Source organism: Schistocerca serialis, chromosome 8, assembly GCF_023864345.2.
Source record: "Schistocerca serialis cubense isolate TAMUIC-IGC-003099 chromosome 8, iqSchSeri2.2, whole genome shotgun sequence".
NCBI classification, from domain to species: domain Eukaryota; kingdom Metazoa; phylum Arthropoda; class Insecta; order Orthoptera; family Acrididae; genus Schistocerca; species Schistocerca serialis.
Window position 1 is genome coordinate 495143586 of NC_064645.1, and position 501278 is coordinate 495644863.

The window sequence follows — 501278 nt, forward strand, 5'->3', positions numbered from 1 at the left end:
GAAGAATGTGGATCATATAATAATTATTTAATAGATCTGTTGACAGAAAGTGTTCACATTAACAAATTCATTTAAGTTTATTTTATAAAACCAATGCTGCAACACAGCTGGAAACTAGATATAAAATGAAATAAGCAACTATGAAAAGCAAAGCATAAAAATGTCATTCAATAGTCATGTGACATTTCATAAGTTAGTAGAAATTCTCTCGACTCTCGTAGAAAGACGCTTGTCATAATCAGGTGTGCAGATGTAAGTATCTTTCCAAGTAATGAGCGTGTCGTATTTGCGATGCTTTCTACAAAGGAATGTCAATAGCGAGGATAATGGCCTCCTTTTTTTCTCCACCTGTGCCTCTGAAAGGCACACACTAATGGCTTTTTCTCCAGGTGACTGGCACACCTGGGCGCCACCTGGGTCACTTAGCTTCCTTACCGAAATATTTACGACAGCAGTTTGCGCTACAGTGACAGTCTCATATAAAAAAAAATTCAGAGGTCGAGAATTTGCGTTACGAATGTGTAGAAACAAAATCCTATAAATATAACAGAGTCCAAAAACTTTTTGCCGGCATTGTGATACATTACGCATACACATACATTTCATAACTCTTAAAGTACGATTCTTGGTTTCCAAGAACCTTTTTCACAAACCAGAGTCCCTAACCACTACTCATTATTCCTTACCTCATTACACATATACATATTCGTCGACACTTCTTCAATATTTCATCATAACAATCAAATCATCAATCATCAATCATCAATCATCAATCAATCAAACATAATCAAATTCCTCATATAGCATCAGCTTATTGATCATAAACATACCTCAACAGCATAATACACATCGTCGTCGTAGAAATAACATCATAACACCTCAGTACATGTTTTCAATTTGCGTGTAGTAATGAAGAGCTTATAATCAAAATCATCATGTTGGCGAGTCGCATATCGGTCACTGTTACGTCGTTTCGGCGGTTCCATTTCAAAATTCGGTGCACCTTGCCAATTTCTTTCATAATTTCCAAAATGCGCTGTGTTATTATTTTGTGGCTGTTCCTTATTTCTATGTCCCTCTTCCCGTATTGGAGCGCGAGTTTCCTCTGAAATATGTAATTCTTGTATTACCTGTGTCAGCTGATCTTGTACTTCCCGGATTTCTCTTTGGTGTTCAGTATTAATTTGATTCTGATTTTGTTTGAATTTCCTAATTTGTTCGCACTCTTCTGTGTCATTAAAGACTACCGGTTTTGTGTCATTCAGATTATCATCTACCTTCGTAGATAAATTATTTAACTGATCCGAAAGTTCAACTACTTTCTCTGATAATGAACTAATTTCCTCCATGTGTCTTTCTGAACCAATTTTCAGAGTATCTACTGTGTCCTTTAAGTTTTCCTGAGTTTTTGCAAGTTGCGTAACCGAACCGGTAGATGCAACTGAGTCAATTTTAGCTTGCAAGGTGTCATGATTTTCATGAACAATAGTTTGCAGTTCTTTTATGGCTGCTTCATGATTCTGTAATGCATTTTCATGCCACGAAAAAATAGGTTGAAAATGCTCACGAATTTGTGTTTTTACGTCATTACAAACTTTTTGACATTTCGATTCAATGTTATGTAACTTAGTAGTTAAATCTTCACGTGTTTGTTCAAGTGTGGTGCCTAACTTCCGAAGATTTTGTTCCATTGTGTCTAACTTTTGAAGCTTTTGGTGTGTTTGTCTCTGATTTTGTTCCACTGTGTCTAACTTTTGAAGCTTTTGCTGTGTTTGTCCCATTTGTTGTATTAGTTGTAGTAACAATGCATTGGTGTCTGAAACATGTTCCTCAGTGCTTTTTGACAGTGAATTTGCACCAGCAACATTTACATTTTGACAAGCGGAAAATGTGCCTTGACTCATTTGAGAAAACGGTGAGAACCCAAAACCTGAGTCTACAGTATTTGCAATATTGTGTTCTGTCATTCCCGATTCCTGAGGCGAGCTGTTGCCGAGCGATCGATCGATAATGCTTCCCTGTTCACTACCTGTTTCACTGTCTACACCATTATTTGACGCCCGCTCCATTTCCCTATGCACAGTTACCAAATTACTACTTTGAACATTAGTAAATTCATTACTCGGCGGCGCTGATAAGCTACGCTCATTGTCACTATTATTTCTCAGTTTACTTTGGAGCCTAGAGTTACGTTTTTCACACGCCATTATTGTCACAATATTTCACACGATAACACAGAAAAGCACAATTTGAAGAGCAAAAATAAGAAAACACATTAACATAGCACTGAAAATAATATCTAGTTAATTGCAAGCGCAGCTGCGAAATACTTGGTGCAAATCTACATACATGCCACAACAACAATGAAAGACTGCAACTACAAAGGAGATTCTCTCTACAATTACGCGCTAGCAATAAACAATAGCTACACTAATTACACAAACTACAAGAAAAAAAAAATCAGAAGATTCCAGTGAGGTATCCTCGGCTGAGGGTCGACATATGAAACATAGCCTTTAAACAATTATACATGACTGTCCTTAAACTGGCCACACAATATTTTTATCGCAACGCAATCTGACTTTCAATAATCCCTACAAAAGAATGGCCATGACTAACATTAACCTATACCTTTCACAAATCACTTACCTCACAAAAATCGTCGTTACTCGAACTACTGCAACACAGCGAGCGCCACTACTGCCAGCTAAATAATAGATTGAAACTACTGAAGGTACTAACTACTGATAGGCATAGTTAGCAAATGAAAGATTTTAATAGAGAACAAACAATGTATTTACCTTAATAGTGTTGAAAAATCATTATATACATAGCAGTTCATGACATCCAGTTTTACAAATTTCAAAACTCCGCCATTTCTCTCCCCACATCCACCACTGCTGGCGGCTCACCTGCAACTGCGCAACGCTACGCGCTGTTCACATCCAGCTGCCGCTGCCCAACACTACAATGGCAGACAACAATGCAAACTAGTCACAGACTGCACACAGCACTGCCAGTGATTTTCACACAGAGCGCTACGTAACGTTGCCAATAAGAAAACATAAACAGCCTACTTACAGTCCCTTTTAAAGAGATCTTGTACTACTTGCAGCATAAAAATCCAGAAATAAAAGACAACCAGAAATCTAGATTTCGAGTTGTTTATTTATTTTTCTACAAAAAAATTTCACCAACCATAATGCAGCTACAATCTGAATGCTTTTCTGTCATGGGATGAGTCACTTACGGTCACAGAGGACACTTGAAACAGGTTTCCCCCCACCAATAGGTACTCCGTATTCCCCCCTCCCCCAACCGAAAAATCGGTGGTAACCAATAGGAGTGCACAAATGCTACATATGGGCATGTCATCGTGACGTCAGGGAGACGTAAGATGGATGCAGCCTCAGTCGCAGTCACTCAGTGGAAAAATTATGATGTCTCAACAGTAGCTGAGATCCCCATCTGCCTCCATGTCACGGAAGAAGCGTAAAACTAAGTACATGTCTTTGTTCAACTCCATATATTTGTCTGTGGGTGCTTATTGTTTCTTCTTCTTTATTCAGGGACTCTGGCATGTCCAGACCGGCAGCACTCTCCAGCATTACCTGACCTGCAGCCACCTCCAGCGTGTGTCGGCTGGCTCATCAGGACCTGCAGAGACCTCTGACCTGTCAGGCCCAGCAGTGGTAGCAGCGCTGTGGGATTCTACACTCCTGGAAATAGAAAAAAAGAACACATTGACACCGGTGTGTCAGACCCACCGTACTTGCTCCGGACACTGCGAGAGGGCTGTACAAGCAATGATCACACGCACGGCACAGCGGACACACCAGGAACCGCAGTGTTGGCCGTCGAATGGCGCTAGCTGCGCAGCATTTGTGCACCGCCGCCGTCAGTGTCAGCCAGTTTGCCGTGGCATACGGAGCTCCATCGCAGTCTTTAACACTGGTAGCATGCCGCGACAGCGTGGACGTGAACCGTATGTGCAGTTGACGGACTTTGAGCGAGGGCGTATAGTGGGCATGCGGGAGGCCGGGTGGACGTACCGCCGAATTGCTCAACACGTGGGGCGTGAGGTCTCCACAGTACATCGATGTTGTCGCCAGTGGTCGGCGGAAGGTGCACGTGCCCGTCGACCTGGGACCGGACCGCAGCGACGCACGGATGCACGCCAAGACCGTAGGATCCTACGCAGTGTCGTAAGGGACCGCACCGCCACTTCCCAGCAAATTAGGGACACTGTTGCTCCTGGGGTATCGGCGAGGACCATTCGCAACCGTCTCCATGAAGCTGGGCTACGGTCCCGCAAACCGTTAGGCCGTCTTCCGCTCACGCCCCAACATCGTGCAGCCCGCCTCCAGTGGTGTCGCGACAGGCGTGAATGGAGGGACGAATGGAGACGTGTCGTCTTCAGCGATGAGAGTCGCTTCTGCCTTGGTGCCAATGATGGTCGTATGCGTGTTTGGCGCCGTGCAGGTGAGCGCCACAATCAGGACTGCATACGACCGAGGCACACTGGGCCAACACCCGGCATCATGGTGTGGGGAGCGATCTCCTACACTGGCCGTACACCACTGGTGATCGTCGAGGGGACACTGAATAGTGCACGGTACATCCAAACCGTCATCGAACCCATCGTTCTACCATTCCTAGACCGGCAAGGGAACTTGCTGTTCCAACAGGACAATGCACGTCCGCATGTATCCCGTGCCACCCAACGTGTTCTAGAAGGTGTAAGTCAACTACCCTGGCCAGCAAGATCTCCGGATCTGTCACCCATTGAGCATGTTTGGAACTGGATGAAGCGTCGTCTCACGCGGTCTGCACGTCCAGCACGAACGCTGGTCCAACTGAGGCGCCAGGTGGAAATGGCATGGCAAGCCGTTCCACAGGACTACATCCAGCATCTCTACGATCGTCTCCATGGGAGAACAGCAGCCTGCATTGCTGCGAAAGGTGGATATACACTGTACTAGTGCCGACATTGTGCATGCTCTGTTGCCTGTGTCTATGTGCCTGTGGTTCTGTCAGTGTGATCATGTGATGTATCTGACCCCAGGAATGTGTCAATAAAGTTTCCCCTTCCTGGGACAATGAATTCACGGTGTTCTTATTTCAATTTCCAGGAGTGTATAGCGCACCTGACCAGCAAGTTGGAGCAGGACAAGGAGCTGCTATCATATACCCGACTCCTCAGTTTGTGAAAAGAAGACGCTCAGCCAGTCGGTGGCGCTCAGAAGAACTGTGCTGGGGGCCCTAAACATTAGGTGCAGGCCAGTCCTGGCCTTCAACATACGCACCATACCAGAACATTTCAATGTTACTGCAAGTGCAGAGAGTTGATGAAAAGCTGCTGATCCCTTCCAGTAGCTGGCCGCTGTGACCGGGCGGTTCTATTAGCTTCAGTCCGGAACCGCGCTGCTGCTGCTGCGGTCGCAGCCTCTACATTCTTACACTTGTCGTCTAGCCATCCCTGCGTAGCCATTTTGCACTTCCTGTCGATCTCATTTTTGAGACGTTTGTATTCCTTTTGGCCTGCTTCACTTACTGCATTTTTGTATTTTCTCCTTTCATCAATTAAATTCAGTATCTCTTCTGTTACCCAAGGATTTCTACTAGCCCTCGACTTTTTACCTACTTGATCCTCTGCTGCCTTCACTATTTCATTCCTCAAAGCTACCCATTCTTCTTCTACTGTATTTCTTTCCCCCATTCCTGTCAATTGTTCCCTTATGCTCTCCCTGAAACTCTGTACAACCTCTCATTTAGTCAGTTTATCCAGGTCCCATCCCCTTAAATTCTCACCTTTTTGCAATTTCTTCAGTTTTAATCTACAGTTCATAACCAATAGATTGTGATCAGAGTCCACATCTGCCCCTGGAAATGTCTTAAAATTTAAAACCTGGTTCGTAAATCCCTGTCTTACCATTATACAGGGTGATTCAAAAAGAATACCACAACTTTAGGAATTTAAAACTCTGCAACGACAAAAGGCAGAGCTAAGCACTATCTGTCGGCGAATTAAGGGAGCTATAATGTTTCATTTAGTTGTACATTTGTTCGCTTGAGGCGCTGTTGACTAGGCGTCAGCGTCAGTTGATGCTAAGATGGCGACCGCTCAACAGAAAGCTTTTTGTGTTATTGAGTACGACAGAAGTGAATTAACGACAGTTGTTCAGCGTGCATTTCGAACGAAGTATGGTGTTAAACCCCCTGATAGGTGGTGTATTAAACGTTGGTATAAACAGTTTACAGAGAATGGGTGTTTGTGCAAAGGGAAAAGTTCTGGACGGCCGAGAACGAGTGATGAAAATGTAGCACGCATCCAACAAGCATTTGTTCGCAGCCCAGGAAAATCGACTCGCAGAACTAGCAGAGAGCTGCAAATTCCACAATCACACAGGAGAGTCCTACGAAAAAGGTTAGTTATGAAACCGCCAGGCAGCCCGTGACAGGGCACTTCATCACTGGCCTCCAAGAAGCCCTGATCTTACCCGCTGCGATTTTTTCTTATGGGGGCATGTTAAGGATATGGTGTTTCGGCCACCTCTCCCAGCCACCATTGATGATTTGAAACGAGAAATAACAGCAGCTATCCAAACTGTTACGCCTGATATGCTACAGAGAATGTGGAACGAGTTGGAGTATCGGGTTGATATTGCTCGTGTGTCTGGAGGGGGCCATATTGAACATCTCTGAACTTGTTTTTAAGTGAAAAAAAACCTTTTTAAATACTCTTTGTAATGATGTATAACAGAAGGTTATATTATGTTTCATTCATTAAATACACATTTTTAAAGTTGTGGTATTCTTTTTGAATCACCCTGTATAATCTGTCTGATACCTTCTAGTATCTCCAGGCTTTTTCCATGTATACAACCTTCTTTCATGTTTCTTGAACCAAGCGTTAGCTATGATTAAGTTATGCTCTGTGCAAAATTCTACCAGACGGCTTTCTCTTTCATTTCTTACCCCCAATCCATATTCACCCACTATGTTTCCTTCTCTCCCTTTTCCTACTCTCGAATTCCAGTCACCCATGACTATTAAATTTTCGCCTCCTTTCACTACCTGAATAATTTCTTTTATCTCATCATACATTTGATCAATTTCTTCATCATCTGCGGAGCTAGTTGGCAGATAAACTTGTACTGTTGTAGTAGGCGTGGACTTCGCGTCTATCTTGGCCACAAAATTGCATTCACTATGCTGTGTATAGTAGCTTACCCGCACTCTTGTTTCTTATTCATTATTAAACCTACTCCTGCATTACCCCTATTTGATTTTGTATTTATAACCCTGTATTCACCTGACCAAAAGTCTTGTTCCTCCTGCCACCGAACTTCACTAATTCCCACTATATCTAACTTTAACCTATCCATTTCCCTTTTTATTTTCTAACCTACCTGCCCGATTAAGGGATCTGACATTCCACCCTCCAATCCGTAGAACGCCAGTTTACTTTCTCCTGGTAACGACGTCCTCCTGAGCAGTCCCCGCCCGGAGATCCGCATGGGGGACTATTTTACCTCCGGAATATTTTACCCAAAAGGACGCCATCATCACTTAATCATACAGTAAAGCTACATGCCCTCGGGAAAAATTACGGCTGTAGTTTCCCCTTGCTTTCAGCCGTTCGCAGTACCAGCACAGCAAGGCCGTTTTGGTTAGTGTTACAAGCCCAGGTCAATCAATCATCCAGACTGTTGCCCCTGCAACTACTGAAAAGGCTGCTGCCCCTCTTCAGGAACCACACGTTTGTCTGGCCTCTCAACAGACATCCCTCCGTTGTGGTTGCACCTACGGTACGGCTATCTGTGTCGTTGAGGCACGCAAGCCTCCCCACCAACGGCAAGGTCCATGGTTCATGGGGGGAGGTTTCTACATACTGTGTAAGGCGTATGCTTCGCCGGCGATGGGCGAAGCATGTCAGAATCTCTGACCAGAGAGTAGTTTATCGTTAGTTGTTGCTTGTCGCTAGTCTGCGCTTGTCTGCACGAGTCGACAGTAGTAGTCGAGTAGTAGTCTGGTGGAGTCGGCATGCGTCGGCTGGGTGCTCTGCTTGCGACTCTGGTCAGGATTCTGGAGGATGAGTATTGTTGTAGAAGGTAAAGAAGCAGCCTTGCGCATATTTAATAATGTATGTTAATTGTAATTTAATTTGTTCTAAAAAATGCCCCAATAATAATTTTATAATATAAAGTAACTCTTTTATAGTAAGCATTCATTTCAATTTAAAGAATTTCCAATGCGTTATCATTGCAACCAAGAATCAAAAAAAAAAATATACGCCAGCATTGCACGAAGCTGTGTCGAAAAATGACTAATTAAGAGCAGATATAATTGCAGTTTTATTGAGGTAAGAATTTTTGCTTTTGTTATTCAGAATACAGGGCCGAAGTTCAGCGCTGCTGTCCTTATAAATTCATCAGGTTACAAAACGTTTTTATTATTTTGGTGTTAAGGAATTTTTCTGTTTTGAATTTGACATTAAATGAGAATAGAATTTTTGTGGTAACATTAAATGTGAATGCATTTCTGCACACAGACTATAAATCGGAGCTAATTTTGTTCAGAGGTTACAATATTAGAGAAACTAATTTAATTATTATTATTCATTGGGAGGCTACACTTGGCATATTTATCATTAACATTTTTTGTGGGGAGGTTACATTTGGCTCCATTTCCATTTAAATATTTTTAGGTGGGGAGGTTACACTTGGCGACATCCGGCCAGGATCGTATTTCGTTGTGAATCTTCTGATAAGTAGTCATATATCTGCTCTTATTTACTTAAACGTAGTTTGCATCTGGCGCAACGCATTTACTAATTTGTCACTCTTTCTTTTACAGATCATTGGCAATTTGTTGCTCTTTGTTGTATTTGTGTTTGTTGCATTTTGCATTATCTTTGTTTCAGTAGTGAAGAATTTTTATTAGTGAAAAATGCCGCGAAAAACTGTTAACAGTACATCGCGATGTGTAATGAGTGAAATAGCCGACTCAAATAATATGACTGATAGTACTTGCGACACTCAGTGTAATGATGACAATCCTCCATTTACAGACAATCAGTGCGTACCGACCGCTAGCAATGATTTTGATCCTAATGATGAACAAATAAATTCAATTGTGTCCTCTGTTAATTTAACGACAATTGATGACGTGGCACGTTCTGTTACTATGAACGCTGCCCAGCTTGACACACACGGTTTGCAAATTTTACCTATTGAACAGACAAATTTTTCTAATGAAAATGAACAGTGTAATCAGAGTACGACAGATTTATTTAATTCCTGTGTAGTGACCAACAGTGCACATCCGATTGGTAAACCTTTTCGAGAATCACAGAATGACCAAATGGTTACACAAAACGTGACAATTGCAGATATGCCATCAAACAACACAGAGAATAGAGTAGGTAATATTGGCTTGGAACAAATTATGGCATTATTGCTACAAAATAATGAAAATTTCAAACAACTTAATGAAAGACTAGACAACAATTCCAAACAGTTGAATGAAAGTCTCAAACAGTCGAATGATAAACAAGACTACAATCACAAACAACTTAGTGAACAGAACAAACAACTTAATGAAAAACTAGATAACAATTCCAAACAGCTTAGTGAACAGATTACAGCCATTGCCGCGCAATGTCATGATACTAAAGAACAATTACGTGAGGAAATTGAGGCTGGTGCTAGGAAAAGTAGTGAAGAAATTAGATCTGTTGCTCAAGAATTAAGGGATATGCAAACAGCTGCAACAGAATCACTTAGAGACGAAATTAGTGCAGTGGGTAAACAATGCTCTGAAAAAGCAACACAGTTACGCGACGAGTTTAAATTAATGACAGCAGAACTTTCGCGCACACTGGATGCAAAAGTAGACGCGAAATTCGACCAACAGAACAGTCAAATTGACGAACGTTTTAATCATCACCTGCAAAACAGTGAAACGCGTTTCCGTAAATTTATACAGGAACAGAATAAAGTAAAGCGACAAGTCATGGAAACAATTACCGCACAGAGACAGGAAGATAAACTTAAATTGTTTACGAAAGCAAAAACATACGTAGACAACAATATTGCTACAGTATCAGACGAAATTAATACAATCAAACAGTTGAACACCGAATTGCGTGATGAAATTTCCGATCTAAAATCAAAAACAGATACACACACAGTAGACTTTCAGATAGTGACAGACAGACTCGAACAATTAGAACTAACACAGGATTCCGATGCCATCAAAGCTGACGTTAAAAAATTGAACAAAACCACACGTAAAATACAAAAACAAATTAATGCTTCTGACACTAAAAACGATGATCAGGTAAAAATACTGACTGAAAAATATGACGAATTGGCGAGTCGTATTGACGTTATTGAAAGTAATAATGATAGCAAATCAGACGATACTTCACCGATTTCGATTAACCAAACACCTGAATTCCAAAATCTACAGCAGACAAACAGTGAGATAGATTCGTCTAATAATACATTACGTAGAAAATTGTCAACTTTACAGCAAGAAGTAACAGAGATGAAAAATGTTTCAGCGTTTAACACATCACAGCAGACGCCACTTTGCGAACATTTGTCAGACTCACACAGCCAGTATAATTTAGGTAATTTACAGAGTGTACGTGACCTAGATTTCGAACAGTCACAGGCAAATAGATTCTCATACAATCGTGAACCTGTTCAGACGTACAGAGACGATAATTTTTATTACAAACATTTTGTATCAGTGAGAAAATTTAAAGTATTTAAAAATGACAGAACACAGATCCACCCCTTGGATTGGATACAACAATTTAGCTTTGCTTTTCCACCGACTTGGCCTGTAACGCACAAACTTGAATTTATTTGCAGTTTTTTGGAAGGCGAACCGGCAACTCATATGAGACCGATCGCGAGACAATGCTACTCGATAGAAGAATTTCAGAATGCCTTTCTGTCAGCGTACTGGTCGAAGACGACACAGCGCGGAATTAAGGATCAACTAATTAGTTTACCAAATTATGAGAACTCAAATTTTCCCAGTGTCACGCAATTTTTTGAGCACATGGTCCAACAAAACCAGTACTTAAGTGAACCATACAGTGAATCTGCACTTATTCAATTATGTATTTCTAAATTACCAAAATCATTAAGAGTGTCACTTTTAACGGGTCAGCAGAAAGAAAATATTTCGGCATTCAGAGATCTGTTACAGCTTTTGGAAGTGCAGCAATCGGATTATTCCTTTATAAACAAAAATTTTTCATATAATAACCAAGGTCAACAAACATATAGCAATTACGATCGTCCACGCAATTTCAATAGCAAAGCTAATAGACGCTTTAGGAACGACAACCACCAGAACTTTAATAACAGACAAAATTTTAATTATCAGTATCGTCAAAATTATTAGCAACAGGAACCACATTTTTGTAACAATAGACGTTTTTCCCAACAACAGCAACAAAACCAGCCGGTTAGCATACCTAACCAACAATGTAATGTACAAGGTCAACCATGCTTTAATGTTTCGCCGCGTACGTGTATAGCATCAGCCCCAACAAATAGTAACGCACAGCAACAAGGAAATAACTACGTACAGAAAACACACTACTTCAATTCCTATCGCAATGCGCCGTATAGAAACGACTACCATGACAGACGAAAAAATAATGAGCACAATTTTCAGCGTACATTTAATAACAGTCGATCTTATGAGCAGCAAGAAGATCAGCAACAACATATTATCATGAGTGAACCAGACAGTAGGTATCATCCAGAGCGTAATGCGTCTGGAAGAAATAACAGAACAGTTCAAATAGTCGAAATGCCACAGCATCCTCCTGAAAATAATAACACGTCAGATAGAATTTGACTAGATACAGTACAGGTTGCATTTTCCAGCAACGAAAGCAATACTTCAGATACACAGAATCTTGTTCACGAAAATGTTATTACTTTTGACGACATCCGAGACACTCTTTTGCAGGAAAGACCAGTTGTTCAAAAAACGATTTCACACCCTGTCATCGAAGTTAAAATTGGATCATCGAAATTTTCAGCAGTAATCGATTCTGGATCACCTATGTCAGTTATAAATGAAGAAACTTTCAACGAGTGTAACAAATAGAATACCTATCCTACGTTACCATTAGGCAAAACGAAAGTAAAAGGAGCAGTATCTAGTAAAGGAGTAGATGTAAAATTACAGACACATTCATCATTTTGTATTGCATTTCACTCAAATTTTTTGATTATTCCGTTATTGACGACAGACATTATTTTAGGTACGAATTTTCTGGTACAACACGATGCCATTATTGACTTTCAAAACTCCTATTTAATGTTAAAGGATGAAAATGTACAACTGGCTTTAGAATTTCAGCACTCTTTATCTTCGGAAGAACAAACAATTAATCGTACAGAGGTCATTTCCGCATCATGTAGCTTAGACTGTCATTCCACATTGTTCACAGATACGTACGTACACAACAATAATACTCCAGACGAAGCCGACTATGACGTTATACAGATGATTTCTGATAAAGTTAGACAGAGCTGTGCAAATACAGACGACGAACGCACGCAACTACACAAAATTCTTTTACAGCAAGCTCCAGTTTTTGACAACGTTCCTGGTACTATGTCCGGTTTTATGTATGAATTTCAAGTTAAACAGCACGACACATTTAAAGCCAAGCATTATCCCATTCCGTATATTCATAGAGAACAAGTTAAGAAAGAATTGCAAGCTATGCTTGACCAAGGAATTATTGAACCGGAAGTTAGTCCGTACATAAACCCGCTCCATGTTGTTAAGAAAAAGGATGGCTCACTTCGCCTCGTACTTGATTCGCGTCACATCAATGACATTATTATTAATGAAACAGATCGCCCACAGACACTAGAAGAACTTCTACAGAAATTTCATAGTCCTGCTATTTATTCCACGTTAGATTTGAAATCGGGATTTTGGCAAATTCAGCTCCATCCGAACTGCAGAAAGTACACAGCATTTCTCTGTTTTGGTGACTGTTATCAATTTTGTAAATTACCGTTCGGTTTAACTATTTCTTCAGCCTCTTTTATTCGCGGTTTGAATACAATACTTCCGACAGAACTTAAAGATAGAATCACAACGTACGTAGACGAGATTCTTATTGCAGAAGCTAACTGGCCTGAACACAATCTGATTCTTGAACGACTGTTGCAAACTTTTCGTGCACAAGGACTCACAGTTAATCTCAGTAAATCGCACTTTGGTAAAACTTCTATAAAATTTCTTGGACATGTAATTTCAGCAGAAGGCATTGCGCCTGATCCGGAAAAACTTCAAGCTTTACGTGACATTACTGTTCCTACGACGAAGAAACAACTACGAAGTTTTTTGGGTTTAATTAACTTTTGTCGTAAATTTATCCATTACTCTGTTTTAGACACCCCTAGATTATGTCAATTGACAGGTAAAAACACTATTTGGTCCTGGGATAGGCAAGCACATTCTGAATTTGTGAGCTTGAAAGAAGCCTTGTTGAATGCACCACTTTTATCGCACGCAGATCTTACCAGAAATTTTTCCATTGCCACCGACAGTTCTAACACCGCTTTAGGCGTACATATTTTTCAGAAAATTGAAGAAGATGGTTGTACAGTAATTAAAAACATCGCTTTTGCAAGTCGCATTCTATCACCTGCTGAACGAAATTATTCTGTTACAGAACTTGAAACATTATGTGTTGTATGGGCTTCTACCAGATTTAGGCATTTTCTTTATGGAAGACACACTACCGTTTAAACAGATCATAGAGCGATACAATTTTTACTTTCGGCTAAATTTACACACGACAGATTAAGTAGATGCAAACTTTATTTACAGGAATTTAATTTTACAATTGTTCACATTCCCGGCACACAAAATATTGTAGCAGACGCACTATCCCGTTCTCTTAACAACAATCAGCAAGACATCGCAACCAACTTCTGCAAAGCAAATTTCAGCGTCATGTACGTTCAACAAGTTGCACTTGAAAATTTCATTTCGTCGTCATTACAAGACATAGCACAAGAGCAGAGTAAAGACAACGTGTGGAAAGACATCAAACACCTTTGGCAAGATAGGAATAATGTTACCATTAGAAACTATTACACTGACCGCAATGACATTCTGTTTCGCCGCTCTCATCCTGACAGCAACAATTGGTTATTATGCATTCCTGACGAACTTGTTAACAAATTAATCTGGTATACTCATTTAAGTTACGCACATTACGGAGACAGAAAATGTTTTCTTATACTGAGACAGAACTGTTATTTTACCAACATGGAGAAACGTATACGACGAGTTTTAGCATCACGTATAATCTGCCAGAAAGCTAAATCAGACACGACTTCACATATTCCTCCATTGCATTCCATTGTACCTGTTAAATTGAGACATATGGCCGCTGTAGACATTTTTCGTCCGATTCCCAGAACTAATAGAGGTCGGTGTGTGGCGGAGGGCACTTTACGTGCCACTGTCACTATCTCCCTTTCCTGTTCGTGTCGCGTATGATTCGCGATAAGAACAACTGCCGGAAAGCCTCCGTGCGCGCTCGAATCTCTCTAATTTTACATTCGTGATCTCCTCGGGAGGTGCAAGTAAGGGGAATCAATATATTCGATACTTCATCCAGAAACGCATCCTCTCGAAACCTGGACAGCAACCTACACCGCGATGCAGAGCGCCTCTCTTGCAGACTCTGCCACTTGAGTTTGCTAAACATCTCCGTAACGCTATCACGCTTACCAAATAACCCTGTGACGAAACGCGCCGCTCTTCTTTGGATCTTCTCTATCTCTTCTGTCAACCCGACCTGGTACGGATCCCACACTGATGAGCAATACTCAAGTATAGGTAGAACGAGAGTTTTGTAAGCCACCTCCTTTGTTGATGGACTACATTTTCTAAGGACTCTCCCAATGAATCTCAACCTGGCACCCGCCTTACCAACAATTAATTTTATATGATCATTCCACTTCAAATCGTTCCGTACGCATACTCCCATATATTTTACAGAAGTAACTGCTACCAGCGTTTGTTCCGCTATCACATAATCATACAATAAAGGGTCCTTCTTTCTGTGTATTCGCAATACATTACATTTGTCTAACTCGCTGTTCTGTTGTGATATGTAACGCTATGGGTTGAGCATGTTGGTTCTATACGTTACACCCATTCTGTCTTCAGCGACAATATGAGAACTCTGGGAGCTGCTACGGCCCCTGACTGGTTGAAGCTCGCCGCTGCCTCTTCCAGTCCAGCAAGTTAAAAATATTTGCTTCAATAGGTCCTGGCTGGTTAAAGGTGGCCGCCATCGGTTCTGGGTCACTGCATGTTGGAGCTAACTGCTGGTTATTCTTTAGATGCAGCCCTACAATGATTTCCTCGCCACAGAAATCAATGTGTTCGTCATCCTGGTCCACAATACACAGCTCGAGATAGTCCAATGTCTGAACTGTTACTGGGAAGTAAATAGAATTGGTAGGGGTCTCAGCGTTCTTATATGCATTCCAACTGTTGGGAGGAATCCGTAAATTGTATGAATGAATCTACTGATGAGTTTGTTATAATGCTACATTCAGCATAGACTGTGCTGACAGACCTGTTTCTTTCTTGTATGGTTTCAAGTGTATTGCTTTACCGATGGCTGCTGCTTCCATCATGTAGTTATGGTTTCTTGCTTCCTCTAGCTGCTCATGTCCGTTCTTGACTGTCCTTGCAATATCAGCAGCACCACCAGCCAATGAACCCATCGCCGAGAGACCAGCAAGGGCAAGAATGGGGAAGGGGATTATTCCACCTGATGGCTTGGCTACCGGCAGAACCCGGTGTGTTTTAATCGATCCTTTATGCTTCAAGCCGCACGAGCAAAGTTTCATAGAACCGTATTTGCATCACAACTTGCAGATACTTCAAGTAATATCGTCTCTCGTGAATATGTGTCCTCTACAGGAAGTAAGGGATCTATTACACTCGTCTACCTGACTTTGAGTGACGTCTCTAGCGTTGTTCAGGAGAGGCAGGGAAAAGGCAAAACGCAGAGCAGTATTATCATCCTCCTAACCAAAAAGCCTAAGCCTCTATCTGAAACTGAAACTGAGCCGAGGAGACACACTTCACCTGTTGGCGAGTCTGCTGTACCCATATGACATGCAAAAGGGCAGGGATCTGTTAACTGCCGGCGGTTAAGATTTACGGCGGATGTCGGTACCCACTATCAGAATTATCACCTTTGCATTCTCTTGTGTATATCTGGAGCGCTCACTCAGGGTGTTGAAGAGGCTGTGCCAGCAGTCATTGGAAGAACAGGGCTCAATCAACTGCCGATCGTGGCACACGATGGAACGAACGATGTCTGACGTCTCGGCTCTAAGGTCGTGCTTTGATCGTTGCAGAACTGACGTAGAACGTTAAGAGCAGTCTTCTTCGTGAAATTTCAGCGAAACTCACAATCTGCAGCAACAATCTGCGGAACTGCTTCCAGAACTAATCGTACCCCCCCCCCCCCTCCCCCGTCCCCCCTGGTTCTCAGTCGAATGTAAAGCTTGAACCAGAGAATTCGAAGATTGTGTAACAAGCTAGGCTGCGACTGCCTAGCCTTCTGCCATAGGGTTGAGAACCTCGGAGTTCTCATAAATTAATAACTGGATCTTCCTATCAGCCACCACCTTCATCCCTAGACGAAACCGAAAACTCTATAGTAGAAATGTTCCGAATCTCACTGCTGTCATTGGAAGAAACATAAATCATTACAACGCTAGTTGTAATAACTAAATTTTTTGAAGTACTGGGATTGACAAGATCTTCTTCGAAGTAATGACAAATACACTCCAGGAAATGGAAAAAAGAACACATTGACACCGGTGTGTCAGACCCACCATACTTGCTCCGGACACTGCGAGAGGGCTGTACAAGCAATGATCACACGCACGGCACAGCGGACACACCAGGAACCGCGGTGTTGGCCGTCGAATGGCGCTAGCTGCGCAGCATTTGTGCACCGCCGCCGTCAGTGTCAGCCAGTTTGCCGTGGCATACGGAGCTCCATCGCAGTCTTTAACACTGGTAGCATGCCGCGACAGCGTGGACGTGAACCGTATGTGCAGTTGACGGACTTTGAGCGAGGGCGTATAGTGGACATGCGGGAGGCCGGGTGGACGTACCGCCGAATTGCTCAACACGTGGGGCGTGAGGTCTCCACAGTACATCGATGTTGTCGCCAGTGGTCGGCGGAAGGTGCACGTGCCCGTCGACCTGGGACCGGACCGCAGCGACGCACGGATGCACGCCAAGACCGTAGGATCCTACGCAGTGCCGTAGGGGACCGCACCGCCACTTCCCAGCAAATTAGGGACACTGTTGCTCCTGGAGTATCGGCGAGGAGCATTCGCAACCGTCTCCATGAAGCTGGGCTACGGTCCTGCACACCGTTAGGCCGTCTTCCGCTCACGCCCCAACATCGTGCAGCCCGCCTCCAGTGGTGTCGCGACAGGCGTGAATGGAGGGACAAATGGAGACGTGTCGTCTTCAGCGATGAGAGTCGCTTCTGCCTTGGTGCCAATGATGGTCGTATGCGTGTTTGGCGCCGTGCAGGTGAGCGCCACAATCAGGACTGCATACGACCGAGGCACACAGGGCCAACACCCGGCATCATGGTGTGGGGAGCGATCTCCTACACTGGCCGTACACCACTGGTGATCGTCGAGGGGACACTGAATAGTGCACGGTACATCCAAACCGTCATCGAACCCATCGTTCTACCATTCCTAGACCGGCAAGGGAACTTGCTGTTCCAACAGGACAATGCACGTCCGCATGTATCCCGTGCCACCCAACGTGCTCTAGAAGGTGTAAGTCAACTACCCTGGCCAGCAAGATCTCCGGATCTGTCCCCCATTGAGCATGTTTGGGACTGGATGAAGCGTCGTCTCACGCGGTCTGCACGTCCAGCACGAACGCTGGTCCAACTGAGGCGCCAGGTGGAAATGGCATGGCAAGCCGTTCCACAGGACTACATCCAGCATCTCTACGATCGTCTCCATGGGAGAATAGCAGCCTGCATTGCTGCGAAAGGTGGATATACACTGTACTAGTGCCGACATTGTGCATGCTCTGTTGCCTGTGTCTATGTGCCTGTGGTTCTGTCAGTGTGATCATGTGATGTATCTGACCCCAGGAATGTGTCAATAAAGTTTCCCCTTCCTGGGACAATGAAGTCACGGTGTTCTTATTTCAATTTCCAGGAGTGTAATTTCTCTCTAAATGACGTAGAATAGATATTTCTAATCCCACGGATGATGAAAACATATTAAATCTAATGGCAACAAACAGACGTACACTCCTTGACGATGTCCACGATGAAACTATTGTTAATGATTATGAGGCAGTAGTAGCAACAATGACTGCCAAAGAGGCAGCAGTGTCATATCGCAAGAGGAACTTGAAAATGTAACTGTGCACAGGAGCATATGGAAGAACTGTGGTTCAAGTTCGGAGGAACAACTGTTCAACCTCTTCACATAAATGTACTTAGCAGAACAGTTCCGTGACAGGAGGGACACTCAATGGTATACACTCTCCGCAAAGCAAGTTTTAGAGGAAGAGCGACTACCAAATAATAGGTGTGATGCTAAACATAGGATTACAGATAGAGAGATGCTAAAGGAAACAGTTTTGTGTTTCAAAAGGTGAATCGTATAGAAAGGCCTCTGATAAAACTCGTAGGAAATCTTGTCGTATGTAAATACTGTCAGTTCCACAAAACTTAGTGTCCAAATATTCATGGATGACAGGAATTGAAATTGACAGTAACAAAGCAAAAGTCAAATGGCGAACTCTGTTTTCAAATGTTCCTTTACAAAGAAAAGTCTAGGAGTACTTGCCGAGGGTAATTCACGCACCACTGTAAAGAGGAGTGATATAGACATTAGTGTCACTCGCTTTTAGGTACAGCTCAAATTGCTAAAACTGAATAAAAATTCAGATCTCACATGGATCCCTTCAGATTAAGAGTTACCCATTGCTTAATAATAATATACTATTGATCCAGCCATCGAACAAATATCTTTGCACAGTATTTCTACAAGAACGATAGCAGAACCGATCTAAAAAGGTTCAGGAAGTGTGTTTTAATGACCGGACAGGCAATCTTAGTAATAACCTCAGACTTTTAGCAAATAATTTGACCTGTAATGGAGTACTGTTTGAAAAAGTGCCTCATACATTCAGAAACATTTCAAACTAATCCATCGACTGGTATGTTCAAAAAATTGACAAATTTCCATTACAATAGCCCCAAAACCGTAGCATCTGTGACCACAGTATCAATTAGATACGATTTGAATCTTTCATGTCATAAAATTCTGAGTGTAACAATTTGCAGGGATGTGAGATGGAATCACACAGGCTCGACCGTAGGTGAAGCGGGCAGTACTGAGGAAACACAAGGAGTCTACAAAGGATATTCCTTACAAAACACTTGTGCGTGCATCCTAGAATACTATTTAAGTGTGTGGAACCAGTATCAAATAGGAATAACAGGATATACTGAGTGAACGCAAGGAAGGGCGGCCCGAATGGTCACTGGTCACTTGTTTGTTCCAGGGACAAAGTTACTGAAATACTGAAAACTTGAACTGGTACTTACAAATTTTCAAGTAACATTATTAAATGCGGACTAGTAATTACAACAGCTCACTACGTATCACTCCCGTGGCGATCGCGCAGACAAGATTAGACTACAGCATGCGCAGAATCATTCAAGCAGTCATGTTCCCGTTATCCATATACCAACAGAACGTGAAGGAAATGTAATACGTGGTACGACGGGAAGTAATTTCTGCTATAAGTCTAGAGTGGTTTACAGAGTCTAAATGTAAAACAATCTATGCCCCCCCCCCCTCCGTCAACGCTTACACGCGCCTGACATGTTGTCAGTTCTGATAGAGGAGGAGCGGTGCGTTCTTTTCTGACGTACTTCTCTGCCTCCCCACTGATGTCGTTACGCAATGTCGCCGCTACGGTCTCCCTAAAAAGCTTCCGCGTCGTCTGGGCCGCACCCTGTCTGATCAATACGCTGAGCATCAATCACCCGCAAGGACATGGCGGTGGCCGCTTTATTGCGAGCTACTCGCCACTACGTGTATCCCGCCGTAACAAGTGTATCCCGAGCCATCTGCATGGAACGTACTGACTAGCTACTGAGGCTGGGTCCCTGCTGGCATGCGCGCGGCCTAGATTCATTTCCAGGAAATTCATCCATCACGCTGGTGACAGGAGTATAATGGTTACTGCTACTTTCTTTCTTTTAACTGGGTAGTTCATTTTATGTTGCAAGGTATGGAAACTTCGCTTAAAAGGCAACGATCAAAGGCTCGAGTATGCAGAACGCAAAGGAAACCACTGCATTAAATTCACATAATGTGTATCCACAGGACACGTGGCTGTAACTGGAAAAAGTCTAATGATGGTCTCTCCATTGGCAAAAGATTCCGGTTTGGTATCCCACTCGGATCTCTGGAAGCGGACTGCCAAGGCGGAGGTGATCACGAGAAAAAGACAGAATAACCAACGAAGGGCTAACATCCTACGAGTCGCAGCATGGAATCCCAGAACTTTGAACATAGAAGCAAAGTTAGAAAATCTGAAAAGCGAAAGGCTCAATCTGCATGTAAGGAGTCCATGAAGTGAAGTGGAAAGAAGATAAGGATTTCTGGATGGACAAGTATAGGTTAATAATCAAGAGCAGCAGGAAACGATACAACGAGAGTAGGATTCGTGATAGATAGGAAATTAAGGCAGAGAGGTATTGTGAAGAGTTCAGTGATAGGGTAGTTCTCATCAGATTGTACAACAAACCAACGCTAACAACGATATTTCGGGTATACAGCCCAACATCACAAGCAGCAGATGAAGAGACAGAGACGATATACGATGATGTTACACGCGTAATTCGGTATGTAAAGGAGGATCAGAATACGGTTCTACGGGACGCAATACTGACTAGGCAATATGAATGTGAGGGGAAAGAAACTAATTGAATTATGTAATAAATTTCAGATGGTAATAGAGAATACTTTGTTCAAGAATCAAGACCCAGAGACACGGGAAGATTCCAGGTGGACCAGTGGAAGAAGCCTTCTGTCAAAGCGTAAAAAAGGCGAATATTTTCCTCTTTATAAGAGTGGGGAATCATTCGCCTCAATGCTCATACCAGCTTCTCACCAAAAATTTCAAAATGGTTCAAATGGCTCTGAGCACTATGGGACTCAACTGCTGAGGTCATTAATCCCCTAGAACTTAGAACTAGATAAACCTAACTAACCTAAGGACATCACAAACATCCATGCCCGAGGCAGGTTTCGAACCTGCGCCAAAAATTTCGGCGTGTCAACATATTGGCGCTCTTTTAACACAAATATTCTATATCACTTTACCCAGACTCTCTTTGTTGTTAGGCCTTCATACTCATCATTTCTCTCTCACTGCCACTGTCTGTATAAGTCTCTTCCCATTGTCAGCTTTTTCTCCCATTGAATTATAGTATATCCCATTACCACAGCCTCAACCATACGTCGGCAGCTCAAAAATTCAGGGAGACGGGGGTCCAACTTGTTCAGCCCTCTACACCCACATGTTTAAAATTTCGGTTCAAAATTTGGGTTTGGGAGGGGACCAGACCCACAAAACTAGCTATGGGCCCCACTAATACGTATTTTTCATTTCCACTTTCTCCTCTCATTTCTACTCCCCCTGCTTTTCTCTCCATTCTTCTTTCTCATATACTGCTACTGTCTCTCATTGACCATCAGTATCTCCTCTTTGACTCCTACTGCTACTGTCTTCAGCCAAGTCTATTTCACTTTCACTGGCACTTTTTCTTACAGGTAGTCACTGTCTTGTCTTTGTTTCTCCCCCACTGGCACGGTCTCGTCTCTGTTCCGCAGTCATTGTCTCTCTATTACTCTCCTTCGGCTCAAAAAAGGGTCGAATACGTTCGCATGCCAAAGTTTTTGGTGAAGAAGGAAGTATGAGGATTGAGGTAGCTGGTTGCCACCTTTTTACCAGAGTCTTTTAAAGAGGAACATATTCCCCTTTCCGTACTCTGACAGGAGCAGGGTGTACTTTATGTATAAAACGAATTCTATAGGTCAGTTTATTTATTTAAAGGTTTCCAGAAATTAATTTCGGAACCTTTACTAATCGTAGTCGCAGTGCTCCACATCTATAATAGATAAAGGATTATTTATAAACAGGCTCCGGCAAAAAGACGTCCGTGTTTCGAAATTTAGTTAAAAAAGCTAAGAAAGATACAAAGAAAATGCTTTGATTTGTGAGCAACAAAAACGATGCCATTTTTCATTATCTGGTTTTAAAAATTATGACCGATATACGGTGTCCTCCAATGCTGACACATTGACAAAGCCTTTCCGGAAGTTGTTTAGTTCTTCGTGCGATTTCCGGTGGAATGGCACCCACTTCTTGGGTGACTGCGTCCTTAAGTGATTGCAGGATCGTGAAGAGTTGTTTATTCCCTTGAACCTCTCAGTGTCCTAACAGAAAAAAATCAGAAGGTGATAAATCGGATGACCTTTGGTACCGGGTAAATTCTCCTGGCGAAGAAAGAAGACTTCCAGGAAACAACTCTCTCAAAATTTCACAACAAGTGTGACCTGTGGCATATTCTTGTTGGAACCAGCTTCTCCCTCTTCACGGTCCCCAACTAACTGAATTATATTAGACCCGAGGAAGGTCTCTATCATGTGACAGTAGCGATCTGATTTAACTGTTACCGTTACGCCATCTTCTTCGAAAAAATGCGGACCCCACACACCAAATTCAGCAAAAGCACACCAAACTGTCACAGATAGCTGTGAAGTAGTCGTTGGTAAAGTTATTAAGGGTTTCCTGCAAGCCAGAAGCAGAAATTTTGTTTATTTGCACTATCTGACAAGCTGTCATGGGTCTCATCAGAAGAAATAGAAACACCGCCAGGGGGAATATTCTGAAGAATTTCCTCACACAAAGCTCTGCAAGCTTATAAACCTCCCTCACTTACTTCTTGGGTAACCATCTGTAGGGAAGCAGCCTGCTCACGCCTTATAAAATTCACATCAGTCTTTCCATTGTGTGCCAGCCAGTCCGCTGTAACTAGCTCTGACGTCATAAATGTTGTACAATACTTTAAAAATCAAGTAAATAACCTGAAACGTTTCTAGCATGTCAGGAGTAATACTAAATCAATATGTGTTGAATATCCGTTCAATAACTTTAACCATTTTCGAAATTTGGACGTTTTTCTGTAAAAATCATTGGCGCAACAGAAAAGAGCTAGAAACTTAACAATTTATATTTAGATTCCTTTTGCGTAATAATTTAGTAGAAACAGTATTCTGGATCTCACAAATTAAAATTTTAGTTGAAATTCATGATTTTCTGGTTTTTATCTTAAAAATTAAGGAAACAAGATAGATTAAGTAGGCGAATAAATAAAGCTAGGATGTTTAAATTTAAGTAGAAGTCAGATCCGCTATAATCATAAAGATGTGAGAAGTTTCAACAGAATAACTATAAAACTATAGCTATAGCGTATCTCCAAAGAGCAAGTTCAGAGCTCGTCTACTGCATGTAGTGTAATTAAATTAATTCTCTCGCCCAAAATATTTGACTTAGCCACGTCAGACTTTTATTTTGATTACTTACTTGTGTGCTGATTGCACAATTAAATTGAAAGCTTCATCAGCCATCAGCAAAGGAAGCAATGATTTATTCAATAACTTAAAGTGGTGCATTACTAGCCCAGCAGCTAGTCGGGTGAGCAGATTTGATCAGGCGTTCCCTTAGCCGTCCGCACCGCGGCTTTATATGTAAGAACGCTGTGGGAGAGAGAGAAGGCCCCAGTTCTCTCCTGACGCTGATTAGCGCACCACCTGTGCCGGGAGTCGCGTCGCGTCGGTATCGTTGATGTAAACAGCCTCGGATGCAGTAACAAGTTACTCGGGATACACATAACCATGAAATCGTTTTCGAGTGAAGTGTTAATTTTGGGATGACGTTAATGATCTCTCTTTAGTTTGCGTATGTCGTATTTTCACGTGCCGCCGCAGGACAGACATTCTACCATTATTAGCGTGGCATTTGATGAACATTATCATCATATTATGGCGAGCATTCACTTAAACATTTAATTTGAACAATTATAGTTGCATCAGCGCATTAGACTCTGAACTGCTCTGGTAGCTGGATTGTGTGGATTCTTTTTGGTCTGTCACTTTCAGAATATAGTGAACATTTTAGAGAGGATGGTTTTTGGTTATGAATCCCAGACAATCTCCTAATTCCTCAGAGCTATAAGCTGTAGCTATAAATGTATTTCTCAGATGAATTGGGCACTAGGAATTCTTATTACAGGCTTCACGTTTTGCTAATCACTTTCTGGTTGCCAATATTGTAGTTAGAGAGCCAGTGTTGAGAACGGCAAACAACAGCATAAATAAAAGGAACATTTAACAATTGTTCCACCCGCCGTCCCACATATGGTGCATCGGCCGGGAAACAAACTGAGTAAAAGCGAAAGTGATTTTTAAATATTCGGATTCGAGAGTGAAATGCGACATGCAACTGAGTAATAGAACAGTGATAGTGTTACGTGTGCATGTGGATGACGCAATTGGATTAACAACGCATCTGGATTGACGGAGCTGGCACTGAGTCTAGCAGCGCTGCCGGCATCGCGAGAAGCCAGTTTCGCCTCACCGCAGTCGTCCACCGGAGCAACCGGAGCCGCGCCTGCAGTTGCGGGCCACGCAAACACACAGCAGCCGTCGAAGTGCGTCTGCAGTTCAATGCGCCGCGTCGCATCAGTAGTCCTGGTGCGCCGTGCCGGTAACGCCATATGTCATGCAGAAGAAACTAAGTTAAGTGAAAAGCTGTTAAAATTTTTACTAACTTGCACTAAAAGACTGTCGGCGATGGAACCGCTAGAAGAAACTGAGGTTAAACTTAAATAAGAACCTATGTCTGTTGACGGAACTGTAAATCCAGACAACAGTTCAAGTGTAAATATGCATGAAAGTAGTAATGTTAAAGTGAAATATGAAGTAATGTCTCCTGACAGTAGTGTGAAAAAGGGCAATGATTCAATAATAGAGACCCCTGTAGTAAAGCAGAAATCAGAAATTGTTAATTTATTGGATGATAGTTTATCTGATGAGTTAAAAACGAAACAGTCATCAGAGGTGGTAGAGTTTAAAAATGATAAGTTAGATATGACTGATCAATCAGATGTTTCATTTCGTTTTGATGATTCTGGTATTGGAGCTAGTTTTTCGTCACCTGAATGTGACAGAAAACCAGCTAGTGAGCAACCCAAAGATACTGGGGCTATTGATTTAAATGTTATATTACAAGCAATAGCTACCAGTAATTCTAAAATGACAGCTGAATTAAAGTCTGATATTGTGGCCAGCCAAACTATTTTTGATAAACGATCGGAGGTAATGAGCAATACCTTCAAGGCTGGTTGCAATAAGTTGAAAGAGAATCTGGACAGTTTGAATTATAAAATTGATTACAATCATGAGAATATTAAGAAAAAGGTTGCTCAACAATGTTCTGAAATGTATAAAACAGTAAAATCCGAAGTTGCTGAGGTTCGCAAAGACTTCCAAATGGCAGACGCGAAGCTAGAGCACAAGTTAACAGAAAAGATCGAGGCGGAGTCTGAACTGTGCTCTGATAGGTTTAAAGATGTTAATATAAAAGTAAACATATGTCAAGCAGAAGTAGATGCAATCAAAGCTGATACTACTCATATTGTGCAAAGAGTAGATAATGTTGAAATGAGAGTAGAAAATAATAATACTAACATTGCTAACATTGAGAGTAAAGTAGCTTCAGTAACTTCTGGTAATGGTAGTATACAACAAGTTGTAGCTGCAAACGCCGCATTTATCGAATGTCGGCAGTTCTTGCGGTTCAATCCAGATAAAAATATCCACCCGCTAGATTTCTGGAACGATTTTGAAGATGAGATTCCACCAACTTGGTCTGAACGAGAGAAAATCTCATTTATTAGAAGGCATTTAGCGGGTGACGCCATGCGTTGGTCAGCTGATGTTATGTTGAAGTGTAAAACAGTAGAGGAATTTAAAACAGCTTTCATTAATGAGTATTGGTCTAGCAATAAGCAAAATGAAGTGTTGAGAGAATTTTGGAGTGAAAAACGCTTCAATGCAGGCAATTAATCTATTAAAGAGTTTGCTAGGTCATGGATTTCACGTTTGTCACATTTGGCGGAAAAGCTGAAACCTAAAATGATAAGACTAGGTTTTGAAGCCAAACTGCCATGGTATTGGCAAACTAGAATTATATCTGCCCCTAGAGACAATCTGGATCGTTTCATTGAATATTTGGAACGTGTAGAGCGTGTGGCTGCCAATGAGGAGCAAACACGTAATAACAGAAATGCTAATAACACTAGTAGTAATTTTAAGAACGAACAGAATGGCAATGTAAACATCAGAACAGTAGGTGTTCGCCATCCTAAGAAAGGTAGGAATTGGAGAAATAATTACCAGAACCAACAATGGCATCCAAATGATAATAATTTTGTTCCTAACAAAAATGTGCAAGTAAACAACAATGTTGAAAGCAATGCTGTGCCAGTTAACTATAATGCAAATAAAGGTAACAGTAGTAGGCAGAGGCTGGAAAACTAGTTCCCGTCTATGAGGATACTGGCGCTCACCAGGCGGTTGCTTTTCCTAAGCCAGTAATTACAGTAATTAGTATGACAGATCAGAATACTCAAACTGAGGATTCGGATGATGGGTCGGTAGCATCCAGTGATACTGCAGAAATATTAAACTACTCACAGTATTTGATAGATACCGTGTTAGAGACCCTTTCTAAGTGGGAAGAGAAAGAGAAGGCACAGCAGTGTAACGGTAGGGAAGAGCTACAAAATACTGAATTGTCAGGTGAAGAAGCAGAAGAAATTCATGCTTATATTTACGATGAGGATGATGTGTTCTTATCTAAAGTGCCTGTGCTGGATGTTGATACTGTACTAATAGATTTAGGATAGGAGGTAAGTGAGAATGTAGAGGATAGCCTGTTGGGGGTCGATGAACCCAGTAGCTGTGACCAGTTGTCACTGGAGAAGGATCCCGACGATAATAGTGAAAGTGGTTTAGCTGTAACTAGTGTTATACCCGGTCTGGAGGCGCAGAATCGCTCAGACTACAGTAATTTGGGTCATGTTCAGCAAACTAAGTATAATGAAGTCGTGCGGTGTTTCGATTTAAAATTAATAGACCGACTGGAAAAGGCAGCTGAAAATGTAGTTCAGGAAACCCCTACACACTTTGACCTGAATGTAATGAAGACAGATGTCGATCACTTTAGTTGGAGACAAATCCAAAAGGAACTATTGGATGAGTTTGAGGAACCACCTGTACAACCTAGAATAAGCCACCCTATAATAATAGTGAATATGTTGGGTATCAATATACGTTGTCTCTTAGACAGTGGAAGCGAGGTGAGTGCGATATCTCAGTCCTTCTTTGATGCATTACCTAGTAAAGACAAGCTTACCATAATGAGGGTATCAGGACTAAGAATAATTGGTGCTACTGGCAAGGTGTCAAAAACGGTAAAACAAGAAGCTTTGCTGCCCTTTAACATTAATGGTAATTTAATTGATCATCCATGCTTAATTGTAAATAATCTCAGTGTTGAGGTTTTAATTGGCATAGATTTCTTGTCAAAATATCAGAGTGTTGTTGACTTTGAAAGAAGCCAGTTAAAAATGGTCTTGCCAATAACCGGAGTAATTACGGTACCTTTTATTGATAAGCATGTAGTAACTAATGATGAAACTTGGGAGCTGCCTATACGAGTTCTGAAAAATAGGAGATATTGGGACGAAGGTGTTAATCTTAGTAAAAGTATGCTAAACACAGGAGAAGAAGCAATTATTTTGGACAAGATAGAAGCTAAATTGCAGGAAATCGATAAAATTTCAGCAAATCAGAAGGAAGAACTGAGACAGGTTTTAAAAAGGGCAAATATAAGGAAAAGAACATTAGAAAGAAAGAAGCGTCATGACGCAAAAGCTGTACCCACCAGTTTTGAAATAGGTCAGTTAGTCCTCGTCAAATCCATGGAAAAATCAAAGAAAATAAATGCAGAAAGAAAGAAATTCATGTTCGTATACCAAGGACCTTTCAGGATCATAGAAAAACCACATGTCAATGCATATAGGCTAGAGTACCCTAAGAGTAAAAAGCTATTCAGTCTCAGGAACGTGATCGACCTAAAGAAGTTCATAGGTAGTGAATGAATTCTGTAGGGAGGAGGTTGTTCTGTAACCTCTACACAGTGTGGCAGCTGTTCAGTCCCAGCTGTGTGAGATCTTGTTTCCTTTTCAGGTCTCACTCATTCTTCATCTTTCCTATCTACCAAAGTTTCGACTCCTTCTTTGCAATACTGAAATTTTCTGTCATGGCTATCAAGCCATGAGTTCTGTAATCATTCTATCCACCGATTAGTGAAGAAAATACCTAATGTGACAAACCTAACAGTGACATAAACAATAGAGAAGTATGACGTAATTAAGATACAAATGTATTTGAGTAACAAGTATGCATAGAACCCTGGTAATATTGTAAGTACAAAGTGTTGTTTTATTGGAAATGGTCCCACAATAATATTTAAAAAAGATATACAAGTTCGTTTATAAGCAGGATCTGAAGTGGAAATGAGACCTAGTGTATGCATTAGAGCTAACTAATAAATAGTAAGAGAGAGCGCTTAGTGTTATGAAAAATAGACAGATAAGTTGTAAAGATGAACTCACCTTGTGTAGCAAGGAATGGCAGTTTAATAGAATTGAGTAGTGTTTGTGGTTGAGACGTGAAGGACACGTCCCTGAAGTATTTATAAGGTTGGCACTGGCCATTATTTTGGTGTTGGGTGTGCGGTGTCACACCTACATGTATTGAGGTTATGAGTTGGAGGCGTGAATGCGACCATAGGTATCCTTATGTTAGATGAGACAGAGCAGCTCATGGTGTCCTATAGGTTTAAGGAATTTAGCATTACGCTCATCCATAACTACTTAATGCACTTTAGTGGTAGGTCGAGAGAGACTACCTGTGGTTTCAGCGTCTGATCGACTGGAAATGGATTGCCACGTGAGCAAACTGATCAGCTGCAATACACTATAGATATGAAATAAATGTGCTGTCCTATGCTTTAAATTTTAATGGAGTGAGTATTAATTAAGTTCATACACTAGCAAAGTAATTAAGTACATAATTGCAGATGTGGAACTGACACAGCAGCAGAAGACCAATAAGTGGATTTAGTAGTCAACTAAACGTAGTGTGTTTTGAACACTCAGAACTGTACTATTACCACAAATTACTCACATGTACAAAGAAGCTGAGAAGACAACTACTAATCAAATATACTCATACTATCTCTAAGAATAAGGTAATCGAAGATGAGTCAGCTAAGTAAATAAAATACAAATGTATGAATAATGTACCGAGCATTGGTTCAGTGTTCTGGCCCAGAAATAATAAATTGAGATTAAATAGGATTTATGATTGTATGCCTTGAGCATAAATTTTTTCAAGTACGTGACTAACGGCGTTTTCAGCCATGTGTTTACCGATTTTATGACAGTTAAGTAACTGCGAGAGTAAAATTGAAAAAGTTCTGTTAACTTTGTTCCAGTAACATATTGAAAGATAAAATGTATATATCCCCATTTCATTGTGACCCACCCTGAGATATTAAGTGAACAGAGTCTGAGGCTCTCTTTTTGTTTGTTCTACAGGACAAACCAGATAATGGCAGCTTGGTAGCTGCGTGAAAGCGTGGAGTGACTTCCACACAACTCACAGTGACCCCTCCCCTTTCCCCATGTAATTTAGAGTGAACGTGGAGGACGCACACCATGCCAACTTCCCCTCCTCTACCCTTGTGAATGGAAGTGTAGAACGCCAACCAAAGTGGCTACAACCACGTGTGTAAAATTGAAATTGTGATGATTTGTGAAATTTTCTTTCAGGTTTAGAAAAGACTGCTAAGATATAATTATCTGTTTATGTATCATGAATAACTGTGTTATTTTCTTTGCATTTGTGTATGTAAAAATATTTACAGACAATTTAATGGATTTAAGATTTTCATAATTTTACATCTTTTATGTGTTTGTCTTCCTAAGGCAATATGTATGCCAAAGTGTTTCATTGATTTTGCTTAAATTTTGAGCGATGATGTTGCTTAAGAGGCAGTGAACATGCCAGCAATTTAAATAATTGAAGTAGGTAATAAGTTTTCTTTTCATATTTCTATACGTATACATTTCAATTTTAATTTGTCGTAGGGAGTTAAGCTGTACTCTTGCTTCCCTTTTTGTAATTAATTCTTTTTTCATTTACATTCAAAAAAATTAAGTAGAGGGTGACGTAGGGAAGCAGCCTACTCACGCCTTATAAAATTCACATCAGTCTTTCCATTGTGTGCCAGCCAGTCCGCTGTAACTAGCTCTGACGTCATAAATGTTGTACAATACTTTAAAAATCAAGTAGATAACCTGAAACGTTTCTAGCATGTCAGGGGTAATACTAAATCAATATGTGTTGAATATCCGTTCAATAACTTTAACCATTTTCGAAATTTGGACGTTTTTCTGTAAAAATCATTGGCGCAACAGAAAAGAGCTAGAAACTTAACAATTTATATTTAGATTCCTTTTGCATAATAATTTAGTAGAAACAGTATTCTGGATCTCACAAATTAAAATTTTAGTTGAAATTCATGATTTTCTGGTTTTTATCTTAAAAATTAAGGAAACAAGATAGATTAAGTAGGCGAATAAATAAAGCTAGGATGTTTAAATTTAAGTAGAAGTCAGATCCGCTATAATCATAAAGATGTGAGAAGTTTCAACAGAATAACTATAAAACTATAGCTATAGCGTATCTCCAAAGAGCAAGTTCAGAGCTCGTCTACTGCATGTAGTGTAATTAAATTAATTCTCTCGCCCAAAATATTTGACTTACCCACGTCAGACTTTTATTCTGATTACTTACTTGTGTGCTGATTGCACAATTAAATTGAAAGCTTCATCGGCCATCAGCAAAGGAAGCAATGATTTATTCAATAACTTAAAGTGGTGCATTACTAGCCCAGCGGCTAGTCGGGTGAGCAGATTTGATCAGGCGTTCCCTTAGCCGTGCGCACTGCGGTTTTATATGTAAGAACGCTGTGCGAGAGAGAGAAGGCCCCAGTTCTCTCCTGACGCTGATTAGCGCACCACCTGTGCCGGGAGTCGCGTCGCGTCGGTATCGTTGATGTAAACAGCCTCGGATGCAGTAACAAGTTACTCGGAATACACGTAACCATGAAATCGTTTTCGAGTGAAGTGTTAATTTTGGGATGACGTTAATGATCTCTCTTTAGTTTGCGTATGTCGTATTTTCACGTGCCGCCGCAGGACAGACATTCTACCATTATTAGCGTGGCGTTTGATGAACATTATCATCATATTATGGCGAGCATTCACTTAAACATTTAATTTGAACAATTATAGTTGCATCAGCGCATTAGGCTGCGTTCACACTGCCGGCCGAGCCGGGCCGGGCTGACGCGTACTGGCTCGGCTCGTGCCTAGCCAGCTCAGGCCGACGTGTAGGGCATTCACACTGCGCGCCGCGCCGAGCCGGGTCGGCGGAATGGGGGAAAATCCACTTCTCCGATTTTCATGTTCTAAAAATTCTTAGAGGTATATAAGACTGCGCCACATCGTTTTATGAACTCATTTTTTCCTTAAAAGCGTTACTTACGTCGTGAAAAAAGAAAAAGTCTACTTTTCGTTTCGCGTGATTTCTTAGTTTCGTAACGCTTCCCAGCCGATTTTGAAGAAATTATGCGGCTAAAAAATCTGATTTTTGTACACGTGCTAGTGTAACATCTTAACTTCGTATTGAATCATTTATCTTTTCATATTTCTTAACAGTCATTGTTAAATGATGCTATTTGTCAACGTTGTGCACTTGATTTACAAATCTTGTAGAGAAAAAGTTATGTAGCGGGTAGCTTACTGTTAGATCCGTTTTAGACCATACATTGTTGCTAATGAAATGTAGCTAAAAGTACCAAAAAGTTTTTGAAATGATAATGACACTGATATCTGTCTCTGGTCACAAGTAATGCGAGATATTCAGTGGCGTCAGTGCCGCGTCCGCAACCCACGGAGTTCGAGCGGTTACAGCTTGGTTTAATGTAGTCATATAATGCAGGACAGAAAAAAACTAATTACTAGTGATCAGTGGTGTAAAACTAATCACAAAAACAAACTGGAGATTTGTGATACGTTTACTGCAGAAACTGAAGCGCAATTCTGTAGTCTCGTTGTCTACTTTGACAGAAAAAAAAAAAAAATAATGGAGAGTTAATGAAACTACTGTAGATCGACACAGATGTGCGTTTCATTGTTCTTCATTATTTTTTTCCTTCCTTGGCGGGCTGCGCTGCACCGTCAAGGTAATCCCTACTCTTTGGCTAAATGGCTGCTAGTTGCCGAAGGCCAAATAAATAAATTAAAAAAAATCCCCACCCTTCGACAGCTGACAAGCAAGTCACTAGAAAACGCAGCTGCAGTCAACAGTTGCTCGCCTTTGGCTAGTCTGTGCTGTCGTGTAGAACAATGTCTTCACTCTTTTATTGGTATTGTTTTGACTCTGCAGTAACTCGTCGAGTTTTGAAGTACAGAAGAACTAGGAGGTTATGGATTCATCCCATAAATAGCGACAGACATTTAGGAGAGTTTTTTTCTTTACATGAAGAACTTAAAAACTATCCTGAAAAATTTTATTCATATTACAGAATGAATCATAATACATTTCAGTATGTGCTGCAGAACATTCAAGACAAAATTTCGAAACAGAACACAAATTTTCGCAGAAGTATAACAGCAGAAGAAAAATTGTGTATAACGATAAGGTAAGATTCGTTAGTACACACTTTTTGGTTTGCAGTAGAACTTTGTGCAGCATTCACTACCTCCAATTAATTGTAGTCATGCTTTTGTATTTTAAATTTCACAAACGCTTACCTCTGAGGGGAAGAGAGTTTATGGGACTCCTGAGAATCATCAGTAAGTAATTAGCTTCGTCATTTTGGGTAATGTCTTGCTGTGCCTTCAACGAAGAATCGCAGATACACTCCTTCAGAATTTTCCAACTTTTTCTTCGTTTTTCTTCATGATGCAGCGCTTGGCAGTGGTGATGGTTCATCATGTGGTGCCACTGATGACCTCACAGAATTCTTTTCATTACCTTGTAAGATAGACAGACTGATATGCCCTTTGACTCAGTGGTTCTATTTCCACTGGTAAGGAACTGTGCATAGCTCTTGGAACTTAGGAAAATCATATGACAGAACAAAGCCCGAGTGGAATTGCATTTTAATATACTATTCCCTGGATCACATGACCTTATTTTGCCAAGTTATACGAGTTATTCTCTGTAACTGTCTCTCAGGTCTTTGCATTTCGATTTCATTATTTTAATTGAAAGAATATAGAAGGATGCAAGAAAATGTCTCTTTAATTATTTATTGTTGTATAACTATGAAATGACATGGACTAAGTAAATATCTAATGTGCAAACAAAACTAAAAACTTCGCCCGACACCACACTTGAGTAATCCATTTTACGATTTTTCTTCTCAGGTATCTGTCCACTGGCATCTCCTTTCATGCACTAGCATCGTCATTCCGATTAGGAGTGTCCACCGTATCAGTGGTGGTGAAAGACGTTTGTATGGCCATATGGGAGTCACTTGCTCCCATTCATTTACCAACGCCAACTGTTTCTCGATTTAAAGAAATTGCCAGTGAAATGCATACGAGATGGGGATTTCCAAACTGTGTTGGATGTATAGACGGGAAGCACATACGTGTCCAACGTCCTAAACTTTCTGGCAGCATGTTTTACAATTACAAACAGTATTATTCGATTGTACTCCAAGCAGTTGCTGATGCAAATTACAAATTTATAGCTGTGGATGTTGGTGCCTACGGTAAACAGTCTGATGCAGGCGTGTTTAAAGAAAGTATGTTATATAAGAAACTTACAAATGGGGAGCTGTTATTACCGCCACCAACAAGACTTGAAGGAATGTGTCAGGAACTACCGTACGTCATTTTGGGAGATGAAGCTTACCCCTTATTAGAGAATTTGATGAGACCTTTTCCTCGCAGAAATTTGGACAACGAGAAGATTCTATACAATGATATGCATTCCAGAGCAAGAAAAGTTGTTGAATGTGCATTTGGTATAATGACCAATAAATGGAGACTACTGAGGAAGGAAATTGAAACATCCGTTGACGTAGCTGATCACATAGTCAAGTGCATTTGTCTACTTCATAATATTGTCATTGACAGAGAAGGATGCAATGTTGAAGCTGAAAAGTTTTGTAACAATGCTGATATGCAGACAGCTGGTGCCACATTCAACAGAAATTCCACATTACGTTCGAAAACTGTCAGGAACACTTTTGTTGAATATTTCGTTAAAAATGCAACTTAAAATAATTAAAAAACCTCTTAAATAAATTTTGGAATTGAAAGTACTTTGCTATTTACTGTATTTTTTTGTATCTCATTTCACTGTAAATAAAACAAATAAAATTATAAAGGAAAATAATTTATATTTGTGCGTACTATCTGAAACACACTCCTTGATTACTTCGTTCCATAATCTGGAAACTGCATCATTACTGTCATACTAGCCGAAATTCTGATACCAAATTGATGGACACAAGTTAATGTCATGTATATGTTATTCTGCATCCATTAAAGTAAGAACATCGCAAAAAGATGTCACAGACAACAGGTTATAGTAACGCGCCACAACATGACTTTACAATGCATTGTCATCTGGTAGGGACACATTTCCGTCCCTCAGTGACACTCATATCTGCCTCCGTTTACAAGTAAATGCGAACTATTCAGTGGCGGCAATGCCGCGAACGCTGGCAAGCTATTGTTGTAAATGCATGTAGATTAAATAAATGAAATAAAAGTAATTTCGCATGTATCATTATAATAAACGTAATTTTTCCTCACTGATTGTGAAATGTGAGGTAACATCTTAAAATAAAAGACGTGTGCAGTCACACTTGTGAAGAAAGCAGAAGGGAGACGTGTGTTGCGTGTACTGCAGAAGCTGTAGTGCTGCGCCACAGGCTCGCGCCTGCGGTCGGCTCGCGCCGACAATATTAAACACTCGGAATGTCGTCGGCTCGGCTCCGGGAGGCTCACGCCGTGTCGGCGCGGCCCGGCCGCCAGTGTGAACATCGCAATTCAAAACCATGTGTTAGATATCGAAGCGGGCGGCGGCCCGGCCAGGCTCGGCTCGGCCCGGCCGGCAGTGTGAACGCAGCCTTTAAGACTCTGAACTGCTCTGGTAGCTGGATTGTGTGGATTCTTTTTGGTCTGTCACTTTCAGAATATAGTGAACATTTTAGAGAGGATGGTTTTTGATTATGAATCCCAGACAATCTCCTAATTCCTCAGAACTATAAGCTGTAGCTATAAAGGTATTTCTCAAATGAATTGGGCACTAGGAATTCTAATTACAGGCTTCACGTTTTGCTAATCACTTTCTGGTTGCCAATATTGTAGTTAGAGAGCCAGTGATGAGAACGGCAAACAACAGCATAAATAAAAGGAACATTTAACAATTATTCCACCGTCCGCCCCACACATTGTTTGGTGTGAGTGCATGTGGAGATCTCTGTGAGGGATTCTTCTTACACTCATATCGGACAATTCCAGGACAGCTGCGCCCTTAAGTGCTGAACGCTTTCAAGATTGCTGGACGGACGCTCTCAAGAGCCACAAGCGCCATATTTTCCTGCGTTGTCGCAGTCCGAGGTCGGACAGCAGATTTTCTTTTTAGTGCCGAACGTGATGCTCTAAATTCTGATAACAAAACTTGAACAGTTTTTTTTATCAAGAACAGAATTATGTCAACCGAGTTCGAACAGATTGCGAAATACTAGCTGAGTACCACCATAATGAGTACACCCCTCCACAATAAAAGCACGGTGCCCATTTAGCCAAGCGTTGCGCCTATTGAAAATGACATGCACCCCCCTAACTATCGAATCCTCTTTCTTGTACCTCAACTCATACAGCGGCCTCTCCATAGATGGGAGGTCTTTTTACCGGACTCTGTACTTCGACACATGTATGTGCATTGAGGTACGTAGACAATAAACTTCGATCACTGTGCTGCAGGATGGGCGAGAGGAATAGTGAGGCAGAGGACAAATTCACGCCGGGGTTTGCCGTGAAACAGTGGTAGCATTGACAGATGTGTATTTAAACAGCCTTATACGGCACTCCCGCCCGCGTCAAGGCCGCACTGTGTGCTTGCAAACGGAGCCGATTGCGGAATACACTGACGTCCCGATCATGCCCGGGTCGCGGTGGCTGCCGAGGCAGCACCCGTGGCCCGCCAGTCAAGACGAGTGCGGGCTGCTCAGGCCCTTGTGGCGCTTGAGCACCCGTGAGCGTACCCGTTGTCCCCGTGTGATGCGCCTGGGTGCATTAAATGGTGTTAGATGTCCGTATGCCGAGCAGCAGTTCCCCAGACAGCTCCCCAGGGGTAGACCAGGACAATGGACGAAGACGTCTAGGTGACTAGCAGCCGTAAGGGCGCACATCTCCAGCCATATCGTCGACAGCTAGCAGTCGGTCGGCTGAAGTCGCTCAGAAAGCAGAGGGTGGCTGGACCCCAGCTCCTTGCAACGCCAAAACATCCCCAAGTCCCACAGCCGCCACGCCACAGATAAGGCGCACCTAGTGCAGGAACTCGGTGATTTAATCAGTGGCAGGTTGGCAACCAGCTCCCCTCACTAAGGGCGAGTCGCGGTTTCTTTGAGACTCAAAAGTCCTTCATTCTCTCCATTTCGAAACGGAGACGGAATGGCTTCATGACAAAATGCTTTGAGCCACTAAGCTCGATTATTTATACCCTTCTGCTTCTGAGGTAGTACTACTAGAGGCCGACGTGTAAGTTTACTTCCTGTTACCTGTCCTGTCAGCTTTTCGCAGCTCGCTCTGCCCTGCGCCCCTTCGCCTGATTAAATCTGAAACGTGTGAGTTTCTCAGTGGCACACAAATGATTGAGTTACAAAATATTACCTCTGTCTCGATCGCACTGTGTCAGCTGTTCCATGCGCTTGGCCGTTGACAGGTGCGCAAACTGTCTACTTGACGTGTTCTGTTGCAATGTCAGCAGTACCATTCTGTGGCTTACTCGATGAGCACACCGGCCGGGCTGGCCTCTACTGCTTAGCCACGCTAAGGAATGTAACTTTAAAAAAATTCACAAGTTTTGGCCTGTCTTTTTGGGGGCGCAGCACGCCTCCCCTCTTTCGAAAGACTCGTCCAGAATCTTCATAAATTGTTTAATTAAAATTACTCTTAACCAAACAAACTCCCTGCCGTGCCCAACCATGAGCTGTTCCACAAAGGTTTCTCCCTAACCTACCACTAACATGAGCTTTCTGTCAAAATGCAGTCTCCAGGATCGAATGCTTATACTAGTTAATGAGGAGGTTCTACTTCCGTCAAACGAACCTACAGCCTATGCCGGATAACCACTCGACCGGCAACTGATACGTCAGTTGATTTGTAGACTCTGCCTGTCTGCATTTACTAAAGAAATAAAATATGTAAGTACCTTGTAGAAACACGCCACAACTAATAGCTGTAATGTTTATCGACATAATCTTGTGCACTTGACTATCTTGAAAATTTTGTGCAAGTTACATATGCTACACCGAAATTTTTCCCTACTGTGATTTGATAAATCTCTCTAATGAACGCATTAGACAGAGTGGAATAAGGTAAATCAAAATCTGGATGGGTAATATCCTTTGTGACCCTTCCAGCCAGTACAACGTATTCCGTGCCAATGACATGACAATCGTATGAGTGAGTGTAGCCGGAAGGCGAAAATCCCTCCCGCCTGCCTCTTTAGCCGTACCGTGAATGAAAATGCCACTTCATTGCACATCTGTTTTTCTCAATCTCTCAGGTTTAGCCTTCTATATAACTATTTGCCAGCACAGTTTCTGATGAGAAAACCGATTACAATGTCTCCATACCTTCTGGAAGTAACACCGTGCGTGCAAGATTTCACTCTCGCAACTTTTATCATTCGTTTTCCCTAAAATTATACTCTCCCCACATATCCGCACATCACTCCATATTGGTCTGTCTGGACAGACAACAATATTCCCTTAAGTTAACTTCTCCAAATCCGCCAACGACGTCCCCATGTGAGCTTCTTTGTTACCCGAAATGAGAAAAACCTCCTGCGTCCTTATTCCTATCCATTTCCCTAAGAGCCACGAAGTCGCCATCTCGGGAAAGGAACCGCCCATCATCCCCTCCCCCATTCCGAAACGAGTAACCAACGACAAGTAGAAACAGAAACACCAGCAACAAAAACTCGACACTAACCCTACAATAAGAAAAGAAAAATACACGTAGTAATGACATGAAAACACTAAGTCTATCTGAAAGCAACACAATGCAAAACATAACATTAACACAAATATAAAGAGTAAACCTAACACGGATCTAAAAACATAAATAATTATGTCACCTCGAAGCACCTAGACGTTCCTTGCTCCTGTTTACTGCAAAATACCCTTAAATGGTTTTACCCGACTTACATGAACGGTAGACGTTTAGTAGGAAACTATACGTTTACGCTAGCTGCTGAGTTTATGTCCACAACCTGATATGATGCGTTTTATTTGGTCAGGAATTATATTTCGTCAAGTACTTCTTCGTCTTTCCATTGGTACCAACTGCCCTATACGATTATGTGGTAGTTTGCCCATGTGCCTATTCGGCTGTTCCTAGCGCTCCAGAGCATTCGTTTTCCCCATTTGTAGATTTCTCCATATTTCCCGTATTCTTCTCGCAAATTTTCTCACCGATTCACAATTTAGTTCTAATTTAGGACTTAAAACATCAAAGGAGGAGCCACCTTCGTCCCATACATTACCTCAATTGGTGACACGCCTGTTCCCCTATGAAGCTTTGAGCTGTACGCGGAAACCACATATGACAGATACACTCTCTGAACAAAAGTTTCCGAACACCCCCAAAAAACAAACGTTTTTCATATTAAGTCCATTGTGCTGGCACCTACTGCCAGGTACTCCACATCAGCGACCTCAGTAGTCATTAGAAATCGTGAGAGAGCAGAATGGGGCGCTCCGCGGAACTCGGGGCTTCTAACGTGGTCCAGGTGATGGGTGTCACTTGTGTCATACGTCTGTACGCGACATTTCCATAGTCCTAAACATCCCTAAGCCCACTGTTTCCGATGTGATAGAGAAGTGGAAACATGAAGGGATACGTACAGAACAAAAGCGTACAGGCCGACCTCGTCTGTTGACTGACACAGACCGCCGACCGTTAAGGGTCGTAAGACGTAGTAGGCAGACACCTATCCAGACCATCAAAGACCAATTGCAAACTGTATCAGGATCCACTAAAAGTACTATGACAATTAGGCCTGAGGTGACAAAACCGCCGGCCGCGGTGGTCTAGCGGTTCAGGCGCTCAGTCCGGAACCGCGGGACTGCTACGGTCGCAGGTTCGAATCCTGCCTCGGGCATGGGTGTGTGTGATGTCCTTAGGTTAGTTAGGTTTAAGTAGTTCTAAGTTCTAGGGGACTGATGACCACAGATGTTAAGTCCCATAGTGCTCAGAGCCATTTTGACAAAACTTGGATTTCATGGTCGAGAGGCTACTCAAGCCACACATCACGCCGGTAAATGCCAAACGACGCCTCGCTTGGTGTAAGGAGAGTAAACATTGGACGATTGAATAGTGGAAAAACGTTGTGTGGAGTGACGAATCACGGTACACAATGTGGCGATCCGATTGCAGGGTGTGGGTATGGCGAAGGCCCGGTGAACATCATCTGCCAGCGTGTGTAGTGCCAACAGTAAAATTCTGAGGCGGTGGTGTCATAGTCTGGTCGTGTTTTCATGGAGGGGCTTGCACCATTATGTTTTGCCTTGCACTATCACAGCACAGGCCTACATTGACGTTTTAAGTACCTTCTTGCTTCCCACTACTGAAGAGCAATTCGGGGATGGCAATTGCATCTTACAGCACGATCGAGCACCTGTTCATAATGCACGGCCTGTGGCGGAGTGGTTACACGACAATAACATCCCTGTAATTGAGTGGCCTGCACAGAGTCCTGACCCGAACCCTACAAAACACCTTTGGGATGTTTTGGAACGCCGACTTCGCGTCAGGCGTCACAGATCGACATCGAACCTCTTCTCAGTGCAGCACTCCGTGAAGAATGGGCTGCCATTCCCCAAGAAACCTTCCAGCACCTTATTGAACGTATGCCTGCGAGAGTGGAAGCTGTCATCAAGGCTAAGGGTGGGCCAACACCATACTGAATTCCAGCGTTACCGATCGACAGCGCCACCAACTTGTAAGTGCTTTTCAACCAGGTGTCCGTATATTTTAAGTTTTGAAACGAAGTTCGTACTTTGATTCGTGACTAAAGCATGAGCCACTCCAAATTTCAGCGCCTGAGCATTACCCTTTGGTCTGTAATTGCTACCATTACTAACTTCTCTCGTAAAGTCGTCGTGTCGACGGTTTGCTTATGGCTTCTATCATGACCGTTCTTTCGAAGTCTTCTTCCTCTAGTACTTGCAGAGTGGCTATTACTATAGCTTTCGACAGAGTAAGTTCACCTCTGCCAAAGTTATCTGTGCTAATTGGAACTTTATGTTCGCCGTTAACATTACTCTCGCGCGCTATGCTTCTGCGGAAAAAACGATGTGAAACATCCAACTCTTCATTACTTGAGGGTGGTCCATCCACGTACGAAGTATCACAAGGCAGATCGGTAACCCTTGAATCGCACACTACTTTTCCCGTACCTACCTGTTTTTTATCCTGCTTATTAATCGTTAACGAACTTGTCTGCAACTTATCTGGCATCACCTTAATTACAGGTGAGCCTTGCAACATGCGTTCATTTGCAACTGTATAATGTCCCCACAGAAAATACACTCTACCACGCACCAATTAATCATTTTCAATCAAACCATCCACATTCATTCACTTTGGAAAAGTTATCTGATCTGATTTTCTCGTAATGTATGCGGCGACAGCTCGTCGACGCCAAAGTATTTTCTAGTGCGTTTATTCTTTGAAATAACAGAGATGCATATATGCATTCTCCATGGTTGTTAGAGTGGTAACTAGGACAGCTTCTGGAGTATCTGTTGAGGGATTGACGTGTTTCTGAGAGATACATATTCTGCTTTTCTTCTCGCTAAAGCGAGCCAATTAACATTTGTGCCGCTAGCGGTTTGTTGGAAGAGAAAGAGACTGTAAACGGAAAATAATTAAGACGTGGAATCACCGGAGATCTGGATATGTAATGGATTTAATACACAATTTCCTCCATAAATAAGGTTTGAGACTTTTTTGTTCTGGAGTGAATGAACGAATGAGTTTTTTCTGAATCATTTGATGATCACGTTGGCACTGTAATTAGTGGGGAAGTTTCAGCTGTGTCGAAGATAGCCTGCAATCACTGAGTCTGTGTTAAATTGTCCAAAAAGGCTTCGTACACATCTGGAATTCGCAAGCTTTCGTAAAAGGAACAAATTGTCCACACGATTGATTCTCCCGACTGACTGCAGTGTTTAACAGTAATAATAAATTTAAAGATCTCTTACAGCAAGCCAGCCGCTGATTACCAAGAAGAAGGACTCTACCAAAGATTCTATTTGGCTGATTTCACGCAATGAAAAATTATATTAAAAACTGTACATAGATAAAGGAGAGAAGGAGAGAAAGCGAATGAAAATAGAAATAATACTAATAATCCTCCATTAGTCAAATTTTCCGCCTGTCTTATCACGGATCAGCCAAGAACGGGGAGGGCCTTACTTTACTGTATAGACTTATGTGTGAAGGTGAAGGGATCTTAAAGGCAACAGATACACGTCTACACAGACAAGACATTACACACAGATAGCGGCCAGCTGCATTGATCATCTATTCTTAGATAAAGAGACGGCAACTTATTATCCGAACATTTAAAAAATGTTAAAACTGTATCACCAAACTGAAACAAATTTTCACTAAATTCAGCCATGCGTTATCAAAGGTCAATCCTCGCTCGATGTTTGACGAAAAAGTCTAGTCGCTGAATATTCTTCACCTATAAATGGCAAAACATCCATACGTTCTGTAAAAATAGTTTCCGCAATGGTAAAGTCAGGTACCGTCGTACTCAAAGGCTCAACACTATCTATCGCCAACCACACGTATCTTAGATCGTGGTGGCCTCATTCGCCTCCTGCTCTCCAGGTCCAGACTAATAACGGCTTTCTGACGATCGAAGCATTCCCGTGTGACTTTAACACATTAACTCTCTGTTCTAAACACTGTTTCTGCATATGACCCTTACGAGCACACTTGTAGCAACTGACGTCTGAAGCGAATACACATTGATCTACGCGATGCTTCGTGGCAAAACCTATTTCCTCCAGCTGCGCCGCAATTCTGAGCTGCTGTCAAATCACTTTGATGCTCAAGCGATCTCTTCGTGACACTTCTCCAGGAATTTCGAGCAAGAAAACGTCTAGCGCGCTGTTTTCTGCTTCCAACAGTAACACCTTATTGGCCTCCGCATTCGGGGGCGGCACATAGGTATGAGCATTGACTTTGCGAATTCTGTATGAAAATCTTCCACTGACTCATTACGCTTCGAAGTATTGAGCCGCTCGCAAAAAAATCGTGAGCTATTTTGCTTTTGGTAACGTTGGGGTAGCCCAGCGACTAACTGCAACACGACTGAATTCTTTGAGCCCATAAGTTCGATTATTTATCCCCTTATATCTACGCTTCCGACGTAGTCCTAGTGTAGGGGTATGAGTAAGTTTGGTCCGTTGTATTTGTCGTCAGCTTTTCCTCCTTCCCTCTGCCCCGAACACGGTTTGCTAGGCCCGGTTAAATTTGCAACACATGAGTTTCTCGGTAACACGCAAGATTCCGAGCTACAAAGTATTACTTCACTCTTGATCATACTGTGTTAACTGTTTCGTGCTTTCTGCCGTTGACCGGTACTGCAAATTCCGTCTGTCCGAAGTGTTTTGTCTTAATGTCAAAAATGGCTCTGAGCACTATGGGACTTAACTTCTGAGGTCATCGGTCCCCTAGAACTTAGAACTACTTAAACCTCACTAACCTAAGGACATCACACACATCCATGCCCTAGGCAGGATTCGAACCTGCGACCGTAGCGGTCGCGCGGCTCCAGACTGTAGCGCTTAGAACCGATCGGTCACTCCGGCCGGCTCTTAACGTCAGCAATACCGTCCAGTGCTTCACTCGATAAGAACATCGACCGGGCTCGCCTCTACCATCTGGCTTCGCGTAGGAATGTAACTTTTAAAAAATTCACAATATGGGCGCCTAACTATTTTGGGTCGCAGTAAATAAAATCGGTTGCTTTATATTTTTTCTGGATTCTTTGCTCAACGATCGCAATTCATTGAAAATTCCCGGATTATGAGTATTGTCTTAAGAGAGTAAAAATGTTATTAGAAATATTTCACTGAATTTACAGTCGTTCCAATTTTACATACTTTTTGGCAGTCATTTTAAATTCTTTTCAGGCATGCAAAGACGGTATTTTGCCCACCTTTGGTCATTGCAGGACCATTTCGGAGTATTTGTACAGCCGTGAAGTGCCCATTATACAGAGACGGCACATTATAAAATTTTATTGGTGAAAATATGCCATCATCTTAAGAACATGTCACAAAAATTCCGACGATATATCATGAATTAAAATAATAGAAGTTGATACTTTTCTAACCTAAAAATTATGGTTCTTCGAGGCTTTCTCAGGAACCGCCCATGAACAAATCGTTCTTTTATCAGCCGCTTAAGATCCAACGAAGAGCACATCTAACATTGAAGAACCAACTGATTTTCTCAATTTACCTGGGCTGGTGGAAGTGCGTAATTTTTAAATTTTGACCCTATGCTGTAGGATAGCCTCAGTACGCCCACTCTGACAAGAGGGTTACAAACGGTCGCTATGCCAAGGGTTATCCAAAGCGCTTGGCCCCTTAGCTCTGTGAGCAATGAATCTCGAGATAGCCGCGTGGGATTAGCCGAGCGGTCTAGGGCGCTGCAGTCATGGACTGTGCGGCTGGTCCCAGCGGAGGTTCGAGTCCTCCCTCGGGCATATGTGTGTGTGTGTGTGTGTTTGTCCTTAGGATAATTTGGTTAAGTAGTGTGTAAGCTTAGGGACCGATGACCTTAGCAGTTAAGTCCCATGAGATTTCACACACATTTTTTTTGAAACTCGAGATATGACGTCCTGAAAAATCACATTTCCGTGCTCGGGTTTTTGGAACATATTAGTATTGTGCACTGTTAGACAGATACTCCGAAATCGGGTATTTAATTTTAAAAAGTACCCAGGAGCAGATAAAGACTCAGATATAATGTAATAATGATGAAGAGTAGACTAAAGTTTAAGAGAATCGTACAGAAGAAGGCATAGCCAAAGCGAAATGGCTACAAGAAAAATGTGAAGAAGTCGAAAACAATCGTCAGGAGAATTAACTCAGCATATAGAAAATTCAAAACAACCTTCGGTAAAATTAAAAGCAAGGGTTCGTATGCTAAACGTGCAATGGTAACTCCACTGTGGAAAGAGAACATCAAAGATAAGAACATAAGAATTGGTGATCACGAAGTAGACAGAGAAAAGGAGTTCTACTACCCTGAAACAAAATAACCCATGATGGACGAAGAAAGGAGGACATAAAAAGCAGACTGGCACAAGCAAACAGGGTATTCCAGGCCAAGAAAATTCAACTGGTATCAAACATAGACGTTAAATTGAGAAAGAAATTTCAGAGAAAGTACGTTTGAAGCACGTCGTTGTATGGTAGTAAATGATGGACAGAGAGAAAACAGAACGGAGCAGAATCGAAGCATTTGAGATGCGGGTTGCATAAGAATGTTGGATATTAGGTGGACCGATAGGATAAGGAATGAGGAGAGTCTCCGCAGGCTCCGATAACTGTTGCAACCAGATTCGTGGAAATATGAACGTGCCCTGTCTTGCAAATGAACTACTTTTTTCTGAGTGGGGTGGTTGGATGTAAAGAAATGCACTCCTTCAATAACAAATGCATGTTAGAAGAAGCAAGTAAAACATAAGTTCTGGGAGTAATACCTATATACCTTGAGAACAGCAATGTCTGGACGAGCGGGGATGACCCACAATGACACAGTCCCACGAGACTAGGGACTCGTAGGCACTGTCAAGAATAGTGGCAAATGGTGAGACTGTGGGGCGGCGGGTAGGATTAATGTCAATTTTTAGACGACACCGACTCATGAGGCCGGGAGCCTCATAGAGAGCGGACTGGTAACAACATGGTCCTACAAGGTTTGGAGATCCTTGACAGTCCACTGGTAACGACACAGTCCTACAAGGCTCAGAGCTCATAGACAGTCGAATAGTAATGACACAGTCCTACGAGAATGGGAGCTAATAGAGAGTGCACTCGTAACGACACAGTCCTACAAGGCTGGGAGCTCATACACAGTCCACTGGTAACGACACAGTACTACGAGAATGGGAGCAAATAGAGAGTCCAATGGTAACGACACAGTCCTAAAAGGCTGGATGCTCATAGGCAGACGACTGGTAACAACACAGTCCATCGAGAATGGGAGTTAATACAGAGTCCAATGGTAATTACAAAGACCTATAACGCTGGGAGCACATAGACAGTCCACTGGTAACGACACACTCTTACGAGGCTCAGAGCTCATAGACAGTCGAATGGTAATGACACAGTCCTACGACAATGGGGGCTAATAGAGAGTCCACTGTTAACAACACAGTCCTACGAGGCTCAGAGCTCATAGACAGTCGACTGGTAATGACATAGTCCTACGAGAATGGGAGTTAATAGAGAATGCACTTGTAACGACACAGTCCTACAAGGCTGACAGCTCATAGACAGTCCACTGGTAACGACACAGTCCTGCGAGGCTGGGGCTCATAGCCAGTCAACTGCTAACGACACAGTCCCACGAGAATGTGGGCTAATACAGAGTACAATGGTAATGACAAAGCCCTACAACGCTGGGAGCACATAGACAGTATACTGGTAACGACACAGTCCTACGAGGCTGGGGCTCATAGCCAGTCAACTGCTAACGACACAGTCCCACGAGAATGGGGGCTAATACAGAGTACAATGGTAATGACAAAGACCTACAACGCTGGCAGCACATAGACAGTATACTGGTAACGACACACTCCTACGAGGCTCAGAGCTCATAGACAGTCGAATGGAAATGACACAGTTCTACAAGAATGGGAGGTCGTAGACAGTCCACTGGTAACGACACACTCCTACAACGCCTCAGATCATAGCCAGTCGACTGGTAACGACACAGTCCTATGAGGCTGGCAGCTCGTAGACAGTACAATGGTAACGACACAGTCCTATGAGGCACAAAGTTCATAGACAGTCCACTGGTAACGACACAGTCCTATGAATCTCAGAGCTCATAGACAGTCTACTGGTAACAACACATAAATACGAGAATAGGCTTTAATAAAGAGACCACTGGTAACAACACAGTCCTATAAGGCTAGGAGCTAATAGACAGTCCACAGGTAACAACACAGTCCTATGACAATGGCAGCTCACAGATGGTCCGCTAATAACGACACAGTCCTAGGACGCTGACATATCAGAGACAGTCCGCTGGTAACGACATGGTCCTACAAAACTTGAAGCTCATAGGCAGTCCATTGGTCACAACATGGCCCTACAAAGATTGGATCTCGTAGACAGTCCACTGTTAATGACATGGTCATATGAGGCTGGGAGCTAGAAGTACTATGATGGTGGGAGCTCATAGGTAGATCACTGATAATGACACAATCCTACGAGGCTGGGAGCTCGTAGACTGTCCATTGGAAACGTCACAGTCCTATGAGGCAGGCTCGTAAACAGTCAACTGGTATTGAAGCAGCCTTACGAACCTGGAACTTCACAAACTGTCTACTGGTAATGACACTGTAATACGAGTCTTGGAACAAGTAAACAGTCCACTGCAAATCACACAGTCCTATGAGGCTGGGAGCACGCAGACAATTCACTAGTAACGACACAGTCATACGAGAATGGGTACAAATACAGAGTCCACTGGTAACGACAAAGTCCTACAATGCTGAGAGCTCATAGACAATCCACTGCTAACGACACACACCTACAAGGCGCAGAGCTCATAGACAGTCGTATGGTAATGACACAGGCCTATGAGAATGGGAACTAATAAGGAGACCACCTGTAACGATACTGTCCTACAAAGCTGGGAGTTCATAGACAGGCCATTGGTAATGACACAGTTCCATGAAGGTGGGAGCTTGTAGACAATCCACTGGAACCTACACTGTCCTATGATGCTGGGAGCTCATAAACAGTCCACTAGTAACGACACTTTAATACGAGGCTTGGAGCAAGTAAACAGTCCAATGGTAATGACACAGTCATACGAGGCTGGGAGCTCGTAGACCATCCACTAGTAACGACACAGTCCTACAAAGCTGGGAGCTCCTACAAATCCACTGTGGCGAAATGGTCCTATGAGGCAGGGAGCTCTTTGACAATCCAATGGTAATGACATAGTCTTATGAGGCTTGAAGCTCATTGACATTCCACTAGTAACGTCACAGTCCTACGATTCTGGCAGCTCATAGACAGACCACTGGTTACGATATGGTCCTAAAAGGCTGGGAGCACATGGGCAAGCTATTGATGACACTGTCATATGATGCTGGGGCTCTTAGACAGTCCACTGGTGACGACACGGTCCTACAAAGCTGGGAGCTATGAACGGTCCACTGGTAAGCCATAGTCCTACGAGGCTCGGACCTCATAGGCCATCCACTCCTAGCGGCACAGTCCTTACAGACTGGGAGCTGGTATGCCTTCCACTGGTAACGACACAGTCCTACGAGTCTGGGAACTCATAGACACTCCGCTGACAATGACACGGCCCTCTGAAGGTAGGAGCTCGTAGGCAGTCCACTGGTAACTACACAGTCCTACAAATCTGTGACCTTGTAGATGGCAACAACACGGTCCTACAAGGCTGGGAGCTCATAGACAATCCACTCTTAATGGCACAGTCTGTATAGGCTGGGAACTCGTAAAATGTCCACTGGCAACGACACAGTCCTGTGAGGCTGGCAGCTAGTAGCCAGTCCAATGGTAAATACATTTTCCTAAGAGGCTGGGAGCAACGGATGGTCCATTGGTAATACCCTAGTTCTATGAGGCTCGGATCTCTTAGACCGTCCACTCTTAATGTGCACAGTCCTTATAGGCTGGGAGCTCGTATACTGTCCACTGGCAACGACACAGTCCTATGAGGCTGGGAGCTCGTAAACACTCCACTGGTAATGACATGGTCCTACGAAGCCGGCAGCTTGTAGACAGTCCACTGACAATGACATGGTCCTACAAGGCTGGGAACTCGGGATAGTTCACTGATAATGATACAGTGCTACAATGTGGGGAGTTCATAGTTCACTGATATTGACATGGTCCTATGAGGTTGAGAGCTTGTAGACAGTCCATTGGTAACCACACAGTTCTACAAGCCAAGGAGTTCGTAGACAGTCCACTGCTAAGGACACGGTCCTATGAAGCTCACAGCTCATGGACTGTCCATTGGTAACAAATTACTCCTACTGGGCTTGGAACTTGTGGACAGTCCAGTGGTAACGACACAGACCTACCAGGCTGGGAGCTCGTTGACATTCCACTGGTAACATCACTGTCCTACTAGGCAGGAGGCTCGTAGACAGTCCACTGGTAACATCACAGTCCTTTGAAGCCTGGAGCTCGTAGACAGTCCGCTGGTAACAACATTGTCCTATGAGGCTGGGTGTTCGGTGACAGTACAGTTGTAATGAGACAGTCCTACAAGGCTGGGAGCTTGTAGACAGTCCACTAGAAACGACAATGTCCTATGATGCTGGGAGCTCATATACAGTCCACTGGTAGTGATACGGTCATACAAGGCTGATAGCTAATAGACAGTCCACTGGTAACGATATGTTCTTACGAAGCTGGGAGCTCGTTGACCATCCACTGGTAACTCAACTGTTGTAAGAGGCTGGGAGCTTGTAGACTGTCCATTGGTAACGTCACAGTCCTATGAGACAGTGAGGTCATAGTCAGTCCACTGGTAATGACACCTTCCTACAATGGTGGGAGCTTGTAGAAAGTCCACTGGTAACAACACGGTCCTACGATGCTGGGACATCATAGACATGCCACTGGTAACGACATAGTCCTAAGAGGCTGGAAGCTTGTAGAAAGTACACTGGCAACGACACAGTCCTATGAGGCTGGAAGCTTGTAGGCAGTCATCTGGTAATGACACAGTCCTACGAGGCTGGGAGCTCATAGTCTATCCACTGGTAACTACACTGTCTACGAGCATGTGAGCTCGTAGACAGACCATTAGTAACATCATAGTACTACAATGCTCGGAGCTCATGCACAGTCCACTGGTGAGACAGTTCAAAAAAATAATCCAGGAAGTACATGGAAGAGTCTGTTTTGAAAAACTTTAGTCAGATTAAGTTTCACGTAACAACCTCTTGTTAAATAAGTAGAGTTATTAAATCTTTTAAAAATAAATGTTCTGTTGGACTATATGACCTCTCTAATAATATATTAACACAATGTGAAGCAATTACAGCTGATGTTCTGAGTCACATATGTGATGCACCACTAACTCAAGGTGTTTTCCCAGACAGGTTAAAATATGCCATTGTCAGGCCTCTCTACAAGAAGTGGGACACCACAGTTGTCAATAATTATTGGCCAGTGTCCTTGCATACTGCATTTTCAAAAATCTTGGAGAAAGTAAGTACATCTCTACAGTAGTGGGATACTTAGTAAATCACAGTTCCGATTTCAGAAATTCTGTTCCACTGATACAGCAGTATAAAATTTCACTGTCCACATAATAGAGTCTTTAAATAGTAAAATTTTACCAATAGGAATTTCCTTGACTTGTCCAAAGCAATTGACTGTGTGAATCATGACATTATGTTACTGAAATTACAATTCTATGGTATAAGTGGAATTGCATATGAGTAGTTTAAGTCATACCTACAGAACAGGAAGCAAAACATTTCCTTATATAGGTCAAGTGATTTAAATAAGTTTGCCACTTCATCTAACTGGGGTGAAATTACATTAGGTGTTCCACAGTGATCAGTCATGTGTCCCATTCTGTTATTGATATTTGTGGACGATCTCCCTTCCTATTTGAAACAGGAAGCTGAACTGACACTGTTTGCTGATGATACAAGTATCATTATTAATCCAGAAATAGAAACTCCAATTAAAATGATACAAATAAGTCCTTTGGAAAAGTCATTAATTGGTTTTCTGCAAATGGGATTGCTCTAAACTTTGAAAAAACACAGTACATACAACTTTCTGCTGCAAAAAGTACAGTTCCTTTAATAAGTATAACACATCAACAGAAGTCAGTAGACAGGGTAGAGCATACTAAGTAGATGACAATCTTAATTGGAAAATTCATATTTTGATTTTCTAAAGCGACTAGGGTCAGCAACATTTGCAATCAGAATAATTGCCAATTCTGAGGATATAGAAATTTGTAAGCTAACATACTTTCCATACTTTCACCCTCTGATGTCATATGGAATAATATTTTGGGGTAACTCAACATTTAGACAAAAAGTATTCACTGCTCAAAAGAAAGTGGTTACAATAATGTGTGGGGTGCTTAGTCATACATCTTGTAGGCATCTTTTTAAAACATTGGGAATTCTTACAACAGCCTCACAGTACATTCACTCACTGATGAAATTTGTTCTCAACAACTAGGATCAGTTTAAAAACAACAGTGACACTCATGATTATAATACCAGAAATATGAAAGACTTACACTATCCTTTACTCAACCTATCTTTGGCACAGAAAGGAGTAAAATATGCTGCGATAAAAATTTTCGACAAATTACCAGATGAGATAAAATGTCTGACAGACAGGAGTAATAGCTTCAAAAATAAATTGAAATCATATCTCCTTGAAAACTCCTTCTATACCATAGATGAATTCTTCAATAGGAATAAATAAATCTATAAATATAGCATATGCTATTTGTGCCATTTATAGAAATGGGGTAAATAACAGAAATATTAATCTGTAACTCAGTACTGTAATACGTATGTATTAAAAAATAGTGTTTCTTATGTGCATTTCTTGTGCAATTGACACGTTCCACATCATAACAGCCACTGTACCATGTGACTGATCAATGGAACATGCAACCAACTAACTAACTAACTAACAACACAGTCCTACGAGGCTCGAAGCTTGTATACACTGTAGACACATTGGTAACGACACTGTCCTCTGAGGCTTTGAGCTCGTAGACAGTCCACTGGTAACGACACAGTCCTACGAGGCTGATAGGTCATAGACAGTCCATTGGTAACAACACTGCCCTACGATGCTGGGAGGTCATTGACAGTACAGTGGTAACGACACGGTCCTACAAGGCTGGGAGCTCGTAGACAGTCCACTGGTAACAACGCAGCCCCACGATGCTGGGAGGTCATAGACAGTTCAGTGATAACGACACGGTCCTACGAGGCTGGGAGCTCGTAGACAGTCCACTAGTAACAACACAGTCCTATGAGGCTGGGAGCTTGTAGACAGTCCATTGGTAACGACATAGTCCTATGAGGCTTGGAGCTCATAGACAGTTCACTAGTAACAACACAGTCCCACGAGGCTTGGAGTTCGTAGACAGTCCACTAGTAATGACAGACTCCTTTGGTGCTGGGAGTTCACAGACAGTCCCTGCTAACGACATGGACCTACAAGGCTGGGAGGTCACAGATAGTCCATTGTTAACAATATAATCCTACAAAGTTGGGAGCCCGTAGACAGTCCACTGGTAACGACACAGTCCTACGAGACTGGGAGCTCATAGGCAGTCCACTGGTAATGACATGGTCCTACGAGGCAGTGAGCTCGTAGATTGTCCACTGGTAACGACATAGTCCTATGAGGCTGGGAGCTCATAGACAGTCCACTGGTAATGACACAGCCCAACGAGGCTGGGAGCTCGTACACAGTCCTCTGGTAATGACACGATCGTAATTTGTTGGGAGCTAATAGACAGTCTGCACAGTCCTACGAGGTTCGGGAGTCAAAGGCAGTCAACTGGAGAGCAGTAAGTTGCTGTAACGATGCGGCTCCCTGGGGCGATGCGTTCGTTATCAGACACAACAAATACTGATAAGTTGTGACCCTCATAGCCGCTAGAGGAAGTGCAGCATCAGACTTAGTTCAGGACGAGGCCAGCACCATGTAGGGCAGTGAGAGCGGCACCAGCAGGCCTTGTCCATAGCGGACACTCGTATCGGAGACCTGAAACAGCTTTTGGTTGCTCGGAGCTCGTGGCATAACTGGCCTCCCTGGGCAGAACGCTGACTTACGGACGCGCCTGCAGAAGAATACATGTGCAGCTTCACTTGAGTACTTGAGCGCACATGTAAATTAGGGCTGCGACTGTAGCAGTTTGTGCTACGACTTCTGTGTACTGACTACGTTGCTGTCCCCGGACGCTGGCAGCCTATTTGTGCACTATGCCTTGCGTCTTTTATTTACAAACAACATCCTAGGTGAGACAGGGGCTCTTCACGGCCTGTGAATCACACGTAAGTGTGGTGGCTGAAATATGCAGTGGGTAGCACTGCATACACCAAAGTAAGAGTTGTCTCGACTGTAAACGACAGGAAATCAGATAAATCTGGGCTTCCCGTATGTTGCTGTACCGAGTTCGTGCGTTTGGGCTTTCATTACGCTGCTGTACCTAATTCGTGCAACAGGGGGACTACTAGTGGCAGGTTCGCCACCAATCGAGTGTAATCTCCAATAGGGTATAATACAGTCTCTTCCATATCGGGTGTTCTACTAAGTATCATACAGCCAATATCTTCCATTCTGATACGGAAGAATCCAGTTTCTCATAGGTGCTATGCAGAGATGCAAGAGTACTATTAGGTTTCCAACTTTTCCCTCCAGTCAACCATTTCACTCCCGGCCGATCAACGCGCCACAGAACCTCCGGCGCTTCTCAGCCCGGGGAGAGGTCATTGCCCCTTAATGCGACTAACCATATGAGCCGACATGACACAGACGCGATCCCGCAAATTGCCGCTGCGCTGTCCTTCGTGTAAGTCAGATGTACTCCAGTTTGCAAAAGACAAACCCTTACCTTGCATGAACAACTTTTCCAGTAGGAGAGACTGGGATAAAGAGATATGAATGCAGTAGTCCGCAAAAACGTAGATCATTGGTACCTTTGTTAACTATTAGCAGCCGGACGTAAACATTGTACTTCTCCAATGCTAGCTTCTCGCCACACCGTGGAGGCCAAAGGGAAGTCTACCGGCTATCGTGTCATCCTCCACCTTGAGGCGTCATGCGGATGCGTTATGGAGGGGCATGTGGTTAGCACACCGCTCCCCCGGCCGTTTCGCAGACTTTCCGGACTTGTCGCTACTACTCGGTCAGGTAGCTCCTCAGTTGGCATCACGACTCTGAGTGCACTTCGGTCCTCCAACTAAGGAAAAATCGTTGGCAATACCGGCAATCGAACCCAGATCCTCCTCAAGCCGGCCATTTACGCTGACCACTTAGCTACGTTTGCGGGCGCACGTATTCGTTGATGAGCTGAAACACCATGATCACTTCCTTAATAGCTTGTTCGTGGACCTTCGGAAAGCAATACAACAACGATTCTGGGTCACATAGATTTGACAAGTCCGTTGTAAGATAACGGAAGTATGTGCTACCAGACTTCTACGCACAGGTCACATAATTTCAGTAAATTAGGGGCCGTGTGTTTCATCACGTTAAGATAAAGGCGAATTTAGTACCAAAGACATAAACTTGACAAGTTTCGTGTGGTGGGTATTTTCGCAGCAACTGTTTATAAACTGCAGTAGTTCAAAAGAATGACGCCTTTTTTAAATAAAAGAACCTTAATGTGCAGCATGCAAAAGGCGCTTTTCTTTTGAACTACAGCAGTTGACATAAACTTGGGTTTGCTATCATGCTCCTCAAACCACTACAACACCATTCTGCTCTTGTTCACCGATAGTTATCTCTCCAGAAGATGGCATCACCGTCAGGGAAGACATGAATCACAAAGAGACGGTCCGTAATTGGCATCAGTAGCCCACCGCTGTCACAGTGCTTTCGATTATCACCGCAGGTACCATGGAAGCCACAACTAAAGCCAATATGCATGTCCCCCACAGCATAACAAGGCCCCCACCGGCCTGTGTCCGTGAGGCGGTGCTTGTTTCGAACAACCGTTCGCCTGGATGCCAACATATCAAGACATGACTATCAACTTGGTGTAACAAGAAATGTGATTCGCCCATATAAATTGTGTTCTTTCGGACATATCCAAGTAACAGTCACCACTTACACCGACGAGCCAAAGAAACTGGTACACCTGCCTAATACCGTGCAGGGCTCCCGCGAGCGCGCAGAAGTGCAGCTGGGACGTGGCATGGACTCGACTTATGTTTGAAGTACTGGCTGGAGGGAACTGACACCATGAATCCTGCAGGGCTGTCCATAAATCCGTAAGAGTACGAGGGGGTGGCGATCAATTCTGAACAGCACGTTACAAGGAATCGCAGATATGCTCAATAATGTTCATGTCTGGAGATTTTGGTGGCGAGCGGAAGCGTTCACACTCTGAAGAGTGTTCCTGGAGCCACTCTGTATCAATTCAGGGACTGTGGGGTGTCACACTGTCCTGCTGGAATTGGCCAAGTCCGTCGGAATGCACAATGGACATTAATGGATGCAAGTGATCAGACAGGATGATTACGTACGTGTCACCTGTCAAAGTTGTATCTAGAGGTATCAGGCGTCCCATATCACTCCAGCTGCACACGCCCCCACCATTACAGAGCCTCCACCAGCTTGAACAGTCCCCCGTTGACATGCAGGATCCTTGGATTCGTGAAGTTGTCCCCATACCCGTACGTGTACATCCGCTGTATACATTTTGAAACGAGACTCGTCCGATCAGTTTTCAACAGTTCAACGTCGGTGTCGGGCCTAGGCGAGGTGTAAAGCTTTGTGTTGCGCAGTCATTAAGGGTACACGAGTGGGCCTTCGGCTCCGAAAGTCCATATCGATGATGTTTTGTTGAATGGTTCGCACACTGACAATTGTTAATGGCCCAGCCCTGAAATCTGCAGCAATTTTAAAAAGGGTTACACTTCCGTTACGAACGATTCTCTTCAGTCGTCGTTGGTCCCGTTCTTGCAGGATCTTTTTCCGGCCGCAACAATGTCAGTGATTGGATGTTTTACCGGATTCGTGATATTCAGGGTCACATAGATTGCGCGGCCCCTCCAGCCGCAGGTTCGAGTCCTCCCTCGGGCACAGTTGTGTGTATGTGTGTGTTGTTCTTAGCATCAGTTAGTTTAAGTGGCGTGTTAAGTCTAGGGACCTATGACCTCAGCAGTTTGATCCCTTAGGAATGCACGCCAATTTGAAATGATCGTACGGGAAAATCCCCACTTCATTGCTACATCGAAAGATGCTGTGTCCCATCGCTCATGCGCCGACTACAACTCACTTAAATCTTGATAACCTGCCACTGTAGCAGCAGTAACCGATCTAACAACTGCGCCAGACATTTGTCTTATATAGACCTTGCCGACCGCAGCGCCATATTCTGCCTGTTTACATATCTCTGTATTTGAATACCCATGCCTATACCAGTTTCTTTGGCGCTTCAATGTATTTAATTCAGGTGAGGACGAGCAATTGATCACTTCAGTGTAGATGCACACTACGCTCGAACTCTTACTGGAATCGGCGAAGTGCTGCCAGTAATGAGGTTAATGGGCAAGGTACAGTCGGTCGGGGTGGCCGAGCGGTTCTAGGCGCTACAGTCTGGAACCGCGCGACCGCTTCGGCCGCAGGTTCGAGTCCTGCCTCAGGCATGGGTGTGTGTGATGTCCTTAGGTTAGTTAGGTTTAAGTGGTTCTAAGTTCTAGGGGACTGATGACCTCAGAAGTTGAGTCCCATAGTGCTCAGAGCTATTTGAACCATTTTTGGTAAGGTACGCTACATTTTTTTGTGGCGGCGTTCGTAGCGACAAGCAATTCGCTGTAGAAACGGCTTACGAAGTCACCGCCACACTTTTAATAGCGGGCCGACCGGTCCGCTGGAACAGTGAACAGAAATATGAAAACCCAAACACTCTGATTAAATAAAAGTCTGTACTTATCTTTATTAACGAAGATACAGAAACACAGTAGTGAACTCCGTGTCTACAGAAATCTGTCTAGTTCGAGACGGAGCGGCTAGGTCAGCGTCGGCTGACGACAAACAACAACTCTGCTGCGATGAACACACAACTGACTAGCAAGTACACAATTCGGTGGCGAGTATACAACTGAGCGGCGAATACAGAACTGTCCTAGCGCTCGCGACTCCAGCGCTTAAGAAACCAGAAGCCAGCGGTGGCGCGCGCAGACTTGCGGCGATTTCCTGTCTCGCTGGCGCTGCTTATGCGGACGGCGTCCGGACTTTGATGCTGCCAACCTTTTGGCAGCGGGCTCGGGTGGCATTACTGGCTAGGATATAACACTCCTCCCCCCCAAATCGCCGCACCGTCGTTGAATAATGACGTGGCGAGCGTCGACGGCGGGGGAGGGGTCTGGCCGCAGGCGTAGCAGAAGAGACCGGGGCGGAGACTGTTGTCGGTGGCAGTCCTCGGTCCGCTCTCCAGCATTGGCTGCGCGGGGCCTCGGGAAACACCGACTGAAAACCGAGGTCAGGGTGCACGCCTGTGACCACGGGCGCAGCTTCTGGTACTGGACGCGACGGGGCGTCGGGACCCACGAAGAGAGGCAGCGTCTCCTGACGCTGGGTCGACGGCTGCTGAGTGGGCGCCGGACAGACTCCTTGGGGGTGCCCAAGGAAAGCGGCTGCAGGACAGGCTGCACAGCCACCGCTTGGGAAGGCGGCCCGGCTGAGGGGTCGACGTCCATCAGCTCCGAAGGCGGTGGCGACTGAAGAGGGACCGCAGGCGCCGGAGCGACCACCTGGGGCGCTCCCGGATGAAGCTGCGCGGAAGGCATCAACGGGACGGGCTGTCGGCGTGGTAGCGCCGACGGCTGCTGCTGCTGCCCTGGGGGCGGCAGCGAAGTCGGAAGGCGCGGCTGGAACCCGCCGCGGACCAAATCTGTGGACAAAGAACGAGCGGCAGAATCCGGGCGGCCAGCGCGGCGCAACTGGTTCTGATGCCTCCTGTGCACCCCAGTAGCACCTTGAACAGTATAAAAACCGTGACCCTGGACACTTATCACGGTACCACGTTCCCAACGACGGCGACCGTGATAAACTCTGAAAAAAACGGCGTCGTTGCGCTGAAAACGCGTGCGATGCTCAGAAGCGGCGGGTCGATCCGGGGGGTGCATCAACCGTAGTAGGGTGCGATGACGACGGCCGTGGAGAAGCTCCGCAGGCGAAGGGCCGTCGCGTGGCGTGGTCCGGTACGACGACAGGAACGTGATGAGGGCCTGCTGACGAGAGTGCGTAGCACGAAGGCGGTCCATATGATCCTTGAATGTGCGTACAAAACGTTCCGCTGCACCATTCGATTGAGGGTGGAACGGCGGAGTAAGAACATGGCGAATGCCATTGGCAGAACAAAAACTTTCAAATTCAGCAGAGGTAAATTGTGGACCATTGTCAGACACTAAAACTTCTGGAAGACCCTCAATACAAAAAATTGAAGTCAACGCCTGTATAGTTTGTGCAGACGTTGTAGACTGCATGGGCACAACAAATGGAAAATTACTAAATGCATCTATCACGATGAGCCAACGAGAATTCCAATATGGACCAGCGAAATCAATATGTACTCGCTGCCAGGGACCGGCAGGGCGTGCCCACTCAAAACAGCGTTGAGGCGGAGCAGCTTGGTGTTCGGCACACGTCGAACAATCTGTAGACATCTGCGTAATCTGCTTATCAATGCCGATCCATGTACAATGACGGCGGGCAAGCTGCTTGGTGCGGACCACTCCCCAATGACCTTGATGCAACAAGTCGAGGACCTTGGATTGGAGCACTTGGGTACCCACTACACGAAGCTGGTCATTCTCGGTGCGTAACAGCAAAACTCCGTGCGAAACAGACAACAGATGACGTTGCGGATAATAGCGACGAACCACAGGATCCGATATGTCCTTTGCCTTGGACGGCCAACCACGTAGAACAAAACGTAATAGTAAACTCAGATGAGGATCCGTAGCTGTCTCACGTGCCACCTGACGATAATCAATCGGAAAATCCCGGAGGGATTGATGCTCATCGGCGTCAATCTGATGGCAAGAGTCGTCAGAGGAATCGAAGACATCATCCGCAGCAATCGGCAATCTAGAAAGCGCGTCAGCGTTTGCATGCTGAGCTGTAGGGCGATACAGTATCTCATACTGGTATTGTGATAACAAAAGAGCCCAACGTTGTAGTCTCTGAGCTGTCCGCTGAGGAACTGGTTTAGACGGATGAAACAGTGACGTCAGGGGCTTGTGATCTGTTACTAAATAGAATGGTCTACCATAGAGGTAGTGATGGAATTTTGTGACACCGAACACAATAGCCAACGCTTCCTTGTCCAATTGGCTATAATTACACTGAGCTTTGTTTAGCAATTTAGATGCGAACGCAATAGGACGTTCGGTGTTACCGACTCGGTGAGACAACACAGCACCGAGGCCAAAAGAAGAGGCATCACAAGCTAACACCAGAGGCTTGTTAGGGTCGTAATGGACCAGAAAACGATCATTCAATAAAGCCTCTTTAAGCTGCTGAAAGGCTGATTGGCAATCAGCTGACCACACAAACGGAACATTCTTACGGCGGAGACGATGCAACGGTGCAGCAATCTGTGATGCATTAGGTATAAACCTAATATAATATGTCAATTTGCCAAGAACTGCTTGCAATTCCTGCAGATTGCGAGGGGCGGGCAAATCACGAATAGCTGCTAAATGTGACTGGGAGGGATGAATGCCTTGAGCATTAATAACATGTCCCAGATACTCCATCTCCGTAAGGAAAAATGAACATTTATCGATGTTGCAACGTAGGCCTGCCTGAGACAACACTGTAAACAAACACTCCAAATTACGGAAATGTTCAGCAGGCTTCCGACCGGACACAACAATATCGTCTAAATAGTTGCAACACGATGGCACATTAGCCAGAAGTTGTGACAAAAAACGCTGAAAAACAGCTGGAGCTGACGCACAACCAAAAGGCAAACGCAGAAAACGGAACAACCCCAACGATGTGTTTATGACAAAATACTGTTGTGATTGTTCGTCGAGGGGCAATTGCAAATATGCTTCACGGAGATCAATTTTGGAAAAGAAACGAGCTTCCCCTAACTTATCCATCAGCTCGTCCGGTCTAGGCAAAGGAAAAGAATCAATGACAGTCTGAGGATTAACTGTCGACTTAAAATCAGCACACAAACGTAACTTGCCAGACGGTTTCTTTATAATAACTAAGGGAGAAGCCCACTGGCTCGCTGAAACGGGTTGAATAACACCGTTGTTTTGCCAACGACGAAGTTCATCTTCTACAGGTGCCCGGAGGGCGTGAGGCACTGGACGAGCACGACAAAATCGAGGCTGAGCATTATCTTTTAACGTAATATGAGCGGCAAAGTTCGCAGCACAACCTAGTTCGTCTTTAAATATGTCACTGTATCGTTTACACAAATCGGTTATGCTGTCTTGCGGAACAACAACAGAATTAATTTGCAACACATTGTCTTGGATGGACAGGCCAAACAAGTCAAAACAGTCTAATCCGAAAATGTTTACACTGTCTGTAGCGCGGAGCACTGTGAATGAAACTGTTTTTGTATTGCCACGGAATGTGGCTGGCACGCTACATACACCTAACACAGGAATTTGTTCTCCACTATAAGTAGCCAAAGAATGTTTTGCCGCTGAAAGTTTAGGGCGGCCGATAGCCGCATACGTAGCACTATTTATGAGAGTCACAGACGCACCAGTGTCTAATTGAAAATTGAAGGTCTTATCCTGGATGCGTAGCTTCACAAATAGTTTATTACACTGTCTCTGGATCGGTGCAGTGGAGGCGGAAGACACAAAATCAGCGCGTTTAGCGCGTGTTCGCTGCTTACGACAACTCGTGGGTTGGGCGGGTGGAACAACAACTCCCGCTTCACTTGCAGTCTGTACATTACTTTTTACAGCGTTTGAATTACGCTTGGGTCGCATAGCAGAGGGCTGGGTGAGTGGCTTATTGCGAACAAGTTTATTACCCACACGAACCGTGGAAGAGTCTTTAAACGCGACCTTCTGGGCGGGCTGGCTTTGAAGAACATGAATATCCATGGGCTGGGCAGCACTAGAATTGTTCTTGCGTTTACGCAAACAAACAGTCTGGATGTGTCCTTTCCTTTGACAAAAGTGACAAACCGCGTTTCTTAACGGGCAACGTTCACGAGGATGAGCAAGAACACACTTAGGGCAAGACTTAACTCTATCATTTTGCACACGCGGCTGAGGAATGTGTTTAACATGACGCGGCCGGCTAGTGTTTACAGTCTGACTCTGCCGGTGGGGCCGCGGGCGTGACATAACTTGCTTAGCACAGGCAATTTGAGAAATACATGGCTGATCTAACTCACACTCAGCATAGTCAAAAGTATCTTCGGCTTCAATGATGTTCATCACAGTCTCTAATGACGGGTCAGGCAACTTTAAGATAGCAGCACGAATACGAGAATCTGCAATGTTTTGAGTAATAGCGTCTCGTAACATGACATCACTGTAGGAAGCTCCACACACACAATTAAATCGGCACTGACGGGTGAGGCCCCGTAAATCTGTTAACCACTGTTTATTAGATTGATGTGGCAGTTTCTTTAATCTGAAGAACTTGAATCTGGCTGCTGCCACATGAACTCGCGACTCGAAATACTCAGCAAGCTTGTTAACAACAATGTCATAGTCTAAAGCTTCTGGCTGGGATTCCGGGAACAACTTACAAAGTAGTCGATAGACTTCCACGCCTGCAGTGGAAATTAAATAAAGCTGCCGCTCAGTACCTGTGATTTTGTAGACTGTCATGTGCGCCTGCAACTGCGCGAAATATTCTCGCCATTCTTCTCTTGATGCATCAAAAGCACGGAAAGGTGGTGCTGCCTGTGCTTGTTCCTTTTGTGTTGGAGGATTAGCCGCTTGTTTGGCGATTGCTTCCACCAGACTTTGTATTTGCTGACTCTGTAACAAGATCAACTGTTGTAATTCGGCAGACATAGTGAACACAAATTAAACCAGCCCCCAAAATTTTATCGCTATAATTAGTATAACCAGAAACAAGTTGAACCAGCCCTGCACACGAGTTCGGAAGCCCTCGTCGCCAGTTTTGTGGCGGCGTTCGTAGCGACAAGCAATTCGCTGTAGAAACGGCTTACGAAGTCACCGCCACACTTTTAATAGCGGGCCGACCGGTCCGCTGGAACAGTGAACAGAAAGATGAAAACCCAAACACTCTGATTAAATAAAAGTCGGTACTTATCTTTATTAACGAAGATACAGAAACACAGTAGTGAACTCCGTGTCTACAGAAATCTGTCTAGTTCGAGTCGGAGCGGCTATGTCAGCGTCGGCTGACGACAAACAACAACTCTGCTGCGATGAACACACAACTGACTAGCAAGTACACAATTCGGTGGCGAGTATACAACTGAGCGGCGAATACAGAACTGTCCTAGCGCTCGCGACTCCAGCGCTTAAGAAACCAGAAGCCAGCGGTGGCGCGCGCAGACTTGCGGCGATTTCCTGTCTCGCTGGCGCTGCTTATGCGGACGGCGTCCGGACTTTGATGCTGCCAACCTTTTGGCAGCGGGCTCGGGTGGCATTACTGGCTAGGATATAACACATTTGTTGCGTTTGGATAAGTTGAGAATTTGGGTCTGACAGGAGGTATGGTGCGGTGGTATGTGCATTTGCGATGACCACGCTCTCCGGACGGTACAGTGATCAGCATGTCTGCCTAGTATGCAGGAGATGCGAGTCCGAAACCCGGTCCAGCACAAATTCTCAGCTTTCCACATTGATTAAAAATCAGTGTCCAATTCCTTTATGTCTTGATTCATCCAACCAACCAAAACATTTCCATTGATCCAAAGGTAGTCTCCATAATCCTCTGCCCACTGCCATCGTAACTTACGATTTCGTCGAGTCAACTTGGATACACTTTGAAGGCGTCTGCTGCGGAGCTCTATGTTCTAGCCGGCCGCTGTCGTCGAGCGGTTCTAGGCGCTTCAGTCCGGAACCAAGCGGCTGCTACGGTCGCAGGTTTGAGTCCTGCCTCGGACATGGATGTGTGTGAGGTCCTTAGGTTAGTTATGTTTAAGTAGTTCTAAGTCTGGGAGACTGATGACCTCAGATGTTAAGTCCCATAGTTCTCAGAGCCACTTCCATCTATGTTCTACAACGTGGGCTGAGCCGTGTCCTCCGAAACACTTGTTCCCGTACCAATATTCTACTCTGTCTTCAGACCGGCCACAGATCGCCGCTTATCCCCTATCATCGACGGACAAATCCATTTTCAATCCTGGCCGCTATAGAATCGTTGTTATTAACAAGACGATCAGCTGATTACGGCTGTTAGCCATTTTCAAGTGCATACTCCTACATTCTTAAAAACATGGGCAAGACCAAGAATATAAGAGTATGGACCTAAAAAGGCGGGAGTCGAAATCGTGGAGTAAACAACAGTGATTCTACAACACCCAAGGTGGAAAATCGAATTGTCCTTCAATAAATTTGCGGATCTGTCAGCCGAAATGAAAAAAAAAATCACACTGTTTTGCAGAACGGGCAAGTTTCCGATCTCCACGTTCTATGATAAGGCGTGGACATCCAACACCTTGTCGTCTACTCGTGGTTTCAATGTCCTTCAATCATTTTCCTCAGTAACACAGTCGTGCAGTTCCGCCGTTTCTCGAGATGCTTGTTCCCCGTCGTCGGGCCATAACAATCTGTGAAAATCGCTTATGTCATTCAACTGTCCCGCTTGCTGCCTGTATCATGGCTAGAACGATTTTCTCATTCGTCTCTTCTTCCTCACGGAGTCAGATCCCTGCAACCTCATCAGGTGGCATTCAGTGTTGTGATGGTTATTATGCTTTGAAGAAAGAAAGGAAGGAGTTAACGATCCGCCGACATTGAGGTCGTTAGAGACAGAGCACAAGTTCGGACAGTTTCGAGGATGGGGAAGCAAATCAGCGGTGCCCTTTCAAAGGAACCACCTCAGCATTTGCCAAGAGTGATTCCGGGAAATCAGGGAAAAACTTTAATACTGATGGCTACACGCGGATCTGAACCATCATCCTCTGCACCATCTCACTCGGTCGTGTTTTGAGTCATCACTGAAGGTTAAAATGTCATCTTTCATAAATACATGCAGAGAAGATGCTACTGAAGCTCTCCGTGGAAATATACACAGTAGCATGTGCAGATTACAATCTTTTAAAAGTTTATTCTAATTGTGCTAGCTGTTATATAGTATGCATCTTTGCTGCCTGTATACGTGATTTTTCTGTTTTTGTTCCAGTCCATGATTCGGAACCATATATAAGAGTTGGTATAGCTATAACTTTACAGAATTTAACTTGTGTTTCGTTTCATTTTTTTTTCTTCCCAAATTTCTTCCAACTGTTCTGCAGATAGCTTGATATTTACTAACCTTTTCCTCAATGTCTTTGTAGTAATATCTCGTCCTAGATAAGTGAAGTGCGATACTTGTCCTAAAATTTTCCCATTTATTATTATTTTCGATCTGATTGGATTCTTTCCTTTAAAAGCCATTGCGTTATTTGCAGATACAGTTATGTCGTAATATGTCGCGCTTTGGCTCAATCTCTATACTGCTCTTTGTAAATACCTTCTGCTTCCTGCGTAATTATCTGGTCATTGGCATATAAAAGCGTATTTAATGATACTCTAGATCCTGTTTTAATTTATTAATTTCTAACTGTATTTCATCTTTTCACTTCATAGATAGGTAGCAAATATAAAAATTAAATAAAGTGGGTGATAGACTGCACTCTTGTCGAACACCCTGATTTATTAAAATTTCATCAGACGTTTTCATTTCATCTTTTCACTTCATAAATAGGTAGGAAATATAAAAATTAAATAAAGTGGGTGATAGACTGCACCCTTGTCGAACACCCTGATTTATTAAAATTTCATCAGACGTTTTCATTTCATCTTTTCATTTCATAAATAGGTAGCAAATATAAAAATTAAATAAAGTGGGTGATAGACTGCACTCTTGTCGAACACTCTGATTTATTAAAATTTCATCAGACGTTTTATTTCATCTTTTCACTTCATAAATAGGTATAAAATATAAAAATTAAATAAAGTGGGTGATAGATTGCACTCTTGTCGAACACCCTGATTTATTAAAATTTCATCAGACGTTTTCGAACCTGTACTGGCAGCTATTTTTGTGTTTGCACATAGATTTTTGTGGTATTAATGAAGGAAAACCTTCATTTCCAATATTTTCAACAAAAGGAAACTTTTTACCTTATTAAAGGCTTGCTCCTACTCAATAAATACTAAATGCTTTTCTAATCCGAATTACCGATGTTTTTCAATAATATATCTTACTACAAATATATTATCATTATATCAATGACCCTTTCTGAAGCCTGATGGTTCTTTTGAGATTATGATAGTTTGTAATCTTTGATTAAGAATTTTCCCATAAATTTTATATCCTACATTTAGCAGACTTATTTCTCTGCAGTTTTCTGTGTCTTTCCTATAGCTCGTTTTAAATACAGGGCTATTACAAATGATTGAAGCGATTTCATAAATTCACTGTAGCTCCATTCATTGACATATGGTCACGACACACTAGAGATACGTAGAAAAACCCATAAAGTTTTGTTCGGCTGAAGCCGCACTTCAGGTTTCTGCCGTCAGAGCGCTCGAGAGCGCAGTGAGACAAAATGGCGACAGGAGACGAGAAAGCGTATGTCGTGCTTGAAATGCACTCACATCAGTCAGTCATAACAGTGCAACGACACTTCAGGACGAAATTCAACAAAGATCCACCAACTGCTAACTCCATTCGGCGATGGTATGCGCAGTTTAAAGCTTCTGGATGCCTCTGTAAGGGGAAATCAACAGGTCGGCCTGCAGTGAGCGAAGAAACGGTTGAACGCGTGCGGGCAAGTTTCACGCGTAGCCCGCGGAAGTCGACGAATAAAGCAAGCAGGGAGCTAAACGTACCACAGCCGACGGTTTGGAAAATTTTACGGAAAAGGCTAAAGCAGAAGCCTAACCGTTTCGAACTCATTGATGGGGACATGCTGCGCCGAGTGTGGGAGGAACTTGATTATCGGCTTGATGTCTGCCGAATCACTAAAGGGGCACACATCGAACATTTGTGAACGCCTAAAAAAACTTTTTGAGTTTTTGTATGTATGTGCAAAGCATTGTGAAAATATCTTAAATAATAATGTTATTGTAGAGCTGTGAAATCGCTTCAGTCATTTGTAATAACCCTGTACTGAAATAACTTTATCTGTGTTCCATTCTGCTGGTAAAGAACATCTGGTATCCCGTCCGACGAGATGGAAAGCCCGCCAGAACGCATGTACCTATCGACAGCTGCTATGCGGCACTCGTAATAGTTACGAGCGCTACTGTCGCCGGCACAGCCTTAACCTAAGCGCAAATTGAGAAGCGTATAGCACGCGTGACCTGTCACGACACTAAAGCCGTCGGCCCACGGACCGTGATGTCGAACGTTAACGTTGAGCGTGCCAAGTTCAACGTGCTGCTGAACGCTCAGGAACGATGCGAGTGGTATACGCGATCGCTACGCACTCCGGCGGCAGTTGAGGGATGTTTCTAGTTCGTAAATCACACTGTTTACTTAAAGGGCGCGCGTAAAATTCCCACGTTAGCTCTATTAAAACGCACATATCCTCCATCGTCCACGAAAAGGAAAGTACCATGTCCAATCAGTAAGGACACAGGCTTATACGAGTGCCACTACAAACAGTGCGGTACAAATTTTGAATTCTTCTCCGTATAAGATAAACATTATTTCATCATTCCCACATTTTAGTAAAACCCCTAGGTCAGTCTTACTTGATCACTGTTCCTACCCAGTAGCAGAATCTTTGCAACATGTGAATTACGAAGCAAAAAGAAAAACGAGCAAAGTATCTTTATCCAAGTAGCGCAAGCTGTCCTGTGGATTAAGTCAATCGAACAAAGTCACCCCTCAAAAAAGGCTGAACGTATATTTAGATAACATCAAATATTATAGTAGATACTTTTATTAAACTAATAATAAAGTATCAGAGCCCAATAAAAACGTGAATGTTAGGAAAAAAAAATTTGGAAGGGGCAAAACGCGTACTACCGCCCCAACTACCAACCTGGCAGTGGGTAGTGATGCTAGTCATCAAGCTGCACTAACAACAGATCCCGGGTGTCTAATCATAGTATCTTACCTCCTGCAGAAAACTTTAATCGTAACTATGTTACTCATTGAAATTTAATTATAACAAATTGTACCAAGAACATTGCGTTTTGGGTGGATCTTCAGTGTGTCGCCGCCTTCAAATAGCCTACTCTCATAATACGCAAGTTGAAGTTGTGGTGTCACCGCCAGACACCACACTTGCTAGGTGGTAGTTTTAAATCGGCCGCGGTCCATTAGTACATGTGGGACCCGCGTGTCGCCACTGTGTGATCGCAGACCGAGCGCCACCACAAGGCAGGTCTCGAGATACGGACTAGCACTCGCCCCAGTTGTACGGACGACGTAGCTAGCGACTACACTGACGAAGCCTGGCTCCTTTGCCGAGCAGATAGTTAGAATAGCCTTCAGCTGAGTCAATGACTACGACCTAGCAAGGCGCCATTAGTAACATTGCATGTATCTAAGGAGTCTCACTTGTATCGCCACAATCTCCAGATATACCAAAAGGATGGATTAAAGTTAAGTATTACAGAAGCTACGTACTTTTCTTTATAGCAATCATTACGTATCCTGTTTCAGACCTCACGCATCCTCTTTGGCTTAGCGCGTGCCTGTCGGCTTCCTCTCATTGTGTCTAGGCTGTCTTGCCTAGACACAACAGAAGTAATCCTTTTGCCACGAATATGATGTTTCTCATTATTTTACTGGAACGAATCACACAGTTAACAACGGGTTTTCCAGTGATTCTCAATTTGCTGGTGCTCATAAACGGCATATGTACATATAGGCTCGAGATCAATGCCAACATGGCGCCTTGCAACTCTGGACTGCAGGGAGACGGCGTGCGTGTGACGTAGGTGGCGTTGCGCCATCTCCTTGGTCAACGCCCAGAATATCTGACATGCCAGATACTGCTCTGCACGTTCGGAAAGACTCCCGAGCGTGCTATTCCACACTATGACGTCAGAAACCCGGCACGCTCAATGCTCAACGTTCGGATGCACGGTCCGTGTGACGACGGCTTAGGGCGCAGGCCACGCCCCAGCGCCAGTCTATCGTCGTCCGCAGCGCGCTATAGGGCTTTCAGCGCAGGGACTCGGACCTCAGTGGCGTTCCGACATTGCTTTCATACCTTTCCTTGAATACAGCGTTGCTTGCTTCCAGATACTGCAACGTTTAGGCTCTCGATTTGGTTTACACTCCGGACTTGTCATTGAGTCGTGCTGCCTTGTTCGTCCATAGCTATCGTTGTCATTCGTGGTTTTCGGAGTCGTCACAGAGCGGGGTGTCACTTCGTTTAGCACACTGGACTCGCATTCGGTACTACGACAGTTCAAGCCCGCGTCCTGCCATACTCAAACAGGTTTTCCATGATTCGATTAATCGCTACATGTAAATGGACTTGTAGTCCGGGTTTTTTTTATTTTTAATGGACTTGTAGTCCGGCGTTCTACGGATCGGAGCGTGGAATGTCAGATCCCTTAATCGGGCAGGTAGGTTAGAAAATTTAAAAAGGGAAATGGATAGGTTGAAGTTAGATATAGTGGGAATTAGTGAAGTTCGGTGGCAGGAGGAACAAGACTTCTGGTCAGGTGACTACAGGGTTATAAACACAAAATCAAATAGGGGTAATGCAGGAGTAGGTTTAATAATGAATAGGAAAATAGGAATGCGGGTAAGCTACTACAAACAGCATAGTGAACGCATTATTGTGGCCAAGATAGATACGAAGCCCACGCCTACTACAGTAGTACAAGTTTATATGCCAACTAGCTCTGCAGATGACGAAGAAATTGAAGAAATGTGTGATGATATAAAAGAAATTATTCAGATTGTGAAGGGAGACGAAAATTTAATAGTCATGGGTGACTGGAATTCGAGTGTAGGAAAAGGGAGAGAAGGAAACATAGTAGGTGAATATGGATTGGGGGACAGAAATGAAAGAGGAAGCCGCCTGGTCGAATTTTGCACAGAGCACAACATAATCATAACTAACACTTGGTTTAAGAATCATGAAAGAAGGTTGTATACATGGAAGAACCCTGGAGATACTAAAAGGTATCAGATAGATTATATAATGGTAAGACAGAGATTTAGGAACCATGTTTTAAATTGTAAGACATTTCCAGGGGCAGATGTGGACTCTGACCACAATCTATTGGTTATGACCTGTAGATTAAAACTGAAGAAACTGCAAAAAGGTGGGAATTTAAGGAGATGGGACCTGGATAAACTGACTAAACCATAGGTTGTACAGAGTTTCAAGGAGAGCATAAGGGAACAATTGACAGGAACGAGGATAGAAGTACAGTTGAAGAAGAATGGGTAGTTCTGAGGGATGAAGTAGTGAAGGCAGCAGAGGACCAAGTAGGTAAAAAGACGAGGGCTAGTAGAAATCCTTGGGTAACAGAAGAAATATTGAATTTAATTGATGAAAGGAGAAAATATAAAAATGCAGTAAGTGAAACAGGCAAAAAGGAATACAAACGTCTCAAAAATAAGATCGACAGGAAGTGCAAAATGGCTAAGCAGGGATAGCTAGAGGACAAATGTAAAGATGTAGAGGCCTATCTCACTAGGGGTAAGATAGATGCCGCCTACAGGAAAATTAAAGAGACCTTTGGAGATAAGAGAACGACTTGTATGAATATCAAGAGCTCAGATGGAAACCCAGTTCTAAGCAAAGAAGGGAAAGCAGAAAGGTGGAAGGAGTATATAGAGGGTCTATACAAGGGCGATGTACTTGAGGACAATATTATGGAAATGGAAGAGGATGTAGATGAAGATGAAATGGGAGATAAGATACTGCGTGAAGAGTTTGACAGAGCACTGAAAGACCTGAGTCGAAACAAGGCCCCTGGAGCAGACAATATTCCATTGGAACTACTGACGGCCGTGGGAGAGCCAGTCCTGACAAAACTCTACCATCTGGTGAGCAAGATGTATGAAACAGGCGAAATACCCTCAGACTTCAAGAAGAATATAATAATTCCAATCCCAAAGAAAGCAGGTGTTGACAGATGTGAAAATTACCGAACTATCAGCTTAATAAGTCACAGCTGCAAAATACTAACACGAATTCTTTACAGACGAATGGAAAAACTAGTAGAAGCCAACCTCGGGGAAGATCAGTTTGGATTCCGTAGAAACACTGGAACACGTGAGGCAATACTGACCTTACGACTTATCTTAGAAGAAAGATTAAGGAAAGGCAAACCTACGTTTCTAGCATTTGTAGACTTAGAGAAAGCTTTTGACAATGTTGACTGGAATGCTCTCTTTCAAATTCTAAAGATGGCAGGGGTAAAATACAGGGAGCGAAAGGCTATTTACAATTTGTACAGAAACCAGATGGCAGTTATAAGAGTCGAGGGACATGAAAGGGAAGCAGTGGTTGGGAAGGGAGTAAGACAGGGTTGTAGCCTCTCCCCGATGTTGTTCAATCTGTATATTGAGCAAGCAGTAAAGGAAACAAAAGAAAAATTCGGAGTAGGTATTAAAATTCATGGAGAAGAAATAAAAACTTTGAGGTTCGCCGATGACATTGTAATTCTGTCAGAGACAGCAAAGGACTTGGAAGAGCAGTTGAATGGAATGGACAGTGTCTTGAAAGGAGGACATAAGATGAACATCAACAAAAGCAAAACAAGGATAATGGAATGTAGTCTAATTAAGTCGGGTGATGCTGAGGGAATTAGATTAGGAAATGAGGCACTTAAAGCAGTAAAGGAGTTTTGCTATTTGGGGAGCAAAATAACTGATGATGGTCGAAGTAGAGAGGATATAAAATGTAGGCTGGCAATGGCAAGGAAAGCGTTTCTGAAGAAGAGAAATTTGTTCACATGCAGTATAGATTTAAGTGTCAGGAAGTCATTTCTGAAAGTATTCGTGTGGAGTGTAGCCATGTATGGAAGTGAAACATGGACGATAAACAGTTTGGACAAGAAGAGAATAGAAGCTTTCGAAATGTGGTGCTACAGAAGAATGCTGAAGATTAGATGGGTAGATCACATAACTAATGAGGAAGTATTGAATAGGATTGGGGAGAAGAGAAGTTTGTGGCACAACTTGACCAGAGGAAGGGATCGGTTGGTAGGACATGTTCTGAGGCATCAAGGGATCACCAATTTAGTATTGGAGGGCAGCGTGGAGGGTAAAAATCGTAGAGGGAGACCAAGAGATGAATACACTAAGCAGATTCAGAAGGATGTAGGTTGCAGTAGGTACTGGGAGATGAAAAAGCTTGCACAGGATAGAGTAGCATGGAGAGCTGCATCAAACCAGTCTCAGGACTGAAGACCACAACAGCAATAACAACAGTCCGGGGTGATTTGTTACAGTACAGCATCACCGGTGTATTCCGGTCTAGCTGTGTTGGTGGTTTATTTTGTTTTTTTACAGCGCAGCATCACCGGTCGAGTGCGGTCTAGCTGTGTTGGTGAGGCAGCGAATTTCCACAGGGCGGTGACTGCGTCACTGCAATTTACTTTGGAGGTGTGGCGGTGGGACTTCTAGTCCCGGCGAATTATTAATCCCAAGTGTAGTATAAACTGCCTGCGAGAATTGGACGTTCCATGCTACGGACGCATCTCTCTGGAATAAGTAAACAAAGATGTATATTTGAGGACTCTGTGTGAAGCGATTACACAAATCGGACGTGTTTTATGTTGGAGAGATTTTGCTATTGTTGTGCGACGCTATTAAGCTCCGTTGTGAATGTTAAGTTAGTCGATGGCACAATAAACAAATTCAAGAAAATAATACACATTCAAGGTGTGTATTTATCAATTTATAAAAGATTTGACAAACATATTCTTCAGATATCACGTGATGTAGATCGATCGGAGGTGCAGTGTGGAATGATGGTGCGAGCTTGCATCTTTTCACGGTCAATAGTCTTCGAGAGAATATCTCAGAAGCAATAAACGTTTCGTTGATAAAAAAAAGTTAGACATATCAATCCATACGCAGCCTAGTTGTGCCGATTCTCCTGCTCCAATTCTATGTGTCAGACTGGATCGAATATCGTGTTTTACGAAAAACTGCCGCTTCGCAAGAAAGGATTAGATGCCCCAGTTATGCGCTGTAGGCATCTAAGTTGATCTGGATTATAAATGAGACCATTGATCCTGACGCGGTCGAAAGCTTGCTCTATATCCAGGTTTATTGCTCGTATTGACTCTCTCTTTGTTCTGAGTAAAGTGATGTAGTCACCGATCGTAAGAATTGCTGGATTGTGGAATACTCCGTGCGGAAGCCAAATTGCTCAGGCAGCAGGAAGTTGTTGTCTTATGGGAATAGTCGGAGGCGGCATAGGAATTTGACTTTGTAAGCGTTCATGGTGGAATGACTTGTGAAACTCTTTTTCGGGCTTGCAGCTAGGTCTTCATGTCAGGTTGGCACAACAGTCCAACCGTCCACCTGGCCCTCCTCTTCATGTGCGAAGCTGCTGTTGCTAAGCCCCGTGGAACTGGTGCTACCGTGTTGCCGTCACTCCTCAATAGGCCAGCTGTGAATTCTCGGTGCACATGCCAAGTACTGTGAGTGATGCCTCCCGCTGCGAAAGGTACCAGCAGCGCCGCCGGTGTTGTTGTTGTTGTTGTTGACTTCGCTCCGAAGGCTAGTTTGCTGCAGGTCTCCACGCTAGTCTATCTTGTGCAAATATCTTCTCCGAATAACATACTTACCACGTTCAAAGCTTGGGCTACCTCTACAATTTCTACCCCTTACACTTCCTTCCATTACCTAATTGACAATATTGACAATTTACTGAGTCCTATCACCCAAACCCTTCTTTCAGTCAACCTGTGCCATACACTACTTGTTTCCTCAATTCGATTCAGTACTACCTTACTTTTTCTTCGACCTACCCATCCAATCTTCAAACCACATCTCAAAAGCTTCAACTCTTCGCATCTGAAATGCTTACTGTCCGTGTTTCACTTCCATACAAGACCACACTCCTGACAGATACCTTCAGAAAGGACTTCCTAACACTAAAATTGATGTTATAAATTGACAAATTCGACTTTTATTGCTGTTTCCAATCTGCATGTAACCTAACGACACGCTACGGTGTATTAACGAAATGTATACCTAACTTTATTTAAAGGGAAGGCCTCACTTCTGAAGAATGTTTATCAGCAGAATCCAGCTAAGTGTACTACTGAAAGTTATAATGTCAACGAACACATTTCACTAATATAAATCGAAACCAGATAAATGTGTAATTGCGTCAATTGATTTTGAGTTGTTAACGTTAGTTTTATGAATTATTAACATTGTATTTAACAAAACAGTATTTGTTTGATGAAACAACATGGTCGACAGTCCGATTAAGGACAAAAATTGTGAAATTGGCAGTGTAGAATGAAAATATGGTTTTACATTACAAATACTGAAATTTATGTAGGCGGCCAAGTGTAGCACTTTGTTGCACTATGTACTGTTTCGGACAAGACACATGTGACAGGTCGGTTAAAACAGCAAAGATGTTATAAAAGGTTCGAAAGTTAGTTATCGTGAAAGTTTTTAATAAACCAAAAGTCATCTACTAATTGAAACACATAACGCGGTAACGCAAGAGAAACGTTACTTCAGTATAATGTTGCCTGTCTTCAGGTTTTACTAATCATTTTTTTGCAATAAAAAACACATTACCGGAATCAACACTGATTATGTCACAACCAACAACAGTAGAAACAGACAATGTCGTATGTACGAAAGCCAAGAATCACACAACACATAATTAAATATGACTGTATAATGCTGTTAATTACTAATTTGAAGTTTGCCTTGCTATAAGAATATATTTTAATACTTGATGAGCGATTTCTCAGAAAGATAATGTAATCACATTAGACAATCTGAAATAGTACAATCAATTACGTTTCATAATTTGTCTTTTCACTGAAACAGCAAAATTTTATATTTATTTTCTGGCTCCTTCATGAATGTAATGTGTAGGTGTTTTTCGTTAATGCGACACTCTGTTAGAACAATTAAAGGAACAGGACCGTACTGGTGGTAGTGACGAAGTAGGGAAACGAATAACACTGAGTCAGTATTTAAGTTGACCAAAACTTTTAATGTTCAGTAAAATAGAAAATAGATAACTACAAGGGCAAGTCTTCTATAATTCTAAATTTCTGAGGTGGCACACTCTTACTTTCATGTGGAGCTGGTGTAGGCACGACATAAAGAATTGATGACCAAAATTATTAGGCTAAAGGCTCTTCTTTTTACGAACAGAATGAAATATATTTAGCCATATAATACTCTTCTTCCATTAATACTCTTGCACCTCTTCCCAAAAATTTTACTGTGCCCCATAAAATTGCTCGTTATTTATAGAATGCCTTGCCTAACATTTTATTACCACGAATTTCACACACACTGAGTTTTGGCGTGCTTTCGCACTTACCCATCTCAGACCTCACACACTGTCAACTTGAAACAACCTGTCTGAGCGCTCTCTGATACCAACGATATTAGTTCTATGTTGGAATTCTCTATTTTTTCAGATTGTTAATATACGTAGCAGAACCCTGACTTTCCCAACCAATCTATTACATTTCTTACAACATTGTTTTAAATGATTTTTGATAAGTTTGCATTACAGCATTTCAAATAATTAGTGTTGACAATAAAATGACAAAATATATGTTCATGACTTAAATTTCTATCAAAAATGTAAAAAGAAAAAAATGTGTAAATTATGAATTACTCTGACGTAGTTTTATATGCATCTTATATACACTCCACTTTGGTCATCGTCAGCTATTTTTCCACCTGAATAGCAAAACTGATTCTCTATATGTAGTGTCTCATTTCTTAATCTAATTCTCTCATCAGTGCCTGATTTAAGCCCACTACATTTCATTACTTTTGTTTTTCTTTTGTTGATGTTCGTCTTATAATCTCATTTCAAGGCACTACCCGTTCCATTCAACTGCCAAGTCTCTGATAGTCCTAACTGTCATCGGCAAACTTTAGTTTTTAGTGATTCTCCATCAACTTTACAGATTTATCCTTGATTTCTTTCACTGCTTGGCCAACGTAGAAATTAAATAACGTAGTGGATACGCTCCAACTCCGTCTACTCCCTTCTTAACCACGACTTCCCTTTCATGTCCTTCGACGCTTATAACTGCAGTCCGTTTTCTGTACAAGATGTAAATAATATTCCGCTCTCTGTATTTTGTCTCTGCTAGCTTCAAAATTTCAGAGTGTTGTCCACTCAACACTGTCAAAGCTTTCTCTAAATCTTCAAATGTTATTATCCTAGCTTTGACTTTCCTCAGGCTATCTTCTGGAGAAGTCGTGGAGTCAGTACTACCTCGCATTTCTCCGGAACTTAAACTAATCTTCCCCGTGATTGGCTTCTGTCAGTTTTTCCATTCTTTTGTAAGTAATTCGTGTTATTATTTTGGACAATGACTTATAAAACTGTGATTGCAAACAAAAACGAGGTAACTAAATGTTTAATTCTTCTGCCGAATGAGAACGTCGTGTTTCAATGCGCCTCAGGGTTCGACGACTTGCTGGGAGGATAGACCGTGTACCTATTGATAAAGTTATTAGCCAATATAATTTCAGGGGATACTTGCAGAATGCAGTCTCAGTAACAAGCAGCTGCAGCAACAATTCTGTGTTATAACATATCACTGCATGTGACTCAGATAGGCAATGTTTCGCTCCCTCGGATTTTTCAGATCGTCTTAGCCATGTGCTGCGGCGATATTCCACACGCAGATAGTTTGACCAGTGCATCTTTTACCAGTGGTACAGAAGCCAAAAGAGCATTCATCTTACATGGTGGACGAAACACAATATTAAAATTTCTTAAAATTCTCCCTAATTTAGCTGATACACTTCTTAGATTTCCTGTCATAAGAAATCGAAAAAGAAATGATTATCAGAAGTACTGCCTCAGCATACAGAACCACCAAAGCAACTGCCGGTGAAATTAAAAGCACGGATGACAAATTAAAAGTGCAATGGTAATTTCGCTGTTAAACGCAGAGGAGAGAGCAGATACACACTGAAGACCTCTATGATGTAGAAGAATTGCCTGATGACGAAACTGGAGGCGACATGGAAAAGAGAGGGGATCCAGACTTAGAGTCAGAATTTAAAAGAGCTTTGAAAGACTTGAGATCAGATAAGACAGAAGGGATAGGTAACATTTTATCGGAATTTCTTCTCTAGGTATGAGAGATACCATCAGTCTTTCGAAAAAACATCATCCTTATAGTTTCAAAGATAGCAGGAGCCTATTTAGGGTGGGAACTATCGTACAGTCACCTTAAAAGCTCATGGATCCAAGTTGCTGACAAGAATAATATACAGATGAATGGAAAATAAAATTGAGAATCTGTTAGATGGTGACCGTTTTTGCTTTAGGAAGGTAAGGGCACCAGAGAGGCAGTCCTGAGGTTTCGGCTGATAATGGAAGCAGACTGAAGAAGTATCACGACACGTCCACAGCATTTGTTGAACTAGAAAAAGCATTCGACAGTGCCAGATGGTGTAAGATATTTGAAACTCTGTAAAAATATATCGTATGTACGAGAACCAGGAGGGAACAAAAAGTGTAGAACACCAAGAGCGAAGTGCTGGGATTAAAAAGGGCGTAAGACAGGGTTGCAGTCCTTCGCCTGTACTGCTCAATCTATACTTCGAAGATGCAGTGATGGAAATAAAAGACAGGTTTAATAACGGGGTTAAAATTCGGGTTGAGACGATATCAGTGTTACCATGCGCTGACGACATTGCTGCTCATATGACAGACGAAGCAAAGAGGACATAAAAAGCAGACTAGCAGAGACTAAGAGGGCATTCATGGCCAAAAGAAGTCTACTAGTATCAATCACAGGCCTTAATTTGAGGAGGATATTTCTGCGAATGTATTATACTACATTACATTATACATTATTATAGTATGATGACTCATGGTCAGGGAAAACCGGAACAGAAGAGAATCAAAGCGTTTGAGTTATGGTTCTACATAAGAATGTTGAGAAAAGGGTGGACTGAAAAGATAATGATTGAGGAGGTTCTCTGCAGAATTTGTGAAGAAGGGAACATCTGGGAAAAAATTGACAAGAAGAAGGGACAAGATGGTAGGACGTGTGTTAAGTCACTTGGTTATGATTTCAAAAGTAGTAGAAGAAGCAATGGAAGGAAAAACCTGTAGAGAAAGACAGGGATTGGAACACATCCACCAAATAATTGATCAGCGTTCTGAGGGTGACAGCTATTTAAAAAGTGGGTCAAATGGCTCTGAGCACTTTGGGACTTAACTTCTAAGGTCACCAGTCCCCTAGAACTTAGAACTACTTAAACCTAACTAACCTAAGGACATCACACACATCCATGCCCGACGCAGGAGTCGAACCTGCGACCGTAGCGGTCGCGCGGTTCCAAACTGTAGGGCCTAGAACCGCTCGGCCACCCCGGCCGGCCGACAGCTATTTATATGGAGATACAGCCAGTATGTGTAAGTCTGCGGTACTACCGTTCCGTTTGTAGCCGACATCCATAAATGGAGCTTTCCATCAATTTCCACTGCCATTGTAAACTTGGTGCTGAGGTGTAGGGAATTAAAATGTTCCAACAAAGGGTTAAGGTCACCAAACTAAGAACACAAACATGGTTTTAAGGTTGCCGTCCACAGAGCTCTTTCCTTATAGTCCTTCGTAAGTTAGCAAGTATGATAAGACATTTCGTCAGTTTGTTTATAAAATCTGTCATCAGCCTACTTTTTATTTTTGCTGAGCACTCGCTTCTAAGCCATATAGCGGATACGGCTCCGGAACAGCATTAGATCGACAAGACTCAGCAGCAGTAGCTTCTCACGTGAAGATGATGGCCAAGTGGAGCATCGAAATATTGTAAGAAAATGAAACGCTTATGGCCGTCCTTATAATCTTATTTATTGTCTAGCTACCAGTTTCGGCACTTCAATGCGCCATCTTCAGGCCGTAGTTGATGCTGAAGAGGTTATCACGATCCATTTACCGGTTTTAATAAATTATTGTCTCTTGTTGATGTACTCACGATAGTTAGGAAGTCCTGTAGTCCGTAGCCGGCCATGAAGCGACCATACGTCGCGCATAGCGGAGTGGGGCTCGGCGCTGGATCGTAGCAACAAGCGTCAGCCTAGGAAATATACATGACGGGAAGTACCGCCATCTTGGCTCCAAAGTCACCGATTTTTTTATTTATAATTAATAATTAAAGTCATTTATGACAACATGAATACTAGGAGGAGCCTCTAGATGTTTAAAACTATTTATCATAATTTTGCCTCGTTAAAATTCACACCAGTTCATTAACAAATGCATATCTTAGTAAGTACGAACTTGATCGGAAATCGAAGGAGTGTGGCGAAACTGGTAAGAGATGCGGACTGCGCGCCAAAGTCGGCAGTCGGCGTTAAGAGCTCTTCCTGTCTTGTTCGATGGTAGTCATGCTCTCGGTTACGAGTTGTTTGTGACATGAGTGTTTCATTGTTGATCTAATAGGAATAAAAGTGATATTACGGCATTCTGAATGTTAATTTCGAGTAAATAGATACCCCAAAGTTGATCGACAGCAATTTCAGATAATTAGCTTCCACCGACAGAGACATCCTATACGCCAACGAAGAATCTGCACGGGTCGACATTTACGAGAGCTGCACCGCGCCCAGGTATGAGGAAATCCGACTACACGACCACCAAGACAGATCGAGGAAGATCCGACTTACACTCGCAAATTCCGGGTGTAAATGCTGACCAGTTATGCTGTATGCCAGGGCTTCCCAACCTTTTCAGCTGGCGGACCCCTTCTTCAGTCGAAAATTCATGGCGGACCTCTAGTCATTCAAGAGCACAGTAACTTTAAATTTCAGAGCGAAACCCATGGGAACTGCAAGCTGAAAGCTTCTTAATGCAAGTGCCATGTTCCCAATGACCCTCCCCCATCTCCCCCACCCTGCCCCCCATCTCCCCCCCTCCCCTCCTCCCCCCCGCCCCACGAAGTATCAATAGTTTTTGGTTTAGAGATGAATGAAAACAACTTGAAATTAACGATACAATTTGAATTACCACTGTATCCAGACACTTACTAGTGGATTCACTTCCTTTGTTCAACACACTATAACCTGATTAAAATTACTTTGTAATTGGCATTTCACACGATGGAGCTGCCGTCCTCCAAGAGCAATCAACATCACATCCAAACTGTTTGCTGTTGACAAACTGCCGCTTGTGGTCTGTTCACTTCCACTGGTTGGCTGCTGTTGTGTAAGGAGCATGCATATTTCGTAACAGTCGTGTGTGTGTGTGTGTGTGTGTGTGTGTGTGTGTGTGTGTGTGTGTTTGTGTCTCGGAGGACTCGAACCTCCGGCGGGAGTGGCCGCGCAATCCATGACGACATGGCGCCTTGACTGCTCGGCCATTCCGCGCGGCTGTGAAGAAAAGAGCAGATCCATGATTCGGGACACAAACACATCATGAAAGGAAAGAGGCAAAGGAATTGCCTTTAAAGGACTATTGTGACATCTGTTGTGCAATGTGTGGGAATACATTCACCCAGTTTACATGCGTTTCCAAAAGCGGATTTCGTAAGCCGATGTCCCAGTTCCGCTTTTGGTTGGTAAGGTAAACACTTCAAAATCGATTCTGGAAATCTGCTTCTATAAAGCCGTTTTCCAGTTCCACAATGTAAATAGCTCGGAAAGTCTAGTTATTTTTACGTCTTTGCGTTTCTATTGAATGGCAGCTGTCAGTCCATAGCCGGCAGCTAGCAGGTGGCGATGCAACAGTGTACTGTCAGTTGGTAGCTGGCAAGTGGCAGGTGGCGAGGCAACAGTTTAACCACGGCTGACATCTTCAACTACTGCTTGGACACTGTATCGTGGCAGTCAGCCTCGACTGTAAACAAATTAGGAAAACGGGCTCTCTTATTTCTGTATAAGAAGACAAAGCATTTCACAGAACATAAGACTTTTTTTCTCAAAGAAACAATTCTGGCAGAGGAGGTTATTTTGGCATAACAAATCCGGCTGTAGAGCTTCTTGTGATTGTTCTTCCTTTGGTCGTCCTCCCTCCTCATTCATTTCAACTGGAAACTTCCCTTGTTGTGAAGGCGATGGAGAAACTGCACCCTTCTTCAGTAATCCTGACTTGAGACACCGATCCATGTTAGAAGTAATAAACTGATCAAAAATCGACTTATGAAATAGGTATTGCACTGACAAAGCAAGTTTAACATTTAATGATGCCTGGGGCCGCATACGTGATTGGTCGACAAAGATCGTTCCGCGCATGCATAACAGGTTTAGCGCATCTAGCGCCGTGAGCCGGCGCACAAACGACCCCCGTATTGTTGCGAAACAGTCGATCAGAGAAGCCGCATTCTCCGGCACTAATCTGTGTATGCGTTCTCACCTAGGAACCGCAAAGGCTGCTTGGGAATACGACCTGAAGTAAAAGTACACATGTTTTTCACACGAAAAATAAAATATTGATGAAGTTGATTTTCACGTTTTTATTCACTAATTTTACTCATTATTTTACACGATTTGGTGAAAGGTGGCCGCGGACCCTCTAGAAAGAGCCGATGGACCCCTAAGGGGTCCGCGGACCACACGTTGGGATGCCCTGCTGTATGTCACATATACCACCCTCTACGGACTCTCGGCTAAGCTGAGTAATAACAGTATCAGTTTAGAAGCGAGGGGACCTTCCAATCAGTTGCCAATTTAATTGGATTACACAGGCTATCCGCCTGCCAGCTGAGTTGGCAGTCGATTGTTGGCGTGCTGATACAGTTACTGCGTAATCCAGTTCTGTTGGCTACTGACGCCGCTTATATTTGAATCGTGATAATCCCTTCAGTATCAACTACGGCCTGAAGATCGCGCATTGACGCGCAGAAACTAGTAGCTACACATTAAATAAGATCATAAGGGCGGCTGTAGGCGTTTCATTCCCTTACAATAGTGAACGGCAGTGGCCCTCGAGATCTCCACTCAAAAGGAGGGTTATCCAAAAAACCGAAATATTGTGTCACCTTGAAGATGCGGTATGAGAGGGGAAGATTCATTAGATGTGAGGCGTATGAGGAAGGAGATCGGGCGATAAGGCCTGCCGGAGGCCAGCCCGGTACCTCGGCACGTGGCTGGGACGGCGCGCCTGGCAGCGTTTGGCGGTGTGTCGGCAGGCGGGCGCGGCGCGGCTCGGCGGCGTGTAGTGGTGATTTTTCAGCTGCCAGGCGCAGGCAGCGCGCGGCCGCCGCCCGGGACTTCATTCATTCAGTCAGTTTCTTGCGCAGCTGCTATATCAATACATCTCCGGCAGTCAGCCGCAGGCGCGCCGCCCCCGGCAACCGGCGAGCGCGCGGCCCGGCGCAGCCCGCTGGAGGCGGCGGGCTCCACGCCATAGCCGCGGCGCCGCCAGGTGGGCAGGCAGCCGCCGGCCGAAGGCGCCGCGCACACACACCGCCTGGCCGGCCTTCGGCGGACGACGCTACTTAACGCCTGTACGGGGGCAGTTCGATAAGAAGCGTAACGCAGTTTTTTCTCAGCCAATACCGGTTGAAAAAAAGGTGGAATTTATTGTAGGACAAAGTCAAATATTTCCGCTTCAGCCCCTATTGTTTCACGAGCTTTCGACTGATGCCGGCGCTACACACTTCCTTCAAAATGACGTCTGTAACGTAGGTGCGTTCCAAGAAGAGAGCTGTGGTAGAGTTCCTCTTGACAGGGAACCAGAACACTACAAATACACATACACACTTGCAGAATGTCGATGGAGACCTGCCATAGGACAAAAAGCGCGGTGAGTCGTTGGGCGAGAGTCTGTCATCACCGCAACTAGGTCGCGCAAACATGTCTGATCTCCCTCGTAGCGGCCGGCGGCACACAGCTGTGCCTCCTGCAAAGTTGGAACGTGCGGACGCTCTCATGCGAGCTGCTCAGCGGATCACAATCAAACACGTCGCTGCACAACTGGGTGTATCTCTCGGCAGTGCTGATAAAGTCGTCCACCAGTTGGGGTACTCGAAGTGAGTGCCCGCTGGATTCCTCGTCACCAAACAGAGGACCATAAAGAACAATGAAATATCGTCTGTGCGTAATTGCACAACAGGAACAAGACTAATCGTAACAATTTTTGTCGAACTTCGTCACAGGCGATGAAACTTCGGTGCACCAATTCGAATCGGAAACTAAACAGCAGTCCATAGAGTTGCACCACGGCACCTCTCGTCCGAAGAAAAAGTTCAGAGCCTTGAAGTCATGGCGGCGATCCTCTGGGACTTTAAAGTGGTTGTTCTATTTGATATCCTCCCTCATCGCGCAACTATCAGCTCTGAAGTGTATTGTCCTACCCTCGGAAAACTGAAGGAACGTACTCGTCGCCACAAAGATCCAAAAAACTTTTCCTTCTCCATGACAACGCGCACCCGAATGGAGCTCACAAAACTTCACTGTTGTTCGTCATCCACCCTCATCCCCAGGACCTCTCACCTTCCGACTTCCATCTGTCTGGCCCAATGAAGGCTGCACGCCGCAGAAGGCAGGACGTGCGTGATTGGCAGGTTATTGATGCAGCACGACGTTGTCTGACGCAGTAGAGTGGTACCATGTGGGCATACAGGACGCAAGGCCGTAGCGTTGAATGCAGATTATGTTGAAAAATAGAGTTTTGTAGCTAAAAGAGTGGTTGTGTGGTGTACTGGAATCCTGAATAAAACCAGCCTGCCTTCAGAAAAAAGCACATTGCTCTACTTATTGAAGACCCCTCGCATATTTAGAATAGAGGGCTATTCATAAGTACCTCCGCGTTACCAGAAGACGACTGCCCGAAAACTACGAGACATACAGAAAACAGACACGTATCAGGGCATAGCCCATCTCTCTAAGCTTTTTGCTCATATTACAGGTGCTGAATGTGAGCACCGTTTGTGACATGTCGAAGGCCAGTACTTGCGTGTAAATCATTTAGGTCGCTACTGAGTTCCCGTGAAGTCGGAGCGACAACTACCTCCATTTTCAGAATCATTGGGTTGTCTATTTGTAGGATTGAAATACACTCTAAGGCTTAAAAAAAAAAAAAAAAAAGAAGACGCACTGTAACCTCCCCCTTACTAGTTGGCCTATCCTGCTGTGGATCGCCTGTATACCTAATGGATTTTTACTAATTGGATAAGGCTATCTTTGCCGAAGAAGTAATACCGATAAGTAGAAGGAAAGTGTACAACCGACCCTTCTGACGGAAAAGACTGCTAAAATTAAAAGTAATTAAACCGCACAGCGCTATAATTTGAAAAAAATGAAAGTTGCTTTGTGCATTCACTCACGAACAACACCGGACAGAAAAGAGGTACCACTGATTATGAATCCAAAAGTTAGACTAATGAACAAAGAGGAAATAATTAACTGGTCGCCAGCCGACTAGGGCAGTTTACATCCTAAATCCTGCACAAGATGATGGGAAAGAAAAACATGTATTATTAAACACTGACCTGGCAACTGAAGGTTGTCATGTATTTTTTTGACCCTAATTTTGAGTATGTAATGATAAAGAAAACTGAAAAGTCTCTCTTACGTTACGTTTGGCATTAAACTTTGAAAAAGGCAATCGAGTGATGATCTGAAAATATGTAATTAAACTATATGTTAGTATTGAACTTCGTTACGTGAACAATGACTTTCAGTGACCTCAACATAACGTCATCAAAGAAATTTAGAAAAAAAGCAAGCACTTCTTACTTTTCAGTTACTTATTTTGCAAATTGGATTTCATATTATTTTCTGAACAACTGAGCCATTTTTACTGACTTGAACAGAATTAAACACTAGAATACGTACCAAACCAAATAGCCATGTGCTCCAAGCTATGTGTAAAATAAATAAAACTTCCGCACTCTTAATTTGTGCATTTTCATTAGATCTGGATTTTTTACAGTTATAGATTCTCAAACTTGAAAAATGAAATTGCTTTACTTTAGCCATATACTGAAACCTCTGTTGAACAACAGTTAATTGAAAGTAGACTGAGGCTAAAATTCTTAAAAGTGAAATTATTCGTTAATAAACCGGCTGTAACTATTAAATTTGTTTCTTATGACACTTGGTTAGCATATAAGGGAAAAAAGGAACAAGGACCCTGCTTGGTTACAATGTCTGGGGGCACTGAGGACGCAATCCCCTGAGTTTAACTGATTATTATTTAAATAAATTATATCAAACAAATCACATTCAGTTGTGCTGCTGGGTTAGCCGTTAATACTTTCCACTAATGAACAGTCTTACTTTAGTGCTGTGCATACGACGCAACTCGGAGCCGACGAGGAAACTGTGTTGTTGGAACTGCTGCTGTTGTTGAAGAAGGTAGTATCTTTTAGAGCCACAGCTAATTACAGGAAAAGGCAATCGTAATTAATACAGCCTCTTCCGCCCGTCCACTGTCCGTGCTCCTGCTACTAGACATCTGGCCTGAGTGCGTACATGATGCCGCCGAAATGGTACTCTCTACAGTGAGAGCGTTAACACCACACTTCCGCACACTACAAGCGCTGGAACCCGTCTCTCCCTCTCTCCGCAGCGCTCTGCACAACAAATCCCTACCCAAAGATTTTACAACACACAAGCACTGCTATTATCGTTGCTAGTCGATGCAAATAACAATTCCTTTGGCTTTTTCCCAGAGCTTATGTTTCACAGTAAGACACAGATAAATACAATGAAACGTCAACAGACTTATACCTAAATTTACACATACAGTGAAGCAATATCCTTACTTATTAAAAGAAAGCATTTAAATTACAAATATTTACATACAATTCAGAAAAAAATTATATATCGGTAGCAGGTGCCATGCATCCTACACTTTCGGTGTTACAACACCACGAATTAATAATCCGAATAGGATGGAAATCGGTAGATGTGATATACATGTGCAGACAAATAAATGATTTCAGTTTCAGAAAAATTGGATGATTTGTTAAAGCGCTACACAAAGTAAGTAAGTCAGTAACACGTTGGTCAACCTCTGACCCTTACGTAAGAAGTTATTCGGCTTGGAATTGATTGACAGAACTGTTGGATGTCTCCCTGTGACGTATCGTGGCAAATTCTGCCCAACTGCGCATTACACCGTCAAAATCCCGAACTGGTTGGAGGATCCTGCCAATAATGCTCCAAATTTTCTCAGTGGGGGACAGATACGGCAACCTCGCTGGAGAAGGCACGAAAACATGCTATAGAAACTCTCCCCGTGTGTGGGCAGCCATTATCTTACTGAAATGCAAGTCTAGGATGGCTTGTCATGAAGTGTAACAAAACAGGGCCCAGAAAGAAAGTCGCCGACCTACCGTTGTGCCTCGGATGACTACCAGTGGGGCCCTGTTATGAAATGAAGTGACGCCGCAGACCACACTCCTGATTGTCGGCTCTTATGGCGGGTGACATTCAGGTTGGTATACCACCACTACCTGGGGCGTCTCCAGATACCTGTTTTCTGGTCGTCGGAGCTCAGTTCGAAGCGGCATACGTCGCTGAAGACAATTATACTTCAGTCGAAGAAATTCCAGGCAGAAGACGTGTCTGGAGAGGCCTCGGACATCGGTGGGATACAGATTGTAGCCTGCAATGCAGCTCGACAACCAGGACAGGTGGGATGGGGTGCCATTTCTTTCCATACCGGGACGCCTTCGATTGTCATCCGCGGCACCCTTGCACCACAGCATTTCAGCAAGGTAATGTCCGCTTGCACACGGCGAGATTTTCTACTGCTACCTTGTCCAATAACGTTGCCGAATCTCTCCATATCACAGAAAGTTTGGAGCGTTATGGCCAGGACCCTCTAACCAACTAGGAATTTTAACGATCTAACGCGTCAATGGGGCAGAATTTGGTACAATATCCCTCAGGAGGACATCCGAAAACTCTGTCAATGTCAAGCGAAATAGATGCTTGTATAAGGGCCAGAAGTTTTCACATATGGCGCTGCGGTCAGCACCGCCTATATAAGACAACAAGTGTCTGGCGCTGTTGTTAAATAAGTTACTGCTGCTACAATGGCGGATTATCAAGCTTTAAGTGAGTTTAAATGTGGTGTTGTAACTGGCGCGTGAGCAATGGGACACAGTATCTCCGTGGTAGCGATGAAGTGGGGATTTTCCCGTAAGACCATTTCACGAGCGTACCGTGAATATCAGGAATCCGGTAAAACATCAAATCTCCGACTTCGCTGAGGCCGGAAAAAGATCCTGGAAACACGGGACAAACGACGACTGAAGATAATCGTTCAACGTGACAGAAGTGCAACCCTTCCACAAACTACTGCTGATTTGAATGGGGGCCATCAACAAGTGAGAACCATTCAACGAAATGTCATCGATATGGGCTTTCGGAGACGATGGCCCACTCGTGTACCCTTGATGACTGCACGACACAAAACTTCACGCCTCGCCTAGCCCGTCAACACAGACACTGCACTGTTGATGATTGGAAATATGTTGCCTGGTCAGACGAGCCTTGTTTCAAATTGTGCGGAGCGGATGGACGTGTACGGGTACGGAGACAGCCTCATGAATCCAAGGACCCTGCATGTCAGCAGGGGACTGTTGAAGCTGGTGGAGGCTCTGTAATGGTGTGGGCGTGTGCAGTAGGAGTGATATGGGACCCCTGATACGTCTAGATACGACTTTGACAGGTGACACGTACGTAACCATCCTGTCTGATCACCTGGATGCATTCATATCCATTATGCATTCCGACGGATTTTGGCAATTCCAGGACGACAATGCAACATCCCACACGTCCATAATTGCTACAGAGTGGCTCCAGGAACATTCTTGTAAGTTTAAACACTTTCACTGGCCACCAAACTCCCCAAACATGAACATTATTGAGCAAATCTGGGATGTCTGTTCAGAAGAGATCTACACCCCCTCTCACTCTTCCGGATTTATGGACATCCCTGCAGGATTCGTAGTGTCAGTTCTCTCCAGCACTACTTCAGACATTAGTCGAGTCGATGCCACGTCGTGTTGCGGCACTTCTGCGTGCTCGCGGGGGTCCTACACAATATTAGGCAGGTGTACCGCTTTCTCTAGCTCTTGAGTGTAAGTACAGAATACGAACTGAGGGTACACCGAAGGAGGAGTTGCAGAAATGAGATACGCGGTTACTTAAAATCGATTTTAAGGAATTCTGCTACACTGCGAGAAAAATAACACAGGTTTTCATAAGTAAGGGAACATAAAAAAGGCGCTTAGCACAGGTAAACAGGGCATTCCTGGCAAAGAAAAGCCTGCTAGTATAAAAAATCGTCATTAGTCTGAGAAAGAATTTCCTGAGAATATACGTTTGAAGCACAGCATTGGACAGTAGTGAATGACGGATTGTAGGAAAAATGAAACAGATGTGAATCAAAGTTTTTGCGATCTGGTACTACAAAATACTGTCGAAAATTAGGTGGACTGATGAGGTAAGGAATGAGGAGGTCCTCCGCAGAATCAGCGAAGACATGAACATGTAGAGAACAGCGACAACAATAAAGGACAGAATTATAGCACATCAGGGAACAACTTCGATAGTACTGTAGGGGAAGACAGGGAGTGATATACATAAAAGAAATAGTTGGAAATGTAGGTTTCAAGTACTATTCTGAGATGAAGAGGTTGGCACAAGTGAGGAATACGTGGCGGGCCGCATCAAACATGTCAGGCGATTCATGACAAGAAGAAAAATATTACATAAAGAAGTGCAGTCACATTTCATTACTAGGTAAACCCGGTCTCCACTGACAAAATTTCGGAGGTTATTTGGGGATATTTTTCGGGGATTTTGGTGTAAGGGACCACTGGTTTACGGTGTCTCACGGTAGAGTAATAATGTAATTTACTTCGATTTGTTAATCCATTTACATTTGTTACTGAGAAAATACCTTCACAACAGTGAAAAAGTACGACACCAAGCAGACAGAGAAGTACCTCGATGTGGCGGGAATAGCTCAGCTTAGGGTCTTTGTGAAGGTCTTCTACTGAGTAAGTCGTTACCAGGAAGAGTCAATTAACTTAGTAAACCAACTTCCTGCCATCTACGAGTACACCTCGCGAATGATTCGTTGGAATTCGAGGTCACGTGGAAGCTCACCGGCATTTCTTCATTCCAGACACCATTTGCGACCGCAGCGGGAAATCAAGTATTAGAATTTCTCTCTGCCACGCACTAAAAGGTGGATTGTGTATGTAATAAATCTTACTGAGCTACTGTAGTTTAGGTACGAGAGATTTTAAGTGATGTCATAACTACACTATATTAGCACAATACGACAGATAAATTCAAACTGTTTCCTCTACCAAATGACTGTACTCCTAAAACCAAATTTTTTTCGATATATCTGACATAGAGGGTAGAAGCAGACTGCACAGCTAGACACTTGGCCTCTACTGTTAGTGCTCGCAAACTCCTTCCCGACATATGATATGGCTGTGTCTGCATGGAGTAGCGTGATGTGTATTCCTTTTAGTCAATACCTTTTTGAGCCAAAAGTTAGATTCTGTAATATGTTTTATGCTCAGATGTATTAATATAAAAATGTCACTTGTCAGACGTTTTTTGTTAATGGCTTCTTGGATTTCCTAAACCACTGTAAGACTTGAGACACGAGGAGTCGGAAGACGACAGCACGGTGAAGAGACATGAGAGCAGGCTGTTCGTCTTGGGCGGTGTGGACGCGTGACAGCTCCATTTCCAGTAATTACCGCAACGTCGCAGACAGCGCCCGTTTGTCAAGCGGCCTACCACTCTCCCGGTTGAGGAAGCCGCTGCTCGCTGGCGCCAGCACCACCAGCTCTCCAACGCCGAGGACATGTTTGGCTTGTCTCAGCAGATTGTGCCAGTTTTTGGACGCGAAATAAGTCACATACGAATCAGATACTTCTATTTTCTCAAAGCCACTCCATAACTGATATTAACTGCCCTTTATTGCAAGTATTGTCAAGATAGATACTGAGACTCTCAACTAAAAAAACGCCAAATATACTGTCACTGTTGTAGACGCTGTAGCTACGCCACTTTTTTTTTTTTTTTTACTGTTGACTGATACCAATCAAATGCTACTGCAGATTAGTTGGATTTTAGATGCAAGTTCTTGAGAGAGATTGATTACAACGACATAATTTAATACTACCGTAGTTATCTCATAACTTGTTAAAATTTAGTTGCTGGGCAGAAACCACTGATGGACACAATTCTCCGTCCTCTCCTATTGCTTTGTATGTATAAGACCATCTTTACACAAGGGAACGTGACTTGTGATCCCCCACGTTTCGCAGAACATGCATACATATAATTATTTTCAAATGCTGAACTTAGTATTTTATACTTTCTAATTATATATATATACATATATATATATATATATATATATATATATATATATATATATATATATATACCGGGTGATCAAAAAGTCAGTATAAATTTGAAAACTGAATAAACTACGGAATAATGTAGATAGAGAGGTAAAAATTGACACACATGCTTGGAATGACATGGTGTTTTATTAGAACAAAAAAAAAAACGATGTATTGCTAGACGCGTGAAAGATCTCTTGTGCGCGTCGTTTGGTGATGATCGTGTGCTCAGCCGCCACTTTCGTCATGGTTGGCCTCCCATGCCCCCAGACCCCAGTCCATGCGATTATTGGCCTTGGGGTTACCTGAAGTCGCAAGTGTACCGTGATCGACCGACATCTCTAGGGATGCTGAAAGACAACATCCGACGACGCCAATGCCTCACCATAACTCCGGACATGCTTTACAGTGCTGTTCATAACATTATTCCTCGACTACAGCTATTGTTTAGGAATGATGGCGGACATATTGAGCATTTCCTGTAAAGAACATCATCTTTGCTTTCTCTTACTTTCTTATGCTAATTATTGCTATTCTGATCGGATGAAGTGCCATCTGTCGGACATTTGAACTTTTGTATTTTTTTGGTTCTAATAAAACCCCATGTCATTCCAAGCATGTGTGTCAATTTGTACCTCTCTATCTACATTATTTCGTGATTTATTCAGTTTTCAAATTTATACTGACTTTTTGATCGTGGAAATTGTCAAAAAAAAAAGTTGCAAGTGGCCATCCATCCCCATCCAACTGGATGAGGTGGCCAATGGAATACGCGAAGAATCATCTAAATGAATACACTGCTAATGGAAATTAAGCTGAGTTGTGGGACTACCTCTTCTTTTTGATCGATTTACCCTTTCTCGGGCAAGTGCTTATGAAAAAGAGCGGTTTTCCTGATTCCAGCTCTTTAAACTATAACTTCAATCAGTCTTTCATTTTTAACTGCTCTATTTCTTCACATCCTTCGCATTCGGCCTCAGTATGATCTTCAGCTACATCACTTACTTCTTTATACTGAACAAATGTATTCTCATTCTCTACAGCTAAACTTAGTGAAGTCTATCAATTGCGTTTCTGACGTTTTTTTCTACGTACATTCTTTTCTCCTCCGCCTTATTTGGGTACTGAATTTCACGAAGGTGAGCTTCTTATCTTTTCAATTATATTTTTTTCAAACATTTTCTCCTCTGCACATTTTTATTTCCTTCCACCTTTACTTCACAACTGTCAATTGTGTTCTGGGCAGATAACAAAGCAGCCACAAATTTTGTGTTTTCCGACAGACACATTCAATGTTTCCTCAATAGACAGATCATGGTATCTTCTTCAACAGAACCTAAGCCAAAAGGCACCTGCAAGTATCTTCCCTTTATTATGTTTGTGATCGAAGTGAAGCCTTTCAGAGAAATTATAGGCATGCTTCGGAACACCTGGCACTGCCACAAGGAATTCGAATTTTTGCTTCCATTAACACACATTCAGGACCCATTCTATTTGTTGTCGAGGTGCTTTTACCTGTCGAGGTATTTTTATTCTTCCTAGGAATTCAGTAATTTTGAGAGATACTTTACAGATGAGCCACTTATGATAGCATGTATTGCACGGCTAAAATTTTTTTCGTTATAATTTCCAAGATTACTGCATTTCTTTTTATATTCTTTGAGGTCCTTTGAGTACTCAGTCCGAAGCACAGTCATAAAGTGGAACAAAATGCGTAAAAAATTGCTAGCCTGAGAGTTAGTGCCCATCTCTCCCAAATGTCTGGAACATATGTCCAGCATATGTAACAGTTACTCGACAAAGTTTCCCTAGTCATTTAGAAATTGGACCAATTCAGTTAACACTGTACTCATGTAATTCAAGGAAATTAGCAGCAGCTTCGATCTCATATATTCTTCACATTGAATTTATGTTGTTTATGAAATCTTCGGCCTGTGCCAATGGTGTAGGGATAGCGTCTTTGATTAGTAATCCAACCATCCGCAGTCCCGGGATCGAAACGCGCAGCCACTTAAATTTTGATTAATCATCATCATTGGCACCCGAAGACTTCCGGCATAAGAAGTCACCCTCATTCTGCTAACGGCCTTGTCTAAGAGGGCGGAGAAGCTGACAAAGGCTCGAGGCACTCTCTTGTCCTTGGGCTGGGGAACTGCCCCTAAAGGAGGAAGAATCAGCAGTGATCAATGGCATGAGGATGCAGAAGGCAATGGAAACCACTGCATTAAAGACACATAATGTATATCCACAGGACATGTGGCCTGCAGTTGTAAAAGTGTCATGATGATCTCTCCACAAGCAAAAAAACTCCGGAATCGTCCCCCATTCGGATCTCCGGTAGGGGACTGCCAAGGGGAAGGAGGCTGTGAGAAACGATTGAGTAACCATCGAAAGGATAACATTCTACGAGCCGGGACGTGGAATGTCAGAATTTTGAACGTGGTAGAGAATCTGGAAAGGGAAATGCAAAGGCTCAAACGAGATATAATAGGGGGCGGTGAAGTGAAATGGAAAGGAGACAAGGATTTCTGGTCAGATGTATATAAGGTAATATCAGCAACAGCAGAAAATGGTATAATGGGAGTAGAATTAGTTATGCATAGAAAGGTAGGGCAAAGAGTGTGTCACAGTGAACAGTACACTGACATGGTTATTCTTATCAGAATCGACGGCAAACCAACACTGACAATGATAGTACAGGTGTACATGCCGACGTCGCAGATGTAGAGAAAGTATACGAGAATATTGAAAGAGTAATACCGTACATAAAAGTAGATGAAAATCTAATAGTCACGGGGGACTGAAATGCAGTTGCAGGGGAAGGAGTAGAAGAAAAGGTTACAGGATATTATGGGCTTGGGACAAGGAATGAGAGAGGGGAAAGACTAACTGAGTTCTGTAATAAAGTTCAGCTAGTAATAGCGAATACTCTGTTCAAGAATCACAAGAGGAGGAGGTAAACTTGGTAAAGGCCGGAGATTTCGGGAAGATTTCAGTTACATTACGTCATGGTCAGACAGAGATACTGCATTGTAAGGCAGCAGATATAGTCTCAGATCACAATGTACAAGTGATGAAGAGCAGGCTGAAATTTAAGTGATTAGTCAGGAAGAACCATACGCAAAGCCATGGGATACGGAAGTACTATGCTATGATGAGATATGCTTGAAGTTCTCTAAGGCTATAGATACAGCAATAAGGAATAGCTCAGTAGGCAGTACAGTTTAAGAGGAATGGACCTATCTAAAAAGGGCAGTCACAGAAGTTGGAAAGAAAAACATAGATACAATTAAGGTAACAGCGAAGAAACCATGGTAACAGAAGAAATATTTCAGTTGATCGATGAAAGAAGAAAGCACATAAATATTCAGGGAATTTCAGGAATACTGAAATACAAGTCGCTGAGAAACGAAACAAATAGGAAGTGCAGGGAAGCTAAGACGAAATGGCTGCACGAAAAATGTAAGGAAATCGAAAAAGAAATTGCTGTCCTTAGGACTGACTCAGCATATGGGAAAGTCAAAATAGCCTTAGTTGCCATTAAAAGCAAAGGTGTTAGCATAAAGAGTGCAACGGCAATTCCATTGTTAAACGCAGAAGAGAGATAGAGAGAGGATAGGTGGAAAGAGTACATTGAAGGCCTGTATGAGGGGGAAGGTTTGTCTGATGTGATAGAAGAATAAACAGAAGACGATTTAGAAGTGATAGGAGATCTAGGATTATAATCAGAATTTAGAAGAGCTTTGAAGGACTTCAAATAAGGCAGAAGGGATAGGCAACATTCCATCAGAATTTCTAAAATCTTGGGGATGTGGCAACAAAACGAGTATCGACGTTGGCGTGCAGAATGTATAATTCTGGCGACATACCATCTGACTTTTGGAAAAATATTATACAAGAGCTGACAAGTGCGAGAATTATCGCACAATCAGCTTAACAGCTCATGCACCCAAGTTGCCGACAAATATAATGTACAGAAGAACGGAAAAGAAAATTGAGGATGAGCTAGACGACAATTAGTTTGACATTAAAAAAAGTAAAGGCACCCGAGACACAATTCTGACATTGCGCTTGATAATGAAAGCAAGACTAAAGAAAAATCATGACATGTTCATAAGATTTGTCGACCTGGAAAAAGCGTTCTACTGTGTAAAATTGTGCATGGTATTCGAAATTCTGAAAAAAAACAGGGGTAATCCGTAGGGAGAGACGAGTAATATACAATATGTACAAGAGCCAAGAGGGAATAATAAGAGTGGATGACCAAAACGAAGCGCTCGGATTAAAAATGGTGTAAGACAGGGATGCAATCTTTTCCCCTATTGTTCAATCTGTACATCGAAGAAAAATGATGGAAATAAAAGAAAGGTTCAGAAGTGATTAAAATTCATGGCGAAAGGATATCAATGATACGATTAGCTGATGACTTTGCTATCCCGAGTGAAAGTGAAGAACTACATGATATGCTGTATGGAATGAACTATCTAATGAGTACAGAATATGAATTGAGAGTAAATGTAAGGAAGACGAAAGTAATGAGAAGTAGCAGAAACGAGAACAGCGAGAAACTTAACATCTGGATTGATGGTCATGAAGTAGATGAAGTTAAGGATTTCTACTACCTAGACAGCAAAATAGCCAATGACGGACGGAGCAAGGAGGACATCAAAAGCAGACTAGCACTGGCAAAAGAGCGTTCCTGGCCAACAGAAGTCTACTAATATCAAACATAGGCCTCACTATGAGGAAGAAATTTCTCAGAATATCTGCCTGGAGCACAGCATAGTTTGGTAGTGAAACATGGACTGTGGGAAAACCGGATCAGAAGAGAGTCGAAGCATTTGAGAAGTGGTGCTACAGGTGAATGTTGAACGTTACGTGGACTGATAAGGTAAGGAATGAGGAGGTTACGCGCAGAATCGGAGAGGAAATAAATATGTGGAAATCACTGACAAGGAGAAGGGGCAGGATGATAGAACTTTTCAAAAAAAGGTTCAGATGTGTGTGAAATCTTATGGGACTTAACTGCTAAGGTCATCAGTCCCTAAGCTTACACACTACTTAACCTAAATTATCCTAAGGACAAACACACACACCCATCCCCAAGGGAGGACTCGAACCTCCCCCGGGACCAGCCGCACAGTCCATGACTGCAGCGCCTTAGACCGTGATAGGACTTTTGTTAAGACATCAGGGAACGACTTCCATGGTACTAGGGGGAGGTGTAGAGGGCAAAAACTGTAGAACAAGACAGAGACTGGAATACATCGAGAAAATAATTGAGGGCATAGGCTGCAAGTGCTACTCTGAGATGAAGAGGTTGGCACAGGAGAGGAATTCGTGGCGGGCCGCATCAGACCAGTCAAAAAAAAAAAAAAAAAAAAAAAAAAAAATATCCGAACGAACAGTAACGTTTCTCTTGTTTTAGTGCACAAATATCGCCTTACTGCATCACAAGAGACAATGCTTGCAGTCGTCCTACCGCGTCTGTAACTGGAAATTGGAATTTCCTATGGGACAAAACTGCTGAGGTCAGCGGTCCCTAGGCTTACACCCTACTTCATCTAAGTTAAACTAACTTACGCTAAGGACAACACACACGCCGATGCCCTTGGGAGGACTCGAACCTCTGACGGGGAGCCAGGCGAACCGTGGCAAGGGGGCCATGACAGCGTAGCTACCCGTGCGGCTCTGTGACTGGAGACGCAGTGCCATTAAGTGGTATCTTTGTGAGCATATTTCAATTGGCAGTCCTCCCACTTGGCTGTTTCAGCCCACAATACCTGATTTTAAACTTATTTGGTACATTTTGGAGATGAATGACAGGAAGAGTAGAAATTTTCAATAATGTTTTTCATAGAATTTATAATTAGTTCTCTGCAAATGGATTCTCCGTTAATAAAAGGAAGAGCATGTATTTCGTTCTGTGTAACAAACAAAATAACATCAACAATTAAAGTTGCTTTTGGGTAGGTGTTAATGAATGAGATAGAATGATCTAAACTTTCAGATGAATCTATTATTTGGAACTTGAATTCAAAGAATTTTTTTGAACGTCCGCAACAGATAAATTCAGCAACATTTGCGCTTCCCATAATTGCTAGTTTATGAAACAAACAATTCAAGAATTAATATATTTAGCGTATTTCCACTTATTAATGTCTTGCAATATCTTCTTGGGTAGAACAACACTTAATCAAAAAGAATTCATTGCTTCTAACCTGATTTATCTAAGAGCAGGGATTTTGTGGCACGCGAATATGATAGGATCCAAAATTTAAATATGTCGCGCATTTTGTTTCTCCAGAAATTGGAACCGCAAGCTCATTAACAATTCAGTCCGCACGTACTTTTTGGGAAGACTGTTCAAACAAAGAGTTGTTACCATTACCAAACTGCCAACATACTGCAAGGTTTTGAAGGAGCGCTTGGAAGAAACGAAAAAGAAACTCCTGGGTTTGCTGATAGCTAAATATGTAATGGACAGTGAGGAAGAAGATTATTTGATCCAGACTTATGCAACGCGCAGTCAGCAATACGTTTTTGAACCGAGAGACTGTGGGTGTGTTGAGCATATTGATTAACAACCACTTAATCGACGACGAGGAGAGGCTGAAAGCGCCGTTCGAATTTACTCGTCATCAGTTTGCTCGCCCATTGACGGTAATTCTCCTCTGCTCTGGAATGCGCCGTTAGCTGTTTAGCACCACTATATTTTCGCTGTTCATGCAGTAAAACTGCGGCCAGGCATGACGTTTTAATTTATTACTTCTTTACTAATAACTGTACCCGCGAAACATTTTGCTAACAGTATTCACACATTTCACCACCAAACGTACCTACGAAATTATGTCATTGTACGACATATAGTTCAGCAGATACGACGTCGTAGACAATGAGATGCGTGAAAACCTGACACATCATGCATGACGTTTAAATTTATTACTTCTTTATTACTAACACTATACGCAGAACATTATCAACATATGCCGCTGAACGTACCTACAAAATTATATCGTTGTACGACTTACAGTTCAGGAGATATGACGTCATAAACATTGAACTGCATGAAAACGAAACTGCAGGGTGAAATTCGCTGAAGGTGAACTGTGTGTTCATATATATGTGAAATATGTCACATATACGCGAGATATATGTGACATAAGCGTATGTAGGAAAATGCACTGGTAAAAATCTCCTCGTAAACCCTCTTGTTAGATTTCAACCAGAATTTGTACAAATACTATTTACTATCTGGAAAGAAATGCTGTTGGAGTAAGAATCAGAAACTCCTATTCGGGAGAGGGTGACAATGCGGAAAGTCAAGTGAGACGGAAGAGATCGACAGAGAGGGGAAGGAGGAGACGGAAACACATAGGGGGAGCAGGAGATGGACAGAGAGGGGGAGGGGATGAGGAAATGCAGAGAAAGGGAACAGGATGAGATCGATAGAGCGAGCTGGAGGAGTAAATGGACAGATAAAGGGAAGAGGTGGGGGTGGACAGAGAGATGGAAGGAGGAACTGAACTAATAGAAGACTGGAATTAATAAATACCCGGATAATGCTGTGGATTCAGCTAGTCTTTAATAAAATTCGATATAAATAATTTATTGCAATCTGAGAAGAATACTTTTGTTCGGGACTACAATACAAAACAGATCAATGTCTTTTTCATTACATATGCTATCTGTTGTCGAGAAGCGAATTCAAAATGCAGCCGTAAAAATTACTTACCTAATCATGTAAATGTTCTGACAGCTGTCAATGAAAATCTTATATCTAATCTGAAGTCGTTTTTATGGACGATTGCTTCCACCCCCATAACCCATAAGTTAATGCAATTCTAGTAATGTGTAGTTTGTAATAAAAAAATACTTTTTGTTAAATCTCTGTTTCATTTGTAACACGAATCATGGAAAGCACAAGTATGTTCATTTTTATTAACCTTAAGTTACTGTAGTGGTCAGTATTATATAGCAATATATTCTCAGACTTCAGGAAGAAAAGAATAATCCCAATTCCAAAGAAGGCAGTTGCTGACAGATGTGAATATTACCGAATCATCAGTTTAATAAGTCATGGTTGCAAAATACTAAAACGGATTATTTACTGAAGGAAAAAAATATGCCATTTCCACCTGGCGCCTCAGTTGGACCAGCGTTCGTGCTGGACGTGCAGACCGCGTGAGACGACGCTTCATCCAGTCCCAAACATGCTCAATGGGGGACAGATCCGGAGATCTTGCTGGCCAGGGTAGTTGACTTACACCTTCTAGAGCACGTTGGGTGGCACGGGATACATGCGGACGTGCATTGTCCTGTTGGAACAGCAAGTTCCCTTGCCGGTCTAGGAATGGTAGAACGATGGGTTCGATGACGGTTTGGATGTACCGTGCACTATTCAGTGTCCCCTCGACGATCACCAGTGGTGTACGGCCAGTGTAGGAGATCGCTCCCCACACCATGATGCCGGGTGTTGGCCCTGTGTGCCTCGGTCGTATACAGTCCTGATTGTGGCGCTCACCTGCACGGCGCCAAACACGCATACGACCATCATTGGCACCAAGGCAGAAGCGACTCTCATCGCTGAAGACGACACGTCTCCATTCGTCCCTCCATTCACGCCTGTCGCGACACCACTGGAGGCGGGCTGCACGATGTTGGGGCGTGAGCGGAAGACGGCCTAACGGTGTGCGGGACCGTAGCCCAGCTTCATGGAGACGGTTGCGAATGGTCCTCGCCGATACCCCAGGAGCAACAGTGTCCCTAATTTGCTGGGAAGTGGCGGTGCGGTCCCCTACGGCACTGCGTAGGATCCTACGGTCTTGGCGTGCATCCGTGCGTCGCTGCGGTCCGGTCCCAGGTCGACGGGCACGTGCACCTTCCGCCGACCACTGGCGACAACATCGATGTACTGTGGAGACCTCACGCCCCACGTGTTGAGCAATTCGGCGGTACGTCCACCCGGCCTCCCGCATGCCCACTATACGCCCTCGCTCAAAGTCCGTCAACTGCACATACGGTTCACGTCCACGCTGTCGCGGCGTGCTACCAGTGTTAAAGACTGCGATGGAGCTCCGTATGCCACGGCAAACTGGCTGACACTGATGGCGGCGGTGCACAAATGCTGCGCAGCTAGCGCCATTCGACGGCCAACACCGCGGTTCCTGGTGTGTCCGCTGTGCCGTGCGTGTGATCATTGCTTGTACAGCCCTCTCGCAGTGTCTGGAGCAAGTATGGTGGGTCTGACACACCGGTGTCAATGTGTTCTTTTTTCCATTTCCAGGAGTGTACGTATCCATGTAGCGGTTAGCAGACCACTGCCTAACTTAGCAGAGTCCCGCAGACGTTTGTTATGGATCTTTAGAATAGTTGGCGTTGTTTGCTTTATTTAATACTAACGCCCACAACTGATCTAATTTAAGCCTTTCTTCCTTACAGTTAAAATTACTTTCGTGCTCTTGAATGTCTATAACCTCTTTGTACATCCTAGCATAGTAATGATTGGATCTTGATAAAACCACAGCATCAGAGAAACTTATGATGGTACTCTCATCCCAGAGCTAATACTGGTATACTCGTATTCCCTAGACAATTGCGGTTCTGCTCCTTAAGGCGGGCGTTAATGTTTTTTTTCAGTAGTTTTCATGTACGCTTGACAGCAAGTGCAAGAGATTTTATGTACTCCACCTGCGGCAAGAGGCGGGCGTAAATCCTTCGCAACCTTTCTTATTGATATAAGTACTGTTCCCACGGGAGTGCTTCACTGATGCGATCTGTTATAGTTTTTACGAATCTACGGAAAACTTTCCCTTTAGTTGTTTCTTTTTCATTAGAAACTTCAGACCTACTAGGACCCCGTGCCTCATTTATCTCTTTGTCAGAGTAACCGTTCCTTGTGAAAGTAGTTGTTAAACGGTCGATGTCGTCCTCGAAGTTACTTGGATTCGCAGATTCTTGTACCCTGATCCACTGGCGTTTTGATCACTCCTCTTTTCTGCTTGGAATTATGATTGGAATTTATATGGAGGTATCTATCTGTATGCGTGGGTTTCCCCTAGACTTTATACCCAAAAGTTACGTCAGGATTTCTAGCATCTCTACATGCTGAAATGAAATCTGACCTTTCTCCTTTTCCATTGTGAATTAATATCATTCTGAAAATTCAGAAATTCTGAGAGTTCTTTTTCTGCGCGAGACCATATGACGAAAGTATCATCAAGTTACCGAAATCAGCATGAGGGTTTCTTCTTCGCAGCCTCCATTCTATGAGATCAGTTTCAGTTCGGAGAGATTTAGGGACCGGTACCACAATACCGACCCTACAGCTTATCTTAGAAAAACGGTTGAATACAGGCAATAAAAGTTCATAGCATTTGTAGATGTAGAGATTTCAGCATTATTGACCGGAAGATACTCATTGAGATTCTGAAGGTAGAAGCAGTAGAATACAGGGAGTGAATGGTTGTCTACAAGTTGTACAGGATCCAGACTGCAACTATAAGACTCGAAGAGCATGAAAAAAAAGGAAGTAGTTGATAAGGGAGTGACACAGGTTTGTAGCCTGCCCCGACGTTGTTCATTCTATACTCTGTGCAAGCAGTAGAGGAAACCAAAATTTGGAAAGGTTATTAAAAGTTAGGGAGAAGAAAAAACAAAAATATGAAGTTACCGATGACACAATAATTTTGTCAGTGACGGAAAAGGTCTTGAAAGATCTGTCGAACGGAACGGATACCACCTTGAAAAGAGGCTATAAAATAGCAGAAAAGTAAAACAAGAGAAGTGGAATACAGTCGAATTAAATCAATAGATGCTGAGAGAATTAGATTAGAGAATGAGACACTGAAAGTAGGTAGGCAAGTTTGCTACATGGGCAACAAAATAAGTGGCGATAGCTTAAGTAGAGAAGAAAATATGCAGACTGGCAGTAACAAGAAAATTGTTTTAGAAAAAGAGAAATTTTTCAACTTTGAATATAAATTCACGTGTTAGGAATTTTTTTCTGGAGGCATTTTCCTCCATTACAACGTTTTACGGAAGTGGAAATCGGACGATAATCGTTCAAACAATAAGAAAATAGAAAAGATTAGAAAGGTGAATTGGATAAATAACGAAGAAGTATGGAGTCGAATTATGAAGCAATTTATGGCACAACTTGCCTGTAAGAAGGGATGGACCGATAGGAGATGGTCTGGAGCGTCATGAAGTCCTCAGCCTGGAAATGGAGAGAAGTGTAAAGGATAAAAAATGTAGCAGAGGACCAAGACTAGAGTAAATAGGTTCAAGTGGCTGTGGATTTCAATGAGTGTCCAGAGATCATATTGCTTGCATGGTGGAAACTAATGTTGAGGACTGCATAAAACCAGTCTTTCAAGTCATGATCATAACAACAGGCGATCACCATTCAGGCCTACATATGAATAAATCATGTATGCGTAGTCTGTAACCTGACGTACATAGCTAGTAACTAACTAACTAAATTGTTAGTGGGCGGTCATGATGTGCAACGTTCCTGTGCGCAGGTTTGACAGCTACAGCCGGAAACCACGAACGTAGTAGTACATTATGCTATTGATGTTATTATCCTGCTTGAAGACTTCGACAGTCGGTTATCGGGGCATGACGTGGGCCTCGTCAAGATATATCATTTCAAGTACTTAGCAACGTAGGGTTTATTTCGTCGATCAAAATGCTGATTTTGCGTGTATTTGGAGACTCGAATGCTTATCTCCTGCCTCGATTCTCCCCTACCCTCATTTCCCCTCGTCCGCTCCTGGCGTCCCTCATCGGTCGATGGTGACCTCCGTGAAACACTAGCATTGTAGCCTACTCGTTCCAACATTCATCCTAACCACTCGTTGGCAACTTGACGATCAGGAGGCGTGCTGTTACGTTCTGTTCTTCCTCCGTTCCCATTCTCTGATGCCAGTCAGCCTCCTCCACGATGACAGACACTACTGGCCACTAAAATTGCTACACCACGAATATGACGTGCTACAGACGCGAAATTTAACCGACAGGAAGAAGATGCTGTGATATGCAAATAATGATCTTTTCAGAGCATTCACACAAGGTTGGCGCCGGTGGCGACACCTACAACGTGCTGACATGAGGAAAGTTTCCAACCGATTTCTCATAGACAAACAGCAGTTGACTGGCGTTGCCTGGTGAAACGTTGTTGTGATGCCTCGTGTAAGGAGGAGAAATGCGCACCATCACGATTCAGACTTTGATAAAGGTCGGATTGTAGCCTATCGAGATTGCGGTTTACCGTATCGCGACATTGCTGCTCGCGTTGGTCGAGATCCAATGACTGTTAGCAGAAGAATATGGAATCGGTGGGTTCAGGAGGGTAACACGGAACGCCGTGCTGGATCCCAACGGCCTCGTATCACTAGCAATCGAGAGTCGAGATGACAGGCATGTTATCCGCATGGCTGTAACGGATCGTGCAGCCACGTCTCGATCCCTGAGTCAACAGATGGGGACGTTTGCAAGACAACAACCATCTGCACGAAAACTTCGACGACGTTTGCAGCAGCATGGACTATCAGATCGGAGACCATGGCTGCGGTTACCCTCGGCGATGTATCACAGACAGCAGCGCCTGCGATAGTTTACTCAACAACGAACCTGGGTGCACGAATGGCAAAACATCATTTTTTCGGATGAATCCAGGTTATGTTTACAGCTTCATGATGGTCGCATCCGTGTTTGGCGACATCGCGGTGAACGCACGTTGGAAGCGTGTATTCGTCTCGCCATACTGGCGTATCACCCGGCGTCATGGTATTGGGTGCCATTGGTTACACGTCTCGGTCACTTTGAACAGTGGACGTTACATTTCAGATGTGTTACGACCCGTGGCTCTACCCTTCATTCGATCCCTGCGAAACCCTTCATTTCAGCAGGATAATGCACAAGCGCATGTTGCAGGTCCTGTACGGGCCTTTCTGGATACAGAAAATGTTCGACTGCTGCCCTGGCCAGCACATTCTCCAGATCTCTCACCAATTGAAAACATCTGGCCAATGGTGGCCGAGCAACTGGCTCGTCACAATACGCCAGTCACTACTCTTGTTGAACTGTGGTATCGTGTTGAAGCTGCATGGGCAGCTGTACCTGTACACGCCATCCAAGCTCTGTTTGATTCAATGCCCAGGCGCATCAAGGCCGTTATTACGGCCAAAGGTGGTTGTTCTGGGTACTGATTTCTCAGGACCTATGCACCTAAATTGCATGAAAATGTAATCACATGTCAGTTCTAGTATAATATGTTTGTCCAATGAATACCCGTTTATCATCTGCATTTCTTCTTGGTGTAGCAATTTTAATGGCCAGTGGTGTAGCTTTATAAACTGTATAAACTGTATGTCAACAGTATCCTTCCGTGAATAATGTTGTTACAAGTGCTCCGACTCGTATTTCAGGTTTACCATGTCATCAATCTGATACGCTTTGGCCTGTAACATGCTAAGTACAAACGTCTTCTGGGCCGGAAGGTGATGTAAATTTGAGTCATATGTAAAGTAAATGAGCGGGTGTCAACCGTCTATTCGGAGGCTCAGTTACCATACTATCATCGAAAAAGCACATAACAAAAAGATAAAGTTTAACCGTGGAAGATTGTAATACAGTTTCTCGTTCCACTCATGGTAATTTGGGTTAGTGCAAAAGTTCGCAACGTTTTTCCAGAAGTTTAACAAGCTCAACAGATACAAGTACGAAACTTTAGTCGTCAATCATATATTCTCCTTCACTATTTTTACAGCAGCCTGTCAACCCTGGTATAACCGTTTAATTTCGAGACTGTAGAAATCACGGGGTTTTAGGCAAAGAATTCGTCGAGCCATGTTCGGAACGCATTTTCATCCGGAAAGCAACTTCCTTGAAGGTTGTTAGATATAAAGCGGAAAATATGAAAATCTGAGGGCGCAAGATGAGATGAATAAGTCAATACATGTATAGTGTTATTTATCAGTCCAACAGACTGCGGGCGGGAGTTATTTTGGAGTATCATCACTTCACTCAGTATTCCTGATTGTTGTTCTTGGATCTCAGCCGTTAACATTAAATGTCAGGCGATGGTTACACCTCGGGGAAGCAATGCGTAGTACGCTACACCGTGGCTGTTCTACCAGATGCACGACATTATTTTTTGTGGATGTTCTCAGGTCTCTGTACAGGGAGCTGCTGCTATGTTTGGCTCAACCATTCCTTTCTTTTCCTTATGTTAGCATAAAGAAACCATTTCTCGTCATCAGTAACGATACAGATAGGAATGGTCGGTGTTGTTCATGAGCCAATTGATGACGAGCTAGCACATTTGGCCATCCGCTCATTTTTGTGATTTTATGGATTTGAGCATGCGGTACCCACACACTCCATTTTTGAAACTTTCACATTGCATGCAAATGTCGTTCGATGGTGAAATGATCACAGCTCATCAGGTTTGCCATTTGTGGAGTACACAGATGTGGACTATTTTGGAATAGTGCTTTCTAACGATCTTCATCAAACGCCTAAGATCTTCTTGAGAGTGGTGAGCGACTAATGTCAAAACGAGTCTGCTTAAAACGAGAAACCATTTTCTTGCTATCCTGTGTCCAAAGGCATTATCTCCATACACGGCGCAAATGTTTCTGACTGCCTTCTCGGCTGTCACCGCTCTACTGAACTCAAATAGATGTATATATCGGAAATGTTCCGATACTCCACTTAACATTGCATTTTCTAGCGTCCACAATTCCACTCACTATCTCCAAATGACGAAATGACAATATGTTGACTGAAATACCAACAGTGCACTACAAATAAAAAATGACGATCGATAAATAAACGCACAGCAACCGGAATACGAACTTTCAAAACACAAACGCTACGAACTTATGCACCAACCTAGTAAGCGTTATACCCGGCCTTACGCCGGCTGCGTCGGCGTCTAGCATTACGCCGAAAGCCTGCGGGTAGCCTGAATACGGTGTCACAGGCGCCTATCCTTCTGAAGACACTCTACACTGCAGAGCTGATAAACCATCTGTTGACCCGCTGATCGCTAGACGGTGTCACCAGGGAGGCCATCATCGCTCACTTGCAACGCGCTGATCAGCAAGGGCTGCGCTGCAGTCGAGGGGACTAGTTTACATCCTCTGGTCACGTGCTCGTCAAACGCCCACCTGATGGGTATTTAACTTTTTGAGCACCAGTGGTTTCTGCCTCAAATCAACATTTTATTAAATTCGTTTTGATGTACCAGTGCCTTTCGCACGAAATCACCGATGCTACTGCAAGTGAGAGACATCTAATGGTCCTCTGAGGTACATTCACAAATGTGGTAGACTGAGTGCATTGTAGCAGTCATTTGCAGCGTTCAGTGCAACAGTCACCCGAGATGTAAAGTTATTGCAAAGCACTTTTCAATTTGTACTACTGCTTTTAAGAGTGTTTCCCAAACGAAAGCATTGTGGCACTATGTAATTCTGATATAAATTTGTAAATTTTTGGGCCCATTTTTGGTTGTTATTTAGGACTACAATTTGTTTAGGTATTATGAGTTCATGGTAGTTCTGAGGTGTGGGATTGTGCCAATTTCTTCTTATATTCGTTGATTACTATGATGATAAAAATTAATTTCGTGAAAAATTTTGAAATTACGTTTTATTCATATTGTTGGTACTCCGAGATTAAGCCACTGCCAGACCTCCAGCAGGCAGTCAAACACTTGGCTCCGAGCTTAACATCAGCCCCTTCCAGCGGCCCACGTATCGGAGCCCAGCCCAGGGACTACATCCTCACAACACCGTGACGTCGCTCCAGTAGCCACCAGGGAGGGCTCTCCAAAGCAGCCACACCGACCCAACAGCCATCTCCCTCGGAGCCTTCGCCTCCTCCGACGTTGGCCTTCCCTGAATTCTCTGCCACTGGATTGGTAGTGTGTACTTGTGCATAGTAGCTACTGCCACGAATACATGCCGACTGACTCATGCTCATATCAGATCAGAACGATCTTTCAGTTCTTTTGTTCAGACCCTGCTGTATGTTGAACTTTGCTTTGAGTGAGTGGTACAAATAAAAATATGCTAGACTGCTACATGGGAATCATCACTCAGTCATCAGTTATTTTGTGCGCAACCTTATCACTCAGTACATACAAGTATGGATACCAAAATAGCAGCCATTGACACAAATTATCGCTGAATAGAAAATCATATAAAACCGCTTAACGGTGGAGGCGCATCTAGACCAGATCAGATACGTGTGATAATCTACAAATATCATGCAAAAGATCTTGCTCCCCTTTTGTTGTTGTTGTGATCTTCAGCCCTGAGACTGGTTTGATGCAGCTCTCCATGCTACTCTATCGTGTGCAAGCAGCTTCATCTCCCAATACGTACTGCAGCCTACATCCTTCTGAATCTGCTTAGTGTATTCATCTCTTGGTCTCCCTCTATGATTTTTACCCTCCATGCTGCCCTCCAATACTGAATTGGTGATCCCTTGATGCCTCAGAACATGTCCTACCGACCGATCCCTTCTTCTAGTCAAGTTGTGCCGCAAACTCCCCTTCTCCCCAGTTCTATTCAATACCTCCTCATTAGTTATGTGTCCGCAGCTCGTGATCGTGCGGTCGCGTTCTCGCTTCCCACGCCCGGGTTCCCGGGTTCGATTCCCGGCGGGGTCAGGGATATTCTCAGATACTGTGTGATGTCCTTAGGTTAGTTAGGTTTAAGTAGTTCTAAGTTCTAGGGGACTGATGACCATAGATGTTAAGTCCCATAGTGCTCAGAGCCATTTGAACCATTTTGAACCATTAGTTATGTGATCTACCCATCTAATCTTCAGCATTCTTCTGTAGCACAACATTTCTAAAGCTTCTATTCTCTTCTTAACCGAACTATTTATCGTCCATGTTTCACTTCCATACATGGCTACACTCCATACAAATACTCTCAGAAACGATTTCCTGACACTTAAATCTATACTCGATGTTAACAAATTTCTCTCCTTCAGAAACGCTTTCCTTGCCATTGCCAGTCTACATTTTATATCCTCTCTGCTTCGACCATCAATCGATTTAATTTGACTACATTCCATTATCCTAGTTTTGCTTTTGTTGGTGTTCATCTCGTATCCTCCTTTCAAGACACTGACCATTCGGTTCAACTGCTCTTACAAGTCCTTTCCTGTCTCTAATAGAATTACAATGTTATCGGCGAACCTCAAAGTTTTTATTTCTTCTACGTGGATTTTAATACCTACTCCGAACTTTTCTTTTGTTTCCTTTATTGCTTGCTCAATATACAGACTGAATAACATCGGGGAGAGGCTACAACCCTGTCTCACTCCCTTCCCAACCACTGTTTCCGTTTCATGTCCCTCGACTCTTATAACTGCCATCTGGTTTCTGTACAAATTGTAAATTGCCTTTCGTTCCCTGTATTTTACACCTGCCACCTTCAGAATTTGAAAGAGAGTATTCCAGTCAACATTTTCAAAAGCTTTCTCTAAGTCTACAAATCCTAGAAACGTAGGTTTGCCTTTTCTTAATCTAGTTTCTAAGATAAGTCGTAGGGTCAGTATTGGCTCACGTGTTCCAATATTTCTACGGAATCCAAACTAATCTTCCCCGAGGTCGGCTTCTACCAGTTTTTCTATTCGTCTGTGAAGAATTCACGTTAGTATTTTGCAGCCGTGACTTATTAAAATGATAGTTCGGTAATTTTCACATCTGTCAACACCTGCTTTCTTTGGGATTGGAATTATTATATTCTTCTTGACGTCTGAGGGTATTTCGCCTGTCTCATGCATTTTGCTCATCAGATGGCAGAGTTTTGTCAGTACTGGCTCTCTCAAGGCTGTCAGTAGTTCTAATGGAATGTTGTCTATGCCCGGGTCCTTATTTCGACTTAGGTCTTTCAGTGTTAGGTCAAACTCTTCACGCAGTATCATATCTCCCATTAAATCTTCATCTACATCCTTTTCCATTTCCATAATGTTGCCCTCAAGTACCTCGCCCTTGTATAGACCCTCTATATACTCCTTCCACCTTTCTGCTTTCCCTTCTTTGCTTAGCTCTGGGTTTCCATCTGAGCTCTTGATATTCATACAAGTGGTTCACTTTCCTCCAAAGGTCTCTTTATTTTTCCTGTAGGCAGTATCTATCTAACCCCTAGTGAGATAAGCCTCTACATCCTTACATTTGTCCTCTAGCCATCCCTGCTTAGCCATTTTGCACTTCCTGTCGATCTCATTTTTGAGACGTTTGTATTCCATTTTGCCTGCTTCATTTACTGCATTTTTAAATTTTCTCCTTTCATCAATTAAATTCAATATTTCTTCAGTCACCCAAGCATTACTACTAGCCCTCGTCGTTTTACCTACTTGATCCTCTGCTGCCTTCACTACTTCATCCCTCAGAGCTACCCATTCTTCTTCTATTGTATTTCTTTCCCCCATTCTTGTCAATTGTTTCCTTATGCTCTCCCTGAAACTCTGTACAACCTCTGGTTTAGTCAGTTTATCCAGGTCGCATCTCCTTAAATTCTCACCTTTTTGCTGTTTCTTCAGTTTTAATCCACAGTTCATAACCAATAGATTGCGGTCAGAGTCCACATCTGCCCCTAGAAATGTCTTACAATTTAAATCCTGGTTCCTAAATCTCTGTCCTACCATTATATAATCTATCTGAAACCTGTCAGTATATCCAGGCTTCTTCCATGTATACAACTTTCTTTTATGATTCTTGAAGCAAGTGTTAGCTATGTTTAAATTGTGCTCTGTGCAAAATTCTACCAGGCGGCTTCCTCTTTCATTCCTTAGCCCCAATCCATATTCACCTACTACGTTTCCTTCTCTTCCTTTTCCTACTATGGAATTCCAGTCGCCCATGACTATTAAATTTTCGTCTCCCTTCACTATCCGAATAATTTCTTTTATCTCATCATACATTTCTTCAATTTCTTCGTCATCTGCAGAGCTAGTTGGCATATAGACTTGTAATACTGTAGTAGGCGTGGGCTTCGTGTCTATATTGGCCACAACAATGTGTTCACGATGCTGTTTGTAGTAGCTTACCCGCACTCCCATTTTTTTATTCATTATTAAACCTACTCCTGCATTACCCGTATTTGATTTTGTGTTTATAACCCTGTATTCACCTGACCAAAAGTCTTGTTCCTCCTGCCACCGAACTTCACTAAATCCCACTATATCTGACTTTAACCTATCCATTTCCCTTTTTAAATTTTCTGACCTACCTGCCCGATTAAGGGATCTGACATTCCACACTCCGATCCCTAGAGCGCCAGTTTACTTTCTCCTGATAACGACGTCCTCTTGAGTAGTCCCCGCCCGGAGATCCGAATGGGGGACTATTTTGCCTCCGGAATATTTTACTCTAGAGGACGCCATCATCATTTAACCATATAGTAAAGCTGCATGCCCTCGGGAAATATTACGGCTGTAGTTTCCCCTTGCTTTCAGCCGTTCGCAGTACCAGGACAGCAAGGCCGTTTTGGTTAGTGTTACAAGGCCAGATCAATCATCCAGACTGTTGCCCCTGCAACTACTGAAAGGCTGCTGCCCCTCTTCAGGAACCACACGTTTGCCTGGCATCTCAACAGATACCCCTCCGTTGTGGTTGCACCTACGGTACGGCTATCTGTATCGTTGAGGCACGCAAGCCTCCCCACCAACGGCAAGGTCCATGGTTCATGGGGGGGAGGGCGGGGGATCTCTCCTTTATCAACAATTTATAGCTATGTCATTGGGCCAGGGAAGGGTCGCAAACGACTGAAAGCGGGGAAAGCTCATTCCCGTGTTCCAGGCAGGTCGTCGGACAGATGCAGATAATTACATGTGCCTAACACTGAAGTCAACGTGTTGTAGAATTATGGAACATATTATATTACGATGCTTTCTGAGCACTAAACTCTCCTCTGTAAGTATTAACATGGATTCTACACACAAATAACTTGATACAACAGAGCCTCGTCTAAAAATCTAGAGCTCGGTAAGCAAAGGCATTGCTTGGTACCGTGTTTCCTGGACCTGCCTTTCGAAAGAATCCGATTGTTCCGTAACGTAGTTTAGTAAAGAAAATACAAGATAATGACGGGAGCAACCCACGGGAGAATTATAGGACAACTGCTGTTCACAATATACAAGGGTGTCCAAAAGTTATGGATGTGCCACTGTCAAGTAACATAGCTTGATGAAACTTGGGCCTCACAAAGAAAGAAGTGGAACAGTGTAGTACAGAAAAAGACTGAAAGACACATACAATAAGACGAACAGAAATGAGGCGTTTATTAAAAGACAGTGCCATTCACGACGGTTACCTACACGTTTCAAATGGCCGGACATGACTCGTAATAGTTTTGTGATCACCAAGCATCGCAATGCGTATTCTGCGACGTCGTCCCACGCTGGATGCTGGTAAGGATTTCTCGTGCCAGGACGTCCCACCCCTTGACCAGCCCAGTTGGCAGCTGCTACATGGCCGTCGGTGCACGCGGACATACTGCAGTATGTCTCCACAATGCATCACACACGGGGTCCATAGGGTCTAAGTCGCAGAACAGGACAGGTTAGCCCACTCACCGAATACCCTCTCGTTCCAAGAGCTCCTGAACTTGCGCTGTTCCTTGTACTCCATAAAAAAGAAGTCAGCGCAGAATACACTCCTGAAAATACGCACATTTTCTTTTCTTTCAGTCATCAGTCTTAGGACTGGCCTGATGTGACCCATCACGAATCCCTCTCCTGTGCCAACGTCTTCGTCTCAGACCAGCAATTGCTACCTACGTACTCGATTATTTGCTAGACGTATTCGAAACTCTGTCTTCCTCTAGAGCTTTTAAACTCTGCAGCTCCCTGTAATACAATGGAAGTTATTCTGTGAGGTCTTAAGAGATTTCCTACCATCCTGTCCCTTCTTCTTGCCAGTGTTTTCCGTACATTCCTTTCCTCGCCGATTTTGAGGAGAAACTCTTCATTCCTTATCTTCTCAGTCCGCCTTTTTTCAACTTTCTTCTGTAGAATCACATCTCAAATGCTTCGATTTGCTTTTGTTCCTATTTTCCCAAGGCCCATGTTTCAATAGCATACAATGCTATGCTCCAAATGACCATCTCAAAAATTTCTTCCTCAAATTAAGGCTTACGTTTGGTACTAGTAGACTTCTCTTGCTCAGGAATGTTCTTTTGTCAGTGCTAGTCTGCTTTTGATGCCCTCTTTACTTCGTCCGTCATTGTTTATTTTGCTGTCTAGGTAGTGGAAATCCATAACTTCATCTGCTTCGTGACCATCAGTCCTGATGTTAAGTTTCTCACAGTTCTCATTATTGCTACTTCTCATTATTTTCGTCTTTCTTCGATTTACTCTCAGTTCATATTCTGCACACGTTAGACTGTTGATTCCATTCAGCAGATCAGGTAATTCTTCTTCACTTTCACTCACGATAAGGATGTCATCAGTTAATCGTATCATTGATTTCCTTTCATCCTGAATTTTAATTCCACTCTTGAACCTTTCTTTTATTCCGTCATTGCTTCTTCGGCATATGGATGAACAGTAGATGTGAAAGCCTACATCCCTGTCTTACACCTTTTTAATCCGAGCACTTTCTTCTTGGTCTTCCACTCCTATTATCCCCTCCTGGTTCTTATACACATTCTATATTACCCGTCTTCCTCTACAACTTACCGTTGTTTTTCTCAGAATTTCGAACATATTGCACCATCAGACACTGTCGAACGCTTTTTCCAGGTCGACAAATGCTATGAACGTGTCTTGATTTCTCTTTTATCTTGCTTCCATTATCAACCGCAAGATCAGAACTGCCTCTCTCGTGACTTTTCCTTTCCTAACGCCAAACTGATCGTCAGCTAACAGATCCTCAATTTTCCATTCTTCTGCATATTATTCTTGTCAGCAACTTGGATGCATACGCTGATAGGCTGATTCTGTGATAATTCTTTCGTCTTTTGCTGTCTTCGGAAATGCGTAGATGATGTTCTTCCAAAAGGCTGATGGTATATCGCCAGTCTCATACATGCTATACAGCAACGTGAATAATCGTTTTGTTGCCGCTTGCCCCAATGATTTTAGAAATTCTTACGCAATATTATCTATTCGTTCTGTCTTCTCTGATATGAAGTCTTCCAAAGCTCTTCTAAATTCTAATACCGGATCCCTCATCTATTCCCTACAGACGCCTGTTCCTTCTTCTGTCACGTCATCAGCTAAGTCCTCTTTCCCATCCCCCCCTCATAAAGTACCCTTTCCACCTTATTTTGTTACCACCCATGCTTTTAATTGCATTGAAGGTTGTTTTGACTTTTCTATATGCTCAATCCTTCCGACAATCATTTCTTTTTCGCCTTCTTCACATTTTTCATGCATCCATTTCGCCTTATCTTCCCCGCATATCCTATTTATTTTATTCCTAACTTACTTATATTTCTGTATTTCTAATTTCCCTAAACATTTTTTGTACTTCCTTCTTCCATCGATCAGCTGAAATAATTCTTCTATTCCTAAGTTTTTCTTCGCAATTAGCTTCTTTGAACCTACGTTTTTCTTTTCAACTTCTGTGACTGCCTTTTTAGAGATGATAATGCCTATTCATCTGAACAGCCTACTGAGCTATTCCTTATCGCAATATCTATAACCTCTGCGAACTTCAAGCGTATCCCTTCATTCCTTGAGCGTCACGTATCCCACTTCTTTGCATACTGATTCTTCCTGACCAGTCTCTTTCTCTTAAAGTACAGCCTACTCTTCATCACTACTAAACTGCTATTTGATTCAGTATCTGCTCCTGGGTACGCCTTACAATCTAGTATCTGATTTCGGAATCTCTACCTGATCATGATGGAATCTAACTGAAAGCTTCCTGCACCTGCAGGTCTTTCCCAAGTATACCTCCTCCTCTTGTGATTCCTGAACAGAGTATTTGCTATTAGTAGTTGAAATTTATTACAGAACTCAATTAGCCTATCTTCTCTTTCAGTCGTAATACGAAGCCCATATTCTCCCGCAACCCTTTCTTCTAGTCCCTCCACTACAACTGCATTCCATTGCCCCATGAATATTAGATTTTCATTTCCCTTTCCATACTGAATTACCAGTTCAGTATCCTGAAAATCATTACAGACGTGAATACCGAATTTGTGAACTCTGTCGCACCAAAATAACACAAGGGACCTTCATAAGTTGGGAATTTCAGGGCAAACTAGAAAACCACTCGTCAGTGATGCAAATGCCCCTGAAGGAGAAACGTGCTGCCTAAACCATGAAACCTGGACTAAGGAGCAATTGAAGAAAGTCGTTTGGTCGGATGAGTCTTCTTTCACACTGTTCCCAGCTTCTGACAGAGTCTACATACAAAGAGTGAAACATAGCGGGGATTCGGTAATGATTTGAGCGGTCATATCGCGGCATTCCTCGGGCCCGAAACTTACTCTGCAAGGTCGCATTAGTGACAAGGATAGTGTGACAATTTCGGCTGATCAGGTCCAACCCATGGTACAATGTCTGTTCCCTAATGGTGATGCTGTGCCCCACAGAAAGAGGGCGCCTGTTTACACTGCTCGCATCATTCATGACTGGTTTTGTGGGCAAGAGGATGAATTATTGCGTCTCACGTGGCACCACAGTCACCAGATCTTAATGTTAGTTGGTGTTTGTGGTATACTTTGGACTGAATGGTGCGTAATCGCAAACCACTTCCATCGTCGTTACCTGCACTTGCCACTATTTTGCAGGAAGAACGGTATAAGATTCCCTTGAGAACCGCAAAGGACCATAAAGTACCTGTATTTATCCATTCACACACAACTGGAAGCTATTCTGAATGCCGACGGATTTCCTACACCGTATTACGAAAGCTAGGGGGTTGTGTTTGTGGTGTTTCCTTATTTTTGTCCATCCCCTGTACAAATTGTGTGTAATTAAAGTTCACGAGTGGAGACACTTTTATTTGTATATCGTGTCGCGAGAGCAGTAACGAGTCGCGTCGTACACGGTTATGCTTAAGCTCATGAAAGTGATCCGTAGCATCGTTAGGATTAACTAATGTTAATTACAAGAAACTTTGCCAACTATCAAAGGCAGAACTCTATATCCAAACAGTGGCTTTCAAATAATCGAAGTGCTAGTAAACGAACAATGTGATAACAGCACGACTGTAGGGTGTAATTCAATGCAAATAGATCACTTTGGCTGGAGTGCTAATCACAACTTAGGGCTATTGCGTGAGTGAGTGTATGAACAGCTTCACTGGTAGAATATACGAGCATCATGGCTAGATATTTGTGGTCCTCATCAATCGCACCCTCCACAAGCCTGCATCTAATTAAATAAACAATTACAGGATTAAATTATAGTCGGTGTTTGTAGCATTGAGGGGGAGGAGAAAGAAAGAGGTACATGCGATATAGACACATGGTCATTAAATGTTCCGATCTGTATGCCTGTTTCATTAGCTGTGTCTGAGTGATTATTCATGACCAAACTGATCGAACATTACCAAACTGAAACATCGGAATTTCCATTCCTGTGAGATATTATAATCGGAATTTCATCCTTCTGTTAGGTTATATCTTCCACACAGACAACAGTAACTCCTACAGATGCATCATGATGTGAGTACATGATGAATATTGGGCACGTCTAACACTATTGGAACTTCCCATGTGGAGATCGCAACACACCACACCCAAGGATGTGGACGTGCAGCCTATCGCCAGCTTTCGGACTTTGAGAAAGGTCAAATTATTGACATGAGGAACATGGGAGCATCAATACGAAGTAAACATTCCAGAATTTGATGCAATAACAACTCCCTTCGAGTGTAACTTAGAAGAAGATATTCTCGGTGTAGCCGGCCGCGATGGCGGTGCGGTTCTAGGCGCTTCAGTCCGGAACCGCGTGACTGTCGCAGGTTCGAATCCTGCCTCGGGCATGGATGTGTGTGATGTGCTTAGGTTAGTTAGGTGTAAGTAGTTCTAAGTTATAGGGGACTGATGACCTCAGAAGTTAAGTCCCATAGTGCTCAGAGACATTTGAACCATTTTTCTCGGTGTAGTCAGGCCACTTAAATTGTGTAATAAAGGTAAGACTTCCGGTCCAGATTGTACATCAATTAGCTTCCTTTCACAGTATGTTGATACAATAGCTCCATATTTAACAACGATATGCAACCTCTCATTTGACGAAAGATCCGTACCTAAAGACTAGATAGTTGCACAGGTCACACCAATACTCAAGAAAGGGAATAGGAGTAATCATATGAATTACAGTCCATATCGATGACGTCGATTTGCAGTACAATTCCGGAACATATACTGTGTTCCAGCATATGAATCGCAGGAAACACACTATTCACACGGATTCAGAAAATATTGTTCTTGTGAAACGAAACTAGGTCTTTATTTTCACGAAGAAATGAGTGTTTTAGACATGAGATCTCAAATTAATTCCACACTTCTAGATTTCCAGAAGGCTTTTGACACCGTTCTTCACTAGAAACGTCTAATAAAATTTGGTGCCTATAGAGAATCATCTCAGTTGTGCAACTGGATTCGTAATTTCCTGTCAGAAAGGTCACAGCACATAGTAAACAACGGAAAGTCGTCGCGCAAAACGGGAGTAATATCGGGCGTTCCCCAAAGAAATTTTGTAGACTCACTGCTGTTTCTAATCTATGTAAGCGATTTAGCAAATAATTTGAGCAGCCCTCTTAGATTGTTTGTGGACGATGCTGTCATTTACTGTCCAATAAAGTCATCAGAAGATCAGAACCAATTGCAAAATGACTTAGACACGATATCTGCCTGGTGCAAAAAGTGTCAGTTGACAATAATGAAAAGTATGAAGCCAGCCACGTGAATACTAAAAGATATCCGCTAAATTTCGATTGCACGACAAATCACACAAATCTAAAGGGCTTCAATTCAACCAAATATTAAGGAATTACAATTTCTAACAATTGAAACTGGAACGATCACACAGATAGTGTTGTGGGAAGGCAAAGCAAACTCAGAGCTTCATTTCCGCAATATTTAGAAGATACAACAGGTCTACTAACGAGATTGCCGACACGACGCTTGTCCATTCTCTGTTAGAGTACTTGTGTGCTATATGGAATCCTTACCAGATGTGAATGATGGAGGGCATCGAAAAAGTCTGAAGGAGAGCAGCTCGTTTTGTACTATCGCGAAAGAGGGAAGAGAGTGTCACAGATATGACAAGCAATTTGAGGGTGGCAATCATTAAAACAAAAGATCTTTTCACGAAATTACAGTCACCTACCTTCTCCTAAGAATGTGGAGACACTTTATTGACGCTAACATGCGTAGGGAGAAATGATCGTCGTAATAAAATAAGATAAATCAGAGCTCGTAGAGAAACATTTAAGCGTTCGTTTTTACCATGCGCTGTTTCGGAGAGAAACGGTAGAGAAATGGTCTTAAGCTGAGTGTGAACTCTCTGCCAGGCACTTAAGTGAGAATTGCAGAGTATTCACGTAAATGATGTAATGTAGATGCAGGTGTAGGTAGATTTGACAAATTGCATAGGCATGGGTTGAAATGCAGTGACAGCAGAACGAATGTTCACGAGACAGATCAGGAAAACAGTGTAGCAAGAGGGGATATGCACCTGCCCTTCCAGAAGTACTCCACCACGAAAAGGTCGTAGGACTGTTCGAATTGTCCTGAGGAATAGACAGATAACAACAGTTGAGATACAGACAAAGGTTACAGGTAGTGTCATCACGAACCAGTGGGAAACAGATTACCAAAAGCTTGGTTGAGAAGTCGAGCTGCCATGAGCATTTACTGCTGACACAATATCACAGAAACAGAAACTTATATCAGCAAAACCAGAGACAACTGGGAGACTGAATGGTGTCCTGAGGCGTTCAGCGATGATTTTCGTTGCTGTCTGTAGTGTTCAGATCGCCACCAACGTGTCTGTCAGCACTCCAGCTCCCGGAATCATGGTGTGTGGAGCTACTAGATTTATCAACAGGACTTATTTGGTAACGTTGAATGTAAGGTGAATTTTCGCTTGTATATTGTCGTACAATTCATGATCAAGGTTCAAAAATGGTTCAAATGGCTCTAAGCACTATGGGACTTAACATCAGAGGTCATCAGTCCCCTAGACTTTAAACCTAACTAACCTAAGGACATCACACACATCCATGCTCGAGGCAGGATTCGAACCTGCGACCGTAGCACCCGTGTGGTTCCGGACTGAGGTGCCTAGAACGGCTCAGCCACAGTGTCCGGCCATGATCAATGTGCCAATGAAACATCCCAACAGAATAGTCCAAGACCTGTTGTATATTCCCACTGGTTCGTGATGTAACCTTTGTCTGTATCTCAACTGTTGTTATCTGTCTATTCCTCAGGACAATTCGAACAGTCCTACGACCTTTTCGTGGTGGAGTACTTCCGGAAGGGCAGGTTCAAATGGCTCTGAGCACTATGGGACTCAACTGCTGTGGTCATAAGTCCCCTAGAACTTAGAACTACTTAAACCTAACTAACCTAAGGACAGCACACAACACCCAGCCATCACGAGGCAGAGAAAATCCCTGACCCCGCCGGGAATCGAACCCGGGAACCCGGGCGTGGGAAGCGAGAACGCTACCCCACGACCACGAGATGCGGGCGGAAGGGCAGGTGCATATCCCCTTTTGCTACACTGTTTTCCTGATCTGTCTCGTGAACATTCGTTCTGCTGTCACTGCATTTCAACCCATGCCTATGCAATTTGTCAATATGCAATTTGTCAATAGTCCAAGACGACATACTGAAGGTCAGGCCACAAACACATTGAGGAATGTACAAATCCTTGAGCAGCATTCCCAGTCCCCTGAATCTTCACCCATGGAACATGCATGGGACGCGATAGGAAGACGCATATTTTCTGGCAGGGTCCAGAAGCAATCTTCATGAATTTATACAGAGACTGTTTTAAACATAGCAAAAGATTTTAAAAATAACATTCGGAGGTTGTTTGCTTTCATGCCACAATGAATACATGTGTGTGCTTACCCTTGAGGATCACATCTCATGCTGATATTGATGACAGCCATCCGTTTCGAAACGAACGTTAGGAAATTAGTATATCCGTGAAGGGGCTACGTTGAAAAATAAATAATTTGGTTTTGAAGAAAATGGCGTCGTCATTCCTCAAACGGATACTTAAATTACTTCGCAATCTGTCTGTTTCACGCTCCTACTTTTTTTTAATTATCTGCTGACTGGCTGTGCGTTTAGAGTCCACCACTATGAAACTTTTTCCCTGTTCGCTTATCATAAAGTCTTCTTGCATTGACTGATGACCTGATTTATCTCCTATTACATTAATCTCCTACATCGAGAGCTCCAATAATGGAAGCCTTCGCTGTTTCTGATAGAATGGCTTGTGGTAGTGTAGTATGTAGTCGAAATTGTCTTTCCTGCTTCTTGACATTTCTTAGATTCAATCTCCCAGCTCCTAATTGGTCAATGGCGCTGTTTAAGGCTGTAGAGGTATTTACAAAATTGTTCTGTTTTTCTTATTGATTCTGCTATAACCCCTATGTTTCTGTATAGCTCTTGGTGCTTTCTCTTCCTACAGTTGTTGCTTTCATCCTTCGCAGTCCCAGTTTTTTTTTCTATGTCTCTTGACTTCCTTGTTACGTTGGTTCTCTTGCTTGCCTGTGTCGTTCATTCTAAAATAACTAAGAGTTACAAGATTAGAGAATAGTTGCCTGGAGCGTACATAATGGTTCTTTTATATGATCTTATGCGGCAAAACACACGTCGATATCGGTCAATAAGAAAAATAGTAAAATTTGAATACTTGAACTGCGGGAAGACAACACATAACCCTCAACGCTTTGTTTCCTGGATTCAGTGGTGTTTGTTTTAATTGCCCTTAATAGCTTTTACTAGCGACCTGCTCGGGCTTAGCATGCGTAGCACTATTTACAGCGGGATGATCTTTGTAGTATAGATGTACATAAATTACATATCCACAAACCTTCCTCGTGAATTAGTCTGTCTATCAGTGTAAAACGTATCAAAATCCCTATAGAAGTTTCTGGGATCGGCCTTCATATACAGGCAGAAAAACTAGTGGACTTTAATTTACAATATGTTGTGAGTACAAAGGAAGGTGGCACCGTAAAATTGTGGAAGTTGTGCTGCTACAGGTAACTGGTCGGGCAGCTGGTCGCAGCTAGATGGCATCATGTTGTGATGTGGTAAGCACGAGTGTGCTCCCTGCCGCCGTTGGATAAGCAGCTGAGCAGCAAGTCGTATACTCCTAGCTCACTCATTTGTTACATAGTTTAATTCTTAATTTCTTTGCGTGTTTTTGGTGCTTGCATTGTTTAATTCATAAATTTCGGGCGTATTATAGTATTTGAGAGTGTAGCATCGTGTTTTAGTACCTGAATAGTGTAATTTCGCTTAGTCTCCTTCCGCCGCCGAGCAGTGTCAGCAGTGCGCAAGTAGCAGCATTACTGCATTTACTAGGCAATCTTGTATTTTAATAACCGTTTAAATTTTGTCGATTTGTTTGCGCTCTCTGTAGATTAGTTCAGACGTTCTTTGCAAAACAGTTTTTAGCATGGATAGAGACTGCAACTGCTGTGTTCGGATGCAGGCTGAGTTGGCATCCCTTCGCTCCCAGCTTCAGGCAGTGTTGGCTTCGGTCACACAGCTTGAGGCTGTTGCCAATGGGCATCACTGTGGGGGTCCGGATGGGGGTTTGTCGGGGACGGCCAGCTCGTCCCACACATCCCCTGATCGGACTACGACTGTGGTTGCCCGGGATACTGCCCGCATTGGGGCTGATCCCTCACCTGTGGTAGAGTGGGAGGTCGTTTCAAGGTGTGGCAGGGGGCGAAAGACATTCCGGAGGGCTGAACGGAAAGCCTCTCCAGTTTGTCTGACGAACCGGTTTCAGGCTCTGTCTCAGGCTGATACTGATCTTCGGCTTGACATGGCTGCTTGTCCTGTTCCAGAGGTTGCCCCTCAGTCTGCAAGATCCGGGCAGTCGCAGAGGGTGGGCTTACTGGTAGTTGGGAGCTCCAACGTCAGGCGCGTAATGGGGCCCCTTAGGGAAATGGCAGCAAAAGAGGGGAAGAAAACCAATGTGCACTCCGTGTGCATACCGGGGGGAGTCATTCCAGATGTGGAAAGGGTCCTTCCGGATGCCATGAAGGGTACAGGATGCACCCATCTGCAGGTGGTCGCTCATGTCGGCACCAATGATGTGTGTCGCTTTGGATCGGAGGAAATCCTCTCTGGCTTCCGGCGGCTATCTGATTTGGTGAAGACTGCCAGTCTCGCTAGCGGGATGAAAGCAGAGCTCACCATCTGCAGCATCGTCGACAGGACTGACTGCGGACCTTTGGTACAGAGCCGAGTGGAGGGTCTGAATCAGAGGCTGAGACGGTTCTGCGACCGTGTGGGCTGCAGATTCCTCGACTTGCGCCATAGGGTGGTGGGGTTTCGGGTTCCGCTGGATAGGTCAGGAGTCCACTACACGCAACAAGCGGCTACACGGGTAGCAGGGGTTGTGTGGCGTGGGCTGGGCGGTTTTTTAGGTTAGATGGCCTTGGGCAAGTACAGAAAGGGCAACAGCCTCAACGGGTGCGGGGCAAAGTCAGGACATGCGGGGACCAAGCAGCAATCGGTATTGTAATTGTCAACTGTCGAAGCTGCGTTGGTAAAGTACCGGAACTTCAAGCGCTGATAGAAAGCACCGAAGCTGAAATCGTTATAGGTACAGAAAGCTGGCTTAAGCCAGAGATAAATTCTGCTGAAATTTTTACAAAGGTACAGACGGTGTTTAGAAAGGATAGATTGCATGCAACCGGTGGTGGAGTGTTCATCGCTGTTAGTAGTAGTTTATCCTGTAGTGAAGTAGAAGTGGATAGTTCCTGTGAATTATTATGGGTGGAGGTTACACTCAACAACCGAACTAGGTTAATAATTGGCTCCTTTTACCGACCTCCCGACTCAGCAGCATTAGTGGCAGAACAACTGAGAGAAAATTTGGAATACATTTCACATAAATTTTCTCAGCATGTTATAGTCTTAGGTGGAGATTTCAATTTACCAGATATAGACTGGGACACTCAGATGTTTAGGACGGGTGGTAGGGACAGAGCATCGAGTGACATTATACTGAGTGCACTATCCGAAAATTACCTCGAGCAATTAAACAGAGAACCGACTCGTGGAGATAACATATTGGACCTACTGATAACAAACAGACCCGAACTTTTCGACTCTGTATGTACAGAACAGGGAATCAGTGATCATAAGGCCGTTGCAGCATCCCTGAATATGGAAGTTAATAGGAATATAAAAAAAGGGAGGAAGGTTTATCTGTTTAGCAAGAGTAATAGAAGGCAGATTTCAGACTACCTAACAGATAAAAACGAAAATTTCTGTTCCGACACTGACAATGTTGAGTGTTTATGGAAAAAGTTCAAGGCAATCGTAAAATGCGTTTTAGACAGGTACGTGCCGAGTAAAACTGTGAGGGAAGGGAAAAACCCACCGTGGTACAACAACAAAGTTAGGAAACTACTGCGAAAGCAAAGAGAGCTCCACTCCAAGTTTAAACGCAGCCAAAACCTCTCAGACAAACAGAAGCTAAACGATGTCAAAGTTAGCGTAAGGAGGGCTATGCGTGAAGCGTTCATTGAATTCGAAAGTAAAATTCTATGTACCGACTTGACAGAAAATCCTAGGAAGTTCTGGTCTTACGTTAAATCAGTAAGTGGCTCGAAACAGCATATCCAGACACTACGGGATGATGATGGCATTGAAACAGAGGATGACACGCGTAAAGCTGAAATACTAAACACCTTTTTCCAAAGCTGTTTCACAGAGGAAGACCGCACTGCAGTTCCTTCTCTAAATCCTCGCACAAACGAAAAAATGGCTGACATCGAAATAAGTGTCCAAGGAATAGAAAAGCAACTGGAATCACTCAATAGAGGAAAGTCCACTGGACCTGATGGGATACCAATTCGATTCTACACAGAGTACGCGAAAGAACTTGCCCCCCTTCTAACAGCCGTGTACCGCAAGTCTCTAGAAGAACGGAGGGTTCCAAATGATTGGAAAAGAGCACAGATAGTCCCAGTCTTCAAGAAGGGTCGTCGAGCAGATGCGCAAAACTATAGACCTATATCTCTTACGTCGATCTCTTGTAGAATTTTAGAACATGTTTCTTTGCTCGCGTATCATGTCATTTCTGGAACCCCAGAATCTACTATGTAGGAATCAACATGGATTCCGGAAACAGCGATCGTGTGAGACCCAACTTGCCTTATTTGTTCATGAGACCCAGAAAATATTAGATACAGGCTCCCAGGTAGATGCTATTTTTCTTGACTTCCGGAAGACGTTCGATACAGTTCCGCACTGTCGCCTGATAAACAAAGTAAGAGCCTACGGAATATCAGACCAGCTGTGTGGCTGGATTGAAGAGTTTTTAGCAAACAGAACACAGCATGTTGTTATCAATGGAGAGACGTCTACAGACGTTAAAGTAACCTCTGGCGTGCCACAGGGGAGTGTTATGGGACCATTGCTTTTCACAATATATATAAATGACTTAGTAGATAGTGTCGGAAGTTCCATGCGGCTTTTCGCGGATGATGCTGTAGTATACAGAGAAGTTGCTGCATTAGAAAATTGTAGCGAAATACAGGAAGATCTGCAGCGGATAGGCACTTGGTGCAGGGAGTGGCAACTGACCCTTAACATAGACAAATGTAATGTATTGCGAATACATAGAAAGAAGGATCCTTTATTGTATGATTATATGATAGCGGAACAAACACTGGTAGCAGTTACTTCTGCAAAATATCTGGGAGTATGCGTACGGAACGATTTGAAGTGGAATGATCATATAAAATTAATTGTTGGTAAGGCGGGTACCAGGTTGAGATTCATTGGGAGAGTGCTTAGAAAATGTAGTCCATCAACAAAGGAGGTGGCTTACAAAACACTCGTTCGACCTATACTTGAGTATTGCTCATCAGTGTGGGATCCGTACCAGGTCGGGTTGACGGAGGAGATAGAGAAGATCCAAAGAAGAGCGGCGCGTTTCGTCACCGGGTTATTTGGTAACCGTGATAGCGTTACGGAGATGTTTAATAAACTCAAGTGGCAGACTCTGCAAGAGAGGCGCTCTGCATCGCGGTGTAGCTTGCTCGCCAGGTTTCGAGAGGGTGCGTTTCTGGATGAAGTATCGAATATATTGCTTCCCCCTACTTATACATCCCGAGGAGATCACGAATGTAAAATTAGAGAGATTAGAGCGCGCACGGAGGCTTTCAGACAGTCGTTCTTCCCGCGAACCATACGCGACTGGAACAGGAAAGGGAGGTAATGACAGTGGCACGTAAAGTGCCCTCCGCCACACACCGTTGGGTGGCTTGCGGAGTATCAATGTAGATGTAGATGTAGATGTAGATGAACAACTGTTACCTGCGCTGTTCTGATTGCGTGTAATACCGTGAGGCAGCCCCTTTTGCTACATGCTGTACAACACTACCTTACGACACAAACCATGCCAAATCTCCCGTATCAGCGATTAAGTCCTACTACAACATCATTACAGTGGCATAAATTCTTATTCCGTAAGACCATTATTGTTCTGCTCAGTTGTACGCCAGCCTTAACGTTTCTACTACTAAGACTATCGCATAAGTTCATAAAAAGAGTTCCATGAGGCAAACTTTGGAACTGGGCTGCTGTTATTGTGCAGCCACAGCAGGATTTGTAACTCTACAGAAGCGTGCTGATAGGTGCTGCAACACTTTCCAGTTCCAAAAGGAGTGAACTCCTGGCGATGACATCGTTTCCAACTTGTTGAACCTATCCGCCAGCATGGGTTTCGCTTCTAGCACAAAAACTGGCAGCTTCTCTTAAACGGATGCATTTGAATCCATAGATGATTCATAGATAAGTCCAATATAAAACACGACACTGTTCGTCAGGTTCTACTACAGTCTTTCTGCTGTAATATACGAGGGCAGTTCAATAAGTAATGCAACACATTTTTTTCTGAAACAGGTGTTGTTTTATTCAGCGTTGAAATACACCAGGTTATTCCCCAATCTTTTAGCTACACAACACTATTTTTCAACGTAATCTCCATTCAATGCTACGGCCTTACGCCACCTTGAAATGAGGGCCTGTATGCCTGCACGGTACCATTCCACTGGTCGATGTCGGAGCCAACGTCGTACTGCATCAATAACTTCTTCATCATCCGCGTAGTGCCTCCCACGCATTGCGTCCTTCATTGGGCCAAACATATGGAAATCCGACGGTGCGAGATCGGGGCTGTAGGGTGCATGAGGAAGAACAGTCCACTGAAGTTTTGTGAGCTCCTCTCGGGTGCGAAGACTTGTGTGAGGTCTTGCGTTGTCACGAAGAAGGAGAAGTTCGTTCAGATTTTTGTGCCTACGAACACGCTGAAGTCGTTTCTTCAATTTCTGAAGAGTAGCACAATACACTTCAGAGTTGATCGTTTGACCATGGGGAAGGACATCGAACAGAATAACCCCTTCAGCGTCCCAGAAGACTGTAACCATGACTTTACCGGCTGAGGGTAGGGGAGTGGGTGTGGCGCCACTCCATTGATTGCCGTTTTGATTCAGGTTCGAAGTGATGAACCCATGTTTCATCGCCTGTAACAATCTTTGACAAAAAATTGTCACCCTCAGCCACATGACGAGCAAGCAATTCCGCACAGATGGTTCTCCTTTGCTCTTTATGGTGTTCGGTTAGACAACGAGGGACCCAGCGGGAACAAACCTTTGAATATCCCAACTGGTGAACAATTGTGACAGCACTACCAACAGAGATGTCAAGTTGAGCACTGAGTTGTTTGATGGTGATCCGTCGATCATCTCGAACAAGTGTGTTCGCACGCTCCGCCATTGCAGAAGTCACAGCTGTGCACGGCCGGCCCGCACGCGGGAGATCAGACAGTCTTGCTTGACCTTGCGGCGATGATGACACACGCTTTGCCCAACGACTCACCGTGCTTTTGTCCACTGCCAGATCACCGTAGACATTCTGCAAGCGCCTATGAATATCTGAGATGCCCTGGTTTTCCGCCAAAAGAAACTCGATCACTGCCCGTTGTTTGCAACGCACATCCGTTACAGACGCCATTTTAACAGCTTCGTACAGCGCTGCCACCTGTCGGAAGTCAATGAAACTATACGAGACGAAGCGGGAATGTTTGAAAATATTCCACAAGAAATTTCCGGTTTTTTCAACCAAAATTGGCCGAGAAAAAAAAATGTGTTGCATTACTTATTGAACTGCCCTCGTATTATCAGAGAGCAGCTACAGTGCTCGTTTGTAGGATCAAAGATTTAATAATATGGAGGGTTCAAATGCCTCTGAGTACTATGGGACTTAACCTCTAAGGTCATCAGTCCCCTAGAACTTAGAACTAGTTAAACCTAACCAACCTAAGGATATGACACACATCCATGCCTGAGGCAGGATTCGAACCTCCGACCGTAGTGGTCGCACGGTTCCATACTGTAGCGCCTAGAACCGCTCGGCCACCCCGGCCGGCAATATGGAGGGATGGGGTGTGTGAGTGATTGTCCTTTTCGTGATGTACTCCTCTCGTCGAAATGGACACTCAGTCCTTTGTTTACAGATTTGTAAGGGCATTAGAAGAATAAACTTTGAAGACTCTATTTCGAGATTGTTCCGCAATTGTTCGTATGCGCATTGAGTGACTATAGAATAGCACCAAACCAGATGTTGCGCGCACAGCTACGCAAACGGCGCGACAAGAAATGAAAGTAAGTTATGCTATAACTGCTAAAGCCGGAGCATTTTCGATTGTGTTCTGCTACGTCACAGTAGAACAGGCAAATCTTCGGTTGAGTAGTTGCCATCATTTCTCTTATGTATGAAAATTACGCAATTAATAAAACGTATGTACTCCAGAATACAAAAGAGGTTCAGGGGAGAAGAGGAGAGGACCACCAGAAGCGCTACATTTTGCTTCCTTAGAGATGCCCCGTTCAGACTGACAGTGAAGGTGCTCCGGTGTATGATTTAGTTTTACTGTTGGTCATTAAAATTGCAGCACCAAGAAGAATAACTGATAACGAAATTTTACTTATTGAGTTTATACAGTATATCAGGAAAAAACGTAATTGAATTTGTGGATGATTTGGGGATGCGCTGGATGCGAAAATGAGTACACGCAGCCGCCACCTCGTAGCAGATGCGGCTGTAACCCGGCTGGGAAACAAGAGTAAAGGAGCTTGAGTGACAGACACAGGCACATTATTCCATGCTGAATCAGATCAGTTCTAGAGGCCATAAATCGTCGTGGTTGGTGAGTGGTAACGTGCCAGTACATCAGCAGTCAATGAGCAGGCGTTTTCAGTGGAGTATGTGCTGGCAAGGGCTTCAGTTAACCCCCTTTGTCTAGGTAGATCAGCGCAGCATAGGAAACATGCGATCTTGCGTTATCTTGTTGAAAGATAATATCAAGGAAACACTGAACATATTTTACTGCCACCAGCCTTATTCAAATTATGGCTATGCGAACCAAAGGTGATCGTGTTGTGTAACCAGCGGCATCCCATATCGTCACGCCAGGTGCTGGATCAGTATGACGATTACAAAGACAAGACTTGCAGAATACGAAAGAGCGGAACTCGTATGAGAAGTCGACATGGTACCATTCTTGTGTCCAGTGTAGTCGTTGGACGCAACGCTGCTCCCTCTCTGCTCCCGCGTCAAGGAAAACCGTAACGATGGTCCATCATGAATGTTGTAGAACTCATGACTGTGTCCTCACCGAATGAAAATATAGATAAATGCGATCAGTCAGTTCTGGAATATTTATTTGCGCAAAGTAGTTTTCGAGCCTTTCTAAGCTCTTCTTCATACGGGTATGCTGAAGCTATTATTTTCATATTTCGTATTGGCTCGTGGGAGTTCTGGTGGTACTGTCTTTGATATCCGCCTGTCAGCCTATATTTTGGTTTCTTATTTGCCACAGAATACATCACTTTTCACTATAAACATTGATTTCAAACACAAATCAGCCAGAATTTAGCCTTGACGACATTCCAAGACGTGCTCAAAGACGTTTCTCCTTCTTACATGACATTTAAATGCGATTTCTGAATGAGAAAACTGCCACGTAATCTTTCCTTAAATGGAGATTGTTTACGGCGTTTGTGACGTTACCATTGCTGCGCCTCTATCGTTTGGGAAATAAATATAGTCTCTGTGCGCCTTGGAAACACGTGGTTAAACCTCTCTGGTTTGCAACAATCTGATATGTTACTTCCTGGCAGATTAAAACTGTGTACCGGACCGAGACTCGAAAACAGGTCCTTTCCCTTTCGCAGGCAAGTACTTTACTAAATCCTACCCAAGCACGACTCACGATCCGTCCTCACAGCTTTACTTTCGCCAGCATCTCACCTCCTACCTCCCAAACTTCACAGCAGTTCTCCTGCGAAACTTTCCGAACTAGCATTCAGGAAGAAAGGGTATTGTGGACACGTGGCTTAGCCACGGCCTGGAGAATATCTCCCGTATGAAATTTTCACTCTGCCGTGGAGTTCGGATAACTAAAAGTCTACGTCAGCAATACTCGCTCACTGGCCAAACATTAACTATTCTCCAATCACGTGCATCATTTATTCGCCTCCAGCAGTTCGCAAGTGAACTGTTCTTGCAACAAGACAATGCTCCGCCTGATCACTCGAGAATAATGTCGGAATCATTCGATCATTTGAGAACTGTTGCATCGATATCCTTTTTTTAAGCCTTCCCAGGTCAAGTGAGTAAAGCCTATGAAGAACCAATCGGGAAGTGACAACAGAGCCTCTTGGATGTATCAGCGCCCGTCAGTTCAGCGTCATGCGTCAACGCACCCCCTGCCCTTTCTCCCTCCCCGCTCTCCCGAAACGAACCTTTCAAAGTTTGCGGTTTGTAGTGGATGCCACGACATCAAAACGCAGTGCTACATTCAACTAGGTAGCTTTCTCAACTGCATATAATACAAAAATTCTCTGATTATTTAAGAAATGTGCTAAACTAAGTAGCTAGCCAGTATTTATGACGCGTAGTAAATACAGCTGTAGACGCGAATTTGGCTGAAAAATGAATTTCGTCCGCACGCTTACTAAACTGCTAGCGTTCGTTGTATAACTTCTACTGACACGTTTGTTTTCTAGTTTCTTTCATAAACAATGAATTTTAATTTATCTACCACGAAAATCTTAGTCATTTGTGACATTGCAGCGGTACCATTAATGCATCGCATTGCAAAGAAACAAAATCTTGGTGTGTTTTAGCTGAGTAATTTCACAGGGTCAACATTACAGCGACAGTAGAGGTCCCTTAACCGAGTACTTTGATTTGAGGAGATAAAAGTTGAAGGAATAAATTGTTCTGTGTTGACATAAACAACTGACAGCCCCAACAAATCGAATGAGAAGGAAGTAGCGGCTGAAATATTTGACCAGCCATCAAGATCTAGGTTTTTCAAGTTTTCAAAAAATCCTCTATAGTACTAGTAAAATTGGCTCTTTTGAACAGGACACTACAGACTTAATTATTAATTCGAGCTTCATCTCCATCTCTCACCTCGTCCTTGGCAAAGCGTCAAAACAAAATCTTACTTACTTTTTTTGTAATAGCAACTTAAGCTAGTAGCAGCTGTTCAAATTGACAATCGACAACTTTTCAACTATCCCTGTTGTCTATTACTGTACACTGAGACAGACACAAACCACTGCAAGAACTAAATGCTCTTTTGCTTATACTAGAATGTTATCGCCAAAGACTTCAGTAGACCCATAGGCAAAAACCCATAAAGGTGAGATCCGGTATCGTTTTATCCTGAACTTTTCCTTCCAGTTCAAGGATGAAACTGTTGCTGTGGCACTCACAGATATTAATATACAGGGTGAGTCACCTAACATTACCGCTGGATATATTTAGTAAACCACATCAAATAGTGACGAATCGATTCCACAGACCGAACGTGAGGAGAGGGGCTAGTGTAATTGGTTAATACAAACCATAAAAAAATGCACGGAAGTATGTTTTTTTACACAAACTTACGATTTTTTTAAAATGGAACCCCGTTAGTTTTGTTAGCACACCTGATCACATAAACAAATACGTAATCAGTGCCGTTTGTTGCATCGTAAAATGTTAATTACATCCGGAGATATTGTAACCTAAAGTTGACGCTTGAGTACCACTCCTCCGCTGTTCGACCGTGTGTATCGGAGAGCATCGGATTACGTAGGGATCCAAAGGGAACGGTGATGGACCTTAGGTACAGAAGAGACTGGAACAGCACATTACGTCCACATGGTAACACCTTTTTATTGGTCTTTTTCACTGACGCACATGTACATTACCATGAGGGGTGAGGTACACTTACACACGTGGTTTCCGTTTTCAATTACGGAATGGACTAGAGTGTGTCCAGACATGTCAGGCCAATAGATGTTCAATGTGATGGCCATCATTTGCTGCACACAATTGCAATATCTGGCGTAATGAATGTCGTACACGACCCAGTACATCTGGTGTAATGTCGCCGCAGGCTGCCACAATACATCGTTTCATATCCTCTGGGGTTGTAGGCACATCACGGTACACATTCTCCTTTAACGTACCCCACAGAAAGAAGTCCAGAGGTGTGAGATCAGGAGAACGGGCTGGCCAATTTATGCGTCCTCCATGTCCCATGAAACGCCCGTCGAACATCCTGTCAAGGTCAGCCTAGTGTTAATTGCGGAATGTGCAGGTGTACCATCATGCTGATACCACATACGTCGACGCGTTTCCAGTGGGACATTTTCGAGCAACGTTGGCAGATCATTCTGTAGGAACGCGATGTATGTTGCAGCTGTTTGGGCCCCTGCAATGAAGTGAGGACCAATGAGTTGGTCGCCAATGATTCCGCACCATACGTTTACAGTCCACGGTCGCTGTAACTCTACCTGTCTGAGCCAGCGAGGATTATCCACGGACCAGTAATGCATGTTCCATAGATTCACTGCCCCGTGGTTTGTGAAACCTGCTTCATCGATAAACAGGTAGAACTGCAACGCATTCTCTGTTAATGCCCATTGACAGAATTGCACTCGATGATCAAAGTCATCACCATGTAATTGCTTATGTAGCGACACGTGAAACGGGTGAAAGCGGTGACGATGCAGTATGCGCATGACACTACTTTGACTCAGTCCACCGGCTCTCGCAATGTCCCGTGTACTCATGTGTGGGTTCATGGCAACAGCAGCTAACACACCAACTGCACCCGCTTCTCCTGTGACGGGCCTGTTACGGACCCGTTTGCGTGCTACGACCATACCTGTTGCATACAGTTGGCGGTAGATGTTTTGCAATGTGCGGCACGTTGGATGCTCTCTGTCCGGGTACCGTTGTGCATACACCCTGCAGGCTTCAGCTGCATTTCGTCGACACTCGCCATAGATGAGTATCACCTCCGCCTTTTCAGAGTTCGAATACACCATGGTCACAGTTCCTACAACACTACACTATCACAGACGTCTAGTAACACGGTGTACTACAGTTGGTCTGCGGGCGGAGACGAATGCAGAATAACGATAGCAGCAAGCGCTACATGCGGACACTGCGACAACTAGACCAAACCACAACAGTGCACTACAGCCACACTCGTAAACACGGTCCTTATCGTAAACATGTCCCTGCAGATGCTGCTCGCCGACCGTGGCCCGTGTTTCTTACAACACGCAACTGAACGTCAGAGGTTTCAAGCGTCAACTTTAGGTTACAATATCTCCGGATGTAATTAACATTTTACAATGCAACAAACGGCACTGATTACGTATTTGTTTATATGTTCAGATGTGCTAACAAAACTAACGGGGTTCCATTTTAAAAAAACGTAGGTTTGTGTTAAAAAACATACTTCCGTGCATTTTTTATGGTTTGTATCAACCAATCACACTAGTCCCTCTCCTCACGTTCGGTCTGTGGAATCGGTTCGTCAGTATTTGATGTGGTTTACGAAATATATCCAGCGGTAACGTTAGGTGACTCACCCTGTATAAGTGAGATGCTGCAACATCGTCTTCAAACCACATTCTCTCAGTGACAAAAAGAGATTCAGTTTTCAACAACTCGTCCAGTACGTCTCAGATGAACATCTGGTACCTTGCTTGATTCTAACCGCATGGTGGTATATAACTTCCTCCTACTTGACATGAAATTTCGAACGACAGGTTGATAGATAATCTTTTCTGGTGTTCTTCGACGATTGGTAAGTACGTTCATCAGTCCAGATGTGGCTAATTCTGTAGTTGAAAAAACACTCAGCGTTGAAATAGGCCTCATTGGTGAGGAATACAAACTGTAGCAGTTTGACACTCTTGTAGTGCGGTAGATAATACTTTGACAAAACTGAACTCGAACTTCTACATTTACTTATTTACTCTCGAGTCAGGAACATACAAGTATACAAACTTACACTAAAATTACGAAGTGGATAACATAGAGTAGAAGAATGCAGCAGATGTGGCGAGCTTTTCCCTTCGCGTCACGTGCTTCCAGAAATACGTAACCTCCTAGCTACCTAGATTGGCACCAGTGACAACATCGTCTGCCTAAGATGTTGGCTACAGAAAGCACTGAAACATGTGGTTTTATTTTCTCTGCACTCGCAACACGTACCATAAGACTTCTAAATAATTTATCTCCAATACTTGCACACGAAACAGTCAGTTTAAATACACTTCTCTCACACGTTGCTCAGTCAATATCCGTAACCGCCTGTAACACTCGTTCCCGTCGGCGTCTTACGTCAAAAACGCAGTTTAGGACTCTGTTTGCAGCGCAGTTTTGACCACGAAGGTTTCGAAACTCTTTATGCCACATACTTTGGAATTCTACTCCGAGAGTCTCTACTCCTGCGTGGTAGACCACCCAGCGAAACATAACCACAGCACCTCACCACCCCGCAACACGCACGGCATACTTTTAAAGAACGGTCGTATAAAGCCTTTCGTGTAAGGCCTGAATCCCTTCATACGAAGCGCATTTATTTTTAAATATTTTCGTAATCTTATTTTGAGGTATACATATCTCTTTTTTTCTTTCGTTATCACCGCGTCGGGTACCCACACGGTCTGGGGCGCCTTGTCACGGTTCGCGAGGGTTCCCCGTCGAAGGTTCGAGTCCTCACTCAGGCATGGGTGCGTGTGTTGTCCTTAGCGTAAGTTAATTTAAGTTAGATTAAATAGTGTGCAAGCCTAGGGACCGATGAACTCAGCAGTTTGGTCCCATAGGAACTTACCACGAATTTCCAAATTTTCTTTCGTTATCGATAGCAGTTACTTTGTAAGGAAGCGTAGACTGGCGCACCTCTCTTAAGTAATTCAACCAGGCTAATAGTGACACACACATTTTCTATCCGTATTTTAATCAAGAAAAAAGCTGAAAAAAATCGATGCTGCTAATAGCAGCACAAGACAGAGCAAAAGGTTATGATCACTTTTATTCAACTTTTATATCGAAGAAGCAATAAAGGAAGTTTCGGAGGGGGAATAGAAGCGCATGGGGAACATATTCCAATGCAGACGTTCTCCTTCTGAAGGGAGGCAAGAAACGTTTAGAAGCCAGAGGAAGGGATTGGACAGCATAATTAGCACAAACAGTGCCCTACAAAAAAAGTCAAGCATGCAGATGGGGAGAAAGTTCATCGCTGAAAACAATAGGATGCTGTTCATCAGCAGTCCTTGCTACTCTGTCGCGGCAGCACCCCAAGCTCAGCTGCCTGAGTTGTGGTGCTAACGGCGGCCCACGGTCAGTTTCTGCATCTGCGACTAATGGTGCGGTGCGGCACGATCCAAAATGTTACAGAGTCCATTAGTTGTTCTCGGATGGCAGACGCAGCTGTGAAGGGGTTGCGGTGTACTTGGTGCACAAACGGCGGTCCTCTCTTGCAGTGGTTACACTCAGACGACTGGACCCTTGTCGATGAGTATGTCCGACCCCCGGTTTCTCATCCTGTCAAGCATTGGACAACCCTTGCATCCAAATGCCCTATATATTTTTCGATTAGACCAGCTGACGATGGAGGTCCACAGTAAGACCTCAGCTGCTGATAACAGTCTCTAACACGGGTACGTGCCATCTCCGTGTGCTTCATACTGCTCACTCAGTATCTGAGCATACTGTGACTAGTAACGACACTAGACCGAACGGCATGATGCACTCGGGTGACTCTTCCGTCACAGATAATTTTAACTAAATCATTTACACTCAAGAGCCAAAAAAATTAGTACACCTGCCTAATATCGTGTAGGACCCCCGCGAGCACGCAAAAGTGTCACAACGCGACGTTGCATGGACTCGACTTACGTCTGAAGTAGTGCTGCAGGGAATTGACACCATGAACCCTACAGGGCTGTCCACACATCCGTAAGAGTACGAGGGGGTGGAGATCTCTTCTGAACAGCACGTTGCAACGCATCCCAGATTTGCTCAATAATGTTCATGTCCGTGAAGATTGGTGGCCAGCGGAAATGTTTCAACTCAGAAAAGTGTTCCTGGAGCCACACTGTAGCAATTCTGGACGTGTGGGGTGTCGCAGTGTCCTGCTAGAATTGCCTAAGTCCGTTGGAATGCACAATTGACATGAATGGATGCAGGTGATCAGACAAGACGCTTACGTACGTCTCACCTGTCATAGTCGTATCTAGACGTATCAGGGGTCCAATATTACTCCAACTGCAAACGCCCCACACCATTATAGAGCCTCCACCAGCTTGAATAGTCCACTGCTGACATGCAGGGTCCTTGGATACAAGAGATTGTCTCCATACCCGTACACATCCATCCGCTCGATACAGTTTAAAACGAGACTCGCCCGACGAAACAATATGTTTCCAGTCATCAACAGTCAAATGTCGGTGTTCACGGGCACAGGCGAGGCGTGAAGTTTTGTGTCGTGCAGTTATCGAGGGCACATGAGGGGGTCTTCGGCTCCGAAAGCCCATATCGATGATGTTTCGTTCAATGGTTCGCACGCTGGCACTTGTTGATGGGCCAACATCGAACCCTGCAACAATTTACGGAAGGGTTGCACTTTTGTCACGAACGACTCTCTTCAGTCGTCGTGGGTTACGTTCTTGCAGGATCTTTTTCCGGCCGCAGCGATGTTGGAGATTTGATGTTTTACCGGATTCCTGATATTCACGATAGACTCGTGAAATGGTCGTACGGAAAAGTCCCCTCTTCATCCCTGCCTCGTAGATGCTGCGTCCCATCGCTCGTGCGCCGATTATAACACCAAGTTCAAAAAAATGGTTCAAATGGCTCTGAGCACTATGGGACTTAATATCTATGGTCATCAGTCCCCTAGAACTTAGAACTACTTAAACCTAACCTAAGGACATCACACAACACCCAGTCGTCACGAGGCAGAGAAAATCCCTGACCCCGTCGGGAAGCGAATCCGGGAACCCGGGCGTGGGAAGCGAGAACGCTACCGCACGACCACGAGCTGCGGACAACACCAAGTTCTAACGCACTTAAATCTTGATAACCTCCCTTGTAGCAGCAGTAACCGATCTAATAACTGCGCCTGTCGCTTGTTGTCTCATATAGGCGTTGCCGACCGCAGCGCAGTATTCTGCCTGTTTACGTATCTCTGTATTTGAATACTGATGCCTACACCAGTTTCTTTGGCGCTTCATTGTACATACCCACAAATGGTATGTGATGTTAGATCACGTCTTTGGAGTGGTTCACTTTTTTGTACCTGAAACAGTTGCGGGGACACGAAATGGTAAAACAAGACACCAAAAAACAGAGGGCAAAATGGAACTTACCGAAAGACATAACATAGACAAAGTTATGGCCAGATTTTGCCTAATACTATATGTAAGATGAAAAGTTACAGAAGAGCAGGAAGATGGATCCGAAATGGAAAATTTCTATTCTTAGTAATACCGTACATGTAGTTTTAGATTTCTGAAACACCAAGAGGCCTGATGTGCGAGTGATCGACAACACATTGACGAGACCTTCTCGTAGATTTAAATTGTCTGCAAAGTCGGAAATCGGACCTAGATCTTGCGTTGTGCAGAAAACGATCTACGTGTTGAGCCCTCCCTGTGGAAGTTACTCTCTGACTCAAAGAGTCGGAACACCACCGCCTCTCACCGCTCTGCTTGATACCTATTCTGCTGAAAGCTTTGAAATTTCGCCGCGAAGTTGGTTCGCGATCTGCCGATAGCAAGCACACATACTTCCCTTATGTGGAACGTTTATGACGTAATTTTTCCATCCTTACGTCTACCTTAATGTGTGGGAAAATTGGTACTCTGCTAGCACTACTACGATGGGATTTAAAATAGTAAGTTACACATTATTATGGCATGACAAGTACGTTTTATCGAACGCTGTATCAGAGTTCAAAGTGACACAGATACGTGACACTATTTTTTAACATACACTATGCGATCAGAGTATTCGGACACCCCCAAAAACATACGTTTTTCATAGTACGTGCATTGTGCTGCCACCTACTGCCAGGTACTCCATATCAGCGACCTCAGCAGTCAATAGACATCGTGAGAGAGCAGAACGGGGCGCTCCACGGAACTCACGGACTTCGAACCTGGTTGGGTGATCGGTGTCATACGTCTGTACGCGAGATTTTCACACTCCTAAACATACCTAAATTCACTGTTTCCGATGTGATAGTGTAGTGGAAACGTGAAGGGACACGAAGAGCACAAAAACTTTCAGCCCGACCTCATCTGTTGACTGACAGAGACCGCCGACAGTTGAAGAGGCTCGTAACGTGTAATGGGCAGACATCTAACCAGACCATCACACAGGTATTCCAAACTGCATCAGTATCCACTGCAAGTACTATGACAGTTAGGCGAGAGGTGAGAAAACTTGGATTTTATGGTTGAGCGGTTGCTCATAAGCCATACATCACGCCGGTAAATGCCAAACGACGCCTCGCTTGGTGTAAGGAACATAAACATTGGGCGATTAAATAGTGGAAAAACGTTTTGTGAAGTGATGAATCACGGAACAGAATGTGGCGATCCGATGGCAGGGTGTGGGTATGGCGAATGCCCGGTGAACGTCATCTGCCATGGTGTGTAGTGTGAACAGTAAAATTCGGAGGCGGTGGTGTTATGGTGTGGTCGCGTTTTTCATGGAGTGGACTTGCACCATTGTTGTTTTGCGTGGCACTACCACAGCACAGGCCTAGATTGATGTTTTAAGTACCTTCTTGCTTCCCACTGTTGAAGAGCAATTCGGGGATGGCGATTGCATCTTTCAACACGATCGAGCACCTGTTCATAATGCACGGCCTGTAGCGGAGTGGCTGCACGACAATAACACCCCTGTAATGAACTGTCCTACGCAGAGTCCTGACCTGAACCCTATAGAACACCTTTGGGATGTTTTACAACGGCGACTTCGTGCCTGGCATCGACCGACATCGATACCTCTCCTCAATGCAGCACTCCGTGAAGAATGGGCTGTCATTTCCCAAGAAATCTTCCTGCACCTAACTGAACATATGCCTGCGAGAGCGGAAGCTGTCATCAAGGCTATGGTTGGACCAACACCATACTGAATTCCAGCATTACCGATGAAGGGCGCCATGAACTTGTAAGTCATTTTCATCATGTTTCCGGATACTTTTGATCACATAGTGTACTCGCTAAGTGTGTGAAATAAAGACAGGAACGTTCCTCGAAGCAAGGAATCCGTTCTTGTTCTAGGAGACAGTCGAGAACCGCTTTGTGAAAGTCTTTGTTGTTGGAAAAATCTCTTTCAGCCAGATGTTCTTTCAGCTTACCGACAATGTGGACGTCCTGATCACTATATCGCCAGAATTTCCCGGTGAATCGGCGTGGATTTCAGACGTTTTGCCGACAAAGATTGTACTGTCTCGCGCGCTTCAACGCTGAAGTGCGTTTCCAGTTGCCAAGCCATTTCAAACGCGCACTGTGTTGCATCTGTTTTCCGTGCGGCAGCAGATTTAAGTCTGTATTAATCCCGGAGCATGTACTCTCTTCTGACAATTCGCCACTCTTGTTGCGTAGGCGTCTGAAACTGCGATGACTAGCGTACGTAACTCATTTTCTGAAGTCCCTAACTACTTGTCCCTCTCCCCCTGCTCCAGTCTCAAACGGTATATGGGAAGAACGACTGCCGGTAAGCTTCCGCATGAGTCCTAATTTCTGCAATTATCCCGTCGTGCTATTTTGAAGACATGTGTTTCAGAAGAACAACATGGTGTGAAGAAGCTAAGACACGGCACCACAAATATGTTCAAAACTCGTAAATATATAAAGCTGTGGTTGACGCTCAGTTACAGCGGACACTGTCATTAATTTCCAAATGGTTCAAATGGCTCTGAGCACTATGGGACTTAACATCTGAGGTCATCAGTCCCCCTAGAACTTAGAACTACTTAAACCTAACTAACCTAAGGACATCACACACATCCATGCCGGAGGCAGGATTCGAACCTGCGACCGTAGCCGTCGCGCGGTGCCTGACTGAAGCGACTAGAACCGCTCGGCCACCAAGGCCGGCTATCATTAATTTCCTGACGTACACAAGTGACTTTTAAAGTTTATAGCTGCCGAATTATAACGACTTTGTGTGTTATTTCAAATGGAATTACATACCTTTTGAGAAGCATTGGAAAGAGATTTCAAAGAGGACTTAAACGATACAAAACGCGTGTAACTCGATTATATCGTATCAAGACAACAGCGCTGCAAATCACTAGGTGTCTACAGTGTAAACAACCACTAACGTCACGGACGGTTCTTGAGTTTATCTATAAACTTGTGGCTCATCAGTCTGTTGTAGTGATCAGATAAATTTCTCGTAAAACTATTCAGACTTTCGTAAAGAATACGACAGTCTAAAAAGTGAATATGTTTTTCGTTTATGACGAATGTAGGCAGACTAATAAACCAACGATGCAATTGTATGCTGAAACGTATTGTGATAGTGCCAAGCCGTCATGATCTGTCTTGTAAACATTATAAAAAAATCAAGGAATTTTAAAGGTATAAAAGTAAAGTCATGTGGCATTGTTGGTTTTGTGACTCCGAAGAGGATTTTCAACCGCCTAATTAGAAAGGTTCTTCTGTCCTTTGCGCACAGTGGCACCTTCCTTTCAGATAGGGTGAGAGTTGTGTATTGAAGTATATTTGATAAGTGTAGGTGACTGTAATGGATATGTGTAGTGTGGTGTCACGTCTATTTTGGATGAGGATTTGAGAAGGGAATAGAACCAAGGGGACCGCTGAGCTTAACGTCCCCATCCGACGGTCGGATTACCATTAACAGTATCGCACGAGACACTGCGGAGGGGTTAGGAACTTAATCCGGGACATTGGCGCAGAGTCTGGTGATCAGGAACTTGGTGCCACCACACGTCCTCCCCTTTGCCGTAAAGCCAAAGTCAAAGCAGCCAAGAGCACGTGGCGCACCCAAGAGGTTGCCTATGTCTGGCCACGCTCAACGCTCCTTAAATTCGTTGGTGTGACGAGAACCGGTGTATTCGACAATTCAAGTCCGTTAGCTCACTTTAAAGATAAAAAAAATGTACCATGAAAAGAAAACAGCAACTAATAAGAGTAATGCAACTATTTTTGTAGGCGCAGTTACACAATCAGCGTGTCACAACCACGCAGCTTTAAGGTAGGAGTTGGACCATCCAAATAAGTGTTCAGTGAATATGACATCCCTATGTATTTCATCCTTCCCAGATTTCGCTGCATCAACAATTCGGTGCCAAATACTTTCAAAATCGCTTGCTGTTCTCGTGATGGTGATTCCGTGTTCATGTGCAAAATTTCGTTTACGAATGAAGCATCGTTTACAAACCAGGGCAAATCAGTCTTCCCAAAATGCAGTATTGGTCAATTACACGCTGGCTGAGAAAGGCGGATAAACAACGTTCGTCTGTCGAAGTGTGGTGCGGGCTTTAGAACAATGACATCATTGGTCTCTGTTTCACTGATGAGACTCTTGAACAGTTCTCAACAGATATTTTCCATCAGTGAGTGTAAGACATCCCACTGGGCACATGACAGTCCATGTGATATCAACATGACGAAGTTCCGCCCATTCCACACAGATAATTACAAGCTCTCTTAAGAGGAGTTGGAACGCCCTTTCCCTACAATGTTAAATTTAGTGACTCGGCTTCCCTGTATATCAGGAACCACTGCAGCCATTGACATCAAGCTTTTATAGGACATTAAACTGTATGTTCTGAGTCTGCTGACCTACAATAATTGCATTTTAGCCACCGCTTTCGGAAATACAATTTTTAACTACACGGTTAAAATTTTGTATAATTTTTTGTACGTTATCCTAAATAATTTTAATTATACATAACATTATGTTCTTCTTTTAGTTCAGTAGACTCAGGATATGTATGTTATTACTCCCTGAAAATTTGAATACTCTACTCGAAATGGTTTCTGAGATTTAGGTAAAAATACAACAGTAAATGTAAATTTTCAGAAATGGCTTCCAAAGTTTCAAAAGACTGTAACTCACTTAATATGTGCTTAATTTTTTTTATTTTTAGTCACTCAGAAGCACCCTGCACCATACTGTATATCATCCTCTTGATCTTTTTCCAGGTTTTTCTTCTTTTCTTCTTTCTGGACACCTTAGTGGCCAAATGTGCTGCATACTCTGCTTTATCAATGGTAACCTTATCCATACGTCCAAGTTCTCTGAAGCAGTTTGCTCCAGGATTAATTCCCATTGAAACCTTCCCGTCTCCTCTATATCTCTCTTGTTGATACGCAACCTTCCTTTTTACAATAAGCTATGAAACCTTCCCTTAGGATTTCTACCTCTTGCTTAATAATAACAAGCGAAATCTTCCCTTTGAAATTAATTCTCTTTCTCAATCTTCGCATACAAATTTAACTGCTGCTTATTAAAAGTGATTTTCTGATTATTTCGACGAAACATAGAATGTGTCGTCGTCGTGGCCCTCAGTCGTTATCTGCAATAACCCAAAACTTTTCCTTACCTTTTTTTACTGTTACTGGATCGCCATTTAAATGCTATATCGAACTGCGACATGAATATACTTACTCTGTTTTACTATACTCTATTAGCTGTTAGTGGGCTGCCATAATAAGTGACTGTATTTATTACCAAAGCTGACATTATTCTTTAATAGCAAAGCTGACGTTATTCTTTAATTAATTTGACTGAAGTTACGTATTTCATAGTTAAACTTTCTTTGACAACAATAAAATTTTGCAAAGTTTTACGTTGATGGTTTTTGGGATGGATAATAATCAGAAATGGAATATTGCTGGCAAAAATTAATTATATTCTGAATGAAATGAATTTACAAACGTTCAAATGGGACTTACTTTTTACAATAATCTTACAACTAGCATTGCGCAAATATACCTTCAGTAGTCTTGAGTTTCTCAAAAAAATAATTCAATAATATTAAATCCTCTTATGATAATAGTTAGCTGATGTCTCTGTACATACGTTTATAATCTCTTATAAATCATAGCTGTTGGCTGGCAGCACACCGCTCCTCTCAACCTTTCGCTTCAGATCTGCTACCGACTCGCTTCGCTTCTCGCATACTACTGACTTCCTACGAAGGCTAAAGTGCGGTTTCTCCTGCCAACAATGCTTTCTGGTGCAGACAACAGGAAAGGGAGGTAATGACAGTGGCACGTAAAGTGCCCTCCGCCACACACCGTTGGGTGGCTTGCGGAGTATAAATGTAGATGTAGTAGATGTAGACAATCCCTGCTACCATTACAAAATGTATCAATGCGTGGTCTGTCCCGCTCTTTCCTTAAAATGTATCCATAAGTGGTCTGTCCCGCCCTTTTTAAAATTATATCAATTTGCGGTCTCTCTTGCCAACAATACTTTGGTGCAGACATTCCCTGCTACCACAATTATTTCCAACATGACAAATATTAATTATTCCTACTTAATCCTATTAATAAAATATAAACATCTTTCATAAATTGTGGTTTGACAACAGACAATAGAAATATACACGTCTTACACCATTTACTGTGGCACTTTCACCCTACCAATGTTGCCATCATTAAAAGCAATAACAACATCACTGCCCCCCCCCCCCCCCCCACTTTAGTGTCTTCATTCCAACAAAAACCTTTTTTGGTAAGCGAGTCCATATAAGATTATTGAACGACTCATTGGGATTTTGAGTCTGACCATGCAGACACTTATTCAGTGATTCAGGATTTGTCAGATCTCTGTAAATAGATTTTATGATATCCATGACTGCTGCTGGACTGGAATGTTTATGGTCGTATGAACTTTTGAGTATTGGGCATTGCGGTAATTGCACCATGAATCAGGTCCAGGAGGGCAAAGGTGGTGTACTGGTTTTTCATCAGTTGACAGTCTGTGGAAGAAGGTAGCCCATACTGCCCTCTTCATTTTCAACAAGTCCTCAGTATTATTTCTAATGGTCATCCCATAATACTGCTGTAGTCCATCAATCATTTTGTCTGTCAGCCTATCTCTTATGGTTTTACCATCCGAATGTTCCTTGTCTCTCGAACTTTGTTTCAACTTTTTCAACCTGGTGCCCATCCTCTTCTGGACATGATCTTTATAACACAGCAATCCACAGCCTTCTATATAAAAATACCTATTTCATTAGATCTTGAAGTAATGCACGTAAAAATTTTAACTTTTTCAACTGGTGTAGGTTATATTTAAAAAATAAAGTAACATACTTCCCATGTGAGTTTATAAGTGATACATATATCATTTTATTCGGAAAATTTTAGATTTTATAATGAGGTAAAAATCCGAAAATGTGAAAAAATCCAAGGATATACATATCTCACTGCGTGGCGCTTGATTAAACTGCAAAAGTTAATTTGTTACAAGCTCCATCTCCTTCTGGGCCAACACACAAGCCTTACGCCTTTGGATAGATATTACATACCTTCTTTGGGATATCTGCCTTGTTGCATAATGTTTACATATTCCTTCCATTTCTGCTTGTATGTGTCAATCTCTGCTGTAATTTGCTGATCATTTCTAATATATTCATTTCTTAATGTATCTTCTAGTGTACATCCTACAACTCATCTGACCACCTGTGGTCACGGCGTAGTGTCTTCACTAAATATCAAAACGTCCTCGGTCCCGGTTCGAACCTAGCCCCCGTTTAAATTCTGAATGAAAAACATCAGTAAAGGCGGCCGAAGACTTCCGGCACAAAAAGTCACCTTCATTCACTCAACGGCCTTGTCAAACTGGGTGGAGGATTAGGTAGAGGTTCAGGGCACTTTCTTGCCCTTGGGTTGGGAATCTACCTCTACAGGCAGGAGAATCAGCAATGAGGATGCAGAAGGCAATGGAAACCACTGCATTAAAGACACATAACGTGTATCAACAGGACACGTGACCTATGATTGAAACAGTGTCATGCTGCCCTCTCCATTGTCAAAAGATTTCGGAACATTCCCCCATTCGGATCTCCGGTAGGGGTCTGCCCAAGGGGAAGGTGACCATGGGAAAACGATTGAATAACCGACGAATGGATAAAGTTCTACGAGTAGGTGCGTGGAATGTCAGAAGCTTGAACTTAGTAGTGAAGCTATAAAATCTGAAAAAGGAAATGCAAAGGCTCATTTTAGATATAGTGGGGGTCAGTGAAGAGAAATGGAAAGAAAAAAAGGATTCCTTGTCAGATGAGTATAGGGTAATATCAACAGCAGCAGAAAGTGGTAAAACGGGAGAAGGATTCGTTATGAATTGGAAGGTAGAGCAGACAGTGAGATACTGTGAACAATTCAGTGGTAGCGTTATTCTCGTCAGAATCGACAACAAACCAACTCTAACAACAATAGTTCAGGTATGCATGTCGACGTCACAAGCCGAAGATGAAGTGATAGAGAAGGTATAAGAGCACATTGAACATGTAATTCAGAACGTAAAGGGAGATGAAAATCTAATATTCATAGGGACTGGAATGCGGTTGTAGGCGAAGGAGTAGAAGAAAGGGTTACGGGAGAATATGGGCTTGAAACCAGGAATGAGACAGCAGAAAGACTAATTGAGTTCTGCAATTAATTTCACCTAGTAATAGCGAATACTCTGTTCAAGAATTACAATAGAAGGAGGTATACATAGAAAATGCCTGGAAATATGGGAAGATTTCAGTTAGATAACATCAACGTCAAACAGAGTTTCCGAAATCAGATACTGGATTCTAAGGCGCATCCAGAAGCAGATATACACTCAGATCACAATTTCGTAGTGGTGAAGAGTAGACTGAAGTTCAAGAGACTAGTCAGGACGAATCAATAAGTAAAGGAGTGCAATATGGAAGTACTAAGGAATGAAGAGATACACTTGAACTTCTCTTAGGCTATAGACACTGCAATAAGGTATAGTTCAGTAGAAAGTTCAGTTCATCAGGAATGGACTTCACTAAATAGAACAATCATAGAAGTTTGAAAGAAAAATATAGGTATAAAGAACGTACCCTCTAAGAAACCATGGATAACATAAGAAATACTTCAGTTGTTCGATGTTTAGGGAAATTGAAGAAATCGGAAATACAAATCACTGCGGAATGAAATAAATAATATGTACACGGAAGCTAAGACGAAATGGCTGCAGGAAAAATGTGAAGAAATCGAAAAAGAAATGATTGTTTGAAGGACTGACTCAGCATACACGAAAGTCAAAACAACTTTCGGTGAAATTAAAAGCGAGTGTGGCAACATTAAGAGTGCACTAGGAATTCCGATATTAAATGCAGAGGAGGGGGCAGATAGGTGGAAAGAGTACATTGAAGGCCTGTAAGAGGGGAAGGTTTGTCTGATGTGATAGAAGAAGAAACAGGAGTCGATTTAAAAGAAACAGGAGATTCAGTATTACAGTGAGAATTTACGAGAGCTTTGGAGGGGTTAATGTCAAATAAGGCAGAAGGGATAGGCAACATTTTATCAGAATTTCTACCATCATTGGGGAAAATGGCAACAAACCGACTATTCAAGTTGGTGTCTAGAATGTATGAGTCTGAAGACATATCATCTTTCGAAAAACTGTCATTCACACAATTTCGAAGACTGCAAGAGCTGCTAAGTGCAAGAACTATAGCACAATCAGCTTAACAGCTCATGCCTCTAAGTTTTTGACAAGAATAATACACAGAAGAATGGAAGAGAAAATTGAGGATGTGTTAGATGGCGAACAGTTTGGCTTTAGGAAAGGTAAAGGCACCAGAGAGGCAATTCTAACATTGCGGTTGGTAATGGAAGCAAGACTACGGAAAATCAAGAAATATTTATAGGATTTGTCGGTCTGAAGAGAGCACTAGATAATGTAGAATGGTGCAAGATGTTCAAAATTCTGAGAAAAATAGAAGTAAACTATAGGGAAAGGCGTGTAATATACAATATGCACAAGAGCCAAGAAGGAATAATAAGAATGGAAGACCAAGAACGAAGAGCTCTGATTAAAAAGGGCGTAAGACAGGGTTGTAATCTTTCGCTCCTATTGTCTAATCTATACATCGGAGGTGCAATGACGGAAACAGAAGAAAGGTTCAAGAGCGGGACTGAAATTCAGAGGTACGATTCGCTGATTACATTAGTACCCTCAGTGAATATGAAGAATTACATGATCTGCTGAATGGAATGAACATTCTAATGAGTACAGAATATGGAATGAGAGTAAACCGAAGAAAGACCAAAGTAATGAGAAATGGCATAAATGCGAAAAGCGAGGAACTTAACATTACAATTGGTGATAACGAAGTAGACGAAGGTAAGAAATTCTGCTAGTTAGGCAGTAAAATAACCGATGACAGACGGAGCGCGGAGGACATCATAAGGCAGACTAGCATAGGAAAAAACGGTATTCCTGGCCAAGAGAAGTCTACTAGTATGAACCATAGACCTTAATTTGAGGAAGAAATTTCTTAGAATGTACGTTTGGTGCACAGGATTACGTGTAGTGAAACATGGACTGCGGGAAAACTGGAGCATTAGAGATGCGGTTCTACAGACGAATGTTGCAAATTAGGTGAACAGTTAAAATATGGCATAAGGAGGTTCAGTGCAGAATCGGAAAGGAAAGTAATGTATGACAAACACTGACAAGAAGAAAGCACAGGATGATAGAACATCTGCTAAGACATCATGGAATAACTTCTTTCATGTATGAATATCTTCAAAGTGAATATATTACCCATTGCGTAATAATTTGTTAATACAGTGCTACAATATGAAGACTGTTGTTGTGACAACCGAGACCAGTTACACACTGAAATTATTGTGAGTTTTTCGCTTAAATAAAGATTTCTGGTAAAGAAAAATAACGGTACATTTTCCCATCGAGACACACTGACGTTCCTCACAAAGTGAACTGAATGTGTGTACAGAGTTTTGTCAAAATTAATCAGCACTCCATTTGCCTCTGACCATCTACTGACATTTTCAAAAATGTCATTAGTTTTTCTCTCAGTAACACACTTGCATCACCTTCAAAACACTAAATTTGACATTCTATGGATAACCACCATAAAGCTGCTAAAATCTTTTTTGTTTTGGAACTAGTTTCGACAATATGTCATCATCTGGAAGGTCTGGGCATAATTCCTCAAATAAGCATAGGACTGTGTGAGGGAAAAGACATATGTAATATCATAATCATGGTAATTCATTCAAAAAATGTATGCTCTTATTACACATAAGCAAGTGCAGCAATGCTTTGAAATTACTAACTATATTATATATATGAATTCAATATGCGCTCTAATCGGATCAGAGAGAAAGAGACTACTTCTGCCCCCTTCCTCAGTCCATCTCTTGCTCCTCCCCCTCTCTCCGTCCACAACCTCCGTCCCCTAGCTTTCTCGATTTCCTCCTCCCTTTCTCACTGTCGATGTACTGCTTCCCCTTTCTGTGCCTACCCTCTCTCTGACTTTAATCCTTGTTTATTGTTATTGCAAAACAAAACCTTGACTGGGAGTTGAAGTCGTCTAAAATGAATGGGAAAATTATTGTTATCATTGGTATATGCGGTATGAGAAAGAGCTCTCCAGTTGCTAGATCTGTAAGACTAGTAGCATCAATCACAGTATTTTACAGAGCTTTAAAATAGGATTTCAATATTTTGAAGGATTCAGGTTCTGTAGTAGTATTCTAATCATCATCCAATTAGCCATTTTCTGTTAAAACCAACTGTGAGGAAGAAAACAAAACAGTACATTGTTGTGTGTACAATTTTCTTTAAACTTATGTACAAAGAGGAAGAATATATAAGAGAGAAACCATTTATCTAATGATTTAAACGCTCTGATATTGTAGTTAAAACTGACTGTGAAAGTGTAACGAAACCGCAAATGTTCACACCGCATCGCAACATATTATAGCATTTACTTTCTCAAAGTCCGTTTTAACAGGAAAACCTACAAATTTATGTTTAAAAACAAATTGTCTATGTTAGTATGAACTTTTAGTAGAATATGGCGGAAAATTTTGAATTAAATTGATCAAGAACTGCTCGAGATTTTTGCTAACAATGTTTCTCCTTTATATATTACATACACATTGAAATATATGTATCCTAGTACTTTAAACATAGCTGCGCTACAGCAATGGTTCCACGTAAATCAGACTAAGAACAGCCGACCAGTTGCAAAGGATAAAGTAATCTTTACCTAGGTTTCAATAGATATAAATCTATCTTCTTCAGAAGACGGCCTGGGGACAATGAACATCGTAATATATATTAAGGTATGAAACATGAGTCAAGAATAAAGTTTAACATATATTAGGAAAATATTGTATTACAAGATGTGAGAAAGATTCTTGGTACTTACAGTATTATAACAACATGAAGTGATATGTCCTTATCGTTTAGGCAAACATCTGCATAGTTACATTAATCATATAAAATATAGCCCTGACAACAGGGTTTGTCAAACAAATAAAATAGATACATAGAAGTTGCAGAGCGCCTAAGCGACTGAGTAAAATCGGCCAGCGTAGTAGCACAGCGGCCAGGGCAGGTGGCGCTCATGTCGCGAACTATGTGCCGATAGGCGTACTGAAGTAACATTTGAAACATCAATATTAAATGCGTTCTTAAATAGAGTGATAATAAATAAATTGGCAAGCATTTAACACTCCCGTTATGACATTGTGGGAGGTATAGGAACAATAACGTAGATACATACATCAAAAAGACAGGTGGCGCTTCCGCCGTGAGTTATATGCAGTGGTCTATATAGCCAAAATATAAAGTTATATTACCATATTAGTGAAGCCCATAGAACGTATATAAGTCAAAACATCAAGAACAATCAGTAATGGCTTTTAAGAAAATTACGAGACCTGGTCTACAATCCAGTTACTACGTAATATAGAATAAGAGAAAATTACATGAGGGCCGCTGTAGTGGCAGCCATACATCGTGAAAAGAACACATTATATAAACGATAGTAAACTGGAAGATTTGAAAGTGCATTATAGCTTCCTGAGGAAATAGACTACTGAGGTTACTAGCATTAATGTTATATATTACACAGTACGGGTTTAAAGCCTTCGAAAAATTGTTTACAGGCAAGGTTCAACTGATCATTCAGAATATTGCCGTCTTTGAGCTCTAGATGTTTAAAAATAAATAGCTCTTCCCACAGATCTAGTCTCCGTCCTTTGACCTGTCTATGTAGGATAACCGTGTCTTCTAACTGTTTAGGCGTATGGCCGGTTATCAAGAGGTGTTCAGCAAAGGTAGAGTTGCGAATATTCGTTCCTTTTTTACCTAACAGATGTTCTTTATATCGTGTTTTCACAGCTCTGCCGGTTTGACCAATATAATAAGAGGGGCAGTTATTACAGGTTAGCTTGTAAATACCTGAATTAGAAAACCAATCGCTGGCAATCTCTACTGACTGTACAAGATTTCTTTTTAAACTGTTATCTGTAGAAAAGGAGACGTTACAGTTATATTTTTTATTTAGAAGACGTTTAATCCTATACGATAAGTTACAATATTTCTCAAAGTCGAACATTTTTGGGAGATTTTCTTATTGAGCAGGTAATCGATCATATTCTGGTTATACCCATTATTAACCGCAATCGCTTTGATGACATTCAATTCCTTTTTTTGATCCGCAGGTGATAAAGGAGTGGTTACCATTCGGTGAATGGCGGAATGAAAAAATGCCAATTTATGAGCTTTTGGATGGGTTGAGTCAGCAGGAATGACATTATCAGAATATGTTTCCTTGCGGAAGATATTAAAATGGAAGGAATTATCTTCTATAGAAATTGTTAAATCGAGAAAATTAAGTTCACGTTTATCATTTTGAAGTTCTTTTGTGAAGGAAATTTTTTCATGTAAACCGTTGAAAGTGTTAAAGAGATGCTCTAACTCATGATGAGTGCCATCAAAAGCAATGAGAATGTCATCAACATACCGTGCATAATAGCGGATTTTGTGGCGTAATTCTGAACTTGAATTGAAGAACGTTGTTTCCAGGGCGTTAATGAAAACCTCTGCTAGAATACCGGCGAGGGGGCTACCCATTGCTAGACCATCTGGTTGTACATACATTTTCCCGTTAAATGTGAAGTAATTGTATTTTAAAATGACCTTGAGCAAACCAATGAGTTCGGCAATCTGAGTTTCACTTAATTTTTTATGTTTAAGAAGATTCTCTTTTACAAGGTCTATGGTTTCATCAACCGGAACATTTGTGTAAAGGCTGACGATGTCAAAGGACACCAGTCTAGTGTCAGGTGTACAACTTATAGATTGAATATTGTTAATTAATTCCTTACTGTTTTTTACAGAAAAATTATTTTCAAAAGTGAAAGCATCTTTAATTTTAAAATGGAGGCGCCTAGCAAGTGTGTGATGTGGACTGCCTATACCATTCACTATAGGGCGGATCGGGTGATTTTGTTTATGCAGTTTAAACTGACTTCTGAGCACTGGTGGTTTAGGGTTCATATTTATAAGCCCTTTCTTTTGGAACTTATTGAACAAGCTGACGGAATTCGTTAAAGTACGCCGGATTTCATTTTGCAGTTCAGTAGTAGGATCTACAGTAACCTCAGTGATGTCGTTTTCCTCAAAAAACTTTACAGTCTTCTCTATATATTCATTTTTATAAGCCACGACCACGGTGTTCCCTTTGTCACTCTTAGTGATTAATGCGTCGTGCTCTCTAAGTTTATGATTAATGCTTTTTATTATACTATATTCGCCCGATTGCTTATTAGGAGATAATTTAATTTCTTTTTCTATTATGTTGTTACATTCGTAGGCACATTTGACTTGCTCCGTTTTCTCTAATTTCAGAGATTCTAAACCGATTTTTAGATCTACAATGAGATTACAAATAACTGGATATTTATCGAGTTTAGCAGGCAAGTTATATTTAAGGCCTTTACACAACAAGTCATTTTCGGCCTGCGTAAAAGAAATATTGGTTTTATTTAGTACTCTATCGTAAAATAGGTGCTTAACACTATTGTCTGCTGTATTATCACTTTTACTTGTGGTCCTATTACTAAACTTTAAAAGCTTTCTTTCATGTCTGGCCTTGATTATTTCTTTACGATTAGAGAGCCATTCATTAATACTATTCCACAGGTGGTCAATTTGAAAATTACAAATATCTTTAAAGGCTTTAGTTAAAAATAGGTGTATACAGTAGGCTTCACTATTAAGGACATCTTTTTTCTTGTAACTTTTACTGTGCTCTCGGAAATGACTAAATGCACTAGCTTCTTTTTAATAGAAGGCACCCTGTTACACTGTTTAAAATTTACGTACGCCTTCACATAATCAGGGATAATGTCTTTCTCTAGGCACTGGTGATTAAAGTCAATAGCCATACCTGCTTTCACAATTTTTAATTTGATGTCCATATACCTGGATGCAGCTTTTGATACCTCGGCAGGCAAGAATTTCAGTACTTTAAACATAGCTGCGCTACAGCAATGGTTCCACGTAAATCAGACTAAGAACAGCCGACCAATTGCAAAGGATAAAGTAATCTTACCTAGGTTTCAATAGATATAAATCTATCTTCTTCAGAAGACGGCCTGGGGACAATGAACATCGTAATATACACTCCTGGAAATGGAAAAAAGAACACATTGACACCGGTGTGTCGGACCCACCATACTTGCTCCGGACACTGCGAGAGGGCTGTACAAGCAATGATCACACGCACGGCACAGCGGACACACCAGGAACCGCGGTGTTGGCCGTCGAATGGCGCTAGCTGCGCAGCATTTGTGCACCGCCGCCGTCAGTGTCAGCCAGTTTGCCGTGGCATACGGAGCTCCATCGCAGTCTTTAACACTGGTAGCATGCCGCGACAGCGTGGACGTGAACCGTATGTGCAGTTGACGGACTTTGAGCGAGGGCGTATAGTGGGCATGCGGGAGGCCGGGTGGACGTACCGCCGAATTTCACAACACGTGGGGCGTGAGGTCTCCACAGTACATCGATGTTGTCGCCAGTGGTCGGCGGAAGGTGCACGTGCCCGTCGACCTGGGACCGGACCGCAGCGACGCACGGATGCACGCCAAGACCGTAGGATCCTACGCAGTGCCGTAGGGGACCGCACCGCCACTTCCCAGCAAATTAGGGACACTGTTGCTCCTGGGGTATCGGCGAGGACCATTCGCAACCGTCTCCATGAAGCTGGGCTACGGTCCCGCACACCGTTAGGCCGTCTTCCGCTCACGCCCCAACATCGTGCAGCCCGCCTCCAGTGGTGTCGCGACAGGCGTGAATGGAGGGACGAATGGAGACGTGTCGTCTTCAGCGATGAGAGTCGCTTCTGCCTTGGTGCCAATGATGGTCGTATGCGTGTTTGGCGCCGTGCAGGTGAGCGCCACAATCAGGACTGCTTACGACCGAGGCACACAGGGCCAACACCCGGCATCATGGTGTGGGGAGCGATCTCCTACACTGGCCGTACACCACTGGTGATCGTCGAGGGGACACTGAATAGTGCACGGTACATCCAAACCGTCATCGAACCCATCGTTCTACCATTCCTAGACCGGCAAGGGAACTTGCTGTTCCAACAGGACAATGCACGTCCGCATGTACCCCTTGCCACCCAACGTGCTCTAGAAGGTGTAAGTCAACTACCCTGGCCAGCAAGATCTCCGGATCTGTCCCCCATTGAGCATGTTTGGGACTGGATGAAGCGTCGTCTCACGCGGTTTGCACGTCCAGCACGAACGCTGGTCCAACTGAGGCGCCAGGTGGAAATGGCATGGCAAGCCGTTCCACAGGACTACATCCAGCATCTCTACGATCGTCTCCATGGGAGAATAGCAGCCTGCATTGCTGCGAAAGGCGGATATACACTGTACTAGTGCCAACATTGTGCATGCTCTGTTGCCTGCGTCTATGTGCCTGTGGTTCTGTCAGTGTGATCATGTGATGTATCTGACCCCAGGAGTGCGTCAACAAAGTTTCCCCTTCCTGGGACAATGAATTCACGGTGTTCTTATTTCAATTTCCAGGAGTGTATATTAAGGTATGAAACATGAGTCAAGAATAAAGTTTAACATATATTAGGAAAATATTGTATTACAAGATGTGAGAAAGATTCTTGGTACTTACAGTATTATAACAACATGAAGTGATATGTCCTTATCGTTTAGGCAAACATCTGCATAGTTACATTAATCATATAAAATATAGCCCTGACAACAGGGTTTGTCAAACAAATAAAATAGGTACATAGAAGTTGCAGAGCGCCTAAGCGACTGAGTAAAATCGGCCAGCGTAGTAGCACAGCGGCCAGGGCAGGTGGCGCTCATGTCGCGAACTATGTGCCGATAGGCGTACTGAAGTAACATTTGAAACATCAATATTAAATGCGTTCTTAAATAGAGTGATAATAAATAAATTGGCAAGCATTTAACACTCCCGTTATGACATTGTGGGAGGTATAGGAACAATAACGTAGATACATACATCAAAAAGACAGGTGGCGCTTCGCCGTGAGTTACATGCAGTGGTCTATATAGCCAAAATATAAAGTTATATTACCATATTAGTGAAGCCCATAGAACGTATATAAGTCAAAACATCAAGAACAATCAGTAATGGCTTTTAAGAAAATTACGAGACCTGGTCTACAATCCAGTTACTACGTAATATAGAATAAGAGAAAATTACATGAGGGCCGCTGTAGTGGCAGCCATACTACAGCGGCCCTCATGTAATTTTCTCTTATTCTATATTACGTAGTAACTGGATTGTAGACCAGGTCTCGTAATTTTCTTAAAAGCCATTACTGATTGTTCTTGATGTTTTGACTTATATACGTTCTATGGGCTTCACTAATATGGTAATATAACTTTATATTTTGGCTATATAGACCACTGCATGTAACTCACGGCGGAAGCGCCACCTGTCTTTTTGATGTATGTATCTACGTTATTGTTCCTATACCTCCCACAATGTCATAACGGGAGTGTTAAATGCTTGCCAATTTATTTATTATCACTCTATTTAAGAACGCATTTAATATTGATGTTTCAAATGTTACTTCAGTACGCCTATCGGCACATAGTTCGCGACATGAGCGCCACCTGCCCTGGCCGCTGTGCTACTACGCTGGCCGATTTTACTCAGTCGCTTAGGCGCTCTGTAACTTCTATGTACCTATTTTATTTGTTTGACAAACCCTGTTGTCAGGGCTATATTTTATATGATTAATGTAACTATGCAGATGTTTGCCTAAACGATAAGGACATATCACTTCATGTTGTTATAATACTGTAAGTACCAAGAATCTTTCTCACATCTTGTAATACAATATTTTCCTAATATATGTTAAACTTTATTCTTGACTCATGTTTCATACCTTAATATATATTACGATGTTCATTGTCCCCAGGCCGTCTTCTGAAGAAGATAGATTTATATCTATTGAAACCTAGGTAAAGATTACTTTATCCTTTGCAACTGGTCGGCTGTTCTTAGTCTGATATATGTATCCTACTTCCATCCAGACATTTTTTAGCGTATTTGAATTTGAATTAATCTTCGAGATATTTGCTAACAACATTTGCTCTTTATAAATGATATATGAATATTTATGTATTACATATATTAAAAAGTATGTCAGCTTTTTCAGTTCAAATGTTAATTACAGCGAAGTGTAAGAATTTGAAGTAAATCACTCAATAACTTTTGGAGATTTTTTAAACAACATTTCGCAGTTCTATATTTTATTATTATATTTATGTATCATAAGTAATAAAAAATATAGCCTATGTCTTTCTGAATGAATATTAGATCATTGTGTTAAAATCTGAAGTAAATTTGTTAAGCACTTTTGAATATTTTAGGTAACAACGTTAAACGATGTATTGTCTTTAAATAGTATTATAGATATATTAGATTTCTACACCATAAGTATTAGAAAATAAGTACTCTCTGTCTGTCCAATGCTTCACAGAGGAGGATGTCAAAATCTGAAGTAAATCGGTCAAGATTTTTTTTCAATTTTTGGTGACCATGGTTCTCTTTATTTATTTATTTTATGTACGTTTATATACCATATATATTAAAAACATGTACAGCTCATGTCTGACAGAATATTTATTGGAACATCGTGTTAATATTTGAAGTAAATCAGACAAGAACTTTTGCTATGTTTGTTAACAACCTTTCCTCGTTATATGACATGTATATGTTTATACATGCTATTTATTAAAAATACATTGCCTATCTGTGTTCAAATGATTACATATGTCTGTCCGAACGTTTGTTGTACTATTGTGGACAAATCTGAAATATGTTGGTCAAGAACCTTTCGAGATTTTTGGTAACGAAGTTAAATAGTGACTTGTGTTTATATAGTTATATGGAAGTATAGATATGGCTCATATCGGATCATAGTATTAGATGCATCTTTTTTGCTTGTTATTTGGCTAGTATAATGTATCACTTCCAGATATTCCAAATGATAACATACAATCTACACTGGTTGCAGAACAATAAATATTTTCGCATCTTTGAGGTGGCTGTACACAAAATGTGTTCATAATAGAAGTGGAGCACAATTTAAAAAAATAAATTTTATGGGAAAAAATGAAGTCAGCTGAAATGGAGATGTGAGATTATATCCAAGAACCCAAGACAGGACCTTGCGGTATACCAGTCGCCTCTTAAAGCATTTCCTGCTGAAATATATTGCTCTTCCCGATCGTTTGTCAAGCCGTGTAGAGGGACACCGAAGTTGGGCAGCGACTGTCAGACACTGCGTCTGCGAGCGGTCGCGGCGGGCGGCAGCGAGTATCGATTGTCGCAGGGCTTCGACTGTACCGGCGCGGCGCGGCGCCGCGTGCGCCGGAGCACAGCACGGCGCAGGAGGCACCAGATGATGCAGCCGCGCCGCCGGCAATTCGTTCTGCGGAGGGGCGCCGCGCACCTGCTGTCGCCACCTGCCACCTGCTACCTCGGCCCCAACTTCCCCAGCGCCGCAAACGACCCGCCCGCCATACTGTTTCTTCAAGTGTCCGTCGTGCGAGAAACGATTCCTTCCTCTGTGCTCGTCGCTATAGTTTTGTCGTTGTTTTCAAGGAAAATGTGCGAGTATTTCAGCATTATGTGCTAACTCGCGAACAAATTCCTCGGAACGAATAATGAGGGGCAGACGAGGAAAAGTCGTAACTATCATCCGGAAAACATGAAGTTTTCTAATTACATTGCGCAGCTATGTTAAATGAAGACTTTTTCGAAACCCTGTAATCGTAAGTTTGAACTTGTGGTTAAAAGGCATGCAACCTTCCTCTGTGATGGCGCAAAGGTGCGGCGCCCTGCAACGTTACCCTCGGCCTCAACGATGCTTCAAACAACAAAGTTTCGACGCAAGTGAAAACAGGTCACAGCTCAGAAGTTGATGTGAGCTTTAAGGTGGGTTAATGATATCTCATTGGCATCAAATTTCATCACAATTCTTCCCAATGCCACCGTGGACGTGTCACACGATGGGAAGGTCGTCTCACCTCCTCTTAACCCCATCTCACCTCTTCTGTTGCTGCTTCTGCGATGGACTTCAGAGCGGCGACACCCAGCGTTGAAATCACACGGTTTTCTGTGGGCGATTGAGGGAAACATTTCAGACACACCGCTGCTCACAATCGAGACGAAAACGGCTCAGGGTGTGGTATAAAGGGCGTCAATAAAATCACCCCTTCCCTTGGGGCTCCCTAGGCGTTTCAATCCTGCTCTGAGGACACCGTGGGGTGGCGACCCTACTGAACGCGATCTGACCCCTTTGGAGTGTAGTGCCGCCATAATTTTTGCTCTTGTATACGGTGTGGAACCACTAGGGACTATTCAAAACCATTCGAAGAATATTAAGGTGATCCAGCGCTTCTGTTTCGCGCTCTCCTTTAGAGAGATCACGGTAGGGTGGGAAGGGGAGGGGGGTGGGAGGTGCCAAATTACTATGTACATTATGTGATCAAAAATATCCGGACACCTGACTGAAAATGAATTACAAGTGCGTGGCGCACTCCATCGGTAATCCTGGAGTTAAGTATAGTGTTGGCCCACCATTGATGACAATTTCCACTCTTCAATCAAGTGCTGAAGGTTTCTTGGGGAATGGCAGCCCATTCTTCACGGAATGCTGCACTGAGGAGAGGCATTGATGTTGATCGGTGAGGCCTGCCACGAAGTCGGCGTTCTAAAACATCCCAAAGGTGTTCTATAGATTTCAGATCAGGACTCTGTGCACGCCAGTACATTACAGGGATGTTATTGTCGTGCAACCACTCCTCCACCTGCCGTGCATTATGAACAGGTGCTCGATCGTGTTGAAAGATGCAACCACCATCCCCGAATTGCTCTTCAACAGTGGGAAGCAAAAAGGTACCGAAAATATCAATGTAGGCCTGTGCTGTGATAGAGCCACGCAAAACAACAAGGGGTGCAAGCCCCCTCCATGAAAAATACGACCACATCATAACACCACCGCCTCCGAATTTTACTGTTCACACTACACACGCTGGTAAATGACGTTCACCGGGCATTCGCCGTACCCACACTCTGCTATCGGATCGCCAAATTGTGTATCGTGATCCGTCACTTCCCACAACGTTTGTCCCTTGTTCAATTGTCCAGTGTGTACGATCTTCACACCAAGCGAGGCGTCGTTTGGCATTTACCGGCGTGATGTGTGGCTTCTGAGCAGACGCTAGACCATAAAATCAAAGTTTTCTCACCTTTCGCCTAACTGTCAGAGTACTTGCAGTGGATTTTGATGCAGTTTGGAATTTCTGCGTGATGGTCTGGATAGATGTCTGCCTATTACACATTACGAGCCTCTTCAACTGTCGGCGGTCTCTGTCAGTCAACAGACGAGATCGGCCTGTACTGTTTTGTGCTGTACGTGTCCCTTCACGTTTCCACTTTACTATCACATCGTAAACAGTGGACCAAGGGATGTTTAGGAGTGTGGAAATCTCACGTACAGACATCCACTCAAAAAAATGGCTCTGAGCACTATGCGACTTAACTTCTGAGGTCATCAGTCGCCTAGAACTTAGAACTAATTAAACCTAACCAACCTAAGGACATCACACACATCCATGCCAGAGGCGAGATTCGAACCTGCGACCGTAGCGGTCGCTCGGCTCCAGGCTGTAGCGCCTAGAACCGCACGGCTACTCCGGCCGGCACATCCACTCACCCGACCACATTCGAAGTCCGTGAGTTCCGCGGAACGCCCCATTCTGCTCTCTCACGATGTCTTATGACTACTGAGGTCACTGATATGGAGTATGTGGAAGTAGGTGGCAGCACAATGCACCTAATATGAAAAACGTATGTTTTTGGGCGTGTCCGTATACTTTTGATCGCATAGTGTATGTGAATAAAACGTTTAAGTGTCCCTCTAAGCACCTGAAGGTAAGCAAACCACTCCTAATGAATGTCAAAGGGGTTGCCTAACCCTTAGGCGTTAGAGCAGTCTCTAGACTAAACTGTTGTCGAAGTTTCTGGCTGGTACACTTTCAAAGTACTCAAAAAAGGTGCGTGGGTGGAACCGATGGAGTTGCAGAGCTTGGGGTGCTAGAGAGACCCTTAGCTGTTTAATCACGCACACCCACGTTGTCAAGAACGTCCTCCTTTGGTTATGACACTGCAAACTGTCGTTTTTGACACCGAAATGTGTGGGAATCAACTCCCCAAGGTAATGAGTGATTTTAATTACTCTCTTTATGCCCTGAGGTCTTTTCGAGTCGATTCTGAGCGGCGATGTGTGAAATGTTTCTCTCGGTCACCCATAAGAAAACTGCATGATTTCAACACCGGGTGTTGCGGTTCAGATCTCCATCGCAGAGACGGCAAAAGAAGGGTTGAATTGTGGGTAATAGTAGGTGTGGCGACCTTCCCATAGTGTACACGTCCTCGATGGTGTTGGGCAGAACTCTGTTAAATCTGGTGCCAGTGTGATACCATTAACCCACTTTAAATCTCACATGAATTTCTGAACTGTGTTTTTTCTTTTTTTTTCGCATGTGTCAACATCTTGCTGAGTGAAGCATCGCGGTGTCTGAGGGTGGCGTCTCAGAGCGCCATGTTTTTGCATCATTATAGAGAAAGGTTGTACGCACCTTTGAGCCAAAATTTCAAATTTATGTGTCGGAATGTGAGGCAATTACTGGGTTTGGAAAGAGTGATCGTTTAATTTTGTTGCGAATTTTGTTTTCTTATCGGTACATGCCTGGAATCCTGGAACACATTACAATACTGTAGCGCGTCACTAGAGGAGCCCAAAGAAAATGTCGCAGTACATTATCAGTGGGCTGTGCCGTTTTGTTTTGCTTTCTCTAGCAGCGCCCAAAAAAATTAACTATGTGCGGTACATTTATTTCTTTATTCTACGTGGTAAGTAGAGGTGACTACCTCTCTTATTTACACCGAACAAAACATTAAAACATCTAGCAGACAACACGTATGACACACCCTCTAGCTTTGACAATGGCCTCAGTACGGCGTGTCTAGAACTGTCTTCAGTTATGCCATATCCAGTTGAGACCACACATTGATTAGATGATCAATAGAGCTACAAAATTTCGGGAATGTTGATCGCTAATTTTCACCAGCTGTTCTAAAAGGTACAAGACATTTCTTGTGGGATTAAGATCGAATGATTTATCAGGCTCCCTGAGCGTTCGTGAAACTAGAAACATGTGCAGCTGATATGATTTTGGGCACGTCTACTGAATACCCATCATGGATACGCAAAAGAAAAGGCAACATTTGGCCACCAAGAGTGTTGTAACAAACATCCTGGTTCATCTTCACGATAACCTAAATGAGTGGGACCAAGTCATGGCACGAAACCACTTCCGACCTGAGTACATTCTTCACATACTGCAGACCTCATTAGCTTCTCGGAGGGTGCGATGCCTTACATCACTGAAATGAAACAAAATCGTGAATTGTAGGACCGCACTACATCCCTCCATACGACTGTTGTTTGGCATGCTGAAGATGTGGTGTTTTGTGTCGCTGTGAGCAACGGCGTTTTCCGAAGTACCCGATTCCGAGATGAGAAACATAGAAATAGATATCCTCCGTGTCGGAAAGCAGCTTAAATCACTTACTAAAAGCAAAGCTTCCGGTCCAAATTGTATACCAATCAGGTTCCTCTCAGAGGATGCTGGTACAATAGCTTCATATTTAACAATTATACACAACCGCTCGCTCACAGAAAGATCTGTACCTAAAGACTGGAAAATTGTTCAAGTCACACCAATACCCAAAAAGGGAAGTAGGAGTAATCAGTTGAATTACAGGCCCATATCGCTAACGTCGATTTGCAGTAGGGTTTTGGAACATATACTGTATTCGAACATTATGAAGTACCTCGAAGAAAACCATTTATTGACACGTAGCCAGATCGGATTCAGAAAATATCGTTCTTGCGAAACACAGCTAACTCTTTTTACTCATGAAGTAACGAGTACTATCGACAGGGGATGTCAAATTGATTTCGTATTTTTAGATTTCCAGAAGGCTTTCGACACCGTTCGTCACAAGCGTCTTCTAAACAAACTGCGTGCCTATGGAATATCGCCTCAGTTGTGCGACTGGATTCGTGGTTTCCTGTCAGAGAGGACACATTTCGTAGTAATAGACGGAAAGTAATTGAGTAGAACAGAAATAACATCCGGCGTTCGCCAAGGAAGTGTTATAGGCTCTCTATTGTTCCTGATCTACACTCCTGGAAATTGAAATAAGAACACCGTGAATTCATTGTCCCAGGAAGGGGAAACTTTATTGACACATTCCTGGGGTCAGATACATCACATGATCACACTGACAGAACCACAGGCACATAGACACAGGCAACAGAGCATGCACAATGTCGGCACTAGTACAGTGTATATCCACCTTTCGCAGCAATGCAGGCTGCTATTCTCCCATGGAGACGATCGTAGAGATGCTGGATGCAGTCCTGTGGAACGGCTTGCCATGCCATTTCCACCTGGCGCCTCAGTTGGACCAGCGTTCGTGCTGGACGTGCAGACCGCGTGAGACGACGCTTCATCCAGTCCCAAACATGCTCAATGGGGGACAGATCCGGAGATCTTGCTGGCCAGGGTAGTTGACTTACACCTTCTAGAGCACGTTGGGTGGCACGGGATACATGCGGACGTGCATTGTCCTGTTGGAACAGCAAGTTCCCTTGCCGGTCTAGGAATGGTAGAACGATGGGTTCGATGACGGTTTGGATGTACCGTGCACTATTCAGTGTCCCCTCGACGATCACCAGTGGTGTACGGCCAGTGTAGGAGATCGCTCCCCACACCATGATGCCGGGTGTTGTCCCTGTGTGCCTCGGTCGTATGCAGTCCTGATTGTGGCGCTCACCTGCACGGCGCCAAACACGCATACGACCATCATTGGCACCAAGGCAGAAGCGACTCTCATCGCTGAAGACGACACGTCTCCATTCGTCTCTCCATTCACGCCTGTCGCGACACCACTGGAGGCGGGCTGCACGATGTTGGGGCGTGAGCGGAAGACGGCCTAACGGTGTGCGGGACCGTAGCCCAGACGGTTGCGAATGGTCCTCGCCGATACCCCAGGAGCAACAGTGTCCCTAATTTGCTGGGAAGTGGCGGTGCGGTCCCCTACGGCACTGCGTTGGATCCTACGGTCTTGGCGTGCATCCGTGCGTCGCTGCGGTCCGGTCCCAGGTCGACGGGCACGTGCACCTTCCGCCGACCACTGGCGACAACATCGATGTACTGTGGAGACCTCACGCCCCACGTGTTGAGCAATTCGGCGGTACGTCCACCCGGCCTCCCGCATGCCCACTATACGCCCTCGCTCAAAGTCCGTCAACTGCACATACGGTTCACGTCCACGCTGTCGCGGCATGCTACCAGTGTTAAAGACTGCGATGGAGCTCCGTATGCCACGGCAAACTGGCTGACACTGACGGCGGCGGTGCACAAATGCTGCGCAGCTAGCGCCATTCGACGGCCAACACCGCGGTTCCTGGTGTGTCCGCTGTGCCGTGCGTGTGATCATTGCTTGTACAGCCCTCTCGCAGTGTCCGGAGCAAGTATGGTGGGTCTGACACACCGGTGTCAATGTGTTCTTTTTTCCATTTCCAGGAGTGTATATTAACGACGTAGGAGACAATCTGAGTAGCCGTCTTAGATTGTTTGCACATGATGCTGTCATTTACCGCCTTGTAAAGTCATCAGACCATCAAAACGACTTGGAAAATGATTTAGATAAGATATCTGTATGGTGTGAAAAGTGGCAGTTGACCATGAATAAGGAGAAGTGTGAAGTTATTCACATGAGTACTAAAAGAAATCCGCTAAATTTCGATTACGCGATAAATCACACAAATCCGAAGACTGAAAATTCGACTAAATACTTAGGGATTACAATTACAAATAACCTAAATTGGAACGATCACATAGATAATGTTGTGGGTAGAGCCAACCAAAGACTGCGATTCATTGGTAGAACACTTAGAAGGTGCAACAGGTCTACTAAAGAGACTGCTTACACCACGCTTGTCCGCCCTACTCTGCAGTATTGCTGTGCGGTGTGGGATCCGCATCAGATGGGATTGACGGATGACATCGAAAAAGTACAAAGAAACACAGCCCGCTTGGTCGCGAAGTAGGGGAGATAGTGCCACAGACATGATACGTGAATTGGAGTGGCAATCATTAAAACAAAGGCGGTTTTCGTTGCGACGGGATCTTCTCATGAAATTTCAATCACCAGTTTTCTCCTCCGATTGCGAAAACATTCTGTTGGCTCCCACCTACATAGGAAGAAATTATCATCACGATAAAATAATAGAAATCAGGACTCACACAGAAAAATGTAAGTGCTCGTTTTTCCCGCGTGCCATTCGAAATTGGAACGGTAGAGAGACAGCTTGAAGGTGGTTCACTGAACCCTCTGCCAGGCACTTCATTGTGAATAGCAGAGTAATCACGTAGATGAAGATGTACATTGCATGCAATTTCATTCGCTATGCTCGTCTAGAAACTAACTGAAATGGACTTGAATTTACTGGCAGCAGCACCTCCTGACGCATTTAAAACCTGCTGACAGTGAGAAGGTGTGGCATTCGTCTCCGGTCCTTGTTGGTTAGGACCTTTTCGTATCCGTCGTTCCTATGCTGTGTTACATCGTTAGAAGACACGATGGACAATCCGCTCTGATATCCCAACGAATCTGGCACCTTCATTCAAGGTGTAGTAAATCATTGGTACGTCCAAAAAGACTAACTCCCTGCTGCTATTATGGCACTTCTGTTCTGCATTGACTGCATACAACCGACTGCCAAGGACACACCATTTCACTACCATGACCTACGTTAGCGCAGGAAGAGAACATGACAGCCTAGTACCAATCTGTAGAGAAGATGGGATTGTTGCTTAGAATAACTTTTATTCCTTTTATTTTGAATTTAATTCCAAACAGGTGCATTTTATGATGTTCATTTATTTCGATTGGTTCCAAAGTTCTGAGAGATTCATCACCAGGAAAATTGTCAAGGCATATGACTTATGGTGAAGCCAGCAGAACTTCGAAATCGATCATAACAAATGACATCGTCAAATACAGTTATTCGTAATTAATTTCAAAATAAACAGATATTCTATGCGGCGTAGACCAGTTCCACACTATTTCCAGCTTTCCATAACGGCCATTGTATTGTTTTAAGAGTGACTCATTATCTGATGAGCCTATACAGGTTGATCCCGTAATTATCTTACAGGCTTTCATGGATGACGGTGAAGAGTAAATGTACCAGTTTGAAACAAGGAACCCTGGTACTGAAATGATGAAGTCGAAAGTTTTAAAATCGTTCTGATACTGCTGACAGTGGAATACATGTACCGGTAGGGTTGTTGCTAGGACTGTAGGGTAGGTAACTTTCAGAGGTGGAAGTATGGACTGAAACAACAACAAAAATACCTAGTACACATAGGGATGCGTATCTTAAGAGCTATAAGCACTTGTTCATCCTCGTTACTGTGAAAAAATGGTTCAAATGGCTCTGAGCACTATGGGACTCAACTGCTGAGGTCATTAGTCCCCTAGAACTTAGAACTAGTTAAACCTAACTAACCTAAGGACATCACACACATCCATGCCCGAGGCATGATTCGAACCTGCGACTGTAGCGGTCTTGCGGTTCCAGACTGCAGCGCCTTTAACCGCACGGCCACTTCGGCCGGCGTTACTGTGAAATACATCTTTACTGAACAAGTTCCCATAGGTTTTAAGGTATTCATTTTAGAGCCATGTTTACTAGACATTTTCTTGTTGTTTTGCTCCACACCACCACTTCTGAATGTTGCTTCCCCTACAGTCTTAGCAACAACAGCACCGGTACATGTATTCCAGTGTCAGAGATATCAGAACCATTTCTGCTTATATCTTTCTGGACCAATATCCGTTAGCTTAAATTGACACATTTACCCTTCTACGTCATCCCTGAAAGTTTGTAACATCAGCTCGCTCTTTTCCTCCATGAGATCCACAGCGCAGTGGATTACGGCGCTCAGATTGATGCCGTGTTCCTTGATTTCAGTAAGGCATTTGACACCGTCCCGCATTGCCGTTTAATGAAAAAAAATAGGAGCTTACGGAGTAGCGAAGCAGACTTGCTATTGGATTCAAGATTTTCTTGCAGGCAGAACCCGACACGTCGCTCTTAACGGAACAAAATTGACAGATGTTATAGGTAATACTCGAAGTACCACGAAGAAGTGGAATAGAACCGTTGCTGTTTACAACACACATAAATGATCGAGTAGAATGTGGCGGATGCTCTTTAAGGCTATTCGCAGATGATGCAGTTGTCTATACCAAAGTAGCAGCGCCAGAAAATAGTAAGCATTTGCAGAACGAACTGCAGAGAATTGATGAATGGTGTAGGCTCTGGCAATTGACCCTGAACGTAAATAAATTTAACATATTGCCCACACATAAGAAAAGAACTCCACTGCAGTACAGCTACACTATTGATGACAAACAGCTGGAGACAGCGTGTGCCGTAAAATATCCAGGGGTAACTATCCAGAGCGACCTTAAGTGGAATGATCACATAAAACAGATAGTGGGAAAAGCAGATATCAGACTCAGATTCATCGGAAGAAGCTTAAGGAAACGTAACTCGTCCACGAAAGAAGTGGCTTATAAGGCTCTTTTTCTCCCGATTCTTGAGTATTGTTCATCTATCTGAGATCCCTATGAGGTAGGACTGACAGAGGAGACAGAGAATATCGAACGAAGAGCGGCGCGTTTCGTCAGGAGATCGTTCAGCTGGTGAGAGAGCGTTACGGAGATGCTAAACAAACTCCACTGGCACTTGTTACAAGAGAGGCGCTGTGCATTACGGAGAGATTTACTATTGAAATTTCGGGACAGTACTTTTCAGGAGGAGTCGGACAACATATTACTTCCCCCCACATAGATCTCCCGTACTGACCACGAGGAGAAAATTCGAGAAATTAGAGCCAGTACAGTGGCTTACCGACAATCATTCTTCTCACACACTATTCTCGAGTGGAACAGTGATGGGAGGATCAAATAGTGTTTCGGAAAGAACCATCCACCACACACCATTAGGTGGCTTGTTGAGCATGATGTAGATGTAGATATAGAGTTAGATTTAGATTTAAATCATCATATAATTGCCCTGTATATGCCGGGTGCCCCACCTAAGTTTGCCATCTCACGTATTTCCGAAATAAAACAAAATGTGAAAAATGCAATTTTCTAGGTATGCATCTGAGTCAGGAGCTCACACAATTGGCAGGAATGTACGATCCCCACAAGTAAATGAACATCACTTTCAACACAAACTTACGTTTTTTAAATGGCACTCGCATGTTTTTCTACGGAAATGAAAACTAGAGGTAGAATTAGTTATAACAGTATTGGTTTCACTGTTCTAAACCTTGTAACTTCCGGAATACTTCAACTTTAAATAATGGAAACGGTGCCATAGTTTCTGCTGTAATGCAGGCCGCCTGCCGTGTCCTGCAGCCTGCTGTAGGTAACCCTTGCTCTGCGCGTTACGGCAGAAACTGTGGCGCCGTTGTCATCCTTTAGAGTCTACGTATTTCAGAAGGTATAAGGTTATAACAGTGAAAACAAGTCTTCGGTCAATAATTGTATCTCTAGTTTTCATTTCCATAGAGGAAACATACATGTACCACTTAAAAAATAAGGAACTAACAAGGGGAGGCCGCCAATTGTGAAATTCAGATTCGATTCATACTGCGCATAATAAAAGCTCATGGCCAGAGGTGTAATGTGGCAAAGCACCAAGATGCACTTCTCAGCCGTTGTCGAGAAAATCGACGGTTAAAAGAAACCGTTGCGGTGAAATACTCTCTACGATTAATTATATATATATATATATATATATATATATATATATATATATATATATATATATAACTATTAATGAATTGCTTATGCATGTTGGTAAAGGCCAATCGCTTTCCAGTTGTACCGCCTCCATTTTTCCGTTTGTTTACCATGGTGTACCAAAGCTCTCACGTCCGCACTGATTTTCGACGATGTTATAAGTTGCGCTAGGGACCGCATCTACCTTCTTTCGAAGTTAGCAGGATGCGGCGACTCGTTTCGGCCCATTCAACATCTGTCCTTCAAGAGTAACGAGCGAGTAACGGAGTTTATATTTCAGACCTGCCACAGCAAATTTGTGTTCGTGGGGTTTCTATTCTAATTCGAACGTTTGACTTACGCTATACATACTCGTTTCGGAATATCGTTTCTACGTCTTCCGTTAACTATACGTGGTTAACATTATGAAGACAATTAATAACATTTGTGAAATACAACTTTGTTTGCGGAAAACATAATGATGTTCGAAGTCGTCAGTTTTTCCACGACAAACGACTTTCAACAACTTATTATATGCATAATTGTTGCAACTGATTGCCGGGAATTGTATATATATATATATATATATATATATATATATATATATATATATGTGTGTGTGTGTGTGTGTGTGTGTGTGTGTGTGTGTGTGTGTGTGTGAGTGTGTGTGTGTATACACGCATTTGAATTACAAAAAACAAATACTAAAAAAAAAAATTGCATGGGGCGAGATTCGATCAGGCGACTTTCCGATTACGAACCCGAGCGTTTACCGCTGCGCCACGACGCTGTAGATAATTATTAATCGTTGAGAGTATTTCACCGCAACGGTGTATTTTAGCTGTCGATTTTCTCGACAACGGCTGAGAAGTGCATCTTGGTGCTTTGCCACTTTACACCTCTGGCCATGAGCTTTTATTATGCGCAGTATGAATTGAATTTGAATTTCACAATTGGCAGCCTCCCCTTGTTAGTGTTGAAAGTTATGTTTTTTTACATTCATGGATTGTGCATTCCTGCCCATTTTGTGAGCCCACGACATAGGTGCATCCCTGATCAGGTGTATTTTTCACATTTTGTTTCGTTTCGGAAGTATATGAGATGGCAGAGTTAGGCGGAATACATTGCGTAATGGATATAGGTCTCTCCCTGATTTGTCCATACCTAAGATCTTCAGCTTATCGCATCCAAGTTTATGATGTTTGTTTATTAATATAGTCAGCCCACGTCCACTTTACTTATCACGGGGAATCCAACAAAGTATCTCCTTAACCCATCTCGTCTCCCCATATGGCCGGCCCATTTCCATTTCAGTTCCGCGCAGTTACTATCGAATTCTCAGCCTCCTCCCTCATCTCTTCTACATTTGTTCGTTTTTCTACCCCTTCGTGTTACGCCTTTCAGTTGTTCGTCGAGCAACCCTCAATTTTGAACTGTTTGGGTATTTAAGGTCCGTGCTCTGCTTCCACAAATTAGTACTTTCAGTATACATTGGTTGCAGACTTTTCGTTTAAAGCACAGCAAGAATTTCATTTCGAGTGCCGCATTAAGTTTCCCAAATTAAATCCAAGTCATTTTTACCCTTCTGTTTATTTGTTTGAGCTTACATACAGTTGTTGCTTCCAGTTGACCTAAGTATACAAATTCGTCAACTGTTTCTGAAATTTGGTCATTAATTTTAACTATTTTCCTATCAGCATGCTAACAAGCTGTTTGCACATTATGTTGACATTAAATTACTTAACCCTCCGGCATACTTCCATACTGAAGTTCCCTAACTCTGGAGCTACTAAAACACATAGAAGTTGGTTCAAACATGATCCGTTTTCGCGAAGTCCATCTTCATTCCAGTTTAACCACAGGAAACGGCAGGAAATATTTGAAGAAATGGTTCACCGCCAGAGCAGATGAAGTACTATGAATCAGTTAATACAACCCCTGGTCAACGTGGGCTGCTGTATCACTAAAACCCGTCTTTTTATCCGCTATTGCCAAAGCGAGTTTGTGCGGTGGCTTCCTAGTCGAAGGTGGCTAGTTCGAATTCTGGTAGTGGAAGAAATTATCACTGGCAGTATTTGTCCAGCAAGGAGACGAGAATATAATTTACTGATGATGAAGAACAGGCTGAAGTTTAAGAGACTAGTCAGGAAGAACAAATGCGCAAGGAAGTGGGATATGGAAATTGTAAGGCATGAAGAGATACTCTTGAAGTTCTCTAAGACTATAGATACTGCGTAATGAATAGCTCAGGAAGCAGTTCAGTTCAAGAGGAGTGGGTATCTCTAAAAAAGGCAATCACAGACCTTGGAAACAAAAACAGGCGTACAAGGAAGGTAACTGCGTAGAAATCATGGATAACAGACGAAATACTGCAGTTTATCGACGAAAGAACGAATTACAAAAAATGCAGGAAAATTCAGGGCTATAGACATATAAGTCACTTAGGAACGAAATAAATAGGAAGTGCGGGGAAGCAAAGTCGAAATGGCTGCACGAAAAATGTGAAGCAATCGAAAAGGAAACAGCTGTCGGAAGGACTGGCACGGCATATAGAAAAGTCAAAACAAAATTCCATGAAATTAAAAGCAAAGGCGGTAATATAATGAGTTCAATGGGGTTTCCACTGTTAAATGCAGAGGAGAGAGTAGATGGGTGGGAAGACAACACTGAAGACCTGTACGAAGGGGACGACATGTCTGACAACGTGACATACAAGATCAGGAGTCGACAGGGAAGCGATAGGAGGTCCATTATTAGAATAAGAATTTAAAAGAGCTTTGGAGGACTTAAAATCAAATAAGACAGAAGAGATGGATAACATACAAACTCATTGGGGGAAGTTTCAGCAAATTGGCTATTCATGCCGGCGTGTATGATTGGCGATATATCAACAAACTTTCAGAAAAACATCATTCACACAATTCCGAGGATAGCAACAGCCGAAAAGTGCGAGGAACATCGCTCAATCAGCTTAGCAGCTCATGCAGCTAAGTTTCTGAAAGGATTAAAATGCAGAAGAATTAAAAAGAAAATCGACGTTCTGTTAGATGACGATCAGTTTGGCTTATGAAAGGTAAAGGCACCAGAGAGGCAGTTCTGGCGTTGCGATTGATTATGGAAGCAAGACAAGAAAAATAGAGACACGTTCATAGGATCTGTAGACCTAGAGAAAGCAGTCGACAGTATAAAATGGTGCAAGATGTTCGAAATCATAAGAAAATAGGAGTAACTTATAGGGAAAGACGGGTAATACACAATATGTTCAAGAACCAAGAGGAAAGAAAGTGGGCAGAATAAAAAGGGCGTAAGAAAGGGATGTAGTCTTTCGGCCTGCTATTCAATATATTTGTCGAAGAAGCAATGATGGAAATAACTCGTGTTAGACGGAGCAAGAAAAACATAAAATGCAGACTAGCACTGGCAAAAAGTGCATTCCTGGCCAAGAGAAGTCTACTAGTACCAAACATAGGCCTTAATTTGAGGGAGAAATTTCCGATAGCGTACGATTGGATCATAGGATAGTATGGTAGGGTAACATGGACTGTGGGAAAAGCAGAACAGAAGACAATCGAAGCATTTGAGATGTGGTGCTACAGAAGAATGTTGAAAACTGGTGGACTGATAAGGTAGACAATGAGGATATTCTCCGCAGACTCGACGCGGAAAGAAACGGCAAGAGGAAGGGACAGGATGATAGGTCACCTGTTAGGACATCAGGGAACAATTTCCATAGTACTAGAGGGAGTTGTAGAGAGTAAAAACAGTAGAGGAAGACAGGGATTGGATACATCCAGCAAGTAACTGATAACGTACGATGCAAGTGCTACTCTGAGATGAAGAGGTTGGCACAGGAGAGGGATTCATGGCGGGTCCCATCAAATCAGACAGAACACTGATCACTCAAAAACATAAATAAATAAATAAAACCGCTCATTAAGACACAATTCTCCCACAGAAAGAGGAAACCCTTTCCGATTAGGTGGATGAGACTGCCTTTCGGAAGAAACAATACCGTATGAATCATTTTTTTTTTTTTTTTTTTGTGCATGAAAGACTTACCAGTAGAACGCCTACTGTATTCTGTTGTAATTGACGTACAAGACTTGTTAAATGTGACGCTACTGTAATATTTGTTTGTGTGTGTGAAAGATGTGACATGTGGGTTAGTAGCTGTAAATTTATAGACTTACATTACGAATATTTGCTCAAATATATGTATATTTATGAAGTATGAGACCCTACTGAGAGGGTAGCAGCTTATATAATAATATGTTTCACAGCCCGCAGTTACATATAACTCTATAAACAAAGGCTTGTAGCAGTGAATCAATGAAAATTGTAGTAAACATAAATCCTCACAGTTAACGTAAAAACCACTACACTGAAGGTGTAAGGTGAATAGTACTCACCTGGAAGTTAGGCAGCCCGCTTACCAGACGTGCATAGAGTGCAGAGAGACATCTTGGCGATCTTTAAACTCAGTGAGTCTGTGTATTAATTAACCAGCAATAGTCTGGTTCATATAACTGCGTAGGCTTCCGGGGTGAGAAACAGTTCACGAAAAAGTTTTCTGGGTACGGTGCGAAATCTTATTGTTAAATACTATTACTGGTGAAACCAAAGCGCTGGACACGGTCACTGTGGCCTTCTTCTGTGCCCACTGCCGGCCGAAGTGGCCGCGCGCTTCTGGCGCTGCAGTCTGGAACCGCGAGACCGCTACGGTCGCAGGTTCGAATCCTGCCTCGGGCATGGATGTGTGTGATGTCCTTAGGTTAGTTAGGTTTAACTAGTTCTAAGTTCTAGGGGACTAATGACCTCAGCAGTTGAGTCCCATAGTGCTCAGAGCCATTTGAACCATTTCTATGCCCACTGTTGTGTTTTTCCTGTCCAGGGTCGCGTTTCTTTGTCATGCCTGCTCACTGAATATGACGTTACGTCATAATTTTAAAAAGGCGTTGATATAATCGGTCATTGGTCATATGAGGTTGAAAGAGTGGCAACTTAATCGTAATGGATTATGTGATGAAGGGGGTGAGGATCTGGTGTTGTCTGTTGCTTCTTGCCTTGTGTGACATGATTGGTGGCCATCGGTGATGAAGTCTGGGCTTAACGCTCACGTTTCGTGTTGTTGGTCCGGCCTGGTGGATACTGAGCGCCGGCAGCCAGGATCGAGCAAGCCTGAGCACATCATCCTCTCTTTTCATGGTGTTTGAGTGTTTTAACATTTCAATGGCTTCTCTGATCTGGTATTTCACCATCCCCGGCTGCTTGGCAAGTGCGCAAATTACGTTAAATTGTATTTCCTTGCCACAGTCTTCCTAGTGTTCGGCCACTGTAGATTTGCTGTGTTGCCCTATACGAATGTAGCCCTTGTGTTCCCATATCGGCGCCGCTATCGGCCTGCCGGCCTCGTCGATGTACTCTTCTCCACTTTGACATTCCACCCACCTTGTGCTCGCCTGTTGTGTGTGTATCATCTATTTTGCCCTTGGTGGAGGCTGCCACATTCTGGATCTTGCAACTGCTGTAGAAGACAGGCTGGATATCGACCCGGCATAGGTGTGTACAAATCCGGTCAGTAACATTCTCCACACATGATAAGAGCGCATCTGGCTGCAATTTGTCCATTACCTTGCTTTCTCTTTTTGTTACCCTGGCTGTGTGGACCGATTCATGGCTAGATTAGTGGCCAAGGACGTTGTTCGCAGCCTTTTGAGCTCAGATGTGATGTTGTGGGCATCACTCAGGGGCTGCGCGGTCAGGCTGCTCGTAGTATTTTCCTGTCTATTTGAAGTATGGTGATGACAAACGTAACTCAATCAGATCGTGTACGTCTGGCGGGACACCCGCTTGTACGAGAGGCTTTCAACAACTAATGCAATACTTTTTTCTACCAGTTTCGGTTGAAAAAATGAGGATTTTATTGTGGGACATCGAGTAATATTCTCTCTTCAGCTCCTATAGTTTCATGAAATTCCGATAGGTGGCGACGCTATATGTAGCCTTCAAAGTGACGTCTGTAACGGAGGTGCATTCCAAGCAGAGAATTGTCACGAATTTCTTTTGGTGGAAAACCAGAGAGCCGCAGATATTGATAGACGCTTGCAGGACGTCTGCGGAGATCTGGCAGTGAACAAAAGCACAGTGAGTCGTTGGACGAGGCGTGTGTCATCATCGCAGGAAGATCGCGTAAACCTGTCCACTCCCGTGTGCTGGTCGGCTGCAGAGAGCTGTGATTCCCACAACTTGGAACGTGCGCTTACTCTCTTTCGATGTGATCGATGGATCACAACGAAACACCTCCATGCTCAATAGGACGTCTCTGTTGGTGCTGCTGACACATTCGTCCACCAGCTGGGGTACAGAAGGTGTGTGCCCACTGGGTTCATCCTCGCGCCGGCCGCGGTGGCCGAGTGGTTCTAGGCGCTTCAGTGCGGAACCGCACGACTGCTACGGTCGCAGGTTCGAATCCTGCCTCGGGTATGGATGTGTGTGATGCCTTATGTTAGTTAGATTTACGTAGTTCTAAGTTCTAGGGAACTGATGACCTCCGATGTTAAGTCCCATAGTGCTCAAAGCCATTTGAACCATTTTCATCCTCGCCTCACAGAAGACCATAAAAAGCAACGAAGAACCATCTGTGCGGACTTACTTGCACATTACGAGTCTGATCGTGACAATTTTTGTCAAACAACGTCACAGGCGATGAAATATGGGGTCGTCACTTCTAACCGGAAACAAAACAACAGTTGATGGAGTGGTGCCAAACCACCTCTCCTCCGAGGAGAAAATTTAAAGCCACACCCTAACCCGGTAAAGTCATGGCGACGGTCTACTGGGACTCTGAAGGGGTTATTCTGTACGACGTCCTCCTCCCTGATGATATAACGGTCAACTCGGAAGTGTATTATGCTATCCTCAGGAAACTGAAGAAACGACTCCAGCGTGTTCGTCGCCACAAGAATGCAAATGAGCTTCTCCTTCTTCACGACAACGCAAGGCCTCACACAAGTCTGCACATCCGAGGCGACGGTTGTTCCTCGTTCATCTGTTTTTCCCAATGAAGCATGCAGTTCGCTGGAAGCAGTACATGGATGATGGCGAGGTTATTGATTCAGCAAGACGCTGGCTCAGACATCGACCAGTACTGTGGTATCGTGCGGACACACAGTCCCTTCCAGTAATGAGGAATAAGGCCGTCGCATTGAACGGAGATTATGTTGAAATATAGAGTTTTGTAGCAAAAGATGGGGGAATAATACCGTGTACTAGAATCCTGAGTAAAACCAATCTGCTTTCAGAAAAAAATGTGGTGCATTACTTATTGAACATCAATCGTAGGATACGAACAGTTTCGTCTACTGGTACGCTAGTGAATAGTAACTTTACTTCGAAGCTCAGCATGATGGACAAGTAAAATTGTTTCTCTCTTTAGCCGTTCTGTAATGTGCGTCGAGTTCTTCTCGCAGGCTAGAAACGTTGTCAAATTGTACGTAGCCGAGTTGATCCCATTCACTATCACCCTTAAAGGCTGGAGTTCAATTCGCACCTCTGGAACCATAAATTCTAGGAGGAACTGGAGTTCTGCTATGAGTCCTTTGGCTTTATAAGCGTCAGTTCTTGAGTCCCGGATCGACATCTGGGTCTTTTGAATTATCTTGGCCATAGTTCCCACCCTTAGTTCATAGTAGATTGCACCATTCTACACTTCATACTGCACAGTGATCAAGATGGCAGTCGTATTCTCTTTATCTGCTTGTAATGTCACTATTTCACTGTTCTTCTTTAGTCGGGTGACAGCTGCTCGCTCCTCACATCTAAGGCTGTGCCTCGGTGTCTCTGCATGTAATAAAATTCCGACGGTTTTCTGCTTAATTTTCTCAGCTTCTGTTATGGCTAAGTGCTGGAGAGGTGTTTTTGTGTTCTCGATCATTTTCTCTGTACGGATCCGCTCGGATATTACAACGAAGTTTAGTCCCGTGGCCAGCGCTTCTGTGGTCCGTTTGCTGATAGAATGAAAGGAGAGGCTTATTACTGCTCGATAATCATCCATTCGGAGCTTATCGTTCCGTGTCATTTTTCTAGCTGCTCCAGTTTACTCTTATAGCGACTATCGACAGTTTCATTAGTTGTATGTAGGTGAGTGACTCTGTCGATGTTATGACAGTCGGCCAACGACAGCATAATTGATAGTAAAATGGTTCAAATGGCTCTAAACACTATGGGACTTAACATCTGAGGCCATCCGTCCCCGAGACTTAGAACTACTTAAATCTAACTAACCTATGGACATCACACGCATCCATGCCCGAGGCAGGATTCGAACCTGCGACCGTAGTAGCAGCGCGCTTCCGGACTGAAGCGCCTAGAACCGCTCGGCCACAGCGTCCGGCTAAAATTGAGAGTAGAAAATGTATTTGCAGCAGTCTTCTTTCGAGGAAATCGAGTTTTCTTCACACATGTTGAATACCCTCCATTAGAAGATATTTACTGGCTTACGTGTAGTTGCTTCTTCTTTTATGGTTGTCAACTTTCAGTGTAAACTGCAGAATACGATGTCATGATTCCAACACCTCTTCAAGTAGATTAGATCGTTGAGAAGTTTCCCTTTCTTCTTCTTCAACATTTTCAACTTGCGAATTTTACTGTTTTTAAGAAGGGTGTGAGACACGGTTATATGTGTTCACTGAGCACGCAGCAAAGAAAACCAAGCAGCAATTTGGAAAGAGATTTAAAGAACAAGGAGAAGAAATAAAGTTTTGAGGTTTTCCGATGACATCGTAATTCTGTCAGGGACGGCAAAGAATTTGGAAGAGCAGTTCTGAATGGATAGTGTTTTGAAAGAGGTTATAAGATGAACACCAAGAGAAGTAAAGCAAGGGTAACTGCATGCAGTCGAATTAAATCAGGCAGTCCTGCTACAATAAAAGCTATAGATTCACCCACGTTCGACTGACAGCTTTAATCCTATTACACTGATGAAAATTGGCTGATTGACGATAAATGAATGAATGTTTGCAAACATATGCAGCTGGCATTGAAAATGAATATTCCATTCCAAAATGTTAGGCTGTTGAGCCTTAAGAGCAAACACTTATATAAAGTACGCATCGTACCCTCCGAAAGTCCCAAAGTATATGATCGTCCCATTGTTGTAACTGCTTGTCAGCTCTGCGATTAGCCTTGCCTGCGGTAGAACATTGTTTGGTTTGGAACACAGAACGGCGGTAGGTAACGTCTGTGCTCGAATGAATGTAAATGAGTAGCTTTCAGCAACACACGACAAATAAATAGCTCGGTTCTACATCTACATTTGCATACATACTCTGCAAGCCACCGTACGGTGCGTGGCGGAGCGTGCCCTGTACCACTACTAGACATTTACTTTCCTGTTCCACTCGCAAATAGAGCGAGGGAAATATGACTGTTTATATGCTCCCGCAAAGTCCTAATTTCTTGTATCTAACCTTCACGGCCCTTACGCGAAATCTGTGTTGGCAGCAGTAGAGTCATTCTGTAGTGATCTTCAATTGCCGGTTGTCTAAATTTTCTTAGAAGTGTTCCTCGAAAAGAACGTCGCCTTGCCTCCGAGGGTTTCCTTTTCAGTTCCCAAAATATCTCCGTAATATTTGCTTAATGTTCGAAATTACTGGTAAGAAATCTAGCAGAGTGAAGATTAACCCACTAACAACAAAGGTTTGGGCTCGAAATGTGAAACTGCACGTGGTTTTAAACTTTCTGTAGTACTTCAACAAATTGTGAACATCAGTACGAGTACTCTTCCAGTAAATTTCTGGTTTGCAGCCGGATCGCATCAACATTCTGCCACGATATTTCGGACCAGAGACGTCCGGCCATCCTCAGGCGGGTAGACGAAGTACTGGCAGAATGTTGATGGAATCCGGCAGCAAATCCGAAAATTACTGGAAGAAGAAATACGCCCGGAAAATTTCAGAAGTCACAGTACGACTACTCCTGGCAAACGAGCTCCAGCAGTAACTGCTTGTGGATAAATTGTCAATGAAGACTGATGAAGCTAGATGTTTTGTCACTTGGATGTTGTTTTTAGAATCCTTTTCCTTGAAACTTGTGTTAATTTTGTCACAGTAATCCGATGCGTCGATATCTTGTTTAGTTCTTAGCATTAAAGTCTTACCCAATTCAGATACATTAGCGCTTAATGTAGAATAAAGGGAAGTTAAAATTAATGCATAAATTAACACTCAAGTCGAAAGTAATACTTACATCCATATAACAACCGCCAAGGATTGAGAGTACTTTGCCTGAGAAGAAGCCTTACTGAGGTGTTCAGCTGACCATTGACGTCATTGCAGCTCAAATCAAGGCATTAATCAGTGATGAAAGTCAAGTTACTTGTGCTTATTACTGGTACCACTGAGTTTTCGAACAGCAAGATAATAAATGCTTTGCTGTAAAACTTCACGAGAAATCTAAACGCTGCCTAAGTTACCCGTCGCATGTTGCCTGCCTTTCAGCTGATGAGTTGTTTCGTCCACAGGAGTGGTTCTTCTCCAGGAAAGCCATCCAACTGCAATCGAACAAGCCGCCTCTGGAGGAGGCGCAACCTGCTGCAGGAGCAGTGACTCGGTTTCCGTGAGCATAGATTACAAAATCACAAAATCAGTCTGTAGGCTGTAGCTAGATAACTGACAACAGTGGCGAAGACATTTGTTACATCCGCAGAAGAGTCCCACTGCTACCGCCAGCTAACTAGTTTGGTAGCATAACTGATGAGCGTAGTGCGTTAGAAGTATTTTCATAGCACAGGTGAGGAACTTTTGCTAATGCAACAACCAGCGGCAGGCTCTTTATCGTGGTGACAAAGCACGTTTGCTTTGTCTTCCTAGACGTCACCGCTTTAACTCACGAAGAACATTGTCAGTAACGCTACGAGACGCGAGCCTGATAGTGTTTCACACTTTTCACAATAGTGCTACCACTACACCAAAAAAAAAAACTGTTAACGCTCACTTTTACCACCTACTGAAATGTATTCACAGTATTTGGTACACATTCACAACAACCATTTCGCTATTTTGCCGAAGATTTCTCTATAGAGGGTAGTGATATACCCGCACGTCGACTGCAACAGCAAGTGACGAAAGAAGACCAGTTTATTCCGTAATTCCAGATAAGACACTGAAATGCCTTTGATCGAATAGTTTTCGTCCAGAATCACCGAACGAAATACGCCGTGCCGTACCCAGTAATTTCATAACCACAACATCATTCATGTTATTGCATACGTATTTGTTAAGGGTGCCTACCATTTCAATAATCTCTTGAATCTTAACGCAGCATTCTGCTAACACCTTGAATGCGTATTATTTTCTTGAATTTGTTTATCGTGCCATCGACTAAATTAACATTCACAATGGAGCTTAATAGCGTCGCACAACAATAACAAAATCTCTCCAACATAAAACACGTCCGATCTCTGTAATCGCCTCATACAGAGTCCTCAAATAGACATCTTTGGTTACTTATTCCAGAGAGATGCGTCCATAGCACGGAACATCCAGTTCTTGCAGGCAGTTTATACCACTCTCGGCATTAATAATTTGCTGAAACTGAGTCAAAGTTTTTCACCATTTACGATCCATTACAATGAACACATCCAGTATTAGTAGTAACGCATCACAAAAGTCTGCTAAGTTCTATTCACAATCAGATGTTGTGTAACAACTTTAGAAGGAAATACTAATAATAACATAAATCATAATAATTGAATGAAAAATTAAATTAACAAGCTATGTACAGTAAAATGAAAATGAAAGTCACTGCCAAAACTTAGTACAACATTTTTCAGTAAGGCACAAAAATGATCAGCTTATTATTTACGGTCAAGAAAATTTTAGCTGTGAACTTGACTATATCCCACAAAGAATGAACAGTTTCAAGCCATTTAAAATAGATGCACCATAATCATACTCATTCCTTAATAGACTATTAAGAAACTTAATTGTAGGTGCAAATGCAAATAATTTGAAGCATACAAACAAGAACAAGTAACCTTAACATATGAAAACTGGAAACTAATCATGCAGAATTTGCAAATTTTCCTAAATCCATTAAAATAATGTATCATTTGAACAATATTAACACATACGTCCTAGATTATCACCTATTGAAAGCATATATCTACATAAGAAGGGTAATGAAACACATAAAAGTAAGGGAAGCACACAAAATATTTTAGCTTTATATGGAGCATTCACTCAAAGCGCTCAGAAAACAATAATGACATTGAGCTCTGCTGTTAGCGAACCATAAATATTTTTGATGTTTTGCACTAATATGTCACACAAATATCACCAACAAACCTCATGGATCATAGAGGGCAAGAGGTTCGAAGTAACTGGACACCTGTGTTGTTCTGTGACATGCTTCCACAGCTGACATGCAGATTGGCATGGCAGCATCCTTGAATTGTACTCTGGCAAAGGTGTAACATAATGGATGTGTGCCACTTTGGGCAAGCATAAGTGCTGGTGTGCTCTTGCTGGGCAGGAGGTGGGGGTGGTCTTCTTCCATGTGACAGTGATACAACAGCCAGTGCATGTGTACTTGTGGCAGATAAGTAGGGTGAATTCAATGCGGAGGCAGTGATGCATCAACAACCACAGCAAACCAGCATATTGTCACAAATAGACAGGTTTTAAGAACATTAGATACGGTGCACGTAAACAAAACACATGCGATGCACAGGCAGAGGTCACTGTATTCACACCACAAGCGTGTCCCTCATCTTAGTATTTGCCATGTGCTACATACATTACAGCAGTCTATATGGTACAACACTTTCTATATTTAAACACACTAGAGCTACCACAACCAGTATATATATACACTCCTGGAAATTGAAATAAGAACACCATGAATTCATTGTCCCAGGAAGGGGAAACTTTATTGACACATTCCTGGGGTCAGATACATCACATGATCACACTGACAGAATCACAGGCACATAGACACAGGCAACAGAGCATGCACAATGTCGACACTAGTACAGTGTATATCCACCTTTCGCAGCAATGCAGGCTGCTATTCTCCCATGGAGACGATCGTAGAGATGCTGGATGTAGTCCTGTGGAACGGCTTGCCATGCCATTTCCACCTGGCGCCTCAGTTGGACCAGCATTCGTGCTGGACGTGCAGACCGCGTGAGACGACGCTTCATCCAGTCCCAAACATGCTCAATGGGGGACAGATCCGGAGATCTTGCTGGCCAGGGTAGTTGACTTACACCTTCTAGAGCACGTTGGGTGGCACGGGATACATGCGGACGTGCATTGTCCTGTTGGAACAGCAAGTTCCCTTGCCGGTCTAGGAATGGTAGAACGATGGGTTCGATGACGGTTTGGATGTACCGTGCACTATTCAGTGTCCCCTCGACGATCACCAGTGGTGTACGGCCAGTGTAGGAGATCGCTCCCCACACCATGATGCCGGGTGTTGGCCCTGTGTGCCTCGGTCGTATGCAGTCCTGATTGTGGCGCTCATCTGCACGGCGCCAAACACGCATACGACCATCATTGGCACCAAGGCAGAAGCGACTCTCATCGCTGAAGACGACACGTCTCCATTCGTCCCTCCATTCACGCCTGTCGCGACACCACTGGAGGCGGGCTGCACGATGTTGGGGCGTGAGCGGAAGACGGCCTAACGGTGTGCGGGACCGTAGCCCAGCTTCATGGAGACGGTTGCGAATGGTCCTCGCCGATACCCCAGGAGCAACAGTGTCCCTAATTTGTTGGGAAGTGGCGGTGCGGTCCCCTACGGCACTGCGTAGGATCCTACGGTCTTGGCGTGCATCCGTGCGTCGCTGCGGTCCGGTCCTAGGTCGACGGACACGTGCACCTTCCGCCGACCACTGGCGACAACATCGATGTACTGTGGAGACCTCACGCCCCACGTGTTGAGCAATTCGGCGGTACGTCCACCCGGCCTCCCGCATGCCCACTATACGCCCTCGCTCAAAGTCCGTCAACTGCACATACGGTTCACGTCCACGCTGTCGCGGCATGCTACCAGTGTTAAAGACTGCGATGGAGCTCCGTATGCCACGGCAAACTGGCTGACACTGACGGCGGCGGTGCACAAATGCTGCGCAGCTAGCGCCATTCGACGGCCAACACCGCGGTTCCTGGTGTGTCCGCTGTGCCGTGCGTGTGATCATTGCTTGTACAGCCCTCTCGCAGTGTCCGGAGCAAGTATGGTGGGTCTGACACACCGGTGTCAATGTGTTCTTTTTTCCATTTCCAGGAGTGTATTTCAAGATCTTCGTTAGTTGCCGCACGGCACTCGGCGGCAGCATCTTCAGCAGCTCACTGCTGATGTTGTCGCACCCTTCTGCCTTCCTTGTCTGCAGGCGAGCGAGCTGTTGCGCGACCTCATCTTCTGAATGGCAGGCTGACTGTGTCCCGTATTTATGTCTGAACGGTGTCTAGCGTTTCCTATGCCGTCCGCTCCCGCTGCGACCGTGTCGGTTGGTCACCAGGTGTCCCGTCTTCCGTCCGCGCCCGCTTCCGCTGTTTTCCCCGGTGGCGGCCGTTTCATGGCGTTCCCTACTAGGTCCGCGCCCTCCAGGCGCGTTCCTCGCTCTGTCGACAGGCTGCGTTTGCTGTTGGTGACCGTTCCGACTTTCTCCAGCGCGCCTGTCATTCTCCTGGTCTTGTGTTTTCTTCCATTGTTTTTGTAATAGGTCCAAAGCCGGGTTCCACGCTGTGCTGAGTTGGTATCCAGCTTCCCGGTTTATAAAGTTCTCTTTCATCTTGATTTCCATCGCTATCCCAAAATTTGGGGGTCTGAGATAAGATCCTGGTTTTATCATGATTCATGGTGTGCTCAAGTTCCAAGCAATGTTCTGCTATTGCCGATTTAGTGGCTTGTCGTAGCCTGGTATGCCTTTGATGCTCTTTACATCTTATGTCAATTGTCCTGGTGGTCTGGCCAATGTAAGACATACCGCATTCACATGGTATATGGTAGATACCAGGTTTTCTAGATCCCAGATCATCCTTAACCGTTCCAAGAAGCGCCCTGATCTTGTTTGGTGGGCAGAACACACTCTTTATTTTGAGCTTTTTCAGTATACTGCTGATCTTGGCATATATAGGTTCTGCATACGGTAGAAAGGCTACCCACCTAGTCTCTTCTTCTTCTTCTTCTTCCTCAGTATCAGGTCGTCTGGAGGGATGTAGCGCCTTGCGGATGTCCCTTGCTGAGTATCCGTTGTCTGCAAACACTTGCTGTAGGTGTTCTAACTCTGCTGCCAAGCTGTCTGAGTCAGACAGTGTTTTGGCTCCGTGAACAAGTGTTCTCAGCACCCAATTCTTCTGTGCTGGAAGACGGCAGCTGTCAGCCTATAGGTATAAGTTCGTGTGTGTAGGTTTTCTACACACACTATGGCTTAATGTGCTGTCTGTCTTCCATTTCACCAGGACATCCAGGAAAGGAGGTTGACCATTATTTTCTAGTTCCATTGTGAACTTAATGCTGTGGTGTTGCGTGTTCAGATGGTCAAGAAACTCGTGCAGTTTTTGCCGACCATGTGCCCAGATGACAAATGTGTCATCAACATACCTAAAGAAACAGGTCGGCTTGTAGGCAGCGATCGTGAGTGCCTCATCCTCGAATCTCTCCATAAACAGATTTGTCACTACCGGAGATAATGGGCTATCCATCGCCACTCCTTCAGTCTGTTCATAAAGTTGGCCTCCACGTAGGAAGTAGATCGATGTTAAGATATGCTTGAAAAGGTCCAACACAGCTCACCAAATTTTTCACTGATTAAATCGAGTGTGTCCTGAAGTGGTATCCTAGCGAACAGAGACACAGCATCGAAGCTGACCATGATGTCTTTGTTGGAGATTCGTAGGTTTTTGAGATGTTCTACAAAGTCTGATGAGTTGCGGATGTGGTGGACGCACTTTCCCATATACGATGCTTACATCTTCTTAAGGTGGGTGGCTGTAGAAAAGGTGGCTGCACCTATATTGCTTATGATACGACGCAACGGTATACCCTCTTTATGGACCTTGCGCAACCCATATAATCTAGGTGGTATTGGTGCATTAGCTTCCAGTTACTTGACAACCTTCTCAGGTCATCCTGTTTCCTTGAGCAGAGCTCTGGTTTTCCTGTCCATTCTATCGGTGGGATCGTCCTCTAGTGGAATGTAAGCAGGGTCCTCTAAAAGCTGACTGATCTTCTGGAGATAGTCGGTCTTCAACAGTACGACAGTAGAGTTCCCCTTGTTTTCCGGTAACACCACTACGCTTTCATCTTCCCAAAAACTCTTGAGGGCCATCCTCTCATCTCTTGAATTGCTTGGAACTTGAGCACACCATGAATTATGATAAAACCAGGATCTTATCTCAGACTCCCAAATTTTGGGATAGCGTCATCACTGAATCGATCGAAATCAAGATGACAGAGAACTTGATAAACTGGGAAGCTGGATACCAACTCAGCACGGCGTGGAACCCGACTTTGGACCTATTACAAAATCAACGGAAGAAAATACAAGACTAAGAGAATGACAGGGCGCTGGAGAAAGTCGGAATGATCACCAACAGCAAATGCAGCCTGTCTGCCTGCCGTGACTTCTGTTAGGCTTCTTGCCTAGTTGATACGTAGGTTAAGATGCCTACACTGCTGTTCCTACAGCTTCCTATGTGTTTATTTCCATCTCTTTCTTGAATTGTCGTCTTGATGTCACTAACGAGGTCTTCTTCTTCTTTTGCTGCTGGTTCGTAGTCGCTACTCGCACAGCAGGTCCGGCCAGCATGTGGTCGGTCGCCAGTGGACTTGATTCCCAAGTCCTCTGACAAATTCGTCGTCGGCTTCACTCGTTGCCGCGTAAAAACTTGCTGCTGCTTGCCGGAAGCGCTGTTTGAGCGGCGGTATTCCGGCAAGTTCGTGCAATTCCCTCGTGGGGAAATCGCTTGGCAGATACAGTGCGAACCTGAGGGCTTTGTTCTGCACAGTCTGGAGCATCTTCACTGAAGTGTTGGCCGCTTTTCCCCAGACTACGGCAGCGTACTCCAACACTGGCCTGATGAGCGTAAGACAGAGTGTTCTGCCGCAGTCTGGGGGTAGTGTCGACTCTGGGTTCAGCAGCGGGTACAGCAGGCGCATCCTGGCCAGCGCCTTTGCCCGCACCTCCCGAAAATGCGCCTTCCACGTCAGGCACCTGTCGAGGGAAACGCCGAGGTACCGACCAGTACGTGACCATGGTATGGGCCACCCGTGAACTGCACCGGCCTGACGTCCGCTGGCACCTTCTTCCGCGTGAAAATCACCGTCTGGCTCTTGCCTGCATTGAATTTGAGCCGCCATTTTGTGGCCTAAGCTCCGAGCTCGTCGCAGGCGAGCTGCAGGCGGCGACGTAGCAGTTGCGCATTCATGCTCCTCGTGAACAGAGTGACAGGTGAACCCTCGGCTTTTTCGGGACGTCTGCAGTGTAGAGGCAGTACAGAAGGGGGCGGAGGATGGACTCCCGCTCTGATGGGGCGTGCTGTAGACTTCCCATCGTCGGCTCGCACGTGGAAGGTGCGTTCTTCGAGGTATGATTGGAGTAGGCGGACGTGCGACACAGGCACCCCCTGCACAAGTAACTTGTACAGAAGGCCGTTGTGCCACACGCAGTCGAAGGCGCCAGCGACGTCCAGTAGCACCGCCCCTAGGCACTCACGACGCTCCAGGGCCCCATCGGCTGCTCCACGAGTCGCAGCAGCTGTTGTTGTGTAGTGTCCTCGGCGGAACCCGAACTGCTCGTCGAGAAGCAAGCCTTCTTTCCTGACGTGGCGGCGCAACCTTCTCGCGTACAGGCGTTCAAACACCTTTGAGCTGGAAGTCAGGAGGCTGATTGCTCTGTAGTTCTGGGCCAGCCTGTTGCCTTTCCCTGCTTTCGGAATGGCCACCACCTCAACATATATCCACGCCGATGGGTAGCTGCAGCTCTTCAAGATGGCGTTAAAAATAGCCGTCAGGACGCGGACTGCGTCAGGCCCCAATTTCTTCAGGAGCGCGTTTGTTACGTCGTCGCAACTACCCGCCTTCCTGGTTGGCAGGAGGGCGAGCTGGTGTTGCACCCCTTCTTCGGCTATTTCTCCGATGGCGTCGTCGTCCGCTCTAGCGGCCAGGTAGGCGGGCAGCCGCTCTTCCATCAGGCGGACGTGTTCCTCGTCGACGACGTCTTCCAACGGAGTGAATTTTGCCGCAAACGTGTCTGCTAATACGCTGGCTTTGGCGTCGGGTTCCGCGAAGACGCCACGCCCCACCTGTAGCGGCGGAATGCGTTGGCGACGTCGCACGAACCTCTCGGTGGTTTTCCATGCGCTGTCGTCGTCGATCCTGAGCGTTGAAATCAGGCCCGCCCAGTCTCGGTTTCGGTGGTCTGCTACTCCAGCTGCAATGTGGCGGCGGCGTCGGTTCAACTCTCGCTTTGCGGCGGGGTCTCTCGTGACCTGCCAGTCACGAAAGAGCCTATTCTTCTGCCTAATGGCGTCTATGATGTCAGGAGGCAGCTGGCGGGAATAGTCCCGTCGTTTCCTCGGGCCTTGCGGTGTGGCTGCAACTGCTGCATCCAGCGTGAGACGCGTGAATACTGCGATGGCCGCGTCTGCTCCCATGACGTCCAGGTCGGGCGTGGCGGCGACTGTCTATGCCAGCTGCACTCGGAAGTGCTCCCTGTAGTTGCTGTGCAGCGGTATGCGGCTCTCCGGTGGTGCTACCCCATCCGTGTCCGTGTCGAATATCACTGGCAAGTGATCTGACGACAGGGCACAGCAGGTAGACGCGATTGTGTTGTGGACGGCCCCCTTGATGATGGCGACGTCGAGGACGTCGGGGAGGCCGCGTCGTGGCTATATGATAGGGTCGTAAGGCCCTATCACAATCGCATCGTGGTTTCTAACCGCTCGGAGTAGCCGCCGTCCGCTGTTATTCGTTACTCGGGAGTTGCATTCCGAGTGTTTGGTGTTGAAGTCGCCGCCGATGACGAGGTTGCCGCGCGTTGCCAGCAGCGCCTCTAAGTCTGCTGATTGTAGTGTCCCTCTCGGTGGCCGGTATGCCGCGATGAACGTAATCTTCCCTGCCGACGTACTGACAGCGACGCCAGTCGCTTCCACCGTCGCCAGCTCTGGAAGTTCTACAGGGTGGTGGCGCAACGATGTTTTTACCTACACCGCCGTTCCTCCTCCCGCCATTTCTCTGTCTGTGCTGTAGCGGCGGTAATTTGCCGCCCGCACGTCGACACCCGGTTTCAGGTGAATTTCCGTGACGAGGCAAACGTCCACTGCCTCGTCGCGCAGAAACTGCCGGAACTCGCCTTCTCGGGTGCGGATGCTGTTAGCGTTCCAGACACAGGCTGTGAGTCCCAGTATTGTGTATTAGCCCTGTCTGGGCGTTGGGGTTGCTGTCGTGGTGTTGGCCTGGATTGCCGCTTGCACTGCAGCCACGATAAGCTGCGGAATCTGTATAACGAGCTGTTTGAACCCGTTTAGCATCGCCTCGAGTTCTGCTGCTTCGGTTGTTGCAGCTGGTTTCTCCTGGCGCGGTGTCGTCTGTTGGGCTCGTTCGGCTGTTTGCGGGTCGGTGGCGGCCCGTGGTGGCCATTGACCCCTGCTAGCGCGTCCCTCGCCCGTCCTGGCAGGTGTCTGCTGGTGTCGCTCCGTCTCGGGTCCGCTCCCAGTCGCGTCTGCCGCGGCAGTAGCGTGCTCCGACTGTCGTCCGCGGCCACGGCCGTCTGCGGCTGCATCTGGACGTCGTTGCGTTGGCCCGGCTGGTGTTGCTCTCGTTGCTGTGGCGTAGCTCCTGCCCTGCTGTACTGGCCTGGAAGAGGCCATCCGTCGCCTCTGGTCCTGGCAGTTGCAGCAACATGGTGGGTCGGTCTTTGGGATTGTGCAATCCCGACTGAGGTGTACTCCCGCACACTTCACGCATCGTGCGGGCACCTGGCAGAACTTCGCGATGTGGTCGAGGCCCTGGCAGTTAAAGCACTGCGCGGGCCCTCTTCTTCTGAGAAGTTTTGCAACCGTAACTCCGACACTGCCCACTCTCTCGATCTGGAAAATCTTCCTATTTTCCACATTGTCGTCGAGGATGGCCAGGAAGAGCGGTATGTGGGAGTTGTCTTTTGGCGACTTCGTTCGCGAAGTAGCGCGAATGCTGTAGCCCGTGTCCTCTAGCAGCTCTTTTGGGTATGCTGGGTCCATGTCGAAGGGGAGTTTGCGGAAGACCACCTTCAGCGTTTTCACCGGCTCCGAAGAGTAGGTGAAGCAGTGCAGGCCCTCCTTCTTCACGAAGTCCACGAGCCCTTTGTAGTCATCGGTCGTGTGTGTGACAACTTTGTACAACTCGCGTCCTGTCACGCGAGTTGTGAAGTTGCCACTCACGATCGATTTAATCTTCTCTTCGAAGGTTTTGAAGGTGCCCATGTACTGGATGACGATAGGCGGAGGTGGGGGAGTCTCCTTCTGCTTTTGATTCTCTGTAGTCGCCCCAAAATCCTCAGTGAGGTCGGAGAATCGGTTGTTGGTGCCGATGTTGTCGGCTGTTGCGAGCACCAGCGCCCTGGCGGTGTGCTTGCTTTTCGGCCTCACGAAGCCGTCTTCGTCTGGCGTTTGTGGGGCCCTGGTCCCCTTCCTGGATGCCTTCCTCTGCGTGCGGAGTGTGGGAGCGCCGCTGACGGCGCCTGTGGCAGTTCGTTTCGTGCCGGTTGTGGTCGCGTTTGCGTCAGCTGGGCGCTTTCGCGACGCTCGCTCCACTTCCATCTTCTCAGCTGCCGGTTTTGCCCCTGGTATGAGGCCCAGCAGTAGAGCAAGGCCCTCCTCTGCCTCTGGTGCGGTGTCCACGCCCGTCTTCGAAGGTGTACACCGTGATGTCGTGCTGCTCTTCGTGGCCGCGGGCCGGCAAGCAGGCGCCGTGGCGTGCTAAGTCGGAACTTGGTCCGCGTCATTGCTATTAGTCACGGTCAAGAGGTAGGGGGTCCTCCTACGTTCAGTGCACGTGCAACAGCGTTCGAGGGAAATCCCCCGTCCGCAGAGTGCGTGCGCCATCTCTACTGCGTTGTGCTCCTCTTCCTGGGTTGTAACGCCGTAGGTGGCGTGCAAAAAGCCGGACCATTCGCTTCCACAGCCGTGGCTGCGTCCGCATAACGCCGCTCTAACCCAGTAGTGGCGTTCTTCTCGTTCTCCGATTCCATGCGCCGGTCTGTCGTAGGTAGCGGGTAGGAAGACACCTCCAGCAGAGCAAGCTCTGCTGATTGCCGATCCACCGCGCTACTCGCTCCCGCGGCGAAACCGCGGCCGCATGACGACTTCTCGAACGTATTTCCGTAGCCGTCTCGGAGTCCATTGTCGTCTGCGTGGTCGTCTTTGGTAGGGGGCCGAGCTCGGCCGGACAGCGATCCGCGACACTCTTCGCTTCCTCAAGCTCAGAATGAAACGCAGCCTGTCGAAAGTGCGAGGATCGCGCCTGGCGGGCGCTGACCTGGTAGGGAACGACATGAAACGGCCGCCACCGGGGAAAACAGCGGAAGCGGGCGCGGACGGAAAACAGAACACCCGGCGACCAACCGACACGGGCGCAGTGGGAGCGGACGGAGTAGGGAATGCCAGACACCGTCCAGACGTAAATACGGGACACGGTCAGCCTGTCGTTCCACGGGAAACATGACGAGAATACCGATGACGACATACACCTTCGTAGGACGCGGTGGCAACTCACTTCCCGATCACATCCTACACAGTCCCAACCTGACAGACATCATTACCACAGCGACAGTAGGAGACCTCCCCATTCTCTTCAGCACAACTGCAATTAATCCTCCCCCTCCCCTACAAACCGCCAGAACTATACGACTATGCTCAAAAGCAGACTGGAAAAAGTACCAAGAGACGATAAACAACGACCTACATGCACCACTGACTGTTACTAACGACTTCGAGTTAGACTTAATCGACGATAGAATCGTGGACACAATAAAAACAGCCATTGAGACAGCCATCCCCACCAAGACCATTGAGCACTGGAAACCTCAGCTACCCCCTGACGAACTAATCCTCATCAGACGTAAAAGACAACTACACGCAGAAATAGTAAGGACAAACAACCCATAACTCAAACCAATATGGAACAGGTTGAACGCGAAAATAAAACGACTTGCCTCGGAACACCGACAAAACCAGTGGGACAACACGTATAAACAACTGGACTACAGACAAGGACGCAAGTTCTGGACGAAATTCAAAGCACTCACAGGACAAAACACTGACAGGAAATACAAACTGACAATCGACAATGCACCCACAACCAACGACAAGGAAATTGCAGAGGCATTCAAAGAAGTTTTGGTCAGTGCCCACAGTTTCCCCCAAGACAACCTCTTTGACGAACAATTCAGACAGACAGTCACGGATGAACTCCCCTTCCTCCTCCACATGCCAACCGTGCCCTCCGAAAACGATCACGACGTACTCAAGGACATAACGGAAAACGAAGTAGCAGACGCCATCATGTCCGGTAAGAACTCTGCCCCAGACGAAAACGACATCCAAAGAGTTCATCTCAGGAAATGCCCCTTCATGACTATAACTCCCCTGCTGACACTACTATTTAACTGCTGTATGACGCACGAAGCCACCCCCTACAGCGTGGAAAGAAACGTAAACTATAATGATACATAAACATGGAAAACCGAAAATAGACCCGAAATCCTACCGCCCCATATCCCTAATAGACGTTATCAGATGCTCCAAGTGGCCCGCCCACGACCCTTCAGGTGTGGGGAAAAAAAAGGAGGAAGCACCTGATAAAGACACCGAGGTGCGACGTCGAAATATTGTGTTAGAAAAACGCAGACCACCAGGAGTACAACCAATTCAATGAGATGTCACAAAATCGCCGGGAAAGTCTAAGAAATTACACTTAAATCTATGCTCAATGTTAACAAATTTCTCTCCTTCAGAAACGCTTTCTTTGCCATTCCTAGTCTACATTTTATATCCTCTCTACTTCAACCATCATCAGTTATTTTGCTCCCCAAATAGTAAAACTCATCTACTACTTAAAGAGTCTCATTTCCTAATCTAATTCCCTTAGCATCACTTGATTTAATTTGACTACATTCCATTATCCTCGTTTTGCTTTTGCTGATGTTCATCTTATATCCTCCTTTCCGTCCATTCCGTTCAACTGCCCTTCCAGGTCCTTTGCTGTCTCTGACAGAATTACAATTTCATCGACAAACCTCGCCGGCCGAAGTGGCCGTGCGGTTAAAGGCGCTGCAGTCTGGAACCGCAAGACCGCTACGGTCGCAGGTTCGAATCCTGCCTCGGGCATGGATGTTTGTGATGTCCTTAGGCTAGTTAGGTTTAACTAGTTCTAAGTTCTAGGGGACTAATGACCTCAGCAGTTGAGTCCCATAGTGCTCAGAGCCATTTGAACCATTTTTTCGACAAACCTCAAAGTTTTTATTTCTTCTCCATGGATTTTAATTCCTACACCAAATTTTTCTTTTGTTTCCTTTACTGCTTGCTCAACATACAGATTGAATAACATCAGGGATAGGCTACAACCCTATCTTACCCCCTTCCCAACCACTGCTTTCCTTTCATGCCCCTCGACTCTTATAACTGCCATGTGGTTTCTGTACAAATTGTACACTTTGACCCCTGCCACCTTCAGAATTTGAAAGAGGGTCTTCCAGTCAACATTTTCAAAAGCTTTCTCTAAGTCTACAAATGCTAGAAAAGTATGTTTGCCTTTCCTTAATCTATCTTCTAAGATAAGTACTGCATAATGTGTTCCAACATTTCTACAGAATCCAAACTGATCTTCACCGAGGTCGGCTTCTACCTGTTTTTCCATTCATCTGTAAAAAATTCATGTTAGTGTTCTGTAGCCACAACTTATTAAACTGATAGTTTAGTAATTTTCACATCTGTCAACACCTGCTTTCTTTGGGATTGGAAGTATTATATTCTTCTTGAAGTCAGGGCATTTTGCCTGTCTCATACATCTTGCTCACCAGATGGTAGAGTTTTGTCAGGGCTGGCTCTCCCAAGGCTGTCAGTAGTTCTAATGAAATGTTGTCTACTCCTGGAGCTTTGTTTTGACTTTGGTCTTTCAGTGCTCTGTCAAACTCTTCATGCAGCATCATATCTCCCAGCTCATCTTCATCTACATCCTCTTCCATTTCCATAATATTGTCCTCAAGTACATCGCCCTTGTATAGACCTCTATATACTCCTTCCACCTTTCTGCTTTCCCTTCTTTACTTAGAAATGGGTTTCCATCTGAGCTCTGGATATTCATACAAGTGGTTCTCTTTTATTCAAAGGTCTCTTTAATTTTCCTGTAGGCAATGTCTATCTTACCACTAGTGATATAGGTCTCTACATCCTTATGCTTGTCCTCTAGCAATCCCTGCTTAGCCGTTCTGCACTTCCTGTCGATCTCATTTCTGAGATGTTTGTATTCCTTTTTTCCTGCTTCATTTGCTGCATTTTTTATATTTTCTCCTTTCATCAATTAAATTCAATATTTCTTCTGTTACCCAAGGATTTCTACTAGCCCTCGTCTTTTTACCTACTTGATCCTCTGCTGCATTCACTATTTCATCTCTCAAAGCTACCCAGTCTTCTTCTACTGTATTTCTTTCCCACGTTCTTATCAGTCATTCTCTAATGATCTCTCTTAAACTCTCTATAACATCTGGTTCTTTTAGTTTATCCCGCCCCATCTCCTTAAATCCCCACCTTTTTGCAGTTTCTTCCATTTTAATCTTCAGTTCATAATCAGTAGATTGTGGTCAGAGCCCACATCTGCCCCTGGAAATGTCTTACAATTTAAAACCTGGTTCCAAAATCTTTGTCTTACCATTATATAATATATCTGAAACCTTCCAGTGTCTCCAGGCCTCTTCCACATATACACCCTTCTTTCATGATTCTTAAACCAAGTGTTAGCTATGATTAAGTTATGCTCTGTGCAAAATTCTACCATGTGGCTTCCTCTTTCATTCCTTACTCCCATTCCATATTCACCTACTACTTTTCCTTCTCTTCCTTTTCCTACTATTGAATTCCAGTCACCCATGACTATTAAATTTTCGTCTCCCTTCACTACCTGAATAATTTCTTTTATCTCATCACACATTTCATCAATCTCTTCATCATCTGTGGAGCTAGTTGGCATATAAATTGTACTACTGTAGTAGGCCTGGGCTTCATGTCTATCTTGGCTACAATAACGCATTCACTATGCTTACCTGCTCTTCTATTTTTTATTCGTTATTCAACCTACTCCTGCATTACCCCTATTTGATTTTGTATTTGTAACCCTGTATTCACCTGACAAAACTGCATGTGGGGGTGGACATGGTACCCAATGACACATGTGTATTTCTTTTGATGTATTGTGTCTTCCAGAATGACATGATTGCTCTGGTATCTAATAAAATTCTGACTGTTCCATTGTGCTTGGTTACAGCATGGATGGAACTGTTGTACTCAGTCCTTGATCACTCAGTGATTTCCATATCTAGTGTGTCAACATGCGGAGAGGCATGTAAGGTGGACAGATATTGGCAGGTGTGAATAACACCCTTCCATACTCTACACTACTAAGCTGAGCTGGCGACCTGTTGTCTGAATGCAAAACCATACTCCTGCACAACGGCCCATTGCAAAATTTTTACAACATTTTTCCTACTGAGATGTTCCATGAACATTTAAATGTTATTACTTTTGAAGCTGAACTTCCTCAGTTCAATAGTTTCCACAAAAACTGATGTTTTAAGCACTTTACAGCTGCTGAAATCTGAAGTTCAAGCACATGTAGTTTAATATAAAACCACTATATAGAAGTTCTTGTGGAGTAGTATTATGAATTTTGCAGATTAATGGTTTCTTGAAATATTACATCAGCTGAAATTTACAACGACAGAGTTTAAATTGTAATAGTAGATGTGTTGTAACATAAAAACAGTGGATGAAAGTTTCTAAATCATTATGTCAAATATTTTCAAAGTTATTACAATATTGTTGAGATAATTTTGTTTCCAATATGACTGACATGCTAAATATATCATTAGTAAAAAGGTTTTGGATCTGAAGCACTATCATGAGCAAATCATTGTACTTGTGCACTGCCCAATCACATTAATGTGACCACCAGCCAAAAGGCTGAATAACCACTTTTTGTAGTGCATACCACCATTAGATGTGCAGGAAGAGAGTCAATGAAGTTTTGGAAGGTACCAACAGGGGTGTGGATCTATGCCACTCCAGTACTTTGGCCAGCTGTGCTTGGTTTCTTGGTTGAGCATCCATGGCACATACCGCTCAATCGAAGTGGACACACGGGTTCTTGACTGGGTTTAATGCTGGGGAGTCTGGCAGTCTTGGGAATATGGTAAACTTATCTTGGTACTCTTCAAATCATGCACGTACACTGCAAGCTGTATGACATGTTGCATTGTCCTGCTGGTAGATGCCATCGTGTCGAGGAAATACAAACTCCATGTGGGGGTGGACATGGTCTCCCATTGCAAATGTGTACTTCTGTTGATGTATTGTGCCTTCCAGAATGATATGATTGCCCAGGGAATTCCACAAAAACATTCCCCAGACCATACCAATCTCTCCTCTGGCATAGAGCCTACTGACAATTGTTGCAGGATGTTTGCTTTCAGACATTTCACTCCATACATCCCAACGACCACTTATCCAATGAAGCTTCACCTGAAAAGGCTCTGTCACCATTCAGTGGATGTCCAGTTGGCATGTAAATTCCAGCCTTTGTCACCAATGAACAGCAGTCAGCTTGGGGGCAGCCAGCCACCTGTGTGGAGTCCCATACACAGCAATGTTCGCTGAATGGTCATTGAGGAGACACTGACTGTTAGTAACCCCCTGGTCCATCTGGGCGTTAAGTTGCACAACAGTTGCACATCTATTGCCCACATACACCTCTGCAACCATAGTTCACCCCTGTCATCTACAGCAATCAGTGCACAACTGTTGTCTTGTCGTGAGTTTTGGATAGCACCATTTTGCTACACATGCTATACTTTAATGACAGCAGCACACAAACAGTATACAAAGTGAACTGTTTCAGAAATGCTTCCACCCTTCCCCCAAATGCCAAGTATCGTGCCTTTTTGGATGTCAGATAGATAACTCCATTTCTTCATTGCGACAACGGCACTGTTTTCTGCATCTCCCCAACATGCTTTATATATATCCTCCAATGCTAGTGCTGCCACGTCCTGTGTGTGATGGTTACTGCACATTGCCATTGAACGTAGTCAGTGGTCACATTAATGTGACAGGACTATTTATAAGTTCTAATGTTACCAATCAATATTTTCAAGTAATTTGACATTTCCAAAATTTTAGCGTAAGACTTTCAGATGATTTAATTGGAATGGCAAGCCAATGAATATCATTGAGAGGCAAAACTCTCAAATATTATGTATACAGTAGTCAATTTTTAAAAAAAGTAGGGGAGAGTTGGGAAAGCAGGATACTTAACATAAAATTTCATATTTTGTTTACATTCATGTTAAATAATAGTCTATGATTTATGTACAGCTTAAATCAGGACTCAACTAAGTTCTCATCAAAAGAATCTGCAATAAGTGGTGTAACAATTAACCTAATAGTAATTTCCATTAAAGTGGTTACATGTCCCATTCTGTTAAACTACTCAGGTATAACAGGACACCCGAAAATTTTTTTGTGATTCATTTTTTGAAGTAACGTATAGCACAAAAAATAACAGAAAAGCAACTTAATATGACGTAGACATATTATGCAGTTATGATATACACTCCTGGAAATGGAAAAAAGAACACATTGACACCGGTGTGTCAGACCCACCATACTTGCTCCGGACACTGCGAGAGGGCTGTACAAGCAATGATCACACGCACGGCACAGCGGACACACCAGGAACCGCGGTGTTGGCCGTCGAATGGTGCTAGCTGCGCAGCATTTATGCACCGCCGCCGTCAGTGTCAGCCAGTTTGCCGTGGCATACGGAGCTACATCGCAGTCTTTAACACTGGTAGCATGCCGCGACAGCGTGGACGTGAACCGTATGTGCAGTTGACGGACTTTGAGCGAGGGCGTATAGTGGGCATGCGGGAGGCCGGGTGGACGTACCGCCGAATTGCTCAACACGTGGGGCGTGAGGTCTCCACAGTACGTCGATGTTGTCGCCAGTGGTCGGCGGAAGGTGCAGGTGCCCGTCGACCTGGGACCGGACCGCAGCGACGCACGGATGCACGCCAAGACCGTAGGATCCTACGCAGTGCTGTAGGGGACCGCACCACCACTTCCCAACAAATTAGGGACACTGTTGCTCCTGGGGTATCGGCGAGGACCATTCGCAACCGTCTCCATGAAGCTGGGCTACGGTCCCGCACACCGTTAGGCCGTCTTCCGCTCACGCCCCAACATCGTGCAGCCCGCCTCCAGTGGTGTCGCGACAGGCGTCAATGGAGGGACGAATGGAGACGTGTCGTCTTCAGCGATGAGAGTCGCTTCTGCCTTGGTGCCAATGATGGTCGTATGCGTGTTTGGCGCCGTGCAGGTGAGCGCCACAATCAGGACTGCATACGACCGAGGCACACAGGGCCAACACCCGGCATCATGGTGTGGGGAGCGATCTCCTACACTGGCCGTACACCACTGGTGATCGTCGAGGGGACACTGAATAGTGCACGGTACATCCAAACCGTCATCGAACCCATCGTTCTACCATTCCTAGACCGGCAAGGGAACCTGCTGTTCCAACAGGACAATGCACGTCCGCATGTATCCCGTGCCACCCAACGTGCTCTAGAAGGTGTAAGTCAACTACCCTGGCCAGCAAGATCTCCGGATCTGTCCCCCATTGAGCATGTTTGGGACTGGATGAAGCATCGTCTCACGCGGTCTGCACGTCCAGCACGAACGCTGGTTCAACTGAGGCGCCAGGTGGAAATGGCATGGCAAGCCGTTCCACAGGACTACATCCAGCATCTCTACGATCGTCTCCATGGGAGAATAGCAGCCTGCATTGCTGCGAAAGGTGGATATACACTGTACTAGTGCCGACATTGTGCATGCTCTGTTGCCTGTGTCTATGTGCCTGTGGTTCTGTCAGTGTGATCATGTGATGTATCTGACCCCAGGAATGTGTCAATAAAGTTTCCCCTTCCTGGGACAATGAATTCAAGGTGTTCTTATTTTAATTTCCAGGAGTGTATGAAACAATACACAATCCAAGACTCGGAAGTTATTTTAAAAAATACATTCACTCTCTTCTCAGTCACCTGGTTTAACACCACTGCAAGCTGCATGAGCCCAGCCTTCACACTTAGTGCACTTAATCCACCCTTCCAGAGATTTTTGTTTAGAGAACAAATCATTGCAGTAGATATTAGGTTGGTGCACAAGTTGATAGCATTTTTTCTGTAAGTTTAATAAATGCAACAGATGCACAGAACAGAGATTTTAATCATCAATAATATATTCTCCTTCACTGGCCAATGCTGGAGTAACTTTTCAATTCTGTGAGTGCAGAAATCATATGGTTCTGAGGTGAAGAACTCACCGAGCCATATTTGGAGAGTAGTTTCACTCAGAAAGGAAGTTCCTTGAAGGTTTTTTGATAGGGAGAGAAAAAGGTGAAAATCTGAGGTGGGTGCAGGTGAATAAGGTGGGTGCAGAATGACTTCCCAACCCAACTCCTGTATAGTGTGCCTTGTCAGTCTTGCAGAATGCATGCAGGTGTTATCAGGGAGTAGCATCACTTCAAACAGTCTTCCTGGTTGTTGTTCTTTGGCTGCATCTGCAAGACATCTCATTTGTCGACAGTAAATGCTGATGGGTGCATCTTGAGGAAGCAATTTGTAGTACACCATTCCAGCACTGTTCCACCAGAGGCATAACATTATCTTTTGGTTTTCATACAGAGAGTTGCTGTTTTGTTTGGGCTCATCCATTCCTTTCTTTTCCTTATGTTACCATAAAGATACCATTTCTCATCACCAATAACAATCCACAATAGGAATGGGCACTGTTGCTCGTGAGCCAATTGATGACAAGCAAGCTTAGATGCCAGGAAGTGCTTCCTCAAGCTGAAGACCCTCATGCACTTCAACAATGTGGAGAAGTACTCTTGAATTTTTGTAAACCGCTAAACTCAATCAAAGGCAGTTACTATCTGAGTACTATCAGTGCACGAGTCTTGCCTGAAATCTAAACATACATGATGAACTTGCAGGCACCTCTCTACTCAATCATACCGAACAAACCAAAATACATGGCTGACATGGACCTCATGGGACCGTTGCCATGGACGAAGTGAGGATTCTGCCACATATTTGTGTTTTTGGAACTAACATCCAAATTTGTTTCCCTAACTCCCTTGAAATGTGCAACAGCATTAACAATATCAAAAGCCTTTCAAAGGAACTTTCTGCCACAAGTAGGACATGTTGATAGAATGATATCGAACAGTAGTCCACAGTTTCACTCTAGCCTCTGGAAGGATGCATTATGAAGACACAGAGTGAAGCCTGTTTACATATCCTCCCACCATCCCACCTCAAACCTGTCGAAACGTACCATGAAAGAGCATGAAAACCTGTGTAGGTAATACTGTTCCAAACAGCACACATCCTGGGATGTCTTTCTTCCAGACTTCCAGGACATACTGAATGAGACCCCACACAGTGTAACCCGCATTGTCCCTCTTACTGTGCTCAGAAACAAACAACCCATCGAACTCATTTTAAAGTTAGTGGACTTTACCCTGAGGGATAGAGAGCAACACGACACCCTTGTTGAGTTATCACTCTAAAGAATAAAGGTAGTGGCACTCAGTAGGAAGACACACACCAATAAGAAGACACACGTTAGAGCATTTCACTTGGGTGAGAAAGTCTTACTCAAATCATAACGCCTATCCAATACTTTTCCAGCACAAATGCTACAAGTTCTCCATTTACAATGGCCCATTCTGTGTCCAGAGAGTAGCCCATGCAAACTCACTGGAATTAGAATTTATGAAGTCACACAAGTCTATTGGGTTACATCACTTAAGCTATGTGAAACACTTCTGGGAATGGACGATGTCCATTGCTAGTTCTCACAGGCAAATGATATATTGGTAGTAGCATGTTTTTCTTGTACATATGAGGCTAGCATTTTCTTCTTCTATCTGGCTCATGTTGTTGGAATGTGAATGAAGAATGGCTGTTGCTGGGCTCAGTGGTATCCCAGTATTAGGTTAGGCTTCTAGTTTTCCTTATCTAGTGACCTAATTAGACTACTATTAAGATTTTTCATTTTATATTTTTTCTCTTCCGAATTTTGTTCCAGGCGTAAATATCCAACATTAATTTGGTGTCATTCATGTTGCTCTCATCACCACATATTTGAACACAATGATTGAGCTCTTCACTTTAACTGGGAGAGTTGCCACTGACAATACTCATTAACTGAACAATAATTGCATCATTTGTAAGGTAAAATATCATCAACCACTTTTAGATCTTATAAGTAATGTTCACATGTTCAGATGGGCTTTGTAAGTGGTTCAGGCAATGGAGTGGGGACTCTGATATGAAAAATAAGCAGAAGGTTTTGAAGGAGGTAACTGCACCAAATTATACCGTTAATGGGCTATTGTGCCTTTGGTGTCCCCCTTTATGCAAGTACAGAGGGAAACTGGCAATCAAAACACACTATTTCTGGGTCATGTCAATGTGACCTTACCATTGACATAATGGTGCCAACAAAAGAAATATGCTCTAGTTGCAATATGCAACAGTTTTGACACATGAGCACATATGGACTTGCTGTTATAGGGAGAGCCATGCTCTGCCCACTTTCTCTGCTCACGTAACTCATCCACATTTTAGTTGTGTCTGGGTTGTACCATTGTCTTCAAGAGGTGTCGTACATTCATCATGTAGTGGTGACTGCGAACAATATTGGCACTGTACTATCCACCTTATACGCAAACCTTCCCCATGACATTAAGCAGAACCAAGCAAATTACTCAGTAATTGCACGTGCATAAGCACTGCAGCTTGACCAGTATAATGTGTGATATATCAACAATTTCACAGTTTCTAACACCATTTGCAGAAGTTTCAGGTACACAACTTGTATCACAAGATGAGAAGGCCTACTATGGCACTGTATTCATGCAACTTACAGAGATAGTCACCAAACACCAGAGTGGACAATGCCGCATTCAGAAAAAAATGTTACATACTTTGTACTTCCATCTTGCCTTTCTAATTTGCAGTTTTCATATATTTTATCTTGTTTAACCATGTTTTCTACATAAGTTGATGAGCAACAAATATACAGTGAAAAAAGAAAAAAGCTTATATAATAATAATTACTTTTGCACATTTCGTACTTATTAAGTGACTGCATGGCAGGATAAGTGCCTGTACACTAAATTCACAAGGTTGCATCCTCAAAGGTACTGTGGTTCCTTTACATGGTGCTAGGCACATTTCTCTTCTTTAACTTTTCCCCACACGCATTCCTTCATCACACGGAACTACATGGTACCCCAACATACTTTTTATCTTTACAATAACCACTGCTACTGCCTATTGTTTAAGATGTTATCTGTTAGTATGTAATTTGTCACCTTGTAATAAACCTAATTTCTTTGACTGTATTGGTCACATTTCATTTGGATGAAACTGTCTTGGATGAATTTCACGCCTAGCAAAATGCACACTGCCAGAGCTGTGCCCAGCAGAAATGTAGACAGAGGTGAGGGTGCACGGAACATGAAGGGGGGATCAATAGGTTTCTGCCACAAGGCAGAAGAGAGGAGGCAGGCGATGTGGCATGCAGCCCCAGACCACGACGCAAGGTGGGAAGCCTCATGAAGTAGGGCCCATAAGCTGCCTGAACAGCTGTCCCTTTCATCGGTAATGTGGCCACCATGAATGGCTAGCCCATGTTGCAGAACCACCGTACAGCTCTCCCCATCACTCGGCTTGCCCTACTGGATTACTGTGGGCCAGTGACCTACTTCCTGGCCGCACCCTGGGGAACCCCTTCCCTGTGTCGTAAGACATGACAGGCAGTCTACACTCAGGCCAAGGGTCTCCCAGACTCACTGACAGGCAGCAAGTGCCACTGTCGTAGCACTGCCTACACTGTTCATGCACCCCTTTGAAGTCGTTGACAAGGTGGACGCACTTTAGTGCGTGTGCCATGTCAGAGGGATGCCAGCAACACAAGTTGCTGCCACTCTCCAAACCACAACAATGAACCTCTAGTGTGGGCCCAAAGCCCCACATTACAATGGTGATCAATTCAGCAACAGATGTATCCATTACACATCTTCAGGCCATCCCCTCCCTTCCGCCATGCCCTGCACCCGTCCTGTGAAGAGCATGATGCACCACACACCACTTAACGTGTATGATCCTGCAAGTGAGTGTTGAGGCTTCTTGTGTGCAGCCTTTGTCTTACTTGAATTGTTAGGAAACATTCATGTCCACCACAATCCTACATCAGTGATTATGTGTAATCTGTAAGGAGGTACAACAAATGTAATATCTTTCTAAATAATCATTATCAAATTGTTATTATTATTAAATCATCAAAGCTTGACTTACATGTCAATTTTATTGCATCCATGTCTCATCTGTACAACCATATATATATAATTTAAAGATTAGACATTACTCACATTTACCTGATTGCTCATGTCTAGCTTGTCCTAATTTGTATCTATATCTGTATCATAACTTTGGGGTGTGCACCCACACTGTTCTAGCATGGTCAATTCCATTTATGGATTTTTAAAGTTTTACATATATTTTGTGTTCATTGGCATTATTTTGTGTTTGTTTCATTAACCTCAGGGTTTTTCATTTATCTCCAAAATTATTTCTTAAGGCTGCCTCGTTAAAACTACAGTCTTGGATGATGTTATACCATTGTGTGGCCACTATGTTCTTTCCAGAATTCTCTCACATAAAATACGGTATTTCACAATAAATTAATTATTATAACTTAGTTATGATTAATGTCAATATGTTTACACGTTTTTCCAGACAATGTGTCACCTTATGTTACCCTCAGTGGCAAGAGAGATGAGTCCTAGGGCTGCCCTTTATCCATATACAGATGTCATCATTGACCATTAATATGTTTACTTTAATGTAGTGCCTGTTTGTGTTTCACCTAAATTTACACATATATGCTACACTATGCAGATTGGCACCCAATCTTTTCTCTTTGATTTATGATTGACATTTGTACCAATTGTGATGTATGTAATCTACTCATACAGAATTATATTGGACCTATATCACACCTATCTTACTCTAAGCTGTTTACAAACTGAATAACTAATGAAAGGATAACAGTCTATCACTCGGGACATGTAATGTTAGAAGTTTCAACATGGCAGGGAAGCTAGAAAATATAAAAATGGAAATGTTACGGCTCAAGCTAAATATAGTGGAGGTCAGTGAAGTGAAATAGAAGGAAGACAAGGATTTCTGTTGAGTGAGTATAAGGTAATGTCAACAGCAGCAAAAAAAGGGTATAATGGGAGTAGGATTTGTTATAAATAGGAAGATAGGACAGAGAGTGAGTTACTGTGAAAAATTCAGTGGTAGGGTTGTTCTCATCAGAATCGACAGCAGACCAACACTAACAACAATAGTTCAGGTGTACATGCCAATGTCACAAGCAGAGGACAAAGAGAAAGAGAAAGTTGGTTGGTTGGTTGTTTTGGGGAAGGAGACCAGACATCGAGGTCAACGGTCTCATCGGATTAGGGAAGGACGGGGAAGGAAGGTGGCCGTTCCCTTTGAGAGGAACCATCCAAAGAGAAAGTGTACAAGGACATCGAACAGGTAATTCAGTATGTAAAGAAAAGATGAAAATCTACTAGTCATGGGAGATCGGAATATAGCTGTAGGAAAGGGAATAGAAAACAGGATTATGGGAGAGTAATGGTTTGGTAGCAAAAATGAGAAAGGAGAAAGACTATTGAGTTCTGTGATAAATATCAATCAGTAATAGAGAATACTCTGCTCAAAAATCTGAGGAGAAGATATATGGGGAAATGGATGGGAGATATGGGAAGATTTCAGTTAGATTACATCATGGTCAGGCAGAGATTCCTGGTTAGGCATACCCAGGAGCAGATATAGACTCAGATCACAATTTGGTTGGCTGGTTGATTTGGGGGGAGAGGACAGACAGCAAGGTCATCAGTTCCATAAGTTTAGGTAAAGATGGGTAAAGAAGTCAACAGTGCCCTTTGAAAGGAACCATCCCAGCACTTTCCTGAAGTGATTTAGGGAAATCACGGAAAATGTAAGTCAGGATGGCTGGGCACGGGGTTGGACCATTGTCCTCCCAAAATGCAAGTCCAGTGTGCTAACCACTGTGACACCTTGCTAGGTCACAATTGGTAATGATGAACAGTAGCCTGAAATTGAAGAGACTATTCAGGAAGAACCAGTGCACAGAGAAGCGGGATACAGAAGTGCTACAGAATTGAAGAGATATGCTTGACGTTCTCTGATGCTGTAGACACTGCGATAATGAGTAGCTCAATAGGCAGTGCAGCTAAAGAGGAATGGATATCACTAAAGAGGGCAACTACAAAAGTTGCAAAGAAAACTGTAGGTACAAGGAAGGCAGCTGTGAAGAAACCATGGACAACATATGAAATACTTCAGCTGACTGATGAAAGAAGGAAGTACAAAACTGTTCAGGGAAATTCAGGAATACGGAGATACAAGTCACTTAGGAATGAAATAAATAGGAAGTGCAAGGAAGCTAAGGCAAAATAGCTGCACAAAAAAGTGAAGGAATTGAAAAAGAAATGATTGTCAGAAGGGCTGAATCAGCATACAGAAAATCAAAACTACCTTCAATTAAATTAAAAGCAAGGATGACAACATTAAGAATTCAATGGGAATTCCACTGTTAAATGCAGAGAAGAGAGTGGATAGGTGGAAATAGTACACTGGAGGCCTCTACAAGTGGGAAGAGTCACAGGAAGAGATAGGAGGTCCAGTATTAAAATCAGAATTTAAAAGAGCTTTGGAAAATGTAAGTCCAAATAAGGCAGAAGGGACAGATAACATTCAAACAAAATTTCTAAAATAATTGGGGGAGGTGGCAACAAAATGACTATTCACATTGGTGTGTAGAATGTATGGGACTGGTGATATATCTTCAGTCTTTTGGAAAAGCATCATGCACAAAATTCCAAAGATAGCAAGAGATGAAGAGTGCAAAAATTATCGCACCATTAGTTTAACAGCTTGTACATCCAAGTTGCTGCCAAGAATAATATACAGAAGAATGGAAAACAAATTGAGGATGTTTTAAATGACTATCAGTAAGGCTTTAGGAAAGTTAAAGGCACCGAATAGGCAATTATGATGATGTGCTGGTTAACGGAAGCAAGACTAAACAAAAATCAAGACACATTAATAGGATTTGTCAACCTGGAAAAAGCATTCAATAATGTCAAATGGTGCTAGATGTTCAAAATTTTGAGGAAAATAGGGGTAAGGTATAGTTATAGGCACGTAATATACAAAATTGACAAGAGAAAATAATAAGAATGAAAGATGAAGAATGAAATGCAAGGATAAAAAGAATGTAAGAAATGGATGTACTCTTTCCCTCCTACTGTTCAATGTATACATTGAAGAAGTAATGATGGAAGTAAAGGAAAAATTCAAGAGGGATTAAAATTCAGGATGAAAGAATATCAATAATTAGATTTGCTGATGACATTACTATCCTCAGTGAAAGTGAAGAAGAATTACAGAATGTGTTGAATGGAATTAACAGTTTAATGAGTAGAGAATATGGGCTGAGAGTAAATCAACGATGGACAAAAGCTTTGAGAAGTAGCAGAAACCACAACAGTGAGAAACTTAATGTCAGGACTAATGGTCATGAAGTAGTTGGAATTAGGGTATTCTGCCACATAAGCAGCAAAATAACCCATGATGGATGGAACAAGGAGGACATCAAAAGTAGATTAGCACTGGCAAAAAGGGCATTCCTGACCAAGAGAAGTCTACCGGTATCAAACAAAGGCCTCCATTTGAGGAAGAAATTTCTGAGAATATGTGTTTGGGTCACAGAATTGTATGGTAGTAAAACATGGACTGTGGGAAAACCAGAACAGAAGAGAATAGAAGCCTTTGAGATGTGATGCTATCGAAGAATGTTAAAAATTAGGTGGGCAGATAAGGTAAGGAAGAAAGAGGTTCTCTGCAGAATCAGTGAGGAATGAAATATGGAAAACATTGACAAAAGAAGGGACAGAATGATATCTGTTAAGGCATCAGAGGGGGCTGTAGAGGGTAAAAACTGTAGAGGAAGACAGAGATTGGAATACATCCAGCAAATAATTGAGGACATAAGGTGCAATTGCTTCTCTAAGATGAAATTGTTAGCACAGGAGAGGCATTAATGGTGTGCCGCATCAAACCAGTCAGAAGACTGATGACTCAAAAACAAAAGGCACATATACTGATAACGTGAATCTCAAGTTACACAATTTAACAATCACAACCAAAAAGCTTCTTATCAGTTATATTTTTTCATCCCAAGATAAGCTTGTAACCTGTAACACAAAGGTTGGAATGGCTTTGAAGTTCTCTTTCTTGATTATCATAAACTGCAACTACTGTGATGGTACAATATCATAAGGACTTTCTAAAGAGTATTATAGAAGAGTGGTTCTGTGCGCACTGGAATGCCTGATTAGCTGACAATGGCCACAGACCGCAATGAATATAGGGCTCTGTCGGCCATCCACTGGCCAAGTGCACAATGTGAATTGTCCCTTCAGTCATCTGGTAGGCAGGACACTCAGTCCTAGGAATCATACATGGGTTAAGTAAAGCGCAGATTTTGCTGGAGAGTCAATATCAGAAACTGAAAGTAAGGGAGCCACTTGGAATACGGTAAAACTATGAAAAAGCAGATACTTTTACATTCACTACTGGGGACATAAATGTTTAGTAATACCAGATCTTAGTGAAAACATTATTTCTAAGAGTAGACTGTATCATAAAGGCTAAGTTGGGGTTTTCATTGGTTGTCTTGAGAGTTAATGTTTATTGATTCTACACACAGAGTTTCTTCAAATACTAAAATAATTATTCAGAATTTTGTGATATGCAAGGGTCATGAATTATCCTACAGAACTCATGTATCAGATGTTGCAGTAGGTGAACACTGCAGCAAAATACATGCAGTTTCTCAAAAACACCTTACTGCCATGCTGAACAGAAGACAGTCTGAATTTTGGCCATCTTCACTAAGAACTGTTCACTTTAAAACTTTTTGCTATACAAGGGGTTTTCAACAGGTTCAAGTATTATAGTTTCCTTGGATCACAAAGCTTTGAGTTATCTACAAGAGTATAAACTGCACCAAAGTACTATAACCAGGTGGGCATTATTTCTTCATTAGTTTGATTACACCATTAAATACACAAAATGGAAGGAAAATTTAATTGCTGGTGTCCTGTCAAGACTATCAGTGGGGGTGTAGGACAGCAGTGGAGAGTTTAAATTGAATTCAGAGTAATAATATACCTAATACAGATTAAGGAGGAGAAAGAAATTTAAAATATTTCTAATTATATAATGAGAAATCAGAACCATGAGCAAAAGTTTAAGTTATGGAAGTTTATGTTCTTGTCTGATTGCTTATATTAATTGCTTGTAAAAATGTTGTAAATGATTAATGGAAAATCTCATATAAGATGTGAAACAAATACTAACAAAGAGATAGAGGGGCTGGCCAGTACTTACCTCAGCTCAGTACAGCCGATAGATACACATAAAACAGAACTGAAAATTTACATTCCTAGCTTTCGGAACTTTGTTCCTTCATCAGGGAGGAGAGAGGGGAAAAAAGGGAAGAAGGGAAAGTGGATTCAGTTACTCACAACCCAGGTTATGAAGCAACAGGGAAAGGTAAACAGGGAGGGTAGCAAGGATGGAGGCATGGTTGTCAGAGGGAAGCTACTGTAAGTCTACTTGCTTCATAACCTGGGTTGTGAGTAACTGAATCCACTTTCCCTTCTTCCCTTTTTTCCCCTCTCTCCTCCATGATGAAGGAACAAAGTTCCGAAAGCTAGGAATGTAAATTTTCAGTTCTGTTTTATGTGTATCTATCGGCTGTACTGAGCTGAGGTAAGTACTGGCCAGCCCCTCTATCTCTTTGTTAGTATTTGTAAAAATGTTGTCACTGATTCCAGTTTATTAAATGTTTTATCGAATATGTAAGAACTAAAGCTGAATGTAATATAAACAACTAGCATTTACTGTTTCACGCATGATGTTTGATGACGTCTTTTGCATTAATTGTACTTACTTAATGATATAATTTAATGGAAACATTAGCAAAACTGGGCACCCAGTAATTGCACCAGTAATTAAGTAACAACATCTGAGCATTATTAAAACCATGAATATTTTGGTTTTCAAATGTAAATATCATATGTCTCGCTATTCTGAGTAATAAATTTATGTTGACAGTTCATTTTGTTCATAACATTGCAATGTAATTAATTTGAAGTTAAATTCTGTGATTGTAGCTTTTTAAATTGTACATTCAACAATATTTTTAAAAATTGAGATTGTGTTTGATTGATTTTTGGTCAGCTTCTGTATGTAGGGTACTCAAAAAATTTCTAAAATGTATTTAAAGTCAAGTCAAAATACAAACTTAACAACTGAGGTTTTTTATGTCACGGAATGTCAGACAACACCTGGCACTGTGGGAACTCAGGCTATTTATAGTTTAAGACGACATACATCTTAGCTATATTATTGCTGGAAAAAAGCTAAGTGTTGTTACTATGAACTGTATATTATTTACAGTACTGCTACGCAATCCTGTTTTCAAGTTTTCAAGTTAAATGGTTTGTTTGAATCAGTTAACTGAAAAAAATAGAGAGCTATAGTTTTCATATTGAGAACTACTAACATGATGTAACACTGGAGTATGGCGGGGGTTAGATGGGATTGTTTCTGTTTGAGACCAACATTCTAAAGAAATTTGTTTTTAAGTTTTAGCCAACTAATACACTAGCAGAAATTTTGGAAAGTAATATTTTTATGGAAATCAAAGCAACAAACCCTGAAATGGATGTTTGCATGGACCTCATTATGTGGTGTCTGACATAAAAATACAATTACTGGGGAGGACTGAAATTACAACAGTATGTAGTACAGTTTTTACTATTTTATTGTGTTTCTGTGCAGTGACTGTAGGACTTCTCACGTGAAATTATTATTATTTGTGTTTTGAATTTTAAAAACACTACCACAATGAGAAAAGTAAGGCCAATTTTATACAATGGAGTTGAGGATGATTCAGAATTCAAACAAAGTTTTGGAAGTTCTGTCTCAGAGTAAATGTAATTTTTCAACAGATTATGAAATAGTTGGCAAAATGGAAGAATTAACTTATAAAATAGACATATCAAACTTTTAACAAAATAATGAAATGAGTAATGAAAAGCAGGCCGCGGTGGCTGTGCGGTTCTAGGCGCTCCAGTCCGGAGCCGCGCTGCTGCTACGGTCACAGGTTCGAATCCTGCCTCGGGCAAGGGTGTGTGTGGTGTCCTTAGGTTAGTTAGGTTTAAGTAGTTCTAAGTTCTAGGGGACTGATGACCACAGCAGTTGAGTCCCATAGTGCTCAGAGCCATTTTGAACTTTTTTTTTTTTTTTTTTTTTTTTTTTTTTAAATGAAACTGATGTTTCAAAGCAAAAATTTAGGCATCTGCATGATTGGCATGAGTAATAAAATAGAAAACTAAAACAGTGAATTGAAACGTGAGTCAAGCAATAACACCAAAGATTAAAAAGTGAGCTATATAGTTAAATCAATTAAAACAATGTCAAAACTGACCAGAAACTTACACAAGTGGTGAGTGATTTAAAAACTGAATGAAAGGACTAACTTAATAAACTAAAATTCACTGTAGAATAGGGGCCAAAAACAGCTCAATGTTGGAACAGATGTAACTGAATCTAAAATTGAAAATGTAGAATCAGAACTTGTCAATGAAATTGTGAAAACCAAAGAGAACTTGGAAACAATACACACTGCTGTCATGAAACAGGATAACAAAATTTTGAAATCAGAAATAACTCAAACTAAATAGAATCTCAAACAAAAAATGGAAACTTTGGCATGTGAAACAAATAATCATATTTCTGTAATACCAAATTTGTAGACTTAGAGAGAGTAGTTGCTAGCAATGTAGATGTAAGCAAAACCAATGTGTCTGGACATCAGTAAGAAGCTTGTTGCATTGCAAGAAAATAATGCTCAAAAAGTTTTGTCAGTAATTGTCATGGCATGTGGCACCTCATGGAAAGGGCAACCTACATCCAATTGACTTCATACAACACTATTACAACAACCTTGATTTTAAAATAGCTAACTTATTTAAACTTAAATTTATGAAGACATTTCTGGATTGTGAAACAGTTGTGTGGGCAATCCAGTGTACTGATTTAATATATGTTATTGTGAATGGGTCAGAATCAGAACAAGCTAGAATCAAAAGCAAATTCTTAAATGGGATGGGGAAATGGGAGCACGAAAGAATTTCTTGAGAAACATGTTGGAGATCAATTCATTTAGACCATTTTGGAAATTACCAGAGAAAGTGTTGTGGTGTTTGTTTTTGGGTCAGATAAATCCATTAATTTGTAAAATATGTTGATAAGTTAGACAGAGCTTTATAGAAAAATGAGGAGGAGGGAAGAGGAAGAGATCAGTGTTTAACATCCTGTCAGTAACAAGGTCATTACAGATGGAGCACAAGCTCAGATTAGGGAAGGATGGGGAGCGAAATTAGCCATGCCCTTTTGAGGGAATCATTGCAGCATTCCCCTGAAACAATTTATGGAAATCGTGGGAGACCTAAATCTGAATATCTGGACCAAAGTCCTCCCAAATTCGAGTCCAGAGAGAGACAGAATTTCAATCAAGAAGGGTTTGGCAGTTATCAGCATGGGGAGTGGAATCAAAATTATAATGGGGAAATCATAAGAGATGAGATGGAAGGAACTACAGAAACAAATATCAGGAAGATGGGAACACAAGAGATCTTCATAGAAATGAGAGGAACAGGAATAGGAATAGAAAATTTGGAAACAGAAGTAGACCTTGGGAGCATGTTGAAGAGCTCAATTCTATGAGATGAGGACATGTGTTGGGATCAGATTGAATCTGCCTTGTGGATTAATGACAGAGGCTGGTGTGCTGGCCAGCTTGAATGTTGTTTTTAGACAGTTCTCTACACCCACATATGCAAACAATAGGCTGCGTCCCATGTCAGTTACACGATGTGTAAACACTTTGGAAAATGATGTAACATTTGACCACTGGAATGTGATGAACAGTAGATGCAGACAGAGAGGTCACCAATTTCTCCCCAACACAATTCTGACAGTAGCATTAAAATGTGTTTGTGAGTGGGGACTCCATCATAATAATAGCACATTTAAGTGTATTGTTGATTACCCATAAATACTGAAGATGTACCATACCACTCCCAAAATAGTACCGGCTGGAAGTAGAGCATCAGAAAGGGAGAAAGGAAGGTATTAGACATTTGGAGGGAAATAATACACTACAATACAATAGCACACCAGATGACAAGGAAAAGATTCAACGAAACTGATAGTCATCCCATTGGGAGTCTTTTAGTTTGGGGAAAGTAATATGAACTAAAATTGGGCTAACAATTACAGAAAGGGTTTCAGGGTAGAATAAAATCAGGATCTCATGAAACAAATAACAGCATAGCATATCAGATGAGTATATTACACTACAATAGAGAATTTTGGAAAGCAATTAATGTTAATGTGTCTTATGACAGAAAGTCAAATAATACACTTAATGAAGGGGTAGAGCTGCATGCAGAGCTACTCAAAAATGTCTATGATCAGTTAAGAAATTAAATTTAAAAATATGAAGTGTTAAATAATAATTTTGATGAATTTGGTATAAATAATTTAACATGTAAAGAGGGAGCATAAGTTATGAGTAATCTTGTTCATTCTGATGTTGAAACAGATGAGTCTGATGATTATGCACTTGAGATTGAAATTCTTCTTCTTCCGTGTCCGGATGCACCAATTATATCTTCCCTTCCCAGTAATTAGCAGCGTAGATTGCTTTGTCATTGACTTCCAAAATATCATCTTTAGTGCATGTTATAGACATATCTGGGCAGATCAGTAGGTGGTCCAAGTCCTGTATAGCTCTGCATTCACACCTATCGCTATCACTGTAACCCCGTTTAAATAGGTTTGATTTGCACGCAGTCACTCCAGTGCGCAGCCGGTTTAGTGACCTCCAAGTTGAAAAAGGTAGCTGAAATCCTGCAGATCCCTCCTCAAGTAGTTCCATTGTGGAGTGTGGCACCATTTCTTCCCAGAGAGATAGCCGCCTTGCAATGGGCTTGGTGGCGAGCTCTTCAGTAGTTTCAATGAAACTCCTGCAGGATTTCAGCCGGACACGTTGTTTTTGGTGCATATGCATTGGGTGTCGAGGATCATTCTTTTGTTTTGATCTTTCGATCTCGGCGGCTACTTGTCTGTGGATAGTGGGTGGTGCTATGCCTATGATGGGGTAAATGATGTCTGTGGGAGTTGGTTTGAGGCATCCTGTGGCAATACGTACAGTTTCGTTTACGGCGACGTCAACTTGCTTAGTGTGGACAGAGTTCCTCCAAACTGGTGCCACATATTCCGCTACTGAGATACTCAGCGCCAGACCCGTGGTGTGCAAAACATGTGGTTGAGCTCCCCACGATGAACCTGTTAGCTTCCGCAGTATGTTGTTCCTGGCACAGACCTTTTTTTTAGTGTTGTGACAGTGCTGCTTAAAAGTAAGTGCTCTGTCCAATGTTACTCCCAGGTATTTTGGGCTGTTTGTATGTTTCAGCTCTTCCCCTTGCCACATGACTCGGAGTTTCCGTTTGGCTTGTTTGTTCCTAAGATGGAAGGCGGATACTTGAGATTTACTAGGGTTTGGTTTGAGATTATTGCCGTCGTAATAGGTAGCAAGTTCTGTTAAGGCTCCTGTGATGTTCTCCTCCACTTGTTCAAAGGTTTTATCCTGTGTGGCCACTGCTGCATCATCAGCATATATGAACATTCGTGTCTGGTGGCTCATGGGAAGATCGTTGGTATAGATGTTAAATAATATTGGAGCCAAGACACTGCCCTGTGCAAGTCCATTTTTCTGCGTCCTCCATCGGCTGTTTTTAGATTGTAAGGTTACATAGTAGCGTCTGTTCTGTAGCATACATTGCACGAACATAGAAAGGGTGTAGTCCTTAGTGACATTATACACTTTCTGGGTAAGCAACTTATGGTCAACTGTGTCATATGCAGCACTGAGATCCAGGAATGCAACCCCAGTTACTTCTCCCCTCTGATAGCCGTCTTCGATGTACTGTGTGAGATTAAGGATTTGGCCACAGCATGATTTTCCTGGTCGGAATCCAGCTTGTTCGTTAATGAGGGCTTTGTCCACATAATCAGCTATGCATTTGAGGATCATTCACTCTAGCACTTTAAATAAATGACAAAGCAGTGAGACAGGCCAGAAATTTTTAGCTTCAGCTGGGTCTTTCCCTGGTTTTAGTAATGCAATAACCTGAGCTTTCCTCCACAGTTTAGGAATTTGCATTGTTGTAATACAGTTATTCATTAGCTCTAGGATCCATGCTTGTACTCCCGGTCCAAAATGTTTAATTTGCTCAGATCTCAGATCGTCGAGGCCAGCGGCCTTATTGTTTTTCAAATCTTTGATGGCATCTTGTAGCTCCTGAATGAGGAACAGGTGAGCTAGGAAGCTAATCTCCTCGTTCAATTTTCTTTTAATTTTGCCATTCCTGATCTTCCTTTTAGTTTTTCCGTTCATGAGTAGTTGGTGAGCTATCTGATCAGGTGTAACTTCACTGTAATTTGGTTGTGGTTCTCTTGGGTCATTGATGAGACTTTTGACCAGTTTCCATGCCTTCCTACTGCTGTGCTTCATGTCCGTCTCTTGTAGGAGGTTGCACCACTTTTCCTTTCTCGCTTCGGAGATACCAGACATCAGTACCTCACCTGCCTGGATCGTTTCCTCTGAGAAGGGGTCTTTATTGTACAGTTTTTCATACTTTTTCAGAGCTTCATTGCTGCTACCATTGAGTGCAGCGATATACTGGGTGCGGCACCCTCTAGGTATGTGCCGACGAGAGATTTTCTTGACAAGGTCTATAAAAGTTTCATATGATTGTATCTCTGGTTTAATTTCCAGGATCTCCTTATCAAGGTCCTCTGTGAAAAGTTCCCAATGAGATTTTTTGAAATTGAAGCATCTCTTGAAGGGCATTACATCTGATTTGATTACTGCAGTAATGCAGCAAGTTATTGCTCTGTGTTGCGATCTTGGAATTGGGTCCTCGATTTGCTTTACAGTTTGCAAGGATACCTTTTCGGAGACAAAGACGTTATCTGGATTATATCCTCGTTTCCATCTTCCGCTGTTAAATGATGCAGGCAACTTTGGGTCATGTATCAATTTCAGTTTAGTCTGGTCTGCCTAGGTCTCCAGCATTTCGCCATCGTCATTTGTCTCTTTATAACCCCATGCGAGACCGTGACAGTTAAAATCTCCTGGTACAAATGATTTTACCATATAATTGTAATGCGACTAATGATAATGTTGTTAATGAACACAGTAATGAAGATAGATGTCAGGTCAATTATGATGAAGAAAGTGATTAGATGATTTTTGCTGTTAAGTTAGAGAAGATGCAATGGAATATAGTGATTTAAATAATAGTGATTAAGATAGTTGGGAAGTCAAAATCATATTTTGCCAGTCTACATTACTAATTCGTTTATTATTAGTGAGTACTGATATAAGAAAGAGTTTGACGAGAACGTTAGATATGAAACTTTAAGGATACTTTGTAATAATTATAATGACAATAACAGTAAAGTAAGAGCTAATTTAAATGTTGTTTATCAGATGATGCATTCAAAATGGTGGGAAGAATGAAAAACTAGTTGGATTATGGGGGAGGGGGGGGGGGCTGAATTTGGAAATGACCCTGTTATTAAGAACTGTGACAGTAAGGGAGGATCTGTTATACACATGAGGGCAATTCAGGTGGCAGGGGAGACATGCACAGAAAAAGATAGGGTAGACAATATGAGTTTCAGAAAACTGAAAATGATCTCTCATATGATGAGAATAATAAAAATGATAGCAAGATCCGGGGAAGTCCTTAGATTTACATTCAAATAGCTAACTGGGATGGTAACTGTTTGGTAGATATTGTCAGTCCATTATGTGGGATTTCCAAAAAATTAAGAGAGGAAATTAAAGATAGCATAGAATTCATTGAGATGCCTGTGGTAGGGGTTAAAATAAGGGGAGCTACTGGGAGACATAAAAGTTGTGAGAGAACAGGTGCTGCTGTCATGTAAAGTTGGAAATGTAGAATCTACAATGGATGTCTCATAATGCTAGATTTGAATGAAACTATCATTTTGGGCATGGGCTGGATTTTAAAGGATAGAGAAGGACTTGACTGGTCAAATAAAAAGTAATAATCAAATGAGGGGTGTACCTTATGCAAATGGGAGGCACTATTTTGAGGATGATGAAGAATATAGTGAAGATGGTTTCATTGATGAATAATATCACAATATGGTAGAGGCAAAATTGAAGGAGGCATAAAGGTCAAATGCTGAACAGAAAGGAAAGTTAAGGAAACTGCTATAGATATAAAATTGCATTTTTGACAAAAAGCCTGGAAAAGTAAAAAATTATGAGCATAAACTGAAGTTAAAACCACACAATCTGGTTTTCATTAAGTCATGTAGTGTACAACTTTTAAAATGGGAGGATGTAGAAAAGAAATTACAGAAAATGGAAATCTGGGACATAACTAAGAGAAATTGCTGTTGTTGCTTGTTTCGAGTGCTCAACATCTTGGTCATCAGGGCCCTTACAGCGACTGAATGAGACAAATGGAGTTAAAACACATAAGATATGCTTAAAAAGAGACATAAGGTCACAATTGCTCCCTCTCAGACATTCTCGCATTAGCATGCATAGTCTCTCTGAATGGTACCTAGGAGCAACATGATTCAAGACATGTCTATTAAAAGGCCTAGTAGGTCATGAAGAGGCAAGTCTAAAAATGATGATCGTCCAATCACTAACATAATAACTGAATTAGCCAACCATACCCTGCATACACTAAAAGCTTCTACCTAAGAGCTTAGGCACAAAGGCAAACAAAGCATAAAATCATAAACACGTGTCACATTCATCTCACCATCCCCTAAAACCAAGGGAACATCTGCCAATAAACCAACTTGCATGCTCTTGTTATTGTATAAATGACAATCAGTTAAAATGTGGCAAACTGTAATCAGCACACCAAAGTGCAACACAAATGGGCTGTTCTGCATGTCTGAGAAAGAAGCCATGGGTCAGTGGGCTGTGTCCTATTCAAAGACAACACTTCTAACTGGTCAAACGGTGGTGCACCATATCTTTACAGTCCCTTTTATTGGTCTCAACTCATTATCGGTCATGTGCAGCCACTCTTCCTCTCAAAGACACATTGCAGACCTTCTCAGCAATTACAGCATGGCATGCACATGAATAGGGCAGTGGCTTACATTTAGAAGAGTATGTGCCTCCTCAGCTGTGGTATCAGCTAGCTCATTCCCATGAGTCCCTAGATGTCCTGGTAGCCCACAGAATAATACCTTCATTCCCTGTCTTTGCAACTGGAGGAGGGTGTCTTGGATGCTCTGCATGGTTCTGTCTGATGGGTACCTGTGCTGAATGGTCTGCAGGGCACTAAGTGAATCAGAGCAGATCAGGAATTTGATACCATGATCATACTTAATCTGATATACATATTTAAGAAACACATAGAATTCAGTCTCATAGATAGTAAATTCACTAGGCAGATGGAACATGCAGACACATGTGGGAGTAACATCAGTAGTGTGCTCCTGTTTGGACCCATCAGCATCATGGTGTTCAGTTAAAACCATAGTGTTCAGTTAAATTGGTAATTATTTTTTGTCGAATCCACAATCTGGGGCGAACAGTTTGATGCCCTGTCCAACGCAAAACTATTCTAGACTTCTCTAATAACCAGGGCGTTGCTTTACAGTAGCTCTGCCTCTGTATGTTTACCAGAGACTCCTAGATCTAGTAAATGCTGATTTGCCTGTGTACCAAATGGTTTCATCCTATACAGACAATTATAAAGTTGTTACAAGGTTGTTGAAATGTTAATAGTCACAGGGAAATCCAGTGACATCACTAACAACTGAAGCTTGAGTGTCTGCTTAGCCACAAGGAAATGTTGAGAAGCATAAAATGCCAATTTTAAAATTTTCCCGGCGAATTGACTGTTCAAACAAATTTCGGGCTTGCAGCCGGTCACCGCTCAATACTTCACACAATATTTCAACTGGGCACCTGCCAGTCATCTTCAGGTGAGCTGTCGCAGACTGGCGAAAACATCCTCCATTCCGCAATATATAGCGTACTGTAACTATTCTGCGCATGCATCGGAAACTTGATAGATGAACCACACTGCCCGCCGGCAGTGCCCTCACTGGTGGACTAGCAGAACTCAGTCACCCTCTGCGTTGCTGTTTGCCATGGCCATCAATGCACCCTGTCGTCTTCGATTCCTGAAGTAGGAAGTGAATAAAGAGGAGAACATGCCGGAACAATCTTTAGCTTTTTTTCCTTTCGTTGGCAACACTTCATTTAAAATAGGAAGAATCCTCCGAAAATTTCAGGTAAATGTGGTTTTCCGCCCACCATCGAAGATTGCGGACCTTGTGGGATCAGGTAAGGACAATCTGTTACTACGAAAGGCCGGAATTTACAAGATACTGTGCCAATGTGGTATGGCTTACATAGGTCAAACCACACGCTCCGTGAAAGAACGCTGCACTGAACATCAACGTCACACCCGCCTTTTGCAGCCAAGCAAGTCCGCTATTGCTGAACATTGCATTTCTACTGGACATTCAATGGAGTATGAGAAAACAATGATTTTGTCCACAGCAACATCTTTCGGGGACTCCATTATTAAAGAATCCATAGAAATACAACTGGCGGAAAATCTGTTAAACCGTGACAGCGGCTACCAGCTGGACAGTGCATGGAATCCCATCATCTGCACGGTTTGCTCAAATCGAAGATGACAGAGTGCGTCGATGGCCATGGCAAACAGCAACGCAGAGGGCGACTGAGTTCTGCTATTCCACCAGCATGGGCGCTGCCGGCGGACAGTGTGGTTCATCTATCAAGTTTTCGATGCATGTGCAGAATAGTTACAGTACGCTATATATTGCGGAACAGAGGTCGTTTTCGCCAGTCTGCGACAGCTCAGCTGAAGATGACTGGCAGGTGCCCAGTTGAAATATCATGCGAAGTATTGAACGACGACTGGCTGCAAGCCCGAAATTTGTTTGAACATAAAATGCCAGTTCACCTACAGTGACACAGTATAGGGCTTATCCTGCATGCTACTGTGGTCAATCTGATGCCCTCATGGTGTACACAGTCCAGCATCTTCAAGAAAGCAGACCTTACAACCATAATCCATAAGAGAGCACACAAAACCCTTATAACATTGCAGCAAGCAGGATTATCTATCAACACCCCTGTTTTTCCCATTCAGATGTTTCATTATGCCCAGAGAGGATTTGTAGCAAATACAACAACCCTCTTGTTGTTGTTTTAAAGAAAGATGGGGGATGCAGGGGGAAGGGGTAAAACTTTTTATTGATTCTAGGCATTTAAACAATGATTTGGAAAGGGAGACTGATCACCCTAAAAATATTGATGAATTATTAATACATTTGAACATACTAAATTCATATATAGCCAAGACCTCACTTCTGGATTCCACCATATTCTAGAAATATACTACTTTCTTGCATAGGGGTACATGTTTTCAGTATCTTACTGTAACTTTTGGATTTAACAATTCTATTGCTGTATTCATACATGCACTGGATTTTGTTTTGGGGAAATCATTACTCATCAAACTAACAATCCTTGTGATGGTATTTTAGTTGCTGAGAGACACTAGGAAGAACATTTACAATTATTAAGCAAAGTACTTGAAACATTAAGTGATTTGGGGATGGGTGTATGTCACTAATATTAGGAAAAAGTAAATATGCTGTGTGATAACTTAAATTTCTGGGGAACAGCGTCTCTGAGTATGAGATTTTGCCTGACAATCATAAACATTCTATCCAAAAGTGAAAGAAACAACTGTAATCATTTATTGAACTATGCGGTTTCTACCATAAATTGATTGGTACATGAGCATTAAATGCATCTTGTTTACTTTACCTGGGACTTGGGAAGATAGCAGGATTTTATTGAAATAAATAAACAGCTCTGTGAGGGTAAAATTTTACAGAGACCAGATTTGACTTAACCATTTTATCTAATGACAGACAGCAGAGACCCAGGGGCGAGGTCAAATCTATCACACAAAAAGATTTTCAGATGGGAAACAGAGCACACATCAATTGCCTTTGCCAGAAGCACTTTACAAAAACATAAGGAAACTTACATAGATACAGAAAAATAACATTTGGCTATCGATAGAGCTTGAAATAAATTTAAAATTTACATATTTTCACATAAAATTACTGTCTATTCTGACCACAAGGCTTTGAGCTATTTACAAGAGTAACTTGCTTGACAGCAGAATAATAAGGTGGGAAATATTTCTTCAGCAGCTCAATTATACTATTAAATACATAGCAGTGATAGAAAACTTAACTGCCAATGCTCTGTCAAAACTACCAGTTGGTGCAAGAGGCGGTGAAGATGAAATTGAAGACAACAGTGAGGTATACAGAAAAGAATTGAAGGTAATGTATCTGAAATGGATTACGAAAGAGAAGGAGATATGTAATGTAATGAGATAAGGAGAAATCAAAATTATGATCAAAATTGGAGACTTTTAAACAGTTATGTAGATAAAAAGGGGGAGTAAACAATTGAACAGTACTCTAGGGTTTACAAGGAAATACCTTTTGGAAGAAATAGTCCTGACAGTAACAGCTTGAGATTATACTCACCACAGCACTTTACTGATGCAATAATAAAATATGTACATGGAAGTTTTGGTGATTGTGGGGCTCAAAATGTATTCAGAAAATTCAGCGGAACGTATATTTCTACAATCTTAACAGGAGAGTTAAGAGCAAATAGCAAAAATTCAGGGGAACATATATTTCTACAATTTTAACAGGAGAGTTAAAAAGAAAATAGCAATGTGTCATTGATGTCAGAGAGTGGAAATCATTAACCAAAAATGTAGGGGGCTTATGCAGAAAATTACACCCAACAACAGATGGATCTTGTAGCTATAGACATTTAAGGAGCATTACCAAAAGCAAGAGTTTCAGACATATTTTTGTTATGGCTGACCTATATATATTCTAAATTCATAAAATTGTAGCCACTTAAAAAAATCAATCTTCAAAAACTTTATTTCAAAAATTATGAAGGATTATTTGCCAAATGAGAGTATTCCTAGGCAATTATTTCTGACAATGGAACTAAGCTCACTGCACTAACTTGGAAAAATTTTGTACAGAGGGAAGAAATAAATTATATATTAATTCTGACATACTACTTCTCAGGCAATCCTGTAGAAAGATATATGATAGAAATTGGAAGATTATGCATAACTTATTTCAATAAAAATCATCCACATTTGACTGAGTATGTTAACAGTTTGGGGGTTTTCTAAATAGCTTACAATGCACTTTCACTGGATTCTCATCTAACAAAACCAATAAACCTTATAACTGAGTTGATGCAAAAGTATCACTGCTCAGGAGAAATTGTTTGGAAACCTATGGAGAAACAAGAAGTAATCAGGAAGCAGATGTATGACAAGAAACTAAAAGTTGTGATGATTATTTGCTAGGACATATTGCTGATATTATTTGCTATGTCATTATGGGTCTGACTGCAGCGAATGAAATGAAATGATTGTATGACATTGTTGGCCGGGAGGCCCCATACAGTGGAGTTCAGCCGCCGTATTGCAAGTCCTTTTTAGTTGACGCCACTTCATTGACTTGCGAGTCAATGATGGTGAAATGATGATGGACACACAACATCCAGTCACCTCGAGGCAGAGAAAATCCCTGACCCCGCCGGGAATCGAACCCAGGACTCGATGTGTGGGAAACGAGAACGCTACTGCAAGACCACAAGCTGCGGACTGATTGTAGCAATGGCATATGGTAAGTACTAGTACTTGCCTAGTAATTTAAGTATAACATGAAATTGTTCTTTAAGCAATGTTCTAGTTTTGAAACTGCAAAATGTGTATATTTGTTTGTTTTTTGTTTCATGAAGTGGTGCTGCAACTAAGTAGTAGCCAAAGGTGATCTCTATCCATATAGGAGCTGCTGGCCTTACTGCACTTAGTCTTCATCTAGCCGATGGCCACAGGGAAGAAGAACATGGCAAACATCACACACTAATTTGCTATATCCATTGTTTGGAGCAGTCTAAAATAGTGATGAAAATGTTATATACAATGGTGTATTTTCAGTACTGACTGAGCTTTTTATCAATCAGTTTATGTAAGAACCACATATATGAGGCAATCAATTACAAAGTTTGTGCATGGCAAAGAATGCATAATATTCTCAGAAATAAAAGCATCTTAAAAGTTTTTAAGTGAATATGAAGGTGTTCTTGAAGAGATTTTACGACAAGTTCAGAGTGGAAGTACTTGGGGAGTCATGTGCTAAAACATTTTTTATAGTAATTAAGACAGCAAACTCAAAATAATAATTAATGGTGATGCACAAGTAAAGATGTTGCTCACAACTATCTCTGGCCATTTGCAATTATACTGTATGAAACTGATACCGAAAGTTTTGAAGCTAGAAAGGGATAGTGTCAAGAAAGTCTTTGAGAGTGGAGAGTGGCTCAAATGCATTTTCTATAAAGTTATACTGTGCACTGGACTACATCAAAAAAGTGCAGTTATTTTAATTGACTTATTCCTTTAGCACTGACTGAGCTGACTGACAAACAGCTATTAGGTATTATCTAAGGTTGTTTTACATTACAACAGACTAAGTTTACTAACTGAAAATTTGCAGTTTATGGAAGGATACGACTATACTTTGCTCATGAGCGCAAAGTGATGAGATTTAATTATTAGAACAAGCTGATGTTGAATGCAGGACTACGCACTTTGTATGTTGCGTGCTTGGTGGGCATAGTGCCTCATACTGTTGTAGCACTGTTTCTGTTTTTGTTTTATGTGGTGCAGCTTTCTTCTTCTGTCCTGTCAGACTATAAAGCTAACTCTTACTACTATTATTATCCATCTTTTATTTATTAATAGTACTGACATAATTATTTTGGTTTATGCTAAGACTTATTTTGTGTCATGAACATTGATGCTTAATGGTGCTACTAGTGATTTTTGATGCTTTCATTTCAATGATGTTTACAGCTTATTTAATGCTTTTTCTGTGCTATGCAGTAGGTTAAGAAATATAATTGGTTATGCTGCTGACTTACCATTGGGGTTGTGTAGTACTCAGTATGGTACTACAAATGAGACTGCATTACGGTGATTCATCTACATCTGCATAGATACTCCACAAGCCACTGTATGGAGTGAGGTGGAGGCTACCCTGTACCACTACTAGATGTTTCCTTTCCTGCTCCACTCACAAATAGTGCAAGGGAAAAAGACTGTCTATACACCTCCAGATGAGCTCTAATTTCTTGTATCTTATCTTCGCTGTGTATGTTGGACACAGTAGAATGATTCTGCAGTCAGCTTCAAACGGCAGTTCTCTAAATTTTCTCAATAGTGATCCTCAAAAACAATGTCATCAACCCTCCAGGGATTCCCATTTGAGTTCCCAAAGCATCTCTATTAACGCTTGCATGTTATGTGAGCCTGCCAGTAACAAATCTAGCAGCCCACCTCCGAATTGTTTTGAAGTGTTCCTTTAAATTGTCCTGGTGTGGATCCCAAACATTCAAGCAGTACTCAAAAATAGGTTGCAATCTCTTTTACCAATTGTAATGGGACACCCTCCTCTAACACTACTTTCTTTATAAAATAGTCGATACTAGGAAAATTTTCGAATACTGTGTTGTGACAGTGCCATGACATTTAACAGTGCCGCCATGACAGTACGCGCAAATGGCGATAGAGGCACTCCGCAACTTGGCTGAGCGCGGGAGCGCCACCTAGCTACGAATGGTGCCGGCCGCATGTCACGGCACGGCAGTCGAATAAGAGATACTGAGTTGTTATCATGTAACGAGCTATTGTTTCTAAGTGAGTGTGTTTGAATATCCACGCAATTATTGGTGATTACAGGTTATAACACTTTTTGGCGATGAGGTTGGATATTTTCACTGCGATGTGGATTTGTGTGTTCGTGACAGGGCAGACATGGAACAGCTTATGCAAGCGCTCATTGAACAACACACACAGCTGACGGCTGCTATTCAGGTGTTGTCGACGTCACTTACTCATCGTCTGTCTTCCTCTTCTCCGCCTCCATTCCCTCCCTACGATGAGGCCGCTGAAGACTGGGAGGATTATGAGAAGCGTTTGCGGCAACACTTCTTGGCTTTCGGCATTGTCGATGCTCCTATATGTAAGTCGTTATTTCTATCTTGGATTTCCCCACGGATCTATCAGCTGCTATCTCAGTTAGCCCCTCTGCGGGAACCTGCCTCTCTGTCCTTCCAAGAAATGTGTGACTCATTGTCTAACTATTACCAAAAAAACACCCACGTCGTTGCCGCCCACGTGGTGTTCTACTGGTGTCATAAACAGCCCCATCACTCTTAACGGGCTTGGGCGGCGGAACTACACGGTCTGAGTAGGAAATGTCAGTTTGTCACGGACACTCATCATGAGTCTTATGCTGATTCAATGGTTAGGGATGCTATTCTATGGCTTGCTCCTGATAAAGAAGTTCAGCAATGTGCCCTACAACTGCCAAACCCGTCGTTGTCGGAAGTTCTAAGCATTGCTCAATCCTTTGAAGTGTCTCACGCTGCTGGTGCGCAAATAGACGTGTGGTGTGATGTAGACGCTGTACAGTCAACTTTCGACACGGACAATTTGCCTGTTTCACAAGAGAACGAAGATGTGGCGGCGGTTCACTCGCGTAAACAATGTCGCGTTGGGCAGCAACGCTTGTAGCGAAAACAGCAACCACAGAAGCAGGTTCGTTCCGCACTTCCTTCTTGTCCACGTTGTTTCGTACAGCATGACAGGGCCACGTGTCCAAAACGTTGGGCCATGTGTAATTCCTGTAGGAAAAAACGCCACATTGCTTCTGTGTGTCAGTCCCCTAAAGTTCCTGTCGATGAGGACGAGGCATCGGACATGGATGTTAACTGTGTGCTTTCTCAAACAAATAAGTTGTTTGTTACTGTTCATGTTCTGGATAAAGACATTCACATGCAAGTGGACACTGGCTCTGCAGTAACTCTCATTAATTCTCGCACGTATTTGGAGTTGGGCTCCCCTCCCTTGTCTCCAGTTACCCGAAATCTAAGAACTTATAATAAACAGAAAATTCCTATCATTGGCCAGTTTGATGCTTCCACTGCCTACAAGTCTGTTGTTAGGCCCCTCATGTTTTATGTGGTGGATCATGCGGGCACTGAAAACCTGTTCAGTTATGATGCTTTCCAGTTGTTCGGGTTCTCCATTGATGATGATGTGCACCTCATATCGGAGGATATTCCGTATCAACAGCTGGATGGATTGTGTTCTGAATTTTCGTCCGTGTTCTCTGCTGGTCTGGGTCGTGTCAAGGATTTTGAAGCCCACATTACTCTTAAACCTACAGCTCGCCCTAAGTTTTTCCGGGTACACCCTATTCTGGTGGCGTTGCGTGCACCTGTCAAGGGTGAGATAGACAGGTTAACAGCTTCAGGGATTCTCCTTCCTGTTACCTCCAGCGAATGGGCATCGCCAATCGTGGTGGTTTCTAAACCAAACGGGAGTCTGCAATTGTGTGGTGATTTTAAAGCCACTGTCAACACTCAGAGCCTCATTGACACTTATGCTCTTCCCCGTCCTGAGGAGTTATTTATCAAGCTCGCTGGGGGCCAGTTCTTTTCCAAACTTGACTTATCGGAGGCATACCATCAGTTGCCGTTGGATGCTTCTTCAAAGGAATTTCTCGTCATCAACACTCCTTGTGGGTTGTATCAGTACCAGCGGTTACCATTTGGCGTCGCTAGCGCACCAGCCATTTTTCAGCGGATTTTGGAACAGCTCACGGCCTCCGTTCCCGGCTGCATAAACTATCTGGATGACATTGTTGTCATGGGGGCCTCCGCTGAGGAGCACTTTCGCAATATGCGTTCACTGTTTCGGGTTTTCCATTCGGCTGGGTTGAGGTGCAATCTGGACAAGTCACAGTTCTTCCAACCCTCCATTGTGTATCTTGGTTTCCACTTGTCCCGTGAGGGTATACGTCCTCTACGTCAGCACGTTGCAGCCATTAATGCTCTACCCCGGCCGTCTACGGTCAAAGAACTTCAGGCGTTTCTAGGCAAGATTGCTTATTATCACAAATTCATTCCATCCGCGGCGGCGGTAGCTCATCCTCTGCATCAGCTGTTACGCAAAAACATCCATTTCTGTTGGTCCGACGAGTGTGAGCAGGCTTTTGTCCGCCTGAAGGCTCATTTGCAGTTGGCGCCTTGTCTTGCCACATTCCGTCCGGGTCAGCACTTGGTTCTGGCGACTGACACGTCACAGTATGGCCTAGGGGCTGTTCTCACCCATCGGTATGAGGATGGGTGGGAACGACCCATCGCCTACGCTTCCAAGACCCTCAATGATGCCCAATGGCGTCACTCTCAAACGGAAAAGGAGGCGCTCGCTATCATTTATTCTCTAAAAAAGTTCAGCGTTTTTTTGTATGGTTCTAAGTTTCACCTCATCACCAACCACAAGCCGCTGGTCTCTCTGTTCAGCCCCTCGGTGTCGCTTCCGGATAAGGCAGCTCACCGCCTGCAACGTTGGGCCTTATACTTGTCTCGTTTTCACTATGAGATCCACTATCACCCCATGGCCCAGCACGCCAACGCTGACGCGTTGTCGCGTTTGCCGATGGGCCCCGACCCGGTTTTCGATCGAGATGAACTACTCTATTTCCACATTGATGAGGAAGAACGTCGTGCGGTCGAGGGTTCCCACTTACAGGTTCGCAGGTCGCGTCGGCTACTGCGCGAGACCCGGTCCTGCGTCAGGTGATCGGTTTTGTTCAACGGGGTTGGCCAGGCTTCGGATTCCCTTCGCAACTACCATGCCTTGCGCCTTCGTCTGTCTGTTCGTGAGGGTGTTGTTCTTCTGGCCGCAGCTGGCGCACCTTCACGGGTCGTGGTGCCAGCCTCTCTTCGCAAAGATGTTCTCAAACTATTGCATGAAGGCCATTGGGGGATTTCTCGGACTAAGTCCCTGGCCCGCAGGCACGTTTATTGGCCCGGTATTGATTCGGACATCGCCCACATGGTTGCTGCGTGTGGTCAGTGTGCTCAACAACTGGCTGCACCCCGTACAATGCCCTCTCCATGCAGCCGTGGGAACGGGTGCACACTGACTTTGCCGGCCCCTTCCTCGGCACTTATTGGCTACTGTTGATTGACGCCGTCTTGAAGTTTCTGTTTGTTGTTCGATGTCCGTTGCCCACCACTGCGGTGACGACACTGACTTTGTCCAAAATCTTTGCGCTAGAAGGTCTTCCATCCACGATCGTCACGGACAATGGCCCTCAGTTCTCTTCGCAGGCCTTCTGTGATTTTTGTACTGGACAAGGGATTCATCATGTTACAGCACCGCCCTTCCGTCCGCAATTGAATGGGGAGGTTGAGCGCCTTGTCCGCACTTTCAAAAGCCAGATGAAAAAATTCCTTAGTGATTTTACCACAGATGACGCTCTGCTGCAATTGCTGAGTTCTTATCGCTTCACGCCTCTGGGTGATTGCAGCCCTGCTGAACTCTTGCATGGCCGCCAACCGCGCACTCTACTGCACCTGCTTCACCCTGTCAGGCCTTGTGCTGTGTCCTGTAGTGCGGGAAAATACTCGGTGGGCGCCAACGTGTGGGCACGAGGGTATGGATCTCGCCCTAAATGGATTCCAGGGGTGGTCAATGCTCTTCGCGGCCACCGGCTTTATGAAATACGTACGGACGACGGCATGGTTGTTCGCCATTATGACCAGATGCGCCCACGAGTGGTGGTCATGCCGGTGCCACCGCCCCTTCCTTCGCCTCCACCAGCCCAAGAAGCCAGTCCTGTTGCTGCTGCCGATCTACCGTACGTGTTGATGCAGCCGACGTCGCTACCGTTTCCGAGTACGCCAGAACCGGCCCCAGTCACGACGCTGCCTTCTCTGGGGCCCATCTCGCTGGAGCACACCCCCAGGTCCACGACACCTATGGATGCTGCTCTGGAGTTTTCACCCATCATCTCGTCCAGGAGGCACGTTCCATGCATGAGTTCCGTCCTGGACATTTTCGACCATACTCTCGTGTCTCTCCGCGGGATCTTCTCGGGGCCTCACAAGAGGCCATGGATATCTCTGCGCTGTCCATGTCTCCAAGGAAGTGAGTGTTTTTTTTTTTTTCAAGGGGGGAAAAGTGTTGTGACAGTGCCACGATATTTAACAGTGCCGCCATGACAGTACGTGCAAACGGCGATAGAGGCACTCCGCAACTCACCTGAGCGCAGGAGCGCCACCTAGCTACGAACGGCGCCGGCCGCATGTCACGGCACGGCAGTTGAATAAGAGATACTGAGTTGTTATCACGTAATGAGCTATTGTTTCTAAGTGAGTGTGTTTGGATATCCACGCAATTATTGGTGATTACAGGTTATAACATACTGTATACGTTAAAATTATCTCAGCCATTTCACCAAAAGAATTTCATATGATTTGTATACAATGCATAATATTTCATGCTAAAATGTATAAAAAGAAATTAATTTGTGTACAGTTAAAATCACTCTGTTTTTAGGAATATTTGAAATTACAAAGTATTTGGCAAACTTAAAATTCCTATTATTAATTGCACAATCTCACAATATTTATTAAATTTATATTTGGACACATTTACAGAATAATGATATAACTTAGTGAAGATTCTTCTCTCCTCAAGAAAGTTTGTAAACTCTTTGGAATAATGTTAGTACCACATAATGTAGTAGTAGTGGGCATGCCTCTGATGGAATCAGACATGTTTTTATGTTTGGCAATAACACTGCAAATTTCTGTTTTATGGAAGTGAAGATTCAAAAGTCTGTGTGATATAGTAGAATGTGATATAATAAGAAAACAGGTGCAATCATAAATCATGCAACAGGATTACTTAAAATTTATGTAGTCATCTGGAACCCACCAAGTTAAAAAAAAATTTCAGCCTAAAGAATCTACCCTTAGGCGTGATGAACTGCAGCCAACAATGATAAAATGATGATAAGTAAAAAAGTTATTTGTACATCTTACTCATCTCAAAGTGTTTGAAACAAAGCAATTATTTCGAAGAGACTGAAAAACTACTGGTGATGTGTGGAAGGGTAAGATGGCAATTGTGGGCATCATCCAGGATCATTTGACTCATAACGAAGTTTTATCTGTTGCAGAAGAAGAAAGGACAGTGATTTGTGTCATTTGCAGTTTATATATAAATAAAACCCCAATCACATGAAGAAAGAAGACCCAAGGGCTGCCCAACAAAGTCATATCAACAGTGAAGAAATACTACCAACAATGAAGGACCAGATCAATTGAAAGAGGACTTTACAACGACAACGAGGGATGTCAAAAAGAAAATATAAGTACAGACTATATATTTAAAAACAAAGATGATGTGACTTACCATACGAAAGCGCTGGCAGGTCGATAGAAACACAAACAGACACATACATACACACAAAATTCAAGCTTTCGCAACAAACTGTTACCTCGTCAGGAAAGAGGGAAGGAGAGGGAAAGATGAAAGGAAGTGGGTTTTAAGGGAGAGGGTAAGGAGTCATTCCAATCCCGGGAGCAGAAAGACTTACCTTAGGGGGAAAAAAGGAAGGGTATACACTCGCACACACACACACATATCCAAAGTACAGACTATTTCAGACTATTTGCAAAATTAATTAATCTCTTTTTTTTTTTTTTTTTTTTTTTTTTTTTTTTTTTTTTTTTTTTTTTTTTTTTGCAGTCTCATGTGATTGCTAGGAAAATGAATAGAGACAAGGGTAGTAGTGATGAAGTGAAAGCTGTAGGACCCAGCCAGGACATGTTTGAACCAAGTGAAAGTGTAGTCAGCAAAGAAACAGTTAAAACTGATATTTTGGCAAAGTTAGAGCAGAGGACAAAAAGTGTGAACAAAAAATTTGATGTCTAAGAAAGTAAATTTATTGTTTTGGAAAATGAGCTAGTAGGTGAATCTGCATGACAGACGAAGAATGTTAATGACGTCAGAGCTGAACAGAAGGCCGCAGTGGAAAAAATGGTACAAAACTTTACTAGTCTAGGTCAAAAAATTTTATATGTCAAAAACAGTATGCAAACTAATCAAAATGTTTTAGGTCAAAAAATTTCAGCAGTTCAGGAAAACTGTGTTCACAAAAAACGGTATTCAAACGATGGTACTGCGTAGTCCAACATTCCTATCAAAATTTTTCCATCAGACAATTTATATCCAGGGATTTTCTACACTGCTGTAGAGATAGTTTTGTGTCAGGCATGAAATACGACCAAAAAATTAATTTTGTTAAAAGATGTCTTAAAGACGAAGCTCTGTCTTGGGTAAATCTAAGTTAAAGTCAATGGGAAATATATCAAAATTTCGAAAAAAGTTTTTTAGATAAATTTTGGTCAGTAGTTGAACAAGGGAAAATTAAAAGCAAATTTCTGAATGATCCTAATTATAGGAATAGGGACAGTACTGTAAGAATCAAGTTAAGAAATTAACACACTTTGACAATCCATTTGATGAAATGACATTGACTGATGCACTCAAAAGGAGATTACTGGAGAGATTGCAGTGGGATTTAGTACATGGACCTGACGATTGTCTTGAACAATTTTTACGATATGTTCGCAGGCTGGATAGGGCAGCAGAAAGAAGTATGTACCATAACAATCAAAATGATACAGATCACAATGGTAATAGCTACAGAAACAGAGATAATGGTAATTTCTATCAGGGCCAAAATGATAATAGAGACAGAAATTTTGAACATCACCAGGATAGGAAAAATTGGGATAACCATGGGTGATTTAATAGGAGAAACAATCATAGAAGTAACTACTCGGGCAATGGCAGTCCACCTCAATGAAGGTCCACAGTTTTATGGCAAGGAAACACAACAAGGACAGGACTCCCAATTTACACTTGCAATTAGACAAAAATAACAGTGTTAATAATGTGACACAGGTATTGTCACATGTTGAACAGAAGGAACATCCGATTTCTCATCTACGTTTTGATCAAAAGTTTTGGCATACTATGTTTAATTATACTGAATTAGATACTAATCACAAACCAGAATGTGAGAGTATTGAGAATTTTGATGTACTGTGCACTTATGATTTCTTCTCTTGGCCAGAAAACAGTGTTACTGATGTATCTAAATCAGGTTATGACTGTATTTGATCTCAACTAGGTGGTATCTCTGATGTAAATGTGAATGAGAGTTGTGAAATAACTGAAAGCTTTTTGAAGTTTGTTTGGGACCAGATTGATGATAACATAGATAAATGTGCATTCTGAAATAAGTTAGCTGTGGTTTGTCAAAATTTGTATCCAAATTGGTGGAATGAAGTGAATGAAGATCTAAGCAAGAAGTGTAATTTTGACAGTAATATATTTTGTGTTCCTTCTGTAATAAATGATGTTAGTTGTGCTATGTAATCCACTCATTCTGTTCAACCCTTACCTGACAATTTAAGTAACCAAAGTAATGCTATCATACGAGTAAAGTTGATAAAAACCCTATAAAAACAGTGTAGATGTAGCATTTGATGAAATAGAAAGTGATCTTTTACATGAAGTGTCTAATAACAGAGATAATGATTCAGATTTTGGATGTCCTTACATTAAGATTAAGATTGATCAGTGGGAAGGGAACTGTTTGATTGATACAGGTAACCCAATTTGTGATATATCTGAACAATTTAGAGACAAGGTCAAGTATAGTAAGAATTTTGTGGAAACGTCCATTGAAGTAGTAAAGAGAAGAGGAGCTACAGGTAGGCAAAGCAAATTTGTATAGAGAACAAGACATATAAACATGGATGCTTAATAATCCCAAGTCTAGAAGAAAAATGATGTCTGTAGATTTATAAGACTATGTAATTGTGTTTTGTTTGCCACGAATTTAGTTTTTAACATCATGTAATTTTTGAAGTTCTATCTTATCCATTGAGTTTAAATCTTTTGTAGATTCATATTGCTTTGTTTGTCTGGAATTTAGTACGTAAGTTGATGTAAGGTCTGTCTTATCTATTGACTGAGTTAAAATCTATGATACACTATATTTATTCTCTGTAATAGATTTGTGCTTTAGAATTTGATACATATATACCATGAGACTAAAAGAGTAGATCCTTTTACAATTTTGAAATGGGACAATATTCATAATTTGTACTGCAAAAATTAGGGATAGTATCATAGTATATTTGTATGTATCATCTTGTTAGTTCATTTTTTTTTCTCATTGCATTTAACTCTGTTTATTAATGTTTCATATGTGAACACTTTTTAATCACACCCAACTTAAATCCCATATAATTGACTTCAAAAAATGAATAGGGAGAGCATATCTTGTGTGCTGTGAAGAAGATATTGAACAGCATATTTAGTACACAAAACAATGTTTCAGGATTTGATGTGAATACTAGACAGGAAGTTATTTATACGTTGGAGCATGAGATGAGAACTCTAGGGAGGAAACTGAAAGATGAGGGCAGATTCACTCCCCACACTGCTGTATATCTGTACCCTGCTGGACCAGTCAACTCACAAGAGATCATAGGTGCTGGGTAATATACTCAAGCATCTGTCAACTACATCACTGTTGTGACTGATACTGCCAGGACCACTTAAGACTGTTATTCCACATAAACACGTGTTTTTTCAAGTAAGGGGATTGACTTCCCAATATATTATTTAACTTTATACCAGAATGTGTTTTTAGTTTTTTATCAATTATAAATGAATCTTCTAGGCTTTTATGTATGTAGCTTAGTTTGTATGGACAGTTAGCAAATAATGTGGAAGACATTTACTAGTATAGACAATATAACAAGATGTAGACATGTCTGCTTTCATACACTGATTTTGGTCCTTGAGTTACTGGATTGTATCATCATTCAAAGTTATGACTCTGTTTACCTGTATTTATCCCGAGTACTGTAATATTGTATCTGATTGGAACTTCAGCTGTGGGCAGATTCCTCCTTAACTCCGTTTTGGGTAGGTGTTGTCTGGATTCATGGGTCGCTCCTCACATCGTAAACTTAGGCTCTAATATTTTTTCATTATTTTGTCTTTTAATGAATCAACGTATCCTTAAATACTATGGTTTATATGGCTGATTGTTTCATACTCACGACTGAGTATCTTTTTCTGGTCTGTACCCAACGTTGTTGGTTTCTCGAATCTGCTCCCTTGTCGTATACTTAGGCACTGAAATTTTTCTCTTCTCTTTTGAAGATTTTGGAGGTTTGATTGCATGGATGTAAACTTACAATTTGTAATTCTAGTAATGTACCTTCTCTCTGTATTTATTTCTATAGTTTAGTGGTGTAATATTGTAGTTTTGACTTTGTATTGTTTGTCTTGTGACAGTATGTTCCACAGACCTAAAAATCTGAATACCATATCCTGATATATGTACAGATTATGTCTTGTATAATAGGTATTTTTCTTATGTTTTCTGTAATATGTCATGTATCAGATACTTCTACACATCTTTAGTCTATATTTTCGCATCATTTTGTACACTGTTTGGCAAACCTTATAGTCTGTCATAAAATACTGTAAACATGCTGTTTCCAAATTTTGTGAGGGGGATATGGTATTGGGACACCCTCCTCTAACACTACCTTTCTTTATAGAAATAGTCGATACCAGGAATATTTTCGAATCTTGTACAGGTTAAAATTATCTCAGCTGTTTCACCAAAAGAATTTCATATGATTTGTATACAATGCATTATATTTCAGGCTAAAATGTATAAAAAGAAATTAATTTGTTACAATTGATATGTACTAAATCTGTACATACAGTTAAAATCACTCTGCTTTTAGGAATATTTGAAATTACGAAATATCTGGCATACTTAAAATCCCTATTATTAATTGTACAATCTCACGATATTTATTAAATTTATTTCTGGATTCATTTACAAAATAATGATATAACTTGGTGAAGATTCTTCTTTTCTCAAGAAAGTTTGTAAACTCTTTTGTCTTGTAAACTCTTTAGAACATTGTTAGTACCACAGAGTGTATTAGTCATGGGCATGCCTCTGATGGAACTGGAAATGTTTTTTATGTTTGGCAATAACACTGTAAATTTCTGTTTTATGGAAGTGGAGATTGTGAAGTCAGTGTGATATGGAAGAATGTGACAGAATAAAAAACAGGTGCAATCAGAAATCATCAACAGGCTTCCTTAAAATTTATCTAGTCATCTGGAACCCACAAAGCTAAAAAAAATTTCTGCCTGAATAATCTACCACTAGACTTGATGAACTGCAGCCAACAATAAGAAAATGAAAATAAGTAAAAAAGTTATTTGTACATCTTACACCTCTCAATGCTTCTGAAACAAATCAATTTTTATGAAGAGACCAAAAATTTAATGGTGATGTGTGGTAGGGTAAGATTGCATGATGAACCAAACTTTCCTAAAACTCTCCCAATAAACCAAAGTCGACCATTCACACAATCCTCACAGGCTCATTACATTTCATACTGCTTTGCAACATTATGTTCAGGTATTTAAACGACATAACTGTATCAAGCAGGACACTACTAATGTTGTATCTAAATATTCTGTGTTTGTTTTTCCTACTCATCCACATTAATTAATATTTTCCTACATTTAGAGCCATATTTTATTTACAACACCAACTAGAAATTTTGTCAAAGTCATCTTCTATACTCCTACAGTCACTCAGCTTTGACAACTTACCATATACACCACAGTGTTATCAGCAAACACCCGGAGATTGCTGCCCTCCCTATCCATCAAATCATTTATGTACATAGAGACAGCAACCTTTTCACACTTCCTGGGGCACTGCTGACAATACCCTTGTATCTGATGAACACTTGCTATTGAGGACAACATACTGGGCTCTATAATTTAAGAAGTCTTTGACCCACTCACATACCTGTGAACCAATTCCATATGCTCGTACCTTCATTAATAGCCTGCAATGAGGTATTGTGTCAAATGCTTCCCAGAAATCTGGACATACGGAATCTGCCTGTTTCCCTTTATCCACCGTTTGCTGTATATCATATGAGAAGAGTATACTGAGTTTTGCATAAGCTATGTTTTCTAAAAGCACGCTAATTCATGAACATAAACTTCTCGGTCTCAAGAAAATACATTGCATTCGAACTGAGAATATGTTCAAAGATTATTGCAGCAAACTGATGTTAGGTGTATTGGTCCGTAATTTTTGCAGGTCAGTTCTTTTGCACTTCTTTTATATAGGTGTCATCTGCACTTTTTCCACTCACTTGGTAGTTTGCTTTGGGTGAGAGATTCATGATAAAGGCAGGCTACACAAGGGGCCAATGCCATAGAGTAGTCTTTGTAAAACCAAATTAGGATTCTATTCTAATTTGTTTTCAACTCTTTAAGCTGCATCAGCTCAAGAGGACCATGAAAGGTGGACAAGTGGACAGTCAACAACAAATTTTCAGTGGCAAACAGACCTTCACACCAGTGACTGGGGCAGCACTCTTCAGGAGTTCGTAACAAGTAAGGCTTTTTGTTGCAACAGCAGCAACTATGAGTATATCTGGGTTTTCTGCCCACCTGAAGATCACTTGCACTAGGGACATGTTTCTCATCACCTGATCATTCAGTGTTAAATCTGTCCTCTACTGACATCAGATTCATCTTCTGACGTGACTATTGTTGGCACCATGCTGTGCTTCACTTTCAGTCCTGAATCTGGCTCCAATCTCACCAATAAGGCAGCCTCAGAGTCAGCCCGCTACCTTGTCAGCCAATACTGCTAGCACCAGCTGCCTGATGCTCTTCGACATCAAACTGGGTCCATTCTGTTTCAGAGCACATTAGAGCTCTGTCTTCTACAGAGACCCTGGTTACAGCACAAGGCATGCTGAGCCTGGATTGTGGTCTCCAGGGTTACCGACAGCACTCACTGCTAGCAAGGCTTCTCCATGATAAGGCTTGCTGATGCAGTATACCTCAGCAAGACTGCCCTTGCTGGCTGCTGCCAGCATTGCAGATGTTGCCTTCCATCACCTCAGCAGTTCTTGGCTACAGGTACTGGCCACCTTTGCTGTATACCATGAGCTGCCAATAAAAACTGTTTATCTTCAGTGCCATGCTGGCACCCATATGTGACATTCCAATGGTCATCCTGCCATACTTGGGTGACTAGGTAGTGGTAAGCAACACAGACCATTACCATGCATGTATGTGGATATGCCATATTTTTAAATTTCAACTTGCACTAATTATTCTTAATGATATTTAGAACTATATATAGAAATTACTTGAACTTAATCTCTGACCAAACTTTATGAAATGGTGTTTACAATTGTTAGTAATGTTAACATGTGGCATATTCTACATCTACATCTACATCCATACTCCGCAAGCCACCTGACGGTGTGTGGCGGAGGGTACCTTGAGTACCTCTATCGGTTCTCGCTTCTATTCCAGTCTCGTATTGTTAGTGGAAAGAAGGATTGTCGGTATGCCTCTGTGTGGGCTCTAATCTCTCTGATTTTATCCTCATGGTCTCTTCGCGAGATTATACATAGGAGGGAGCAATATACTGCTTGACTCTTCAGTGAAGGTATGTTCTCGAAACTGCAACAAAAGCCCGTACCGAGCTACTGAGCGTCTCTCCTGCAGAGTCTTCCACTGAAGTTTATCTATCATCTCCGTAACACTTTCGCGATTACTAAATGATCCTGTAACGAAGCGTGCTGCTCTCCGTTGGATCTTCTTTATCTCTTCTATCAACCCTATCTGGTACGGATCCCACACTGCTGAGAAGTATTCAAGCAGCGGGTGAACAAGCGTACTGTAACCTACTTCCTTTGTTTTCGGATTGCATTTCCTTAGGATTCTTCCAATGAATCTCAGTCTGGCATCTGCTATACCAACGATCAACTTTATATGATAATTCCATTTTAAATCATTCCTAATGCGTACTCCCAGATAATTTATGGAATTAACTGCTTCCAGTTACTGACCTGCTATTTTCTAGCTAAATGATAAATCTTTCTATGTATTCGCAGCACATTACACTTGTCTACATTGAGATTCAATTGCCATTCCCTGCACCATGCGTCAATTCGCTGCAGATCCTCCTGCATTTCAATACAATTTTCCAGTGTTACAACCTCTCGATGTACCACAGCATCATCTGCAAAAAGCCTCAGTGAACTTCCGATGTCATCCACAATGTCATTTATGTATGTTGTGAATAGCAACGGTCCTACGACACTCCCCTGCGACACACCTGAAATCACTCTTACTTCGGAAGACTTCTCTCCATTCAGAATGACATGCTGCGTTCTGTTATCAATTGGTCTGATAATCCAAATGCTCTTACTTTGTTCATTAAACGACTATGGGGAACTGTATTGAATGCCTTGCGGAAGTCAAGAAACACGGCATCTAGCTGTGAACTCGTGTCTATGGCCCTCTGAGTCTCGTGGACGAATAGCGCGAGCTGGGTTTCACACGACCGTCTTTTTCGAAAGCCATGCTGTTTCCTACAGAGTAGACTTTTAGTCTCCAGAAAAGTCATTATACTCGAACATAATACTTGTTCCAAAATTCTACAACTGATCGACGTTAGAGATATAGGTCTATAGTTCTGCACATCTGTTCGACGTCACTTCTTGAAAATGGGGATGACCTGTGCCCTTTTCCAATCCTTTGGAACGCTATACTCTTCTAGAGACCTACGGTACACCGCTGCAAGAAGGGGGGCAAGTTCCTTCGCATATCTTCAGTACACTGAAATAAAGTAATTAATATAAAATATTATAAACTGCCACAATAATCCTCAACAGCTGGAGACAAGTGAAATTATAATTTAATTATATTTAAAATGAACATTTTGTAAAATTGATTGTTAAAAAAAAAACAGTTATGCTCCAAATTTATATTTGATGGAATGTAAATTTATTAGGGTTTAGTACTAAAATTGTAATTATGTTTTGTCATGTGCACCATTGCATATTTTAATAATTGTGTAATTACTATCAGCAACTGTGAATTGATTAAGATATTATTACCAATAATGTATGTACTGGTTTACACTGTTAAGAATACATTTATACTTCAGTGGCTGTGTCCACCAAAACAGGACATTTCTCCTGCCAAACAAGTTCTGTACAGTACAGTTCCAGTTCTATTAAGAGCCAGGTCTTCACTTCAGCACATTTTAAAATGGAAGATTGCAGCAATAAATGTGAAAGTGAAATTTAAAGTGTTGTTTGAATTTTATTTAAAGGAGACCCAATTACATAATGCAAGTTAGATGTCAACATACTTAAGACTTTTCTTTTTAGTAACAAACAGATGAGACCATCAGCACCATAACACTACTGAACATAGCTAAGTATGTTTGATCTCAATGTGTCATCTCTTATCCTAAAAAATTTAAATTTGCAAGTAAGCTTCTTTTTTATCTGAAGCAGTTGCAGTTCATTAATTTAGTGTGGTTGAATTTTGTTATGAAATTCTTATTATGACAATAGTAATTAGAGTAGGGACATTTACAATGTCCATTAAAATTGGAGCACCATGAAGAAGGTATGCAACAAACTTCAAATTTCTATGACATGTATTACATTTTCTGTGTATAAGGAAATATTATGGACACAGGTTTCTCATTCAGAAATCACTTTTGAAAGTTGTTTGTTTGTAGGAAGTTTGTGTTATGTTTCATGTAAGAAGGATGTATACTACCACATGCCAGCATTCAATATTGGCAGTATTGTGGCCTGCTGAGACAGAGTTGTATTGTACCACGATATTCTGGTCTCATCGGTAGGGACACAATGGCTGTAATGTGCTTATAGAATCAGTACATTTAAGATGGCCATACTTCATGCCATGCAGAATCTCAACAGCCCCACACCATTAGTGCCCTAGAGTACAGAAATATCATTTTCTTGGTTGTGCAGGATCATACAGCCATGTCATGTGCCTTTAATCAAGAGTGGACTCATCTGCAGCATGACAAGTATCTACACGGACAGTGCAAAGATGTCTGGAACACTGCTGACTGTCAACATGGCAACCACTGATACAGCTTTCCTTAACACAACAACAGACAGAAATTCAGTGACCCAGGAGTGGCACAATATAATCTTTTCAGCCAAGTTCCAGTTCTGCGTATAGGATCATAATGGATGTATCCACATGTGAAGGATCCAAGGAGAATGAGACTGTCACAATGTATTTGTTATCCTAAAACAGCCCCAGCACCTCACATGAAGGTACAGGGTGCCATTGGATACAGAACACAATCATCTCTGGTCCACACAGAAGTTAATCTGAACAGCAGCTGTTACATTTTTTACGTGTACCTTATCTTCAAGGTCTCCATAACAATATCTTTCAACAAGACCACAAGAGACCACAAGCTGCCCATGCTATCATGAACTACCTTGGCGCAGTAGGCATTCAACTTTTGTGCTGCCCAGAAAGTTCTCCAGATCTCTCAACCACCGAAAACATCTAGTCATACTCCTACCTGTCATCAAAGTCCAGTTCAACATGACAACCAGCTGGGTCGGGTCGGAGCTGCTGTTGCTGCCACTGATTGCACATCTCTATGAACTAAATTTTGCACCCTGTACATCCTCAAGTCACCTACACATTTCATCGCATATTTCTAGTTCTGTATGTATTAGGAACAACGTAATAGTGTCACAATACAGTGTGACAGAATAACTGCACTTCATTTTTCCTATATTTACACATTAGCAAGACACGTCTCTGTTACAAGTAAGCACAGACCATACTCTTTCCCCGCACAGTGGGTTCGAAGATTGTATGCTGTGAAGAGAAATCACTTGTAAGCAACGTTACTTTGCATGTAGTTCCCACAGAGCACCCCGATCCCCAGAGAAATCACTTGTCGGCAACATTACTTTGCACGTATTTCCAGCAGAGTACCCCTCCCCCCACTTGCACCCCACCATCAGTAGTGGCAGAACACTGGGAAGGAGGTGAAGTTCATGTTCTCAACGTACTGCACTGAGTTAAAAATCCTACAGGTAGGCATAGTGCACAGCCAAAGTGATATTGTTGCAGAGTGATCAGTGGCATGGGTGATATGTTGACGCCAGATTGTATGAATCATCCTGATTCAATGGCTTTTCTGTCATGTTGGGTAGAGCAAATTTGGGGGTGCTAATCATGAAAAAGCCATCAGAGAAGGGCTACTATATCAAAATCAGAAGGTAATATGTAAGAACAGGTGAAGCGGTGATTGACGTACCCATTCTGGAGTGAAAACTGAGATGGTTGTTTTCAACAATGAGAAGGCTATCTAATTATTTAACACTCAGGTCAATAAATTGACACAGTGCTCCCCCTGCGCAAACGTGTGTAACCTATAAAACATTGAAAATTGTTTGTGTCCATTGCGACTATGAAGTCGGCGATGGGCACAGTGTGCACAGTTGCATTGTCTGGGGAGGATCAGTGTGGGCCGATGTGTCAAGAGTGGACCGACTGGTTTCAAGCAGTTCACTGATACCAGGGCAGGATTTGTCAAAGGTGAATGTGCTGCATTTTAAGAACTGGTGCAGAGCCATGAAACGGAGCTGAACAGAAGGTCAAATTGTATTGTCATCAAGCATGATGTGGGTGCAACTGTGAGTACTTTGTGAAGAAAATTTCATCTCAGATTGAAGAGAAGTCAAAAACTAGCTGAAAACAAAAGCTTAATGAACCAAAAATGAGTGTAAAGTGATCCATGGGAGAAGCATTCAATAACTTTGAAATTAAAGTTTTCTCAACCAATCTAAGGCAAAATTCTGAGAGGTTTTGGTCTTATGTAAAATCCGTAAGTGGCTTGAAATCACCTATTCATTTACTCACAGACCATACTGGTATCAAAACTGAAGATAACAAAGAGAAGACCAAAATACTGAATTTGGTCTTCCAAAACTGTTTCATGAAGGAAGATTATAATATAGCCCATCCTTTCAATCATCATACGAATGTCAAAATGGCAGGTATTGAGATAAGTAATCACAAAACAGAAAAGCAACTAAAATTGTTTAATAGTGGAAAGGCATCAGGAACAGATGAGATGCTTGTAAGATTCCACAAATATTATGTGAAAGAACTTGCTCTCCTTCTAACAGCAATTTATTGTAAATTGGTGGAGCAATTAATGGCACCTAAAAACTGGAAAAAAGTGAAGGTCATTCATGTTTTCAAGAAGGGCTGTAGGACTGATACAGTTATAGACCTATGTTGCTGACATCTATCTGTTATAGAATTATATTGTTAACAGGAAAGTTGTGTAGTGTTTCAAAATCGTTAATGACCGTGAAAAAGGGAAAGAATGAAAGAAATGCGGATCGGACTTTGTATTACGGAAAAGCTATCGGACTTCGTTATTTGGAAAAGCTATTGTTGGGGTGGTCCTTGTGGCGTTTTTGAGCAAAAGTTAAACCAATTTTCACTACAAAAGTTATTGAAAAGAAACAGAGAATAACAGAATGTAACTGACAGGGGGAAGTGGCGTAGCTTAGAGTTCATTCTTTACCAGGTTAACATGTCTTCTTTCTGGCGGCGTCCACGTCTTCAAAAATCTCCTTCATTTCAGCGTGAAAAAATCTGCTCCGAAATCTTGTAATAGTCCAGGGATCACTAATTTATACCAATTAAAATCATCTTGATACTGTACGCAATTTAATTCACTTTGCTACTTCCATCCACCGAATTTCTTAATAACTTCCACAATGTCTACACATTACAATCAGATCAAGATTAGCCATTAAGTTTTTACGTCAGCATCCGATCACGCCTGCCTTAAGCTACCGCTATCAAGAGACAATTGAAACGGAAAAAAAAACAAAAAAGTTAACAATTTTAGTAGTTTCTCTGCCGTCGAGCGCTCATACCGCTGCGACGTGACATTTTTTATCTGAGGGAACGAGTGTAGCGCGGCGAAATTCAAAGCCCCGCTACAGTTGCCACTCACAATATAGCAGAGATGCTAAGTCAAAGATGGGCACAACAAAAAGACTGTCACAAATAAAGCTTTTGGCCAGTAAGGACACACACACACACACACACACACACACACACACACACACACACACACACACACAGGCAAGTGTAGCCACACTGAGAGCAGCAGCACCAGTGCATGATGGGAGTGCTGACTTGGTGGGGCTGAGGAGCAGGCTGGGTTGGGGAGGGTGAGATAGTAGCATAGGGATGGTGGACAGTGATGTGCTGCAGGTTAGACAGAGGGCAGGGGAGAGGTGGGGTAACAGAAAAGGAGAGAAGTAAAAAGACTAAGTTCGATAGTGGAATGTGGGCTGTGTAGTGCTGGAATGGGAACAGGGAAGGGGCTGGATGGGTGAGGACAATAACTAATGAAGGTTGAGGACAGGAGGGTTATGAGAATGTAGGATATACTGCAGGGAAAGTTCCCACCTGCACAATACAGAAAATCTGGTGTTCCATATGGCACAGGTTGTGAAGCAGTCATTGAAATGACGGGTGTCATGTTTGGCAGTGTGCTCAGCAACAGGGTGGTCCACTTGTTTCTTGGCCACAGTTTGTCAGTGGCCATTCATGCGGGAAGACAGCTTGCTGGTTGTCATGCCCACATAGAATGCCGCACAGTGGTTCCAATTTAGCTTGTAGATTGCATAACTGGTTTCACAGGTAGCTCTGCCTTTGATGGGATAGGTGATGTTTGTGACCGGACTGAAGTAGGTGGTGGTGGTGGGGGGATATATGGGACAGGTCTTACATCTAGGTCTATTACAGTGGTATAAGCCATGAGGTAAGGGGTTGGGAGTAGGGATTGTGTAAGGATGGACGACTATATTGTGTAGGTTTAGTGGATGGCAGAATACCACTGTAGGCGGGTTGGGAAGGATAGGGGGCAGGATATTTCTCATTTCAGGGCATGGCAAGAGGTAATTGAAACCCTGGTGGAAAATATAATTCGAACGCTCCAGTTCCGACTTGTCAGTCAGCATCCAGCTATGCAAGAGCGAAGTTGTGTTTACTGTGGCTGTCACACATCATCGATGGGATGGAATTTTGCCTGAAAAAGAAAAATTGAGTATTTGAAAAATTTCCTACACCAAAAACTAAAAAGTAATTGAAGTCATTCTTTAGACTCTGTGGATTCTATAGAAAATTCATTACCGCATAGGCTTAAAAGGCAGCACACTTAAATAATTTGATAGAAATACTATCTGGGTTTGGGATAATAGTTGCCAGATGGCTTTTGAGATAAATAAACAAGGTTTGCAAAGTAGACTTTTATACATACTGGATTTATCAATGCCTTTTTGTTGTGTGGCAGACAGCAGTCACAGAGGAGTGGGAGCACATTTATTTCAAAAAAAGATACTTGATGGAATGTCAAATGTAGATCCAGGGCTTCTGCCTGCAGAACTTTGCAAGGACATGAAAAAATGTACATTGTCACAGAAAAAGAACATTTAGCTATACACCAGGATTTCAACAAATTTAAGTATTATTTATCAGTCACAAAACCAGAGTTTACTCAGATTATAAAGCACTGAGTTACCTTCCAGTATCAGAGTATACTTACTGGGTGAGCATTATTCCTCCAGCAATTTGACTACATCATTATAACAACAACTTAAATTAATGGAGGGGAAAATATGTAAAATAAGGAAATGGCAGCAACTCACTCACAGCAGACTGATGTGTGGTGCACAGAAACAGGAAACAGATTTACTTCCACACATAAATTAATTACACAGAAGTATGCAGTTTGTACGATATTCAGTGTCAATGACACAAAACAAGGAATAACTATATAATCAAAAACAAAGAATAAACACAATGCAGCATGGAACTCTCATACAGGCTACACCACTGTACTGTAGAATTCCCCCCCACCTCTCACTAGCCAATTTACGATACTTCCCATTAACTTTGACATACCGTCCAGACTGTGTCGTCACGTCTTTCTTGAAAGCCAGGGGCTTCCCCTTGGGATCATTGTGTTCTAGTTGCAGGGTGGTAGTGCCTGCTGATGTTTCCTGCATGGCAGCATCCAGTGTTTGTCGAGGGTCCTCTGTAGCTTGCTGTGTGGGCAGTTCTTTACTTGCTGCCTCTCCATCCTTCATGTTTCTCAATGTCAGCTCTTTTGCTGTTGGCTGTGAATCTTGAAATGCCAGTTTGATATGGCCAAGTGCAAGGGTGGTAGGTAGGTACATCACGGATGTTGATCTTGAAATTGTTGTTGCCTCACCTAGTTGCTGTATATGGACTTTCATTCAGGGGGTTGCAGTGGCCTGTGCATCACATACTGGTACATGTAAACAAATGGCTAAATCTGCAGACACAAATGTGCTGCATCCGGTTTGTTCATGAGGCTGTACTAGATGAAACTGATGTATTGGGGATTGCAACTTGGTAGCAAAGTCTGATGTTGAGATGGTTTCATCTCCCATATCATAGATGAACTCTCCTGGCAGACACAACGATTGGCCACACACCAACTCTAACACTGTGGCTTGAAAGCTGTTCGCAATCCTGGTAAAAGAATAGGTAGAATTTCTGTCCACTTGTCTGTTGCGTAACATCAAAGGACTGATTTCAATTCTTGGTGCAGGCGTTCCACCATGCCATTCACTATGGGATGATAAGCGGTGATCCTTATTCGCTTGACATCTAACAGTGCGGTGAGAGCCTTAAAGAGATACACCACAAACTCAAGTCCTTGACCTGTCACTATTCTCAACACTACACCAAAATGCGTAACCTATCCCCTGCAAAACGTTTTTGCTAGTCTCTGCAGTGATGTGTATCATAGGTAATGCTTCTGGCCATCTCGAGTATCTGTCCATGATAGTAAGGCAGAAAATGCAGCCTCTGGACGTTGATAGTGGGCATACAGTATCCATGTAGAGATGGTCAGATCGCTGGTTAGGCAGTATAAATGTACCTAGAAGTGCCTTAACATATCCTGTGATTTTGTTCTTTTGACAAGCCATACATTGTCAGATATGGCTTTGTTGTTGATGTTCATACTGGGCCAGATGAAACATTGTTTAACCTGCTTTGTAGTTCCTTGAACTCTGGGACATGCTAGATTGTGTACTGTAGTGATTGCCTGGGTTCAAAATTGGTGACATCACAGAATAACTCTGTGCATGCCCAGTATTGTCACTCATCATAGTTGAAATTTGATTGTTGCATACAGCAGGTACATTAAATTTGCCTTGCACATTTATGATGTTGGGTATAAATTGTCCAATGTAGTCAAGTATTCCTTGCCTTGTATCCTGTATGTGGCACTAGATATCTGTCCAGAACTGTTCTCACATTTAATTGCCAGTAATCACTGAAGGGGCACCATTTGTTATTCTGCTTGGATACCACATGAAGAGGGGCTGTCCAGCTGCTACTTGAAGCGCGGCAAATACCTCGAGCTAACATGCTACAAAACTCCTGTTTCATAATTTGTAATTTATCCGGTGCCAAACATTGACGGCATGCATAAGTTGGCAGACCTGGAGTAGTGATGATATGATGGTGTTTGACAGGTGCTAATATTAGTGCTTGCACTGTGATTTCTGGGAAATTTTTTAGTAATTGTGTACATTTCGTGTCCTCAGCAATCACTTAGACTGTTGTAGTAACAGTACATTTCACTGCTTAATAGCTGACGACACAGGTCTGTACCAGACCGTAAAATGCCAGGAAGTCTGCTCCTAGTATGGGGTGTCGTATCAGGCACAGTAAACCACCACTAAAAGGTATGACAGTGTGAGGCTGAGTAGTAAAGAGACATATCCATATGTCACAGTCTTTCTATCATTTGTGGCATGCAGGCAAGCATTGCTGCGGCTGCGACTGTTAACTTGGTAGTGTGATACATTGATGTATCTGCTCCAGTGTCTATTGGGTACTGCCCTTTTGTGCTGCGGTTCACAATGAACAAACATTATGTGTTGCCGGTGGACGTGGTTGTAGCTGCTACTGTATCAGCATCACTATTCGCTTTACACGGTGGTATACACTTCCATGCATCTCCAGCAATTTTCTGTGGTATCAACATATGTCATGTGTCGCTGGTGAATGACTTTGATTCATTGTCATCCACATGTGCATTCACTTTTGTGTGCTTTTTGTAGCACAGTCACTTGTATTTTAAGCTCAGATAGTTGATACTGTAGTGACAACAAAGTTGCTAAGGTTGTGCTATTTTGTGCAATAGCCATCATTGCGATCCTTGTTGGATATATTTCCATTGTCCGCACTAATGTGTTCAGATCTCCGGGACACAACATTAAAATCTTCTGTGCATCCACCAGTAGTTGGGATGACCATATATTGTGTAATATATCATCACTGCCTTGTAAAAGTACGCAGGCAACAAAGCAGTTGTGACGGAGTTTTATCACCTAATTTCTCTGTTCATAAAATCTTCCAGACGTTCACCTTCAGTTTGGGACAATCACACAATCAGTGCATTCTTTACTCAATATAATGTTCAGTTTTCGGAGATGTAGCAAGAATGTCTTGTACTCGTGCAGCAAGATCTTCTGTTAACACATCTCTCATGTAACTATATTTCATTTCATCTGCCACATCTATACTAAGGTGAAATGGTTATGTAATTGTGTGAACCAAAGCAAGAGGTTATGTTGCCAAAAAGGCAGTGGTTTGATTGTAACCCTGCTGATAACTCCATTAATTGAGGGTGGCCCAGTAGGCATTGGAGAGAAATTCATCTTTGTGCTGAGTGAAAACTGACATGGCTGGCACATGAGTAACAGTCATAGAGTTTTGACGAGGTGCGGAAGCACTGTTATGTGTGATCACGTAGTGTGGCACCAATTATATGCGGTTAACAAATGACAAGATTTATTTCCACATATAAATTAATTACACAGAAGTACGCAAAACATTCAGTGTCAACAAGACACTGTATAATCAAAAACATAGATTGAATACAATGCAGCATGGAACCGTGGAACTCTCATACAATCTACATCAGTGCACTGTGGAATGTATATAGCAGGAGCCACTACAATCTCTGGCAGAAGTAAACATTCACACACACCACCACACTGGCATCCAAACATACATGCCTGTGGTAGCTCTGAGAGTGTGACTACTGCTGGCGTGAAAGTCTGGGTATCTATGTGTACTCTTAGGAGGAAAAGAGCAAGAGGTCAAAAGCTAGTGTTAACTGTTTGCTATTAGCATTTCTGTGCACCACATGCTAGTCCAATGCAGAAAGGTGGTTGCCTTTCTCTTAGTTTACAAACTGACTACACCATTAGATGTATAAAGGGGAAGGACATATTAATGCAGATGCTTTATCCAAATTACCAGTCTGGGGAGGAGTGAGGGGGGGGGGGGGGGGGGGGGGGGGAAGCATTAATTATAAGATACCAGTGAGGATTGTTAGAAGGAATTCAAACTTACGTACTTGGAAAGTATGACAGACGAGGAAGAAATTAGAACTATTTACAGTGATATAAGAATAAATCAAAACCATGGCCAAAACTGGAAATTATTCAGCATTTATGAGGTGTAATCAAAAAATACAATGAATTAATTTTTTTAGCAGCAACAGCTGCTGCCACAACCATTTGATGTAATTTGTCCGACAGCCAGATCTGTTGAGACAGACAGCAACAAGCTGAAACATGGCCCAACTTGTCAGTCAGCATCCAGATATGCAAGAGCGAAGTTGTGTTTACTGTGGCTGGCACACATCATTGGTTTTGAACAATGCGTGAACATTAAGTTATGTTTCAAGTTGCAAAAAAGTACCAAAAAAACTCATGAAATATTGAAACTGGTACACGACAATAATACCGTGACTCTGAAGACTGTTTACAAGAGGTATGAACAGTTTAAATGTGGAAATGAGTCAGTAGAAGATGAGCAGCACCTGGGACATCCATCAACTTCAAAAACAGAAGAAAACATACAAAATGTGGCAAAAATTGTTCATTCAAACAAGCGAGTAGCTATATGAGAGCTTACCAAAGAACTTAGAATCTCCTATGGGTCCGTTCAAAGATATTTAACTGATAGTTTGCAAGTTACATGAGTGCAAAATTTGTTCCCAGGCTTTTGAGGGATGAACAGCAGGAAAATCATTTTTCAGTTTGCATGGAGTTGAAGGATCATCTTCATTCAGACCCAGACTGCATGTCCAAATTTTTAACTGGAGATGGAACTTGGGTCTATTGGTATGACCATGGGATGAAAATTCTGATTTCTTAATAGAAAATTAGTCCATCTCATCTCCCTAAAAACACGTCAGGCAAAATTAAATATCAAAATCACGCTCATTGCTTTTCTTTCTTTCTTTTTTTTCCAATGTTGAGGGTATTGTGTGATCAGAGTTTGATCCAAGGGGAACAACTGCAATTGCCAAATTTTACATGGGGGTACTACACATTTGTAAAATGATGTATGAAGAGAGAGACCACGAAAATGGTACAAAGGCTTCCTCATTCATTATGACAACATGCCATGCTGCATCTTGCTTTTGATTCATGAGTTTTTGGGTGGAAAAAGTTTTCCTGTCTGTCCACACCTGCCTTACTCACCAGGTTAAGTACCATGTAACTTCTGGCTCTCCCCAAAAATAAAAACCATGCTTAAAGAAAAACATTTTGACACCATTCCTAACACTGATGTGGCCATGACAGAGCAGCTGAAAGCCCTTCCAAAAGAAGCCTTCCAGAAATGCTTTGAAATGGGACACCCTCCTCTAGCATTACTTTCCCTCAACAGTAGTAGGCATGGCCAGTAATATTTTTCGAATTTTGGACAGGTCAATATTATTTGAGCTGTTCTTCTGAAAAATTCAATATAATTTTATACACAATAAGTGTATAAAATTTATGCTAAAATTTATGAATAGAAATTATTATTTTGGATGTTGCAATCAATAAATACTAGCTCTGAATGTACGCTTAATTTTTTTTTTTTTTAGATACATTTGAAAGTACGAATTATTTGGCACATTTAAAATTTCTATCTAGTACTGTTTATTATGTTTGTTTCTGGATTCATTTATGAAATAATAATCAAAACTAATAGAAATTCATTTATCAAGAAAAATTGTAAGCCCTTTGGAATACTGTTATTACTGCAGAGTGAGTACTGGTAAGCATGCCTTGGATGTGATCGGATGTATTTTTGTATTTTGGCTGTATAATGTAATTTCAGCTTCGTTAATGTGGAAATTTAAAAGACTATGTGGTATACTAAAATGTGACAAAATAAATTAATGTAAAAACAAAAATTCTGCAACAATAATTTTCAAAATTATTTACATCAATGTGAGAATTTCAGCTTCAAGATTCAGACCCCTAGACAAGAAGAACTGGAGCCAACTCTACAATAAAAGATAAGTAAACTAAAAAGTTTATTGTAATCTTACTTCTATCAAATCTTCAGAAAAGACTTCACTTATTGTGGACAATAGCTGCAACTAGAAAGGACGGGGGAGATTACAGCTTCCAGTCAAGGATTCAGTGTTGAGATAAGTGCACTGCAAGCCAAGGGCAGTACTTTGAAGGAGATTAAGTCAAATTCCATGTAAGATTATTATTTTCTTTCTAATAAAATTACTCACCATATTTTTGATCACACCTCATATATCACAACCCTTTTCAGAATAACTGGCATGGAGACTGATAACTGGAAATTATGTTAGGCTGATCAGTTTATAGAAGTTTTGATTGAATATGTTTTGGTCCTCTTAAGTCTCTAAAGCATATCAAAAAAAGTGAGGAATATGTGCATTTCTATAATATTTCCAGACGAATAGAAAAGAAATTTGCAAATACTGATATGCGTCAGAGGGTTAATGTAAGAGATCAAATGTGTAGAGGATTCTTGCAAAACATAATATCAAAGAAACAAATGGATGTAGTAGAGAGGATTTTTATGATCCCTCATCAGCAACTATAGGGGATTTCTGTTACACATTTGTAATGGTAGACGTATTTTCAAAATTTGTAAACCTATAACCAATTAAGAAAGCATCTAATCAGATCATTTCAAAAATTGAGAAAGACTACTTCCCAAATACTGAAACACTTACAGCACTTTTGTCAGATAATGGAACGCAATTCACTTCTAAATCCCAGGAAACATTTATTGAAGGACAGGAAATACATCACATGCTAATTTCTGTTTACTGTCATTGAAATCATCCAACCAAGAAAGATGAGAGAGAAACTGGCAGATTATGTACAACTCATTGTGATATAAAATCACTCAAACTTTATCACATATGTTAACAACTTCAAAGATATCATAAATAGTTTACAGTTCACTCTTCCACCGTGTGTTCCTGACACGAAATTTTATTCAACAGGAAACCAGTCACCTAATATCTAAACTCATTGAGTGTCCTAAATGCCAAAGAATTACACCATACAAGAAAGAAGAAATTGTTAAAAGAAAAAAGAAAAAGGCATGGAAAGCAAGGTGATATTAGGAAACAGATACGTGATAAAAAAATTTGAACATTACTCAGTTCAAAGCAGGCTTTTTAGTTCTGGTTAAAACTTATGAGGGATCAAAATCGATTAGGGGAGAACTGAAGAAATCCTTTAATATTTATAATGAGCCTTTTGAAACACTAGAAAATCCACTCCAATTGCTTACAGATTAGTGTGTCCTAAATCTACAAAACTTTTTGGTTTAATTAAAACATAGTACTGAATTAAACCTTACAACGAGGTATCCAGTGTGTCTAATTAATTTACATATGCATGTCTTAGTGCCATAGAATCAACTATTGTTTGACCTTTCAGTTCTTTGTTACTAATCCTTAGGGGAACATACACACTTTGTATTGTTATGTGCTTTCTCAAACTATTGCAATAATATTTTTTTGTGTGTGTGGCATCTTTCATCCTGTCAATCCATCAAAGCTCTCTTACTGTCATTGCTATCTACTCCCTATTAGTTTGTATTCATGAGTAAGTTGTTCTATAGTCTGTAGAATTTCATTCAATATGACTTTACAATGGTTAAAGGATTGCTTAACATTATACTTAGCTAATGGATAATCAACCAGTAGCTTTTGGAACCAATTTCACATTTCTTCCTAATTACATTTCTAGTTACAGTGATAAATATTTTGTATTGTGATAATGTCTTATGTCGTTGGTTAACATCTTTTATTGTTTATGTGGGTTCCATTTACAAAATTATTATGCTGTTCTCATGACAGCAATTATGATAAAGTCATTTAATGTGAAGTTGAGGCCAGAGTACGTGTTTCTATAGTCATGCTATGGTTGTGGAGTCGGTGAATAATGGCCATTATTTTGCTAAAGCATATGTTTTCTCAGACATGATGGAAGTATTTATCACACAGAGCAGCTTGTTTCCAATTAGCCCACTCATACTTTTGTGTGTTTATTAATCACTGAAAGAAGACAGAAGTCTTTGTGTAAAGTAAGACCCTATTAAAGAAATGAAGAATCTTCTGATAAAGAAGTAATGTTTACTCTTGTCATGGTCAGGACAAAATAATGTTGAAGATGCTCTATTAACAATGTTAAGAATGTTTTATCTGTGGTAATGTCTTGATGAGATGAATATTGCTACACTACTTCCATGATCTTGCAGCTGCTTGAGAGGTAACTGTGAGCCTAAGTATTGCAATTGTTTATGAAGTAGTAAGGATATATTATGAGATGACATGATTCTGTGATAGGATTATTCATGGACGATGATGCTGGCAACAATCAGAGCAAAATGCCTCGGACTTTTGGAGGTGACGGAGTCCCACCTCTAGTTGACAAACCGGGGACTCCTAAGATACGACTCGGCAAACAAATGGTAATGAGATGGGGAGCTATTAATATCAATGGGGGCTACTCTGGGAAGAAGGTAGAGCTGGCAGAGGCGGCAATTTAGATGGGGTTGGACGTTTTAGCTATTAGTGACATTCGGGTAAAGGGTGAGAAAGAAGAGGAAGTGGGAGAATACAAGGTCTACCTGTCAGGAGTCAAAGCAGGAATAGCACAATGGGGTATAAGGCTTTACATCAGGAAAGAAATGGAACCCAGCGTAGTTGCAATAAGGTATGTAATCGAACGACTGATGTGGATAGATTTGACAGTGTCTAGCAAGAAAATTAGGATTGTGTCAGTATATTCACATTGTGAAGGGACAGATCAAGATAAGATGGATAGTTTTTGTAACGCACTCAGTGATGTAGTTGTTAGAGTAAAGGACGTGTTCTGCTCATGGGTGATTTTAATGCCAGGATTGGAAATCGAACAGAAGGGTATGAAAAGGTTATGGGTAAATTTGGAGAGGATATGGAGGCATACAGAAACGGGAAACAACTCTTGATTTCTGTGCCAGTATGGGCTCAGTAATCACAAACTTCTTTTTTAAACAAAAGAACATTCACCGGTATACTTGGGAAGGCAGGGGAACCAGATCTGTCATTGACTATATAATAACAGATCACGAATTCAGGACGGCTGTGAGGGACACACGTATATTCAGGGGATTCTTTGATGACATTGATCACTATTGAATCTGCAGTGAAATTGGTATTGTGAGGCCGAAAGTGCAGGAGGTCAGTTCCATATGTAGGAGGATAAGAGTGGACAAACTTCAGGATAAGGAAATCATGCACAAGTACATAACAGTGATCTCAGAAAGGTACCAGTTAGTTGAATGTAGTCAATTGCAGTCACTGGAAAAGGAATGGACAAGGTACAGGGACACAGTACTAGAAGTGGCCAAAGAATGTCTTGGAATAGTAGTGTGTAAAGGTAGGATGAAGCACACAGCTTGGTGGAATGACACAATCAAGGCAGCCTGTAAAAGGAAAAAGAAGGCATGCCAAAAATGGCTACATACTAGAACTCAGGTAGACAGAGAAAGTTATGATGAAGAAAGAAACAAAGCCAAACAGATAATTGCAGCATCCAAGAAGAAATCTTGGGAAGACTTTGGAAACAGGTTGGAGACTTTGGGTCAAGCCGCTGGAAAACCATTCTGGAGTGTAATTAGCAGTCTTCGAAAGGGAGGTAAAAAGGAAATGACAAGTATTTTGGACAGGTCAGGAAAACTGCTGGTGAATCCTCTTGATGCCTTGGGCAGATGGAGGGAATATTTTGAAGAGTTGCTCAATGTAGGTGAAAATATGATCAGTAATGTTCCAGATTTCGATGTACAATGGGATAGGAATGATGATGGAAATAGGATCACATTTGAGGAAGTGGAGAAAATGGTCAATAGATTGCAGTGCAATAAAGCGGCTGGGGTAGATCAAAATTAAGTCGGAACTCAACAAATACAGCGGAATGTCAGGTCTTAAATGGCTACACAGGATAACTGAAATGGCGTGGGATTCGGGACAGGTTCAATCAGACTGGACGAAAGCAGTAATCACACCAATCTTTAAACATGGAAACAGAAAAGATTGTAACAACTACAGAGGTATCTCTTTAATCAACGTTGTGGGTAAAATCTTCTCAGGTATTGTTGAAAGGAAAGTGCGAGTATTAGCTGGATGAAAATCAGTGTGGGTTTAGGCCTCTTAGAGGTTGTCAGGACCAGATCTTGAGCTTACGGCAAATAATGGAGAAGTGTTACGAGTGGAACAGGGAATTGTATCTATGCTTTATAGGTCTAGAAAATGCATATGACCAGGTTCCTAGGAGGAAGTTATTGTCTGTTCTATGAGATTATGGAATAGGAGGCAAACTTTTGCATAGATAGTCAGGCAGCAGTTAGAGTTGACGGTAAATTGAGTTCATGGTACAGAGTAGTTTCAGGGGTAAGACAAGGCTACAACCTGTCTCCATTGTTGTTCATATTATTTATGGATCATATGTTGAAAACAATAGACTGTCTAGGTGAGATTAAGATATGTGAACACAAAATAAGCAGTCTTGCATATGCAGATGACTTAGTTGTGAAGGCAGATTCGATTGAAAGTTTGCAAAGTAATATTTCAGAGCTAGATCAGAAATGTAAGGACTATGGTATGAAGATTGGCATCTCCAAAACGAAAGTAATGTCAGTGGGAAAGAGATATAAATGGATTGAGTGCCAAATAGGAGGAACAAATTTAGAACAGGTGGACAGTTTCAAGTTCTTAGGATGCATATTCTCACAAGATGGCAACATAGTGAAAGAACTGGAAGTGAGGTGTAGCAAAGCTACTGCAGTGAGCACTCAGCTACGAGCTACTCTCTTCTGCAAGAAGGAAGTCAGTACCAAGACTAAGATATCTGTGCACCGTTCAATCTTTCGACCAACTTTGTTGTATGGGAGCGAAAGCTGGGTGGATTCAGGTTACCTTATCAATAAGGTTGAGGTTACGGATATGAAAGTAGCTAGGATGATTGCAGGTACTAGTAGATGGGAACAATGGCAGGAAGGTGTCCACAATGAGGAAATCAAAGAAAAACTGGGAATGAACTCTATAGATGTATTTGTCAGGGCTTAGAGGGTGGGGTCATGTAACACGCATGGGAGAAGCAAGGTTACCCAAGAGACTCATGGGTTCAGCAGTAGAGGGTAGGAGTCGGGGTAGACCAAGGGGAAGGTACCTTGATTCGATTAAGAATGATTTTGAAGTAATAGGCTTAACATCAGAAGAGGCACCAATGTTAGCACTGAATAGGGGATCATGGAGGAATTTTATAAGGGGGACTATGCTCCAGACTGAACGCTGAAAGGCATAATCAGTCTTAAATGATGATGATGATGATGAAGCACCATAACCATCAAGAATATTCACTACAAAAGAATAATCTCTCCTTAGAAGTGGATATAGTACAAATAACCACTTACTAGTCATGTCCAAATTACAGAATGCTGCGATGAGTATGAATACTATTTTATTGGGGATCATGAAAATGAGATTCCTTTGGGAACAAGCCCTTTATTTAACCTATACTGAAGAATATATACAGCAGTGCTATAGCTTATATTAGACTTGAATAGCACAGTGAGAACTTTAGAATTGGAAGGTTCTCAGAGCATAAACAGGGAAAGTGAAGAGGCAACATATTTTAATGAAATACATCTGAACAATCTTCATTTTTCTGATGACATTTGTGATGCCCCTTGTCAGCAGAAACTGTAATTATTTACATTTCATGTGGATAAACTTCAACTTGGAGGCATGTAGAAAACAGGCTGGAACAACTTGCATCTGTCTAGCTGAAGACTATAATGGGTGGAATGGTCTAGAAGAGATCATTATCTAGAAGTGGATGATCATATTGTGTATCCATCCACTATGCAACATTCCATTTAAATGTTTAATGCTGAACAATTTTCTGCAATATTCTTATAGCAAAAAGAGACTGTGTATTAAAATGTGAATGCTATTCATGTCAACATTAACTGAGTAGTTGTGATGGATGTAGAATAGAACAACTCAACTGCTGTTTGACATTTACATTTGGTTCACAGCATGGTGTTAACACACAATATACTCAGCTGATCTACAGTATTATTAAATTATTTCTGGAAACAAAAGTAAACAAACTGGACTGAAAATATTTCAAGATAACTACTTATAAATATGTCCTAATACAAATTAACTCAATTCTAAATCTAATAAAATAAACTGTGTAACCGCAACATTTTCTAGCTGGGCTATCATTCTTTGCTTCAGGATACACTTCTGTTTCACTTTTGTTTCTCTCACATCCCCGCCTTACTGTCAGAACCCGACGTATTAGCCGGCTCCCAGAACCCAAGACTTCTTTTTTTTTTACCTTAATTATTTCCTATGGGATACTGCCCCTCTTTCTGAACTGATCAGCTATAACAATGCAGTTAACTCAGTAGTCCAACAAGCCCAATCATCTCTCTTTTCCTGATGCAAGGGGTTACAGCAACATAAAAACGTGAAAGGCTATTTCGAATCGAAGTCTTTCACAAAGCCACCTAACAGCTGCTTCGAAATAAGTCGGGACGACAATAAATGAACAAGGTTGCGTGCTTTCATAAAACTATATTCATTCTGCGCCCCTTTACTGATGAAATTCATACTATGTAAATTGTGATAGTTTTACAGGTCGAGTGAAAATATTCTAGTATGCACAATGTGACACGTGCACGTGTGTAATTTAAATTCTCTCAATGTCTCCACCTCTGGGTGTGAAACACTGCATATGAGTAAATAAAACACAGAATATAAATTGTTTCAATAGCATATTTTATTATTCACTTCGTACGAGAAATTTAATCACAAATCGACCGATGTGTGTATAATGTTTCTTAAGCCGTCACCGTCACTCCCACAGTATTGTTTTAGTAAGTACATCGCAAAATATTGTTTACAGATAGTACTTTTATACGTATAATGATAATTTCCTTACATAACAGGCTTGCCTTTTTTTCGTAACGCTTGACACTAAACCTGATCGCTGTAGTAATGTAACTGTATTGTTTATCATAACTCAAATGATCTATACAAGTACATTTATACTATCTATTTCACCGGCGTTTACATTACAGTATCATTAATTGATCAGTTCTGTCTACTACCGTCATCTTACGCAGCTATAGGTACAGTTAATCAACATTCTTCTTCTCTAACGCTACTACAAGCTATCTACAACTACAGCAACTGTGCTAACTCGCTGTGTATTTTGTTATCCAACAACAACACACAGACGAAACGAAGTCTTCCTCCGTATCAGAAACCAAACACGAACAACAGTTTGCAAGGCAGTGCCCGAATGTCGAAACGCGAAATTCCGACGAACAAGCCTCCAGATACAAGTAAGTAAGCAAACTTCCAGGTTTTGTTTCGATTTAGCATCTGTTAAGTACTATGTGCGTACAACTGCATGGTGGATTCAATCATACTGCTATGAACTTGGTTGAACTCAACAGGTCATGACACTCTTGAACTGAAATCAAATTACGGTTGTAACTTTAAAACACCCCATTCAAACACTGTATGGTTGTGGAAAGTACAAATAAATAAGCGACTACTGTAAAACAGCATTATTATTCCCACTATATAAAAATCAGCTGCTTGTTTCTCATGTTTCTACACAGTCAAACATCAACAGCGGACTATCTTTGGTGAAATGCTAAATGTTCAAAAGATCGATTCAATGTGTTTATGTTGTTTATCGTTAGAATTACTTTAATGTTGTTATTTGAATAACCTCAAGGAGTCACAGAACACAGCAAACATGTTTTCTTTCCAGTTCACCACGACAGGAAAACTGGCAGAATGCATTACATTACTGGGCGCGTTTGGTCATGATGACAGATCCTGTGTTGTGGCGAGGAAGCGGACTTTGCTTGCATTTGGAATAAAAATTACTAATATTTAAATATCAGAAAATTAATAGTATTTGTATGTCAGACTTCTATCCAGAAGACTAGTCTCGAAACCATATTTTTGAAAGTGCTTTACGTGTTGGAGGTTGCGCAAACAAATCTATATGCACTAAACAACGTCACTACATTAGTATGTGTAGCAGGAGCCTACCTGAAGCACTTAGCAACACATTTCTGACAACGAGAATCATGTGCAGCAGTGTTAATCATAACTCAATTTCATATAGCGGTGAGCTGTTCAGGGAACGTAATACTTTTTCCCCAGTAGCCTTGCTGGTTTAGTACAGTGGCACTAAATCAGTTTTGAGATAGAAATATTACTTATTTTCTATCGTACCATATAATTCAAGGATTTGTAACCCTCTATCCCAAATTGTCACAAACTCTTCATAGTTGCTTATACATATATGGTAACCTAAGAACTTCTGCAAAACCTATTTGGTCACAGACTACAACTTCATTTGATATCGAATTTTAAATATAGTGATATTCTGATAACTGGACTCTCCGAGAATGTCAGTGCGAAATGCTACTTATCTACAAAAATGCACATAACTCTGGTGTTTGTGCAGCACTTAATTGGAATTTTTTTCATAAGAAAAACACATACTTAACAGACAAGTAATTATGTAAGCACTAAAGTTATGAAGAAAATTTTTAAAAAATGGTAATGTATGTCAATTTTCGATTTCAGAAATATTGCAAAGATGTGGAAAAATGTGTGTATCACATTTCTCCAACCTGCTGGGAACCTGATTTGGGTCTTCACATTTCTCCAACCTGCTGGGCACCTGATGTGGGTCTTATATATTCCCCTAAATTGTAAGCTTTCTAATAACATACAAATTTTAGTAGGTCTTCTGCTAATTGACACACACTTCTGAAATCAAAATACTTTTTGCTGTGATAGAAAATGGTCTTTTTAAGTAAGTTCATCCACTCACTGTCTCAGATGCAAGGGTATCAAATTAGCTTATTTAAGTATAACTCATTCTAGGCAAGCAATTTAACTTTTAAGTGTGAACATTTATTTCCTTTCAATTGACAACTTCAGTGCTTTTGTAAATACTATAATATTTATGATTTACGTGTTCAGCCAATCGCCTTCCTTAGATAGCAGTAGCTTATATGAAACCTTAAACAATGCAACAATTGCTGAAATTCATTGTTGATAATAATGAGCATGAAACAATTAGTCTATTTTGCCTCAGTTGCTCTTTGTCTTTCTGTGGGAAAGGTCATATCTGTTTGTGGTGCGGACCTATCATACCACTTGTACAAAGCATGTTTTAAGTGAAGTAGTGCTCAGTTAATTGCAATGGAAAATGTGAATTCATGCACTTCAGGAAGATTACTAGAAACACCATGTCATTTGATAACCTACACCTTAATAAAAACTAAAAAAAAAAAAAAAAAATAGAAGAGCTGAGTGAAGACCAATGAGATTTGATATTGGCTGTGATCCAATGTAAGCTTTCTGAAAGATCAAGAAAGAGCTACTATATGTAGACATCACAGATACTATTACTTAAAAGTTTTTGAAAGTCGTCAGAGAACTTGTTGTGATCATTTCAGAAAACACAGACAGACAGTTAACAAATCTTTGAGGTCAGTTTGCTTGTCTTTGTCTAAAACATGAAGTGCTAAAAGAATCTATATAAATCCAGGCCAAAAGCTGTGCACAATATTTCTTAAGATTTGTGAACAGAACACTGACATCAGTGATAGAAATGAAAGTAATGCAGATGAGTCAGAGGTGACATTTCACAAATCAAAGTACTGAGGACGCAAATAAAACTTTACAGGATTTGGTGTGCTCTCCCTTAAAACTTCACTCCATTCCAAATCACAGCAAGGCTTCATATGCCAAAAAGAAGCTAGAAAAAGTGAAACATGTTTTGAAAAGAAAAATGTACCGCACATTAAATTGCAATATTGAAGATTCTGACCATAGAGAAGAAATCTTTGGTGATGAAGTTGTTAAGAAAGCTCAAGATTTTGATGCCATGATATTGTTAATGGAAGAAAAAGTGGCTACTGTAAGAGCGCCTGAAAAAAATCCAAATTTTAACTTCAGCTCCACCCTCTTGGTCAAAAGAAAACATAATGTCGGAATTCAATGTTAGTGAGTATGTGGTTCGACAAGCAAGGAAACTGAAAACAGAAATGGGTACTTAATTCCTAAACCAAAAAGAAGGAAAGTTATTGCTGATGACGTGGTAAAGATAGTCACTGATTCTACCAAAATGATGAATATACTCGAATGTTACCAGGAGCAAAAAGATAAAATTAGCATTCAGAAGAATGTGTATATGCAAAAAAGACTCATCATTTGCAGCTTAAGAGAACTGTACTCTTGTTTCAAATGGGAGAATCCAAACATTAACATTGGTCTTTCTAAATTTTCTTTTGTTCACTAAGACAGAAGTGGTGTATTTTAGCTGGTGCTGCTAGCACTCATTCAGAGAGAAAGAGAGAGAGAGTGTATGTATGTTATCCGCCTATATTACTCTGAAAACTGTGACTGCATGCTTAATCACTGTGACAATTGTCCCAGTAATTACAAACTGTCAGAATTATTAAAACAGGATTAACTTACAAAGATGCTGATGATGAAATTCATTTCAGCCAGTGGATAAACACAGATCATCGGGTAGAATTGGTAAAGCAGTCAGCAATTGCTGGTGAATACGTAGATTCATTGGTAACAAAATTACAGGCACTTAAACCACACACATTTATATCTAAGTGTCAGCCAAAACAACTGAAAGAAAATCGAACCCTGGAAAAAGCAATTCTGTTAATGAACTTTGTAATTCAGAACGAAATTCAGAGTGGACAAGAAGCAGCTGTACAATCCATCCCCAGTGTGTTTATGTGGTAAATGAAGAAAGTAAATTGGTAATAGTGATTCACTGCATTGTAAGTGATAATATGGAACATCAGGTTTGCCACAAGTTCTGGAAATCAAGGATTTTCAGACGTATCAGGGAAGTATCAGGGACATTTGGGGGAGGGGGCGGGGGGGGGGGGGGGGGAGGGGGTTGAAGAAAAGAAAAGAGAAAGCAAGGGAAAAAACGCTGGAAAAATTTTATTTTTGCCTCAGTAGATGAAATGGTTTGCATATTCACAGACTGGGCGCAGCTGAGCACATGCACTGCTTCCCTACTCCCTCATTCTTACCGCTTCTTCCATTCCTACCATTAAATAAATGTAAATGTCATATGACTAGGGGCTCCCGTGGGGTAGACTATTCGCCAGATGCAAATCTTTCGAATTGACGCCACTTTGACGACTTGCACATTGATTCCTACCATTGCCCTCAGGTTGCAGTTAGTGCTGCCACCATCTCTTGCCATTACCGTAGCAGCTGCCAAGGGGAGGCATGAGGAGTGGCTTGTTTGTATCTGATTCTCAGAAACTGTTGATACACTGGCTGGAGGTGGAGGTCATGTGTGCACGAGTTGTGTCTGAGTGATTATTTGGAAGTGTGTATACTGTCATTTTCTGACAAAAGCTATGGCCAAAATTTTAGTTTTGAGAGAGTGATTGTCGTTTCTACATGCCTGTCTACAGGTCAGCAACTATCTCCACAATTAGTTGTTACATATCCTCATTAGTATTGATTCTCAGAGTATTCGCGCAAGTTATCTGTTGCATGAAATGATCACCGTGGTCTCATTTCATCAACATGTTGTCCATGGCTCATGAGTAGCTGGTCACATGAGTGAATTTCCATGACGGGCCAAAACTGCAGTCTATTTTTTGCAGGTATCCTAAATGGATCAGGCCTGCTGATCTGAAGCCCATTGTTTCCCACTAATGTGCAGGCCTTGCCCGTCGGACCTAGTCTCACCAATCTGCCTGCAGGCTGAGTCTGTTTATGTGTGGCATAATGCAGAGGATTTTCATGGTTTATCCAGGACTGTGGTGCTCCTCGGTAAGCCAGAGACCGTGGTTGATGGATTTCAGGAATTGCAACTGTCTCCCCACAAGTACATTGTACAGTGCAGTGTTTTATAGACATTTTATTTATTCTAGTACATTTTGGGGCACTTTGAAAGTAGTTCATATATGAGAAAGTAGTAACAATAAGAAGAAAAAAATTGTGGCAGTCACAGGCAGTTTGTAAGCTATGTACTAGAATATTTCTCGAAAGAAAAATCTCACAATGCCTGTAAAATGAAATGATCGTGTGGCATTTATGGCCTGGAGGCCCTATCTGGGGAAGTTTGGTAACCAGGTTGCAAGTCTTTGTTCAGATGATGCCACATTGGGTGATTTGCGTGTCGGCGTGATGAAGAAAGGATGATGAAGACAACACAGCACCCGTTCCATGAGCAGAGAAAATTTCCAACCCAGCTGGGAATCAAACCTGGGCCCTCTGCATGGTAGGCAAACACATTACCACTCAGCTAAGCAGGTGGACACACAATTCCTCTAAAATAATAAAGTAACGAACATAGTAGAACCAACATTTTGTTGGCGGTGACATATAGTGTTGATTTACACAACTCTTTTCCACATTATACACTTCTTTCAAGAGGCCTACTTTTTTCTGAAGTTGTTTCTGAAATCAGTGAAGGTATTTTAAATCTGTCATGTGACTCCAAGAAATGCATATTTTTGTCACCAGATGTCTTTTGTTTTACTGAAATAAAATAAGTGGTCCCAATGAAACATGTACATCATTTGTCTTGCTTTCTCCATCTAAAAGCAGTTCATTACAAAAGATATTAATGCTAGTACTTAATATTTTTGCTCACATGTTTAGAAATACAGAAGGCCTTACATTTTATTGTCAACTTATGTCTTTATTCAACCTTGAGATCTCAAAATGTTTCAGGGGAAAATGCTAAAACTTGTCTGGAAATTTCACTTGGGGAAACTTGTGGCAACCCTGATCATGATGTAGGTTTTGTAAATGCTGTCCAGAAATAAATGGTTAAGTGGCTGGCAAAACATTACCCACAAATGAAGAAAATGCATTATTTCACTGATGGACGTGTTGCTCAATATAAGAAGCGAAAAAGCATTAAACATTTGTGTAAGCACAAAAACAATTTTTTATCACTGCTGAGCATTCCTTTTATGCTTCTAGCCATGGTAGATCTGTGTGATGGTTTGAGGGGAACTAGAAAACATACATTCAGAAGAGCTAGTCTTCAACGAATGAATGATGCACAAATAACAACTGCACCTGGTGTTCACGATTTCTACAAAGCTAATATTGACTATTTTTTTTTTTTTTTTCACTTCTTAGGGAAAGTCAGTGTAGATTTCTTACACAAGAATCTCGAGAAGAGATTTTCGACAACCCGCACAGTACCTGGTACTAGGAATTTTCTCCATTAGAAACCACTTTTTTGAGATTCCTTAGAGATCAGAGGAGTAACTTCTGAAAAGCCTGTCTTGATTTTTTTTCATTCACTGAAAATGCCCACAATGGACATGCACTCATCCTCAATAAAATTCCTGTGTAGCAGCTGTATATGACAACAGGTGGTACTCTGCCTTCATCAGAAATGACTGTGATGGAGGAGGAGACGTTGAACTACTTTTTCTCCACCCACCTGGACCAGCAGTGTCATTCTTTTGTCCTGAGAAGAAGTACTCTTGTTTTGTGCATTTGGAAAACATTTTATGTACTGTTGGTGTACCTAAATCAACATCATTAGGCAGAACGTATTACTTTAATGAAAAAGATATAAAGTTAACAGAATATAATTTGTCACAGTGGATTAAAAACAGAAATGCTCCTAAGAAGTTTCATTGATAGTTTTAGGGATCATCACTGCTGAACATGTACATTTTAAATTAACATTAGCGGCTAGAATAATTGTTATTTAAAGATGCTAATTTGCACCCTAAATAAAGTTAACTGATGCAATGAAAATGTTTCAATTAAATTTATAACTTTTTGAATCTGATTCCAACAATCTTCTGAACAATGATGTGACGTGTTAAATGAACATCCAGTTGTTGTTGTTGTTGTTGTTGTTGTGGTCTTCAGTCCTGAGACTGGTTTGATGCAGCTCTCCATGCTACTCTATCCTGTGCAAGCTTCTTCATCTCCCAGTACCTACTGCAACCTACATCCTTCTGAATCTGCTTAGTGTATTGATCTCTTGGTCTCCCTCTACAATTTTTACCCTCCACGCTGCCCTCCAATGCTAAATTTGTGATCCCTTGATGCCTCAAAATATGTCCTACCAACCGATCCCTTCTTCTAGTCAAGTTGTGCCACAAACTTCTCTTCTCCCCAATCCTATTCAATACCTCCTCATTAGTTATGTGATCTACCCACCTTATCTTCAGCATTCTTCTGTAGCACCACATTTCGAAAGCTTCTATTCTCTTCTTGTCCAAACTGGTTATCGTCCATGTTTCACTTCCATACATGGCTACACTCCATACAAATACTTTCAGAAATGACTTCCTGACACTTAAATCTATACTCGATGTTAACAAATTTCTCTTCTTCAGAAACGCTTTCCTTGCCATTGCCAGTCTACATTTTATATCCTCTCTACTTCGACCATCATCAGTTATTTTACTCCCTAAATAGCAAAACTCCTTTACTACTTTGTCTCATTTCCTAATCTAATCCCCTCAGCATCACCCGATTTAATTTGACTACATTCCATTATCCTCGTTTTGCTTTTGTTGATGTTCATCTTATATCCTCCTTTCAAGACACTGTCCATTCCGTTCAACTGCTCTTCCAAGTCCTTTGCTGTCTCTGACAGAATTACAATGTCATCGGCGAACCTCAAAGTTTTTGCTTCTTCTCCATGAATTTTAATACCTACTCCGAATTTTTCCTTTGTTTCCTTTACTGCTTGCTCAATATACAGATTGAATAACATCGGGGAGAGTCTACAACCCTGTCTCACTCCCTTCCCAACCACTGCTTCTCTTTCATGCCCCTCGACTCTTATAAGTGCCATCTGGTTTCTGCACAAATTGTAAATAGCCTTTCGCTCCCTGTATTTTACCCCTGCCACCTTCAGAATTTGAAAGAGAGTATTCCAGTTAACGTTGTCAAAAGCTTTCTCTAAGTCTACAAATGCTAGAAACGTAGGTTTGCCTTTCCTTAATCTTTCTTCTAAGATAAGTCGTAAGGTTAGTATTGCCTCACGTGTTCCAACATTTCTACGGAATCCAAACTGATCTTCCCCGAGGTCCTCTTCTACCAGTTTTTCCATTCGTCTGTAAAGAATTCGCGTTAGTATTTTGCAGCTGTGACTTATTAAACTGATAGTTCGGTAATTTTCACATCTGTCAACACCTGCTTTCTTTGGGATTGGAATTATTATATTCTTCTTGAAGTCTGTGGGTATTGCGCCTGTCTCATACATCTTGCTCACCAGATGGTAGAGTTTTGTCATGACTGGCTCTCTCAAGGCCATCAGTGGTTCTAATGGAATGTTGTCTACTTCCGGGGCCTTGTTTCGACTCAGGTCTTTCAGTGCTCTGTCAAACTCTTCAAGCAGTATCTTATCTCCCATTTCATCTTCATCTACATCCTCTTCCATTTCCATAATATTGTCCTCAAGTACATCGCCCTTGTATAAACCCTCTATATACTCCTTCCACCTTTCTGCCTTCCCTTCTTTGCTTAGAACTGGGTTGCTATCTGAGCTCTTGATATTCATACAAGTGGTTCTCTTCTCTCCAAAGGTCTCTTTAATTTTCCTGTAGGCAGTATCTATCTTACCCCTAGTGAGACAAGCCTCTACATCCTTACATTTGTCCTCTAGCCGTTCCTGCTTAGCCATTTTGCACTTCCTGTCGATCTCATTTTTGAGACGTTTGTATTCCTTTTTGCCTGCTTCATTTACTGCATTTTTATATTTTCTCCTTTCATCAATTAAATTCAATATTTCTTGTGTTACCCAAGGATTTCTATTAGCCCTCGACTTTTTACCTACTTGATCCTCTGCTGCCTTCACTACTTCATCCCTCAGAGCTACCCATTCTTCTTCTACTGTATTTCTTTCCCCCATTCCTGTCAATTGTTCCCTTATGCTCTCCCTGAAACTCTCTACAACCTCTGGTTCTTTCAGTTTATCCAGGTCCCATCTCCTTAAATTCCCGCCTTTTTTCAGTTTCTTCAGTTTCAATCTGCAGTTCATAACCAATAGATTGTGGTCAGAATCCACATCTGCCCCTGGAAATGTCTTACAATTTAAAACCTGGTTCCTAAATCTCTGTCTTACCATTATGTAATCTATCTGATACCTTTTAGTATCTCCAGGATTCTTCCAGGTATACAACCTTCTTTCACGATTCTTGAACCAAGTGTTAGCTATGATTAAGTTATGCTCTGTGCAAAATTCTACAAGGCGTCTTCCTCTTTCATTTCTTCCCCCCAATCCATATCCACCTACTATGTTTCCTTCTCTCCCTTTTCCTACTGACGAATTCCAGTCACCCATGACTATTAAATTTTCGTCTCCCTTCACTATCTGAATAATTTCTTTTTATCTCGTCATACATTTCATCAATTTCTTCATCATCTGCAGAGCTAGTTGGCATATAAACTTGTACTACTGTAGTAGGCATGGGCTTTGTGTCTATCTTGGCCACAATAATGCGTTCACTATGCTGTTTGTAGTAGCTAACCCGCACTCCTATTTTTTTATTCATTATTAAACCTACTCCTGCATTACCCCTATTTGATTTTGTATTTATAACCCTGTAATCACCTGACCAAAAGTCTTGTTCCTCCTGCCACCGAACGTCACTAATTCCCACTATATCTAACTTTAACCTATCCATTTCCCTTTTTAAATTTTCTAACCTACCTGCCCGATTAAGGGATCTGACATTCCACGCTCAGACCCGTAGAATGCCAGTTTTCTTTCTCCTGATAACGACGTCCTCTTGAGTAGTCCCCGCCCGGAGATCCGAATGGGGGACTATTTTACCTCCGGAATATTTTACCCAAGAGGACGCCATCATCATTTAATCATACAGTAAATATCATAGTTTCGATAAAAATAAATCTTGTATCAGGTGTCAGAATGTGTTTTACACATGTAAAAATCAATATTTGGACCAAAACAGCTTAAGTTGATTTTTTATATTCCCATAAAGATATATCCCTTCTGTGACATCTGGGGAAGTATGAGAGTGATGTGTTGAAAACAAGATACTTTCTGTTATTCTTACTGTTGTTATGTTTGTCTGAAGTAATGCAATCCAAATGACAAACTTCAGTTGCGGCATGTACATTTCTAAAAAAATTCCATTTTCCCTCCTCAAACTACATGAAGTATGTGGAGAAATTTTGCATTGACTGTTGCCATGCAGAAAGTAACAAGTAGAAAAAGTTCCATGAAAATCTGAAGCAGTGGGTGTCAGAAATGGATGATCTTTCTTAGAATTATTGTTGTTATTTTTTTTTTTTTTTTTTTATTACAACACAAAGTACTGTGATTTCAGATTTGTTTGTGCGTCCATTCGTAGAAACCCCATGAATAATTTTATTTTTTTTTCAATGGGTACTGTCTTGGGGTTTGTTTAAGACCAATTATAAATTACCATCAGGTTGGAGAAATGTGATATGAGCATTTTTTTTTTTATGTGTATGTACATTTTTCGAAAATTGGAAAGTGACACATCTTAAATTTTTCTGTGTTGTTCTTTGTAACTTTACTGCTTAAATAATTACATGTCTGTTAAGTATGTGCTTCTATTAACTTACGATCAAAAGCTTCATAAACATCTGAGTTATGGGCATTTATGTAGATAAGTCCCCCCCATGAACCATGGACCTTGCCGTTGGTGGGGAGGCTTGCGTGCCTCAGCGATACAGATAGCCATACCGTAGGTGCAACCACAACGGAGGGGTATCTGTTGAGAGGCCAGACAAACGTGTTGTTCCTGAAGAGGGGCAGCAGCCTTTTCAGTAGTTGCAAGGGCAACAGTCTGGATGATTGACTGATCTGGCCTTGTAACAATAACCAAAACGGCCTTGCTGTGCTGGTACTGCGAACGGCTGAAAGCAAGGGGAAACTACAGCCGTAATTTTTCCCGAGGGCATGCAGCTTTACTGTATGATTACATGATGATGGCGTCCTCTTGGGTAAAATATTCCGGAGGTAAAATAGTCCCCCATTCGGATCTCCGGGCGGGGACTACTCAAGAGAATGTCGTTATCAGGAGAAAGAAAACTGGCGTTCTACGGATCGGAGCGTGGAATGTCAGATCCCTTAATCGGGCAGGTAGGTTAGAAAATTTAAAAAGGGAAATGGATAGGTTGAAGTTAGATTTAGTGGGAATTAGTGAAGTTCGGTGGCAGGAGGAACAAGACTTCTGGTCAGGTGACTACAGGGTTATAAACACAAAATCAAATAGGGGTAATGCAGGAGTAGGTTTAATAATGAATAAGAAAATAGGAATGCGGGTAAGCTGCTACAAACAGCATAGTGAACGCATTATTGTGGCCAAGATAGATACGAAGCCCACACCTACTACAGTAGTACAAGTTTATATGCCAACTAGCTCTGCAGATGACGAAGAAATTGAAGAAATGTATGATGAAATAAAAGAAATTATTCAGATTGTGAAGGAAGACGAAAATTTAATAGTCATGGGTGACTGGAATTCGAGTGTAGGAAAAGGGAGAGAAGGAAACATAGTAGGTGAATATGGATTGGGGGACAGAAATGAAAGAGGAAGCCGCCTGGTAGAATTTTGCACAGAGCACAACATAATCATAACTAACACTTGGTTTAAGAATCATGATAGAAGGTTGTATACATGGAAGAACCCTGGAGATACTAAAAGGTATCAGATAGATTATATAATGGTAAGACAGAGATTTAGGAACCAGGTTTTAAATTGTAAGACATTTCCAGGGGCAGATGTGGACTCTGACCACAATCTATTGGTTATGACCTGTAGATTAAAACTGAAGAAACTGCAAAAAGGCGGGAATTTAAGGAGATGGGACCTGGATAAACTAAAAGAACCAGAGGTTGTACAGAGATTCAGGGAGAGCATAAGGGAGCAATTGACAGGAATGGGGGAAATAAATACAGTAGAAGAAGAATGGGTAGCTTTGAGGGATGAAGTAGTGAAGGCAGCAGAGGATCAAGTAGGTAAAAAGACGAGGGCTAGTAGAAATCCTTGGGTAACAGAAGATATATTGAATTTAATTGATGAAAGGAGAAAATATAAAAATGCAGTAAGTGAAACAGGCAAAAAGGAATACAAACGTCTCAAAAATGAGATCGACAGGAAGTGCAAAATGGCTAAGCAGGGATGGCTAGAGGACAAATGTAAGGATGTAGAGGCCTATCTCACTAGGGGTAAGATAGATACTGCCTACAGGAAAATTAAAGAGACCTTTGGAGATAAGAGAACCACTTGTATGAATATCAAGAGCTCAGATGGAAACCCAGTTCTAAGCAAAGAAGGGAAAGCAGAAAGGTGGAAGGAGTATATAGAGGGTCTATACAGGGGCGATGTACTTGAGGACAATATTATGGAAATGGAAGAGGATGTAGATGAAGATGAAATGGGAGATACGATACTGCGTGAAGAGTTTGACAGAGCACTGAAAGACCTGAGTCGAAACAAGGCCCCCGGAGTAGACAATATTCCATTGGAACTACTGACGGCCGTGGGAGAGCCAGTCCTGACGAAACTCTACCATCTGGTGAGCAAGATGTATGAAACAGGCGAAATACCCTCAGACTTCAAGAAGAATATAATAATTCCAATCCCAAAGAAAGCAGGTGTTGACAGATGTGAAAATTACCGAACTATCAGCTTAATAAGTCACAGCTGCAAAATACTAATGCGAATTCTTTACAGACGAATGGAAAAACTAGTAGACGCCAACCTCGGGGAAGGTCAGTTTGGATTCCGTAGAAACACTGGAACACGTGAGGCAATACTGACCTTACGACTTATCTTAGAAGAAAGATTAAGGAAAGGCAAACCTACGTTTCTAGCATTTGTAGACTTAGAGAAAGCTTTTGACAATGTTGACTGGAATACTCTCTTTCAAATTCTAAAGGTGGCAGGGGTAAAATATAGGGAGCGAAAGGCTATTTACAATTTGTACAGAAACCAGATGGCAGTTATAAGAGTCGAGGGACATGAAAGGGAAGCAGTGGTTGGGAAGGGAGTAAGACAGGGTTGTAGCCTGTCCCCGATGTTGTTCAATCTGTATATTGAGCAAGCAGTAAAGGAAACAAAAGAAAAATTTGGAGTAGATATTAAAATTCATGGAGAAGAAATAAAAACTTTGAGGTTCGCCGATGACATTGTAATTCTGTCAGAGACAGCAAAGGACTTGGAAGAGCAGTTGAATGGAATGGACAGTGTCTTGAAAGGAGGATATAAGATGAACATCAACAAAAGCAAAACAAGGATAATGGAATGTAGTCTAATTAAGTCGGGTGATGCTGAGGGAATTAGATTAGGAAATGAGGCACTTAAAGTAGTAAAGGAGTTTTGCTATTTGGGGAGCAAAATAACTGATGATGGTCGAAGTAGAGAGGATATAAAATGTAGGCTGGCAATGGCAAGGAAAGCGTTTCTGAAGAAGAGAAATTTGTTAACATCCAGTATTGATTTAGGTGTCAGGAAGTCATTTCTGAAAGTATTCGTATGGAGTGTTGCCATGTATGGAAGTGAAACATGGACGATAAATAGTTTGGACAAGAAGAGAATAGAAGCTTTCGAAATGTGGTGCTACAGAAGAATGCTGAAGATTAGATGGGTAGATCACATAACTAATGAGGAAGTATTGAATAGGATTGGGGAGAAGAGAAGTTTGTGGCACAACTTGACCAGAAGAAGGGATCGGTTGGTAGGACATGTTCTGAGGCATCAAGGGATCACCAATTTAGTATTGGAGGGCAGCGTGGAGGGTAAAAATCGTAGGGGGAGACCAAGAGATGAATACACTAAGCAGATTCAGAAGGATGTAGGTTGCAGTAGGTACTGGGAGATGAAAAAGCTTGCACAGGATAGAGTAGCATGGAGAGCTGCATCAAACCAGTCTCAGGACTGAAGACCACAACAACAACAACATGTAGATAAGTATCACTTTGCACTACATTCTTGCAGAGCCCAGTTATCAGAATATCACTACATTTAAAATTCGATATAAAAAAATTTAGTCTGAGAGCAAAAAGATTTTGCACATGCTCTTATGTTGTAAGCATAAGCAAATGTGCAAAGTTTCATGAAAATCTGAGGTGACACAACTTGGATGATTTGATGTGGAATGACCCACCCGTCTCATGTTACTAAGATGATATAACACTTCATACATCAGAATAATGAACAGTGATAGCCAAGGAGAACATAAATTTACCAGAACAAATTTTCATTATCAGACTGGATTTTTTCTGATTGATATAAGTTTATCATTTTGCCTTGCTTGTAAAATGTCAGCTATATTTTTACTAGTATGCAACTTCATTCACATGCAATATGGATTACGTACATATATATATGAGAGAACAAAGTTATGTCCAAATCATGTCAGAACTTTTGTAGAAAAAAAGCTTAAGTTTGTTCATCAATAAGTGTGTGAATTAAAAGAATACATTACAACATGGACTGTTTCGATTTGCTGCTATTACTGCTTCCTTTCGTCTGAGAAACTATATTTGACTTAGAACATGTTGATGATAATTTGTTAAACTATTAACTTGTGAATGGTTAGAAGACTGCAGGCTTCCATTAGCGATTGTAGCTACATATATTGTACTCATAAAAGTAACTGTGAAAGAGAAGATGTAATATTTATTAGCTTGGAATATCGTCTCCATGAATGTTTTAATAATTAATTCATTAATTCACTCTTGGTATTCTAAATAACGATGGTCATAATTTAAAATTGTGACTGTTAATGAACCAAATTCAGATTTTTGCAATTGAGCAGAAGTGCTGCCATTAAACTAGCATATTAGAATTTAGGATTATTTTTCATTTTTAAGGAACAGTCAGGTTTAAGGCCTGATGTCAGAGCCACTTGGAAGCTGCAGTATGGCTTGACTTTATTTAACTACTAGTTTTGGTAGCATGTAATACAACTATTTCTCTTTCTGCAGTGCAGTCACCTTTGTTAAGAACTTGAGTAGGTCTCCACTTTTATGCAAATACAAATGTTGTTTCACCTTTGAACATATTTATATACATGTGGTGTCATAAAAGTTAACACAATGACAATTATAATCATATAAAGTTGCGCAAATGTAATTAAGTACAATAAAATAATGCTGGATAGATATATTGCATATTTAAGTGACAAAAACAACAAAAAGTTTCCTGATGGAGCAATTACAAGATAAATGAATATATAGCTAAATAGTAGTAATAGTAGTAGTAGTAGTAGTAGTAGTAGTAGTACATAAAACTAATAAGATGGCCAGACCTACACAACTATGCTTATATAAAGTTTGTTGTTAATTTATTGCCCATTCTCATAAGAAATGTGGCTCATTTGTCACACACTCAAGGAAGTCTTGATCAGAATAAATTCCTTTACTTTTCATCCACCTCAAATACTAGCTTTAAATTTATTTACTGTCGTTGTATAGGCATTTGCAGGTAAGTAGACAAGACCAAGATGTTTGCAACTGTTATGTTTCTGTGACAGAGTAGTATATCGCACATTAATTATGTGTCCACTTCTCGTGTTGTGTTCAAATTTATTTAGATTCCCTTTAGCAAAGGCAAGGTAGTTGTAGATATGCAGGCCAGGTACTGTCATCGTGTTTAGTTGCTTAAAATAATCTTGACATGTCTCACATGGGCTAAGTCTTGCTATGCACCTTTTATTTTTCAATTTAAACACCAATTTCGAGCCAAGGAATTGCCCCATAACAGTATCCAATTACTCATGTAGTAGGAGAAGAATTCGAAATATACATATAGTAGAAGTTCTTTACAGACACTGCTCCTCGGATTGTACAGCACATAGAAGTCTTGTGCTAGTCTGCCACATAATTTCCCTGTGTGTGTTTCCCAGCTGAGCTTTCAATCTGTGTGCAATCCTAATAACCCAACTTTTGTTGTTACCACTGGGAGCATTCAGACTGAATACAACGTTTTCAGTTTTACTATCATTCTTTCACAATACATTTGCCTCAGACCAGGTAGTATATATTTATATTGTTACTGCCATGCTGTGTTGCACGTTTTCGAGGTTGGTATCACATTTAGTGAGTGTTGTTTCATTAGCTTGTAGCACTGCATCACATGGTAAAACTGTGGGTAAATAATGAAATTTCTACATCTACATTTCTACATTTATACTCCGCAAGCTACCCAACGGTGTGTGGCGGAGGGCACTTTACGTGCTACTATCATTACCTCCCTTTCCTGTTCCAGTCGCGTATGGTTCGCGGGAAGAACAACTGTCTGAAAGCCTCTGTGCGCGCTCTAATCTCTCTAATTTTACATTCGTGATCTCCTCGGGAGGTATAAGTAGGGGGAAGCAATATATTCGATACCTCATCCAGAAACGCACCCTCTCGAAACCTGGCGAGCAATCTACACTGCGATGCAGAGCGCCTCTCTTGCTGAGTCTGCCACTTGAGTTTATTAAACATCTCCGTAACGCTATCACGGTTACCAAATAACCCTGTGACGAAACGCGCCGCTCTTCTTTGGATCTTCTCTATCTCCTCCGTCAAACCGATCTGGTACGGATCCCATACTGATGAGCAATACTCAAGTATAGGTCGAACGAGTGTTTTGTAAGCCACCTCCTTTGTTGATGGACTACATTTTCTAAGCACTCTCCCAATGAATCTCAACCTCGTACCCGCCTTACCAACAATTAATTTTATATGATCATTCCACTTCAAATCATTCCGCACGCATACTCCCAGATATTTTACAGAAGTAACTGCTACCACTGTTTGTTCCGCTATCATATAATCGTACAATAAAGGATCCTTCTTTATATGTATTCGCAATACATGCCATGCTGTGTTGCACGTTTTCGAGGTTGGTATCACATTTAGTGAGTGTTGTTTTATTAGTTTGTAGCACTGCATCACATGGTAAAACTGTGGGTAAATAATGAAATTTCTACATCTACATTTCTACATTTACACTCCGCAAGCCACCCAACGGTGTGTGGCGGAGGGCACTTTACGTGCCACTGTCATTACCTCCCTTTCCTGTTCCAGTCGCGTATGGTTCGCAGGAAGAACAACTGTCTGAAAGCCTCTGTGCGCGCTCTAATCTCTCTAATTTTACATTCGTGATCTCCTCGGGAGGTATAAGTAGGGGGAAGCAATATATTCGATACCTCATCCAGAAACGCACCCTCTCGAAACCTGGCGAGCAATCTACACTGCGATGCAGAGCGCCTCTCATGCTGAGTCTGCCACTTGAGTTTATTAAACATCTCCGTAACGCTATCACGGTTACCAAATAACCCTGTGACGAAACGCGCCGCTCTTCTTTGGATCTTCTCTATCTCCTCCGTCAAACCGATCTGGTACGGATCCCATACTGATGAGCAATACTCAAGTATAGGTCGAACGAGTGTTTTGTAAGCCACCTCCTTTGTTGATGGACTACATTTTCTAAGCACTCTCCCAATGAATCTCAACCTCGTACCCGCCTTACCAACAATTAATTTTATATGATCATTCCACTTCAAATCATTCCGCACGCATACTCCCAGATATTTTACAGAAGTAACTGCTACCACTGTTTGTTCCGCTATCATATAATCATACAATAAAGGATCCTTCTTTATATGTATTCGCAATACATGCCATGCTGTGTTGCACGTTTTCGAGGTTGGTATCACATTTAGTGAGTGTTGTTTTATTAGCTTGTAGCACTGCATCACATGGTAAAACTGTGGGTAAATAATGAAATTTCTACATCTACATTTCTACATTTACACTCCACAAGCCACCCAACGGTGTGTGGCGGAGGGCACTTTACGTGCCACTGTCATTACCTCCCTTTCCTGTTCCAGTCGCGTATGGTTCGCAGGAAGAACGACTGTCTGAAAGCCTCTGTGCGCGCTCTAATCTCTCTAATTTTACATTCGTGATCCTTGAGACACACCCTTCACAAGTGGAAGACATTCTGACTTTTGATTACTTACCTTAATTAACTGTTTTCTATTGTGTGAGTTAGACTGCATTAAACACGCAGGTAGAGCATTCTCTGTCACTCCACAGTGGTAGAATTTTTTTAAAAAGAAGACCATGTCAAAAGCTTCCCTGATGTCCATAAGTGCTGCACAGATAGTGTTTTTATTTTTTTTAAATGTATGTTTTTGTTGCAATGCTTTGACTGCAGAAAAGTTGCATCAGAAATCATATTGTAAGGAGCTAAGTATTCCATTAGATTCAAAATACGTCTGTTTATGCATGAAGTGTTCTGTTATTTTTGATACAATTGGTATAAGTGTTGTATGAACATCTATAATTATCTGAAGGATCTGTGTCTCCCTTCTTATGTACTGGTTAACTTCAGATATTTTCAGACATTTCAGACAAATGCCTCCATTTAAGATTTTATTGATTTTTTAGCCAGTGACAGTACAAATGATTTCTGACGTATTTAACTACATAATTTGAGAGGCCACAATAATCCTCTGCTCTAGAATTACTGGGCTTAGCTGTTGAGTTATTGACCATCTACTCTGTTAGAGGAGTCTACTGAAAGCTGCCTGTCAGCTTGCTGTTCATTTCTGGCAGTAGGACCTCTGCTTTACTCGCATCCTCTAAGATATTATCATCAAAATGAGGATTGACAAAATGTGTATTTAGAATATTAGGTGGAACTGGTTTCTGGTGTACTTTATCATTACAGATTAATTCTGTTTCAGTATTTCCCATGCAACTCTGTATTGATTCACTGAGTTCATTTGCTTTGCTCTTTGCTGCCTTGGTTTCAGGTCCTGTAAATCTTTTTCACTTTCCCATACATTTCCTTGTCAGCATTATTATGCTTTGACCTATTGTTATAGAGCAGCATTGTGATTCTTATTCAGCTTAGATGTGGGATGTACCTATTTTTTAGATTTTGTGGTTAAGTGCAGTGACACTGCTTGGATGTTTTCTTGTAGCGCATAGGACAATATACTTCAAATTGATCAGTTAACAGTTCTACATTTTTCTGTGTTTAGCAGAAGTTTCTATTATTTTACTGTTAAGGGTTTGTTTGAGTCATTGTCCCTCATGATCGGAAATGCGTAGTGTGTCTGTGTCAAAATCTGTATGGTTTAGGTGAAAATTTTCTATAGATATGTTTCCTGCCTTGTGGGTTTTTTTATTTATTCAACAGAAGTTAAGGTATCTTAATGTATTTAGCTATGATTAATGTTTCTGTTCTTAAACCTAATGTCTATATCATTATTTAATTGTATGAATATAATAGAAGGAAACATTCCATGTGGGAAAAATATATCTAAAAAGAAAGATGATGTAACTTACCAAACGAAAGCATTGGTATGTTGATAGAGACACTAACAAACACACACACACACACACACACACACACACACACACACAAAATTCAAGCTTTCGCAACCCACGGTTGCTTCATCAGGAAAGAGGGTCTCCTGCTGATTAGGCAAATGCACTGATCACTACATCATCTGGGCACAGTGGTTGTTGCAACTGCATGGGCTACCTTAACCTGCCTCCTGTTAGACCTAGCTTCTCAACTTGTCCACATGCTACTGATAAAGTGCTCCTTGCCCATTATCGTCATTACTCACAGGGCTTCGCCAAACGTGTGATGCGCATCCACAGTGAAGTAGTCATTGGTTGTTCTTATCTTAATTATTTATGTGGTGTCTGTGCTTTCAGACATGAAATGCCATCAGTAATGAGGATAATGGGCAAGGGACGCATGAGTAGTAGACCAAGCGAGGTGGCGCAGTGGTTAGCACACTGGACTCGCATTCGGGAGAACGACGGTTCAATCCCGTCTCCGGCCATCCTGATTTGGGTTTTCCGTGATTTCCCTAAATCGTTTCAGGCAAATGCCGGGATGGTTCCTTTGAAAGGGCACGGCCGATTTCCTTCCCAATCCTTCCCTAACCTGAGCTTGCGCTCCGTCTCTAATGACCTCGTTGTCGACGGGATGTTAAACGCTAACCACCACCACGCATGAGTAGTGTGTGGACAAGTTGAGAACTTTGACAGGCGGCGTGCTAGGGTAGTCTGTGCGGTTACGATGACCACTATGTCCAGATGGCATAGTGGTCAGTACATCTGCCTAGTAAGCACGAAGCACTGTCTTCAGGCCACAAGTGGCCCATCGGGACCATTCGACTGCCGTGTCATCCTCAGCTGAGGATGCGGATAGGAGGGGCGTGTGGTCAGCACACCGCTCTCCCGGTCGTTACGATGGTTTCTTTGACCGGAGCCACTACTATTCGGTCAAGTAGCTCCTCAGTTGGCATCACAAGTCTGAGTGGATCCCGAAAAATGGCAACAGCGCATGGCAGCCTGGATGGTCACCCATCCAAGTGCCGGCCACACCCGGCAGCACTTCAGTGATCTGACGGGAACCGGTGTATCCACTGTGGCAAGACCGTTGCCCCTAGTAAGCACGAGACTCAAGTTTAAATCCCAGTCCAGCACACATTTTGAACTTGCCCCTCAATTTAAATCAATGCCCATTGGCAGCTAATGTCATTAATTCCATTCCCATCTTTGATTTGTTTGTTACTACACCTGTCTTTTTTCCTGACTTCTTCTGTATGACATCCCATACTATTTCACTTTCATTTTATACATTATATATTACTTTGTTATTTTTCTTTCTTTTCAGTCAGTAACCTGCTGTACATCTTTCAGTAGGTGTGATATTTGTATTAGTTTTGCAGAGATATTTAAGTATCTTGGAGGACTTTCTGATGCCCACAATTATTATTTATTTTCCTTAACTCCTGCTGCAGTTGCTGAAGTGCCCATTTTCAGGAATGTCTTCTCAAAAACTAGATAAAAAAATCAGTAGTTTCATATCTCAGTGAAGAACCTGAAACTTTCAGCACAGGGCAGGAGAATGTAGAGGAACTATGGCTCAAGTTTAAAAGAATAATTGCTCACGCCCTCGATAGATATGTGCCCAGTAGAACAGTTCATAATGGTATATAGTCCCTGTAAAGAAACTTCTAAAGAAGGCTTAGAGCTATAGAGAGATGCTGAATGAAATGCATTTTTGTATCAAGAGAGCAATTCATGAAGCCTTTAGTGGCTGCCATGGTAGAATATTGTCAAATGATTTTTCACTAAATCCAAAGAAATACCGGTCGTATGTAATGGCTGTTATTGGCACCAAAGCTAGTGTCCACTCCGTAGCGAATAAGACAGGAGCTTCAAATTGAGGGTAGCAAAGCAAAAGCTGAAATGCTTAACACTGTTTTTCAAATGTTCATTTACAAAGGAAAATCGAGTAGATTTTTCCCATTTTAATCCCGTACCACTGAAAAGGTTAGTGAAAACAGTATTAGTGTCATTGGTGTTAAGAAACAGCTGAAATTGTTAACATTGAACAAAGCTCCAGGCCCTGATGGAATCCCTGTCAAATTATTTACTGACTTGCGACTGAGTTAGCCCCTCTTCTACTTATAATCTATCATCAATTCCGAGAACAAAAAACCATGCACAGTTCTTGGATAAAGGCACAAGTCACATCCATCTACAAGAAAGGTAGTAGAAGTTACCCATAAAACTACCCTACAAAATTCTTGATATCAATTTGTAGTAGAATCTTAGAACATATTCTGAGCTCAAACATAATGAGGTATCTTGAACCAAATGACCTCCTCAGTGCCAACCAGGCTGAATTCCAAAAACAACAATCATGTGAAACACGACGTACCGAAAGCTTTGGATAAAGGCAGGCAGGTAGATGTAGTATTTCTTGATTTACGTAAAGCATTTGACTCCATACCACACCTACACTTATTATCATGATCATATGGGGTATCAAGTGAAATTTGTGGCTATAGTGAAGACTTTTTGGCAGGGAGGACAGAACATGTTATCTGGGTCAGATGTAGAAGTAACTTCGAGTGAGCCCTCGGAAAGTATGTTAGGACCCTTACTGTTCATCTACATCTGCATCTACATGAAAACTCTGCAATTCACATTTAAGTGCTTGGCAGAGGGTTCATCGAACCACAATCATACTATTTCCCTACCATTCCACTCCCGAAAAGCACGCGGGAAAAACGAACACCTAAACCTTTCTGTTCGAGCTCTGATTTATCTTATTTTATTTTGATGATCATTCCTACCTATGTAGGCTGGGCTCAACAAAACATTTTCGCATTCAGAAAAGAAAGTTGGTGACTGAAATTTCGTAAATAGATCTCGCTGCGACGAAAAACGTCTTTCCTTTAATGACTTCCATCCCAACTCGCGTATCATATCTGCCACACTCTCTCCCCTATTACGTGATAATACAAAGCGAGCTGCCCTTTTTTGCACCCTTCCGATGTCCTCTGTCAATCCCACCTGGTAAGGATCCCACACCACGCAGCAATATTCTAACAGAGGACGAGCGAGTGTAGTGTAAGCTGTCTCCTTAGTGGAGTTGTTGCATCTTCTAAGTGTCCCGCAAATGAAGCGCAACCTTTGGCTCGCCTTCCCCACAATATTATCTATGTGGTCTTTCCAACTGAAGTTGTTCGTAATTTTTACACCCAGGTACTTAGTTGAATTGACAGCCTTGAGAATTGTACTATTTATCGAGTAATCGAATTCCAACGGACTTCTTTTGGAACTTGTGGATCACCTCACACTTTTCGTTACTTAGCGTCAACTGCCACCTGCTTCACCATACAGCAATCTTTTCTAAATCGCTTTGCAACTGATACTGGTCTTCGAATGACCTTATTAGACGGTAAATTACAGCATCATCTGCGAACAACCTAAGAGAACTGCTCAGATTGTCACCCAGGTCATTTATATAGATCAGGAACAGCAGGGGTCCCAGGATGCTTCCCTGGGGAACACCTGATATCACTTCAGTTTTACTCGATGATTTTCCGTCTATTACTACGAACTGCAACCTTCCTGACAGGAAATCACGAATCCAGTCGCACAACTGAGACAATACCCCATAGGCCCACAGCTAGATTAGAAGTCGCTTGTGAGGAACAGTGTCAAAAGCTTTCCAGAAATCTAGAAATACGGAATCAACTTGAGATCCCCTGTCGATAGCAGCCATTACTTCGTGCAAATGAAGAGCCAGCTGCGTTGCACAAGAACGATGTTTTCTGAAACCATGCTGATTACATATCAATAGATCATTCCCTTTGAGGTGATTCATAATGTTTGAATACAGTATATGCTCCAAAACCCTACTGCAAACCGACGTCAAGGATATAGGTCTGTAGTTCGATGGATTACTCCTACTACCCTTCTTAAACACTGGTGCGACCTGCACAATTTTCCAACCTGCAGGTACAGATCTATCGGTGAGCGAGCGGTTGTATATGATTGTTAAGTAGGGAGCTATTGTATCAGCATAATCTGAAAGGAACCTAATCTGTATACAATTTGGACCTGAAGACTTGCCCGTGTCAAGCGATTTGAGTTGCTTCGCAACCCCTAAGGTATCTACTTCTAAGAAACTCATGCTAGCAGCTGTTCATGTTTCAAATTCTGGAATATTCCATTCGTCTTCCCTGGTGAAGGAATTTTGGAAAACTGCGTTCAATAACTCCACTTTAGCGGCACAGTCATCGGCAACAGTACCATCGACACTGCGCAGTAAAGGTATTGACTGCGTCTTGCCGCTTGTGTACTTTACATACGACCAGAATTTCTTCGGATTTTCTACCAAATTTTGAGACAATGTTTCGTTGTGGAACCTATTAAAGGCATCTCGCATTGAAGTCTGTGCCAAATTTCGTGCGTCTGTAAATTTTAGCCAATCTTCGGGATTTCGCGTTCTTCTGAACTTCACATGCTTTTTCCGTTGCCTCTGCAACAGCGTTCAGACCTGTTTTGTGTACCATGGGGGATCAGTTCCATCTCTTACCAATTTATAAGGTATGAATCTCTCAATTGCTGTTGCTACTATATCTTTGAATTTGAGCCACATCTCATCTACATTTGCATAGTCAGTTCGGAAGGAATGGAGAGTGTCTCTTAGGAAGGCTTCTAGTGACACTTTATATGCTTTTTTAAATAAAATTATTTTGCGTTTGTCTCTGGTGGATTTGGAAGAAACGGTATTGAGCCTAGCTACAACGACCTTGTGATCACTAATCCCTGTTATCAGTCATGATGCTCTCTATTAACTCTGGATTGTTTGTGGCTAATATTAATATCATTGCGGACAATATTGATAGCAACTTGAGACTTTTTGCAGATGATTCAATTATCATTGATGATGTACTGTCTGAAGGAAGCTGCATAAATATTCAGTCAGTTCTTGATAAGATTTCAGAGTGGTGCAAAGACTGGCAACTTACTTTACATGTTCAAAAATATACAGTTGTGCACATCTTGAAAATCATAGAACCCTGTGACTGTAATATCAATGAGCCCCTGTTGGAATCAGCCACCACATACAAATACCTGGGTGTAACACTGTGGAGATATGAAATAGAATGATCAGATAGACTCAGTTGTGGGTAAAACAGGTGGTAGACTTCAGTTTATTGGTAGAATACTGGGGAAATGCAATCAGTCTACAAAGGAGATTGCTTACAAATCACCCGTATGACCGGTCCTAGAACACTGCTCAGATAGCACCAACGAGTTGATATTGAATGCATACAGGGAAGGGCAACACGAATGGTCACAGGTTTGTTTGATACATGGGAGAGTGTCACTGAGGTACTGAAGAAACTGAACTGGCAGACTCTTGAAGACAGCCATCAACTGCCCTGAGAAAGTCTAACAAAATTTCAGGTACTGGCTTTAAATTATGACTCTAAGAATATATTACAACCCACTATGTATCACTCTCATAGGGATTGTGAGTATAAGATCAGGATAATTACAGCATGCACAGAAGCATTCATACAGCCATTCTTCCCGCACTCTATATGTGAATGAATGGAACAGGAAGAAACGCTATTAACTGATACAGTGGGACATACCCTCTGCCATGCACTACAAAGTGCTTTACAGAGAGTACATATAGATGTAGAAATAGAAAGCTTAGTTTCAACAATGCGCAGATCTTAGAGAATTGTATATATTTCATTCCAGGTTTGGTTTGGATGTGTTGAAAAGGAATGGAGTTTACATTTACAGCTGATCCTTTTGTAAGCCTGCAGGTGTTATTTTTTAATCGTCTTTTGCTGTACTATCTGGCAGTAATAATCTGAGAGGCCAAGGTCTTTTTATGCATACAGCAGTTTTCCTTACTGATATCTCTAAGTCCATGGTATAAGACAAGATGAATTTTTTTGTTGCCATTGTTCCAGTGTTTACCATTTGTGCTGTACAAAAAAATAAATGAAATGCTTAAGAAGCTTTGCCAATTTTGTCTTCCACGTTTGTTTTTATAATCACATGTTTAGACTAGATGACCAGAGGCAATTGAATGAACACTCGCCACAAAGAGGACCACATAATGCTTCCATTCAAAAGCAATCACCACATTCTTTAATACATTTATCCCACTGGGAGGTGAGACAATCACTTCCTGATTCATAGAATGCTGTCGCCAAAGATGTTAAAATCACGTGGTGAAAAATCCAGGCTGTATGGAGGATGCTGCAGTTTCCCAACCAAATTTTTGAATTTTTGCCCTGATATGATTGGCAGTGTGGGAGTAGATATTATCATGTAACAGGATAATTCCATCCAGCAGCACTCCTGGGCATTTTGGCTTTATGGCATGTCACAGCTACTGCAAAGTGTCTTCATTGTGCAGTGCATTAATTGCAGTTCCACACTCGAGGAACTCTATGAGCAGTGGCCCCCCTACAGTTGAAGAAGGTGATCATCATGACCTTACTGGAACTTCTGTGAACAGCTATTAATTTCTTTGTCGGGCGAGATGTGGAATATTTCTACTGGAAGTTTTGCCCTTTGCCCTCTGGCTCAAAATGACCTCCATCAACTGCATGGGCTCTCTACTCATCAAGTTTTATAGTCATCCAAAGAAAGTCTACAGTCAGTAGTGCAGAAATACCCAGATCATGCAATATTAATTGGAGGCAACTTTAGTTTACCAGGTATAGACTGTGGCATCTAATGGATTCATTGCAGGGGTTACTGCCAGATAGTCTTCTGAAGTGTTGTTGAACACTTTCCGAAAAATATGTTTAGCAGCTAGTTAGACTGCCCACACAAATTGGAAATATTTTAAAGATTGTAGTTACAAACAGGCCTGACCTTATCGATGGTGTTTAAATGGAGACGGGGATTAGTGACAATGATGTCATCATAGTGACTGTGGCTACTGAAGTTAATAAATCAATCAAGAAAGCCAGGTGAATATTTCTTATAGAAAGATCAGATAAGCAGTTGTTAGCATTTCACTTATACAATGAAATGATATCATTTAGTTCCATTGTGATTAATGTAGAGGAATTATGGGTAAAGTTTAAACAGATTTTTAAATCATGCTCTGGAGAAGTGTGTGCCGAGTAACTGGATTAAGGATGGAAAAGACCCACTATGGTTTAACAGTGAAATTTAGAAAATGGTGAGGAACCAAAGGCTGTTGCACATTCAGTTCAAAAGAGAATGCACAAATGATGGCAGGCTACAGAAATTCGTATGACTATAAAAAGATTGATGTGCAAAGCATACAACTACTAATGTCACACCTTAGCATGAGAAACTACCAAGAACCCGAGAAAATTCTGCTCCTGTGTAAAATTGCTGAGCAAACCTAAGGCTTCTATCCACTCACTTATTGACCAGTCTGGTGTGGCAGTAGAGGATAACAAAAGGAAAGCTGAAGTTTTAAATTTCACAGTTAAGAAATTTTTCACACAGGAGAATCATACCATGGTCCGACCATCACACAGACTCCCTAATGGAGAACACAGCAATAAGCATTCTTGATGTAGAGAAACAAGTGAAAGAGTTGAAAGCAAATACGTCACTAGGTACAGATGGAATGACAATTTGGTTTTACAAAGAGTAAACTGTGGCATTGGCCCCTTACTTACCTTGCATTTTTCATGAATCTCTCAGCCAGTGCAAAGTCCCAAGTGACTGGAAAAGTGGCACGTGACACTTGTATATAAGAAGCATAAAAGAGCAGAGATGCGAAATTGCAGACCAAATTCCTTAAATTGGTTTGTTGCAGAATTCTTGAGCATATTCTCAGTTTGAATTTAATAAATTTCCTTGATATTGAAATGCTTCTTTCCATGTATCAGCACAGTTTTAAAAAACATTGCTCATGTGAAATACAGTTTGTCCTTTCCTCACATATCCTGTGAACCACAGATGAAGGGCAGATTCTAGATTTCTGAAAAGTACGTGACACATTTCCCTATTGCAGACTGTTAGTGAAGGTATGAGCATAAGGAATAGGTTCTCAGATATGCGGATAGCCTGAAGGTCTCTTAAGTAACAGGCCACAGTATGTTGCCCTCAATGATGAGTGTTCATCAGAGACAAGGGTATTGTCTGGAGTGCCGCAGAAAAGTTCGGTAGGACTGCTGTTATTTTCTGTATACATAAATGATCTGGTGGCAACCTGTGGCTGTTTGCCAAAGATGTCGTCATAGAGTGACTTCAGGAGGACACACGATGACTTAGACAAAATTTCTAGTTTGTCTGATGAATGACAGCTAGCTCTGAATGTCAAAAAATGTATGTTGATGCAGATGAGTCAGAAAACAAACCCATAATATTTGAGATAGCATAAGCAGTGTACTGCTTGACCCAGTCACATTGATTAAATATCTATTCGTAATACTGAAAGCGATATGAAATTGAATGAACATGTAAGGCTTGTAGTAGGGAAGGTGAATGGTCAGATTAAGTTTATTGGAAGAATTTTAGGAAATTGTGGCTCATCTGTAAAGGAGAAGCACATAGGACTACATATGTGATTTGAATAAGTACACAGCTTTGATACTCTTATTTACTAGTAAGTAAGGTTTTTCCCCTCTTTATACAGGTCTTTAAACTTGCCTTGAAGTTATTATTCCACTGAATAATATTCCAAATTTTTAGACCCTTCCCCTAATTTTAACTTAAATTTACTTAGAATCATGATTTTTACTCATTGTGGCAGTTATTATGCATCTTTAAAATTAGGCTCTATCTCACATATGAGAGTCACAGTCAGAAATGCTTCTTGAATTGTGTCTGATAAACTTGTGTACACAGCTTCCACAGTGCTCATGGCTACTGTTTTCTACTTTTTACATGACTGGGGTATAAATTCTCCCATTAATCCAAAACCACATTCAATAATGGAATTGTGCTTTCGAGCTGATTTCTCTAGTCTGCATCACTACAGCGCATGAGTTATTTTCCTTTGTACAGTATCATAATTTTGTAGTCTGTAGATCCTTTTAGATATTTAGACATCCTTTTGATTGCTTTCCAGTATTTCTCCATTGGTCTTTTGCAGAATCTGCTTACATTTGTGGTAAAAGCAATATCAGGACTTGAAGTTTGTGAGAAAATGCCCTACTGCCTCCACATACGAAATGTTTTCATTGCACTATACATCTTCGACAGTGGTTGTTAACTTGGCTCCTGGTTCCATCAGTGCATAAATAGGTTTGCAGTCATTCATACTAACCTTTTTCAAAATTTTCTCTGTGTATGGCACTTAATCTATACATAACTCTTCTGTCATCTTCCTTTTTAACAATCTGCATCTTCCAGTTTGGCTTTCTCTTATCCAAGTCATCTATGTTAAATTTGGTTTAGTGTTGTCTTTTAAAATTGTTCATCTGTTCTTCATCTTCAGTTAGAATGAAGAAATCATCTGCCCCTGTAGCCACTATTGGGACCTCCTCTTTATTTGTTCTGTAGCAGGTATTGGGACCTGAGACAGAGCAGAGAGAGAGAATTTATAGGCCTATCTTAAATGCAAAAAAATTGTTCAAATTAAGATCTTTCTTGCAAAAAGGCAAGCAGTGGAAAACTACATAGAAAGGGCTCTCGATAAATGCAAGGCAGCAACAAGTTCATCAGCAAAGGACCTGATTGGAGCCTCTCTGCAAGATGACCAGGTATTTCAGCGGGGTTCTGTCACATCTGCTGATAGTATAAAAGCCGTTTCCAAATTTTCAAATTCTACGATTATGGACTGCTATTGGTTGTTGAATTACGTCATTAGAAAGACAATACACTCAGTCTCTATACCATTAGCTTTTATTTTTAATAAATGTGTAAAATTAGGAGTATTTTCAGAATCACCCAAAGTATCAAAAGTTATCCCAGTTTTTAAAAAAGGTGACAAACAACTTCCCCAAAGCTACAGAGCAGTCTTAATTGTGCCAATATTTTCAGATATTTGAGGCACTGCTACACGTCAGCTACTTTGAAAGACACAATTCCCTGTGTAACAATCAGTTTGGTTTTTTGGAAGGGGAGAAACACAACATTGGAAATTGTGAATCAGACTTTAACAGCTCTTGAAGACAAAATCACGGTAGTATCACTGCTGTTATGTGATCAAAGCCAAGCATTTGATTGTATACCTGTTGACATACTACTAAGGGAGCTGAAGCTTTATGGGGTGTGTGGATGCACATTAGCTGTGATGTGTTCTTATTTAAGCAACAGAAAACAATTTGTCTCATTCAGAAATATAAATTCCGCCTTACTGGAAACCAGTACAGATGTTCCACAAGAATCTAGTCTTGGACCCTTCTTCTTCATTACAGCGATCGGTGATTTGCCTAATAACATAGCTCACCCTGTCATATGGTATGCTGCTGATACATTGCTAGTTACCACACATCAGAGAATTGCCGATCTGAATATGATAACAAAAGAAACTCTTGATATGGCCTTGGACTGGTTCGCAGCTGAAAAACTGTGTAATCCCAATAAAACCCAACTACTTTTTATGGGCATGTTAAATGAAGTAGAAAATAAGTCAGTAAAACCTTTAGGTATTTGCATTGACTCCAAACTCCACTAGAAGAAACATATCAATCATTTATGTGAAAAAATATCTCTGTTTCGTACCAAATTTTGAAACTTATTGATTTAGTGAGCTTGGATTACCTTAAAGGGTGACATACTTTGGATTGTTCCATTCACATATATCACATGGCCTGATTGTATGGGGACACTCCCCCCTTATCAAGAATACTTTAAAAATAAAAAAAGTCCGATGCATAATGCATAAAACAGGTCGTATGGAGCACTGTCGACCTCTTTTTGTAAGCCTCAGAATACTTTCAATTATAAATTTGTATACTTATGTGTGTCTGCTCTATTTTAAAAATAATGTTTCAGAATTTGCTGCAAGGGGGAAACTAATGAACACAACACAGGAACTAAGGCTAATTTAGATATACCAAGGGACAGGTTAGCAAGAACTGGAAGTTCTCACAAATTGAACCCAGTCAAAATTTTCAACAATATATATATTTTTTAAATTAAGTGGTACAACCAGCTATCAGACTACTCATTATACCATATTAAAGAATCTTTGAGATGGCTGAGGAGGATTTTAGTTTATTGTATTAACAGTATTATTTGTTGTGTTCATGTTTTGTATAACTGTCTTTTTATATTTAGTATAATTATGTCCTGTGTGCTGTATCCAATTATTAGTACACATAGTTTGTACCATGCTATAGTATACTATAACTTATTGACACTCCTGTTTTGCATTACATTATTGCTGTGCCCATATGTATTACTACGTCCTGTATTATATTACAGGGAGGAAGCTTATTTCAGTTTAAAACGATCAGTGGTGATTAAAAACTCTTGAGTCTTGATTGTGCTATACTTGTGTTTATCAAGGTTTCATGTAGACATCTGTACATGCAATGTCTACTCTGTTTCAGTTCATAAATACTTTTCTCTGTCACGAAATCTTCCTTTTTTTTATAAGAGTTTTTCTACCTTTTCCTGTCAGGTTTGCACATGTTTCTACCTCTAACTAAGCTGTCTTCCAATCCCTTTGGTGACTTAATAAGTCTTTTAATGTCTGGGCTAAAAGGCATATAAGTGATTCATATTTTACCACAGGTGAAAATGTTTCCTTGGAGTCCATACCTTTTTTCTGTGAATACCCCTTGACTACTAGCCATATGTTCTATTTTGGTGCTGGGCTGTCAGTATTTTTCATGTTAAACACCCAACATGCCTTCAACAGTTTTTTTTTTTTTTCCTTTGTGGTATTTCAACCCATGTGAAAGTTTCATTTTGAGAAAATGGCTCCAGTTCTTTTTTTGTAGCTTCACTCTGTTGATGAGAATTTGAGCCACTCATAGTCTCATGGACTGTTGTACTTTCATCACTAAAATGTTGACCTGCATACCTTTCATAATAGGGGGTTCTTTAGGTGTAGGTACATGAGAAAAATGTTTTAAAATTTTTCCTTCCTGTTCTTCACACTCTAGAATTTCATATTCATGCAATTTATCTGTGTGTTCCTTACTGCCTGCTGCTTCCTCCCCTTCTTTTTCTGCTTCAGTTTCTGTTTCTTTTCCAGAGTTAATGTTTCTTTAACTTGGCAACATTAATAAAGTTGTTGCACTTTCTTGATGACTCTCTTTTATTTCACTTTTGTTGTTCTGAAGAAATATAACACATCTGCTGGCCAGTGTCTTCTTATTTGTTTATTTTTTTAGTCAGTTACCCTCTGAGTTTTCACATTAGCCTAAAAATATATACACTCCTGGAAATGGAAAAAAGAACACATTGACACCGGTGTGTCAGACCCACCATACTTGCTCCGGACACTGCGAGAGGGCTGTACAAGCAATGATCACACGCACGGCACAGCGGACACACCAGGAACCGCGGTGTTGGCCGTCGAATGGCGCTAGCTGTGCAGCATTTGTGCACCGCCGCCGTCAGTGTCAGCCAGTTTGCCGTGGCATACGGAGCTCCATCGCAGTCCTTAACACTGGTAGCATGCCGCGACAGCGTGGACGTGAACCGTATGTGCAGTTGACGGACTTTGAGCGAGGGCGTATAGTGGGCATGCGGGAGGCCGGGTGGACGTACCGCCGAATTGCTCAACACGTGGGGCATGAGGTCTCCACAGTACATCGATGTTGTCGCCAGTGGTCGGCGGAAGGTGCACGTGCCCGTCGACCTGGGACCGGACCGCAGCGACGCACGGATGCACGCCAAGACCGTAGGATCCTACGCAGTGCCGTAGGGGACTGCACCGCCACTTCCCAGCAAATTAGGGACACTGTTGCTTCTGGGGTATCGGCGAGGACCATTCGCAACCGTCTCCATGAAGCTGGGCTACGGTCCCGCACACCGTTAGGCCGTCTTCCGCTCACGCCCCAACATCGTGCAGCCCGCCTCCAGTGGTGTCGCGACAGGCGTGAATGGAGGGACGAATGGAGACGTGTCGTCTTCAGCGATGAGAGTTGCTTCTGCCTTGGTGCCAATGATGGTCGTATGCGTGTTTGGCGCCGTGCAGGTGAGCGCCACATTCAGGACTGCATACGACCGAGGCACACAGGGCCAACACCCGGCATCATGGTGTGGGGAGCGATCTCCTACACTGGCCGTACACCACTGGTGATCGTCGAGGGGACACTGAATAGTGCACGGTACATCCAAACCGTCATCGAACCCATCGTTCTACCATTCCTAGACCGGCAAGGGAACTTGCTGTTCCAACAGGAAAATGCACGTCCGCATGTATCCCGTGCCACCCATCATGCTCTAGAAGGTGTAAGTCAACTACCCTGGCCAGCAAGATCTCCGGATCTGTCCCCCATTGAGCATGTTTGGTAGTGGATGAAGCGTCGTCTCACGCGGTCTGCACGTCCAGCACGAACACTGGTCCAACTGAGGCGCCAGGTGGAAACGGCATGGCAAGCCGTTCCACAGGACTACATCCAGCATCTCTACGATCGTCTCCATGGGAGAATAGCAGCCTGCATTGCTGCGAAAGGTGGATATACACTGTACTAGTGCCGACATTGTGCATGCTCTGTTGCCTGTGTCTATGTGCCTGTGGTTCTGTCAGTGTGATCATGTGATGTATGTGACCCCAGGAATGTGTCAATAAAGTTTCCCCTTCCTGGGACAAAGAATTCACGGTGTTCTTATTTCAATTTCCAGGAGTGTATTTCTTAAACTTTAGGTCCCATTTCCCCATCAATTATTTCGTGATCTGCACTATTGTCTTACTTCCAAAAACTTTGAAGTTGTTTAGGTTTAGTTTGTCCACTGTCCACACTTCATAGTTGGTTGTATTTTTTATGGCTCTGATAGGTAATCGATTGATCAAATAAACAGTTGTCAAAACTGTCTTTACCCAAAAACATTTAGCTAACAGTTAGCATACTTCTTGGTTTTTTGAACGGGAGTCCTATTTGTTCTCCCTGTAACTCCACTCTGAGATGGACAGTATCTGATTGTGGTTGGTATCTGGTTCCTGTTTCCTTCAAATGTTTCCTGCATTTTTTATTTGTAGACTGTCTCGTTATCAGATCCAACAAGTTTAATCGTCTTTCCCATTTCTTTTTCTACCATATTGTCAAAAATTTCAGTTGGTTGATCTTTAGAATTTAAAAGTTGAATGTTTTCGTCTTGAATTGTTATCTATAAAGGTAAGAAAATAATGATTTCCTCCTACAGACTCTCATTCCACTGGTACACAAACATCTGTATGTATCAACTGCAAGATCTCCTTGGTTCTACTTGTACCAGGCTTAATGGATAATTTAGTCTGCTTCCCTTGTATACATATTTCACAGAGTTCCTTGCATTTACTGCAACCTTCCATTCCTGTTACCATATACTTTAACATGTCTTTTCTCCGTAGGTGTGTAAGCCTTCTACGCTGTAAGAAAGTTTTTGCAGAGAAACAAAATTATTTGCACCTTCATCTACATCTTTAGCAACATATAGCTTGAAAATTCCTCTTTTATTTGTCACTGTACCTATAATTTCTCCACAATAGGTAACTATTTTTTCTCTGTTTATATTGAAGTTTACTCTGTTTCCCTTCGTAACTATTTCATGTCCAGATAACAAGGTAGTTGCAGCATCTCTTACATGGTAAACAAGTGCTGTAATACTTTCTGTTCCTCAGGTTACTATTACATTAAGAACAGTTTTTCAAGCAAGCCGACATTGTAACTTGGAACCATCCACTATTGATATACCTTTGCATATTTTATTAGTAACATCTTAAAGAGCTGTTTTATCTCTAATAATATGCACTGATTCTCCTGAATCTAATATCCATTCTGGTTGTCTATTACCCATTTTTCTGAAAGAGTAATAAGTGGAGGGTGCCTTACATTGATTAGCAGTTCTCCTCTCATGCCTATTTGCATCATACCTTCTTTCATTTTTACTTGATGTTTTGCACCATTGGGATGCACTGTGACCCATCCTCTGACAGTTGTAGCACTTCACTAGTCTCTTCTTTTTTTTTAATGCAGAAACTGTTTCCTTCTCAGGAGTCTAGCACTCTGGCATACTTGTCATGTCCTGCATGTTCATCACTTTTTAGGCTGTCTCCCATTATCGGTATGCATGATCTTTCTAATGCCACATTCATGGGTGCATATTTTTTGGACAGTCCTGCCATCAATAATGTGCCATTCATCAGCAATCTTGTACCCAATGTTCCTTAGGTGATATGCTGTAGATAATATATTCATCCACGTTCTTGCACTTACCCAGATGAGTGGTTACAAGTTCATTGCATAATATGACTTTTCTTGTAAGACTTCCCTCTTCAGAAGCACTCTGTAACTTGTCCCAGATTTCTTTTGCCATCACAGGTTTTGCTATGTATACGTAAGTACTGGATTAGTCAATAATATCAACTTTGATCTTGCCTTCTGGTGCTTATTTGCATAATTTTGCTCTGTGGGTTTCAGTGTATCATTGACTATATCTTATAAGTTATTCAGGTGAAAGTATACTTCCACAGCAAATTTGCTTGTAGCACAGTTCTGCAACCTACAATGTGCTCTATTTGTGGTATTTGTGCCACACTCATTTTCACAGTTACCTGCAGTGGTAATTGGCGCAGTATTAAATTACGCAAATTCCTGCCCAGTGAACTTGTCCAAGTAGCTTTCACTGCACAGTTTCTTATTCAGAACTATCCCAATAATTCTTTTCTTCTGTATATCAGAATAGTTACTCTTAACACATTGACTAGTGTCTGGGCCCATAATCTGTTAGAACTAGTGCACCAAAAAAAGTTATTCTGAACACTGAATTTCAGGAAGGCAAGCTACATTTTAACATTCATGATACATAGAAAAGCATATATCAGTTAATTTTCATGGTAATGCCAACAAATTGTGTCCACAGCCCGTGTCTAGTGGCTAGCGTTGCTGCCTCTAGATCACAGGGTCCAGGATTCATTTCCCAGCCAGGTTGGGGATTTTCTCTGCCTACGACTTGGTGTTTCATCATCATCATAATCATAATCATCATCATCATTCATGAGAGTGGTTACTGTTGGAGAAGTTTGTTGTATTCTGTGCAGTGCATTTTGCTACATTTATGTACACATAAGAAATATATTGTTCATCTATCCCCAACAGTCATAATATAAAAAAAAGGGGTCATAGTCTTCCTGTCCATGACAACAGGGATTTTATCATATTCACTCCATATATTCTCACTAATTAGCTCCAACAACCTTCCCGTCAAAATCTAGTCCATGGCTAGCGAAACTCCATCTGCTGGTAGTCCCAACTGGCACCAGTGCAGTGTCTGCTCATTAGCGCAGTTTCCATCTCTGCATTAAATTACCAAAGATCACTGCTAAGAGGAAACCTGTCATCTCCAGGAACAATGTGATGAGGTGCATGATGGTGCCACCAGTTAAGAAGATGATCTGTCCATGCTGTTCCTTCTTGCCCCACCGACTATCACTGCTGCTGAACCTGCTTACTGCTCCCAAGCCTTGGTCTCCCTCCCCCCCCCTCCCCACCCCCTCTCCATACACACAACTCCTTCCATTATCAAATTGACAATTCCTTGATGCTTCTAGATATGTCCTCTCAACCAACTCTCATTTAGTCAAGTTCTGCCTTAAAGCTGTTTTGCCTCCAGCTTGATTCAGTAGCTCTTCAAAAGTTACTCAACATCCATCTTTTGACAGATCACATTTAAAAACTATTCTTCTCTTACCTGTACTCCTTACCATTCATATTTTACTTCCATATAAGGCTAAACTCCATCCAGATAGTTTCAGAAGCTAATTGCTAAACCTAATGTTAATATTATATGTAAATAAATTCCTTTTTTCCCAAACTGAATGAAGTGTCTCCTCGTTAATTATCCAATCTCCCCATCTACAGTACTTCATATCGAAAAGTTTCTGTCTTTTCTTGCTTGAAGTGATTATCATCCATACTTCACTTCTATGTCTAACTCCAGAATAATATCGAAAAAAACATCCTAACACGCAAATTTTTGTTCAATGTTAACAGATTTCCCTTTCTTAATGTTGCCAATTTGCAGTGTATATCCCCTCTACTTCTTTCATCACCAGTTATTTTTGTCCAAATAGCAAAACCCAGCCACTACTTTCAGTGTCTCATTTCCTAATCTGTTTTCCTTAGCACCACTTTATATAATCTATTACCACTTTCTTTTTTTTTTTTTTTTTTTTTTTTTTTTTTTTTTTTTACTTTTGTTGATAGTCATATTATGTCCTTTGCTCTTCTGTCTCTGACAGTATTACAGCATCACTGCAGAGCTCAAAATTCTAATTTCTTCTCCCTGAACCTTTTTTATTCCTTTTCCAAATTTCATCTTCATTTCCTTTACTGCATGCTCAGTATACAGGTTGAAGAATATCAGGAAGAGGCTACAAACATGTCTTACTCCTGTGTCAACTACTGTTTCCCTTTCATATTTTTCAACTAAAAGTCTTCTTTTTGCACATGTTGTAAATAAACTTTCTGTTTTGCAATTATAAAATTGACTCATTCCATATCATTGGGAGAAATCACATAAATGTGCAAATAAGTAACTACCCTATCTTCTCATAAAAGTATTGCCTTGCATGTTTGTACATTTCTCTGGAACCCAAACTAATCTTTCCCAAAGTTGACTTCTACAAATTTTCCCAGTTATCTTCAAATAATTTGCATCAATATTTTGCAACCGTGGCTTATTACATTGATGCTTCTCAATATCAATGCCTGTCAGTACCTGCTCTCTTCAGATGTGGAATTAGTGCTCTCTTTTTGAAGTCTTGGGGATATTGTACCTGTCTCATGTATATCGCAAACAGAGTTCATTTTCTAAATCTGCATTTTATATTTGTCACCCAGTTTCACTCCATGTGCATTTTACTGTCAGTTTATGTTTTAATGGAAGCTGTATACAAATATTTGTTCTTAAATATGTAGACTTGTAGAAACTTTGTCATTTGTTAGAATAAAGGGACTGCAACATTTAAAGCAGCAGTTCACAAACTGTCTTTCCTCAAATTCATTTCCTTTCTGCCCCCCCCCTCCCCCACCCCAAATATATATATATATATAAGGAAACATTCCACATGGGAAAAAATATATCTAAAAACAAAGATGATGTGACTTACTCGTCTTTCCCTCTCCTTCCCTCTTTCCTGACAAGGCAACCGTTGGTTGCGAAAGCTAGAATTTTGGGTGTACGTTTGTGTGCGTCTATCGACGTGCCAGCGCTTTCGTTTGGTAAGTCACATCATCTTTGTTTTTTATATATATATATATATATATATATATATATATATATATATATATATATATATATAATGCTCTTTTTCCGGGCTTTCTCTGCAGACATTTGAGTGAATTGCTAGTCTTTGCGGAAGCAAGGATACCTGTCATCCAGATTCAGCCCGGAAGACTTAACTCACCGACACTTCACAACAGGCATTTCAACATTAGTAATGTGTGTCAAATTGAGTTTCTACATTATTGGAAATACTGACCTGAATAACCTCACTGCCAACTTACTTTATTGCTGCCAGTTAATTTGCATGTGAAAATATACTGTTGACCCTATTTCTTATTTGGCTGCCATGATATAAAGGCCGCACCACCACAAATTACTGGCATCAAGTCTTCTCCACCATTGCTCAGGAATTTTCACTGCTCCCACTGGATGGCAGCTGGAACAGATTTCTTCATTCGTCTTTCAACTGTCTGCAAGTGCAGTTCTCAGTTTATTTGTTTCATCATTTAAACAGCTAGTGCTATGGCAGTGAAGTTTCATTCCTCTGTTTTACCTCTTAGTAGTATCTATGGATTTGAAATGTCTAAAAATTTTCCTGTTGTGTACATAGTTCCGCGTAGTCAGCGCATACACAACTTTCCCACTAGAGTGCGCCCCGCTAAGCAGAACAGCGCAGGCGCAGTGCTCGTCCGTCTCCGCACTACAAGATGGCGCTGCCTTAGAGACGGACCAAATTCTGCTTTAATGAGATTGCTGCTAACGTAGAACCTTTTCTCCTCACGGGTCACACTCGCGCATTGATATCTGAATGCGCGAGGTTATAACGAGTGTACAGACTTCCGATTAATCAGTCTGCACCAGTCTGCATTAGTCTGCATTAGTCTGCATTTGTCTGCACCTGTCTGTACCAGTCTGCATTAGTCTGTACCAGTCTATAGTCAAGTTTCAGTCTGCACCTAATAAGATTACCATATTCCTGTACATAGCCATGAAAATAAATGAATAGACACTTTGTCATGTATCAGAGATATGCGAGAATAAGACCAAAGGAACTTCAGATTGTCAATTGTAAATAGCATCCAGAATCAAGTCAAGTAATCTTTAAGCTTGTTATTATTTTAATAAATGTGTGTGAAAATTAATCAAGTTCTGTTTAAAGTTGGTCACAGTCAATCTGCTACTCTAAGCGTGCAAGTGGCATTTCTATCGTCTGACCTAACGGCAGAAGATAAACATGCCATGATAAGACCATGAGAGATATTGCTGACACTCGCCTACTTCGTTAGAGTGACAAGTCAGATAATCTGATGGTGTGTGTACCGAAGGTCTTACAGTACGCACATCACAGTTCCTCATAGATATATATTGTTGTTGTTGTTATTGTTGTGACCTTCAGTCCAAAGACTGGTTTTTGTGCCACTCTTCAAGCTAGACTATCCTGTGTGTCTCTTCATCTCTGAACAACTACTGCAACTTCACCCATTTGAACATGCTTACTGTATTCATTTCATGTTTATCCTCTACCATACCATTTTTACTCCCTGCACTTCCCTCCAATACTACACTGATAATTTGTTGACATGTCAGATGATGTCCTATCAAATGATCTCCTCTTTAAGTCAAGTTGTGCCACAAATTTCTTTTCTTCCCAATCCTATTTAGTACCTCCTCATTTGATATGTGATCTGCTCGTCTAACCTTCAGCATTCTTCTGTAGCACTACATTTCAAAAGCCTCTTTTCTCTTCTTGTATGAACTGTTTATTGTCCACGATTCACTCCCGTATGGCACTACACTCCAGAAAAATATCATCAGAGAAGACTTCCTAACACATAAATTTATGTTAAATCTTAAGAAATTCCTCTTTCCCAGAAATGCTTTCCTTGCAATTTTTAGTGCCTCATTTTCCAGTCTAATTCCATCAGCACCACTGATTTAATTTGATTACCTCTGTTTTGCTTCTCTTAGTGTTCATATTATATCCTCATTTTAAGACACTGTCCATTCAATTCAGTTGCACTTTTAAGACTTTTGCTATCTCCAACAAAAGTACAGTTGTTCCCTGAACTTTGATTACTACTTCAAATTTTTCTTTGGTTTCCTTTTTGCTTGTTCAATGTACATTTTGAATAATATTTGGGATAGACTACAGCCCTGTCTCAATCCTCTCTCAACTACTGCTTAACTTTCATGCCCTTTGACTCTTGTTATTATGTCTGGGTCTTGTGCCAGTTATAAATAACCATTGTGTCATATTTTATCACTGTTTCCTTCAGAAGTTAAAACTGTCAAAAGCCTTTTGTAAATCTACAATTGCTGTTAACATAGGTTTTTCTTTCTTAAATCCTTCTACTATGTTAAGTTGTAGGCTGAGAACTGCCTCACGTGTTCCTATATTTTTCCAGAAACCAAACTGATATCCCCCCCAGGTTGGCTTCTACCAATTTTTCCATTATTCTATACATAATTTGTATCAGTATTTTGTAATCATGAGTCATTAAATTTAGAGCTTGGTAATATTCAAAGTTTTCAAAATCTGCTTAATTTGGAATTGAAATTATTACTTTCTTCTTGAGGTCTGAGGAATAGTATTATTGTGGCTGGTTCTTCCAAGGATATCAGTAGCCCTGAGGGAATGTCATCAACTCCAGGGGCCTTATTTCGACTTAAGTCTTTCAGTGCTTTGTAACATTCTTCTCACAGGACCATATCTCCCATCCCATCTTTCTCTTCTCTTTTTTTTTTTTTATAATATTGCCTGCAAGTTAATTTCCTTTGTATAGAAAATCTATATATTCCTTCCTCCTTTCAACTTTCCCTTCTTTGCTTTGTGCTGGTTTGCCATCTGAGGTCTCTATACTCATATAGCTGCTTTTCTTTTCTTCAAAGGTCTCTAACTTTTGTACAGGCGATATCTATCTTTCTGATAGTTATACATGTCTTGGATTTGCTCTCTGGCTGTTGCTGTTTAAGCATTTTGCTCTTTCTGGTAATCTCCCCTTTCCTTTTAGCCTGCTTCATTTGCTGCATTTTTATATTTTCTTATTTGATCAGTTACATTAAGTATCTACTGTGATATTCAAGGATTTCTACCGGACCTTGTCTGTTTGCCTATTTGATGCCCTTCTGCCTTTACTGTTTAATCCCTGAAAGCGCCACATATTCATCTTCTGCACTCCTTCCCTCTGTTGGAGTCAATCAACGTGTAATGATCCCTTTGAAACTCTTAACAACCTCTGGTTCTTTCAAGATATCCAGGTCCCATCTCCTTAATTTCCTGTCTTTTTGCAATTTTTTCAGTTTTATTCTACTGTTCATAACCAGTAAATTATGGTCTTAGTCTACACCTGCCCCTGGAAATGTCTTAAAGTTTGAAATTTGGATCCGAAATCTCCATCTTACCATAATATAATCATGAAATGTATTCGCAGTTGCAAAGTGAACAATCATAAGCTGCAGTGTCTGTATTATTCCAAATTTTGATGCAATGTTCCCTCAGATGTGCACTGCAGTATTGTATTTATCTGCTGACACTGGGCAAGTGACTCTCATGTAAAAATGTCTTGCTGTACAGGAATGTGCATAACGGGTGTATGAGTGCAGGTTGTTGACTAATGGTTGACGACATATGGAAGTTTTGGTCTGGCCGTGAGTTGTGCTGGGATAGCCTAATGGTAAGGCCACTGCTTGCGATAAGCAGGAAACCTGGGTTTGAGTCCCATCCCAGCATAAAAGTCCCATTCCAGCACAAATTTTCGTTGTCATCATTCCATTACACCACTGATTGTTGTTCACATTTGCTTCTGTGAATGCACTTCATGTATTTTGTAATGTCTGTAGTCACTGCAGCATCTGTTATTTTGGACATGCATGCATATCTGACTGACCATTGCATCATAATTCAGAATAACACAAGCATTGCAATATCATACGTATATAACATAATCAGTCTGAAACCTTCCAGAGTCTCCAGATTTTTTCTAGATATACAGCCATATTTCATGATTCTTAAACCAGATGTTGGTGATGGTTAAATTACACCAAAATAAAATAAGATACATTCTACCTGGAGGATTCCTTTTTCATTCCTTTCCCAATCCACATTCTCCTACTGTTTTTCTTTCCCTTCCTTTTCCTACTATCAAATTCCAGTCCCCGATCACAATTACATTTTCCTTGCTGTTAACTATCCGACTAATTTATTGTATCATTCTCATACACTCTCTTCATTATCTGGGATGCTAACTAGTTGGTGTATAAAATAGTGCTGTTGTGATGAGTGTTGGCTTCATGTCTGTCTTAGGTATGATAATGTGATGACTATGCTGTTCATAGTACCCTAACTACATTCCTACTTTCTTATTCATTATTAGACCTATTTATGCATTACCCCTCGTCGATTTTGTATTTATAACCGTGTGCTCATCTGACCTTAGGTCCTGTTCTTACAAAGTTTACAAATTCTCACTATACCTGCCTTCCACCAATCCATTTCCCTTTTTCACTACTCGAATCTACATACATGACTATACATACCACTCCATTACTGTTGCACCTATAGTTCAACTATTTGTATTGTTGAGACACACAACCCACACACCTCGGTGAGATCCATGTTTTATGAAGGGGTTATGTAGATTACCTGTGCATAGTGGTAAGACAGGGATTTCAAAATCAGATTCCAAACTACATTTCTATGGGCAGATATGGACTCTGGCCATAATTTATTGCTTATGAACTGCAGGTTAAAACTGAAGAAATAGCTGAAAGGTAGGACATTAATAATATGGGATCTCAATAAGCTAAAGGAACCAGAGGTTATGGAGAGTTGGAAATGGAGTATTAGACAATAGCTGACTGAAACAGGGGAAAGGATTGCAATAAAAGATGAATGAATTGTTCTGAGAGATGAAATTGTGAAGGCAGCAAAGGATAAAATGGAGAAAAAAGACAAAGTCCAGTAGAATGTAACAATACCAGAGAATAAAAGTTGTCACTCACCATATAGCGGTAGAGAAGGAAAGTTGCCACTCACCATAGTCCAGTATAAATTGTTGGCTAACACATGATATACTGCCTTTAATTAACAAAAGGAAAAAATAAAAAAAAGGCAGCAAATTAAATAGCCCAGAGGGAACACAAGGATCCAAAAAATGATATTGACATATAATACAAAATGTCTAAGCAGGTATGGCTAGGAGACCAATACAAAGCTGTAAAGCTTGCATGCATGCATGCCATTGTGGTCTTCAGCCTGAAGAGTGATTTGATGCAGCTCTCTGCAATACCGTAGTCTATCCTGTGCAAGCCTCTTCATCATTGCATAACTGCTGTGACCGACATCCATTTAAAACTGCTTACTACATTCCCCAGTCTCTATCTAAGTAAAAAAGAAAAAAAAGGTTCATCAATTCATTAGACAGCTGTGGAGCAGCAGCACTCTCCAAGCACTGAGAAGCTAATAAATTGACAATTCCTTGATGCCTCAGGATATTTCTTATCAGCCAGTCCCTTCTTTTAGTTAAGTTATGCCATAAAGGTTTTTTTTTAGTACCACCTCAAACACAAAATTATACTCCCTGTTATTACAGCTACTAGGCAACAGAAACAGAAAACACAAAGCATCTGTTGTCATTAGTTAAGAGTCTGAAACTTATCTTGTTTTCTCAGTTGTTGTACACAATATCCGAATTTCTGCATACTCCAGTTAAAAGAAATGTGGATTTATCAAATACAAGACTGACGTTTATATGCACTAGTGCAAAATCTGTATGACTTTTCCCTTATCATAATGTACCTATTATGAACATCACTGTGTGCATATTTTTTAAGAAAATGATTCAGATGACCAACAAATAAATTACATAACATTTTGGTTACATTGTCTTACGTGAAAGTGCATTCATTTGAAATCAGAGTGGTGAGGCCTCCAATAAAAATCAAAGCAAGAAGGCATTACAAGAAATAGTTGATGCCTTGTTTGCAAATAAAATATTTCTTCTGTATATTATTAGCCAGATTTATATAATTCACATTAATTAAATATGAATGAATCACTTCTAAAGTGTCAAAAAGTACTAAAATGTATCAGTGTTGTAAATTTCAATATATCCTTCGACAATTCCTTTTTATCACTGTTTAGTACTCATTTAGTGGCAGCCTATTATTATTTTCAGTAATTCAGATTCTTCAAAAGGCCTTACGTAAACTGGCCAAGGGCCACAGTATTAAAGAACCAATTTTACTCAAATTTTGAAAGTGCTTTAATTCTGGCACATTGTTGATAACTGGATGTCGTAGTAAATTTTTCAATACAGGGGTAATGTATAATTAATTGTGCAGTAAGTGTACTTCAGCTCAGATTTTAAGTTACTCTTGACACGATTGAAATTTTTGCCGTAAACACATTGCATTAAAATCAATTTTTGTCATGGCAAATGACCCTACTTGAGTGGTAGAGCTTATAGGTATTGCTCACTGTGTAGTCTACAGATACAGAAACTCTCCAGAATACTGATCAGTAACTACCTGTTTTTGCGATTACACAAAAACTGCCACTTAACCACAGATAAATGCAGAACTGTCAGAAACATTAAAGTAAAGAATTAAAGAGGAAACACAACTCAGCTGGTCGGCCAACTAGGTCTCTTCTCTTGCTGTCCATAGCTCGTGCTTCCCAAACAGACCTCTGCAGTAGAGTGGAGCTCCCGGCATGTGTGGGAGTTAATATAATTGTACAAGTTACCAGTAGCTTCAGCTTCTCTCGTGGGGTCATTTGTAATATCGAATGTGGTGCTACTGTTGGCCATGTTAGATGGAGTCGTAGTCACAGGTGTAAGACTGACATTCTCTTGCTGTTGCATAGGCTTGCACATAGTGAGCAAGTTTACCCCACTTTCATGATACTGTCGAAGGCTGGCTGTTGTGTGCTATTTGGGCTGTATGTTCATTGCATTTTAATACTCAGAAAGGTTCTGAATATTGCAGTTGTAACAGCGTGCTGACTGTGTCTGCCTGCAACACCACATGGGAGCATGTTGCAATATCTTTGGAGTATGTCGCAATATCTTTATTTACAAACACTTCTGGAGCCCTACAATGTGGTGCTGGGGACAAACATAGCCTGGCTAGCTGGAGCTTCACCTGTTGCAGCATATATGGCGGTTCTGGTTCTACAGGTGCCAGCTGTGCTGAAAAGACTTTGACAGCAAATGCAACTTTTCCCCATAAACCATATTTTCAGTCAATGCCCCAATGTCCGACTTACGTGCTATATGATATTCTAACAAGGCTAGTGGTAGAGCAGCTGTCCAGCAACTATCATGGTATGTAAACGCAGCCTTTAGTGGCCATGCCATCGCTCTACCATTTCATTGCTGAAGGAATGGCAGCAGGTGGTATGGTGGTGCTGAAACCCACATAATTTAGATAGTTCAAGAAACAACTTTAACTTGTGTTGACACCATCGGCCTGCAGTGATGTGAATGGGACAACCAAAGTAGGAAATTGTGTATTCATGAATGCTCTTGCCATTGTCTCCACTTATATATCCCAGATAGGAGTTGCTTCTGCACAACATGTACATCTGTCCGTGGCCATAAACAAATAACAATATCCCTCCAATGGTGGGTGCAAGTTGATGAGGTGTATATGCACATGAGAGACCCAACTTGCCATCTCGGAAAAGTCTTCCACTGGTGTACTTGTCTGGCAACTTTACATCGTTGACAGGCTGAACATGCCCTCACCTACATGCTGCAATCTTCCTTCATATCAGGCCATACAAATTTCTCTGTCATCAGCTTGACAATGGTGTTTGAACTGAGATGCATGAGGTTGTGGACACTGTCAAAAACTGACCATCGCAGTGACTAAGTCACAAGCGTCCTAGGCAGTGTCTTGGATACATCACACCAAATACAGTCTTTCCTGCACAGTAACTGCACTTGCTTGAGCATAAGGGATGTTGGGTTGTTCATCTGTTGTTTGCTTTTCTCTCAATTGGTCATAATTTATTGTGGCAGAAATTGCTCCGATTCTTCAGAAAAAATCAGCTGCTATGGTCTCTGCCCCTTTAATGTGCTTTATATCAGTAGTAATGAGAAATTCCAGGTGGCAGAACTGCCAAACAGAACCTTTTTTCATTCCTTGGAAATCGAAAGTGATTGGTTTGTGTTCAATGTAGATCGTAAGGAGCAAGCTTCAAGGATGTGTCATATGGCTGCATAAATGGCCAGTAATTCCCAATCATAAGCACTCCACTTAGTCTGGGCTTCTGTTACTTTTTTAGAGAAAAACCTAAAGATTTCAGCCACCCTCCACATTTTCACGGAGTGCTGCACCAGTAACCAACTGGCTAGCATCTACAACAATAACCAATCGTGCATTATGAGCTGGGTGAGACAACAGCACCACTACTTGTAAACTACCCCTCTCCATTTTGAAGGTTTGGTGCATGGTGGGTGTCCGTGGCAGGAGCTATTTGCCTATAGTGTTGTTACCTTCTAGTGTATCTGTCAGTGCTGCCTACATCTCTGCTGGCACCAGCAGGTATTGTCTATAAAAGTTGATGATCCTGGGGAATCATTACAATTGCTGACAAATGGTCAGCCAAGGAACATTTTGTAAGGTCTGCACCTTCTATATAAGTGGACAGATACCACTTGCTGATGGCACATTAGTGAGAAACATAACTTGTTTTGGCAAAGAATACACTTTGCTTCATTTACCATGAACCCAAATTTCTTTATCCTGTCTAATACTGGTTTCAGGTGATTTTCATGTAACCCATCTGTCCATGAAAATGTTAAAATGTCATCCAGATATACAAAGTAAAAACCCAGGTCCACAAATCTCTACCAGGTCTGAGTTTCATTTTTTAATCCAAATGGCATGTGGAGCTATTCAAAGACTCCGAAAGGCATTATCAAAGCTGTCTTTGGAACATCCTCTTCAGTGACCAGAATCTTATTGTATGCCTTCTTGCAGTCCAGACATCCCCAGCGGCCTGCAGTAGGTGCAACAGGCCAGATAGCTTCACAAGAACTATGAGTATCGTAGCTCTGGCTAAAACATTTGTGAAAATCCTGCAAGTAAAGTGTGAGATAGCAATCAGGTATTGTTCATACATACAGAGCCCAATAATCCTTGCAGTGCCTCCCTGTGCCATATAATTTACTAGTGAGGTGCAGTAGTGATGCCAGTGAGATAGCCGATGATCATACAATGCCTGCTTGCGACATGTTGTCAAATTCTGCTTTTACTTCTGTGAACTGGTTGGACACTTGTCTCCTCAGTCATTGGGAGAGTGGTTGGCATGTGATACTTTTCATGTGGTGCACCATGGTATGCAATATCTTCTGTACTCTATATGGAACCTCGTACCTCATTTCAGGTTTAACTGAATCATCATGTAAAGCAACTGTGTTGCTTGCACTTCACATGTTGTTTCCATTACCATCTCTACCCTCATCCTAAATTGCTCTATGCTCAGCTTTAACACCAATCCATGGTGATCGATGAAAACTGCACATGGCATTGGCATTCCATTCTAAAACCTTGATGAAAACTATGTCCACAGTCACAACCTGTTCACCATATTATGATGGGCAAATTATTACGCAGGCTTGTTAAATCTCTGCATGGGCACAGAAGGATTCTCTCAAATAACTGGACTTACCTCAAGTGTCTTATGTGACCACCATTGCTGTCTGTGGACATAATGGTCATCCCTTCATACATACTCTAGCACTCTTGTGAAGCTGTGTGGCCTCCTGCCCCTACTGCAGGCCACTGGGGCTGTATGGGAACACTCAGGGAAATGTGCATCTAGTGACCCACACAATGAACCTTTCGTGGTACCAGCATACTCAACCATCTATTGGCCGGACAAATGCCACCTCTACTTTAACTCTCCACACATTGTCTTGTTTGTTCAGCTCCAGTGCTGACAATTGTTTTTGCATTGCATCCAAATGTAAATGTAGACTATGGAGCTGTTCACTGATAGACTTCCTTGGCTTCTGTCATATAGCCGTGGCTTCTGCTGAGCTGCAGTCATCTGTTACTTGTGTTATTGCTGAGGTACTCACCTGCCCCACTATTACGTGCACCTTGTCAGCCACTGACAGTACAGAACTTACGTTGTCCATCTGAGTAATGAGCACTACCATTTTCACTGACAGCAGCAGCCGCATGAGCCACATATGCCAAAATGTCTTATCTGATACAACTGCCACCTCAAAATACTCCAGAGCTGCCACCAGAATTCAAAAGGCATCCTGTTATCAATATGTTTGAACTGTAGGACCTGTTGCATTGTTGGTGTAAAGATTTGCCCATGCACTGGGCCACCATGTACCGCAAGTGTTGATATCACCAAATGTAATATCTGACATAGTCTCCACCACTCAAGCATACATGCTATTAACGGCCTCTTAAACTTTGTATTGTCAATGACGACATTCTTCTGTGTAAATGCTAACTCTAACATCACAAACCATAGTTCCTCCATTAGGTACTTCAGTACTTGCATTTTCATCATTGGATTGATGGCCACATTGCCTGGTGTATATACTGCTTGACGACACATCATCCCATCATTATGTAATGTGTTTAACATTTGCAGATCTATAATCTGTCTCTGTAGCTCTTCTGATGCGCAAAAGTTGTTCTTCCATCTGGTCTTGTCCAGATAGTGTTGACCTTTGAAGTTGCTGTCTCACTCTGTGGTGTGATTGAATTTGCTGTTCACTTTTGTGCTTTCGGGGCCACCATTTTATAGTTATTGCTACAGCTTCAAAAACTCCCCAGAATACTGGACAATAACAATTTATTTTCTTGATTACATGAAAATTGCCCATTAAAAATGGACAAAAAAAGAACTGTCAGAAATATTAAAGCAAAGAATAAAGGGAAAAACACAGCTCAGCGAGTCAGCCTAAACATGACTACATCTCTTTGGTTGATATCTGTAGCTGGTACTTCCCACACAGCTACATAACTCCGTAATTAGGCTTCGGTATTCGATGCTGGGTGAGGAACCCACTTTTGTTTTCAGCATTTATTTCTTCTTTGTAAATGCCTATCTTAGCCAATCTAGTCTATAAATCAGTCCTATTACCACTGTCACAAGGCTATTTGATGGCCTCCAAACTGAATATGAAGCACTCATAACTCAGTCAGATATAGATACAAAATATTAATTCCGATGTATCATGAAGAACATGTTACTGAGAAAAACTTGATCACTGTTGCACATGCAGAACAATCTGAACATATAACGAATCAAGACAGAATGGTCATTACAAAGATAGGTTGTTGTTGTTGTTGTTGTTGTGTGGTCTTCAGTCAGAGACTGGTTTGATGCAGCTCTCCATGCTACTCTATCCTGTGCAAACTGCTACATCTCCGAGTAACTATTGCAAACTACATCCTTCAGAATCTGTTTAGTGTATTCATTCCTTGGTCTCCCACTATGATTTTTACCTCCACGTTTCCCTCCAATACTAAATTGATGGTCTCTTGATGCCTCAGAACATGTCCTACCAACCGATACCGTCTTCTAGTCAAGTTGTGCCAAAAATTTCTCTTCTCACCAATTCTATTCAGTACCTCCTCATTAGTTACATGTTCTACCCATCTACATGGCTACACTCCATACAAATACTTTCAGAAGAGACTTCCTGACACTTAAATCTATACTCAATGTTAACAAATTTCTCTTCTTCAGAAACACTTTCCTTGCCATTGCCATTCTACATTTTATATCCTCTCTACTTCGACCATCATCAGTTATTTTGCTCCCCAAATAGCAAAACTCATCTACTACTTTAAGTGTCTCGTTTTCTAATTTAATTCCCTTGGCATCACCTGATTTAGTTCGACTGCATTCCATAACCCTCATTTTGCTTTTGTTGATGTTCATCTTATATCCTCCTTTCAAGACACTGTCCATTCTGTTCAACTGCTCTTCCAGGTCCTTTGCTGTCTCTGACAGAATTACAGTGTCATCAGCAAACCTCAAAGTTTTTATTTCTTCTCCCTGGATTTTAATTCCTACTCCGAATTTTTCTTTTGTTTTCTTTACTGCTTGCTCAATGTACAGATTGAATAATATCAGAGATAGGCTACAACCCTGTCTCACTCCCTTCTCAACCACTGCTTCCTTTTGTGCCTCTCGACTCTTATAACTGCCATCTGATTTCTGTACAAATTGTAAATGACCTTTCACTCCCTATATTTGATCCCTGCCACCTTCAAAATTTGAAAGAGAGTTTCCAGCCAACATTGTCAAAAGCTTTATTTTCCTGTATGCAGTATCTATCTTATCCCCTAGTGATATGTCTCTCAACATCCTTACATTTGTCCTCTAGCCATCCCTGCTTAGTCGATCTCATTTTTGAGATGTTTGCCTGCTTCATTTACTGCATTTTTATATTTTCTCCTTTCATCAGTTAAATTCTGTATCTTTTCTGTTACCCAAATTTCTACTAGCCCTCATCTTTTTACCTACTTGATCCTCTGTTGCTTTCACTATTTCATCTCTCAGAGCTACCCGTTCTTCTTCTACTGTATTTCTTTCCTGCATTCTTATCAGTCGTTCCCTAATGATCTTTCTGAAACTCTCTACAACCTCTAGTTCTTTTAGTTTATCCCAGTCCCATCTCCTTAAATTCCCACCTTTTTGCAGTTTCTTCAGTTTTAATCTACATTTAATAACCAATAGATTGTGGTCAGAGTCCACATCTGCCCCTGGAGATGCCTTTACAATTTAAAACCTGGTTCCTAAATCTCTGTCTTACTATTATATAATCTATCTGAAACCTTCTAGTGTCTCCAGGCTGCTTCCACATATACACCCTTCTTCCATGATTCTTAAACCAAGTGTTAGCCATGATTAAGTTACGCTCTGTGCAAAATTCTGCCAGGCCTATTCCTCTTTCAGTTCCTACCCCCTTCCATATTCACCTACTTTCCTTCTCTTTCTTTTCCTACTATCAAATTCCAGTCCCCCGGGACTCCTAAATTTTCCTCTCCCTTCACTAATTGAATAATTTCTTTATGTCATCATACATTACTTCAATCTCTTCATCATCTGCAGACCTAGGTGGCATATAAAGATGTACTACTGTGGTAGGCGTGGTCTTGTACTGTGGTAGGCGTGGTCTTCAAAGTCTATCTTTGCTATAATAATGCGTTCACTAATTCCCACTGTATCTAACTTTACCCTATCCAGTTTCCTTTTTAAATTTTCTAACCTACCTGCCCGATTAAGGGATCTGACATTCCATGCTCCGATCCCTGGAATGCCAGTTTTCGTTCTCCTGATAATGACATCTTCCTGAGTAGTCCCCACCCGGAGATCCGAATGGAGACCTATTTTACCTCCACAATATTTTACCCAAGAGGACGCCATCATCATTTAACCATACAGTAAAGCTCATTTCCTCAGGAAAAATTATAGCTGTAGTTTCCCCCTGCTTTCAGCTGTTCGCAGTACCAGCACAGCAAGTCCATTTTGGTTAACACATTGGAGCCGACAGACGTACTAGATACGTTCACCATGGCTTAACCATAAAATCCGACAGACGCATGTCATACGTTCTTCACTTCTGAATTATTTATTTGTGATTTAAATGCGTGTTTTACTTTGCAAGTGGTGAGACTAATTGTTTGGCTTGTCGAGTGCATTGTTGATGGGTAGCGTGCGCCAGTCTCTCGTGAATGGTACCTGTTACGTAAACTGCGTGCGCGCTCGGAATATTGTTCAAATGGCTCTGAGCACTATGGGACTTAACTACTGTGGTCATCAGTCCCCTAGAACTTAGAACTACTTAAACCTAACTAACCTAAGGACATCACACACATCCATGCCCGAGGCAGGATTCGAACCTGCAACCGTAGTGGAATATTGTTGAAGGTTGATTTGTTCCATGTCAGCTGAGAATGTTGTGCTATTGCGTGCATCCTTCCCATGTGTAAAAACCTATAAATAGTGAATATGGCTAACAGACATCGCTTGTCAAACTTAGAGATTGAAAAACTCTTGTCCAATGGCTCACGACTAGACGATCTTTCGGGCGACATCGGTGCTTTTTCAGCAGACGACGAAGACTCACATGAGCTGGAGAGCGAAACCCGTGCTGCTGATAGAAACAATGATGGTAGTTGAGTATGTAGAAGTTTCTATTAGTCAGGTTTGTCATTCAGCTCAACAGCCTGCCCTTCATAATGATTGGTGTCATTTTGATGCACTCCCTGAATTACCTCTGTTTGAAGAAATAAATGGAATTCAGGTTCCTGTTGATACATTATCAACAGCAACTAGACCATTTGTTGCTATTTTTTGATCACAGCATGTTTCTATAAGTAAAGTCAGAGACAAATATACAGGGTGGTCCATTGATAGTGACCGGGCCAAATATCTCACGAAATAAGCATCAAACGAAAAAACAACAAAGAACGAAACTCGTCTAGCTTGAAGGGAGAAACCAGATGGCGCTATGGTTGGCCTGCTAGATGGCGCTGCCATAGATCAAACGGATATCAACTGCGTTTTTTTTTTTTAATAGCAACCCCCATTTTTATTACATATTCGTGTTGTTGTTGTTGTGGTTTTCAGTCCTGAGACTGGTTTGATGCAGCTCTCTATGCTACTCTATCCTGTGCAAGCTTCTTCATCTCCCAATACGTACTGCAGCCTACATCCTTCTGAATCTGTTTAGTGTATTCATCTCTTGGTCTCCCTCTACGATTTTTACCCTCCACGCTGCCCTCCAATACTAAATTGGTGATCCCTTGATGCCTCAGAACATGTCCTACCAACCGATCCCTTCTTCTTGTCAAGTTGTGCCACAAACTCCTCTTCTCCCCAGTCCTATTCAATACTTCCTGATTAGTTACGTGATCTACCCATCTAATCTTCAGCATTCTTCTGTAGCACCACATTTCAAAGTCTTCTATTCTCTTCTTGTCCAAACTATTTATTGTCCATGTTTCACTTCCATACATGGCTACACTCCATACAAATACTTTCATAAACGACTTCCTGACATTTAAATCTATACTCGATGTTAACAAATTTCTCTTCTTCAGAAACGCTTTCCTTGCCATTGCCAGTCTACGTTTTATATCCTCTCTACTTCGACCATCATCAGTTACTTTGCTCCCCAAATAGCAAAACTCATTTACTACTTTAAGTGTCTCATTTCCTAATCTAATTTCCTCAGCATCACCCGACTTAATTTGACTACATTCCATTATTCTCGTTTTGCTTTTGTTGATGTTCATCTTATATCCTCCCTTCAAGAAATTGTCCATTCCGTTCAACTGCTCTTTCAAGTCCTTTGCTGTCTCTGACAGAATTACAATGTCATCGGCGAACCTCAAAGTTTTTATTTCTTCTCCATGGATTTCAATACCTACTCCAAACTTTTCTTTTGCTTCCTTTATTGCTTGCTCAATATACAGATTGAATAACATCGGGGATAGGCTACAACCCTGTCTCACTCCCTTCCCAACCACTGCTTCCCTTTCATGTCCCTCGACTCTTATAACTGCCATCTGGTTTCTGTACAAATTGTAAATAGCCTTTCGCTCCCTTTATTTTACCCCTGCCACCTTTAGAATTTGAAAGAGAGTATTCCAGTCAACATTGTCAAAAGCTTTCCCCAAGTCTACAAATGCTAGAAACGTAGGTTTGCCTTTTCTTAATCTAGCTTCTAAGATAAGTCGTAGGGTCTGTATTGCCTCACGTGTTCCCATATTTCTATGGAATCCAAACTGATCTTTCCCGAGGTCGGCTTCTACCAGTTTTTCCATTCGTCTGTACAGAATTCGCGTTAGTATTTTGCAGCCGTGACTTACTAAACTGACAGTTCGGTAATTTTCACATCTGTCAACGCCTGCTTTCTTTGGGATTGTAATTATTATATTCTTCTTGAAGTCTGAGGGTATTTCGCCTGTCTCATACATTTTGCTAACCAGATGGTAGAGTTTTGTCAGGACTGGCCCTCCCAAGGCTGTCAGTAGTTCTAATGGAATGTTGTCTACTCCCGGGGCCTTGTTTCGACTTAGGTCTTTCAGTGCTCTATCAAATTCTTCACACAGTATCATATCTCCCATTTCATCTTCATCTACATCCTCTTCCATTTCCATAATATTGTCCTCAAGAACATCGCCCTTGTATAGTCCCTCTATATACTCCTTCCACCTTTCTGCTTTCCCTTCTTTGCTTAGAACTGGGTTTCCATCTGAGCCCTTGATTTTCATACAAGTGGTTCTCTTTTCTCCAAAGGTCTCTTTAATTTTCCTGTAGGCAGTATCTATCTTACCCCTAGTGAGACAAGCCTCTACATCTTTACATTTGTCCTCTAGCCATGCCTGCTTAGCCATTTTGCACTTCCTGTCGATCTCATTTTTGAGACGTTTGTATTCCTTTTTGCCTGCTTCATTTACTGCATTTTTATATTTTCTCCTTTCATCAATTAAATTCAGTATTTCTTCTGTCACCCATGGATTTCTACTAGCCCTAGTCTTTTTACCTACTTGATCGTCTGCTGCCTTCACCACTTCATCCCTCAAAGCCATCCATTCTTCTTCTACTGTATTTCTTTCCCCCATTCTTGTCAGTTGTTCCTTTATGCTCTTCCTGAAACTCTCTACAACCTCTGGTTCCTTCAGTTTATCCAGGGCCCATCTCCTCAAATTCCCACTTTTTTGCAGTTTCTTCAGTTTTAATCTACAGTTCATAACCAATAGATTGTGGTCAGAGTCCACATCTGCCCCTGGAAATGTCTTACAATTTAAAACCTCTGTCTTACCATTATATAATCATATCTTCTAGTATCTCCAGGGTTCTTCCACGTATACAACCTTCTTTCATGATTCTTGAACCAAGTGTTAGCTATGATTAAGTTATGCTCTGTGCAAAATTCTACCAGGCGGCTTCCTCTTTCATTTCTTAGCCCCAATCCATACTCACCTACTAAGTTTCCTTCTCTCCCTTTTCCTACTCTCGAATTCCAATCACCCATGACTATTAAATTTTCGTCTCCCTTCACTACCTGAATAATTTCTTTTATCTCATCATACATTTCATCAATTTCTTCGTCATCTGCAGAGCTAGTTGGCATATAAACTTGTACTACTGTGGTAGGCGTGGACTTCGTGTCTATCTTGGCCACAATAATGCATTCACTATGTTGTTTGTAGTATCTTAACCGAACTCCTATTTTTTTATTAATTATTAAACCTACTCCTGGATTACCCCTCTTTGATTTTGTATTTATGATCCTGTATTCGCCTGACCAAAAATCTTGTTCCTCCTGCCACCGAACTTCACTAATTGCCACTATATCTAACTTTAACCTATCCATTTCCCTTTTTAAATTTTCTAACCTATCTGCCCGATTAAGGGATCTGACTTTTCCACGCTCCGATCCGTAGAATGCCAGTTTTCTTTCTCCTAATAACGACGTCCTCCCGAGTAGTCCCCGCCCGGAGATCTGAATGGGGGACTATTTTACCTCCGGAGTATTTTACCCAAGAGGACGCCATCATCATTTATCCATACAGTAAAGCTGGATGCCCTTGGGAAAAATTACGGCCGTAGTTTCCCCCTGCTTTCAGCCGTTCGCAGTACCAGCACAGCAAGGCCGTTTGGTTAATATTACAAGGCCAGATCAGTCAATCATCCAGACTGTTGCCCCTGCAACTACTGAAAAGGCTGTTGCCCCTCTTCAGGAACCATATGTTTGTCTGGCCTCTCAACAGATACCCCTCCGTTGTGGTTGCACCTACGGTACGGCTATCTGTGTCGCAGAGGCACGCAAGCCTCCCCACCAACGGCAAGGTCTATGGTTCATGGGGGGGGGGGGGGGGGGGACATATTCGTGTAGTACGTAAATAAATATGATGTTTTAGTTGGACCACTTTTTTCACTTTGTGGTAGATGGCGCTGTAATAGTCACAAACATATGGAAGAAATGGAGAGCAGTGAGGATAAATGAAGTATATCAATCTTTTGAAACCGTTTTGCACGTGTGTGTTGTAATGAAACCTAAACTTAGGGATTATAGGTCAGAAGATCCTGTGCTTGCTTCATCATTTGCTTCTGAGGTAAAGGTTACAAGACAGATTTTCTGCCATATTCAGAATGCTTCATGTTATAAATAATGTGCTTTGGATACTAACAAGAACCAGGCCATGACCTGCTGCATAAAATAAGACCTGTTTGGGACTTTTTTCACAGAAAGATGCAGAAAACTCTTTTATCCATCACAAAATCTGACAGTGGATGAAGCAATATGTCCTTTTCGAAGAAGAATTTGATTCTGTGTTTGTATGAAAGACAAACCAGAGAAATATGGGATAAAAGTGTATGGTGTAAGTGATGCTCAAACAGGTTACATATGCAGTGCTGAAATTTATACTAGAGGAAAAGAGATGTTGACAATTCTATCAAATCCCTACTGCTGAGGCTATGTTCCTCTTACTTGGGAAAAGGACATGTGGTATACATGGACAGATTTTGTACCAGCCCTGCACTCCTTGCCTAGATACCTAATAAATTAAAAACTAAAGAAAAAAAGGATTGACATTTTGTCGCAAAGGACACCTTTCCTGTTTGAAATGGAAAGACAAACGTGGTGTACACTAGTTGTCAACACTGCATAAGATGACTGCTTCGCATGTCAGTGTAAAACCCAGGAGTGGATATGTTGGGGTTGTAAAACCAGACGTTGTACTCGACTACAACTTTTCTAAAACAGATGTTGACAGAGGAGACCAGTTGATGAGATACTATCCATTCCAGCGAAATACTGTAAAATGGTGGAAAATGCAAACATTATTCAAAATATCAAAAAACTGTGCATTATGTAATGTAAAAATATAAAAACAGTGATGCGTAAAAAATATACAGCAGTCTGCCAATTTAATCGTATTCTTAATGACTCAATAGTAGCGGTTGAAAACACTTCTCTTAAAATGACTCACAAGGATGTTCTTAATAGCGCAATATCTTTTAAGTTGGCCCGACACAGATCAGTAATTAATAAACTAGCTAAGTTTTCAGGGTAGTTTGTAATCGTCGATAATTAATTGTCCTTTCCTTCTTCACCCAACACCACAGATATTATTCCAGGGTCGTGAGAAGTCGTGTCCTTATTGCACCAGAGAATATTTCACAAGTCTGTTCGATGTAAACTACTGCAATACATAACTTAATATCGTGGTTTCGTCTCGATTCTCGAATACAAGATAACAAGAAAAGCTGTAAGCAAAAATTGTTAAATTATTATCAGCGGCCGCCGGGCTCGTAGGATCTGCAAGAAAGTTAATTGTCCTAATCGACGCCACGTCTCGTAGATGAGCTAAAAGAAAAATGTTAAAGATTTTCTAAGATGGCGCCTAACAATGAAAATTCTTTGTTAAGGCCCATATCTACTTAGTATAATCCAGGTATCAGATTACAAATTGATTGACCGCATACACAAATTCTTTTGACAAAATAACCATTATATTTTTCTGGTTTTAAGTACAACTTACATTATTAGCTGGTACAGCAAGATGAGCTTTACACAAGAACGTCCTCTTAGGTCCGAACCCAAGCAGATAAGATAAGCGAATGACAAAGGAAAGATAGTTCATGCATAGAAGCGCAAGAGTCCATGGAATAACATGTCCATTGTAGTTCTCTCTCTTCTTCCTTAGTGTAACTTCCCGGCTCTTTATAAAATTTATCGTAATATTTAGCTTACATTTTTGTTTTTAAACCCAAGACTACCCAGGAGAAACAGTACAATTAGCAGATTTTATCTGTAAATTAGCAAAGCACCGGTTCAGAAAGGAGGAGGGGAACTAAATAAATACATATATTCAGCATCTGGAATTGCAAGTGAAAACAGACTCACAGCACGTCATTTTCCTGAGAAACTGCCACCAACAGAAAAGTAAACAAACCGAGCTAGAAGATGCAGACTGTTACCCCTGCAATGCTGAAAAGGCTGCTGCCCCTCTTCAGGAGACACACGGTTGTGTGGCCTCTCAACAGATACCCCTCCGTTGTGGTCGCACCTACGGTACGGCTATCTGTATCGCTGAGCACGCAAGCCTCCCCACCAACAGCAAGGTCCATGGTTCATGGGAGGAGGACAAAGATAGGTATATCAGCAAAACTTGATTGGTAACTAAACGAAGCTTTTGTTGGAACAGACAGACATTGTATCACACTGCAGCAAAGAGAAATTTAATCACATTGTTCCTGGTGACCAAGTCATAATTCTTTGGATAGCTTCGCCAAATAAATCAGCTGAGACTTGTCAATCAATGTCTGCTGCTGTCTGCCACTACACCAGCCTCCTCAGGAAAAGTAGAGCATCATTCACAAGTAATGCGGGGAGCGTCTCCGTGAATTGTGGTGGAAGGTGTATGCGCTGTCCAGAATGTGTTCAGTGCTCTGATTGGGCTTCCGCTTCCAGTGGAAGGCGGTGTACCTGAAGTCCAGGCTCTAGCTGGCTCATTGTGCATGCATTTGTGGCAGTTCTGACAACATGAAGGCTGGCTCGACCCTGTCAATGGAGACAATACCGGGTTTGCCATTAATTGAAATGCGATTGATTTTTACTTCTGCCAGCACTAGTTTAAGGAGGTGCCAGTGCCGATTTCACTCCATCTCTGTTTAACATCACATGTTTGCTTGACTCCCTGTAACTCACAATGGACAAAGGTTTGTGATTTTCCATCCCTCGATGATGGGTGTGGTCGGATTTGTGTCGGCCAGACGCAGATGAGAAATGCCGTCTGTTTGATTTGTGTTCTCCATCAAGACTGCGTGTGAATCAGTTAACTAGCTTGGCCAGTGAAGAGTCCAAGTTAGGTTCGCAAGTGGTTTGCAGGCCAGGCAAGACCAAGAGTAAAGCTATCGTTCAGTTTGACTCATTACACATTAGTGCAACCTTTAATGACTGATGCCAGCATTAAAGTCATTCCATTACTTGCTGGGTGACAGGTTGTTGTCTTGTGATGTATGGTACTGCAGAATTTGCTCACCTAGGCAAATAGCTGAGATTCGAATTGCTGGTCACTGTCTATTATGATGTATAGTGGACAACTGAACCAGCATATCAAGTGTGAAACAATGCAGAGACTAGCATTTCCGCTTAAGTATTCTCGACTAGTAAGGTTTCTGGCCAATGTGTAAGGCCGTTGATTGCTGTTCATAGGTATTGTTGGCCATTTGAGGGCAATAATGGTTCTACTACTTCGATATTTTTGATATGTTCATGTGCAAATCTTACAGTTCTGTCTGAGACATCTCCCACAGGTGCACATGCGTGGTAAGATATTTTGCTAATGTGGCATTAAACACTTGTAGAAGTCCAGGTTCTATAGTCTTTCTGCATACCAAGCCATATAAAATGGTTAGGTATAAAATTCAGTGTTCTCTGATGCCAGGGCGACATAAGTTTTGCAGACTCTTAAAGTGTGTCTACGGAATGAGGAATGTAAGACTGGATGTGACCTCGCATTCGAGACTTTGCAATATAGCTTAATGTTCGTGGTAGGGGCGTCAGTCTGTTTCAGCTGAAGGTTGGAGGAAGTGTCTTTCAGCCGACCTTGAAGCTTTTGGTCTGACTCTTGTGTTTTGGCAATCTGGGTAAAATTCACTGTGTCTTTACACTGTTTGCAGGGGATAGGCAGTCAGTTACTAAGTTGTCACTTCCTGGTATGTGGCAGTATGTTGGTGTGGAATTGGGCAATAAATTTCAATTGATTGGATTGCCGCAGCGAGCATTTATCATTGTTCTATCTGAAGTCGTAGACATGTGGTTTGTGGTCTGTGTAAATTGCCAACTCTCTCACCTCCAACTGTTTGCAAAAATATTTAATAGATTCATAAACTGAGTAGTTTGCTAAAGTACATGCTCCATTGTTATTGTGTCAGAGAGAGTTTGTACGAGCAAAATGCAAGTGGCTGACATGCATCTTCTGTATATTGTAAAGTTGTGCTGACCGCAGTTTGACTTGCATCGACCACAATGCAAGAGGTGCTTCTAATGCGGGATGTGCAAGGAGGGGCGTATTCACTGTACTTCGCTTGTTTCGAAAGCAGTGATAACAGCGCCCATCCACTGTACTGGCATTTTCCCTTTAACTTTAGGAATAGATAGTGCTGTGGTTAGAAGTTCAAAGTTTCTGCTGTGAGATCAGGTGGCCTAAAAAAACTGATCTCTGGTTGCCCAAAAATTCACTTGGCAGTGTTTAATTCAACCCCTTGCGGCGGCGCGTTTTCTTTTGGCCATTACCTGCACCTACCTGTAAACTCATTGCAGCTGATCGCTGGTAGCCGAGCAGAAACCTACCGTACTGCAACTCGCGCCAAGCGGCATACAACGTAACTATTCCAAGAATCGGGAAAAGGTCTTAATTTTGAAAGAAACATGGAAATACTGGCAAAACTTCGGTGTATTCTGAAACTTGATAATGTACATGTTCACTGCCAAGCCCATGCTAATCTTCACAGTATTGTACAAACCCTTTCATTCACGTTAGCAAGTTTATGGTAACGTATATCCCGAAATCTGAATAGCTACTAAGAACGGATTGTTCTTAAAAGAAAATACTCGCCATACTATTAAGTTTATAGGTGTCTAATGCACTCAAGTTTTTCGTCACCGATCTGCTCAATATGCCACGCAGGATTACTGTCTTTTCTCATACAAAAAATTACTTAAAAATCTGTACTTTTTAAAAAACACATTGGAATAAATATGCCTTCACTTTAAAACACTTTTGAAGCATGTAGCACAAATAAAACCGGCAAATTATAACTTCTTTCGGAGCTCATACTACACACGGCCGTACCATTGAAAGGCTGGGCTCTGGCTTCCCTAGACTGCTGTAATCATTCTGTATCTCCAAGAGAAAGGACGCGCGAAGAATACTCCATTCTGATTGGCCAGTTTTCTATAAGGCCAATAGAAAAACATTATTCTCCTGCGTTCCATGACTAACCAATCAACAAATAACACTCTTTCGAACTGTACTTTTTCCCGCAAAAAGTATTTAACATTTTGATATTTTCTTTATACTTTATATTATTAACTATTTTCATTTGCACTAGAATTAGCTTTCCTTTTATCACAAACTTGCTTACATATTATGATACAAAATTCCCCGTCGTCTGCATTCACACTGTCTTGAAACTTTCTCACACTAGTTCTACAGTGTTCTTCAGTAGCACAACGATCTACATATTTACTTTAGACTGCATTCACACATTATTCACACTACTAAAAACTTATACAAAACCGTACAAACATAAATAAACAAAAAACCTTCAAGAAATAAACAGAAAAAATCACAAAAACATTCTCTTGACATGTTTCTTGGATGTCTCCGACAACTGCTGTCCTCTATCAGATGAAAATTAGAATAATACACGACTGAACCAACATCGACTCAAAGGAAGGCCTCGGCGCTTGTTGGTGACGTCACGTCAGCTAGGCACGGCGAACGCCAGGTCTGTTGCAGGCAGAAACGCTTGGACGTGCTTATCACTCTGAATCTCTTATTTTTGGACAAAATGTTTGGTATTGTTTTGGATTCTGCAGTTTTATTTAGGAAAGATTTTCTTGCTATCGTAAAGCTACAAATGAAGATCATAGTTCTGTATTACTGAATCCTGTCGAAACAAACGTAGATCAATATGAGAAGATGCTTTGCCCCATTGCAAGATTCGGAAATTTTACATTCAAGTAGCTACATTTACTTACCCCAACCCCCTTACAATGAACTCGTTTCTTTTATTTATTTAATTTCGTTTGACATCGTCACTGGAAATGTGAACTAATTTACATGTGTAAATGTTGCCAGTCATTAGATTACAGTCGTTTTCAACGAAAGGAATTCTAAACAGGAAACAAAATAACTTCATACATCGAAAATAGTGCTGAGCTTAAACTTTTTTAAGCATGCACATTAGAAAAGATAAATATTCCCCTCTTGCAACTGAAAGGAGAAACTTTATAAGGTAAAAAAAAATTTATTTGATAAAACAAGTATCTCTCTTTTGCCTCTTATTCTGTCCCCCACACCCTCCCGCAACGTGTACAATCGCAAGATATTTCAGTAACATTCAGTGCTCCTCACCCCATAGTCAACCAAGATACCCAAAGAAGAGATCCAATATGTTCACAGTTTCTTGTAAAAGCAACCCAGTACAAACATAACTTCCTCAGATTTTCAAATAAGGTAAAGAAGCACGAATTCTGTTGCTGCTGGACTATGAAGTTGTTTTTGTATGTCAATCCTTAAAACAGGTGGAAATTTAAGTTCAGGAGTACACTATTTGTTAAGAAGTGTAATGAATTGCACAATTAATTGATTGCAGAAATCTCTCAGAACAATGTTTGTTGGTCAACTACCGCCAATAGTTTCACATTTTCCTGTGTCAGAGAGGGAGACACCAACATTATGAGTATGCCTGCAACAGATCTGGCGTTCGCCGTGCCTAGCTGACGTGACGTCACGAACAAGCGCCGAGGCCTTCCTTTGAGTCGGTGTTGACTGAACCCACTTCAGACCATCTGTCACTGTGCCGATACATGGGCTCTAGACAGGAGCGATATAAGGTGCCACACTTCACCCTTATTTGCGTAGGCATCTAAAGCTTTCGACTAAGTGTCTGTTAGTGTGGAAAAAAAAGAGGATGCCGTCAGGTATGCAAAACAATACAACAAGGTAACAATACAACAAACCTTGTAGCACTGTGTCTAAAAAGTTCTGTCATCCATGTGTATGGTGCATTTCATAAGCTGAACGTCATGAACTGACTCTCGGAAAGGCCAAGTTGGTCACAGGAATTTGAGTGTAGGACTCTGCACAGCCTACCACACTAAATATTATTGTACCACATAATGCGTAATTGTACTGTCTAGTAGGGGCACAGGATAGTGACTTGGTACCATTCTAGCATCAAGGGCGCAGTAATCTCCGTATAGGTGCCACACGCCACACTTTTTTGGCACCAAGTGTAGTAGCGACGACCATTTTCTCCTGGAAGAGCGTATGAGGCCTTCCTTCAACCGTCCATTGAACTCTGCTTTGACAATAGCATAACGATCTGGAGCAAGGCATCTTTGCCTACATGAAATTGGTGGACCCATGGTGATGTTAATGTATTGCACAGTGCAGTGACAACCATTTTTCGGAGCGCCTAGAGGTCGTGTGATAGCTGGGAACTGCTCAGTAGCTCGGCGTATCCACTGCTTGTTGACTATATAAATCTGGCGTCATGCACAGCTGCACTGCAACGAAGCCCAGCAGCAGACAGGCCAGTGATGCTGTTGATGAGGCGTGCCTTGGCGATGTCCTGCAGCAGACAATAATGTGCTAGAAAGTCAGCTTCGATTATGGGTTCTGTCATATCTGCTACAATTGTTCCAATTGAACGCATGGTGTAATCCCAAATACAGTTCTGTGTGTTCCGTGCCGTTAGTCGCTATGGACGAGTTATTGGGCACAGAGAGGCGGAACAGCGTGGCGTCCAATATTTAAGCAACAGGGTCCATTGAAAAACACACAAACGGAATCATATGTCCACTAGATTCAAAATGGTTCAAATGGCTCTGAGCACTATGGGACTTAACATCTATGGTCATCAGTCCCCTAGAACTTAGAACTACTTAAACCTAACTAACCTAAGGACATCACACAACACCCAGTCATCAAGAGGCAGAGAAAATCCCCGACCCCGCCGGGAATCGAACCCTGGAACCCGGGCGCGTGTCCACTAGGAACTTGTGTCCTGTCTTCCTATGAGTTATGAAAAGGCGCAGAGATGGCGACTGACAATCGGGTGCGCCCACTTCCAATTGTCATTGCCGTTTGTGAAAGTATATGGCGAAGTGCATTTCTGTGCTTAGTCTCTGGATTTCGATGATATCAGCAAATGTCAGGCTGTGTTGTGCCACCCCCCGCTGGAGAGTTCGTAGAGGGACGACTTCTGGATCTCCCACGAGACTTGAGCGAAACGTATTACTTGGGACCCTGCGAGCGTTGATACGACGGGTGCGTCTTCCATCTCGAAAAATTCTTTGCTCTTGAGACATCGGTCTTAACTCCACCACATTGCGGTTTATTCTCACTGGATGTATCACGTTGGGGTCACCACCGCCGCACTAATTAATGGCCTTCCGAATTGAATATTAAGCGTTCGTAACTCAGCCAAGTACGGACACGAAGTATTAATTCTGATGTATCATGAATAAGATTTTATTTAGAATAAACCAAGGCACTGTTGCATATGAAGAACAATCCAAACACATAAGGAAACGAGACAGAATGACTGTTACAAAGGTATAACAGCCTAGTGACGTAGTCTTGGCACTTTGCGTGTGCAAGTTTTCAGTGAAAAGCGAAGTGTCCCCGATATGACGGTAAATTTCAACATTCTCTGCTTTTCGAAGTTTTTAGTTTTTTTCTTTTTTTTAAAAAAAGCAGACTTCGGGCTCTTCACCCACTTTCTCATGTTTATTTCCAAATAATTGATAATTATAAATCTGAAATATCACTGCCTCGAGGAAACTTGTAATCGTAAACCTTAATTGCATATCGAACATTTAATGCGAGTGTGGGTAATCGATATGCAAATGAAATGTGAAATCTCACCAATTCAAAATTCTTCGCGGGGTCTTCAAATGGCACTTCACAAAATTTTAATTAATACTTTCTGCCATGCACTTCACAGTGGCTTGCAGATTATGTACGTACACGCAGAATTTTCCTTTTTTGTTTCAGATATTTTATTGGTTTATCCTGGGTTGCGTTATTCTGTTTTGCAAAAGTCGACAAATTCGTTGTCCGTTTCCTGTCCCGTATTTCGTAAGTTCACATTACGGAACACTTTTGAGAGTATTATATATGGAGCTGTTTTTGAGCTGTTATTTTGTTTTATTTGTCACTGCCCACTGCATATTCAGTAATTCTGCGCCGTGACCCAATCTGAATATGGATGAAGTTAAAGCGCTCACGACGTCATGTTATTCTAGCTATTAGTTCATCTTTAATAAAACGTTCTTTCGTGAGTTAAAAATTTCCTATCATCTTTAGTGTTATCTTGTATCATGGTAACTATCCACTAGATACTTAATATATAACCGCTGGAATCAATTGCATTGGAAAAATTATAATATCAGCGTAAAGTTTACATTATGAGTTTATTACTGTAAATAATTACAATAGGGAAATGTAATGGTAGTTTTTTTACTAGCATAAAATCAGGATTAATTGAATCTTACATCAGCGTTTGATAAAATATGATAACCTCCAAGAAAAGAATAAGGTCTGCTCTGTTTCCCCCGCAAAAAATAGTCATGTTTATGCCAAGGAAACTGGCAACAGATAAGCCTGATGACGATTTGGCTGATCCCAGAACCCTTGCCAAAATCGCGAAATCTCGTTGGCTGTCATTTATTTTTTATTTTTTTATCGATAACGTAATGCTCTGGGGAAGATCAGAAGTTGATTCGATCAATTTTAGAATTTTATGAAAAGCCTGAATAATTCAAAATTTAAGAAACCCGTCATTAATACTCAGAGACAAAAAAATTCGTAGTTAAATCAGCCCAGGAGCTTTATATATGAACTATATTTTAGTGTTGCATGTGTCCAAATCAGCAGATATTGAAGGAATCAGTTCATTGAATCACCAGCAGTGACTGGAACATGGAACAGTCCAGGGCACTGTTTGTTCATAGTTCCAGAAATATAACAAATTAAGTGTTTGAGGTACAAAATGTGTTGTAAAAACACTACAGAAACTGTCCTCTTTTGCAGAAAAGGTTGATAATATGAGTGTATTTTAGTGATGGTTGCATATTGACAACAGAAATTTCACTTGTTCTGGACACAAACTACAGCACATGATCCCTGAGAGGATAAGAAGCAAAAAAGATTATGTGGACTTATGGGTGGAAATGTGTTCCAAGGGAGGCACACCCACATCAAGGTGAAAACAAAAAGTATTTGACAGTGTAGGTTTCAGTGACTGAAATCATGCATGAGAACACATCTGGCAAATGGGAATGTTCTGTCTCTAGTGGTATGGTGGCAGTGTACCATCAGCACCAATTCATCCTCAATGTGTAGTTAGGGTATGTATTGTCAAGATGCCTCTGCACAGGAATGTAAAAGTCAGCTGGAGCACCGTCATGTAGTACTCGCATTACCCTTTGTACTACCAGTACCACATCTTCCAGCAGGGAAGGCAGGGTCACTGTTAGAAAGTGCAGATGTGTCTTATGGAAGGGTTGCAGGTCCTACGAGGTGACTGCCAATATTCCCCACCCACAAATGAAACTGAACTGGTGTTGATGGTTTGCTGCCAACTTGCCACTAAAACACCCATGCAGACAGAACATGCCCACTTGCCTGTCATGTCTGTAAGGTGTGCCTTCAATCATTGAAATCTATGCTGTCAAAAAACTTTTGCTTCCACCTTGAAATGGTTGTACCTCTCCTGGAATGCGTTTCCAGCCATTTGTTCAACTGTCCTTTTTTGCTCTTTATCCTTTCAGAAATCGATTCCTGCAGTTTGCCCCATTTATCAAATTCACTCAGTAAGCTAATGTGTGCACAAAGAATTTTTGTTACCTTTGTCACATTTCTTTATCACAATTAATACTGAACAAGCAGGTATTATATGACAAATATTTGTGATTGTGATTTTATCTATCCTGTAGATCACACAGTGTGTGCAGAGAAGCACATGATGATATAGGACAAGTCATAAATGGAGATGAGATGATACATGGTTAAAAGATTATGACAGTGACCATATAACGATGCAAGTGTTCATATAATACATATGTAATGCCGAGAAACAGAAAAGTGTATAGGTGTATATCTTGTGAAAAATTCAGAATTGCACAATTTTTCTAAGTAAATTCACATTGTTAAGGGAAAGAAACATGTAAGCAAATAACATGGAAATTCAAGAGTACCATAAACATTTAAAAACCCATTACTAAAGTAAAACAGTAAAGGTGACACAGTTCTGTAAGGTGTTTGGGTTTATATGCAAAGTGCAGAACATTCACAGAACAAATAACAAGGAAATTCAAAAGTATACATTAAAAATATGTTACAAATGGGAAAACTCACTTCTGTATTATGAGGGCTGTTTTTTTATTATTATTTTTTTTTTTAACCTCCAATCGCTTAGTATAGAAGCTACGCGAGCGGCAGAAAGTGGACATGCACTGTAGGGTACTGCGCAACCCTCGCACTACACACTCCGCCATTGCCGACCTCAAGGCATCACTCTGCATTGTACTACAGCCATCTAAACATGGCTGCCATCATTGTTGCTTCCACCAAGTGTGAATTATGAAGTGTAATTCGGTTTCTGCAAGTAGAAGGGAATAGTGCAGCAGAAATTCATTGAAGAATGAGCCGAGTGTACGGTGATAACTTCATGACTGATGGTGTTGTGTGAGAATGGTTCTGGAAGTTTAAAGATGGCTGAAATGATTTGCATGATGAAGGGGGCCAAGGACGCAGGTCTGTCATTACAGTTGACCTTGTTGAACGAGTTGACAGAATGGTTAAAGAAAATCATAGGTTCATCATAATGCTTTGTCTATGGAAATTCTGGAAGTTTCAAGATCTATCATTACTGAACATTTAGGATGCAAAAAACTTTGTGCTTGTTGGGTCCCAAAAATGTTGACGGACACCCAGAAAAGTCACCAAATGGCATCGGCTTTGAATTTCCTTGACCATTATCATGATGAAGGAGAGAACTTTTTGAAATCAATTGTTACTGGAAATGAAACTTGGATCAAATCTAACACACCAGAAACAAAGCGACAATCACAACAATGGATGCTTCCAAATTCACCAAACAAACAAAAAAAAATCAAACGAACATTCAACAACAGAAAGGTTATGGCTGACGTGTTTTGGGACCAAAAAGGTGTGTTACTTGTAGTGTTTATGCAGCCCAGAACCCTATCAATGCAGCTGATTATTGTGAAACTTTACGATGTTTGCGGAGAGCCATTTAAAAAAAATGAAGGAGAATGCTGACTTCAGGAACTGTGTTGATCCGTGGCAACACTTGTCCACACACTGCTGGCACAACCCAATGGTTCCTTGACAATTTCAATGGGACATTTTCGATCATCCACTGTGTAGGCCTAGTCCTGACCTGGCACCCAGTGACTTCCACATTTTCCCTGAACCGAAGATGTGACTAGGAGGGCAGCACTTTCAGACCAATGAAGATCTTCAAAACAATGTCAATGCTCATTTGATATCATTGGCGGCAACATTTTTTGAAGAGAATATTGCAAAGCTCGTCCACAGATATGATAAATGTCTCAATCTTTTTGGTGATTATGTTGAAAAGTAACCATAAGTGTACAAAACTTTTGGTAATAAAATAATTGTTTTCTACGAACTTGTCTTTTATTTATAACCTATCGGAGGTTGGGAAATAAAATAAAAAAAAGGCCCTCGTACAAAGTTAGGTTTGGCACCTAGATGCCTAATGTGTTTAAAATTACCATGCTTATGTGCGTGGACCATTAACATTTTTCAGACTGACTTATATTGAATAAAATTTTGTGTCAAGGAACATTGATGCGGGCATAGCAATGCAACGCCTGTACATCATGAGTGTTAAAAGAACAACAGTGTGTCTATGTTCACTGAATCTGTAGCAAATCGTGCCAGATCTGAGCACATCAGGAAACTTGACCAAGACTCATTGCTTAGAGGTTTTTGCAAACTTGGGGATAGTTAGCTGAGACTGATAGATGCTGGTTCAAATGGCTCTGAGCACTATGGGACTCAACTGCTGTGGTCATCAGTCGATAGATGCTGCCAGACTTCTTACCATAAGCTGTGGGCATGTTTCAGCAACCACTTTTGGTGATAGTTATGGTACATAGTGTGTCACAGTGAGCAAGTAACTTGGCTTACGTTGTGGATTGCAAGGATTTTATTTTATTTATGTATCATTCAGGAGTCATCTTACAATGGTATAGGATTTGTCACCACAATACAATAAAAATAAATAGCTCAACATATACATTTACACTGAATATACGAGTATGCTTTTATGGGGATGGGATAGGTCCTCAGTAATGGCACTGATAAAGAAAACATCTTGGCATTTTGCTTGAAATGATTTAGGAAAACCTTGAAAATCTAAATCAGGATGGCCGGACAGAACAAACTCCATTGTCTCACATATGATACGAGCTTATTAATAACTGTACTGCCTCTTGCAGTTGGCCTCTGTTACACAATTTTTTTAATACACAATGTGCTTCAGATAACTTACAATATAAAACATAGTTTTGCATTTCATTGCTGCACACACTGACACTTTCTGGTGACTCGTGGCCACTAACAGGCTGCTACATCCCTTGCACTAACTACAGTCTGTTCCAAAGACTGACTCCAGGCATCCCCCATGCAAATCTTCATTTCCTCCCTTCAGTCCACCTGAAAAACTGAATCCGCATTCCCCCTTGACGAGTGAGATGTTGAACTCAGAAGAATGGTAAGACATTACTATTATGCACTGTAGGTCTTTTCACATGATATTATTGTTAAAGCATTACATTGTGATTACGTATCATAATGTGACAAGGTGTTGTAGTTATCCCTTTCATTATCAACCACTGCTATAGATCCACTAAGTCATGTTTAATCATGCAGTATGCATTATTTATGAAGAACATTTTAGTTGCCCAGAAGTATTTAAGTAATCTTTCTGAGCTCCTTGGGTAATACATTATTTAAGGGACAGATGGATAAACAGGAAGGAAACTGTTTTTTATTTCAGAAGTAATTGCCATAATTGTTTATACTTTTATCCCAGTGTGAGACAGGATGGTCAGTGCTTTCATGGAAAAATATTTGTGACTCCCTACTGAACAATGGCTGTACCCAGGCATGCACCTCTTTATCAGAAGCAAATTGACGGTCATGAATGTCTTTCTTCAGGGCTCCACAAATAAGGAAATTGCATGGAGAGAGATCATGGGTGTATGGCGGATGTGTAAGGGCTCCCCAGTGAAACTTTGCAGCGTACTCGAAACAATCTTGGTAACATTGGGATCCACATTATCCTGCAACTGAATGATACTGTCAACATTCCTGAGCATGTGGACTTGATGGTGCACTTCAGTTTTTGCAAAGTGTCCACATACTGCTGTGTGGAAATTGTGGCACAGTATTCCAGAAAGTCAAGGACCTGCAGGCCCTTGCCATCAAAGAAAAAGTTCATCGTGACTTTCCAGAGCTAGCGCACCTGTTGTTCTAACTGCACTGCAAAAGTTTCCTCCATACAGTCCCAATCTTTCTCCATGCAGTTTCCATTTTTCTGAAACCCGATTCATGGCCATCAATTTGCTTTGGACTAAGAAGCACATGCCTGGGCGCAACAGTGGTTCCGTAGGCAACCACAAACATTTTCACATTTGAAGGCAATGACCGGCCTGTCTAACAGCAGAATAAATATATTAACAGATACAGAAATTACTTTTGAAATAATAAACAGTTTACTCACTTCTTTTCCATCTATCTCATTTTCATTTGACTGTCCATACACAATTTTATTCCCCGACAGAAAATACTGTTTTGAATTTCTTCTTTTTTTGTGTGTAAACTTAAGTGCAAAATGGCTTTTCTTCTGTGATTATGTATTAGTGAAATATACTGCCAGAGGAAAAAAGAAAAAAAAAAAAGAAAAAAAAATTGCACACGCTTTTAGAGGTTTCCAGTACAATCAAGATTTATTGTCGCAAACAGTGCATATGGAGTACATGAAATGATTACATTTACAGATCAGTAGCTGAAGCAGCTCAGAGGTGCCAGGTATTGACCCATGCTGAAACACCCATATTAGTATGTGGTATAGTCTCCATGGGTAGCAATGCAGGCACTGACCCTGACATCCAATCAATTACACAGATGGTGAATACTTTCCTGGGATATGTTATTCCAATCCTGCTCGACCCGTTCACATAATTCTGTAAGACTTGTTGGTTGATGAGTTACTTCTCGTTCCATCATATCTCAAACGTATTCAATTGGCGACAAGTGTGGGGAGAGTGCTGACCAGGGTAGTTACTGCGCCTCTTACAGCACATGTTGAGTTCCATGGGCAGTGTGTGGGCAAGCATTACCCTGTTGGAACAACACATCACCTTCCTGTTGTGAGATGGCAAAAGAATGAGCCTAACAGCATTCTTCAAATAATGAGTGCTGGTTAGTATCTGCTCCAGAAACATCCAAGGGGAACAAGAGTTGTAATGTATCACATCTGAGACAATTTAAGGACCGGAGTAGGGCCAGTGTGTCTTGGATGAACACACTTTACAAGACAGTGCCCACCAGGTCTGCATCATATGCACAGATGACAATCACTTGTCTGTAAGCAGAATCTGCTTTCATCATTGAAAGCCACAGCACACTATCCCAGTGCACTATTCTATCTTCCAAGTGATCCTCTGATGGCACCAGCCAAGCCATTCATGTCATTGCAGTGACATAAGTGGAAGACGTGCTAGAGGGCCCATAGTCCCACTGCTAACAACCAATCTGCTACAGTTCATGTTGACACATCTGGACTCTCAAGAACTCTTATCTGTGCTGTGGTAGCTGAAGGACCTGCCACTACTGCACTACAATATGACAATTGTGACAGGGATCTTGTTGCGTGGACATCCAGAACATCTTCTACAGGTTACAGAATGTGTGCATGTCCACTGATACCAGAATTTTTGCACAACTGACACAGCACATCATACTTGTGCAGCAATTCTCTAAAAGGGCCATCCCACCACTTGGAAGGCCACACTTTGAACCCTTTAAAACTTGTTCAGTTGGGTATAGGAAGCATGAGTGCTTCTCTGTGGCATGGTTGCCTGTTTGCTTCACATATCTGCAGCACACTGAGCCTTCTGGCTTTGAGCATTCTCTATTAAAGGGTAGACACAGACGACACTCTTGTAGCTATGACACTATGCTATCTGTTGGCAGACAATGTTGAAACCATTATCAGGACGTTTACCATCCTCCAGGTGGCATATACCATCATCATTAGATCAAAATCGACATTTTCATTCCAGCAGTACTAATTTTATTTCATCTTTTTTCATTTTCTTTACTTTTATTTTTGTTTATTTATTTTCTAGCAGTGTACTTAGTAATGTTTTCCCTAATATGCCCAACAGATTGGTACAAGTACTCACTTGGTGCAGTAAGGGAACCTAGTTTGCTAAATAGTTCTTTACAGTGAGCTCAGATAGTTTGTTTAGTTATTATTCTTATGACTCAGTTTTGCAGTTTAAAAAAATGTGTCCATTTTTTATAACTTTGATCCATAAAGGATGAGTCCTGCAGCTAAGAATTAAGTGTTTGTAGGAGCCATGTGCCATGACAGGACATTGGTTGTTAGAAACTGTGGATAAAACACTAAGAGCATAACATACTGAGGACATTATTTTTCACCTTGTCTTTTTGTGTTCATTCCAGTTTAATTGATAGTCAATATTCCACACTAAAACCTTCCTGTTTTATTGTCTATGTACAATGTTAGGGAGCTGTTTTCCATATACTGAAGTGGAACTGGTTATTTTCTTTATGTTCAATGTTTTATGAATGGCTGCTACATGGCTATTATCAGCAAAAGGAACTTTTCCTCCATGCCTTATAGTGTCTGGAAGGTAATTGATCTAAATTAAGAATAAATCTATCCTGAGGACTGTTTATGTTTATATCTTTCTTGTCTGAAATGTTTTTTTACTAAAAATTTATCATCAGCAGACATACAAATTTTCTCTCTCTTTTGCACCCTGTTTTCTAGATAAGTGTGGAACCACTTGTTTGCTACTCCTCATACACCTGGTGCTTTTAGCTTGTTTAGTATACACACTAAGATAAAAAAAAGGATGCAACCCAAAGGAATTATCTGAATGGGATGGAAATCAGTAGATGTGATTACATGTATCGACAAATAAATGATTACGGTTTCAGGAGACTTCCATTATTTATTCAAGAGAAAGAACTTCACAAGTTGAGCAAGTGAATAACACTTTGGTCCACCTCTGGCCCTTATGCAAGCAATTATTCAGCTTGGCATTATTGGCAACCTTGCTGGTCAAGGTAGGTTTTGGCAAGGATGAGAAAGGCAGTAGAAACTCTCGCCGAGTGCGGATGGGCATTATCTTGCTGAAATATAAGCCCAGGGTGGTTTTCCATGAAGGGCAACATAGTGGGGCATAGAATATTGTTGATGTACTATTGTACTGTAAGTATACCATGAACAACAACCAAATGGGTCCTGCTATGAAAAGAAATAGCATCCCAGGCCATCACTCCTGATTGCTGGGCCATATGGCAGGCAACAGTCAGGTTAGTATCCCACTACTGTCTGGTCGTCAGGGCTCGTTTTGAAGTGGGACTTGTCACTGAAAACACTTCTACTCCAGTGAATGAGATTCCAGACTGGAGATGTGTCTGGAGAAGTCCAAAAGAGAGGTAGGATACCAACCTGACTGTCGCTCGCCATACAGCCCAACAACTAGGAATGATGGTCAGGGGTGCCAGGTCCTTTAATAGCAGGACCCCTTTGGTTGTCATCTGCAGCACCCTACAGCATAGTGGTACGTTGTTGATATTCTATGGCCCATTTTGTTGCATTCATGGCAAGCCATTCTGGGCTTACATTTCAGCAAGAAAATTCCCACCTGCACATTGTGAGAGTTTATATTGCATTTCTTCAAGCTCACCAAAAACTATCTTGGCCAGACAGGTTGCTGGATGTCTCCCTAATTGAGAATATTTGGAGCATTATGGGCAGGGCCATCCAACCAGTTCAGGATACTGATTATTAATGGGCCAATTGGAGAGTATTTGGCATGATATCCCTCAGTAGGACTTCCAACAACTGTATCAATCAATACCAAGCTGAAACTGCTTGCATAGGAGCAAGAGGTGGATCAACATGTTATTGACTTTCTCAATTTGTGAAGCTCTTTACCTTGAACAAATTATCCAGTTTTTGTCTTGGAGTATATTTTATGACCAACTATGTGAAAAGCATTGGACAATATGAGAATATGTCTGCAACACAGCTATCCTTGTCAAGAACTTCAAGTACAACTTTTGTGAACTTTGTAATGATGAATATTGCTCTTCTGTGGCCTCAGAAACCAAACTGTGTATTGTTTACTGATAGTATTTAAAAATAATATTAAACAGTTAACTCTCCCTAATGATCTGTAAAATGTTTGGCAAGTGTTTCCTATTTAATATTGTTGTGATGTCAAGCATGACAGAAAATTCAGTGAAGGTTTTATTTATCCATGTAACTCCATTAGCTTATCTTTCATGATTGGTTAAATTATATTTGAGACTACAGTAACTGGCATGTAATTTTCAATACTCTCTGCATTGCCTTTCTTTAGTAATGGCACAACTTGTGTGTGCTTTAGGTATCGTGCAAACATACCTGCACCAAAGGACTCATTTATTACATTTACTAATGGGGCTTACATACTCTTTATACATGCAGAGCAGAGACTGGAACCTCATAGAAGCCAGCAGACTTTTTTTTATTTAAATTTCTGTATTGCTTTCCTCACTATAGGACCCCTTGTGGTAAACATCATCATTGTGCTGTATGTGTAAGTCATTGTTGGTGCTACATATGTTTGAGGAAGATTTTGTTGCAACATATGTGCAATGCCAGAGAAATAGTCATCTGCAAAATTTACCAGTTCCTGAGAATTTTCTATTTTTCTACCCCCATTTTTTGTTTGGGAGTTAGCGTACTTTGTGTCTCATTTTCCTGTTTTATGACCTCCATACTACTTCACTTTTATTTTCTGAATTTTGTTTTATTTCATCACAGAATGGTTTTTTGAAACAAGCAGTACCCTCCTTTAAATTTTTTATAGTTGTGATAGTTACCTAGGAACTACAGATTAGTGTTGTACTTTAATAAAGAACTGAGAAATTTAAGTGTTTGAGAAAACTTTCTAACACCACCTCTTGTCCATGTATTTTCCTTAGTTGCTCTGTTGAAGAGGCTATTTTAGAAATATCTACTCAAGAAATAATTTAAACAATACAGAATTTAGAGAAATTGGCATAGACATTATTTTTGATATATACTTCATCCCAAGTTTCATTTTTACCCTAGAAAAAGTATGTTTCTTTATGTTCTGAGAAGATCATTTTGTAGGCTTGCCGTTTTTTAGGGTTTTACCAAGCCTGTCTTTAGCTATATTACCTGGCAGTAACGTCGATATGTGTAGGTACATGGACTAAGTCTGATGCTGAGCTTTTTGGCAGCCTAGTAGTGGCATTTATCATTTGTGCGATGCTAGAATTGATCAAAATGTTGAGGAAGTTATTTCTAATTCCACCCTCAACATATGTGTTAACATTCACATCTTCCCATATTATTACATTATTTTTGGTGCTGAGACTCTGTCCAGAAAACTCATCCTCAAAGTGAGATGCATTTTGATTGTAATGGCTGGCTATTGAGGCAAAATGGTGATTAATGCACAATGTCTACAGTACCACAGGTATGTCAGACTTCCTTATGTATGTTGTATTTTGCCTGAACTGACTTTTGTTTTTCTAGTAAATGCTCATGATATGAAGATGAAATTATTGAATTCTTCTCCTCCAACTTCCTGGAGGATGGGTAGCCTATCAGTGGGTATCAACATGGCCTATGAGGGATTCCTGATAAATCTGCTGTAAAGCTATCTTCAAGATACTGACATATTGTGTTAAGAAATTGTATACCACCACAAAAAGTATCACCTCTTTGGTGAGAAGGCATGAGATGACGTAGCCAGTTTTGGTTGTGACACCTATCACACCTCACCTCTCTTCTTCATCACAAACTAACACGCAGTTGCTGTAACAGTATATTTACCACATGGGTAACTGTACATTCGTGGTAACTACCTCCGATGACACTACTGATGTAGAGACATTCGTTGTACTTAATGCATAATATCCTGCCTTTTCCTTTTTTGTGGGGACTGTAATGCATTAAATATACTATAACAATAAAAATAATTAATTTTTGACAGTATAATGTAATGAGATAGATAAAAAAATCTTCTCACCAAGCAGCGGCAGGAGAACACATACTTAAAAAAAGGTTTTACTTTCCAAGCTTTGAGACAGTGGCTCCTCCTTCCAGCAGAAGGGTTGAAGGGGAAGGAAGAGTCCTCTTCCTTCACCCCTTTTCCTTCCCCTCTAGCCCTTCTGCCAGAAGGAGGAGCCATTGCCTCTGAATGCTTGCTAAGTAAAAGCTTTTTTTAAGTGTGTGTTCTCCTGAGCTCTGTTCATTATCATATATATTTCAGTGTGCTCTTCAGCCATCACTGATGCAGTTCAGTGGGAGGTGTCTGAAGATTTGCACTTGAGTAGCCATGTCTCAGTTTGAATAAATGTATCAGAATGGTGTCCAAAAGCTAAATAGAGAAGTTGATACTCAACAAGGTAACCATGTGAAGTACATCTGAAGGGCTGTACGTAATGCGGTGTCAGCATCCAGCATCATGATCCAATGGGTCATGTCAGGAATGTGATGCACCAGGCTGCTGATGAATCTACTGCACAGTCTTCAGGTCATACACAAAGACAGTCTTTTCCCTAGTGCAGTGAAGAGAGACAGTCTGGCAATCTTAGCATTTTGGAGTGGTGAGAACAAAGACCTGACTACGTATCAAAAAGATCAAGAAGAAGTTTTGATGAGTTTTGTTAGGTCATCTAATCCTTCCATGATCAAAACATAGAACGCTACTTAAACAGCTATAATGAAGGAAAGGTGTCTCCAGACAACACGTAAGGGCATCATCCGGATGACAGTGGAGCTTTTTCCAAGACTACCAATATTGTTAGCCTCTGTTCTGTACTCAAATGCCAACATGTGATCATGGAAAAGTACAGGCTGAATTTAAGATACAAAAAATTTGAATCCTGTATTGCCTCTTCTCTATATAGAATCTCCATTTGACTAAACACAGACAAGCACATGGTGGGCTCAGCCACTGGTGTATAAATAGGTTACAATCACTGATATATTTTTGAGTATTGTTAATGCTTAACCATGATATAACTTATAATTAAAAATTATACTTTTACGTAAGTCCAAATATTGAAAAAGTTATAAAATTTGGAAATTCCCTGTACATAAATTGAATAATTATTAAATATGTTTTTCTGTATCAAATTTTATTTTCTGTGTTAACAATTAATTTTAGAAATACTGCATTGTCTTTTATTTGCAAAATAATAATTACTGCTAATATTTGGTCTGGACATAATACATCTAATATTCTCAAAGTAAACAATTTGGTAATGTTATTTCAGGAACTGATGTCAAAATGATTTTCTGGAATTTTCTGTGAAAGTAGATTTGCATAAAATAATGATAACTTGAATATCAGAAACAATCCTATTTGAGCAAAAATGTAATTAAAAGTTTAAACATAAATAGAATTAAGAATGGTCATCTTAGCAGTCATCTACAAACTACGTGTTCTGTTTGCGATCTGTGTATCGGGATCTTCATCAGTCCTGGCATCGATAACTTTGTAACATTATTTCCCGGTCAGCTACATTACAAGACCAACATATAACCTTGATTATCATGCTCTGTAAAGGCTAAAGTCAAATATCGAATTATACATTGTAACATGTCCAATGGGCTAAATGAATAAATGGTATCAAAAAAATGTTTTCTACTGAATTAGAGTGAGAAGAGGGGAGATCTTACACACTGTACTGCACCTAGATTGTAATAACATGATCCACATAGAAAAAATATGGAAACAAGATATATATTCTAAATTACAGGCTGTTACAGAGACATTCCCAGCAGGGGACTGGGTGTTGTGTATCCTTCATCATTATTGACATACAAGTCACCGAAGTGGCGTCGACTAAAAAGACTTGCAATATGGCGGCCGAACCCCGAAGGGGATATTCCAGCCAATAAAAGCCATACGATCATTTCGTTTCCAGATGAACGTCTTTCACTCAAAACCAAAAACGTCATTACTCTTTTTCATAACTGTTAAAAAAGCCCAGAGGAAATAGCTAACAACCAGGTGACATTTGAGACATTTCAAGATAAGACAGAGCAAACAGTTTCCAAATGGTCAGATGAGCGTTACATTGATGAAAACAATCCAGTTCAGATAAAAGGGGGGGGGGGGGGATTATTGTCTTAAAGGTTGTAACCTAATCACAATCTTTAGATGGATGATTAATGAAGAAAATAATAACAAAAAATTTAAATAACATATTTTTCTTGAAAAATCTTTTGGACTAAAGGAGGGCACTCACTGTAAATCAGAGGCAGCTCAAAGGGAGGCAGTTGGATTGGCAGCTAGGAACGTGGGAGGGAGGGGTGGCAGCTAGACTTGTTATGCACTGTTGTAGGATCCAGTGGGAAGTGGTGCATACTGAAGGTGACATGGGGACGTGAATTGGGACAGGGTGACATGATGGAAGAAAGGAAAACTGTTTAGTGGAAGGTGTGAGGAAAGTGGGTTACCAGAGGTTGAGGCCAGGATGATTACAGTGAAGGATGTGGAGCAAGGGAAACTCCCATCTGTGAAGTTCAGAGAAGCTGCTGATAGAGGGAAGGATCTAGATCACCAGGATTGTTAAGCAGCTACTGAAATTCAGCTTATTGTACTCAGCTACATGTTGTGCCACCAGATGGTCAACTTCATTCTTGGCAACATTTTGGTGGTGGCCATACATTCTAGGGGGCAGCTGGTTGGTAGTCATACAGACATAAAAAGCTGTGCAGTGTTTGCAACATATTTGGTATATGACATGGCTGCTTTCACTGGTGATTGGCCTTGGCCGGAGTGACAGTGCTGGAGTGGGAAGTGTTGGCCGTATGAATTGGGGAGGTGTTGCACTTTGGTCTGCTGTAGGGCTATGACCCCTGTGGCAAGGAGTGAGGAGTGTGAGTGGCATATTGATGGACTTGGGTGGGGGTTGGAATACCACTTTAGGAGGGGTGGAAATGATCCTGTGTAGGATGTCTCTTATTTCAGGGCACTTTGGAAGGTAATCGAATCCCTGGCGATGGATGTGGTTCACATGTTCCAGTCCAGGGTGATATTTGGTGACAAGGGTGGCTGATCCCAGGTGTGGTGGGAGGATTGGTTGGTTGGTTGTTGTGGAGGAGGAGACCAGACTGTGAGGTCATTAGTCTCATTGGATTAGGGAAGGACAGGGAAGGAAGTCGGCCGTGCCCTTTCAAAGGAACCATCCCAGCATTTGCCTGGAGCGATGTAGGGAAGTCACGGAAAACCTAAATCAGGATGGCCGGATGTGGGATTGAACCGCCGTCCTCCCGAATGCGAGTCCAGTGTGCTAACCACTGCGCCACCTCGCTCGGTAGGTGGGAGGATTGGAGGTGTATGTGGATATTGCTTAGGGAATCTGTTTGTGGCCTATGTTGGTGAGGCTACTGCAGCATACTGGGCAAGGGAGTTCTTATCACTGCAGATACATCATCCATGGGTAGCTAGGCTGTATGTGAGGGATTTTTTAGTGTGGAACGGATGGCAGTTGTCGAAATGCAGGTACTGTTGGTTGTTGGTAGGTGTAATATGGATGAATGTGTAGATGGAGCCATTAGAGGTGGAGGTCAATGTCCAAGAAGGTGGTGCATTTGGTATAGGAGGACCACGTGAAGCAGATAGGAGAGAAGATGTTGGTGTTGTGAAGGAATGGAGGTAGAGTGCCTTGACCCCACCACAACCAGTTCACCTGCTGAACTGCGGCACTGGCACTGTTAGTGTGCAGCTGTCACCATGTAGGTGTGTGTGTGTGTGTGTGTGTGTGCAAGGGGGTTGCGGGGTGGGGGGGGGGGGGGGGGGGAGTGTTTACATGGGTGTGCATGCATGTGCATACAATTGCTTTTTTAACTCTTAGCTTGTAAATGGATTACTCTGAAAGGCAGCCAATTTTCTGCCTTTTTATGTGTGCCTATCAATAACTCAACATTTCTGCTTTGTGATTGGTGGTCTCCTTTAATCCAAAAATATTTATATTCTACCAGAACTTTCCTGCAACATTTCCTGAAAGGTCCCTAGGGAAAGAACTAAGGAATAAGTTGGGAGAGGTTGAAATGGGAGTTGTAGATGAGGTTGAAGAACCCACAAAGTTATGAGAAATGGAATAGTGTCTGTGGTGTCAAAGATTAGATTAATGATGTTTGGACCAGTGAAAGATCAGTGACAATAAATGATGGAATAAAATGATGAAGCAATTTGATAGTGGAACACTATAAACTGTAATCAAAGACAGAAGTATACACAAAATAAGAGATAGTGAAATGATAAGGGCTAGGAGTATTTCGTAGCAAGTTAGTGAGACAGCAGAGAAGCCAATGGAAAGATGTCAGAATAAAGCATAGATGGAAATGAGTAAAGAATCTAAAGAGATTTATTTTAAGATGACAGAAGAAGTAACGACATAAAGTGGAAAATGAGTGTGTAAGGCTGGAAAACAGAAGGATGGAGAGTAGCATTTAATTTTGCCATGAGAAAGAGAGGACACAGAGATCAGAAAGGAGACACACAAGACTGGTGGTTAATTGTGGCAAGAAATTGAACAAAGGTTGAGTCCAGAAGAGCTGAAAAAATATGTTTGAGAGTTCAGGGAAACAGATGTTACAAGGGGGGATTCAGATGGCCTATATGCTGTAACAGTCAGTCAGTCAGTCAATCAGTCAAGTCTTACGAGTTGATTAGCTACAGGACAACTTGGTGTGGTTAGGAACAAAGAAGGATTTTATTGAGTTTTTTTTTTTGTTTGTCTTTCTGCAAAAATATTTACATTGAGATTAAGATATTTCAAATGTTTTGTGTGGATAGCTTGTTTTCTGTGTGTGTGTGTGTGTGTGTGTTTATCTAATATGACCAAAATATATGGGGAAGTAAGTATTTTTCTTGTAGGTAATAATTTTCATTATCTGAGACTCATGTTTGAAAACTCTAAGAGATAGTGTGACATGCTAATTTCCATCCACATTTGTTGAACTTACTCCCCTTTTATTTATTGGTAGAGTGTACTCTTTGAAGGGACGTTGCCAATATCCATTCAGTGTCAGCTTCAAATGCTGCTCTGGCAGGGAAAAAATAAAAGTAAAATAAAAACCATTCCCAACAGTTTCTGTCATTTCCTGTTATCTCCCCTCTTCTGTTGTAACTATTTACAGTTGTACTTGTTTCCCCCCACCCCCATTGCCTTACGTGTATCCCCTTTCTACTTAAATCTCATGCTTCCTCACCCTGTTTTTCTCTTCTGTTTTATCTTTTATTCCATGATTACCTTTTCTTGAATAAAATCATTTCAATTTTACAGCTGTATCATTAGTGTTTTTATACTATAAAAGTAAGTGTCCAGTATGAGTGAGCTAAAACTCAGAAACAAGCCCCAGAATGATCAAAGGAGTTAAATGGTGTTGTAGCCTTCTATGCCCAATCCATGAACAAGATTTCCATTTTTACTTGAGAGGCGTGGTTTTGAATATATAAAGGCAGGAAAGTTTCACCCACTAGAAATTTCTAGAACATTCCAGAACATTTAATAGCATTCCACAACATTCCAGAATATTGATTAGTGTTCCATAATGATCATGGATGTTCGGGAATGTTCGGGAACATTCAGGGAGATTCAAAAATGTTTGACAAATATCCAGGAACATCCCAGATCATTGTGGAACATTTCAGAACACTCTCGAATGTTGTGAACCTTTTGAAACCTTTTTGGTACGTATGTTCTGGAATTCGCCACTGGTGGAGATACCCATTGGTATGAGTAGACAAAGCAGGACCTGTCATGGGTTCGAACATGAAGGGAGGAACCGAAAAAGTAGAGCAGTGAGTGAATAAAAGCAAACAGTGAAGTGTGAGTAGGCAAAGTGGAACAGTGACCGAATTTAAATCGAAAATAAAATGTGTAAAATGTACTTAGTGTGTTTGTTAATAAAAAGTTGATTTGATTTATATTTTAGACAGTGTACAAACCTAAAAGAGGAGGAGATCTTGTCAGTTCTGAAGTTAAATGGTGAAAACAAAAAGAATAGTGCAAAAACAAAATAGACGAAGAATGCGAAGCACGTTTAAGTTCCCAACAAAATGAGAATAAGCACCATGAGAAACAGAGAAACCAAAGAACAACACAATGAACAGATTGAAGAATCAAAAATTGCAACGCAGTCTTATAATATAAGGGGTGTTCAAAAAGAAACGAGGCGGAGGCATAATTACAGAAATCAGTACCTGTATCTTAGAAGGTTGACCCTGGCTGTTGAGACACTTGTCCCACTGTGACTGTGACAGTCTCATAAAATTCCCGGAGCTGCAATGTTAACCACTTCTGCATGTACAGCTGGACTTCATTGTCCGAGGTGAATCGTTTCCCTCTCAGAGCCTTTTTAAGGGGACCAAAGTGGCAGAATCACAGGGAGAGAGGTCCGGACTGAATGGAGGGTGGCCGAGAACCTGTAGGAGTGTCATGACTGTTTTGGCCATATGAGGCTTTGTATTGTCGTGGAGCAGAATGACCCCATGGGTGAGATTGCCTGGTTGTTTCGATTTGATCGCTTGGCGAAGGGTGGTCCAGGTTTGCAAGTCATGCAGGGCATTCACCGTTGTCCCATGCTGCAGGAAGTGAATCAAAAGGGGGACATCTTGGTCAAAGAAGAACGTCAGCATAACCTTTCCTGTGTTCTTGTAGATGGCCTTGGCTTTTTTTGGTGGTGGTGACCCTGGATGCTTCCACTGGAGGCTTTGTCATTTTGATTCTGGTTCGAAGTGATGACACTATGACTCATATCCAGCCATCACTTGTGCCAGGAATGCATTCCCTTCCCGAGCATAGCACTGCAGATGAGCAAGACAGTGGGCCATTCGACATGCTTCCTGGTGTGGTTGAAGACTGTGAGGCACCCATTGGGCACACACTTTGTGCATGTGCAGTCGTTCCTTTTGTGATGTGTGAACACTTCCAGCACTCAATTCGACCTTGGCGGCTATGGCTTTCACTGTCACTCAGCGGTCCAGCGTAATAAGTGCATCCACCAGTTGGACGATGTCATCGGTAATGCAGTGTGGTGCTCCAGACCATGCATCATTGGCTAACGACACCCGTCCTTCCCTGAAGTGCTTGTACCATGCCGCGACCCTTCTGAGGGGCATGCTTGTTCACTGTGCACTTGCAACCTTTGTCGATGAATGTCCATTCCTCCTACTCCTTCTGCTGTCAGAAAATGAACAACATTTCTTTGCTCTCCTTTTGACGCCTCTGTGACACTGTTTGCAATGCAACTGGCAGCATTGGATGATTGACGCATGCTGCTGCTAGCTCTGTATAGTCACATGACATGCACGTGTTCCCTCTAGCGATGGGCTGTGGACTTCCATGCTCTGGGCCGAACCACACCTTGTTACACGCCATGATATTACCCTCCTGTCACCGGTTTGTGCATTCCAGGCTCCAGCTCGTTTCTTTTTGAACACCCCTGATAAAAGACTGCAAACTCAAGCCAGCCATGAAAATATCACCCTATGAGAAACATGGATGAGGACAATTAAACAGTACAACCTAACAAATGAAGAATTCCACTATGACCCAATGAAAGAATATAACAAACACAAAGATGTCGTAATAAGAAAAATGGATAGCATCTGCCAATTTTTCAGTGCAAAAGAAATTCAGCATTCTGCTGCATGAATGGAAAAATTCGATCACTATCTCCCTGAGCAATGCCGGGTATGCCAAATAGTTTTAAACTTCTCAAGCTTTTAGCAGCTATCTACTATTATCAGGAGTAAAACTGCTGACTGCAGGGTGTTTCACTAGCATAAGTGAGGCAACATCAGCTGGAACTTTCTGGAGGAGACCTTAAATAACACATGCAATGATGGGTTATAGGACAGCTTCTGACTGCTCTGGACAATCATGGGACCAAGTAATATCTGGTGGCGTAAGGAGCCTAAATCATCTTTAAATCTACCTCTCTTGCCTCCCTGTAAGCATCTGTCTTTGTTGCTACTTAAGTGTGTACCCTTGATCTTGCTTTAAATTATTGCAATCTCAACTGCCTCTTTTCTAACATAATTCAAATTCCCTTTACTGCACAATTGTTTGTGTCACATGATATCACTTGGTTCCACAACCGACCAGAGCTTTTAGGAACTTTCCGATCCACCTTACAACACAGTTCACTTTGGCCCTCATCTGGAAGGTTCAGATGCTGTTGTCTTACCTTTTATTTTATTTATTTAAAATTGTTTGTGTCACATGATACCACTTGGTTCCACAACCGACCAGAGCTTTTAGGAACTTTCCGATCCACCTTACAACACAGTTCACTTTGGCCCTCATCTGGAAGGTTCAGATGCTGTTGTCTTACCTTTACAAGTGGAACACAGTACCAGTACTGGCAGTTGATACAATAACAGTGAAACCAATGAAATATGTCCTTGTGTGTGTTCCAGAAAGAATATGCAAACAAACATTTATTGAGTTTCATGTGACAAAATTCAAATCCTCACACACTTCAGCTTTTGATAATTGATGGAAAGACTATTACAAGAACTGTCTTTAACCTGTGCAATCACTGGGAAAGGTATTGCTACCCATTATGAAGTTAGAAACTTCATCTAGTAAATAAAAGGCATTGCAATGTGACTCACAACATAAGATACACTGAACAGTCACCAAGACTATTGATGATGTAGTATATTATTCGTTCAAAACCCACAGCACTGTCAAAACACCAGGCTTCTTAGGTCTCTGTGTTACCCTCTTATGCTAATCTAGTGACTAAATAAGATGGAGGATTTGAAGAAAGTTCTTGAATTTATATTGTGGGATTTCTGCATGAAAATCTACTCCAGTAGCCCAATACTGAAATGGATTTTTGAAGTCACTAGTCTCATACAACTTTTTTATTTATTTGTCTTACTGCAGTAAATGTTCAGTATGCTGCTTTGCATGTAATTTATTTCTGTCAAATGTTTTCATAAAAATGCTGAAAAATGGTTCAAATGGCTCTGAGCACTATGGGACTCAACTGCTGAGGTCATAAGTCCCCTAGAACTTAGAACTACTTAAACCTAACTAACCTAAGGACATCACACACGTCCATGCCTGAAGCAGGATTCGAACCTGCAACCGTAGCGGTCACGCGGTTCCAGACTGTAGCGCCCAGAACCGCTCGGCCACTCCGGCCGGCAAAATGTTGAAAACAATATATTTTTGTTATATTCCCATCTCTATATATTATTTGGAAAATATGGACTGAATGATACAGTTACTCAGAAAGGTCGACCAATGGAAACAAGAATTATTAAAGTTTTGAAACACAGGTTATAAATGAAACTTCCTGGCAGGTTAAGACTGTGTACTGTACTGGTGCGTGAACCCGGAATCTTTGCCTTTTTGCCAGTAAATGTTGACTATCGGGAACCAATTTTTTTATTTTACTTTATTTCTTTCTTTCTTTTAAAGAACTGTAAAGGAAATAAAAATCAGAAGTTAAACAAACCAATGTGCTTTTGTGTATAACAGCTTTATAGAATAGGATAAAGTTAAAAATCTCAATTTCGAGAACATACAAAGTTTTTTTGCTTTCCTATAGAATTTAGAAAAACAGATTTACATCATTTCTGCAATCACCAATTCATTTATGATTGTGCATTTTTAAAAATATTAAGGTTCTTTCATTTTATGAAAAAATGTAAGCTGTAGTGGAGCAATGAAAAATCTGTTGCATACCTTGAATGAAGAGAAGCACAAAATTTCTTCCTCTTCTTTTTCTTGGCTAACTAGGGCATTGGAAGATCCTGTGCCAATCTTAGATGTTGCCACTAAATGCTTCTATCTTGTGCTGCTTTTTGCCAATTACATATGCCTATCCTTGTTGCTTATTGCTTTAATTTCATTTAGCCATGTACTCCTAGGTCTCCCCCTTGATGACTTCTCTTTAAACATTATCGAAACCACTTCATCCTCTTTCATTCCCATCAGATGGCCTGCCTGTTGAAGTCTTTTGAAATTTGTTATGCTCGTGTCCGCCTGCTTAGCTGAGTGATAATGTTCTTGCATCCCATGCAGTGGGCCCAGGTTAGATTCCCAGTCGAGTAGGAGATTTTCTCAGCTCTTGGACTGGGTGTTGTGATGTGCTCATCATCATTTCATCCTCATCACAAGCTTGCAAGTCACCCAGTGTGGCATTGACTGAAATAAGACTTGCACTCAGCGACCGAACTTCCCTGGATGAGGCCTTCCAGCCAACAATGCAATCCGCTCATTTCATTTTTGTTATGCTCGTTACTGGTGCTTGTTGTGAAATCATGTGGTTTTCTATGTTGTTTCTTCTCTTCTAGCTTTGTGATCTGTTATCATAGTGTGGACCACAGTTTTTTGTGTGAACTTTGTCTTCAAAGACTTGTAATTGATGTTCTTATGTCTGAGTTAAACTCCATGTTTCTGTTCTGTAGGTTTGGACTGTCCTGATGATTGTCTTATATATAGCTTTGTTTCTGTTTTCCGTGTTAGTAGTTCAGACCCTGGAATTTTTTGTGTGGCTTACTCCCAGTAGGCTCTGTTAGCATTTGGCAGTCTCATTTTCACCTACACATCTTAGATATATATTAATTAAAAGAGAGATGGTGATAGAGAGTGTTATTATAAAAGTATAATTATAAAATTTAGAGGGGAAAAGGAAAGGATGTGAAAGGGAATGTGGAAATTAAGGTGAAAGAGACTAGTTGAAACTGCATTCAGAAAGATGATGGGCGCATGCATAAGTTGGTGAGCTAATTTTCACCACTTTATAATAAAAAGTAGGGGTTGACAGTGGAATTGAAATGGCCTGTGTGATGCCCATGAAGCCTACTATATCCCATACAAACACTCCTAGTGATTTGGGTGGATCCTTGGGTGGTACTGACACCAAACCCATGAAGTGAATCTGCGATTGCAGCCCTCCTGAATACATACAGCCTAAGATGCAAGTAAATAATAGTAGCAGAATGCAGGTCAAATGCCAGAATGGTTTTTTACCTGTAAAGAGAGAGGAAAGTACATTGGAGAATACAGCTTAATTCTTACAATAATGTAGAAACAGCAACCATCCATTGTTAATAATGTTGTTTGTTTGGAACAAATTATTGCTATTGGACTTAACGATGGATTAAACCAACTTCCTAAAATAAAAACTGTATTAGTTTTGTGTTACTTCCTCCCAAATTCCTGCATCTTTTTATTGCAGTGTTGACTGCTTTGGAGAAATTATGTATTTCAGCAGAAGACAGACAAGATTGTTGATCTTTGAAGACACAGATAATGCAGTGCACTACACACACACACACACACACACACACACACACACACACACACGTATCTATGTATCTAATATTACCAATGTTGTTATGCAGTGGGAATGTCAAGGTTTCACATCTCTCTGGCAGTGACACACACTATCAAACTGTAAATTGTACTGCATGAGTAAGTCATCAGACTATCTTGACAGCTATTGCAGAGGACTTCCATTGAAGCACAAGTGCACAGATCAGTAACAGATCAATGTGTCAAGAGGCACATACCTCAGTTTTTATGGTTGTACTGCTGCCTAGAAGTCACTGGTCTCAACAATGAACGTACAGCATCCTTTGTAGTGCACAAACAATGCAATCATCAGACTGAAATAAGGATGAATGATTTTACATAATGTTACACTTAGTTTGTTGATGTAAGCGCATTCTTGGTGATCAATGTTTATCATGGAATACTGTGGCAACAGTGAAATTCGGTACAGGTGATGTGATGATGTGCAATTGTTGCCTCAGCTTGGGCTTAGATCATTAGTTTTAGCCAATAATAAAATTAATGCACATATTACATAAATATTTTAGACAAGAACATGCTTCCATTGTTCTGGCAACCGTTTGGAAGTGGACACTTTCTGTATCAGAATGATAATACTCATATCTATAAAGCAAGTGCCATTACAGCATAAAAAAGAAAGAGGGGGGAAAAATCAGTTGACTTGTTTGAGGTGGCCTGCGTAAAGTAGGGTGCAAAATTTATCAAAAATCAGTGAAATCAGATAGAGCATTGCATGTGTATACAAAAAATTTGCCCGAAAATTCACCACCTGTTCACGAAGCAACAGGAGAAAGAAAATTATTTAGAATGGACACCTTATATATAGTATGGCTATATCTACTATCTGAGTTTCAGGCTGTGCAAGCAGTTGTTTGATGGAGAGATTGTACTGCTTCACAAATCATCACACCATTCCAAAACTCTGTATCACCTTAATTGATGTAATTTGTAAATCTCAATGTATGTTCAGCTGTCCATTGAATATTGGTCAGTTGATCATTTCACTTTATATTTTGGTACCGCAGGAAATATTTTATCCACTACATCACCACTGTCGATAACTGATTAAACTATTAGTGGTATTAGTAGAGCAGCAGCAGCGGAAGTATCAGTAGCAATAGTAGTAGTAGCTGTTGTTGTTGTTGTTTTATTCATATTTAAATCACTTTTCCAATAATACTGGACATGTCACGGAATTATAGTTGAAAACCATATTTCATATATACAGGCATTTACATACTTACCTATCTAATTTGAAGAGGATGAGGTAGGTAATCATGTGTCCCAGCATTTATCTGTATTAATATAGTAAACATACTAAAAACCTAAATCAGGATGGCTAGATGCAGATTATGGTCTCCATCTCGTAAATACAAACTCTTCTATTTAAAATAGCATAACCACATTTGTTTTGTTCCTGGTCTACAGTACTGCTTTGTTTATGCTTCCTTGTTATTTAATAACAAAAAGCTTGTGCTAGACAGGTCAGATAATTCTCAACCCTGATCGTTGCACACACACAATACACACATCATTTCATTATATAATTCCACACACACTATCAGCTGACATTAGGACCATGATGATGACGTTTTCATTTTTATTTTTTCATTTATTCGACATATTCCACTACAGTATTTGTTATACTACATGTTTAGATACCAAGGTACATAAAAAAGTCTAATTACAAGGAGCTGCAGTAGTATGGATGAAAAGTATTTATAATAGAAAAATTCTGTATGATCAATATAAGATTTCCAGGTAGAACACAATAAAAGTATACTAATAATTATATTCACAACAGTAAACTTGTGTATGATCAGTATAGGGTTTCCCGGTAGAACATCGTGTATTAAACTTTTAGAAACATAAATATTCAAATGCTGGGAAATGTTATTAAATTGCAAAATTTGTGTAATTCATTGATGTATAGCTTTGCTATAACTGGTTTATTGAGAGGCTAGCTGCCTCCCTTTCCTGTAATATTCCTCCTCTCTTTCCGTATTAAGTTTATGACATACCCATAACAGGTGATCCACTGTTTGATCACCCTCTCTGCACATACAAGCAGTACTTTGGGCTAGCTTGAACTGATGGTAGTAATACATTAATTTTCAATGACTGCTTAACATTGTTGTTAGATTTAACAGCCCCCAAAAAACTTTTGTGATCACCTATCTTGTAGTTTCATCCCATTCTCTTTTCCATTTTTCTTTCACAGTGCATCTTAACTTCCTTCTGATTACAGACGAAACAATTCTGTTGCAGCTTTCTGTTGCGTTTTCTTGAGCTGTGTGTTTGGCAAGCTTGTCTGCCAGTTGATGATGCTTTTTGGTTTCCATTTTGTGTATTACATCTTTCCTTTATATGCCTAAATAACTGTGTCAGAATTTTTCCATAACTTAGTGAGATGATGAGCTCAGAAACAGGAAAATATGTCAATATTAGCCATTGCGGAATTTTAGTTTAATGTTTTCCTGAAAACAAAATCCAAATGTAGTGCAGAAGTATGTCATGAAATGGCGGAGATCTTTTATCATTATTTACAGTACTTGTGTTACGTTGTTTACCAAGCCCCGTACTCTGAATTATCTAATTAATACTTCACAGTATAGAATATGTTAGTTCATAGGTGCTTATTAATTGCATTTTTAAATAATATTTTAGTAATCTATTTACTCCCTTTGTAGCAATCTAGTGTACAATTTTATTACTTGCTGGTATCATCTTGCTTCTTCATCAGGATCAGTGTCAACTTACATAGCGCTGTGTCACTGTACATGTATGTTCCTTGATCATAGTGGTTGGTGGTATGGTGAAACTTGTCTTCTTTATAAGTATTACAGTTCATCGTGAAGATAGCAATAGTTCTCTTCTTGAAAAATTGCCAGATCCCCCCTCCCCCTTCCTCTCTTTTGTGTGATTTGAGAGACTGACAAAAAGACACTCACTGTCTTAATCCTGCATTCTATCCGTGACCCATCACTTGTCGCAAATAATTAACGCGAAAGGCTTCTGTGACTAGCGTTAATCTCAGTATAACTCTTTTGGGTTCACTGCTGAGTCATCCTGTAAAACATTTCACATGATAGAATATAATTCATAAATGAAATTAATATGAAATATAGTATTTGAAATTTATCCACCAAATCATAAATAAGCATACAATAATTTTTTAGTTTCAGATAGTCTCTCAGCATCTTCCACTGATCTAAGAGACCTATTATGATTCATCTTTGCTGTCAGTTAACAATCCAGCATCCACTTTGTGAAAATTAAAGGCACATTATGTTACCTATTCATGAAAACAGTATGAGCAGATGATCTCTAATAGGTAATGTGTCTCATTCATTACAGTTTTCTAATAAGATATGAGAAAGTAGTGTATGCTATCACATGAACTCAAATGTGAACAGCTTTCTGAAAACTGCTCAGTATGGAATGCTGAGTGACACATCATGAATAAGATTTTGGTGTAGTGAACATCAAGGAAAAAAGCTGTCACATTGTATTAGTGAAAATTAAGGATTATGGTGTTAATACTGTCCTCCTATGCCTGAAGTGTTAGCTTTGTGCTGGTAAGTGGTGGTACACTTTAGTAGAATCCACTACAAGGTTAAACACTTGGCTTTATTTCTTTTTGTGCTCTACAGTATATGTTTGTGCTACCTCACTTTGATTTGGAACGTTTCAACTGGTTTACAAAAATTACACCCTTTTTTCATTTACAATGTGGCTAAGTATGGACCATTTACACAAGAGATTTTAAATTATGTTAACAGAATACTTATGTTTAAACTAATTACTTGAGCTCTTTCCTCACCTACTCACCCCCCCCCCCTCCTCCCCACACACACATTATCTGTACACATAGCAGTAAGCTAAAACTGTTTCAGCTTTTAAACTTGTTATAATTGTCTCTCATCACATTTAAATCACTACAGACATGACTAAATGTTTTTGTGGTTGCATGATTTTCCTAATGTGACAAAATGAGGTACAATTAACTTAATAAATGAAAAACACAATTTTGGATATCTTCAACATTATTAATTTATTTAGGTAATTGGGTTTTGGCTGACATCAGACTTTAAAAGATTGTTGTCATCAAAGAATTTATGGTATTTGTAAACAACATTGGGAAAGATGTTACTCATCTAGAATGAGGCACAAGCACACAATAAATGTTATTTTTGAAAGTGCAATTTACAGAGCTCCAGCAGGGAAGTTTTGCATATTTATGAATAAGTTAGAATCATTTTTGGCGAAACTGTTCCCCAAAACCAGAAATTTAATAGTTACAGGTGACTTTAATGTCAACTTCTTAACTGATAACCGCCTTAAGACTGACCTGCTCCATTTAATGAATTCTTACAACTTTGTTGCTATGGTTAACTGGCCCACTAGAGGTACACAAAATTGCTGCGAGAGCCTTTTAGATAATATTTTCATTGATAAGAGTAGAGCCAACAGTGCTAATGTAAGCAAAGTAAATTATGGTCTGTCCAACCATGATGGACAACTTATTAAAGTCAATAACATTAGTTTGTGCAACAAAGTCTCCCACACCTATAGGTCCTATAGACTTACAAACACTGAAACTATGTCTACCTTTAATTACCATTTGGCACAGAGAGACTGGGATCCAGTGTATAGTACATCAGATGTTAATGTTAAATTTATTATATTTTTTAATGAATTTACTTCTATTTTTGAAATGGCCTTCCCAAAAAAAAAAGGGAAAAAAAGCTGTCAGGAAGAACAATGAGGTTTCTTCCCGCAAACCTTGAATTACTGAAGGTATTAAAATTTCTTGTAGGACTAAGAGGGAGCTACATGCCTCACTAAGAGTATCAAATGATACCCTTGAAAGGTCTCATTATAAACTTGTTGTTGTTGTATCCGGATCCTGCTCCAGCTACTGTTGGGTCTGGGTGCTGACGAGTCCTCTCCATTTGGCTTGGTCCTCCCACCACTTTTCTTCCTCCACTTGGTGCCAGGTCACACCTCTCCTTTTCACTGATATTCTCACTCCCATTTACCACCGTGTTCTTGGGCGCCCTCTAGGTCTTTCTCTGACCATCTTTAGTTCTTCTATAATTTTGGGAAGTCTCTGCCCACGCCTCCTCTTTAACATGCCCGTACCACTGTAATCTCTCTTTTTTTTTTCAATTTCTTCTCTCATACTTGCTTGTTTAAGGTCCTTTCTAATATCTACATTCCTTACTCTGTCCATTCTTGTTTTTCCCTTAACTGCTCTGAGATATTTCATTTCCCTTGCTTGCAGTCTGCTCCAGTCCTTTTCTGTCATTGCTCATGTTTCTCCTCCATTGGTGACAATAGGTAAGTAATAATTCTTATAAATAAGGAGATTTGCTTTCCCTGAAATTTCCTTATTCCAAATCAGGTGTTTTATTGTTTGGTAGAAATTGTCTCCCTTCTGTAACCTCCTATTAATTTCATTGGTTATTCTTCCATCACTAGATATTTCACTCCCTAAATAAATGAGACTGTCTACCACTTTGAGGGGTTCTGCATTCAAAGTAATATTCTCATTGATACCGTTGTCTCTTCCAAATACCATTACTTCACTCTCACCTTTCGTTATTTTTAATCCATACCTTTTTCAGTATTTCCTTCCACACATCAAGCTGTAACTGTATATATCTACCTCTTTATCGCCCCATATTGCCATATCATCTGCAAAAATCATCTTTTTGTCTTTTTTTGTTGCTATATCTTTAACTGTCCTAATCATTCCCTCCATCACAACATTAAAAAATGTAGGAGATAGAATACTTTCTCGTTTAAGTCCTTGTCTTATTTTGAAGTATTCGGAGTCCCCCAATGGTGTTCTAATTCTACAAATGTGCCCTCTGTACATTGCCTTTATTACATTAATGTATCCATCTTCTGTACCTATCTTCTTCATTTCTTCTCAGAGTCTTTCCCTGTTAACTGAGTCATATGCCTTTTTTATATCTATAAAAACCGTTATCACCCTTTTGTTATAGTCCCAACTTTTTTCCATGCATTGACAGAGAGAAAATATCAGGTTGATCGTGCTTCTTCCTTTCCTAAACCCATGCTATTCTTCACTCACATCCTTTATTTAGTAAAATTCTGTCAAACATCTTGGCTGTATGACTCATAAGGGTTATTCCTCTGTAGTTTTTACAAAGTCTTTTATTGCCTTTTTTGAAGATGGGAACAATGTCTTCTCTTCTCCAATCATCAGGTGTTGCACTATTTCTCCACACACTTGACAGTACTCTATACAGCCACAGCATTCCCACTGGACCTGCTGCTCATATCATGTCCACAGTTACTTCATCAGGTCGGGGGGCTTTCCCCCTATTCATCTTCTTCACAGCTATTTCCTTTTCTTCCAGTGTAATTTGTCCTAATTCTGTTTCCCAACTTCTCTCAATTTCTCCAATATTTGTTGTTTCCTCGTTTACCTGCTCCTCAGTGTTTAACAGTTTCTTAAAATGTTCTTTTATAGTCCCTGGATCTTCAATCACAGTACCATCCTCTGTTTCCATCTTTACTGGTACTTCAGAAGCCTTCCTTTTATTTTTCATTATTTTATAGAACATTTTCTTATTGCTCTTCACATCTTCTTTAAGTTTTTTGTAGTCTCTTCCATGCCTTTTTCTTTGCTGTTTCCACTATTTCTTTACACTTCTTCTTTTCATCTATATATCTTTTATGGTTCTCGTCGTTTTTAGTTATCCACCACTTTCTCCAAGCTCCATATTTTCTTATAACTGCCAGGATTGTGGTATCATCCCACCAACTTGTCTGTCTTACTTTTTCCTTTCCAGATGCTCTACCACATACTTTTTGTGCTGCTTCGACTAAAGCATATTTGAGTAAACTCCATTCTTTTTCTACATCGGCTTCTTTTGGAAATTTTTGTGTGACTAATTCTCTCTACCTCTCAGCACTTTCACTCTCCTTCAGTTTCCAATCCCATATCCTCATCACTTTCTTCTGTTTTCTATTTTTCACACACTGCTTCATTTTCCATTGTCTCGCCAGTAATCCATGGTCTCCATCTGCACTCACACTTGGAATACCTTCACATTTGTTACTTTCTCTCCCAATTCCCTATTTACTAGAATATAATCAATTACACTCTTGGTTCTTCATCCCAACTGTATCTGGTGATACGATGACTTTCTCTCTTCATAAACCAGCTGTTTGCTATTTTCATTCCATTCCTCTGGCACAAATCCAGGAGTCTTTCCCCCTCTTCATTTCTTGCTCAAGCCCCTTTCTGTCTTTCCCTACCTGTGCATTAAAATCGCCCATCACTATATTAGCACTCTCTATATGTTTCTCTAACTCACTTTGAAAGTCCATCTTCTCTTTTTCACTACATACCACTTGAGGTGCATAAATCTAGATAACTTTTAGTGTTTCTTTTTGGAATCTCAGGTTTAAGAATAGGATCCTGTCTCATATATCACACTTTCTATAGAGCTTTGTACATTCTTATTCACCATCACTGCCATACCATTTCTTCCATCTCCAGTACAGTTTTCTTTCTCCTCTCAAATTCTTCTCACCTTTTCCCTTCCGCTTTATTTCACTTAATCCCAAAATGTCTAACTTTCTCTCTGTTAGTACATCTGTCATTTCTTCCATTTTTCCATTGAGGGTTAATACATTAAGGGTGCCAATATTTAGGTTATTTTTTAGTCCATTTGGTTTCATCTTCTGGAACTGATGGATGTCATCAGGTCTTCCATCATTCGCATCAGTACATGGAGAAGCAGTGGGATCAAATCCTGAGTGGTTCGTTCTGAGGCTCGTCTGTGTTTTAAAAGCAATATATGAATGGTTCCTGAAGAGGGGCAGCAGCCTTTTCAGTAGTTGCAAGGGCAACAGTCTGGATGATTAACTGATCTGGCCTTGTAACAATAACCAAAACAGCATTGCTGTGCTGGTACTGCAAACGGCTGAAAGCAAGGGGAAACTATGGCCGTAATTTTTCCCGAGGGCATGCAGCTTTACTGTATGATTAAATGATGATGGTGTCCTCTTGGGTAAAATATTCCGGAGGTAAAATAGTCCCCCATTCGGATCTCCGGGCGGGGACTACTCAAGAGGATGTCGTTATCAGGAGAAAGAAAACTGGCGTTCTACGGATCGGAGCGTGGAATGTCAGATCCCTTAATCGGGCAGGTAGGTTAGAAAATTTAAAAAGGGAAATGGATAGGTTAAAGTTAGATATAGTGGGAATTAGTGAAGTTTGGTGGCAGGAGGAACAGGACTTCTGGTCAGGTGGCTACAGGGTTATAAACACAAAACCAAATAGGGGCACTGCAGGAGTAGGTTTAATAATGAATAGGAAAATAGGAATGCGGGTAAGCTACTACAAACAGCATAGTGAACGCATTATTGTGGCCAAGATAGATACGAAGCCCACACCTACTACAGTAGTACAAGTTTATATGCCAACTAGCTCTGCAGATGATGAAGAAATTGAAGAAATGTATGATGAAATAAAAGAAATTATTCAGATAGTGAAGGGAGATGAAAATATAATAGTCATGGGTGACTGGAATTCGAGTGTAGGAAAAGGGAGAGAAGGAAACGTAGTAGGTGGATATGGATTGGGGCTAAGAAATGAAAGAGGAAGCCGCCTGGTAGAATTTTGCACAGAGCACAACTTAATCATAGCTAACACTTGGTTTAAGAATCATGGAAGAAGGTTGTATACATGGAAGAATCCTGGAGATACTAAAAGGTATCAGATAGATTATATAATGGTAAGACAGAGATTTAGGAACCAGGTTTTAAATTGTAAGACATTTCCAGGGGCAGATGTGGACTCTGACCACAATCTATTGGTTATGACATGTAGATTAAAACTGAAGAAACTACAAAAAGGTGGGAATTTAAGGAGATGGGACCTGGATAAACTGAAAGAATCAGAGGTTGTACAGAGTTTCAGCGAGAGCATAAGGGAACAATTGACAGGAATGGGGGAAAGAAATACAGTAGAAAAAGAATGGGTAGCTTTGAGGGATGAAGTAGTGAAGGCAGCAGAGGATCAAGTAGGTAAAAAGACGAGGACTAGTAGAAATCCTTGGGTAACACAAGAAATATTGAATTTAATTGATGAAAAGAGGAAATATAAAAATGCAATAAATGAAGCAGGCAAAAAGGAATACAAACGTCTCAAAAATGAGATCGACAGGAAGTGCAAAATGGCCAAGCAGGCATGGCTAGAGGACAAATGTAAAGATGTAGAGGCTTATCTCACTAGGGGTAAGATAGATACTGCCTACAGGAAAATTAAAGAGACCTTTGGAGACAAGAGAACCACTTGCATGAACATCAAGAGCTCAGATAGAAACCCAGTTCTAAGCAAAGAAGGGAAAGCAGAAAGGTGGAAGGAGTATATAGAGGATCTGTACAAGGGCGATGTACTTGAGGACAATATTATGGAAATGGAAGAGGATGTAGATGAAGATGAAATGGGAGATACGATACTGCGTGAGGAGTTTGACAGATCACTGAAAGACCTGAGTCGAAACAAGGCCCCTGGAGTAGACAACATTCCATTGGAACTACTGACGGCCTTGGGAGAGCCAGTCCTGACAAAACTCTACCATCTGATGAGCAAGATGTATGTGACAGGCGAAATACCCTCAGACTTAAAGAAGAATATAATAATTTCAATCCCAAAGAAAGCAGGTGTTGACAGATGTGAAAATTACCGAACTATCAGTTTAATAAGCCACAGCTGCAAAATACTAACACAAATTCTTTACAGACGAATGGAAAAACTAGTAGAAGCCGACCTCGGGGAAGATCAGTTTGGATTTCTTAGAAATACTGGAACACGTGAGGCAATACTGACCTTACGACTTATCTTAGAAGAAAGATTAAGGAAAGGCAAACCTACGTTTCTAGCATTTGTAGACTTAGAGAAAGCTTTTGACAATGTTGACTGGAATACTCTCTTTCAAATTCTAAAGGTGGCAGGGGTAAAATACAGGGAGCGAAAGGCTATTTACAATTTGTACAGAAACCAGATGGCAGTTATAAGAGTCGAGGGGCATGAAAGGGAAGCGGTGGTTGAGAAGGGAGTAAGACAGGGTTGTAGCCTCTCCCCGATGTTATTCAATCTGTATATTGAGCAAGCAGTAAGGGAAACAAAAGAAAAATTCGGAGTAGGTATTAAAATCCACGGAGAAGAAATAAAAACTTTGAGGTTCGCCGATGACATTGTAATTCTGTCAGAGACAGCATAGGACTTGGAAGCGCAGTTGAATGGAATGGACAGTGTCTTGAGAGGAGTATATAAGATGAACATCAACAAAAGCAAAACGAGGATAATGGAATGTAGTCGAATTAAGTCGGGTGATGCTGAGGGAATTAGATTAGGAAATGAGACACTTAAAGTAGTAAAGGAGTTTCGCTATTTGGGGAGCAAAATAACTGATGATGGTTGAAGTAGAGAGGATATAAAACGTAGACTGGCAATGGCAAGGAAAGTGTTTCTGAAGAAGAGAAATTTGTTAACATCGAGTATAGATTTAAGTGTCAGGAAGTCATTTCTGAAAGTATTTGTATGGAATGTAGCCATGTTGGAAGTGAAACATGGACAATAAATAGTTTGGACAAGAAGAGAATAGAAGCTTTCGAAATGTGGTGCTACAGAAGAATGCTGAAGATTAGATGGGTAGATCACATAACTAATGAGGTAGTATTGAATAGGATTGGGGAGAAGAGAAGTTTGTGGCACAACTTGACCAGAAGAAGGGATCGGTTGGTAGGACATGTTCTGAGGCATCAAGGGATTACCAATTTAGTATTGGAGGGCAGCATGGAGGGTAAAAATCGTAGAGGGAGGCCAAGGGATGAATACACTAAGCAGATTCAGAAGGATGTAGGTTGCAGTAGGTACTGGGAGATGAAGAAGCTTGCACAGGATAGAGTAGCATGGAGAGCTGCATCAAACCAGTCTCAGGACTGAAGACCACAACAACAACAACAACAACATATGAAGACTTTCCTACTGACTTGCTAGGCCTAATGCAAGAAAGGATTTTCTGTTTGGGTTGTCTCCCATAACCTTTGGAGTTTCTCCTCCACCACAAGGCAGTGGTTCCCTTCACATTTAATCCCCAGAAAGGAGAGTCGCCTCATCTTCCAGCTTCTCCGTTCCAAAGTCTTTCTTCTCCGCCGTCGCTGCCATTAAGGTCTTCACCCATAACCATGGGTGTGGGTTCCGTGTTATACCCCACAGGATTGGGTCCCTGCCTGAACTCACCCATGCTATCACTCTAGTCTACTGAAGTGAAGGATGCCCACCCCCATGACGTGGACACGCCAGACAGGAATCACACCAGTGGAGGAGTACGGAAGGGGACCCTACCTCCCAGGAGCCGTTTTAATGATTGTGTATGGTGCCACAATCAAAGGCTCTCATTATAAACTGTATTGTAAAATTTTAAAAAGGGTGATAAACAAATCCAAGAACAAAATAAAAACAGCTTGGAATGTTATAAAGAGAGAGTGTGGCAAGAGTAACAAGAATGTTAATTCCATAGAGATAAGTTGTAATGACGAAGTTATTAATAATCCTGTAACAGTACCCAACATATTCAACAATCACTTCTTAATTTCAGCAGAACATGTAGGATGTAGGGATTCCTTAAATGATACTACGTGTTTATTACAGAGCTAATCCTGACACATTTGACACAATTTATATTGCCTCTGTCACTATTACTGAAGTTAAAAATACCATCAAGGCCTTAAAAAATAAAAATCCAACAGGTTTTGACAACTTTTCACCTAAAGTTGTAAAGCGTTGTAGTGACCACATATATCAAGTCCTGTGTCACATTTTTAATGAGTCTATGCAGCAAGGTGTTGTCCCAGAGAGATTAAAGCTTGCCGTTGTGAAACCACTTTTCAAGAAGGGTGACAAAACCGAATTATCTAACTACTGTCCAGTATCACTACTAAGTAGTTTCTCAAAAGTTTGGGAGGTGCTAATGTATAAAAGAACTGTAGAACATCTTAACAACCACAATTTACTCAACAGAAAACAGTTTGTTTTCCAAGAAGATAGGTCAACTGAGCAGGCTATTTTTTTCACAAATGAAATTTTAGAGTCAATAAATAATAAAATGTTGCCTATTGGAATCTTCTGTATCTTGTCAAAGGCCTTTGACTGTGTAGACCACAATATTCTCTTACAGAAGGCTAAGTCTTATGGCTCCAGAGTTAGCATTGATAGGTGGATTGAATCATATATACAAAACAGAAAACAGAAGGTGATAATTAATTGTGCCAATGATAGCCCTGTGTCATCTGATTGGGGCACATTAAAGTTTGGGGTGCCTGAAGGGTCCATTTTGAGACCTTTGCTTTTTCTTATCTTCATCAATGATCTCCCACTTTGTACAGACACAAAGTGTAAACTCTTTTTGCTGATGATACCACTATTCTGCTTGAAAGTCGAACTAACAATGACCTAGAAAATAAATATAATGCTGTACCTATTGACATCCTACACTGGCTTAAGTGCAATGGACTAACTCTAAATACTGAAAAAACTCAGTTTATGCAATATCATACATCTCAATAAGAATATGAAGTACGCCACTTAAACTGTGGTAAACTAAATATACTACGCTGTGAATCATCTAAATTCTTGGGCATTCTAATTGATGGCAAAACCTAGACCTGCATAGAAGGCTCAGCGTGGCAACTTATGTTCTGAATGTAATCACCCCCATTGGTGACTTCACGCTATCAAAGCTGCCTAATGTGGTTATTTCCATTCTATCGTGTCATATGGCATAATATTTTGGGGTAACCAGCCTTTAGCCAAAAAAATGTTTACTGCACAGGAGAGAACAGTGTTCATCCAAGATATTCTTGCAGAAATCTGTTCCCTAAGTTACAAATATTAACAGTCACCTCTTAATATTTTCTATGATGATTTTTGTTTCTAATACCCAGTCTCTTTTTAAAACTAGCAGTGAATGTCATGATCATGATACTAGGACAAAAAATGATTTACATAGGAATCTGAAACATTTAAGTCTTGTGCAAAAAGGTGTTCATTATTCTGCCACAAAAATTTTCAACTTTCTTCCTTCAAATATTAAAGTTCACATTAATGTCTTACCTACTGTTAAATGTAAATTAAGACAATACGTAATGGGAAATTCCTTCTACTCTCTTGATGAGTTCCTGCAGATAAAGCAATGATTGTTTTTTGTAAATTGTATTGCCACTGGTATTTATATTCTTAAAACTTTGCTTTAATGTGTTTTGCTATAACTCATCTTTAACTGTTTGAGTTGGACAGTGTACTATATTTTCGTGTTAGGTAATTGTTTTATGCTACTTGAGCTATACCTTTGATTTGATTTTAACCGTCAAGCTTACTCACCATTTTATGGTGCATTTTTGTCATTTTATATACATGTATTACATCTGGCTTGAAGAGGTTATGGAAAGTGATTAAGAAACAGAGTAGAAAATAGAACAGAGAACTTGTACGAACAGGATATATAGAGTACATAGGCAATACAGTAAATTGAAAATAAATAAATACAGCAAAATTGAGGAATAGAAAGGAACTGACAATGTGGGAAACAGCAGAAAACAGAGAGCATTAAGTGTAGTTTAGAAGAGAGGAAGTATTGAGCTGTGTTTGGTCATTTAATATTAAATTGAGGTTGTGGACCAGGCTTCTTAAGGGTTGTTTTTTTGGCCTTTGTTTGCTAAGTGAAGGAGAGGGGGCTGCAGCTGGTAGCTGAGCTGTGGCTCGCATTCAGTACATGCTCGGCAAATGTGGAGTCATAATTATGCACATCCAGTTGTGTTCATGTTCAGCCAGCCTGTTTGCTATGCCTCTGTCTCATTGACTAATATAAAACTTATCACAATCAGGACTAGTAATTTTGTGTACTCACTGCTGGTTAGGAACTGGGTCTTATTTTTGCTTGAAAATACCTTGAGCTTTGGTGTTCATATATAGCAGGGAATCCTATAGTTGCAGGATTTTAGTGGTTTTTGTTCACTCTGTGTTGTATACATAATTACTAGCCCTGATTGTTATAAGCTTTATGTAAATCAATCAGGCAGAGAAATACCAACTAGGTTAGCTGTACAAGAATGCAGCTGGAGGTTGCAGAATTGAGACTCCACGTGTACTGATCATGTGGTGACAAGGGAACGTTCTCAATTGTTAATAAGTGATCTCATTTAAACTTGACGGGTGCATAGAGGGGGAAAATAGTGCAGTATATATATATTTTTTATTTGTTCCTAATTTCACTTTTAAGGGGTAAAAGGCACCCCCAAAAGGTAATTTGGCATTTTAGGTTTAGAGGGATTATCTTTGAAATGATGGTATATAAAAAAAAATCCTATAAAAGTTGATTTGTAATTAACATTCTTGAATTCTTCAATTTCTCCAGGCATATTTTATGGTGAAATAAATCTTGGGTGAACAGCCTGGTATGAGTATGCATAGGACACAATATTTTGGCAATCGACTACGTTGCCATCGTCAGGTGCGTTGATGTACTGACCGGCGGTGGGCCGGCGCCATGTATATATAGGACAATCCCCCACCCACTCATCCCTCAGGCGCTTCCTATGAGTCGGTGCAGTCCGCGCCCCGTGCACCTGATGATGGCAACGTGGTTGATTGCCGAAATATTGTGTCCTATGCACACTCATACCAGGCTGTTCACCCAAGATTTATCTCGTAACATCCTTGAAAACTGTATAATAAACTTTTGCAATAATTTGAAATTTTGCAATATACCCAACCACCATTTATTAATTTTGAAATAAGGAAATTTTTATTATAACCTAAAAAAGCTTTCAAGCCACATACTGTTTTAGGTTTTAAATTGTTATTTTACACTTTACATTCATGACTTTTGTTTTGTTTTTTAGTTTACCATTTCATATATATGTGTATTTTGTTAATTGAAAATAATAAGTAACTTAGTAGAAGGATAGAAATACATTAATTACATTACATTAATGATAATCTGTAAGTAAATGCTTGAAATAACATTTTTTACACCATGCACATAAAATGAATGACAGAGAAGACAATATAAAACAAAATATAACAGGATTTCAAACCATGGCAAGTGCTCCTTTAAATAGCCTGATTTGTGTTGGGCATATTTCAGTACATTGGTAAGCCTTGGCAAAGAGAACTGGGTATATACTAGTGAGTGCAGCTTGATTGTTTTGTTTCTCAAATAGAGACTGACATCACAATCATCAACAGAACTAGATCTGAAAATCTTCTCACAATGTTCTTCTAACATCAAAAGCTGTATACATCTCATGACTATACCACTGCCATCAAGCCTTTTGTGATCTCCAGATATTTCTTGTCTGTGGGTATGACACTCAAAACTTTTTATTTCATACTCACCACCTGTATTTTCATAGTTTTAAAAGAAAACTAATGGTGAGTTTGGACTGAGAATTTGAGAATCTCTTTTTGAAGCCCCGAATGTCCTTGTGACAGCATTGAAATCTGGTAGACAAACTTCTGACCACATCAAAAGATATTTCAAAGATGTTTTCTTTCCCAGTGAGGGAGAAGTATCTGTATTATTGTTGGATTCTTGCAGCGGCCCATGCGAAAGAACCATTTAGAGCATTGTGCCTGCCAGTATTTGCCTAAAATATGACAATAAGCAGATATAAGAAGTTGGCAGTGTTAAATTCTTGGTATAACAGCTTGATAAAAAATTTAACTTGGAGGTGCATACCACAGAATTACTGAAGGGCCTAAACAAATCTCTATGTGCTATGTGAATGTTGTCAGATATAGGTGGTATAAAAGTAAAAAGGGCAGTGCACTATGCTTACTTTCATTCCATAATATCATACAGGATTATTTTCTGTGGTAACTCTTCAAGCCAAGCAAAATTTTTCTGACCCCAAAAACATGCGATACAAATTATTTGTAGTGTGAACTCAAGAATGTCCTGCAGATGACTGTTTTAAAGTACTGGGGATACTAGTTACTGTTTCCCAATATATTTATCTCTTAATGATGTTAGTCCCAAAAATATATCTTTATTTCAAACCAACAGCTCATTTCATGGAATCAATACTAGAAATAAGAATAACTTTCACAAACATTTAGTCATTTACTTTTCAGCAATACACATTTTCAATAACATCAGCAGCCACAAGAAATTTAACTAAAAATAGAGTTCAGTTTGAGAAGAGTCTGATGGGTTTACACCACTGATGAATTTCTTAGCAGAACCTACTGGTGTGTGCATGTTATTAATAATATCACATAATGTGCGTATCGCATATAATATGACTTCTGTACAAATTTTGTACAGTAATGCAATCATTGTAAATAAGGGCTGTAAAATGTTTATTTTATTTTATTTGATGATGTGCAGCTACAGTAGCCTAAGAGTGCTAAGAATTGTCATATGTAACCAAGTGTAGTGAACATTTAATATTTGGTCACACGTTTCATACCTTGTAAACATAAATAAGCTCAAGATTTCACATTCACAAGAGCAATTTCATTGGGATCTGTGGAAGATACATTAGCATATTTGTTCCTATTTTGTAAATTTTTATTGCGTATTCTTGTCCACCTCGCTGTGGACCAGTTGGAGTGAAAAGTATATCTAACCTAATCTAAAGACAAGGAAATTGTTCATCTGGTTATCCCAAAGAGCTTGATGGCATAGGTGCAGCCATGGAATGTATACATATTTTGATGTTGGAAGAACTTTGTGAGAAGACTTTCAGATTTAGTTCTGTTGAATGATTATGATGTCAGTCTCCGTCTAAGAAACAATACAATCAAGCTGATGTCAGTCTCCGTCTAAGAAACAATACAATCAAGCTGCATTCACTAGTATATGATCAGTTCTCTTTGCCAAGGCTTCCTGATGTACTGAAACATGTCTGATACAAAGCAGGATATTTAGAGTATCACCCACGACAATTTGAAATCCCTCTGAATTTTGTTTCATATTGGCTTCTCCATCGCGTATTTATGTGAAGAAATTTCTTTCATTTTATTTGCATGACATAAAAAATTATGTTTTAAGCATTTCCTTACAGATTATTAATGTTGTAATTATACTAATGAGTTACTTATTATTTTCAATTAACAAAATGGTGGTTGTGAAACAAAAAAGGACAGAAACCATGAATGTAAAACGTATAACAACAATTCAAAGCATAAAAGAAATATAAGTAATTTAAACAATTAGAATACTAATGTTTAAATATTGTAATTAGGTATGTTGAAAATACTATGCAGGACATTGCATACACACTACTTTCCAAAAATGGTATTTCAGAAACCAGCTTTATTACACAGGCATGTGCTTCTTTAATTTATGTTGTAATGAAAGTTTTCATTTTTTAGAATTAAGTAATGGTGGTGGAGTATTTTGGCAATTATTACAAATGTTCATTATACAGTCTTCAAGAACATTAATTAAATATTGACTTATATATGAAAAACATCTTTTATGTATCACCATTCAAAGATATCCCCTCTAAACCTAAAATGCCAAGTTACATTTTGGCATGTGTTTTACCATTTAAAAGAGAAATTAGGCACAAACAAAAAAATATATTTTGCACTGTTTTTGCCCCATCTACACACCCACCAAGTTTCCTGCAGATCATTTATTGGCACATGGGAATATTCCCTTGTGAGTGAAGGCCACAGCTCAGCTACCAGCCACAGTTCCATGTCCTTCATTTAGCAAACGAAGGCCAGAAACACAACCTGTTGGTAGCCCTGGAATTCAATAAACATCTTGTCCACACTCCTGCTTTAATATTAAGTGACCAAACACAGCTTAATACTTCCCCTATTCTGAACTACACTTAATGGTCTATGTTTTTTGCTGCTTCCCACACTGTTGCTTCCTTTATACTCCTTCACTTACTTGTATTTATTTATTTTCTTTTTATTATGATTGCCTATGTATTCCATACATCCCATTGTCACAGTTGTCAGTTCTGTCTTTTCTCTGTTACTTATTACTTTCCATATGTAAAACATGTTCAAACTATACTTTAGTGGCCTTGTTAATAAATAATTTATTTAATAGGGTTGTTAATTTAAGTTGTTATATAGGAACTTTTTTTCGAGTTTTAGTGTTAATGTTTTTCCTGATTTTCTCCCTTTGTAGTTATTTATTATTCACTTTTTATCTTTTAAATTACATTACCATCACACTGTTAAAAATGACATTTACGGTGTGTTTGTGCCTCATTTTAGATAAGTAACATCTTTCCCAATGTTGTTAACAAATGTTGTAACTTCTTCAACAACAACAACAGTGTTTTAATGTCCAGTGGTGATCCTGGGAGCCAAAAACCATTAACTAAATAAATTAATTCTGCGGAATGTACACAGTACAGTGCTTTTCCTTTATTATTATATTATTATACCAAGAAGTGATGGAAGAATTCGTTAATGTAATACGTAACTTAAATAATAAATATACCCCCTTCTTTGGACAGTGTTTCATTTATGAACACCAATGTTGTTTTTAGATTTTAACTGATTGCTAATGAGAAACTGAATGGCAGAGTAAATGAATCATAAAACTATTGTTAGCAGGCCTACACTCAGTCTTTTGAATGATGGTGAATAGGCATCACGATGTTATTGCATATAATGTTGACTTAATATTTTTGTAGAATGAACATTCAGAAAACACACACACACACATGCAAACGTTTTTTAGATTTTTTCTTGCTCCACAAGAGGGGTGGGGTATGATTGTAGGGATGATATGGGCCACAAATGGGGAAATCCACTGACTTAAGCTACTATGACCCAGCACATGGGAATGAGCATCTTGTAAAACAATGGAGCTAGTTGGATGTTTGCATGCTACTGTCATTAACATGGTTGAAAGACTGCGAAACAACATGTAAACGACATGTTTTGGATGTCCACTCCCCATCATAGAATCTTGAGGTCAGCTAGGTGGTGATCTGTAGCGATGTGTTGACAGAAGACAATGCTCGAGCAGACATTAGTGTTTTGGAGTACACTGTTCAGGGCACATTGTTGAACATCGGGCTTCACTGCATGTGGCACTTTCATATTGCTCTGTTGAGCCAGCAACACTGTCAGCTACGATTGCAGTGGGCACAGGATCATTTAGAGTGGATCAGTGGAAACATGTCGCCTGGTTGAATGAATCCGTATCTTGTAACACCAGGTTGATGGCATGTCTGGATACACTGACATCCAGGCGAACAGCTGATTGAAACATGGATTATACCATGAATACAGGTTATTGGATGCAGTATTATGTTGTGGGGGTACTCACCTGGGCTTCCATGTGACCTATGGTAGTAACTGAGGACAACGTGACAGCTGTAGACTGTGTGAAAATCGTTACTTTGTGACATGGTCAGAATGGTGCTACAATGATCAGGGGAACAGTAATTCGTGTTAATGTCTTAGTCGCGATTCGCTTCGTCTGAGCTTGGCAGAGCACGTCTAGGATGCAGCCGGGCGCGAGCTCTGCGCTTACGAATCACCGGTCTGTAATTTACGGGAACTGCGTGACCCTTGGGTAGACAATTGGTGCCACATACATCTAGAAATGCACTAAGGACTTGCCGAATCCATACAAGCAGAATCGCTGCTGTTGTGTTCCAAAAGTGGGCCAACACGCTATTGCCAGCAGATGGTCATAATGTTTGCTATTTAGTGTGTCTTGGAAAAGCTGTTCCGGATTTCACACACACAATTTATTATTAGACAGGTTACAAACTCAAAAGAAATCTTTACGATTTTCAACTCTGTCTTCACATCTTTTTATGCCTTTTTGAGTTTCTCTCTGTTTGCTGCCTCCAGCTTTATCTTCATTTTGTTCCATTAATAAATGTTCTTTTGATTTTATGACCTTACTGTTTGTCACAAGTCTTTTATATATATTATCGGCTACTTCAGACTTTTTTTACGTTCTTGAGCGTGTTTAAATATCAGTTTTTCAAAACTTTTTCAATGTATTTTTCTGGCTGTACTGAATGTAGTAATTTTCTATAAGTGCAGCGGATCGTGTGATCTAACAGTGTCTAACACTGTCATTGCATCTTTTAACCCTGAAACTGCTTGTGGCCCCGTGGTTGCTGGGGACGGGGAAACTTATCCCATGGAACAGTGTCTGTAGGGTCAGCAGTCTTTTCCACAGGCAGCGTTATAGTTGGATGGTACGCCTTTTTGCGGCACAGTAACTTCTGATGGCAACAAAGCCTCACGGTTTGGGCAATTTTCTTCTACACATCCCGATCAGTTGCCGTAAAAACTGAATTTGGAAGTGCTTCTTTGTTTCTTCCTGTACTGTCAAGTAATCAGTTCCAGTCGTCTTAAATCCACAAATTATATTTCTTCTAGACAGTTCTTTGGCTAGTGTTGTTAAGAGAGTAACAAATACCTGTTTAGAGATTTTTGTGTGGCTTTGCCCTTTGTCAACTACATAGTTTCGAACTTGATTATGGCCGCACGAAGGGAATTAACAGACTCTGAATGCGGAATGGTAGTCGGAACTAGACGCATGGGACAGCTCATTTTGGAAATCGTCAAGGATTTCAATATTTCGCGATCCACGGTGTCAAGAGTGTGCCGAGAATACCAAATTTCAGGCATTGCCTCTCACCTCGGACAACGCAGTGGCGACGACCTTCACTTAGACAAGAGCAGAAGCGTTTGAATAGTGTCCGTGCTAACTGGCAAGCAGCATTGCATGCAATAACCGCAGAAATCAAAGTGGGACGTACGACGAACATATCCGTTAGGACAGTGAGGTGAAATTTGGCGTTAATTGCTATGGCAGCTGTCGACCGACGCGAGTGCCTTTTCTAACAGCACAGTGCCTGCAGCATCTCTCCTGGGCTCATGATCATCTCGATTGGACCCCAGACGACTGAGAATCAGTGGCCTGGTCAGATGAGTCCCGATTTCAGATGGTGAGACCTGATGCTAGGTTTCGAATGTGGCGCAGACCCAACGAAGCCATGGACCAAAGTTGTCAACAAAGCACTGTGCAAGGTGATGGTTGCACAATAATTGTGTGGTCTGTGTTTATATGGCATGGACTCTGGGTTCTCTGGTCCAGCTGAACCTAGTATTGACTTGAAATGGTTATGTTTGGCTACTTGAAGACCATTTTCACCCATTCATGGAGTTTATGTTACCAGACAACAATTTTTATGGAGGACAATGCGCCATGTCACCGGGTCACAATTGTTTGCCACTGGGTTGAGGAACAGTCTGGCATCTCGAGCAAATGGTTTGGCCACCCAGGTCGCCCAACACGAATCCCATCAAACATTTATGGGACATAATCGAGAGGTCAATCGTGCACAAAATCCTGCACCGGCAATACTTCCGCAGTTATGGACAGCATTGCTCAATATTTCTACACAGCACTTCCAATGACTTGTTGAGCCCATGCCACGTTGAGTTGCTGCACTAAGCCGAGCAAAAGGATGTCCGACACGATATTAGGAGGTACCCCATGACTTTTACATGCAGGAGGCTGTTCCAGTGGCCGGAGAGAGTTTGAGTGCACACATGTCCTGACATTTAGTGTTTATAACAGTTCCGTGGTGTAAATAACAGCTCTCTAAGTGTCAAGATATCTTGTACAGTGACATTATATTAGGAATGATCCTGAAAATGTCATAGTTTTTCATAACAGTAACTTGTATCAGGGGATGTCTCTCAGTCATGAACCGTAATTATGACTTTACTACAGTGCAGTAAATATTGAGTTCTGCTAAATAAATTAGGAGGGCAAAGTCACTCAATAGTATAACCCATATGTAGGCTATGATCTTAATATTTTCCATTTTCGAGCTGATTTTGAATGTTAATATCAGACTTGTGTTTCTGTAAAGTTCACGGTGTTTATTTACAATAAAATCAGTGTGATGAGACCCGTGCTTTTTTGATTATTAATGGTAGCTCCCCGCAATCCTATCAGAAGCGACACATTATCAGCTTAGGCACGATATTACTACCGACTGGGAGGGACATCAGAAAAAGAACTGCAGCACGGAACCAGTAGATTGTCTAAGTGCTTACTCAAGTGGCTAATTATAGGGTGGACTGACCTCATATTGGCTACCTGAGTGACGTGGTTTTGCGTGGTGTGCCTGTACGACACTGATTTGTTGTAATTAGCAGTTAGTGATGATTGTAACAACCGATTGGCCAGTCGTTTGTTTCTTCTTTCGGTCGCTTGTTTTTCGGCCGAGTGAAACTCGTCGCTAAGCCAAGCCAACTGTATGCGGTTTATCTCTCGCTTTCGGGGTTTGAGTGGTTTCACATAATGTGAGACAACCGACTGACATGTCTCTTATGGTTACGTAAGTTCTATGAATGAATTTTTCACATAGTCTGCGGTAACTATTTTTTCACATATATACTTTTTAAGCCCTTTCGGTTACACAGAGCCATGGCCAGTGTTTCCAACCTTTTTTTAGAGACTTAATAACGTATTTTACTTCAAGGAGAGGTAAATAAAAAGAATATTTCTAAAAATTAAGTATTTTCAAAATTTATGAGTTTACTTAAATATGAATTTTTCGTAACTCTGGCATTAAATATCGTTTTTTGCTTGATTTTAAAAATTTAATAACTCATGCTACATTGCAATTTATGTTTATTTAAATGAACAATTTCTTTTGTAATTTAAACTCTCTCTTCCCGCCAATATACACACATCGTCCATAGTTCTCATTTGGCAACCGCTGAGGTGACGTGAACGGAAAACATATAGAATAATTTTTTTTAAAAAATTGCTTGGTGTCTTCGTCAGTTTCTTTTTAAGCATATACTGCTGCTTACCGGAAGTATACTTTTACGAAAAATATTTGCCTTCATTCTTTAATTTTATTTGAATTTCTTTAATTGATATAGTTTTCCAATACGAACCACCCTTGCAGATTTTGTATATCGCATGGAATCTGTTTTGAGGAACACTTTTTATCTAGTAATATCATTTTTCCCATTCCCACACAACCGAGCGTTTCGATATTTTGATTGAGACGACAAAGTTCACTATTAATTAAACGCACTGTTCACAAACACTGATGACAGCGATAACACAGTGCAGTCAACAAAATGATTTAATAATGCCAAAATGATCGAATGCATCGGTTGTCAGACAAGTCCAGCGGTTGCTACCAGCGTTCCATATGGGTGTAAATTTGGTTGCACACTGATAACAGTGTTGGCTAGAGGTACGTTGAACTGTAAATTGGTTTTTGTACATGTGTGTGATCTGTACGTGTGTTGCCGGTGACGTAATTTTCTGTACAAAATAGTTACTTTCCACACAGTTACATAACAGATAAATATTCAAGGTCTAGGTTCAAATGATTTCTATTTTATGAGGATCATCAGATCTTTTCACTATAACAAAATGCAGACTATCGCCAAAATTGGCAATGTTTCTTTCTTCTTCTTCACATACCCTGAACAAGTCTTTTACGCTCAACTTTGTACCCCAAGTGAGACGTCAGTGTAATTCGTTAGGTTTGTATCAATCTTTTGTTGACCGAGCATTCAAAGGTATATAAATCTCCTTATTTTTCTTGAATAATAGCAGTAAATAGCAATAAAACAACTGATTTTTTCGGAATTTTAGTTTTATTTTTGTATCCTTTACGAAGGTGGTACTTCTGAGTACCGTCTAGCCCCTCAGTAGCTTCCGATCAACAGTTCTCAGTAACAGATCAAGATGTGTCAGAATGCACTAAGGCTACAAATCAGTGAACATTAGGAAGGTGGTTACACATTTACTAAATTGAGTTCATCATTTTCGTTGCGGCGGAGAAATACTCCACAAAATAACCATTTTGAGTTTGGTCCAGATTGAACCTTTCCTTTTTATTTTTAAATACATGAAACCTTCCTCTGTTTACTGCAAAGGTGACAAAATTTCATCTTTCTTTCCTAATGTTACACGATTTGGAACTAATTTTTTCGCCCTTTGTTGCATTATTGCCTCCTGCCAGAACTTGACTTGCAAATCTGGGGTATGTTTTGCATTCACCACTACCGTCGATCGCTAAGCAACATTTCTCCTAAACTCCAGAAGCAGGATCTTTCAATACAGTTCACAGTAGAGTCCATAAACAGTTACAAACATTTTCTGAATCTTTCTCCCAGCCCATTAGCAGATCTAGTCCGTCATCGTGGTTCACAAATCCCATATTACAACTGTAGTCCTTTACTACAGAAGAGCACTGAATGTTGATTTTATTGGCATTCTCCTGCTTTCTGGGGGCAAATATTATTTCTTTTCCATGGTAATTAAAAGCCAGACAGGTTTGTTGTCTTTCAACAAAGTACCCTAATTTCAGAGGGTGTCGTCCTATTACGAAAGTCATCTCTTTTCACTTCCTGCGAAGGTGAAGTCCCGATGGGAAACTTATTCTGTTTATCCTCACAGTGCCACAATTAAAAACTTTCTCTACTTTTAGCCACCCAGACAGAAAAAGTAAGTAAATTAGTTAGCGAAGTTCAGTCTCCTATTTCTGACCCATAACTTCTTTGAAAATCCTAGACCTACCCAACACACAATTTTCATATTCCTTGTCCATTGCTTCAGTTCTCCCTCGATAAAAATCAAAGACAAGTATGTAGCCGTTCAGGTCTACAATACGCCGCAGTGTATAACTGCGCTATACTATACAGGTTTCATTGGGTTGTATTGTTTCAGCAAGTTTCATTCTTTCTAGGGCTGCCCAGGTAATGCAGCGCATTTGTTTATTTTTTTCTCTGCCGAAAGCAATGCTACGTATGCGAAACGTCACGTATGTATTATTTGAAGTCTTGTGAGTGAGCGTGCCAAGTGTCCGTCACTTTCGACAGCATAGCTGCAGGAAAGTTTCAAAATGGCGTCTGTAAGCGAGGTACGTTACACGCAACATGCCGTTATTGGCTCTAAGCACTATGGGACTTAACATCTGAGCTCATCAGTCCTCTAGACTTAGAATTACTTAAACCTAACGACATCACACACATCCATACCCGAGGCAGGATTCGAACCTGTGACCGTAGCAGCAGCGCGGTTCCGGACAGAAGTGCCTAGAACCGCTCAGCCACAGCGGCTGGCCCGTGCCGTTATTGAATTTCTTACTGCAGAAGGCGCTTCGGCGGAGCTCCACGATTTGCAGCGGTCGGAGAGACCATCCACGCATGTCCACACCTGACATGTTGCAGCGAGCTCGTGAGGACAGATGCATTCTTGGAAGACATTTTGAGGATGATGAGGAGCTCATTCACACAGTGAAGCACTTGCTCCGCCATCAAGACAAGGACTGGTACCGACGGGGCGTACACGCCCTTTTTTCGAGCTGGAAGAAGGCTATAGAACGGGATGGAGACTATGTGGGAAAATAGGGTGTGTAGATAAAACACCATTCTTTCGTGTGCGTAATTCTCATTATGTTCAGTAAAGAATTGGTGAAGAAAAAATGTGGTGCATTACTTTCTGGGCAAATCTTGTACGTTTCCTGAACCTTTTGTCAATTTTAATTTCAGTCATCTTTCTACTTTTGAGAGGGTTTTCGTGTAAGTGATCATTTATCCGTTATTCTTCACATTTCTCTACAGCTTCAGGTAACCTGATTTCCAGCTCCACTGGTGCACATTCTACGAAAACTCTTTCGAAATCTGCATCAAAACCAAAGCTGTTTAAAAAATCTCATTAAAAGTTAAACCTGCAGTATTATTAGCATCATTTGCATCAGTATCATTGTCTTCATCATCCCGTACTTCCGTAACATCGTCTGGCAAATCTTTTAGCGGAGTTGTGACAATCACATCATCCGTTAGTATTGCCAGTGTCCAAAAAATGGTGCTTCTGTGCGAAACAACATTTACAATAATGAGAATCGCGCTAACACTAAAGGGAGCCTGCCACTTATGCAACTAGATCAACAAAGCAAGAAACATAGAACGAAAAATATCAAAGAAAGCGACAAATCACGCTTGGATGGTAGTACATGAAAAATGCACATACAGCCAGATGGTAGGCTTACTCTGTAGTACCACATGGTTTTCGGCTTATTTCGTAAATAAAAACTGCAGATTTAACAAAAGATCTGCTCAACAATAAAATAGGACCTAAACTTCATCACATCTACACAAAAATTGCTAACAGTTCTGAACAAAACAAACATCCATTCTACAAAACAAACCATAGGTAATCAGTCACCAGAGATTATATAAGATAGCCTCGAACTAGCAAACAAGATCTAGGTGGCAATGAGGTGTTTCCAACTCACTTTGCCATCAGCCAAGGATGTGGGAAATATACGTGCAGTCAGAATAAATAAGGATAGAAAGAGATGGTACTTAGAAGTACCAAGAGGCAACAAAGAGTTAATTGCGTCTGGAACAATTTAGGTCACAGAAATGAAAAATCAGTTTTAAATGACTAAAAGAAGAATTAGTCTACCCAATGCATGTTTAAATGAACACATATAACGCTTATTTTAACGTAGCCATACCCACTGAGACGACTTTGTGTACCCTAAGGATAGGGGATTCTCCTGAGCTATGCAGTCTCTGATTATGTATCACTGCTTTAGTTCAACCAGTTAAAGTTCTGAACTCTGGTTTCACTCAGAAGAGTCGATTGTTTTCCAGCAAATGACTTAACTGATTGTTTCCATTTGGTTGTTCCCATCACTGTTAGCAATATTGGGGGCTAGGTGTGAAAGGGATCTTGCAACCTTAATGATCTCGTTATCAACAGGACGTTAACCTATAATCGTGTTTACTTCCTCGTAGAGGTGTTAGCATTTTGTTATCTCGCACAACAGTCGTCAAACTGTAGCCCCCAGCATGATCCTCATAGAAGGCGTGTGCCCACCCTGAGCGATGAACAGTGCCAGTGGAAGCCTGCACGAACTGGTGCACAGTGATAAAGAGACCAAGGCACCCCCCAGCCCAATCTCAAACAGGCGTCCCACTAGAGAGGTAGCTGTCAGTGGGTGGTCCACATGTGCAAAGACGCTAGGTCTTCGACATAAGGCCCTCAGCACAGATGGTTAGCTGCCTCTTCTGGCGACGAAGTCCTTGGTAGATGACTGATAATTTCATCTTCCTCTGCAGTAATCTCCACCTCAAAGTCAGCAGCTAATGGAAACAGTGATGGTTGACATCACATATACATGTCAATACGGTCGTGTACACGGAATGCTGGCGAGCATCTGAGAAAAACTGAGTACGTTTGCGAATGAGGATCTGATTTGGGGATTATTTATGACAGTCTACTGGCCATTGCTTCTTCAACAGGAGCATTCCCATTCAGGAAGGGTCAGCAGAATGTAGCAGAGGTGTCGCCGGTAGTGGTAATAATTTCATTCGTTCTGCTCTTCTTGATTAGTCAGGCCCTGGAAGGGTCTACCTGGAACTGTGGTATTGCCCATCTTCACCTGGCTAGCATCTGCTGCTTCATTAGCTTCCTGAATAAGAGCCCATGCACACTTACTACATTTTCTTACTTCACAGTGCGCAGTTACCACAGTGAAAATGCATCTCTCGACATTACATGGTTTTGCAGCATTGGCAAGTGGCAGTTCATTGCTACAGATAGGGCGTGGTGCAGCGCTTCTTCCTTCTCCAAAGAAATCTGTTCCCAAGGTTTGTACATATTTACATATCCGAACAAAAAGATCTGAACATGTGTTTTACAAGCTGGTGTAATGATGTAAAATGAACTCAAGTTCCCTGTTACTCTAATGTAGCATAAACCATACGATTCATTGCCTACTCCTTTCCTCACATTATTCTGCGTAAGGTATTAGTGCAGCAAATTACCAGAACTCTTCGTTCTCAGCAAATTACTGTAACAAATTATTTAACAGAGAACAGTTCCACTCAATTATTCATTGTGCTTGGTATCTATCCATGTTTGCCAAGTGGCCACTTATTTAATTTTTAGTCGTTATTTTCTATGGGTAACCCAGTCCGTTGGTAGCTGATGAACTCGGGAGTTAATGGGAGAGTGTGGCCTTTTGCCGGAGGCATATGCAGGTTGCACAAAGCAAAATCAGAACTACTACTGTACTGGAGACCAAGATAAATATGGTCGTTATATTAGTGTGTTCTCTATCGTCATACTGCCGTACATGCTGAATCATTTGCTCAGTGGCAATATGCCCCTTCTGCGAAGCTATAAATTCATCCAATGAATGCGGTGGTCTGCCTTCAAGGTTTCGTTTAAATATGCCAGGTTCTGGATCGGCAACATGTGTAACGTGCGATGTCCAACTACTACACGGAATTTTTGGAATAAATAATGATAACAAACTTATTTTTACGTCTATATTTGATTGTTGCTAGCACTGATAATCTCTTTGAAGTGACTGAACAGGGAGTACTTAATTCTTTATGTTTGATATTGCCTAGCAGGAGGACATTATTCATTTAAAACAATATCACAGCCTGAAATCGTTTCACAATACATAAACACACATGATAAACACTTGAACTTGTTTTATGTTAATGTAAACTACACAAATTGTAATTACTGAATTTAATGTTATTGAGCTTGCATTGTGCTGAAGGCACAATGAATACTGTGGTGGCAGCAATTTCCTTGAACGCTTAATTAAATAACAATATAGATCTGCTTGTCAATATAGTTACTCAAAACACTAATTGAGAATCACGTTGCTCGAACGGAACTGAGTAATATTTGACTATGACAATGTACTGGAAAGCCACCACATCGAGCTGGATAGTAATTAAGGTGGCACGGTACCCGGCATCTTCCATCCGTTGCATGAAGCGGCGTCTGCTGGCAATTTCGGCGTTAATTCCGACTATTTTCTCTTGTAATATAGCTACGCCGATACTCACGCACCATAACTTTTCACTGATCTTGCAGCACATAGAAATAACTGGAAATGGGGTGATAATGAGCTATTTCCTTTAAATAGTTGATTACACTCGGGGAATGTAATTTAAACCACAAAATTATTATTGCCTCCAAACGTTACACACTGTAGAGAACTTGGTTTGACTATTACACAAACTGATTCACAAAATATAAATGTACTGGTAATGGCGTCGGTATAACAACCACGTTCATAATAATACTCTTGTAAGATAAATTCTAGTTCATTGCTACCAAAGTGAGCTCACCAATGGACCTCATCATCAGTTACTGAGATCACAATACGACGTTGGATGCGGCTACTGGTCCCTTCACACCTCGCCGTTGGCACAAGCAACTCGTCGTAATTAACACAGCATTGCACTATGCAGTGCCATGTACCTCAGAGCGGGAAACCGTACTATTTTGCCGCTCGCAGCCCATCTCCGTCGAAATACCGCATCTTACGAGCCTTAATGTCCATTTAGCTTGTAGCCATACGATAAACGAAGTCCATATCTGTTTTCAGCTCACTTCTAAATGGTCTATTAGCAACATTACCGTAGCACACACCGGCAGTCACTTTTACGCCACTTCTGTCTCAGAGCTACGCCAGCTTACCTCTACTGCCTATATTACACTCCAACCTGTACACTGTTCTCATTCTCGGGGATTCCCCCCCACACCTAAACATTATTTTACATTACGCCAAGTTCTCTGTTTACAATTAAACATACCATAGCATTACAATATTCAATTACAGTCATTTTCATATATTAAAGTAATATTACATTTATATTTTTACTACATGTAACAGTATTATTTAGTTTAATTCTTTTGTTGTTTCGTTGTCGGAGTGCAACACAAGCCAGACACTGTCTCCTGCACAGCGTTCTTTAATTTAGCTGCCACCAGGCGGAAGCACTTTCGCTTTGCCTTCGATTCTGGCCCACAGATGGCATAAGCGTCCACTTTCTCTGCCGTTGCGCCTTGACTACGCCTGGCATTCACTAGACGGCACATTGTCACATTAAAAACGGTCTTTCCGGTCAGTTACAACCCAGGTTTATTGGGATTGTTCCACTGATGGTGGCTGGAGAGGGAATGTCGTTCCTGCTGTATCACAGGTCGCACCATTGATTAATATTCACTAATTTGTAATTGTAACCTTGTTATTCCCTTGGGTCACCCCTGTTTGTAACAGTTTACTATCACTACCTCTGGAGTAAACACAGAGCAAACCCTTTGAAAGTATGAGTGTGGCGTCAGCACTTCCCTCTGGCATCCTACAGCTTCTGTTTTACCCAAGAATAACTGCATTTCAGACTCTTGTGTGCTGGTCTGGACCATCCTAGTTGGACATATAGTAATTCTCTCTCTTTAGTAGAAGCATAGCTCATTTCTTGACGTCAGTACATAGCTCTCTTTCTCCTCGGAGACTAACATCATCTCTTCAACAGAAATCCAAAAGTATAACAGAAGCGCAACATAACCCCACTACAATAAGACAGTGGCACAGTTACCATATATATTACTCAAAAAATAATTTGTATATCCCACTCCACTTGTGTCTACTGGTGTGACCTGACTGCTTAAGGCACTCCCCATACCTTCTGCTTGTCAGTTTCCATTTCCTTCCTTTCCTTCTTAGCTTTGACTTTCCTTGCTGGTAACGATACTGGCACTTCTGGCAATGCGTCTAAAGTATCCTTAAAAGACTTAATGCGTCCCACAAGGAAAACGGAAATTCTTGTTAGTAACTGTAACTGCACATTCACGGATGATGACATTACTGTGACTTGATTGGCCCCAGATACCACATAAGGAATTATTTTGTTTTACCTTTAAGTGTGTAGGGATTCGCCAGCATAATACACTGATCATTTCTGTGTTCAGATAGTTTACAAAAAAAGTCATCCTGCTTGCTCTTGGCATTCGAACACCCTTGTATTCGTTTTTTTCCCATTGTTTCGACATTTTTTGTAATGTCTTTTCGTACTTCTACAGAGACTATCCATTTTCCCCAATTACTGGCTTCGAAAGGTGATGGCATCTTTCTACAATCTACCACCTCATATAGCAAAAGCCCAATGCTGTCATGTGCGTAAGTATTATGCACAACTACGACATAAGGTAGATAAATGCCCCAGTGGTTGTGGCTGTTCACATAACAACTTAATATTTTACTGATAGTACGATGGATGCATTCCATTTTTCCTTTTGGTTGGGGAGGAGAGAGGGGGGGGGGGGGGGGGGAAGACTAGTCTTCAGCTTTTCGGCATAGCTGCTTAATCGTCTTGGACAAGAAGTTAGTATCGTGATCTTAACTGTTGCATTGACAATGCCGAACTTTAATAAGCAATTGTTTATCATGACCTGTGCCACCAGATTTGTTTGTTGATTTGGGATTACAGCCATTGTGAGGTAATACAAAAAGTGATTGATGTTGGTTAACATATAGGGGTTACTTATCAGTATTAGGTTGAATGTATTCAGCATGTCCATTCCCACCATCTGAAATGATTTGGGTGCCTCCAGTAATTTTTGCAGCACTACTGTTTGATGACTGATAGGCAATATGGTCGGCATTCTGAGTTCTTGTCTTCCACTAGTATTGTTCAACTTTCGCTGCAGCTTCCATTACCTGCTAACTCATGATCGTGCACTTAAGACTTCATCCTTCAAAGCTGTGGGTACCTCAATGCATGGCCTATACTTTGTCACTCTAAACACAGCCCAAATGAACAGTGAACTACTGCTGTGCCCTAAACAACAGACAGTTTGTATCAGTTATTTGTGCTTTGTGACCTACTAGTACTAATGCTTTTTACTAAATAAAATCCCTGAGACTAGATTAAGCACTAGAAGCACTTGGGTGATGCTCAGCTCTATTTGAAATTGTGGTTTGATATGATAATAAAAGAGGGTTACATTCTGCTGAATAACTGTTGCAGAAAACGCTGGAGGGTTTAAATTTAGTGAACTGATAATTTATTAAGTCAGTCAAAGCAGTGAAATCATTAAAATGGTGGTTCTTCAGTAATTCACTTAAATATGAAATAAAATTATAATAATATTCAAATGCAATAAAGTTTGTTTTAATGCATGACTAGAATGGTAACAGATTCCCCAAATACTATTCCATTAAATTAAACACAAACTATTTGCCAGCTCATAAATACCTAAAGTCCATTATGGCGACCAGCATATTAAAACTCTCGAAATCATGAGCAGATTTCCACTGTATATCCAGTATTAATTCTAAAATACAACCGAAATAAGTTAAAGTTCAGTGTTGCACATCATCTCATGCTTACGATATTTTTAAGTTCCAGCCACCTCTCACAGTTTAAGTCCCACTTGGCTTGGAATTTTTCGCAGTATGAGTAAATATTAAAGTATCTGCATGGCCTGTTGCTGCCCAAAATCTTTCACTGCCTTAAACGGCGCTATCAGCTCCCCAACACGATACTTAACAGCGATGTGTAGACACTGACCGCTTGACTCGGAATGAACAGTCGCTTGTGCTTTTAAGCCTTCAGTTCTCCCTCCAAAACTCGTAACGCACTTAAAACATCTATGGTGTTGAACTACAACCTCGTATGTCAGTTTTTTACAGCAAAGTCATACATATATTATAATGGTAATAATTTTACATATGTTTATCAAGATCATAAAAATAATGTTGCTTCAGTCTCCTGATGTAAAAATGAATTATCTGAAATTCGAGATTGCTGTTCAACATCATCGATATAGAAACAAACATGTCATATCTGCCCCCTTCCAACCATAAACATTATTCTTTATCTAAAAGTTAGGGTAATCAATTATTAAAGAATTTTGCACATGCACACTTGTGTCAGTAACAAAAAAGATTGTTAAAACCTATAAAACAATAAAGTTGGCTTTCTCAATAGATGCACCTTTCTATTCTCTATTCAGTGGTGGTATAAATATTATATGCAAGTCGCCATTTTTATATGAGGGGTGTCTTTAATATAGATCAAATTAACTTTTAATTAAATAAACTAGAAATCAAGTAATAATGTAGATATATGGTACATAGTTAAGTAAGGATAGGAATAAGGAAGGCCTTGCTGCATTCATTTGTTATGTAACTGTGGAGAATACGACGAGCTGACAGATTTTCTCAGTTAAAAAGATATAAAATAAGTAGTGACTCAATACATAAAACATACACAAATGTGTAGATTTCAAGAAAGGTAGCTAGTGTCCTAAGCTATCATCCCATACGTTATTTGTCAAGATCGCATGAATCATTCTGGAGTTATTAATTTTAATGGTTTTTGTAGGATTATTCATTTAACTCAAATACCTAACTACTGTGGTTTTCGTGATATCCATAATATTAACGTCTCAATAGATGCTCCCCAGTGCCATGAATTTTCTGATGTGATTGGTTTTGTGCTACAATGAAATTGTGAATTACTGTGGAATTTTGAAGCATTTCCTTGCAGACATATTCTACCATGTTTTGAACGTTTCCATACTTGTAGCCACTTACACTCAAATCATGCTGTCGAGACAGCCAACTGGCACCCGGAAAACCCCTGGGCTCAGGGAAAATAGCAAATTACCATTCGCTCGCCACTCGCTTGTAGGCAACTGCATGGCTTTCTGTGACATCAGCTGCCTTGCCTCACCTTGGCGACATCAGCCGAACCAACACTTACAATACCATGACTCAATAAGTTTTACTTGGCTGACAGTTCGCCAGCATATGCATTATGTTATAGTTTCCTGCAACTCTGTGAGGCTTGTGCCAAGTTCCTGTATGACCCCAGTCTTTCTATTGAATCCATCAGCATTTCTGTTTTTGTCGGGCTTATGTGCTAACTTGTAATCAAATTCACTGAACTTTAATGCCCAACAGGTTAGTCTACTTGAAGGATCTTTCAGCCCATTAAACCAAATAAACATCGCATAGTCCATTATTACTTTGAATTTCCTTACGTACAGTAACAGCAGAAATTGGCAATACCACATGTAACACAACATCTCTTTCTATATGGTTCATTAATTCTGTTGGCTTTAGTCAACTGTCCCGATACATATGTCAATGGGTGTTCCTTACCGTTCATATCTTGACTCAGAACACTTCCAGTGCCCTGGTCGCTTGTGTCACCGGATAGGATGAATTTTTTTTCGTAATCTGGAAATACTAGTACTGGGCTAGTTAGCACCTCTTCCAATTTCTCCTAGATAGTTTACCGCCGAAGACGCACTGTAACACTGCTTAATACTTAACATTAAACATGCGAAAATGCAGTCTCTTAACCACTTCCCCTAGTTTCCGTGCGTGTTACTCCAGATCTTTAGAAAACACAATAGACCATACACAGGCGTGATTTTATTCCCGTTAGTACTCCATCCAATAACCTCTTGAATGTGGCTGGTGCGCTCTTAACCATGAATGGCATCCTTCAATACTGATGCTGAACCTGTGGAACGGCAAACGAGGTCTTCTACCAGTATTATGGAACAACCTCCAGTTGGTAATATTCACCCTTCAAATCCTTCATGGAGAAATGTTTACATTGACCTAGGTTGTCCAAAGTTTCCATTATGTTTGGCAGAGGATACAGGTACATGACTCCTTATGCTTAGGTATCAGTAATTACAACAAAACCTGTATTTCTTCGTTCCACTTGATGATTTCTATGGAACAATGATTTTGGATGCTTCCCTTGGATTGTCACTTTTCTCAATAATCAGCTAACTGCTGACTGATGAATTCCTCCGTTATGGGTTGCAGATGCCTAGAAATTCAGCAAGGTGTTTTGTAGACTGGATGGTTATTCCCCTTCGGGATTCCACGCTGAGTCGCATGTGTCGCTGGTAATGATCCACTAGGACTAAACAAAGTTTGCGTAATAGACTTATCCTCCCCTTTTAAACGCGTCACCTTCTTACATAATACGGCTGCATTGATGGCTTGCCTACGGCAGAGATCTCCACTCCACCAACGCAAATGTTCCTCGTCTAGGATCTAAATTGGCAATCAACAGCCCTTTTGATATATCCATTTCATGAGAGCCAAAATTATCTACACTCACCAGAACTATGTAATCCCCATCTATTTCCTGCACGTGCGCACACTTCTACGCATGAAAGAATGCGAAGTATCCAATTCGTCATTGTGTTCCAATGGTTCTCTAACACGTTCGGTAGGTCATTACTCACATTCACCCAGAGTAATTTTCTTGTCTCTCGGCAGTATGAACATTAATTGAGCTTTAATGAACATGCACCCAGTTTATCCAGTTCCACCTTCATGATAAGCGAACTTGCGATAATGTATCACTTGCAGTTATTTTTACCAGCTGGAACAACTTCCCTTGACCGCTGCAAAAGATCGTTTCTCGCATGATGGTTATTCAGAAAATCCAGTCCTAGGATTGCAGTGGGTAATGCTTCTTTATATTCCTGAAAACTCCGTGCTGCAATACAGAAATTCAACAATACGTACTGCAATGATGTTACATCATTTCCCCTGTCTACACAATCTATATCATGGGGTCTTCAGACTTTTTCTACCCAGGAGGTCCACTGTGTCCACTAGAAACCTACATTCCGTTCAGTTTTCCATCCCCACCTAGCCGCACTCCTCCTCTGCATATACTTTTGCAGAATTTTATTTTACTGGTAACGCCATCCGGCAGCTGAGGAATTCCTGTTGGCGTTTAACGAATCCCTCTCTGATGGCCTTCGCTTTACTTCCTGTTTTGATAATTTCGCGCCCAGTGCCACACTATTGTTTCTGCATGCGGCCCATATATCCACACCTATAACATTTTATCCTTCAGGAAAAAAACAATTTACTTATCTTGCGCCCGATTCACTACGTCCATCTTATCCTGTGTAACAACCTTAATGGCAGCAGTCACATCCTTTGCATTTTCATTCCGCACTCTCGTTGACATATTAGGCGGAAACTGTCTAAAAGTACATCTAACGCCCCGTGCTTCGCCTCTTGTAAAATGGTTTTATCCACTTCTTCATTCTGTGTCAGCTCACAGAGCTGCACTCTGGTTTTCCTGGTCCTATCTAAGAATGATTCCACTAATTCGTTTCGTCTCTGGAACATGTCATTAGCTATTCCCTGAAGAATCTAGCAATGTTCTGCTTACAGCAACACTGATAGAGGCCCTTCTTAAAATTTTCAGATGTACATGCAATACGCAACGCGTCATGATATGACATACATCTCTGCATGTGGCCGAGCGGTTCTAGGCGCTACAGTCTGGAACTGCGCGACCGCTACGATCGCAGGTTCGAATCCTGCCTTGGGCATGGATGTGTGTGATGTCCTTAGGTTAGTTAGGTTTAAGTAGTTCTAAGTTCTAGGGGACTGATGACCTCAGATGTTAAGTCCCATAGTGCTCAGAGCCATTTTTGAACCATCTCTGCATCTCCCACAAATCATAACTTAGCCATGTTCAAATGTATGTCTACTGGCCAATCACCCACGTTAGCAATGGCTTTCACATTGTCGATAAACGCTCCTCAGTCGGAATATGTGAAAAAGGAAACACTTTCTCTTATTTTATCGTGATGATCATTTCTCCCTGTGTAGGTGGGTGCCAACAGAATAGTTTCGCAATCGGAGGAGATAACTGGTGATTGAAAATCCCGTCGCAACGAAAAAGTCTTTCTTTTATGATTGCCACTCCACGTAACATGTCTAAGGCACTATATCCCCTATTTCGCGACAGTAAAAAACGAGCTGCCCTTCTTTGAACATTTTCGATGTCATCCGTCAGTGCCACCTGATGCGGATCCCGCACCGCACAGCAATATTCCAGAATAGAGCGGACTAGCGTGGTATAAGCAGCCTCTTTAGTAGACTTGTTGCACCTTCTAAGTGTTCTGTCAATGAATTGCAGCCTTTGGTTTTCTCTTCCCACAACATTATCTATGTGATCGCTCCAATTTAGGTTATTTGTAATTGTAATCCCTAAGTATTTAGTTGAATTTACAGCCTTCAGATTTGTGTGGCTTATCGCATAACCGAAATTTAGCGGACTTCTTTCAGTGTTCATGTGAATAACTTTACACTTTTCTTTATTCAGGGTCAATTGCCACTTTTCGCACCATACAGATATCTTATCTAAATCATTTTGCAATTCGATTTGGTCATCTGATGACTTTACAAGACGGTAAATGACAGCATCATCTTCAAACAATCTAAGAGGGCTACTCAGATTGTCTCCTCTGTCGTTAATATAGACCAGGAACAAGAGAGGGCATATAACACTTCCTTGGGGAGCACCGGATATTACTTCTGTTTCACTCGATGACTGTCCGTCTATTACTACGAATTGTGACCTTTCTGACAGGAAATCACAAAACCAGTCTCACAACTGAGGCGATATTCCATAGGCACGCAGTTTGGTTAGAAGACGCTTGTGAGGAACGGTGTCGAAAGCCTTCTGGAAATCTAAACATATGGAATCAATTTGACATCCCCTGTCGGTAGCACTCATTACTCCATGAGTATAAAGAGCTAGTTGTGTTTCACAAGAACGATATTTTCTGAATCCATGCTGACTATGTGTCAATAAGTCGTTTTCGTCGAGTAATTCATAATTCGAACACAGTATATGTTCCAAAACCCTACTGCAAATCGGCGTTAGCGGGATGGGCCTTTAATTCAGAGGATTACTCCCATTTCCCATTTTGGGTATTGGTGTGACCTGAGCAGTTTTCCAGTCTTTAGGTATGGATCTTTCTATGAGCGAGCGGTTGTATATAATTGCTGAATATGGAGTTATTGTATCAGCATACTCTGAGAGGAACCTGACTGGTATACAATATGGACCGGAGGCCTTGCCTTTATTAAGTGATTTAAGCTGCTTTGCTACACCGAGGATATCTACTCCTATGTTTCTTATCTTGGCAGTTGTTCTTGACTGGAATCAAGGAATATTTACTTCGTCTTCTTTGGTCAAGGAATTTCGGAAGACGGTGTTCAATAACTCTGCTTTAGTGGCACTGTCCTCAGTGACTTCACCGTTGTTATCGCGCAGTGAAGGTATTGATTGCGTCTTGCCATTGCTGTGCTTTATGTACGACCAGAATCTCTTTATGTTTTCTGCCAGGTTCCGAGACAGAGTTTCGTTGTGGAAGTACGCGCTATATTTCGAATTTCTACAAAACTTTGCCAATCTTGGGGATTTTGCATTTTTTTAAATTTGGCATGCTCTTTTCTTTGATTCTGCAAGAGCGATCTGACCCGTTTTGTGTACCATGGGGGATCAGTACCATCACTTATTATGTGGTATATATCTCTCAATTGCCTTTCATACTATCTCTTTGAAGTCATTCCACATCTTTTCTACGCTTACATGATCAGGTCGGAAGGAGTGGAGACTGTCTCTTAAAAAAGCGTTAAGAACATTTTTACCAGTTTTTTTTAATAGATGTACTTTGCGTTTCTTTTTGATGGTTGTGTGTGTTACGTTATTCAGCCTAGCAGCCACTGCCTTGTGGTCGCTAATTCCTGTATCCGTCGTGATACTCCCTATTCGTCCAAGATAATTTGTTGCTAAGAGGTCAAGTATGCTTTCGCAACCATTTACGCTTCGAGAGGGCTCATGAACTAATTGTTCAAAATAATATTCTGAGAAATAATATTGTGAGTACCGTTTCGGATAGCCACCGGCTATAAACGTATAATTTCGCTGGAACTATCTACTTCAATTTCACTACAAGGCAGAGTACTTCTGACAGCAATAAATATTCCACCACCAACTGTATTTAATCTATCCTTTCTGAACACTGTTAGATCGTTTGAAAAAATTTCCTTTGAACTTACTTCCGGCTTTAGTTAGCTTTCCGTGCCTATAACCATTTTAGCTTCAATGCTTTGTATTAGGCCAACTTTATTTATGAAGTTCTCGTGTACGCCTTACAATCCCATCTTGGAAATTTATTTCCAGTCTCAAAATTTTCCTTTGCCTTTCTTTTTAACACTTTTTATTAAAATATTAATAAGTACAATATATTTAGTATTATATTGGGACTGCTGACCTCAGATGTTAAGTCCCATAGTGCTCAGAGCCATATTATATTGGTTTATTTGCAATGTAAGTAACGAAAAAAATGAAAATAAAAAATAAAAAATGTTTGCTCATAGGATCTGGCGCCACGGCCCTCTGATTGCCGTTCTGTACTCTTTCCACTGCTCCAATTGCGCTTGAAAACCTACGCTAACGAACATGGCTCACGCCTCTCTTGAGCCGCATCAAAATACTATTTTTTTCTAGTTACTCGGCCATCTATAAATCACACTTCTGTCACTTTCATTTCTCCAAGTCCTGCATATACTACAAATCTGGACGAAATCGGTGATGACAAACAGGCGACGTCCTCTTCTAAGTCGTCTGCATACGGTCACCGACACAGGCGCTTGTCTGTCGCTACTGGTGACGAAATTCTTGGTGGATTACTGAATACATTATCTGTTTCTCGAGTAATCTTTACCTCGAAGTCAGCAGCTGATGGAGACCGCGGTGGTTGGCATCACGTACACAGCTTGATATGGACGCGTACAAAGAAGGTCGGCGAGCTTATGAGAACAACTGAGTACATCAGAGAATGGGGGTCTGATATGGGAAGGGGAGTTTTACGCCAGTCTACTGGCCATTACTTCTCCAACAGCAGCATCCCCACCCAGAAAGAGACAACATAGCGTAGCACCTAAATAACGCCATTGGTTGATAAGGGACTTCATTCGTTCTGCAGTTCTTTTTAGTTAGCTCCTGAATGAGCCTAGCCAGAACTGTAGTATTACCCAACTTCACCCTTCAGAGACGCCGACAAGTTTTTTCTGCCCCGGCATATGCGAAATAGGTTCTCAGATATGAGTGTCTCGAAGATTTTTTAGTAGTAAAAACCACTGCGCCGTCCTGGACGGCGAGAGTTCATCAGAGACAAAGGTATGGTGGTCAGGAGCATTCCAGGGAAATGTGATAAGAGCGCACTTTCTGTCCGTATACACAAACGGTCCGTCGGAGAGGGTGATCAGTAATCTGCGACTGATAAAGTTGCAGTGTACGGGAAAGTGTCGTCGTTGAGTGAATGTAGGATACAAGATGACTTACACTTAATTTCTAATTGGTATGTTGAATGATAGCTTGCTATAAATGTGTAAAAACTTTATGTTCATGCAAGTGAGTAGGAAAAACAATCTGTTATGTTAGAATACAGTATTACCGGTGTGCTGCTTGGCACAGTCATGTCGACTAAATATTTAGGCGTAACTTTGGAAAGCGTCAAGAAATGAAACGAGCACTAAGCTTAGTTGTAGGGTAGGCGAATTTTCGACTTCCGTTTGTTCGGAGAATTATTGGAAAGTGTAACTCATCTGTAAAAAATACCACGTACGGAACACTTCCGTGACGCATTCTTGATAACTGCCTGATTGTTTGAAGGCTTCACCAGCTCGGATTAAACGGAGATAAAATTGAGAGGCCTGCTCCTAGATTTGTTACCAGTAGGCTAGGTCAACACGCGAGTATTACAGAAATGCTTCATGAAATGAAATCGGAATTCTTGGAGGGAAGACGATGTTCTATTCGCGAAATGCTGTTGAGAATTTTGAGAACCCGCATTTGCAGCTGACTGCAGAATAATTCCACTGTTACCAACACACATCTTGCGTAAGGACTGCGAAAATGAGAGAAACCAGTGCTTGTACTTAAACGTATAGACAGTCATTTATTCCTCGCTCCATTTGCGAGTGGAACAGGAAGGGGAATGACTAGCAGTGGTACAATGTACCCCCTATCTTTCACCATATAGCGGCTTGCGGAGTATGTGTGTAGGTTTAGAAGTCTTTCCACTACGGCGTAAAAGTTATCAGACACAGTTGACCGTTTTCTCGTCCAGCAGTGTGGTTTGGGTGTGTACATTGCTTGTAAGATCGCATTCGTACAGTCGGTGCAAGCAGTGCGTGCTATCCTTTCTCCTGATTTGCTTGCGACTGAAAATTAATGGAAGAAACTTAGAATCCAGCATTAGAAGCAATTATTTTCCAAATAACACTGATCATGAGATGGAACATCAAGAAGAATTAGCAACATATCAGTACTAGAGGCGTCAAAATTGGTAGATTAAATGAATAACTGCTTGCTGCTAAGTGACAAGTTATTATATTTTCAACTCATCATTTATTCCACTGTTAAGACTTTTCAGTTTTTTCCACTTCCGGATGTTGTTCTTACGCTGTAGAAACAGGCAGTTGTTTTCGATTTTGCTTTTTTAAAACACAATGCTATGTTGTGTATTTAGTTTTATGTCAACCTTCCCTGTTCAATGACAAAGGCAGTAGTTCCTCTCATGAAACGTTTAATGCCTAAATTCCCCTGTGCTGGAATCCTTTTTGTACGTTCCAAAATACATTTGACCCACGTTGACACTATATATTATCCATAAGTACCTGTAAAAGACAAAAAAATCAAGTGTTTTGTAACTTATTGGGCAACAGAAACGAATAACTACTTCATGGTATATTTTATGTCACGCCATGCATTTATTTCTTTTAAATTTTGTTTTTCAGATAGAACAATAAGTACCGGTACTACAGCATCTAAAATTCCTAGTCTACTTACTTAATGACGCTGTGGTCCCTCTGCTAAAGAAATTCGAAAGCCAAAATATCTGTTTACACTTAATCAGTTTTTGACATGTTAGTGAAATTAAAACGTTAAGCATTGTACGACTGAGTTGTGGCTATTGTTGTGGTTGTAGAAATTGAAACTCAGGCCTAACACAGAAGTATTTATAATATCTGTAGTTAAACAATATTTACATCCTGTTTCAATACTTGCTGATGTCTTCTGGTTCATTTGTATATGTAATTATTTTTGTTTATTCTTTTAGGCTTAAATGCGATGCGAGCGACAGCTAATATTTTAGAAGAGTAGTGAGCGAAATAGGAAAAATGGCACCGCATTTTGACAAATCAGTAACCATGAAGAAAGAACCACGTCGCCGAAGTCGATGGGATTTAACCCCAGATGACATGAAGGACTGGAAGAAGAAAGAGTCGCCACACCGAGAAAACCGCGAGAGTCATCCAGAGGTAAGACGCTCTGCAGAGAGTACCCAATTTCTGCTTACAGTGATATCTGTAGTCAGCATGTTTGAAATGTAGCCATTATTCACACTTGTACGATCCAGCAGAACAAAATAAAAATGAAACTAGCAAAGACCAAATGGTTTCTATTCAGAAAATTCAGTGTAAGAGTTTCAGATTTGTCTGTCTGAACTTGTCCTTTTTTTTTTCACGCGTTAGCCGTGTTACTGGGACAATACTCAAGGATGATCAAAATTTTGGTAAGATCTTGTAATTTCACACACACACACACACAACCGCGTACACGTGGTGACTGCGGGAGTGCTGACTTAGAAGTGGGGTGGATATAATTGGGTTGCTTGCGAAAGCTAAGCCGTCGTCTGTCTCGGTAGCTGCGCTGTCAGCGCAGCTGATTGCCTAGCGAAAGGGGCCGGGTCCGATTCCCGGCTGGGCCACAGATTTTCTCCGCTCGCAGACAGGGTATTGTGTTGTCCTTACGTTCGTACCGCCATCAGTGACATTCCACTAATGAGATGGCTAAATGGGCACCTCCCGAAAGCCAATAAAAAAAATCAACCCATTAGCTCTTTTCAATACCAAGTAAGCTAATACTGTACAATATTAAGAAAACTTCAAAGATTTTCTTTCGCCTCGTCTACATTGTGTCTCGTTAAAGAAAAGAAAGTGATATTTAATCATTGTACTGTACTGGTGAAAAAGCAGCAAAATGCGAGTAGTAGATTGCCTGCAGACAAAATTTTCTCTGCTTGTGTTCCACCTCCATAGAAAGAATTTACGAATTAAATCTACATAAAAACCGTGAAACTGAGTGCACGACGCGGTCTCGTAGTTAGCTTTAACAGCTATTATCATCTTATTTTTAACGGTGCACATCTGATATTTCACTGTTTCTCACAGGAGGTGAAAACTGAAACCTTGGCTATAAATAGATTCGCAACGTAATTTCAAAACTGAGTTTTCAAAACTGAGTTTTTCAATGTAAGTTTAGCCAACTGTAATTTATGAGTGCCCAAGCCAACGAATCTTTTTGTTCCTGTACTTCAAAAGAATTTTTCGACAAATACTGTATCGCGGCGGCATTGATGCCGCTTATTTTCTATATTCCTCCTTTTGTAAAGATGGAGTTCGTGGTTTGTGCCGCCCGACGGCGCGACGAGGTCGCGTGGCGCCAGGTGCGCTAGAGGGCGCAGTTGCGGGTGGAGCATGGAGAGACAGCCGAGACGGAGGTTACAAGGTGTCAGCGAACTTGGGCAGTGAGCCCGTTCTGCTGGTCTCTGGAGTCACCTGCACAAGCTGTGTATCAGTCCTGGTGGTTTGGCGGAACAGCTCAGTACCGGCTGAACTGATATCGTTTATTTGGTGGGGCACTCGATCGCTCTTCTGACTTGTGAGTGGTGGCCGCATGTCATAGTGGAAACGAAAGGCGAGTCGGAAATTGTGTAACTTCCGTGAGACACGACTGGTGCGAACACGTTGTGACTATGCTATAAATACATTCGCAATATACATTCAAAACTGAGTTTTTCAATGCAAGTTTAGCCAACAGTTATTTATGAGTTCCCAAGCCATGATTGTATTTGGCTCCTTGTCACCACGCAGAGAATAAGGGAAGATACATTTTGTCTTCTAAACCTTAGGCTGCTCATGCACACTTCAGTGCCTGCCATAGAATCTTTCCAGCTATTGATCTAACTACACTCCTGGAAATGGAAAAAAGAACACATTGACACCGGTGTGTCAGACCCACCATACTTGCTCCGGACACTGCGAGAGGGCTGTACAAGCAATGATCACACGCACGGCACAGCGGACACACCAGGAACCGCGGTGTTGGCCGTCGAATGGCGCTAGCTGCGCAAGATTTGTGTACCGCCGCCGTCAGTGTCAGCCAGTTTGCCGTGGCATACGGAGCTCCATCGCAGTCTTTAACACTGGTAGCATGCCGCGACAGCGTGGACGTGAACCGTATGTGCAGTTGACGGACTTTGAGCGAGGGCGTATAGTGGGCATGCGGGAGGCCGGGTGGACGTACCGCCGAATTGCTCAACACGTGGGGCGTGAGGTCTCCACAGTACATCGATGTTGTCGCCAGTGGTCGGCGGAAGGTGCACGTGCCCGTCGACCTGGGACCGGACCGCAGCGACGCACGGATGCACGCCAAGACCGTAGGATCCTACGCAGTGCCGTAGGGGACCGCACCGCCACTTCCCAGCAAATTAGGGACACTGTTGCTCCTGGGGTATCGGCGAGGACCATTCGCAACTGTCTCCATGAAGCTGGGCTACGGTCCCGCACACCGTTAGGCCGTCTTCCGCTCACGCCCCAACATCGTGCAGCCTGCCTCCAGTGGTGTCGCGACAGGCGTGAATGGAGGGACGAATGGAGACGTGTCGTCTTCAGCGATGAGAGTCGCTTCTGCCTTGGTGCCAATGATGGTCGTATGCGTGTTTGGCGCCGTGCAGGTGAGCGCCACAATCAGGACTGCATACGACCGAGGCACACAGGGCCAACACCCGGTATCATGGTGTGGGGAGCGATCTCCTACACTGGCCGTACACCACTGGTGATCGTCGAGGGGACACTGAATAGTGCACGGTACATCCAAACCGTCATCGAACCCATCGTTCTACCATTCCTAGACCGGAAAGGGAACTTGCTGTTCCAACAGGACAATGCACGTCCGCATGTATCCCGTGCCACCCAACGTGCTCTAGAAGGTGTAAGTCAACTACCCTGGCCAGCAAGATCTCCGGATCTGTCCCCCATTGAGCATGTTTGGGACTGGATGAAGCGTCGTCTCACACGGTCTGCACGTCCAGCACGAACGCTGGTCCAACTGAGGCGCCAGGTGGAAATGGCATGGCAAGCCGTTCCACAGGACTACATCCAGCATCTCTACGATCGTCTCCATGGGAGAATAGCAGCCTGCATTGCTGCGAAAGGTGGATATACACTGTACTAGTGCGACATTTTGCATGCCCTGTTGCCTGTGTCTATGTGCCTGTGGTTCTGTCAGTGTGATCATGTGATGTATCTGACCCCAGGAATGTGTCAATAAAGTTTCCCCTTCCTGGGACAACGAATTCACGGTGTTCTTATTTCAATTTCCAGGAGAGTATCTCTTACCCCGTCATGTGGCTTCCCTGCATTGGTCACTAAGCTACTATCTTTGTGACAGTGACCACGTTCTGGTGATGTTATAGCTTCTTTGCCATCGCCATATGGACCGACTACGACGTTGTGTGCTTCAAAGTATCTATGCTTCTTTGCCCCCACTCTGTCAGATTGCATCGACGAGGCTGTGCAAGACATCTCCAACACGATTACTCATGTCACTGGAACTGCTGTTCACCTGTCTAAGGTCCCCTCCTTCACTGGCTGGTGACATGGTGGACTGAAGACATTGCAGTAGATATTCAAGATCGCCGAAGCGCCCTGCAACGTGTCAACTGACATCTTTCACAGATCTACCGTATCACTTTTAAGTGACATTGTGCTAAGATTTTCTATCTAATTAAATACTGTAAGAACATGGACCTTGGCGTTGGTGGGGAGGCTTGCGTGCCTTAGCGATAAAGATAGCCGTACCGTAGGTGCAACCACAACGGAGGGGTATCTGTTGAGAGGCCAGACAAACGTGTGGTTCCTGAAGAGGGGCAGCAGCCTTTTCAGTAGTTGCAAGGGCAACAGTCTGGATGATTGACTGATCTGGCCTTGTAACAATAACCAAAACGGCCTTGCTGTGCTGGTACTGCGAACGGCTGAAAGCAAGGGGAAACTACGGCCGTAATTTTTCCCGAGGGCATGCAGCTTTACTGTATGATTAAATGATGATGGCGTCCTCTTGGGTAAAATATTCCGGAGGTAAAATAGTCCCCCATTCGGATCTCCAGGCGGGGACTACTCAAGTGGACGTCGTTATCAGGAGAAAGAAAACTGGCGTTCTACGGATCGGAGCGTGGAATGTCAGATCCCTTAATCGGGCAGGTAGGTTAGAAAATGTAAAAAGGGAAATGGATAGGTTAAAGTTAGAAATAGTGGGAAGTAGTGAAGTTCGGTGGCAGGAGGAACAAGACTTCTGGTCGGGTGACTACAGGGTTATAAACACAAAATCAAATAGGGGTAATGCAGGAGTAGGTTTAATAATGAATAGGAAAATAGGAATGCGGGTAAGCTACTACAAACAACATAGCGAACGCATTATTGTGGCCAAGATAGATACGAAGCCCACACCTACTACAGTAGTACAAGTTTATATGCCAACTAGCTCTGCAGATGATGAAGAAATTGAAGAAATGTTTGATGAAATAAAAGAAATTATTCAGATAGAGAAGGGTGATGAAAATTTAATAGTCATGGGTGACTGGAATTCGAGAGTAGGAAAAGGGAGAGAAGGAAACGTAGTGGGTGAATATGGATTGGGGGAGAGAAATGAAAGAGGAAGCCGTCTGGTAGAATTTTGCACAGAGCATAACTTAATCATAGCTAACACTTGGTTTAAGAATCATGAAAGAAGGTTGTATACATGGAAGAACCCTGGAGATACTAAAAGGTATCAGATAGATTATATGATGGTAAGACAGAGATTTAGGAACCAGGTTTTAAATTGTAAGACATTTCCAGGGGCAGATGTGGACTCTGACCACAATCTATTGGTTATGACCTGTAGATTTAAACTGAAGAAACTGCAAAAAGGTGGGAACTTAAGGAGATGGGACCTGGATAAACTGAAAGAACCAGAGGTTTTACAGAGTTCCAGGGAGAGCATAAGGGAACAATTGACAGGAATGGGGGAAAGAAATACAGTAAAAGATGAATGGGTAGCTTTGAGGGATAAAGTAGTGAAGGCAGCAGAGGATCAAGTAGGTAAAAAGACGAGGGCTAGTAGAAATCCTTGGGTAACAGAAGAAATATTGAATTTAATTGATGAAAGGAGAAAATATAAAAATGCAGTAAATGAAGCAGGCAAAAAGGAATACAAACGTCTCAAAAATGAGATCGACAGGAAGTGCAAAATGGCTAAGCAGCGATGGATAGAGGACAAATGAAGGATGTAGAGGCTTACCTCACTAGGGGTAAGATAGATACTGCCTACAGGAAAATTAAAGAGACCTTTGGAGATAAGAGAACCACTTGTATGAACATCAAGAGCTCAGATGGAAACCTAGTTCTAAGCAAAGAAGGGAAAGCAGAAAGGTGGAAGGAGTATATAGAGGGTCTATACAAGGGCGATGTACTTGAGGACAATATTATGGAAATGGAAGAGGATGTAGATGAAGAAGAAATGGGAGATACGATACTGCGTGAAGAGTTTGACGGAGCACTGAAAGACCTGAGTCGAAACAAGGCCCCCGGAGTAGACAACATTCCATTGGAACTACTGACGGCAGTGGGAGAGCCAGTCCTGACAAAACTCTACCATCTGCTGAGCAAGATGTATGAAACAGGCGAAATACCCTCAGACTTCAAGAAGAATATAATAATTACAATCCCAAAGAAAGCAGGTGTCGACAGATGTGAAAATTACCGAACTATCAGTTTAATAAGTCACTGCTGCAAAATACTAGCACGAATTCTGTACAGACGAATGGAAAAGCTAGTAGAAGCCGACCTCGGGGAAGATCAGTTTGGATTCCGTAGAAATACTGGAACACGTGAGGCAATACTGACCTTACGACTTATCTTAGAAGGAAGATTAAGGAAAGGCAAACCTACGTTTCTAGCATTTGTAGACTTAGAGAAAGCTTTTGACAATGTTGACTGGAATACTCTCTTTCAAATTCTGAAGGTGGCAGGGGTAAATTACAGGGAGCGAAAGGCTATTTACAATTTGTACAGAAACGAGATGGCGGTTATAAGAGTCGAGGGACATGAAAGGGAAGCAGTTGTTGGGAAGGGAGTAAGACAGGGTTGTAGCCTCTCCCCGATGTTATTCAATCTGTATATTGAGCAAGCAGTAAAGGAAACAAAAGAAAAATTCGAAGTAGATATTAAAATCCATGGAGAAGAAATAAAAACTCTGAGGTTCGCTGATGACATTGTAATGCTGTCAGAGACAGCAAAGGACTTGGAAGAGCAGTTGAACGGAATGGATAGCGTCTTGAAAGGAGGACATAAGATGAACATCAACAAAAGCAAAACGAGGATAATGGAATTTAGTGGAATTAAGTCGGGTGATGCTGAGGGAATTACATTAGGAAATGAGACACTTAAAGTAGTAAAGGAGTTTTGCTATTTGGGGAGCAAAATAACTGATGATGGTCGAAGTAGAGAGGATATAAAATGTAGACTGGCAATGGCGAGGAAAGCATTTCTGAAGAAGAGAAATTTGTTAACATCGAGTATAGATTTAAGTGTCAAGAAGTCATTTCTGAAAGTGTAGCCGTGTATGGAAGTGAAACATGGACGATAAATAGTTTGGACAAGAAGAGAATAGAAGCTTTCAAAATGTGGTGCTACAGAAGAATGCTGAAGATTTGATGGGTAGATCGCATAACTAATGAGGAAGTATTGAATAGGATTGGGGAGAAGAGAAATTTGTGGCACAACTTGACCAGAAGAAGGGATCGGTTGGTAGTACATGTTCTGAGGCATCAAGGGATCACCAATTTAGTATTGGAGGGCAGCGTGGAGGGTAAAAATCATAGAGGGAGACCAAGGGATGAATACACTAAGCAGATTCAGAAGGATGTAGGTTGCAGTAGGTACTGGGAGATGAAGAAGCTTGCACAGGATAGAGTAGCATGGAGAGCTGCATCAAACCAGTCTCAGGACTGAAGACCACAACAACAACAACAACAACAACAACAAGAAGGAATTACGAGAGCGCTACGCCTCCCGCTGGAAAAATATGCTTCTTTGTCCCAGTTGCGGGCCAAGCTCCATAGTTTTCTGATCCTCCAGTGTTCAACAACATTTCCAGGTCTTGTACTTCAGGGTGGTCTTGTGCCGATGCGCTCGTTATTGCTGAATACCTTGCGACTCACTTTGCTGCAGAATCCACACCCTCTTATCAGACCACCATCCTACTGCAGAAAAGACAAATTGAAAACTGGGGACTGCTTCAGGATCTTGTCTCGTCTTACAATATGGATCTAGGCTTTTTTCAATTCATAATATGATCTAACACTTGAATGATACTCAGAGGCTTTATTTATTCAGGATCTTCAACCGTATTTGGCTTGACGGTGTCTTCCTTCGCAATAGAACCTTCGTTCCAATTCTTAAGCGTGGTAAAAACCCAATGTCTCTCGACAGCTACCGACTGCTTAGCCTCACCAATGTGCTCTGCAAACTGTCCTAAAGGATAGTTGCTTGCGGATTATGCAGGGTTCTTCAGTCACGGAGCATTTTATCCCCTTGTCTATGTGAATTCCGGGACAGATGATCCACAGCCATCTATGTAGTCTGGTTGGAAACAGGAATCCAACAGCCTTTTCTGACACCTTTCTTTTTTCTAAAATGCATTTTAACGATTAGTCATCTACTGGTTTTGGTTGTTAACCATCATACAGGATGTCTATGAACATAAACATTAAAAAATTATAAAAGTACAGTGCATACAAAAATCGCAAACTCAACCAATATGTGGGTGCACAACACCATTTGTATTACTACAGGGTACAACATATTAATTAAAAATGTTCCATATTCTTTTGAAGCTGAACCATACCGAAATCATCCACAATTGTATAACGAATTTGTCTTAGCATACTGACAGTTACTTTTTATGTCAAACATAGAGACATCACTGAAGAAAGAAGACGAGCAATTACTGGAAAATCCCTCATCAGTCAAGTTATATCAAAGATAGTACGTAAGTAACATAGCAAACTTTAGCATCAGTGGTAATGTCAAAATGTTCAAATGTGTGTGAAATCTTATGGGACTTAACTGCTAATGTCATCAGTCCCTAAGCTTACACACTACTTAACCTAAATTATTCTAAGGACAAACAAACACACACCCATGTCCGAGGGAGGACTCGAACCTCCGTCGGGACCAGCCGCACAGTCCATGACTGCAGCGCCTGAGACTGCTCGGCTAATCCCGCGCGGTCGTAATGTCAAGGGACATAACATCTTTACCGACATCTTTGACTAAATGTAAACAAAAACAAAGAAACATTAATACTGACAGTTACAGTAAAAAAATCGTAAGATAAAAGTTTAACCACACATCAGTGAAACCAGATATGTTTACAACAACAAATGTGTACAACTAGTTCATAGTGCAAAACAAATTACAAAATAAAATCAATAATGTTAATATAAAGTGAGCAATCGAATTTCAGTGCTACTTCTCTTCCAGTAACACCCTTTATGCAATAATACGCTTCAGACAGGGTGTAAATTCAGAAACATCATGTCTCTTTTTTTTTAACTAAACGAAATTTTTCGAAAGTGGTTGTATCTAACGTATTAAATTAAAACAAACAGTAGTATATAATTGTGAACATTGTTACAAGATGATCAGTTACATAGTTCCAGATAATGTAGGTAATGTATTTACTGGGCGCTGGTCTCATCCTGACTGGACTATGATTGTTAGGATTAGAGTTCAGTGATGTCCTCAACTTTGAAATTGTTAGACCCAAGCCATCATTACGGAGTTCGTCTGGCCACTGGCGCCTTCTGGACTGGTCTTGTAGACAGTCTCCTTGCTGAAGTGGGATTTTACCTCTTCAGTTTCTGTGGTACCAACTCTTGATCTCGTAAGCAGTCACCATTTAACATTTCGCTGATCATCCAATGTGTGCCAGTCTTTTTGCATACAAAGTATGAGGAGCGCCGACCTCCTGATACGCACCTTCCGGTGTCATTTCCAGTGGGAATGCACCTCACAGCCTCCTGCCAGGATCGACACCTCTTCTCCCTGCAGTCTGCTTCCAGTGTCTTTTAGGACCGATCTGTTTCAAGGTCCTTAAGTCTGAGTCGCCCCTTCCCCCATAACTTTTCGGGATCCTTAAGGTCAGTTCTTCGGGTTTTTCAGGGTGCTACCATCTTTTACACTGATGGCTCTAAAACCATTGATAAGACAGGACATGATTTTACATCTCTTACCAGTCAAGGACAGCATTCGTTATCAGGGACACCATTATTTGTCAGGAACGTGCAGTATTTTAACAATGGAGCTGATAATCGTTAACAGAGCCTTCCACTTTATTAAACGGCCCTCCCTTGACTGCATTTTAATGTGTAGCGACTGAATGAGCAGTGTTCAGGCCATTGTCTGATGTTAGCCCTGTCACCTTGTGGTCTCTGCTGTTCATGACCTTGTCACTGAACTCTACCATAATGACTGCTTGGTTGTCTCTCTCTGGGTCGCAAGTCGTATGGGTATCCCCACGAAATGAACTGGCTGCACATTTGGATTCACGAGTAATTACTCACCTCCATTCGCTTTGCTGACACCATTTGCAGATTTGCGGGTGAGAGTAAGACTCTTCTCACTCGGAGTTGGAATAACATTTGCGTACTGCCCCCTCTAATAAACTCCGCTCTATCAAAGAAGACTATTGCTGTATGGTGCTCTTCCTCCTTTCCTCCTGGAAGGAATCCATTGTCTTATGTCGCCCCACCATTGGCCATAACAGGCTAACCCATATTTTTATCATACGTAACGAGCTATCCTCACATTGTATTTGTGGAGCCTCACAGTCAGTAGCTCATATCCTGGTGAAATGCCTCCTTCTCCTGGCCCAACACGCTAAGCATAGACTCCTGAATTCTTTGTCTCAAATATTGGTAACAATTCACGGTCCGTGAATAGTTCTTCGTTTTCTCCGTGAAAGTGGATTTTGTTTTCAGATATAAGGTTTTAAGCTACCTTCGGGGCAGGAGCAGGTGGTTGGAATTGGAGCGTCTCACGTTTGCATGCTTCGTCTGTGGACACCTGACCCTACCGCCTTGTCAACTCACTCTTTCACTCACGTTTTACTCTGTTTTAAGTGCTTTTTGATGCAGTTTGTCCCCTTTTCTGCTGCACCATATTTTCTGTTTTAGAGATAGCACTCTGTTGAATATGGATGCTCTTTAACGTCTTGACAATAATGGAGAAGGGGTGGGATGGCTGTTGGTGGGGCACATGCAAGGCCTCGGGACGCCCTATTTCTCTCTTCTTATTCATGGTTCATCTGATGTTCATTACATTTTTAGCCTTTCTGAATCTGGCGACTTGAAGATATTCTTAGCTCTGTAACTGTCTTCGCCCTTCATCAGGCTGGTAGTGCCTGGATGTGGGGTAGGACTTTTCCGCCATTAGTTGGGCCCAGGAAGACCCCTACTCTGATCTGATCCACGTACCTACCCGATCCATACACTTCTCCATAAATTCTTTCTCAGCTCTGGCATCAGTACTGCCTTCAATACCTCGGTCTTACCGCTCATACGCACTTTTCTCATCAGAGCAGTTACTTCACAGGTGTTAGAAATTGCCAATCAACTACCCCTGAATCAAAGGACTGATGACCTGGCTGATTAATCCCTTAACCCCCAATCAGCCAGGCAATCAACCAACCAACAAAGATCCGAATCGGCTACTACTAAGCCACAGACATGCATTAGAGACTTTGGAGAGGTGTTGGTTTTCCGTCGAACTATGTTCTGTAAATTCGGAGCAGTTGGTCTATATGCCAGTTTTCCATTACTGTGTGTTTCGCTCATAGCCATGGCGAAATGGGCACGTTTTTGTTGATTCAGCAACACTGGGATGGCACCATAAACGAATGAAAAAATGTGGTCTCCACAGGTAAACCTCGTTCCTTTTTGTGGAATGATTCTCTGGAGAGAAAGGGGAAACCTCTAAATCTCAGAAATACCATAAAAAGAGACTTCTTTGGTAATGGGGGTGGCATACTGGTTTGAGGATAGATCTTGTTGGACAGAGATTCACGTCTTCGCTGGTGGTCAGAGGAACACTGTTTAAGCTCTTGTGTACTAAATAGTCTATCGCGAATGTAGTAGAGCTCGGGGGATTTTAGCCATCGATGATAACGTCCATCCACATCGATCTCCTCCCATAGAAGAATCCTCGTACGTAAAGATGTCCGTCACGTTGATTGAACACCAACATCTCCGGATCTGAATTCTGTACAGGCTGTCCTAAAGCCTAAAGGTTAAAATTATATAGTAGGTTGCGAACCCTAAACTGAGTATTTTGAGATAAGTATCCAGTGGCCAGAAACGAATATTTTAAGTGATATAAGGCGTTGAATGACCTGTGCGTATGAGACAATACTTTGTAAACTGCTCTTGTTTCGTAACAAAGAACTGCTTACTGCATCGAAGTTGGCAGCGATGCCATGAGAAGTGATAGACAGTCGTTTGTGACGTGTGTGCACTGTTTACAGTTCCTGTCATTTGCCGAAGATAGAGCAATAATCGTTACAGGAACTTGAAGATGTGCGTTTAATGTATATATTGTGCCCAGAGAGCCGAAGGTATGTACAGAGAAAAGTTTTTAAACTCGTGTCATCCTCCTTAAAGGAAATTTATGGCCGTGGATGGAAACTTATAAGACATTGACCCGCTCATGCCACAGAGAGCTGAGCAAAATTCTCAGCAAAGAATTTTTCGCACATTAGAATTTGAGGAGATGGTGTTGCATCATATGAGAGAAGATTCACCAATAATAATCCACCAACTTACCTGTGAAATGTACACTTCGAAGAATAAAGTATGTACCGCTATCACAATTGTTAAATCAACGGTGACAATAATTTTGAACCCAGAGTTCGGATCTAAACTCATTATATTGTAATTCATGCGTAGAGATTGGCGACCGTCACTCTGAATAACTACTTTGAGCCTTCGCTATTGAAAAGCTAATTATTCATTTCAAACCATTAGTTTTGTTTTATTTCAAAATAGTGTGATAATTTACAATCAGTACAACTTTGACCCAAAAGTTTCGGGACGTTCTGTGCAATGTGTCGGCTGTATCACGAAGTCAACTGGCTGCCCGGCGACCTCCACAGGAAGTATTGCAGAGATCTGTACAGCTTTTTCTCAAGGATGGTATCGACTGCTAAAAGGATTCTTGAACCGCCTCGTGGAGTGGTTGATATGTCCCTGTCAAGAATGTGTAGCAGATTAGCAATTTGGGTTAACAATATCCACTATTAAGGGTTCTGTTGTTGTGGAATAGCTCTTACAGCTTATTCCTCTTTTTAAAAAAAGAAATCTGTGTATCTTCTGTTTCAGAAATGGCTGATGAGATGTTCTGAGAAACATTGCATGCCAAATTAGCTTTACCTCGTTATTTAACTATTCCAACACCTTTTTCGTTTCCTTATACTGCCTCACTATCGAACAATAGTGCATGATCTCTGAATTGTGTTTGTATCCCAAGTCGAAGAGTACTAGCTACAGGCTGTCAACAAAGTTACAGAAAGAAGCAACGAATATTGTGTACCAATTTTATTGGGTATATGGACTATATCATTTACCGTGTTTGTACTATATTGGAATATGAGAAAGCGTTTGATTGCAATAATAAAATCTGTGCTGGCACCACCTGCGAACCAAGGAATAGAAACTACGTAAATCAGTTTGTTGAATAACACATACAATAAGACCACAACTTTCATTCAACTACGTAAATAGAGTGAAAAGTTTACAATTGCTGATTTCACCATACAAGTTTTTCGCAATTTTGGAAAAGGTGTTCAGATCATTATGCTGAGATCGTATCTGAATCACTTAAGATGTGCAGATGGCATTACTTCGAATCAGAAGAACTTCGGCAAAAGACGGAGGCACTGAACAAATGAAGGATCGCTGTAGGCGTAAGTCCACTATAAAAGACGAAAATACTATACAGTCAGTTTGCCTATACGAAAATAGTAAGGATAACTAGGTTATAGGAACAGCTGACGGATTTGTATACTTAGGACAACTGAAAAAACAAACGGATGGACACTTAAAGAAATAAACGGGAGGGTAAAAATAGCTTTGAGTTCATTTGGGTATTTAGAAGTAAATTACCAATGCATCTTAAACTCTAAAAGTCTACAGTCAGTGTGTACTGTAAGTACTAACATGTATGTTGGGCGTAACGAGAAGGGACAGAAAAACAAAGAAATAGATCAGAGGATAAAAGCAGAATTGAGGACATGATAAAAGCCATTTACAAAATTTAAAGGAAGATGGGTTGAGCAACTAGCGTGATGAGTTGTTGGGAGATTAAGTAAGGAGAGTCTGTGTTGGATTCCTTGCGAGAAGAAGATGGTGAATATGAACAGGGTTACCAATGGACTCTAGAGCGTGATTATTAGTCCGTTAGTTCTCATAATCAAGAAGCTAATAGAAGAGTTTTTCCAGTAATATAGATAGTGTGGGGTCAAGAGCTAGTTAGTTAGTTGCATGTTCCACGGATCATTTTCCACGATAGCTCGTAATGATGTGGAACTAGTCGTTTTGTATTCACATCACAAATTAATTTGTACATACTCAGACGGTTACATTCTGAACATTTCTAAGGTTTTTTATCTTTATTTTTTACAAATAGGAAATAGAGGGAACCGTCAAGGAGAAACTTTGTAAGTTTGTTATCAAACTTTACTTTGCTGTCTGTCAGACATTTCATATCAAAAATTTTGTAGCAACATTGTGCACCCCTTTTTGTGCTAAAGAAAACCTTAATGTGGAGTAATGAATGTCATTTTTCGTTCTGATATTGTAGTTACGTACCTCATTATTCCTTTTGCACTGTAGTGGATTATTTATACAAACTTCATGAAGGAATAAATATATTGTGAAGCAGTAATCAGAATGCCCAACTCCCGGAACAAGTGTTTCCTTTTGAATTGTAATGGATTATGTATACAAACTTCATGAAGGAATAAATATATTGTGAAGCAGTAATCAGAATGCCCAACTCCCGGAACAAATGTTTCCTTTTGAACTGTAGTGGATTATTTATACAAACTTCATGAAGGAATAAATATATTGTGAAGCAGTAATCAGAATGCCCAACTCCCGGAACAAATGTCTACAAGATGATCGCGGGTGAGCACCACATAGTATTCTTACAGCATGTTTTTGCGCAAGGAAGATTTTCTTTGTTAAAGATGATTTACTCCAGAACACTATTCCATATGATATTATTGAATGAAAATATGCAAAATATGTCAACTTACTGATGTATCTCTCCCCAAGATTTGCAATGATTCTAAGCGGAAATGTGGCTCAACTCAGTTGCGTTAGGAGTTCGAAATTGTATTTTTCCAATTTAAATTCTCATCAGTATGGACTTCTAAAAATATTGAAGTTTCCACCCTATTTATTATTTCCCCAATGTGTTATGCTTATCATTGGTGTAGTTGTGCAGAACAAAATATGTCGTGTCTTTTATTTATAAATGAGGTGAGACCAGTCGCAGATAACAAGTCAATGATACTTTCAAGAAGTTTGTTTATCACTCCTGTTTCTGCACGTTTGCTTGGATTGATTTTAATGCTAGTGTCATCTGCAAAAAAAGCAAAAAAACTAATTCTGTATGGAGTATATTAGGCGGAAGATCGTTTACATATCTGAGGTACGGCCATGGACCTAAGACTGAACCTTGGGGAACCCCATCTGTGATTCGGGACTGAGTCCGTGGACTATATTGCTTGAACTATTAAGTACAACTTGCTGAATTCTTTTGATTGGATATAACATTATCCATTAGTTGGCTATACCATAAATCCCATAAAAATTTGTATAGGAGAATAATATGATTGACACATTCAAATGCCTTAGAGTAATCACAGGAAACACCAACCGGCGCTATTTGTTTATTTAATGCTTGTAAAATCTGGTGCATGAATGTGTAAATGGCATTCTCATTTGAGCAACCCTTCTGAAACACAAACTGTGATTTGCTAAGGATACTGTTGTTGCTAAGGTGAGATACTATTCTAGAATACATCATCTTCTCAGAATTTTTGGAGAATGGTGTCAGCAGTGAAACAGGTCAGTAGTTATTTACGTCCTTCTTATCACCATTCTTAAAGTGTGGTTTACCAACGGCATATTTCGGTCTCTCTAGAAAAATTACTTGTGTCATTGATGCATTACGTACTTCAGATAAGAGAGTATATTGCGTGGGAACAAGTTTTTAGTACTCTATTGGAAACACCATCAAAACCAGATGTGCTTCTATTTTTGAGAGAATTTATAATTTTCTTAATTTCAGAAGCAGAAGTTTGTGATACATTCATATGACTGAATTTTATGAACGTTTCATTTTCAACATACTGCTGTGATTTTGCTCTTGAACTATTTGCCCCTATGCTTCCAACTATATTTAAGAAATGATTATTAAAAGCATTTGATACCTATGACACATCATTTACAGCCCTTCCATTCATTTCTTTAGTTATGATGTCTTGTGCTGTGGCTGGCTGTACTGGCTCTCGTTTCACTACGTTCTATACAGCATTAAGACTGTTGTCGAAAGTACTGATTTCAGGCATTTTGTTCATGTTCTTTGATTTTTTAATAACCTTTCGTTGTAATTTTGAGTAGTTTTTGTAGTGTGCATCGACTGCAGGATCCCTACGTGTAACGCTTTGACGCTTGTGACGCTGTTAAAAGAAAGGACCCACCGAGAACTGTGAAATGAGTTTGTCGATTAAAGGAGATGGAGACAGCGCTCAGTTGATACAGTTGAAGTTAGAGCAGTGGTAGGAAGTGCGCGGTTCGAAGGTTCCTCTGGAACAAGCGGCTGAAGCAAAAAATCTACCCCACGACTCCCCCCTACTTTGGAGGTTTATCTCCAGGCATTAGCGAGAATATATAACGTACAGGATGAGCTAACGGAAGACAGAACGACAATATAACGCAATAAGGAGGACAAGAAGAGGCAAAAAATCGGAAGATCGTAATGTATGAAGGAACTTAGCAATGAGTGATAAAAAGATAAAGATGGTGATGATGATGACGATGACGATGACGACGACGACGACGAGGACGACGACGGTGCGGATGTTAACATGTCTCTGCTAGAGGCAGGTCACCCACCGCATCGCTAGAGGCACTAGTTCGTTTTTAGAAGTGAGTTGGCGATTTATTTTGGAGCAACTCTGGTATTTTGGCCGGAGGGTTTGAAAAAGTAGCAAGCGTGGTGCAGCGCAAGTTTGCCGTGTGACTTGCGAGCCCGGCTGTGCCCGGCGTCGGGTTGCGCCCCGGCGCTGGCATTGTCGCGAGCTCCCGTCCGTGCCGCCTCGCGGCCCGCGCTTTGTTTTCGGCTCGTAGTGCGCCTCTTCCGTCCGCGCTAAAAAAATAACAAAACAAAAAGGACGGTGACGCCAACGACAAAGGAGGATGCCAGCCACCTGCTCTTAGCTCGTGTGCGTATTCTGAATTTCGTGTCCGGGTGCGACGCGGACGACTTGAAGCGGACAGTCCTCGCCTATTGGCTATCTCCAGCCGACTAGGCTTTTTCTCTATTTGTACAGCGTTGAAATTTGTCGCAGTGGTATAGATTCGGCAGGACCAATAACTGGGCTAAATTTTGCTTTTTTTTAGGCGGAAATAATATTCTAATTTTTTTATTGCTGCATGCTGTGTCAGTAGTTTCATAGACCATTTCTGCTACGTTTCTTGCAAACGTGTATAACGTGGGCTTTCTTCCATCCACCGGTCACAGCTTTTCGTTCTAGGGATTTCGTGGTTAAAATGTAAGCTAATTCAGCTGCCGCCTGTGTATAGAACCTGACTGATGTTGCAGCAATTTAAGCTGTTTCTCAATGCCACTAACATTAATACAGTATCTATGTCACTTACCCTTGTAGTGGTAGCGAATTAAACTGGCTCTGTACTTCTGGGTCCTTCTGTGTGTGCCGGACAGTCAGTCACTTACGCTGATCGATTTACAGTGCAACGGTATGTTTTGATGTATTACATTAATTCCTTCGTTGAAGACTTCAAACCATATTGTTAGTACAGCACGTAATATCTGTGATACGCTTGTCTATACTTTAAACCCCAGAATGGTCTCCTTCTTGATGGGAACTACGGAACACAATGAATAAACGAAAGTGTATCTTCTCACTTTAGATGCCCTTCCAAGATTATGCCGAGATATTTTACTGTTTTTTGAAATGGTAACTGGAAACCGTCAAGGAATGTGGGGAGGAACTGTTTCGCGGAAATGTTCGCCTATCATCTTGAGAAGTGATAAGAGTGTCTCTCTTGCGATATCTTAGAGATTACAGGCGCCTTTGATGGATGTTTTGTACCGCTTCCAGCATCGCATTATAGGTATACAAACTACTCACATAGAAAACGTTGGACAAAGTGCAATGAAGTCAAAGAATATCAAGTTTGGAGTCCTTATCAAGAAGGCATGGCAGCAGACATCGAAAGAATTGAGAGATGCACAGCTAGGATCGTAACAAGGCGGTATGACCTACACGCATATGCGTATCCTTTTGAGCACAGGCGACGTAGTTCACGCGAAATTCTGTTACGTAAACTTACAGAACTTGCATTCGAAGTGGACTTAGCACTACAGCGAAGTGATTGGGTCGGCCGCTGTGGCCGAGCGGTTCTAGACACTTCATTCCGGAACCGCGCTGCTGCTATGTTCGCAGGTTCGAATCCTGCCTCGGGCGTGGTTGTGCGTGATGCCCTTAGATTAGCTAGGTTTAAGTAGTTCTAAGTCTCGGGGACTGATGACCTCAGATGTTAAGTCCCATAGTGCTTAAACCCATTTGAACCATTTTTTTAAGTGATTGGACCATAAAAAGTTGTTTTTATGGCTTGAAAGAACTGTTGCTATTTTTTCCTGCGAGATATCTGTTTTGATTAAGTTTTTACATGCTCTGTAAAACTCTTTTGGTTTCACCCCTTCATCCATTTCAACTTTGTCCATTTCTTCTCCTCTTTCTTTCTTTAATTTTATTTCACTTATTAGTAATCACAAGTAATTGTATCTATGCGTGATTCTGCTTCGTGATTAACTTGACTACAAATTCCTACATCAAAGGTAAATAGAAGAGACAAAATTGTTGTTATCCTCAGGTCGGAGAAGTACTCATTTACGACTGGTACACTAAGCAGAAAATACATATTTACGCATTAGAAAAGTGCACATAACATGTAACTTATGTCATCATGTAACATGTCTATCCAGAATTTTACAATATTCAGTGAACTAGGGGTGGCTTACACATCATTCTCTATTAAAGATGTTGGGCATAGGAGATTCTGAAGCATTAGACTTGAGGTTTTTTTGTCCATACTCGTAATCTGTGCCGTTTGTATCGTCTACATCCGTGCCCCCTGTATCGAAGCACAGCTTTTCATATTGTCCTTTTATCTTTCCATTCCTGCTGGAAAATTCTCCAGTAATTTCTACAACGCCCAGCATTCTCTGTGTCCAGGAGGTAGCTGTTCTGTTATTGTCGCCCAAACGCGATGCGAAGGTGTCTTCTTCTTCTGTTATACCAACCTTGCCGTCTCAAAGGGGCTGGTAAAGTCGTCCTCAGGCGTTGTGCAGGAATTGGAAGTTCATGCAGCGCGTAAGCGCTTCTCCATTCCACGTCCATAATGAGTTAGAACCCCCTGTTGTTCAAAAAATGGCTCTGAGCACTATGCGCCTTAAGTTCTGAGGTCATCAGTCCCCTAGAACTTAGAACTACTTAAACCTAACTAACCTAAGGACATCACACACATCCAAGCCCGAGGCAGGATTCGAACCTGCGACCGTCCCCGTCGCACGGTTACAGACTGTAGCGCCTAGAACCGCTCGGCCACTTCGGCCGGCGCTCGACTAAAGATTTCTACCCAAAGACTGGAAAGTTGCGCAGGTCACACCAATATTCGAGAAAGGTAGTAGGAGTAATCCACTAAATTACAGGCCCACATCGTTAACGGAGATATGCAGCAGGATTTTAGAACATATATTGTGTTCGAACATAATTCATTACCTCGAAGAAAACGGTCTATTGACACATAGTCAACATGGGTTTAGAAAACATCGTTTTTGTGAAACACAACTAGTTCTTTATTGACATGAAGTGCTGAGTGCTATTGACAAGGGATTTCAGATCGATTCCGTATTCCTGGATTTCCGGAAGGCTTTTGACACTGTACCACACAAACGGCTCTTAGTGAAATTGAGTGCTTATGGGATATCGTCTCAGTTATGTGGCTGGATCTGTGATTTCCTTTCAGAGAGGTCACAGTTCGTTGTAACTGACGGAAAGTCATCGAGTAAAACAGAAGTGATTTCTGGCGTTCCCCAAGGTAGTGTTATAGGCCCTTTGCTGTTCCTTATATATATAAACGAATTGGGAGACAATCTGAGCAGCCGTCCTCGGTTGTTTGCAGATGACGCTGTATTTTATCGACTAATAAAGTCATCAGAAGATCAAAACAAACTGCAAAACGATTTAGAAGAAATATCGGAATGGTGCGAAAAGTGTCAGTTGACCTTAAATAACGAAAAGTGTGAGATCATCCACATGAGTGCCAAAAGGAACGCGTTAAACTTCGGTTACACGATAAATCAGTCTAATCTAAAAGCCGTTAATTCAACTAAATACCTAGGTATTACAATTACGAACAATTTAAATTGAAGGAACACATAGGAAATGTTGTGGGGAAGGCTAACCAATGACTGCGTTTTACTGGCAGGACACTTAGAAAATGTAACAGACCTACTAAGGAGACTGCCTACACTACGCTTGTCCGTCCTCTCATAGAATACTGCTGCGCTGGGTGGGATTCTTACCAGATAGGACTGACGGAGTACATCAAAAAAGTTCAAAGAAAGGCAGCACGTTTTGTATTATCGCGAAATATGGCAGAGAGTGTCACATAAATGATACAGGATTTGGGCTGGAAATCGTTAAAAGAAAGACGCTTTTCGTTGCGACGGAATCTTCTCACGAAATTCCAATCACCAGCTTTCTCCTCCGAATGCGAAAATATTTTGTTGACACCGACTTACATAGGGAGGAACGATCACCAAGATAAAATAAGGGAAAGCAGAGCTCGTACGGGATTGGAATAATAGAGAATTGTGAAGGTGGTTCGATGAACCCTCTGCAAGGCACTTAAATGTGATTTGCAGAGTATCCATGTAGATGTAGATGTAGATGTAGAGGTGTCTGATTGTAATCGGTCGATCACCTCGAATGAGAGTATCCGCTTGTTCCAACGTTGCAGGAGTCACAGCTGCATGCGGACGGTCGACACCCGCGAGATCGAACAGGTTTGCGTGACCTTGCGATGATAGAGAGTCGCCTCGTTCAACGGCTCACCGTACTTTTGTTCACTACGAGGTCTCCGTAGACATTCTGCAAGCGCCTATGAATATCTGCGATGCTGTCGTTTTCCTCCAAAAGGAACTCAATGCCAGCTCATCTACTCGTATGTTGTGCAATTTGTACGTGGAGCAAGCAGTTAAGGAGATTAAGATGAAATGTGGAAAAGGAATTAAATTTCAGTAATAAGTAATGAGAATTTTAAGGTGTGCCGGGGACATCGTAATCCCGTCAGAAGTGGCAAAGATATTGAAAGATCAACTGAACGCAATGGATAGTGTCTTGAAAAAGGATTATAAGGAAAAAAGGTCAACAAAAGTGTTGCAAAGTTAATGTAGTAAAATCGAACTGAGTCAGGTGATGCTGAGGGCATTAGATTAAGGAACAAGATAGTGAAATTAGTAGACTAAGTTTGCTATTTGGACAGCAAAATAAAACGGAAGTAAAACGAATATAAAAAGTAGGCTAGCAGTTACAAGAACAGATTTTGTGAATAAGAGGAATAGCTTAACATCGAAACCATATTTGTCTCCTGAAAGTATTTGTGTGGCGTGTATGGATTTAAGAAAGTGAAAAGTGGGCGATAAACAGTACAGACAAGGAGAGAGAAGATATATCGGAAATGCCTTCCCTACAAAAAGAGACTGCAGGGAAACATAGGAAAAATTCCACATTCAGTTCCTAGCGAAAGATCAGAAAAACCTAAGAATTTGTGTACATGTGTAAAGTTAGTGTATGCGTCCAAACATTGTGTTCAGTTTGTCGTGTACCTGTATGCTGATGAAACTGAAGACAGCAGACAGAACGCAAAAATTTTAAGTTTCGCATTTAAAAATGTATTCACGCAAGAGGTTAGTACCGAACCAAATTTTTGACTACTGCACAGACGCACGAATGGTAGATATCAGTGTTAGCAACCAAGCTATGAAAACAATTAAACTAGAACAGAGGAAACATTGCACCGGGCTCTGACGAAATTCCAGTAAGACTTTATATTGAATACGCCACGAAATGAACTCTTGTGTAGCGAATAGTCACTCGTGACTGGAAAAGGGCACAGATTAATCCTATTAACGAAAAGGGTAAAAGATCGGATGCACAGAATCACAGACGTCCGTCTTTTGCGGAATCTTAGAACATATTCTAAGCCCAAACATTATGACGTTCCTGGAGGGGAATAAGTTTCTCATAAAGAGTCAGCAAGATTTCAGAAAAAAAAACACTCGTCTGAAACACAGCTCGCTTTATTCATGTTGGACGACTTGCAGTCAATAAATAGAGGTGAGCAGGTAGATTCCGTCTTCCTAGATTTACAAAAGACGTTCGGTACTGTATCACAGCGTCGACTACTAACCAAGATACGGTCACACGGAGTACCTTCGCCGATACGTGAATGGCTCTATGTATATTTAACTAATAGTACCCAATACGTTATACTGGACGGCGAATACTTACAGAAACGAAAATAACATCGGCTGTGCCTCAAGGAAGCGCAGTAGGCCCTCTACTGTGTTCCGTATACATAAACGATTTGTCTGTCAGAATCAATAGGCCTAGCATTACAGTATTGTTCGCTGACTACTTTTGTGTAGAGGAAAGTAGCGTCATTGGACAATTTAAGAAAATGAAGTAACTACAGAAATGTTCGGTCAAAATTTCCACTCGTTGTAATGAATGGCAGCTCTCTTTAAAAACGGAGAAATGTAACACAATTCCTAGAGCAAAGAGAAGGAATCCGATAGTGTCTTATTACACGCTGAATGGTGAACTTGTGCACGTCACATCATATACGTACTTAGGGCTAAGAGGCTATATGAAATGGGATGATCATGTCAAATTTGGCCGTGCAGTTCTAGGCGCTACAGTCCGGAACCCCGCGACCGCTACGCAGGTTCGAATCCTGCCTTGGGCATGGATGTGTGTGATGTCCTTAGGTTAGTTAGGTTTAAGTAGTTCTAAGTTCTAGGGGACTGATGACCACAGCAGTTAAGTCCCATAGTGCTCTGAGCCATTTGAACAATTTTTTGTAAAATTAGATTTATTTTTATACGGGAGCTCTTGAGAACTGGACTGCCATCACGAATGTAGTCGCAAAAAGTGAAATACAAAGTAATAATTTAAAAACAATAAAGTGCAGCTGTGAAACTTCTATTACAAAAAAAAGGTTTATCTATTATTGTTACAGTCAATAACTGCTAAAGGTACATATGTCAGCATAGTTTACTTATTCACCATGCCACAATAATATGACAACATTAATATTGAGTGTAAAAAATTACGTATAGAAAACTTTAGAGTATTTAGATGAGAGAGGAAGCAACATTTTTTTTCTGTGATAAAAACGTCACAGGTGCACCGTTTCCGTGATAGGGGTTCAAGAAGGTTCTGACGCTAGTGATGTTCAAAGACGATATTTAAACTGCCGTGTTATGAATAATATTTTAAGATTTTGCTGACCATCTGTGCATTTCTTTATGTTGTCGGAGGTGAATCCTTTGGTAAGTAAGACACCGATACACACTTTAGAAGACCTGGTTGCTCACATGGCAGAAGCAGCTTGTAATTTTGAGTATGTTCAACAACCATTAGCACTCAGTTTCCAATTTGCATTAATGAAAACGTTTGGCAATTTCAGCAACATTTCTAAAATAATCAAACACACCAGTTTGAATACCGTTTCGGAACATCACTAGCGTCAAATCTTCTAGGACCCCTAGCTGGGAGATTGTACATCTCTTACGTTTTTCTCATATAAAAGAATGCTTTTTTTGTCTCCTCTAAACACTCTATAATTTTATGTACCTAGTTTTTTTTACATCCTGCATATATATGATAACGAAGACAAACTGAGAAGTTTGTGGATCGATTACGGAAACTTAGGGAAAGCGAATTGAAGACTTAGATTTGTGGCTGAATTCTGGGAAAATGCAGTGCATTTGTTAAGGAAATCGCATACGAGACTCTAATGCGACCATTTCTAGAACGTTGTCCCGTCCAGTATGCATGACAACAGAGATCAAAAGAATCCAGAGACACTGTTCTAGGATCATAATAGGTGGGTATATCCGATATGAAAATGTAATAGGATTGCGTGGGAAGCGTAAATGCAAATCCTTGAAAGAAATATAAATTCGTTCTCGCGAAACCCTCTTGGGTAAATTTAGAGAGCCTGAATTCGAAGACGACAGTTTGACCACTAAGCTGAGCCGTAGTGTCTCTTGCGTAAGGATCATAGGAATAAGACAAGAGACATAAGGCCAAGTACACAGGCATAAACACCATCTACATCTACTACATCTACATCTACTCCGCAAGCCACCTTGTGGTGTGTGCCTGGAAGTACTTTGTGTACGAGTGTGACTTCCCCATTTCCCTCCACCAGTCGCGTATGGTTCGCGGAAGAACGATTGCTTGTAAGGCTCCGTGTGGTCTGGAATCTCTCTGATTTCATCTTCATGGTCTCTCCGCGAGATATACGTAAGAGGAAGCATTATATTGGTTTACTCTTCTGGGAATGTACACTCTCGGAACTTTAACTGTAGACCATAACGTGATGCAGAACGCGTCTCTTGGATCGTCTGCCACAGGAGTTGGCTGAGCATCTCCGTGACACTTTCGCGCTTATAAATGAACCTGTAACGAAACGTGCTGCTCTTCTTTGGATCTTCCATTTCTGCTTTGGCAGTACGAGAATATCGTAGGAAAGAAAATCGGTAGTATTGGTACAAAATATCCTCTCCCATGAACTGCACAGTGGTTTGGAGAGTATTTATTTGTAGGTGTAGTTATGTTATTACAGAAGAATGTTGAAGATGAGATCGAGTTTCTAATGAACAGGTACTGGCACGAACGACGCAAAAAAAGTCTCTATAGCGCAGCTTGACTAAAAGATGAGACTGTTTGATGATGCACACCCTGAGATATCATTGAATGGTTAATTTGTAGTTTAGTAATTGAAGTATTAGATTGGTAGGTTCGTAGCGTTTTTCCGTAAGTTTAATAAACACAACACATACACATAACAGAGACTTCATTCAACAATAAAATATCCCCCTTCACTGTTTACAACAGCCTGTCAACGCTGGGGTAACTTTTCGTCTGCGACTGTAGAAATCCTGTGCTTTTGTGGCGAAGAACTCGTCGAGCCATGTTCGGAGCGCATTTTCGTCCGGAAAGGATGTTCCATGAAGGTTGTTCGGGAGAGAGCGGAAATTGTGAAAATCTGAGGTAAGGTGTATAAGGCGGGTGCGGAATAAGTTCCCAACCCAACTCTTGTATAATATTTTTTGTCAGCCTAGCAGAATGCTTGCGGACATTATCGTAGAGTAGCTTCACTTTTCGCTGTCTTCGTGGTCGTTGTTCTTAGATTGCGTCTGCAAGACGTTTCAGTCGTTGACAATAAATGTCAGCAGTGATGGTTACACCTCAGGGAAAGCATCTCGCAGTACACCACACCGTCGCAATCCCACCAGATGCATAACGTTATGTTCTGTGAATGCGCGTAGGTCTTTGTACGGGGACTTGGTGCTTTGTTTGATCTCAACCGTTCCTTCTTTTCCTTGTATTCGCATAAAGACACCTTTCCTGGTCGACAGTAACGGTCGGTGCCGTTCACGAGCCAGTTCACGACCAGCAAGGGGAGATGCACATACAGTCACCCGCTGATTTTTGTGATTTCGGCTTAGAGCATGCCGTACCCATACAGCCGATTTTTGAACCTTCCCCACTGCATGCACGAACCTAAAGGATACAATAACGAGATTATTAAATAATTATGGCTCGAATTTCTCTGCGAACAAGCTTTCTCGGGAATAAGAGTGTTAATTCTATCGATCTGCAGTAAGTGCCTACTGGAAGATTCCAGAGTATCTCGAGAACAAAAAAGGGAGGGTCCGTAATGAAGTGGGCGGCGAGCCTTATTAGCTTTCCCGAGTAAAGTAAGACGCAGCCCGAAGGCTCAGCTGTGAGAGGCGCGCGACCAGTCCTCATTTGCATGTCTGCAGCCGACGTGGCCTCCGTCTGCGGTCAGACTCGCCGTTGCAAACGATCCCGCAGCCCTGTCACGGCGTGTCTGCGACGTTGTAGCTGCCACTGCAGCTGTCGCGAGCCCTCTTTCTTGCCTTTTTTCTATTTAATCCCTCACTTGTCACAAATAACACTCCAAAAGCATATGCCCAAAATCCGGTTAGCCTTGCGTTATCGTGTAATTTCTATAGTACATGCTCGTGTGCTACACGCTAAAACCCTGGATCACAAGAGTCTTCTAGATGAGCATCGTTATGACTTGGCCGAGGTACAGTACCACTGGTTGCGCACCGCACCAGTTGTCAGTGTAGTAATTGTAAGCGCTCCTGAACAGTCTAACTTCCTCGGGCGCCCGGAGAAAGACAATAATCTTAGTATGTCTGAAATGCCCGAACCGAGAAGAATTTATTACATATAAAAATACATTTTTTTGAATTTGTGCCGTGTACCAATTTAAGATCTTGAAAAGCTTTACATAAAAGTTTCTAAAAATTCTCACTCCCCAAGTATCATATAAACCTGTCTTTAAGATGGATTAATCAACGGGTCCGTGACTTACGCTTACTGATAAATTTTACTTCAACTTTGTTCGAGGCATTCTTCTTAACAGTGGTTTTGCCAGTATTCCAGCCGGTTCCGGAGCTTTTTTGTGGTTTTATCCGTGGTATCGATTGCCTAACTTCTCCTTGTGCATGTAAATGTATAATTTTGTTCCACCTATTATCGTCTCATAACTTTGTTCATGTTGTCTCACGAACTTACCATCTCATCCTCCTTCGAGTCGTCAGTAATCAATGTTTTCATCAGTTGCAGATCTGGGTCGTATGTTATAGTCTTTGTGGTAGTGATATACTTTCGTGCCTATTTGATGTAACGTTCATGCTTTGCGTCTTTGCTCCATAGGTCAAAAGCACTGACTCAGCAATGGCGTACCTTAAACTTAATGTTGTGCTTGTGGATTAGTTGTTTTGTCGAAGTGAAAAGCTCTATTCCTAGTGATTCATAGCATTTTATTATGGTGTCCTGTTGTTATGCACCGAGGAACATTCATTTGCTATACCCTAAAGTGAATAAAGCAGTGGAGATTATTCGCATAAAGCAGCTGCATTATAGTGCAGCTGTCTTTGTGAATGAAAAATTTACGAGCGTAGAAATCACTTTGAAAGTGAACTTGTGTTTGCCTGTGACGACAGCTATCTGGTAGGTCATCCACTTTGCAAACGGACAGCAGTATTAAGCCGGCTGGGCGAATCATTGGTAATTACAGTCGTGGGAGAAGTGAGTTGAACATGATACATGGCTTAGCATTTGCAGTAATCAACTATTCACTTAACTGTCGCAAATTTTATGCTGCTTGGGTACCACATCCACTGACAAACACAAATAGGATCGTCGAAATCACATTTAAGACGTGTTGATGAGAAAGGATTAGAACTTCTTAGTCATATGATGAGACGTGGGTCCATTAATAACAGGCCGGCTGGGGTGGCCGAGCGGTTCTAGGCGCTTCAGTCTGGAACCGCGCGACCGCTACGGACGCAGGTTCGGATCCTGACTCGGGCATGGGTGTGTGTGATGTCCTTAGGTTAGTTAGGTTTAAGTAGTTCTAAGTTCTAGGGAACTGATGACCACAGATGTTAAGTCCCATAGTGCTCAGAGCCATTTGAATCATTTGAACCATTTGAACCATGAATAACAACCATAGAGTAATCGGGAGAGCATCATGTAGAAATATTCATCTTTGCATACAGCAAATGTTAAAAAGTGAAGCTTCTGCAGGAAATCTGATGACAATGTTTTGCGGTATGAAAGGTCGCAGCTCAGTCATTACAATTCCAAAGACTAAATAGTGAGCAGTGATAGCTAGGGTGAACTACTGTGAGATCTGAATCCCAAAATCAAAACAAATAGGAGATGGAAGCTATCAGTAGAGGTGCTTTTGCTGCAGGATAATACCTTCCCTCATTGATCTGGGAAAACAAGCTATAATTCATTGCATTAAGAATCTTGGTTTTTGACCTGGTGCCACACACACCGTATTGTCCTGACGTATCTCAAAGTTATTTTCAAATTTTTGGCCTGATGAGGGAGCTCATGGGTGGATGCAGTATTTTGTGGGATGACGAAGTTGTGGAGAACGTGCAATAGTGTATATGCACGTCGCCAGAAAGCTTTTCGCAGGGCGAGATGAGGTAGCTTGCTAAGAGACCAACCATATCCATAGAGGCTAGAGACTGTGTAGGGAAATGATGGTGCCTGCAATGCTTTTTCCCAACAACAGGTTTCTTTTAAAAAAATACTTTTACTGTTTGGCTTGCCCTCGTGTTTATTCCTCGTAATTGATATCTTTGTTTAGTCTTAATTCTTCCTTAAAACTTCGTTAAAGTATCTGGCCGGCTGGGGTGGCCGAGCGGTTCTAGGCGCTACAGTCTGGAACCGCGCGACCGCTACGGTGGCAGGTTCGAATCCTGCCTCGGGCATGGATGTGTGTGATGTCCTTAGGTTAGTTAGGTTTAAGTAGTTCTAAGTTCTAGGGGACTGATGACCACAGAAGTTAAGTCCCATAGTACTCAGAGCCATTTGAACCATTTTTTTTTAAGTATCTGAATATACGACGGACGTTCAGCAACTAATGTAACACTTTTTTCTGAATGCAGGATTCCAGTACACCGTATTAATCCCTATTCTTGGGTATAAAACCCTATTTTCCAACATAATCTTTGTTCAGTATGACGGCCCTAGGCCACTTTTCTGGTAGGGTCTGTATGCCCGCATGGTACCACTCTACTGGTCGACGTCGGAGCGAACGTCCCACTGCATTAATAACCGTCCCATCGTCCACGTACTGCTTTCCACGGAGTGCATCATTCATTGGACCAAACAGATGGAATCCGGAAGACCCGAGCTCCGTGCTGTAGGGTGGATGAGGAAGAACAGTCCAGTGAAGTTTTGTGAGCTCCTCTCCCGTGCGCAGACTTGTGTGAGTCCTTGTGTTGTCCTGGAGAAGGGGAAGTTCGTTTACATTTTTGTGGCGACGAACACGCTGAAGTCGTTTCTTCAGTTTCCTGAGGATAGCACAGTACACTTCAGAGTTGATCGTTACACCACGAAGGAGGATGTCAAACAGAATAACCCGTTCAGAGTCGCAGAAGACCATCGCCTTGACTTTACCGACTGAGGGTGCGGCTTCGAACTTTTTCTTCGGAGGAGGTGCGGTGTGGTGCCACTTCATTACTGTTTTGTTTGGTGTCACGATCAGCCTCGTAGCGTGCAAGCAGTTCCACTCTTTATGGTCTCCTGTTCGGCAGCGAGGAACCCAGCGGGCACACACCTTTGAATACCCTAAATGGTGGACGAGTGTGTCAGCACTACCAGCAGAGACCTCCAGTTGAGCAACGAGGCGTTTGATTGTGATGAGAGTGCCCGCACGCTCCAACACAGCAGGAGTCACACCTGTGTGCTGCTGGCCGGCACGTGAGAGATGGGACAGGTTTGTGCGACGACGACAGACGCCTCGTCCAACGACTCATGTGCTTTTGTTCACTGCCAGGTCTCCGTAGACATTCTGTAAGCGCCTGTGAATATCTGCAATGCTCTGGTTTTCCGCCAAAAGAAACTCAGTGTCAGCTCTCTGCTTGGAACGTACTTACGTTGCAGACACAGTTTTGAAGGCTACGTATAGAGCCGCCACGTATCGGAACTTGGTGAAACTATAAGGAATGCAGCGGGAATATTCCACGATGTCCCACAACAAATTTCGCATTTTTTTATCACCGAAATTGGCAGAGCAAAAAAACGGTGTTGCTTTACTTATTGTACACCCCCCGTATCTAGCTAGCCTCCGAATTCTTTGTTCTTTGGTTATGCTCTTCTGATAGAGTTTACTGCAATTCCTCGTCTCTTATCATAAAGTCTGCAGCATCTCTCGATCTAAAACGCCCTCTTCTAAAAAGGCATCGTCTCGCTGGCCTGTAGACCGATTTTTCTTTCCTGAACGCAACATATTTATTACTGTGCTAGTCGCATATAAGTTTTTGTTTGGATTCGTAATGGTTTTCTACTTTGATGCATCCTCTCCATGCTTAAGCTGGTATTCCAGCGCGTCGTCGGTTGTGAATACAGGGGTACGCACCGAATCTTGTTGCTCCAGAGGAATTCTGCTAATCGCCATACCAGATGCTCCAACTGTAACACAACTTTTGCTACATGCTACAAGTGCAACATGTTCAGAGAGTGTTCTTCCGTTAGACGTTAAGGCGATATTGTCTTCGGTTTCGTGCGTCACTCATTGTTCTAATAACATGTGAGGGTGAAACGAGGGATCTTCCTGCGGGCGCCCGAAGGTAAGGAAAATTTCAAATTTCCGTAATTCTTCAGGCTACAACACTGGAGCATCTTACGCATTCTGCAAAAATGGGGTAATTGCAGACTCCGGTACGAATCTCGTTAGCATAATAAGGCTTTACATTAGATGCTAGAGGAGATAACTTTATTTACTGTGCTCGTCACGGGAGTAGGCATGACAAGGTCACATCACCTACTGACAGAGTTAGAAATATGTGATAAACTACGAAGTTAGTAAATAATTCTGAAATAATATCAATCAGTAAACACGACTTTTCAGCTAGAATATTGTTTATCGCTCTCTAAAAGGAAGTTCATAGTTAATAGTCACGCGAAAAGAGAGAACATTATGAGTGATTTGCCATAAACAGTTTTCTTTTTCTTCAGGCACTGAAAAAACCTGTACGTCCTAACAAATGTGATCTGAAAAAAGAGGTTGGATCGCTCTCAAGGTATACAGACGCATATTATATCGTGAAAACTTAAATATTTTACAAGATAAAAAGGTAATTATGTAAGATATATAAAATTATTTTACCTATGTAACGAAAAAGTTCATCGCTTAGTTCCCATAGAAAGGCCGCGCGGGACTAGCCGAGCGGTCTAGGGCTCTGCAGTCATGGACTGTGCTGCTGGTCCCGGCGGAGGTTCGAGTCCTCCCTCGGGCATGGGTGTGTGTGTTTGTCCCTAGGATAATTTAGGTTAAGTAGTGTATAAGCTTAGGGGCTGATGACCTTATCAGTTAAGTCCCATAAGATTTGAAACACATTTGATCTTTTTTTTTTTTGTTCCCATAGAAACTTTCCAGGAGAAAGTTTTTAAGAAAATAATGAATATTAATTTGGTAACAGGTCTGTTATTCTGTCACCTCGGCATTGTGAGCACGTGACCACGGTAAGGAAAGTATATCATCGGAGCAATCGGAGCAGAAACGAGTGCGAAACGGGGGCACCATGACTGCTGTGGACAGCTTGAACGTTATTTCGGATCATCTGCATCCCATCCCATGCCACATGGCCTGAATCGCGCCTCGGTGTTTTGAGGAACATGATAATGAACTCGCGTTGATATATTGGCCACGAAATTCGCCTGTTCTGAAACCGATGGAACACATCTGGGGCAATATCAGTCGCCTGCTACGTCCCCACAAACCAGTGGCCTGTGATGTACGGAAATTGTGTGACGTGTGTAGACCATTGCTGCCACATACCTCCGGAAACCAAGGATTTTTCGAATCCATGTAATACAGGATAGATGGTGTATTGCATTCCAATAGTGGACCAGCATGTCATTAAACAGGTGGCCGTAATGATTTGCCCCAAATGTATATGTTTAATGTCAACATCAATATCAGGTGTGACACTCACGGGTACGAATACACTCTCGTATTCGTTATGGCATCGGAAATAACAACCTTTTAACTGTCGTCTTGAGTAATTTCTTGCCACTCCTGAAAACATTCGGTGTCAGTTCATGAATATTGCTGGCCAAACACTGCTGTAAAAGTATACGTCTTCTCATAGCATCCTATGTTATATGATCTCAAATAAGAAGACTAGGCATGCCAGTCAAAATTCTGTACATCCCTCAGGACGTTGGTGCTGTTAACTGCAACATGGCGTCTTGCATTATCCTGCTGTAATTTGAAGGTTTATCGTTCTTGCCACGTACTGGCCTCCCTTTGCCACTTACCAAATCATTCCTAGTGTCAGAGCCAATAACTTCCCATGCAATGATTCCAGGTCATACAAACATACGTATGTCGAGGACTGCCACTTTCTTTGACCTTTCACCACATCGTCGATGGGCACGTTAGCATCGAAATGAACACCACAAACAGAAGCGAGACCCGTCGCTGAACACCACAGAATGCCACTGAATGTCGCAGTTGGCTCAGGTGCTACACTATATAAGTCTTTGATGCCTGTAGCATGGTGTTAGCGGTAAACGACGCATGACAACTCGAGATCTGATCCCAGCGTCCAGTAATTTGTTCTCGATGGGTCATTGTGATACTCTGTCCAGATTTCAACTGTTATCATCTATGTATGACAGAGCTAGTCGAAGAAGCCTGTGACATCTCGAAGTGCAGTGCTTCTGAAAGGATAGATGCATTTCGCCTCTCATTACATTGGTGTACTGAGTCCATTTCGTGGCCACTCTTCATGCTGTCGTTGCACTGTAATCAACTGTCTTGTGATACGTTAATACAGTGACGGAAAAAAATCGCAACACTAAAAAATAATTAATGCAGATTAATGCAATTTCAGGACTACATTTGTCTAGATAACTTATTTAAGTGATTAACACTGCAAGCTCACGGGTTAATGTAAGCGCGAGTAAAGCCATAGCACATTAATAAACGGTATAACCGCCAGAATGTTGAATGCAAGCATGTATTGTGTTGTAGGGATGCCGGGTGTCAGTTTGTGGGATGGAGTTCCATTCCTGTTGCACTTGGTAGATGAATGAGGGACTGTTAATATCGTCCATGGAAGACGCTGGAGTTATCGTCTGATGATGTCAGTAGTGGAACAAGGGCGCCACCAGCGCATTTCGTTAGTGCGGGTTGCCTAAATCAGGGGAAAGTATGCACTTAGGGGAAAACCTTTTGTTCTCCTTTCATTGACAGATGCATAAGCTATTGTTTTACTAAAAAGACCCTTTCTTTTTGACTGACAGGTCCATAACAAGTTATTCCCCCACCCCGTCCCACTCCCCTCCCCCCCCCTCAGGAAACCTCCAACCCACCCCCACCCCCTCACTACTACAGGTACACTTTAAGGTCTGAGTTATTGGAATGGCCCCCTCTCACTCTTATCAATTTGATTGACTACTTAATTAAATTGATCAACTAATTAACCTTTCCACCTCTGTTAAAACTACCCTCCCTCCCCCCTCCCCGAAATTTGCGGGAAAAAGACTCAGTTGATTGGTCATTGGAAGGGAATTCGATTGCAGTGTATGGAATATTGTTTAAATAATTTAGGCAATGTGCGACCTATTGTTTGTTTAAACAATTTAGGGGATTCAAGGTAGTATATGGAAATTGGTGGCTCTTTTGGGGAGAGGAAGGATCTCATAACAGTAAATTCAAGGGTATATTGTTTATTTATAAAAAATTCCGTTTGTAGAGGTTGGAGTAGTCTTGCTCATCATTCTCTGCTGTTTCAAAACATGTAGGTATTGTAAGAAGTAATTACATGGGGCAAACATGTTGAATAATCTAATGTTCGGCACTGTACCCTGGGTGCCTTAACCTAACATTGAGCCCTTTGTAGGCACTTAACCTATTGTTCTCTTAAGTGGTTACGTTACCCATTTCCTTAAACTATTGTACCGCCTTTTGCACCAAATCAAGTAATTAGTTATGTCCTACCACAATTTTCTGGTACACTTTTCGAATTTCCCATGCATTTGTACTCCATTTCTGGCGCATTTTTCTTTGTCACCCATCAAATGGTTCAAATGGCACTGAGCACTGCGGGACTCCACATCTGAGGTCTGAGGTCTTCAGTCCCCTAGAACCAAGAACTATTTAAATCTAACTAACCTAAGGACATCACACACATCCATGCCCAAGGCAGAATTCGAACCTGCGGCTGTAGCGATCGCGCGGTTCCAGACTGAAGTGCCTAGAACCACTCGGCCACACCAGCCGGCCTGTCATCCATCCCCTTAAACTATTGTACTGCATTTTTCATAAAAATTATGCAATTAACCTGATGTTCTGCAGTTACGTGCTCTTCTGCACCATGTCACCAACGCACGCACACCCTCCCCTTAACTATTCTGCCACTAACACCATGATGATATAAAAAATTTATGCAAATTAATTAAATCGATGATTTTCACATGTATGTGGTAGTTTTTTTTTAATTTGCAGCATCTTATTGGTCAGTAAACTCGATGGAATATAGTTTAAATAAAAGATTGCTAGTAAAAAACACATCCCACCACTGGCACCGGATGCTGACATTTCCGCACATGCCCCCAAGAGTCAGGGTGCACCATCAGTCCCCCCGCAAGGTGACAATGCGGTTATCAGCTGCCAAGACACGCACTAGTGTCTGTTCAAGTCACACAAGAATGAGGCGGTGGTACCCGTTTCACACTTGACACCTGAGAAATTCCTGTTGGAGTACGTGTTCACCTTGGCACCCTTGCTGGTACGATACCTCTCTACCTGTGTATACTGATGTCACAGGTTGTGCTATAGAAATCTGTCCCAATGCTTCCCAGAATAGCACAGGGTGCATTGTTCCATGTGCTCCTAATGGGACAGCCTGTTCATCACTGAATGTACCCGTCAAACTGATGCTGCTGCCAGTGTGGGGAGCACCATCCGCCATTGTTTTCTGCAGGTGAGACTTCCAGCGGAAAAACTATTTAGTACAGATCGCCACATTGCACTGACAGTTAAACCATGCAAAAGTCGTCTACAGATCATCAAATACATACAAGACTCACAAGAATATTGGGAACCAGGAACATATTTACCAGTGCAACTACAATTAAACATTATGGTTGCTGCTGCAGTCTGACACCAATTGATGTACAGGTGATGTCTCCAATTGACGGCTGTGGTTATCGATGTGCTGAATCTATACATCCCTCACGATAGGACACACACTCATTTTATCTGGACATGCTACAACATAAGCCACAGTACCATTATACTGCAATATATACACATTTTACACAAACAGCGCAGTTATCTTTTATATCTGTACAACGCCCGAAAAAATTATGGTATGATTACACTCACACTGGCTATATGTCTCGATTCTCTTCAGTCCTAGGAAATTATCTGATAAAGTCTTCGAATCGGCGCTTCTGGAAGGTGCTGCATCCTACCAAGAGTCTCTCAAATAAGTGTTATGAAGAACAGGTGTCCGGCACTATATGATAATGATTATCGCATGCATGGAAGTAATGCTTGGGAAGATGTGTGTTATAGATACTGAGATTCATTCCAGAACCACAGCCATCAATTAGAAACATTACCTGTACATTGATCGGTGTCAGACTGCAGCAGCAATCATAATGTTTAATTGTAGTTACACTGGTAAATATGTTCTTGGTGCCCAATATTCTTGTGAGTCTTGTATATATTTGATGATATGTAGACAACTTTTGCACGGTTTAACTGTCAGTGCAATGTGGCGATCCATACAAAATTGTTTTTCTGCTGAAAGTCTCGTCTGCAGAAAACAATGACGGATGGTGCTCCCACACTGGCGGCAGCATCAGTTTGACGGGTAAATTCAGTGACGAACAGGCTGTCCCGTTAGGAGCGCTTGGAACAATGCACCCTGTGCTATTCTGGGAAGCATTGGGACAGATTTCTATAGCACAACTGTGACGTCAAGTATACACAGTTAGAGAGGTATCATGCCAGCAAGGGTGCCAAGGTGAACACGTACTTCGACAGGAACTTCTCAGGTGTCAAGTATGAATGGGATACCGCCTCCTCGTCCTTGTGGGACTTGAACAGACACCTGTGCATGGCTTGGCAGCTGATGGCCGCATTGTCACCTTGCGGGGGGGACTGATGGTGCACTCTGACTCTTGGGGGCATGTGTGGAAATGTCGGCATCTGGTGCCAGTGGCGGGATGTGTTTTTTATTAGCAATCTTTTATTTAAACTATATTCCATCGAGTTCTCTGACCAATAGGATGCTGCAAATAAAAAAAACTGCCCCATACATGTGAAGATCATCGATTTAATTAATTTGTATAAATTTTTTATATCATCATGGTGTCAGTGGTACAACAGTTAAGGGGAGGGTGTGCGTGAGTTGGTGACATGGAGCAGAAGAGCACGTAACTGCAGAACATTAGGTTAATTGCATAATTTTTATGAAAAATGCAGTACAATAGTTTAAGGGGATGGATGACAGGCCGGCTGGTGTGGCCGAGTGGTTCTAGGCACTTCAGTCTGGAACTGCGTGATTGCTGCAGTCGCAGGTTTGAATTCTGCCTCGGGCATGGATGTGTGTGATGTCCTTAGGTTAGTTAGATTTAAATAGTTCTTAGTTCTAGGGGGCTGATGACCTCAGATGTTAAGTCCCATAGTGCTCAGTGCCATTTGAACCATTTGATGGGTGAAAAGAAAAATGCACCAGAAATGGCGTTCGAATGCATGTGAAATTTGAAAAGTGTACCAGAAAATTGTGGTAGGACATAACTAATTACTTGATTTGGTACAAAAGGCGGTGAATAGTTTAAGGAAATGGGGTGACATGTAAAACCACTTAACAAAACAATAGGTTAAGTATCAACAATGGGCCAAACATTAGGTTAAGACACCCAGAGTACAGTGCTGAACATTAGGTTATGCAACATGGTTGCCCCATGTAATTACTTCTTATAAGACCTACATGTTTCCAAACAGCAGACAATAATGAGCAGGAGAAATCCCCCCCCCCCCCCTACAAACTGATTTTTTATAAATAAACACTATACCTTTGAATTTACTGTTATGAGATCCTTCCTCTCCCCCAAAGAGCCACCAATTTCCAGATATTCCGTACACTGCCTTGAATCTTCTAAATTGTTTAAACAAACAATATTCCACCCATAGTATAAATTGTTTAAACAATATTCCATACACATCGATCGATTTCCGGACAAATTCTTTAACTAAATAAATAAACTATACTCTATACAGTGCCATAAATAATTAAATAATATTCTATACTTTGTCTAAACAATATTCCACACACTGCAACCAAATTCCCTCCAACTGTGGTAAATAACTAAACAATATTCTACACGTTGTCTAAATTGTTTAAACAATATTCCATACACTGCATTCGAATTCCCTCCAAATGACCAATCAACTGAGTCTTTTTCCTGCCAGTTTCTGGAATGTGGTGGGAGGAGAGGGGGTTTTACCAGCGGGGGAGAGGTTAATTAATTGATTATTTTAATTATGTAGTAAGGATGTGTCAATCAGAATGAAGGAACCTTTTAGTAGAACAGTAGGTTAAGTACCTGTCATTCAAAGGTGAACAATAAGTGTGCCCCTGATGTAGGCAACCTGCACCAAGAATTTGCGCTGGTGCTGCCCTTGTTCTACTACTGATGTCCCCCCATGCGCTCGATTGGAGACAGATCAGGTGATAGAGCAGGTCAAGGCAACATGTTGACACTGTATAGATCATGTTGGGTTACAACAGCGTCACGTGGGCGAGCTTTATCCTGTTGGAAATCACCCCCTCGAATGCTGTTCATGAATGGTAGCATAAGAGTTCGAATCACCAGATTGACGTACAGATTTTCAGTCAGGGTGTGTGGGACAACCACGAGTGTGTTTCTGCTGTCATACGAAATCGCACCCCAGACCATAACTCCAGGTGTAGGTCCAGTGTGCCTAGCACGCTGACAGGTTCGTTAAAGGCCCTCAAGGGCCCTCCTTGTAACCAACGTAACCAACACACGGCCGTTACTGGCCCCGAGGTGGAACCAATTTTCATCAGAAAACACAGCAGACCACCTCACTATCCTCCATTGAGCTCTCGCTTAACACCACTGAAGTCGTAAATGGCGGTGGTTTGGAGTCAGTGGAATGCCGCTACAGGGGGTCTATCTCAGAGCTGTCCTTGACGAACCGACTTGCAACAGTTCGTCGCATCACTGTGGTTCCAACAGCTGCTCAGACTGCTGCTGCAGATGCAGTACGTTGCGCAAGAGCCGTATACCCTACACGATGGTCTTCCCTCTCGGTAGTGCCATGTTGCCGTCTGGAGCCTGGTCTTCTTGCAACCGTACATTCTCATGACCACAATCCTGCCAAGTATTTCTGCGTGTCGCAGAAGGAACATTCAGCTTCTCGTAGCCCTATTGCATGACCTTGTGTAAATTCAGTGAGGTCTTGATAGTGGCAACTTTGTCGTCTTAAAGGCTTTCTTGACTGACGTCATCTCATCACGTCCAATCTTGAAGGTAACTAACCCTCACGACCGTTACAGCGTGTGTTTAAATCAAACATGGTTTTTATCTTCGTAGTGACGATATTAGTGCCGCTTATATACTGCTGGCGCGAAATCTGAAAAGACATCCTCTTTAAAAGGTAGAAACACGCATACCAACTTGCATTTATCTCGCAAAACTCCTTAGTGTTACGGTTTGTTTACCGTCAGTATATAATGCTATCAAGTCCCTCATGCCAATAATATCACCTGTCTCAAAGTTCGAACGATGATAATAAGCTGCACGTCCAAGTCCTCTCGGCATGCTGTATTGCGATCTTCACCGGTAAAATTCCGGTAATATTGGTGACCACTTACAAGTCCTATAAGCGCATTGCAAAGTGCACGCTAAAGTGAACGGGAAAGTCATGTGTGAGAAGCCATGCCACAGAGGTCGCATCCGTACTATGTACAAAGAGAACAAGCTATCACGGCGTTGAATGCTAAAAGGAAATCAACACTTCTTGCTTTATCTGCGGCCTCTGCGTTGTGTGGTCTTGCAGTGAAAAATATGAAAAGAAGAAAACGGTCATTAGAGGTGAAAAATGGATCATCAGACGCATGACGTATTTTCAAAAGTTACTTCTTTTAGAAGAGTGTCTTCTGACGAGTTAGATTGGATTGGATTGTTTGGGGAAAGAGACCAAACAGCGAGGTCATCGGTCTCATCGGATTAGGGAAGGATGGGGAGGGAAGTCGGCCGTGCCCTTTGAAAGGAACCATCCCAGCATTTGCTTTGAGCGATTTAGGGAAATCACGGAAAACCTAAATCAGGATCGCCGGACGCGGGATTGAACCGTCGTCCTCCCGAATGCGAGTCCAGTGTGCTACCACTGCGCCACCTCGCTCGGTCTTTTAGAAGACGAATATTCGTTTCGAAACTGAGGGAGAGCGAGAATAATTACCAATTTGTAACAGATCTTGTGCCTCTAAAATTAACGATGTCTGTCAAAAAAATATACTTTTGATACTTAAACATCCTCATTGCCAACATCATTCCTCTTCGCAATCTCAGTGGCATGTCCTTGTCGGCAGTACTGTAGATGCAGAGTTTTTATTTTCTTGTTTATTACCTCCACTGAGGTCTGCAGCGTACACTCTTTTCGTGCACAGCATAAACCGTTTAACACAGTCTCACGAGTGTTCCTGTTGTAATATTTAATTCTGATATCAAAAAGGCACAGCTTCATTTCATATTGCCAATTAAAACATTCACATCTCTTTGCACAAAGTTCCTCCCACGTTTTGCCTTCTTTCTTCTGGAAATGTCGTAGTCAGTGAACACGGGAGTTGTGAAGTGTACAGCTGCAAAAGTCTTCACCGCTTGAAAGTATGCCTGTAGGTGAACGCTTTGGCTTCTGTTGGCAGCCTTCGTATAACACCGGATGCGCTTTTCACGCATGGGTATACATTTCCCTCCGATTCCGTGCAGCATGTGGCAGCAGCAAGGGGGTAGCGAGGTCAGGTAGACTTCGCAACTCCACAGACTCATATTGTGTACTAATAAAATATGTAAATACACTGAGGTGGCAAAAATAATTCGATGATGATATCCACATATAAAGATGGCGGTAGTATCGCGTACAACGGTATAAAAGGGCAGTGCACTGGCGGAGCTGTGATTTGTATTCAGGTGCTTCTTATGAAAAGATTCCCGGGTTGATTATCGCCGCATGACACGAATGAACTGACTCTGAACGCAGAATATTAGCTGGAGCAAGACGCATGGGAAATCGTTATGGAATTCAATACTCCGTGATCCACATTGTCAAGAGTTGCCGAGAGTACCAAATTTCAGGTATTATACCTCACCACAGACAATTCAGTGGCCTATGGACTTCATTTAACGACCTAGAGCAGCGGCATTTACGTAGAGTTGTCAGTGCTAACAGACAAGCAACACTGCGTGAAATAACCGCAGAAATCAATGTGGGACGTACTACCGACGTATCCGTTAGGACAATGCGGCGAAATTTGGCTTAAATGGGCTGTGGCAGCAGACGTCCGACGCGAGGGTTTTTGCTAACAGCACGATATCATCAGCAGCACCTCTCCTGTGCTTGTGACCATATCGGTTTTACCCTAGACTAATGGAAAACCGTGACGTGGTCAGAGGAGTCCCGATTTCCGTAGGTAAGAGCTGATCGTAGAGGTCGAGTGTGGTGCAAACCGCACGAAGTATCAGGTATTGTGCAAGCTAGTGTTGGCTCCATAATGGTGTGGGCTGTGCTTACATGGAATGGACTGGGTATTCTGGTCCAACTGAACCGATCATTGACTGGAAATGGTTATGTTCACCAACCATTGACTGAAAATAGTAACGTTCGGCTACTTGGAGACCATTTGCAGCCATTCATGGATTTCATGTTCCCAAACAACGATGGAACTTTTGTGGATAACAATGCCCCATGTCACGGGGCCACAATTGTTCGCGATTGATTTGAAGAACGTTCTGGACAGTTCGAGTGAATGATTTGTACGACCAAATCGCCCGACGTCAACCGAGTCGCATACTTAAGGGACGTAATCGAGAGTTGGTGCACAGTTTACTGTCCCAGCAACACCTTCGTAATTAAGGACGCCTATAGAGGCATCGCGCCTCAGTATTTCTGCAGGGGATTTCCAGCGACTTGTTAAGCCCATGCCATGTCGAGCTGGTGCAGTACGCCGAGAAAAAGGATCTCTGCCACACTATATTAGGTAGTATGCCATGACTTTTGTAATCTCATTGTAATAAAATAGACATCATGTACTCACAGAATTCTTTATTTGTTGTAATGATTTTTTCTGCACTGAAAATATTGAAAATAAGCGCGAGTAAGAATTAAAGTTAAATCAATAATCTTCCACAGGGAAGAAAGTACTAGAGTAACAGTTTGGTAACTTTCGGCCACGTTATTCATAGTGTAACACCTCTCATTTCCGTCAGTGTATAAACGCCAAGAAAGAACACATGAAACAAGACTTAATACGCAATTGCTATGCAGAGGTCATTTTCCGTCTATATTACTCATATTGAATTATAAAGTGTAAGGGTTTCATCGAACAAAGCAAAAATCAATTAGGCGCAAGTAGTGAGGAAAGAGGAGGGAATGCAAGAGGCAGCAATGAGAATTTTTAGAAAGTAACTTCATGTACCGTCTAGCAAAGCTGTTCGTACAGTTTGCTTCACGCCTAGTACCGTCTGTCCGCCAGCGACGGCAGGTAGAGTACAAAACACCTGCGCGGTGATCCCCCGCGCCGGTGGAGCCGTTGGGCTGGCGGCGCGGCGGTGTGGAGCGGGTAGCGTTCCCAGCGTCGCCCGGGGCGCGTTGGAACAGCAGTTCGCAGCGTCGGCGCTCCCTCGGAACCTCCGCTCCGCTGCACCCCGCCTCCGCAAGCCCAGATGGAATGAAATGCGAGCCGCGTTTCAATTATCTACCCTTAATGTGATTTCTGCCGGCACGGCACTGCACACCGTGTTTGCGAGGCCTCGCGTTACAGCTACAAGTGGGCGGGACTCGTCTGTCTGTCGTCTGTGCGTGCTTCAGTGTGTGTGTGTGTGTGTGTGTGTGTGTGTGTGTGTGTGTGTGTGTGTGTGTGTGTGTGTCTGTATGTGTGCGTGCGTGCCTGCGTGTGTGTGTATGTGTGTGTGTGTGTGTGTGTGTTCGCTTTCGGGTGCGAGGGGGGCGAGTGAGAGGTACGCATAGACAGGCAGAGAAAGAGAGAGAGAGAGAGAGAGAGAGAGAGAGAGAGGGGAGAGAAAGAAGATAGAGGGCTCGGACATGTTTTACACTTGCCGAAGAGTGATTGACTTCTGCTACTCTTTTTTTGTTTCATCAGTCTTCCGGTTTTGTCTCATTTTCAACAATCGAGAAACAATTTTCAAACTCCGGTAATGCTCGCTCATGCTCTGTACTGATAATACTGCTATACACAAATAACTATTTGTCGAGAAGCAAAATAAAAAAATTATCAAGCAACTATTGTTTATCTACAAGGCACATTAACCAACAAGATTGCGTTTCTAGTAACTTTGCGTGTTACGTAGATATGAATAGCAGTACGTCATTTTTTAAATGGTACCGTATATCTTTTATTCAGCGGTGACTTCCCCTTCTTGAGATCTGTTCGAAAACGTATTACAGAATTCCATTCACGTAAGCATCTCATATATATCATTTCTCAAGTCAACCTCCCTTTTTTCTCAACGCACCCTATTCATACAGGGATGAAAGAAGTTTCTTAAGGTTTCTTAACCGGCTTCTGACACTGCATACCGATTTTGCGCTAAAACTTAATGTTTTGTGGAAAATTTAGCATAGCCAAAGGGGCATCATGGATGTCCAGCTTCATACCTGTATTTTACGAAGCTACCGTATTAATCACGAAGAAGACTCCCCTTTCATATTATCTTATTACAAATACCATTTTATTTGTTTTAAAATGCTAATTAACTGGATACAGCATTGTCATAGATAATAACCGTGACCACTGCGGCAGTCCATTATTTCCGCCCGTCGGACAAGTTGACTTTACTAAACGAATATACTCCCCGTGACGACAAACATATTTGTCATTGTCGCCTTGAATTTTAATTTACCTATTCTACTATGGCCTAACGTTCTTACGGTAACTGAAAATGTTTGTCGAGTTACGGGTCCTGTGGCCCTACTGACTGTCCCTGAACTGTGCCCATCGTGCAAGCCGTGACAAACATTCCGAATGCAATACACTTTTTTGGGCACACGGAAATATATATACAAGTATGTGTCATAAATTCATGATTATTATTTCACATCGTCCGGTTCACTTTTAAAGAAGTTTTCTCTTCTTTCCCACAACTACCCTTATCCCAACGACTACACTTATCCCAGATACTGCCACTATTTAAAACTGTAGGGACTCCCTGGTGTTATTAAAAACGTAACAGTAAAATGCCTTTAATTCTCCTGTACTACTACACAGTGCGTGTAGTCGGGTAAGGTAACTCATTTACTTTCTGAAGTTCACAGTAAACAAATGGAAACACAAGGAAATGCACGGCGGTCGTTCAGTCACCCGTCTTCAGATGAAGGTTTAACTTACATTCTCTATGGATGAGTAGCATTTCTACCTTCTCTTCCTTGGTGAACATTGTACTCACACAACAGGTGTTGATGAGAGGAAGTGCATTACTAAATAAAAAAGTGTAAGATATTTTTTATATGTGACGTACTGCTATTTATGTCTTCGTAACGACCAAAGTTAAAGAAAGACAGTCATGCTGGTCGATGTCCCTCTGGCAGATAAACAATATTTGTATGATACATTTTTTATTTCGCTTCTGGACAAAAAGTTACTCGGTGTGGTAAAGGCAAATGGGACCCCCTATATATTACAGCTACCAGTATCTCAATTCGTAGCAATGGACTTGATTGCACGTCGTCAAGAAACTACTCTGTGCTTAGAGACTTGCGCGAAGGTTTTAACCAACAGTGGTGATTTGCAGACAAAGGCTGCGTTCATACGGATATCCGCGTCTCTGGAGATATCCCCAATAATAATTACTTGGTGGTTAAATTTTACGATTTTGCTCTTTTAGCACAGCATGCAATAAATTTTGCTTGGTGTAAAAATCAGTGAATGTATCATTGTTTCTTTTAAGTATATGTAGAAGTGCATAATGCAGTGCTTATTGCATTGAGAAGAGTAGCACTTTTGTTTAATTATCGTACATTTCGTGAATCAATGTTGTGCGTAAAATTTAACAGTATGCGAGATATCACGACAACATGTAACGCCGTTTCATTTGATTTCCCAAAGTTGTGAAAAGTTCCAAGAGCATTTCACAAAATTCTATCTTACAGAAAGTATCAAGAATATGACAGGCTGTTTCATGACCTACTTCTACTCTCTTAGTATATAGAATGTAAATTCCGAGGTCCAACGTCAACAGAGTGCGATTTAGACCAGACATAAGCCTACCGCCAGAACTCCAGGTTAAAGGGGTTCATAAAATTTTAATATCTGCAGATGTGGATAAAAACTTGCGGCTGCGGATAAGGGAGTCGCGAATGCGGGGCATATGCGGGTAGCATTTCTCTTATCCATGCCGCTCTCTCGCTCTCTACATATGACCGACATACTTGTATGGATGAAAAAGTGTGTGTGTGTGTGTGTGTGTGTGTGTGTGTGTGTGTGTGTGTGTGTGTTCACAAACAAAATACGTATATGGCTTAATACTGGGAGATGATACATGTGGGCTTAAGAGAGTCCCAGCATTTCTGTTCGTGAGGGAAGTGGTTATGGGAAAGTGATGACACACCGTCAGGTGGCTTGCGGAGTATGGATGTAGATGTAGATGTAGACGAAGCATAACTTTGCAACGCTTGAAGCTATTTCAGTCAAACGTATTGCTTAACTCTGGATCACATGAAAAAATGTTGACGAAACTTAGTACGCTATATGTGCACAATCTAGGAAAAATACTGTGAGGATAAGGTAACTCAAGCCCCCTAATTGGGTCGGAAACATGTAATTTTCCGGGTCATGTAACTTTCTCGAATACATAGAGTAATTTCAGCCGAACTTGGTATGTATATGGCTTACAGTCTAGAAAAATACATTGTTGGGCCTAGGGATCCATATAACCGTTAGGGGTGAGGTGAAGTCGGGTGGTGTATGGGGTAACGTAAAAATAACCGGAAAAGAACCACATTCGTGTCTAATTCATAATTTTTGATGTTATTGGGTTGATTAATGACATTTTATATTTAGGAGAGGGGATGGCGGCAGAGAGGGTTGATATATAAACGGAAACTTCGGAACATTTGGAGTAGTTTCAGCGAAATCTGGTATATATAAATTTACTGTCTGGAAAAATACTTTCGGACTAGCTCACCTCCTGCATTCCTAGGTTGGGACGTGTTGATAAATTCTGACCAAACTTAGTACACGTATGGCTTATTCTGTAGAGAAAAACAGTTGTGTTAAGATACCCCCTAGCACCGCTAGGAGCAGAGGTCACGGTGAGAAGGAGATCATATCTAAAAATTGTCGGAAACGAACGATGTAATTGTCGAATTCATAGTTCTTGATATTGCTAGGCTAATTGGTGAAAGTGTTTGTGACAATTCATTGATAGGGGTGAGTGTGTAGATGGGGATAAATAAGATAAATAATTAACTGGGCGACATCAGGCAACTGGCAGTACATAAACGAACACGAACTATGTGAAATATCTCTCATTATCAGAAGAGAACACTTCGCTAGGCAGTTCGTCCTGACCGAAGGGAATTCCCTTGGAGAGAAGCGGTCAAATATTTAGGCGTAAAAATAGGCCACAAACTGAACTGGAAATTGCAGTTAACTAGCTCGAGTGACCAAGGCTACGCTACATTATTTCAACTTTATTTCCTTGTGAAAGCATATGTCACAGTCGTGCAAGGAAAAATGGTAATGTGAAAGAGGGTGATCCGTCCAACTATACTCTGCGACTGAGAAATCTGTGGTATGGCCGCATACGTTCGTTTAAAGGAAGTGCTGATCGTCCAGCATTGTCAACGGCCGAAATACATAATCAGACTAGATTTACGTCGACCCCTCGTATCCATCGTCATTCAATGCAAAGGTAAAACACTTCGGTCGAACTACTTCATCGTAATAACAAGGTCAATGTATGTTCGACACACACCCAGACAAACCACGTACGCCATTCTCTATACGATTAACATCATTACAATTACTCCTACACAATGGAAGACACATTATGTGTCATAGTAAACCGTAGCCGGATGCTTATAAAAGGCTTAAAAAGACAGTAGACAAGAAAATAATTTAATCAGAAGTATAGCAGTCCGCCGACATATTACCGTAGCTGGTGTGTAGCAGACAATACTTCGGTATTCTTCATAAGCAAATCTTCACTCGCTTAGTTCTCTTGGACACTCTCCAGTACTGGTATACCCATCTTTCACTTACAGACTATCCTCTTGAAACTGTTCTTTAATTGAATGCTTAACACCCCATAACATGTCCACCCACTTTCAAGACTAGTACAGAACCTCCCCCTGACGTGAAGTGGCACGAGATGCTGCCAGTAGTTTGAAAGATGGCAACTCGGCAAAATATACAGCCGGAAAAAAATTAGTACACCTTGGGGATAGTAGATGTACTGACAATGTTTCAGGATCGTCCGCCAGCAGATAACGTAGTGAAATAGCTATGAGAGCGACATCTATGTCTACTCTTTAATAGGGAATGCTCACAGTCAGAAGGCTCAGTGTAGTGCAAACGTGTGAAGCAATCACGCGACGGAGATGCACTCGTGTTTCCTACAGCCTACGGAGCGAGTTTGAAAGTGGTCAAATAGTGGCCTTTCGGAGAATTGCCACCCAAGTGGGACGTGCTGCGTCAGTTGTGCAACGTTGCTGGCATCATTGGTCACATGAACATTCTCACACCCGTAGACGAGGTTCCGGACGTCCACGCAGCACTGATGCCCGCCAGGATCGTCGTATTGTAAGGGCAGCGATAGCAGATCGTACAGCTACCACAGCCCAGATAAGAGGGCTTGTGAGCCCAGACGTGTCAACGCGAACCGTGTGTTACCAGTGAGACTAAGGGCACGCACACCTCTGGCCTATCTTCCACTCACGCGACAGCATCAAAGTGTACGGCTCGACTGGTGCCGACAGAGGATTCCTTGGAAGACGTAATGGCGCTCCGTGGTCTTCAGCGATTTTGTCTGTGCGCAAGTGATGGTCGTTTGTGCGTGCGACGTAGAGCTGGTGAGCGCTGCCTCCTAGAGTGCATTTCTTCTAGATACACTGACCCCATCCCAAGCCTTATTGTCTGGAGTGCGGTGAGCTACAACTCTCGTTCACCTTTAGTTTTCTGGAGGGGACGCTAACCGGCGCTCGGTACTTGCAAAATGTTGTTAGACCCGTTATTTTGCCGTTCTCGCAACAGAAAGGTGATGTGTTGTTCCAACAAGATAATGCTTGCCCATACACTGCCCGAGAAATTCAACAAGCTCTGCAACACGAACAGCAAGTGTCCTGGCCAGCAAGACTTCCGGACTTGTCTCCAGTCGAACACATGTGGGCTACGATGGGATGGGAAATGACTCGTGCGACTCGTCAACCAACGGCTCTTACAGAAGTGCGTGAACAGATCGAGCAGGCATGGAAAAAGTACCCTAGGACAGTATTCGCCATCTGTTCGATTGAGTAGCTGCCAGAGCCAGCGCCTGCATTGCCGCCAGCTGAGGCTACGACACGTACTAAAATGGTTGTTGCAGATGTGTCGATACGTGTTACCTCAGAAGCACTTGGTAATTCGTCTGTAAATGTAATCATTTGGCGCGCGGGATTAGCCGAGCGGTCTGAGGCGCTGCAGTCGTGGACTGTGCGGCTGGTCCCGGCGGAGGTTCGAGTCCTCCTTCAAGCATGGGTGTGTGTGTTTGTCCTTAGGATAATTTAGCTTAAGTAGTGTGTAAGCTTAGGGACTGATGACCTTAGCATTTAAGTCCCATAAGATTTCACACACATTTGAACATTTTTTGGTAATGGTTCAAATGGCTCTGAGCACTATGGGACTTAACTTCTGAGGTCATGAGTCCCCTAGAACTTAGAACTACTTAAACCTAACTAACCTAAGGACATCACACATATCCATGCCCGAGGAACCTGCGACCGTGGCTGTCGCGCGGTTCCAGAATGTAGCGCCTAGAACCACTCGGCCACTTGGGCGGCTTTTTTGTAATCATTTCATTTACTCCACATGCACTGTTGCAACTTTTAAGTGAATCGGAAACTTCTAAATGGGTTGCAGATGGGTCGATATCTTGTACCTCAGAACCCCTTGTGCTGTTCATATGTAAATGTAATTATTTCATGTACTCCACATGCACTGTTGCAACCCTTGAGTGAATTAGAAACTTCTAAAAGGTGTACTAATTTTTTCCGGCAGTGTATGTGTGTTTCACAAAGATTTTTTTATACAACGGCTCACAGTTCGTTTCCAAAGTCTCATGATAAGCAAATTGGTAGAGCACTTGCCGGCGAAAGGCAAAGATCCCGAGTTCGAGTCTCGGTTCGGCCCACAGTTTTTATCTGCCATGAAGTTTCAAACAAATTGTATTTATGTATACATAAAATATAATTGAAATGCGGTGATTTAAAACAGAATAATAAAACTATTTTGCATAGTTACATAACTTCCAACAGATGGCACCACAGACTTGTCAGGAATCGGATTTACAGCATAGGCAAAATAAAACTGTCCCAGAAAATCTTTACAAAATCACAAATGCTGGAATGGCCATCGTTACTTCCATGCAGCGCTGTGTTCGATTTATCAAACTGAGAGAAACACTTAGCAGCTGTGGTTGAGGGATAGCAGCAGTATGTTTTCAGTGTTCTATTGTAGCTTTTACAGAGTGTGATGATTGTCTGAGTACACCTGACCCATCAATCTGCACGACAGCTAATAATCACAGGGAGAGAGATGAGGCGATCGAGGTGGCCAAGAGATCGCAATACTTCTGCTGATTGTCCCCTTCTCATTGAACACCTCATGCACAAAGTTGTCAAGGCGGTGCGTGCCGTTGATCTATCTTTCTGATAATATCCGTACAGGCTTTCATGTTGCGTAAGTTGATCAACATATGACTGAAACAGTTTCCGGACATACCGGTTAACATTAACAGATTGGTGAAAGAAGCGTGTTATCGTGAGGACAACAGAAACCGCGCACTAAACACCAATCTTGAGATAATGTAACTGCTCTTCAAAGTACTGTTGGGGATTTTCTGATGCATAATAGCTCATATTCTGTGAGTTAACGTACCCTGACAGGTTCAACCAAACCTTAACCGAAGAAATGAAAAACTAAGGTTCCGAAAGTCCTTATTCCTGTTTCCACTCCATTCACAAATTACCAGCAGACCTCAACACGCGGAAGTTCAACTGGACGATTTAACTCGTGCACAACAGCAAATTTGTTAGGATGCCCGTTGAGCGCCTGTTTACCACTGAGTTTTACATTTCAGTCATTGCTGGAGGTTTTGCAAAACATTTCCAGTCTAAAGCTCTTGCGAAAACAGTTTTCCACGAATTGTGCTCGCGTAACACTCGGCAGTGAACACGTGCTCTCTATCGTGAGCGCCATTTTATGTTACATTCAGCTGGCCACTAAACACGTCCGTTCCTCTCATTTATTCAAGCATAATGACACAGCGAAGTATTCGGGTGATAACTGGAGTACTTAGACTTATCATTGTTTCGGTGGTAATGTTAAAACCCAAATGTAAAATGTCTGGCCGAAATTGAAATCTTTAGGTTGTCTTGAGTGTAAACTCGCAGCAAATTTCTCGTAGCAAATCTTAATTCATTACCAAAATCAGCTTTCCTTTTTGGTATTAACCGATACTGTCGCAAGTATAGTTTGTATTTTCGACTAGATGATCCACCGAGAACGGGATCGGGCACTCGGAAATACATAACAATCGTGTTTTTGTTGTGGCCTTCAACCCGAAGCTGGTTTGATGCGATTCTCACGCCAGTTTATACTGTGCGAGCTTCTTTATCTCTGCAAGACTACTATAGTCTACATCCATCTGAACCTGCTTACTGAAGTTAACCCTTGGTCTCCTTCGGCGATTACATTAACCCACCTCCCACCCCCCGCCACACACACCCACTTATTTCCATTACTGAACTGACTATTGCTCTATACCTCGGGATGTGTCCTCCTTTTAGTCAAGTTATACCATAATTTTCTTTCCTCCTCGATTCACCTTAGTACCTGTTTATCAGTTTTCCGATCTACCCTTCTAATCTTCAGCTAATCTCCTTGAATAAATCTATTTCGGAAGCTTCTGTTCTCTCCTTGTCTCAAATGTTTGTCGTCCACGTTTCATTTCCGTTCACAGTACCCTCCGAGCAGTACCGTCATAGAAGACTTCCTAATACTTAAAGTCATGTAAGGTGTTAGCAAATTTTCCTTTTTCTGGAAAGCTTTTCTATTTATTACCAGTCTGTATTTTATATCATCTCTACTTCGACCATCGTGACTTAATTAGCTGTCCAAATATCAAATCCCTATATTGCTTCAGTCAGCACTGTCAGAAGCTTTTCCTACATCTTCAAATGCTTTGCATGCAGGTTTGCCTTTATCAGCCTGTGTTCTAGGAAAAGTTCTTGAGTCATTATTGCTCGCGCATGCCTACAGCTCTGCGGAACCAAACGGATGTTTCCCAAGATCGGCTTCCATCAGTCTTTCCATTATTCTGTAAATAATTCGTGTCAGTATTTTGCAACAATGACTTATTATATTGGTGGTTCTGTAATGTTCACACCTGCCAACGCCAGTCTTTGGCAGTCATATGACAAATTCTCTCCATCTGTCACAACAGTGTCCCTGACGACGGCAAGTAAGTATCAATATCAAAGCCTACGTCTGTGATTCTTTTCTTCGAACATTCTTTCAACTGGTTTCCAGCAATGACCCATATTGTAATTGCTAGCCACTCACTCTATCTTTTCATTTATGTTATTTATCAGTCATTTTTACTCGATCGCTCGTCGCTGGACTTCTTCATCGCTTACTTGATCAATCCATGTGCTTTTCAAGTCTCGCGGAACACCACATGTCAAAGGTTTCACTTCTATCTTCCTCACTGTCCATGTTCCGTACGCGTACAGGGCTGTTCTCCAAACATAAGTTTTCGTGATCTTTTTCTCGTCTCTAAGTGTCATTTCATAAAATGTAGTAGCAGAGTTAAAAAAAATGTTACAGCCCTTAGTGTCCACACATATGATTTGATTAAGCACCCTACTTAATTATCGTCCACTCTGGGCAACCATTGCTATGTCACCGGCTAACCCTATTATGCCCTGCTATGCTTATTTTCTGTCCATGACAAATAACTCCCACATTGAATTATACCATTACTTCCCTTATTGTCTCTACAGTATATAATTTAAATATTAGTTATGACAATGAATAACCCAGCCTTACGCTTTTCCTTATTTTGGCCTCTTGTGTCATTTTGTCAGTGTTGGCTGACTGCTTCGTATAAAGACATTATTATTATCATCAAACACCTTCTCCAAATCTACGAATGCCACGTATATTTGTTTATCTTTCCTACGTCTGCCATCTGTTTTTAACCATTGTGCTAAAATTGCGCCAACTTCTACTAAAAACAAACTGGTCTTTTGCTAGTCTACTTTCAATTTTCTCTTCCGTTCTTCGATAAGATAATCTTATGAGTACGTTTTATGCCTAGTTGTGCGGTGTATTATACATGTCTGCGTCTCACTTTCTTCAGATTCGTAGTAATTACATCATTTTCAAAATCTAATGGAGTTTCCCCGTTTCATAAATTTCTTTCATGATCTTGTGTAGTTCGTGATTCGCCTTTTGTCCTGATGCCCATTAAAGTTTCAACGGTATTTTATAAGTACTTGAGCATGTGTTGTTTCCCAGTTCGTGCGAAGATTTTGTAACTGAGAAATGAAAGGTGACTCTCCCCCAGTATTATCTTGCACTGTGTCTTTCTTTTCAATTCGCCAAATTTCTTTTGGAAACCATAAAGTTTCTAGGAGTATTGTTTTCACACTCTCGCCTTATCCCGTTTTTCATCTCTAATCACAATGCTCCTTCTTCTAAGCTCCCTAAAACGCTTTTTTTTATTACTCTGTGTGTAGGATGTACACTGTCGGAAAAAAATAGAACAACAATTGAGAAGTTTCCGTTTCATTCAAAATTTATTGTAGAAATAATACATATGGAGTACAAGGAACGATATCATTTAGAGATCATTAGCTCAAGCGGTTCTGAGACAGCAAGTATGGACCCATGTTGCAACATCTATTAGTACACGCGGGCAGCCTTGCAGGTACTGACCCTAACATAATACAATCGGTCATAAAGGTCAGGAATTGTGTCATGGAATAGTTATTCCATACCTGCTCGATCTGTTCGCGTAGTTCTGTGAGCATTTCCCCAACGTGCACCATTGGAGACAAGTGTGGCGATCATGGTGGCCAGGGAAGCTGCGGTATATCTTGCAGAGCACGTTGAGTTTCACAGGTAGTGTCTAGGTGAGCTTTAACCTGTTGGAACAGCAGATCATCTTTCTGTTGCAAGAACGACAGAAGAACAGGCCGAATCACATTCTGCAAGTATCGAATGCTGGTCAGCGTTCCCACCACAAACACCAAACAGGAGCTGTTAGCTTATCGCAACCCAGACCATAGTGTCTGGAATGGAACCAGTGGGTCTCGGACGGCTACACTGTTCGAGACAACGTTCGCCAAGTTTACGTCGCACACACCAACGACCATCACTTGTATACAGGCAGAATATGTTTTCTTCGCCGAAGATCAGGGAGCGCCATTCGATCTTTCAGGTGATCCCCTGATGGCAGTCGTCGATCCCTGTGCACTTTGATACTGTGGTATCGTGGAAGACCGACTAGAGATGTATGTGCCTGTAGTCCCACTCCTAATAACTGGTTCGCAACAGTTCATGTTAACACTGATAGCGTTACATTTGCTCTTATCTGTTCTGTCGTAGCTGTAGGATCTACCACTGCTGTTCTTTCAACACGCGTGTCTTGACAGATGGTCTGTGCTGTGTGGACATTCAGAACTTCGTCTACGCGTGTGAGAATGCTCGCGTGTCCACTGTTACCATCATCGCTGCACAGTCGGCGTGGCATGTCCAGTTTGCACGGCAATTCTCCGAAACGACCATAACGCCTTTCGACAGGCCACAATTTGTTCTTGACACGTCTCTAACTATGTTGGCAGTATGACGCACAAGTGAGTCTCCATGGCATAGTGCTTACCTTATGGGCATTCCTTTTGAAAGTGTAGACACACATGGGGCTCTGGTGTCTATGTGACTCTGCCTTCTGCTTGGGGATGACGTTGAAACCACACTGCGCAACAGAATTAAAAGATAACTTTTTCGAAACCTCATGATTCCCACCCATTACGACGCTAAAGTTTGAAATTTTTCTCAATTGTGAGTACAACGTTCCTCTGTAATGGTGCAAAAGTATGGCGTCCTCCGACGTCACCCTCAAGCTCGACGACTCTTCAAACAGCAAGGTGTCGACACATTCTTCGAGAAAAAGACCACAGCTCAGTAGTTCATGTACGCTGTAAGATTGGTTAATTACGTTAAATTAGCACCAAATTTTGTCACAATTCTGCCCATCCCCTCCGTGGACGTGTCACCCGATGAGAAGGTCGCCATAGCCCCTCTTACCCACATTTTACCCCTTGTTTTGACGTCTCTGGCATGGAGGTCAGAACGGCGACACCCACCGTTGAAATCATGCGGTTTTCTTATGGGTTGCCGAGGAAAACATTTCAGACACAGTGTGGTGCTGCATCCCTACTGGACGTGACTCCACCTCTTTGGAGTTCAAAACCATTCGACGAAATTTGAAGGTGATCCGAATCAGCAAAGGGTACTTATGCTTTTTTAGCCCTCCTGTTTTCTGCCCTCCTGGAGTGTGCTCATGTGGGACTGCAGCATTAACTTCTGCGTGAGTAAAAAGACCCCTCAGTTTGGCAACACCCACGGTGCCACTTACGCAACTTTGTTGAGGGCGTCACAAATACAACTGTCAGGAACTTCGACGCCAATTCAGCTTGGCGACTGGTCTAGCGCCTGAAAGTAGACAAACCTACCGCAAGGAGTGTCGAAGAGATTAGGTGTCGAAATTTCTGAAAGTACATTTCTAACTTGCTGAACAAAGTAGCGTGGGTGGCACCGTAGGTGTTGGGGTGTTGCCGAACGCGGGGGAGGGGGGTCTTAGAGGGACCCTTTACCGTTTTATTCACACACATGTTAATGTTGCATTTCTGCGTGATCACGCCACAGAAGGATGGAAAAAGCATGAGTACCCATTGCTACTTCGGATCACGTTCAAATTTTGTCGAATGGTTTTGAATGGTTCCTAGCGGTTGCAGCCTGTACACGAGAGCAAGAAGTGCGGTCGCGCTGCACTCCAGGGGGAGCAATCACTTTCAATGGATATGTAGCTTCACAGGGTCCTTAGAGAAGGACTGTAACGGTCGAGGGGATCAGCAGTGTCAAAGGTTGTCAAAACGACTTCCTGTTCCTCATCGCATTGCGAACTGTTATTTTCGATCACGAAATGTGTGGGAATCTACGCCTCAGGGAAAGTGGTGGTTTCTTTGAGGTCCTTTACGTCAGTCCCCTTAGGCGTTTTCGTGTCGATTCTTGTGTCTGCCACACGTAAGAAAAGTGCGTGATTTCATCGCCGTGCGTCGTGGTCCTAACTAACCTCCATCGCAGATGTGTCAAAAGAAGGGGTGAAATATGAATAAGAGGGGCTGTGAGACGACCTTTCCATCGTGTGAAACGTCCATGGTACGTTTGGCAGAATCGTGTTCACGATTGGTGTCAGTGTAACGTCATTAAACCACCTTACACCTCACATGAACTTCTGAGCTGTGGCTTTTTGTGACAGGTGTCGAACCTTGCTGTTTGACGCGATGTCTAGTCCGAGGGTGACGCCGCAGGGAGCCACGTTTTTTGTACCATTAGAGAGGAAGGTTTCACGCACCCTTGTGCCAAATTTCAAACTTAAGCATCGGGATGGGTGGGTATTCCGGGATTTCGGAAAATGATCCTTTAATTTTGTTGCGCAGTGTATTACCACTACATCTGCTATCTCCCAGGTGGCATATTTTGACATATTCTATTAACGAGCGAAAATCAGCATCGGCTTTCAAGGATTTTTAACTGTTTTCCGTCAGTGTACATTGCCCTGCTTGAAATATGAACTGTTTCATGACATACCTAAATCCACTCTTCTTTAACTTTTCTACATTTCCGTTTATTTTATTTCTGAGACTTATTTACTGTGAACAAACTTACATTTTCGTCGTCTGTTTTTAATCCTAGTATCTCGTCTCTTGTCCTTGTCCTCCTCTTTTCTGCATTTTCCAACCCTAGAATGTTTCTTCAGCATTCAATAGATCTCCTTTAAGATCATTCCACCATTTTTACCGGCATTGTATGATAGAAGCGTCATTATTTCTTTGTCTTGCAGTTCTTTGCTTGATTCCTGAGTCTTCGTTTTACCAAAATGTAGTCATGTAATACCTTCTTCCATCCCCTGCCATCATCCATTTATACTATCTTCACTGCGGTTCTAGAAAAGTGTATTCATAACGACAAACTCTCCCACAGCACAGCATTTTGTTAATATTTCTCCCCTCTCGTTACCAATTATTTTCCGTTCTCTACCTTCACTACCGATTGCATTATGCCGGCCGCGGGGGCCGTGCGGTTCTAGGCGCTGCAGTCCGGAACCGCGGGACTGCTACGGTCGCAGGTTCGAATTCTGCCTCGGGCATGGATGTATGTGATGTCCTTAGGTTAGTTAGGTTTCAGTAGTTCTAAGTTCTAGGGGACTGATGACCTAAGATGTTAAGTCCCATAGTGCTCAGAGCCATTTGAACCATTTGATTGCATTATATTCTCCCTTTATAATCAAACTCCAGTGTTCTTTCAAATATTTTACGAGTTCATTAATTTTAATCATTTCACTGTCGCTCGCATGTGTCGTTGGCATTTACGCTTATTTGATTACATAATGTGTTGGTTGGATATCCATTTAATTCCACAACCGCATTTTTCTGCAGATAATCTGTTATTCTGTTGCCAGTACCCGTACTCAATATTATTCTTTCACGTGACCTACCACTGTTGACTACAGTCAATGTGAATAACCCCATCTTGCCTCAAAAGTCCCCCTCTTCGGGCCATTGCATTTTTTACTTTAGATTTTGTTTCCCACTCTACCTTAGTGTTCGAACATTCCAAGTGTCCGCCTTAATTATTTTTTTGTCTGGTAGCTCATCACGAGCAGCTCTCGCCTGGAAACCGGATAGGAGTAATATGTTACCTCCAGAATATTTCACCGAGACGAAATCATCATGTCATTTTTAGCAGAGAGCTGCATGTAGTGCGTAAAGATAATGTGGTGGTTTCACATTGCTTGCTACTCGTAGCTGTACTGCAGCCTTTAAAGTCTGCCCGACCATGGTTGCAGGTTGCTTCACAGTTGACATACGAATTGTTCAGTTTTTTAGCAGTTGTGACTATTGAACGAACTTCTGCATTCCTCCAGGTTAAGTTTATTTGTGCACCCATCCCAACAGAGAGGTCAACTGCTTCCCCCTATGAGTCGTATGATGATCTCCTTGCTTCATTTGTTTAAATAGTACATTTCAGTCATCACCGTAATCCTGGCAATAGTACAAGCGCCGTAAGTTGGACCAATATTTCTTTCAGGAGGTGTTATTCCTTTATCACCGTTTCTTTATGCAGGTTTTTGATTGACAGAGCCTGGACCTCCAAGAGACAATTTAAGTTGACGGCACTCAAACGATTGTATCACGCTGAATAGAATATCTGCTTAATTTTTTTTTTAAATAGTGGTGATTCTCGCAGACCTTCGTAGTGATCGAATTTGATGCCGTCAGAACTTCTAGTATATCGTCTCATCATTAATTTATCGCGTTGTTAGGGCTCCTACAGTGAGCTTCATAGGCATCTCTTCCGTTGTATCTTAGTCAGAACGTTTCAGATGCTCATAATGTCTGCTCTGTGATTACGATTTAGCGTTACGTATCCAGAAACATAGTTTGTGACACTAACATTTCTTTATTTATACTGGTCGGCGGTAAATATTGGTAATTACCTTTCCCTATCGCTGAACTTCCGCAGCAAAATGCTGCTGTGAACGAGATCGGTGCATTTTCGGGTATCGCTACTTTTCTTAGGAAAACCAAATAATCTAGTGTACGAGTATACGTAACGTAAACGAAATATCGGTTCCTCTTATAACTCGTAGAGATACTACATTAATGCAGTCGAGATTTTGAACTACTGTCGTATTACTAATCGTCAACAAATACTTCTACCGTTCTAAATCCCAGTGACGTACTATTTTTCCTTCTGCCATAAATACGAGGGTAATTCGGAAAGTAAGGAACGATGGGTCGCGAAATGGAAATTACAGTGAAAATCCGATGAAGTTTTGCACAGGTGTGTTGGGCAGTGTCTCTAGTATGCCCGTCATTCGCGTTACTTCGTTCTTTTTAGTTCTGAGCACACAGGGAGCACATAAAGATACCCAGAGCAATAGTATCTACCGCCAAGATCAATTTAAAAATAGTTTTGCTCCTGCACGGCAGTAAAATGCAATATCTCCAAAATTTACCTAAAGTGGAAATACAGAAATAATACAACTATGCGGGGCTGCCGCCCAGACTTAAGGCGCAGATGTATCGCCGGTGAGCCACAAAATTCGTCATTTATTTTACTATCAATCAGGAATATTAATTCCGAGCTCGGTATTAACCATGCTCAATTGTTACTCGTGTTGAATGTTGTTGAAACGTCCCTAAATTACACCAGCAATGCTTTACCCGGAAGGTAAACTGATCGGGTTTCAAGAAGGAACCCATATCCGGAAATGCACAGGTTGGGCGCTGGAGAGTGTCGAAGTCTGAGAACGAACGGTTGTGACGGTTTGTTCCGATTCATTTTTGTTTTTACGAAAGGTATGCAAACCTTCATCCATCTGCCTACTGCGGACGACCTGAGCGTAATAACATTACTGTGCATGCGCTGCATTCCTCCACACAGCCCTTGTTCGCCACCTAAGCCTGTCCATGTGTGGTCTACCGGTGCAGCAACCTTGTTGACAGCAGTGCGACATGTACCAGTACACAGCTGGGGATTTGGTCGACATAGTGCTTGCTTACGGCAAAGCAGATTGCAATGGGAGAGTTGCTGCAAAATTATATGCGGTACGTTTTCGAAACAGATATACCGGTCATGATTCCACGTTTGCAGCCTTAGAGAGATGCCTCAGCGAAGCTGGAAAGTTGCATGTTGATGTTTTCTGCCTGAGGTGTGTCCATTGTAGCACTTTGTGCGTGGTACTTGCAAACACTATCCCCAGTCTACTGGCTGTCCTCTGGTAGGAGCCTAAGCGTGATGCGGGTCGTCCACGGACGGCTGGAACACTGTAGCTGGAGGAGGACGTGCTGACAATGTTCGAAGAGGACCCAGCCACCAGCACTCGGTAGGTGGCACAGGCGTTGCCCAAGGGTGAAAGTGCCTCGTGGCGTGTTTTCCGTGAACAGGGGCTTCATCTGCACCATCTGTAGAAATTCTAGGCATTATGGGAGGAGGACTAGCCACGGTACGGTCCGCAGCTCGTGGTCGTGCGGTAGCGTTCTCGCTTCCCACGCCCGGGTTCCCGGGTTCGATTCCTGGCGGGGTCAGGGATTTTCTCTGCCTCGTGATGACTAGGTGTTGTGTGATGTCCTTAGGTTAGTTAGGTTTAAGTAGTTCTAAGTTTTAGGGGACTGATGACCATAGATGTTAAGTCCCATAGTGCTCAGGGCCATTTTTGAACTAGCCACGGTACGTTTGCGCAGTGGTATTTACAACAATGCATATTCCAGCCACAATTACTGAGGTTGGTGCTATTCACAGATTCACGTTTACTAGAAAAGGCACATCAAACTTGCTCAACAGGCATGTTGGGCGGACGAAAATCCGCGTGTACCGGTGATTCAAAATCACCAACACAGGGTCAGTATTAACATCTGGACCGGGATAGTTCGTGACGATATCATTGGACCATGTCTACCGCCAAACAGACTATCAGGACTGATCTGTGACATTTATTAGAGACATTCTGCCTGCTTTACTGAATGCAGTGTTACCAAATGTTCGGATGGACATATGACAGCAACACGACGAATCTTCAGCACAATTTGGTATCGACGGTATGCGGAATCACTTCAATGTCACGTATCCAGGACGGTCCCCAGATTTGACAGCTCTCGACTAATTTCTGTGGGGTAGTATGAAGAGTATCGTGTATGACACACCTGTAACGTCAGCGGAGGACTTTACTGCTTGAGTCCATGCAGCGACTGAAATACACTCCTGGAAATGGAAAAAAGAACACATTGACACCGGTGTGTCAGACCCACCATACTTGCTCCGGACACTGCGAGAGGGCTGTACAAGCAATGATCACACGCACGGCACAGCGGACACACCAGGAACCGCGGTGTTGGCCGTCAAATGGCGCTAGCTGCGCAGCATTTGTGCACCGCCGCCGTCAGTGTCAGCCAGTTTGCCGTGGCATACGGAGCTCCATCGCAGTCTTTAACACTGGTAGCATGCCGCGACAGCGTGGACGTGAACCGTATGTGCAGTTGACGGACTTTGAGCGAGGGCGTATAGTGGGCATGCGGGAGGCCGGGTGGACGTACCGCCGAATTGCTCAACACGTGGGGCGTGAGGTCTCCACAGTACATCGATGTTGTCGCCAGTGGTCGGCGGAAGGTGCACGTGCCCTTCGACCTGGGACCGGACCGCAGCGACGCACGGATGCACGCCAAGACCGTAGGATCCTACGCAGTGCCGTAGGGGACCGCACCGCCACTTCCCAGCAAATTAGGGACACTGTTGCTCCTGGGGTATCGGCGAGGACCATTCGCAACCGTCTCCATGAAGCTGGGCTACGGTCCCGCACACCGTTAGGCCGTCTTCCGCTCACGCCCCAACATCGTGCAGCCCGCCTCCAGTGGTGTCGCGACAGGCGTGAATGGAGGGACGAATGGAGACGTGTCGTCTTCAGCGATGAGAGTCGCTTCTGCCTTGGTGCCAATGATGGTCGTATGCTTGTTTGGCGCCGTGCAGGTGAGCGCCACAATCAGGACTGCATACGACCGAGGCACACAGGGCCAACACCCGGCATCATGGTGTGGGGAGCGATCTCCTACACTGGCCGTACACCACTGGTGATCGTCGAGGGGACACTGAATAGTGCACGGTACATCCAAACCGTCATCGAACCCATCGTTCTACCATTCCTAGACCGGCAAGGGAACTTGCTGTTCCAACAGGACAATGCACGTCCGCATGTATCCCGTGCCACCCAACGTGCTCTAGAAGGTGTAAGTCAACTACCCTGGCCAGCAAGATCTCCGGATCTGTCCCCCATTGAGCATGTTTGGGACTGGATGAAGCGTCGTCTCACGCGGTCTGCACGTCCAGCACGAACGCTGGTCCAACTGAGGCGCCAGGTGGAAATGGCATGGCAAGCCGTTCCACAGGACTACATCCAGCATCTCTACGATCGTCTCCATGAGAGAATAGCAGCCTGCATAGCTGCAGAAGGTGGATATACACTGTACTAGTGCCGACATTGTGCATGCTCTGTTGCCTGTGTCTATGTGCCTGTGGTTCTGTCAGTGTGATCATGTGATGTATCTGACCCCAGGAATGTGTCAATAAAGTTTCCCCTTCCTGGGACAATGAATTCACGGTGTTCTTATTTCAATTTCCAGGAGTGTACATCGGAGACAACCGCACATAATGGCTCAAATATGTGAGGCTCAGTGCCGTCGATGTAGGCTCTGCAATGTCATAGGAGGTATGCAGTTCGAGGCCAGTTTGTAATGTAGACAGTGCAATGGGCTACTCATGTTGGGATTATTGACGTAATATAAGACGCACCCCCATCTCAGACTTCCAAGCTCTCCAGTGCCCAAGCCGGATACATTAAAAAGCGACTAGTTTGCCTTCCAAAACAACATACTGTGTGTTGTATGTATGATTTTGGACACTCTATATATATTTTATATATAACAGTAAGAAAAAAGTACATTGCCGTTTTCAGCAGACCATATACTTCTGTGTCTCTAGTGCAGATTTCTATAAGAAAGTTCAAGAACATATTCAGATTTTTGTTGTGAAGGAGTATTTAGAAGAACGCAGAGAATATAATTAGCGGGTTCACGTGTTATTCTTCAGTTGTGAGAAAGGAACTTGATGTGCTTTTCAGAGAGATTACTAGCGTCCACTAGAAAGCATAGGCATTGTTAGATAACCAAAGGTTATAAAATATCAGTCAATGTAACCCAATGAAACGTGTACTTATCCGATCAAACAAACATAATACTTACGAATAACAGTGGAAACAGAGGTTAAGCAAATGGTGGCGCTTATCAGATGTATTGTTTGATTTCTTCAGTAAAAGGATTGCATAGGGTGGCGAAAGACATACCCAGAATGTAAACGTCTGATGAACAGTAAATTTTCAACGCCAATTTGTTGGTAATGCTACAGAAGAATGTCGAAGATGCGATTGGTAGATCGAGCAACTAATGAATAAGGAATGAACAGGTGGAGAAAAGAGATATATTGCACAACTTGACTAAAAAAAAGAATAGGTTGATAAGGCACGACGACGAGGGACAGTTAATTTCGTAGTAGCGCGAAGTTTGTGTGTGTTTGTGTTTGGGGGGAAAGGGGGGGCGGTAACATTTGCAGACAGAGCAATAGCATCGACGCCAATTGATAGACATATACCAAGTAAAGTAATAAGAGATGCTACTGATCTCCCATGGTACACTAAACAGATCAGAGCAGTGTTACAGAAGCAACGAAAAAAGCATGCCGAAAATAACGCAAAACCCCCCAAGACTGGTGAAGTCTTACAGAAGCTCCAAATTGAGTGCGAACTTCAATGCGAAATGCTTTTAATAGTTTCCACAACGAAAATCTGTCTCGAAATCGACAAAAAACCCAAACAGGTACTGGTCATATTAAAGTACACAGCGACAAGACGTAGTCAATACCTAAAGCAGAGTTACTAAACACGGTTTTTGAAACTTCCTTCACCGTAGAAAACGGAGTAAATATTCCAGAGCTCGAATCAGGAACAACTGCCAACATGAGTGGCTTAGAAATAAATATTCTCGGTGTAGCGAAGCAGCGTAAATCACTTAATAAAGGCAAGGCCTCCGGTCCAGATAGTATACCTGTCAGGTTCGTTTCGGAGTTTGTTGATACAGTAGCTCCATAGAGGGCAATCATTTTCAAGCATTTGCTCATCTAAAGATTCGTACCTGAAGACTGGAGAGACGCACAACTCACACCAGCACCCAAGAAAGAGAATAGGAGTCATCTGCTAAATTACAGATCCATATGACTAACATCGATTTACAGCAGGACTTTGGAACATTTACGGTGTTCGAACATTATGAATTATCTTGAATAAAACGATGTATTAACAAACAGCCAAAACGGATTCAGATAATGTTCTTGTGAAACACAACTAGCTCTTTATTCTGACGAAGTAATGAATGCTATCGACGGAGGGTGTCAAATTTATTCCATACTTTTAGACTTCCAGAAGGCTTTTGATACCGTTCCTCACAAGCGACTTCTAATCAAATTGCGCGCCTGTAGAGTGTCGTCTCAGTTGTGCGACTGGATTCGAGATTTCCTGTCAGAAAGGAAGTTCACATTCGTAGTAATTGTCGGAATTATCGAGTAAAATAGAAGTATCATCTGGCGCTCCCCAAGGAAGTGTTACAGGCCCTTTACTGTTTCTACTCTATGTAAACGATTTAGGTCACAACCTGAGCACCCCTCTTAGATTGTTTGCGGATGATGCTGTCATTTACCGTCTTGTAAAGTCATCAAATGATTAAAGCCAATTGCAAAATGGTTTAGACAAGATATCTGTATGGTAGGAAAAGAGGCAATCGACTATAAATAACGAAAAGTGTGAAAGTCATCCACATGAGTAATAAAAGGAATCCGGTAAGTTTCGGTCACATGATAAATCACACCAATGTAAAGGCTTTAAATTCAACTAAATACTTAGGGAGTACAGTTAAGAATAACTTAAACTACCACGATCACATAGATAATATCATGGGGAAAGCAAACCAAAGACTGCGATTTATTGGTGAGCACTCAGAAAATGTAACAGTCTACTGAAGCGACTGATTACACCGCGCTTGTCCACCCTCGTCTGGAATATTGCTGTGTGGTGTGGGAACTGCGTCAGATAGGATTGATAGAGGGCGTCGAACAGGTTCAAAGAAGGGCAGCTCTTTTGTACTATCGCGAAATAGGGGAGAGGGTGTCACAGATGTCATATGCGAATCGAGGTGGCAATCATTAAAACAAAGGGGTTTTTCGTTGCGATAGTATCTTGTCATGAAATTACAATCACCAACTTTCTCCCCCGAGTGCGATTTTTTTTTGGTGCCCACTAACATAGGGCGAAATGATCTTTGTAATAAGTTAAGAGAAATCAGAGCTCACACGGGAAGATTTAATTGTTCATTTTCACCGCGAGCTTTTGGAAATTGGAACGGTAGAGACACAGTTTGAAGGCGGTTCGATGAACCCTCTGCCAGGCTCTTCGCTGTGAATTGCGGGGTGACCATGTAGATGCAGATATAGGTAGCAAGACCCGACTATAGTACGCTGGTTCAAATGGCTGTAGATGCAATAGCTACGCAGAGATGGAGAACCTTATATAGGATTGGCAACTGTGGAGAGTTGCGTCAAACCGGTCTGTGGACAGTACTACGGAAGTAACTCTGTGATATAAATTAGGGGCTATGACTCCTGAGATAAAATGAAACTTCACAACGTGGTCGACGGAGTACAGAACTCCAAATTCCAAACTGGTTCTTACATGTACGAACCTTAACAGACTCCTATGGCAAGCCTTTTTACCAGTCCAAAAGAAGATGCAAACCGCAGGCAAGAAGAAGTAATTGATTTAACTCTTTCCGGTATACACGATGTCATCCAACCTTAAGCGCAAGTAGCTTATATCTGTCAGCAGCTGTTGTAAGAGGAAGGCTGCGCCAGACAGAAGACGCCACGGCGGCTGTGCTCGCAACGTGAAGTGGCCGGCGAGCGCCTCTGCGGCCACGTGCGTGCGGGACCACACGCGAGCGGCGGCCGCCCGCATGCGCGGTACGGATGGCCGCGATGCCCATTAGCGATAGCGCCTTTGTGTGCAGGCGGCCGTATTGTGGTGCGCCCATTGTGCTGCGCTAAGTGCGCGTGGGCGGCAGGCGGCAGCGACGGACGATGCTGGTCGCTGGCGCCAGCCCCGTCTGCCGCCTCCGTGCCGGGCCGCGCCGAGCTACCCCAGCGCTTCTTCTCAGTCTCACCACTCCCGAGCTCCATCATCCCCCCGGCCCAAGACGGAATTTAATAACAGACTATGGATTCTGTAGGAGGTTCGTGTGCATTTCACACATGGCTTGGGCAGAACTCACTAACATTTGTGTGGAAGCTGCACACTCAGGAAGGAATGGCAAAATGAAACTTTCCGCTTTCACGTTCGAATCCTGGCGTGGTCGCCAAGTGAATCGTTCCTTACGAGTCATTCTCGGAGCTCTGTAGCGTTCGCTGTGTCTCATTCGCGACCACGGCCAGAATCCGCACACTCTCGACGACGTGCGACGCTCGAGTCAAATTGCGCGTCTTATTAATCCGAGGATTAACTGAGAACCGTTTACTAGAGGATTCGGGTTAATTTTCTGCCCTGCTCCATTATTGAAACTAATCTATACAACTTGAGACATGGTTAAATTCGTCACTGCTCCAAAATCATTCATCAGTGGCCTGTAACTACACCACTGGCCATTAAAATTGCTATACCAAGAAGAAATGCAGATGATAAACGGGTATTCACATGACAAATATATTATACTAGAACTGACATGTGATTACATTTTCACGCAATTTGGGTGCATAGATCCTGAGAAATCAGTATCCAGAACAAGCACCTCTGGCCCTAATAACGGCCTTGATACGCCTGGGCATTGAGTCAAACAGAGCTTGGATGGCGTGTACAGGTACAGCTGCCCATACAGCTTCAACACGATACCACAGTTCATCAAGAGTAGTGACTGGCGTATTGTGACAAGCCAGTTGCTCGGCCACCACTGACCAGACGTTTTCAGTTGGTGAGAGATCTGGAGAATGTGCTGGCCAGGGCAGCAGTCGAACATTTTCTGTATCCAGAAAGGCCCGTACACGACCTGCAACATGCGGTCGTGCACAATCCTGCTGAAATGTAGGGTTTCGCAGGGATCGAATGAAGGGTAGAGCCACGGGTCGTAACACATCTGAAATGTAACGTCCACTGTTCAAAGTGCCATCAATGCGAACAAGAGGTGACCGACACGTGTAACCAATGGCACCCCATACCATCACGCCGGGTGATACGCCACTATGGCGATGACGAATACACGCTTCCAATGTGCGTTCACGGCGATGTCGCCAAACATGGATGCGACCATCATGATGCTGTAAACAGAACCTGGATTCATCCGAAAACATGACGTTTTGCCATTCGTGCACCCAGGTTCGTCGTTGAGTACACCATAGCAGGCGCTCCTGTCTGTGATGCAGCGTCAAGGGTAACCGCAGCCATGGTCTCCGAGCTGATAGTCCATGCTGCTACTAACGTCGTCGAACTGTTCGTGCAGATGGTTGTTGTCTTGCAAAAGTCCCCAACTGTTGACTCAGGGATCGAGACGTGGCTGCATGACCCGTTACAGCCATGCGGATAAGATGCTTGTCATCTCCACTACTAGTGATACGAGGCCGTTGGGATCCAACACAGCGTTCCGTATTATCCTCCTGAACCCACCGATTCCATATTCTGCTAACAGTCATTGGATCTCTAGCAACGCGAGCAGCTATGTCGCGATACGATAAACCGCAATCGCGATAGGCTACAATCCGACCTTTATGAAAGTCGGAAACGTGATGGTACGCATTTCTCCTCCTTACACGAGGCATCCCAACAACGTTTCACCAGGCAACGCCAGTCAACTGCTGTTTGTGTATTAGAAATCGGTTGGAAACTTTCCTCATGTCAGCACGTTTGTGGGTGTCGCCACCGACGCCAACCTTGTGTGAATGCTCTGAAAAGCTAATCATTTGCATATCACAGCATCTTCCTCCTGTCGGTTAAATTTCGCATCTGTAGCACGTCACCTTCGTGCTGTAGCAATTTTAATGGCCAGTAGTGTATGTACCACATTCATCAAGATCCTGAAATATGATCACTAGACTGGAAAATGAAAGACGTTAATATTCAGTCAATAATAAGCCTTCAGATGGTTGCTAGCAACGTTCCAACGATAATCTTCACAAAGCAACAACAGGACAAAAATACAAAGTCAGTAGCTCAAAAGTTCACCGCAAAACATCAGAACTCAAATTTCCATATAAACAATTGTACCGTATTGGCTTCAGTTAGACTTGGTACAGTCTGCTTCGTTGATAAAACACCGTATCCAGCTACTGACTGCCTCCGCTCCCTGTTATATCTTCGTACTGAACATGTGCGCACTCACTAAACTGCAACACTCGCCCAGAAATCTGGAATTCAACATCTGAGCACGGAAATGCATTTCCGATATATTGTACGTTTTTCATACTGGAAAAGTAACTTGTCTAATCATGAAGGGTCACTAACTCTCGACTTCTGAAATGTCACCTCTGACTAAGAAGGCGCGCGACTTGCCTCGTACACCCAAGACGATCTTCAATGTACTCAATGATTTTACGAGCTCTAAGCAGCTCCACTAAATTGTTTTATCAGTTAGCCAATCAGCTTCAGGTATTCTAATTGACCATTTCCCCCTCCCTCTGATAGCACTCCTCTGCAAACTGCCGCTGCCTGCCAGTACTTCAACAAAGTTTATTTCCAGTATGTGCTGGAAAGCACATGCTGTCATGGGCAAGTGACTCGCTCCTGTTCCAGCATAGTAGGCTCCGAGCAGATTCCACTTAGATTGATTATAGAAAAACTATCCCATCGTCTCCAAACTGAAAAAAGTCTTTCCTCTAGAAACAGTATACTAGCTCTCGCATTCTAATTAGTCAAGAGCATCACCCCCACGGTGTTGTTGAGAATCGTATGTCACATGTTATATGAGGGAAAAGTCATTAAAACTGAGAATTACTATACACTTAGGTATAGCTGTGCACTATTTCGCGCGAATCGAAAAGTCAATGTTACACCGAGCTCAGTTGTTGAAGAGCCATTAAACGAAGTGAACACATGAAAGCAAATGCCTCATAAATGTCAAAAGGTGCAACTAGCTACGAATGTCAGTCTTCTGAATAATCGATATATCTGAAATGAGCTTATTTTATCGAAGCATTTCGACTCGTACATGACATAAAGCTGCCGTAGTCGATTTTATGTAGAACTGACGAAAGACGATCACACACAGATGCGAACTGGTAGTGTACCTTAGTAAATGACCACAGCGCCGGGTGATCATCATGTCGTCCGCCTGGCCTGAATATTGGCTGTTCAGCTCCGTCGAATGTCATGGTTGGAAACTAGAGCACTGCCATTTCTGTTGCAGTAAGTTGACAGTACTGCACGTTGCACAATTTTCATCTATTTTGTTTGTGATTAGTAAGGGAGCGCTTTACTATGAAACAGCCTGTTGTCGTAGTAAAAACTTACGACGTGGTTAACTTTATGCAGAATCTGTTCCGAAATTATTTGTAATGTTTGGTCAACGTAATGCGCCGAATAAGTCTACTGCGAAGAGGCTGATTGCTGAATTTGAGAAAACATGCACGGTTTGGATATTAAATCCTCGGGGCGTCCTCGGGTTACTCGTGCTGCGGAAAACATCCCCGTCATGAGTGATACGTTGCTGTTAAGTCCGGTGAAATCTATTTGCCGACTTTCACAACAACTGGATCTTCCCACAACACTCATACAACGAATTCTGAAAGAGGGTCTGCACCTTTGGGCCTATGAAATCCATTTGGCACAAGAACTGAAGGCCAAACGATCACGAAAAGCGCGGAGCATTTGCTCGTAGGGTGCCTGCGAAACAAAGAGCGGACAAAAATTTCATCAAGAAAATAATGATTACTGATGAGTCACGTTTTCTATTGAATGGCTTCGTGAACAAGCAAAATCGCAGGATTTGTGGCACAGAAAACCTTAGAGTATGGTGAAGCCATTATATCCACAACGAATGACCATGTGGTGTGGCGTGGCATTTGGTTTCAGGGCATAATTGGGCAGTACTTCTTCTAAGATGTCGCTCAAAACACATTAACAGTGGACGGCGGACACTAGGGCAAAATGTTAAAGAGTTTTTGTGGTCTGAACTGAATCATGTGACCGCCGAAAAGGTATAGTCTCAGCAAGAAGGCGCATCCTGTCACGCGTCGATTGTGACAATGTACTTGTTACGAGAGAGATTCTTTGGCTAAGTGATTTCCCGCACAGTGACGTAAACTGGCCACCCAGATCTTGTGATTTGACACTACGTGATTCCTTTCTTGCGGGGGGGGGGGGGGTATTTAACATACCCCGTTTGCGCCAACTAACCACAGTCACTTCCAGTGCACAATATCGTGATTCAGAGTGTGATTTCAGAAGCTGAGATGCGTGTATGCCGAAAAATTATGATAAATTTAACCGAAATATCCAGTGTCCCTACAGGGTCGTTCATGGAGGGCATTTGAGTAAAATCACACTTCATAGATAATCACAGGTAGCGTAGGCTGCATTGAAAAGTTACGTTTTTTACGGGACACATTTACTACTTCAGAATGTAAAATGCGTGTGAACATTGTCGCAGATGTGGTTAATACTAACATGTTTCCAGACGATGTTCGCTTCAAACTATCATAAAATGATGGTCGCATGCGAATTAGACGCTAGAAGTAGGGTAAAGCCAGTTCTTTGCCTCTGTCCCTCCCTCCTCGACATCTCCCCTCCCACGCCCGCTCTGGTTACAAAGCATCAGGTAGTGGCAATTCTTTAATACGGGTACATGAGAAATTCCTGTCGAAACACATGCTCTCTCCCTCCCTCTCTCTCTCTCTCTCTCTCTTCTCTCCTCTCTAAGTGGCTACCTCCTGCCCAGTGAGCATCTGTCATGTACCGCACGAACCCCTCTTCCCTTTTTTGTCCTGAACGAAGCGGTGAATAACTTGTGAATCCCCAGCTTTGGACGTCTTGGAAAGAGGGCCCCCACTCTATCAAATTGAGTGGCTTATTAATTAAGTCGATACCCTGTGTGTGTGACAGTTTTCCTTTCATCCTATTGGAATATTTGGTGGGAAATTCTGCGATTCTCTCCTGCAGCTTCCCAGTTTCCAAACCTTACTCTCTCCCCTTTCCAAACTTTTTTCCTTACTTCCTGTTGGTGTATACTGGCACAGTTAGGTCATTTGGCAGGAGGTCCATTACGTTGGATATAGCTGAAAATTTCAAATTTCAGCTCAGTTGCATGCCGTGTCCTTAAACAATTTGCAGGAGGTACGTCTTGATGCTGGACTAGTGTAGTCACAATACCACTAGCAGGAACAATAAATTGACCAGTTAGGAATTTGATAATGTGATTAGGTTTTTAAAGCACTATATAATCACTAAGCTGGTTCCCTGAGCTTCACCGGGACAAAGAATGAGGAGGAGGGGGAGGAGCAGGAGGAGGAGGTGGTGTTGGCGGAGTAGGAGTAGGAGGAAAAAGGGTCTACCATGTGATAGGATAGTAACAACAACGAATACCACAGCAAGACAGAGTCCACTGGATTGTATTGAGAAGCGGTATACGCCACACACTTACATCACGGTCCTTTCTGTAATAGTAGTTGTCAAGGTTATACATCAAAGATCGCTGGAACACTAATATATCCTGCACACCCATGCTTCGATGTCCACACGCAGCGCTCCAGGCCAAAAGAAGTACACCACTGGTTGCTGCCATGGACACGTCTCTCAGCAATCGTGCCAGGTGTGGATCTGGACTCGGCCCACCAGAGAGGTGATTGTCGAAGATGTTCATGATGACTGACATGGTACAAATTCAGATGTTATCAATACCCCCAGAGCCAACACTTTCCAGTGATCGATATTGAATCTTCTCAAATATCCACCGTAAAAATCGGAGAACACTCACAACACACACGATCACGAAGGCTGTCCAACACATACTAAATATTAGTTCACTATTCACCCACCCAAAGGGCAACACAGTGAGGTCAACTGCATCTCTGTACACCTCGTGACCAGTTTGGGAGGCTCAGTGGTGGCTCGCATCATAAGCCAGAAATGTCCATTCATTCTGGCTACCTCCGCCACACACCTGGACGCCAGCGAGAGTGGTCCTAGGAAACCAGACACATATTTGTCAATGTAATTACAATTAAATATTACGATTGTATCGTCAATGTGGTGATATTTGACAATGAGTGAAGAATTGGATATACCTCTTCCTGACCTATGTGGCTCTGGAAACACCAATTTCCCACGTAAGTTTATGTCCTTCTTATGACTGGACATAATCTTCCACGATAAATCTTTCATACCCCTTATGGATCTCGATGTGTTGGAATCACAATTTTCCACGTCAAATCTATTCCTCCCTTATGAGTGAGGACATAGTCATTTTCTTAGCGCACGTCAGAACACTGACCACAGTAATGTTACATTCCAACAACATAACGTTCCTGAGTAGTGTCGTGATTATTTTTTATAGTTGTAAAGTGTCCTAAAAATTATGGCATGTCCACACTCACACCAGCTGGGTGTCATTTCACACAGCCTACCACAGCTTTTCCAACAGCAAAACCCTCCCGCAACATCGTCATTATCGCATTTTCGTCGAGGAATATGGGCGTAATTACAATTAAAAAGCCCTCGTGTATTTTATTTACGTTACGTACGTTCTTGCACGATATCCAGCGTTTTGCAGAGCAGGAAGAACTCATGTCATCGGCCAAATCACGGACCACTGCTAATTCTCTCGAAATCTCACCACGTTCTGACAGCACTGTTCTATAGTTAAGTCCGCCGCTCGTGGTCTCGCGGTAGCGTTCTCGCTTCCCGAGCGCGGGGTCCCGGGTTCGATTCCCGGCGGGGTCAGGGATTTTCACCTGCCTCGAGATGACTGGGTGTTTGTGTTGTCCTCATCATTTCATCATCATCCAGGAAAGTGGCGAAATTGGACTGAGCAAAGATTGGATACTTGTACGGGCGCTGATAACCACGCAGTTGAGCGCCCCACAAACCAAACATCATCATCATCTATAGTTAAAAGGCTGTCTATTCCTCCATCTCACTGACTAGCTAGAGAACTATCACAACAAGAACAACAGCACACTAACATACAGAAGTAAATTCACAACCATGCAGAGTATAAGCAGTATACGCAGATTGTACAAAGAAATTGAGAAGCATAAGACCTGCAATTCAGTGGTGCCAAATGACAATCTATAAATATTCCCCTCATCGTATTCCTATGATTACCACGCTAGAAATACGACAGCGTAATGGTGTCGGAGTCTTCGTTGACAGCACAGTCTCTCTCTCTCTCTCTCTCTCTCTCTATATATATATATATATATATATATATATACCCCGCCCCCCTCCACCTTTATCTCCGTATCTCTCCTAGATGTTTTTGTAACATCCAATGGAGTAAAAGTACGAACTATAAAAACTTCGCTAACGTCACGTGTTAGAGAACTCAATAAGATTTTACCACGTCTCTCTTGCGATATATCGGAAAGGAATACCATCTGCGTGTGGACATCGACCATATCTGATTATCCCATTAAATATACATGTATTGGTCCATTGGAGCAGGCGGACAGTGATCAAAGTCACCTTCACTGACCTTTGTAATGTGCTGTCGCCAGTACTGAGGCGGTCGAAGTGGCCGTGCGGTTAAAGGCGCTGCAGTCTGGAACCGCAAGACCGCTACGGTCGGAGGTTCGAATCCTGCCTCGGGCATGGATGTTTGTGATGTCCTTAGGTTAGTTAGGTTTAACTAGTTCTAAGTTCTAGGGGACTAATGACCTCAGCAGTTGAGTCCCATAGTGCTCAGAGCCATTTGAACAATTTTGAACCAGTACTGACCGGAGACCACATTCCACAGACTATCAGTTACAATTGATTGTCTTGTGGTGTTTCATGAGCACTTTAATACCTTGTGTTATGCTGTAACACGCGAATCTGTGTGCGACTACATCTGTGTTCACATCCGTACATTTTGTTTTGCTACCACGACTTTGAGATCAGTGTCACGCACTAAACCGACGTTAACAAGATTTGTTCCCTTGACTCTCACAGAAAGCTGAACATCACATGGTGTAAACTAGCCTGATCCACAACACAACGAACGGTTGAAATAAAAGACAGAGGCGGTGTTTCATATTGATAAAAATGTGGGAGAACTCAAATATATGGAAAGTGAGTTTGCAGCATTTTCGAGCATTTCCAAACAGCTATCTGAAGGTGATGACCTCTGCCTACATTTAACTTCATCTTCCTGAGTGATGGGCTACCAGATGTCTCTGTGCTCTGCTTTGAAGAGACCCGGAGCATTGATTCCTCATATTGGTGTTCCATATTGCAAATGGTTCAAATGGCTTTGAGCACTATGGGACTTAGCATCTGTGGTCATCAGTCCCCTAGAACTTAGAACTACTTAAACCTAGCTAACCTCAGGACATCACACACATCCATGCCCGAGACAGGATTCGAACCTGCGACCGTAGTGGTCACCCAGTTCCAGACTGAAGCGCCTAGAACCGCACAGCCACACTGGCCGGCGTCCATATTGTCCCCAGGTATCTGTTTGCTGTTCCTATATCCTAGGTGGTAGTCATTTTGACCACCAAATTTCTGGACACTGCGTCTTTCATTTTCATGACTCACAATTCACAGCAGCATGTGCAACAAATGGGTATTTTGCACTACTTAAAACCTATAGAGCACAGATAGTATGCAGTTGTCAATACCGCCAATGTAGGATTGGAACGATTTTCATCTACCCAAGCGAACATGTAAGTACTCTCATCCCTCCACATTTTTGTCGTATTTTCATCACGTTTACGTATTTTCAATCAATTTACATAATTTGTCCTGATCCTATCAGCCAGTACATTGCAGCATGATTCTCAGTTTCTGTATCATTGCTAAACCACCCTCTCCATTACTCTGCGAGTACACACACCAGTTCAACCCCAACCCTGCCTCCCTCAAATTGTTGAAGGACACTTCATGCAGCTGAGGTGAAATTTGAAATTTTCAGCTACATCCAACGTAATGGACCTCCTGCCAAATGACCTGCCTGTGCCAGTATCCACCAACAGGATACAAGGAAAACATCCAGAAAGGGGGAGACTAAGGTCTGGAAACTGGGCCGTTGCAGGACTGAATCCCAGAATTTCCCATCAAATATTCCATTCCTAGTATCCACCAATAGTATGTAAGGAAAAAGTGTCTCACGCCCAGTGTATCGACTTAATTAATTAGCCAATCAATCTGATAGAGTGGGGGGCCACGACATCCACAGCTGGCTTCTTACCAGGTATTCACTGCTTTGTTCAGGACAAAAAAGGGAAGAGGGGTTAGTGCGGTACATGACAGATTCTCCCTGGGCAGAAAGTAGCCATCCGAGAGAGAGAGAGAGAGAGAGAGAGAGGGATGGAGGGAGAGAGAGAACGTGTTTCAACCAGAATTTCTCAGGTATCAATATCAAAGAGCTGCTGCCACCTGACGCTTTGCTCGACAAGAAATAACCAGAGGGGGAGTGGAAGGGGAGGGGGGGATTGGAGGGAGAAGAGATAAGGAGGTTGCTTCTCCCAGCCTCCTCTGTCGCCGGTATTGTGAACTACCTCAGTCAGTATCTGCACAGTAGGACGAATACACAGAGCAGGTGCTTCCACTGACTTGGTATGGAAGGTGTGTGTTTGGGAGCAAAACAAGAAGTGAGTCTGTTATCAAAGGGACATTGGCACCTGATGCTTTGTTCGACAGGAAGTAGCCACTTGAGAGACATTGACGCATGTGTGGATCTCCAGTTCTGCCCCGGCTATTGGAAGTGATGCGTGGTGTGGTCATGGCGAATAGGGTGTGATGTGGGCTCGCGAAGATGCAGTGTCTCGACTGGCGCGTCTGCACTGCGGTTGGTGTGCAGATGCGACCAGAAGTTTTTAAATAGTGTAATTACGTGCAGTGAGTTATGTTGACGTCGATTTCTGCATCATTGAAAAAAGGTGTATTTCTGTACTTAATTCTGTCTTTTCAATGTATTTTACAAGACCTGCATATTCCAAAAGTAAATAAACAAGACAACACTTCCAATATGCAGCACTAATTACGAAATTGGAACATGTAGTTGATGGGTGGTGTAATAGTTGCACCTTCACACAAACAGTTCTGCACAGTCTGAGCGATTTTCCCACCAATTTTTTTCTGGGATGGTGAGCGGGGAAATAGGGAAGGGGAGGGGAGGGCTGAGGGATTATTCAGGAATGGAAGGGGTTAATTAATTTATCAGTTTCGTTAATTGCTCATTTAATTTGGTATCAAGAGTGTGCTTGTATTAGCAGTGGGAGGGGGAAAGAATTGCGGATTTCCAAGAGCAAGGGACAAGGAGGAGGAGGGGGTTGAGCGTTTCTCGGGAGGACTGATTATCCCAAGCGGGGTCATAGATAAACACTCAAATGGTCATGAATCAATCAGTTTTTTCGTGAATGTATTCAACCCACACGAATAAAGTGGCATAGAACTGGCTGTGCCCTACTACTGACTGTACTGTCATGGTTCCTATTGTTGAGTTGCATAGCGGACTAATTTCTAGTATGATTGTCTGCAACGCGAGATCTCGACTTATATATATTAAGTGAGATCTGACACACAACCTCTACATCAAGAGAGTTTGAAGGGTGTAAACCTCCTACTTCGGGCGCTTCAGCATGCAGTATTTCAGCAATTCACTGCCGATATGTTTGGGTTCTCAAAAGAACGTGTTACCTGTCATGCATATTCGCCTGACAGCCACCCACCGAAAGTGCATAGGACGCTTTTGGTCGCAAACCTGTTTGTCATGGTACTACAGCAACCAATGTTAATTTTTTGTGCACTTCCATAATACCACGTGTGGGAAGATTTCCTGGCGATATATCCAGAACGTCTGATTCCATGCTACGATCTTGGTTCTGATTGCAGCACGTAGAAACTTCATAGACACTGAATTTACAAAATAAGTGTGTCTGCGGCTCTGTAGGCCTACTTGTTTGTGTTTTGTGGTGTATGTAATCTGTGGCATGAAGTACTTGGCAGAAACATGAATACTTCTTGGTGCTGTCATTTTCACAAGCATTAGTATATGACCAGCAAACTAGTATGATGTACGACTGCTTTTGTCTCTAGGACCAGCCTGAATCATTTTTATGAATGGATGAATGTAAGTGTTAAATGTTCAGTGAGATGTAGGGGCATTCCTCGAGAAGGAACTGTCAAATGGTTCAAATGGCTCTGAGCACTATGGGACTTAACATCTGTGGTCAACAGTCCCCTAGAACTTAGAACTTCTTAAACCTAACTAACCTAAGGACATCACACACAGCGGTCACGCGGTTCCAGACTGAAAAGGAACTGTCCGTCATTGTTTTTCCAACGTAATCTAATAAGGCGGATAATATTCAAATTCAGCGATTGTGGATGATACAATACACGTCTTCCACATTAGAAATGAATCCGTTCATGTAGCTTCCTGACAGACTGAAACTGTGCTGGGACTCGAACTGCGACGCTTACTTTTTACGGAAATCTTCGTGCCGACTGAGTCATCTAAGATAGGGATATACGGTAATCATTGATAACGAAAAATTTTTAGTGCTGAGAGTTTTAACTTCATTGATGCAATAAAGGTAGTTAATTATGACGTCTTTAAAATACCTCAATGTCGATATTAAAAGCAAAAGTTCGACCTTATATGTCAGATTTTTTTTTTTTTTTTTTACTTAAACGATCCTCTTTCTCGACATTTGTCATACACGTAATCTCACTAACTCAAAAGTTCAGTACAGAAATGTCTTTTAACAAATCCATAATGGCGTCAGGTGGCACGCGGAGGCAGTGAACATATATTTTGTTAATGAAAGTCCGTTGACTGTATGTACGTCGATTTTTGGGATTTTTATTCCCGATACGTATTTCTGAGCGAAACCTCCGCCGTCACGGTTTTCAAGGTTTTTCATCACGACCTGGCGAAGAAAAGACGCACCCGAAGGAGGTTATGATGTTTTATAAATAAAAAAAAAACATAAGACCGCTAGAAAAAAAGGAGAGCGCTACAAAATACCTCCATATTGCAAAGATCTGCTTCGCTGGAGGTCCATGCTGAAGTTCCTTTTAAGAATTTTGGTTTTCATTCTACAAATATATCAGTAACAAACAGAAGTGTGAAAACACTGGTAATAAACATGCTTCGTGACCAAAATGTTATGACCGTCTCCGTAACAGCCGTTTGGACCATCTTTGGAATGCAACACAACGGTTATTCTGCATGGTACAGAACGACGAAGTTTCCGCAATTCCCGTATATTACGTGCCGGTAGTTTGTGGGCGCAGAGTGGCGCCTGACAGCGTCCTGTATGTTTTCCATCGGGTTCAGATCAGGCAAATCTGGAGGCCAAAACATCGACGTGAGTTCACTATCATGCTCGTCAAACTAGTGTAATACGATTCTGACCTTGGGACACGAACAGTTTCCTGTTGGAAGATGCCAGGAGGGGAAGACACCAAGCATGAAGAGATGCAGGTGGGCCGCAATGGTGATCACGTAGTCGACAACTGCCATGGTGCCTCCGAGCACTACCACAGGGTCCGTGGAAGTTCACATGAATTTCACTCATAGAATTCATCCGTCCGGGCGACACGTTTCCATTAATGCATAGTCCAATCTTGATGATCCCATGTGCACTGCAGTCGTAATTGACGATGTGTTAAGTGTTCAGGGGACCCGAACAACGTCGCGGCTTTCAAGATGTTGGTTCCCAGCCGCCGTGCCATAAGAATCTGATTTTGCCAAAGTCGCTTATGTCATATCCCTTGTGGGCCTGGTACTTAGGTTGTATCCAATAACTAGCTCACATTGAAAGTCACCGGCTCTCCTGACCGCCCCGTTCTGCTGTTGCTGCTTCTATACTGACTACACGCTACCTGCCTCCTTTTACGTATACTGCCTGATCCGCGTTTCGTGACGCGTTCAATTCCGCAGTACGTAGTGGTGTCCCGATATTTTGATCAGATAGTGTAGTCAGTAGTTGGCTCTGAGCACTATGGGACTCAACTCCTAAGGTCATTAGTCCCCTAGAACTTAGAACTAGTTAAACCTAACTAACCTAAGGACATCACAAACATCCATGCCCGAGGCAGGATTCGAACCTGCGACCGTAGCGGTCTTGCGGTTCCAGACTACAGCGCCTTTAACCGCACGGCCACTTCGGCCGGCAGTCAGTAGTTCTCCAGCTCTAGAGCAGTGAGCAGTAATCACTATATACAGAACTTAGTTCATACGGGGTCGTAGTTTTATTAAATGTTTCCATGTGGACGTGAAAATTAACTGATTCCTTTATATCTGTTTTGAGTAATAGTCTTTAATTTCTTTGTTTGTGTGATTTACCAGCGTTAGTGTCCCACACCGGCCCGTAGTGAGTGTGTCGCCTTTTTAAATTTCCGCAAGCGACTGCTAGATGGCGTTTTTGAGATGTACGTTAATGTTGTATTAAAGTTTGTCATTTATTATTTTTAACATGATGCCAGTTCAGAAATTGTTTACAGTGAGCATTCAAAGAAACAATTTCATGCAAACATGGGAATTTCCAGTTGAGGTTATCATTCGATGAGTCTGTGGTTTTCATAGCGGCTGTCAACAGTCTGCTCCAGAAAAGACTGTTTACAATTAGTTTGCAATATTTCAAATGGCCCTGAGCACTACGGAACTTAACATCTGAGGTCATCAGTCCCATAGAACTTAGAACTACTTAAACCTAACTAACCTAAGGACATCACACACATCCATGCCCGAGGCAGGATTCGAACCTGCGACCGTAGCGGTCGCGCGGTTCTAGACTGAAGCGCCTAGAACCGCTCGGCCACTCCGGCCGGCTGCAATATTTCGAAGTGTTCGTTTTTCCTGCAGCGATGAAGTTCGTGAAGGTCAAACAAAATCCATGTTGCGCCAAGAAACATCGATGCTTTGCGTATCATGATTGAAGAGGATTGGCAAGTGGCATACCATGACAAAGAGCCATATATCGAAGACTGGAGAACATTAGTTTGTGAATGAATATTTAGCTATGACAAAAATTTGTTCCCATTGGATTCCGGACAATTTGGCCAAATCTCAGAAGTACACTTCTGTGAATTTTTCAAGGAAATGTTCAAAAAATTCAATCGAGGAAATTCGAAATCCATAAGCAGCATTGTACCGGGAAAAGAAACCTGTACATATTAGCACGGTTTGAAAACTAAGCAAAACTAAGCAAAACTGAGCTACGGTCAATTATTTGGATGTTCCATTATAAAAGAAAACAACGAAAGTCGTTGGTAGTCTCCACGGGTTTGCTGTCGGATCCTAAGGTCAACATGACCCGATATTTCGCCCATAAATCTCTCCGTCATCTTCGGAAGAGACGCTATTGCTGCTGCGTCACACTGAAAACTGATGCCAAGACTGGAAACCGTTGTTTCATATCCCCCCCCCCCCCCCTCTTTACATAAACCGCGCATACACCGCGCTCCCCGTTGTACGTGCTGTCCCTGAGACTGGGTTTGTGGTGCCACCAGTATAGACACCAATGATGTATCGCACTCTAACGCTATCCTCAAACACTCGTGCTGGACGCACCAAAGAAAGTTGTATTTTGATGCGGTATAGTGCAGAGTTCCAAGCCCTGATAAGAGGAAAACACTACTCCCTATTAGTCAAGTTGTCTGCCAACTTAATTTTAAGTGACATCTTATGAACACTGTTCCAAAAATCGGACATACCAACAACTGTCAGGGTATTGTCAGATTTCATTCCGTGTTCCCCGTTTAAACCATGCTCTCCTACTGCCGATTTTGCAAGCTGTTGGAGTTTCGTGTGACGGCGATGTTCCACTCACTCGTTCTGGATTGTGTGACTCGAACGGCCGATATAAGCTTTCCCACAATGACAAGGAATTTAATACATACCAGGCTTCCTAAGTGCTAAACGCATGCGCTATGTACAGTACGTGGTCCTTTATATACTGAAGCACCAAAGAAACTGGTATAGCCACGCGTATTCAAATACAAGGGTATGTAAACAGAGAGAATACGGCGCTGCGGGCCACAAGTGTCTGGCCCAGTTGTTGAATTGGTTACTGCTGCTACAGTGGCAGGATATCAAGAGTTAAGTGAGTTTGATCGTGGTGTTACAGTCGGCGCACGAGAGATGGGACGTAACATCTACGAGGTAACGATGAAGTGGAGATTTTCCCATACGACCATTTCACGAGTGTACCGTGAATATCAGGAATCCGGTAAAACATCAAATCTCCGACACTGTTGCGGCCGGAAAAAGATCCTGCAAGAACAGACCAACAACAACTGAAGAGAATCGTTTAACGTGACAGAAGTGCAATCCTTCTACAAATTGCTGCAGATTTCAATGCCGGGTCATCAGCAAGTGTCAGCTTGCGAACCATTCAAATGTTCAAATGTGTGTGAATTCCTAAGGGACCAAACTGCTGAGGTTATCGGTCCCTAGACTTACACATTACTTAAACTACCTGATGCTAAGAACAACACAGACACCCATGCCCGAGGAAGGACTCGAACCTCCGGCGGGAGGGCCGCGCAATCCGTGACATGGCTCCTCACATCGCGCGGCTCGCGAACAATTCAACCAAACATCATCGATATGGGCTTTCGGAGCCGAAGGCCCACTCGTGTACACTTGATGACTGCGCGACACAAAGCTTTACACCTGGGATGGGCCCGTCAGCATCGACATTGGACTGTTGATGACTGGAAACCTGTTGCCTATTCGGACGAATCTCGTTTCAAATTGTATCGAGCGGATGGACGTGTACCGGTATGGAGACAACCTCATGAATCCATTGACCCTGCATGTCAGCAGGAGACTGCTCAAGATGGTGGACGTTCTGTAATGGTGTGGGGCGTGTGCAGTTGGAGTGATGTGGGACCCCTAACACGTCTAGATACGACTCTGATAGGTGACACGTACGTAACCATCCTGTCTGATCACCTGCATCCATTCATGTCCATTGTGAATTCCGACGGACTTGGGAAATTCCAGCAGGACAATGCGACACACGTACAGAATTGCTACAGAGTGGATCCAGGAATATTCTTCCGAGTTTAAACACTTCCGGTAGCCACCAAACTCCCCAGACATGAACGTTATTGGGCATATCTGGAATGCCTTGCAACGTGCTGTTCAGAAGCAATCTCCACCCCCCCCCCTCCCCCTCGTACTTAAGGGGTTTATGGACAGTCCTGCAGTATTCATGGTGTCAATTCCTTCCAGCACTACTTGTCTCTTCAGTGTAAACCGACGGTTTCCACTCTTGGCATCAGTTTTCAATGGAACTCAGAAGAAGCAGCGTCTATCCTGAAGATGGCGGATAGATAGATCGCCGAAATAACGATTGATGTAGAACTTATGACCCTGCAGGAGACTTCCGATAATTATTATATCCGGAAAGTGTGCGCAATCACAACGAAAGTCGTTCGTTCGGAAAGCGCTTCCAAGTCAATGTTCCCTTGTTTCTTTCCTTACACTGTAAGTATCACAACCATTCTTTAGAGCAGTGATTCCCAAAGTGGCCTGTATTGACCACCAGGGTTAGACTCCAAGCTGCAAGGAGTCCCTGTCAGCGAAAAACAAATCGGAGTTGCATTAGATATAAATTGTGGTCCATGAGAGTGGATCCAATTTAGGCAGGTCGAAACAAAGTGTTAAGGAATGACACTATGAAACCATTCAAGCTTGAGGATCATCTGAGAAGGTGCCACCCTGAAAACAGCTAAAGATCTGAAATACTAAAGGCAAGTTTCAAAAGAGACACACGATAGACAGTATGTTTGCTTCGATGTCACAAAGAGATGACGATGATTTATAAGTGTCTTACAGTATCTCTCTACTTATGGCAAAAACTGGAAAGCCGCATGCTATCAGCAAACAGTTAACGCAGCGATTGAATAGGGTTTAACAACTGTTCTGCACAAATTTGCTTATGACATACTCAAAGGAATTCCTTTGAATAACAACTCCGTTCAAAGACGTATTGATGAAATCATGTGTAATTATCTGCAGACGACCCATTTCTCCATACACCTCGACGAGTCAACATTACCTGGTAATGACGTATTATAATTGACAAATTTTTGTTTTGCTACGGACCAAGAAATCCATGACGAATTGCTCTTTGCGAGAACTATGACAACAGACACTGAAAGTGGATCAATGCTGAATATGTGGAAAGATTATTTTACTTAAAAAGCGATCCTTGTATCAAAGATATTGTCAGCGGCAGCAGATGAGCACCTGCCATGTCTGGGCGCTATTGTAGAGATAAAGCCATTTAAAACGAAATATACCTCGGGTACTTGCAATACGCTGGGTCATCCACCGACAACATAAGGTGCTGAAAATCTGAATGGTAGATTGCATAAATATCTTCAATCTGCCATTAACACAATAAACAAAATTCGAAACAATCCGTTATTTGGACAGTTATGTGAAGAAAATGACGAAATATTTAATCGGTTACTTCTTCAAAATGAAGTACGATGTCTGTCGAAAAGTTTTTGTTTGGCAAGGTGTTTCTCACTTTTTGAAATTGTTTTAGAGTTTGTAAATGCTAAAGATCCAATTTTAAAAGAATATTTAATCAAGTGGAAATTGACATCCCTTAATTAACAGATTCTTTTACTAGATATGATTAGGTTAACGTGCAGTGACAGTCTAAATTTGAAACAAACAAAGTCTATCACTTGAGCTTTCCTGGCCAAAATTAGACTAATGAAGTAAAACTTCGGACGACGTGAATTTTACCAGGTTTCCTATTTGTCACGAACAAATTGCCAGGATGATAACGTTTCAGCCTAATTTTAAAATTTAGATGTTCTTCACAAAGCCTTTGAAACTAGGTTTGAGAATGTTTTAACTATGGAAGTACTTAGTGTATTATCAATCCATACTACAATATTGAAGAAACGAATGTCATATTATAAGAAGACTGATCGGAATGAGTCCTAACGAAGAAGCGAAAGTAAAATATAGAAAGGGGTAGAAGCAACTCTGGCTTCATAGAGACGTACCTGTTACTTATCCTGTGTTATGGACTATCGCGAGAAAGATTTTAATAGTTTTTCTATCTTCGTACTTCGTGGAAAGCGTTTCAGCGCGGTTGTCAATCTGATTACAAAAAAAAAAAAAAAAAAAAAAAAAAAGAAGCAACCAATATAATTGTCCAAGTAGATTTATAACATTCATTAAGGTATGTACTCTTGTACGAGAACTGTCGCCATTATTTAAAAAATACTTTTACCTCCCTCCTCTCCTACCTCTCTCCATGACCGAAATACCTATTGACTGATACCTCAGAACGTATCCTGTCAATCCATTCCCTTTTTTAGAAAATTAGTGACATATATCTCTCTTCTCTCCAATTCGATTCCGTATCTCTTCATTAATTACTCGATATACAATGTAATTCTAAGCATTCTTTGGTAGCACCACATTTAAAAAGCATCTGTTCTCTTCTTGTCCATACTGTTTCACTTCCTTTTAAGGCAGCACTCCAAACATAGGTTCAGAAAGTACTTCCTTAACATTTAACTTTATGTTCGATGTCAACTTCTTTCTTTTTTTCAGGAAAGCTTTTGTCGCTATTGTGAGTCTAAATTTTATGCCGTCATTGACGAATAAATTTGTTCCCCAGAAGGGAAAACTCGTTTACCACATCTAGTGTCTCACTTCAGATTCTACTTTCAAATGGTTCAAATGGCTCTGAATCTATGGTCATCAGTCCCCTAGAACTTAGAACTACTTAAACCTAACTAACGTAAGGACATCAGACACATCCATGCCCGAGGCAGGATTCGAACCTGCGACCGTAGCAGTCGCGTGGTTCCGGACTGAGCGCCTAGAACCGCTAGACCACCGCGGCCGGCAGATTCTACTTTCCCCAACGTTACCTGAAGTGTTTCAATTAACAGATTTACCATTGTTTTACTCTTACTGATTTTCATTTTTTAACCTGTTTTCAACTTACTGTCCATTCCAGTCAATTGATTTCCTAAAGCTATTGGCGTATCTCACAGAGTTTTAATGTCATCGGGAAACTTAAAAGTTTTTATTTATTCTTCATGAACTGTAATTCCGTCATCAAGTTTCTTCTCGGATTCGTTTACCGGTTAATCTAGGTTAAAATTGGATAATACCGGGGATAGGCTACAACCCTGTTCTGCCCCCTTCTACTACTTCCTTCTCATTTTCATCGACTCTTATAACTACGGCCTGGATCCTGTTTCAATTGTAGATAACCTTCCGCACCCTGTATTTTATCCATGAAACCTTCAGAAGTACAGAGAGAATTGTGTTTGCTAAACCTGTCTTACAAGATAAGTCGTAAGGTCAGTATTGTTTTACGTGTTCTTGCACTTCTTCGGAACACAAACTCATTGTTCAGGTCAGCTTCTGCCGGTCATTCCACTCTTTTACAGTTAACTATCTGAGTACCTGGCAATGGCCGGATATGTATTTCAGTTCTATTAGTCCACTTCCTCCTTCCCGCTGTCTCTGTCTGTCTCGTCCCTTCCCTATCTGTTCTTCTCCCCCCCGATTCCGTCGACTTTCTCCACCCACCAATCTCTGTCCATCTCTTCCCGCCCCTCTGTCCGTCTGCTACCCCCCCCCTTTCTCCCTGTGGATCTCCTCCTCCCCACTCTCTCTGTCCATCTGCTCCCCCCCCCCACCCCCCCTCTGCCCATTTCCTTGTCCCACCTCAAAGTCCATCTCCTCCTGCCCCCTCCATCTCCTCCATATTACGCCGTTAGGTACAGTCAAAAATATATAAGCAGCAAAGATTGATTGTGAAACGTACAAGTGATCGTAATTACTGGTGGCACGTCAGACAGAATTCCGTTTACTGTCTAACGAAAGTCAGGTGATAATCGCCTACGTAAGACTGTAATACCCTGAAATACGCACCACATTTTACGGACTATAATACGCACTTTGTTCTTCGAAAAATTACCTCCAAAATTCAGATGCGTCTTGTACACGAAATTAATATAAAAATGCCCAGGGTTTGATTTAAAATGCCCGCCAGTCTTAAAAATGGCCATATATTGGATGCCAGAAGAAAAGTATACCTATCTAGTAACTGGATAAACTGGCGTAGCAACACGAGTTGCGGGGATTCACAAGCTTACTAACACTATCTTCCTCCCGCCACGCCATCGAAAGCCCAGAACACTGTCTAGCCTATGATGCGTCATTGCAGTGTACGGTGCCAATGAAATTCAACTGAAAGTGATTTGTCTGATCGGTAACAGTACAATATTTTTGTTAGTAGTTAGTTTCGTAATGAAAAAAAAAAAAAGGTATTCATATGATGCGGGCTACAAATTGAAAGTACTAGCGTAGGCAAAAGAACATGGAAACGGAGTAACCGAACGGCATTTCGGCCCTCCACCGACAGAAAACCATTCGCGATTGGCGGGCTAGTAAAGAAAAACTGAAAGAAGGACACCGTCAAAGCGGCATTGGAGTTAATACAAAAATGACTCAAATAAACGCTCGTAAGCTAGCGCTATAATGGAACTTTAAAGGTGGAGTTAGTTGGTGCTACAGGTTTATGAAGCGCCATGGACTTAGCGTGCGAACCCAAATCAAAATATCTCAGAAAATGCCACAAGAGTATGAAGAGAGAGTGTTGTCTTTCCATCGCTTTATTATTCAACATCGAAAGAAAACCAGTGTGGAACAAAGTCAAATAGCGAGTATGGATGAAACTCCTCTGATATTTGATTTGCCGAGTAACAGAACTGTTGTCATTAAAGGTGCTAGAACTGTAACTATAAAAGCAAATCAACATGAAAAAACTCACTACACTGTTGTCCTTTTATGTTTTGCTGACGGTACTAAACTTAATCCAATGATCATTTTCGAGCGCAAAACAATGCCAAAAACATTTGAAATACCGCTAGATGTTGTTCACATACATGACAAGGATTGGATGGTCGAGGCTGATTGACATGATGGATTAACAGATTGTGGGAGAGAAGGAAAGGTGCTTTATTGCTGAAGAGTGCTCTTCTTCTCCTAGACCAGTTTAGTTGTCATTTGAAAAATTCTGTGAAAGAGAAATTGAGACAGGGTAATACAGAGCTTGCTGTTATTTCGGGAGGACTTAGTTCAAAATTGTGCCCTCTTGATGTCTCGATAAATAGACCATTTAAAGTGTATATGAGAGAGGAATGGATTAAATGGATGATGGATGAAAACTAACATGAATTCACGCCGAAGGGGGCTGTAACACTACCTACAATCAAATAAGTATGTCAGTGGAAAAAACAGTCATGGTCTAGAGTGAGAGAAGGCATATTGTTAAATCTTTCAAGAAGTGCGGCATACGTAACGCTCTCGATGGCAGTGAAGGCCGTCTAATATATGAAGAGGGCAACGATGACGGCGAATAGGAAAAGGAGAAGAAAAAAAATGAAGTTAAGACGAATTTCAAGAATTTTAAAGGTCATATTTGTTTTGTAAACTAATAATTATTTTTAGTCTAGCTTTTTAACCTAATAATAAAAATGGTAAAAATGTTATTTTAAAAAATGCTTAAAATTAAGGTGCGTCTTATTGTCCATAGCGTCTTATAGTGCGTAAAATTCGATATCGATCAGTACCAACCAACGATACAGATGTCGACCCAAAGATCTTTGAAATTTATGAGTCTTACACCTATGTCACATTGCTTGCCTCTGTTGGAATGTCATAGTAACACCTAAAAACCTTCTCACACCTGTGTTACACTGTTTGTGTCTTTTGGGGTTGACACAATATTGTAATATTCATTGGTAAATCATACCACCTGCATAACTGTTGGCAATAATTCGAATTCACATGTTGTTGTTGTGGCCTTCAGTCCTGAGACTGATTTGATGCAGCTCTCCATGCTAATCTGTCCTGTGCAAGCTCCTTCATCTCCCAGTACCTACTGCAACCTACATCCTTCTGAATCTGCTTAGTGTATTCATCTCTTGGTCTCCCTCTAGGATTTTTACCCTCCACGCTGCTCTCCAATGCTAATTTGTGATCCCTTGATGCCTCAGGACATGTCCTACCAACCGATCCCTTCTTCTAGTCAAGTTGTGCCACAAACTTCTTTCTCCCCAATCCTATTCAATACCTCTTCATTAGTTACGTGATCTACCCACCTAATCTTCAACATTCTTCTGTAGCACCACATTTCGAAAGCTTCTATTCTCTTCTTGTCCAAACTATTTATTGTCAATGTTTCACTTCAATACATGGCTACACTCCATGCAAATACTTTCAGAAACGACTTCCTGACACTTAAATCTATACTCGATGTTAACAAATTTCTCTTCTTCAGAAACGCTTTCCTTGCCATTGCCAGTCTACATTTTATATCCTCTCTACTTCGACCATCATCAGTTATTTTGCTCCCCAAATAGCAAAATTCCTTTACTACTTTAAGTGTCTCATTTCCTAATCTAATTCCCTCAGCATCATCCGACTTAATTCGACTACATTCTATTATTCTTGTTTTGCTTTTGTTGATGTTCATCTTATATCCTCCTTTCAAGACACTGTCCATTCCATTCAACTGCTCTTCCAAGTCCTTTGCTGTCTCTGACAGAATTACAATGTCATCGGCCAACCTCAAAGTTTTTATTTCTTCTCCCTGGATTTTAATACCTACTCCAAATTTTTCTTTTGTTTCCTTTACTGCTTGCTCAATATACAGATTGAATAACATCGGGAGGGGCTACAACCCTGTCTCACTCCCTTCCCAACCACTGCTTCCCTTTCATGCCCCTCGACTCTTATAACTGCCATCTGGTTTCTGTACAAATTGTAAATAGCCTTTCGCTCCCTGTATTTTACCCCTGCCACCTTTAGAATTTGAAAGAGAGTATTCCAGTCAACATTGTCAAAAGCTTTCTCTAAGTCTACAAATGCTAGAAACGTAGGTTTGCCTTTCCTTAATCTTTCTTCTAAGATAAGTCGTAAGGTCAGTATTGCCTCACGTGGTCCAACATTTCTACGGAATCCAAACTGATTTTCCCCGAGGTCAGCTTCTACCAGTTTTTCCATTCGTCTGTAAATAATTCGTGTTAGTATTTTGCAGCTGTGACTTATTAAACTGATAGTTCTGTAATTTTCACATCTGTCAACACCTGCTTTCTTTGGGATTGGAATTATTATATTCTTCTTGAAATCTGAGGGTATTTCGCCTGTCTCGTACATCTTGCTCACCAGATGGTAGAGTTTTGTCAGGACTGGCTCTCCCAAGGCTGTCAGCAGTTCTAATGGAATGTTGTCTACTCCCGGGGCCTTGTTTCGACTCAGGTCTTTCAGTGCTGTATCAAACTCTTCACGCAGTATCGTATCTCCCATTTCATCTTCATCTACATCCTCTTCCATTTCCATAATATTGTCCTCAAGTACATCGCCCTTGTATAGACCCTCTATATACTCCTTCCACCTTTCTGCTTTCCCCTCTTTGCTTGGAACTGGGTTTCCATCTGAGCTCTTGATATTCATACAAGTGGCTCTCTTTTCTCCAAAGGTCTCTTTAATTTTCCTGTAGGCTGTATCTATCTTACCCCTAGTGAGATAAGCCTCCACATCCTTACATTTGTCCTCTAGCCATGCCTGCTTAGCCATTTTGCACTTCCTGTCGATCTCATTTTTGAGACGTTTGTATTCCTTTTTGCCTGCTTCATTTACTGCATTTTTATATTTTCTCCTTTCATCAATTAAATTCAATATTTCTTCTGTTACCCAAGGATTTCTACTAGCCCTCGTCTTTTTACCTACTTGATCCTCTGCTGCCTTCACTACTTCATCCCTCAGAGCTACCCATTCATCTTCTACTGTATTTCTTTCCCCCATTCCTGTCAATTGTTCCCTTATGCTGTCCCTGAAACTCTGTACAACCTCTGGTTTAGTCAGTATATCCAGGTCCCATCTCCTTAAATTCCCACCTTTTTGCAATTTCTTCAGTTTTAATCTACAGTTCATAACCAATAGATTGTGGTCAGAGTCCACATCTGCTCCTGGAAATGTCTTACAATTTAAAGCCTGGTTCCTAAATCTCTGTCTTACCATTATATAATCTATCTGATACCTTTTAGTATCTCCAGGATTCTTCCATGTATACAACCTTCTTTCATATGACTAACGTTTAATCCACGTTCCAAATTGTACTCGCTATATGGATTAGTGTTTGTAATTTATAATATATGTAGTGTGCACCATGTGGAAGGTGTATTACGGTTTGTAACGTACAATGATTTCAAAAGTTTTCTCATCCACAAGTGCATCGCTGGTTGGTAGTGCTGGATACGTAACAAGATACTACAGTCTTTGGTAGGTTATTGGCGCCTGACTTCCATTATTCAGTGAACAGAACTCTGTGAACCTGTTAAACGCCACCAGTAATTCTGATTGCTACATCACGACGTATATAATGGAGAGTCATTAATGTTCAACAACGCATTTTTGCTGCTTACATATTTTTGAATGTGCCCAATGGCCTAATACGTACAAGGTTCTTAATGCTACGCACATGGACAATATAGACTGATGTATATTACATACACAATAAGATGACAAAAGTCTTAGGACAGCTCTTAATAATGTCGGACCTCCTTTTGCCCGGCGTAGTGCAGCATCTCGATGTGGCTTGGACTGAACAAATCGTTGGAAGACCCCTGCAAAAATATTGAGTCATAACTGCGAAATTATTGCCGGTGTAGGATTTTGTGCACGAAGTAACCTCTCGATTATGACCCATAAATGTTCGATGGGATTCACGTCCGACGATCTGGATGGCCAAATCATTCGTTCGAATTGTTCTTAAAACCGATTTCGAACAGTTGCCTCGGTGACATGGCGCATTGTCATTCATAAAAATTCCATCCTTTTTTTGGGAACCTGAAGTCCATGAATGGTAGCAAATGGTGTACTCCAGTCAATGATTCGTCCAGTTGTAGCAGAGGACCCAGGCCATTTCATGTAAATACACCCCACACCATTATGGAGCCAAGCTCGAACTCTATCGTCAGCCCTTACCACCTGAAATCGGGACACATCTGACGAGGCTGCGGTTTTCCAGTCGTCTAGGGTACAAACTATATGGTTACGAGCCCAGAAAAGGCGCTGCACACGATGGATGTCGTGCTGTTAGCAAAGGAACTCGCGTCGGTCGTTTGCTGCCATAGTCCATTACCCCCAAATTTAGCCGCACTGTAGTGACGGATACGTTCGTCGTACGTCCCACACTGATCTTTGCGGTCATTTCATGCAGGGTTCCTTGTCTGTTAGCACTGACAACTCTATGCAAACGCCGCTGCTTTCGGTCGTTAAGTGAAGGGGCTCGGCCGCTGCGTTGTCCGAAGTGAGCGGTAAGGGCTGAAATTTAATATTCTCGGCACACTCTTGACACTACGGACCTCGGAATATTTAATTCCCTATCGATTTCCGAAATGGAACGTCCAATGCGTCTAGCATCGACTACCTTTCCGCGTTCAGAGTCTGTTAATTCCCACCGTGCGGCCATAATCACGTCGGAAACCTCTTCACATGAATGGCCTGAGTTCAAACGACAGCTCTGCCAATGCACTGCCCTTTTATACCTTGTGCACTTAATACTTCCGCCATCTGTAAGTGTGCATATTGCTATCCCTTGACTTTTGTCACCTCAGTGTACAGTTGTACTATGGATTCACTACAGGTAAGTGCTATCATAGTTGGTTCTCCCGATTCTGGGGCAATGTCGTCTACTCTAGGTATCCTATTTTGACATAGGCCCTTCATCGCTATGTGAAATACCTATCGCAGTACCACATAATCCCTCTTATCCTCATCCAATTTGTCTTCTCTTTCCACCTATCAGCCTTCTCTTCTTCAGTGAGTGACACAGACCAACAAAATGAAATCAATATAATTAAAACAGTTGCTCATAATAATGGATATAAACCCACAATAATAGAAAAACTCCACAACAAAATGCAGACAAAAACCACAGATCCACTTCACAGCAGTCACTTCAAGCCAAATCAGTGTGCCACTGAAGCCAAACCTAAATAGATAAAAAGAACATATTGATGCTTTAAGACTTGGTAACTTGAACAAATCAGCATTTGCAGCCCATATTGCTGAAGAAAACCATTCAGTGGGATACATTGAGGACAACTTAAAAATTTTGCATCTAGCAGAAAAAGGAGCCACTGTGGATATATTAGAAGAATTAGAAATACACACACACAAAAGCAGCACCCCAGACTATATCCTTAACGAACAAACAGAGTTAGCTAACACCCCTTTCCCGAAAACTTCCAAAAATTACTTTTCAGCCTCCAAAGCAAATAATATTAGTACACCTATCTGCAGATCAAGTAGCAAATTTATATGTTTCTATAATTCTCATGATGCTAAATGTAATTAAATAATATACTATTTTACCTATACAGTTCTCTCTCTCTCTCTCTCTCTCTCTCTCTCTCTCTCTCTATATATATATATATATATATATATATATATATATATATATAATTTAACAATATCAACTCAAAAATTCAATGTCTCTGTACTAGTGCAAAAGGCATTACAGTTGCGTAAATGAATATATGATCCTTTCCAAACATAGGAAATCATCGTCAAATGTTACGATATATCATAGCATCTGTGATACTCATATGTTTGTAAGCTCTTTGTATGTATCAAAACATGTGGTGCGTGGTAGAAATCTTCTTAGTGACAAATCTAAAGTGTTTAGTCAGAAAAATTTACATGTGCAACAGTAAGAATGCAGTAGGAATGCATTTACTTCTGTTGGACGAATGTTATGGAAACAAACACTCCAAACCGAAGTTTCACGTAAATCACATGCAACGAAAATCTGTAACGCAACCATCTGTGTTTGGTGTGTTTATAATTATGTATTATTTATATTTTAGGACAATTGATCTGTAAAAAACACACCACATGTCATAAAGAAAGCGTGTAAACCGTCTGAGGATGAATCACAACGATTCGAAACCGGTAACGGTGCCCTTTGAATAAAGGAACTGAAAGCAAATTTGTAGCTGGTTGCTGTCCTAACACCATCAACATTTGTCAACAAACAACAGCCACGGTCTCCATCATGTCATCATATGACAAAATTGCACTTCTCTTCTTTGTCTAGTACTGGGTTGTCATCTGAATTCTTGACGTTCATATAGCTGCTTCTCTCTTCTTAGAGGTTTCTTTTAATTTTCCTAGGACCTGATCGCGTAGTTAAGTTTTTTTATATAAATAAATTTTAAAACTGTCATTCAGGACTCGCCGGGAGACAAACGTCCAAATGAAGGATAGCCGTGAGCTACGTGACCTGCATTGGTGAAATTGACGGTACACGTGACAGGGTACTGGTGGAGCGACGTAGCGCACGCAGTATGCAGGTGTTGGCCAGGTGTCAGTGGAGGTGTAACAGTAGCCGCCAGAGCTGGCTGCTGTCGGCCGCGACGCTAACGACCGTCGGTGCTGGGAGCGCGTGGCGTGGCGTGCCGTGGCGTGGCGGCCGGCCGACGACGGAAGCGGCCCCACGCGGAACGTCGCGGCTCGCCTTACATGCCGCACCGCATAGCCCGGCCTGGCCTGGCCTGTCCTGTCCTGCGCCGCTCTAGTTCCTCGTGCCGCACTCGCCCCTCTCGCGACTCGCTAACGTGCATAGCTCCCAGGGTGGTACTAATGCGCAGCCAGTCAAGGTAGCAGGACACAGGTGGGTGCAGTGTAACAAGCTTAGTACACTGGGGTGATAATTCATGAGATAACAATATGCACATATATGGATAGCGGTATCATCGCGACCACAAGGTATAAAAGGACAGTGCATTGGCGGAGCTCTCATTTGTACTCAAGTGATTCATGTGAAAAGGTTTCCAACGTGATTATGGCCGCACGACGGGAATTATAAAATTTAAATGCGGAAATGTAGTTGGAGCTAGACGCTTGGGGCATTCCTCTTCGGAAATCGTTCGGGAATTGGTTATTCCGAGATCCACAGTGTAAAGAGTGTGCGGAGAAAATCAAATTTCAGGCATTACCCCTCACCACAGACAACGAAATGGTCGACGGCCTTCACTTAACGACCGAGAGCAACGCCGTTTGCATAGAGTTGTCAGTGCTAACAGACAAGCAGCACTGCTTGAAATAACCGCAGAAATCAATGGTGGTCGTACGACCAACGTATCCGCTGGGAAAGGACGGCTAAATTTGGCGTTAATGGGCTTTGGCAGCAGACGACGGACGCGAGTGCCCTTGCTATCAGCACGACAGCTTCTCTTGGGCTCGTGGCCATATCTGTTGGGCCCTAGACGACTGGGAAACCGTGACCTCGTCAGATGTCCCTATTTCAGTTGGTAAGAGCCGATGGTAGGGTTCGAGTGTTGTACAGACCCTATGCACTATGCAAACTGGCGATTGCTTCATGATAGTGTGGATTGTGTTTCCGTGAAAAGGCACTGGGTCGTAGTTATGTTTGACTGCTTGGAGACCACCTTTTGCCAATCATGGACTTATGCTCCCAAACAACGACGGAATTTTTATGTATGACAATGCGCCATGTCACCAGGTCACAGTTATTCGCGATTGATTTGAAAACATTCTGGATAGCTCGAGCGAATGTTTCAGCCTCCGAGATTGCCCTACATGAATCCCATCAAACATGCATGAGACATAATCGATAGATCAGCCCGTGCACAAATCTTGCACTGGCAACACTATCGTAATTGTGGACAGCTATAGAGGCAGCATGGCTCAGTATTTCTGCAAGGGACGTCCAACGACTTGTTAAGTCCATGCCACATTGAGTTGTTGCACCACACCGGGCAAAAGGGGGGCCGACGCTATTGTAGGAGGTATAGCATGACTTGTGTCCTCAGTGTAGTATGCCCACCAGACAAAATATTAATCACCGCCATTTGGTGCGCAGTGGATGGTATACAACTGATAGAAAGCGCTCATGTGACATTGGCGCTGACGTAAGTCATGGCAGTAGTGTCGTGTGTGTGTGTGTGTGTGTGTGTGTGTGTGTGTGTGTGAGAGAGAGAGAGAGAGAGAGAGAGAGAGAGAGAGAGAGAGAAGTGCGTTTGGGTGTGTGCGCTAGTCAGTTGTATGGAATCAGTGCTGTAAAACTGATGGACTTGAAAGAATGGCAGAGAAGAGCTGAATAGTTTGGACTTCCCTATGACCACACCGCCACTGTGAATGTATAACGACGCAGAGTGCTCGAAGTGTCTACAACGAATAGTGCGCCACTTTCATCTTTGTTTTGGGTTGGTGCATACAGTGATAAGCCAGAACATTATGACCACCTACCTAATAGCCGATTGTCCATCTTTGCACAGAGAACAGCGGTGACACGTCGTGGTATGAAAGCAATGGGTCCTTGGTAGGTCGCTGGAGGTAGCTGGCATCACATCTGCACACACAAGTCACCTAATCCGTAAATTCCGGGGAGGGGGCGGTGAACTCTGACGCCACGTTCAATCACATCGCAGATGTGTTCGATGGGGTTCAGATCTGGCGAGTTAGGACCCAGAACACTAAAATGGTTCAAATGGCTCTGAGCACTATGGGACTTAACTTCTGAGGTCATCAGTCCCCTAGAACTTAGAACAACTTAAACCTAACTAACCTAAGGACATCGCACACATCCATGCCCGAAGCAGGATTCGAACCTGCGACCGTAGCGGTCGCACGGTTCCAGACTGTAGCGCCTAGAACCGCTCGGCCACCCCGGCCGGCCCAGAACATCAATTGGAGTTCGTGACTGTGTTCCTCAAACCACTCCATTACACTCCTAGCCTTGTAAAATGGCGCATTACCTTGTTGAAAAATGCCACTGACGTCGGGAAACATGATCATCAAGAACAGGTGTATGTTCCCCGGAGCGTAATGGGAACGCCACCAGCTTGTCTCCGTCCCGCAGTACAGGTGTCGAGGAGCTGTTCCCCTGATAGACGACTGATTCGCGCCCTCCCACCGACAAGATGAAGAAGGTATCGGGATTCTTCAGCCGCTCTGCCTCTGCGCCAACGTCAAGTGTCAATGTCACGTGCCCATTTCAGTCGAAGTTGCCGACGTCATGGTGTTAACATTGGCACAAGCATTTGTTGTCGGCTGCGGAGACCCATCGTTAGGAGTGTTCGGTGCACTGTGTGTTCGGACTCACTTGTATTCTGTCAGGCATTAAAATCTGATACTAGTTCCGTGACAGTTCGCTGCTTTCCTGTTTTACCAATCTACCGAGCCTACAACGTCGACATCTCTAACGAGGCTGGCCACCTAACCGCACGACGTCTGCACGTGGACTCACGTTGGTTTCGTCAAGTGCTGAAGACACTCGCCACAACACTCCTCGAACAACCAACAAGTCATGCAGTTTCCGAAACACTCGTGCCGAACCTCCGGGCCATCACAATCTGCCCTCGGTCAGAATCAGAGAGATCGCGCGCCTTCCCCACTCTACACACGGACAGCCCGCTCACTTATACTATATGCACCGTGCGTGTGTCATTCCTCATCAGGTGACGCTGCTATCGCGTAGACGGGTTTGTGTCGATAGTAGGTCGGTGGTCATGATGTTCTGGCTGATCAGTGTAAGTTCATAGCGTTTTTCTGTAAGTTTAATAAACACAACAGGTACACATAGCAGACTTTAGTCATCAATAATATGTTGTCCTTCAGTATTTGCAACAATATGGCAACGCTGGCGTAACTATTCCATTCTGCCACTGTAGAAGTCACGTGGATTTGAGGCGAAGAGCTCGTCGAGCCATGTTCGGAGCGCATTTCATCCGGAAAGGAAGATCGATCTAGGTTGTTCGATAGGGACCGTAAAAGGTGAAAATCTGAGGCGCAAGATCAGGTGAATAAGGTGGGTGCGAAATGGCTTCCCAGCCCAGCCCAACTCCTGTCAGTCTAGCAAACGCAGACGGGCGTTATCGTGGAATAGCATCACTTCACGCAGTCTTCCTGTTCGTTGTTCTTGGACTGCGTCTACAAGACGTCTCAGCTGTTGACAATAAATGTCAGCAGTGTTGGTTCCACCTCGGAGAATCAATTCGTAATGCACCACACTGTCGCAGTTCCACCAGCTGTGTAACTTTATCTTTTGTGGGTGCGTGCAGATCTTTGTATAGGGAACTGCTGCTTTGTTTGGACTCAACCATTCCTTTCTTTTCCAACCTTAACATAAAGGCACCATTTCTTATCATCTGTTCCGATACGGGATAGGAATGTTCGATGTAGTTCACGAGCCAATTGATGACGAGCAAGCAGAGGTGCACTTATGGGCAGCTGCTTGTTATTGTGATTTTGGCTTAGCGCATGTGATATCCGTACACCCGATTTTTGAACCTTCCTCATTGCATGCAAATGTCGCACGATGATGGAATGATCACCGTTCATCACATTTTCCAGTTCTCGGTTACAATGACTTGGATCACTGTGAATTACTGCGTTTAAACGATATTCATCAAACCCCAAAGGTGGAGAGTCACTATTGTCAAAACGATTGCCCTTGAAAGGAGAAAACAATTTATTGCCGTGCTCTGTCCAATTGCGTTATCCCCATATACGGCACAAATGTTTCTGGCTGCCTCTGCTGCTGTCATCATCCTCTATTGAACTCAGACAGAAGAATATGTCGGAAATGTTCCGATTTCTCCATTTGGCACTCCAATTTCTAGCATCCACACTTCCACTCACTATGTCCAGAAGACAAAATGACAATATGTAAACTCAGGTAACAACAGTGAACTACAAATAAAAATGACAATAGTAAATAAACCCATAGCAACCGAAATACCAACCTGAAAAACAAGAACGCTGCGAATTTATGAACCAACCTAATAATACTGTTTAATAACAGCGGTCGCAATACCATCCTGAAAGACAGGTATCGGAGACGAGTATCACGCCTTGTTAATGACAATCGGTTTCACACCCAACACGAATTGCTGCTGTCAGTGAATGCAGGTATTTGTCAACCACTTTCCAAGCGAATATTGCGAAGGGATCTGGATGCTGGTTAGTAGCTTGCAAATTTTTTTAGGTTTTTTTTTGTAAATAACTCGAAAACCGCAGCTTCAAGTGAAAATGTTCTCTGGTACAAATTTAAGCTAAGTTAAATTTGCTGCAAAAAAAAAGAAAGCCCTGTTCATTTTTTCGTTACGACTAGCAGTTGCCACATTCCAGGGGAGGGAAAAGTCGCGGATTATTATAAATAATGTCTCAGTGGTAGAAAATTACTGTTTGTTGTTAAATTAAGTGGTTAAAAACAAATATTAAATTTGCGAACCACGTCTAAGTGCATTACAGCCGTATTAAGGATAAATTGTGTTCTAGGGATGTAAAAGATGGAGGGGCTGGGTGGATGATAGTGGCCCGAGGGAAGGTAGGTCGACGGATTGTGGTCATGCGCTTATCCTCATCATAGGTCAGCAAACTGAAGAGCGAGCTGGTGATTTCCCTCTCTGTGTACGTGACTACGTCACAAGAGTGGCCCGAGGGAAGGTAGTTCGACGGATTGTGGTCATGCGCTTATCCTCATCATAGGTCAGCAAACTGAAGAGCGAGCTGGTGATTTCCCTCTCTGTGTACCTGACTACGTCACAAGAGGCAACTACAGTATGTTTCACGAAGTTATACCGACCATCGTGCGCGCCGTATGAATCACGGGCGACGCAGTTCGCAGACATTACCCGGGGTGTTTATTTTCCACCGGATGCTTTAGCACTACATGGAATACAGATTTGAGTTAGTAATGATACTAAAGCAAGTAATGATACTAAAGCAAGAAACGCTTATGGACAGAATCTCCGTTGATTCTTGCACACTCTTCTACACTGCTAGATGTGAAATTGTTCCTTAGTCATCCTGTCCGTCCACTGTAGCGTTCTTGTGGTAAAGGCAACATTCCCACACTACAAGCGATGCTCGCTTTTCATTTTACAAACAAACTATACCCTCCCAGGGTTGTCTGTCCACTTCTCTTATGTGAGTAGACAAAATAACTACACAGAACTCGTATTTATTTAGTGATGTTATTTTCAGTTTATTAATGATTATGGGAGACCGGGGCACGTTTACGCACGAGCTACAGTTACGCAGGACACTTTTCTCAGGAACCTTTCATGTTTCGGCGCTATCGACAATGGAAGATTAGTTCCACCATCTACTAAGGGCTCCAACAAACTTCATGGCACCAGCTGATTGAACGTCTTAGCGCGAACAACATATTTGTGTATTTGTGCAGGGTGAGTAAATTTCTTTAGCCAATTGTCGAAGGTCCTAGGGTGCATACTTTTTAGAATTGAGAATAGATAAATACATGTTCGTTTACAGGAGATTATCTACTTTACAAGGTACATTTGTATAATTTGAAAACCTGAAAGTTACTTCTGTAGTTTCGAAACTAATTTAAAAATGGCTATGGCGCACCTTTAACAGTTCTGTTGCGGCACGTTTACGTACTGTTTGGCGTTGCTACTCTGCACTGCCCAGTCTTATTAATGTGACCACATGTCGGAAGTCTGAGTGTCCATCTTTTGCAGCGCGGAACTGCAGGAAAAAAGTCAATGAGTTTCTGGAAGGCACCTGCAGGGATGTGGAGCCATGCCGATTTCAGTGATGTGTCTAGGTTTCTCGGTTGAGGGTCCACGGTGTGAGCAGCCCGATTGAGGTGACCTCGGAGTTTCTCGCTTGGGTTTAAATGTGGGGAAACTGGTGGCAAGGAGAGTACGGTAATTCAACCTTGTGCTCTTCGAACCACACATCTACATTGCGAGCTGTGTGATGCGTTGCATTGTCCTGCTGATAGATGCCATCGTGCCAAGGAAAAACAAACTGCATGTTTGGGTGGAAATGTTCCCCAAGGATATACAGGGTGGTCCATTGATCGTGACCGGGCCAAATATCTAACGAAATAAGCGTCAAACGAAAAAACTACATAGAACGAAACTCGTCTAGATTGAAGGGGGAAACCAGATGGCTCTATGGTTGGCCCGCTAGATGGCGATGCCATAGGTCAAACGGATATCAACTGCGTTTTTTAAAATAGGAACCCTCATTTTTTATTACATATTCGTGTAGTACGTAAAGAAATATGAAAGTTTTAGTTGGACCACTATTGCCGGCCGGTGTGGCCGTGCGGTTCTAAGCGCTTCAGTTTGGAACCGCGTGACCGCTACGGTCGCAGGTTCGAATCCTGCCTCGGGCATGGATGTGTGTCATGTCCTTAGGTTAGTTAGGTTTAAGTAGTTCTAAGTTCTAGGGGACTGATGACCTCAGATGTTGAGTCCCATAGTGCTCAGAGCCATTTTTGGACCACTATTTTCGCTTTGTGATAGACGGTGCTGTAATAGTCACAAACGTATAAGTACGTGGTATCACGTAACATTCTGCCAGTGCGGGCGGTATTTGCTTCGTGATACATTACCCGTGTTAAAATGGACCGTTTACCAATTGCGGAAAAGGTCGATATCGTGTTGATGTATGGCTATTGTGATCAAAATGCCCAACGGGCGTGTGCTATGTATGCTGCTAGGTATCCTGGACGACATCAACCAAGTGTCCGGACCGTTCGCCGGATAGTTACGTTATTTAAGGAAACAGGAAGTGTTCAGCCACATGTTAAACGTCAACCACGACCTGCAACAAATGATGATGCCCAATTAGGTGTTTTAGCTGCTGTCGCGGCTAATACGCACATCAGTAGCAGACAGATTGCTCGAGAATCGGGAATCTCAAAAACGTCGGTGTTGAGAATGCTACATCAACATCGATTGCACCCGTACCATATTCCTATGCACCAGGAATTGCATGGCGACGACTTTGAACGTTGTGTACAGTTCTGCCACTGGGCACAAGAGAAATTACGGGACGATGACAGATTTTTTGCACGCGTTCTATTTAGCGACGAAGCGTCATTCACCAACAGCGGTAACGTAAACCGACATAATATGCACCATTGGACAACGGAAAATCCACGATGGCTGCGACAAGTGGAACATCAGCGACCTTGGCGGGTTAATGTGTGGTGCGGCATTATGAGAGGAAGAATAATTGGCCCCCATTTTATCGATGGAAATCTAAATCGTGCAATGTATGCTGATTTCCTACGTAATGTTCTACCGATGTTACTACTAGATGTTTCACTGCATGACAGAATGGCGATGTGCTTCCAACATGGTGGATGTCCGGCACATAGCTCGCGTGCGGTTGAAGCGGTATTGAATAGTATATTTCATGACAGGTGGATTGGTCTTCGAAGCACCATACCATGGCTCGCACGTTTACCGGATCTGACGTCTTCGGATTTCTTTCTGTGGGGAAAGTTGAAGGATATTTGCTATCGTGATCCACCGACAACGCCTGACAACATGCGTCAGCGCATTGTCAATGCATGTGCGAACATTATGGAAGGCGAACTACTCGCTATTGAGAGGAATGTCGTTACACGTATTGCCAAATGCATTGAGGTTGACGGACATAATTTTGAGCATTTATTGCGTTAATGTGGTATTTACAGGTAATCACGCTGTAACAGCATGCGTTCTCAGAAATGATAAGTTCACAAAGGTACATGTATCACATTGGAACAACCGAAATAAAATGTTCAAACGTACCTACGTTCTGTATTTTAATTTAAAAACCCTACATGTTATCAACTGTTCGTCTAAAATTGTGAGCCATATGTTTGTGACTATTACAGCGCCATCTGTCACAAATCGAAAAAAGTGGTCCAACTAAAACATTCATATTTCTTTACGTACTACACGAATATGTAATAAAAATGGTTCCTATTTTAAAAATACGCAGTTGATATCCGTTTGACCTACGGCAGCGCCATCTAGCGGGCCAACTATAGCGCCATCTGGTTTCCCCCTTCAATCTAGACGAGTTTCGTTCTTTGTAGTTTTTTCGTTTGACGCTTATTTCGTGAGATATTTCGCCCGGTCACGATGAATGGACCACCCTGCATTCTTGTGTTGATACACCATGTCTTCCAGAATGATGAGATGACCAAGGGAATGTCACGGAAACATTCCCCATAGCATAACGCTACCTCCTCCGGCCTGGATCTTTCCGACGATTGTTGCAGGGTGTTTGTCTTCAGACGTTAAACTGCGTACGCGTCAACGGCCATGTGTGCAACGGAGCGTAAAATGTGTTTCAGCTGAAATGGCCACCGCTCGCCACTCAGTCAACGTCCAGTTGTGGTATTGGCGTGCAAATTCCAACCTTCGTCACCGATGAACACCAGTCAGGACGGGTGCATGAAACAGGAGCCTGCTGCGGAGATTCATAAGCAGCAACTTTCGCTGAACGGTCGTTCAGGAGACACTGTTGGTAGCCTCTTGGTTCATTTGGGCTGTCAGTTGCTCAACAATTGCTCGTCTATTCGCCCGTGCAAATCTCCGCAGCCGGCGTTCACCTCTGTCATCTATGGCCCATGGTGCATCACAATTGCCTCAGCGCCGATTCTGATAGCGTCATTTTGCCATGCGCAGTATACGAGGGCTATCCACAAAGTACGTTACGTTTTGGAATTAAAAATAAATAAAGAATTGAAAATATTTTTTATTATATGCAGATGAGAGCCACACTTAAATACTACTTTTCTACATAGTTGCCATTTAAATTAAGGCACTTATCGTAGCGATGGACGAGCTTGGAAATTCCTTCGTCGTAAAATTCGTCCGCCTGCGCCTTCAACCACGTGGTTACCTCTTTTGGGACAGAAAAGGTGTGATTTTTGTGGATTTGCTGGAAAGAGGCACTACAATAAACTCTCAAAGATATTGCCAAACTCTGCACGACCTCAGAAGAGCAATACAAAACAAGCGCAGGGGAAAGTTGGGCTCAAAGATCTTGCTGATTCACGACAACGCCCGGACCCACACGGCAAATGCCACTCGTGAAGTTCTCGAATCTTTTAAGTGGGAGTTGTTTCCTCATCTGCCATACAGTTCCGACCTGGCACCGAGCGACTTCCACTTATTCCCAGCAATGAAGAAGTGGTTGGCTATGCAGCGTTTTGATGACGACGCACGGCTTCATGAAGAGGTAACCACGTGGTTGAAGGCGCAGGCGGCCGAATTTTACGACGAAGGAATTTCCAAGCTCGTCCATCGCTACGATAAGTGCCTTAATTTAAATGGCAACTATGTAGAAAAGTAGTATTTAAGTGTGGCTTTCATCTGTATATAATAAAAAAAATTCCAATACTTTGTTTAATTTTAATTCCAAAACGTAAAGTACTTTGTGGATAGCCCTCGTACTTCAACTGCGGCAACTGACGAACAGTTTACAATCTTAGTCGCGCCGGAAGTGCCTCCATCCTTGACCCGTAAGCCAATGGTCATGACTCTCTGGATGTCAGATAGACCACTCCGTTTTCGGGTTACGACAAAGACTGCACTGCCACACCCCCGCCACCCAACCCCCCTCCCTGAACCCCACCCCCGAGACACACTTGATATGCCCCGCGCGGTTCTAGGCGCTACAGTCTGGAACCGCGCGACCGCTACGGTCGCAGATCCGAATCCTGCCTCGGGCAAGGGTGTGTGTGATGTCCTTAGGTTAGTTAGGTTTAAGTAGTTCTAAGTTCTAGGGGACTGATGACCTCAGATGTTAAGTCCCATAGTGCTCTGAGCCATTTGAACCATTTTTGATATGCCCTCAATTGCTAGTGCTGCTATCTGCCCCGTGTAAGTGGTTATTACACGCTGACGTCGGACGTAAGCGGGGGTCGCATTAATGTAACTGGGCCATGTAATTTACACCCCTCTTGAGGAAACTTAAATCAATAGCAGCTGGAAACGCAATCTAAAAAAACAATGAAGGCAGAGGAGAATGAAAGGCATAAATTGCTGAAACATTTATTTGAACGTAATGAATATCAAACAGAAAAATTAATTCTTTGTGAGCAAGGACCGATAAGGAGAAAAGAGTGCTAAAGGCAAGAATAAGGGAAAAAATTGGATAGGTGAACTTCTGATTGCATCTTAAGCGTTCAGTCCAAAGGTAGATTTCCACATATAAACTCTCCATGCTCTCCTGTCTTCTGCCATATTCTTCAGGTCCGCATAACTTGCCCTTCGCTTTACGTCGTCTGTCATCTTCTATCTCCTCTTGCAACATATCCTGCCACCAGCAGCACTTTCGCAATTGTGGACGGCTATGTAGGCAGCATTGCTCAGTAATTCTGCAGGGGACATCCAACGACGTGTTCAATCAATCCCACGTCGAGTTTCTGCACTACGCCGGGCAAAAGGAGGTCCGACACGATATTAGTAGGTACACCATCACTTTTGTCACCTCAGTGTGTAGTTCATGTCTCTTTTGGTCTCCACTTGTGGGGTGTAAATCAATCCGAGTCGATTTAATTTCATTAGTGATGTAGTTGTACAAAATTCTCTTGACAACATTTGCGTGGTAGACCAATTAATTGTAGCGATGGCAGGTTTTTTTTTCTCTATAATTCTGCCTTTCGTTGTTGATTTAGTGTGATAGTTGAGCAACGCCCTGTAAAAATACCGTTCACTGAAGGACGACTTCATACGTCAGGCGCTAGCAAGCTTCATCCCAGAATGTGGACTGCACCGATGAGCTAATTTCACCTGCCGTTGGAGGAAGCGCTCTTGCCAGCCTTTGGACGAGTCGGAACACGTGACGGGCAGAGTCCGGAGCTGGTTTCAGCGTGGGAGGCACCTGCCGGGATGTCGCGGCCGCGTTCCCACGGGCCGTCTGCGGTCGACACCGGCGTGGATTGAGGACAGCAGCTCCAAACGCGACGTGCAGACGCTGCGCCGCGTGGCGCGCGCCTGGCCCCGGAATGCGCTTCCCGTAACGCGACGCGACCGCGCCGCCCTGCGCCCTGTTCGTTATTTATGCCGGCGCGGCGGCGTCAGAAAAGGGGTAGCGGCCTTTCTAATTTGCAGGCGACATCAACGGAGCCGCCAGCGGCAGCTCGTTAGCAGGTGGCGGGCGGCTCGTTACGTCCGTGACGCGCCTCGCGGGCGGGCGTCGTCACACGGCGCCACTGGTGCGCCGCTCCAGTCGCAAGCGTCTTGTACACCGGCATTAGCGCGCCGCATCTTTGTATTACGCTGATTTATGTAAAAAGCTAAAGAAAAATCACAAATCAAAATGTGGATGCGTTGACACTCACAAGGAAATATTCCCAGGTGTAAATAAATTACCTCAATTAAAATTTTTTGTGGTAAGTTCCTATTTGACCAAACTGCTGAGGTCGTCGGTCCCTAGGCTTACGCACTACTTAATCTAACTTAAACTAACTTACGCTAAGGACGACACAAACACCCATGCCCGAGGGAGGACTCGAACCTCCGGCAGGGGGAGCCGTGCGAACCGTGGCAAGGCGCCTATAGACCGAGCGGCTAACCTCGATTAAGCTTGGCAGGTATGTAGAGGGGTCAAAATAATGCAATACGTATATTTTCGCTTTCGCGTAATTTCACTTTTAAGGGGTAAAACGCACCCCAAAAGGTAATTTGACAAATTAGATTTAGAGGGTTCAAATGGTTCAAATGGCTCTGAGCACTATGGGACTTAACTTCAGAGGTCTTCAGTCCCCTATAACTTAGAACTACTTAAACCTAACTAACGTAAGAACATCACACATATCCATGCCCGAGGCTGGATTCGAGCCTGCGACCGTAGCGGTCGCGCGGTTCCCGACTGTAGCGCCTAGAACCGCTCGGCCACCCTGGCCGAGGGATTTAGAGGGAATATCTTCGAAACATATATATAAGGAAATAATGTGTATAGAAGTTGAATCGTATTCATGTTCTTGAAAACCATATAATCAACTTTTGTAGTAATTCGAAATTTTGCAACATACCCTGCAATCATTGATTATTTTTGAAAAATAACAGCTTTTGTTAATCATAAACTAAAGAATCTTTCACGCCACGTCGATCCGTGTGTAATAAAGCGGTTTTCTGAAGTGCCATTTTTGGAAAATAAGCTGTACACAATGTACTGTCGGAGTATTTTCAACATCCCAATTAAAATATCTATCTTGTTCTCCTTGTATAGCCCCCTTCCTCCCGCTTCCCTGTAGGCTGTGTCCTGTCAACATTTCCTTTCTTTTAATCAAGTTATACCATTAATTTCTTTTTTTCCAATTCGGTTCGATGCTCCTCATTAGTTACTCTGTCTACCCACGTAATATTTGGCATAGTCCTCTAGCATCACATTCCATAAGTTTCTGTTCCTTTCTTGTCTGAACTGTGTATCGCCCACGTTTCACTTCAATACAAGGCTGCACTCCAGACAAATACCTTCATGAAAGGCTTCCTTCGTTGCGGCGAGATCTTTTACAGATTTCAGTCTCCGACTTCGTCTTCAGAATATAGAAATTAGATATCGCACAGAGATTTAAGTGTTCGTATTTCTCTCGCGATATTCGAGAATGAAACGGTAGAGAAATAGTGTGAAAGTGGTTCGATGAACCCTCCGCCGGGCACTTAAGTGTGAGTTGCAGAGTAGTGTAGATGTAGACAGAATTCCAAACATTTAGTTTTATATTCGATGTTAGCAAATTTCTCTTTTTCACGAACACTTTTCTGTTACTGCCTGCCTTCATTTTATAATGCTCTCTGCTTCGATCATCGTCTGTTATGTTGATGCTCAAGTGAGATGAATCATCGACTACTTTTAGTCTCTCATTTTCTAATCTCATTCTATCGGAATTACCTGATTTAATTCGACCACATTCCAGTACCCTTTTCTTACTTTTGTTGATATTCATCTTATAACCTCCTTTAAAGACGCTAACCTAGGTGCAGGAGCACACCATCTGAGGGCGACAGGCTCGAAATTTTGCTGAGGTTCTCGCCCTCGGATGTCGAATACTGGTAGATAGGGCAATGAATGCCCAGGAGCGACAGGCTCAGTGACATTCTGAGTTGCTCCCTTCTTTATAAATCTGAACTCCTTCCTATCTTTTATTTTCCTATCTTCTCAATACATAAATTGTTGATTTCAAGAATTTCCGATTCCAAATTAGTTTGAAGTTTGCAGATATTTAAAACTGCAATATTGTTAAATAGCAAGAAATCAAACAACCTTCATTTTTGATACTGTAAAAACACTACCTGTCTTAATTACTAGATCGCAGGTCATTTGTAAATGGCAGCAAATAAAAATAAAACGTAAACCCCTTTACCTACTCTTTCAGTTTCTTTTTCGTCTCTGACAGAATTCTGTAATCAGCAAAAACAAAGCTTTTATTTCTTCTCCCTGAACTCTAATTCCCTTGGCATATACGAAATAGGAAATTTTGAGAATAAAAACGTGATCCACGCAGGCTATAATCTGTTTATTATACGTTCATTTGGCCAAATGGTCATTTCCAGGCACCTGTTTTAAGCCTCATGCTTCGTTTCACATTCTAATACATCGCTAGTACATGTGGACAGGTATGCATCGTATTTCTGTGCGCATGTAGCTCAAAAGTAATACAATGTACATGCTTTCGTCCATTAGCCGATACAAATAGCTGTTTTCAACATATTTTCACGCTGTCGTATATGACAAAATGATCTCAAGATTCAACTTTATTGTACTCCACACAGTAAATCACACACAGTATAAAACAAAATTTTCTGCGGTGATGAAAAATAAATCTTTCCAAATTATAAACAGCTTGGCGGATAAAAGTTTACAGATCGACAGATGGACATTAAACCTCACGGGGGGTCTCATCCGAGATGTGGAGGAGGCCCTGCCGGCGGCGATAGAGAACACTGGGTGCACCCGACTGCAAATTGTTTCTCTTGTCGGCACCAGTGACTCCTGCCGTCTGGGTTTAGAAGTCATCCTCAGTTCATACAGGCGGTTGGTGAAGGCAGAAAGCTCTCTCGCGGGGTGGAATCTTAGCTAACTATTTGTAGTGTCGTTCCCAGAACCGATCGCGGTCCTCTGGTTTGGAGCCGAATGGAAGGCTTAAACCAGAGGCTCAGACGATTCTGCGGTGATCTGGGGTGCAAATTTCTCGGCCTCCGCTATCGGGTGGAGAAATGTAGGGTCCCCCTGAATAGGTCAGGCGTGCACTGCAGGCAGGAAGCGGCTACAAGGGCAGCGGAGTACGTGTGGAGTGCACATGTGGGTCTTTTAGGTTAGAGAATTCCCTCCCTAGGCCCGACAAGACACCTCCTGAGACGCGACAAGATAGCAGTAGGTAAACCGCATTAGGGAATGACAATATTAATGTGGTAGTAGTAAACTGCAGGAGCGTCTATAGAAAGGTCCCAGAACAGCTCTCATTAATAAACGGTCACAATGCCCACATAGTACTGGGGACAGAAAGTTGGCTGAAACCAGATGTAAACAGTGGCTGGCTCTGAGCACTATGGGACTTAACTTCTGAGGTCATCAGTCCCCTAGAACTTAGAACTACTTAAACCTAACTGACCTAAGGACACAACCATGCCCGAGGCAGAATTCGAACCTGCGACCCTAGCGGTCGCGCGGTTCCTGACTGTAAACAGTAATGAAATTCTAAACTCAGATTGAAATGTATACCGCAGAGACAAGCTGGACAGTGAAGGGGGAGCCGTGTTTATAGCGATAAAAAGTGCAATAGTATCGAAGGAAATTGACGGAGATCCGAAATGTGAAATAATTTGGGTGGAGGTCACGGTTAAAGCACGCTCAAACATGGTAATTAGATGTATCTATAGGCCACCTGGCTCAGCATCTGTTGTGGCAGAACATCTGACGGAAAATTTGGAAAATATTTCGAGTAGATATCCTGACCATGTTATAGTTTTGGGTGGAGATTTTAATTTACCAGATATATAGTGGGAGACTCAAATGTTTATAACGGGTGGCAGGGACAAAGAATCCAGTGACATTTTTTTAAGTGCATTATCTGAAAACTACCTTAAGCAGTTAACCAAAGAACCGACACGTGGCGATAACATATTAGACCTTCTGGTGACAAACAGATCCGAACTATTTGAAACAGTTAACGCAGAACAGGGAATCAGCGATCATAAAGCGGTTACTGCATCGATGATTTCAGCCGTAAATAGAAATATTAAAAAAGGTAGGAAGATTTTTCTGTTTAGCGAAAGTGACAAAAGGCAGATTACAGAGTACCTGACGGCTCAACACAAAAGTTTTGTCTCAAGTACAGATAGTGTTGAGGATCAGTGGACAAAGTTCAAAACCATCGTACAATATGCGTTAGATGAGTATGTGCCAAGCAAGATCGTAAAAGATGGAAAAGAGCCATCGTGGTACAACAACCGAGTTAGGAAACTGCTGCGGAAGCAAAGGGAACTTCACAGCAAACATAAACATAGCTAAAGCCTTGCAGACAAACAAAAATTACGAGAAGCGAAATGTAGTGTGAGGAGGGCTATGCGAGAGGCGTTCAACGAATCCGGCAGTAAAGTTCTTTGTACTGACTTGGCAGAAAATCCTAAGAAATTCTGGTCTTATGTCAAAGCGGTAGGTGGATCAAAACAAAATGTCCAGACACTCTTTGACCAAAATGGTACTGAAACAGAGTATGACAAACTAAAGGCCGAAATACTAAATGTCTTTTTCCAAACCTGTTTCACAAAGGGAGACTGCACTGTAGTTCCTTCTCTAGATTGTCGCACATATGACAAAATGGTAGATCGAAATACATGACGGAGGGATGGAAAAACAATTAAAATCGCTCGAAAGAGGAAAGGCCGCTGGACCTAATGAGATACCAGTTCGATTTTACACAGAGTACGCGAAGGAACTTGCCCCCTTCTTGCAGCGGTGTACCGTAGGTCTATAGAAGAGCGTAGCGTTCCAAAAGATTGCAAAAGGGCACAGGTCATCCCCGTTTTCAAGAAGGGACGTCGAACAGATGTGCAGAACTATAGACCTATATCTCTAACTTCGATAAGTTGTAAAATTTTAGAACACGTATTATGTTCGAGTATAACGACTTTTCTGGAGACTAGAAATCTACTCTGTAGGAATCAGCATGGGTTTCAATAAAGACGATCGTGTGAAACCCAGCTCGCGCTATTCGTCCACGAGACTCAGAGGGCCATAGACACGGGTTCCCAGGTAGATGCCGTGGTTCTTGACTTCCGCAAGGCGTTTGATACAGTTCCCCACAGTCATTTAATGAACAAAATAAGAGCACATGGACTATCAGACCAATTGTCTGATTGTATTGAAGAGTTCCAAGTAACAGAACGCAGCATGTCATTCTTAGTGGAGAGAAGCCTTCCGAAGTAAGAGTGATTTCAGGTGTGCCGCAGGGGAGTGTCGTAGGACCGTTGCTATTCACAGTATACATAAATGACCTTGTGGATAACAGCGAAGTTCACTGAGGCTTTTTGCGGATGATGCTGTAGTATATCGAGAGGTTGTAACAATGGGAAATTGTACTGAAATGCAGGAGGATCTGCAACGAATTGACGCATGGTCCAGGGAATGGCAATTGAATCTCAATGTAGACAAGTGTAATGTGCTGCGAATACAAAGAAAGAAAGATCCTTTATCATTTAGCTAGAATATAGCAGGTCAGCAACTGGAAGCCGTTAATACCATAAATTATATGGTAGTAGGTATTAGGAGCGATTTAAAATGGAATGACCATATAAAATTAATCGTCGGTTAAGCAGATGCCAGACTGAGATTCATTGAAAGAATCCTAAGGAAAGGCAGTCCGAAAACAAAGGAAGTAAGTTACATTACACATGTTCGCCCACTTCTTGAATACTGCTTATCGGTGTGGGATCCGTACCAGAAAGGGTTGATAGAAGAGAAGATCCAACGGAGAGCAGCGCACTTCGTTACACGATCATTTAGTAATCGCGAAAGCATTACGGAGATGATAGATAAACTCCAGTGGAAGACTCCGCAAGAGAGACATCAGTAGCTCGGTACGGGCTTTAGTTGAAGTTTCGAGAACATATCTTCACTGGGGAGCCAACCAGTATAATACTCCCTCGTACGTATACCTCGCGAAGAGACCATGAGGATAAAATCAGAGAGATTAGAGGCCACACAGAGGCATACCGACAATCTTTCTTTCCACGAATAATACGAGACTGGAATAGAAGGGAGAACAGATAGAGGTACTCAAGGTACCCTCCGCCACACACCGTCAGGTCGCTTGCGGAGTATGGATGTAGATGTGGATGTAGACATGTGATGCAGTTAAAATAAATCATTTATTTATTATTTAACAGTGCATGAGAATTAAATATTACCGATGCAGTTGAATCTAGCGGCATCTTCTTCTGTAGGCTGGCCGTGGGTTGATAGGTTTCCCACGACAGGCGCTGTCACACTTGTTACAAAGGAAGTAGGCGATGCTACTCTTCTCTGCTCTCGCTTAGTGACATGAAACAGAAGACACAAAAACAATTATGTAATTCAGTTACTACTTTGAGGCTAGTACATTAAAAACATAACTTAAAATAACCCATAGTCACGTAACGTCACTCTGGTTTTCAGGAACGTAGTACGCCAGAAAGTTTTGGTACATAATACGTCATTTGTCGTTCTCGGAACATAGTCTTTGGATAATCCACCAATAAAGGCGACTCGGACAACATAAAGAACTGTGACTGTGGGAAGTTGGAAGCGAAGGCTTAGCAATAGAGGTAGGGTCAAGCAGTGCAAGTCTGTGACTGCATCCGCCGTGGCAAGCGGGGCCTGGGTAGGCGCGACGAGGCTATGTTTTCTGCAGACAGTCAGTAGGAGCCCATTACGGGTGCTGATGGATGGGGCGCGGCACATGTGTTCCTTCTGCCGGCAGGTGATGCCCTTATTAATGCGCCGCATAGCCGACATCCTCCACCTCCTCTTCCTCTTCTTTGCCAGCGTCTCTCGCCGCACGTCTTTCCTCGCACATGTGTTGCTGCTTCTATACGTGCGACTGCGAGCTTGCGCGTATCTGTCGCGAGAGAGAGAGAGAAAGAGAGAGAGAGAGAGAGAGAACTTGAGAACATTCAAGGGCTTTTAGATTACGAAAGAACCCAAGTCGGCGTGCATACTCAGCAAGCTACCATTCAATGCGCAGAGCATGAAAGATGGTACTTCCTATATTTATTTATTGTTCTTTTCTCTTTTCCACTCACAAATGTAAAGCAAGAAAAGCTGATGTTTCTGTACCTCCATATGTGTCCAAATCAACTTGACTTGTCCTACGACTTTTTCACCACTACGTTCCGTCCACATCGCAATGATTTGATTTTATTGCCCTTACACTAAAAACGCAGTCTAGGCAAAAGGCTAAATTCACTGTCTTGGTGCAACGAAGACCTTTCCTGGGGACAGACAAGACTGCAATGCAGGAATGTACTGTGTTCTGTGTATATCGAGCGAGATGGTGCATTGGTTAGCAAACTGGACTCGCATTCGACGATTCAAATCCACGTCCGGTCATCCAGGTATAGGTGTCTGATTTCTCTAAATCCTTTGAAAATGGCACGGCCGATTTTCATTCGCATCCTTTCGTACTGCGAATTTCAGCTATTCTCCTACGTCTTCCTACGTATGTGACCTACTCGTGTATAGTAACGCACAGGACTTGAAGGTGACCCCGACCTAAGTCGCATCAGCGTGGCGGATTAACGACCGTCTCTGGCGCAGCAGCTAATAGTGGTTTTTAAGCGGTTTCCCATGTTCTTTTAGGCAAATTCTGGACTGGTCCCCACTTTCCGCCTCAGAAGATACGATACACAAACAGTTAAAATACGTTCACACGCAGAACAACGTTATCGCAGTTCACAGACAGCTGGCACATACGACTTCTCTCCATTAGGTAGCTGACGAGTGCTGCGACAGGAAGCGCATCCGGCCGCAATGTTGTTGTTGTTGTTGTTGTTGTGGTCTTCAGTCCAGAGACTGGTTTGATGCAGCTCTCCTAGCTACTCTATCCTGGCAAGCTTTTTCATCTCCGAGTAACTACTGCAACCTAGATCCTTCTGAATCTGTTTAGTGCATTCATACCTTGGTCTCCCTTTACGAGTTTTACCCTCCACGCTTCCCTCCAATGCTAAATTTGTGATCCCTTGATGCCTCAGAACGTGTCCTACCAACCGATCCCTTCTTCTAGTGAAGTTGTGCCACAAACTCCTCTTCTCCCCAATTCTATTCAGTACCTGCTCATTAGTTAGGTGATCCACCCATTTGATCTTCAGCATTCTTCTGTAACAACACATTTCGAAAGCTTCTATCCTCTTCTTGTCCAAACTATTTATCATCCATGTTTCACTTCCATACATGGCTACACTCCATACAAATATTTTCACAAAAGACTTCCTGACACTTAAATCTGTACTTGATGTTAACAAATTTCTCTTCTTCAGAAACGCTTTCCTTGCCACTGCCAGTCTACATTTTATATCCTCTCTACTTCGCCCATCATCTGTTAGTTTGCTCCCCAAATAGCAAAACTCATCTACTGCTTTAAGTGTCTCATCTCTAATCTAATTCCCTCAGCATCACCTGATTTAGTTTGACTACATCCCATTATCCTTGTTTTGCTTTTGTTGATGTTCATCTTATATCCTCCTTTCAAGACACTATCCATTCCGTTCAGCTGCTCTTCCAGGTCCTTTGCTGTCTCTGACAGAATTACAATGTTGTCGGCAAACCTCAAAGGTTTTATTTCTTCTCCATGCATTTTAATTCCTACTCAAAATTTTTCTTTTGTTTCGTTTACTGCTTGCTCAGTATACAGATTGAATAGCATCGGAGATAGGCTACAACCTTGTCGCTTTCCCTTCTCAACCACTGCTTCCCTTTCGTGCCCCTCGAGTCTTATAACTGCCATCTGGTTTCTGTACAAGTTGTAAATAGCCCTTCACTCCCCGTATTCGACGCCTGATACCTTCAGAATTTGAAAGAGAGTAGTGTTAAATAAAATCAATTGCCCGAAACTCGGGTATAGCGGAGCTTGTAACTAGACGAGGTAAGCGGCAGATAAAATAAGAACAAGATGTGATTTAATGTGAGGCAGAGGCTGCAGTGTTGAGTCCTTTGCCAGGCTGAGGCTGTAATTGAAGAAATTTAATTTGTTGTCAGTTATAACGCTGAGGAACTTAGATGCCTCTACTTGCTGTGTTTGTTAATCCCTGCATTTTAATATCCTTCCAAGGCCCTTAGAGTTGTATGACATTAGTTTTTCTAATTGTAAGCTCATGTTCATTATAACTAAAGTAGTCTGAGAGGCCCATAAATACTATATCTGCATATGTTATCAGGAAGATGGTGCTAGCTTTTCTTTCTTGCTTTCTTTCTAGTAAAAATAAAACTACCCTATTCACAGACAATAGGGGATCTGGCATAGATCATTGTGTCCCTCTAGTACTTAATGTGCTCCGCTGATATGAAACTGATGTCCCATATGTATCATTATATGATACTATCTGGCTTCTTTCACATACTTATGAAGCACTGTTGAAGTATCACGTGTGCAAGTCTCTCATCTGAGGACTAATTTCAGTTTTCAGTATGTCATTTGTCAGTACTTATTCCCCTCGCATATTGTGAACCATGGTGTTCTTTCATTTGATCACCATGTGAAATAACAGTGTTCAGTAGGTTATTTTAAACTATCCTGTTAGTAGATGGAAACAGGAAAAAGTGATATTACGTTTTCCTTTGCTTTGATACTCTCGACGGTTCGATGCCAATAAATGTGCGTTACATCCTGATAACTGTTTGCTCGTATTATTCCTTTGCTTTTTGCGACGTCTCTTCAGGATTTTAAAAAATGGTTCAAATGGCTCTGAGCACTATGGGACTCAACTGCTGAGGTCATTAGTCCCCTAGAACTTAGAACTAGTTAAACGTAACTAATCTAAGGACATCACAAACATCCATGCCCGAGGCAGGATTCGAACGTGCGACCGTAGCGGTCTTGCGGTTCCAGACTGCAGCGCCTTTAACCGCACGGCCACTTCGGCCGGCTTCAGGATTTTAATTTGGAGATGAATTTTAGACACTGGTGCATCTTATGGGGCACGATAGATCTTCGGAATCAAGTGGTTGGCGCGGCGCCTGGCTATTGTTATCAATCGAAGATTACCGTTTCGGCTGCGTCAAGGGTAAGCACCTGCCTTACGCCGAAGATTTTTAAGACTTCCAGTGCTCGCAGAACGCTCTGTCTTCACAGAAAACTTCTCATCACAAGCGGAAACAATGGTAGCGAAAGATACAGCCAAGAGGCAGCACAAAACAAAGTAAAAATGCCTGTCACTCCCTGAAGTCTGTACTAATTGGCTGAAAGCATGAATGCAGTTGCTCAGGAGCTGAGAAATCCATGAGGCTGGTATGAATTCTCGAGAACGTTAAATGGGCAGAAGTGACATTTTTGGGGGCAAGGAAAGAATATAACGCCATTTGTAGAGTTTTGATTTTGATGGATGAGTGTGATTCTTAGAGACTTACGCGGCTGCAGTTTGAGTGCAGAATATAAGCAGGACAGCGAATATATGAGGGGATTTTAAAAAGTAGGTTACACAAGCCGTCCCACGCTCAGGCCGTTGCCCAACAATAATGGTGAACTGTCGGAAAGGAGCACATGTTTTGGGTTTCATGCAGACAGTTATGCTGCAATACGGAGAACAGGTGCTTCACAGTGTGGGAGTGAAACGGCGCGGTAACTGCAAACATAATCTAAAGTTGGAGTACACGGGGCAGTACGATTCTTGTTAGCAAAACGTCTATATTACACAGAGACATGCCGTGAATTTCTGGTGATACGTGGACCAAAACCGATGTCTTGTCCAGCCGTAGTGAAATGGTGCTAACGATTTGACTAGGGCCGCGCAGACATGAGTGATGCTGATCGGAAAGGTAGGCCTGTGACATTGAATACAGGTGACAACTTCCAGGCAATCGAGGAGCTGGATCGCAGCAATCGCAGATTTTCCGATAGTGAGGACGTTCACGCAGCGGTCCCCGAATGTCTCCGTGACCAAGTAGCGTATTTCTGTCCCCGAGGACTTGAACGACAGGCACAACGTTCCCACCGTTGTTTACAGAGACTTGCTGACTATGTTTTAAAATAATATTATGTATCTTTGTCACTTTGAAGTGTAGTGCAGCATTCAGATAAAGCTATTTTTAAAAGTAATTTTTCTGATGCGCTCGCCGTAATCTACGAATTTTTTATTTCATTTTTAATAATGATGCTTTCTTGTAGTGTTCTATCAGTAACTAACTGATTATATTGTAGCTAGTGTTGCTCTACGGGACAAGAACACCCGCTGTCACTGATAAGAATAAACGGTTATATATATAGAAACATCATTTCGTGAATGCAGTTAATTTAGTTAATGCATCAGTCACCCACTATGAAAATCATGGAAGTTTATAGATTTCTGTTGCTGTAGGGAATGTGCAGTTGTTAAACTTCGTTTTAAAAAATTAATGATAAGTTAATTTCTTGTAGGACGAAGTTGCGTTCTGTTTTGTTTATTTTTCTGTATCACGTAACTGACAAGCACTTTCCTCATGACCTCTCTTTAGCGCAACACGTGATACACTCGGTGGAGGACTCAGTGATAGTAATCCGGAACCAATGCCCAACGCCCGGAGAAATTATATGATCGCGATATCGCGAAAGCACGCCCTTGCACTGGTCCATGCACTCCATATCTTGGAACACATACCATCCTACTACATGAGCTAATTATGACATTGTCAGAGAATGAACTGCTAATAATCGGTCCACAGCTACATTAGCGAAGCAGCTTTTTGATAAGGGGAAACGGCCTAAAAAAACGAATCTGATACAACTGATCACTGTCCCGTTCCAATAGGTAAATTCCATGATTTTCTCACTGAACCGGAAAGACAGAGTACTGCCAATGTCCTTTTAAACTCTAGCTCGCTCTCTGTAATAGTCTGGCGATTTCAGCAAAGGAAAAATCTCGGAATAACAACAGGGAGTGCTAACTCATTATCTAAAGCAAGCAGAAGGGAAGATTGAAGATGTAACTGAGGTACGCCCGCATTAATGTTATCTTGAAGTCATGTGAAATTGTGTGGTGTGTGTGTTTTGCGTGCGCGATGATAAGTAGTGAGAGACTAAAAGAACACTGTATAATAATTTTTGTTATCAAACTAAATTGTCCCAAGTATGTGCAAACGCAAGAGGTATAAACCGAATGAGATAAGACACAGGTCTCAGTTTCGGGAGGATGAATGCTCATCCTCTGTCCGACCACACAGATATTTTTTTTTGTTTTGTATTTTCCGAAATCACTTCAGTCAAATGCTAGTATGATTCCTTCAGCAAGGCCATGGCCGACGGTATGTGTATCCAGGATGGTTCAAGTAAGCTGTGCACCGCAAATATTTTCGGAACCGTTCTTCTTACGCGAAAATTCTTTATTTCATATCCACATAATGAAATACGTCACGTCGGATAATTAGCAAACTGTATTGTGCGGCAGCGATACTGGTATAAATGTGGGCAATGAAAATGTAGCTTTCATTCTGTTTGTGTCTTTCACCTATGTCGAATGCTTGTTAGTTTTAAGAAAATAAGTTGTCTGGCTAACCATGGGAAACTGGATACGCTGCTTCTTTATGGAAAATGCAGATGGAATGCAAAAAGAACAGCTGAGTTGTATACACAAAGGACGATTTCCAACAAGAATGACATTTCAGCGAATGAACCAAAAAACTATTATTGATGGGGTGCAGAATTACTTCGCAGAAGATACAGAGAATGCCTGCAACAAGCGGAGCGAAAGAAATAATTGTTCTGACAGTTGTTGCTCAAAATCCACGTGTTATCTCCACAGAAACTGACAGTGCCTCTAATGTTTGCAAAGATGGCTTGGTATGATCAGAACACCTTTCAGCACACAAACACACTCCTGCTGTAACAGTTTGGCGAAAACTGCCATAAACAAAAACCGTATCAACTTTTTCGACTGCCATATACACTCCTGGAAATGGAAAAAAGAACACATTGACACCGGTGTGTCAGACCCACCATACTTGCTCCGGACACTGCGAGAGGGCTGTACAAGCAATGATCACACACAAGGCACAGCGGACACACCAGGAACCGCGGTGTTGGCCGTCGAATGGCGCTAGCTGAGCAGCATTTGTGCACCGCCGCCGTCAGTGTCAGCCAGTTTGCCGTGGCATACGGAGCTCCATCGCAGTCTTTAACACTGGTAGCATGCCGCGACAGCGTGGACGTGAACCGTATGTGCAGTTGACGGACTTTGAGCGAGGGCGTATAGTGGGCATGCGGGAGGCCGGGTGGACGTACCGCCGAATTGCTCAACACGTGGGGCGTGAGGTCTCCACAGTACATCGATGTTGTCGCCAGTGGTCGGCGGAAGGTGCACGTGCCCGTCGACCTGGGACCGGACCGCAGCGACGCATGGATGCACGCCAAGACCGTAGGATCCTACGCAGTGCCGTAGGGGACCGCACCGCCACTTCCCAGCAAATTAGGGACACAGTTGCTCCTGGGGTATCGGCGAGGACCATTCGCAACCGTCTCCATGATGCTGGGCTACGGTCCCGCACACCGTTAGGCCGTCTTCCGCTCACGCCCCAACATCGTGCAGCCCGCCTCCAGTGGTGTCGCGACAGGCGAGAATGGAGGGACGAATGGAGACGTGTCGTCTTCAGCGATGAGAGTCGCTTCTGCCTTGGTGCCAATGATGGTCGTATGCGTGTTTGGCGCCGTGCAGGTGAGCGCCACAAACAGGACTGCATACGACCGAGGCACACAGGGCCAACACCCGGCATCGTGGTGTGGGGAGCGATCTCCTACACTGGCCGTACACCACTGGTGATCGTCGAGGGGACACTGAATAGTGCACGGTACATCCAAACCGTCATCGAACCCATCGTTCTACCATTCCTAGACCGGCAAGGGAACTTGCTGTTCCAACAGGACAATGCACGTCCGCATGTATCCCGTGCCACCCAACGTGCTCTAGAAGGTGTAAGTCAACTACCCTGGCCAGCAAGATCTCCGGATCTGTCCCCCATTGAGCATGTTTGGGACTGGATGAAGCGTCGTCTCACGCGGTCTGCACGTCCAGCACGAACGCTGGTCCAACTGAGGCGCCAGGTGGAAATGGCATGGCAAGCCGTTCCACAGGACTACATCCAGCATCTCTACGATCGTCTCCATGGGAGAATAGCAGCCTGCATTGCTGCGAAAGGTGGATATACACTGTATTAGTGCCGACATTGTGCGTGCTCTGTTGCCTGTGTCTATGTGCCTGTGGTTCTGTCAGTGTTATCATGTGATGTATCTGACCCCAGGAATGTGTCAATAACCTGGGACAATGAATTCACGGTGTTCTTATTTCAATATCCAGGAGTGTAGCTTCCGAAAGTCTGAATAGTTTCACGAGCAAATTGCCTGCTCGCTACAACAGAGCACAGGTAGATGGTCTTCAAGCGCACAGAGAAACTCACAATCTATACCTGAGATGCGTTTTGCTTGCATTTAGTACAATAGGACAGACGTTTGTAGGACCACTTGTCTCGATGGCACTACTTTCCTTTTATTATTTAATAAAGTTCCACACATGTTATGCCATTTGAGTATGTGAGAAAATTCTTCACACTGTCCGCTATAACTTAGCGAAAACCGCACATCGATATATTTGCTCACTGTGGATACACATTGACAGAAAAAAGAAATAGCAACACCAAGAAGGAACTGTGCGACATAAACGAAAGTTTGTAGGTGGGTTTCTACATCTGAAAGGTGATATCTACCCAATTTCGCGCTGGTCGCATAGGAGTGCGGGTGGTAGCGCCACTATGACGATGCAAAGCAGGTTTGCTTTAAATATAGTCTGTAACGGTCGTGACCGCTAGTTACGTTTGAAATTGGTCGTGGTGAGCAGATGATAGTCAAGAATGGCTTTCAGGTGACAAATCGTGTAATATAGCTGCGAGAAGCTGGACTTCCCTTTTGCGATATTGCAGAAAGACTTGGCAGAAATGTAGCCACTGTACATGATTGCTGACAACGATGGTCACGAGAATGTACGGTTGCAAGAAGACCAGGCTTCGGACACTGCCGAGAGGGAAGACCATCGTGTTCGGCGAATAGCTCCTGCGCATCGTACTGCATATGCAGCAGCAATTTGAGCAGCAGTTAGCACCATACTGACACAACGAACCTGTTACCAATAGGTTACTCCAGGGACAGCCCCGAGCCAGACGCCCTGTAGTGTGCACTACATTGACCCCAAACCACCGTCATCTGTGACTTCAGTGGTGTGGGGCGAGAGCTCATTGGAGGGCAGGATGGAAGTCACGTGTGTCTTCTGATGAAAGCTGGTTCTGCCTCGGTGCCATTTCGTATTTTGACAGCAGGAGCACTTTAGTGCTTATCCCACGCACCCTGACTGTAAATTTGTACATCAGTCTTGTGATTCGACTTGTTGAGTTGACATTCATGAACAGCATCCCAGAGGTGTGTTCCAACAGGTTAACGCTCACCCACATACTGCTGTTGTAACCCGACATTTTCTACCAAGAGTCGACATGTTGCCTTGGCATGTTGAATCACCAGATCTGTCTCCAATCGAGCATATATGGGACATCGTGGGACAATAACTCCAGCGTCATCCACGAACAGCATTAACCGTCCCTATATTGGCCGACCAAGTGCAACAGGCACGGAACTCCATCCCACAAACTGACATACGGCACCTGTACAGCACTGTGCATGCACGCTTGTGTGCTTGCATTCAACATTCTGACGGTTACATCGTTTATTACTGTATCAGCATTTCACATTTAGTATGGCCCTTACATTAACTTGTGATCTTGCAGTGTTAAATACTTTAATATGTTATCTAGATTAATGTATTCCCTAAGTTCCGTTATTCTACATTAATTATTTTTTGGTGCTGCGATTTTTTTTCCACCAGTGTTGTTTGGGTAGCCTGCCATAGCCGACTTACCTAGTTAATGGCTCAGAACATTGGACAGCACAACAAAACATGAACACTGTGCGTGGTATCGAGTTGATAATGTTACGTTAGTCCATTGAAAACACAATGATGCAGCGTATGAAAAATGTAAATGTATGGAGAGAAACATGATATAGGTGGTACGGACAACAACTAAATGACAGAAACCAAGCTCTGTTATGACTTAGATGGTAGTCGGCTCAGTTGTCGTCCCATGAAACGATGGTTAGACAAGGTCAAGGAGTACATGAAAATGAGAACCCGCAGTACCTGAGGATGTGCTCGACACAGCCAAGCAAGCGGATCTTGCATCAGTGTGGGACACACACTAGCAAATAAGAATTTGCCCAGGACGCAACTGGAAGTTCTACAACAAGTCGACTCATTGCGGAGGGAAGATTTTGATCAAATTTTTCCTTCTCACGTCCAAAAACGTCTACTTGGTCGTTGAAATTGTTACATGCATGTCTAACATTTATTTCTTTTTTTAGTTTACTATTTATTTTTATTCTTTTTATAAATTAGTCCCATTTTTCATTCAATTAGTAACCGAGTAACGACTATTAGATTAAGATTTGAATACACTTTTTACGTTTCTTATAAAAGTGGCAACTGCAGCATTCATAGAATTGGGGTCTCGTATAAAATCTTCAATAATTACATAAGAAAAGAAATTTTTCAACTTCTCTATTTGGGAGGTATGTTCGCTGTTGGTCTTAATGGTGGTATTCCTGTGTCTTATTTTTCTTCTTAGCGTCCTAAAGCTCGTCTTCGTGAGTATCCAGCCCCTAATTTATCATTCTGTAGTTGATGGGTTTCCATTAATGTCTCTGCAGTAAAAGTGTCAAACAGCACTTTTCGGTCATGTCTTTATTATCAGCCATTAGCGTCGTCTTGTACGAATCGGTTTCCCTACTTTAATTTCAACATCGTATGTTATTTCTGTTCGTTTTTCTGTTTTACGTAACAACGACAGTAGAAACTCTTTACATTGTATCAAAAATTAATTTAATTATCACAAAAAGTTGAATATAATAGAAATCTGGCTTTTCATCTGTCAGCTCACACTATTTTCCTGTGTTTATTTTCTTTAACAGCCTTTTCCTTTTGCCGTTGGAGGATTTTGTATTGAGCTTTATGAATTATACGAGGGTGTACCTAAAAAAACTGAAATTATTTTTTATAAGCTATATATTTTCAAATTGCTTACGAAACAACCTTACCCCTTCAAAATACTCTGCGTTACAACTAATACATTTGTCCCACCGACGCATCCACTGTTCGAAACATATTTTTGCAGTCGTCTTTAGAAACGGGGAACAGCTCCTCCCTCTTTTTCTTGACTTCTTCAGTGTTATCAGATGGGTGTCCTTTCATGCCCCTTTTCATGCGTGGAAACAGGAAAAGTTGCACAGAGCCAGGTCAGGCGAGTAAGGTGCCTGGAACAGCGGAACCATGCCATTTGTTGCAAAAAAACTATCTAACAGAGATGGCTGTGTGTATGGTGGAAGAAACAGTCTCCTGCCCGCCACAAATATGGTCCTTTTTGACGAACGCTGTTGTGCAATCTTCTTAAACTTCCAAACAAAATGTTTGATTCCAGATCTGACCTGGGGAAACAAATTCTGAATAAATTATGCACTTGGCATCAAAAAGCAAATGAACGTTGTTTTGATGTTTGATCTTGTAGTGTTGGCATAAGAGCCAACACCGTGATGCTAGAGGAGGCCGAAATGCACGCTGTTAAGCTTACGCAGATTGGCGTGAGGTCTGGAACAAGGTAAAGTAATTATCCTATAAAGAAAAGAACGTAGTTCTTGGAATACTTAACTTTAATCCACAATTGGAGAACATTGGTCTGACGGTACAGGCATCACAATATATATAGCAAAGGATTATGGCGCCTTGCTAGGTCGTAGCAAATGACGTAGCTGAAGG

General features: G+C 42.0%; 1 long non-coding RNA gene across 2 annotated transcripts; it reads left to right on the forward strand.

Annotated features, from left to right (window-relative positions):
* The first annotated feature begins 251512 nt into the window (after nucleotides 1–251512).
* LOC126416804 (uncharacterized) lies at nucleotides 251513–481387 on the forward strand. Of its 2 annotated transcripts, XR_007575530.1 has the most exons (4): nucleotides 251513–251624; nucleotides 251732–251840; nucleotides 380524–380725; nucleotides 481350–481387. It is a non-coding gene; the product is annotated as an uncharacterized LOC126416804 (long non-coding RNA). The 2 variants fall into 2 exon arrangements; XR_007575529.1 differs by lacking the exon at nucleotides 251513–251624 and having other exon boundaries at nucleotides 251672–251840.
* Nucleotides 481388–501278: the final 19891 nt, after the last annotated feature.